At 45.0% G+C, this 576,716-nt stretch overlaps 6 protein-coding genes and 3 long non-coding RNA genes across 18 annotated transcripts; 5 read left to right on the top strand and 4 right to left on the bottom strand.

Annotated features, from left to right (window-relative positions):
- The first annotated feature begins 37,220 nt into the window (after window positions 1–37,220).
- On the top strand, window positions 37,221–89,100 carry Irag2 (inositol 1,4,5-triphosphate receptor associated 2). Of its 5 annotated transcripts, none has more exons than XM_087903964.1 (20): window positions 37,221–37,584; window positions 51,163–51,240; window positions 54,898–55,042; window positions 55,599–55,678; window positions 65,340–65,386; window positions 65,494–65,558; window positions 65,709–65,804; window positions 66,679–66,779; window positions 73,562–73,625; window positions 75,079–75,142; window positions 75,226–75,253; window positions 75,603–75,743; window positions 79,062–79,196; window positions 81,775–81,922; window positions 84,330–84,373; window positions 84,887–84,949; window positions 85,058–85,107; window positions 85,566–85,667; window positions 87,307–87,417; window positions 88,231–89,100. In XM_087903964.1, the coding sequence occupies exons 4-20, from the start codon at window positions 55,655–55,657 to the stop codon at window positions 88,472–88,474; spliced, it is 1,527 nt and encodes a 508-aa protein (XP_087760090.1). In that variant the 5' UTR covers window positions 37,221–37,584; window positions 51,163–51,240; window positions 54,898–55,042; window positions 55,599–55,654; the 3' UTR covers window positions 88,475–89,100. The 5 variants fall into 5 exon arrangements, with proteins under 5 accessions (XP_087760090.1, XP_048288598.3, XP_087760093.1 ...); XM_087903965.1 differs by having other exon boundaries at window positions 37,222–37,584; window positions 66,679–66,749; XM_048432641.3 differs by lacking the exon at window positions 51,163–51,240.
- Dnai7 (dynein axonemal intermediate chain 7) lies at window positions 89,043–132,776 on the bottom strand. 2 transcript variants are annotated; one of them, XM_048432644.3, is made up of 16 exons: window positions 132,615–132,775; window positions 129,937–129,954; window positions 125,428–125,509; window positions 122,600–122,691; window positions 119,866–119,967; window positions 113,780–113,917; window positions 111,328–111,474; window positions 108,816–108,919; window positions 107,377–107,773; window positions 100,831–100,912; window positions 98,499–98,656; window positions 96,062–96,218; window positions 94,138–94,352; window positions 91,381–91,548; window positions 90,246–90,359; window positions 89,043–89,503 (listed from the first exon to the last, which is right to left on the bottom strand). In XM_048432644.3, exons 1-16 carry the CDS (start codon window positions 132,702–132,704, stop codon window positions 89,231–89,233), a joined length of 2,337 nt encoding a protein of 778 aa, XP_048288601.3. In that variant the 5' UTR covers window positions 132,705–132,775; the 3' UTR covers window positions 89,043–89,230. The 2 variants fall into 2 exon arrangements, with proteins under 2 accessions (XP_048288601.3, XP_085543470.2); XM_085687344.2 differs by lacking the exon at window positions 98,499–98,656 and having other exon boundaries at window positions 96,062–96,133; window positions 132,615–132,776.
- Window positions 132,777–132,874: 98 nt separating this feature from the next.
- On the top strand, window positions 132,875–135,602 carry Etfrf1 (electron transfer flavoprotein regulatory factor 1). 2 transcript variants are annotated; one of them, XM_048432649.3, is made up of 3 exons: window positions 132,875–133,023; window positions 135,125–135,207; window positions 135,284–135,602. In XM_048432649.3, exons 2-3 carry the CDS (start codon window positions 135,157–135,159, stop codon window positions 135,497–135,499), a joined length of 267 nt encoding a protein of 88 aa, XP_048288606.1. In that variant the 5' UTR covers window positions 132,875–133,023; window positions 135,125–135,156; the 3' UTR covers window positions 135,500–135,602. The 2 variants fall into 2 exon arrangements, with proteins under 2 accessions (XP_048288606.1, XP_048288607.1); XM_048432650.3 differs by having other exon boundaries at window positions 132,896–133,015.
- An 833-nt stretch (window positions 135,603–136,435) lies between these two features.
- Kras (KRas proto-oncogene, GTPase) lies at window positions 136,436–172,242 on the bottom strand. Of its 2 annotated transcripts, XM_085687346.2 has the most exons (6): window positions 172,054–172,242; window positions 168,765–168,886; window positions 155,022–155,200; window positions 152,755–152,914; window positions 144,823–144,946; window positions 136,436–140,713 (listed from the first exon to the last, which is right to left on the bottom strand). In XM_085687346.2, the coding sequence occupies exons 2-5, from the start codon at window positions 168,873–168,875 to the stop codon at window positions 144,827–144,829; spliced, it is 570 nt and encodes a 189-aa protein (XP_085543472.1). In that variant the 5' UTR covers window positions 168,876–168,886; window positions 172,054–172,242; the 3' UTR covers window positions 136,436–140,713; window positions 144,823–144,826. The 2 variants fall into 2 exon arrangements, with proteins under 2 accessions (XP_085543472.1, XP_085543473.1); XM_085687347.2 differs by lacking the exon at window positions 144,823–144,946 and having other exon boundaries at window positions 172,054–172,239.
- LOC148122531 (uncharacterized) lies at window positions 144,943–154,075 on the top strand. The gene is made up of 2 exons (XR_015737394.1): window positions 144,943–145,864; window positions 153,796–154,075. It is a non-coding gene; the product is annotated as an uncharacterized LOC148122531 (long non-coding RNA).
- Window positions 172,243–275,319: 103,077 nt separating the features above from the next.
- On the top strand, window positions 275,320–279,513 carry LOC146895354 (uncharacterized). Its single transcript, XR_015001073.2, has 2 exons — window positions 275,320–275,493; window positions 275,598–279,513. It is a non-coding gene; the product is annotated as an uncharacterized LOC146895354 (long non-coding RNA).
- Window positions 279,514–318,729: 39,216 nt separating this feature from the next.
- Lmntd1 (lamin tail domain containing 1) lies at window positions 318,730–564,531 on the bottom strand. 3 transcript variants are annotated; one of them, XM_048432652.3, is made up of 10 exons: window positions 564,404–564,531; window positions 373,552–373,658; window positions 368,809–369,059; window positions 366,200–366,395; window positions 358,742–358,928; window positions 356,806–356,925; window positions 347,800–348,020; window positions 346,897–347,069; window positions 326,745–326,800; window positions 318,730–323,350 (listed from the first exon to the last, which is right to left on the bottom strand). In XM_048432652.3, the coding sequence occupies exons 1-9, from the start codon at window positions 564,488–564,490 to the stop codon at window positions 326,766–326,768; spliced, it is 1,377 nt and encodes a 458-aa protein (XP_048288609.3). In that variant the 5' UTR covers window positions 564,491–564,531; the 3' UTR covers window positions 318,730–323,350; window positions 326,745–326,765. The 3 variants fall into 3 exon arrangements, with proteins under 3 accessions (XP_048288609.3, XP_087760088.1, XP_087760089.1); XM_087903962.1 differs by lacking the exons at window positions 318,730–323,350; window positions 326,745–326,800 and having other exon boundaries at window positions 346,778–347,069; XM_087903963.1 differs by lacking the exons at window positions 318,730–323,350; window positions 326,745–326,800; window positions 564,404–564,531 and adding an exon at window positions 373,736–373,902 and having other exon boundaries at window positions 346,778–347,069.
- On the bottom strand, window positions 547,108–554,062 carry LOC125399221 (uncharacterized). The gene is made up of 2 exons (XR_007231651.3): window positions 553,899–554,062; window positions 547,108–548,872 (listed from the first exon to the last, which is right to left on the bottom strand). It is a non-coding gene; the product is annotated as an uncharacterized LOC125399221 (long non-coding RNA).
- Window positions 564,532–564,717: 186 nt separating the features above from the next.
- LOC125399222 (tubulin alpha-3 chain) lies at window positions 564,718–572,342 on the top strand. The gene is made up of 5 exons (XM_085686013.2): window positions 564,718–564,867; window positions 569,124–569,346; window positions 569,592–569,740; window positions 570,058–570,738; window positions 571,976–572,342. The coding sequence occupies exons 1-5, from the start codon at window positions 564,865–564,867 to the stop codon at window positions 572,270–572,272; spliced, it is 1,353 nt and encodes a 450-aa protein (XP_085542139.2). The 5' UTR covers window positions 564,718–564,864; the 3' UTR covers window positions 572,273–572,342.
- The last annotated feature ends 4,374 nt before the right edge of the window (window positions 572,343–576,716 follow it).

Raw genomic sequence — 576,716 nt, 5'->3', positions numbered from 1 at the left:
TACACGCAGGCTTTTCCACCAGGATCTAGAGGGGCACACAGAAAAGACAGAGCCTGGTTCAGGCCACAGAGAAGGCAGCACTGGGAAATCTTTATTATCCCATCTCCTCAGGTTCCCATCTCAGTCCTACTGCATTAGACTAAATCAGGCTTAACTGTTTCCCCATCCTGGGGCCCTCCATGCGTGTCCTCCTTCGGGTTCTCCTTTTTACCTAGCTCTTCTGGGGTTGTGGACTGTAGCCTGGTTATCCTTTGCTTTACATCTAATATCCACTTATGAGTGAGTACATACCATGTTTTCTTTCTGGGTCTGGGTTAGCTCACTCAGGATGTTTTTTTTTTTCTAGTTCTATCCATTTGCCTGAAAACTTCAAGATGTCATTGGTTTTTTTCCCTCTTAGTTAAATACTCGATTGTATAAATGTACCACATTTTCTTTATCTATTCTTTCAGGTTTTTTTTAAATCTATTTATTTATTATGTATATGCCTGCCTGCCAGAAGAGGGCACCAGATCTCATAGATGGTTGTGAGCCACCATGTGGTTGCTGGGGATTGAACTCAGGACCATTAAAAGAGCAGTCAGTGCTCTTAACTTCTGAGACATCTCTCCAGCCCTCTTTATCCATTCTTTGGTTGAGGGACATCTAGGTTGTTTCCAGGTCCTGGCTATTATAAATAATGCAGCAATAACATAGTTGAGCAAATGTCTTTGTGGTATGATTGTCCATCCTTTGGCATATGCCCAGGAGTGGTATTGCTGGGTCCTGAGGTAGATTGATTCTCAATTTTCTCAGAAACTGCCATACTTATTTCCAAAGTAGTTGTACAAATTTGCACCCCCACCAGCAATGGAGGAGTGTTGCCCACTTCACATCCTCTCCAGCATAAGTTGTCATCAGTGGTTTTGATCTTACCATCTTACACCTGACAGAATGGCTGTCTCAGGGTCGTTTGGATTTGCATTTCTCTGATGGCTAAGGATGTTGAGTAATTTCTTAAATAACTTTTGGGCATTAGAGTTTCTTCTGTTGAGAAGTCTCTGTTTAGATCTGTACCCCATTTTTTAATTGGATTATTTGGTATTTTGGTGTCTAGTTTCTTGAGTTCTTTGTGTATTTTGGAGATCAGCCCTCTGATGCACAGTTGGTGAAGATCTTTTCCCATTCTGTAGACTGCCTTTTTGTCTTATTAACTGTGTCCTTTGCCTTACAGAAGCTTTTTCAGTTTCAGGAGGTCCTGAAAGACCCCTAGTGTGGGGAGATTCTCACTCAAGCCTCGAGATGACACGACCCCCCCAGTAACTCACGGGAGACCGTCCTTGCTGTAATCACACGAGGTTTAATCGACAAGATGGGAACCAGTGCACTGGGCCGAGACTCATAACCCACGCAGGGGAAGAGTTCCACCCCGAATCACTGGGAGAAGGGGTTTTTAAGGGAAGAAACCACAGCCCAGTAATTCGAAAGGGGTAGGGAGGTCCAGTGATGATCACAAGGGGGCAACTCCCTGTTCTTCAAGGTTATTATCAAGATTGTAATCAGCTAGTTCCTGAAACACAGTATCCCAAAAATACCAATGATAATCACAAGGGGGAAACTCCCTGTTTCTCAAGATTACAATCTAACTTGATTATCTTCAGCTAGTTCCTGAAACTGAACCGGCTAATCCTAAATTTCTGATTCTTCCCTCCCTGCTTAGATTTTTGGCTCTATTTTTTCCTGCTAGGGGGATCTGGATTTATCCAGGTCTTTCATCTCCCCACTTCTTCTAGTGCCTAGTTCTAATCATAGAACTAGATTTCAGTATCTTCTTGACCTTGTAAAACACTATATTAGTGGTGTAACATCAAAATCTGAGCAGCATTTATTCTTTCTCTAATGAAGGTAATTAGTTTTAATTCATTAAAGTACTGAGGGGCCTGTATTAGGGCAGCTACCCCGAGGCCCAGGATTACTGCTAATATCAGAGAAATAGATTCTCATCAAAAGCAAGTTGGGTACTTGTCAAACTCATCTTCAAGCATGTTAGCTGGGTGATAAAAGCCCCTAGGCACCAGTTGTACAGGCACACAGTAATTTTTGGTGTCATTAAAAACCAATGTTGACACACAAGGTGTCAGGCCTGTACTACAAGCCCACCATTTATCTAAACCAGGAACCAAGTACCTGGTGTCAGGAGTCTCAGGGCTCTTAAGAGTCTCATTACATAACCTCAGTAAGAGTCCATCTATGATTAGTCCTCCAAACACAAGCCTTTTGATTGGCAGTGTTGTCAAAAGCCCCAGATACTGCAATTCAGGTAGTTCAGGAGCTCGCTTCATGTGGGAGGCGTGGATCCAGGCAGAGATGCATACTTCTTTCAGTTCCCAGATCTGGTGTCTCGCCACTTCAAGGGCCTTTAGACAGAAAAATAAATGTCTAGAAAGAATAGCATCAGGATTATACATTCCACCTGACTCAGTGAGCAGTGGCGGTTCTCCACATAGGATCTCATAAGGGGTGAGTTTAAATCGCCCTGGGGTGTTCCAAACCCGGAACAGGGCAAAGGGAAGGAGGGCTGTGCAGTCATTCCTGCAAGTCTCTTCCCGGCCCATGCACCAATTTTGTAAAGGTCTCTTTTAGAATTCTATTTATCCTTTCTACCTGACCTGACTCTGGGGTCAGTAAGCACAATGTAATTTCCAATTGATCCCCAGTTGGGTGGCCAGTCCCTGTATTATTCCTTAAAAAATGCTGCTGTGACCGCAGCCACTAGTCCAGGCAGAGACTGCCAGAGTGGTACAGATTCCCCTCGGCGAGTTGCAGAGCTGGCTGTGGGCAGGCAGGCAGAAGACAGAGACATGGACATGTAAAATGAGATTAAAATATTTATTCAAGGGGTTATGGAGGAAAAGGGGAGGGGAGGGGAAAGAAAGGGAAAGGGAGAAGGAGAGGGAGAGGAAGAAAGACAGAAACAGAGAAAAGGAGAGAGAGAAAAGACAGAAAACATATGTGCACACGCCAAGAGAGGGAACAGAAAGAGAGAAAGATGGCGATGAGAGGTCAGAAGTCGCTGGGAGTGGGCGTGGCTTGTCCCTTAAAGGGACCAGAGACCAAAAGGAATAACACCCTGACTTACCTGGGCAACAAAGGCAGGTCCATTATCAGACCTGATTGCCTTGGGTGTCCCAAACCTCGGGGAGATTTCTTATATGATCTTCTTAGCCACCACATTGGCTGTCTCAGTCCTGGTAGGAAAAGCTTCTACCCAGCCTGAAAAGGTATCTATCAAAAGCAATAAATACTTGTTACCATATCTGGCTGGCTTAATTTCTGTAAAATCTACCTCCCAGTAGTCCCCAGGCCAGTCGCCCCTGAGCCTCTTCCCAGGAGTATATATGGAGTGTCCTGCATTAGTCATAGCACAGGCCTTGCAGCTTTTGGCTACTTCTTCTGCCAAGTCAGAGAGTCCCATAACATAATAGTCAGAGGTCCTAACAACATCTTTTAGTTTCTTGGCCCCCAAGTGGGTCAGGTGATGTAGGTTGGTAACACACTTGTGCCCTTCTTTGTGTGGGAGGACTAGCTTTCCCCCTTCTGTCTCTACTGCCCCACATGGGGTTTTGTATCAGTCCTAATTTGTCCATAACTTGATAGTCCTCGGGGGTGTATCTAAAGTCAGTTTCACTGATATTGTAATAATCTTTGGGCTCTTTGACTGCCAGGATCATTGCTCCTTGGGCCACCTGTTTAGCAGTTAGGTCTGCCATCTGGTTTCCTTTAGCCACAGCATCTTGAGCTTTTTGGTGTCTTGGACAATGTATTATGGCTACCTTCTTGGCAAATGTATGGCCTCGAGGAGGCTCAAAATTTCTTCCCTATTTTTTATGTCTTTTCCTGCAGATGTTAACAGTCCTCTTTGTCTGTATATTGCTCCGTGTATGTGGGCAGTGGCAAAAGCATACCTGCTGTCAGTGTAGATGTTGAGACTTTTCCTTCTGCTACTCATAGAGCTGGTACCAAAGCCAAAAGTTCAGCTTTCTGGGCCAACTTCCTACAGGGAAGCTATACCCAGACTACTTGCTTCCCATCCACCGCTGCTGCCCCTGCCTTCTGCTTACCTTCAACCACAAAACTGCTGCCATCCGTATACCAGCTCAGACTCCCAGACCAAGGCTGATCCTTCAGATCATTTCGGGCACCAGCTTCTTCTGCCAGAATGTCAGCGCAGTGATGAGTAGATGAGGAGTCATCAGTCTCAGGCAGTAGGGTAGCAGGATTGAGGACAGCAGGGGGAGCGAAGGTCACTGGTTCAGTCAACAAAAGGCTTTAATCCCCTCCGGCCTGGTTCGAGTAAACCTGATCTGGGCCTTCAACTTTGTTAACAAGTCTCTTTCTCATAAAAGCATGGAACACTCAGGGATAACCAGGAAGGAATGAGTCACTTGTCCACTCCCCAAATCTACAGTTCATAAGGTGGTCCACAGATATTGTTTCTGTCCAGTTGCTCCAATTACTATAGTCTTTGTATTCTTTAGCTTCCCCAATGGTTGTTTCAGATTGCTCAGCCCCTATGTCCATTAGAAAATCCATAGGGGTTCCCTCCACAGTCAGGGTTACCCTAGGTGCGGAGGAGGGAGGTCCGAGCCCCATCCCCTCTAATCATCTTCTTCCAAGGCCAGTATCTTAGAGGCCCTTCCTTTCTTCTTTGGGCATTCTCTAGCCCAATGTCCTTTTTCTTTGCAATAAGCACATTGTTCTTTGTCCAAGAGGTGCCTCTGTCCATCTTCACTCATCTTTGGTCTTCTGTTGCCCAGGTTCCCTATCTGTCTAGGTCCTGTCTTTCCGTTCTCTCCTACTATTGCGGCCAAAATTCTATCAAATTTCTCTCTTGTCTATAATCTCTCCAGTCCTCTCTCTCTCTCTCTCTCTCTCTCTCTCTCTCTCTCTCTCTCACTTCTCTTCCTCAGTTTCTCACTTATGAAACACTTTCTCTGCCTCCTTAACCAAATCCTGCAAGATATAATCCTGCAACCCTTCTAACCACTGTAACTTTTCTTAATATCTGATGCTGACTGTCCTATGAAGGCCATAACTACCACTGACCCTCAGAGGTTGGGTCAAAGGGAGTATAATGCCTGCAAGCCTCCTATAAACATTTAAGAACCACAGATGGCAGAGCCCTGCGGTGACAATACTGTCAGCTGCTCCATCCCACTTCTGACACCAGTTGGGAGGACAGAAATCACAAACAAACAGGCCCCTTCATGCTACAGAATGGCACCCATGTGTATTGTTCTTTTTAAAAATAATATGATGATGGGATGTCCCGGGCGGCTCGCGGAGTCCGTCAAGGATGGCAGTGAGTCCCTGCAGCGCCATGCAGCCGGGGGAGTCAGGCGGGCGGTTACGGCGGATAAAAGGCTCATAGGACATAGTATTATTTAAAGAAGAGGGAGACATTTATTGCTTAAAGAAGAGAAAAACAAAGAGAGAACAAAGACACACGTACACACGAGACGAGACAAACACACACATGCACACACACACACACACACACACACACACACACACACACATACACGCACGCACGCACCCACCCACACACACCAGAGAGAGAGAGAAGATGGCTGCGGGGGAGGTCCAAAAGTGGCTGGGGTGGGCGTGGTTAGTTCTTAAAGTAGCAGCAGAAGACTAACAATGTGGATAACTGCATCCACAGAAAGCCTGAGAAAGCTTGGGAAAGACTAGAGTAAAGCATTTCGGTTTTCAGCCATAGCAGGAAAAAAGCTGCGCTGTTTTAAAATGCCGGCTTTCTGTCCTGCCAGGGAAAACTCTGACTCTTTCAAGCAGGCAGTCTAGACTATGGAGCTATGGATACACTGTTGCAGCCTGCTTCCTAGCAAGGACCTTGAAATGCCATAGGAGCTTTTGAGTGTTGTCTTCTCCATATTCCTGAGCAAATTAAAGACCCACATGGTCAGAAAGAATGAAATATACAGTAAAGGGAGATTCAAAGGAAAAAAAACCTCTAAATGGTTTAAAGTCCTTAGAAATAAAAAAGAAAGAAAGAGAGTAGTTGGGTGTGGTGGTACACACCTTTAATCCCAAGACTTGGGAGGCAGAAGCAGACAGACCTCTGTAAATTCAAGGTGTGGTGGCAGACACCTTTAATCCCAGCACTGGGGAGGCAGAGACAGGTGGATCTCTGGGAGTTCAAGGATAGCCTGGTCTATAGAGGGAGTTCCAGGACAAAGATATGCAGAGAAACTGTCTCAAAAAGCCAAAAGTTAAAAGTAAAAATAAAAGAAATAGAGGTTAAAATAAAGCCACATAAAGATTTTGCTTTTGCTACCACAGAAAATGAGAGGGTGTGGATTCATTCTGAGTTAAGAAAAATCCAGTTTGACCAAGGGAGACCACCTAAGAAATCTCCAGTAGGAACAGATGGCCCAGATGTCTGAGTTCTTCATTCAGAACATATTCAAGACTGCTGCCTGAGATGATCAAGACTCACAGGATACTTCAGTCAGGACTTGATCATAACTCTAAATTTTCTTTAGTTTCCCATAAGATTATCAGCACCCCCAACCAGCTGGAAGTAGTCAGGAATACTACGCCCACATTCCCAAAAAATGGACTATGAATATTTTCCTTTGTTTTTTTTGTTGTTGTTGTTGTTTTGTTTTTAAAAAGAGGGGGAAGTGGTGTGGGAGAATTGTCTGTATTCTGTCAATCATGTTTTAAATAAAACGCTGATTGGCCAGGCAGGAGATGTAGGCAGGAAAACCAGACAGGAAGTGGAAATGATCCAAAAAGAGCAGGAGAATTCTGGGGAAGAGGAAGTTGATTCCCCCACTCCTGCCCAGATCACCAAAGCAGCAGGATGGGATCTGCCCCACTGAAAAAGATACTGAGTCACATGGCTAAAATAGATCAGAACAATGGGTTAGTCAAGATGTGAAAGTTAGCCAGTAAGAAGCCTGACCTAATGGGTCAATCAGCTTTATAACTTATAGAGATCTTTGTGTGATTTTCTTTGGGGCTAAACAGCTGTGGGGTACCAGGTGGGAGGACAGGAATCACAAACAAGCTGACCCCTTCATGTTACAGAATGGCTGTGGTTGGTTTTCTCTGGAACTAAACAGCTGTGGGGTACTGGGAGGCACAGAAAACACAAACAAACAGGTCCCTTCATGCTACAAAGTTTGACCTTGAAAACACAGGGAACTAGATAAGGCCCATATCTGTTTACACATTTTTAAATCAAAATCTCTCTTGCTTTTTAGACAACACACCAAAAATTTCTCTTGCTTTTTAGACAACATAGCAAAAATCTCTCTTGCCTTTTAGACAACATAAAAACTCTTACCAAAGTCTTTTTTGGTGGTTTCTCAGTGGGGATGTATGGCTACATTTTAAACAAGAGCAGCATATAAAATCTTATACCAGTGTGAAACATTTGAGACCAACAATAAGTTTTTTTAAACATTAACCAACAATAATTTGTAAACAACAGCATGTAAAATCCTGTACAAGTGTGAAACATTTGAGACCAACAATAGGTTTTTTTTTAACATCAACCAACAATAATTTGTAACCATCCCCTATAAAATGATGACAGATACTTATAACCCATAGGATCTGAAAGAGTTCTTCACCCACGGAGCCAAGCCTTGGTCAGCTTTGACCAGAGGTTTCAGGCATGCAGCTCCCAGGGCAGGCAGAGGGAACTTGCCCATCAGCATGGCAGGGGGAGTGGGGGAGGACAGGGTGGCATGCAGCACTGGGGAAAAAAGATTGTTAACTTCTTTAGGCCATAACAATTACCCTCAGATTTTTTGTTTAGTGTTTGAAATCCTATTGGTACATCTGCCTTCTACAACTGTGTCTGGCAGCCTCAATACCTTGTAACAGCAAAGCTGAATAGCCCAGCCATCCATACAAGCATGCTGCCCCGCAGCCACGTGCTTGGGGCCGGGGCTGACTTTTTTTGTGAAATATACCCTTATGCTTATGGCCCTATCTCTAAAGTCTTGTAAGTGGTCACAAAATCAAGGTCAAAGAAGTCATGATTTGAGTAGTCAGCGTCAGTCTAAGTCAGGACAAAAGCACAACACACATTACACAGACATACAGGACAAAGGTGCCAAACAAACCAAAGACACAGCTTCAAGCTGCTTTGCGGGTGTGACCCGCCCCGCTTTCTAAATGAGACCGCTATCCACGCATGTCTCTACAGAGAACTGACCATGTCACTCACGTGTCAACCACAGAACTGAGAAATGCCACCCATGTATCTCATCAGAGAACTGAACACGCTACTTGTGTGTAAGACAAAACAGAGACTGAAGATACACAGACAAAGCCTAACAAAACTTAGAAAGACAAAACCACTGATCCAGAGTCAACATCACAGTCTGTCTCAATCATCAAAGTCACAAGTAAGACAAAACAAAAGACCGAAGACACGCAAACAAATGTCCATCTCCACCAAGACAGACAAAACCATTCCAGAAATACAGACAGCTGAGAGGACATAGTTCCTCCAATCCAGGAGAACTTCCATATCCCCACCAGCACCCAGAAGGGAATCTCCCAGGCGTCCCTGGGTCCCTTCTCACCTCCCGGGACATCTCCCAGGGTGGCAGTCGGTGATCTAGCACGTTTGCTGATCACTCCCTCTGTCTCCTCCCGAGACACGGGCAACTGCAAAACCGAAAATACAGAACCTGAACCTGAATTCAACTGGCACGGAAACACAAAGACAGGACTGTAAACCCGAATGTACAGAGATTGAACCTGAATTCAGCCGGCAAAAAACAAACAAACAAACAAACAAAACCAAAAAACACTAAGACACAGATACAGACACGACTGTAAACCCAAAAGTACAGAACCTGAACCTGAATTCAGCCGGCACACAAAGACACAGACACACAGACAATGTCTCACCTCCAAGTGGGTCTTCAGAGACGAGGGTGGTCACCAATCCCGGGACGAGCCTCCAAATGAAAGACCCCTGATATGGGGAGACTCTCACTCAAGTCTCGGGATAACTCGACCCCCCCCCCCCAGTAACTCACGAGAGACCGTCCTTGCTGGCATCACATGAGGTTTAATCGACAAGACGGGAATCAGTGCACTGGGGCCAGCACTCATAACCCATGCAGGGAGGAGTTCCACCCCGAGTAACTGGGAGAAGGGGTTTTTAAGGGAAGAAACCACAGTCCAGTAATCCAAAGGGGTAGGGAGGGCATTATAGAAAATTCCAAAAATACCAATGATAATCACAAGGGGGCAACTCTGTGTTTCTCAAGATTATTCTCAAGATTATAATCTAACTTTATCTTCAGCTAGTTCCTGAAACTGAACCGGCTAATCCTAGATTTCTGATTCTTTCCTCCCTGCTTAGATTTTTGGCTCTATTTATTCCTGCTAGGGGATCTGGATTTATCCAGGTCTTTCAATATCAGTCTTGTGAGTTGATGGCCACTGAAGTAAAATCTCCTCAGATTACCTCTTCCTCATGAGAAATGACTATCACCATCCCCAAACTTTTCCTTCTGATAGGGTTGAAAGTGGAAGGCGAGGGCAGCCAGGAGGATGAAGCCTGCTAAGGTGCCAACGGACACGTGGGGAAGAGTCTCTGGCTGGCATTTCAGGTGAATTATGCGAGGGAACTCGCCAGGTTGCCTTCCAGAAGGAGGAAGGTTTGTGTGGGGCTGTGTCTCTGTGCCTTCACACATGGAGGGTACAACCTAATTTGAAAGCGAGCCCAGCAGTTAGCTCGTGGGTGTTGCTTTATTTCAGGGACTTCCCTAGTCACAGCTCAGAATGACTTACGCTTTGTAAGACTGGTCTCAAGAGACAGACGCTTCGAGGCTATGAAACTACTCTCCAAATGTAGCTCAAACCCTTTAAATTTTAGCCTTTTACTTCTGTTTTTTTTTTATTGTGGGGAGAGTTAGTTCTTTATAAAATTTCCGCAGGTTATTTTTAGCGTGTAAATACGTCCTGTCCATTGTGAGAGAGTCACCATCTTGGTGAAACTTGGTAAACAAAAAGAAAAAAAGTGTAAAATCAGCGATCCTGTTTCCTAACTGTTCTTTTTTTTCTTAAATATTTATTTAATATGTATGCAGTGTTCTGCCTATGTGTATACTCACCAGAAAAGGGTTACCAAATCTCATTACAGATGGTTGTGAGTCACCATGTGGTTGCTGGGAATTGAACTCAAGACCTCTGAGCCATCTCTCCAGCCCCTTCCTAACTGTTCTTAATGATTTGTTATATATCTTTTCATGGTTCCTTCTGTCAACGTGCATGGCTCTGGCTTTCTTTTTTAACTGCAGAGATGTTTTAAAGGACATACAGAAGTAAAGAGGGGAACATAAAGAAGCCTTACATGGAGCTAGGGAGGTAGCTCAACACTCAAAGGCCTCATTGTACAAGCCTTAACTCTGTTAGGACCCACACCAGGAAGAAGGGAACACTCCAAAAGCTCTCCTCTGACTGCCACATGCATGTTGTACTGCACACATGCCCTCTCTTTCACACTACCAAATAAACATAATATAATTTTAAAACCCTTGATATTTGTGTGATCAATTAGGTCTCATTTCTAGCTCTCCCCATTTTCTCTTTAGGGCTAATTCTCAGACAACAAATTTCACCCAGAAATGTTTCAATACACATGTCTACATGTTGTGGGAGTATCTTCCGCTGCCTCAGCCAATAGTCGCTGAAGCACGAGCCCACAGTGCAACGGGGAGCACCTTCCGCTCCGTCAGCCAATAGCCGCTGAAATACCAGCCCACTGGGGCGTAGTATATTTCTCTTTTAAAAAGAGCCACAGATCCCGGATCAGGCCCTCTTGGTTCTGGCTCCTGTTCCCGGCTCCTGCTCCCGGCTCCTGCTCCCGGCTCCTGCTCCAGCAACTAGGCTCCCTTCCTGATGGTTTGTGGTGCATGTAAGTTTTACCCCCAAAATAAATAACCCCTTAAAACATAACTGGTGTGGGATTGATTCGCCGATAATTGGCGCCCAGCATTTGGTTTAAGAACCGCCCTACCCCCCCACCCCCAGCTCTGCCTCCCAGGATACACAGGTCTGGACAGTCTCTGCCGGCTTACTTTGCCCTATTCGGCATGGATTTTTAAATTTTTCCTTGCAACGTGAGTCAAAGAGCTCACAGCGCAAGCTCCCTTTGAATTTCCAGCAAGCTGTTTGAAACCCCTGCCATCCGCCATAACTGATTGGGAGTGCTGCAAGCAGCTTGACCCTTAATCCCAGCACAGGGACACGGGGCCCAAAGCACTAGGCCTCTTTAGCAACAGCGCAGTGGCTGTGTCATGACCCTCTGCATCGGGTTGAACAGAGCAGCAGGGCCTTGTTTATTGCCTTGTTTATTGGCCACTAGAAGCTCTCTGACCTTTTGTGATCTGTGGATTTAACCTCTGGATTTGAGTGTATATATTCTAGAGTTTACTTTCTGAATCAACGCCACTGCCACGTGGATTCAGGTGCACCCCAACTCCTACTGGCAGGCAACGATCATTACAGGTAAGATTTTTCTTTTCGGTTGAAAATAAATAAATACATACATACATACAAGTACAATTTCTTTTGATTGAAAATGTCAGAAAATATTACTATCCAAAAGTTCAATGATTTTTTTAATTGCGCTATGGAGGATATTCTGAAGGATGTCTCAGACTTTGTTATTCCTGGGATCTGTTGCTTTTCTGGTGTTTGGCTATTTTATAAGAAAGATACAGTCCTTACAGACTGAATCTAAAATGCTGAGGCAGAGATTAAAACCTTAAGAACAATTCAGACTGATACCAACCTCCTCAAAAAAGAGTTTGGAGATTTCAAGGAAGAAACTAGATCAGAGTTTGGAGATTTCAAGGAGGAAACTAGATCAGAGTTTGGAGTTTTCAAGGAGGAAACTAGATCAGAGTTTGGAGTTTTCCAGCAGGAGACTAGATCAGAGTTTGGAGTTTTCAAGCAGGAGACTAGATCAGAATTTGGAGTTCTCAAGGAGGAGACTAGATCTTTGTTTGATATGACTCGGTCGACTGACCAAAATATCAAGAAGGTACAGTCTGATATTGCTTCCTTTGAAGGGAGCTTCACTGCTCTGGAGGAGGGGACAACCAAAATGACTCATAACCTCCAGTCCATGACTGTAAGTGCTGAAACATTAGCTGAGAGGATTATAACCATTGAATGTGAAAATCGGACTTTATCAAAAGGGTATGATAGATTAATTGACAGTATTTCCATACAAGAAGGCACAGTACATGCCATGAGGATTATGTCCAAGGAGGATATCGTATCTCTAACGGACAAGCTCCACGCCTTGGAATTATCAATGAAGGCGATTGTGTCCAAGGAGGAAATAGTGTCTCTGACGGACAAACTCCATGCCTTAGAATCGTTAATGAAGGCTTTGGAGCATAATACTGGACAGGAGATTCAGGACTTACAGAAGGCAATGGTGAGCAGATTTAATAAGATTGAGGAAATCATAGACTCTGATGAACAGGAGCAAAAGGTAGAAAGGCAACCTTCACCTCAAAAAACTCTCAGTCTACATAGAGTTATACCTGCCTTTCCAGTAATAACATCAGAAAAGATAACTGACTCCAAAAACCCTAAGGTCATTAAAGAACATACATGGGAGCCTATACGTATGAATGATCTGAAAGAATTTAAACAAGCAATTGTGAATTATGGACTACATTCATCCTTTGTTAGGGAGATGTTAAAATCCTGGGCTCTGAGCAACAGGGCCACCTCTTAAGATTGGAATCAGCTCATGACAGCTGTCCTCGAGAACGGACCTTTATGGCATTTCAAATGCCTATTCAAACAAGAGGCCAGACTTTTACAACAACAAGAATCAGCAAAAGGAATTGAGGTTTCTCTAGATCAAATTCTAGGGGAAGGACTTTACTCTGATCCTCAGGAACAAGCTCTTTATGATGAAAACATTTTATCCATATGTGCTACAGCAGCTCTAAGGGCCTGGGACAGGGTTCAAGACTCAGGTCAGAGAGTAGAATCGTATGTCAGGGTCAAACAGGGTCAGAGAGAACCCTTTAGTGACTTTTTGCAACGACTAACTAAGGCTGTACAAATAGGGATACCTGATCCAGAAGCAAGAAATATAGTAATTGAGTCTTTGGCATATGAGAATGCCAATGTAGAATGCAAAAGGATCCTGGGGCCTTTAAAGCTCAGATCAGCGCCTTTGGATGAATGGGTTTTACATACAATGAATGTTGATACATTTGATTATGGCAATGAAACATGGGTGCAAGAAGCAATTTCCAAAGGTAAAAGGAGACATCAGATTACAAAATGCTTTCATTGTGGCAAAATGGGACACATGAAAAGGGACTGCAGACAATGGAATTCCAGGAATAATGCCTCTTCTAGGAATAACAGGAATAGGAGGACTCAGCCTTCGGGTTTATGTAGGAGATGTGGAAAGGGCAGGCATTGGACGAATGAGTGTAGGTCAACAAGAGATAAACAGGGTAACCCATTGCCATCGGGAAACTCAATAGGGGGCCTCTCGAAGGCCCCCATGGCAAATGTGGTCCAGTCATTTCCGATCACTGCAGAGAACACTCCTCTTCAGGGAAATTGGAATGCCCCATGCCTGCTGTTAAAAGCAATAACGGCCTGAAGGATGAGTTAAATGTGGTGAATGAATCAAGAAATCTAAGAGGACAAAGTAAACTAATATTCTGGCAGACTTCTATAAATGAACAAAGACCACAGCTAAGAGTGTGTGTAAATGGCAAACTTATTACTGGCTTACTGGACACAGGTGCGGATGTAAGTATCATTACTCCAGAGTCTTGGCATCCGCATTGGCCTCTTCAGGAGGTAGATATTTAGTTCTTAGGAATTGGAACCCTATCTCGAGTAAGACAAAGCACGAGATGGGTTAATTGTATAGGTCTAGACGGACAAATAGGAAAACTAAGGCCATATGTAGCAAATATTGCAGTGAATTTATGGGGCCGTGACCTATTGCAGCAATGGAATACCCAAATTAACATTCCTGCTGCTTCCAGAGCCTATATTTCTGAGGACAATATTACAAGATGTTACAGATGGCGGAAACCAGCCATTAGAGCTATACAAGAACACAACACAATTGATGGCCCTTCAGAGGTACCAACAGCCATGCCTCTATAATGGTTGACTGAGAAACCAATATGGACTAAACAGTGGCCTTTAGCTGAGGAAAAGTTACAGGCTTTAGAACAGCTGGTACAAGAGCAATTAGATGCTGGACATATAGAAGAATCTACCAGCCCTTGGAACTCTCCTGTGTTTGTTGTTAAGAAAAAATCTGGTAAATGGAGAATGGTGACAGATCTTAGAGCTATCAACAAGGTTATTCAACCTATGGGCCCTCTGCAATCTGGAATTCCTCTGCCCTCCCTGTTACCAAAGGGATGGCCTCTTATAGTTATTGATCTGAAAGATTGTTTCTTCACTATACCATTACAAGAAAAAGATAGAGAAAAGTTTGCCTTCACAGTGCCTACCTATAATAACTCTCAGCCTGCAAGGAGGTACCAGTAGACCGTCCTCCCACAGGGAATGTTGAACTCTCCCACCCTGTGCCAATATTTTGTAAGCCAACCATTGAAAATTATACGCAAACAATTTCCTAAGTCCATAATATACCACTATATGGATGATATCCTGATATCTGATCAAAACAAAGACACCTTAGAAAGGCTGTTTGAAGAAGTAAAAATAGTATTACCTAAATGGGGATTGCAAATTGCTCCTGAAAAAATTCAGAGAGGAGATTCTGTTAATTATTTAGGTTATAAAATAGGCTTACAAAGAATTAAGACTCAAAAGGCACAGATCAGGAGAAACTGGTTACAAACTCTTAATGACTTTCAAAGATTATTAGGAGACATTTCCAGTCTACGACCAGCTGTTGGGATAACACCTGATCTAATAATTCATTTAAACAAAACCTTAGATGGTGACAAAGATTTGAATAGTCCCAGAGAGTTAACAGCTGAAGCAGAAAAGGAACTGATGATGGTTGAGGAAAAATTACAGGAGGCACATGTAGATAGGGTGGATCCAAATCTTAGTTGCATTCTAGTTATATTGCCTTCCAGAATTTCTCCTACAGGAATTTTAATGCAGAGGGAAGATACTACTTTAGAATGGATCTTTTTTACCACACAAACCAAGTAAATATTAAAAACTTATGTGGAAAAAGTCTCTGAATTGATTATAAAAGGAAAATTGAGACTTCGTCAATTAGCAGGTATAGACCCAGCAGAAATTATAGTGCCTTTCACTGCTGATGAGATAAAAAAAAAAGTTGTGGGAAGACAATGAACCATGGCAAAGAGCTTGTGCTAATTTTTTGGGAGAAATCAATAACAATTACCCAAAAAGCAAGAGACTTAACTTTATAAAGAGAACTTCTTGGATCCTCCCTCAAAATGTCCGTGATGCTCCAATAACCGGAGCCCATACATTTTATACCGATGCTAATAAATCAGGGAAAGCAGGTTACAAATCAGAAGAATTGAGTAAAGTGGAACAAAGTCCTTATGATTCTGTCCAGAAGGCAGAATTATATGCCATCCTTATGGTGCTTAGGGATTTTAAAGAACCTCTTAATATAATTACTGACTCACAATATGCAGAAAGAGTTATGTTGCATATTGAAACTGCTGAATTTATACCTGATGATACAGAACTGACCTCATTGTTTATCCAGGTACAAGACATGATCAAAAACAGGCTCTGCCCTACGTATATAACGCATATCCGATCCCATACAGGTCTGCCAGGTCCTCTAGCACAAGGTAATGCAGATATTGATCAATTATTGATTGGTAGTGTGCTGGAGGCATCTGAATTTCATAAAAAACATCATGTCAATAGCAAAGGCTTGAAAAAAGAGTTTTCTATTACATGGCAACAAGCTAAGGAGATTGTAAAGAAATGCCCAACTTGCTCTTTTTATAACCAAACACCATTGCCTGCAGGGACTAATCCAAAGGGTATTAAAAGGAATGAAATTTGGCAGATGGATGTGTTTCACTTTCTAGAATTTGGCAAATTAAAATATGTACATCACACCATTGATACTTATTCAGGCTTTCAGTGCCTTTAAGCAGCGACCCCCTATTCTGTCCCAGCCCCGCTCTCAGATCCTGGAAACCACTAGAATTCTGAGTATTTCATGTCAGTGGAATTAGAACAGTGCGTGGCCTTTTGTACCTGGCTTCTTTTACTTAACATCAAGGTTTAAGGTTTGCCCATGTTATAGCAGATACCACCAGTTGGTTCCTTTTTACTGCTGAGTATTACTCCACTCTTCAGATGCACCATATTCCATTCTTTATCTTCTCTTCAAGTAATGAACTTTTAGGTTATTTACACTTCTTGTTTAATATAAACAAAATTGTAACGAGCATTTCTTTAATGGTTTTTAGGTGTACTTTTATACTGAAAACTTAAATGCTTTCAGCTCTTCTGGATGTAGGTCTAGCAGTGGAATTTCTGCATCAGAGTAACCTGTGATTAGCAGGAAATGAGCCACCTTAGGTTCCTACCACAGACACTTGTGAGTTCTTTTCTTGGGAGGGTGGACAGTATTGTGTAAGATTGATGTGTCTATGATCTGAAAAGGCAGGCCAGAGGTCAGGCGAAGCCCCACCCCCTGAAAAGCCCCGCACTGAGGACAGTGGCAGCTGCACACGTGACAGTTGTCTGAAATGTGTTCTCAGGGGACCTGTGTCCTAGAGAGAGGATAAGCTCTAGCTCCAGTGAACAGGGACTGGAGAACCACAGACTCTCAGGCAGGGCGTCCGCACTGTAAGCGGCCACAGAGAACAGTCACCAGCAAAGGAGCTTTGTACAGAGTCTCTGTCCCCGGAGCCGGAGCTGGAGCCAGGTCTGAGTCACTAGGACTAGAAGAAGCAGTGTCCTGGCTTAGATCAGAATGGGGTCTAGCCATGGATTCTTGTTTTCCATTTTTAATGCCATTTTTCTTTTTCTTTTTATTTTTTCTTTTTATTATTATTTATTTTATTTTCATTTTTATTTTATTTCTTTAATAATAATTTTATTAAATAGTAATATTTAATATTATATTTAATAGTAATATCATTAAATTACACACACACACACACACACACACACACACACACACCATGTGCATGTAGTTCTCAAAGAGGCCAGAAGAGGTCATCAGGTCCTCTGAAGCTGGAGTTGCAGATGGCTGTGAGCTGCCTCACCTGGAGACTGAGCTCAGCCATCTCTCCAGCCCCTCTTTCACCATTTTAAATGCTCAGTGTAACATTTGTGCAGAGGTGGAGCTCTGCCAACACTTGTCAAATGGTCAGTCCAAGTCCTTAGCAGGGAAAAGGAAATGGCCCTCGAGACCCTCTGAGAATGGCTGATCTAGTGTGATGCACAATAGGACAGGCCTAGACACAGGCTATCAGAGTGTACTTACCCAGCTCCGCCCTGATGGCTGCTTAGACTATTTCCAGGGCTGAGCTGGTCTCAAATACTGTAATAGCTCTCTTTACCAAATACATCATTCAGAGTCTAGTACTTTTTAGCTCTGTAAACTCTGAGGACAGACACGTGTCTCTCAGCTTCCGTGACAGCCCCACACAAGGAATTATTTCTGAACGATCACTCTGACTAAATCTCATTACTCAGGAGCAGGAAAGGAACATGTCATCCCAGCAATGATAGGCTTCCAGGAGACTGTAAACCAGTTGATCTCTGCCTGTGGGTCGAACAAACTTTTCTCAGGGGTCACATATCATACATTTATATTACAATTCATAAGACTAGCAAAATTACAGTTAGGACATAGCAACAAAATGATTTTATTTTCAGGGGTCACCACGACATGAGGAACTGAATTAAAGGGTCACAGCATCAGGAAGGTTGAGAGCCACTGCAAAAAAAAATTGTTATGTGTGTACTTGTGTATGATGCATCATGTGTGTGCAGGTATGTGTCATGGTATGTGATTCTGGGTCATTTCATTGACCTGAAATGCTAATTCCTTTGAATAAGAAGTCATATTTTAATATATTTCTATTTTTTGAAATTTTATAACTCATGACAATGTATTTTGACCATATCTGCTCTTCATCCCTCCCCCAAATTTCTCCTAAATACAGCTCCACCACTGTACTGTACTCTCCCTCCCTCTCTCTCTCTCTCTCTCTCTCTTAAAAGAACCCACTCTCCACTCTAGAGCTTGAGGAGTAGGACTCTGTGTCTATTTTTTGTTTCCTCCCCTGACATGTTTCCTCTAATTCTCTTTGTTTGCTAAGCCCCTGAATTAGGTGGATGTGGTATTTTACTATCTTGGGCACTTGGTTTCAGCCTTTTGTGGTTTTCAGCTTGGGTCCAGAAATAGTCCTGGTTAACTTGAGGTTTGCTCACTTACGGCCCCACCCACGCAGTGCCTAGCAAGCTGTCTGGAAGGGCGATCTTTCAAAGGAGGGGCTGGAGGACCTGAAGGTGACCATGGCTGCTTCAGAGGAGCAGGGGACCATGGCAGCGGCCCTGAACAAGCAGTTAGTAAGTCATCAGAGGACACATTACTGAAATACAAGTGTAAAGGTCTGGGGCTGGGCTTAGGGACAGAGCGCTCGCCTAACATGCAGAACTCTGGGTTCATTCCCAGCACCTTGTGTTCTTGAGAATGTACACACACACACACACACACACACACACACACACACGCACGCACGCATGCATGCAAGCACACACACGTTAGCATACAGGCGTACAAATAAATGTGTGAAAAAAACTTTTAAAAGTTTTTCTCTCCAAGATTAAAATCCTTAGCCAGATGCTGATTCATGCTTATAATCCCAGGTACTTAAGAGGTGAAGACTGGCAAGTTAGAGGTTCAAGGTCACCCTCAGCTATATAGTAAGTTCAAAGCCAGCCTGGACTATATTGAGACCCTATCTCAAACATCAACAGATTCTTCATAGCTGTCTCAGTCATATGTGCTGGTCTGTGGGAGCTAGCAATTCCTGGATTGCTTCCCAGAGTTGGTAGGTGAATTCATAAATATAACAAAACTCAATTGAATTCAAAAAAGAAATTGTCAGTCTTCTGAGGGCTTTACAGGTCGCTACACAGCTTCCTGAGGCCACAGGAAATGAGCCGGGCAGTGGCTTCAGAGCAAAAAGCCGTTTGACCTAAGCTCTGCCCAAATGCCAGAGAGGTTGCATTGTTCCCAGGATGTCCGCAATAATTGTCCAGACCTTGAACTCCAGCCTCCTCCAGCCTTGCTACCAGTGGTACTGGGGCCAGTGAGAGTCATTCAGACTTGTCACTCTCTGAAAGCCAAGAGCACCCTCACTTTCCAGGGTCCTAAACCAGCACCCTCAGCTTAGCACCTGCCTGTAGCAGATGTGGAGATGAAGTGGTGCCAGGTCCTCTGTGATGGGAGGACTCTGCAGAAACATTCCAGAAGAGGCCCAAGACCTCGAAGAGGTGCTAGACTGTGGTATGCTGGGATGAAAAGTCAGTCAAAGCACTGGGAGATAAAGGGGAGACTCTCTGAAAACTCATGACTGGTTCTAGCCAATGCTCAAGGGGGCTGCCACCGGCAGACATTTGGATAGTTCATCTATAACACTGTAATCTTACAAGTGTTGTCATCTGCATGTGGCTTTTGGGGTTCTATCCCAAGTTGTTTTCTGCACAAAGAAGTGAGTCCGCAGAGGCAGGTAGTTTCAGTCATCCGCAAACAGCAGGGATTTGCTCTCTGGCAGCTGGCAACCAAGGCAATTTAAAAAGAGCAGTTAGACAAGAATTTACTGCATCCAATAAGGGGAGAACACGAGCAAGTGGCCCCACTCAGCAGGTTCTAAAGGTCCCGCTTCAGCAGACTTAAATTCTGACAGCGCCAAAAGTCCTGTTCCTTTTCTCTCTCTAAACTGTCCAGGCAAAACCGACCAGTAAGCTACCGGTCTTCAAGTTACGTCTGGGGAACAACCGAGACACAGAGCGCTGTAGATGTACTCCTCATGCCCATGTAACATATTTTCTGAGTAAGCTCATTAATAGAGAATTCTATTGTTTATCATGTTACTTTTCCCCTTCATGGAGAGATGACAAGAGCTGCCCTGGGGAGTCACTGTGCATACACCCTGGCCTCGAGGGAACCACTCACCTTCCTGGGTGAAATGCAGGTGGTAGCCACCTCTAAGGACAAAAAGCTTAGCATGTGTCCAGTGTCCATTAACTGTCCTGTCAGAAGTCCAGTGTTCTAGACACAGGATTCTAACCCTTTGCATTATATGCTGTTTTATAATCTCAAGAACACATTTTAATATCTTATTTCATTAGTAATCACAGACCTTCTATGAGATGGAACTAGAAGTCACCACTGCTGCATCTACATGGATTTAAAATCTTATTAGAGTGATAAGGTTTGGATGGCAAATTCAGAGCAAGACCTCAGGTGGATGGGTGGATGGATGAGTGGCTGGATTATCACGTGGGGGGATGGTTGGGTGGATTAATGGATAGATGAGTAGTTGGGTAGGTGAGTGGATGGTTGGGTGGGTGGGTGAGTGAATGAATGGGTGGATGGGTGGGTGTGTGGGTAGATGGATAGAAAATATTTTCCAAGCGTCTCAGTTGTAATGGGAATACCAGAATACAACTAACAAAGGAAAACTCACCAGCACAGTAACCTTGGAGGTTCACTCTGTACAATTTTCATAAAACTTAATTTTACATTTTTTCAAGAGACAGAAATAAGGACTCTGATTTTTGGATTCAGTCTCTCCAGGAAGAGGTTTGTCAAAACCAGTAAACATTGGAGGAGACAAGTAGGGGCACATGTCATGGTTCTGAGTGAAAGGCATGGTTCTCCAGGCCCTTCCTTATCAAAATGCAGTGTGGATTTTCAAATCACAGGTGATGAGTGAGAGATAGGGTCTCCCTATCTAAACAGAAACACCTTATTACTTCAAGCACTGTAACAAAAAAATGAGATTTTCGACCGTCTGTCCTTCAACCACGTGGGCTGCAGGAAGGAAACTTGTCTTGTCAGGCTCATGTCTGGATTTGGGGATTTTGTGGGGTTTTTGTTTGTTTTGCGGGTGGCATTAAATCTAAAACACACTCTTCTTTCTCTAGAACATTAAGAATGCCACATAGACTTGCTGGAAACAAAGATTGAGGGATTGTCTGAAACCAGGTCAAATCAGTATTCTAGAAGGTGTGTGTGCCTTACAACACCACAACTGCAGCTCTTGATTCTGGAATTTAGGTGTTTCAAGATGTCCAATTCACAGACAAGGGGCTTTCTTTCACTCCACATTCTGGTGTAACATGAGGGGCTGCTTGTCGGGTTACCTGTCCCGCCCAGTACCCCACAACTGGCAAGCCCCAAAGAAATATCACACAGAGTCTCCATAAGTTATAAAACTGATTGGCCCATTAGCTCAGGCTACTTATTAGCTCTTGTAGCTTATATTACCCCATTGTTCTTATCTATGCTAGCCACATGGCTCAGTACCTTTCTCAGCCAGGCAGGTTACATCTTGCTTCTCAGTGGTCTGGTCTGGACTGCAGGAAGAGCTTCCTTCTTCCCAGAATTCTCCTGTTCTTATCACCCCACCTCTACTTTCTGTCTGGTTGACCCGCCTATACTTCCTGCATGGCCAATCAGTGTTTATTTAGAACATGATTGACAGAATACAGACAATTCTCCTGCACCATTCTGGAACCAGCTTTAGGTTGTGAGTCCAGCTACTGTGAAGCCATCTTCTCAAAGGAGGGAAGTGGATGGGCTTTGTAGCTGGGAACCCTCACCAGGACTGAACTTAAATTCTCTCCATATCTCCTGAAGAGAGCCCTTTTATTGTTACTATAGTTCCAAACAAACATTTGTCAACTTCCTGTCTTTCTATACTTATCTCTTCTGGACTCTAGACATATGGGATTTGTATATGGGATCACAGAATATATAATCTTTTATGACTGTCTTCTTTTGTGATGTTCTAAATGTTCATTTATGTTCCCTTGATTACAATTCTGCATCCTATCTGTTTCTCAGCTGATGGCCATTTGAGCTGGTTCCATTTCTTTGTTCTTGGGGTAATGTGACTAAAAGCATTTGTGTACAAGTTTTCCCGTGAGATATGTTTCCACTTCTCTTGGTTTTAATGTAGGAGCAGAGTCCCTGGTTCATGTGATCATTCTGAATTTAACATTTTGAGAAATGCCCCTTTTCCCAAAGCGACTGTACCATCCACCACCAACACTTCAGGACAGGCTGAATTTTTCTATCTCTATGTCTTTGACAATATTTGTAACTTATCTTTTTTGTAATAATGCTGTTTTATTTTTTTTTAAAAGAGATGATCATAGTACTTATTTTTAATTGTTAATTTTTGAAACCAGAACATCTACTTTCTGACCAAACACTGAAATCCTCAAGACGAGCCAGATGCGGCAGCCACTGCCCTCTGGGGGTAAGGCCTTGCCCCTTCATGGAATCTGTGTCTGAGGCTGTGATAGACAGTGCTTAGAAGCCTCATCCTCCCATCCCAGTAGCGTTTTATCCCTTTGCCTTGGCACCCCAGTTGTACTGGTTCTTGCTCTGACAAACTGACTTTGACTGCCATCAGTGGGGTAGCCTTGACTGCCACTGATAATGGGGTAGCCTTGACTGCCATCAGTGGACTTCTGCAGGTGGCAGACTAGCATAGTAAGTCTCATTGCAACACTTAGCAAATAACAACATATACATTGTCATCTTGTGTCTGCCACTGAGACCAAAGAGCTATTTTTTTTTAAATTTTAAATGATACGTATATATGTGGTAGTGATGGTGGTGGTGGTGGAGGTGGTGGTGGTGGTGATGTGTGTGTGTGTGTGTGTGTGTGTATGAAGATGGTGCCCACCAAGACCAGGAGAGGACATCTTTACAAAGAAAGGAGCATGTGGTGTCAAAGGCTGTTTGGAAGTCTGTCCCTCTTGGTGGAATCCTCTTAAGGACTCTATGCTGTTTTTTTTTGAAAGCCACACCTGGTGGCTTCATCCAATTGTCTTTTCAGACACAGCTGCAGATGTATGAGGACACGCTGCTTACCAAAGATGCAAATTTACAAAAGGTACATCCTTTCCCCAAGACTGGGGATCCTCCAGGATTGGCTAGCTCTGTCCAAACCCTAAAGAAAATAGCAGTTTGCATAATAGCCCTATTCAAAGACCTGATGCCATTAGCATGGCATGCAATAGTCCTTTATGACTTGCGGTAGGGGTGGGGGAGTTCTGAGTGGAGAAGCAGGTTGTCTTGTGTTTGGAAGAAGACTGACTGAACCCTGAGTTCTGCTAGTGTTAGCATTAGCTACCGCTGAAGCTAATTTGGTTACAGCAATGCAATCCAATGTGTAGCCCTTCCCCTTAGGGATGAGGAAGAACATGTCCCCAGTGGTGTGCTACCCTATTTGGCTAATTGTTAGTTATAAAGATAGAAACTTATGCTCACAAACTGTGACCACAGCCACCTTGGTAACAAATGGTGGCTTTAGAAATGGTGGCTACAAGTGGCTTCCAGAGACCCAGGGAGAACACCTTGTAAGCAAACTGAACATTTGCAGTGGAAGACAGAAGGAAAAGAAAATACTCTCCACTTCCCCCTCACACCAGATGTCTTCAAAGAGGATGTTGATCACTCCTGCCTGGGGTACTGAGGGCTGTCCAACCTTGGTCCCTGCATGGAGAGTGTCCCTGGCTCTAGTGATGCTGTGGTTCTCCGTTCCCTCTGGTCCTGGTCTTCTCACTATCCAACACTCCTATTTTGTTTTCCTTAGAAAGTGCCAGGGTATCTGCCTCACACTGTCAGCTGTGGGATAAACTCTGACCAGCCACTCATATCTGCTGGCCGTTGTACCAAACAGTGATTAAAATAAAAAAAAATATGTCAGAAGAAGGTATTGGATTCCCTGATACAAGTGCTTTTAACCAGAGCCATGTTTCCACCCACCCACAATGATTTTAATAAGGACATTGTTTGAGCAAAGCTGGTCATCTGTCTAAGTTGTTGGTCTCTTGAAAGTAAGTACTATCTACCAAGCGTGGTAGCACACACCTTTAGTCCCAACACTCTGGAGACAAAGGCAGGTGAATCTCTGTGAGTTGGCAGTCAGCCTGGTCTGCATCATGAGTTCTAGACCAGCCACAGCTACACAGTGAACCCCTGCTTCAAAAACAACCAACAAAAGTAAAGACTATATAGATCATGATAATTATAATTTTTGTTTGGACAATTAGTTTTAGGGTTTGGACAATCAGTTTGAAAGACTCCCGTGGGCGTCTTCCTTCGGGAGAGACCCCGTACCCAAAGATCAGTCGAAAACATGCAGCCGGATGCAAACAGCAAGAGGTTTATTGGATACGCAGGTACCTGGGGCGACCAAGTCTCTCGGAGGACTTGCGCGCCTGCAGGTTGGGGGTGAGGGGTTTTTATAGGAGAGCAAAAAGCGAGGTTTACAGAAGCAAGATGCAGGGTGGTAAATTCTTAACCTAAATAACAATGAGGGGACTACTCAGCGGTTTACTGTTCCTCTTATCCTGCCCCCCCCTTTTCCTGGCTGGCGACCAGATGTCTGATTGCACAGCCCCTGACTCGTGACGAGCCCCGCTTTATACATGACTCAGGCCTCGCAATCCTCTCTTTCTTTGTTTTCTATGGCCAGTTCATAAATTCCCTGTCTTGCAGCTAGATAAGGCTGTCCTTACTCTAACCTCAGGTATCTTTGCTCAGCATTCCGGAGGCCCTGAGCCTGCTATTTGCTCAGCATTCCGGAGGTCCTGAACTGGGCTTGTTATCTGTGAACCTTTGCAAAACGGTATAACTATGGTTAAAACTAGTTGGGGTCCTTCAAGTTTTAGGGTTTGATTCCAGTGGATCAGACAAATTCAGAACCTTAGAGCCGCTGGCTTGTAGTCCCACAATCCTTGTGTGACTTCCGTTTGTTTGCTTCCTTGAGACAAGGTTTCATTATGTAGCCCTGACTGTTCTGGAGCTTACCATGTAGATCAGGCTGCCTCAGAACTCGGATTTCACACTCCTCTGCCTTCTAAGTCCTGGGATTAGCAGTGTGTGCCAACATATCCAAGTTCCTCATGTATTTTTAATCACAATGACTTGTTCAGTTGTCAGTTAATGAGATTAGTAAAAAGATCCCTTTGTTGGATATCTATAGTTCTACTGTGGTTCATACTTGTTCTGTAATAAATGTGATTGTTGGCTCCATTGCTTTTTTTGGGGGGGGGAAGATATTAATCTTCTCTTACTTTCAGAAGGATTTATGCATAGAAGAATTTGAGTCAAGCATCATGAATTATTATAGATTATATTACAGAAGCATTCTAGAGGTATGGTGCTACCTCACAGCTCACAGGGTAGCCTTGCTATCTGAGTTTTCCTCTGGTCTGATCTATACAGACTCATGTGCACATGTGGTTCCAGAATGTACGAGAAGATAAAAACAACCTGGGCCAGGAGGTAGAGCACTTGCAGCACAAACTCATTATGTGAGTAGAGAGACCCTCTCTGTGTTCCTTCTGAGCCTCCACTCTAGGTGGCTGGTCCTCGGAGCCGTAGGCAGGCCCACCTCCCATTACTGCCTTGCATGTGGTAGTTCCTGTCTCTTTCTCCACCAGGACTCTGGGAGAACTTTCTACGGCCCCTCCTTTCTGGTGGGTGGGGCCAACACAGCCAAACACCCAAGGAGTCTTCTTCCAGTGGTTCTAAAGCCTGGAAGCCTGAGGTCAGAGTGGCATCAGGATTGGGTCCTAGTGCCGACGCGAGCTGCACCCTCTATCCGTCTGCTTTCTAAGAAGCTGCTTTTGGCCATGATGATCGACGGTGGTGGGTTTATTGTGCTCCTTGGCCCCACACTGTTCTAAAGCAGTTGGAGATTGATGGGATGACGAGAAACCTACTTAATTAAGGAGAAAGGGAACTTGATTTTGATCATCCGGTAGGCACTTGATATAACTTAATATTTAATTGAGATATTGAGTACTAATTTCTAGATAGTTGCAGATTGGAACCTGTAGTATGATTAATAAAAACCCAGAGACAGAAATTGGGGTTCAACCTAAAGATCAGAAAAGCAAAACAGCCAGTCATTGGTGTCTTACCTCTACCTCAGTCTGAAGAGGCAATCCTGCCGCCAGGAATCTCAGAATGAGACTGTGCATGAGAACTGTCTGCTCCTATTTTATAATCTTCCCTAGGGCTGGGATTAAAGGAGTGCACCATCCGGTTTCTATGGCAACTAGTGTGACTACTGGGATTAAAGGTGTGTGCCACCACTGCCTGGTCTGACCAATGGGCCTGTTTTACTCTCTGATCTTCAGGCAAGCTTTATTTATTAAAATACAAATGAAATGTCACTATAGGAACCCATTCGGTTATAATTTGAGATGTAGTAGTAGTGACCACCCCTGAGGTGAGAATGCACTGGTCATGTTATAGTTTCTCTTTTAATTATTTATACTTATTGGTTTTTGTTTTTCAACAGAGGGTTTCTGTGTGCAGCTTTGGAGCCTGTCCTGCAACTCACTCTGTCGACCAAGCTGGTTTCTCAAACTCACAGAGATTCACCTGCCTCTGTCTCCCAGGTGCTGAGATGAAAGGCACACGCTATGATCACCCGGCAGTTTTTCTTGGAAGAACTCCAACCTAGCACAGGATTTGATAATTCAGAACTGGGAAGTAGTGTGACATTGGCTGATTGCTCAGTATGAAGCGTGAACTGGAAAAGTCACCGGGAACAAGCATAGTAGGTTATTATTCCTAAGGATGAATCTGGAGTCATGGAATGTAGACGTCCGCAAGCAAGGGCCTTGGGGAACCTTTAGTGGTGCCATCATCTGACAGAGACTGAGATGTGGGAGGAGTTTGTTGGAGCAAATGGATGAGTGTGAGTTGGGGTGAAAAGTTAGAACACACACCTGGGGTGTGTGTCCAGGTGTGCAAGACATCGCCATGGACTCCAGTCAGATTCAGTTCTATGGTTAACATAGGGGGTAGAGGAGAATAGTGCAGGATGTCAGCCTCGGTTCTTCCCACTACGTCAGCTAAACCTCAAAACAAACAAGGCCTGTGACTGCATCTCTAGTTGGCCACTGCTCATATGTATGAGTCCCGAGCTTTACATCCAGCCAAGAAATGCTTTCCAGTGAGCGAAAGGAGTGCAGGTGCATGTCAAACAAAGAAAAGAAGAAGATGCTGAAGAGATAAAGCCTCAAGGAAAGAGCCAAAATAGATTATTTTATTTCCTGAAATGGAAAGAAGCCAAATTCTCTAGAGTCTGGTAGTGGAAGTCTTGAGACGATGACTTGCTTCCCCCCAGAGCAGGGAGCGTAGATTTCCCTATGGCGGTGAAGGTACGGGCTGCGTGGGTGAGCAGCCTCCCCCACAGACGGCGCCACCGCGGAAGGCAGCAGCAGTGCTTTAGTTGGCACCACGTGCTCACTGGAGAGAGGCTGACGCGTCAGGCCTCCCTGAGCCGCTCTGTGGCCCAGTCAGAGGACAGTTGGTGCCATTGCGAGATGTGTATTTCTCTCCACCCAGGCAGCTTGTCTGGCTCACCATTGGTGCTGAGCGACAGCAGGGGATGGGGCCTCTGTGTACCTGCACAGGCCACATTCCTTTTGCTCTTGATTCCCCCCACCCCCTGGTTAACTCTAATAGGAGAGCCATCAAAAAGGCTGGAGAGATGGCTTGGAGGTTAAGAACATTGGTTGCTCTTCCAGAGGACAGGGGCTTCAATTCCCAGTGCATAACTGTGTGTGACTCCAGTTTCAAGGGCATATGACACACACTTTTGGGTTCTGCAGGCGCCAGGCACACAGAGACGCGCAGGCAAAATACACATAAAATAATTTAAAAAATATTCTAGGACCCTAGCTTTGGAAGGGCTATTACTTACCAATATTGAGATGGTTGCAGCCCCCATATTCTGGACACAGTTCAAGACAGACAAAGCTGCAGGAGGCCACACATCAAGGGATTTGACTGCGGTTTTATCTCTGGATAGAATGTTTAGGGATATGTTCTGTGCGAGGGAGAGAGGGAAGGGAATGGTATCTGTGTTTAGATGAAGCAGGAGTGTTAGCTGAGGAGGGCAAGGCATCCGTCCTGTGAGATAACCAACCCCAGTGAGCAAAGGAGATCTGAGCGCCTCCGGGAGGGACAGCCAATGGAGCCATGTCGCTCAGAGGACTTGGTGAGATCGGTCAGAGCTGAGAATCCGTGTGCTCAGCCCAGCTGCCTCTTTTCTCATGGCTACTGGGGAACCGCAGGAATGGGGAAGAGGTTGCTGCCTCCTGAAAACTAAGGGGTCGCGAGGGACCCAATCAAGGGACAGAAAAGTCATGTCACTGTATAGTGACAGGAAGTGGTAAGTGATATGAAGAAAATTAAACATAATGGCAGAATGCCTTGGAGGGTGAACTGAGTCTGGAAAGGACAGGCCCAGGTGGCCTGGCCTGTCTGTATGAACTGAGTGGAGAGCTGAGGGGAGCTGGGGGGAGCTAGGGGGAAATGTGGGAGAGCAGAGGGGAGCTGGGGAGAGCTGAGGGGATCTGGGGAGAGCAGAGGGCGATCAGGGCACATTCTCAGCAGAGGATGTGGCTGCTGCAAAAAATTTATAAGAATTTAGCATGTTTGAGAAGCAGCTGGCATTGTGGGGCGGGCAGGTAATTAGGGGAATGCTGGAGAGTAGGAGGAGATGGGACCCTGAAAGGAACCTAGGATGGGGTGAGGTCATATGTAGCTTTGCAGCCTGTGTTTTGGTTGGGGTTTATTCTGAGTGTTATGGGAAGTTGCTTATAACCAAATGTGATACCATTACATTGCAAAGATCCTCTGGGTGAAGGGCTGTCCCTAGGGATCAAGATGAGAAAGAGTATTTAAATAACCCATCACCTTTTAGAGAGCCTCGTCTATCAATTTAATTGATCGGGACCCATTTTGGGGTAAATGACATGAGAGATTCAGTGTGTGCAGCACAATAAGAGAAAGTAATTGTCTTAGAAGAGACACCATGGCCACAGCAACTCTTATAAAGGAAAGCATTTCGTTGGGTCTAGTACATCCTTTGTCATGGTGGGTGCATGACAGTGTGCAGGCTGATATGGTGCTGGAGAAGGAGCTGAGAGTCCTACATCTTGATGAGCAGATAATAGAAGGAATCTGTGTATCACACTGAGTGTACCTTGAGCATGGCAGTCCTCAAAGCCCGCCCTCCACAGTGACACACTTCCTCCAACAAGGCCACACCTCTCAATAGTTCCACTCCTTATTGGGACCATTTTCTTTCAAACCACTGAAGTAATACTTAACATTTTTTTTGTCTCAGTTACATATGAGTATGTGTTGAAATATTTACCTGATCACGGACCCAACGAAAACGTTTATAGCGTTGAGTTGGACGGACAGCATTGGGTTTGCTACAGAGTCACCCCACTGTCTAGCAGAAGGTGGGGTATACCCTGTGAGTGAGGCCACAGCTGCGGGAGAGGGAGCAGACAGCTGGATGGACAGAGTACTCAGATAGGCAGGTGTGGCTCGGCGCAGGCTCGAAACCACGGGTTAGCATCACGACATGAAGAGCGGCTGGGCTTAAAAACATATGTGTATATTAACATGCCAGTGGGATTTCCTGTGGGAGAAAAGTCTTCACAGATTGAACATCTGTTTCAAATCTGTAATGGATGGTACCATGAACATCTGTTTCACATCTGTAATGGATGGTACCTTGTAAGTCTTCTTGAAGGCTGTTTCAAAGCCTTTTATGATTCATAAAATCTGTGACCATCATTGTCTTCTAGATGAAGACATACAAGTAATAGAAATATTTGGTGTCATAAAATACGAGCTTCCGATGGTTCTTAAAGTCCTTTCACTTTCTCTCAGAATATGATGAGGGTATTGAGGATATTTTTAAAATGTATATCTTAGGGAAAGCAAAATGATTTTGCCTATTATCCCTTGGACAAAAGGGAGGCAGGAGACTCATGAGTTCAAGGCTAGTTTAGACTACAAAGGGGCCCCTATCTCAAAAACTAAAATCAAAGACAGTCAAGCAAATAACACACCAAACCGTGTGAACAAGACCACAGTAGCCGCAGTGTCCTGGGACTCTTCCGCCAAGAAAGTTTTGTCAACAATAATATGATGTTATTATTATATAACATCTCTGAAAAACTCAGACTCTGATTGAGAATCTCCCGTACTCTTGAGCTTAGGCGAAAGTCTCAAGACACCCTCGAAGCGAATCCCACCACCCATGCAGTGCCGGCTGCTAGCCCTCGCTGAGTTATCGCAGGTGTTTATCACCCCAGTTCATCCAAGCTGAGGTGGCTGGCTGTCAGGGAGAGGTGGTGGGAGCTGGGAGGAGCTGGGGTACTCCAGATGCCTGGGGTGGGGGTTCACTTAACACTAGCCTGCATGCCGCTGCAGCGACTTATCAACAACCCAGTAGAGAACAGAGATGGAGCCTCAGACTCCAGCTTTCGCTGGAGAGGAGAAGTCAAGAGAGCGCATGACCAACCATCTAATATCCCAACTTTCTGGGTAGCAAACAAAGGGGTTGGCTTCTGTTTCACTCACCTCTCAGTATTAGAAGACCCAGAATGGTCTAGATCCATAGCAACTGCTGAGAAGATAAAGAGTGGTTTGGAGTAATAGGAATGTGTGAGGTACCCACAGAATCTTCCAGAAGTCAGGGCTTTCTCTTCTCTGAAGCAGAAAGAAGTCAACGTGGATACAAAGAAGCCAGCATCATGCAAAGGAAGACAGTGGGGGGTGGATTTACAAGGCATAGAAGCCAAGTAACTTAACTGAAGCAGCCAACCTTCTACTATGAAGATGAAAATAAAAGGCCTGAAAGGAAAAGAAGCAGCAGGAAGAGACAAGCTGAACAAAGCAAGCGTAGAAACTCATCCAGACTCAACGGACGTGGACTATTTACATCTCAGAGACTCTAAGTCATCCAAACTCAACGGACGTGGACTATTTACGTCTCAGAGAAGCTAAGTCAGACCCTTAATGCGACCAGGAGAGCACGGATGAACAACATGGGAACTGCCTCAAAGAGGTGGACATTAAGAAAGGTCAAGCAGAAGCCCTGGGAATGAAAGAATACACTAGCTACACTGAAAATCTCATTGGAGGGCTTTAGCGCAGGTGAAACAAAATAGAGGAAAGCTAGTAAATTAAGTACAAGTTATCAGAAATTACAGGATTTATGGGATATTAACATGTAGAGTAGCGTCTCTGTTTATGAGGTCCAGTGTGGAAGAAGAGAGAGACAGAGAAAGGAGAGAGAGAGAGAGAGAGAGAGAGAGAGAGAGAGAGAGAGAGAGACTGAGCTGTTGCTTCATAGATGTGCAGAAAGAAATGTCCAGTTTCAAGATGCACACCTAACTCCAAATAAGCCGAATCCAAGGAAATCCACATTGTAGTTCCACAGTCAGAAGAAGACAGTGTTGAAAGCAACAAGAGAAAATCACATCACATAAACAAGACACCGTGAGACGATTAGAAATTGCCCAGCAGGAACCGTGCACGTATTTACAGTGTAAACACACAGGACATGGTGCTGTCAGAGCTACGCATCAGACATGAAGGAGACAAGCAGCAGCCGAGGAGGCTGTCCCTGTCATTCCTTGTAAGACAAAAAATGTTGCTAAGCAGCAGTGCAAAAGCACGAGGGAGCGTGGAAGGCAAGGACGATAGTAAACACGTAGCCGGCTCCAGAGTAGCAGTGGGTAAGAGTGGACAAGGTGGTAGGAAAATCACTTCATTCTAGTGTAAAGGACAAAAACCAAAAACACTATAGACAGCTACAGAGCATGTTACTAAATGATACAAATTATAACATCAATAATACAAAGTGTGTGGAGAGAAGTAAAGGCGCATGATGAAGTATGATTGAAGTCATGCCAGCTTGAAAGGGCTATTGTAACTGATATTTTAACTACGTGACTACAAAGAATATATCTAAAGATACATGCAGAAGAGGTGGAGGAACATAGCACACAGACATGAAGAAACCCACAAAACTCGAAGGAAGGACAGTAAGAGGAGAGGAGTAGGAGGATTGCCAAGTGCATAGAAAACAAATGAATTGCAGTGGCCTTTCAACTTTAACTATAAGTGGGTTAAATTCTACAATCGAAAGGTACTAGGCACAACCCTAGTGGGTTAGGGTACTTATCTATCTATCTATCTATCTATCTATCTATCTATCTATCTATCTATCTATCTATTGCTTTTATTGACCAATAATATTTTTCTCTGCTCCCCTCTATTACTCTCCCCTCCCCTTCTACCCTCTCTCATGATCTCCATGCTCCAAATTTACTCAGGAGATCTTGTCTTTTTCTACTTCCCATGTAGATTAGATCCATGTATGTTTCTCTAGGGTCCTCTTTGTTGTCTTGGTTCTCTGGGGTTGTGAACTGTAGGCTGGTTTTTCTTTGCTTTATGTCTAAAAGCCACTTATAAGTGAGTACATATGATATTTGTCTTTCTGTGTCTGGGTTACCTCATCAGTATGATGTTTTCTAGCTCCATCCATTTGCCTGCAAATTTAAAGATGTTATTTTTCCCTGCTGTGTAGTACTCCACTGTGTAACTGTACCACATTTTCCTTATTCATTATTTGGTAGAGGGGCATCTAGGTTGTTTCCAGGATCTGGCTATGACAAACAATGCTGCTATGAACATAGTTGAGCACATGTCCTTGTGATATGATTGAGCATCCTTTGGATATATACCAACAGTGGTATTGCTGGCTCTTAAGGAAGTTTGTTTCCTAATTTTCTGAGAAATTGCCATACTGATATCCAAAGGGGCTGTATCAGTTTTCACTCACACCATCAATGCAGCAGTGTTCCCTTTACCCTACATCCTTTCCAGCATAAGTTGTCATCAGTGTTCTTTTATCTTAACCATTCTTACAGGTATAAGATGGAATCTCAGAGTTGTTTTGATTTGCATTTCTCTGATGGCTAAGGATGTTGAGCAATTCCTTAAGTGTCTTTCAGCCATTTTAGATTCCTCTGTTGAGAGTTCTCTGTTTTGGTAGGTCTGTATCACATCTTTTCATTTTGTTTTTCATTTTCATTTTTCATTTGTTCTTTTGATGACCAATTTCTTGAGTTCGTTGTATATTTTAGAGATCAGACCTCTGTCTGATGTGTGGTTGGTGAAAATCTTTTCCCATTCTGTAGGCTGTCATTTTGTCTTGTTGATCATGTCCTTTGCTTACAGAAGCTTCTCAGTTTCAGGAGGTCCCATTTATTGTTTCTCTCAGTGTCTGTGCTACTGGGGTTATGTTTAGAAAGTAGTCTCCTGTGCCAATGTGTTCAAGTGTACTTCCCACTTTCTCTTCTATGAAATTCAGTATGGTTGGTTTTATGTTGAGGTCTTTTGATTCATTTGAAGTTAAGTTTTGTATGTGATGATAGATATGGATCTATTTTCATTCTTCTACATGTTGATATCAAGTTGTGCCAGCATCATTTGTTGAATATTCTTTCTTTTTTCCAGTTTATGTTTTTTGCTTCTTTATAAAAAATTAAGTGTTTGTAAATGTGTGGATTTATACCCGGGTCTTCAAGCAACAAGATCTAATTATATGATGTCTGCAGGAGACTCATTTAGGCTTGAGGTCACACTAAAGTTGCAGTGACGGGATCAGCAGAGAGGTGCTGCCCAGGTGATGCCAAAAAGGTGTGACAGGCAAGGAAAACTGTTGAAACTGTCAAGGGAGACAAGGGTGCTACATGACAGAAGTGTTAGTTCTCCAGGGTAATACACAATCGTGGATGTCTGTGCACCTGACATCAGAGAACCGAGCTTAAGCAGATACTGCCAGAAGTGGGCGGAGGAGAGTCATCAGCAAGAAAGCATCCCTCTGATAAGCTGCTGATGGGAGAGAGCCTGGCGTGGTGATGCAGGGAGCCTGACGTGGGGGTGCAGGGAGCCTGGTGCGGGGGTGCACATCTTTAATCTCAGCACTTGGGAAGCAGAGCTAGGAAATTGTTTTGTCTTATGGATTTGGAGAAAGTGAGCTAAGCCCAGCACCTATCTCTCTGCTCTTGCCGTGGAGGTGGCAGGAGTGGCGGCCACCTCAGCCTCCTACCATGGCTTCACCACGGGCAAGGACTGTTCTCAGGTGTGAGCGCCAATCAACCCTCCCCCCTCAAGCTGAATTTTCACAGGAGTTTTGTCGCAGCCACAAGAACAGTGACAGCAATTTAGAGCCTCATAACAAGCAAGATGCAGAAATGACCCAGATGGCTGCCACGGTGTAAATGGGTGAAGACAGTGAGGTGTCCAGTGGCTAAGAAATGGAACGAGCCTAGTGGTCCATTCTTAGACGAACTGATAAAATGTATCATAGGACAATATTGCTCAGCCTTAAGGGAGTTCTACCATATATGACAGTGTAGATGGTCCCAGAGGATATTAGACTAAGTAAGCCATTTGTCACGGAGGACTGTGGCTTCCAGATCCTCCTCACATGAAGTATCTGAAATAGTTACAGCCTACAGAAGCAGAGAGCAGAAAAGCAGTGACTGCAGGCTGAGGGGAAGGGGAGACGAAGAGTTCTCAGCAGGTGTGAAGTGTCTATCATACATGACAAGGAGCTTCCTGTCCTTGCTGCATGGCCTCGTATCTGCGGCCGACAGTACATACACCGTATTTAACCATGCTCTCCACGCTGTGCCTTACAGTACTGTACATACTAACTAACAATACCATACACATAGACACAGAGAACATAGATCTCGGGCTGGAGACACAGCTCACTGGCAGCATAAGGCCCTGGTTTCAAGTTTACTTCCCAGTCCCGAATAAATTAGGTGTGTGCTACAGACATGTAATCCCAGCTCTAGGAAGGGAGAGGCAGGAGGACCAGAAGTTCCCAGCTACATAGGGAATTGGAGACCAGTCTGAGCTAAGATGAGATCCTGTCTGAAAAGAAATGAACTGTTTTTGTTTGTTTGATTGATTTTTTGAGACAGGCTTTCTCTGTAGCTTTGGAGCCTGTCCTGGAACTAGCTTTTGTAGACCAGGCTGGCCTCGAACTCACAAAGATCCTCCTGCCTCTGTCTCCCGAGTGCTGGGATTTAAAGGCGTGCACCACCACCAGCCGGCAGAAATTAGCTGTTTTAATAAGCACCCACGACCAAAATTTAGGAGCACAGATGTCAACATGACCCACTCACTGTTCTTTCTTCAGCGCCATGACTCCTGGCCATAAGTGACTTGTGGGTGCCCATGTCCGCAACTCTGAGGAGCGCTTCTATTTAGCATGTGATGCTGAAAGCTCGTGCGGCCCTTCTTGCTTCTGATGTGATGAGGTGCTCTTTTATTTTTTTAATTTTTATTGAGCTATATATTTTTCTCCACTCCCCTCTATTCCTCTCCCTTCCCCTTCTGCCCTCTCCCACAATCCCCCTGCTCTCAATTTACTCAGGAGATCTTGTCTTTTTCTACTTCCTACGTAGATTAGATCCATGTATCTCTCTCTTGGGGTCCTCATTGTTGTCTAGGTTCTCTGGAATTGTAAATTGTAGACTGGTTTTTGTTTGTTATATGCCTAAAAGCCACTTATGAGTGAATACATGTGATATTTGTCCTTCTGGATCTGGGTTACCTCACTCAATATGATGTTTTCTAGATCCATCCATTTGCCTGCAAATTTCAAGATGTCATTATTTTTTCCCACTGTGTCATACTCCATTGTTAAATGTACCACATCTTCTTTGTCCATTCTAAAATGGCTGAAAGACACTTAAGGAAATGCTTAGCATCCTTAGCCATCAGAGAAATGCAAATTAAACTCTGAGATTCCATTTTAACACCTGTAAGAATGTTACAAAACAAGATCAAAAACATTGATGACAACTTATGCTGGAGAGGTTGTGGGGAAAAGGGAACACTTCTGCATTGCTGGTGGGAATGCAAGCTGGTACAACCCCTTTGGATGCCAGTGTGGTGATTTCCCAGAAAATTAGAACACAACCTACCTCAAAAGTATATACCCAAAAGATACTCAATCATGCCACAAGGACATGTGCTTAACTTTGTTCACAGCAGCTTTGTTTGTCACAGCCAGAACCTGGAAACAACCTAAATGCCCCTTTGACCAAAGAATGAGGTGCTCAAAATGCAGGCACACGATGGGGTTCTAACTGCACACCAACGTTGGAGATGCCAGCAAGGGGCCCGGGACTGATGCTGGCTTCCTCCTGCTTTGATCTCTTCCCCACATAGACCATCCTAGCAGGTTAATGTTTGCACTCGAGCCAAGCTGTCTCTGGTACCCACTGAATGGTCAGTGTGCTACACAGCAGTCTCGCTGGCTAGGGGAGAATGGGTGCCGAGTGCAAGGTGACCCAGAATGAAGAGTGATGTCGAAACATTCACGATGGGAATAGCCAGTGAGTTTCCAGCTGTGTTGGGGGCGGGACTTCCTGTACTAATGCTACCCGTGCTTCCTATGATTGGCAGTCCAAAGGAGAATGCTTAAGGTCTTGAAACAGACTCCACACCCTCTCCGTGCACACGTCAGTCACCCAGCTCTCAATGCAGAACAGCCTCCAAGTGAGCTGCAGGTGTTACCGGCTGAGCGTGGGAAGCTAGCCAGGCCCGAGTCAAATAGGAATCCACGTGTTTATCTGAGACAGCCTGAGTGAGGCCCGGGGTTACTCTGTTTAAACGCCTGTGTTTTCATACGCTTTCGCTGTTCCTTTTGAGATCTAACGAAGTTTAAGCTCACCACAATTTCACAAAGTCACACTTGATCGAAAAGCCACAGAAAGTTATGGTTCGGGTCTTGGGGTGTCTCTGTCTCTTTCTCTCTGCTTTACTTTTCAGAGACTTGACTTCAGCCAGAAACAACTAGAGATAATTATGCTGCTGCAAGATGCTGTCCACCAAGAGGAGGCTCCACTAAGACAGCTCAGGGCTGTGGAGACCTCGGCAAGATTAAACTCTGGGGAAATTGTGAAGTTAAAAAAAAAAAAAAAAAAAAAGGAACTGTTCAGTTGTCCCAGGAGGCTGGCTGCAAGCGTGAGTGGAGGAAGTGTGGGGTATAAAGAAGGCGGTGTCAAACAGCCCAGCGAAAGAGGGGAGTACAGAGCCATACATAGCTTGCTTCTCAGGACTCTCTGGGGTGGAAGGAGCTGGGCGGGCTGTGCCCGTGCAAACAGAATTGCAGAAGTAGAGCCCAGGCTCTGGCTTATCACTTCCCTGAGAAGAAAAGCACATTTCCAGTTAGCTTCCTGTGCCCGAGCGCGAGTGCCCAGTGCCCTCCACGCTGCCCAAACCCAGACCGCCCCGAGCAGAAGCGCCGCAGGTGGAGGACCAGGCTGTGGCCTGTGGAAGAGCTGAGTCCCTTTGACATAAACTAGGGGAATTCTACAGAACCTGCAAACTGAAAGCGCCAAGCGCCAGACTCCGAGCAGAAGACCAGGACCTGCCGTGTAAGTAGCACGTTCCTCGCCAGTTCCTGTCACCCAGGCTGGGGCAGGACCTCTGCCATTTTCCTGGAACCCAGCTGCTGGGTTACCCAGTGAACAGTTTAGGAAACCGCCGCGGAGGAATCTCATAGATCTCTACCTCCTGCTAGGAACACGATGGCAATGTTAGTTTCCCTTGGCTTTGCTGAAAGTGTCTATGGTTGTATTTCCTTTTAAAATGAAACAAAGCAGGGTTTAGCTCAGTGGCCGCACATTGTCCTTGTGTGCAAGAGCGTGAATTAATATTAAACAGGTGAAAATTGCTTTTAAAAATGTAACATGTACCTAACATATATGTGTATACGTGTGAATCTATATGCACACTTTAGTCTTGGTTTTGTTTTGTTTCTGAGACAGGGTCTCACTGCGCAACCCTGACTAATCTAAAACTCTTTGTAGACCAGGCTGGTTTCGAACTCACAGAGATCCATCAGCCTCTGGCTCCAGAGTACTGGGGTTAACAGCATGCTCCACCGTGCTCAGATCCACTTTACTTTTTGATACTGCGGTATTTAGAATGTTTGGGTGTCAGTCAAGGGCATATGCTAATTTACTAAAAGGCATGTAAGAAGACAACTGTCAAATTACAAATGTCAGGCTATTTGTAAAACTGCTTTATTCTAGACATGTGGAATGGAAAATGGATGCTTCTTTATCTTACCCCTTATGAACAGCTGCTTTTGTTCACAAACTTCTTATTCTAGCATCGTGGATCTTCCTTTTATAGAGCGTCCTTGTGGAGGAAGAAGCCGACCCTAGGGTAAAAGTGCCCTGTCTGGGCTTGTTGTGGATTCCTGTGCCTCTCCCGCTCCCCCATTGGTCTGAGGAAGTGGCTGAGGAGTTGGAGGAATTGCCTTGTTTTAAATAGCGATGTTATGGCGTATCTTATTGTTGCTGTCTTTTGCTTTCTGAACTCACTGGGTGTCAGTGTTTCCAAAAGCACTAAAAACCGTATTTGAAATCACGAAGGCTAATGCTGTTATTGCTGGGGACTTTGAAGAAAGTCTTCTTGTGATCAGGGCTGCTGTGTGGAGGCGTGAAAAGGCAGCTGTGCCCAGTTTGGTGTAAGTCATGTCTCCCTTAGACCCCATGCTCAGAACACTAACCCACTGGACACTCTGTCTTGATGAAATTGACGTTACAACCCACAGTTTATGAGTGGGTGAGACTTCGTGCCCCCTCCTGCAATGGCTTCCCTGTAGTGTCTGTTCAGGAGAGTCAGCTGCTATAACTCATCCCAAAGTGGCCATGGTGGGCTCCCCCCTGGTAATTATCCTCTAGCCCAGCCTGTGGGGACCGTTGGTTCAGATATCATTTAAGCCGTGCCCCTGGTTCGAGTGCATTTCTTCCCATGTCTGGATGCCACGGGGACTCTTCCTTCCTCCCCTGACCTGCGCTTAAGCGACCAGGATTCGTTAAACCCACAGGTATTTGTACGTTTCCTCTCCAGAGAGGCGCAGCTGTGGTGGTGGGGGGTTCCACTTAAGGCCATTTCCTCATGTGAAGGTCTTTCTCAAAACCTGTTAAAATCAAACTTTGGGCAAAGAGGGAAGTTAGTTCATGTTTTCAAAATGTTCTGCACAGCAGGTAGACGACTTGGGACAACAACAAGGGAGGACAGTAGACACACACACACACACACACACACACACACACACACACCACTGCCACAGAGGACAGTACCCCCCCCCCCCCACACACCACTGCCACGGAGGACAGTAGCCACACACACACACCACTGCCACAGAGGACAGTAGACACACACACACACACACACACATACACACCACTGCCTCGGAGGACAGTAGCCACACACACATCCCCCACCACCACCCATGCTGCTTGCGTTGTGAGTCAGACGCTTGAATTCTTGAATCGGAAAGAAAACTATTCAAATGTCCTCAACTGTTCTGAAACTCTCCAGTTAGTTGAATAAATTAGCAAGTGTTTTCTGACCGATCTCAAACTCATCTGCCAGCTGTGGGAAGCTGGGGTTGGTTTTTCCAAACGTTCAGACCAGCGATGACAAAAGTGCACGAAGTAAAATTAGGAAGTCCTTGATAACATTTGGGGCGGCATCAGGCTGCCTGGCACATGAAGTGATTAAGGGCGCACTTGACTCCGAGGGAGGAACCTTAAAACTGTTAGCTGGCTCCGGTGGTGGCACATATATTTTCTCTTTAAATTGTATTTATCTTTGTGGCCATCTGCATGTTTTCTTTCTTCTTTGATTATATATAAGTATCTTGTATTGATAGGCAACACTAGCTATCTGTTTCCTTGTTGTTGTTTGTTTCTTATTTATTTTGTGTGTATTAGAATTTCCCGCATGTATGTCTGAGCCCCATTTGTGTGTCTGTCACCTGAGGAGGCCAGAAGAGGGTACTGGATCCCCTGGAACTGGATTTACATATGTTTACTTAAGGTTGTGTGTCATGTGGGTGCTGGGAATCAAACCCTGGTCCTCTGGAAGAGCAGCCAGTGCTCTTAACTGTTGAGCCATCTGGAACTTTCCAGCCTCTCCTGTACTGTTTTGAGACAGGGTAAATGTAGTCCAGACGGGCCTGGAAATGGCTATACAGCCAAACATGACCTTGAATTCCTGGCCCCTACATCATCCTCCTTGATGTAGACCCTAGGATTGCAGCTTCATGTCGCCGTGGCTATACTGGATTATCAACAGGTATTTACTTGAAAAGGAGATGGAAAGACATTCTTAGATGGAGGACACACATTCAGCGCGTACAGGGCTTCTTATCTATAGGAAACACAGACTAGAGCTAATCTGGGCTCTTAGGCTGCATCTTGACAAGACGCAAGAGGACTGCCTGTAGGAACCAAAAAGTCCTGTATTGCGGGGAGAGCCTGTGAAGGGCCGTCTCATTTGTGAACAGTGTCTGCGTGTGAATGCCACAGGTTGGGAAGGCTTCCCACAACACTGTCTTGTGGAAAACTGTTCTTGATGTTTTTTTCATGTAGAGAGAGTGGCACTGGAGAGGGGCATACCTGAGGACAGGGGACAGATGTCGGATGACAGTCACATGTCCTGAGAATAAAGGGATGGCAGCTGAAGGAAGAGGAGGCTGGGTGACTGAGACAGATAAAAGGCCCTGGGAATTAAGTGTGGGGTCCATGTCTGTATTCCCAGGGCATGATGTGGAGTCAAGACTAGCCTGGGCTGCATAGCAGAACCCTGTCTCAAAATAAACCAAAAAAAGAGACAAACGGTTGGGATGATGGTGACACAGGAAACAAAGCCAAAGAGCGCTTGCTCAGCAGTTCTGATGGGGTAGAGGACCAAGCTTTCCCAAGACGCAGATACAGATGTGGGATGGCTCAGGATATAAAAGCTCTTTTTTTAAAATTGATATTTATTGAACTCTACATTTTTCTCTGCTCCCCTCCCTGCCTTTCCACTCCCCCTTCAACCCTCCCCCAAGGTCCCCATGCTCCCAATTTACTCAGAAGATCTTGTCTTTTTCTATTTCCCATGTAGATTAGATCTCTGTAAGTCTCTCTTAGGGTCCATATTGTTGTCTACGTTCTCTGGGATTGTGGTTTGTAGGCTGATTTTCTTTGCTTTATGTTTAAAAACCACCTATGAGTGAGTACATGTGATAATTGTCTTTCTGTGTCTGAGTTACCTCACTCAAAACAATGTTTTTCTATTCATTTTCCTGCAAAATTCAAGATGTCATTATTTTTTTCTGCTATGTAGTACTCCATTGTGTAAATGTACCATATTTTCCTTATCCATTCTTTGGTCGAGGGGCATTTAGGTTGTTTCCAGGTTCTGGTTATGACAAACAAAGCTGCTATGATCATAGTTGAGCACATGTCCTTGTGGCACGATTGAGCATTCTTTGGATATATACCCAAAAGTGGTATTACTGGGTCTTGAGGTAGGTAGTGTTCTAATTTTCTGAGAATTCGCCACACTGACATTCAAAGGGGCTGTACCAGCTTGCATTCCCATGAGCAATGCAGAAGTGTTCCCTTTCCCCCACATCCTTTCCAGCATAAGTTGTCATCAGTGTTTTTGATCTTGGCCATTTTTGCAGGTGTAAAATGGAATCTCAGAGTTGTTTTGATTTGCGTTTCTCTGATGATCAAGGATATTGAACATTTCCTTAAGTGTCTTTCAGATTAGATTCCTCTGTTGAGAGTTTTATATTTAGGTCTTACTCCATTTTTTTTATTGGATTATGTGTTCTTTTGGTGTCCAATTTCTTGAGTTCTTTGTATATTTTGGGGATCAGTTCTCTGTCTGATGTGGGGTTAGTGAAGCTCTTTTCCCATTCTGTAGGTTGTTGTTTTGTCTTGTTGACCGTGTCCTTTGCTTTACAGAAGCTTTTCAGTTTCAGGAGGTCCCATTTATTAATTGTTTCTCTCAGTGTCTGTGCTGCTGGGGTTATATTTAGGAAGTGGTCTCCTGTGCCAATGCGTTCAAGTGTGCTTCCCAGATGTAAAAGCTCTTGCCATCAAGCCTACAACCTGAGTTTGAATGCCAGAACTAAACCCAATTCCCACAAGATGTCCTCTGATCTCCATATGTATGTTATAGTATGTGCCCATGCACACACACACAATAAGTGTGAAGAGTAGTTTGGATATAGATGAGCTAATGCAGATGGTATGGGATGTGGCTTAAGGGCAGGGGGCTGACATTTGCAAGAACAGCTGACAAAGCTGGACAAGTCACCTGACTGCTAGGAGCCAGTGTCGTGTTGTGCCCTCTCCCCGTACACCACCCCGTGGAATGCGGCCCCTGAGAACTGTAAGGAGCAGAACACATGTGTCTCGGCAGCCGGGCTTGGCCACAGTCAGCGTGTGCGTCCGGCTGGAGTGGGCTTCCGGAATATCCGGTCCCTCCTCTGAAACTGGTGTGTGAGGACTGGCCTGCGCTAAGTGGGAAGCTCCTCTTGTGCCAGTTCATCTTTAAACAGGAGCAGGGCTGGGAGGGTTGGACTGTGACCTTCAGCAGAAAAGCCCCAAAGCCTGTAGCCGCGAAGCAGGTGGCAGGGGCCTTTTCAACTCCCTCAACATCCCTGCACCTGGGTTGTCCTCCCAGCCTCACAGAGCTCCCCAGTGGGGACAGAGTCTGTGTTTGCCTTCACAGCCCAGTGCTCCAGCTCCCCGCCCCCGCCCTTCCTCCAGTACAGTTGCTTTCGTGCCTTTCTGGCACCGTTGGGCCTTCTGAAGGGAATGCCTGGTGGCCCATGTGCTCTCCCAGGCTGCCAACAACTGAAGAGTTCTCTGAGTGTCCTCTTGACAGTGTTGCACACATTTTCAAGGGCTTTCTTCCTAATCCCGTGGATCACATAAACCTTGCGTTATTTTCCTTCTATTATTATTAGATTTATTGTTATTTTATTATTTATTTATTTGTGTGTGTGTGTGTGTGTGTGTGTGTGTGTGTGTGTGCGCGCGCGCACGCACATGAGTGCAGATATCCTTGAAGGCATGTGGGTGGGTCCTCCTGGAGCGGAAGTTACAGGTAGTTAAAAGGCTCCTAATATGTGTGCTGGGAACCCAATTCAGGCCTTCTGCAAGAGGAGAAAGCACTTGCAGTTATCAAAATGTTATTATTATTGTCATTATTGTTATTATATTTTTCTTTTATTTCTGAAATCATAATTACATCATTTCCTCCTTCCCTTCCCCACCTCTAAACCAGCAGATTTCAACCTGTGGGTCTCGACCCCCTTTCACAGGAGTTGCCTAAGAGCACCTGAAATATAAGATATTTACATTACAATTTATAACAATAACAGTAGCAAGATTACAGTTATGAAATAGTAACGAAAATAATTTCATGGTTGGGATCCCCACACCATGAGGAACTGTATTTAAAGGTTTGCAGCATTAGGAAAGTTGAGATACACTGCCCTAATCCCTCCCATGTACCAACCCCCACTTCCCTCTTTCTCATTCATTGTTGTTACGTGTATGTGTGTGTGTGTGTATATATGTGTGAATGTGAATGTGTGAATTCAGTCAATCTCAGCGTCCAGAAGGTGGCATTGGATCCCCTTGAACCTCTACACTTGCAGGAGGTTGCGTACAACTTGACAGAGGTGCTTAGAACCAAACTCAGGTCTTAGAGCAAACACACTATGCTCTATATATGTGAGTTATTTTCATTATGTGATTTGATCTTCCTCCTCCTCTTCCTCCTCATCCCTCTTCCTCCTCTTCCCTCTTCCTCCTCCTCCTTCTTGCCTCACTATCTGCTCTGGCAATCATAGAACTCACATAGACCACTTCAGCCTTGAACTCACAGACTGCCTGCCTCTACTCCTGAGCGCTGGGATCAAAGGTGTGTGCCATCAAGCCCAGCTCTCATTCGTGTGATTTTTAAATTCTCCTTCTTGCAAAGTCATAAAAGTCATTCAGGCCTTAAATGTACCGATCAGCCCATTAGAAAATGCACATGAAAACATGGAATTTCTGCCAGAGAGTTCCTCTAGCTGCCTCCCAGTGAGTGCCTACCTCTGGCCACACCACAGTCAGTCAGCAACTGTGGAGCCACCACGACAGCTGTGCCGGGCTGGAACCAAGGGAAGCCACAGGTGTCCTCCTCCCATGTCTGTTGTCCTTCTCTCCCCAGGTTTGAGATTTGTCTGTGTTGTGTTTACAGATAACATTATTTGAGTTGCTGGCCTGCCTTTGCCTCTATGAATATCCCATTGATTCTGTCTCTTATTAGAAATCTATATTTACCATTTTTAGTTGTGGATAAAGACACTGTGAAAGATTGTGCACAGGGCTCTGTGGAGACATGCTCACCACAAATACTTAAGGGGAGAATTACTAAGTCATACTTAGTCTGAACTCTTTTAAAAGGTCTACCAAGAGGCTGGAGAGGTGGCGTAGATGTTAAGAACACTTATTGCTCTTTCAGAGAACCAAAGTTTGGTTTCCACACCCACATGGTAGTTCACAACCATCTGTAACTCCAGTTCCAGTGGACCTGGCACCCTCTTCTGGACTGGTAAGGTACTGCACTCATATGGTGCACATACATACAGGGAAGCAAAACACTCATACACATAAAATAAATATGATAAACACATTCTACTCTGTTGAGCATTTCAAACGCCTCCAGTGCTGAATGGGGGTCTGAGTTCCCTAACTCCAGTCTTTGTAGTTTGGACTCGACTTATGTCATTGGTCTTAATTTGTCTTTGTAGATTGCTATAATGTTGAGTGCTTTTCTCATGTTCTGTCTGGTCATTGTTTCCTTTTTCAAAGAGTTTGTTTATTTATTAATAGATACAAAAGCCATTCGATGAATAACTTCTGCAGCACGAATTCTAATTGCTATTAATAAAAACCCAGAATCAGATATTAGGGAGTGAAAGCTGAGAGACCAGAGAAGCAGCATAGACAGTCACTAGAGAGACCTTTTGCCTCTACCGATGCTCAGACTAAAGGGACGATCCTGTCCTCAGACTACATCTCCAGGCTGCACGGAGCTCCTGTCTCCTCCTGCCTTATATTCCTCTCTCTGCCCAGCTATATCCCTTCCTGTCTCCACCTCCCTAGTGCTGGGGTTAAAGCAGGTGACTCCCATGTGTTTGTTCCCGGCTGTCTAGACCGGAAATAACCATACAGAAACTATATTAATTAAATCACTGCTTGGCCCATTAGCTCTAGCTTCTTATCACAAACAAAATATCACTCCAAGCTTCTCTGCTCATGAATTTTGATTTAAAATTTTAATTAATTACTTATTTGTGGTACTGGGAATTGAACCCTTGTTGGTTTCACAGGTGTTGGTGTGAAGGCTGTGGAGCAAGCTCTCCCTCTGTGCTGCTCCCGGACTGCTGACCCCAAGCCTGAAGCCTCCACCACAAAGACACATGCCCAGACCAACCCTGATTCATATGGTTTTAGTTTACATGTGTGTTCACACGCATGAACACAGCATGCCTGTGGAGGTCAGGAGACAATTTTTGGGAGCCAGTTCTCTCAGCACCAAACTTTCACAGAAATAACTACGCTCCCTGAGACATCTCACCAGCCCCCAACTTTTATTTTTTAATACCCAGAACATGAAGTTGGGTTTTTTTTCCAGTACTGTGTTGTGAAGATGTTCATTGTAGTTGTGTGACATCATTGATCTGAACACTGCAGATCTGAGAATGAGGTAGGGTTTTGATTTTCAGTCCCCAATTACATATACAGCCTCAGCCCAAATGTCACTGTCCTGCCTTTAAAAAGCTTAGGTCAGCTTCCCTCACTGCAGGGAACCTGAGACACCTGGCCACATCTTGCACCACAGCTGGCAGCAGCAGGAGCAGTGGCCTTGTTTGCCTTGGTTCTTCTCGAAGCTTAAATGTCCCCGACTTTGCAGCTCCCCCTCTGCAGAAGGATGCAAAGTTGAATGCAAACAGGGGGGCCATCGTCTGGCTTTGTTTTGGCATATGGAAAATATGAAAATCACTGCTACTCGTTGTACAAGCCATCTGTGGAAGTGAGTTTGCAGCTTGGATGCTAAGTGGTAGATAGGCTGTATAGATGATGCCACTCCGCTCACATCCGGTGCGCAGCCACTCTGCTCACATCCGGTGCGCAGCCACTCCGCTCACATCCGGTGCGCAGCGTGTACCGGGCCGGTATTGCGGAGGGGATGCTGGGTTTGTATGCTGGAGCTATGCAGCCTTGAGAAACCCTATGGGAACTTCTGGAAGCTTTGGCTAGCCACTGTTTGTAAACTGGGAGGAGATGTCTGTGTCTCCCGACAGTTTCACAAAGCCAAGAGGTCTCCAGGACATGGAGGCTCACACCCATCAACCTAGCACTGGGGGGCTGAAGCTCTCAGAGTGTCTTCATTGTGAGGCCATGCTGGGTCATGCAGTGTTCAGGTCAGGCAAGACCCTGCACCCACCCCAAACCAAAATAAGAGTTCTGGGCTATGGATGGTTCACTGGCGAAGTGCTTGCTTTGCAAGTATGAGGACAGGAGTTCAAGCTCCAGAACTTCCGATGTAAAATCTGGGCATGGTCAAGCACATTTGTAATCCAAGCAGAGGTGGGGACAGGGGTTGAGAGGGAGACTGATGGAGGGCACTGGATGTGGGGGGAGGGGCTGGAGAAAGGGACAGGGTAGAAGAATTCCACCAGTTTGTACACCAGCGAATGTGGCCACACTGGTGAGATCCAGGTTCAGAGAGAGAACCTGTCTCAAAGCCTCAGGTAGGGAATGAATCAGGAAGAGATGTGATGTTCTCTGGTCTCTGCATGCATACACGTGTACTTACTCCAGACACGTGATGTTCTCTGGTCTCTGCATGCATACACATGTACTTACTCCAGACACGTGATGTTCTCTGGTCTCAGCATGCATACACGTGTACTTACTCCAGACACGTGATATTCTCTGGTCTCTGCATGCACGCACGTGTGCTTACTCCCAGAGAGACACGTGTTGTTCTCTGGTCTCTGTGTGCACGCACATGTGCTTACTCCAGAGAGACACATGTTGTGATCTGGTCTATGCATGCACACACGTGTACTTACTCTAAGTGAGGCTTATTTCCCTATTCTTAGCTATGACCCAAAGAATACGGCCACCAACTAACATATTCCTTTGTAGAGTGCTGAATAGGTATTTTCCCCAACTTCCATCATTTGAGGAATACAGCTTTAAGATCCCTGGAAACAGATTTTAGCTGTCAGGTGTGTAGATTTTAGACATTAGAAAGATGGTTTTTGTTTCGTATTGTTTTAGTTTATTTGGTTGGTTTGGTTCTTTCTTCTTTTGTGGGGTTTTTTCCTTGTTGTTGTTGTTGTTTTGTTTTGCTTTTTGAGACAGGATTTCTCTGTGCAGTCCTGGCTGTCCTGGAATACACTCTTTAGACCAGGTTGGCCTGGAACTTAGAGATCTGCCTGCCTCTGCCTCCTGAGGGCTGGGACTGAAGTTGTTAACTTTTATATGGCTTTTTGATTTGGGGAGAAGTCTCCCTATGTAGCCCAGGCTGGCCTAGAATGTGTCATCCTCCTGACTCAACTTCTCAAGTTTTTGGATTACAGGTATGCACCTCCATGGCAATTTAGACATTTTTAAATTATTTGTGTTTCTGTATGTGTGGGTGTTTTGACTGCGCATTTGTCTATGCATCACACCTGTGCCTGGTGCCCTCGAAGCAGAAGAGAGCATTGGATCCCCTGGAACTGAGTTACAGATGGTTTGTGAGCAGTCACATGGGTGCTGGGACCAAGCCTGGGTCCTCTGGAAGAGCAGCGAGTGCTCTTAGCCGTGGAGCATCTCTCCAGCCCCATGCAAAGACAATTTTAATTTCAGAGAGAAGTATGTTGAAGTGAGCACTGTCCTGGAGTCTGAACTTTGTAGCTGAGGAGTCATTGCCTCCATCCTGTGGATATCCGTATTCTCATAATCCAGCTTTAATTAGAACCCCCAACTCTAGGGCTCCATCAGAGCCTTAATGGGAACTTTCCACAGCAGTAGGAGTTTGGTTAAATGATGCCAATAGCAGATTTGTTGTTGTTTTTTTTTTATTTTCCATGCATGAGATGGAATCCAAGCATCAGACTTGTCAATGGTAGAAAAGTATTCTACCACTGAGCTCCCTCCATCTCTGATTTTCTTTTTAAATGTTTAAAAATTATTTGTGTGTGTGTGTGTGTGTGTGTGTGTGTGTAAACATACATATCTGTGCACAAACAAGGGCCAGAGGGCCAGAGTACTTGTGTGGAGGTCAGAAGGCAGCTCCTCTCTGGAGTTGGTTCTCTGCTTTCCCCTTTATGAGGTTCTGGGGACTGCATGCAGATGGCTAGGCTCCACGGTAAGTGCTCTTACCTACTGAGCAATCTGCCGGCTGTTTTTCTGTTTGAGACTGGATAATTTAATGGTCACTTCTGAAGGCCGTGTGCTTGCACCTATAAGATTAGATTTAAATGCCCACAAGCGACAGAGGTTAGTTGTTCTAGCCGGCTTCCCGCCTGACCTGAGTATTTAACTTAGACTCCATTCTCAGAAGTCTGAGTTCCCTATACCTGCCTTCGAGGACCTGAAAGTATAGCCAGCAAAGGGTTAACAAAGCAATGACAGGACTAGCGGGAAGGAGGGTGAAACATAGCCAGACTGAGCTGGCTGTAAACTCCTTCTTCGTATGAGCTGTTGAGTTACACTGAAAGCAGCTCACTGAAGGACTGTTCATGGCTTGCCGTCTCAAGTCAACACAAAACCAAAATCCCCGCTGATAGGTGCTTATTTGTGGTGGTGAAGACGGCTAATTCGGAGAGCTTCTGATGCTAACTTAGCAGAACACAAGGAGAGCACTCATGTTAGCAAGTAGCTCCTGGCAGTTTCTGGACAGAGGAAGCATCTCGTTGGTGGCTTTGCCCAACTGTGTTAATGGAGAACTGGCTTTTCATGTTAGGACCCTCCTCTGATAGAACCAGCATCCTCCAATCAATGATCACAAGCTGAGATGCTGAGTACTTTCCAACAGGTTTTATTTGTGTGTGTGTGTGTGTGCAGATGCGTGTATGTATGTGTTCAGGTATGTGCATGCATGCATGTGTTTGTGTGTGTGTGTTTGTATGAATGCGTTTATATATGTGTGTGAGAGAGATGTCTTCCTCAATTTATTTTCTACCTTGTTGTTTGAGACAAGTCTCATGTTGAGCCAGGAGCTCCCTGTTTGGCCAGACAAGCATGCCAGCAAGTCCACCACGCCCATGTACTCTAGGACTGCATGTGTGCCACCACACCCACCACCCACATTTTCACATGGATGCTGAGCTCAGGTTCTCATGTCAGAGAGGCCAGTACTTTGCTGACGGAGCTGCCTCTCCAGCCCTGAATAGACTGTAGGGCTAATTTTTCTCTTTTTCTCATATTTGTTAAACTTCCAAACTGTTCATTTCTTAAAATGTTTGTTAACTTTTAAATTAAAAAAATGATCCTGTGTGTATGAGTGTTTTGCTTATAGGTATGTATGTGCACCACATGTGTGCATTGTACCTGAGGACTTTAGAAGAGGGCGCTGGGTTCCTTGGAGCTGGAGTTACAGTTGTGAATTGTTGCGTGAGTGTTAGAGACGGAACCCAGGTCCTCTGGAAGAGCAGTGGGCACACTTCACCAGTGAGTTTACGATTCATTCATTCATTCATTCCTGTGTGTCTGAACACTTGGATCCCTCAGAGCTGGCGTTCGAGGGGTTTATGGGATGTCCAGCGTTTCACGTGGGTGCTGGGATCGGAACTCCAGTCCTTCTGCTTGCACAGCAAGCGGCCTTAGCTGCTCATCCCTCGCTCAGCTCTCCCTTCAGATGACCCTAAAGTAGAATGTGTTTCTTTCCATCAGGAAGCTTGGGGGATCTCCTCTTTAGTTCATAAACAAAGACTCTAAGGGAAGAGCAAGAAGGGCAGAAGAGAGAAAAAGGTGATGTTTGTATATAGCTCTTTCAGGGCTCATAGTATAAATATAAACAAGATATAGACATCTTCAAGCAAAATTCCCTGTAAATTAGGGCAAGCATGTAAAGTGCCCCCACAGCAAGACAGGCTTGAAGGTTCCCCATACCCAGAGAAGTGTGGGCAGGTGTGGAGTGCATGCCTGTGGTCCCAGCTCTGGGGGACCAGGAATCCAAGGCTAGTTTAACCCTCCCAAGAACAATGGCACTTTCAGCATTAACAATAGTTGGCAGGGGTTGTCCTCTTGAATGAAGGCCACAGTTTTCTGGCTATATATGTTTCAACTTTTTAGAAACTGACATTTATATGTGCGTGTATATGTATGAATGCATATGGAGGGGACAACCTGTGGGAGTCAGTTCTCTCCTCTCGCCTTGTGGGTTCAGGGCTCCAAGTCTTGACAGCAAGCGCCTTTGCCCTGCGTTCATCTCAGCAGCTCCCTAAAGATTAATAGATGCCACTGTGTCCTCTGTGTGTGTCTACAGATGTCTTTGTTCTCCACCTAAGGGTTTCAGTGTCAAGACATTCAGTTCCTGCTCAAGTGTGGCTTTTACTTCTATATTAAATAATGAGGAGAATGCAACGAGAGGTTTATAGTTATATGATGTGTGATTCCCCCTCTGTATGCTGTGAATACCATGGGTTAGTAAAGAACTGCTTTGAGCCTATAGCAGAGCAGAGTAGAACAGAGCTAAGTCGGGAAAACTAAACTGAATGCTGGGAGAAGGAAGGAGGAGTCAGAGAGAAGCTCTGTAGCCTGGCTGGAAACAGACACCAGAACCTTGCTGGTAGGCCACGAGCCTCATGGTAAAATATAAAATAATGGAGATGGGTTAAATTATGATGTAAGAGTTAGCCAGAAATATGCTTAAGCTATTGGCCAAAAAGTGTTGTAAATGATATAGTTTCTGTGTGATTATGTTTGGAGTCTGAGTGACTGGGAATCAAAGAAGCCATCTCCTTCAACAGTTATAAATGAAATGGGCCACTTTCAGTCACTTTAGGCTGTGGACGTGCTCTAAGGCCTGGTGTGTCTTGTGCTTCTGATTGTATTATATTCTGTCTTTCACTATACTCCACCATTGTCTCTCAACAGGACTTTTTAGACGAGGAGTCTCCTCACTATGGTCCCCTGTTCTGCACAGAAAGACATCAGCTTCTACCAGGGAAACTGGTAAGCACGAGATTTTTTAAAAAAAGTTACTTAGGTAACAACTGTAATTCAGCTATTAAATCAAAATAAAAATGTAGCTCAAACCAGGTGGTGGTTGCACCTCTCTAATCCCAGCATCCAGGAGGTAGAGGTAGAAGCAGGCTAATCTCTGTGAATTCAAGGATAGCCTGATGTATAGAGTGTGTTCTAGTCAGTTGGGGATATACAGTGAGACTCTGTCTCAAAACAAAAACATTCTAACCTACGCAGAAAAGGAAGGAAGAAAGATAGGGGCTGGAGAGATGGCTCAGGGGTTAAGAGCATGGGCTGTTTTTCCAGAGGGTCTGGGTTTGAGTCTCAGTACCCACCTGGCAGTTCACAACCACCTATAACTCCATTTCTAAGGGATTCAATACCCTCTTCTGACTTCCTCAGATACTGCAGGAAAGATACCCATATACAGAAATAATAATAATTTTAAAACTATTCAGTGTGTGTGAACGAGCTAGGAAATCTATATATACTGATTATCTACAGAAGATTACCAGAGAGGCGATGGATCCCTTCCTCTTTTTCCTTCTTAGTTATACCATGTGGTCCAAGTGGCAGCAATGCGGCCTTTTGATTACAGAACCACGAGGCATTGTGTAGCTGGGCTTGCCCCTTACTCCCACCCACTTCCCCAAAGCCTAGTTTCTGTCTCAGCGGGAGCTGTGGGGACTGGGTGGCATTTGCGCATGCCACTCACCCCCGGCGCTGGGTGTTCTCTCTGGCTCTGCCTGTGAGTGCTTGGGATTGAACCCCTGGGGCCTCACGCACAGGCAAAGGCTGTACCTCTAAGCCAAATCGCCAGCCCTGTTACTTTCTATTTTGAGACAAGGTGGCACTAACTTGCTCAGGCTAGCCCCGCACCCACTTTGTGACCCAGGCAGGTCTTGAACTTGAGATGCTCCTGTCTCTGCCTCCCAGGTGTTGCGACTCTAAGCCTGCACTTCCAGGTCAGGCTTGAGTACACAGCTGGATGTGCTCCTGTTCTGAGAGCTGTGCTCTGTAACATCCTCATTTGGGACCAGTCACAGCCTGCCTACTTTTTATCGTTGAAATTTTATCTGTTTTTATTTTATGTGTGTATGGGTCTTTGCCTGCATGTATGTCTGTGTGTGCCGTGTGTGCAGTGCTCACAGACGCCAGAAGAGGGCGCTGGACCCGTGGGCACTGGAGTTATAGATGGTTGTGGGCCACATGTAGATGCTAGGAACCAGAAACTGGGTCCTCTACAAGAATAGCCAGGGCTCTGCTTAACCACCCCCAGCACCTGTCTGGTAACTTTTTTTTAAAGATTTTTTTTTTTACTAATTGAGAATTTTTCAAGTGGTATATTTTGTCCGTATTCCTCCCCTCCCATCTCCTCTGAGGTCCACCCCACCACTCTGTCCATCTCACTTCTTGCTTGCTCGACCTGGCCCTGCCCCAATACCTGCCCCTGCCCCAATGAGGTTGTTTTTTGTTTGTTTGTTTGTTTGTTTAAGATGAAGAAATTATCTTGAAAACTGTGGGGTGGAACTCTCCTTTAGACAGTGAATAATGCTGGTTTTTTGTTTAGAAGCAATCCTTCCACAAACCACAGCAGAGGCAAAAGGAAGCACTTGGCAGGGACCCTTGACTTGGAAACACCTGTATCAGTGTAGGCCTCTGCTAGGTGAATGTGGGCATGTCCCCCCACCATGCCTGCCCATGTAGGTGGGGAGGGGCTTCTCAAAAGAGATAATAATAACAATGATATCTGTCTAGGGAGATATATTGGATCTTTGTCTATGGATTCAATTAATATATACCTGAACATCCACCCTATAACCAGGTACCATTACATCTAATTAAGAACAAGTCCTAAAATTATAATATCTGAGTTCAGAAAACATTCTGTCGAAGATGGAATAGTAGGCGGGTGGGGGAAGAAGAGGGCTTTGGGAACGTGGTGAAAGAATCTGAGGGGTGGCGTGTGAACAGCAAAACCAGGACTCCAGAGAGAAGACCATGCAAGCTTCATCTTCGTCTGTGGAGCCAGAGCTGATGTGGGCTTAAAGGGGCAAGTGGAAAATGAAGGGAAAGAGGGTGGGGCCTGGGGCTGTTCTGAACAGTCAGGCCAAAGGTCAAAGAAGTGCATCCTGAGAAGCGCTCAGAGCCAGACAGCGCCAACACTGCTTGTGTGTGATGGCGGACAGAGCCTAGTGTGTTCCCGAAAGGACAGAGGGTGGCAGAGGTTACAAAGAAAAGCTTAAGAAGGAACATAAAGTGATTTGTGAACCCTTTAAACTAGACAAGGATCAGCTAACCCTAACCCTAACCCTAACCCTAACCCTAACCCTAACCCTAACCCTAACCCTAACCCTAACCCTAACCCTAACCCAGCTGCTCCTTACAGGTGTCAGCTAGACTGGTGACCTAAACCAGTTTGTTTCACTCCCTGAAACCCTCAGCCAAACACCACCCTCAGGGTAGAATCACGCTGCGTCCTGTGCTCTGCGGTGCCTGACAACTGCATTAGTTCCCTCCACAGTCCGATAGGGCCATGCTAGGGTAGCACCCATTTTGTTGTATTGACTTCTGTGGGACTGGGGACAGAATATGCTGGGTGATGTCCCACCACCGAGCTGCTTCCCTGGCTCCTGCCACCTTCTAGCTTTCATTGAAAAGTTTTTATTTTATTTTATGTGTGCGATTGTTTGGCCTGAAAGCAGCATATGTGTGGTGGTGCCCACAGAGTCCAGAAGGCATCAGATCCCCCAGAACTTGGCTTGCAGAAGGTTGGGAGCCATTGGCTGTTGGGAGTCGAACCTGGGGGCTCTGAGAGCACCTCATGCCCTTCAGCACCATGTATCCCATGGAGTGCTCTCATTGCCAAGAGGAAGAAACAGGAGCGTCAAACATACTTTGCCTGAGATCCTGTGTCCCTTTACATAGAAGAGAGGGCTCTGTGTGGAGAAGCTAAGCTATTTACCTACAATCACACAATCTGCAGGAGCTAAGCCAGGATTTGAACCAAAAGATTGTGACTGATAGAAAATCTGCCATTTTTAAAGCTTAAACTTGGCACTGTCCTGTACCCTGAAGCACAACAACCACGTTCCCCAAAAGGAGTGGCTTGTCTTTGCAGTCTGCTGCCTACAATGCTTTTGGTGGGTTCTGCTCACAGGGTCCCATAGCTTTCCCCTAAGGAGCCTGCAGAGTTGCTCTGAGAGGCCAGATAGTAAATATTTTATCCCTTTCAAGCCATGTGGTCTCCATGGCAACTATTCAGCAGCACTGTTGAAACATACAAGAAGCCACCGACGGTCCACGAATGAACGGCCATGGCTGTGTTCTAATAAAACTTCACTTATGAAAACAGGTTGCTGATTGAATGCTGTCTTCTTAGTGGCTCAGTGGGCAAAGGCTTTCTTTCCTCCTTCACCCACCCCTCAGTTTGTTTTGTTGTTGTTTGTTTTTAATAAACACTGGCTGCTTCTGCCCACATATAACTAGGCCTCTGAGGGTTCTAGGATAAAATGCAATAGAATCAGATTGATTTTCACTTTTTCAGACATGATTCGACCAACCTCTTGGGTGAGAAAGAGCTTAGTCTTTAAGGCTCTTTGAATGGGAAGCTCACCTCCTCCCTCATTCCTTCCTTCTCAATAGATGCCTTATATCCTGACGACCTTACAGAAATCCCAAGGCTAGAACTGACATCCGTCTCATGGGCCAAGAAACCAATCCATGCTCTGTGTAAAAGACCCCCGGAGCAGGAGGCAGATGGAGCTTCGCACGTGACAAGAGGACCCCAGTATGTCAGACACAGCTGTCCCCCCTTCTCCTGTATTTTATCTGATATTATTATTTCTTTGCTATTTTTGGATGGAGTTTCCCCTAGCTCTCTGAGCAGTACGTCTGGAATCCAGATGTGAATTTCATAAGACTGCTTTGCAGGGCACACTACAAACTCACTGCTAAGTTAGCTGAGGTGAGCCATGGACATTGTTTGTGTCTGTTGACTTGCACCCCAGTTTCCAGACTCCATTGTCCTCACCTGCCTTTTAAAGTCACAGGACTGACCTCTGGAACATGCCTGAGCGCCAGTTGGTCTGGCAGGGTTAACTCCCCAGGGAGAGTCCTCTCTGTTCCTGAGTGGAGGAAACAAGACTTTGAATTGCAAATGTCATATTTTCATTTTTGGTTGGCTTTTTTGTCCTTAGTAACTTCTCTCTGAAGGAGACAGAGGCGTCCTGCTTGACTAGAAGTTGACTGGACTGGGAGGGGCTGCCAGGACCGATGACTCAGTTTGGCCCCTGCTAACCTGCAGTTTTTCACCTGCACAAAGTCACTCTCTTCTCCACCTCCAGGTGCCCCATCCCCACAGGAGGCTCCACCTTGGGTCCAGAGCTTCTAGACTGCCAGGATGAATGAGGACCTCAGTGTAGAAGTGAGTATGGATGGAGATGCTTCATTTCCAGCACTGCTGGGCTCTGGTCCTCTTTGGAGACTGCTCCTCCTTCCTCCCCTTCTTTACAGGAAATGCTATGGTACAGCCTGAAACTCACATATGTAAGGAATATCCAGCTCTGAAGCCAGGAAGTTAAAATTCAGTCATTTGGGGGCTTTCTGTTACTCACATAGCGTAAATATGACTGAGATAGTTCATTGGTTAAGAGTCCTGAATGCTCTCATAGAGGACTTGGGTTCAATTCCCAGCACTCCTATGATGACTTACAACCATCCCTAACTCTAGTTCCAGGAAATATGACACCCTCTTCTGGCCTTTCTGGGTACTGCACCATGTGGTGTGCGTGCGCGCACACACACACACACACACACACACACACACACACACACACGCAAAACACCCATACACATAAACAAACCTAAAATAAAAATAAAGACAAGTTCCAGGGTGAATGAGTAAAGGGAGAGTTGGGTGGAGTGCACTGAACTTGGTGTTTTATCTTGTTTTTGTTATTTAAATTTGGTATTGAAGCAATAAATCTCAGCCAGCAGTGGTTTTCCAGGAACTGAGACCAAGGCTAGATGATCTTTGAGGCATTGGCTCCTTATCAAAGAGCCCATCCACACTGCCAAAGGCAGGCACAGATGGCACTACCCTGCTGAAGGTGACAGTGATGTGGCCGCTATGCAACCACCCCAGGCCAATGGATGTACTTGGTGTGCCTTCCTTGAGTCGGGATCTGCCCATCTGTCATTCTTCACTGGAGTAAAACTCTCACCCCAAACAGTGAGCTAAGTTTGTAGATGGAGTCCCAGAATTGAGAAATGTCAGAATACTAGAACACTTGATCACTCTTCCTACCCCGTCCCAAGCAAAAGAATGTAGTCCTCTGTCTCTGCGTTCTATCCCTAGACATTCAGCAACCTTCTTTCCCTAGAGCGCTGTCTCTCATGGACGTCTCTGATAAAGGGAATCAACACTATTTGGCCTCTTGGGCCTGACTGCTTCTAACGAGCATTAGATTTCTAGTCTATACCAGGTCCTCAGCCCTGCTGTACGGACAGCCCCTTTCTTCCTCGCTGGCTCACACACATCTGAGCAGCTCCTGGCCTGTTGGGAACAGCACTTCTGTAAACCTTGGTGCATAAGCTTCTGTATAAACTGCTTTAAAAATGCTTCTGTGTGTAGACCCACAAATAGAGCTACTGCCTCTCGTGTTTAATGGCTTGTTGATCTACAGAACAAATTCCATGGCCTATGCTGGTTTACTCTGCCACCATCAGAACCCGAGGATTCTAATTTCTCTACATCATCCCAACATCATGCGACTGTCGCCAGCTCAGAGAATGCAAAGTGAGAACCCGAAGGGTTTGATTTGCATTTCCCTAACGAATAATGATGTCTGTCATCTTTGCATGTGCCTGTTGACCCTCATTGATTTTCCACGTAAATCTGTCTCCTGAGATCAGAGGCCCCCCTTTTAAAACGGTTTTCTCTCTCTGCTTTCTTTTAAGAGTTTTTTTTTCCATTCTTCCACTTATGTGCATGCGTCCACTTCTATAAATTTTATATAATTTCTGATATATATTTTTTATATTATATATATTATATTATGTATAATACATATTATATACATATTACATACATATAATACATATGTATTATACATAATATAATATAAAAATTATGTATTATAATTATATATTATAAGAATAAATATATATACTTATTTTTTATATAATTTTTGATATATAACTTTTTATATTTAGCAATTGATGCGTGGTTTCTGTTCACTGGTACCCCCTTTGCTGAGACGCTAAGAACAAGAGAGGAAAAAGACACGCGCCTCCTTTGCTGTTACTTAGCATTCTTCTGCAGTTTTAATACAGGAAGTTGACCTCAGTCACGTACAGGATGTTTGGTTGTTAGTAATTTCCCTTTTATCGGGCACTAATTTCACAACGAAAAGGGAAGAAGCAACAGGAGCTGAGCATCAGGCAAGGTGCAGGGAAGCATTTCCACTGGCCACATTAACCCTCTCCGCCTCCAGAGTGGGGGCGATCTCTGCTCTGGCAGAAGAGCCACCTGGAGTTGGGGGAGTTAAATCGCATGAGGATGACTCAGCTAGTAAGTAGCAAACTCGGGGCTAAGTTCAGCTTCCTGTAGCTTCAAAGGACCTGGGTTTCAGCATCCCCTCTTAGCAAACTGGGTTTTGCTGCTTCCTTCATTAAGGTCACTCGTGGCTGTACTGAAGAGATTCCTGCTTGGCGCATCTTACAGGATCTGGTGATCTGTTCTGTGGGATCTTGGCCAAGTTGTTACCTTGACACCCATTTAGAAACAGGAGTCCCAGAATCACAGTAGAAACGCCTCCAGCATGCTGCTGGAAGACAGTCTGGGTCCTCTGCGGAGGCTCACACCGCCTTTGCACAGACCCGGGAAGCTGTCTGAGTCTGTGCGCTCTACAGTGGCCTAAACTGCAGGTTCTCTACACCTTCACTCTGGGCTTCTGCTCTCCGTAAATGTTTACAGCCTAAGATTGCCGTCTCCGGAGCTTGCCCCCACTCTGTCCTCTGAACACATCCCCGGAAGCCTTCCTTCACCTGGCACCCCACCTCTGAGCATCTAATGGTGAGCTTAGTGTTCTCATGAATCATGAGTCCAGGGATTAGAACAAGTACAAAGTAGGCATGAGCAGAACCCGTAATCCGTGTTCGTCCAAGCACGCAATGACGATGGCCTTTCCCTAACCCCTGGCTGTCAGCCACGGTCTCTGTCCCTCTCTACAACCTTACGATGAATTTCTTGCCTCACACTCAGGTTCTTCTGTCACCTGTCACACCTGTGTTTCTGCCTTCATTTTCCTGGCATTGCCTTGTGGTTATCCTGTACCTCAGCCAAACCAGGAGGTGCAGACCTGCCGGGGGTGCTCCCCTGCAGCAATGTTGTTTCTCCATTGGGCAAAATTCTGTTCGGTTGCCAAGGCCAGTTTCAAAACCCAGCTGCTTCTCAAGGCTTTCTGTGGTAACTCAGATTTTTAGTGCTCACAAATCTCCACTTCTTGAGGGAGGGTTTGCTAATGTTGGGGAGGGTGATTCAAGGTCAGGTTTCCCTGGGTTACCTAGGGAATGCTGCAGAAAAACCAACCCGTGGCCAAAAGGCCTTCTTTTCTGGATTCTTGCACCCCCTTTTCATGGCCCCAGTAACTAGGTTTAAAATTGAAATTTATTTTTAAACATTTTTCCAAGCGGGGAGGTGAGTGGATCACAGTCTATGAGTGGAGGTCGGCGGGCAATTTTTGCAGGGGTCTGTTCTCTCTTCTGCTGTGCAGATCCGGAGATCAACCCCAGGTCGTAGTCCAGGCAGAGAGCTTCGTGCCTACCGCACCATCTTGCTAGTCCTGACTAGATCATTTTTAGAAGACTCCTATAGCTCACACTGCCTAGAACTCACTGTCTAGCCTAGACTATCCAAAGACTTTGATCCTCCTGCCTCAGCCTTGTGTGTGCTGGGATTCTAAGTGAGCACCACGTCATCAGACTCAAGGCCCCAGTAACTGCGTTCTCCCTTTCCTGTCATTGCTATTCTGGTCACGTGGTCGTACTCACTGTATTTATCACCTTGCAGCTGACTGGGAGCCATTTCTCTCCATCCTCTGTGTGGTCCAGGGACTGTGATGCAGTCACGAGGCGTGGTAGTGGGCGCCTTTGCTTGTTGAGCCATCTTGCTAGCCTCGGTTCCTTATTTTTGTCCTGTTTCAGGCAATAGGCTTGGTGGGGAGCATTAGATGGGGAAACAGAATTGTCTGTCCTGTAGTCAGAATGGGAAGTCTCCATGGTAGATACCAATAGGCTGTTGGCATGCCGACCCCTTCCCAGGAGCTCACCAGGTCCTAACCCTCTGCAGACAGCGTACTCAGCTCACCTGGGGCTTCGGGATCCTGAGCCCTAGACAGAGAGCCCTTCCTTAGTCACTAATCAGTGTGTGCCCAGCCACCTGAGTAGACATGAGGTCTTGTCCTCCCCCAGCAACCACTCTGTCATTGCTGCAGGCTGAAAGACCAACAGGGAGGGCTCAGCGAGGTGGCCGTGTTGGGTCTCTCACCTGTGCTCCTAAGGTCTCAGGATTTATTTCCTACATTTCCTCACGTCCACAGAGAAAGTTCCACTCTTTCATCATCTGATTTTATCACAATGCAAGATGAAACCAAACACCAGTGTTGGTCAGAGGGTCTTTGAGTGGGTCAAAGAGTCAGGCAAGGAGAGAGTCTCAAGGGGTAGTAAGTAGTCAGTCGTCCTGTGCGGGACCTTCTTAAGGAGAACAGAACTCGCTTAGGGACCCACGAGAGAAGCTAAGCGAGATTACACGGAAGCATTTGGATGAAATGTGCTTCCTGGGGCTTTACAGCCATGTGGAGGAAGATTCGGTGTGTGGGAAACAGACAGGAGAAGCCTGGAACGTGAAGATGCTGAGACCACAGAACGAGGACACAAAGCTCACCCTACTGCCCGCTCCTGCTGATGAACTTTTAGCCACGTGATGAGGTTTGGGACTGAGCAGAGCTGGATGAAGACTGGCCATGTGTTAGCTGTGGGAACTTGTACACGTGGCTGCATCTGCCTGAGTTTGTTTCCCCTGAGGAAGGGGATGCCACTTTTCAAGGCCTTTGGAGTAGCTACATGCATGCATACAAACACACTCCTCTATGTCTATTACATACGTGCCTACACATGTGTCTCTGCAGCTAAGCTCCTGCCTACTGACTCATGGAAACAAGCTACACAGATGCCACGCAACAGGAAAACAGTGGCACTCCGTGACCCGCTCTTCTACTTGCCAATGAGCAGGGAAGCTTTTCTTTTCGTGGATTCTCTGTCCGGCATCTCCAGGGCAGTAACCAGAGTGGACTTTTAGGTCTGTTGGCCCCAGGTGGACATAAAACTTGGGGCTTGTTGAGTAAGGAGGTTGCTTTCTCACACATCTACACGTCTTTGAAACCCTTGCTTGTTGGCCACACTGCCCACAGGCTGACTGTACCTCAGCCTCGGCCAGTTCCTTTCCTAGGTCAGCAGTAGACCGTAGTACTTCACACTTCGGCGCTCTCAGAGGATGCAGCGTGAGCAGAGTTTCTGAGATGCATAGACAATCCCGCAGTGCTGGGGACAGTGGTCAGGGGCACAGACTCCAGTGTCCATTTCCTTAGGGTCCTCTGAGTCACAGTGATTCCCTCCGGGCAATGGCCCCTCCTCAGTCTGCCTGACTCTCCTCAGGCACTGACTTCTCTGCTGGGCTAAAGAGTTGGCAGCTTCTCTTAGTGCCTTTCAAATCTGGGTACAAGCTTGGTGCTTGCTCCTGCCCTGAATGTCCAAGAATTAGGGAATCCCATGATGGAGCACTTGGGAGATTGAAACAGGACTGAGTCTGAGACTAGCCTGGGCTACATAGTGAGACCCTGCCTCTAAACAAAACAAAACGAAAACAAAACAAATCAGATGTTCCTGTCTTCCGCTGCTCTCCAATGTGTGCCTACAAAGAAACTTGGTAGCGTATGTGAATTTGCTGGTTCATATAAAAGACTTTTAAAAATTGTATATGTTTGGGTGTGTTGCCTGCTTGCATGCATGTGTACCACATGTATGCAGTGCGAAAAGAGAGCATTGGATCCCCTGGGACTTGAATACAGTCAGCTGTGAGCCACCATGTGGGTGCTGGGAACTGAACCCAGGTCCTTTGCAGGAGCATCCTGTTCTCTTAATCACTGAGCTGTCTCTCCAACCTCAAGATTTACACGTGTGTGTGTGTGTGTGTGTGTGTGTGTGTGTGTGTGTGTGTGTGTAAAAAACCAGCCATGCATGCATGTGGGCACTAACAGAGGCCTGAAGAGGGCGCTCCTTTGGAGCTAGAGTTTCTAGAAGCTGTGTGGTTCTCAACACAGGTGCAGGGAACTGACCTCGGGTGCTGTGTAAAGCAGCAGGTGCCCTGCACTGCTGAGCCATCTCTCCAGCCCCAACCTGACTCTGCAGTAAATGCTTGCCAACAGTATTTGTCTTTGACCCAGAATCAGAAGGATCAGAGGCACTGAGCTCAGAGGCTTCCTCCCGTCTCAAAGAGCAAACGAGCCGGGGATGAAAATCTGAACTTACAGTTTAAAAGACCTTAACTATTTTTCCTCCCTTCAATTCTCGTTCATGTCACGACTTGTTTCTGAACGAGACAGGTTGTCACCGGGAGAGCAGTCACCGAGGCAGAGGATGGGCTCAATATGATACTGTTTGGGGGATTTTTCTGGCTATTGTCTGTCCTGTTTTCTCAGGCTGTGTGGAGGTGCAGCATTAATAACCTTGGAGAATAAATAACATTGCCAGCTATGTGATTGGGCCGTGCTGATGTTGACTGATAACTGCTTCTAAGTGAACCTTTCAGTGCTGGGTGTGCCCCACGGGTGTGAGGGTGTGGTGTGCTTTTGGTTAGAAAGAAAGGGAGGAAAGAAATAAGGAAATTTCATTTTGTTTCTGTGCCAGTTCAGCCACACATTCTTCCTCTCTTCGGAGCATTTAAATGGATGCAGAGTCCGGTCTTAGGTCTGCATAAACTCTGGCTGCATTCTTTTCTGTCTTGTTAATTTGATTCAGCCCAGTAGTAAAGTTACATTGGCAGCACCTGTCCATCAGGAGGAAGCTCTTTCCATTTCTAAAGAGTAGTTAAAGCAGCATTTATTGAGAACAAACAGCCTAGAAGATTATCTAGGTTAATGAAGTCCTAAAATTCAGTTTTCTTTCCCTATTATTCTTTCGACTTACTTTTCTATGTCCACATTGACATACTGTTTCTCTCTCTCTCTCTCTCTCTCTCTCTCTCTCTCTCTCTCTCTCTCTCTCTCTCGTGGTGTGTGTGTGTGTGTGTGTGTGTGTGTGTGTGTGTGTGTGTGTGTGAGCGGCCTGTGTTTGCTGATCCAGTCCATAGGAGACTCTCATTTTGATCCATGCCTTGCCAACCCCGCCCTGTGGTAACTCCTGCTCACAAGAGCGAGGGCTGGGGCCTGGGTTTTCATGTAAATGGGATCAGGTCTCTATTTGAATGGATTGCCCGAGAGGAGAGCATGTTCCTCCTGGGTGTTCGCTTCATGGAGTGAGCCAATCTTCCACAAGTAAGTCAGACTCCCACTTGAATTTACTCTATTTCTTGGTTTTCTTTGCTTTTAAAATATGTTCAGCAGATTCTCCCTCAGTCTGTCCAGGCCACGAGGTTGTTGGTGGGGTTAAGGTCTTATACGAGGGTGGGATAATGGTTTAAACGGGGTTTAAGTTACTGCTATCCCACTGTACTATACATAGACATCTAGGAGGTCTTCCCTCCAATTCTCCTATACTGCAACCTCAAATTTGAAATGAGCTTTGAGGAACAGAGAGCCAACCCCTTTCCTCTGTCTATTCTCATATAATGGATGAACGTGTTCCTGAGCTCCACTTATGACAGGCTAGGGCTGAGTTCTGCTGCGTGTCATATCCTGGTGGCTGAGATTTATAAAGATTAACACCCCGAGAGTTAAATCCATCTGCTTCCACAGTGACCCTGCAGGACTAGGGGGAGATGGATGGCCACGCAGTTTGTGAGGCTTCTCCCAGATCACACAGGACATTGGTGTGGTCAGTGAGCATTTGACAGTTGTTAAAACACTCTGATAATGTTTCAGCGCAAGAGATGGGAGATTTTTCTACTGTGCAAGCAAGGCCCTCCGACTGCACTGTCTAAGGTTACAGTGAACAGAACACTGTAGGGCACCCTCCAGACATAACTTTCTGTGGCCTCTGGGGGCAAATCTTACATGTTTACTCTAGGTGTGTTTTGGCTTTAAACAGAACAACCAGACTTTTAAAATAGAAGTATTGTTACTAAAAGGTGAAGTGGGTTCCTTCCTCCCACTTTTGGAAGCCGTCTAGTAGGGCATGAACACACTTCTGCCTACGTCCAAGCATTCAGCTCCAAGGCGCCAGCGGATGGGGCTGGCGTTAGTACTGCCCTGATCAGAGCTGATGTCATGGAAACACATTACAGTTAATATTTAACTTTTAAAAGATTTGTTATGTGTCGATGTGAATGGATGCAGAGACTGGAAAAGGGTGTCATAGCCCCCTGGAGATGGCCATACAGGTTGGAGTGAGCCACCATTGTGTGCTGGAGACTGAACTCAAGTTCTCTGAAAGAGTCACTGGCTCTCTGAACTGCTGAGCCCTCTCTCCAGCCCATGCTTGTATTGAAATCTTTGTAAGTCTGAACAGTTTAGGCACTCTCTTTCTCTGTACCCCACATCAGTGCATACCCAGAGTTAGTCTGTGCTGAAGAAGACACCGTGTTTATTTCAATGTGGTTCAGAAGACTGCTTCCCAGACCCTTGGTAGACTCTTCCTCCCTGGCCTTAATTCCTTGTATTTCCCCCTGAAAACCCTCTGTAGAACAGTTTTGGGAAAATGAGATTACATATACATGTATGTTGTTTTAGTGTACACGTGGAGGTCAGAGGCTATTTGTGGTTGTCATTTCCTTCTTCCCACCATGTTTCTGGTTTCCAGGCATTGGACTCAGGTCGCCAGACTCAGCATCAGCGCCTTCACCTGCTGAGTCCACTCGTCTCCCCTGACATCTGTAGATTTTACAAACTAAATAGACGTAGACAGAGCTCCTGTCTGGCATGGCCAAGATTCTTGGTTTGTCATTACTGCTAAAACCAACAGTGAAATAAAAATAACGAAAAACAAGCCCTCGTCAAGGCTGTCTGTGCTGCCACTGGCTGTAGCCTTTGACGATTCTGCATCCATTGATCATACGGTTTATGCACACCTATGTGCAGTTATGTGTGTTTGCATTTCACATCGTCTGCGTCTGCTTCAGACATGCCAGAATGATAGCACTTTTGAATTTAGTTTCCCTTCCTAAATACATAGCAAGCAATACATGACAAGCAGAACAAGCTCCCAGGAAAAGCGCAGGGCTTAAAAGGAAGCACCCGGCCAGACCAATACCCACCCTTGCTTTTTGAAAGAGCATAGGTGTATGTATAAATCCTAGTGCCACAACCAGATCCTCTCTATTCGAGAACGCTTACTATAAATTTCAAGGTCTGAATGAGACTTTTACAACTTTCACAACTTGCCCTGGCAGTTCAGTACTGCCTTTGAATGGAATCATGGGTGTTGCCTTGGTTGTAATCTATCAAATCCCTGCAATATGGGTTAAGTCTAAAGTATATAATTTATCTCTCGAGAAACCCAAGAGCCGTTTCAGGTCGAAAGTTGGATGCTGAGTAGCTGGCTCATAAATAAAAATGTGGCAGTCACGTAGTACAGCCCTCGAACAAGAACAGGACTCGAGTGTGTGAAATAGGCTCCACCTGCCCTTGGGGCTTAGCATTTGTTTTGCTCAAGGATGTATCAGGTTTCCTCTAAAGTGGGGTGTTGTTTGTGAGAACAGCTGTGAGAAAGTGTGTGGATGAAGATTCCTTAAAGGTCCCACTCCCCAGATCTTTCCCGGAGCACAGGAAATAGTGGCTTGGTTTAAAGCTGTTGAGGATACTGGCCTAAAGCTGCCTCTCTGGGATGCACACTGTCAAACCACTGACCACGCATCTTCTTGTTCCCTGCAGGAGAATGGTGTTGGTCGCCTGTATTCTGAGAGCTTGCCACAGCTCAGGTTTGCCATGCTTTTGAACTTGGGTGCCCATTCTGTGGGTTTTTAATGAAATCACTTGCCTCCCCCCCACCCCCATGTTGAAGGTATTTCTTGTCTCCTTTTGTCAGGGAGTCTCTCACACAGCCATCAGCCGATCACACTTCATCCTCAGAGAGCACCGTGACTTCGAGTGGTGAGTAGAGGCAGGACACAGAAAACTGGAGTTCTTGGTACAAACGGAGCCCTGGTGTTTGGCAGCCTGCTAAGGGGCGTGCAAATAAGAGGAGCCTAGGCAAATGCTTCGTTTGCATGGCTCTCACTGCCAGTCTCTTCCTGTCCCCAGACTCTGGATCCGACACTTTGCACATGACTCCTGGGGACCTTGACTGCAAATCTCTCTGCGAGGAGGAGGAAGCGGGATTGGCCTCTGCCATGCCAGGTACGCTGTTGCGGGGCTAGAGACCACTTCTAAGCCAGTGGCGCCTACAAGCTAGTCACTTCAGTGGCCCTGGGAGCTTGATAATGTGGGGTGTTCCTCCTCAGAAAGTGATTTTTATCAAATACCTTGATGCAGTCTGTCTGCTGTGTGAGGGTGACGGCACTGTCTCAATTTGATAGGCAGAAGAAAGGTTAGGATATGTTATAGCAGGCCTTAAATGTTGTCGTCTGGCAGAAATGGTTTAGACTTGGTTAGGTCTCATCATGTCAGTCCCAGCCCTAAAATTTAAGGAAAAACTGAAAAATTCCATAGAAGGAATCATATTTTCCAAAAGAAATTGATATCTATTTTGCTCTTATCTCTTATAGTCGTTTATAACCCTCGACTCTTCCAGAAGAGGGAAGCACAGGGTTGAGGCAGTGAAGGCCGCGTTCTGTGCAGGGTGTGCAAAAATGAAGAGAAGTCACCTCAGATGACAGTGGCCCCAAAGTGTCCCTTTTCTCAGCCTGACAGCCTGGTATCTGGGAGTGTCCACGTCACAGTCACTCCCAGCCTTGCATACAGTATTTGCAAAACTATGTGTCAAGTTGTAGGAAAGCCAAGTTCCAACCGCTTCTCCTTCCAAATAGCTCTGTAGTAGAAAAAGGCCGCTTTAGCCTAGGAAAGGCTTAAAGAAACAGCTATCCCTGTTTAAAAGGCTTCTCCTACATCCCTGGCTGTGCACTGGCAGACATGCGTGTGCTCGGGAGCCATCCGACTGCTGTCACATGTCAGCCTTTGCTTTTGCTGGTCTGACCACATCACCACCCCACTGTCTCTTCCTCTTTTGCGTGTCACTGCTTCCCCAGTCTTTCACTGCTTCCTCTTCTTGCAGGCACCAGCCCAGCTCTGGACAATGCTGCAATCCAGGACTCCGTGAATGCGGACAAGGCTGCATCGCAGCTGGTGAGGGTAACATCCATGCTAACAGCAAAGGTAGTGACAAGCTTTGAGGATCCAGCTGTCCCTTTGAATTTACATAATGCTCTTTGAAAGTCTTATTTTACTCTCTTAAGATGTTAGGAAACAAATCTGAGCTACTAGAATTTAATTATATGGCCAGGGCATTATCGACTTGGATAATCTTGGCAGTGAGTCCAAGTGAGGATGGCCTTGCTTCATGCTGAATGTCATTCACTCGCTAATGCATCCTAGATCAGAGACAAGGTGATGAATGCATCATTGCGTACAGCTATACAAATCAGTAACGTGTGTATGTAGTGTGTTTGTGTGTGCATTGTGTGTGTGCATATGTGTTTTGTGTGTATTGTGCATTGTGTGCTGTTTGTGTATGTGGTGTGTGTGGCGTGTGTTGTGTACATGTGTATATGGTATGTTCATTTATGCATGTGTGGTGTGTGTATGTGTATGTTATGTGTGCATTGTATGTGTGCATGCTTGTGTGTGTATGATACGTGTATGTTGCGTTTATGTTGTATGTGTGTGTTGTGTGTGTTTGTGTATATGTGTGTGTGTGATGCTGATCGTGTGATGAAGCAGACAGTCAATGATTGTCATGAGCTTACTGGTTTGAAAGAAAAACTGGTTGGGGTAAAGGCCGGGAGGGTCACGGGAGGCGCTGTGAGAGCGATATGGTATTAACACTAAACACTCACAGAACTCCTTTCATGAAGGAAGATCCACTGCCACTCGTGAGAATGGTTGAAGGATAGCCTGGAGACTTTGGTCTAGGGCCACGATTCTCCAAGGCTCTTGCTTATATTTTACTACTTTTGTTGTATGTGTGATGGTCCATTGCCACGTGAATCAGTGGTTGAAGGGTAACCTGCTTCATGGTTCTCCAAGGATTTTTCTTAGATATTACTTCCTCTGTTGTATATGTGGAGCTAGGAAGAAGCTGCATACTGGAGATATATATATATATATATATATATATATATATATATATATATATATCGTTATCGCCAGCTCAATGCAGCATCAAGAACCACAAAGATCCATGCAGGTAACTCAGGGAAGCTACAGGATGAGGGTTTGGGTGCAGTGAGGTAGATAACAATGTTAAAGTCGGAAAGGAACGGGGTGAATGATAGGCACGTTATTTGGAATCCTCCTTCCGTGTGGAGTAGAACTAAGATGCAGTGTTGGCTGCTGTAGATGCTGCTGTTTCCACTTCTAAAAAGGGCAGAGGAAAATAAACTCAGGATGTTTAGTTTTTCATGGGAGACTCTCCTGGGTGTGAGTGGAGATTCCTTTCATCTCGAAGCAAGGTAGTCATGAAGAAATCTTAAGAACGATGGATTATAAAAACGATGGAGGGAAGGGAATGAGTTCTGACGCTGTTGTCATAGTTCAGAAAAGGGAGGCGGTGGCGAGCATGAGATCCACAGGTAAATCACACGAATGACTGAAGGACGCAAAGGTAGGCCCAGCTCCAGAGCACAACCTAAAACAGCAAATGGCAAGAGAAGGGAGGAAGGAAGAAGCGCAGAATTTGAGACAAAACCAAGGCGGCACTGTCAAGCTTCAGGTTGAAGCAAGGCATCAGTAGTGTGTAAGATCTTACAGTTTAACAACCCATCCAAGGACGAGACACACATCCATGCCATCAGGCAGAAAAGCGAGTGTGTGGGTGAGGTTCCTTAACAGCTGGCAGGCGGCTGAACGTACCGAGGATACGGAATATGGTATCCCAGTTTCTGGCTGCTATGGGTAGAGCAGCAGTGAACAGGGTTGAGTGAGTGTCTCTGTGGTGGGATGAGGCATCCTTTGGGGAGATGCCCAAGCATGGTACAGCTGCATCTTAAGGTAGATCATTTCCCAGCTTCCTGAGGAACCGAGACACTGATCCCTGTAATGACTGCACAAGTTTGCAGTCTCACCAGCAACGGATGAGTGACCGCCTTACTCTTACCCTTCCCAGCACAAACTGTCCTTTATGTTATTGATCTTAGCCATTCTGATAGATGTAAGATGAAATTTCAAAGTAGTTTTGATTTGCATTTTCCTGATGGCTAAGGATGTTGAACATTTCATTAAGTGTTTCTAAGCCATTTGAGTTTCCTCCTTTGAGAATTCTCTCTTTAGACTTGTATCCATTTTAAATTGGGTTGTTTCCTTGATCTAGGTTTTTGAGTTCTTTATATTCTATTTTATAAATGATCCTTCTATCAGACGTGGAGGTGCTAAAAATCTTCTCCCATTCTGTAGGCCACCACTTTGTCCAGATGACGGTGTCCTTTGCCTTACAGAAGCTTTTCAGTTTCCTGAGGTCCTATTAATTAATTGTTGGTGTTAGTGCCTGAGTGATCAGCATTTTGTTCAGGAAGTATTTTCCTGTGTCAGTGAGTTCAAGATTATTTCCCACTTTCTCCTTTATCAAGTCCTGGCTGAAGGAGTTCCCACAATAAGGATATCCACTTTTATGTTGAAATCTTTGGTCGGCTTGGAGTTGAGTTTTGTGCCACATGATAAATGTGAATCTATTTGCATTCTTCCGCATGCAGTTTGACCAGCACCATTTGTTGAAGAGTCTGACTTTTTCCAGTGGGTATTTCTGGCTTCTTTATCAAAAGTCAGGAGTAATAGGTGTGTGGATTTTTGCCTGGGTCTTCAATTTGATTCCATTGAGCAACATGTCCTTTCTCGTACCAACACCATGCTGTGTTTTGTTTTGTTTTTTAACTATAGCCTTGTAGTACAACTTAAAATTGAGAATTGTGATGCCTCCTGCAGTTTTTATTATTGGGGATTGTTTTAGCTATCCTGGGTTTTTTTTTGTGTGTTTCCATATGAAGCTGAAAATTGTCTTTTCAGAAGCTGTGATAAATTATGTTAAAATTTTGATAGGAATTATATTAAATCAGTAAATTACTTTAGATAGGAAAGAATGGCCATTTTTACTATATTAATTCTACCAATCCATGAACATTGGAGCTCTTTCTCTCTTCTGATACCGTCTTCAATTCTATTCCACTGGTCAATGTTTCTGTTTTTGTGCCCAAATTGTGCTGTTTTTATTGCTGTCGTTCTGTAGTACTGTTTGAGATCAGGAATGGTGATACTGTCCTGATGGTTTTGGGGGCTTTTGTTGTTGTTTTGTTTATCATTCAGGATTGTTTCAGCTATCCTGAGTTCTTTGTGTTTCTCTATGAAGCTGAGATTATTCCTTTCAAGATCTGCGAGGAATTGTGTTAGAATTCTGATGAGGATTGCATCGACTCTGCAGAAATGCTCCTTCTGTTTCTATTTTGTGAAATAATTTGAGGAGTATTGACATTAATTATCCTTTGAAAGTCTGGTAGAATTCTGTGCTAAAACCATCTGGGATGTTGTTGGTTGGGAGACATTTCCTGTTTCCATCTCACCAGGAGTTACAGGTCTGCTTAAATTGCTTATCTGATCTTGTTCATCTTTGGTAGGTCAGTATATTGAGAAAATTATCCATTTCTTTTAGATTTTCCAATTTGGTGACGTACAGGTTTTTAAAAGCATAAACCCTCATGGTTCTCTGGATTTTCTTGGTATCTGTTACTATGTTTTCATTTTCTTCCCTAGTTTTGTTAATTTGGACCTTATTTCCACCTTTTAGTTAATTTGGATAAGGGTTTGTTAAACTTGTTGATTTTTCTCAAAGAACCAACTCTTTGTTTTGTTAATTTTTTTATATTGTTCTCTTTGTTTCTGTTTTATTGATTTCAGACCTGAGTTTATTTCTCGCCACCTACTTCTTTTGGGTGTGCTTGCTTCTTTTTTTCCAGAGCTTACAGGTATGCCATTAATAGTATGAGATCTCTACAGCTTTTTTTTAAATGAAATTTTTAAAGACTTATTTATTTATTTATTTATTATGTATACAACTTTCTGCCTTCATGTATGCCTGCATACCAGAAGAGGGCGCCAGATCTCATTACAGATGGTTGTGAGCCACCATATGGTTACTGGGAATTGAACTCAGGACCTCTGGAAGAGCAGCCAGTGCTCTTAACCACTGAGTCATCTTTCCAGCCCCCTCTACAGCTCTTTTTATGTAGGCACTTACTGCTATGAACTTGCATCCTAGAACTTTCTGCATTGTGCTATGTAAGTTTGGGTGTGTTGTATATTCTTTTTCATTCAATTCTAGAAAGTCTTTCATTTTTCTTCATTTCTGTCTCAATTCATTTTTCACTCAATGGTGAGCTATTGAGTACCCATGAGTTTGTAAGCTTTTGTTGTTTTGTTGGTTGTGGTAATATCCAGTTTTAATCTGGTAATATCCAGATTTCCTGCATGTTTTGTACCTGGATTTTTTTTAGATTTGACACTTTCTTTGGCTGAGATATCAATTTCTTCTATCTCGCCTTCAATGTCTGAGATTCTGTCTTCCATCTCTTGTATTCTGTTGACGAGGCTTGCCTCTGAGGTTCTTAATTGAGTTCCTAAATTTTTCGCTTCCAGTCTTCCCTCAGTTTGGGTTTTCTTTATTGATTTTACATCTTGAACTGTTTTTTTTTTCATTTCATTCCACTGTTTGTTTGTGTTTTCATAAATGGATTTATTCAAGTCCTCTTTAAGGACCTCCAACATATTCATAAAAGTTATTTTGTGATTATTGTCTTGAGTCTCAGCTGTATTGCCTCTCTCAGGACCTATTGTAGCAGGGTTTCTGGGTTCTAGTGGAGACACTGTCCTGGCTGTTACTGTGTTTTTATTATTGGCATTTAGGAATCTGGGTCTGGGACGACTGTAGTTCTAGGTGCTGATACCTGGTCCGGTCTTTACTGTGTGAGTGCTCTGTTCTTTGGTTTCTCTTGCCCTCTCTGGTTCTTAGAAGGGTGTGTTCTTTGTGGGTTGCCTGGTAGGGAATGCTTTTGAGACCCTGCTGGGTATAGCTGCTGGGAGTTCTAGGCAGAATGTGTTTCTAGGTGCTAGGGGCTGATAATTCAGAAAAGGGATGAGCTAGAAACAGGAGGAGGGTTGGAGGATCAACATGACAGAGGAAAGAAAGATGTGTCGCGGGGATCTACATAGAGCCCTGGGAGTCGGGACCAGGGGGGGAGCAGAGGCCACAGCAGGTGTGCTGCTGCACTGGGCCACAGCAGGTGTGCTGCAGCATTGGGCCACAGCAGGTGTTCCGCTGCACTGGGCCACAGCAGGTGTGCCGCTGCACTGGGCCACAGCAGGTGTTCCGCTGCACTGGGCCACAGCAGGTGTGCTGCTGCATTGGGCCTATTTTCTGTGAGCTCCCACTCATCTGACTGTGTGCCTACAGTGTTCCCACTAAGTCTTCAGACCGGTGCAGCACAGCCTGCTCACACAGTTATGCCTGTGTGGTGATCCCTGCAGGCTTGAGAGCAGGCAGGGAAAACCTGATCCATGCTGGACCAGGACTTCGAGAGTCTGACCCAGGTCATTTTCTTTAGCTATGTTTGAGCACAGCACAATTTTAAAAAAGGTATTCAGATAACAACTCAGTCCTAAGTGCACAACACTTTAAGACATGTTTACATTGAGAGTCTTTACAGAGTCCATCTGGTTTCTTTGACAAGAATAGGTACTGTTGACTGAGAGGTAGTGTCCAGATTTAGGGTCTAGGAGTTTGACTGAGGTAAACACAATGCCTGTGGGTGTCGGGGTTGGCCTGGCTCTAAGATAGCATAGAGTCACTTAGGCTGTTGTGAAGCACAGGGACATCACTCATAAGAGTGGGGTTTATGGGAAAGATGGCTCAACAGTTAAGAGCGCTGGCCACTCTTCCAGAGGTATTGAGTTCAGTTTCCAGCAACCACATGGTGGCTCACAACCATCTATAATGGAATCTGCTGCCCTATTCTGGTGTAAAGGTGAACATGCAGATAGAGCACTCATCTATCTGTAAAATAGATTTTAAAAAATCTTAAAAAGTGGGTTTTATGGTCAAGATTTAGGGGAAAAGCTCTTAGATAAGTAAAAGTAAATTCTGAGAGATAAGGCGGAGCCTGTCTCATAAGGCAGTCAAATGACATCATTCCCAGCATTCCAGGGGGAGCAGGTACACACCCCATTCCTTTGTAGAGGTCAGCTGTGTGTTTAACTTTGATGGCTTCTCCAGTGCTTATCTGTGTGCACAGGATTTTTGCCCTCTACATGCCTGGCACACACACAATTATTGTATACCAGCTGGTTAATGGTTTTAAAACATTTGAATGAAGCTATCCATTCAATTATATTTTGATTCAAGTAATCCTAGCATTTGACTGCATGAGGAAGGAGGATCACTAGTTTCAGGCTAGTATGGGCTCATGGTCTACATATTGAGATCTTGTCTCAAATGACAACAAAGCAACCAAATTCTCTCTGTGTGCATGTGCGCGTGCACATGTGCATGTGTGTTTTCATGTGGGATGAAGGTCTAACAGAATGGATCTTAACAGGCATGTTTCCATAATGCCATGTAAGGCACCCCTTGCTGTGGCCTGAGATGGCGCTGTATGCATCCCCACACCACCCTGTGTGCCTTGGTGGAGGAGCCCTTCTCTGCTGGGGCCCCAATGGCTTCTCCTCCTCACGCACACCACTAGTTCCCTTCGTGACAACTTGTGTCCCTTTTACAGATCCTACATTTATGTTACTTTGGCCTCCATGCAATCCTTTCCTCTGGCCCTGTCTGGGCCGACCTTCATTCCAGTTCCCAGAGTGCTGCTGCAGGGCGATTTGATAGACACAGGCCAGAAGAGGACAGGAGTCAGGGAGGTTTGCTTCCCACGCATGCCAATCTAAAGTTCTTCCAATTTTAGGAAGCGGGAGAGGGACTCAGAACAGTAGAAGATGGAGGGAAGGACAGCACCACCACCACAGGAGGTAAGGCGTGAGCATGCGCGCGAACATGCGCAGCGTCACGTGACCTGTTAGTGGTTCGGGGGTGATACGTCATAGGTAAAGCTGTGTTGGTCACCTGCATGCAACACATTCCGCACCCTGGGATAAGATCAGCCAATAGGATCATGTCTTGCATCTCATTTTAAATGAACCCTTGGGTCTGACTGCCCATGAAACCCATGTAACAGGCCTGGTGGCTCCTATCTCTAATGGTGGCACTCCAGAAGTGGAGGCAGGAAGGTCCGCAGCTGAAGGTCAACAGTGTGCTCACAGTCCCGCAGGGGTGCATATGGCCCTGCCTTCAAAATAACCCACAAACAAAAACAAAATACAAAACCCCCAAAACAAAAACCAATCAAGCAAACCTTATTGAAAGAATACTGTCATCATAATCTGAGCATTCAGCTTGTCATCTGCCTAATTTCAGCCTTCCAAATGCAAGGCAAGGCAGGTAAACTGTGGTTCCATAGCCTCAGGAAATTAGTGCAACTATTTGCCGCTGAGGGTTTGCTGTGACTCAATAGTTACATAAAATCACATCCTATCATGTAGGTGGTTTGACAAGGTCGTGACTTGGTTGCATTGTACATCTGAGCCCAAAGTTTGGCTCTAAGCCAAGTGTTGTCAACTCTAAAGACAATGTCATTCATTTTTCCAAACTGTCACAGAGAAAACTGTCGCTATAGAGAGACTGTCCTGGAACTGGTGAGATTGATGCCATGTTTATTAACGTTCTTTGGATCAGTTGCTTTTCTTCAAGGTGTAACAAAAAATCCTGAGAAAAGCAACTTATAGGAGGGAAGGTTTGTACCTTGACGGATACCATCCTTCCGTTGTGATGGGGAAAGCATTGCAACAGGAGCGTGCATGGGGCAGCTGGTCCCCTGCACCCACAGCTAGAAATAGACAAATGCCGGTGCTTGGCTTGCTTTCTGTTCACTTAGTCTGGGACTCCAGCCCATGGGATGGTGCCCACCGAATGCCGAGGTGGCACCATCTGACCCAATCTAGGAGCTCCCTCGCAGATGTGCCTTGGAGTTCTGTTTCCATGGTGGTTCTAGACAAACACCATTGTTATCAGCATTGTTTCTGTAAGTGCTGCAGCCACTGCTGCTTTCAAAGGCTGAACCAGGACAGCAGAGGGGCGTGCGGGCTGTGGGTCTCCTGTGGTGAGCTGAAATGTCAAGAGGGCATCAGGGCACTCTGACTCTGGACCTTCTTTGGCTTTCATGCACCACTGATGCCCTGAGGTACAAGTCTGTGCGCTCCTAGGCTTAGCTGATTCTCTTAGTGTGTGAGCAAATGCCTTGGCTGCCTGTCACCTTGGACATTTAAAGGAAACACATGTTTTAGTGAGGCTGGGACGTAATAGCATTGGGTGGAAATGGACTTTGAGATGTTAACTGTTTTCAATCTGATGCTTTGTCTTTCGCAGAAACTGAGGTTTCCCCACCTCCCAAAGCACCTACAAAGTTAGTCAGCTTTCAGCAGCGTGAGAAGTAAGTCTCCCTCACACTGGGTTTGGAGTCTGTTTCTCCCTTGGGTCATACATATGTGAGTAAGTTCTCTGTCTCCTCCACAGCACTTCAGCTAGTGAGAAGGAGGTGGAGGTGAGTTCAAAGCAAACGACTACCTTTCTACTCCCTCCCTCCCCTCGACCTTCCCCTTCTCTAACCTCTCCTCTTCCCCTATTTCCCTCCCCATCCTCTCCCCTTCCCTCTTTTCTCTCTCCTCTCTCCCTCCCTTTCTCCCACCCTCCTCTCTCTTTTTGCCCCTCTCTCTGTACTTCAAATGGTCCCATGATGGTTTTGCACAAGCCAGTTACCAGACTAAGTGCAGGCAAAGCTTCCATGTTCCAGCCTAGGATTCCAGGGGAGAAGGATGCCCCGCTTGGCTTCACCCCTCTGAGACATGGGGCTCCTCTAATTGCTCTCCTTGTCCTCACTGTTGCGGCCACAGGCAGAATTTCTCAGGTTATCTTTGGGCCTCAAGTGTGACTGGTTTACCCTGGAGAAGAGAGTCAAGCTCGAAGAGAGGTCCCGGGACCTGGCGGAGGAAAACTTGAAGAAAGAAATTACCAACTGCTTAAAGCTGTTAGAGGTGAGTGAATGCTTACAGGTTTACCCCCTCCTCCTCCCTCTCCCTGTCTGGCCTCAGCCACTCCGGTGCTAGAACCGCAGCTGTGAGCCACATGACCAGCCATTTAGTTAACATCTTTTTTTTTTTTTTTGGTACATGGTATAGGAGTCCAGTTCCATACTTAGGCATATGGATATATACACTGTTCTCAACACTGTTTCTGAAAGACACATCCCTTCTCCATTGTGTGTTTTTGGTTTCCTTCTCACAGACCATTTGACCACAGACATGAGTTGTTTTCTGGCCTTCTGGTGTGTTCTGTAGTCTATGTGTTCATTCCAGTACCATCCCACTTGAATTACTGGAGGTGGTGTGTACTATGTTCTTCAAAAATTATTTTATTAAATAGCTTGTTTATTTTGTATGTGTGTGGGGGCACATAACATGGAGTATGTATGAAGGTCAGAAGACAGTTCTGTTTACTGGGGACCATGCCATGGCACACATGTGGAGGTGGAGGGAATTCTCCTTCCACCATGTGGGTCCTGGTGTTTGACCTCAAGTCACGCGAGCTGGCAGCATGTGCCTGCTCTTACTGAGCCACCTCGCCAACTGTGCCGCATGGTTTAGAATCAGAAAGCATAGTGCCTGTGATTCTGACCTTTCATTAAGTTTCTTCAGCTGTTCACTATTCCTCAGTAGACGACCCTAATTTTAGGGTAGCCTTTTTATCTTGGGCCACCAATCAGCTCCCAAATCATAACACAGAGGCTTCAAATTATGAATGCTCAGCCTTGCCTTATTCTCGTTTCTGGCTAGCTCTTATAACTTGACCTTTTTTTTTTTAATCTATGTTTTGCCTCGGGGCTTTGACTTTTCTTTCTGTAGGCCCTACTGTTCCTGCTGCTGCTTTGTCTGGCTACCTGCCCCTCCGGGGGGGGTCTCTCTCGTTCTGTTCATCCTCCTCTCCTCTTATGTATTCCCTCTGTCCACCAGCCCTGCCTACCCCTCTCCTGCCTAGCTATCGGCTGTTTAGCTCTTTATTAGACCAATCAGGTTCCTTAGGCAGGCAAGGTGAAACAGCAACACATCTTTACATAGTTAAATATTTCACAACATTTTTTTTTCTTTTTCATACTTTTTAGTGGTAGAGATCAGCGTCAGAGTCTCACAAATATGAGGCACATGGTCTAACCCTGAGCTATGCTCCCCAAGCACTGCTTCTGCTCACTCCCAGATGATACTGTTGAAATTCCACAGACTCAATAGATGGCTTGGTCATCGGGTCTATCAACCTTTCCATTTGTGTCTTTGTGTTATAGGTTTCAAAGAATAAGTCTTCTACTTCTTTGCTTTGGTTTATTTCGGGGTGTTATATTCTTTGCAATATTTTAAATAAATTATTTTCTTGGTTTATTATTTTAAGAAGTGTCAGTATACAGAGACACAACTGATTCTTGTGTTGCTTTTGAATATTGGTGTCTCTTTTTTACTCCGCTCTTGCAAGAAGTCGCTTGTTCATCCTGGCTGCTCAGAACCGAAATAACCACACAGAAACTGTATTAATTAAGTCACTGTTTGGCCATTAGCTCTAGCTTCTTATTGGCTAACTCTTATATATTAATTTAACCCGTCTCCATTAATCTGTGTATCGCCATGTGACAGTGGCTTACTGGCAAAGTTTCAGCATGTCTGACTCTGGTGGCGGCTCCATGGCATCTCTCTGATTCTACTTCCTTTCTCCCTGCATTCAGCTTAGTTTTCCCCGCCTACCTAAGTTTCGCTCTATCAACAGGCCAAGACAGTTTCTTTATTCATCAATGGTAATCACAGCATACAGAGGAAAATCCCACATCACTCCACCTTCTCTCTCTCTCTCTCTCTTTCTGTCTCTCATATATATGTATGATAGAGAGATATCATTCAGTCTGGCTATATTATGCTCTGCCATAGGCCGAAGCAGCTTCTTTATTAACCAATGGTAATAAAACATATTCATAGCATACAGAGGGGAATCCCACATCAAACCAGAAAGGCCAAAGCTTGGCATTTCCAGGATTATTAATCAGTCTACCACTTGTGGTGCCTGGTGGTGTGCCTGGCTGAACCTCTTCTGAATGATAGCTACCCCACATGATGGAGACTCTTCCTGAGCTCATGGCACTTTAGACATTTGCTCAGTCACACAGAGAGTAGTAGCTTGTTTACTCTCAAGTCCGATCTTCATTCTTGCTGGGAAGGATGGCCTTGAAAGGCATCATCGAGATAGAGGGTGCGAGTATGGATGAAGCATGATATTGTATGCACCTAGCCAGCCTGGCCACACCAGTATCCTAAGAGAGGACGCTGGTTATCCCTCATTCACTGTGACAGAATACCAACCAAAGGCAATCTAGGGAAGAAATCATTTATTCTGGCTCAAAGTTTAAGACCATAGTTCATCATGGCCAGAAGGCATGGCGAAAAGAGCAGCCCAAGCCATGATTGTGGGATCCAGTCAAGAGGGAGACAAAGGTGAAGGCCGGAGCTCAGTGGTGCCTTGGTTATTGTTCCATTGCTGTGCCGAGACACCCTGACCCAGGTAATCTATAGAGGAAAGAATTTGTTGTGGCTTACTGTTTCAGAGAGTGAGTCTCTGACCATCATGGCAGGGGGCATGGCAGGCAGACATGGTTGCCGGACCCGTGACTGAGCTCACATCTCATCCTCAAGTACAGGGCAGAGAGAGCTAGCTGGGATGTGTGGACTCCTGAAACCTCAAAGCCTACCCCTAGTGACACACCTCCTCCAGCAAGGTTGCCCCTTTTAATCCTTCCCTAATGGTTCTGCCAACTAAGGACGGAGTATTCAAATGTATGAACCAACAGGGGTCATTTTCATTCAAACCACCACAGCTGGCTTCTTCCTTTTTCCTTTTATTCAGTCGGGAGCCCCAGGCATGGGATGGTGGTCCCCACATTCAGAGGTGGTCTTCCCTCCTCTCTGGAAGCAATGGTGTGTCTCCTAGGTGATTCTAAAATCAGTCTTGATCCAGTTCAAATTGTGATTCTCCTCGGAAAAAGTTAATTTGTCCTCACGTGACACTTTCCACATATGGGCTTTGTTTATCTCATCCTGTCTTGTGTGTCTCGGAGGAAAGTGAGCACACGTGGGGGTAACACAGCAGGAAGGGAGACTAGGCATTGTGTGCCTGTGGCCCAGCACAATGTTATCACGCCCTGCACCGCTGGGCTTTGGCGGTGCTCTCTGTTCTGCGTTGGATGCTTAGATCTGAAGGCGGTGTAGTCGGTGTGAGAAACTCTGCCCAGCACGTGTTTTAATGCTTTGCTTCCCACACAGTCATTAGCACCTCTATGTGATGACGACAACCAGGCTCAGGAGATCATTAAGAAGCTGGAGAAGAGTATAACATTTCTCAGCCAGTGTGCGACGCGTGTGGCCAGCAGGGCGGAGATGCTGGGGGCCATCAACCAGGTAACAGCGGAGCGGAGAGGCTTTGTGCTCTCGCAGAGTGTGGGCTACAGAATAAGAAGACATTTTCAGAACCCTTCTGGGCTTCTAGGTGTTGGTTAAGCCTTTAAACCCAGCACCTGGGCTGCAGGCAAGTGGGTCCTTGTGAGTCCAAACCCAGTTTAGTTAGCACTGAGTTCTGGGCCAGCCAGGGATGCAAGGTGAGAGAGAGAGAGGCAAAGAGGCAGAGATGGGGTGGGAGATGGCTGACTCAAAGAGGGAGCATGGCCCTGTGTAGTCTGCATTGTGGGTTTGCAGAAGTGTATTCCAGGGTGAGATGTAAGCCCCTTTCTCTCCCAGTTCACAATAGACCCCACTTCCTTTTTAGGGTGTTTCTCCCACGCTCTTCTTGAAAAACCTGTGAAGGGTTTTTGCTGTTGTTGTTGGGCTTTCTTTGTTGTTGTTGGTTTTTTTTGTTTTGTTTTGTTTTGTTTTTACTCCCCTGGAGGGAGTCGGAACCACAACACAAATGATAGAATAATGAGTCAGGAGACTCCGAGGACACCGACCCACATCAGTGCACAGGTGCGGTGGTTGAGAAAGGGCCCTGGGGCCTGCATCACTGACGCAGCAGGAACCATGCAGCTGCAGCTTCCAGAATGCCTGAGCAGCGGGGCTCTGTTCCCTCTGGATGCTCAGTGCTGACTGTGGTTTCCTGAGTCACCCCGGCCTACCCACCTATCTGCTTTCATTTGATTGTTATAGAGTCATAGAAAAGTAGGATTTCAAATGTTCATCCTGAGCAGTTCCCAGCAGACTTCTGAAAACCAACACTAAACAGATGGGCTAAGCATTTCCTTAGGAAGATACTTAACATGTCAGAGGCTTCAGTCTGACAGTGTGTTATGCAGCCTAGCATTTTCAACCCTTCAGCTGGGGATGCTGTTGATCTTTATTTGGATTAAGGTTATGTTGCACAAGGCTTTACAAACCCCGGTGTCTTCTGTCACCTACCCCCATCAATTTTGTGCTGCATCTGTGTTTCTCAGTCACATGCTTACTGGGCCCCTTAGTGACATGTTTCCATTTTAAGCATGATCCATAGCTTTCTTGCTATGATGACGGACATGTATTTTTGTCAGCCTCTGCCCACCCCCCCCCTTCCCATCCCATACTCTTCCATCTTTTTTCTTGACCAAGCTTTAAACTCTACGATCAGATCCGGAGTTCCCTACTGCATAAACCCTTTCCACCTTCCATGTTTCAAACCACATCTTTACCAGCCCATGCCAGAGGGAAAACAGTGCACTCATGCTGACTCAGGCTCACCCTATGCTGACTCAGGCTCACCCTGTGCTGACTCAGGCTCACCCTGTGCTGATTCAGGCTCACCCTATGCTGACTCAGGCTCACCCTGTGCTGATTCAGGCTCACCCTGTGCTGACTCAGGCTCACCCTGTGCTGACTCAGGCTTATCCGTGCTGACTGAGCTCTTCACTTACATTGAATGCTTCACGTGGGGCCAGGGAGCTTACTGTTGCTTCTAAATCAGCTTCACATCTTGTCCTCAAACCACTACCGTGCCTTTTCCTGTGTTCATTGTCAAATAGTGACTTTGCTATTAGAAAACTGACACAGAGGGAGGGAACTGCCTCTGACTTGAACCTACCATCAGAACCCACATATGTTGCCCTCCTTCCCACAGCTGTAGACAGCCATTCTCCTGTACCGTCTAAGGGCAGCCATTTTGCCTGTACACAGATACCATCCTTTCCCAGATTACCCAGAAACGTTAGCCTCAATCCTGCCAACCGAAACCCCTTTTACCCGTTCTTCCGAGTCTGTGGAACCATTCCCACTGGTACAGGTGTGCACTGTTTGTAAGATGGAGGAGGCAGAGAGGTGGTATAAACCCACCCACACGCTCACAAAACCAAGATGACCCTGAGTTTCACAACATCTTTTGTCTCGAGGTTCTGATGGGACCTGGTGTTTCTTCCCAGATGCCCGATACCTGCTGCACTTAGCCTGCTTAAAGCCGCAGACCCTGGGGCCCTTTCCCTACCCACTGCCTCCCTCCCTCAGTCCTAGTGGCACAGGCCGGAACTAGTGGGGATTGGTGGGGGCTTTCAACACTCCTGTCTCCTGCATCGGTTGTTAAAAAGCACCTCGTTCGTTGCTCTACCTTCAGACCAGCAAGAGAGTACAGCCACGATTGCTGTTGGCATGTCTACAAACTGCATCTAAGTCACCCCCCACCCCGTACCTCTGCACTAACACAGTGGCTTTCAAAATGGTCCTGCTTATGCCAAATCCTAATCCTTCCAACACTTTATTCTTTGACAAGCAGCTTGTATGTGTGTGAACCTGTGTGGGTGCATGCACATGTGTGTGGGGGTGTGTGTACATGTTTACCGCAGTGCCCGTGTGTAGGTCGGGGGCAACTTGGGAGAGCTGGCTTTCTCCTGCAGTGTGGGCTGTAGGGTGGGGCTCAGTTTGGGCTTGCACACGGGCTTTTCACTCACCAAACCACCCTGCAGGCCTCAGTGTGTTTTATCTGAGTGCCGAGGATGATGCTGCTGATGGAAGCTGACTCTTGCAGGAAAGCCGGGTGAGCAAGGCGGTGGAAGTCATGATTCAGCACGTGGAGAACTTGAAGAGAATGTATGCCAAAGAGCACGCCGAGCTGGAGGAGCTGAAACAGGTTCTGCTGCAGAACGAGAGGTCCTTCGCCCCTCTGGAAGATGAAGGTAATGGCATTTATGATAACAGCGATGTGCTGCCTTCGCAGCTAAGAGTGTTTGCCACTTGTACTTGGGTCCCAGAAACCATGTCCCTTAGTTTACAGCAGCCTGCAACTCCAGTTCCAGGGGATCTGATGCCCTCTACTGGCCTCAATGAGCAACTGCACCCACATGCAAGTAAAACACACACATACACACACACACACAGACACACACACGAGTTTTAATTTCTTCTTCTTTCTTCTTCCTTCCTCCTCCCTCCTTCCTCCTTAATAGGATCTCTCTATATAGCCCTGGCTTTCCTGGAACTCACTATGTGGATGTAGCTTGACTTCAAACTTAGTGATCCACCTGCCTCTGTCTCCCAAGTACTGGGATTAAAGGTGTGCACCATCATGTCTGGCCTACATAGTTTTAATTTTTTAAGATAATAGTTATGATTTCCTAATATTCTCTTTCATGATCTCTCATGGTCTTGTTGAATCATTTAATGGGATCCTTAAGGTTATATTAGGAAAAAATCTTGTTCTTGTGTTTTATATAAAATATCAGGGAAAAAAAACAGAAAGACACTGAGGATTCTTTGGTGTCATCCTCAAAATCCATTAATTTACTTTGGCTCACAGAGATAAGGTACTTAGTCCCACTGCTTAAGTAGACTCTAGTGTCTAGACAGGGTGCATTAGAGCTGGTCCTTTCTCCACACATGATAATGTGTAATAAATGAACCACTCCCAGCCCATAGTTTGGATTCTTGAAGGAGTTATTGATCCTAGATTGGGAGACAGATGAGAACATGTGGTTTCTATAAATCTTACAATTTTTTGTTTTTTAGATTTACTTTTTTATATTTTATGGGTATGACTGTATGTGTGTGCATGCAGTGCCCATGGAGGCCAGCAGAGGGTGCCTGACCTTCTGGAACTGGACAAAGATGCTTGTGAACCTCACATAGATGCTGGGGATTGAACTTGGGTCCTTTGGGGGAGCAGCCACGCTCTTAACCACTGAGCCATCTCTCCAGCCTCACGATGGTTTTGAGTAAACAGTATGAGCTCTTCTGAACAGAATTCTTACTTAGTAATGCTCCCTCTTTGGAGAGCAGCAATATTGGATATTCTTCTGCATGTTAGCAGGCACTGTAGACAGCTGCAGGAACGTTAAGGCCTGTGTCTTAGTGGTTTATATGGGGGCTGTCAGGGCTGGAGATATTGCTCAGGGGTTGAGCACTTGCCAGACACGTAGAAAGTCCCTGAGCTCAAGCCTCAGTGCCACAAAATAGGACAAATTAGACAAATAAACATATTTATTTTTGTGAGTAGTTCTTAGAGTCTTTCGGTTTTAGGTTTTTGAGATAGTGTCGCTCTGTAACCAAGGCTGGCCACAGTAATTCTCCTGTCTTAACCTCCAGAGTCTTCATAAACTGTTTATGACCTTTACTTCACAGAAATGCACGTGTGAGTTTTAAAGTGTAAAAACGTGTGACCAGAGAGATGGCCCAGTGGCTAAGCTGCTCTTGTAGTGTCCCAGCCACACAGTGGCTCACAGCTGTCCGTGGCTCAGTTCCAGGGGTGGGGGGTCAGATGTGGGGGGTCTTAAGTGGGGAATCGGATGTGGGGGGATCAGATGTGGGGGGTCAGATGTGGGGGTCTGATGTGAGGGATCAGATGTGGGGGGTCTGGTGTGGTGCACAGATCCAGGGGGTTGGGGGTCAGATGTGGAGGGGTCAGATGTGGGGGATCTGGTGTGGTGCACAGATCCAGGGGGCTGGGGGTCAGATGTGGGGGGATCAGATGTGGGGGTCAGGTGTGGGGGTTCAGATGTGGGGGGTCTGGTGTGGGGGGTTCAGATGTGGGGGGTCAGATGAGGGGGATCAGTTGTGGGGGGTCAAGTGGGGGGGTCAGACGTGGGGGGCTCTGGTGTGGTGCTCAGATCCAGGGGGTTGGGTGTCAGATGTGGAGGGTCAGATGTGAAGGGGGTCTGATGTGGGGGGTCAGATGTGGGGGGGTCTGATGTGGGGAAGTCTGATGTGGGGGGTCAGATGTTGGGGGTCAGATGTGGGGGGTCAGATGTGGAGAATCAGATGTGAAGGGGGTCTGATGTGGGGGGTCTGATGTGTACAGATCCAGGGGTCTGGGGGTCAGATGTGGGGGGTCAGATGTGGAGTGTCAGATGTGGGGGGTCTGATGTGGGGTCAGATGTGGGGGGTCTGATGTGGGGGTCAGATGTGGGGAGTCTGGTGTGGTGCACAGATCCAGGGGCCTGGGTGTCAGATGTGGGGGTTCAGATGTAGGGGGGTCTGATGTGGGAGTCAGATGTGTGTGGGGGTCAGATGTGGTGCACAGACATACATGCAGGGAGAACATACACATAATTCTCAGAAAATTTTAATGCGGTAATGTTTTCCTTTTAGATGACTGTCAGATTAAAAAACGTTCATCTTCTCTAAATTCCAAGGTAATTACTAATTTCATAATTAAAAAATACTGACAAAATGCTCATAGGATGTTAAGATGGTATTTAAAATGATGTACCTTTTACTGGAAGTCACAGAATTGATTTAAATCTTCTAAGCAGAGAAGGGAAGGTAACAAAAGAGAAGAAAAAACACATTTGGCTAAATGACAATACAGCTGGTCTTTTAGAAAAATACAGGGAGAGTGCTCATAAACATGAGCATGCTTCTCGGTGCGAACACGCACAGTGTGACCCAACAGCAAAGGTGTTCAGTGTATGCTGAAGACAGATACGTGAAAATCCACATATGAGACCTCACTCTTGGCTAGTGAAAGTTACAAAGCCAAGGCTGGGGGAGATGGACTATAAGCTGGAAAATAGTTCCAAAAGGTGATTTTTCCTCGAATGCTCCTCTGCTTCCTGACAGCTGAGCGTGGTGGCAAGCAGCGTACAGAGGACGTGACCCTCTTTTCTCCCCTCGATTTTCTAATCATACTTCTTTCTCCTCTGTAGCCAGCGTCTCTTCGAAGAGTGACGATTGCCTCTTTACCCAGGAATCTTGGAAATATAGGGCTGGTAAGTGCCCTTGGAGGCCTCTGCCTTGGAAGTAAACTCGTCTGTCCCTGTGACCAAAACGTAATTCCTTCACTGAACTCTATCTTACGATTTCTCGGCCCTCCGTAGGTATCTGGGGTGGAAAACAACGACAGATTCAGCCGGCGGTCCAGCAGCTGGTAAGTGTGACCTGTGCCCCACTCTGGGAACCCATGCAAAGTGGGGCTCAAGCCGATGGACATTTACTGTAACCTTAGATTTGCTCAGAGCGTGAGCAGTGCAGACATTAAAACTGGCATTTGGGCCAGGCAGTGGTGGCGCACGCCTTTAATCCCAGTACTCAGGAGGCAGAGGCAGGCATATCTCTGTGAGTTTGAGGCCAGCCTGGTCTACAAGAGCTAGTTCCAGGACAGGCTCCAAAGTTACAGAGAGAAACCCTGTCTTAAACACACACACACACACACACACACACACACACACACACACACACGTGGCATCTGTCATGGCAGTACCTGGATATGCAAAGGGAAAAAAAACAAAAGCAAGCCAGTGTAATTTCTGCACTGACTTAAGCAGTCAGGGACACACCGGTAGCAGGTACAGCTTTGTTTATCATATGGCCGTTATCTTTGTGCAGGAGAATTTTGGGGACAAAACAGAGTGAGCACCGCCCCTCGCTACACCGATTTATTAGCACCTATTCCTGGGCAGACGCCGACGACGAGAAATGTGACGTGAAGTAGGTGACTTGTGCCGTGTCGTGAACCTGGTGTGTGCTGAAGCCTGCAGTGATCTGTCATGATGTCTGTCAGTCTGGTGTGAGCTGAGGTCTGCAGAAGGACGGAAAGACTCTGAACTACTTTATAAATGTCATTTGGGAACACGGTAGCTCCTCCAGCCCTCAGTGTGGCAGGGCTTTACGTTAAATAACTCCCTGGAATTTCCCAGACCTAGGTGTGTCCATCGCCCGGGTCACAAAACTAAAATCTCCATTGCTGTAGAGTACTAAAACCAGAAATGGGTAGAGAATATGTTTGCATGTATAAATATGCCCTCTGTGACGTCTGTCTTACATTTATTCTCTGCTCAGCACTGTTTGTCTTTTTGACACACAGGGGCTACTATGTAGCCCTAGCTGGTCTCAAACTAAAAGCAATCCTCCTATCTCAGACTTTTGAATGTTAGGATCGCAGGTATCACCACTATGTCTAGGATATGTTAGGAAGTTTAATGAGTTAAAATATGCTGTATGCTCCCACAGTGAAAACCAGAGGGCAAAGGGTGAGGTCACTCAATGGCACCGCCTCTCGTGCCGCCTGACTTGGTCCATTTGGTCACCTATTATAACTTCTCCCTCAGGTCTCTCATTTAAGGGATTTTAAACATATCCCCTTAGCACCTCCAGCATGCTTGCTTAGCCCTAAGACCAGGAAGAGACAACACAGGCATCTCGCACACCCCGGGATCCAGCAGCACATGTCCCCATCTAGCTATGGTGCCGGTCTGCTCTGACATCACAGGCACATGCTCCCCATGTAGTGCCAGACCTGAGCTACACAGGGAAAATGACAAGGGTTTTCCTTCTAAGACTGTCTATGGCTTCACTCAGTCCTTGTAAACAGAAGAGATGAAGATGCTCATGGGACCGGTCCCCTCATGTCCCCTCATCCTTAGACACTCTCCTCTGGCAATCATGGGTGTCATGAGCTAAGGATTTCAAAATTCAAATGGAACTAGCAGTCATTAGTTAAGTAAGTTTGCTTAGGTGGAGGGCGCCCTCTCTAGGTTATGATTTAAAATACACGCAGTCTAGACTCTTGCTAGGGCTCTAAGTACCAGTTTTAGCTAGCTTCACATTTAGAATATTTTCATATGCTTTTTAAATTAACATATTTAGAGGAACGGCACTTGGACCATATTCCAAGTCAGCACCGATCCAAACACTATCAAAAAGAAGCCAGAAGAGTTTGCCTAGGGTCCCCTGCTCTGAGGAGGCAGAGACAGGAGGATCACTCCAATGGTGAGGCCAGCCAAGGCTCTACCAGGAAATATGCTCCCAGAAGACACCGGAGCAGAAGAGTCGGCTCTTCTAAGGAGTTATCATTTCAGGAAATGTGCCACCAACACGCCGCTGAAGTGTGACTCAGGACGGGCACAGAGAGCCGCACTGTTGAGCAGAAGTGGTTAAGAATCACTTAGAATCCTGAATTTCCTCTTGTGGGAGTCACTGGCCAGCATACTACACAGAAGTTATCTGAAATGCCTCTAAGTTTGGTGATCTAACATTTAGAATTTGAGCACTTTGAGTTATATAAATAGACCTCAGTGATGGTTTGTAAACGTAGCACATTATCATTAGTTTCAAAACCTATTTGCAGAACCCAAGATGCCCCTGAACCACCAGAAGAAGAGGCAGTGGAGAGGACCAGGAAGGCCAGCCTCTCTGAAAAAAGAAGCAGCCCCTCCTCCACCTGGGACAGCGGGGCAGTGTAAGCCGCTCACTCATTGTGGAGGGCGGGGATGGAGAACACAGGATTAGCCATGCCACTCAAACTGCTTTCTAGACGGGTGTGTAGATTGTTATGACTAAGATGGACCATAGCATGGTGGTCCATGACAGCAGCTTCCCTGACTCTGTTCTGTACAGTGCAGGAACCTGTCTCCGGAGCCAGGCAGCCGTGGCTTGGTCCCAGGCTCTCCCAGGCTCAGTCCCAGGCTCAGTCCCAGGCTCCCCCAGGTTCCCCCAGGCTCTGGCTCTCCCAGGCTCTCTTAGGCTCAGTCCCAGGCTCTCCCAGGCTCGGTCCTCCCAGGCTCAGTCCCAGGCTCCCCCAGACTCAGTCCCAGGCTCTCCCAGGCTCTGCCCTGCTCAGTCCCAGGCTCAGTCCCAGACTCAGTCACAGGCTCTGGCTTCAGCTGCTGCTCTAAGGACACAGTGAGAGCCCCCCTGCTGGGCCATTCTGTGGAGACCAGGCAAACAGCCTGGGGACTTGTGCAGAGGTCAGCAAGGTGGATGTAAAGGTTGGTTTTCTCCTGGTTTATGTGAGCACGGAAGGGTGCTGGTTTAGTGCACGTGCATTTGAAAGGATAAATGCATTAGTGCCTGTGTCACAGTCCCCACGTTGTAGCCAGCTATTCCTTTCATTCTAATAGTCACGAAAGGGGGCGCAGACTGCACCCTAAACCAAGGCTCCCTCTTAACGTGCAGCCTTGTCGGGGTACTCTCTAACCACTGCCACCAGCAAAGGCAAGTCTCCAGGCTCCACACACTGTCACTGCGCCCTTCCCCTGTGCTCTCCCTACAGCTGCAGCTCCGTGACTTCCTGGGTCACTCACCTGCAGGCGGCGTCCTTCAGAAGGGCCAACAGGGTACTCTGGCTCTTTGTACTCATCGTACTGTTTGCAGCGCTCATGAGCTTCCTCACCAGCCAGTTCTTCCAGACGGCGGTGGAGGCTGCACCCACACAGGAAGGCAGTGCCTGGATGTCTCTGGAACACATCTTATGGCCACTTACCAGACTCAGGCACAATGGGCACCCACCGGTCTGACTGCAGCATAGCCAAATGTCCCGTTCTGTTTTTAACGTTTCCCTCTGAGGTTCATAAAGTAGTAACGTTCAGGTAATTATAGTGCAAAACCAGGGTTTGCTGTGGGACAGTGGTCTTGTACTCTGTAAAGATTTGTCACTTGTCTGGTTTAATAAAATGCTGATTGGCCAGTTGCCAGGCAGGAAGTATAGGCGGGACAACCAGAACAGGAGAATTTTGGGAAAAGGAAAGACTCAGTCTGTAGTCATCACAGAGGAAGCCAGACACAGAGGAAGCAAGATGAGAATGCCTCACTGATAAAAGGTGCCAAGCCATGTGGCTGACACAGACAAGAATTATGGGCTAATTTAAGATGTAAGAGTTAATAAGAAGCCTGAGGTAATAGGCCAACCAGTTTATAATTAATGTAGACCTCTGTGTGTTTCTTTGGGGCTGAATGGCTGCGGAATCAGGCAGCAAAGAAACCTCTGTCAACCAGGGTTCTCAGAACAGCTGAGATAGTTTAATTCCCCAACTATTTAGCACAGGGAGGGAATGCCACCTAGGGTATTTTAGTGAGCTTTCCGAGTCAGAGAGACATAGTGCTTTTATTGAAATGTATCAAAATAAAGAACTATTCAAATCTTCATGCAGTGAAACTTGAATATAGAGTACTCTTAGGTCATTTTAGTAGTTTGTGATAGCAACCACTTGGAGAAATACCTGATTCCTCCTGGGGTCTAAGGGTCCCACCAGCTGTTACACGGGCCGTGAAGACTAGGAAAAGCTAAGAACCCGGATGGACAGCAGCATGTGGCACACCGAGTCGATGAACTGGCAATCTGAATGCCTGACCTTCTCCATCGCCTCCAGAGAGGCAGAGTCCTTCACCATGTGGTACAAAGTAGAGTGAAACTCAGTCTCCTCCTTGAGGGCCTCGGAGAAGGCCTCGCTGTCCTCCCTGATCCTCAGCATCTGTGCTCTGTCACCGCTGAACATGAGGAGGGCCCAGAGATGGTCCTCTGCTTCTTCTGCCAAGTATTCCTTCACCTGGAAAGAGAATCTGAATTCTGGGAACGCCAAAACATAGACAAGGAAAGGAGCTGCTGAGTACCCAGAACTCTGTAGACCAGGCTGGCTCAGCACAGCTGAAGCCACGCTGCATGCCCCATTCCTGAGTTGTTTTAAACCGTGAAGTGATGTGCATTGGGGCATCTATGGAGCAGTTGCCCACGTCTCCGTGAGACAAATGTTACCCAGGCACTGCACTAGGTGCTGAGCGAACAGTGGGCACCCTGCCCACAGACACTGACCGCACGGTGCAGACCCAGCTCTCAGAGTTGGGGGCAAAAGAAAAACATGGTGGCTGCTCTATGCTGACATACTCACGGCCAAACCTGGTGGTGGGGAGGGGTGGGGTTAACAGCTCGGTGATGGGACACACATACAGTATGTATGAGGTTCTGGCTTTCAGCCTAGCTCAGAGGAAAATCAGTCAGCCTTGAGTTGGAAAAGTGTCTTCTATGTGTCAGGAAGTTACTCTGCAGGCCTGACCTCCACAGAGGCCCATGAACCATAGGTACTTGTACACATGGGTCCCCTTTGTTCTGGGGTCAACACAGATGTAAGGTCACAGCATGTGGTATCAGAGTGGATAAAGACAGCCAATCTTTCAGTGGTCTGACACGCCAGAACTCAGAATGTTACAACATTCTGAGTATCGATTTTCCGTTCACTTCTCGGGTATCTTCTCTTTGGAAGACAGGGTAGTTTCCTAGTTTGCATACTGTACCCTAAACACGACTCTGGTGGAACTGCAGGCCATGTTCCACTTGCTCCATCTGAACGCAAAAGCAGAGCTCAATAGGGCCATTTGTCGATAGGCCTTCACCTCCACCATGGGGACCTGTCCAGAGGGTGCGGGCATAGTCAGTCGTCAAGTGTTCCAGCAAGCCTCCTCCCCCCGCCCGCCACCCCTCTGTCATCTGTGCTTATTTCCAGTTTTACGTCAGGTTCTGTGACTCCACTCTCAGTCAGGCAACGGCTTTTCCTTTCTGCACACGCCCTAAGTGAACACTGCGCCCTTCCTAGTCCGACAGTTCCAGGCTCCTCAGCAGACCTGCCAGACGGCTGCTCCCTTGGGGGGCCTGGTTGAAGCTGAGCCCCCCTACCCCACCCCACCAAGACACCTGGGGCTGCACACCTCACTCTCCAGCTGAGATTGCCGTGCTCCATGCAGTCCAGCCTCCCTCCTCCTCCTGCCTACACCGCCCTACTCCTCATCTGCATTGTTCTGTTTCCCCACAGCACTGTCTGCCTTTCTAATGTGCAAGGCCCCTTCAACTATGCCTCGTTCTCTGCTAGAGTGTCAGCTCCCCTGTTCTGCAGACAGGAGCAGGTGGTGTACACAGTCAACTGTGTCACCGGCTCACTAAAACTGACTCGTTCCATCTCTGCATTTATGTCCACACCCTTCGGTACATGATTGGCAGGGGTCACCCAATTACTGGCAGGTGGAAGACACCAGAAGGTGGCAGACGTGTTCTCCAGTACAGACCGCTTCCGTGACTCAGGGTGGTCCCCACGCCTGGCACTCTAGTGCCGGGCTGGCTGCTAGAACAGTCCGAAGCCTCTGCTCTCCAGGGGCCCAGATTCAAAAGGAGCACAAATAGCAGAGACACGGGGACCCTGCTGAGACCATAAAGGACATGGTTCTGCAGGCTGGGGCCCACGTGTGACGCCGGTGAGACCCAGCACCGGAGAAGGGAAGAAAATGAACAAAATGAGTTGTGGCTGGGGCTGCTTTTGCTAACAGTGACCATGTAGATGGCAGATCTGGTCTTTCTCCCCACCCGCAAAGGCTTAGCTGCAGCGGCATCTAGGTTCCCACCCCACTAAACGTAGAGAGCTCTAGAGAGCTCCGTCACCTTGTTGTTGATGACGACGTAGAAGTGAGAGTACACAGTTGGGAAGATGTTCAGCCCTGCCTCCTTCAAAGCCAGGATGAAGGGTACAGGCGTCATCCACTTCCCTTCTAAATGAGACACATGTTCCTGGTCCTTCAGTTTGATTGACGCTAACATGCAGAGGTTTTCCTAAATTTCAAGGAGAGAAAAGAAATTGGTTTAATCAGCATATGCCAGGTCTAGCCTTCTCTCTATGTTAGTTCTGAAATCACAGGCCACTCTACAGTTAAACAATGCAGTTGGTATGTCTTGGGCCTGATTTGGAAGCCCCACCTTGGGGTCCCATCACCTCAGGGTCCCTTCATTGCCTCAGTCAGCTCGCTAACTTCCTAGGCTCCTCTGGGTACTTGAGGAATTAGGAACGGTGCCTCAGATCCATTTTATAAAATGTGAGAATACTTGATGCTCATTATGAATTAAAGTAGCCATTAAACAATCATGATTGTACTTTAGGACTTATTCTTAATTTTTAACATATGTGAGACATAACATGCTGTAAACTGTCCAGTTTTGAAGGAGTACAAAATAAGGATGCAGTTTAACCTACTAGATCTAAATGATCTCAGTATCTGTCCAGTGTAAAAATGAAGCCAGTTGTTTTTTTCCTACCAAATGCTCAAAATCCGACATGCATTTCTCAGTTGCGGCGTTCATCAGTTTGGTTCGGCTGCATCTTATTCGAGAGCTTGAATGCCACCTGCACAGGGGCAGCCTGTAAACCCAACCTGAAGATGCGTGCGCACTGTACTGAAGGAGACCAACCCGGCCCTGCCTAGCAGGGCTCCCTCCTGGACCCCAGATTAGGCACAAACCACACCCAAACACCTGCTTTCACAGAGAGATCCTTTATTAAGTGGTGAAGAAAAGGTAGAGTGGCTGTTTTCTGTCTCAGGCAGAAAAACAGCAGCAAATGGCCATGCAGAGGGAGAAAAGGTGCAGTCTGTGTCAGGATGGGCCACCACGCGGTGTGTTTCAATTACTTGTGTTGACTGGGTGAACCAAAGGGGGCTTTTGTTTGTTGGACTTCAATACTTTGATAGCTGGACCTTGGCAGTCATCTTCAGGAGGAGGAAGTGGCCAATTAAGGGAATAGACCCTGGCGGCTAGCTTTAGGATTGTAATCTAAGAGTGTTCAGCAAGGCAGAGGGAATGGGGGAGATGGGGCCTGCCAGGGTCATGCTTGCCACGCCCAGGTGTAGCATGGATTCTAATTGGTCTTAATAAGAAGAACCCAGAGTCAGACATAGGGGTTAGTGCTGAAGATCAGAGAAGCAGAGCAGCTGCTGGTTCTGACATCTATGGCATCCTCAGACCAAAGGGACAGTCCTGTCCCTACGAAACCTCAGACTGAAGCCAAGTTCCCGTCTCCTGCCTTATACTCCCCTCTCTGCCCAGCCACGTCATTAACCCTGTCTCCACCCCCTAGTGCTGGGACCCCTAGTGCTGGGATCACCTTTGTGTGAGTTCTGTTTCTCTTTTAGACAGATTCAATCTCAGGTAGCCCAGGGTGACCTTGAACTCACAGAGATCCGTCTGCCTCTGTCTCCTGAGTGCTGGGATTAAAGGTGTGCGCCACCTCTCCCTGACAAGTATGGCTGACAGAGGCTTAGCTCTGCACTCTGATCTTCAGGCAAGCGTTATTTGTTAGAACACAAACAAAATGTCACCACACTCCAGCTGGCCAGAGTCCCTTCATCTATGACCTGCATGTTTATTAATGGACACAGGCATCAGCCTCTACTCAGTAGACTAGAATCATGCATGGCATCTTCCCTGTGCTTGGACTCGGTGGTGGGAGCCAGGCAGGGAGACCGGGAAGGGAGGCCAGGCAGGGATGCTGGAAAGAGCTGGACAGGGAGGCCGGGCAGGGTCAGACAGGGAGGCTGGGCAGAGAGGCTGGCAGGGTCAGACAGGGAGGCCGGGCAGAGAGGCTGGCAGGGTCAGACAGGGAGGCCGGGCAGAGAGGCTGGCAGGGTCAGACAGGGAGGTCGGGCAGCGAGGCCAGCAGCTCAATACCCCGTACACTCTCAGGACAGCTGTCCTAATAGACGGCACGCAGGCTGCTAGTGTTTTAAGGGCTCGAGAAGTCACCCAAATGACCCCCTCAGAGGCTTTATTTGTTTTGCTTGTTTGAGACAGGCTCTCACAGTGTGCCTCTGACTGGCGGAACCTCTGCCCGTGAATACTGGGATTAAACGGGTTTTCCACCATGCTTATCCCACGTGGGCTGGGAGCCTGCTGGTCTGGGAGCTTTTCTACTGTATCCAGAAGGGTTGCAGCTCTTCTTAAAACAGCTTATTTTGCACATCACAAACTCACCAGTGATACTAGGAAACTGGAGGGTTACACCCTCACCACGTATGTTTTAAACACCATGCTGCCTAAGAAAGTCCCTTAGACCACAGTGCAGCGAGTCCCTCCCCTCAGCCTGCGGCATATATCCACTGCTCTGGGGCTTCCAAGGCTATTCCTGAGGGGCAGTAAGCAGTCTTGTTCACCATAGCCATAGAGAACAGACAAGGACCCAGAGAGTGAGGCTTGCCGGGATGACTGCCCTAGCCCTAGGAACTGGGGAACAAGCTGGAGCCCTCCTCTTACTCACTGCGGCTTATTTACTTCACGGACTTTACTTTGAAATCACAGCTCCAGGGCGTTTTACGTGAGTGCTTGTGACACACCACGTAACGCAACCTGTAGGCGGGCTGTGATGTCACCCACCTTGATGTATATCTGGAGCTCAGCGAAAAGCGTGGTCACAGTGATGAGGACCCAGTTCACACCGAGGGGTCGCAGTTCCCAGGACTGGTAAGGCATATTAATATGGGTGTCTTGAATCAAGGTCACGGGTCCCAAAGTATCCAAGCTGAAGGTGATGAGCCTCTCTTCTCGATTGTAAACAACGCTGCTGATGCCATCTGTCCTCCAGAACTTACCTTCGCGACAGAAGATGGTGACATTAGTTTCACGTTTTTCCTACAAAAACGAGTAAAAACATCTAAATACATGTATTGTGTCCTAATTGTCTTCTGTATTAAGACTCTCAAGGAAGAGCGCCCCTACTGGGAGATCCCTGCCTCCAGGATCCATGACCCAGAGCGGAGAATGCGCTCAGCCTGTCTTTGTTGCCTTCTCTCACACCCATTTTCAGCCCCCTCTCCTGCCTGCTCCTGCCCGTGTGGTGCGCATGCTCCCATCCATCCCTAGCCCTGCACGGAGGCTCTTTTTTTTTTTTAAACCTGCTTTGCTTTTAAAAGGTTTATTTTTGTTTAAAGATTAATTTTTCAGGGATCATTTCCAAGTTTGTTACTTATTTTCATGTTTTTCCTACATGAATGTATGTGTGTCAACTGCATGCACTGCCCACAGAAGCCAGCAGAGGGCACCAGCACCTGTGGAACCAGAGTTACAGATGGTTGTGAGCTGCTCAGAATAGAACACAGGTCCTCTGCAAGAGCAGCCAGTGCTCTTAACCGCTAAGCCACCCCCAGCCCTTTCTTTCACTTCCGCGTTAAAACAGCTGTACAACTCTCCGGTTTCCAAGCATACAATCTCGCTTTAGGAACCGGATGCAACTGTGCAGCCATGTCCCTGATGCAAAGAGGCATTTTTATATCAGAGGACAACATCAGGTGTTGATCCCCAGCTGAGTCCACTGTGCAGGCCAGGCTGGTTAGCCGGTGAGATTTTGGGGCTCTCTGGTCCCCATCTCCCACTGTAGGAACACAGTGGCTAGAAATGCTCGCTACAGTGCCTGGCTTTCCCATGGGCTCTGGAGATTCAAACTCGGGTTCTCACGCCACTATAGCCGGTGCCATGCCCACTAAGTCTGTTCTCTAGTGTGGGCAATCTTCAATAAGATAAACAATTAGGAGTCCCACTCTTAAAGTGACCCTTGTGGGCAGGCACGATATAGCTTGGTGGGTAAAAGTGTTTGCTGCCAAACCTGACCACGTGTGTTTGGATTGCTGGACTCCGTGGGGGAGAAGGAGAGGACCAGCCCCTGTATGTTGTGATCTGACCTCCATGAGTGCTGTGGCATGCACACCCCCTCCACCACAACAAGTCAATAATGAGTGTAAGCTACCGAAGTCCTGAGCTGGAGCTTCAGAGGGCACAGCACAACCCAGCAATCGAGGCCTCAGGCTCCAGACCAGCCTTTGAGGGGAAGGAGCAGGAAGGTAGAAGTTCGGGGCCATCCTTGACTATACCTTGAGTTTGAGACCAGTTAGCCTTTAGGAGACCCTGTCTCAAAATCATGGGAGAGGGAGGAAGGGAGGGAGGGAGGGAGGAGGAAGGGAGGGAGGGAAGGAGGAGGGAGGGAAGGAGAGAGGAGAGAGGGAGGGAGAGAGGAGAGAGGGAGAGAGGGAGGAGGGAGGGAGGATGGGAGGGAAGGAGGAGGGAGGGAGGGAGAGATGAGAGAGGGAGGGAGGGTGGGAGGGAAGGAGGAGGGAGGGAGGGAGAGAGGAGGGAGGGAGGGAAGGAGGAGAGAGGGAGGGATGGAGGGAGGGAGGGAGGGAGGGAGGGAGGGAGGGAGGGAGGGATGGAGAGAGGGAGAGAAGAGAGAGGGAGGGAGGGAGGGAGGGAGGACCGCCTGCTGCCATCACTTGCGTTACCCGCCTTGCTGGCTGAGACATGGCTGTACCTTCAGCATCCCACCTTATGACCTGGGGGTTCTCAAAGAAGATTACGTTCTCGTGGACCTCCAGTGTGACCTCTATGGGAGGAAAGGCATTTTCTGGATCAGGTTCGTCTGTATTTTCTGGAGGATATGTAAACTTCTGTAATCCTTCTTGGCGTATCTTTTAAAAATTGACCAGAATGATGAGAATTAGACGGTGGTCATGATGGCCAGACACACCTCTGACAACAAGCTGTGCTCGCTGTCACACACAGGAGTAGGAGACATCGGAACAAAACTCAGAGGTAAATGTTTGGGGGAAAACATCGCCAAACTTAACCACAACCACGGAGTTTCCTGCAGGCCGGGTTCCAGAGTGTTCATCATCTACATCTCGGGCCCTGTGACGAGCCTGTACTCCACAGAGCCAATCACCAGGGCACAAGAGAAGTCAGGAGACCCGCAAGGACTACAAGAAGACTTCAAGTTCACACCAACACTCAAACACTGAGAGCAGAAGTGTGGGTGTCCCTGGAGCAGCACAGGAAGGAGGGGGTGTAGGGCTCGGGCTGACAGCAGATTCCTGCGGCAGGGTGGGACTGTAAACCTTTGGATCAGCGCGGGGAGAAGGTGCCAGGGGAAGATGAAACTGTTGGAAAGTCCCGAAGAATATTCTCATGGGTTAGGAGGGAAACGAAAAGAGCCTCGCGACCAAGCAAGCACACAGTGTCCCCTCAGGAGCCACAGCCGGTGTGGGGAGAATTCTGTGAACTCCAATGCTAAATATGAAGAGGTGAAGCAGGACACTGATAAAATTCAAAAACATGTTTTGGATGAATTCTTGAAAAACCCATCTCAGGGTGAGGCTTCCTGTGGCTAGTGCTTTGAAGGCTGCCTTCACTGAGGGCGCGTCCTCTAGGCAAGCCCTCCACCACGGCGCTGCACCGCCAGCCCCAAAGGGGCTGTAAGAGTCTCACGGATAAAGCCCAGGTATCAGACAGCACATTAGATGGTGCATGGCACCCCCGAAATGTTGAGATCTTGCTAGGAGTGATCAGGAAAAAAGTATCTGCAAGACAGAAGTTATCTCTGAACACTTAGAACACTTACGGCATGAGGCCTGCCAAGCCATGTCCGCAAAGTGACGCTGAGCAGACAAGAGGAAGGGTGGCTTCTTTTGTGAGGCTGGGGTTTGCATGCAGGGCCTTGATCAAACCTAAGTCTTTGAATTAAGATTTTGGCATATTTTTTGAAACATTCTGAGAAGGGCTGTCCAAATGGTCAGTTGGCCTCGTATGGGTAGGGACCCATCTTCCTTCCCAGGTATTGGGAATGGGAGTATGGAATTAAACAAACAAACAAACAAAAACCCCACTTTTTTTAAAAGTTTTGTTTTCTTAGAAATAAACATTTTTCATGTGGAGCAATTTATGGTGCAGGTGCTGTAGGTGGGATCGGTTGGTACATGCACGACAAAAATAAAACTAACCCACTAAAAACTAAAATAAATGAGCTAGGCAGTACACACTTGTGATCTCAGCTCTTGGGAGGCTGAGGCAGGGGGACCACCACAAACCCTGGGCTGTGACACAGGCTGCAGGACAGCCTGGAATTCGCAGGGAGACCCTGTCTCAGGAAACAGAGCCAACAGAAGTTCTACAGATGAAATCTACCAGGTCCTTACAGGAGGGGCTGAGCGAGATGGGGCAGCTGTGGTAGAGAAGTCCAAGCCTGGGGAGCCAGCCCAAGGTGGCTGAGCCTCTGTGACAGCTGGGAACTCCTGTCCCCCTCTCCTCTGCGTGCTGTGTGCTGGCAGTCCCGGCCTTCACTGGACCCTGACTGTCAGATGCAAGTGAGGGTGTTGCTGACTCAGTGGATCTGAGGCCACCAACCACTGTGACATTTGCGAATGCCCCCGGGTGCTGCTATGTTATAACTGCCTGTTCATGCATGTTCTCTAGACAGAGTTCTCAGTGTTCTCCACGCCAGGAGCATGCTCTACCACAGAGCTGAACCCCTAGCCTATGTTCTGAGTTAGTGGCGAGTGGTCACAGAGGCCGCTGAAGCAAGCCAGCCAGCTCCGATCCCTGGGATGTCCCACTACCCCTGCCCTTCATAAGCACATGTGAGCTAGAACACAGACGTGCCCACACTTTCCTACAGAAGCCTCAGCACCCAAGAGGAGAGCTGTGGGCTTCTCAGAGCCAGGGTAGCTGACCAAGGCGAAAATGGTTACCACTTGGCCATTTAACAGGAAAAAAAATCTTTGCCAATCTCTGATGTAGACTAGCAGTATTAAGGATCAGCTGGCACTCTTGGGTATTAGGACCGTGAGTTTTCTATTAAGTTAGTAAGAATTTCTCCAAAAATAGGGTCAACGTGTATTAGATGCTGAGATGATGGGAAATGAAGTAAAACAATTTCTACAATTTCTGTGATCTCTAGGGCAGCGTCTCCATACCTCCACCAGCACCCAGCCCTTCACTGGCTTGCACTGAGGGGGCAGCTCTAGGATGTCCAGGTGGTACACTCCGCCCAGAGTTGAGAAATGGCACAAGTCCGCCTCGTTTTCATTGATATCTGGGAGCTCCACAATGTTCTCCACCAGGTGCAGCTGTGCTAAATGAACCACAATAGTGTGACTTCAGAACAGACTGGAACATTTTTTTATGGCCGGAGAGAAAAGGAAACAAAATCCCAGGACTGGTAAGGGAGGTTTGCCTTTGGGTGCTTCACTTTACACAAGGTTCTCGGAGTGTCTCACTAGCCAGCTGTGAGGGGGAGCAGGTACGCGAGGATGCGTGTGCTTGTGTGCGCGCGTGCATGCCGTGGGGGTAGGAAGGGCTCTGTTTGCAGTGCACGCTAGCATTGTAGCATGTATTACTGGCAAAACACTTTTTGTTTCACAAAAGACAGAAACAGCTTGGTCAAAAATTGATAATTACCAAACTAAGTCCTTAAAGTGAGACATTACCTGACTGAAACTCCGAAGGAGGAGGATGGGAAGGTTCGTGGTGGGAAAGCAGAATCTGGCCCGTGTATCAAATGAAAAATGGTTATTTCAACAAAAATAGGCCCAGCTCATAGCAAACCCAGGGAAGTGGGATCCTGTGATCTAACAATCCCAGGGACTGCAGAAGGGACACCAGCGGTCACTGGGACAGGACCATTCTCACCTCTCAACCAGACAGACAGCCACCTCCAAACACCACCTTAGCAGTGGCCGAATCTGATTGTGCAGACTGGTGCGGGTGCGTTGGTGCACGCCTATAGTCCCAGGTCCCGGGAGGGACAGGCAGAAGGGTCCCCATGGCGAGGACTGGGCTAGCCAGGGCCAGGTATTGTGACTCTGCCCCTCCCCTCAGAGCTAACTACTATGTCCAGTCCAAGTTACTTCAACCATAAAATCTACACAGTGTTAGTACCATGTCACAGAGTTCGGCAGGAGAAAGAGTGGGAATGTGCAGAGCTAGCAATGGGGGCAGGCAGTAAGACACAGGATACAGTGACATTGCTCCCATGAAAGACGCAGTATGGGTCCCACATGTCTCCTTTGTGAAAATTTAACAAACTTCACTCTTATATATATTTCGAGACAGAGGTTCACTGTGTAGCCCAGGCTGTCCCAGAACTCACTCTGTAAACTGGCCTCGAGCTCAGAGATCTGCCTGCCTCTGCCTCCCAAATGCTAGGATTAAAGGTGTGTGCCACCATCACCCAGCTAACTTTTAAATGTATTTAATTTACAATTTACTGGCCTACAAAGAAACCGGGTGCTCAAATCCAGATGATGATGACATCTCTGACTGGGCGGTCACCACGGAGGGAACTGTGGTGCTGACGTCAGGAGCATCGTAGGTCTAGGGAGAAGAAAACCCTTACCTGGTATAAGCTACAGTTCAAAGACAGGGGAGCCACGTAGCTTGCTGGGCAGTGTGCTGCGCAGTACGCACAAGGCCTTGGGTTCAATCCTTGACCCCACATAAAGCTTACTTGTGAGCCCAACATTTGGGAGGTAGAGTCAAGTAGATCAGAAGTTTAAGGCCATCCTCAGCTACAAAGAGTTTGAGACCAGCCTGGGCTACATGAGACACTGCCTCAGGATATATAAATAACTGAATAAAAGAATACAAGGAGTGAAGTGTTAGGAAATGTAAGGAAGGAAACAGAGGGTTAAGACAAATATGCTCAGAAGTATACAGGACAGATTCCTTCGACGTCACTGAGAGGGGAGCAGTGAGAGCTAAGAGGACAGAAGGTAGGCAAGTGGTCACCGTCCCCTTTCCAAGGTGTGTCCAGTGTAGGCCACCTGCTGGGCCGGGACTGTGAAGGACTCAGGTGTGTGTCTGTCCGTGCACGTGCTTGTGAATGTGCACTGCACTGAGTACAGAGAAGAAATCAGTTATCGCTTCACTAGCGACAGGGATTGAAGCGATGCTCCTTTGTGTGAGTTGTATTATGCAGCTACTTTAGTAAATGAGACAGGCTACTGATGGATGTATCCTGGGATCGGTGCTCAATAGCACTTGTCCAGGACATATATTCTTCTGAAGGACATAACTTAATATTGAGTAGAAGAAAGTGATCGTCAATGTTTTATCTGATATGGTCCCGCAGTTTCATTAAAACCAAAAAGGTGCATAGTGAGAGACAACAGACAAGATTGAACACCGCTTGTCTCGGGAGAGGGATGGTGAAGGATTTTTGCTCTGAAGATTTCTTTCTATGACGGCTTTGTGTTACTCCCCTGAGAACACCACCTCTGGTACACACTGAGGGTGTGATGTGAATACCTGCCGAGACAGCTTCACTTAGCAACCGCATCTCCAGCTCGTATCTGGTAGCTTCAGTGTTTTCATCCTCCTGGTCGGAAGTCTGCAACCAAAGGACAGGTGGCTGTGAGCATCAGCATCCACGGAAATTATCCAGTGAGTGGGAAGGAAGATGTCGGTCCACAAAACAGCCTGCGATATGGGCTTGCTGTGGCACTGCATCCGGTAAACTCGAAATCCACAATGTTAACCCATTAAAAATCTATCATCAGCCAGGCCATGATGGCACACATATTTAATCCCAGCACTCGGGAGGCACAGACAGGTGGAACTCTGTGAGTTCCACGCCAGCCTGGTCTACAGAGTCAGTTCCAGGCCAGCTAGGGTTAGACCAGAGTAAGACCCTTTCTCAAAAACCAAAACCAAACAATAGCAAAACCGTTCATCATCGGCACTTTCTAGCACGTAGCCTAAATATTGTCATTTCAGGGAAAACTACGTGTTGTTTTGATTTGATATATGCCTTGTCTCTGATCCTCACATGCAATCTCTTCAGTACACACACCAGCATATATCCACAATCAGCTCACTAAAAACAAGCATGGGACTGGGGAGGTAGCTCGGGTAAGTGCTTGCCCAGCATGCAGGAGGACTGGGGTTCGACCCCCAGCACTGCATAAAACAGGGGTGAAGTCTTACGTCTGTGATCTCAGCATTCGGGGTTGAAGGCAGGAGATTCAGAAGTCCAAGGTTATCCTCAGCTATATAGCCATTTAAGGCCAGCCTGGGCTACATGGCATCCTGTCTCAAAACCACTGAATATAGACAAACAACAAAACAAACAAGTAAACAAGCAAAGCTCCTAAGATCATTCACTGGAAAACACAAAGCTAACATACATAGTCTTAGGTTCGGTTGCCAGTACCACACACACACACACACACACACACACACACACAACTTTAAACCTCATACATGCTTGCTCAGTTTTTCTTTTTGAAAACCTAGGGGTCGAACCCAGGGTCTCACAGTTCCTAGTCCCTTAAAGAGACCCTTCGGGTTTTAAACTTAATCCAAAGACCCAAACCCATCTGCTTATTTCTCGAGGTAATAAAAAAGCTCTGAAATTAATTATTATTTTAAAATTCTCATTGCCATAGTCAAATTAGGCCCTCCTAAATATTTTGTGCTACCCACAAATTTAGAACACACCTGAAATATGTATAAAAGCTGTTAAAATCAATTAAGAGATGGTATTAAGAGCCCTCTAGTGGCCAACTTCTTAATAAGCTCACGGAAAAGAAACCTACACTGTCACTTAATTAATTAATTTAAATGTATACTAATCTTCACAGTCAGCCTGACTAGATCCCACCCTGAACAGAGTCACCATTCCGTATGCTGGACTCTCAACCTGACGAGAAAGAGAAAAAAGAGCTGAGTACCAGCAGCCACCTCTCTGCAGGCTGACTGCCCAGGGCTCCTGCTGCCATGCTTCCCGTCAGACTGTGAGCCCAAACAAAACCTCCCTTCCTTCAGTGTCTTCTGACCTGTATTTTGAAAGATTAGCGAAAAAAGGAACAGAAAAGGCAGCACCAACAAGCGGTGCTGTCGCTGGGAGCAACCCGGCCATGTTTTTGTAGCTTTGGAAGGTGCTTGGGACAGCCTGGAGCTGGAGGCCGTGGAAGCCCTAGAGATCTGTCCACAGAGTCTGGGAGACCAGAACACTGAGGAAACAGAGGAGCCGGTATAGATTTTCAGATAGTGTATGCGTAGCATGCGGCTTCATAGGGGAGGGAAATCCACTGGGAACTGGGCTAGAAGCCGATTATGTTACATCCGGGTAGAGAATCTGGCTTCATTCTGCTCAGTCCCTAAAAATCTGAGTGAGGCTGGACCCAAAGTACTGAACTAAGTTATCTGATGGATGACATTTCCAGACTGTAACAGCCAGGTTGTTGTGGTCACTGCTCAGTTTGTAGATTCAGAGCGAGGGAGCTGAAGGCTTTGAAAAAATGGTCAGTTTGGTGAGGAAAGAAGTCTAAAGGTGCAGATGAGGAGGGCATGGACCAGCTCTTGTTGCTAAAGCTCTTAGAGCCATTAACAGAAACCTGGTCCCCTTCCCTGGGCAAGGGGAAAGGCACCAGGGAGCAGGATCCCACCCATCAAAGGCTCCAACTTCCATCCCGCCTGGGCGCCTCTGCCTCTGGACATCGACATGTTGAGTGCTGCTGAGCTGGAGGGACGTCAGCAGACTATGTCTTGGGAACGAGCCTCACCCGGGACCCTCATCTCAGGATGATCAGAACTTAGCGAGCTGCCAGTGTTGGGACTTCTCCCTACGTCAGTTCCCAGCTGTGCCTCACAGCTCTGGAGAAGCTAAGAGGGCTCTTCAGCTGCGCTTCGGGAGTATCTCACAGGATGCCATTGGTATCTTCATGTTTCTTCAGTCATCACACCAAACAGAAGCTGCCCAGGGCAGCGTTAAACAGTAACAAAAAGCAGGCAGGCTTAGCTAGCCACATCCTCTATGGCCACGTGGCCTAGGAAGCTAAGCTCCGTCTTCCTGAATTCAGAGAGCAAATCAAACACCAATGGGACAGACGTGAGGTCTTAGCACACACGGGCCCTGTCAGTCTGAGGTCTTAGCACACACGGATCCTGTCAGTCTGGGTCTTAGCACACATGGGCCCTGTCAGTGTGAGATCTTAGTACACACAGACCCTATCAGTGTGAGGTCTTAGCACACACAGGCCCTGTCAGTGTTATTGTGAATTCATAGGTTTAGGCTTTTAACAAAAAAAAATCATCCAGGGGCTGGGGGTGGTTTGGAGAGGGTAGATCCCTGGATTGTTTCTCAGAACCAGAATGGGGCAGCTCACAACCACTGTACTTCAACTCCAGAAATTGTGGCGCCCTCCTCTGGCCTCCCCTGGCACTGCACTCATGTGCACAAACCCAAAGGTACACATTGCAAATGGAACTACAACCTTCTACAAAAACTGCTTCCTAAATTACCCAAATTTACAGAACAGCAAACCATGACCCCATGACGCCACCCACCGTAACTGAGTCATGGCTAGAAGACAGAATGCTTTAGCTGTGCAAATTCAACTTGGGGTTCAAATTATGTAGTCTCTAATTATTGTTCTTCAGCTTTAAGTCGATGTAATTCTTGTATAAGACACTGGTAGATTCACATCAAATATTAACTGCGGTCAAGCCGCTGGACACAGAGTGGGAAATTACCTAATATGCTGACAGTCCAGGAACCTTCTTGAGTAGTGATCTCAACCCATGGGTCACGACCCCCTTGGGGATCAAACGACCCTTCACAAGGGTTGACTATCAGCTCTCCTGCATGTCAGACATCTACAGTGTGATTCACAACAGGGTTGACTATCAGCTCTCCTGCATGTCAGACACCTACAGTGTGATTCACAACAGGGTTGACTATCAGCTCTCCTGCATGTCAGACATCTACAGTGTGATTCACAACAGGGTTGACTATCAGCTCTCCTGCATGTCAGACATCTACAGTGTGATTCACAACAGGGTTGACTATCAGCTCTCCTGCATGTCAGACACCTACAGTGTGATTCACAACAGGGTTGACTATCAGCTCTCCTGCATGTCAGACATCTACAGTGTGATTCACAACAGGGTTGACTATCAGCTCTCCTGCATGTCAGACATCTACAGTGTGATTCACAACAGCAGCAGAACCACAGCTGTGAGCAGCAGAAGTAATTTTATGGTGGGGTCACCACAGCATGAGGAGCTGTACTGAGGGTCTCAGTGCTAGGAAGGGTGAGACCCGCTGCCTGGAGACACTCATAAAGCCCTCTCGTGCGCTCTTTGTTTTTGTGACGTCACAGCAGCAGCTACTGCCACTCTGTAAGTCAGCCTCATGCCCTTTTATTTTAAATTTTCATTTACATTGAAATGATGCTGGGTTCAGAGAGAATTTCGGAAGCCCTCCTGCCCACAGACACACTGCTTCCTGTCTGACAGGCCGCCACGCCCGAGCTGCAGGGAAGCCAGACACAATCTTCACTCGCCTGGAAAGGAGAAAGGACCAGAAGATCTGAACCCCAAGAAAGCAACCACCCATAGAGCTAAAACGAAACCAAACAAAAAATCATTTCTTAAAGAAATTTTTCTGTCAGTTTGTTTTTCAGACAGTCTTCCTGTATAGACTCACTGGTTGTGACCTCGCAACTGTCCACCGCCCCCCCCCCCCATAACTGACAGACTCGTAAAGATGGAGGACATCAGTATTTCTCACTTCTGCAGCAGCCCTGCCCAGTTTTCTGATTCTCTTCCCTTCAGGTCTTTCAAATGTTCCTGTCACTCTCACACACAAAACACAATTATCTGCACTAAGTCAACTCACACCTACTTTCTCTATTGCTTTAGATTCTAGTCTTCAAACTTCTCGAAACAACTGTTGTATTTCAAACAGGATGTTTCAACATGCTCTTAGAACATCAAATAATTCAACATTTTAAAATTCTATTTATTTGTGTACAAATAGTACAGATGTGTGTTTGTGTGTGTGTGCACATGTGTCATGCCATGGCACACGTGTGGAGGTCAGAGGTCAACTTTCAGTATTCTGTGTTCTCCTTCCCCCATGAACGACGTAGGGATGAACTTAGGTCTGCAGGTGCCTTTACCCTGCAGGGTCAATTCACACTTGTATTTTAAATGCACACACTGTTTATTCCTTAACACTTCCCATACTTAAAGAAAATAAACCTTTCAAATCAGTACACTGCTTGTCTTAAGTACTCATGCTGAGGTTTGGGGGTCCCCCAAAATTCTAGTGGGCTGTAGCAACAAAAGAAGGTTTGAGCAGAGAAAAAAAAAAACTGTTCAAGTCCAAAGTTGTTCTGACAGAAAATGTGTAAAAATCTCGACAATTGGAAAATGACCACAAGTCAACAGCAGGAGCATGGTTATTTTTAATAGCGTGTGCATGTATGTGTATGTGTGTGTATGCACAGGTACTCAGGGCAGAGGGGGACACTGGCTGTGTGTGCATGTGTGTGTGTGTGTGTGGCACAGGTAGTCAGGGCAGAGGGGGACACTGGCTATGTGTGTATGTGTGTGTGTACGTGTGTGCATGGGGACACTGACTGTGTGTGCATGTGTGTGTATGTGTGGCACATGTACTCAGGGCAGAGGGAGACACTGGCTCTCTTATCTATCGATCTCTGCCTTATCCTCTAGAGACAGTCTCTCTCACTGCCCTGGGATGGTGGCCGGCAAGCCCTGTGAGCCCTGTCTCTGTTCTTCCACAGTGTTGGGGTCACACGTGTATGTGAGACCACACTCTGAGGTTTTCACGGGTGCTGCGATTTGAAGTCAGGCCACTATGACTTCATAGCAAACACCTTCTCTGCTTGTGGTACGAATAATAAAAACCAGAGACAGACATTGGGGTTCAAGGTGAAGATCAGAAAAGCAAAGCAGTCAAGCTTCCTCTCCCAAGGCTCAGACATCAAAGGGGCCACCCTGTCCTCAGAGTGACTGCAGACTGCAGTGCTCCACCGAACCTCAGACTGCAATGAGCTCATCTCCCTCTGCCTTACATTCCTCTCCCGGCTCCCCAGTGCTAGGATAAAAGGCGTGTGACTCCCAAGTGCTGGGAGCACCGGTGTGGGAGTCCTAGTTCTCTGCTTAGACAGAGTCAATCTCTGTAGCCCAGGGTGGCTTTGAGTCCTGGGACCGAGTTCTGCTCCTTGGCCTCTAGTGGCTCAGCTCTGTACTTCAGGCAAGCCTTATTTATTAAAATACAAATAAAATATCACTATACCTGCTGAGCCTTCTCCCCCCCCCCCCCCCCGGTCCTAGGCCTGTAGCCATTCAATTGCGCAAATAACACAGAGGAGAGGACAGGCCCTCTAGAGGTACTGGACCTCAAGGGCATCAATCCCCTGGTTGATGCACGCGCCTTTACTCCAGCACTCAAGCTGCAGAGACAGGCAGATCTCTGTGAGTGTTAGGCCGGGCTGGTCTACACAGTGAGCTCCAAGACAACCACGGACACATAGTGAGACCATGTTTCAAAAACAAGTCTTAGAAAGCCAAATGCTGGGGAAATGGCAGAAAACGGGAACTCCTCCAGGGTGCGCAAGCATTTGTTGTAAGGTGGGACATGTCCAAGCACCCCGCCCCGGGTCTCATGGCTTTGCAGCAGCTGATGGGACATGACAATACAGAACGGGAGGCTGAAGCAGCTGCTCCTCCAAGCACTGACAGTGAGCGGAGGGGAGAAAAACACACTGGAAACCAGGGCGGGCGAGAAAGGGGCTTCTGAATAGCTCTATTTGCTCAGGAAAAATCTTGAGAATGCCTCCAGGGACCGTAAATGCTTACTGCACAGGGAAACAACACACAGAATCTGTTGAGAGCACATCAGCCCAAGTTAAGTGTCTCATGCCTGCAATCGCAGCACTTGAGAGGCGGAGGCAGGAGGACAGCTGTAAGTTGGAGGACACCTCAGACAGACAGACAGACAGACAGACAGACAGACAGACAGACAGACAGACAATGCCCTACCCTCTGTACTTCATTGTCCTCCAGTGCTTCAGATTTGGTCTCCTCCTCTGGGACTAAGCTGAACTCTCTGTCTTGCTTCAACTCTGGCTCCTCATCTTGGCTGGTGGCTTCCTTCTCGGCGCTGCTGGCCCTCTCCGCACTAACGGCCCTCTCTGCACTGACAGCCCTCTCTGTGCTGAGGGCCTTCTCTGTGCTGAGGGCCTTCTCTGTGTTCTTTTCTTTTCTGAACTCCTCCTCTACGATGGGGGCGCGTTCTTCCTCAGGGACGGTGGTGGGGAACAGGGGAGTGATGTGATCATAGCGTGTGTGTAGCAGCCGAAGGGCGATGTTACTTGTAGCTAGTATCTTTGGGATTTCAAATCCAATTTGTGTTTCAGAGAATTTCACACTTCGATACCTGCCAGTAATGAATGGAAGGAGATGACAAGGATGAGCCGGAGAAGGCCAGGGTCTCCGAGCACGCTATGCAGCTCTGTCAATGCCCCTTCTTTTGTGTCCCGGGCATACTTGATTTACCTGGAGCACCGGGACCCAGCGTTCCTCAGAGCACTGCCTTGGGTGCCAGCAGCACTCGTCTCTCTAGCTCCTCCCAGTGCTCTACCCCAGCTCTGACCATCTATGGTCTCACTTACGCTTGCCCTTCCAGGGTATCAACTTGTGCTCTGGTTCTCCTGGTGAGGAGGAGGAAGAGGCCTCCCTGGATGAGCTCTTAAGAGGCTCCATGTGACCCTTCCACATGTGCAAACACACTTTATGCTCAGAAGAATCTATGACACTGAAAATGTTGTTTTTCACCAATGATTCTAAAATTCACCCCACTCCAGACTTCTCTCAGTGCCTGCCACACTTTTGATATTGGGCTTTCAGTCAGTCTGGCATTGAAGTAATCCTGGCAATCCTCTCCTGTCATTATCAGAATAAAGCCAAGCCTTCCTGTCCCCACTATTGCTTTCTTACGCAGGAAAGCCTGCCGCCTTCGCCTCTTCTACAGATTGAGTGTCCTTCATGAGTCTCTGTGTGGCATTCTACACTGACATGTTGCCTTGAAGTTGACAGAAACCACAACATTTTGTAGAAAATACAACTTGGGAAATATTTTTGTTCACTCCTTTTATAAAACATCAAAAATAAAACTCAGAGCCAGGCCTGATGTCACACACCTGCGACCCAGCACCGGGGACGCTGAGGCAGCAGGACCACCAGTTCCAGGCCAGTTTTGGCAGGGGGTGAAGGTGGAAAGGGGGTTCCTCACTTCTTAAAATAGTTTATTTATTTTTATACACACGAAAGTTTTTTTATACATGTGACCAGCATGTGGAGACATGGCATTCACTGTAACATATCTGTACTAGACACGGGGATGACTCCTATAGCAATCGATGTTGAACTTTAAGCCACCCTACCAAACGCCGTGCCTGTGGGGAGTGGGTGGGGAGTACCTGGGATTCTTCTTTAGGTTTGCCCACACGTACAGGGTGACATTCTCGTCTTGGATCTTTTTTTCCATGTTCCCACTGTCCAGATCCGCTAAAGTGCTAGCTTCCTGTAAGAGAGAAACAAACGAGCCCCTCAAAGTCACACAGTGCAGCACAGTCACATGGTCACTGGTATATTGGGTTCCTTGTATTACTACAAGAATAATCTGGATAAAAGTAAGTTTAAATCAAAACGGCAAAGAATTTTTCTGAAAAAACAAACAAACAAAAAACTTCAGAGGTCAAGGGGATGGCTCAGTGGTTAAAGAGACTGCTGTGTGTGAGGACTAAAGTTGGGGTCCCCAGGACTTCTGCTGATGCCTGGCGGCTTCCATAATGTCATCCAGGAAAGACAGAGATAGGAATTCCTAGAGGAAGTTGGCTAACTAGACTAGCTCTATTGCGAGGTCTGGGTTCAGTTGAGAGTTCCTGCCTCGGCATACAAGGTGGAGAGCAGGCAAGCATGATCCTGCTGTCAACCTTGGGGCTCCATATGAACAGGCACATGTGTGTGCAAATGCACGCATACACATAAGACAGTAAAAGATCAGGTGCAGTAAGATAACGCAGCCAGACTGGAGTCAGGCATTCTCCCTTCTTCGTGTCCTGGTATTTCTTTTCACGCCGTGTGGTGCTGAGCGTGCCAGCAATGCTCTCTCCACCACTGCCCTGTATCACCAGTTTCCCTGGTTCCCTCTGATGCACTAACATCTGACTTTTACCAGCATCTCCTCTGCAAATGTGATGGTACAGTGTATAAAATAAGATGAAGAGATGTCATGTCTGCTTTCCCTTACAGAATAAACATCACAGGCACCAACAACCCTACACCATCCCTCCCGTCATCTGTCTTGCAACACACAGTGGATCAGGAATGTGACATGCACGCTACAGGGTAAGTTCAACTCTGTAGTGGCCTTTCATTTGTGTTTTAATAAACAAAGCTTGCCTGAAGACCAGAGACAAAGCTAAAGCCACGAGAGGTCAGGCAGTGGTGCTCCACACCTTTAGTCCCAGCACTTGGGAGACAGAGTCAGATCGATCTCTGTGAGTTCAAGGCCACCCTGGGCTACCCAAGATCAATGGAGAAATAAATCCAGATGGTGGTGGCCTGCACCTTTAATCCCATACTAGGGAGTCACACGCCCTTAATCCCAGCACCAGAGGGAATATGAAATAAGAGGGGGGAGAGAGGTTGTCTGCTTAGTCTGCAGTCACCCAGCCTCGGTAGAGGGAAGACTTCTCTAGTGGCTTGGCTGCTTTGCTTTTCTGGTTTTCAGGTTGATTTATTTATTAAAATACAAATAGTACACCTCTGCACAGCTCTCTCTGAAGGACTGTTTAAACTTAGACCACATCCCAACAAGGCTGACCCTCTGACTGATTCTTCTAAACCAAAAGAACCAGAAGACAAAATGGCTGAAAGCAATGTACGCCCATAGACTGTGTTCCGATGACTGTGCAGTGTACACCTGCAGACTGTGTTCTGACAATTGTGCAGTGTACGCCCACAGACTGTGTTCTGACGATTGTGCAGTGTACGCCCACAGACTGTGTTCTGATGACTGTGCAGTGTACACCTGCAGACTGTGTTCTGATGACTGTATAGTGTGTGACCGCAGACTGTGTTCTGATGACTGTGCAGTGTACACCTGCAGACTGTGTTCTGATGACTGTATAGTGTGTGACCGCAGACTGTGTTCTGATGACTGTGCAGTGTACACCTGCAGACTGTGTTCTGATGACTGTGCAGTGTACACCCACAGACTGTGTTCTGACGATTGTGCAGTGTGTGCCTATAGACTGTGTTCTGACGATTCTTCAAAAAATGCAACAGAATTAAAACTTATAAAACATTCATTGGAACTTTAGACTAAGGGCCAGATATCAGAACTATGAAGCTTTATGAAGTATACTAGTTTACACTCACTTATCATTGCTACTAAGATATTTGGGGAAGAAATGTATAACACACACTTCTGAAGGGTGCAAGGGGAAAACGGGGGGGGGACAAAGAAAATGTTACGAAACATTTATATTTTTATTTTTATCCATAAATTAGCTAAATAAAGCTGAAAATTCATAGTTTACATAGAGTACATAAGGGGAACCTCATGGTACTGTTCTTTTAATTATATGTTTCTATATTATTTATGAAATTAGGGTATTACTTGCTGTAGTCTATATCAACTGGTTTACCTATAGTAGATACTGCTTACTACTTTGTGAAGATTTTTCTTAATGAATCCAGTCAACTTTGGCAAATATAAGGAAAATGAGCTTTTGGTTGATAATGTCTTGTCTCCTTGGGAAACAAATGACTAATCGCGGGTAAATCACATAAGCATGGGTCTTCCGTTTCATTGATTGTCCCTGAGTGTATTTTAACATTTTTAGGAACATTAACAGACCATGGCGCACAGTAGGATACCACAGCCTGCTAAAGTTAGTGCCATAAGAGAAATACTACCCGTACTCGGAGAAGCAGCTCTGTGGCCATGTCCACCTTCAGACTGAGGAGCTCCTGCAGCCGCAGAATCGACTCTTGATGCTGTGCAACAGTCCTATCTCCTAGGTCACAGGATGGCGTCTCCAGTAAAAATAACTTCAGCTTCTCGATCAACTGAAATATAAAGAATATATTATCATTCACCTGAAAAATGGCCCATCACTTTCAGATCAAGAAGAGAAATTCTTTCCCATCTTCTGTATTTTAATTTAGGATCACAGAAAAAGAAAACATTTCTTCCAGAGAATTCCTGTGTATGCTTCCAACCCTGTGGGCACAACAGTCTCAGTACCCAGATCTGAGGAATGCTGTTCCTCACACCCAAGACCAAATGCTAGCATCTCAATCTATCTTCTGTTGTTACTGAACAAGACTATGGATTTTCCTCAGGGCTGGGGTAAAAGAAACTGGTTTTGTTTTTAATAATGATCCAACTTCAGCTGCATTTGAGTGTGTACCCGTGCAGTGACTCTCAGGACACAGGACGATACTTGTGGTGGAAGTGCTCACTGTGCTCCTTGGCCTTGAGGGATGATCTCACCCTATCAACACCACCATGCTTCCTTAACCCCCTTTAAAAGTAGGGTTCAGAGAACCTTCTGGTTGGTGAACACATCAGGCTGCTAAACATGCAGACATCCGGAGAACTCAGGAAGTCATTTCAACATTCCCTGCATATTGTACCCTGTGCATTTCTTCATCTGGCTGTCTGTGCTGTGGTGTGGGAGAATTGTCTGTATTCTGTCAATCATATTTTAAATAAATACTGATTGGCCAGGCAGGAAGTATAGGTGGGTCAACCAGACAGGAAGTAGAGGTGGAATGAGGAGAACAGGAGTATTCTGGGAAGAAGGAAGCCCATTCCCCCCACTCCTGCCTAGACTCCAAATAGGCAACATGTGATCTTCCCTGCTTTGAAAGGTACCGATCCATGTGGCTAACATAGATAAAAAATAATGGGTTAAAATATGAGTTATAAGAGCTAATATAAAGCCTGAGCTAATGGGCCAATCAGTTTGTAACTTATGGAGATCTCTGTGTGATTTTCTTCGGGGCTTGCCAGCTGTGGGATACCAGGGGGGACAAAAACCCCAACAAGCAGTCCCCTTCATGTTACAGTGCTGGATCCAAGCACCAGTTCCCTGTGTTGGTGAACCATTATAATAGAGTGTGTCATCCAAGGGAGTTAGGGGAGCCCTACTTAGAGTTGGTTGTTCAGAAGTAGAGGTAATCTTGGGGATGGCTGGAAGGCATGCACAGGCTAGTGAATTAAATCCTTAATACACAGGGACTATACCAACTCTGGGTAATTAGTGTCAGCATTAAACTGCAGACACCCAGTTGGTGTCAAAAGGTAAAAAATTGGTGTGTGTGTGTGTGTGTGTGTGTGTGTGTGTGTGTGTGTGCTCCATATACATCTAATGTGTGTGAGGGGGTTTTCATACACATTAGGTGTGTGGGGTGTCAGAAATGTTCTAAGTCTATATCATTTCTTAGACTTTGCCAGGCTCCATGAATTAGAGGATTTCTATCTTCCAGTTCTGTGTGACTGTCAACATTGCTTCTTTAACTGCCATCTTCCTCCTACTCTGGACCGGCTTCAGACAGCCCTACCCAGGTTCCAGCCTGCCCTGCCTTCACTGGTCGGCTGCTCTTCTGTCTTTCCATCCTTCATGCTCTGTATGCTCATTTTTGTCTGTAATTAAGGAGTTTCAATGTATATGTATAAGCTAAAAGAGATCCAAACATATTTTCTGACCTTCTGCAGAGTGCATTTCTCCTGTCATTCATAGTCTGAGACTCCCAACCACACCAGTCCACCCATTCCCAACATGGTTTTAGGTTGTGATGGCTCTAAGGGAATGTGAACCACTAGGGATTCATAGATAGACAGTGTCTTTCTGGGATTCCAATGGCTTCCAGAGTTTTCCTATGGCCTAAAGGATCTCACCTGTTTTTTTTCTTTTAATGAAACAAAATATTTAAAGTCATTAATTCTCTCCCAATGTTTTCTTTAGATGAGTCTATGTGTCTTATCTGTGGTCACAGAAGTTAGGAAACTGTTAATCACTTCTATCTTCACTAAGAAGGTAAATCTCAGCAAGGCACAATGACAAGGACAAACTATCACAAGGGAGAGCCATTAACCCAGCATTAAAAAGGTAATGGTGGGGGTGGGGCAGAGGAGTGCCTAGCTTAGGAGGATCCCACCATCCCTTCAAGAACACAGTCTAATGAATGAACTCATTTCCTTCCACTAGAACCCACTCCTAAAAATCCTGGAAACTCAGCAGAGAATACCACAGGCCTTTGGGGAGCACTTAAAACCCAAACCACAGCAACAAACGTTGGGTAGGAATGTAAGGTCTCCACTGCACTCCGGCGTTTCCTCTAGAGTTGGGCAGCCTGGAGTACTTACAGACAGCACCAGTTTGCTTTTCTCAATCACTTGCTTGAAGGTCTCGTTTGTCTCCTCTCCCCACAAGCTAATGAAAGTGTTCATTTCCTGAGCATTTGAAGGGTCAGGGCTCCCATCACACTGGAGGTAGTGCTTCCACTGGGGATAAAAACGTGTGAGGGTCACACTCATGAAGATACAACCAAAGAGGAAATCAACTTTTAAAAGCTGTGGTTTTAGCTGGGTGGGTGGTACCATACGCCTTTAATCCCAGCACTAAGAAGCAGGCAGATCTCTATGAGTTCGAGGCCAGCTAGGTCTACAGAGCTAGTTCCAGGGTAGAAAGAACTACACAGACAGACCCTGTCTCAAAAACACAAGACAAACAAAAACATGGTTTTTATTGGGGGAAGGGAACATGTCTACACCACTGTGTGCATGCGGAGGACAGAGGACAACATGCAGGCACCAGTTAGCTCCTTCCTCCACGTGGGCCCTAGAGAATGAACTTAGGTCGTCAGGCTTGGTGGTGTGCATGTTTATCCATTGAACATCCCACTAGCCCCTAACTGCCTTTTTGGAAGTCTGAAGCCACAATCTAATAACCAAGCAATTTATACAAAATCTATGGATGATGTTATCCACTAACTTGATATGAAATATACAACCAATCAAAGAAACCACCTAAAATAACCAGATCCTCCCTTCGCTTCACACAAACACACTTCCTGTTTTGAGATGGAGTCTCACTCTGTAGCCCTGTATGGCATGGACTCCCCACATAGACCAGACTGGTCTCGACCTCACGCATTTCCCTATGAAGCTGCGATTAAAGAGTGTAACACATCCAGTCCATAAGATTCCGTTGCATTTTTCTGATGACTAAAGATGGTGAACATTTCCCTAAGTGTCTTTCAGCCATTTTAGATTCCTCTGTTGAGAGTTCTCTGTTTAGGACTGTACTTCATTTTTTTTTTATTGGATTATGTGATCTTTTGCTGAATAACTTCTTGAGTTTCTTGTATATTTTGGAGATCAGATCTCTGTCTGATGTGGGGTTAGTGAAGATCTTCTCCCATTCTGTAGGCTGTCGTTTTGTCTTGTTGACCATTTCCTTTGCTTTACAAAAGCTTTTCAGTTTCAGGAGGTCCCATTTATTAATTGTTTCTCTCAGTGTCTGTGCTGCTAGGGTTATATTTAGGAAGTGGTCTCCTGTGCCAATGTGTTCAAGTGTGCTTCCCACTTTCTCTTCTATGAGATTGATTGTGTTGAGATCTTTGATTCATTTGGACTTGAGTTTTGTGCATGGTTGTAGATATGGGTCTATTTTCATTCTTCTACATGTTGATATCCAGTTATATCAGAACCACTTGTTAAATATGCTTTCTCTTCTCCATTTTAAATTTTTTCTTCTTTGTCAAAAATCAGGTGTACAAAAGTGTGTGGATTAATATCCAAGTCTTCTATTCAGTTCCATTGGTCCTCCTGTCTGTTCTTATGGCAACACCAGGCTGATTTCAGTATTGTAGCTCTGTAGTAGAGTTTGAAGTCAGAGATTGTGATGCCTCCAGAAATTCTTTTATTGTACAGGATTGTTTTTGCTATCCTGGGTTTTTTGCTTTTCCATATGGAGTATTGTTCTTTTGAGGTCTGTGAAGAATTTTGCTGAGATTTTGATGGGCATTGTGTTGAATCTGTAGATTGCTTTTGATAAGATTGCCACTTTTACTATGTTAATTCTACCTACCTAAGAGCATGGGATATCTTTCCATTTTCTGGTGTCTTCTTCAATTTCTTTCTTCAAAGATTTAAAGTTCTTACCATATAAGTGGTGTAGGAGGGTCTTCTTTCTATGTGTTACTTTCATTGGTTAAATAAAGAGACTGCCTTGGCCTTTTGATAGGACAGCAGCTTAGATAGGTGGAGTAGACTGAACAGAAGGCTGGGAGAAAGAAGTAGAGTCAGGCAGACGCCATGGCTCTTCTCTCTGAGACAGACGCTGGTTAGACTCATGCCGGTAAACCACAGTCAAGTGGCGATACAGATTATTAGAAATGGGTGAATCAATATTTGAGAATTAGCCAATAAGAGGCTAGAACTAATGGGCCAGGCAGTGTTTAAATGAATACAGTTTCCATGTAATTATTTTGGGTAAAGCTAGCGGGAAGCTGGGTGGCGGGAAGCAGCCCTCCGCTCCTTTTACAACATACAACTCTTCCACTTGTTTGGTTAGAGTTACTTAAACATATTTTACGCTATTTGTGGCTATTGTGAAGGGTGATGTTTCTCTGATTTCTTTCTCAGCCCATTTATCATCTGTGTACAGGAGGGCTACTGAATTTTTGAGTTAATCTTGTATCCTGCTATATTGCTGAAAGTGTTTATGAGTAGTAGAAGTTCATTGGTAGAATTTTGGGGGTCACTTATGTAAACTATCATATCATCAGCAAATAGAGTTTGACTTCTTCTTTTCTGATTTGTATCTCCTTGATCTACTTTTGGTGTCTTATTGCTCTAGCTAGGACCTCAAAAACTATATTGAATAGATATGGAGAGAGTGGACAACTTTGTCTTGTTCCTGATTTCAGTGGGATCACTGGAAGTTTCTCTCCATTTAGTTTGATCTTGGCTGTTGGCTTGCTGTATACTGCCTTAATTATGTTTAGGTATGTTCCTTGTGTCCCTGCTCTCTCTAAGATCTTTATCATGAAGGGATGTTGCATTTTGTCAAAAGTTTTTTTCAGCATCTAATGAGATGATCATGTGGTTTTGTTTTTCAGTTTGTTTATATGGTGACGTTGACAGATTTTCATATGTTGAACCATCCCTGCATCTGAGGGATGAAACCAACTTGGTCATAGTGGATGATGGTTCTGATGTGTTCTTGGATTTGATTTGCCAGTATTTTATTTAGTATTTTTGCATCAATGTTCATGAGTGAGATTGGTCTGTAATTCTCTTTCTAAGTAATGTCTTTCTGTGGTTTGGGTGTCAGGGTAATTGTAGCCTCATAAAAAGAGTTCGGCAATGTTCCTTCTGTTTCTATTGTGTGGAACAATTGGAGGAGTATTGGTATTATTTCTTCTTTAAAAATCTTGTAGAATTCTGAGCTGAAACCATCTGGTCCTGGGCTTTTATTGGGGGGGTGTTGGGAGACTTTTGATGACTGTTTCTATTTCTTCAGCAGCTATAGGTCTGATTAATTTGCTTATCTGGTTTTGATTTAATTTTGGTAAGTGATATTTATCCAGAAAGTTGTCCATTTCCTTTAAGTTTTCCAATTTTGTGGAATAGAGGTTTTCAAAATATGACCGGATGATCCTCTGTATTTCCTCCATGTCTGTTGTTATGTCCCCCTTTTCATTTCTGATTTTGTTAATTTAGATATTCTCTCTCTGCCTTTTGGTGCAATCTTAATTTCTCATAAAATGCACGAAACAGTGACTTGCTAGCTTTCTTCCATCATGTGTGCATCAGCAGCCTCAGGATCTCTGGAAACACATTTCTCACCACAGCATGGTCCCTCCCATGTCCAGAGTCCAGCAGACACAGTGGCTGTCTTTCCTGTTCCACACAGAGCCAAGGTGCTTACCAGCAGTTTACTGGTATCCATCAAACCATGAGCCCGGCTCCAGTGCTAACCACGAGGTGCCCCGTCGGCCTGTTGGTTATCTGTGAGAACGAGCGGGGAAGAGCCTTTCCTTCACAGTTCCTGGCAGTACCACTGTTCTCTCGTTTCTCCACCTATGCCACTGTGTGCCACATTTGCTTCTTCATGGCACTCAGGACATTGTTCTCTGCCCCTGAACCTACTAGAGCCTTCTACACAGAGATGGTGCAGTACCTGCCTGTTTTCTGCCCAGTCGCTGGTCACTGTTTCTCAGTGACTGTAACCAGGAGAAAAGACTCACTTGGCCAGTGCAAACAGAGGCCAACACTCCTCTTCAGAACAGCTTCCCCTACCTTCCGTCAGTAAAGAGAACGCAATGCTTCCTACTGCTCAGGTCCCTCTTTCTCTGTCAGACCGGCCTTCTCAGATACACAAGATCAGCACGAGGAGCATGGTGTTTGTAAATCCCCAGCACCCACTTCACTGCACAGCACACCCTGGACAGTCGTCAGCACCCACTGCACTGCACAGCACACCCTGGAAAGTCTCAAGCACCCACTGCACAGCTCACCCTGGACAGTCGTCAGCACCCACTGCACTGCACAGAGCACCCCTGGACAGTTTACTAAAGATATAACAGGAAGTTCCACCTCAGTTTGATGGTCACTTAGTTCATTAACATTGGCTAGAATTGTCTTTAAACACAGCCTATCACTGAGGGAGTTCAGAAAAGACACCAAACACTGCAATATGTTAGCACAAGATGAGGCTTCTGAATTCTTTGTTTCTCTGAAGACAGAGAGACTCAGCTGTGAGCAACCTCTGCAAATGAACTAAGATAGGAGCAAAGCTGGTGGAATGGCAGTACTTGCAATACTGAGGCAGGGACATCATGAATTTGAGCAGGGACAGACAGACAGACAGACACGGAGAATATGAATCTCACCATACCTATCTTGCTTCAAATCATCTTCTGTTCAAACACTGCCCTCCAAACTATCTCCTCTGTATTCCTTCATCCATCTATCTGCCTGTCTGTCTCTCTGCCCCATCCATCCACTCACCCATCTGTCCATCTGTCTCTCTGTCTGTTCATCCCTCCACCCACCTTGCCTTTCCTGACTGACCTCCCTGATCACTGTCCTAAGTGTTAGCTCCATGTCTGTGTATCCGATTTCATGTCTGGTTACAATCATTTGCCAGGGAAGAGAATCTGGCACAAATCCTGGTGCAGACCAACCAAACAGTTAAGGCTGAGGCTGGTTACACATGCAGACCCGGGCTTTGCCATCTTCCCTGTATAAGCCTGGAGCAGACCAACCAAACGGTCAAGGCTGAGGCTTGACCCGGGAGGGACACAAAGATGTCACAGTGAGTAGCTGGAGATACTTTGGGAACTGCAACAATGTATTCAGATGTGACATATGCACATCCTTGGGAGCCACGCTGAAAGAGCTGTCTGATTACTTTCCACACACATTGCAGTTAACAAACAGTCGTGAAGTAGGCTACATTGACGCACAGTACAATGAGCGCACATGAGTTCCCAACAAGTGGACAATGAGAGGAACCAAACATTCCTAGTGTCCCTTTAGTGGCAAACAGCTTAGCTTTCTGCAACTGTATCAATTTCTTTTGCCTGAACAATGTATGTGTCAAATGAGAAGTGTTTAGATCTCTATTTATTTATTTCTGTGTGTGCAGTGCCTGCAGATCCCCTGGAGCTGGAGGAAGGGGTGGTTGTCAGCCTACTGATGATGGATGCTGGGAACCAAACTGGTTCTCTCCAAGACAGTGCAAGCGTTTAACAACTAAACCATTTCACCATCCCACATTTGGTGCGGGAGAATTATCTGTATTCTGTCAATCATATTTTAATAAAACGCTGATTGGCCAGGCAGGCAGTATAGGCGGGAAAGCCAGACAGGAAGTAGGGGTGGAGCAAAGAGACTGGGAGTATTCTGGAAGCAGAAGCTCTCTCTCAGGCATTCCTGTACAGACCACCGAAGAGGCAGCATGTAACTTGCCCAGCAGAGAAAGGTACGGAGCCATTATGGCTAACATAGATGAGAATAATGGGTTAATATAAGTTATAAGAGTTAACAAGAAGCCTGACCTAATGAGCCAATCAGTTTATGGAGTCTTGTGTGTGATTTTCTTTGTTGCTTGCCGGCTGTTGGGGTACTGGGAGGGACAGAAACCCCAACAAGCCAGCCCCCCATGTTACACACATTTTCTTCTTAATAAAGCTTCCCAGGATGAAAATTAGTACCAGGCTGGGCATGGTGGCACATGCCTTTAATCACAGCACTCGGGAGGCAGAGGCAGGTGAATCTCAGTGAGTTCGAAGCTAGCCTGGTTTACAAAGTGAGTTCTGGGACAGCCAGAGCTGTTACACAGAGAAATCCTGTCTTGAAAAAAAAAAAGTGAGTGAGTACCAGACTGCAGTTCCCCCGTGGTCCCAGAAGTATGAGCCCAAGAGAGCAAACAGCCTCACCTGGGCCAGCGCTCTGGTTTCCCGCTTCAGTTTCTCTGCTTCAGGAAAACAACCCTCTAGCAAAGTAAGCTCTTCAAATTCTTCGTTTCTCCTTTCAAGGTCCTGCCGCAGAAGAGGGCTACAGTTAGCTTTGCATTGCACAAGGAGCATTGAAAACCCGTGTGGGTGAATATATGGTTCCCAAATGGACAGCTCAGTTAGTTTGACTAAAGCTGTGAATATGGAGACAGCCTGAAGCCGTAGCTTTGAAGTGGGATCTTAGATGTTTGAGGGGCCTTTGGGATCTGAGAACAATCCCTGTGAGCTATTCCTTGCCCCTACAGTGCACGGTACAGTCTTAGCATGAATCAAGTAAAGGTCTCAAGCTGCACTAGCTCAGGGGTTGGAACTGCGAGAGGGAGTGGCTGCTGCACACAAGACCATCCTGACAGAGGGCAGCAATTGATTCTCCTAAATCCTCACCCTAAGAAGCAGACAGTTTACACTTGGTGTGACTTGGGAAGAAGCATTAAGAACTACTCTACACACCAAAGGCAACAGTGTCCTGAGAAAGAATCTCTATAATTGAGGGTTTTGGTAGATACGCTCTCAGAAATATATGAACTAAACACAACAGGTCAAGGATATAATCAAATATTTGTTTAGAATGACAAGGTTCAGAATTCAAACAAAGAGTTGACAAAAAAAAGCTACACTTGGAGAACAGCAAATCTTTCAAAACTTCTGACTGACTGGCAGCGACACTAACCCCGGCGTCTTTTTCTTTGAGACAGGGTCTCACTCTGTAGCCTTGGCTGGCCAGGAACACGCTATAAAAACTAGGCTACCTCTGCCACCTGAGTGTGGGGATTCAGGGCATGTGCCACCACACCTAACACATATGTGATATTTTGATAATGGAGAATAAGACACATCAACATTTGGAAGTAAGCAACCAATATGTTCTAAGAAACAGCCAGTGTTATACAGCAGTGCTTGGAAACCAACTCCGTTAGAAGGCAAGGGCAAGGCTTGATTGCCAGGGGTGTGTTCCCATTAATGTTGTGGATAACGGGTGTGTGTGCCCACTAACGGGGGTGTGCCCACTAACAGGGATATGTGCTCACTAACAGGATGGGTGCCCCCTAATGGGGGTGAGTGCCCACTAATGAGGGTGTGTGCCTACTAACAGGGGGGTGTGCTCACGAACAGGGTGCGTGCCCACTAACGGGGTGAGTGCCGACTAAAAGGGTTGTGTGCCCACTAACATGAGTGTGCCCTCTAACGGGGTGTGTGCCCACTAATGGGCATGAGTGTCCACTAACGGGGGTGTATGCCCAGTAACGGGGGTGTGTGCCCACTAACGAGCATGTGTGCCCACTAACGAGGGTGTGTGCCCACTAATGGGGGTGTGTGCCCACTAATGGGTATGTGTGCCCACTATCGGGGGTGTGTGCCCACTAACGGGGGTGTGTGCCCACTAACGGGGGTGTGTGCCCACTAACGGGGGTGTTTGCCCACTAACGGGGGTGTGTGCCCAGTAACGGGGGTGTGTGCCCGCTAACGAGCGTGTGTGCCCACTAACGGGGGTGTGTGCCCACTAACGAGGGTGTGTGCCCACTAATGGGGTGTGTGTGCCCACTATCGGGGGTGTGTGCCCACTAACGGGGGTGTGTGCCCAAATGTGACTTCAGGTTCCACATCAAGAAGTCAGTAGCAGAGCTGGGAAGGTGGCATGTGCCTCTCTGGTCCCAGCTGCTCAGGAAGCTAGAGCAGAAGAATCACTTGAGACTGAAGTTTGATTCCAGCTTCAGCAACACAGCACAAGCTCTGCCACAAAGAGACAAAGGCAGCAGCCACCAATGGAGGTGCAGTGTCCAAGAACACCACAGTATCTGAAAACCCAGGAAGATGGTTTCCCATTCTGCTGATGTGAGCACACGTGAGAGCACATGCGTGCTTGCGTGCGTGCCTGTGTGTGCACATGTGTGTGTGTGTGTGTGTGTGCATGTGCGTGTGTGTTTGTGTGTGTCTGTGTGCATGCGCACACATGCGCACCAGCAGACACTGGCATCAAATGCTCTTCCCTGATCACTCCTCATCTTATGCTGTAAGGTGGGCTCTCACAGAAACTGCAGCTCATCAGTTTGGCTAGGCTAGCTGGCCGTGAGCTGCCAGGGTCCACCTGTCTCTGCCCCTCCACTCTGGAGCCCCAGACAGCCAGGACAACTGGATGTTCATGCTGAGCTTACATTTCATGGTTCCGAGGCAGGAGCCTTCCCACCCGACACATCTCTGGCCCTGTTGCATCCTTTCCCCCAATTCTGTAATCTGTCTGGCAGGTGAGTTTTTCTTCACAGGCTTCCGCTGAAACATCTAACAGAACGCTGAGATTAACGTGAGAACCCAGGTGTCTTACGTTGAGCTAGATGCTATGCAAACAATGCAGCCAGGCACGGCGACATGCACCTCTAAGCCCAGCACCTGAGAGGCAGAGGCGGACGGATCTCTGTGAGTGTGAGGCCTGCCTGGTCTACATAGAGAGTTCCAGACAGTCAGAGTGTCCGAGAGAGACCCTGGTTTTGTTTTGTTTTGTTAAATCAGTGACCTTTGTGCCCCCAACTGAAAACGTGTATGAGGCGAGGCCCACACCCACGGCTGGACTGGGCATTGCTGCAGATCGCTGCATCGCTGCCCTGGACGCTGCTACAGACTCGGGCGCATGAGCATGGCCGCCAGGGTCACTCGTACTTACTTTCTTTTCCAGTCGATACCATTTCTCTTTCTCAATCCGCTGTACTTCCAGCCTTTCCTGTTCTTCTTTTTCAAATTTCAGTCTAGCCTCCTCTGAAGAGCCAAAAAGAAATCAAGAATTAACTGCAGATACTCAGGCACAGAGTTTGAGATTCTTTGTTGTTGTTGTTTTCTGAGACAGGGTTTCTCTGTAACTTCGCAACTCAGTCTGTCCTGGACTCACTAGGTAGACCAGGCTGGCCTTGAACTCACAGAGATCAAGTGAATGCTGGGATTAAAGGCCACCACCACTTGGCATGTTTTAGATTCTTGAGACTCCTCCAAGTATTTCCAACATGAGTGTAACCTTTTATGGTGTCACAGCCTCTACTCTGTGGTGGAAATGAGAAAATGGTTCACTTTCCAGCCATTAAGAAATCCCCAAGTCAGACATGTTTATCTTTGTAAGAAAACAGGAAACAGCCTTGGAAACCCGGGCTGCCGATAATGACTATCCATTAGAGATCAATATCCATAGAAAAGGGAACGTGACTCAGTTTCCCAAACAAGGAGGTCCACAATGGTAACCCCAGTTACAGCACATCTGGTGCCCTCTTCTTGCCTCCAGGGGCACATCACTCACATGGTGCACAGACATATGTGCAAACAGACATATGTGCAAACAAAACACTCAAGCACATAAAATAAAAATAAATCTAAAAGACAAAATTTGAAGTTGATAGTGGTGAGATTGCTCACTGGGTAAAGGTGCTTGCAGCCAAGCCAACCCGAGTTCAACACCTGAAATCCACGCTGTGGAAGGAGAGAACTGAGTACTGCAAGTTGTCCTCTGACCTCCAAAAGCACACTGGCTAGCATGCATGCACCTGTATGCACACACACACACACACACACACACACAGATAAAACTTAAATCACAGTTTAAACTGTGATTTAAAAATCACATTTTAAGCCATGTAGCAGCTCCATCATTGTAACTGATGTCAACACTGTCAGAAAGCTATTACCTTGAGCTCTTGCTCTCACTACTTATAATAAAACACAAACTATCAATACTAGCAAGGTTGCTCAGGGGTTAGGGCACTGGCTGCTCTTGCAGAAGACCTGGCTTCAGTTCCCAACACACACTGCAGCTCACAACCATCTCTAACTCCAGTTCCAGGGGATCCAACACCTTCTTCTGACCTCCTCAGCCACTGCATGCATGTGGTATACAGACATACATGCAGGCAAATGCTCATACACGTAAGTATATCTAAACCAAAATTTGAAATACACATTTAAGGATATGAGATAAGCCCAAGATTTAGATCCTGATATTATATTTTTTAGTCATTTTAATAGGCCAGATAAAGGTCGGCAAGATGGCTCAGATGGCAAAGGCACTTGCTCCCAGGCCACCTACGGACCCGAATTTGATTCCCAGATGCCATGTGGAAGGAAGCACTCCCACCGTTGTCCTCAGCTTCCCACATGCATGGCCAAGTACCAGTGCCCTCAACCAACAGACAACTCTATAAACATCAGTTAGGAAACAAAAGAATATGCTTTGTTATCTACCAAAGTCAACAGCATAGTTTAAACACCTGAATAGAAACCTGCAGATACTGAATTTTAATATCCCTGACCATCAGGAACACTCAGACTTTAAAAACCACTCTACAGTATTTAATCAGCCAACATTTTTATCAGTGTTTCATTTTAATGAATGGGATTGCCAGTTTGACTGGCTAATGGATGTTTTTAAACACCAAGAAGTTGGGTCAGGAGTTAAGAGCCCGCACTGTCCTGGCATAGACCCAAGCTCGGTTCTTAGCATCCACATCATGCAGCTCACTGGTAACTGCTGTACCAGTTCCAGAGAAATCTGACAACTCTGGCCCCTGTGGGCACCTGAATTCCCTTGTGCATCAAACATACACATACAAAGAAAAAAAGATAAATAACATAAATATTAAAAAGAACAGGATTTTAAAAAGTTGGGCTGTGCTGTGGGATAACCCTTCTATACGCTGTGAATATATGTTGCTCTCATTGGTTGATAATAAAAGAGACTTTGGTCTATAGCAAGGCAGAATATATCTAGTTAGGAAAGTCAAACTGAATACAGAAAGAAGGAAGAGGAGAGGAGGGAGACAGAAACCAGTTGCCCAAGAAACAAGATGCCAGCAGACAGGTAAAAGCCATGGCCACGTGGCAATAAACAGATCAAAAGAAATGGGTTGATTTAAATGTAAAAGCTAGTTAGTAATAAGCCTGAACTATAGGCCAAATAGTTTGTCATTAATATTAAGCCTCTGAGTGGCTGTTTAGAAGTGACTGCGGGACAGGGCGGGACAGAGAACCCTTCGTTTACAAGACTTTTGTGTGTACTTTCTCATCTTTAATATTAGGTTCAGAATTCTTACCACACAATTAGCACCAACGTCCCTATCTTTACTAGTGAATTATAAAACTTTATGACAGCCTTGACAAAATCGCCAAAGGTATGGACTGATCAGCTGGATATGAATCTCTGAGAAGCAATGACTTTTTGTTAATTTAAATAAGTCAAATATTGTGTGGGGCAAAACATCAAAAGATGAGCAGGTTGTCAGAGCCTGGACTTTCCCGAGTCCTGAACTCTGGCAGCATGGCTCCCGTGCACGCTTGGATCTGGCTGTGTGCAATCTGAGTGTGCACTGATAGAGCTTTCTGAGTACACACTACATAGAACTCCATTCTAAAATTAAAGCCTGTTGAAAATGCTGAGTGGTTGTGTCGCCGTCAACCTCTGGCCAGGGTTCTGGGCTACGGTGATCTGGTGCAGCATTCGCCACACATGCATACCTTCCTCCTTCAGGCGTCTCTCTTCCTCCTCCTGCAGCAGCCGCAGTCGCTCGGCTTTGCTGATCTTTTTCTTGCCGGCAGTCTTAATAAAGACCACAACATTAGAGACTGATAGCACATGTCACTTAAGAACACGACCCTTCAAACAGTAAGTACCAGCTACTGGGGTGCCGCTCAATGGCAATCACACTTCCTGCTCTTCCCGCATCCATGTCAGGCCCTTTGTAGCTATCTGTGCCTCCGGCTCCAGGGGATCCAATGCCCTCTTCTGGCCTTTTCGGGCACGTGTGGTGCATATAAAATCACACAGACCCACACACATACACACACATTTAAATAATAAATCTTAACGATTCACAATTATAAAAATAATTATTGATTTTTATGAAACCAATTTTTCATGTACATTAGCTCAATAGGTAAGACAGCCAATTAGCGCCCAGCATAGACTCTGGTCACTGCACAGATTAGTCTGAAAATAAACAGGAAAAATAATCATATAAAGCATCCCACAGCAGGGACAACACTGACAATAATGTACGATCGAAGCAACTGATAAGCTTCCAATGTATAGAGGCAAGGAAAACCTCCCGTGATGGGAGTCTGAAACTGCACAGCTATAAACACTGCACAGCTATACACACTACAATCTATAAACACTGCAATCTATAAACACTGCACAGCTATAAACACCACACAGCTATAAACACTACACAGCTATAAACACCGCACAGTTATAAACACCACACAGCTACAAACACTACACAGCTATAAACACCGCACAGCTATAAACACCGCACAGCTATAAACACCGCACAGCTATAAACACCGCACAGCTATAAACACCGCACAGCTATAAACACTGCACACCTATAAACACTGCATACCTATAAACACTACACAGCTATAAACACTGCACAGCTATAAACACTGCACAGCTATAAACACTGCACAGCTATAAACACTGCACAGCTATAAACACTGCACAGCTATAAACACTGCATACCTATAAACACTGCACACCTATAAACACTACACAGCTATAAACACTACACAGCTATAAACACCGTACAGCTGTAAACACTACACAGCTATAAACACTGCACAGCTATAAACACTGCACAGCTATAAACACTGTACAGCTGTAAACACTGCACAGCTATAAACACTGCACAGCTATAAACACTGTACAGCTATAAACACTGCACACCTATAAACACTGCACACCTATAAACACCGCACACCTATAAACACCGCACACCTATAAACACCGCACACCTATAAACACCGCACACCTATAAACACCGCACAGCTATAAACACCACCATACAGCTATAAACACTGCACAGCTATAAACACTGCACAGCTATAAACACTGCACAGCTATAAACATTATACAGCTATAAACACCGCACACCTTTAAACACTGCACACCTATAAACACTGCACACCTATAAACACTGCACAGCTATAAACGCAGAAGATATTTCTACGACTAGCAGGCTTTTAGTGACCGTGCAAGTCTGCAGGGAGCAGAGATTACTTTTAGTCATACAGGGCTAGTGTAGATGTCTACACAGCAAGCCTACAAGTACTTCAGCTTGTGGTCAAAGAGTCTTTACATCCAGGGGAAGATTGATGTAGGTGGGCCTTCCGTCTATGTGTTATTTTCATTGGTTAAGAAAGAGACTGCCTTGGCCCTCTGATAGGACAGAAAATTAGGTAGGCGGAGTAAACAGAACAGAATGCTGGGAAGAGGGCTATGAGGCAGACACCATGGAGTCAGCCACCAGGTCAGACATGCTGAATCTTTCCCAGTAAGCCACCACCTCGTGGTGCTACACAGATTATTAGAAATGGGTTAATCAAGATGTGAGAGTTAGTCAGTAACTAACTCTCTAGAGATAATGGGCCAGGCAGTGTTTAAATGAATACAATTTGTGTGTTGTTATTTCCGGGACTAAGCTAGCCGTGTGGGAGCCAGGCAGGATGAAAAGTAAGCCTGCCTGCAGCTCCTCTCTACAGAAGATGACATAAGAAGGGCCGTGCAGCTACCAGGCAGGGAGCTGGAAGGCTCTGGAAGACTCCACAGAGGCTGCAGCTGCTGCTGAGGTGCAGAGGAGCATGGTAGTGCATCCTTGTAACTGCTACACACAGAGAGCATGCAGTAATTCCCCGTAGAAATTTTTAATTGTATAAATATTCAGTACATAGTCACATAAGCATTCATCCTGGGTCATCAAGAGCCCACGTGTTTGTAGATTCAACAGGCTTCCACATGTTCTTTCAACAAACATTGACTCAATTTTCATATCGACCAGGCACAGCACTAAATGTTACAGATACAAAAAAAAAATGTGCTAAGGGCTGGAGAATACAGCTCAGTGGTAGAGCATTTCCTAGTGTATACAGAACCTCAGAAGAGATGGCCTGGTTATAAAAAGCTCATGAGCTGAAAGAAAAGAATGAGCCAGCAAGATGGCTCAGAAGGTAAAGGCACTTGCTGCCAAGACTGATGACTGACCTCAGTTCAGTCTCAGGGACCCACATGGTAGAAGGAGAGAGCAGATTCCTTTATGTTGTCCTCTGACAGCCACATGTGTGTCTTGGCATTTCTACATGCACTCAAACATGTGAGGTACATCCTAACACATGTGTTGAGAACCCAGAGAGTAGACAGTCCCTCTTAATGTTAGTTACTGCACTCCATAAAACCCAAAGTTCACACACTCTGGTCACATATAAAGCAACAGTGTGTGCATGCAACCTATGTGTATCTTCTCCTACATGCTACCACATCCAATCTAGGCAGCTGCTACATTTGTTGTTCAGGAACAACTCTATGTAAAAGTCTGCATGTGTTCTCTCTAGAGGGATTTCCCAAATATTTATTTCTTTATCAACAAAACATTCCAAATTATTTCTTCTAGCTTTCCAAGATACATAGTACTGCTCCTATTTAACTTTTAACTTTTAACTTTTTAACATTTAACTTTTTAAAAAATTATATGCCTATGAGCATCCTGTGTGTGCCTGGTGCTCCCAGAGGTCAGAAGAGGGTGTCAGATCCCTGGAACTAGAGTTACAGAACTGAGAGCCACCATGTGGATGCTGGGAACCAAACTCAGGCCTCTGCAGGAGCAGCAAGTGCTCGTCCCTCTAGCCCCCATTATGCCTTCCTTTTTTTTTTTTGAGACAAGGTCTCATTGCATAGCTGAGGCTGGATTAGAACCTGTGGTTCTCTGGGCACTGGGATCACAAGAGAGTACCACCACACCCAACCTTCTGGTCACACTTCTGAAAAGAGTCTTAATTTGTTTGGCTTAATCCTGGATAAAGAGGGTCGGATGTGACTGAGTTTTCAAGAGAGAATGGTAGGATATGCTTTAAAGCAGGTACATTAAGCCTATGCTCCTGTTGTGGTCAGGGAGGTAAACAAGTCAGGGTTCTGACCATAGACACGACTATGACGAGATCGAGATGCTTTTCACATTCCTAAAAGAGGCAGCCACTGCTGAGCCCTACAAACTGCTGCTTTTAGGACCTCGGGCCCAGTGTGATCAGTTTGAGTATTTCACAACTAGAGCAAATACGGCTTCTTTTTAACTGTCTGATAAAGACTTTAATTTGGGGAACAATGTCTGATCAGACATAGTTTTTGTTTGTTGTCTGTGTCTTTGTTTTTATGGGGTGGGTAGGGAGGTTGTTTTGGTTAGGTTTTGGCCCAAGCTGCCCTCAAACTCATGAACTTCCTATTTCAAACTCCACTGTAGCTGGGGCTGCAGGTGTGAAATGCCAAGCCACACTTGAGAAGTGGTTTTGTTAAAAGAAGAAAAAGAGAGAAAAAAGAGGAAGGAAGGAAGGAAGGAAAGAAGGAAGGAAGGAAGGAAGGAAGGAAGGAAGGAAGGAAGGAAGGAAGGAATTTTTTCAGGTAAACCTGAATCGACTGATAGGCCAATTCTAGCCTGTAACTAAGAATTGAACTTTTGGCTTTAAAGTATTGATCTACAAAGTAAGAACATAAAAGACATCCAGACATATGGGGTAGCGTGTCCTTTAGCCAACCTCAATACTCCAAACATAGCGGTAACGTGTTCTTTAGCCAACCTCAGTTTCTACCCTGTGCAAAGGAACGCAGAAAACCACAAGCCTGTGTCACTCACAGCAGGCCTGTAACTACATTTTACGTTTATCTGGAACAAGTAGAACAGCCTAACCCAACATATTCTACAGTGGAAGTAAAATCTTAATCCTCAAATCCAGGAACAGACAGGTAGGAACTAAAGGCAATTTATAAAGTGTGTCTTTTTCAAACTAGAAATATCATCAAGTGTAAGATTCATCTATAATTGTGAAGAATTACCCAATTATTTAAATAATGTTATTATCTAAAAGATGAGCTTACTAAATTCTATAAACTATAACTAGAAAATTATTTCAAAATTTTTTAAGAAGCTCATTTGTACAATATAGTCATAAAACTATTTTGAAAACATAATTTATACATACCTTTTTTGATTTGGGACCCTAAAAAGTTGGAAAACAAAAGCATTGACATATTTTAAAAAGAATTCAGATACTTTCAACAAAGCACAGCATAGGACATTATTTAGGAGAAACTGGTGAAGGGCCTAAGGGAATGTTCTTTGTACCTTCTTTGGAACTTTTGGGTGACTCTTTAGGTACGTTAAACTGAAAAGATGCTGTAAAAAGAAGCCAGCACAAACTAAAATCGCATGCAGGAAAACCCACAAGATTTCCCCAAAGCATATTTCCGAGGTAGTGAACACTACTCACACCAAGTGAAGCATCTAGACCTGAAATGATGCTCCAGATCCCCACAAACTGCTGACTAGTGGTACTATATCACATTTGCAGATGTGGGGCTGTCTCATAAAGGAACCTTTCTATTACATAAGATTGGTGGTTTTTATGGGGAAGCAATCAGTTTTTTAAAGTTTGCCAACCAACGATAAAATGAAGCCTGTCCGGCCACTTGTTTTGAAGTCAATTTGTTTTGGACAGCACAGTACTTCAATACTGATTTACAATTATAAGCATTGCTTGGTAATACTATTTGTAAATTTCCGAGAAGTCCTGTGTGTCCATCATCTTTTGGGTGAAGAATATGTAAAGGAACTGTGTGAGTATAAGTTACACATTTTGCAGCTCTGAAGAGCTATAGGAAATACTGGTTCAAGCCATAAGAGCATCATTATAATATATGAGAGCTAAAGTCAGCATACATTAAATGACATCTTCCTGAAAGGCACACACACTTCAGAGATTCACTCCTTAGATCGTTACTGGTGATCCACACGCAGGACATCCTAAAGTCTAGCTAGAGCTACAGGGAGAACCACGGCAGCTTTCCCCTCGTGTGATTTCTACAGATGGGTTTTTATCCCTACAACCATGGTCAACACACTTCCATCTTGAAACAAACATCTTAAAGATAACGTACACATTTTTGTCTCTCACTTGTCTTTCTAACACGAAGCAGGCTTGGGAAAAGTCCCACCCTTGTCCTTCCTGCCAACACAAGAGCCACTAAGGAGTAAAACTGCTCTCCAAACTTCAGCAGTGAAGGATGTCACTGCTCTTTGAGAAATCCGTATGCCTGGACTTAGCAGTGTGTGCAGTCACGTTCCTTCCTGTATTATAATTCCTTAGATTGAGGGGTGGAATTATGTCTTTTCAGATTCACATACTAAAATCTTAACTTCTTGCATGTCACATCTGACCTGCTGAGATAAAGGGTCAGCGATGATTTCACCAAATTAAGATGACCTCCTATTGAAATTGGGTGGACCTCTGGATTAATATGACTGGTATCCATGTAGAAAGAGAAATCTTGAATATAGACTCTCACAAAGAAAATAAACATCTCGTGAAAAAAAGTGAGGTTACACTCCTACACCCCAAGGTACTATTAGATGTAGAGACAATCCCCCCAAGGCTGCCTCTCTAGCCTTAGATGTTCGTTCTCCAGAATGGTGAGGCAGGCAGTTTCTGTTTAAGCCACCTTGTTTACGGCACTTCGTTCCCTGGAAACCCTATGAGACAGGAGATTTGAAGTCATGGCTTCCTGGATTCTATATTTTAAGCAAATCCCCCACTGACTTGGACATAAAAGCTGCAGGGTCAGTCTTTGAGAAACTGCTAGGCAGACTGAGGAAAAAGAAAGTCAAACTCATGTTTCGGTGGCACAAACAAGTGATTGTTCTAGTAAACTTTCAGCAGTTTTGACTTGGCTGAAGCCCAGCTGGGGTTTTGCCAGGGGAGTTCTCCACTACCCATTTCTTTCTACCACTTACAGAAAATTCACATTTATATTTTAAACGAGGTTGAAAAGTACCACTCTTTCCTTCTTTCCCTGCCCTTGACAACTTATTTACTGCTTCAGATACACTGGCTGTTACCATGGTAAAGCCATGGGGGGGGGATGGCATACTCTGTTCTGACTTCCTGCAGGAATCATAAAGAATGTACTCTGGCCTGGTGGTGGTGGCTCACGCCTTTAATCCCAGCACCCAGGAAGCAGTGACTAGCGGATCTCTGTGAGTTCGAGGCCAGCCTGATTACAAGAGCTAGTTCCAGACAGGTTCCAAAGCTACAGAAAAACCCTGTCTCGAAAAACCAAATAATAATAATAATAATAATAATAATAATAATAATAAAATGAACTCTGAATTTCCATTACAAAATCAGTAATTGCATTATCCGTGTCAGTTATGATGCTGAATGTGAAAACACACGATCTCTTGATGGAGAATGGGAAACAATACACGTCGTTAGTTCCATGTTGGTCTGTCTCCTTGGTGAAGACGTGAAAGTTGGAATACAAGAAAAACAAAATGCCTAGCTTTATTATATTGAATGAGTGCAGGCTGACTACCTAGAAGCAAAACCATTTAGGTTCCTAGGAAAGACCCACGAAGTAACGTCAAAGCCGACTAAGCCATCGCCGCTGGTCTGAAAACATCTCTGACAGGTTGCAGAGTAAGTTAGGAACGCGCATCACCGGAAGTTACTCGGTAAGGACCAAGTTTCGAGTTTAGCTACAGGATACGTGCGGATCCCGCCACCTTCGGTTTGCACGAGCTGGTTTGGGACTGCGCTCGTCCGCCGGCTCCCCTCCCGTCAGTCCGCGCTCGCCCCTCGTCTCCCTCCTTTCCCCCGCTCACCATGAGAGAAGAAGGACCCTGTCGTGGGGGAGGGAAAAGTCTGAACATATCAGCGTCAGAACGCTCACGGTTGTCAGGGCGACAGGCCATGCCCACGCACCAATCCCAGCGCTCTGCGGAGGTCCGCCTGCGCAGTCGCCCTGCGGCCTTCCGGCGGGAGTCCTGTCCTTGTCGTAGACTGGTCCCCCGAGCCCCAGCCCACTTCCGGCACAATCCCCGCTCCCACCACGGCTAGTTACCTGAGGCCGCCCACTCCGGTCTGGTGACCTCGCCCACTTCCGGCATGCGACCCGCCCCTCCGAATGCGGATTGACGCTGTCAGAGCGTTTACGGCCGTGCTGCCGCAAAGCGCTGGAGCGCGGCGGTCCGAGCGCCTTGTTTTCCGGATCTCTGGGCTGCAGGTGGTGAAGTATGCTTTAGGAGCGGGCTGCTGTGGTGGGAGGGGAGCTGTGTATTCTCACGCTGCATCCCAGGCTGACCTGGAACTCGCGGGCATCCTTCTGCCTCCTCCTCTTCCTGAGAGCTGGGATTACAGCCGTGGGCCGCCACGCCTGGCTCTTTAAAGGGGTGTCTCCCTCGCTTCTGTGCTCCGCTGCAAGCCATTTCCCGGGGATCTAAGGATCGCGCCAGCCGGCGACTAGGTGAAGCCATCGGCTCTGGGCAGGTCGCCAGGAGGTCGCTTGGCCGCGTAGGCGAGGCAGATGGGCTCCTAGAGGGCCCTTACCTAGAGATTAAAGTAGTGAAGATTCTTCACTGACCTCGATGGTTTAGTTTCTGTGCAAAACATTCGCCCCTTTCCCCTAGAGCTGTCCACACAAGGTGTTGAAAGTGACTTGAATTAATTCCTGGGCAAACTATTCCAGTAGAGATAGCTAAGATCCAGCGAGCCCTTATTATCCCAAGGTCACCGACTCAGTTGCGCTGTTGTAGCAGTCTTCAGAATCGGGGCACCTCTCCGTATAAAGAAAAGGCACTTTACACCAACTGGAAAGTAGCAGGAACCGAGTCAATTATTTGTCCTAACTCCAGTTTAAGACCTGTCCAACCTATTAAACACAAGACGAAGTAAAATTATATCCCGTATCTAAATTCCAATTTAATGTTCTATCACGTTCTTACACGCTGACTAAATGTTCTATTCGTAAGTATTACTGGCAGCTAGTTTTTGTGGGTTAAAGTTATTGGTTGCGTAACAGTTATGATCTTACTGTCCTCTGAGCCTTGGTAATGAGATAAAAACTCACCATCCACTGCATACAAATTAAAATTTGGCTCTCTATAAGCCATTGTTTGAAAGTTAGCGTTTGTTTTTAATTACTCAACAAAGCTACTACTATTGTTTTGTAGTGTTACCAGATTATATAAAGATCAATATAAGAACCACACACATGCATATAGCTCTTGGATCTACAAGTGTACAATTTACTCAGGATTTAAGAGGCCCCGACAGTCCCTATTGTAGTGAGCTTCCAGTATAGCATGTCTCAACCTGTGGGTCGCAACCTTTGGAGTCAAACGACCCTTTCACAGGGATCATCTAAAACCATCTGCATAGCAGATACTTACATTATGATTCATAACTGTAACAAAATTAGTTATGAAGTAGCAACAAAAGTAATTTTATGGTTGGGGGTCACCACAACCTGAGGAACTATTAAAGGGTCGTGGCATTTGGAAGGTTTGAGAACTACTGTTCTAGTCCTTATTGCCTCTTAAAATATCCCATCCATATGGTGGTTTATAAATTCATTTGCTTCTACATGAAGTAGATTCCTGGGAAGTAATTTTACAGTGGAGAATCCTGGCAAGCACTTTAATCAGCCATAACAACACACTAGAATTGTGCCTAGCTGACAAACATGCAATGTAAGAGGTTAGAAATGGGAATATATTTAGGCTTGATCCTTTCCCAGTGAGGCCTTTCCCAAGATCCTCTCCTTGGCAGCTTGGGCCACCAAACCATAAGAAACATGGTCAACACTGCAGATGCTGTCTGTTCCCTGTGGAATCCTTGCAAAATGCTTCATTTGCCCTCTATCCATTATTATGCATTCTTCTGTGCCAACCTCTTTGATCTCCCAACCCGGTTCTTTTAGTCTTTAACTTTCCTCCAAGAACACCTTTTAAGATTTGGACTCTTAGTGTCTCCCAAGTAATGAAGCTTAACCTTGAGAGTGGGGTAGACAGTTTTTCTTTTGGTATGCAAACAGGCTTAGAAAAGCTAAGAGAGCCTAGATTATAAAAGCTCTCAGAACAAACTACCATTTTGGGGAATAGATCTTAGTGAATAAAGCACTTACACAAGCAAGATCCCAGGGAGAGGCAGGAGGACCTGAACACGGTTTATGGAAAGGACTGACACCAGAGGCCATGGCGCAACATGCACACTGTGGCAAGTGCACACCTACACACAAAGATGAAAGACAAGCTTACCATTTCCCCAATAAGTAATGTTTGTGATAAAGTTTACATAGCAGTTATTTGAAAAGAAAAATCTTCCTTTTCTTTAGGTATGTATAAGAGTGGATTAATTCCATGTTAAATGAAAATGGCTAATTCTTTGCGAGGAGAAGTACTGGCTCTTTACAAAAATGTAAGTAATTATGCTGCCAACTTTACAAATGCTATCATGACATGGATTGCTTAGAAACACATCTTTCTTTTTAAAGCTGCTGTATCTTGGACGGGACTATCCAAAAGGAGCAGACTATTTTAAAAGGCGTTTGAAGAATGCTTTCCTTAAAAACAAGGATGTGAAGGACCCAGAGAAGATCAAAGAGCTTATTGCACGAGGAGAATTTGTAATGAAGGAGCTAGAGGCCTTATACTTCCTTAGAAAATACAGAGCTATGAAGCAACGTTACTATTCAGATACCAACAACTAACCAACCGTTGCTGCCAACACCTGGCTGACAGTCAGCGCCAGCATTTGTGTGTACCAACTATTATAAAATGATTCCATTTATACAATACATGTTTAAAAACCCAGAGGTGCCCTCATGTATTAAAATGTGTCAGCCTCATCAATACTTAGTTCTACTCATAATCCTTCATGCTCAAATTTTATTAACACGGCAGCACCTTTCTAAGTTTAGCACCTTTCATGAGAATACAATTTTTCAAGAAAATATACCTAATTTTCTAATGTTATAGCAAATTATTCTTAGTCAATTTCTGCATTTACTAATGAGACTATCATCAGCAAATAGTGTCTAACAAGTATATTACCCTTTAGCTTGTGAGCATTTGTGATTTCCCATCTAGTATACAGAAGTACATATTCAGGGCTGTCTACAAACCCCTACTCAAAATGATTTGAATGCAGTTATCAAAATAAGACATATCAAGGTGACTTTGAGCTTGAGGATGCTCAGCAGGTGACCGGCATTATGCAGACATTATTTCCATTATTTGTGCTGCTATCTCCCCTTGAGCCCCAAATCCCCTGTCCAGCTTGGACTAGCTTTCATGAGGAGTGGTAAGGCTCCTGTTTTCACCATCAAAGCAAGTACACTTTTTTTTTATCTGTAACCTTGCTAGTGTGGAGTGAGCCTACCTGGACAGGACACATGTTTAAGCAAACACTTTAACGTTTATATAATAATCTTAGCAACTTTATAAATAAAGAACTTTCCAAATTAAAGTGGCAAAAAGTGTCTGCTTAAAGGAGTCCATATCAGCTACCTGGCAGATGTTCCAATTTCCCATCAAGAAACACCCACAGTCAGGCCTGAGGTGTAGCTCAGTATGGAGTGCTTGCCTAACAAACATTGAGACTGGACTTGAACCTCAGCCACAATAAGAAATAAGTGATTACACACTTTATAGTCACCATAACTATTTTTATTACATTACAATGATTAGGAGCAGTACAGTTCATGACAAAAATATTACAAATTTCAGATCACTTCACAGCACATACTCCTATAAACATTTAAAAGTTAATTTTAATTAAAAGAGTGGTCATTTTTAAATTTAATGTTTGATATGACCAACATTCCCTAGATCAGCACAACCAAAGGATGAAAAAACAACTGGATCACACTGCATATGTCCCACACACACCAAAAAAAGAAAAAAGAAAAAAAAAAGAGAAAAGAAAAGCACAATGTACAAAATGTGCATGTTTCAGTTTACACTATACAAAAATAGTTAAAATACATTCCAGGTAAACATGTTACATTAAGAAATAGCACTAGTAAGAAATTGGCACTCAAATAAAAATGCAGAAGTGTTTTCAACATGAAGAAGGAGACAGTGGAATTGGGGACCTGGAGAGAAATCAGGACACAGCCCATTTAGCTGGCAGGGGTTGGTGGGTCTGAAACTGGCATTTCTGCAGAGAACTGAATTTTCCCAAATTCATCTAAAATGCCTACCGCCATCCCAAACAGGCACACCACAAATCTGAATCTAATTAATAACTATTCTTTGAAAACTAATATACTTCTTTAGAAATAATTTTCATGTTTTGACATAATTTTACACCTACTGAGTATATCTGTTCAATTTTTCAGCACAGAATTCATGCTACCCAGTATTACACAGAAGTCATTAAGTATAAATTCACCTTTAAAGTAACTTTTGGGTCTTAAAAAAATGACTACACGATTATCAAGAAATTACTACTTTTAACAAATGGAGTTTAAATTTTTATTGCCTACAAAAATCCCTCCTAAATATATATTATTGTTCTGGGGGAAAAAATGGAAGAATCAGTGAAATACAAAATGAGATGAATCTGCAAACTGTAACTTCTGACATGCCTCACATAACTTTTATGTATGTTAGACAAAATTGTGCAACAGTGAAAAGTCTTAATAATCTATAAAAATTAGGATCTAAATCCCTATACAGTGTGACTCAGCAGAGCCTAGAATTCTTGACTGAAAATATTCACTCCAATTGTATTTGTCTGCTATATCCTAGACATGCTAATGCCTATGACTGTAATTTAGCACTGGTTTTCAACTTCAACAGGCTGTAGTAACTAGATAGCATTTATGTTTGTTCCTCAGACTTTTTCCCTTTAAAAAAATCTCTACAAAACCTTCTTGTTAACAAAAGACTAAATATTCAAAATTTACACAATGGTAATCACCACTACTAACACATTGCCCAGTCTCCAGTAAATATCTGATTATGCACCGCAGCTCCTGAAGTACACCTGCTTCTCAATATAGAAACAACAAGTGTCACTAATTGTGTTAAAACTTAATATCCAGGCAGTGGTGGCTCAGGCCTTTAATCCCAGCACTCGGGAGGCACAAGCAGGCAGATCTCTGTGAGTCTGAGGCCAGCCTGGTCTATAGAGTGAGTTCCAGGCCAGCCAGGGCTACACAGAGAAGCCCTATCTTGGACTCTCGTCCTCCACAAAAAACAAACAAAACAAAACAACCCCCCCACATATTTAAAAAAACTTAAAATATCCACCAAAAGAATGTTCTATGAACATGTAGAACATTTCAGAAATCCTACTAATTTTCTTTTCTTGCAAATAAATTCAGGTGCCTGCTTATTTGTACCCAAATAAAACTATTTTAGAAGTCAATATTTAATTTTCATAAGTTTTTTTAAAAAATATGTACTTAAGGAGAAAACTAGATTAGGGAATTTCTATTCCTTTAGAAGAAATAAAGTTGCACTGGAATCACAACCAGCAATTCTTGCTGAATCGAGAGGAAACTGCAAACACCTCTCTGCAAAACTGAAACCATGCATTCTATTATTTCTAGGCCCTGGGTCACACGTCTTACTAGAGTATTACAAACACACTACAAACCCCGGGCCAAGGATTGTGTCCCTTCTTTGGGGACATCACATCACATCCCCAGTGCCTTGTCTGGTGCCCAGCATTAAGACAAGTACTGAAAAAATGCTAAGGAAATAAATTCTGACTTTAAAAATGAGCTTTATGATTGAAACTTTAAAGTGTTTTCACTGTTAGGCTGTATTTATTAAACAATGTACTCTATCAACCAGGATGATACCTAGATGGAGATTAAGCTCTCCTTCCACAGACAGTGCTCTTTGTCCACACTAAATTTGAAAATTCCTACTTAGCCACCACTGGACTGGGCTGCAGGCATGAAGTCAAAAAGGATCAAGATTAAATTTCTGTAGTGCCCCCCTGAAAACCAGCTATCAGTTCAAATCCCAGTCTGGGTTCTGTTGGATTAATTTAAGCCCTTGGGAAGAAAGTCATAGGCAGCTTTGATGAACCTTCCTTAGTGGGCAACTTTCATGTAGTTGTTCATTGCAAAAATAAAATTTGAAGTGGGGGAAATTAAAGTATTAAAAGGAAACTACACTAAGTTGGAGGGGAATCCTGCAATTGGAGAATGGATACTGAAATATAAACTTTAACTATTGCACAATTTTGCCCAAAACTGGCAGTGAAGATGATAATCCATGTAAAAAAGTTACAGATTGTGCTGAGCGTGTCAACTTGGTGTATCAGTGTGTAAACGGACTATAAGTTACACAGCTGTGAAGAGTTTTTGAGATGACTGAACATTGAGTAAGACAGTGATATATATGCCTAAAATCAGACTTCTAAAAGACAGACATCCAGTCCTCATAGTCCAGTGAATTTTAATGTCACTTCAGAAATTTGAAGGAATGCTTTAAGTGCACTGAAGGGATTGTTTTTGCTGTTATCTATCCTTAGAGCACAGAGATTTCTAAGTACACATCAGCTTGGGAAGTATTAGGAATGTTTGCTCAGAGGTGAGAGACTAGTCAAACACGCATTCTCAAACCTTCATACTTCACTGTCCTAAAGATTTACTCTCCTTGTAGCCTCCTACCCCAACATCTCAACCTTGAAGCTAACAGAGAAATTCATTTAAATTTTTTTATTATAAACAAAAGAAATATTCCAGATTTGTCAGCAGAACAGCTACATGAGAATGCACTGACTGAGCTGTCCAAACTCTCCTTGTCCTCATCCTGACCAACACTGACTGTGGCAGCACTATGAAACCCAGTGATGCTCATCACAGGTTCACGTAAGGCCCAGTCTTGCAACTTTGATCTCAACACCTGTTAAGCTGCAAATGTCTCAAATCATCTTCAGTTTCTCTACCAAAATTAAAACTACTATCAAGGACATAAGTTCAAAACACTTAAAAGTTAGGCTAAGAAAGAGCACTCTGACATGGGGATTATACTAATTCTTATGAGAACTTAGACAATGTTAAAATTGTTGGAATTATTACAAAAATTTAATAGCTTGTAAATATAGCCCAAATGGTTACTATATCTTACTGGGTCTGTCTTACCAGGAAAAGCTATTAGGAATCTTACAGTAATTTAGCTAATATGGAATGGACTTTTATTCACTATTTTCCATTGCCTTTTTTTTTCCCATTTTCCCCCTTTTCTAGAAAAAATATACTATTTTGGGGCGTGACCATGACTAATAGCAGTAGAAAGCAAGAGAAAGCCTTTGTGAACAATCTAACTAACTACACTTACGAAGCATGATAGACTCTGGACATGCTAGAAGTGAATCAAAGGGAAGCCCATGAATCTGTGATCCCTCAGTCTTAGCAGAACCAGTCATATGGTCTCAGATGAAGCTGTAATTACTAAGTAATTCATTCTGTGACTAGATGAAACACAGAGCAGGGATGGCTCAAAAGCTTCATTACTCTGGTTCACACCAACGTTCACAGCTGGTAAAAGAATTAGCAAGGAATCAAGGGCATGCACCAGAACCCAAGACAGAGTCTCAGGTCTTTGTCTCTTCCACAGGCATTGCTAGTTTAAGTTCAAAACCCAGGGAATACTGGCACTTGGAATAAAGAGGTTTCCACTGTCATTTTAAAATAAGCATTTAAGATAAAAGCTGACAGTTTGCACAGACAGGGGAAAAAAAGAATTAGGTAATGCTAAAACAAATGCTAATAATTTAGTGTAATGTACAAAAATTACCACCTTTACTTAAGTATGCCTTAAGAAAACAGTACAAATTGTATTTACATAATTATACACTTTGTCTTTGACTTCTTTTTCTTCTTTTTACCATCTTTGCTCATCTTTTCTTTATGTCTTCGAATTTCTCGGACTAATGTGTAGAAGGCATCATCAACACCCTGAAATATATCAAAGAGAATCAAAATGTTAATGCAATTGATGGCCTGCGGTCCCCATGACAGACTTCATTGTCAATGGAAACTTTACTGACAAAGGCAAATCCCGTTTATGCTGATGTTGTGGTAGCTGAATGGGCCAGAATATTAGCATTAAGTAATATTAGCATAATCTCATCATGGATACTGTGACATTTTTAAAAATTTAAATTATTACCTAAAAATTTTATGACATTTAAAGCAACTTAATGCATGACTGTTTCGTCTGCACATCTGTCTGCATTATGTGAGTACAGTGCTCAACAGAGGCCAGAGAAGAGCATCAGATCCCCAGGAACAGGAGTTATTGACAGTTGTGAACTGCGTTGTGGGTGCTGGTGGCTGAGTCCTCTGGAGCCAGTGCTCTTAACCACTGAGCCACCTCTCCAGCCCTGGTCTTGTACAGAAATAGAAACCTGACTCTCACAGCACGCAGAGATAGTAAGTGGCACAGAATTGTACATAAGCATAACAAATGACTTTTTTTTCCCCACAAAGGACTTATTTTTCTACTAATTTTTCCCTTCTAGCAAACTTAGTCACAATTCCCAATGCTTGCCTCCATGTATGGTAGGTGTGCCGTTGTATATACAACTTAATTGTCCCCAAGTTTCTGAACTTTGAACAGTAAGCCATGTGACTCTAGGAACTGCTGCCTTGAAAGCTGTTGTAACGCGCCTGACCTCTGGCGATGAGCAAAGTTGTCTGAGACCACACTGCAGAAGATTCTCTGACTGTTTTAGTTACTGTTCAGCCATTCAAAACTTGCCATATACAAACCCATCTTCAAAGAACATCCAATAGTAGTAATTAAAGCCTACATCTATTTGTTATTTTTTCAGTTGTGACTAAAACCGATTAAGTCAGAGTAATCTGACTTACTCCTAGTAAGTCAACCTCCTAGACCCTGGCATGAAGAATACATTCTAGAAGTAAGAAAACCGACTTCAAACCTTCAATATGCAAGTTCACACTGGAGTAAGCCCTTGCCTTATCTTTGTTAAAAGCAGAAGTGGTGCTGAAGAAATACATGGCCATGCTTTATTTTATCTGTTCATCCTAGTTGGAACTACAGAAAGAAATTTTAACCTAATAATGCTTCCAAACTTAGACAATAGAGGGTATCTGCAGAATAGTGCCCAACAAAGTTAAGCCACTTTTGTATACTTTCGACTTTTCATTTTGACAACTAATCCGTCATTCGGTACAGTAGAGCTAGAGTGGCAATGAAGCCTGCTCACATTTAACAAAGAGAAATAGGATAGTGCAGTATCATCTATTTGAATACAAGTGAGTAAATATATATTGCCCCAAATCCCCAATCTGCACTCACTGGTGCTTTTCACCTCTTGAAAACCATTCCTGATACAATACAAACAATACAGTCAAGGCTGAATTAAAGGATGAGATCCACTCAGACAGATACAGAAGACAGACTTCCTTCCATGCTGTCCTTAACACAGTGAGAAACCCTTCCAAGGACATAATAAAAGTACCTATAACTCACTGGTACTTTACAACTTAGGGTCATAGACCCTTGGAATTGGATGAAATCTTTTTGTCTGCGTGTGTGTGTGTGGGGGAAGGGGTACCTGTTTATTCAAGTGGAGGCCAGAGGAGGACACCAGGAGTCTTGTTCCATTACTCTCCACCATCTTCCCTTGAGGCAAAATATCTCAATGAGACTGGAGCTAGGCCAGTGACCAGTAAACTCCAATGATTACTTCTGGCCCCTGCTCCAGTGCTAGAATTACAGCTGGTACTTGGCCAGCTTTTTGTGATTTCCAGGGAATTGAACTCGGGTGCTCACACTAGTGCAACAAGCATGCATATTCAGTGAGCCATCTCCCAGCCCTGAGATGGAATCTTATCTAACTCCCTTTTAACCTTCATGAGTTCCCTTTGATCACACATTATATTGGCTACTCTGTTTCAACTTCTTTTTTAAAAATTACGTTCATTTATTTTTGTGTTTGTGTGCATGCCATGGTACACATATGGAGGTCAGAGGACAACTTGCAAGTTCTTGCCTCCTACCAAGTGGATCTGAAGAATCAATCAGGTCCTCAGGCTTGATGGCCGTCTCATTAGCCCTCAAACTATTTTTATAATGAAGAAAAACCAATGATACTAAAACAATGATGCAGAAAAATAGAAATCCTGAGAGGGATAGTTGTATGAAGCTTTTTAAGGTGGAATAAAAAACAAGCATTTAAGAGACAAGGAAAACAGAATTTAATAGCATGTACCCTCTTCTCAGGTTCTGCACTTATTCTAACTAGATGACTTCAAGGTTAGAGAAATGTCATAGCTAATGTACACAGGGCAGTGGACTCCTTGTTCGTGTGGAAACTAATTCTCATAAAGTCACATGTCATATTCTGTTTACACTTACCCATGTTTTACAACTATGAACAACTAATTAGTATATATTTATCGCTATTAAATAAAAACTTTATATTTAAGTATGAATATCATAAAATATACCCTTTCTCTATTTAGAATGTGCTATATGCATTAAAATCACAACGATTCAATTCATAGGATCAAACTATTAGCATTCCCACCACTCACTGCTACAACTCTATCTTTTAGACAGAGCAGTGTGATTCTGCCTTCGTTTTGAATATAATGTTAAGTGTACCACATTCTCTAAATGTTGTTCCATTTAAAAATAATCTAAGAGTGAGGTGGAGAAAGAGGAATAAGGTTAAACTTGCCACTTAAATCTGGTCATGACTGTCATATTTCAAAGGTTAACTTTTCAAATTGCATTTTTAATGTTGAATTGTACCACAATTTCTAAAACTGAAGTATGGCTCTACACAATGATACAAATTCTAAGAGTTTATAATCCCCTTAGAAATCCATGCAAGTATTGCTTTGTTTCTGGGTTTACATCACTTAGTAGTCTTAAACACTAATTTTGTTTCATGTTCTCAAGGAACACATTTATGACAACAGCCTCTACAAATGTCAACTCACTGAGTGAAGAATTTGGTGAGCTACACAAAATATAGTCTGGGTTAGTTAGGGAAGTCCAAGGGTCCATTCAATATTTACTAAAAAGTACCTATGTGCCAAGAATTTCAGCACACAGTGGGCACAAAATATTAAAATATATGGTCCAGCTCTGGAAGTCTATTGTCTAATAAAAGAATAAAACATAAGCTATTTCAGTGCAACATAAAAACCATATAGTTAAAAATAGTATACTAGAAATACACAAAGCCACAATGCCCACTTTAGGGGGTTGAAGAGATTCTTAGAGACTGGGAAAGCACATTTTAGCTGGTTAATCCAACTAGGGATAAGAAACTGTGATCCAACAAGAGGCAAGACTGAAGGGAAGGGAGGCAGGGCTAACATGGTGTCTATGCAGGGACAAAACTCTGGCAAGATGGTACTTTTCAGATATAAAGTTCCAAAAGGCGGGAGATGGGGAGGTTGAGGCCCACATAAGGTGCGTGCAGAGTCCATGGACCAGTGACTAGATCCACAAGTAGGAGACTAGCATTCCTTTGGAGCAGCCTGTACAGTGAATGATGGCAGCCACATGGAAACAACACAAGGCCTGAAGAAACAATGTGATGGGGCAGTATCCTAGGAATCCACAGCTGCTTCTGAGTGGGGACAGGAGCACACAAAGGCGCCCAGATCTCCCTGGGTAGGCACCTAGTTGCAAAGCACAGGGGGAAACTGTTAACTTGGGCCTTTTCCCACCTCTGAGCCATATTATTATTACACGGTTTTTTACTCAAAAGCTGCTGGTTATCTTAAAATCTAAATCTGATTTCCTTTAAATAAATCATCAGTTCTCAAATGCTTAGCTTACTTAAAACTAATGAAGTCATTAGTGCTTATGACAAATGCAGACTAGTAGTCGACTGTAGTCACCAAAAGGTGTCAGTCATAATTAACAACCACTTGTAAAATCAATGCACTCATTATAGAAACAAATGACAAGTTTCTTTTAACACTTCAAAACAGGACACCACATCTAAGTAGTTCTGTGTGCTTTGTTACCTGTGAAAGACATCTGCTTTGTACCAAAATGAGTATGCTGAACTTACCAGGTTACATTATAATGCATTTTTTAATTTTCACACAGCCAGGAGTCTTTTCTTCTTTGCTGATTTTTTTCAATCTGTACTGTCGGATCTCTCTCACCAATGTATAAAAAGCATCCTCCACTCTCTGCATTGTAAAACACAACTCCTTTAAAGTCTGTTTCATTTGGAAGAGTAATTTACTGGGAGAGCCATGTGTAAGAAGTTTGAATTATGAGCTTCATAGTTGAGAATTTTTTAAAGCAGACATCAGATTGAGTAAAACTGAGGATGCGGCTTTAAAACATGAGCTAGAACCTGGTTTGTTCTTAAAAGTATTTAATTTTTTATTGGAATTAAGAGTTAAACATTTTTAGTTAGGAATCAGAGGAGACTGAAAAGCCTAGCTCTGTGTCTGTGTTTCTCAATATTTATAATAACTGAAGTTTGAGGAACTGAAGTTAGGTCTGAACTTTCCTTGGACAAAGGAAGACAAGTGACCTCCATACACCACTGATGTCACCTTCCACTCAGCAGGGAAGCAGAGAGAGAAAGGCTGACTAGAGACATGAAACTTTGCTAAAACCAAAACTCAAATCCATGTCCCAACCAAAGTGATTCCAAATATTGGAACCTCCAGTTCTATCTCCAATAGATAATTCTAGTTAATTTCTAAATCCCTAAACCCATCTGAGACTGGCACCACAGTGGATGGATAATTACAGTATTTAAATAAGTTAATTAGGAGTCATTTACCAAAACAAGAAAACTCCACAAATCATTTGAAATATGTAAGATAGGAGCAATACGTTTGTATCCTTATATAAATCTCAAACAGCCTGCAGATGCTGCTGTGTGCCTTGAATTTTAATTGCATATTCTAAAGAGGGGTTCTTTTTAACTATTTTAGAATTTATTTTATGTGCATGAGTGTTTCAACCCATGTATGTTGTGCACACCTGGTCCTTCAAGGTCAGAATGACTCAGATCACCTAGAACTGGATAACAACAGCTGTGAGTCACCACATGGGTCCTGGGACCTGAACCCAGAACCTCTGCAGGAACAGTAAGTGCTCTTAACTGCTAAGCGATCTCTCTACCCTTTTAACGGGGTTTTCTGGTTTAAGGCTGTGGTATAAATCTACAAGGAGAATCATAAACAGCCTTTATGGAGAGAAAGGTTTTCAACTTTCTCAAAACAGAAAATTAGGCAAGAGCCTAAAAGGCACAAAGTGCTTATAACTATAATGCTAATTTCCTCAGAAAAATGCAACACCAAAGGAGCTTATATAATGTTCAGAAACTTCACATACATGTAGTACAAATTCAACCTCAGATGTAATATTTATGTCCACTCTTCTAAAAAAAAAGGGTAAATACTTAAGAAATTTGGCATATTTTACTATTTGCTTTTAAATGTATTTTATTTCATTTTAATAATGAATTGCTTGTATAGAGAATTAGTATATTCTTTATTTTTCTACAATTGGTAAAAACAAGTGTTTCCATTGAACCAAATGTGATAAATGTACCTAGCACCTAAGAAGCTAATATGCCAAAAAACAATTTATTTTAAATTCAATCAGGGACAGAGATCAGGCAGTCAGTATTAAGGGTAATAAGCCAACAACTAAGGCTTCATTTTTGCATGTGTAAGTCATTTGCTGCATTCAACAGTTAGGAAAAAAAATACTTCAATAATTTAGGGCACATTAAGTTTTATAAATCTCAAGAATGTATTAAGAACCAATTCAGTGAAATTCAGTAATTTACCTTTAAAATTCATAAAATTGAGTTTCAGTAAAGAAGCAGGATTTAAATAATGATTGCATATTAAAATACAAACATCTGGCTAATACCAAGTGCCACCCAGTGAAAAATACTCAATCTAATAATAAAGATAGAAAAAAATATATTATTGTGTGTGTGTCTATGTATGTGTGCAGGTGCCTTTGGAGGCTAGACAGAGGCACCAGAGCTGGAGTTACTTAGTGGCTGCTAGCCACCCAAGTGAGAGGGTAGGAACCAAAGTCATGCCCTCTGCAAGAGCAGCAGCAAGCACTCTTTTCAGCCCTGCCTGGCTGTCCTGGAACTCACTTTGCAGACCAGGACTGCCTCTTCCTCCTGAGTGCTGGGATTAAAAGTGTGTGCCACCACAGCCCACCACAGCAAGCATTCTTTACTCCTGAGCCATCTCTCTGGCACCCCAACCCAATCTTATTTTAATGGAATTAATTTAATCAACTGCTTTCTTACAGGAGAAAAAACAAACATTTTCAACTGTTAAAAATCACTAAATGTGGCATTTAAAATAAACTCCCCACTTGTATCTGCATGTTTTTAGTAGTTTTCTCATTAATTCAAGGTGAAAGTTTTACTTATTTATTCTTCAAAATATATCAGAAATGTTCATATTATATAAAAATAAGTTATTTAAGGTAAGTGATGTACAAAGCATTTAAAATGTAAAGCATGACTGATCAATTTATATTTTCATAAATAATTACTCTCTTTTAACTTGAAAGCCAATGGAAAAAAATCTCCATATATTTAAGAGACAAACCAGGCAAAAGCTCATATTTTCTTAAAATCTTAAAGAAAGTAAATCTGTATTACTTCTTTAAAATCAAAGTCACACTGTCAATGGAGAGGTCAATGAGTTATGGAGAGAGGAGAAAAAGGGTGTGCCCTCCAACAGAAGGGAAATCTGATCCTGTCTGCTTTTCAGTTTGAGCATCCCCATCACCAACACAAGAGTAGATGATTTCTGTTTCCAGCAATGCAGAGAGAGAATGGAAGCCAATAATTAAGGAGACAACTACCCATCACCAGGGATTCAGTATTAGGATCTCAGGGGTCAAGATAATTAACAGCAAGAAATAGTTACTACAAAAAAAACCCTCCCGTTTCTTAGTTTTACAAATATGAAATTTAAATTCATTTTAAAAAAGTAATTTCCCACATTTTACATACTTAGTTATGCCTTGAAAATATGTATCACAGTTATGCTGACATCAAGAGAACTTAACAACAGTGCTATGTATCCAGGCCTACCACCATCAGTCTCTTAGGTCTAAATACTACATAAGGTACATGACTATAATGCAGAATACTGATTTTAATATGCTGAACATGGAAGTAATATTTAAAAATAAGGTAGTTAAAACCACTTGCTAAACTCAAGGTGCACAAGTGATTTGTCCTTGAGGGTATAACTTATTGACACTTTAAAATGTCACTTAGTGAACCCCAAGGGCGAATGAAAATATCTATGTATAAACAAGAGTATCCAAGTTTAAGCATGTAATTCCTGTGTAAACAGAGAGATCTGACAATGTTTGAGGTCAAAGCAGATGAGACTATGAAAGCAGAGCACCCCCTGGAGACCTGCTAACATAACAGTTTTCATTTGCTCTCAGTATCACATGTTTTCTTCCCTGTTGAATTATTCTGTCAAGGGAGGGACACACCTGTAGCATCAACTGTGACTACACTGGCCACACACAGCAACCCTGGCCTTCTGGGGAGGGAATGGAGAACCGACCCATTTCTCAGTACCAACCTCACATCCCTGATTATTTCTCAAGAAACCTTGTCAAACTATAACCCATCTAAGGATTCCTGAAGTACAGCAAGGGTTCAATAACTGTCCACTTCTAACTCAAAGTTCAAAACACTTATCTCATGGGGGGGCAATTATTAGATAAGGCACTTGCGGTTTTGAATTTGTTTTGCTTTCTTAAATAGCTTTATAAGCTTTCTTTCAGAGAGGATTTCTATCAACTAATTTTATATATTTAGAAGTTAACAACAAACTAAGAAATTAATGAGTATTGGGTGACTTTACACTTTGGAAACTACCTTTTACACTACTCAGCGAGACCACCAAACGTAAAGAAGCTTGACGGGCTCTTCTGAACCCCCTGCTTGTCATCTACCTGACACCCACTCACTCTGACTTTTGGCTTATCAGTTTCACAAATTCACAGCTAATCCTCAAGGTGTTCAGTCTCAACAGCTTTTTCTGACACACTGTCCAGAACTCAGAAAAGCCTGTCAATTCCTAAGTGTCTTGATAAATATGAAGTAGCACTCGTTATAGACTAAGAATAAGGGGGCATAATAGCACACCAGCTAATTGAATAGAGCTCCTTTACCTTTTCAGATAAAGACATAAAAATAGCTAAGCTCAATGCCACATATCTGTAGTTCAAGGGACTGGGGATGGGGAGGCAGGGGAATCACTTTAGTCTATGAGTTCCAGAACAGTCTGGGCAACACAGCAAAACCCAGTCAATACATACATACATACATACATATACACACACATACACTATCTGTCTGTCTGTCTGTCTGTCTGTCTGTCTGTCTGTCTATCTATCTATCTCCTACTTATCTTTACATACTACTGGTAAGTTAATGTGTATTTTAAAGTTAAAAAATAATGTACTGGTAAAAATATATTCTGCAACCCTTATCTTCAAAGCAATAAAATGGGGCTAGAGAGATGGCTCAGTGATGAAGAGTACCGCCTGCTCTTCCAAAGGTCCTGAGTTCAATTCCCAGCAACTACATGGTGGTTCACAACCATCTGTAATGAGATCCGGTGCCCTCTTGAGGAAGAGACTTGGTCAGTCGTCCTTATCAACTTAGACCATGAAACCCAATAAGGTCAAGTTCAACAGAACCATCATATAGGGGCTGCCCATGCATACTTCAGCACTGCCAGGGCATAAATTTCAAATTTCATATGCATACACATACACACCTATACATGGTTTGAAATGTGTGTGTAAACGGCCAGGCAGCCGCTCTACTAGTGCCATACAGGTGCTTCTGCTGACTTAAGAAAATGAGGGAAAAAGTAATAAGATAGAATTTTTCACTAAATATACAAATTCTGCTTTAAACTGGTAAAATATGATTTTAGGCTGAACTACTAGAACAATTTCATCAACTGTCACCTAGAGAGGCTGAGATTAGCACATTACAGCCCACAGGCCAAGTGCAGGCAGGGTCAATTGTTCTGGTATAAGCTAAAAAGGAGTTTTATATTTTCAAGACTTCTTAGGGAAAATAATGTGTAAGATACCACATTACTATCTGTACCTCTGCAAAAATGCTTGCCACACCTTCACTTAAGTCTGCAAGAATTTCTGAATGAATGTTCAGTTCCTATGACCATAAATAGATTTTTTTGGTGCTTTTGTTAAGCTCATGAACAAGAACAAGTTGCTAACAAAATACAATAAGGACATGTATACTTAATTAAAATAATAAGCAAATAAAAGATAGTAACAAAAACTCCTGAAAAAGGAGCATAAAATTTTCACAAAAACTAGATAGAAAATTTATTAAAATGTACATTGTATGTTATAAATTACTAAAATTTTAGATTAGTAATTTTAAAATTAGTAAAATCTTTAGAATCTTCCATAACTTTATAAATATTAAATTTCAAGCAATATTAATGACTTTTCAAATGTTAGTTTACATTTCTAAACAAATCAACAAGTTCACTGAAAAGTTATAGTTTAGAAACACATTATTACATAAAAGATATCAATAGAAAAAAATCAATAAAAAAGATATTAATACAAAGTCTAAGCACTGCTTAAGAAGTTCTAGTATATCTCACCACTATGCATGTTAGACAGCTCACACTATCTAAAAAGCAAATTTAAGTTAATCCACTTCTGTACCACACTTTACACTGACAAGTAAGCTGAGCATGGTGATTTGCCTGGGCTGTACAACTGTCAAAACACTAAAAACCAGACAAAAATGAACAAAGTGTGTGTGTGTGTGTGAGGGGGGCGGGGAGAGAAAGAGAGAGAGAGAGAGAGAGAACATCATTAAAGCTAAAAGGCTACTTTAAAAGGAAGTCAGGCAATGTTCTAATCAATTATGAACCATAGTACACAAAAGTGTTTCTGTCAAACACAAACAATAAATGAAATGCAGTTATTGAAGCTCTGTCTGAGTGAGGGGTGGAGAGTCCACACTGAGATAAGCAGGAGGCTCCTTTCACTGTGCTCTGTGCCCACACCAGCACTCCCAGAAAGGGCAAAGGGGTGCAGAAGCACAGGTTTCAATACTAACCCACTGGGGAAGCCTGGATTTTAACTTTAATAAGGTCAGTTATTTGTGTGCATATCCAGTATGAGAGGCTCTTCTGTGCTGCAACCCAGTCTTGGGCTTCTCCTTTTCTTGTGAGATGTCAACTACAAAGACCACTAGTAAGAAAGGTATCTTTTTGCATATGTTTAAACAATGCAAGTAGGAAAATGTTAATGGTAAAGTCTATATAGTAGGTTTTCAATAAAATTCTTAATTTCATATTTGTGTTCTTTCAAAAGAAGTGTTTCTACATAGAAGAAAGTCATAGATATTATAATTATGTTTTCTGGGCTGCTTCTGAGGAAAATCCATGAGACTGGTCAGAGACCAGGAAATAGAACACAGATTCAAGCCTCTTCTGGTCATTAGAAGATGGGATGAACATGAATGAAATGGTTCCTCTACTCTATAAGCCAAGTGAGGCATATCAAGTCTCTGTAAACTCTCAGCCAACTGTGCACAAACTGGTACCCAGGAGATATCCATGTGACATTCAAACTACAGAAATTCACTTTTTAATCCAAATAAAGACTTCAAACTGAATTCACTTTTTTTTTTCAACATGCACCCTATTTGAAAAGATCAGAATAGGGATATATGACCTCCTAGGGAAATTTTCTTTGTATTTATCCATCCATCTTCATGTTTGAAATTTGTTTAAATTTCTACATCCCTCACAAAATTCAGTAAACATTTCTGTGATGACCCTTGTACACTTAAGCGTGATGAAATGAGGTGCTCCTCAATTTTTAAAAATTTCATCACAGAACTTAAACTTTACAAAAGCATTTTATGGGAGTTCCCATAAATCTCTGAGAAATTCATGCACTACAAAACGACTCATCATTCAGTGCACACGACGGTTCCCCGTCTTTATGAACTCATTTCTAGGACGCGTTTTCTTTTATGCTAAACTATCACTGCAAACACAAATGATGTAATTATCAACTGAAATTTAAAGTTAGTTTTAAAATGAAGATGATTTTGAAACAAAATTCAAGTTCTATCTGACATATACTTTTGTCAGAACAATGTAGTTGATAATTTAAGATTATCTATTCACTTTCTAAATATTCCCTTATTATAATCACAACTTTCTCCCTAAAGAATTAGACCCTCAAAACTTTCTGCCTAAATATAATTCAGATACAATAAAATTTAATCTAGAAATATAAATTCTTTTTTTGTTTGTTTGTTTTCTGTTTTAGTTTTTTGGTTTTTCAAGACAGAGTTTCTCTGTATAGCCCTGGCTGTCCTGGAACTCATTCTGTATACTAGGCTGGCCTTAAACTCACCGAGATCCACCTGCCTCTGCCTCCCGAGTGTTGGGCTTAAAGTTGTGTGCAACCATGCCCAGCTGAAACGTGAATTCTTAAAACTGCTTCTAAAATAGGGAACTCAAAATTTATCCACTGTTCTTTGTCTGTATCATTTAAGTAGGAAAATTTTTCCACATTCTTGAATCCTAAATGTAAAATGTAAGTGGAAATTTCAATATGAAAAGAAAACAAAACACCAGGCAGTGGAACACACCCATAATCCCAGTACTCTGAAAACAGATTTAGGAGACTGAGAGTTTAAGGCCAGGCTGGAGGATGTAGAACGCAGATCCTGTTTCAATCCCCACCATCACAAAAGGGGAAAAAAAAAAGTAAAAGAGACAGAGAGAGAGAAAGAGACAGACAGAGAATCAATCCAAAGTAATATCATGGTCCCTAGATAAAAATACTGTCCACTCAAGAGAAGACAAATAAACGTTATTTATACTCTGGCGAATCACACTGAGTGGCTGGCACTCACACCCCAGTCCCTTACACTCACTCCAGCTTTACTTACCTGTCTTGTCTTTGCTGAGGTTTCGATGAATGGGATCCCATAACTTCTTGCTAAGTCATGAGCCTGTTTTGTGTCTACTGTTCTAGAAGGCAAATCACATTTATTCCCTACTAGGACCATAGGCACATCTTCAGAGTCTTTTACTCTTTTAATTTGTTCTCTGGAGAAAAAACAAATTTGAAACAGAAGCATGAGCAACACAAAATATTTCGAACCTTGCCCTCAACTTCTGTCCTACAGAACTTGACTGCATATCTTCATATAAATCCTAGTTTCTATACCATATTTTCCTGTCTTATTTTTTCCTCTAAGACAAAAATCTTACGTACCTATTCAAAACTCAAATACTGATACAGTCTCAACTACAACAGAAAGGACTCATTTGCATGAGTATATACAATAAGAAACATACTGGAAAGTTCCAAATCGAAAGTACCATGTTTAAAATTGTCTTAGAAACATGACACATAAATGGGTATTGTACAACTGAAAATCTTTTCATCTACTGGTATGGTGGCACCTGTCCTTTAATCGGCAGGATGAACTCTGCTGATTCCAGGCCAGTCTGATCTTTAAAGTAAGTTCAAGGCCAGCTGAAGTTGTATTGAGAATAAGTTCATCCTTGTTTTTACAAAAACATGAATTACCAGCATTAACATAACGCGCACATTTCAGAAGACCTTTCCCTGACATCTGTGGGCAAATATTCTGAGACCCCTGAACGAATGCTTCAAACTGAGAATAGTACCAAACCCTTCATATATTATTTCTCCCATATATACATATCAATAATATAGTTTAATTGACAATTTAGGTATAGTAAGAGACTAATATAAAATAAAAATTGTAACAACATGTAATAGAAGCTATATTATTTCTAGAAATTTCCATTTAGTATTTTTCAGACGTAGGTGAACATGAGCAAAATGTCAAAGAATTAAACTATGGGTAAAGGAGACTACTGTACTACTCAAGAGAAAGATAATCACTGGAAAGACTGATTTTAATTTTAATCATATGTATGTGTGTATCTGTATATAGGTATGTGCATGTGACCAGTGCACTGGATTCCCTGCAGCTGCAGTGGTTAGGAGATGACTGGCATGGATACTGGGAATTAATTTGGGTCCTCAAGAAAGGCAACATATGCCCATGACTGCTGAGCCATGTCTCCAGCCATGAAGACTGACTTTTTTACAAAGAGCAACACTAAAGAAACTACAATGTGTATTCTGTTAAGACTCCTTTTCATGTGTTGCTGTCAATATAACATGTAAATAAATCCTAAATATAGAATAAAATTATAAATTTTCCTTCACAATTTTCCATGAATGTCTAAAATGCTGCTTGGCAGTGGAGTGGGTTCATATCCCCAGGTGTTCTATCAACGAGGTTCACCTCTGCACCACCATAGAGAAGCTCTTTCCTCTGTCATTCCTTCCTTATCACCAGGAAACTACTCTTAACTAAGATGCTAACTTCTTAACTCAGCTAGCACATGGTTATGTGGCACAGCTTAATAAGCAATGTAATAAATACTGTAAACCCCCAGGGAAAGAATGTAAAGTACATTTCATGTAATGATTAAGTAGTCTTACATTTGTAAGACTCATAAAAACCACTAATAACTCTAATTCTTCAACCTCTTATGCCATCTAAATGTATTTAAAAAAACACATAAGGCCACTGCTTAGTCACCCTATGAAATTCTGTAATAAAATACCATTTTTTAAAGATCATTTGAGTGGTACCCTCTCAAAAGACTATCCGTGCTTCTGTTTCTGGTTGGTATTTGATGTCTCTTTAACATTAACAGTTCTATTTCTCTAGCGTGGGGAAACAAGCATATAAAAGACCCTGGTATCAGAAAGGCTTGTTCTCAGTCAGCACTACCACTATCTGCACAAACTGGGACAAATTATGCAACGGCTGCAACCCCAAAGAGCTGCATTTGTGCTGGGTGGTGGTGGCGCACACCTTTAGTTCAGCATTCGGGAGGCAGAAACAGGTGAGTCTCTGTGACTTTGAGGCCAACCTGGCCTTCAGAGCAAGTTCCAGGACAGGCTCCAAAAAGCTACAGAGAAACCCTATCTCCAAAAAAACCTAAAAAAATAAAAAAAGCTCCATTTATAAAACTAGAATTCTGCATACTTGGCACAAATGTTTTCAAATTTAAAGATTATACAGGTATAACAATCAGCAAAGAATCAATAAATGAAGCTATCATTACTTCTCAAAGTCAACTTCCATATTCAACTTAAACCCACCTATAATGGTGAATATCTTCAAATGATTTAGTATTATTTATGGCAAATACACAAAGAAAGCCCTCCCCAGTCCTCATGTACTGGTCCCTCATTGCACTGTACTCCTCTTGACCTGCTGTGTCGAGAATATCCAAGAGACAGGTTTCTCCGTCAATTACTACTTGTTTCCTGTAGGAATCCTGAGAAGGTAGAAACACAGTCTGGGTTATTACAGTGCATCTTTTAAAAGGTGGACATACCCAACTCAGCAACAGATTTCTTCATTCAAAATGGGCAAAGCACTTCAGATAATCTCCAAAGCAGACAAGTAACCAATAAGTCCTTGAAATCATTAAGAGAAACACAAAACAAAACCATGAAACGCCATTTAGCACCTATTAAGAAGGCTAGTGGCAAGCAGATATCTGTGAGTCCAAAGTCAGCATGGTCTACACAGTAAGTTCCAGGCAAGCGAAGTCTACATAATGATACCCCCACACACCCAAAGAAACTAAAATTAACTCAAGAGTCTCCAAAGATGATGTGACAAAGACCCACATAGCCTTTTCAGAAAAATCTGCCAATTTTACCCTGTAAGCCAGTAAAATAACTTCACAAACTTGAAGTATCCTAAAAACAAATTATTACTTAAAAATAAATTATATCATCAAAGTATACAATAACAAAGTCCAGCTAATTTAAAATAGATTCTACATGAAAACTAGTTAATGATGGAGCAAAGAAAAGCACCCATATTTCACATGTTAAATGAGTGTTATTTCCTGCCTTCGAAGAAGGTTCACCAGATAGTTAGTCACTAATATCCTCAGTAAGTCAGGACAAAATAAAGTCACTTAAACTCACTCAGCACAGTATCAGAATAAGGAAAAGTTATTCCACGTGGTCCCTTTAACCCTAGCTAAAGAGTCATATTTTCCATCTGTGAGGTAACATAAAACTTCAAAATAAAATGCACTCTGCTGGCAAGAAGGAGCTGCAGGTGGAATTAAACCATTTCTGATGATAAAATGAGGCACATTCCTTTTGGAAAAGCAATTCTCTATCTATCTATCTATCTATCTATCTATCTATCTATCTATCTATCTATCTATCTATCTATCATCTACCTACCTATCATCTACCTACCTACTACTTATCATCTATCTATCTATCTACCTACCTACCTACCTATCATCTATCTGTCTGTCTGTCTGTCTACCAAGTATACATACATTAGCAGGCACATATATGTGCTTTGCCATCTACATGTTGATGTTCATAGCCTTTGAAACAATGCCATGTATGATGATTTTAAGGAAATAACAGTTTATTTAAAATGACAGTTATCCACTAACAAGGCATCCTAAAAGATCTTACAGAAAATGTACACAGTCAGTAATAACTCACAGTATCACAGCATTTACCTAGTCTCAAAGTGAGCCCCACATCCAGGCACCACCACCACCCTTTAGTTGTTCCTTAGTACACGTGCAGATACAGATTCTGACTCCCTTAGTCCAGGGCAGCTGTCTTGTCTGTGGCAGCCACTGGTTCCTAGCAGGTATCCTTCCTGTATCGCAGATCTGTTTTCTTCAAGGAAGCAGAGAACTGTTCCTATGTAGATCATGTCATTTGCTCAGACTCCCCATACTGTTCCTTTTCTATCTTAGAAACAAACCTGACAGGCTCTCCTCCAACATTCCCAATATCTCCTTTGTGCCATGTATCTAACGGTGTACTTAAAGTTCATGCCCCACCCCCACCAGGTTTTGAACTGGAAATTAGCAGGACTACATTTATTTCGCTCAGCATGACACATCAATGCTAAGTCTTAAACATTGTAGAATCAATAAATATCTGTTGAATGGATGCATCTACTTAATATAGATACAAAAAAGATAAATGGAATTTTAATTACAATTATGTTAACATAAACACAAAACAATTTTTTTAAATTGTACCCAGCCCCTCAAATATTCTGTGCTAAAGATACTGCCTAGCTTCACAAAAACTACTGCTTCGAACAAACTAATTTGCATGAAAAGATTTTCAACAGTTGTTTTAAATTTTTTTCAGTTTTTAATATGTCTTCTAAAACCAAGTATAAGTTTAAAATAAATTTTTAAGTTATAAATTTTAATAAAATAAGAGTCATTTTAATTACAAAATACTAATAAATTTAGTACATGGTATTTTCATTTAATCATATATTGTAGATGGTTATATAAAAACACAATAATAATATGCTCTATTTTAGAACATTTATGATATGGAAAAGACTAAGGATAGCTGAGTTTTTCAACTGTCTTAAAAACTGAATGAGGTACAAATGTTATATGACAAAACAGCCAGACTTTGAGGTACACATCTGTAATCCCAGGGAGGGAGGAGGCCAACCTGAGTTATCACACTGCAAGTTTAATGCTAGCCTGGGCTACTTGGGAAAACTCAGGAACCCCACCCCCCGAAAAAAAGTTGGTGTACAAAGAATATGCATTACATCACTTTCCCAAACAGGAATCACCCATTCATCACCACTAACAAAATTTTTGTATTGTTATTAAAAAAATACATTTTGATAAGCTAAAAATCTTGTGTGATTTTATCATGCATTTCTTTGAGGAATAATGTTAATATTTGTATCTTCCTTCTGCCACGCCTTGGTTCCTTTGCATCTTTTTTTAAGTTGACTTTTTTTTTTGAGACAGAGTTTCTCTGCGTAGTCTTGTGTTGTGGGACAATTGTCTCTATTCTGTCAATCATATTTTAATAAAACGCTGATTGGCCAGGCAGGCAGTATAGGCGGGAAAGCCAGACAGGAAGTAGGGGTGGAGCAAAGAGACTGGAAGTATTCTGGAAGCAGAAGCTCCCTCTGCCACTCCTGCGCAGACCACCGAAGAGGCAACATGTAAGCTGTCACACTGAGAAAGGTACTGAGCCCATGTGGCTAATGTAGATAAGGATAATGGGGTAACATAAATTATAAGAACTAATAAGAAGCCTGACATAATGGGCTAATCAGTTTATAATCTTATGGAGTCCTGTGTGTGATTTTCTCTTTGGGATTTGCGGGCTTTGGGGTACCGGGCGGGACAGAAACCCCAACAAGCCGGCCCCCTCATATTACAGTCTTGGTTGTCCTGAAACCGTGTAGACCAGGCTGGCCTCCAACTCACAGATATCTGTCTGTCTGCCTCTGCCTCTGCCTCCTGAGTGCTGGGATTAAAGGTGTGTACCACTACCCATCTGCCTTTAATGTTTGAAATGATAAATCACTCAAGACAAAGCAACCTCAATGACCAGAACAATTTGTGGTTTTCTAGTTAATACAATTATATTCAGCACGCTCATTTTTTAGAATGATCAAATTGGGAAAACAGGCAAAGGTAAACAGAAAACTTAAGCTAATGAAACTTTCACTGAAAGGGCTCCTATGACTCCTAACAGTAATGACAGCAGCCACTATGTACTGAGACATTGCAGGTACTATCTGTGCCTTTCTTTCTTTACGAGTAGACCTGCAGAATGGCCAGATCGTGTGTGGCTTGGGGATTTACTTGTGTAGTGGTCTGCTGTTTTCTTATCATGTATTACAAGTACTTTTCACTGCTTAGCAACAACTATCAGGAAAAACTATGAAATTTACTTTCTCTGATAATATTCACACACTTTACATTATTTCTCAAGACTTGAATCCATTAAAGAATGGTGTGTTCCATACCACTGTTTATCAAGGTTGCATGGTCAGTTCTCAAACACAGTTAGAAATCGGCACAGCAACGTGGTATGACTAGTAACAGAACTAGGCAAGGCTGGAGTTGAGTGGCACATGTCTGTAATTCCAGAACTCACTGGGAGGCTGAGGCATGAGGATCAGGAACTAGAGGTCAGAGTCTATTGGGTTCAGTTCAAGGCTAGCCAGACTAGGCTACATGAGACTCTTAAAAAGAAAAATAAATAAATAAATAAAAGAATTGTAGGCAGTGGGATGTGTGAGATGCGGAGCATGTAAATAGCCTTATAAACTCATTCCTACCTACTCTGCTGTACTGCCATGAACAGTCACTGTGATCCCAAAGGCCACATTTTCTGCCAGGCATTACAGCTCCTTAATTTAAACCCAGAAATGTTCTAACATCTAAAATATTGGATGCTCAAACAGTAAAATATGCACAAACATTCTAAAAATCCTAGAAACTGCAATCTGAAGCTGTTGTGGAATAACCTTTTTGTACCCTGTAAAGATGTCTTTGGTCTAATGAAGAGCTGACTGGCCAATAGCTAGACAGGAAGAGGTTAGGTGGGACTACTAGGGAGAATGAAGAGATGAATCTAAGCATGGGAGAGACGCCAGAGGACATGGAGAGGAAACGGGGTGCAAGACGGAAGAGAAGAAGTCACGAGGCAAAACATAGATTAATAGAAATTGGTTCATTTAAGTTATAAGAGCTAATGGGACAAGCCTAAGCTATAGGCTGAGCATTCATAATTAATAAGTCTCCATATTGTTTTTTGTGAGCTGGTGGCCCAAATAAAATTCAATGTCATGAAACACTTTTGGTTCCAAGCATTTCATGTTAAGATATTCAATTTATATGCGGTTTGAAAACACACACACACGTTCTGTTTTATCTTCTTTCTCTTCTTTGTCTTTTCTGTTTTTCTTTCATGAAACAGGTAGTGTTGGAAGCTGCTATATAGAACACACTGTTCTAGAACTCTGACAGGTGGTCTACCTCTGCCTCCAAGTGTTGGGATTAAAGGCATGTACTACTATGCCTGCCTGGGTATATAGTCCAGAATGATCTCAAAATAAAAACCCACCTGCCTCAGTCCCCAATTAATAGAACTACAGGTGTGTACCAGCACAACCAGCTCAGCCTGTAAATGGAGGAAGTTGATCTGAGGAAAAGAAATCAATGTAAGCAATTAAGGAAATGAAAATGTTACCACTAAACAGGACAAAGTGCAGTGTTACCGTACAAGAAATGAAGTTTGCCTACATGACCTATATGACTCAAGAAAGATCGGGGGAGGAGGTCACTATAGACAGGAATAGAGAAAATGTAGAAACACAAAACACACTATGCCGAGTACCACAGTGGGAGAATAAATAGCAGGGAGTAAAGCAGGGCACGAAAGCAAAGCGGGTTTACGGAGTCCTGCACACAGATTGCACTTTATTCTGTCCAGTTATCACTGAAATGCTTCTAGGTACGGGACACTTAGATTCTCCATCCCAACTGCAAGCACTGTAACAAACTGTGAAGAGTGTTTGCTTTGTATTTTTCTTCCAGTTGCTGCTTCAGCTCAGCACGCACTCAGAGGAACCAGGAATGGTTGCAGGTGGAGCCTCGGCACCACTGGGCACATCTTGAATTTTTAATTCCAATAGTCCCCAAATCTTTGTAGCAATTCTGATTATCAGGATGGCAGCCACTTCTGGATGTGGCATACTACTCCAGTGTTGTCTTTCTGCTCTCTAGTCTTCTAGACTCTAACTAACTAATTCTCCATATGAAGCTCTCAACGTGAAAATATCTACTGCACTTCTGACTCCACAGCTGTTAAAAACAAAGGGGAGGAAGAAGTAAGCAGGGGAATAAGGAAATGGTTACAAGAGACAAAAGAGCGACAGTGATAAGAAGGCTGTCTGTCTAGCTGTGAGAACATTTAGCTGGCACACCTGGCACAGCTGCCCTCACAGGTGGCTGGTACAGTAGCTGTGAACAGTTAACTGGGCAGGTCCTTAAAAAGTTAAACCCAGGGTCAATCTCAAGAGAACCGAAAGGGATGGTCACACAAAAATCTGTGCATAAATATACAATAGAACTATTATTCAACATAGCCCTAAAGGAGAACTCAAATGCCCATTAATTGATGGATGGATTAACAAAATATGGTATGTCCATAATAGAGTACTACCCTACCATATAAATGAATGAAGTGCTAATACTGTAACAAGGGTAACACATGTAAAAATCAGACACAAAGAGCCACCCTGTATGATTGATTATACCTCCATATCAAGAATATGCACATGTGGACAGAGAGTGGAAGGAGAAGGGTTGAGGAATGACTGCTTTCTGGTATGATGAAAATATTCTGGAACTAGATAGCAGTGATGGCTGTAACTGAGAAAGGACTAGCCATTACTGACTGCATACTTTAAAAGGTTATTTCATCCTATGTGATTTTCAGCTCAATGTTTTAAAGACAGAAACAGAGATGACGTGTAGAGAAGATGGGTGTAATTTTAATTCCTGATGTTCATAAGTTGCCGTACGGGGTCTGACATAAAGACATCCTAAAAGGCAGGTCTCAGTGACCAGAATAGAAATCTAAGCTAAAGATAGGCATGGAGTCTTTAGCTATGGCTGCTATAGAACTTTCCTTCCTTGTGGTATAGAAAATTATTTCTGGTACTAGCAAACTACTTCATCTCCCCATCTACTCCAAGCCATTGTTCTTTCCGTGATAAAAATAGATATAATCATACACAGTACAAATATACAGGTAAGGGGGCTGGAGTGATGGCTTGGAGGTTAAGAGCACCAGCTGCTCTTCTAGAGGTCCTGAGTTCAATTCCCAGCAACCACATGGTGGCTCACAACCATGCACTGAGATCTGGTGCCCTCTTCTGGCCTGCAGGCAAAGATGCAGGCAAAACAGTGTATACATAATAAAAAAATTAAAACAACAATAAAACCAAATATACAGGTAAGAATTAAAAACAAAAATTCCTTCATAAAATGAAAAGTGCTATAAAAAGTTAATTGCAATCTTTATATAGTATATCAAGCATGCGGCTACTGACCTGGCATTAGCAACTGTCCAGAAGCACATCTTGTCCTATTAGTATTATGAGACATCTGCACTTAGAATGATCTTTGCAATTCTAGTTGTCATTTTAAAACAAATAGGTCTGGAATAGTCCAAGGAAGGAGAGCTAAAACCAACAGTTCAGGATTTCTATTTTGATTGGTGAACAAGGATATTAAAAACCTTGTGTCCATGACAAAGTGTAAGATTACAAAATTCTTTAAAAGTAGGAATAAAGAAAACAAAAACTTATCTCCCAAATTCTAAGGATAACACTTTAGAGAAAATAAAACGTGTGCTACTGGTGCGGGAGAATTGTCTGTATTCTGTCAATCATGTTTTAAATAAACACTGATTGGCCAGGCAGGAAGTATAGGCGGGAAAGTCAGACAGGAAATAGAGGTGATGCAATGAGAACAGGAGAATTCTGGGAAGGAGGAAGCTGATTCCTCCCAGTCCTGCCCAGACCACCAAAGAAGCAACATGTGAGCTGCCCCTGCTATGAAAGGTACGGAGCCATGTGGCTAACATAGATAAGAACAATGGGTTAATATAAGTTTTAAGAGCTGATAAGAAACCTGAGCTAATGGGTCAATCAATTTTATAACTTATGGAGACCTCTGATTTTCTTTGGGGCTTGCCGGCTGTGGGGAACTGGGCAGGACAGAAACTGCTCACAGAATGGCGCCCAACGTGCAACAGTGTGTCCATAAACCCCAAGAAGCAGGCCCCTTCATGTTACATCTACTCCTAAGAGAGAAAACTACCATTAGTTCAAAATCTCAATAACCTCAAGGAAACCAATTTTGAAAACAAGACTGTCAAAAGGCACTTATCTAGGACTCTCTGAAATCACAGGGCATTCTCCCACCAATCACTGCTTGTTTCAAGGTCTGACTACAGGGCTTAAAGGACCATGAAGCCAGTCTTAACAACTCTTAGAGAACCCTCTCTTTACCTGGCTTGTTGTCAGATCCCTTAAACCAAGAGTTGTCCATACTGTGAAACTCACTATAAATTGTAAAGAAGATATTCTAATTGTTTCAATCTAACAATCTAAAACTTCAGCACTCTATCTCCAAACTCTGTTTTTGTCTCCTCAGCTCCAATAGAATCTAATTACTTTTGGGGAATAAGTATGTGTATTCACTTTTAAAAATTAAATGATCATAGAGGATGAAGGAGTAATAAAGTCTAGATAAACAGTGCTCAGAACAATGTGGTGTGGCCCAGCCTATATAATGGACATTTTCCAATGTTAGTACATATACGCTTACTTAATCTTTTACAATTTGAAAACATAACTTGGATGAACAGATCATAATAGTATGCATTAATTTTCCATTGGCAGACATGTAGTTATTTTCATGTTTTAGTTTTTATTTTATATTGATGTATGTGGGGGGAGCGTGTGCACACGCCTGAGAGTATGTAAATAAATCATATATATACAGGTACCAGAAGAAGGCATCAGATGCTGGAGAACTGGAATTGTAATCAATTGCAAGCTGACCAATATGGGTGCTAGGAACTAAACCTGGGTTAGGTTAATAATCTTCACCAGCACAATAAACATTCCGTTTAAAACATATATGTTTTTAAAGATTTATTTATTATGTATACAATGTTCTGTCTGCATGTGTCCCTGCAGAGCAGAAGTTGACACCAGATTTTATTACAGGTGGTTGTGAGCCACCATGTGGTTGCTGGGAATTGAACTCAGGACCTCTCGAAGAACAATCAGTGCTCTTAACTGCTGAGCCATCTTTTAAACATTTAGCAATTAAATCCACAGTATAATTTCTGAACAGTTGAATTACCTGGCCAAAGGACATGCAGGTTTTATTTTGGTACGTGCTGCCAAACTGACCATTAGTGAGTCTGATGAAGTTATGCACTGTGCAGATGTCCCCATTTTCTTCCTAGCAATACTATTTAATATTAAAATATGTTACATTTTTCAAAAAGACTATTATTTTATGTGTCTGAGTTCTGTACTGCTTGGTGGTTTTTCTGTTTATTTGGTTTTTTGTTTGTTTGTTTGTTTGTTTGTTTAAAGCAACTTGGCACAACAAGGGCCATATCTGGGAAAGAAACCTCAAATGAGAAAATGCCTCCATCAGATTAGCTTGTTAAGCAAGTCTGTGAGATATTTTCTTGGTTAATGGTTAATGTGGGAAGGGTCCAGCCAGCACTGTGAGTGGAGTCACCATAAGCAGGCAGTCCTGAATTGAATAAGCAGGTTAGCTTAGCCAGTCATGGAGAGCAAGTCAGTGAGCAGCACTCCTCCATGACCTCTGCTTCAGTCCCTGCCTCGAGTTCCTGCCCTGACTTCCCTTCATGATGGACTTTACTAAAAACTGATAACATTGTCTAAGGCAGTTGCTATATCCATCCCTAACTCTCTCAATATTTATCATTATTCATTCCTACCAATTTTATTAAATTAAGATCACAATAATAGGGCCTGGGTTGCTCAGCAGTTAGCAGTACATATTGCTCAGGCAGAAGACCCAAGTTCAGTTCCTGGCACCCATTCTGGTAAGAACTCTACCAAGGAGCTTCATTCCCAGAACAGAGGTAAGAAATTAATGTTCTCAAAGTGTATAGCCTTGGATCAAAACTAAATTCTGCTCCTAAAAATACATCTAAGACGAATAGGCGTCATGAAGGGAAGTCATCTAGCCTTTTGGCTCCTCGTGTTTCTCCAAACCTCAGGAAAACTTCATGGGACAAAGTGAGCCTTGAATAATATTTTATGAACTAAGGGATTCCAGGTTTTGTTAAAACCTATTCATAAAAATCTCAGATACACAGCCAACAAGGTTTTAAAATTCAGGTCTAAATAAATACTAAGTAAACACTCAATACTGATCTAAATACACTGCCTGAATTTTGTGGTTTTTCTAACAGACAACTGGTATACAAAACAGGAACCTTCACAGTTTGTCATTTTGAACAAGCCCTTCCTAGAATCCTTTGTTGACACACAATGCTTCAAAGTCCAAGCAGTGGCCCCACAGCACAAGCAAGCAAATTCAGAACACACTGCAGGTTTTAGTCCTTTCATCCAACAAGCTAGGCCCACCAGCACTCACAAGGAAATGCAGTCTGTTCTACTCTGTCTCCCTTCGTCTCGTACATATTTCACCTACGTAGCTAGGACTAGGTAGTATACAGAGTAATCTCTGTATCAATAATTAACAGAGTAAAACCCATTTAAAAATGTAAAGCTATTAATTACACAAGACATCCAAGTAAAGCTGATAGATTTATAAACTGATAGAATCACAGGCTGTATCTATAGCTTAAAATACAAAAATAACAAACTTGAATTTTCATTGTTATCTATTATAAAAAGCAAGTAAGTTACCAGCAGAGGGCACTCACAAAAGGGAGAAGAGCTGGTCACAGTTTCAAAGAAAACTCCCTAAGTTTTCTTCAAACAAAACTGCTTTTAAAACAAGACTATTTTCAAGTCACAATGTTTTAATACAACTTTAGAGAAAGACAGCACAATGCACAGTAACCTAACTTTACAAAAGGTGAACTTAAATCTATGTCATACTTGAAAACCAAAGTAAAAGTCCCTACTAGGGCATGAACTTGATAATCTGAGCAATGTTTAAAGCTATATGCAACATATAAGACTTTATTTAACCTCAGAACCACTGATATTCTGGGCTAGTTAATTCTCTGCTATTTCTAGTTGAGTATTGTTTGAGGACTTCCTATGAGGTTGTAATAACCATGTCTCTCTAACAAGTTAATTATTTATTTGAAAAACTTTAGTGGACTTCATAAAAGACAAGAATATTTAGAACAGAAAAGGTGATCCTCACCTACACTGTGACCAATGTTAATGTTTTAGGGGCACACCTGTGTTCTTCTCTGATATGTCTCTTCCATAAGGTTGTCATTAGAAAATTAAATTCAAGTCATAGTATACTGATGAACAGTCTAGAAGATTATTAAATATTTTCTTAGTTTGAAAGACAGCTACTTTCTCACTTTTAAAAAATACCATAGTGATCAGTTGGCAGTTGCGCACACCCCTAATCCCAGCACTCCAGAGGCAGAGGCAGGTGGACTCTGAGTTTGAGGCCAGCCTGGTCTACAGAGTGAATTCTGGGACAGCCAGAGCTAGACAGAGAAACCCTGTGTGTATAAATTTATAAACTGATATAATCACAGGTTGTACCTATAGGCTAAAAATACAAATAACAAGTTTTTGTTGTTTTGTTTTTGTCTCAAACAAACAAACAAAACCCAAAAAGCAACAACGACAAAAATACAATAGTGGAAATATCACTTGTTTTCAGAAAATTTAACTTCAGTCTTACTACTAAGTAGCTAAATAGTTTTAGGTCCATTAGAACACCTCACAAGTTTATAGATAAAAATCAAAATTTTCACCAATTCTAAGCCACTAAAATAAAATTTGGTGATACTATCATTTAAATTTTTTAAAAACTTCTTGTCATTTTTTTAAAAGCAGAGAAACTAATGGAACCAAAGTACATGCACTTCACCAATGGGCTACACCTGGCCATCTTTTATTTTTCACTTTAAGATAGGGTCTGATTAAGTTGCCCAGTGTGTCCTTGCACCTCATCTGTTACACAGACAGGTCTTGTACTGGAAATCCTCCTGCCTCAAGAGTAGTATATGCCACCAGATCCAGCTTCCATGAATTTTCTCTCTGATCACGTTTTTCATCAATTAAAACTTTTTGTAAAGTATGAAGCTGGCATTTTCATTTAATCAAGTCTCTTTATTAAGTCTTTATAGAAATGGACTACCCCAAGAAACTACCATGTCCGTTCTTTGGAGACTCACCACAGCTTGTAAGATAAGGGACAATCTGATGCTTTTCTCCAGAAGACTAAACTACCTGGGGGAATGTCAGTCTCAAAGTTCACAGGTTATCAGTGCTCCCCAGAGTCAAGTCTTCTGGTTTGGCAGAAATCATAATCAGAGCAAGAGATTCAAATTTGTAAACCTTTTCTACCTTCCTTACACATAATGGATTGCTAGGTGTACATTACACTTTAGCAACTCTGAGCTAAAGGATTCCTAAACAATTTTATCCTGCACATCTGACCTCATGCTGTATATATTCATGAAGCTTTATGACCGAACAGGAGAAAGTACAATGGAATTGCTCGGATTTCCAAGGAAGATGATTACTTCTGCTGAAGTCATCTTCCAAATCGCAGGAAAACTTCTGCACTTCATGTCTTCTATTAAACTTCCTTTTACATTGGTCATGGATTGAGAACATCATTCAAAATGGGTCAACTCTGATCTTCCTCAAAGAAAGCAGAACTACCTCCAGCACTGAACTGACTTGTCAAAATACATGTATAAAGAATAGTACACAGGAGCTCCACATCACCAATTTAAATTTAAATTTGCAAACTAAATTAAAGTCAATTTATGTTTAAGTCAAATCTTCTCAAATAAGCATTCTGCTCTATTTTTGGATGGTGGTACACTCACTACTAAAACTATTTGACACTTCCTAACCGTTATTTAATCAACCTTCAATGTTCTAAGTTATATAAACATTTTTCCAAGTTTACCAATGCCCTCAAAACCCATCTCAGCTCAGTGTTTCTTCAAGACACAGAGAGAGACATAACAGGGCACTGACCTATTTGAGGTATCATAGCTAGAGATTCCAAAGCTCTACAAAATTCTTCAGAACTCATTTTTTTTTTCTTTTTAAAATTGGCTCATGAAACAGGAATGCAGAGGGCAGAGGGCTGGCTAGCACACCAGAAGCCCCGGATTTGACTCCCCAGCACAGCCTGCTCCACAGGAGCACAGAGGCACTCGGGTCAATCAAGAGGTAGAAGCTGGAGGACCAAGACTTCAAGCCAGGTCTCTGGTATCTGAAGGTCCACCTGGGGTACAGTAGCACCTACCTCGAAAATCTAAAAATGGGGCATTAGAATAAAGAATAAAAGCTAGGGACCGGGTCATCTTCACACTGCGGTAAAGATGTCTAAGAAGTAATCTAACAATAAAAGCTATTTCAAAGGCTTCACTGATGTTAAGTTTATTTAGACCACACATAAATGTGTGAATAACCTGTGAGAAATGAATTAACAAGCACAGTTAAAGAACAGCTCCTCCCCCTGGTCTTGGAAGTTGAATAGACCCTTCTTTGCTCTGGAAAACTTGAACCTATTGCCAGCAACAGGACACACTACCTGATTTTTCATGATCTCATCCAGGTTTTAACTGTATTACTTAGCAGTTGGTCTTAAACTGATTAAGATTTTAAGAAATAAAAAATGTCTGAAAATAAACCTGAAGATCTTACTCATCAAACGTATTATTTAAATAACTCAACCATCAAATGATTTTATTTTTCTAGTATTATCAAATTTTCTCCATCACATCAAAATTCCAAGAAACTCAGAAAAATAAAATGCATTCAAAAGAATGACTTGTACTGGACATGGTGGTACACATCTTTAGTCCTGCAATTGCGAGGCAGAGCAGGCAAGGCAGGATCTATGTGAATTCAAAGTTAGTCTAGTCTACATAGTGAGTTCTAGGACAGTCAAAGATACATAGTGAGACTCTGACTCCAAAATACCAAACAACAAAAACAAAAAACCTCGAGGTCAAATGCAAAGATATATTCTCAGCTCAAAAAATAATAACATATGCTTATCAAAATGCAAACACAAAAACACAGTGGGCACCCTTCACCTTACTCTGTGACATTATCTTGAGAGAAGTTGGGTTCCTGGCATCTATGGTTAGTTATCACGCAGTTTAAAGTCTTGAAACTAAAGGACATGACATAGAATTGAAAGAACATTCAGTGTAATTTTCTCATAAAAACAAAAGTGATCAGAGGTATCTTTTTATGCAAAGGATGACTGCCCTACACAAATCATAGGTAGGATATAAAGTGAGATTTACCTCTATTGTAGGATCATATTCGTCCACAAAGTGATTCTGAATTAGCTGTATCGTCAAGGCACTCTTGCCTACGCCACCAGCTCCAACTACCACAAGTTTATACTCAGTCATTTTCAGCAGGCCTTATAATAAAAATAATAAAAATGTAACTAAATTAGAACATGTAGCACACAAGATTACCAAATACTCTTATCAATATTTTAACACTCACCTTTCTATGTAAAACTCTAAGGCATTGGGAACTCAGTGACTGCAGATCCACACAGGAGTGAGCTGTGCTTACAACCCCTCATCAACACTTAATAAAAATACAGGGAAACCAATTCCTTTGTCCTGTATTCATTCAGCTTGTTTGATCAAACAGCTATGGCTCTCAGAGGAACAGTCATGACCTCACTGAGAACGTGCACCCTGCAGAGTACCCTGGGACACACCCACAGAAGCTGCTGACAGCTATCCCCACGCCAACCCCTGCAGTGCTCCTGGATATTCAGTTAGAAGCAGGTAGCCAAGAATGTCTTTGTTGGAGCCAACAGTTGCAGAAATCTCCCTGAGAGGCAACAAAATAGGAGTCTAGTGTCAAAACTGAACTGTGGACAAAGAAGAACCTAGGCAATGAGCAAATATGTGGCATTTTCAAAGAGATACTATTTGGTGACATCTTAACCTTTAAGGTCCCTGTGGGGAAAGCAAAGGTAAAGAGTAAGAGTGTTTTAAGGGTGTGGGATCAACCATTCTGTATAAGTGATCACATCAATTATAATATATAATCCTACATGAATACTAAAAAACAGTAAAATTCAGAGACAAACACTACTTTTGGCAAGAGAAAAATGTGGCGGATATAAAGAGTTCCTCAGCAGGGGTCTGCAACTTTTACTCTGCTTACAAGACACTGTCTTCCAACAGGTGCAGTGACAACTGGCAATTTATACAGTTAACTCCCCAGACAGAAAAAAAAACCCTGTTATTTGTTGTCATCATTCCAAACTTTTTTTAAACAAAATGAATATATTCACTTTATCTCTTTTCTCTCATAGAATACATATTACAAATAAAAGGGGGCATGGATGTAAAAGAATGGCAGTAAGCCACAATTATAGAATATTTCTACATCAATGTACATGTATATAGTGTAAATAAACACAAACTACAGTCTACTTGTTGATGACCAAGAATTCTTCACGCAGCCACCAAGAGGGAAAAAATGCACTTTGTTTTTCCAGCATACTGTCCTCACCTTGTGCCTGAGCCACTCAGTAACAGTACTACAAGGTCAGGAAACCACAGTTACCAGACCTTCATCCCCTCCCTGCCCTCCTCCGCTCTGCCCCACCTAGAGCCATCCTGGGAGCCAATACTAGCATAACTTACCTGTTTGCCTTGAGTTTGATAACAGATGCAGGCATGGCAGGTGGGAAAGATGAAGGGAATCACACGGAAATGGGACCTCTGCCCCTCCCCAAACAGTGTGCTAGTTTACAGGGCAGGGGAGGAAGCCCAGTGGGGCTAAGACTGTGTGTGCGGAGCGAGAAGTGAGACTATTTTTATCACAACTGCAGTTCAGCCTTCTTACTACACTTTTCCGAGTGCAGCAGCCTTTTTGGGCTCTAATCACACGTGATGTGAGATGCAGGTATGAGAGAATACAATTATCTCCTATGAAGACATACAATTAAACAGGTTGCTAACATGTAAAACAATGCCACTCTATTTCATATTTTGCTTGAGAAAAGTTATTTTTCATTAAAAATGCATTCATATGACCAACAGGCATGTTATTTCTAGCTCTAAGTTAACTGAAAAATAAAAAATTGTTATTTCTAATGTGGTAAATACTGGTATGTCCCCACAAAGGATTTTTGAGGCCCTCAATGATTGTTTAGGGACGTAAAGGAGTCCTCCAGGCCAACTTAGAGTCTACTGGGGACAGATACTGGATCACACGTGTGACTAGAGAGGCATGTCTCCTAGTACTTACTTACACACTAGTTTTTGCTGAAAATAAAAATTCTCAAGTCGTGTTTTTAAAACCTAGTAATATTTAAGTCCACTAGAAAAAAAGATGTCTTACTCAAGGAAGATCTCACACCAGAAAGATCCCCCCCTCTCCCCGCCCAGTTACAAAAGGTAGAAAAGGGGTGTGACCGGGACTAGATTCCAACAATTTTGATAATAATAAAAAAGGTGTAAAATGAAATTACTGCCATCTCTTAAAGCCCAGGATGCCTGAGGATGGTTACAGTTTCAAAGTAAATGTACTGACACCAAGCACACTTGATGTCTATTGTGTGTCACATGGGTCCGCAATCCGGCCCTCTGTCCAGGAGTGACACCAGACAGACGTTTAGTTCCCAAGTGATTATCAGGAACAGGCCTTTCCTTTCAACATGTTTTCTCGGATGATTCTTCCACGACAGACAAAACATGTCATTCTGTTTTTTAAAACTCCTTGCCTTGATGAAAATCGAGCTTTCACAAGGCTGGCTAAGGGCTGGGGCTGAGAGAATTTCACAGTGGTCCGCTCGAAGGCTACAATGAACTCTGGAGTCGGATTGGAAAGGGCAAGGGACAAACCCGCCAGGCTGTAGGGGCCAGGGCAGCAATTCAAACTTGAGGCGATTCAAACTTGTGGCTCTGAGAGCCGAGCTGCCGGCGCTCCCTCCACTCGGGGCCAGCCCCCTGCCTCGGCTCTCGCCGCTGCTCCGGCTCCGCACACACAAAGCCACCCAGACTTGCCGCATTAACTTTTCTGCTTTCCCCTGCGGGTCGCGGGCTTTCCGCGCAGGGCGTGGGCCACCTGTTCTGCCACCACCGTCGCCACCTCCACCTCCTCCTTTGTGGCCGCGGCAATGTCACAGCCCAGACACGCGTGGGGGAGGGGAGCGGTCGCGAACCCGGCGGCAGATGCAGATCCCCCTCCCTCCCCCGAGATCCACCAGGACCTCCGGCCGCCGGGTGCGAGCACTTCCCGCCGCCACCTCCCTGGGGGCTCGCAACCGACCTGGGGGGAGGGGGTGCTCGCCCGACAAGTTGAGCCGAGCGCCGGGCGAGGATGCCGGCTGCAGCCGAGGCCGGGCTGGCGGGCGGGCGGGCGAGCGGGGAGGCCGGGGCGGCGCGGAGGAGGAAGGAAGGCTTCCCCCGTCCAGGAAGCGGCGGCCGCCCGACCTCGGCGCCCCGCGCCCGCCTCCCCGAGCCGGCTTCATTCAGCGCCGCGGCCCCGCCCGGCCGGCCGCGCCGAGCTCGGCACCCGGGCAAGCGGCCCAGGCTCCCGCCGTCCGCGCCCTACCTCTCTCCGCGCCGCGGAGCCTCCGCGCCTCAGGCTCCCGCCGCCGCCGCCGCCTTCAGGCCCGCTCCGCGCTCGCTCCGGGTCCGAAATGGCGCGGGGAGCGGAGCGGGACTCCGGACCGAGCCGCCGCCGCCGCCGCCGCCTTCCTCTGCCGTCCCAGTCGCCGCCACAGCGCTCGTCGCCTCAGCCGCCGCGGCCGCCGCCTGCCGAGTCGAGCCCGGAGCGCGCGATGGGCCCGGAGGGCGGGCGGGCGCAGGGAGGCAGGCCAATCGATGCGCTCGGCGCTCCGCCTCGGCCGCGCGCACTGAGGGCGGGCGGGGGTGGGAGTACGGAGGGAGGGAGCGGCCGCGCCGAGCCCAGCGGGAGCCGGGACGGGCCTAGGGCGGCGGCGAGCGAACGTGCTGCGAAAAGGCGGTGGCTCCACGCCGACCCCCGGCCTCCGGGCTCGCGCTTCGGGTCGCCCGCTGCTCCCCGGGGGCGGGCAAGCGGGCGCGCGCAGTCCCGCCGGGGGCGGACCCCAGCCGCTCTCCTCGGCAGCCCTCCGCGTGGTCGCTTGGCTGGAGGGTCCGAAGCCTGCACCCTTCTAACCCGGGCGGGGTCTCTCTAGGGAGACCCAGGCTAGCTTCCCAGCCCGGAAACCGCAGGCAGAGCTGGTTTGTGAGATTGCTCTGGCTGCACGGGGCAGATCTGGGGGGACCCCTCCGGACACGAGGTGCAAGGCGTTCGTTCCTCGGTTCACATCCAGAGCTAAACCGGGAGGCGGATAAACCTGCCTTCCCAGAGACTGCACTGATACACCACCGAGGGAGTGCCAGCGAGGGAGGCCTGCAGAGCCGGGGCCCTTGCCGCAGTGACTGCCCACCCACCCGGCCGAGTCTCTGCAGCAGCCACATCATCAGCCGCCCAGGAAACTGTCCCAGTAGATCCCTGTAGTGATGTCAGCGGGCCAAGCTGTCACTGTTTGTACCCTGACCTCTTCCTCCCAGCACGAGGTGGGAGGCACAGGAGGCGCCAAGTAACTGCTAAGTGTTCTTGCATATAATGTTATTGAGTTATCACAGCACCCTCACGAGTCAGAGTCATCACCACTATTTTACAGATGAAGAAAGACACTGAGTCTACTTTCAGACAGCTAAGCTGAAGTACCCTAACTGTCAGGGTAGCTCAGTCGGTCTTGAGTTCCCCTTTAGCTTCCATTGCACTTAATGTAAAAAGCAAAATTCTCCTAAACTCTGCGCCACCTTAGGCTATTAGCTACCCCCACCTTCTTCCTTCCTTGTCTCAAGCATTGCACCTCCTTTTTCTCAAGTATTCACATTGACCCCTGGCTGCTCTTTGAAGAGGGGAGGTTGGCTTTTTCCTCTGAAGCTGTTCTCATTCAGTGCATCCTCTTCTATTTTCGCCTTTAAGTCCTGTTTAAATTTAGTCCTTTTTTTTTGTCTTAAATAAGACATTCCTCAAAGAACATCTTCGATACTGCAGTTACCCCTTAATCCCCAAATACTACTTATTTTCCTCCAAAAAAACTTATCACCATTTGATCTGTCTTAGTATTTCATTTTCTTCTTGTTTGTTTGAGACAGGATCTCTATGTAGACCAGGCTGGCCTCAAACTCTCAAAGCTGCCTCTGCCTGCCGAGTGCTGGGATTAAAGGCACGTGGCACTATGCCCAGTGTTTTTTTGATTTTCTCAACTCTTTTCTTTTCCTCATCAAAGCATAAGCCATGAGTGCAAGGATTCTGACTTGTTTTTTTGACTGCTAAAGTTCTGGTGCCTGTAACAGGACAGACACAAATAAGACATTCAGTAAAGTCATGCATTACTGGATGAACACTCTCTCTGGCACCCTCCCTGGGACCAAATCCTTGCTTAGCGTTCTCTAAGCCTGTCACTGTCTGCCTTTATCACCTTATGAAATCGGCTTTTACAAGCACTGAGGTCACCTTCTGATGAACCTCGTCCTAGGGCGGCTAGCAAACCATCTGCTGCATGACGAGCACGGTGACTTTGTTAGATTCATTTGTGTGCATTTGAACATTGTTGTGTGTCCTACCACAGCTGGATTCTGTGCTGCTTTAAGTCCACGGTGAGCAGTGTCTTTCTCGACAATTGGTACCCTGCATCATAAAAAGGACTGCAGTGCTCCGTGTATGGAGCATTTCAATGCTGATTACAAAAATTCTGGCAGCAGCAGAAATCTAACCCATTCACAGGATCTCAGTTACCATTTTGGCTCACGGTTCCCAAAACAAGTCTGCAATTCCTGCTGCTGGTTTTCTTCTGTTACTGAGATAAAGCACTCTGACCAAAAGCAACTTAGAAGGAAGAAGGTTCGTTTGGCTCGTGCGTTCAGGCCACAGTTCGTCAATGAGGGATGTCAGAGCTGGAACTCAAGTCGGAGCTTGAAGTAGAAGCCGTGGAGAGCCACTGCTTGCCTGGCTCACCCCCAGGCTCATACTTAGCTCCCTTCTGCAGCCAAGGACTGCCTGCTTAGGAATGGTGTTGCCCACGGTGGGCTGGACCCTCCTACATCAATTAACAATCAAGGAAGTTCCTACCTCCTCCAGCCTCAGACATGTCCACTTCCAGTCTGATCTGGGTAATCCCTCAGGGTAAGCTTGTCCCCCAGACCATTTGATGTCTGGGTGTTCCCTATTTGATGTGGAATTCCCTTCTGTGTGCTGTGATTACCATTAATGAATAAAGAAACTGCTTTGGACCTATAGCAAGGCAGAACTTAGCTAGGCAGGGAAAACTAAATTGAATGCTGGGAGGAAGAAGGTAGAATCAGGGAGAAGCCATGTAGCCCCATCAGAGACAGATGCTGGGAACTTTACTGGGTAAGCCACAGCCACGTGGCAATATACAGATGAATAGAAATGGGTTAAATTAAGATGTAAGACACAATAAGAAGCTAGATCTAATGGGCCAAGCATTGATTTAATTAATACAGTTTCTGTGTGATGATTTTGGGGCTGAGTAGCTGGGAAATGAACAAGCGACCAAGTGGCCTCCCACAACACCCATTGGCAACAAAAACTGAGCAGGACAGTTCCTGCTGTTGGTCCTGTGCACTCCTCTCTCCAGCTTCACCTCACAGAGGGTCTCTCCCTTCACTTCCTCAGCGGTTCTTACGGAAGCCGTGTCAGGCCTCTCCATCATCCACACTCGGATGTTTTCGTAGCAGCCACCTTCCAGGTGATCTTCTCTTTCCTTCCTCAATACCACAGAGTTGACAGTACCAGGGCCCGAGACAGGGGTAAGGAGTGAAGTGGGGTTTGCTTCCAGAATTATCTACTGTACTTGCAGAAATTAAAATTCCTAGCCCAGCCCCTGTGTGTGTCACACATTTAATGTGAAGTAGATTAGAAACCTTCACTGTTAACAAATCAAGGGATCCCAGCCTGGCAGCTATCCATCGGCACATCAACACTCAGGTTCTTGGCAGCCATTCTTTCTATGACTGTCTTCCTTTCAAGTCTAGTGGCTGCACTAGCGAGTCTACCCATGAGCCTGTTTCCATGCTTTTCCTGGGAACATACACACAGGCAGGCCTCGGGATCACACAGAAAGGAAGAGGGACTAGCAACAAACATTGACTGCTACTGTGGGCTGTTACAGAATATTCATTTACACTGCAAAGATGTGTCTTTGCCCAGGCACCTTCTGATTGGTTTAGTAAAGAGCAGAATGGCCAATAGCTAGGCAGGGGGATGTTTTGCAGGACCTCCAGTGACAGAGAGGACCCTGGGGAGAAGAAGGGTTGAGAAGCCAGCCAGAAGTGGAACAAGTCAGACATACAGAATGGAATAGAGGTAAAAGTCACGTGGTAGAATGTAGATTAATAAAGAATAGAGGTTAATTTAAGTTATAAGAGTTAGTTGAAAACAAGCTTAAGCTAAAGGCCAAGCTTTCATCATTAATAATGCGTCTCTGTATCATTATTTGGGAGCTGACCGTCAGGACAGGGAGAGATTCGTTACAGTGGGCTTGTTGTGAGCTGTAAGTGGTTTCTGCCCTCTACTGTTAGACTCTTCTGGACATGTGCACACACACACAGCCTTTTGATCTGTCTGTCTTCCGACCATCACCTCTACTGTTAGACTCTTCTGGACATGTGCACACACACACAGCCTTTTGATCTGTCTGTCTTCTGACCATCACCTGACCCCTCTCCACAGAGCATCCTCTTCTGCAGACAGAATCAAAGCCAAACATCAGGAGTATCTTCTTATGTTTCTTGGGACTTTAGAAGGCATAAAATTCTAGGCCGCTACACCACAAATGTTAGGAATTTATTCAAAATAAGGACATCTGAGAAAAATTGTATCAGCTAGGTGTTCCCCTTAATCCCAGTGACTGAAATGGGAGATTGTGAACTTTAGGCCAGCCTGGGCCACATAGACCCTATATCAAAAAAGATAAAATAAAACAAAAAATCATGTCGTCAGCCAGAAAATTATTGTTCTGCCTGGGAGCGGCTGTGCTTCTTGTGGTTCAAGAAGGGTTGAAAGCCTTCCCCGGCCTTCCTGAGAGGCCTCTGTTTCCTGTAACTCTGGTAATTGTGTTCACGGGCCAGCCCGTCTGAGCGTCTTCACACACAGTCTCTTTTCCTAATGTCCCGGCTTCTGGTGTCCACTCTGTGACATTCACAACAATCTGTGTTGTGTCTGTCACTCATTGGGAAATAAAGAGAAATATGGTGGGGACAGTTTCCCGGATGAGTATCTGGCCATCTTTCTATCAACTACAAGACCGCAAACCTTCATCTGGGTGTAGACAATCGAGGCCAGAGTGACAAGACACAGGGCGGGGAGTTCAATACAAGGTGCCTTCTGTGTTGCTTCCCTGGGCTCTTCTCTGGGACAGCCTGTTTGGCTCAGGTAGGAAGCTTGCACAGGTGAGTGGGGCCTGTCTAATTCACCTGGTCAACACATTGTCTCCTCTACACACTTATGTGAGACTGCATTCCTTTTTGCCTTCTCTGCTTTCCTCACCGGGTTATATAAGGCCCCTTCTCTCTGAACTTTGGATCCACCTCAGAGCAGACAGTTCTGTGTGCATTTGCTGAAGTGAATGGATTGTGACAGAACTTCAGAATTCCTCAGAGCCACTTTGTTTCCGTCCAGCCAGTCTCTTAGGCCATCTCTAAATGAATATCCTGCCACTAAGGCCAAGTCCTGTCTGGCAGCGCCCACGTGGTGCTGATGTCTGGATGCCTGGCCCCCAGCTGATGGAGATATCTGGGGAGTGGTGAAACCTTCAGTAGGTGAAGCATGTGTGGTGTGTCCCTGAAACCCCTGCCCTGAAGCCTGGGTTCCCACCCCAGATCTCTGTCTCCTCATCTGCCGAAACGTAACAAAATGTACACAAGCTTCAGACAACATGAACAGGGCCCCAGCAGCCATGTCTTTCCTCCCTGATGAATTTTGTCTTCTTAACGTATGGTCCAAGATAACCCTCTCCTCCCTCCAGCCGTTTCTGGTGAGAAATGCAATCTGTACTCCATCCAGAACCAAATTTATCTCACTCTGAGCTAATTCCCTCACTGGCTTCTTCCATCTTGCCAGGCTGGCATCAAGACGTTCCAAAACATTAGACATAAAAACTTAGTTTTTTTAAAAAAACACATTTCTGCATTCTAAGTGGTTATAGTTCCTTTAATTATATGTCAAAAGAATTTACTTTTCTATATTCTTTGTGTGTGTGCACGCGCGCTCACATGTGCTGTATCCTTGGAAGCAAGAAGAGTACATCAGATCTCCTTGAGCAGGAATTACAGGTAGTTGTGAGTCATTCAGCATGGTGCTGGGAGCCAAACTCGGGCCCTTTGCAAGGTCATATGATCTTAAGCACTGAGGCATCTCTCTGGACCTATTTTCAAAGCATTTTTTCACTTCCATATTTCTCCCTCTGTGCATTTCTGGAACATCTTGCTGGCTACCTCCTCACCTCCCAGATGTATTCTTTTCCAGCCAGACCACGGGCTGTCATCATATTGTCTTCTAGCAGCTCCTCCATCAGACGTTACCGTGTGCCTGCTCCATAGAGGCCGCACACACACACACAAGGCACATATTTTTTAAGTCCAATGAGTTACATGCCAGGTTTGTAACAACTATCTAAAGATGGTAAAATTACAGAGTGGAATAATTGCTAGTGTCGGCTAAGCCTTTGCGAAGTCTTTATCTTGCTGGCAAATTTTTAACGACTTCTTACATCCAGCAGAATCCACTTGGTACCCAGCTTTGAGGGCATCTATGGTCCCACACCTCTTCTCTCTGTGACTTTGATTCCCAGACTCTCAAAGCAAATGTTCTCTCTTAACATGATCTCTCCCATTTATTTCCTCCCTCTCTCTCCTCCCTCTCCCCCCCCATCCTATGTCTTTCTTTTTCTTAACATGGCCCCCTTGCCCTCACCACTAAAATTTCTTTTATTCAGGAGGTAAAGTAAACCCTACTATCTGTTTTTCCATTCAATCATTCCACATGTTTTAATAGCATCTATCCAGGTAAATTCTCATAAACTCCTGGAGGAAGCAAGGGCTGTACCTCAGGTGTGTGAGCCACACCCAGCAAACCAGACTAGCTCACGGCCATTGCTCAATAGCTCCATGAATACACATGGAGCTTATCAGCAGGGCAAACATGATGACAGCGGTGTTTGAGGAGATTAGGACGGCAGCTGCTAGCAGAAATACTGAAAGGGAAAGGACCTGAGGTGAAGTCTTTTGAACTGGGTAACAACACTCCTGGCGGTGGTGGGAATGGTGGACTGCTGCATTGACTTACCCTGAGTCCAGACAAACGCATAGATGTCTGAAAGCTGTATGCCTGAGAAAGACATAGTACCCCATCTGTAAAATACTTATTGCACAAGTTTAAATAACCAATCTCTTATCTCCTGACATCTTCTTTTCCTCTGCCACTGCAGTCCACCCCTCCCTAGAGAGACAGTCAGTAGCTCACAGGTCTCTTGGCTTCTGGCTACAGCCACACACTCCACTCCACCAGGAGAAGCTGGGCTGATTCCTACAAATGCAGCACGGCTTATGTGTCCAAAGCCAGCACTCCAATGACTCCTCCAGGGGCTAGAAATGAAATCCCAAACCCAAGGCCTTCCGTGACTTAGTTTCTGCTTGCTTCTGACCCCACCGATCATAACCTTCGGCCTCCCTAGGCTCCAGTGCTGACAGCCAGCCCCTTCCCTTCCCGGTGCATAGCAAGCACACCCCACTTAGACCTGCCAGCTAGCACAAATCTGTCCGCGCAGTTTGCAAGTGGCAGGCTTGTAGTTTTTTCTGGAGGGGTGGGGGTGGAGGGGGTGGGGGTGGAGGGGGTGGGGGTTACCGCTCCTCCAGAGAGCTCATTTCCCTCTGTCTTGTCACAGCTTACTGTCACCATGTCACAGGGTGACCCCAACACCCTGTCTAAATCAGCCCTTCTCACCCCGGTCCCTAACGCACACCCTACAACGAATCTGCTTTTAACACTCTGCCCTGCTTTGTCCTTCTAATTCATGGTGTTCATATCCGAAATGACTTCGACCGCTTGTTTGCTTGTCTGCTTCTCCCTGTGAAATATAAATTTCATGAGTCAGTGACCACTGAATCCTCGAGGCCCTGAGAGGAGCTGGTGAACAGGAGTCACTTGATAAAAACGTGTTGTCCTTGTACCTGCTTAGGGATTTGTCGTGGTGGCCGGGGTCTAGTCAGGGCTCTCTTAACTGATGCTGCTTGGGGAATTTTCTTTGCAGGTAATGATTGAAAGGCTAATTTAAAAAAAAAAAATGGTACAAAGAACCACAACAGTAACAAAAGTGCGCTGTTGTCTGGGGTTTTGGTTTTGATTTTTATTTTAATGGAACATGCTGGATATCTTCCCAGTTTCGTCCCAGTGACTGAAGAACCTGGAAAAGCTGCTGCTGCAGCTGCTGTTGCTGCTGTTGCTGCTGCTGCTGCTGCTGCTGCTGCTGCTGCCTAGCAAGCTGCCATTGTTTACTGTGTCTGGTTGGTATTGTACAGAAATTAACAGATGTATTGGTCTAGAAACGTTTAAACTCAATTTTCTTCCATTTGTACAGGCCCATGCACTGTATTAAGTATGTAAGGTTTATCTATGTGGGATTGATTACAAAAATTAATCAAATATTCTCTAAATAATAAAAATGTTGTTGAGAATTGCTATACAGGAAATAGTACTAATCGCCTACTCTTAGAGAGGGCTTTGCAAGTTAGTTTGGGTGTCTTTTTGTCCAACCTACCTAATGCAACAGTATGGCATTCAACATTCAGATTATCTTTAAGAATAGAAACCATCAGAAACATTTTAAAAATTATTTCCTAAGCCAGGTGGTGGTGGCACACACCTTTAATCCACCACTTGGGGGGCAGGGCAGGCGAATCTCTGAGTTTGAGACCAGCCTGGTCTACAGGATGAGTTCCAGGACAGCCAGGGCTACACTGAAAAATCCTGTCTTCAAAAACCAAAATAAAATAAAATATCATTTCCTTCTAACTTCCCCAAGGACATGTTGACTGAATCCATTGACTACATGCCTGATTTTCTGTGTTTTCTCCCCACCTGTGGTGATCAAATAAAGGGTGGGGAGTTCCTGTGCCTTCATGGTACTGCGCATTCAAACACGGCTTCGTGCACATAGGATGTTTGGCTGACAGTGAACTGCATACGTGACGGCATGTACCACAGAGCAGAGGGATGTAAACCCTACCAAGGCCTGCGTATGAACTCACTTAGAATCCGTGTGTTCTCAGTTGAATGGAGCAAGTCTCTTTTTCGTTAAATTCTTCTAGACTCTCTGTAAGGTCACTGTGACTGCCAAATAGTTTCTTCTGTCTGGGGTATGTTAACCTGGAGAGGTTTAAATGGAGACAAATAACAATTTCTTTTTATTTTGAATTCTTTCCATAAGTAATTTAAATGTCCAAAGAAACCCGTTCCTTTGGATGCTAACCTTAAAAAAAGAATAATCATGTAAGAGAAGGCCCTATTTTAAAAATTCAAAACCTCGTCTTTAAAACACAATACACTAAATTTTGCACTTATGAGAACAAACGTAACCTGTGTTAGCAGCATTTTGTTTACTCAGTGCAGTGAGGCACTTTGGGGTATCCTGGATGTTTTGACACATAAGCCAAACAAACTTCTACTTTCTCGGCACTCACCTTGTACAGAGACGGGGTCTGCAGACCTTTGGATGTCTGGGTCTTTGTACATACTTCAACTTGTGTGTTATTATACACGAATTGTTACAAGGTAACTACATTTAAAAAATAATGAAAGCTATTAGCTTTAAAAGTTTATTTAAAAGTTTTATTACATTTATTTATTGAAAATGTGTGTTTGTGAGTGTATAGATGTGGAGGTGTGTGTGTGTGTGTGTGTGTGTGTGTGTGTGTGCACTAACACAGACCACAGCACGCGTTTGGAAGTCAGAAGACACCTTCAGAAGTCATTTCTCTCCTTCCACCATATGGGATCCAGGTATTGAACTCAGGTCATCAGGTTTGGCAGCAAACACCTTTCCTGGCATAGTCTTGCCAGCCCTCTTGAAACCGCTTCATCCAGGTAAGTGATACGTTCTGGTGGTTTGCAGCATGCTCGCTTTCACAGCTGTAGAGCCATCACCACTGCGCATCGAGGACATTTCATCCGAAAGCTTGCTAGCTTTTCGCTCCTCCGGTCTCATTCCTTGCATAGCCATCCCCAGACGATCGATTCTTTCCTTTTTGTCTACATATTTGCTTCTCCTGGCCTTCAGAAGAAACACACCCTCTCTAACTGCGATTCCGAGCCCTCTGACCAGCATCTCCCTACATCCTAGTCATCCAACCTCAGGGGTCAGACTCTATACATTTTAGATGGTGGAACATGGCTTTCTATGCCTGGTTAAGTTCACTTAGTGTCCTCAGGCTCATCCACAACATCATTAATGACTGAAGCTTAAATCTAATTAGTCTTAATCAATAAAAACCCGGAGTCAGATATTAGGGTGAAAGGTGAAAGATCAGAAAACCAGAGCAGCCAGTCATCAGAAATCTTTTACCTCTACTAAATCTCAGACCCAATGGGGCAATCCTATCTCTACAAATCCTCAGCCTGAATGGGCGGGCGAGATTCTGGCTCCACCTGCCTTATATTCCTGTCTCCACCTCCCTAGTGCTTAGATTAAAGGCCTATGCTCCCAGGTACTGAGATCAAAGGCATGAAATCCCAAATTCTGGGATTAAAGGTGTGAACCACCACCACAGGGTTCCATTCCTCTTTTTGGCTAGTTCAATCTCTTATAGCCCAGGGTGGCCTTGAACTCCTGATCTTCCTGCATCCTCCTCCTGAGTGCTGGGATTAAAAGTGTGTGCCACCACCGCCTGGCCTCTATGGTTAGCTAGTGACTGGCTCGGCCCTCTGATCTCCAGGCAAGCTTTATTTGTCAGAACACAAACAACAAATGGTAAGACCTCATTTCTTTCTACGACCACACAGCACGCCATCTTGGACACAAACCACATTTCCTGTGCCCGTCCACCCACTGGTACACACTCCATTGGACCCTTTTTTTTTTTTTTGCATGGCACTGGGAAAACCATGAAACAATTATCTCTTTGATACACAGGTTTCATTTAATTTGGCAACATACCCAACAACAATGGTCTGCTGGATTACTCAGTGGTTCTATTTTTGATAGCGAAGGCACCTTTGTGATCCTCTTTTCTACAATGGCGGCACTTCCTGAACTCCCGCCACCCATGGCAAGGAGGCCTATTTCTCTACACGCTCATCATTCTAAACTTTCTTCCTTTCACTTTTTATTTTTCCCTCCACAACACTTCCTCCCCTTCCGTCCTTCTTCCCTTCCTTCCGTCATTTATTCTTCTTTTTATTCCTTCCTGTCTCCTTCCTTAACTTTTCCTTTGCAGTTTCTGAAGTGCCAACACTATGAAACTCCAAAGCTGTATGCTGTTCTCTCCGTGATCTTTGGCTCTTTGCTGAAGCGCTGCTTTTCCCGCAAGGTCTTTCCTAGCCTCCTTGACTGTTTCTTTCTATTTTAAAGCGACTTCAATTTCTTTTCCAGAACCCCATCTTTCCTCTGTCCACATTGCTTTTTCAGAAGAACGTGCCACCACCTGTTACCCCATATGTTTCGTTTATTTATCTGTTTACGGTCTGCTTTATTTGAATGAGAAATTAAGCTGGGATTTTTTTTTTCTTTTGGCCTATTTTACTCACTGTGGACTTTCCATCACCAGAACACACAACAGACACCAGAAAATGTTAAATGGAAAAAGTTAAGGCCTGAAACAGTTTGACTTGTGTCAGAATGAGTAAGAAAGTGGCCAACCAAGAAAACACGCTTAATAGGAATAAATATGTGTTTCCAGAAAGTCATCCTGAAACAAACTATTCCACTAACAATGAGGGACCGAAAAAATACTCCATTTGACTGTCTCTGCTAATGTCAAAATGCTTTCGCGTGGGGTAGTTTAAGGCCTATTCTGAACATATTCTGAATACTGTTTCTTTCTCCTCTAAGCTGTTAGCCTGAAATCACTTTCAGCAAAGCAAACAAAATTAGTAAACTTTCCATAGCAATCTAATTTTACATTCCCCCTCACGTAGCCTGGGCTGGCCTTGAATCACCACATAGCTGAGGATGACCGTGAACTTGCTGACCACCCCACCCCTGCCCCCGGTCTCTACTTCTATCTGCAGTCCTGGTACTACAGACACAATTGATGCTGAGGATCAAACTCAGGCTTTTGTGCAAGCTAGGCAAGCATTCTACTACCTGGCTCATATTCTCAGCCCCCAATAGAATTTTGTAAATGAAGATGTGTTACATCAGTGCTTCTAAAGACCCAAGAGTGTGGGCAACATCATCTCTGTAGTTTCAAAAGAGTTTGAAGAAAGAAAAAAACCTAAAATATAGAGATTAGTATGAAAAAACAAGTCCATGTCATGTGCTGGGTATGTGCACATGAGTGTGTGTACTGGAAAGTGTGTGACATGTGTACCTTGCACACTCTGAACGTGTTGGTTGCTGACAGCATCATAGAGTCCAGTAGCCTTCGACTCGACAAGCTGTTGAAACTATGTTTGGTTGTAAAGCTTTTTTAATGTTTATGTGTTTTTTCCTGCATGTATGTCTGTGCACCACATGTATTCAGTGCCCCCGGAACTGAAATTACAGTCAGGTGTGCCACGTGACTGGAACCAAACCTGGGTCCTCTGCAAGATCATCCACTGCTCTGAACCACTGAGCCACCTCTCCAGCCCAGGCTGTGTGGATATATTTCCATAAATCCTTTATTCTAATATTAAAGTGCTTCATGTTTGGCTTGACTTTGAAGTTTCATGTTCGAGGCTGTGACTAGCACATGCATCCATGGCTGGCTTACACATCGTAGCATTCTTGAAGGGAATTGCTCCTTCTGAGAGCGAAGTGTATTTATGAACACAACGACTTTGAAACTTGGTGCCTCCAAGAGATGCCGAACACTGTCTGATTCTTTTTCTATAAAATAAAGACAAAGAAGGCGTGGGTACTAGTCCCGGTAAACTGTTGGGCCATCTCTTCAGAACTCTCTGGAGTGAAACACTGGGAAGTCACTCATCACAAGCCTGGTTTCAGTCAGACATGGCCACGAGAGTGAGCACTGCCAACAGTGAAAGGAGAGTTATAAATCTGACAAATTTGATCCGGTGTGATTCTTCTTCCCTGCTCAAACTGTGTTCAGATTCTGTTGAGAACCACTCTGATGCTCCTTCCTTGTTTAGAATTCATAAACGCCTCCAGCGCAGGTATCTGCATCACAACACTCCAGAAGGCAGCGGCTGCTTTTTCGACCTAATCTCATTGGCTGCCAACGCCCCTTTCAGATGTCTTCCCTGGATATAAACAACCGTACAGCTGGGGTCTGGCCTTGATCTCTTGATCCTCGAGCCTCAGATTCTGCTGTTGCAAGTAAGTGTCTACATCAGCACTGCTTGCAACTCCTACTTCCCTGACCCCCAGCACTGGTAAAGCGGATCTTAGCAAGGAGCTTCTGTGTTTACTGTCCTGTTGCTCTGACGAAAGACCTGACAAAGTCACCGCGGGGAGGGTTTCTTTGACTGCAGTTTGAGGGTCTGGTCCTCTATGTGGGGGGGGGGGGGCTTGGTTGCAGGAGCGGGAGTCTGCTGGTCACATGGCAGAGAGAGGTGTGGTGCGTGCTGGGGTTAGTGTTACATTTATTTCACTTTTTTCCATTTGAATCAGTTGAGGACCCTAGCCTAGGGAATGAAATGGTCCCATCCACATTTAGGGTGAGTCTTCCTTCCATTAAACATCTTGAGGGATCCCATACCCAGAGACTGGTTTCCGGGTGTTCACAATCCAGATAAGCTGGCGATGAAGATGAACCATCAGCAAGCATGGGCCTGAGTGTTGCACCTATTTCCTGGGACTGTGGGGGAAGTTGCCACAACCCTTTGACAACTACGTCACAACACGCTCTCTGGCATTTTTAACATGACTTTTGAAACAGGACAACACCATACCTCAAAAACACCTTTCAAGTCTCAGTCTCAGAGGTTGATTTGGGGGAGCACTTTTTCCTTCCCTTCCAACGAGGCACCCTCTTACTTGAAGGTCCCCTCAAATGTTACTGTTGGTGTAAAGCATCTGTCTGATTCTCGGATTACAGTAATTCCCACTCTTCTTTCTTGTTTGTCCCAGCATCTGCGCGGCTTCCTTCCTGTCAGTGGCTGCGACTACCTCGTGAAAAGAATCCTGCCACTGATGACATCACCCTTCTGAGTGTCCCCTGTGTGTGGAAGGGACTGTTTAGAGTTCTGGAGCAGGCACACACCCAGGTCTCTCCCTAATAAAAAGGACTCTCGGCTGTGCTCCGCAGGGGGGCAAAGAGAGAGCAGGTGGGACTCAGAGTCAACTGATGACAGAGCAGTCTCCCTGGACACAGAGGGCTGGGGACCCACCACACTCAGATGCTCCTCAAATGACATGCCACTGGTCGCTGCTTGTTCCGGCTTCCGGCGATCTGTTTCTCAGTGCCACCATGTCATCAACACATTCTCCAGGAGCGACCCCTTCAATGTCAGAAGGCAAACTTGAACGAACGGGCCACTGAGCGGCTCATCAATTAGACTTCTGTGTTGAGCAGAGCTCCTGGCTCAGACCACCTGAAGTGGAACATATAATATATTCATTTTTAAAAAAAAGTTGAAGTTAGTTTATCTTTATGAATAGAACAAAAGTATGTAAGGTAATCAGAACTCTTCATTAGACCCAACATTATTTTATGTATGCACTGTTTTCTGTCTCCTACTTGACTTTAAGCTTGAAGGATTGGCCTTTACTCCAGTCATTTTGTGCCCTCCATGGGAATTTGATTACCACTGTTACAGGGTGGATGCTCAATAAAAATACGCTACTGTGCACCTAGAGCATACCCTCCCTATAAATCCGTCCTACCTGACAAAATGCCGCCAATTATTATCTGGTGTTGGTTCCTTCCCAAGGAGGACTACCAACATTCTCCGCAGCATGTTCAGATAGTTCTAATCTTCAGCTGCAGTAGCCAGGCATAGTCAATGCCAAAGTTGGGTGGGAGCAAAGATGGGGGAGTTTGTCAGTGTTCTATTTTCCTCCACCGAAGAATCTGTTATACACATTTTAAATAATATTTTAGCAGAGCTTGCTGCCTCTCAGAAATGCTGACGTAATTACCAGGTGATGCTTTAAGCCCAGTACACAGACTCAAGGGGTGGCGTGAGGACAGGAGACACGTTTAGACAAAGACCTCGTGACTGAGTTTCTAGTAAAGTATAGACGACATTTTTAGAAAATGAACCTCACTAACAACACACCCTCTGTTTTCTTTTCTCTGTCTTTCTCTGAGTAATGTGCTATTTCCGCTCTTTAGATCTTCTAGCTGGTGTGTGAAGGAGATGGCCCTAGACTTGCACCATGAGACATTTTTGCTCTTAGTGTCCAGAACACAATTTTTATGAGGAACATTTCCTCATTTAAGAAGGCTCTCCCTTAGCCTCACTCACTGCGTTCCAAGTGCCTATTCTGTAAAGTATCTTTCTCTAACACAAATTAGCCAGAAGTGAACTTTGCCTAACATAGGCTCAGTATGAACATAGCTCCTTTAGTAATGGCTATCCTGAACAAACACCATAGAGATAAGTTCATAAAAGCATAAAACACTTATGTAAAACCTTTATTATGCTTTCAAACCACTTAGCATACATGAATGATTTGACTCTAAAAGAAATGACATCATAGCTTTTCATTCCTGATTACCTCAATGTGTGGGAAGAGGGGGAAATAAACCTCATTCCATCAGACACTGAGGTTGGTTTCTATTAGAGTCAAGGCTGCTTGAACGAAAAGAATGAGAGATCTGAGCACAGCAGGAAAGTGCTCATGGCCTTACAAGCAGCGCTAGCCCACGTGTCAACTTGAAGCATTCTGAAGCATTCTAAAATTAAAGAAATGAATATTGTACTTTTCTACTGAGGTAAAATTCTCTTCAAAGTGGCTGTTTCTACATAAAAGCCACCAGTGGTTTTTTTTTTTTTAAAAATGTTTTAAGAACTAAAGTGTGTGTGTGTGTGTGTGTGTGTGTGTGTGTGTGTGTGTGTGTATGTGAATGTGCACATGAGTGCAGGTATCCTTAGTACTCAGAAGAGGCCATCAGGTCCCCTGGAGCTGGGAATAAAGATGGTTGTGAGCTGCCTGACACGTGTAACTTGGGGGCCAGCTTGTTGGGATTCTGTTCCACCCAGTTTCCACAGCCATTAAGCCCCAAAGAAAATCACACAGAGATCTACGTAAGTTATAAACTGATTATATTAGCTTAGGCTTCTTATTAACTCTTATAACTTATATTAGCCCATTATTCTAGTTTATGTTAGCCACATGGCTCAGTGGTATAAGAGGCCCTTCTGTATTTGTGTTGCTTTCATTGGTTATTAAAAAAAATGCCTTGGCCTTTTGATAGGGCAGCAATTAGGTAGGCGGAGTAGACAGAACAGAATGCTGGGAAGAAGGACAGACAGACAGATGCCATGGCTCTTTCCCAAGACGGACGCTGTTTAGACTCATGCCATTAAGCCACGGTCAAGTGGCGATACACATTAATGGAGATGGGTTAATCAAGATGTGAGAGTTAGCCAATAAGGGGCTAGAGATAATGGACCAGGCAGTAATTTAATTAATACAATTTCTGTGTGATTATTTCAGGGTTAAGTTAGCCAGGTGGCAGGACGTGGCCCTCTCACCTCGTACAACAGCTCAGTACCTTTTTTGGCAGGGCAGGTCACATCTTGCTTCTTCAAAATCTGGACTGGACTGTGGAAAGAGCTTCCTTCTTCCCAGAATACTCTTGTTCTCATTGACCCGCCTCTACTTCCTGTCTGGTTGCCCCACCTATACTTTCTGCCTAGCTACTGGCCAATCAGCGTTTATTTAAAACATAATTAACAGAATATAGAATTGTCCTACACCAGGCACGGGTGCTGGAAACTGAACTTGGGTCCTCTACCAGCAATTAGCGCTCTTAGCTGCTGACATGCTTAAGCATCTGTCCAACCCATAACCCACCAACTTTCACCTTTTGCATTGACTTCAGTTTCCATACGGCACATTTTATTTCCATGGGAACATAAATCTGTGGCATAAATCCATGGTGCCATGAGAATGTATGACCATCACTAGCCTCCATGTGCTAAGCAGCTCTCTGCGGCGAAACTTCTGTACCATTAACAGAGACAAGCATCTTTACCCCAAACTTTACATACAGGTCATCATTTTCCATCATGAAGCTGTAAATAGCCTTAATGGCGTTCTGTTTAACCACAAAATGCTCACCTATTATTTGCAGATTCAACCCAGTCACTATGTGCATCTGCCCTCTGCAATCAGAGGACAATCTAAGACTCTTGATCTTACACACCCTCTGTGCCTTGCTCCTGCGGGAACTCGTGGGAACCGGCGCACGCACACTCAGGCACATTTAGAGCCAAAGCCACCCTTGTCAGTGCAAATTACTCTAACAAACAAACAAACAAACAAACAAGCTCTCTTCTCTGTTTACTTGGGAACAAGGACACATAGCACCATGCTGAATGACACAGTTTGCTTTTATTTCAGGAGGTGAGTTTTCTCTCTTCAAATCAGTTACCTTTTGTGGGACTGAACCAATGGAATTTCGCAGCACAAAGCATGAAGGAGACAGCACAGTTGGCCACCCAAGCTGCCCTTTACTCATGCCGACAGCGTAGGAAGATGCATGAGCTTGGATACCCTCACTGCTGGTTTCCACTTGGTTCTCTCTTAGGGAAATTCCCCTTCAAGTAGGAACACTTTCAGAAACCGGATGCGCTTAATAGGAGGATGAGCTGCATGCACCTCCTTCAGGTTTGGGGTTCCCAAGATGCTACGCTGTTACTTTTCCTCTTCTTCCTGGGCTATCTCGCCGTAACCATTGTCCCACATGGACAACGTCCACACCCATGGCTTAAAAGAAAAGGAGATTAATGGCTGAATTATTTATGATAATTTTTCTCTGGAGTTCAATGGTAGATTCTGATATGGAAATGGCCATTTTAAGGACCAGCCCTGAAGACATGCTGAAGACACACACACACCCTTGCAGCAAACTCCACTCAACACAGTCAGTCTCCCATGCTGACCAGAGGTCAGACAGACAAGGCCAATTGTTCTATGTCTATCGGTCTCCAATCTGTGAGCTGAATGAAGCTCTTTATATATGTGTTTGCCCAGCTTCAATGTTCTGTTATGGTAGCAGGTAAGAGGCTAGAGTCACACTCCTGTGGACCCAGTCAAGGGTAATGGGAGGCAGAGAGGAGAAAGACTGAGACGGTGGATGGCACGTGGCAAGCAGAAGGCGTGTAGCACAGAGCTAAGCCCATCAAGAACATGCCTAAGGTGCGCTCAATGTGTTGGCTGAGCAGAGACGGAGCTTTCCACGGACCTAAGGGAGTCATTCAAGTGCAACCCGAAAGCCCTCTTTCGACAACGAAGTGGGCAAGCCTACGGAAGCTGGGCCAAAGCTAACGTGCTGAAGGTAACTAGGTGGGTGGGGTCGCATGGAGATTCGCGAACATTCTTAAAGGGATGGGAATCTACCTGTCAGAACTATGTCTTCTGGCTAGAGAGGGCCATAAAGGAAGGACCAAGTGGAGAGTGAGGTTTCCTAAAACAAGAAGCATAACAGTCTATTAATGATAAACAAAGTGTGTGGAGGCAAGGGGGCTCCGTGCGGGCCTTCTGGCCAAGACTCAGGTGACGGATGTTTCCCAGGTTCACACTGTAAACAATGCTGGGCTCAAAACTGAGGCACTACTATGGCTCCAGCCTCCTGAACGTCGGGATTACGGAAGTGAACCAGCACACCCTTGTGAAGGGCCTAGAGCTCATAGTCTCAAAACTGCCAGCTCCAGGAATCAGTTTAAACTTTCACTATCATTTTCCTTTCCCGTCAAAGCTGCCTTCAGTGCTACCCAGGCAGCCGAGGGAGAAAATGTCGTCATGCAGGCATACAGTCAGTCCTGTTAAACCGGCCAAGAACCCGTGGCTGGGGAACTCACAGACCGCAGGGATGAACCTACTGCCATCATTCTGCTAAACGGACATAAAATCAAACTGCCTTCTCAGTACATCTCTCGACCTGTCGACTGGTGCATTTTTGTGGCCTCATCTACTGGAAAAGCTTCTCTGTATAGCAGATGGAATTTAACAGAGGGATTCACTAGCCCAAGGGCAGGAACTCCCTCTGTGTAGAGAGCTCACCCCAAATGAGACAATGACATCACGGCCCCACCAAGGCTTGGGACCAATGTTGGAAGAGCGAGCCGGAAGACTGTTATACCTACAGGTCAGGAGATCCGGGGGAAGATGGTGTCTTCTGGACATGGCAGGCAAAAGCGAGCCGGAAGACTGTTATACCTACAGGTCAGGAGATCCGGGGGAAGATGGTGTCTTCTGGACATGGCAGGCTTGTCAGGCTCATGAGCTTGCTGCAGCTGTGGTTGCCGGCCCAAACCAAGCCAGTCAACATTCCAGCGAGGATGAGGGAGGAGCTCATGACCCGCCCATACCCCCGGCTGAGGACATTGACAGCCAGTAAATGACTGCTAGGAGAAGGGGGTCAGTTCCTGTTAAAGTGTGGCCCCTGGTGCACCAATCGCTCTCCAGTGGATGGCTCTACACCCATGTAGCACAAACTGGACTCAGTGAGTTAAAAAACAAAGTTGGGAGGGAGGGAGGGGATGAGGCCTGAGTCCTGATGGAGTTAGGGGAAAGAATGGGGGAGGTGAATAGGATCAAAATACATTTTATGCGTGTATAAAATTCTCAAAGAAGTAATTTAAAATTTTCCTAAAACCTATAAGCCTTCGGTGTAGACTTACCTGTTTTATTTGAGACACAGTTTGAGCTTTATTTGTTGCTACACAAACCAGATCCTAGACCTTTTAGTGTATGACAGAGTCTCAATATTTACAGCTGTCATACAGCTACCTAGGATTAGAAAAAGATATGGTTTTTCTAATATATTGTTAAATAAAAGTAGATTTTTTTCCGATTCTACAGTTCTGTTTTATAATCGATAAATCTTTGCATATGAACATAGGGGGTGTTTGGAAGGCTATTTCTTGAACTCCACATGATAAACTGTGGCTGGAGAAATGGAAAGCTGATGGGGCCAGTGAGACGACTCAGTGCCTGGGAGTGTCGGGACCCGCAGTGTTCAAATCCCCAGCACCCACATCAAAAGCTGGGCATGGCTGCACCTGTTCTGTCCAGAGACAGGGGCCTCGCTGGATAGACAGCCAGGCTCAAATGGCTAGCTTCCCATTCAGTGAGAGACCCCGTCTCAAGCCAGTCAGGCAGAGAAGGCCAGAAGAAGACACCTGAAATACTGCTCCGGTGTGTGCACATGGGCACACGGCACAGTCATGCACACTCGCATGTGCGCACGCACACTCGAGACAGAAAACCTTCTGATTATGCTTAAACTTAAGAATTTCTTTTGACTTTTATAATAATAAGACTGTGTATGGCTTCTAAAAATAGAGACAAAGAGCACAGGGAGCCGAGAGTGAGAGAGTCCAGGGACCTCCTTCCCTCCTCCCGTTCTTTTCTCTTCCCAGAGTGATTAGACATAAAATTATTGAAAAATACCTGCCTTGCTCTTTCCAGTGATAGCTTTTTACTAAGCACCTACTGGGAGCAGATCCCATAGTTCAAGGCTTGCCTGTGAACGGGACAGACGTGGTCTCTGCTGGGAATCAAAGGGCACTACCGTCTTAGCTGCTGGCCATTGAGGAGCCTGACCTCTGTTTACACTTTTACGAAGTCACAAGGAAAGCGCCCAGTGACAGAGGATCTCCACCTATCCTTCCCACCACAGTCTGGGCTCCTACAGGTTGTCCTTCAAACCGTCACCATCTCTATTCTAATGTTCTCACCCTGAATCTAACAGTGCCGCAGGGACTTTCTCAACTGCCTTCTATCAATAAATATTTATGCATTCGAAGGAGCAGTTTTTTTTTAAGCGGTGCATGAGGGCTACAGGGCTAGTAAACAGAGAGAAGGTCAAAGGCCAGTGTGTGGGCACGTGATGACCGGCTCCCAGCGTTCCTCAGCTTGCTCTCCGGTCACGGCACCAGCCCTACAACAGTGAGCCCCTGTGCCTCATGCTGACGAAAGACTGGGTGCAGGCGACACGTGGCTGTCTGTGAAGGTTAATTTCAATTACGAATCCTATTGGATTAACAATCGCCCTGGTTGTTCATGAGGAACACCTTTGGGATTTCTGTGACGATGTTTCCAGAGAAGGCTAACCGAGAAGACTCGCCTGACTGTGGGCAGCAGCAGCCTAGAGCAGGGCCCCAGGCTAAGACAACACAAAAAGAGACAGTTTCACACCAGCACCCACATCTCCCTGTTTTCTGATCCACCCAGACATGAGCAAACAGCCTCCCACGCCCACCACCATGCCTGCCCAACTGTGACAAACTGTGCCCCTCAAACTGTGAGCCAAAGGAAGCCCTTCCTCCTAAAATTGCTTCTCACCAGGTATTGGGTCACACAGATGAGAAAAGCAGCAAATTATTCGATATCATTAATTAATTGATATCTACCCATTGTATTTTCCATAGGCCTCCAGGAAAAGACCAGGGCTTCTGGTTGCTCATTAAACACACTAATTGTGCACACTTTTATCTTAGATTGGACTGAGGGGCCAACAGCAAGCAGGCACGTTCGACCAGAAACTTAGAAGACCGCACTTCCACAATGGGTTTAGTCTTCCCAGTTCCCACTCTAGTACTAGAGCCACAAAACACAGGTACCTTGTGCTCAGCTTGAGACACAGTGAGTTTGGAGATTCTGTGTGTCTGTCTTGTCTAGGTACCAGAGTGTGGGATTGTTAGTGCCCACACATCCATGTAGAAAGCAGAACAGGGGCATTAGGTGTCTCCCACTACTGTTTTCAACTCTTATCACCTCACAACATAGACTTCATTAACCTGACGTTCCCCACCTTGGCTTGGCTAGCTAAGCAGCGAGCTCCCAGGATTCTCCTGTCTCTGCCCCAGTGCCGGAGTTAGAGACACACACAGCTATGTCTGGTTTGTGACCTGGGGGCTGGGAATTCAAACCCCTATGCTCTGAGCTATTTCTCTGGTCTTCCCTATCTCTGATTTAAATTTCATTTTATTAAAAGGGCTACATGAAGCATTAATCTAATTAATCTTAATCAATAAAAACCAGGAGTCAGATATTGGGGTAAAAACCTGGAAGATCAAAGAACTGGGAGCCAGTTGCTTTCTACCTGTCTCCTTCCTTGGTCTAAAAGGCCTGAGATCCTCTCTACGCCTGCCTCTGGAGGGATTAAAGGCGTGAGCCACCAACGCCCATCTTCTATGGCAGACTAGTGGCTAGCTCTGCCCTCTGATCTCCAGGCAAGCTTCATTTGTCAGAACACAAACTATCACACACAGTTACATTTTAGAACAGTTCTAAATTTACATAAAAGTTGTAGAAATTGGGCCAAGGATTTAGCTCAGTGGTAGAGTGCTTGTTTTGTTTCTTGAGCGTGGCCCCGGATTCAAGTCCCACACACAGCAAAGGAAACAGCTGTAGAAATGATTCCATTCGTTAATCTTTGAACATGTGACTTAGCCTGCTTATCTCTCAATGTCCTTGTCTGTGAAATGAGACTTGCTACACAGAGCTGTTTCATGGGTTGGTTGTAATGACTTCATTAAACCCTCACTCTTGTCCCCAGCTGTGACTCGGTTCGGTTAAAGGCTGCCCTGTCATTCCTCCACGGTCTTTGTGTCATCTGTCCAAGAGTCTTTCGGGCAGTGGCCACACCCCTACGGGGACCAGAGTACTTCAGAGTTGTGCCAGAGCTAGAAAAGGAAAGTTCTTACTCTAGGAATTACTGACTATGTCACCGTGCAATCACAGCCATTTCAAAGAGAGCTGACACACTCAAAACACTGGGAGGAGCGAGAACCAAATGCTTCATATCCTCCGGCAGGCTGCTCCCTGGCCAGCTGAATTCACCTAGAAATGAGTAAGATCAGATGACTCACTGCAGGGAGAAGACTCAGCCAGTCAACCAGGAATAAAAAAAGGTTTTCAAGAGCCCACCACCTGGGATACTTCAGGCTGTGCTGAGAAAACGAACAGAGGTATCACTGTGTGCCAAAAACAAAATCTACTTCTCTTCAACTTTTATTTATAAAGAACCTTCCTTGTTTGGAAAATTGCTTAGACTCAATGTTATGTTATGGGGGACTACTCATGATTATTTTTTTAAGATAAGATTTTTGGGATCTTAGCAGTGTACCAAGAACCACACCAAAGGCTGCATGTGTGTTTTCACACCAGGTGCATCATGCTCTCTACGCAGATGGTCACGTGCCTGGGCCTGGTTCCAGAACCTATGTCTTTAGGCCCAGCAATGGACTGTTAATGGGGTTTGAATAAATTCTCTGGGGCTGACTATAGTTAGGAATACCTTTGTTGGGTATCAGCCTGATTTTGTAGACAATCAAGGGTAAGGCAGACATGGACCACCACGCTCTCAGAGCAGAGCAGAGGCGAAACAACCAGGAGTTGCCGTAATGAAGTCAGAGGAGACTCATGGTGGACAGAGACTAGAGCGGCAAAGCAGCCAAGCCAAAGCGTGGCCCTGACGGTACCAGTCTGATGAGCCAACGTGGGTCAAGAGGAAAGTGGGTTGTTGACGATGTATGGCGTTTAGTCCACAAACCTATAACCTTTTAACCCCGCAGTTCTCTCCTGCTCCCTTTCCTTCCCCACCTTCTCCCTCCCTCTCTCCTTCAATTTTTCCCTTTTCTTTTTATATTTAAATTAAGATTATAATTTTTCTTTATTGGAATTCCGATTGCCAACTTTTTGTTTTTAACTGGAGTTGGGGAAATTATCAAATTAAAAGACATTTTCACCAACCAGAGACATTTCTTAGTTCAATCACTTAGTCTTTATACAACAATCAGTATTTATTTATTTATTTATTTATTTATTTTTGGGGTTTTTTTTTGAGACAGAATTTCTCTGGAGCTTTGGAACCTGTCCTGGAACTAGCTCTTGTAGACCAGGCTGGCCCCAAACTCACAGAGATCTGCCTGCCTCTGCCTCTATAGTGTTGGAATTAAAGGCGTGCGCCACCACTGCCCAGCAACAAACAGTTCTTATTAAACAACACAGTTAGGTGAAATGAATCAGAAATAGAATACTACATTCCCCTGAGACCATTTCTATTATTATTAAAGCAGTTCATTCTTTTACCCAGCCCATGATATTGGAAAAATAATTTAAAATATTTTCTGAAACTCCAGATCCCAAGAGGTCTATCCACCCTCCAATTTGTTAGAACACGTATCTTATTTCCATATCTGAGTTTATACGGTTTTGGGTGAAAAAGGCAGGCTTCCCAGCAAAAGCAAGCAAGCAAGCAAGCAAGGAAGTGCCCCCACCTCTGCTCCCCCAACTCCTCACGCCTTAAGGCCAGATAAAGAAGTCACCAAACTGAAACTCCCAAACAGCTGTGAATTAGTTTCATTTGAGAATTAGTATGAAGGTTTTGGTTTTGTATTTAGGAGTTCTTTTGTGAGCCCCAAAGCCACAAAATAGGAGTACCTATTCTGTTCCAGGTCTCGTGAAGGCTTCTTTCGGTACAGTGTTAATTTGGTCCTTTGAGGGTGAAAGAATGAAAAAATCATCACCTGATCAACTATTCCAGGTTTGCTTAAAAAGACATGAAATGGAAAAGTAGGTAAACTGATGAAGGGCTCATTGTCCGGCTCATGGAGAACTAACTGGCCAGGCTTAGCCATAGGGTGAGCCCCGAGGAGCCGCTCCATCCAGTGAGTGGTGTCAGCTCCCCTCCCGTGACCTCACTGGAGACCTTGGCTCCTCGCCACACCCGTGACTCAGCTCTTGCGTCTGTTTCTCCCTACCTGCTTATTTTCCAATTACTACTACTGACTCCACTCACTTTCTCTCTGCTTTGTGGCTTTGCTTACTCATGTCTTCTGCTTCCTGTCTTCCCTCCCTCCACTTCTGCATTTGCCCAGGGTTGGACACCCCTCCACCCCCCTGGACGCTTCCTCTGCAAACTCTGCAAGACAGAAGAAAGTGCTTCATCACAGGCTGAGTCTTCACCCCCTTCTAGTGAGCAGCCCAAAACAACCACAAGAACAGAGCAAGACACCTAGAGGGAATGTCTCATCAAGACACCGTGATGCTTTTCCTGGGAGAGCCGCAAACTGCTGGAGCCCAGGAAACTCAGCCTGGGAGGTTCCACAGGTTTTCCTGTTCAGCTGTGAAACTAAATAAACCCAGTGAACGTCTGCTGACTGTGCTTGTTGTCACGGTCGTCGTCGGCAGGTAGGCGCCCAGACGACAGTAGCTGTCGTACCTCGTGGTCATCATCACCGCCGAATCCACCTGACATGGAGTATACAGCTTGGCGGGGAAAACCTTCCAGAAGTGAACCGCTCAGGCCAAATCGTCTTGCTAGGAGAGGGTGGTTTGGTGTATGTACTAAAGGAAGATGACTGACGTTTAAAATGTAGAGTTAAGTGTTAATACCTCGTTAGTTTCCCAACCCAGGATGCTATTTGGTCCTTTGAGGGTGCAAAGAATGAAAAAAATCATCACCTGACCAACTATTCCAGGTTTGCTTAAAAACACATGAAATGGAAAAGTAGGTAAACTGATGAAGGGTTCATTGTCTGGCTAATGGAGAACTAACTGGCCAGGCTTAGCCATAGGGTGAGCTCTGAGGAGCAGCTCCATCCAGTGAGCTCCAGGGAGGTTTGGGAAGGCAGAAACAGCACCAGGATCAAAGCAGCAAAATCAGCTATGCACCCAGAGGGGCCAGGTTTTCTGTGTTAGATTTTGTATATTCATAGGTTTCTTTTTTGTTTGTTTGTTTTTTTTGTTTTTTGTTTTTTGTTTTTTGCTAGAGAAAGATCCCATAGAGTAACAAAGAGTTTTAAAGTCTCCTTAGAGGGAGAATCTCAAATCCCAGCTCTCGCTCTGCCCTCTTGTCTTCATTATTTTCTTTTTCAGTCTGTCCTTGTTTAAACTATTTGGGGGATGGGAGCTCTTTCATGGGTTTGATGTATGGATGTAAAGAAATACAGCAGGCCACATATCAGGATGAAGGCATATGCTAATTCCTGTCGAACGCTGAGCATGGCTGATCACTGCCGACTGAGAGAGGGGACGTTCATCAGAGACATCAGTAAAGCTGCCAGCTGAGGTTCTTGTATTTGCACACAGTGCTTGGCAGAGAAGCTTTTACAAGTGATTTGCAATACAGATATTCATACGCATCACAGACGTGAAACTTGATTTTGTCGTAAACATTCAGTGTTTTGGACTTTTTTTTTAAATTGCACAATCAAGGGATTATAGAGAAGATGAGGAGGAGACGTTACCTCATGAGCTATTCACACACATTATCTATTATGTAATTGAATTGTGATTATAATTATGAGCCCCTGAAAAGCATTCTTTGTTTTTCAAATGTGAAGCACTGACATTTTTATAACTACGAATCACTCCAGGCTTCTCTACGCTTTCTTAAGAGCATTTGAAAACAGTACTCTAATCTGATTGATAAGGTCTTCTTTTCAAATTCTCTCCAAAAATGAAATCATCCTATAAATCCCACCTTGATCTCAAACCCCAGACACGACTAAACGTTTCTTGCTGTTCGCACGCGTGCTCTGGCGATCCCGACTGGCTTGCCGATTTGTTCGTTAGACTGATGCCTTAATTTCTGTCTCACTGCTGTGATCAAACACTGACAAGAACAAAGTACAGCAGGAGTTTATTCTGGCTTCCAGTTCTAGAAGGATTTGGTCTATCACAGTGAGAAAGCCACGGCAGCAGACTTCCACGAGGCAGAGGCAGGAGGCTACAGGACCACACTGCACCTACTCTCAGACAGTGGAGCCTAGTCAGAGTGTTGAGGACTGTCCCCAGTGACTGCTTCCTCCTAACTGGCAAGGTTTCCAGTTGGGGTCCAAGTATTCAAATAGATGAGCCCACGTGTGATTTAATTTCTTATTCAAACCACAGCAACCAATACTTGAAAATTCGAAATCCAATGACTTGCGCAAAATTCCATAATTTCAGCATTGTGCTTGTTTAGGGTTCTTATTTGGTGGATGAGGAAATCAAACGCAGAGAAGGTATATAGGATCACAGCAGAGCTAAGACTGCGGCCGTGAAAACACAGATCTGTTGACCCCATCACTCTGCCTGATACCAAGGATCAGTGGATCAGCCATTTCCACCAGGGACCAGCCACCTGCATAGTGGACTAGTCATGCCCACTAGTGACCAGCCACCTGCATGGTGAACCAGTCATTCCCACCAGTGACCAGCCACCTGCTCTAGAGGACCAGCCATGCCCACCAGTGACCAGCCATCCGCACTAGTGGACGGGCCAGGTCCACTAGTGACCAGCCACCTGCATGGTGGACCAGCCATTCCCACCAGTGACCAGCCATCTGCACTAGTGGATGGGCCAGGCCCACTAGTGACCAGTCACCTTCATGGTGGACCAACCATGCCCACTAGTGACCAGTCACCTGCATGGTGGACCAGCCATGCCCACTAGTGACCAGCCACATACACTAATGAACTGGCCAGCTCTTCCAGTGACCAGCCATGCACACCACTTGGTGACTCATTGAATGGGAAGTTGGACTGGACATCAAAAAAAAAAAAAACAAAACAAAACACAGGAGCTGGAGAGATAGATCAGCAGGTAAGAGCACTTGTTGTTCTTCCAGAGGACATGGGTTTGGTTCCCAGCACCAACATGGCAGCTCACAACCATCTGTAATTCTAGTTTCAGGGAATTAAAGACTATGGACTTTGGAAATGGCCAGACAATTGGTTATGGAACAGGTCTCTTACAGGTGTGGGGACATCCAAAAGGTTCGTGTGGGCTGGAAGATTTGGTTCTAAGGTGGACCATTCATATGGTGACGTTGGCACTAGATGCAGGGACATGGCCTTAGTCACCTTCCATAGGAGCTTCTTCATAGGACTGTCGACTGATGTTTCTGTCGCACCAGGTCACACAGCTGTTTAGTCCCAAATAAACACACAGAGGTCTATATTAATCATAAACTGGTTGGCCTAGTAACTCAGGCTTCTTATTTATTAAGTCTTACATCTTACATTAACCAATTATTCTTATCTTTGTTAGTCATGTGGCTTGGTACCTTTGTCAGTGAGGGATTCTCATCTTGCTTCCTCTGTGTCTGGGTGAGGACTGCTGACCGACCTTACCTCTTCCCAGAATTCTCCTGTTCTTGTTGCCTCACCTCTACTTCCTGCCTTGTTACCCTGCCTCTACTTCCTGCCTGGCTACTGACCAATCAACATTTTATTTAAAATAATACAAGTGACAGGGTACAGACCATTGTCCCACAGCATGGGACTACTTGAGTGTCCTTACCAGATGGCAGCCAACTACTTCTTTAGTGACCAATCAAGAGTCTGTGATAGAAATCTTAGTGTCTCAGTATGCTTTGCCACCCAGTGACAGTGGTCACACATCATCAATTTATCTTTGCGTGGCAATTGTGTGTTTGAAACCTTGGCTTCTGGGCAGCTACTGCCTCTGACCAGTCCCTTCCATGGAGAGCTCCCTCTCGCCTTAATTCTGGCCGGAAAAACCTGGAGGGAAGAGCTTGTTGGTTAGGTGTACAGCGTGTGGTCATCCCACTGACCCCTGGTTCTGATATTCTAACCAGAAGCATTTAGAGTTCAAAGCAAAGAGATTTTCCCAAAGTACTTAGTGTTATTCCCAGAAAAGGGAAGAACTGTGGAGCAAATGTTCACTACCCACAAGATCAGACACCTAAGTTCCTCAGAGCTGGGCATGTGGGAGCTTTTCTCATGCTGGTGTTTCCTCCCACTAAATGTGACTTTCCTCCACCAAGGGCAGCATCTGCCGTGAAAGAGAAAGCTCTTACATCTGTCTGTAAAGTTGGGAAGTTCTGGGCTGTGCATCGTTTTCAGCTGATAGCTGTGCAAGTGGCCAGTGGCTCAAATCACCAGTGCAGGTGCTGAATGACGGCCACAGGGAGCACGGTCAAACAGTGCACAGAATCCAGGAGGGGCTGAGACTTGAGAACATTTATCAGGACATCAAAATTGGCTGTTTATCTATCAACTGCCTATCCTTCTACTGCCTAGCTATTGGCCACTCAGCTCTTTATTAGACCAATCAGGTGCCTTAGGAAGGCAAGGTGAAACAAATGAAATACACATTTACATAGTTAAGTATTCCACCACAATGGAGGATAACAGAAAAAGAGTCGATGACTTTAACCAGCTTGGTGCCGTGCATGACATGCTGCATTTCAGTTGCACGACAATTTCCGTCCCCTCAGGAAAGCCCATGGTTCTTCAGCTTGAGTTTTGCTGCTGTCAGGTATCCCTAAGTTTAACTCAGAAGTGTCTTATACCACGAAAGTAGTGTGAGTCGTCTCCTCTGTCCAGGGTAGCAGAGACCATGTGCCTCAGAGTGTGAGGAGAGACAGCCAGCACAATCAGAGCCTTGAGAATCCTAAGTCCTCTTGAAGGTGTTGGTAAAGTCAGTTGCCAGACTGGGACATTTGTAAAGAATGACCTTATTAGGGCCACAGTCTGGGAGAAGGCCACGGAGAATGAGGACAAGAAAAGAGGAGGACATGATGATTCCTGAAGCATGGAGAGGGTTCTCACACATATGTGGGACATAAGAGGGGAAGGTGTCTGGGAGAGCCCAGCCTGGACCTTGCCGGCTGACTGAACCAGCTAGCCATGAGAGGAGGGACGTGAGTGGGGAGGCCAAGAGGCCAGGAGACCAAGAGAGCAGGAAACCGAGAGACTGGCACGGCCAGAATGGATAGGTTACATGGGCCCAGAGGAGCTGCAGGGTAGGAAGCCCAGCCGTACCTGGGCTGGAGAGTCCAGAGGAAGGGCGAGGGGTATGGCAAGTACTGGTGGTATTGAGATACTGGTGGCCAGCATCCAATTTGATATGTTTATAAACATCTTATTGTTGATCCAGGTTTGAGGCCTAACACACAGCACTGGCATCAGCTGACTCTCAGGGTGCCTGGCATGGCATCCTCAGATGAAAACTCAACTATCTATTCCAGGGCCTTTGAGAAAACAGACTCAGAGGTGATAGGAGCTACCTCAGATCTTTTTGTGATTGTGTCCTCAGGGTCCTAAGCAACTCCTCTAGGTCCCACCTCTCAATGGTCCACACCTCTCCCAACACTGCCACCCACCTTCCAACACATGAACCCTTGACAACAAACCACAGTGAACCACCACAAACCACCACAACAGCTGGGGCTGGGGCTCACTTGGTAGAGTGCCTGATTACCACGCACAAAGTCTGAAATTCGATTTACAGTGCTATAGACCATCAACTTCTGGCTACACCAGCAAAACCAGCACTCAGGAGGCAGAAACAAGAGTGTCACATGTTCACGGTCATCTTTGGCTGTGTGGCAAGCTCAAAGCCAGGCTGGGCTATAAGAGACCCTGTCTAAAAAAATGACAATAACATGTGTGCCTGCATGCAAACACACACACATATAGGATAATCATATGTATATATATATATATATATATATGAAAATTACACACACACACACACACACACACACACACACACACACACACATATATATATATATATATATATATATATATTCCTGCATCACTGCATCAGAGTTGGAACTTAATTCTTCTCTGTATGGGCTCAAAAATGTGACTTTCACAGCTAGAAAAGAAGAATCCATTTGGAAAGGAAAAACTAATGATTTATAATGAAGACACTGGGCTGGAGCCACCATGACTCAACAGTGAAGGCCACATCTCTGTGTGCTCGCTCTGGTAACACCTGATGATGATGGTCCTACATGTCTGTGGAGTTCTTTCCCAAATCCACACCTCTGAACTAAGGGCAAACATCAGCCAGACCCCATGAGGGATACGCTAAAGAACCGGATCTATTTTCTCCATAACCATCAAGGTCATAAAAGTCACAAAAGACTCGGGAGGTTAGAAACCATGATGAGTAAGGGCCACATGGGCCTGGAAACCCTCCTGGACTGGAGAAGTACATCAGTGGGAAATCAGGGGACCCAGAGTTCGGTTGACAGTTGTGACAAACGTACCATGGTTACACAAGGTGTTAGCACAGGAGACTGTTCCATGAACATCAAAGAGTATTCAGACTGTGTAACATGAAGGGGCCGGCTTGTTGGGGTATCTGTTCCGCCCAGTACCCCACAGCCGGCAACTCCCAAGGAAAATCAATCACACAGAGATCTCTATAAGTTATAAAGCTGATTGGCCCGTTAGGTCAGGCTACTTATTAGTTCTTATAACTTATGTTACCCCATTATCCTTATCTACGTTAGCCATATGGCTCAGTACCTTTCTCAGCTGGGCAGCTTACATTTTTCCTCTCCGGTGGTCTGGACAGAACTGTGGAGGGAGCTTCCTGCTTTCTAGAATACTCCCAGTCTCTTTGCTCCACCTCTACTCCTGCCTGGCTTTTCTGCCTATACTGCCTGCCTGGCCAATCAGCGTTTTATTAAAATATGATTGACAGAATACAGATAATTCTCCCACACCAGGACTGTACGCTAGTCTAAACAGTAAATGCATAGTATGTGGATCCCTAGATATAGCAGCATCTGAACCATTCATACTATACCTAGTTATTAAAGATGGAACTGGAGAGGATGCTCAGCCGTCGGGATGCTTCTTACTCCCTGGGTTCAGTCCCAGCACCCACATAGTGGATCACAACCATCTATAACATTCCAGGGGATCTGACACCTTCTCCTGGCCTCCAAGCACACACATAGTACACAGACATACACTCAGACTTGTAGAAGAAGAGAGCTGCGTGTTGGTTCCTGTTCGCTTAGCTCTGAAATAACCACACAAAAACTCTATTAATTAAATCACTGTTTGACCCGTTAGCTCTAGCTCCCTATTGGCTAACTCTTACATATTAATTTAACCCATTTCTATTAATCTGTGTATAACCAGAGTCAGTAGAGTCTGTAGCTGTGGCTTACCTGCTAAAGTTCCCAGTGTCTGTCTCTGGCAGTGACTCCATGGTGACTCTCTGACTCCGCCCTTCTTTCTCCCAGCATACAGCCTAGCTTTTCCTGCCTAGTTCTGTTCTTCCCTGCCATAGGCTCAAAGCAGCTCTTTATTCATTAATCAATAAAAACAACACATAGACAGAAGGACTTCCCATACCACAGGCTAACACTCAAACACATATGAAGAAGGAAATCTAAACAATTTCCTTAAATAAATAAAGAAGAGGTATTTGGTTGTCCTTGCAGAATAAATGCATAAAAATAAATCAGATACAATGGAAGTTGCCTTTGAGTAACGGGCACATTTAATATAGTGCCTAGTGTCTGTGCTCTAAAAGTTTTACACACACATGTAAAAATCACTTACTTTCCCCAGAGTCTCAAGGTGGAGATGTTGGCATATTCATAATGTTCTAGCTTTTTAAAGTAGCTGAAGATTTGTGCTAAGTTGCAAAGACATGGACTAAGGTCATGTATGTTCCCCCACATGAACGCCACACACAGTGGGCTGAGGAGATGTCTCAGTCAGGAGAGCCCCTGCTGCTCAAGCATGTGCACCTGAACTTGATGTGCAGCTCTCAGGTAAAAGCTGGGTTGGGGAGGGAGCGCTGCAGAGGGAGACAGAAGCATCCCTGGGGTTGGCTGGCCAATGCTGCCAATCCCTGAGCTCCAGCTTCAGTGAGAGAACCTGCCCTAAAGACTGAAGTAGAACAACAGCAGAAGGCACTTGATGTTGACCTCTGGCCTCTGTACCCCTGGGCACATGCACCGGCACACATACATAGCACACAAACACATAAACATGTACACACACAGCCAGCACCACATAATTGTAGCACGGTATCAAAATGAAGAAATTGATGGTCATACGATCAGCACAACTCCTTTAGAGTTCGTATTTCTGACCTCACACCTTTGTGTGCTGGTGTCTAGTGCTGTATGGCATTTCCCACATTGCTGAAGAGAAAATGGGCCTGATAAGATTAACTTTCTGAGGTCATTCAGTTTGCATATGGTGAAGGTAAGATCTGGGCACGTTGCTACCAGAATCAACATGGCTTTGTCATTAAGTCCTGCTGTATCTCAATTAGAGCACCTTGCAGCAACCAGATAGGGTGCATAATAGACTTAGAGAAAAGGTGGTCACAAATACTTGTGAAGATCAGGAGTCAGGAAAAAACAGGCAGCAAATAAGCAAACAACACAATTTTGTACACTTATACCTGTGTGAACTGAGGCGTGCAATCCAGTCCTATCTGTATGTGAACACCATCCATGATGAGAAATAACCTAACAGAATGCATCTTTTGCCTGCGGTCCCTCTCTGGGGACTGCAGATGGCTGTGCACCCTCGGGAGAGCATTTTGAAGTTGCTGGTGTCCCCTGCTGTCACTGATCTTGTCATCGCTTCTCGCCCCACGACGATCAGATGTCTGTGGATTCTGCGCTGTTACAATAGCTTGTTAAATGGAAAAAAGAAAGCATGTTCAATAAACGGTGCTGGCATAACTGGGTATCAGCATGTGGAAGAATGCAAATAAATCCGTATCTATCGCCACGCACCAAACTCAAGTCCAAATGGATCAAAGACCTCAACATAAAACCAATCACACTGAACCTCATAGAAGAGAAAGTGGAAGCACACTTGAATGCATTGGCACAGGAGACCACTTCCTAAATATAACCCCAGCAGCACAGACACTGAGAGAAACAATTAATAAATGGGACCTCCTGAAACTGAGATGCTTCTGTAAAGGAAAAGACATGTTCAACAAGACAAAACAACAGCCTACAGAATGGGAAAAGATCTTCACCAACCCCACATCAGACAGAAGTCTAATCTTCAAAACATACAAAGGACTCAAGAAATTGGACACCAAAACATCACATAATTCAATACAAAATGGAGTACATATCTAAACAGAGAACTCTCAACAGACGAATCTAAAATGGCTGAAAGACACTTAAGGAAATGCTCAACATCCTTAATCATCAGAAAATGCCATATTACATCTATAAGAATGGGCAAGATCAAAAACACCAATGGCAGTTTTTGCTGGAGAGAATGTGGGGTGAAGGGAACACCCATGCATTGCTGGTGGGAGTGCAAACTGGTACAGCCACTTTGGATTTCAATATGACGATTTGTCAGAAAATTAGGAAACACCCTACCTCAAGACCTAGAAATATCACTTTTGGGTATATATCCAAAGTATGCTCAATCGTACTCCAAGGACATGTGCTCAACTATGTTCACAGTAGCATTATTGGTAATAGGCAGAACCTGGAAACAACTTAAACGCCCCTTGACCAAAGAATAGATAAGGAAAATGTGGTACATTTGCACAATGGAGTACTACACAGTGGAAGAAATAATGAAACCTTGAAATGTGCAGGAAAATGGATGGATCTAGAAAACATCATATTGAGTGAGGTAACCCAGACCCAGAAAGAAAATATAAATGCATTCACTCATAAGAGGCTTTTAGACACAAAGCAAAGAAAAACCAGCTTACAATTCACAATCCCAGAGAACCTAGACAATAAAGAGGACCCTAAGAAAACATACATGGATCTAATGTACATGGGAAATAGAAAAAGACAAGGTCTCCTGAGTAAATTGGGAGCATGGGGACCTTAAGAGAGAGTAGAAGGGGAGGGAAGAAAAAGGGGGGAAGTGGAGAAAAACGTAGAGCTCAATAAAAATAATTTTTTTAAAAAGAAAAATAATAACTTTATTGAGGCCACCAGGTAAACTCATCCTTCCAAATCTTCACGGTTCCTCCTGTTCATCATTGATTTATGTGATCTATCTTTCTAGAATTTCTGGACACAGAAGCTCCTCCTTTCCAGGCCCTTCCTGTCCCTCTGTGGTCCTCCAGCCCCATGGGTTTGGATGCCTGCCGTATACCATGGTTCCTGGTGCCTCCACTTCTGACCCTTCCTCTGAGCTGCAGGGTTGCACATCCAATCACCCTCCTTACGCTTCTTCTTGCATCCTTCACAAGGGTCTCAAACTCAACATTTTAAACTTGCAAGTCTCAATTTTTCTCTCTTCCTCCTGGCTCTTAGTAACCACAAGTACACCTCCTCTCAGTGAAAGGCACCACCATCCGTCCAAGTCAGCAAACATGGTAGCTCGATCCCCTACTCTGTTGCTATACACACCGGTCTATGCCATTTCCAGTCATCCCTTCCCTGAGGATGTCTAAGCCACCCTCACTGCTCTCCCAGCTTCATCTCATCCACACAAAGCACACACTAATGTCATCTGTGGGCCTTAATAAGTCTCTTCAGTCATAATAAATGCGCAGCCTAACACATTTTTACTGCAACACCCTCCCCCAAGGTCTGCACACTGGCTCCTGCCTCTGCGTCTGCTCGCTCCCCTCTGCTGCCTAATCCTTTTGCCTTCTGTAGCTTGCCCTGTCTAGAACATTTTCCCCTCTGGCTTCGCTGACAGAACGACACCTACTCATTTTGTCAAGTATGGGCTCAGCGAAGCTTTCCCAAATGCCTTCTTTGCTAGACACACTTAATTGCTCAAGAACTTCCTTCCATGTTCTGGGCTTGACTTCACCTCGGGGCTCTAGGTGTTTCCTGTGCCTTTGGCGGATGTTCCCCACACTTTCTTTGGGGTGTTCTGTCTTTACCTTTTCTCTCAGCTCAGCTGTCTCTCACTTAGTCTCAGCACCCCCTGAGCTGAAGCTGATGCCCTTTTCTCTGGTGATCTCTCCTAGAAGTTTTATCTCCCCGTCATTTGACATCATCTGTGATTGTTATTATTGTTAGGATTCAGGCATTATGCTGTCCTGCCCTGTCGTCTGGCAGGATGTATCCAGGCTGTACCCTGGCCAGCCCAGGATCCTAGTCTGTACATAGATGTAAAGGTCCCTTTAAGAGACAAGCTCTGCCCACTCCTGGTCTCTCTTCCCCACTGCTCCTCTCAATGGGCAGGCAGGAAGAACTTTTCCTGCTTCTCTCCCCTCTTCTCTCCCTCCCCAGTGTGCTCCCTTCCTCTCAATAAACTCCACACTATGAATGTTCGTCTGCATTTACATATGTGCATCATTTATGTGCCTACTGCCTACAGAGGTCAGAAGAGGGCATTTGATACCCTAGAACTGTAATTATGGACGATTATGAGCAGCCAAATGGGTGCTGGGAATGGAACCCAGGGTCTCTGTAAAAGCAGCAGGTGTTCTGAAATGTTAATCCATCTCTTCAGGCCCTATCTGTGCTTGTTTTATTCATTTACCCGTATGGGTTTGTTTCTAAGTTCCCCAGATAAGATATATCTTCTGGTCTACAGTAAACGTGAAATAAAGATTTTAATGAATACAAATTTAAAAGTAGTTTAGTGTGTATCAATTATGCTAATGGATGATATTGAGTAAGACACTCATCCCTGATCAGAAAATTAGTTTTCTGAAAAGTCAAAGTCCCCAGTGACACACCTCCTCCACAAGTTCACACTTCCTTCCACAAGGCCACTCCTTCTTTACAAGGCCACTCCTCCTCCACAAGGCCACTCCCCCTCCACAAGGCCATACCTCCTCCACAAGGCCACTCCTCCTCCACAAGACCACTCCTCCTCCACAAGGCCACACCTCCTCCACAAGGCCACTCCTCCTTTACAAGGCCACACCTCCTCCAGCAAGGTCCCTCCTCCACCACAAGGCCACACCTCATTTAACAAGGCCACACCTTGTAATCCTTCACAAACAATCCCACCAACTGGGAACCAAGCATTCAAATATAGGAGCCAATCGGAGCCATTCTCATTCAAAGCACCACAGATGTGTTTTACGTGAGTCATGGATGATTGAACTCAGATTCTCACCCTTGCATGGCAAGCAGTTACCAATGAAACTGTCTCTCCAGCCTACAAGAAAGTCCTGAAAACACACACACACAGATTTAAAAAAACAAACAACAGCAACAACAACAAACCTTCAATTTTCATTTCATTTCAATCAAAACATTAAAATAATAATCCAGTAATTTTTAAAAAAGAAATTAATACCTGACTATAAAATGTATAAGAAATACAAAGGACTTAGAGTGCAGAGTTGCAAAAAGTGAAACATATATTATTCAGAATTTCTGAACGTGCTATAAACTGCAATTGTGTTACTGGCATAAATATAAAAATTAAATAAACATTGAAAGTGCCAAAAGGTCCTCATTGACAGGCTGGTTTGATTTTCACAAAGCACCAGACTGATCCTCTGAGAAAGGCAGTTATTGCCAATAAATAGCTTTGAAAAAACCATCTATCAATATGGGAAAAAATGAATCTGACTTTCTACCTCCCATGGTACTCAGAAAAGAAGTCAAGTGGGATTATAGTCCTAAACATTAAACCTGCTCTAGTTAGCTTTGACTGTCAATGGGATGCAAAAGGGAGGCTAAGCCAGGATGGGACTGACCCGTGGGCATGTTTGGCAGGGGCACCATCTTGATTCTCAACTGAGGTAGAAGGGTCAAGTCCACCGTGGGCGGCACCATTCCCTGGGAAAAGCAAGCAAAGCACGAGCAAGCTAACGGGCACATTCCTCAAGGCTTCGCACTCCTCACGGCTTCTGTGCTCCTGCCTGACATCCCTCATAGACAGTAATCTAGATGTACTAAAATGTCTTCCTTCACCTAAGTTGTTTTGGGCCAACAACAGAAAGGAAGCTAAGATAGAAGCCAAACTCAAGAAACTTTCAGGGAAAAACAGACCTGGGAATAGGCAAGATTCTCTTAGTAAGTAAGATGTGGAAAACAATAAGCAGGAGAGAAAATTTGTGTAATTTAGACTGCAAAATTTAACGTCTCATAAAATTAACAAAAGACAATCAGTAGACACATCAAAAACAGAAGAAAAATACTTAAGCTACTGGGTTTTGACAAAATATTATGGAACAGGATTATAATGATTATAGGAATAACTCTGTAAATACAAAGGTAAAGATTTGAACAGACGCCCCGAAAGGAAGGACACAAGCACACAGTGAGCACATAACACACAGCAGCGTTCGTCACCCGGGAGAACTCAGATCCCAGCACAGCAGAGAGCTTCACACACGCCTCGGAAAGGCTAGCAGGAGAACTTCCGCCATGTCCCAAGGGTCAATCAGAACCCTCGCACCGAGAAATGCAAACATAAGAACAACCTTGGTGGCTCTTCATAGGAAGATCTACATATGCTTTTCAAAGTTAAGTACACACCTACCCTAGGGCCTTGCAGTTCTACTATTTATCAAAGAAACGTGAAAACATTCTTTAAAGAAGACAAACACAGGAATATTCACATCTTTATTAGCAGTGGCCATGCACTGGAAACAGCTTGGGTGCCCCTCAACAGGAGAATGAATAAACAAATGGTCATATTTATGTAAAGCACACAAATCAACAATAGAGGGCAAAGGACCAATGCACTTGGCTATTCTCAAAGACAGTAGAATCCTCCCCGGATATGTGCATGTGTGTCTGGGTGTAGATATGTGCATGTATGATGACAGGCATGTGAGGCATCCAGGAGAGTGACAGATCCCCTGAAACTGGACCCATAGGGCGTTCATACGGGTGCTGGGAACCAAGCTTGGGTATCTTAACCATGGAGCTATCTCTCACACATATTTATTTCTACCTAGAAGGAAACTAAAGACTCACAAGTGCTGATCTCTAAGTCACGAGTGTTCGTGTTGAAGTGGTGGGGGAGACTATCTGAGATGATAGTTTACCTTGGCACATCAAAAGGAAAGCATAGTCATGGCTTTCCCTGTCACTCTGACCAAACACTGGACAGAAACAAGTGACGGGTGTGTTATGGCTCTCACTGTGAGGCTTGAGTGAGTTGATCATGGTGTAGAGCTTACTGTGGTAGGTCACATTTTGTCTGCAGTCAGGAACCAGAGAGAGGTGAATGCTGGGGTTCCTCAGTCAAACCTCTTTAGGGACACCCTCAGACCCAGTCAGAGTGTTTCCAAGGTGATTTTAGAGCCCATCATGCTAACCATGAAGATTAACCATCACCAGAGACAAACGGGTATGATAAATTAAATATACAATAAAAATAAGTGCCAGGCTGAGGATATATGTTTGCTTACTATAAACTTTTTAAAAACATTTGGTCACAGAGAATGAAATGTTGGGACAAACAGCATGGTGATGTAAGGGACACAGGAAATTTCACATGGGATTTAGTGACCAAACCATGGTGGGAAGATGAAGGCAACCGGAAGCCTGGCTGTGACGGAAACCACGTTTGTGGTAAAAGGTGGGAAGGTGAAGGAGACCGGAAGTCTGGCTGTGACGGAAGCCATGTTGTCTGGAAGTGATCTCTTCATCATAGGCAGAAACACTTCTCTGCTCTCCCCCAGTCTCATAGCTGCAGTCTTCAGTCGTGACCTCATCAACCTTCCTGCCTTTTGCAATGTATTTATCTAATCAAATTAGACAGGACTGAATCAGTGTGAAGAACACGCTGCCGTTTCCTGTGGGTTTGCATAGTCCTTCTTGCTTTGATGTCACGTAAGTAAAAATTGCTGTTTGGGCAGCGCATCTCTAGAGAAGAGAGGTTTCAAAGACTTTTATTTCTAGCCCTTGGGGCATTTACTTTGAATTTCTCTCCAAATAAGCAAGGGGGAGGGTTACCAATGGACACTAGGAAATGTTCCACTTTATGCTTCTCTGTATAAAACATCTAAGCGAATGCCGTCTCTCTCATAAACACCAGGACCCCCGTAGACAATCTATTATAAAAACAAACTCCAAGTCAAAATGTTCCCATTTTAAATTGAAAAGCAAATATAATTCTTTGAAAGTCTCAGCTGGCTTGCTAGAAAGGTGAATCAATTCGATGTTCTGCAGTTTTGTTTTTCCTCCCTTCGTTTTTTCTTCTTCCATTTGATAATGCGAGAAGTATTTGCGAAGGTGTAATAGGTGGTGATGTCACAGGCTTGGGAACACTCTGTGTTTACCATGTAGGGCGGCAGAGGAGCGGAGACCAAGCAGCCCTTCTATTTCCCCGCAGCTCCCTACAAAAACAAAAGCTGGTGTCCTGTCTGGTGTGAAGCCTAAGGAAAATAAATATTATCTGTATACATAAAAAAATTAGTAAAACAGCCACCATACCAGAATTGCACACAGTGAAACCGAGGCTCATGCTTTTAGGTATTAAATTTAAAACATATAATATACTCCTAGTACCAAATGAGAAAACATTAAATATCCATGCATGTATTAAATTAGCTCTCTTTTGATAAATTGCATTTCATTTACAGATTTTTTAAAAAATTTATTTTTTTTTTCTTTTGAGACAGGATGCTGTGTATCGCAGGGACTACTTTGTAGTTTAGTGTGCAGGTTTGGTTTTTAGCAACTTGACACCAGCTAGAGTTGTCTAGTTTGAGAGACCCTCTGCTGAGCAGATGCCTCCATCATATTGACTGTAGGCCAATCTGTGAGATGCTTTCTAGATTAATGATTGATGTGGGAAGGGCCAGCCCCCTGTCGCTAATGCTACCTTGGGTAGGTGGTCCTGACTTGTGTAAGAAAGCAGGCTGGGAAACTGAGCCTGGCTCCCCCGTGACCTGTGCTTCAGTTCCTGCATCCAGGTTCCTGCCCTGATTTCATGGGCTGAGTAGGTCGAATAAACCCTTTCCTTCCCAAGCTGCTTTTGGTCACGGTGTTTACCACAGCAGTAGAATGGAAACCAGGACACCAAGGCTGGCCTCAAACTCGTGGCACTTTTCTCCTCAGCCTCCCGTGTGCTGGTGTCACAGGTGTGTGCTACCACACCAGGCAAAGGACTCCTGGTAGCTTAGGACGTTCTGCACAGTTCCCACAATGCCCACTTCCACTTCACAAAATGGCCGCGGTGTTGGCCTAATCAATAGCCAATTTCTCTGCTTTTCATCCTAACAGAATGCTACTTCTGTCTTGGTTCTTATTGGTTCTTATTCCCAGGGCTGGGGCTGCCTGGAGCATTTGCCTCCACGGTTCAGTTCTGGGTCTCCATGTTCTGGGCGATCACGTGGTTCCCCAACCACAGACTGATTTAGGCTATTGGAACATAATTCTCCTCAGGTGGATGTCTGCCTGGGGACTTGGGGAAGTGCCACCCTGGGTGATGCACAAAGAGGGACATGATGTCACCTTCTGGAACCTCTTGTGCTGTATCTGCAGTTGGCACCTGATGGCCTTCGTCTCCCTGTTTCAAGGCTGAAGACAGAGCCAGCAGACGACAGAGAAGACGGAGATGTGGCCCTGGCTGTGTCTGTAGCTCACTCTCCCTTCCCGTAAGCCGAGTGTGACAGAAGTTTTCTAAGGCTAGCTGTTGGGGCTCAGAGACAGGGATCCGGGGGCCCTCCAGCCCCAAATCTTACAATTGCAACTCCTAGGAATGGCAGCATAGAAAGAAAATTCACCACAATATTGGGATTTCACTTAAAAATACCTTCAAAAACATTATATATATATATATGGAGCATATATAAATAAATATTTATGGGAGCACACAGGTGCCCTGTGTGCACATGGAAGCCAGAGGATAACTTGAGGGCATTGGTGCCCTCTTTCCTGTGTTCCTTATGACCAAACTTTGTCAGGCTTGGTAGCAAGCACCTTACCCATTGAGTCATCTTACCAGTTCTTGGCTTCTATTTTTAATGTGACCTGAAAGGAGATAATTCAATATATATATATTAAATAATTAACATAAAATTTTCCCTAAGGTGATTTTATTAATAGAGGCTAAAAGTATATTATATTTTATTTTATGAAAAGAAAGGAAAATTGTTTTCTTAAACCAAAGAAAAGCTCACTGTCATATTTGCCATTTCATATTTTTGTTTGTTTTTTATTTTTGAGATAGGGTCTTACATCGCACAGGCTAGTCTTGAACTGCTTTGTAGTGAAAAATGGCCTTGAGACTGTAGTCTTCCTGTCTCTACCCCAAAGTGCTGGATTTACAAGCCCCACCATGTGTAATTTATATGATGTTAGGGATAGAAACGGGCTTTCCTCGTGCTAGACAGCTCTACCAACTGGACCGAGAGCTGCAGCCCCAGACCTACAGCAAGTCTCACATTGCATTCCAAGGCCAGAGCGCTGACAACGAAGCTTGTTTGACAGCCCTGGTTATTTATTTTCTCCAGGGCTTACAAACGTAAGAGATTTCAGGCAGTATGTTAGGGAGGGAAGCAGCATCGCCAACACATGACGGGCTTGCCAACGAAACCTCTGCCATTTAACAGGATGGTGGTTCCTGCTGCTGCCACTCTCCGGGTAAGCGGACATGTGACAGAGGTCAGTTCCCTGTCATACAACCCACAACCAAAGGTTCCTTTGATTAAACTAGATTCTTCCGGCACTGCTTTGAACCCCTCGGGTCAAATGACGGGGAAGCTGTTTTATTAGCATTTATGATGAAAGGGGCTGTTTTAAAGGCCATTTCTGTGTGGGGAATTCTAGGCATGCCCTGTGAGTGCAGACAACAGGGAAGGTGGTTCTTCCTTTCAGCCTGTTGTGAGGGCTCTTGTTCCTGCAGGTACAAGGCATCATGGGAATTGTAGAGGAGGTGGCAACTGTCACTCACCGAATACACCCAGAGCCTGAAAGGAAAGGGGCCCTGTTTCCTTTAGAAGCAGGAGTCTCAGTTTCTTCTCTCGTGGCTGTGATAAAATACTTAGAAGGGTTTATCAGGCTCATGGTTCAAGGCTACTTTCCATCATGGATGGGGTCACTCTGAACCCACAGGCAAGAAGCAGGGACCAAATGCCTGCAGGTCAGCTCTCAGATCGCTCCCTCCCCTGAGCACAGTCCAGGGTCTGTTGCACAAGGAAGGACCCTACCTACATCTGAGATATTTTCACGTGTTAGAAAACAAAATTAAGGTAAGTCCCATCTCCCTCGTGATTCTAGACCTGTCAAGTCGACAGCCAACACTGGTCATCATAACAGTCAATTCCTGTTTTCCCCAAATAATTGTGTTCATCTGCTGGTTACTGTGACTTCTACAGTGTATAAAAATCAGAAAAATACACCGGGCAGTGGTGGTGCATGCCTTTAATATTAGTACTCACAAAGCAGAGGCAGGCAGATCTCTATGAGTTCGAGGACTCTGTGAGCCAGCCTGGTCTACAGAGCAAACTCCAGGACAACCAGAACTACAGAGGGAAACCCCGTCTTAAAAAAAAAAAAAAAAGGCCAGATGTAGGGATGCATACTTATAACCTTAATGCTGAGGCAGCAGAGAGCAGTAGATCCCTGGAGCTGGCTGGGCAGTGCGACTTTAGGCCAGTGAGAGGCTCTGCCTCAAACACAAGGTGGTCAGTGCCTGCAGCCACGTTGACAACTGGTCCATACTCACATGACATGAACACATAGGTGACTGCACATACATGAACCTGTGCATGTACACAAGCACAAGATGTTATGAACATTGTTTATGCCCACCTGCTTGCTGCCATGTCCCTGGCTAAGAAGGTCATGTGATCTAACTGTCTAGAACAGTGCGCCCCAAATTAAACACTTTCTTTTATACGTTGCCTTGGTCATGGTGTTTTACCACAGCGAAAGAAAAGTCACTAAGACACCCAGAGTCTGAAGACTTTAGTTTTCTTGTTCGTGAAGATGAAACCCAGAGTTGGCATGGATGCAGGCAGGGCTCTACCCATGAGCTCTACCCAGTCCAAAGCCGAAGATATTTAAAGGTAAGGATGTCGATAGGGATCCAGGAGGTTGGTTGGCAGGGGAGGAGAGCACTGTAGATCACTCTCAGGCCCAAAGTCTAAGTCAATCCAGAGAGACACAAATATCTTCCAGAGAGGTGCTCATCTCTGCCCATGCCAGTAAACCACCAAAGAGGGGACAGCACTAGGAACGACTTCATTAGGTTATAAATAATAATAGACAGCAGCTTTTACATGTAGGATACACGGAATATAAGATCCTCCACGGAGCCACGAAAGACGGGATTTTAAACAACACACTCTCAGAAGCTCACTGTGTATTATATCGCTACTGATCAGGGCACGGGAGCCACCAATATGAAACAGCAATTGTTGGCAATGTGTGAGCTGCATGCCAGCCCGAGGCGTGGCCGTTCTAGCTACTCTGAATCTTCACTTGCAGGGCGCCTCCTCGGGCTTCAACCTTACCTTGAGTTTTCTGACTTCATCTTTGCATATTTTGATGCAAAGCTCTATCAGTGAGCACTGCTAGGCAATTTTTTTTCTTTAAAAAAGGAAATAGCTAAGTCATCTGGTTCCACTTTCCATGCGGAGCTGGTCCAGACAGGACCGGTTTCTTCGCGCAGCTTTTGGCCAGTAGCCACCCGCCCCTGGAGCATGATATTTCGTCACTGCTGGGATGATGTGCTGCTCGGGTGTCGTCTCTGCTGGGATGTGCTGCTTGGGTATTGTCTCTGCAAAGAGCAGTCTTTTGGCTCTTGTAGGTATTTGCCTATTGCTGTTCACAGAAACAGCAACTTACGAACACATATTACAGTTTTGAAATCCCTGTATTTTTTTTAGCTGTTTCATAATAACCGTTTGACATTCATAGGGCTTTAGAAATTACTCTTTAAAGTAAAATTGAAGCTGAGCACGTTGGCTCATGCCTAGATTGGCAGCACTTGGAAGGTAGGAGCAGGAGGTTCGGAGTTCAAGGCCAGCATCGGTTATATAGCGACTTGGGCACCAGCCTGGGCTGCATGAGATCCTGTCTTTAAAAATCCAAAGAAAGGGGAACCAAGGAGAGCTTCATAGATAAGGCAATTGTTGCACAAGTATGAAGGCTGGGATTTAGATTCAAGCACAGTCACACAGAGGGAAGCTTGAGCAAAAGAGAACTCAAAGCCCACCCCCACAGTAGCGCACTTCCTCCAACAAGGCCACGCCTCCTAATCGTGCATTCTGTCTGTGGGCTGTTTCCTTTCAAACCACCGCAGGTGCATAACAAACAGGCAATAAAGTATACGACACACACACAACTCAAGGACTTAAGTGTGTGACCACATCAAGTTGCGGACCATTGCCATATCCCACACTCCTGGTGCCTGATGCCCTTTCCAGCCATCACCGCAGCCTCTGCCGCTCACGTGACATGCGCAGTCTAACACAAACGGCTCTCACCTCCTTGCTTCTTTGCAGACATGGTATGTGTTTCTGAGTCATCAAGTCCTGTAATTTGCGTTGGTTCCAGTTGATTTAAGGCTCGCCCAAGAGTACTAATTTGCTTGCACAGGTCTTCTTAAGCTAAGAATGCTCGCTTTCCATTGGCTTCTCTGTACCCCAATATCCCCACCTGGAATTAGGGATTGAAACCCAAGATCCCACACCAGGCAAGTGCTCCACTCCTGAGAAAACAGCTCAAGCTGCTTTGATTCCATCTTTTGTTTTCTCCCGTGGGCATGAGAGGTGATGGCTAACTTTCATGACCACTTTGACTGGGTTTGAAAGACTAGATAGAATATAATCCAAAAAGGATTACATGCACAGTGGAGAACTGCCCTGAATGTGGGTGGGTCTTAGATTGAAAGGAAGAGAGAGAGAGAGAGAGACAGAGACAGAGAGAGAGAGAGAGAGAGAGAGAGAGGGATCTGAGGTGGTTTGAAAGAATGGCCCCCAGAGGGAGTGGCACTATTAGGAGGTATGGATTTGTTGGAGTGGGTGTGGCTTGAGGTTTCATTAATGCTTAAGCCACACCCAGTGTCTCAGTTCACTTCCTGCTGCCTGAGGACCAAAGATGTAGGATTCTCAGCTCCTTCCCCAGCACCGTGTCTGCCTGCATGATCCCATCCATGATGATAATGGACTGAACCTCTGAAACTGTAAGCCACCTCAATGAAATGTTTTTCCCTTAATGAGAGTTACCATGGCCACGGTGTCTTTTCGCAGTGATAGCAACCCTAACTAAGACACCATCTGAGCACTAGTGTTCCTCTTCCTGGCTTCATGGTCCACTGAGGTGTGAGCAAGCAGCCCCTGCTGCCACAGACAGGAAGGAACCATGGTGGACCGTACCCCTCGAACTGCGAGTTCTCCTTAGCTTGATTCTTGTCAGAGACTGTCACAGGAAAGGGGAAAAGAACTCATGCACTAGGGCTCTAATCGGGACTAGGCGAGCGCTGACCTACTGAAAGATACCCCCAGGCTCTGTGGTGGGCTTTGGAGAAGCATCAAAGCCATTTCCATCTGAAATTATTCCTTTCTTCAGTGTGGGCCGTCTTCACTGAACGAATGCCCCACCACCACTATCTATTTGCTGTTGTTTGATGATTGGGTCATGTCCTACTTTAGTTAATAGAAATAACAGTTTTATGAACTTTATTGTACACATGGATGCAATTGAGGGCTTGCATGTCTGCTAATGGATTACAGAGAAATACTTATTAGGGAATATTACCCGGCTTTAATTTGTTCATATCTATACACACCACATCTGTGGCAGGAGTGAGATCATGCTCTCTTGCCAATACGGGGTTATTGTTGGACTTTTACTATTTAATTACCTCCTTCCTAACCACTGTGTGTGTGTGTGTGTGTGTGTGTGTGTGTGTGTGTGTACCCCAGAGAGGCCAGAAGCAAAAGTCCCTGGTGCTAGGGTTACGGGCAATCGTATGTTGCCCAGTATAAGGCAGAAGAAACTGATCCCATGTCCCCCGGAAGAGCAGTAAGTGCTCTTACCCACTGAACCATCAGTCCAGGCCTGGACCTTGCCTTCTTCCTACTGGGATTGGGCTCTACCTCTGTTGAACTTAGAGTAAATTCTATTGTTATTACTAGGTTCCTCTCTTTCCATGTATTCTGTGGACACTCGGATCTGTGTAGTGTCCTATTGAGATGCCCTGCTCATTATCTCAAGATGTCTTGTTCTTTAGTCATTTATAAGACTTCTTAACCCAGAAAATTTGAAGCTTCTCCTTTATTCATTAAGGGTGGGGCACGTGCTACAATGCCCGAGGTCAGAGAACGACTTGCAGGAGCCGGCTCTCTCCTGACATCCCCACACGGGTTCAGGGCGTCAAACTCAGGTCACCAGGCTTGGCAGCAGGGACCTTAGCCCGCTGAGCGTCTCCACAGCCCTTGCTGCACGTTTGTATGAGGCAGTCATTGTTGAGTTGTGTTTCTGCAACTCTTCGTGGCCTGCGCCCCAGCCTCTGCTTTCCTCAGGGTGTCTGCTTTAAACTGCTTCTTCATCTTAGTTTAGTCCAGTTTTCTTGTCCTCCCCTTTATTATCATTGCTTGTTGTACAAAAACCCCTTTTCCTTCAAAGACGTGAAGCTCTGTCCTCTTGAGGTGAAGCAATGAAGATATGGAAACAGTGGCTCTGTCATTACGATGCTGGCAATGTCAGCATGGAGACCTGGGTCTCTCCTTTCCACCCTGACTCCTCAGATCTCTGCTCAGAGGCCTTCATTAACTATTATTATCTAATGAATTATTCCACAGCTGAGGGCTTAGAGCCATCCAAGGGCAGGGTTTGGCTCTGGTCCTGGCCTGAGGTGACAGTCACAGCATCAGCCATGCCTGAGGTGGAAATGACTCCGGGACTAACACGTCATGTCATCCCTGGCTCTCTGCCCATCCTTCTCTACACAGTCTTTAATAGGACTGGCAAGTTGAAGCTGCCCACCGAGTGCTGCTGAGAGGCTGAGGAACACAGACAGGGTTAGAGAACTGTGTGTCGACCTGAGAGGCACTTCAGGCCCTGTGCCCTACTCGAAGGGGTGGTTCTCCCAGTCCTTGCTCCTCTCTGGAGCGTGTTGAAGTTAACCCAGCAAACAGGGCCAGCAGATCCCCAGATTCCTAGTAGTCCTTCTCGAGTGAAGTCAGAGCTCTTTCTTCTCTCTGTGGTAACTTTGTTTGGGTTTCTATTGCTGTGAAGAGACACCATGACCACAACAACTCTTTAAATGAAACATTTAATTGGGGCTGGCTTACAGTTCAGAGTCTTAATCATTATTGTCATGGGAGGAAACATGGTGACATTCAGGCAGACATGGTGCTAGAGAGTGAGCTGAGAGTTCTACATCTTGGTCTACAGGCAGCCCTAGGAGACCGTGTGCCACACTGGGCATAGCTTATGCCTATGAGACCTTGAAGCCCGCCTCCACTGCTGTGGAATAATCCTTCTGTACACTGAGGATATGTATTACTCTCATTGGTTAATAAAAAGCTGACAGGCCAGTAGCCCAGCAGGAAGTTAGGCGGGAATGTCAAACTGAGAATGATGGGAAAAGGAGGACAGAGTAAGAGACATAAGCCAGCTGCCCAGAAAGCAAGACACGCTAAAGGACAGGTAAAGTCACAAGCCATGTGGCAATACATAGACTAATAGAAATGGGTTAATTTAGGTGTGTAAGAGCTAATTAGTAATAGGCCTGAGATATTGACTGAGCATTTATAAGTAATAGAAGCCTCAGTGTGGTAATTTGGAAGCAGCTGCTGAGATGGGAAAACTCTGCCTCCACTTCACAGGGACAAACTTCCTCCGACAAGGCCACGTGCCCTGTGGACCACGTGCCCTGTGGACCACGTGCCCTGTGGACCACGTGCCCTGTGGACCAGACATCCAAACACACGAGTCTATGGGGAGCCATTACTTTTCACATCACCACAGTAACCTCAGTAGCTTTTTGTCCTCAAGGACTAAGGAAGATTGCTGCTCTTTGTGAACAAACAAGGAGACAGCCTGCTCATGACTCAGCCCAAAAATGGATAGCCATTTCATAATTTTAATGCTTTATTTTGTTATTACTGTGTCTGTGATTTGTGGAAACATGTGTGGAGGTCAGAAGACAACTTCGTGCAACTGATTCTCTCCTTCCACCTTGACATGAGTTCTGGGGATCAAACTTAGGTTGCCAGGCTTGTACAGCGAATCCCTCTACTCCTGAACCATCTCGCTAGCCCTGATAAGTTTTTCTGAACAAGCATTATGGCCCAAGAGGCATGTAAGTGGGGCAGAAATCGGAAATAGTTTTCTTAAAACTACTACCATGTTCAATTACTTTATCTATTTAGTTACATGATTTCAGGTCAATTCAATCCATTGTGAGGGGCCAGAAGTAAGAGAAAAAACCATAACAAAACAGAATGTAGCTAAATTACAGACAACATAACTCCAGCAGGCTTATCTGAGGTGGTGTCTCCTTCCAGAAATACAGGGTCCAAGTCCACGCTCTGTCCCTTAGTTTACCTCTGACTTTTCCTCTGTTGTAACATTGGCTCCTAGGGTTTCAGGTGGGGCTGAAGGTTTGAGAGGGGTGGTCCCTAATCATGGGGTCCACCTGACAGGTATGGAAAGAACCTCCAGAAGCCTGTCTCTCATCGGCTGTTTAACTCTGTGCATCACCTACTTTACCTGTGTGAGCATTTTCTCTTCTTAGGCAGGTGTCTTAGTTAGGGTTTCTATGGCTGTGACGAAACACCATGACCAACAAAACAAGTTGGGGAGGAAAGGGTTTATTTGGCTTACACTTCAGCATTGCAGCTCATCACTGAAGGAAGTCAGGACAGGAACTCACACAGGGCAACAACCTGGAGGCAGGAGCTAATGCAGAGGCCATGAAGGGAGCTGCTTACTGACTTGCTTCCCCTGGCTTGCTCAGCCTGCTTTCTTATAGAACCCAGGACCAGCAGTTCAGGCTGGCCCCTCCCCCATTGGTCACTAATTAAGAAAATGCCTAACAGCTGGACTTTAGGGGGTACTTTCTCAGTTGAGGTCCCTTCTTTTCCAGCCAATGGCCACATCCAGCTTAACATTTTCTCTTCTCAGAGTTTGCAGGGCACATTTTCATTTTAAGAGGAAAACTCTTGAATCACATGACGAACCTGAAGCTTGAACAGGACGTATGGACTGCTGCAAGCGTCCAGAAACAAACATTAGGGAGCGCGTTGAAAAGAGGACAATAGTGGTTTCTACAGCAGAGAGGGTGGGGGAGGAGGGCGAGGGCACCACCCCCTGACAGGACTTTAAAGAACACCACGCCAAATATTTCAGGCATTCATGAGAACTAGTTCTGGAAGCTGATGGAGAGAAAGAGATATTCTTTCTGTCACCCACGTGGCTGAAGCCATCCTCCCCTCAGCCCCCAGAGTTCACATAATTGACCCCGAGATTTTCAAGTGCTTCTGCTTGGTCACTGGAGCGAGATTCTTGCCTTCGCTATGTTCTTCATGTCCTTCCGTCTGGTCTGGTCTGGTCTCAGCTTACAGGTTTAACTCGTCTCTGCATTAGTCTTTCTGCCTTGTCTTTGGGGCATAAATACCAAGTTGAGTATTCCTTAAAGCATGGAAACAGGAAATGAGAGGCCGTGGATTCATTCCAGGTTAAGAAAAATCAGGTTTGATCAAGGAAAATCCTCCTGAGAAATCCCCAATAGGAACGATGGCCCAGATGTCTGAGTTCTACATCCAGAACAGGTTCAAGACTGCTGCCTGAGATGATCAAGTCTCACAGGATACTCCAGTCACGACTTGACCAAAATTCTCAGTTTTCTTTAGGTCCCCATAAAATTATCAGTGTCTCCAATCAGTAGGAAGTAGCCTGGAAAACTACGCCCACATTTCCAAAAAATGGATTATGGATATTTATCTTTGTTTAGAGTGTTGGTTACAAGATGTTATGGATAATGGTCTGGACTAAAAGCTAAACAAAGAATATTAGATGTAGGGTTCTTGTTTTGCAAAAAAAAAAAGGGGGGGAAGTGTGTGGGACAATGGTTTTACCCTGTAAAGATTTGTTTCTTATACAGTTTAATAAACGCTGATTGGCCAGTAGCCTGGCACGAAGTATAGGTGGGGAAACCAGGCAGGAAGTAGAGTCCAGGCAATGAGAATTCTGGGAAGAGGGAAGTTTCAGTCTGCAGTCGTGGTATTGAAGCAGAGGACGCAAGATGTGACTGCCTCCCCGGAAAAGATATCAAGCCACGTGGCTAACACAAACAAGAATTATGGGCTAATATAACTTATAAGAGTTAATAAGAAGCTTGAGATACTAGGCCAATCAGTTTATAATTAATGTAGACCTCTGTGTGTTTCTTTGGGACTGAATGACTACAGGACTTGGCAGGACAGAAATCTCAGACAACAGGAATTATAAACAGTTCAGTTAAACCGTTTTTGGAGTCCCTGTATATTTGCTAAATTTTTACCTCAGTGCATTTTATCATGCACTTTTACCTCATTTTTTTACACACAATTTTACCTCAGTGCATTTTACTCATTTTACCGTGGTGCAGACAATGAAGCCAGAATCCTTGTCCTGGAGAAGGTCCTGTGCTTCTGTGAGGGCGGAGGAGTCATGGAGCCCGACTCAGCTCCCACTCCTACAGCAATATGGAGATGGGAAAACTTTGATGCATGGCAAGGACTTCTAGAAACGACAATAGAAATGAGTCTGTATTTGAGAACCCAACAATTGCACTGCCTATGTACGTATTATTTCACAGTGCACAAAATGTCTCATAAGAGACATTTCTCATTCTACTTTTCTGCTGTGGGATATTTTGATAGCACTCTGATACTCCCAATACTGTTAATAAAGTTTACTTTGAATCAGAGAATGAAGCTAGCTACTAGCTGACCAAGATTAGCCATAGATGTTTTGAAGGACCAGGGACACATTGAGAGACACAGGAAGTAGGAGGAGGAACTTAGAAGGATCAAGGACACATTGAGAGACACAGGAAGTAGTAGGGAGGAGCCTAGAAAGATTCTCTGTCTCTTTTTGGAGAGAGAGAGAGAGAGAGAGAGAGAGAGAGAGAGGTCGCTGTTCACCTTGCTGCTACTTCTCTGGTCTTTCGTTCTTACCCCAGTATCTGACTCCTCACGTATTATTGACAAAGAATAATTAGATAAATGCTTCACTTTCCAGAATAAATCAATAGAATCTGAAGATACTTCAGTTCCGGTTCAGCTACAAAGTACCCCCTAAAAGGTGCAGGTACTAAATGAGGACCCAGGCTGTGGCTCTTTGGGGAGGTGATTGGATCAGGAGGATACTGTCCTGGTCAATGAACTAATCTACTAATGGATTCCTAATTGAATGTATTATTGGGAGGCAGCAGATACTAGGGAGGGTGTGACTTGGTTGGAGGAAATGAATGGGTACCTTGACTTCTCCTCTGCCTAGTTTTGTTTCCTGGCCAACAGGAGTCAAACCCTCCACTCCATCACACCTTGTTCCCATACTCTTCAGTCTTGTCTCAGGTTGGGAGCAATGGGAGCAGTTTACCAGGGGCTCCAAGCCTCTGGTTCCAGTAGACAAAAACCATCTTTTCTCCTTTATTCCACTTTCCTCAGGTGTTTTCTGGAAGCCAAGGAAACTTGTGACAGTAGTTACATTCCTGTGAAACCAAACAGGAAGAAGGGAAACTGTTGTTGGAGCTCGGATATTTGTGCTTCAAGTTTAGACACGATGCATATCCAAGAAAATCACCAGCAAGTCATCGTAAGCAGCTTTGATGCAAGGAATGCCCTGCCAGAAAGGGACATACAAGCTAATGACACTATGTCTTAAAACTTTAAATATATTTTCTTGAATAAAAAAGAATGTTGTAATTATGCAAAGTAGCTCAGCTGTTCAAACACTCTACCAAAGAGGGGGAGAGAAATAAAGAAATGTTAGGGCTTGCTAGATGGCTCAGTAGGTAAAGACACCAGCCACCAAGGGCCTGAATTGGGTCCTGGGGACCCACATGGTAGAAAGAGAGAAGAGATTCTAGAAAGTTGCCCTCTGACCTCTACATGTGTGTCATGGCATGCACACATCCACATTCATAGCGACATACACCAAACAAGCAGACAAATCAGTAAGCGGGGGAGGAGGGAGAGAAGGAGGAATGTCTGAGTAGAGATTATTCTGATAGTCGCCTAGATTACTGGAGGTACTTGTGCATTCTCTAACAGTATCAAAGCCCAACACAGACCGTCACCTCTTGAGGGACTTTGTAAACACAGTTCTGACTGAAGTTCAGAGAGTACGTCTAGAAATTTCAAAATTCCTGAGACTATATGATTTAGGAGGAACTATGAAATAAACCTCACTCTGTTTTGCATACTTCCTCTGTAGCCCAGGCTGACCCAGCCATCACAGCAATCCTTCTGCTTCAGCTCCCAAATTGCCGAGATCCTGGGTTTGCACTGCTGTACCCCGCTTTGCATTTTCTTTGTAAGGTAAAGGCATGTGACCAATAACCCAGTGTCACTTTAGAATCTTCTTAGTTTTAACAGCTACAAGCCCCACAGAGGAAAACCGCTGTGACCCTCAAGTGACAAGAGAAAGTGCTCAGACAGGAATTTTCTGTAGAACACGGATTGTTGAGCATGCACCCGCCTTGCCTGTACAGCAAGCATGCTGTAGTCAGATGTTGCACAAGACGCCAGTGGGAATACAGACACGGGTAAGATACCCCCTGGCAATTGAGCCAAGCACAACAGTTCCGTTGGCATAAGTGTTGATGTGCCACTTGGCAAAGCCATCTGCGGTGCTAATTAAAACCCCCAAGAGTCAGGTCTTTTGAGTCTTAGCCCTAATTCATTCCCAGGCAGCTCTAGGTCTGAAGATGACTCACCCGGTCTCTGTGAAGACCCTGGAGAACACTCCTGGCAACCAGACATCTGGTGCAGATGCAACATTAAGAACGCGTCAGATAAAGGAGCACAGAGTGGCTCTGCCACAAACTCTGTTCTGTTGAGCACACACAGGGACCTGATCGTCAAGTCTGGTCAGTGTGGCCTGCACACCTGTAATCCTGCTCTGCAGGATCCTAAAGTCAGCCTAGTCTACACAGCCGGCTCCAAGACAGCCAAGATCCTAAAGTCAGCCTGGTCTATAGAGCCAGTTCCAAAACAGCCAAGATCCTAAAGTCAGCCTGGTCTGTAGAGCCAGTTCCAAGACAGCCAGGATCCTAAAGTTAGCCTGGTCTTTAGAGCCAATTCCAAGACAGCCAGGATCCTAAAGTCAGTCCGGTTTACAGAGCCAGCTCCAAGACAGCCAAGGCTACACAGAGAGACTTCGTTTCAAAGCAAACAACTGAACAAAAAAATAATAATAAATTATTAACAAAAATCAAGGGGGTTGAGATGCTTCCTGGGTAATGGGTACATAAAGATGTCCTCTGCCAAGCTGGATGACCTGAGTTAATCCCTGGAGCCCACAGAGTTAAAGGAGAGACACTGACTCTCACAAGTTGCCCTTTGATCTCCACATGAAAACCGTGGCTCAAGCACACTCACACAACCAGTTAACAAACCAATCGATCAATGCAATTTTAAAAACCAAGGCAACAATGACAGCAAAAACAAACAGATGAAAGAGGCCAGACCAGCCAACGCATGGGGCTCAAAAGGGCCATGTAGGTTTTTGGTTTGTTTTATTTTTTGAAACATGATTTCACCTTGCGGCTCAAGATGACATCAAATTATAGCAATTCTCCTGCTTCAGCCTTCCAAGAACTATGATTACAGGGATGTGCCAACACACTGGATTGTGCTTGTGATTTTTAGGTTGCAAAGGGCCAGGAACTAAGGGGACCTGAGAGCTGGCAATGAGAAGGTTGTCACATGCTCTGTACCATGTGGGTCACAGAATGGTGGCAGTGAGCATGGCAGAATTGTGGCAGTGAGGTCAGGAGGCTAGGAGATGGTACAAGCAAGACAGCACTTCTAGAAATGTTATAGTCACCTAAGCAAGCCTGAGATTAAGAATCTCATGCTCTACCAACTGAGCTAGCCGGGTGACTGGGAACCAACAAGCAGCCTCCCTTCTCCAATACAAGCCGCAAGAAGACATGAAAGCAATCTGGCAAAAAATGTTACTAACCCAACAGAAGGTGCTAAGAGAAGTCTAGTGGGAGCAATGGCTAAAAAGGGCAAAGAAGCATCACATGTCATGACATGTCAGACATAGGAGCCTGAAGCATTAATCTAACAAATCTTATCAGCAAAAAATCAGGTGTCAGATATGGGGCAAAACCCTGAAAGATCAGAGAAGCAGGGGGACAGTCACAGTCGCTTCCCACCACTACCGTTCCTCCATCCAAAAGAGCCAAGATCCTCCCTCAGAAGGACCTTACAGCTTCCTGTCTCCTCTCTGTCTATAGTCCTCCAAACCTCTATGGTCAGCTAGTGGCTAGCTCCGGCCTCTGACCCCAAGCAAGCTTTATTTGTCAGAATACAGTCAAAATACCACACAACAGGGATCAGTCTTTGTAAGCATGCTCTCCTTTAACTGGCATGACCACAAGGCTGGTGAATGAGTTGCTTTCTCCACTGTTGTCATCAAACACCCGGCAAAAGCAATTTAAGGGAGGAAGGGGGTGGCTCATGGTTAGAGGGTGTACAGTCCATGTGGTAAACGCCACAGTGGTGGTCGCAGGGGATGAGGCTCCTTGCTCACATCTCAGCAGATTAGGAAGCAAATGAGAGGGGGTGTTTCTTCTTTTGTTCCGTCTGGGACCCCATGGTATTCTCCACACTCACGGCATCCCTTCCCCACATCAGTTGGCCCTCTCTAAAATGCCTGCGTGAACACACCCAAAGGTGTGTCTCTCTAATCTTTAGGCATTTCTTAATCCACTTTAGCAATGGATTTAGTCATGGGTGAGTGTGTAGCCTGTGGGCATGGTTCTAGAATATGCACGATAGGCATCAGCCCTAAGTGAGTCTGGTTTCCAGCTCTGGGCTCTCTTCATTGATCAAATATCTGTGGAGACAGGAAGATTAGAGCTCCTGGCTCCCGGGTGCCGGAAGCCCATCTGTCTAAAGGACAAAATTCCAAGATGAAAAGATGAAATTTTTCTTTGTGCTTTAACATTTTAAGTTGTGACAGGATGCCAAGATATATAATTCCAGAAAATTGGCAAAAGGGAATAAGTAAGTTCTTCAAAAGAGAGCTGAGCTGAAAAGATGCTGGAGAAGGCTCTCCAGCCTGGCATGGTCATCCATGCCTATTGTCTCTGTGGCGGTGGGGCAAACAGGAGATCAAAGTCAGTTTTGGCAAACTAACAAGTTCAAGTCTAGCCTTGGCTACATAACAAGACCCTGTCTCACTAAAAGATCAAAACAAAACACCCGAGGGAAGGTTTGAGAGCTGTCTTCATCGTCCTCTCCCTGCTGCGATAGATAAAACACCCTCATAAACGCGGCTTCAAGGACAAAGGTCTTGTCCTGGCTCACAGTTCCAGAGGGAGAGTCTATCCTGGTGAGGAGGTGTAGCAGAAGGCAGGGAAGAAACCGACCACATCACTTCTACGATAAACAAAGGGGAAGGAATACGGACTAGTGCCTAGCCTCCTTTCTCCATTCAGGTAGCCCAGGATACCCCGCCCAGGGGAAGGTCCTGCCCACAACTGGGATGACTCTTTGCACATCTATCATGTAATTAAGAAACCCTCACTGGCATGTTCAGAGGCTCACCTCAGCAGGCAACTCCAGATCCTGTCAAGCTCACAGTGACAATGAGGCAGAGGACAATGGGACATGAAGAGTTAAAGAAGAGTGGTCAAGTTGGGAGGGTGACGGGAGGACAGACTAACGGACGAAGGCCACAGACAAGTCTGGGATGGATGAAATCAGGGCTGAGTGAAGAATGTCACCCAGAGAGGAAGTAAGCCCTAAGCCCCAGGAAGGTCCAGGGAAGTTGGCAGTGGCTGGCAGTCATGGTACAGGAAACCTGCATTGCCTGAGGTCGGCTCCCTCTGCAGAGCAGGGGCAGCATGAGGGGGCTCAGGTGGGGCATCTCAGAGGCAGGAGGCGAATGCCTTCAGTGCCAGCCTCTGTCTGACTGCACCAGGCTGCTGAGCGACCTGCCAGGCGAGCTCCCTATCAGCTCCTGAGACACAGCACCTCCAGTTCTCCACTCTCCTGTGCAAAAAAAAAAAAAACAAAAAACAAAAACAAAACAAAACAAAACAACAAAAAACAGATATTCAGCACTTTGTGGAGAACAGGTAAACCTAGCAGAAAGAAGATATAATAATAGAGAAAAAGAAACATTATCTGTCATATTTTTGGCAAAGACCTAAAAATCACAGTTGAACCACTTAATTAAGCTTTATCTTGGATGCCAGTTTTGTTTCTAAGCATTATTCTAGAACAATGAGAGGCATAGACCTACATTTAAAAAGAAAACAAAACCTTTTGAGTAATATTTCTTCGAGACAGGGTTCTCTGTATAACTCTGGTTGTCCAGGAACTCACTCTATAGACCAGGCTGGCCTTGAACTCACAGAGATCCACGTGCCTCTGCTCCTGAGTGCTGGGATAAAGACCTGCACCACTACAGCCCAGCACTTGTGAGCAATATTTCTTCCACTTCATCTGCCATGCTTCAGCTCATGAAGAAACATCTCTTAGCGGTAAGATCACTGTTGATGATGACTGTGGGCACACCTGGGTCCCTCCAACTACACACCAGGACTGAACTGTAGAGAGCAGAGACTTCAACTTACTAGACCCCAGAGAATTCTGGCCCACCCCCTACTAAGTGAGTTTTCTAGAATCCGAGGGGTGTGAGCAGCGGAGAATGCTCATCAGAACATTCTTACTCCTCAGAACATCCTTGCGATGCCCTAGGTCAGCTCTGGCCATTCCTCAGGCACAGCGAGGGATGCTGAGGGCAGCAGGGCCTTTGCTCTGGCAATCTAGGAGACAGCAGACCGGGGGATGGGCAGTGGAGGCTTCCCGTGTGGGCTCTGATGTGTCTGGAAGGACTGGTGAGAACAGCACTCTGCGATTCTTTCATCTCAGGAGTGCAGACGTTCTTAACGTGCTGATAACTCCCCTGTGCCGACAGGCTCAAGATTACAGAAGCAGCCAAGTGGAACTCTCCGTTGCTCTCTCAGCAAGCACAGCAAGAGTGGGGCTTGCATTGCTGACATATCACCTCTTGCAAATTTTGTCTTCCAGGCAAGGGGCCCTGTTTAGCAGAGGGTTCAATGTTACATGTACACTACCCTGTCTAATATTCCCGAGCCAGAAAGGTAGTTTGTATAGCCCCCATGTTATAAACCAGCCCCACCAGGAAACAGAAATAAAGATTATACCTCAGCACTAATCTGAAAGGAGTTGCTTTATAAACTGGGATTTTCAACATCAAGCAAAAATAACCTTTAATTCCAGGTAGGAGATTTTAAAATTAGTTCCTGAATTATTACTGTGTGTGCGTGACATTGTGTGGCCATGAGCGTGGAAGTCGGGGCACCTGTGTGAGAGGTCGGTTCTCTGCTTCCACCTCCGTGTGGATTCCAGGACGAACTCGGACTTGCTGGGCATGTGATCTGCATCTCATTAACCTCACCAGGCCATTTCCCCAGGAAGGTTCCTAGAGTTAGCATACCTTATGAGGATGAATTAAAATAATTCATTGTGTCCTTTCATATGCCAGATAAAAACATCAGGGTTATATACAATAACACTCATGATTAAGATGAGTCATATCATAGAAAGAAAAGAACTTTAGTGAAAGATATTAGGAAAAATAATCTCCTGGGCTAGAGAGATGGTTCCATAGGTAAAGGCACCTGCTGCCAAGCCTAAGGACTTGAGTTCAAATCCCTGGAACCTACATGGTGGAAGGAGAGAACCAACTCCTGAAAGTTGTCCTCTGATCTTCACATGTGCACCGTGGCATACGCACACACACATTATAACTATACAAACATAATATAATGAATATAGAAAAATTATACACATATAAAAATAAAAGTAAGTTTTAAAACTTAAAAAACCTTCCACTAAGTACACAAACCTGAAAACAAAACACTAAGGATACTTGCGACGCTTTTGTAGACAAAGTATGCATCTTTTCTCTCCTATGTAGAATCTAGATTTGTGTAAATGTGTGATTACACGTGTGTGTGTGTGTGTGTGTGTGCGCATGTGTGTATATGTGCATGTGTGTGTCATGAAAGGGGAAAGGGGACTGTGAGATAGGAAGAGGTGAGGGGAACAGAAGAGGGGATGCCAAACGAGGGACACAAAAGCAAAAATGGTGGTGTCTTAGTTAGGAATATCAGTGGCCCCGGCAACTCTTCTCAAGGAAAACCTTGTCCTGGGCTGCCTACAGTCTCAGAGGTTCCATCCATTGTCATCATGGTGGGACATGGCAGCGTGCAGGCAGACGTGGTGCTGGATAGGGAGCTGAGAGTCTATTATCTTGATTGGCAGGCCATGGGCAATGAGAAGTGAACTGTCTCACTGGGTGTAGCATGAACATAGAAGACCTCAAAACCCACTCCCACAGTGACATACTTCTTCCAACGAGGCCACACCTCCCATTAGAGCCATTCCCTTTGGGGTCCATTTTCTTTCAAACCACTGCAGGGACTATTTGGGGAGAGAGAGCAACCAGCGCCATCATGGCCCACAGAATGGGGAAGGGGTCAGAACGGAGCACAATGACAATTCACGTGTGAAATGTCACAGACCTCTCTGCTTCGTGTGTTAACTTGAAACACTAATCAAAGATTTTTTTTAAGGGGATGGTTTCTCAAGGTTTAGGTTTTATGGATTTAAAAATAGCCTTTGGAAGCTTAAGTCAGACTGATAGCAAAGACCTGTATGTACTGGAAGACTAAGGGAAGCAATTCCGGAGTTCAAAGCCTGTCTGGCTACACAGCAAAAACCAGTCTCAAAACACAGTGAGAGAACACTTGGTGTGGGAATCCCCTCTGCATGCTGTGAATATGTTTTATTTCCATTGGTTAATAAAAAAGATGCTTTGGCCTACAGCAGGGGAGAATAAAGCCAGGCAGGAAATCTAGACAGAGATTTATAGAGAGAGTAGGCGGAGTCAGAGAGACATCATGTACCTGCCAAAGGAGACAGATGTAGGAACCTTACCGGTAGGCCACAGACTTGTGGCGATATATAGATTAATAGAAATGGGTTAATATAAGATATAAGAGCTAACTAGGAATACAGTTGAGCCATTGGCCAAACAGTTTTGTAATTAATGTAGTTTCTGTGTAATTATTCAGGTCTGGGCAGCCGGGAAATGAACACACAGTTTCCATTTACAAATAGCTAAAATGATCATTAATTTATTATTATTAATATTGGCAAACATGTAAGATTGAATATGCTTTAGATCTACTCAAACTATTGGCCCTAAGTACATTTCTTCCTGAAAATATCTAACTGAAAATTTACTTTCTACTTCACACACAAAATAGTGATGTTGTTAAGCAGGCCCTGGATGAGAAATCACACCTGCAATGACGTAAATACCGGGCTCAAGGCAGGGGCCTTAGGCACACCCTGTCCTTCTCCCAGAGCCACACAGGGAGGACAGGAGAATAACACTGAGTTCTCCATGAGGCTCTTGTGGCTCGAGTTTAATTGTTGGTTCGAAAACGTGTGTCTTTTTATTACAGCTTCAAAGTCCTTTTCATTATATCAATGCTTTCGGAAAAGTGGGTAAAGGAAGAGGGGCTCTCGAGAGCCCTTGATGTGGGCAACCTGGTTTGAAGGGAAGGGGGGAACAAACCCCCAAGAGCTGTCCCCTGACCTCCATCCACACCTGCCTCCCCTACACAGCAAAATGAAACAACAAAAACAAACAGAAAAGAAAGCAATGCTAAATATTGCGGCTTGCCTATGACAATAAAATCAAGGAAAACTTAAAGCTGAATTAAATCAATGCGAATCCGGATCTCTGTATCATGAATTTGACAGTTGATGCTATTTGACCGAACCTGCATTATCTGTGCTCAGACACCTGGAAGGAAGATGTGCCTGAAGGTGCCCTGTCTGTCTACCAGATCGCTACTTCCCCACCTGCCCTTTCTTCACTTTTTGCCTCACTTTTTCCCTGGTGCTGGGATTACAGGTCTGAGCCACCAAACTTGGCTACAGGTTATTCTTTTTTGATGTTTGACTGTTGTTAATTATTTTGTTCGACCAATAAGTTTAATGTGTTAAACAAAATGTTATCAGGAGAATAACTTCTTCAAGCTCTAAAACGGTCGACGTTAAAGACAGTAGGAAAGGCTGCAGACGGACTCCCACAGTACCGGCTTCTGCTCCCAGGAGGGCTGTCAACCACGCTGTTTGCTCTTGTGCCCTAGAAGCCCATACACCAAGCCGAAGGCTGTGATTCAATTTCCCCACCGCTTTCCTCTATTCAAATCCCTGGGAAATGCCACTTGTGCAATCGAGTCTGGTGTCGTCGTCAGCAGAAATGCAAACAGGGACGGCGAAACCGCATGACGCTGCTCAGCTGTCAGCCGCTGAGCCCGGCGTTTACAGCATGCCTATTTTTATCATGGGGTGCAAATAGACGGTGAACATTCCTTCTTTGTTTGTGAGTGTGTGCAGTGTGTGCGTGCACGCATGAGGAGGTCAGAGGTCAACCCCAGATTTGTCTGTCCTTCCTGACTTGGAGCTTGCTAGGTTATGCTAGGCTACCGAGCCACGGAGCTCCAAGGGTCTGTGCACACCATTGCCACAGTAGCTTTTCCTATGGGTCCTCACGCTTGCCACATTCACCAGCTGAGCCTTTCTTTCTGGTCGGCTTTGTGACAGTCACTCTGGGTGGCAGCAAATGCTGACGAGGATGTGGGGAAAGAGGAACCCGTCGTCACTGCTGGTGGGAGTGGAAACTGGTACAACCACTCTGCGACTTGGTGTGGAGGTTCCGCACAAAACTGAAACCAGGACTGTCACATGACCCAGCTACACCGCTCGAGTACGTTCCAAAGGGTCCCTAAGCCAACACACCCCAGGAGCGCATGCGCATCCGTGGTTATTGCTGCAGCGTTCGCAAAAGTTCTGGAAAGGAGCCAGCCTAGATGCCCATCACCTGATGATGGATAAAGACGATGTGACTCACGTACACAGCATAACTGTAGATTACCCGGCAAGACCATGAAATAATGCCATTTGCTGAGACAAATGGATATAACCAGAGGTTGTGATAACAGAAATAAGCCAGACATAGAGGGACAAATACTGAGTGCTTTCTCTCTTTTGTAGTTTGTAGTCGGGCTTGGCTTTGGACCGCCAGCTCACAACAGAACGTCACAGAGACTTATGTTAGCTATGAAAGCTCGGTCTTAGCTTATTTGTTTCTGACCAGCTCCTATAACTTAGCCCATGTCTGTTCATCTGTGTGCTGCCACATGGCTCGTGCCTTTACCTCTCTTCCTGCATGTCTTCTTCCCGCTTCGTCGGCCTAGAGACTCTGCTTCTCTTTTTCCCAGATCTCGCTGTTAAACCAGTTGTAATGACACATCTTCACACAGTGTAAAGGAGTATTCCACGTTAGGAGACAGTGGATTTGATACGGATACAACAAACCACTTCCATGTGTATGACATGCATTCAGGAGTATGAAAAGGCAGAAACTAAAGGGGAGGATCGGGGGAATGGGGAGTCTGGATGTCAAAATCATCTAAATTCATGGCAAATTTGGAAGAAATCATCTTTATGAAAACCAGCACTATGCACAATTAATATACATTTATATACACCAATAAAAACATTTAATTCTGTTTCACCATTTAGATTTGTGAGAAGACAGACCTAGATAGGGTCTCTTGCATATTAGCAGAAACGCTGGAGGGGGGAAGCAAAACCTAGCAAAACACTCCACAAACCCTTCTACACGGAACGCATGTGGGGACAATTTTACCCCATGTTAGTTAGGGTTTCTATTACTGTGATGAGACACTGTGACCAAAGCAACTTGGAGAAGAAAGGCTTTGTTCAGCTTCTACTTCCACATCACAGCTCATTAGCAAAGGAGGTCAGGACAGGAACTCACACAGGGCAGGAACCTGGAGACAGGAGCTGATGCAGTGGCCATGGAGGGGTGCTGCTTACTGACTTGTTCCCCATGGCTTGTTCAGCCTGCTTCCTAGTAGAATCCAGGGCTACTAGTCCAGGGGTGGCACCACCCGTAATAGTCTGGGCCCTCTCCATCAATCACCAACTAAGAAAGTGTCCAAAAAGCTTGCACACACCCTGATCTTATGAGGCGTTTCCTTCCTTCCTTCCTTCCTTCCTTCCTTCCTTCCTTCCTTCCTTCCTTCCTTCCTTCCTTCTTTCCTTTATTTTTTATTTTTTTCGAGACAGGGTTTTTCTATGTAGCTTTGGAGCCTGTCCTGGAACTTGCTCTGTAGACCAGGCTGACCTCTAACTCAGAGAGATCTGCCTTCCTCTGCCTCCCGTGTGCTGGGATTAAAAGCATGTGCCACCACCGTCCAGCAATGAGGTATTTTCTTAGTTGAGGTTCTAATTGGGGTTCCTACTCTCAAACTCTAGTTTGTGCCAAGTTGACATAAAGCTACCCATCACACCACATTAAAAGCTTTGCCATCCTAATTAACTTCGAAATGCTTTCAAAATACATTTTGGTAAAAGCCAGTCTCAACAAAGGTACGTGAAGAAGGAGCAGAGTCAGTCACAATATGTAGTGGAAACAATGTCACCACAGGTAAGTCACCTGAGACCTTGGTTTCAGGTTGAACATTTCAGTATTTCTTTTTTTCTTTTCTTTCTTTCTTTTTTTTTGTCACACGCAGAGGAATTGTGCATTTTGGTTTGGGTATGGCCTCAGTGCCGAGTGCACTATACAGTACAACACTCTCCAAGCGTCTGACCAGGGACACACAATTCACAGGTCTGATTTTGTTGGTTATCACCAAATCCACAGGGACTGAAGCTCATGATCCCATCAGAAGCTTCCAGCAGTTGCCACTGAATAAACATGAACGCTTAAAGCATTTGCATGAATAAGATATATGCCGGGGTATTTTTTAATCTATAAACACAGCAAACCGGGCTGAATTGTGTAAACATGGGATGTAATTCTGGGTTCGTGTTTTCTCTTCCTCTGGGACTAGATGGTTTGATGCATGTTTTTAAAAGGTGTTTTCATCTCCTTTGAGATTTTATGAGTATTCTCTGTTGGAGAAAGCTACTGCCTCAGACAGCACCTCCTCTGGGAGACCAGAGTGGAGCCCGGCTCTGAGGAGGTAGACAGTCATTGTGTACTTCTGTAATTTTTCAAGAATATGTAACTTGCCTATAAAAATATGTCTGTGGGTTGAATCTTGGCACATGACATCTCAGTAAGTGAATATATTTAGTAATATGTGAATGTTTAAAAGAGTAATGTGTAGAAAAGTTATTTTTAAAAATCTGGGTGACAAGAAACCTTGGTTGTTATTGCCACCTTTTGAATGTGTTTGGCCATAACTAAATATCAACTTTAAAATTTATTTTGTCTGAAAACATTTGCAAAGCAAGGACTTGGGTGAGCCCCTTTGCTGACTCACCTCATTAGGAAAAGCAAATAACTCAGGTCCTTCATTTGGAAGCCTGGTGACGAGGAGTGAGGCAAGAATTTGAGGGTGGGGACTCTTTGGTATAAGGTGTATCCATTTCCTCTGCCATGGGTACTTGAGTCAACACTAGGTTTTGATGGATAACAAGGATTTGAGGTTCCTCATTTCAGACTCTCCCATTCTGCTAATTTAATAGAGGCGCTGTTCTGGTCGGCTTCAACTTCCATCTCGACACAGCCTGAAGTCACCAGAGAAGGGAATCTCTATTAGGAATTGTCCATGTCAGATTGGCTTGTGGGCATGTCTGTGGGGGATTGGCTTCCCTGTTAATTGATGTAGGGCCTATTCCACTGTGGCACACACCACTACCTGGGCAGGTGGTCAGGGGCTGTATGAGAAAGTAAGCATGCATCTGAGAATGAAGAAGTAAGCAACATACCTCTACGACTTCTTCAAGCTCCTGGCCCAACTTCCCTTAATGATGCCCTGTAACCTGCAAGTACAGGCGAAATCAGTCCATTCCTCCCATAAGTTACTTTCAGTCATGATGCTTGTCACAGCAACAGAATGAAATGACTGCATACATACAGAGTGTTTAGCAACCTTCTGTTTTGTTTTTCTTCAAGACAGGGTTTCTCTGTAGCTTTGGAGCCTGCCCTGGAACTCACTCTTGTAGATCAGGCTGGTCTCGAACTCACAGAGATCCGCCTGCCTCTGCCTCCTGAGTGCTGGAATTAAAGGTGTGCACCACCACTGCCAGGCTTTATATCTTGAAAGTCAAAAACAAAAGCAGGGCTGGAGAAGTGGCTCAGTGGTTAAGAGCACTGGCTGCTCTTCTAGAGGACCTGGGTTCAATTCCCAGCCCCTGCTTGGCAGCTCACAACTGTCTGTAATTCTAGTTCCAGGGGGCTCAACACCCTTTTACAGACATACATATGTAGGCAAACGCCAATGCAAATAAATAAATCGTTTAAAAAGAAGAAACAGGTAGTGGTGGTGATGCATGCTTTTAATCCTAGCACTCAGGGAGGCAGAGGCAGGTGGATCTCTGTGAGTTTGAGGATAGCCTGGTCTACAGAGTGAGTTCCGACAGCCAGGGCTGTTAGAGAAACTCTGTATAGAAAAACAAAAAGCAAACAAACAAACAAAAAACAAAAAGCATGTACCATTGGAAGTCACTATCCTGTGTCACAGGTGATTGTAACTAGGCATGGACGGTGTTAAAATGTTAATCTTTTTTTCACACGTATCGCCATTAATAGCTCATAGAATGGGATGAAAATTAACACACGAATTAAAAAATGCCAAAATGACGAGTTTTCAGGCAGGTTTCAAAATGTTTCAAGTAGGTTGGTGTAATAGCAACCTCGCTCTGTGAATCTGGAGTGTTTTGGGTTGATAACATCATTTAGTCAAAATGTTTTTATTTGCAAAGTAGGGATAATTATAGCTCCTTGTAGGGCTGTCATGGGAATTAGATTGACTCAGAGTGCTCCTAACAGGGACTACAGAATGGATGCCGTCTTCATGGCAATCTCGACTGGAGACCAAGGCTCTTAAGTGCAATTAGCCATATCCGACAAGGAACGGCAGTTTACTGTGAGTTCTAAGGAAGGTATTGTCCTTGTGGAGGAGAAGCCTGAGCTGGCAGAAGTGTAGACCATGGGCGAGAGGGTAGGCAGGGGAGGAACAACTGTAGGAAACTCGAAAACCCCAACCCCACATCCTCAAGCCACATGGAAGGATTACAAACATAACTCCTACATAGAGTTCTTATAAAAAGTTCAAGTAGGATATGGTAATTGTGAGAGGTAACCTCGAGTCAACTTTGAGATTTAGTATCACCCCCAGGAGACTTGGGGTATGTTTGTGTGGTGTTTCCAGAGAGGTCTGCATGAGGAGAGAAGAGCCATCCTGAATGTGGGTGGCCCCATCCCAAAGGCTAGGGTTCTGGATTGCGTAAAAGACCAGAACATGAGCGGACACCAGGCTCATCTTCTGCTCCATGTCTCTGGGGTGAGTGTGACCGGCTGCCTTATTCTCCTGCCACCGTGCCCACCCTATCATGATGGATCTCTTCTTTAGTCATGGGTCTAGACAAACTTTTCCTCCTCCTCAAGCTGCTAGTCAGGTGCTTTCCACAGTCAAAGAGAGTCAGAAGAATTAACAATTAACCTACAGCGTGTGAGAGAAAAATCTCTGCAAACTACACTTCAGACAGGACGTTGGTATAAGAACGTTTAAATGAGTTGCAAAATTTAAAGAGAGAGAGAAGAGAGAGAGAGAAGAGTCAGTGTAGACAGACTTTTCTTTGAGTTGCCAGCTCACAAAAATAAACAAACAAAACAAAACAAAACACATGGAGACTTACTATTAATTGTGGAAAGCAGACTGTAGCTTAGGCTTGTACCACCAGCTCTCATAACTGAAATTAACCAGTCTATAGTCATTATGTTTTGCCGCCTGGTTTCTACCTCTCTTCCATCTTGCACCTCCTGCTCCTCTCTGTGTCCTCCTGCGTCCCCCACACCTAGATCCACCCCCCCCCTTCTCTCTCGGCCCGAAGTCCTGCCTAATCTCCTCCTAGCTAGCTATTGCCCACTCAGCTCGTTATTAAGCCAAGCAGAAGGCGCCTTGACAAACACACATCTTCACAATTTACAAAAGATTATTCCACAACAAGTCAACCAAAAGGCTAATGAAATAAATAGTGAGATACATTGGGGAAAAAAATGTATGACCAGTATATGCCCACAAAAGCACCTAACATCCTTAGACATCAGGGAAATGGAAAATAAAATTACTCTGAGATTCCTTCTCATCCCAGGCAGAATGACCGCCGTGAAGAAAAGAGATAATCACAACTGCTGGAGAGGATGTGGGGAAAGTGGAACTCTACTCTCTACCGGGATAAGTGTAGCCATGTGGCCATTCTGGAAACCCGTACAAGGTCTTCTATAAATAAAACAGTCAACCTTAGACACACACACCCCCCATGGCCCTGCTGTATCTCACCTTAGCTCTGCTGTGGAGACACCCGCACTTTCCTGTTTATTGTTGGCCTCGTCACAAGAGCAAAGACACAGAACCAGCCTCAATGTCTTTCAACAGATTGTAAGTGTGATATACATACTCAGTGGGACTTCATTCCACTGCAAGGAAACACGGAGCAATGAGAATTCCGGGAAAATGGGTGGGGTTGGACAGCATCATAGCACCCAAGTGATCCAGACTCAGAAAAACAAAGCACATTTCTCTCACATATCAATCCACCTTATGGTCTGTATGTGGCGTTTATAGTTTGGATGATCATATCTAACAAGTCAGTCTTTCACTAAAGCACACAGTGGCTAATGGATGTAAGCTTGGAGTTTAAGTTGAAATCTTACTGAATTGGCATGTGTATTATAACATATTTCCAAGTTCACTGGACACTCAAAATTTATTGTTTGTGACTTGTTTAATACCAGGAAGTTTTGTGAGATCAATTACGTTGTTGAAAAAGAGACCAGTAAATTTAAAATTGCAAATGGAATGGAATGTGGCCCATTATAGAGCTAATGCTTAAAGTTTAAATTATAATTAATTCAAATTGGAATGATCCACTTTTATATCTTGTTTGTTTGTTTGTGTCAGGGTCTTACCTTATAAACACCATGCATTCCAGGCTGGTCACAAATTTCTGGCAATCCTCCTGCCTTACTCTCCCAAGTGCTGGGCTTATAGGCGAAACCTACCATGTGTGGCTGAATAAACTCTCAGACACATCATGATTCTCCTTCAGAGATCTCAGAAAATTTTATTTTTTAACACACGATTAAACTGAAATCTTATTTCTAGGGCTTTACAAGTTGGTTTTGAATTTTCACTTATTTTTGTTAATAATAGCCTTGCATATTTATGACACATCATGTAGTGTTTGATTCCTTTGTACACTGTTGCATTTTAACACTTTCTGTGACAGAACCTCATGATGTAGTCCAGGCTGGACCACAAACCCCTCAGAAGTATGAGCACCACCGCACTTGACTGCTTATGTTTTGATAGATATTGCATTCTGTTACTTGAAGATTTGTTTGTTTGACTGCTTGTTTTTAGAGACACCGTTTCTCTGTGTAGCCCTGAATGTCTTGGAACTTGCTTTGTAGATAAATCTGTGTAGGCAGAAATTACTGTCTTGCAAGAAACTCCCAAATACCCAGCAGCTGCTTCCCAAATTACCACACAGGGGCCTATATTAATTATAAATGCTCAGCCAGTAGCTTAGACTTATTACCAACTAGCTCTTACACTTAAATAACCCATAATTCTTATCTATCCTTAGCCATGTGACTTGGTACCTTTTCTCTGACTCTAGGTTTTTATTATTAAGACCAATTAGAATTTGAGCAACAGGGAGGTTTCGTGGAAGGGGGTGCTTCACAAGAGGGGGCGCTCAGAGCCCCACCCCTAGCTCAGGAGCTACCGATAGTTGATAGGATATTGACTGTCAGGGTAGGAGAGAAATTTCTTTGCAGTTGTGTTCCCTGGTAGATCGACTGGGCACCAGTGGGTGACTCACACCCTTGAGAATATGGGTGGCATAAATAGGACTTGGTGGGTTAGCTGAAAAACCAAAACCCAAACAAAGAAAAAGAAAGCAAGCATGGATTTGGGAAGAGCTCAGGGTTGAGGGGGGATCCTGGAGGAGTCAGAGGGAAGAATGGAAGGTGAATATAATCAAAATACACTCTATGAAATTATCTAAGACCAATAAAATATATTGATATTGAAAAATAATACATGCTTCACATTCTTGGATATTCAAAGAAATCTACTCATTAGGAATTTTCATGTTTGTAGGGAAAAATAATTGAGCTGGAGTGTAATCTTGACACTCAGGAGGTAAAGGCAAGGAAGAGCAGGATTTCAGGACCATCCTAGGCTACAAGGGGTCATCCTAGCCTACATGGGGAGTTTGAGGCCAGACTGAGCTACTTGAGACTCTGGTGAGTATCTGGGTATGGGTATGGGGGTGGGGAGGCATCTTCTTGATTGATGATTGATGTGGGAGGGTTCAGCCAACTGTGAGGTGCCATCGCAGGTGGCTGGTCCTGGGCTGTAGAAGGAAGCAGGCCGAGAAAGTCATGGGAGCAAATCAATAAGCAGCCTCTGCTTCAGCTCCTGCCTCCAGGGCCTGCCCTGAGTTCTCTTAGTGCAGGACTGGTGTTTGTCACGGGAACAAGAGGACATCAGGGCACTGGTTAATAGAGACATCAGTTGGACGGAGTGTGACCGAGTGGGGCGGTGGAAGACAGCAGAGAGCCAGCAACCCTGGCCATAGTTCTGCTCTCGGTCAAAGGTTAGCAGGAGTCAGGCACAGCCTTTCAGTCCTCCCCATTCTCCTTGTGGCAGGTCCCAGGGCTATCTCCTGAGGCCTTTCTCTCACAGCCTCCCTCCCAACCACTTGCCTTACTCTATCCAGCTACCTCTCTGCCCCTTAGGGCGGCGTTCTTCATCAGATTAATAAACCCTGATCGTCAGAAGAAGAAGTACTTGAGTCCCTTGCTTGATGCTAACTTTGCCCAAATCTTACATTTGCTTTGTGGAGTTTTCTGAGAATGTGTAGCCTGACTCACAGAAATGACAGTATTATTCCCCATAGAGGAGTCTTAGGTCAGTGTTGGGAGGAGTTTGAAAGGGACCTAAAGACTCCATGCAAACTCATTGATTTGATGAATAGTTATGTGGCAATTCATGGGTCCCAGACACTGCTGTAGGCTCCAATAATCCTTTAGATGGAAGTGTAGTCCAGCAGGTTGGAGGGAGATTCACCCATTTCATTCCGTGGTCAGTACCACACAGCACGGCCAAGGTTGGGAAGTAGTGACAGCCTCTTTTGCGAGGCTGGACTGTGTTGGGCTCTCTGAGGAATGAGTGCTGGGGTAGAGAATCTGGTCAGCACGAGGGTTCAGGAAGGTCTCAGGACAGAACACTTCCAGGCAAGTCTTCATGGGAGGTTAGATATCTGTTACATGCATCCAAGCTAGGATCTCAGAAATTCTTCTGTGGTAAGTATTGCTTTCTCACCTGAAGGTTCAGAAAAATTCAAACCACACACCTACACTGTGGGCTCCCCTGAAAGATTACTGCAAATCCGAACAGACTTTACAGGAGACTTCTCACCACCTCTTCATTACCCCCTAAATATTCAATCAATAAATATCTATCAAACACTTACTATGTGCTGAATAACACCCGAGAGCCATGCAAACATCCACATCCCAAGGGAATCCACATTTTAGCAAGAGAGGGAAATATTGTACTCCATCGGGTCAAGGGGCGTGGTATCATTTCACGCTGTGATCGGCTGCAAATGTTTCTAATACAAAACCGATCTTGCCCCTTGTAATCACAGGCCTCTCAAATGGAATGGAATGCTGCTAATTTAACAAAATGAATGCGCAGTTAGATAAGTGAGAAATACCAACAAGGGGAGGGGTGCTGGTGTCTTAAGGGGTGTGGAGGGAGCTGCTATTTTAGGAGGAAGAACTCCTTGGAAAAGGTGAGGACAATCGCACACAGACCAGAGAGTGGTTGGAGAAGTCACGTAGATAACCCGGAAGAGCACCCTCGGGATAGAATCGCCAGTGCGAACGTGCTGAGGCAGGAGACTGCCAGACCAGACGGGCTTGAAAAGCAGCAAAGAAGCTGGGCGTGTTGGCCAACAGTAGTCCCAGTGCTTGGGAGGCTGAAGCAGGAGGATTGTCTTGCGTTTGGTGTAAGAACAGCAAGGAAGGGCTAAGACTGCAGATGAATAGCAGAGAGGGAGTTTGGGATATAGGCCTGCAAGCCACCACATTGGGAGGTCAGAAGGGACTCCGCTGACTTTCTAGCGGCGGGAAGACATGTGGGGGAAAAATATCAAGAGACCAACGAGCCACTTTATGAGAGGTTACCGCTTCAAATGTCAAATGTGGGTTCCTGCATCCAGACTGCATATAAATTTTGAGACGTGTGTAAAGAGTTCTGAAGACCAAGCCCTGGGAGAAGTCCAGCGTTGCACTGTGACCCACACAGGCCAGCCCTGCCTTGAGGGTAACTTTCTCTCCTCTGACAACTAGACCCTCAGGCTAACATCCTCCTAGACTGGGGCTGGTGCTGAGAGGGCCCCACGGGAAGCCTCTGCTACTGTGTCCTTCACAACGGCTGCTCTGACACGCAGTTGTTCTTTGGGGACTGTGTTTTTATCTATCTTTCCTAGTGTCTTCCAGGACTGACCCAATCTCTTCCCCGAGCGCGGCTTTACTCTGGATGTCTTCCTGTCCAGGTATTTCCTGGTCCCTATGAGGCAGCAATAATGCTAACAATTCCAGTATTTCTAAAGTGAGAACATCTCAGTATTACTGTGATTATGAACACAAATCAAATATATTATTATGTACAGTCCCTGGCACTTGGCTTAAAACTCCACAGACATATTTTTTTTTTCCAGATAAGTCTTGAAGACTAATTTTTGAGACAGCATCTTGATAGTAACACAGCCCAGCCTCAAACTCACTAGGTGGCTCAGAGCAGCCTTAAATTGATGGCCCAGTGTAGCATGAGGGCCGGCTTGTTGGGGTTTCCGTCCCGCCCGGTACCCCAACAGCTGGCAAATCCCAAAGAGAAATTACACACAGGACTCCATAAGGTTATAAACTGATTGGCTCATTAGGTCAGGCTACTTATTAGCTCTTATAACTTATGTTACCCCATTATTCTTATCTACGTTAGCCACATGGGCTCATTACCTTTCTCAGTGTGACAGCTTACATGTTGCCTCTTCCGTGGTCTGCACAGGAATGCTGAGGGAGCTCTGCTTCCAGAATACTCCCAGTCTCTTTGCTCCACCCCTACTTCCTGTCTGGCTTTCCCGCCTATACTGCCTGCCTGGCCAATCAGCGTTTTATTAAAATGATTGACAGAATACAGACAATTCTCCCGTATCATTTCCCTCTTTTTTTTTTTTTAAACAAAGGAAAATACCCATAGTCCATTTGTTGGGAATGTGGGCGTAGTATTTCAGGCTACTTCCTGCTGGTTGTGGGCGCTGATAATCTTATGGGGACCTAAAGAAAATTTAGAATTATCATCAAGTCCTGACTGGAGTATCCTGTGAGTCTTGATCATCTCAGGCAGCAGTCTTGAATCTGTTCTGGATGTAGAACTCAGACATCTGGGCCATCTGTTCCTGTCGGAGATTTCTCAGGTGGCCTTCCTTGATCATACTGGATTTTTCTTAACTCAGAATGAATCCACAACCTCTCATTTTCTGTGGAAACAATAGCAAAATCTCTTCTCCAAAGTAACAAACCTTTTGACTTCATTTTTGAAGCCAAGGTATTTTCAAAATACCTATCTTGGGTTAGTTCAGCAGTATCTATAAACAACAGTCCTTTAGCAGCTGTTGCTCCTTCCTTAGCATTCAAACAATTCAAAGAGAGCATAATAGCATACAGTATCAAGATTCTCTGTGTATTTTCCATCTTTATGTAGCTTTATTTTAACCTCTATTTCTTTTATTTTTACTTTTACTTTTTGAGACTGGTTCTCTGTATATCTTTGTCCTGGAATAACTCTGTAGACCAGGCTGTCCTTGAACTCACAGAGATCCACTTGTCTCTGCCTCACAAGTGCTGGGATTAAAGGCAAGTGCTGCCATACCTTAAACTCACAGAGATCTGTCTCTGCCTCCCAGGCATTGGGATTAAAGGCGTGTACTACCACACCTAGAGGTCACAGAGGTCAATCTACCTCTGCCTCCCTTGTGTTGGGATTAAAGGTGTATACCACCACACCCAACTACTTTCTTTCTTCTTCTTTTACCCTAAGAACTTTAACCTTTAGCCTGCATATATTTTTAACACTTAGTAAACCATTTAGAGGTTTTCTTCGTCTTTGAACCTCTCTTTACTGTATCTCTCTCTCTTTTTTCTGACCACATGAGTCTAAAATCATGGCTTTGACGGTTAGACCCAGCCCGTTATTTAGCTTTCCAGCATCATGGCTGAGGTACCAGCCAGAGCTGTGTTCACTGCCACAACTCTATGGCGTTTCAAGGTCCTTGCCAGCAAGCAAACTGCAACATTCTGCTCATAGACCACACTCAGTCGGACTGCCTGCCTAAAAGAGTCAAGGTTTGCCCTGGCAGGACAGCCCAGAAAACCGGCATTTTAAAACAGCACAGCTTTTTTCCTGTTACGGCTAAAACCCTGAGAAGCATGCATTCAGCTTTTCACCAACACCGTTTAAGTGTTTTGTGGCAGGACCTCCTAAAAGAGCTGCAAGGTTTTGCAGCTAAAGCCGAGTCAGGAAGCCTCTCTTAGATGAGAGCCTTGCTTGCCTCTAGCAAGCAGAGCCGATGCGAGAAATTGCTGCTACCAAGAAACCACGTGCAATGCTGTCATTTTGTTCTAGAATTACTTCCCAAACTGTCTCAGGCTTTATGTGGATACAGTTGTCCACACGTTGGCGCCATTTGTAACTTGAGGGCCGGCTTGTTGGGGTTTCCGTCCCGCCCGGTACCCCAACAGCTGGCAAATCCCAAAGAGAAATTACACACAGGACTCCATAAGGTTATAAACTGATTGGCTCATTAGGTCAGGCTACTTATTAGCTCTTATAACTTATGTTACCCCATTATTCTTATCTACGTTAGCCACATGGGCTCATTACCTTTCTCAGTGTGACAGCTTACATGTTGCCTCTTCCGTGGTCTGCACAGGAATGCTGAGGGAGCTCTGCTTCCAGAATACTCCCAGTCTCTTTGCTCCACCCCTACTTCCTGTCTGGCTTTCCCGCCTATACTGCCTGCCTGGCCAATCAGCGTTTTATTAAAATGATTGACAGAATACAGACAATTCTCCCGTATCAGCCCAGTCTTAGGTTGCTGAAACTACAGGTGTGAGTCAGGTGTGAGTCATAGTACCTGGTGTGAAGATAGAGTTTTCTTAGCTAGAGTTTCAGGAAATCAGTCAGTAACATTACAGTTATAAAAAGATATGTGGAGATATTTGTTGGTATAACAAATTGTTGGTATAACAAGTAAACTGCAAAATGTCTTCCCAGTACTGACACATAAGAAACTAGGGATGTGGTGACATTTTGTTTGTGGTTAGCCACAGAAGTCAGGCGGTGGTGACAAACACCTTTAATCCCAGCTCTTGGGAGACAGAGGCAGACAGAGCTCTGTGAGTTCAATGCTACCCTGTGCTGCACAAGACTGAATCAGTCTAAAACAGAAACAGAGCCAAGTGGTGGTGGCTCACACCTTTCATCCCAGCACTAGGGAGGTAGAGATGGGAAGGGATATAGCTGGGCAGAGAGAGGCCTATAAGGCAGGAGGAGACAGGAGCTCAGGATTCAGGCTGAGGTTTCATGGAGACAGCATTCAGTCTGAGGACTTGTAGAGACAGGACACCCATTTGGTCTGAGATTCAGTAGAGGTGAGAACTGGCGGCTGCTGCTCTGTCTCTCATCTTTCAGCTTTCACCCCCTAATATCTGACTCCGGGATTTTATTATTAAGACCAATTAGAATTCGTGCTATATAGGGACCCATCACTGACATGGGGTCAAGTATAAGCTGAATTGGTAATGCAACTGTTTATGCTAACATGAAAAAGCAGCCGTAAAAATCGAGGCTTTGCAGGGACAGAAAGCATTTCTAACGTGGCACCACCACACACGTGGTAGGGGTACTGTTCATCCAGTACCCACCAGAGTCCACATGTGTGTGTGTCTCTACACATTCATATACATACTCACCAAAAATAATAGATAATTTAAAAAAAAACCCAAAACTAAAAACATTTAACACATTGCTGGGAAGATGGCTTAGTTGGTCAAGTGCTTGCACGAGGGTGTGAGCCTGATTCCCAGACCCCCACATTTTAAAGAAGCTGGCTGTGGTGGCTTGGGTTTGTATGCCCTGCACTGGGAGAGTAGATGGCAGGATCCGATTTGGTGAGTTCAAGGCCAGTGAGAAAGATCCAGACTCACCAAAGTAGAATAAGCTAAAACAAAGTGAATGGTGTCTGAGCACACACACACACACACACACACACACCTGTGCATTCATGTTCCCCTGCACACGCACACACACACACCTGTGCATTCATGTTCCCCTGCACATGCACAGATACACACAAGAAATCAATCAGTGCAGCATGAACATGAGAAGGAGAGTCAGGTGCACACGTCGGGAGGAGGAAGTCCGAGGCATCATGGGAAAACAAGAACTGTATTTCCCTGAAGGTTTACCATAACTTACTGAAGTTGGGAATGGTCCATGGGAGAGCTCCATGCTGGTATTTCAAGTCCATACCATGAGCAGGTGGTTTCAGACACAGCTCCGAAATGGAACACATCACTGACAACATGAAAATCCTCGCTTCGCTTTCACGATGGATTCCATGGGTAAGAGTGTGGCCCTAGGCTGTGCTGGCAGTCACAGAGAATGTGTGTTACCATTCTGAAAGGCAGGCCAGAACCACAGTTTCCATGAATCAATCGACCCCCTGCCCATCTTTGCGGCAGATTGTAAAGTCTCTCGTCTAAGGAAGGGCAGCCCCGTTTCCCTCCAGGGAATCAAATCTCAAGAAACGTTTTGATTGGTTTATTTATTTTCTTGTCTGGAGTTTTTACATTCAGTGGCTCCTGGGAACAAGTCCCCTGCAGGGCCTGGGCATGCAGTTCAGCAACAAGGAACCCCCTGCAACCTCCCCCACAGCAGCAGTGAGCCCCTCTCCTCTCCCAGCATCAGTGAGCCCGCTCAGCACAGGAGAAGCCTGGGAGAAAGGAAAATGCCCAGCCAGGTACAGCTCAGCTCATGTCCCTCAGCTCCTGTGTGTGAGGGCTCTCAGGGAGGGGAGCTTGTCAACCTTGATTCCGCAGGCTCACCCCTTCCAGACATGGTGACTTCCCTTCAGTGTCTCAGCTATGATGTCTCTGTGATCTGTGCTCATGACTATTTAACAACAGGTACAAAAGATAATTTAAAAACAATACTCTGGGCCAAGCCTCACTGCCTGTGTTCAATTCCTGAGACCCGCGTGGTGCAAGAGAGAATGCCTCCCAACTGTCCTGTGACACCCCCACCATGACATAGCATGTGTGTAACATGTATACACCCCCACACAGGTGCATGCACACAAAACAAAACAAAACATGTTTTGTAAAAAGGATAAAGTTTAAAATGAATTTGTAACTCTGGTCCTATATTTCTTTAAGATATTAGCATGACTGGGAAGGAGGCAAAGGGAGGCAGATCTCTGAGAATTTGAGGCCAGCCTGTCTACATAGTAAATTCCAGGGTCAGGGCTACATAGAGAGACCTTGTCTCAAAAACAAACAAAACAAACAACAAACAAACAAATAAAAGACCCCAAAGAAAGAAAGAAAAAGAAAAACAGGAAAGAAATTCACATGACTTGGCCACTTGGCTTAATAGTCCAGACTCATTATCCAGGTCATTCATGGAAGGCAGAGGTGTGGGCAGTTGGTGGGACATTAGTTTCAGATAAAATAAAAAGGGTTGGGGTGTAAGCAGATGCGACAGCACATGCTCAGTACACTGCAATGCCCAGGCTCAGTATCCAGCGCTACAAATAAGCAAAATAAAAATTATAAAATAAATAGATATTGGTAATCCCTAGCACTCCACGCATGGTTACTAAGGTGCTGTGGGGGGAAGGGAGCCAGATCCTGGAACCCCTAACATATTCAATGGGCTAATAGCGTGAGAGCCAAGGCTTTTATGGCTCTTTTTTTCTTGACATGTGTTCTAGTGTCTACAATTAAATAAGCCAATTCGTCGCATGTAATCATTTCATTGTCTATGTATAGTAAGATTCCCAGAACACTGGGTTCCTGCCTTGTAATCAATTCATCAATTCTTTGTTCTTAACAACTGGGTGTGTGTTCTTTCTCGCTTCTTCACTTATCTTCTTGAAGAAGAAACCTTCTGGGGGAATAATCACAATGGGTCTGAGTTTAACCTTCTCTTACAAAAAAAAGAAAGAAAGAAGGAAAAGAAAAAAGAAAGAAAGACAAGGAAAAAATAAACTAATTTTGGTCAAATATGTCTTACTTCAATTTCCAAATACCTGGTCAATGTGTAACTTAAAAAAAAAAATGTTATCTGAGCCAGTGCGCCAGCTCCACACTTACCACAAATCTCAGTGACCCAGATTTAATCCCTGAAACCCTTGTGGTGGAGGGAACCAGCTCCAGCTGTTGTCCCCTGACCCCCAACACGAGTCTTGTGACATTTGTGTGTGTGCATGAGTGCACACATGTAATCTTTAAATTTAGCACGAAAGTGTGAAGTCCTTGAGAGGCTATTAGATTACGGATTGGGGCCTAAAGGGTTGGGGCTCAGTTGGTAGCTCTCTTGCCCAGCATGCACAGGGCCATGGGTTCAAGCCCCAGAACCACATAAGCCAGCTGGGCAGCTGCAGGTCTCTACTCGCGGCCCTCAATAGGTGGAGGCAGGAGGTTCTAGGGTTGGAGGTTATCCTTGGCTACCTAGTGAATCTGAGGCCAACCTGGACTACATGAGACATAAAGAGTTGTGCTTCCCCTTCAAGCAGGAGAGGGCATACTAAAAATAAGACTCAGACACAGAACAAGAGACCAGCACTCACCCGACATGGCTTTAAAGCATGAACAGCCATGAACAGCCATGGAACCCCAGTGCCCCACGTCTGCATTAACGGAAGGCCTTGAAGAGGACAGATGCTGAGGAGGGAGCTGGACACTGGGTTGTGAGAGGCCCTCAGGAGGAACTGCACATTCTGCGATGTTTAGATAGCTGCCCTCGCCCACCCACCCCTCAACCGCTGCTTCTTTCTCAACGAGGGCATTGAAAGCCTTTGGGTAGAACATCACAGCTTCCTAGAGCACTGACCACTGGGAGGATTTGGAGGGGAAGGCCAGAGGGACATCTTTGTCTTCCTCCTTTCTTCTCATCCTCCCTCACCCCATTTCTCTCTCTCCCTCTCTCTCTGTCTATCTGTCTGTCTGTCTCTCTCTCTCTCTGGTGAGCTATCACTATTATCTTTATGTTTCTCACTCTCTGGCTTCAAACTAAAGATCCCTCAGCCTCCTGATTATAGAATTACATTTGCTCCCACACCAGGCAGCACATCTTTATATAAAGCCTTGCAAGAGCATGTTGCAGAGAGTAACATCTTATATTTTTGCACGATTGTACAGATTTCCGCCCCCCTCCCCTTCCCATGATCTACCATCTCCCTCCATCTATCTCCCACTGTTAGGGTGGCCATTGCGGAAGAAGGCACCAGGAACCCACAGGTGACTCCTTCTTCAGCTGCCAGCTTGACTGGATTTGGAATCATCTGGGTGTGTCTAGAAGGGTGTTTCCAGAGACGTTTTACTGAGGAAGGCCCACCATGAACAATGTGGTCCCATCCCATGGGTCGGAGGCTCCAGACAAAATAAGAGGGAGCAAATGCTTTCTGACTTCAAGCGGAAAGTGACCAGCTGTCTCGCGACCCTGTCACCATGATGAACTGTGTCCCTGCAAACCACAGGCCCAACTAAACTCTCCCAACTTTCGGTTGCCTTTGTTGGGAGCTGAATAGAACCTGGTCGTCTTTGTTTCAAAGCTACAGTACTGGAAATCCACACAGAGACTGAGGTTATGAAATATATACTTGCCTCTGCTGATGGCTGCAGCCCCACCTGCTAATCCTGATCCAGGAACCTGAGACAGGCACCTGCTCGCTAGCCCTACAGCTGGTACAGGGAAACTGAAATCAGACAAAAGGGCGAAGGGCAAAGGTGTGCCATCCGATTACACATCTGTCCGGACTCCATCAAAGAGAGCAGGTGTCTCTTGTGACCCCAAGAACATCAGCATTGCCTTCTCCAGCTGACCTGTGTTTATCTTGCATTTTGTAGTCTCATCTGACCGGAGACAGCCAATCCGAGTACGACACTAATTCAGTAGGAACTCAGCACTTCTTTTTAGGAACCTGCAAATCATTTATAAAACAGGCATTTCAGAACCATGGCTGCTCTCCTCTGTCTGGTGAGCTTCCCTTCCTTGGGCAGACATAAACAATGACAACCAAAGCTTCCACCATAGTTCATGCTGGGGGACCCAGAGCAGTTCCCAGGGAGGTCTTGTCACCCTTAGCCCCTTGGGATCAGAGGCCTTCTTCAATTACCCACCCTAGCCTACAGGCTTTAGCACTTGCAAGGAGTGTGATTAGGACTGATTGCACACTAGCAGCAGTGGGAGTGGGGTGGGGGTAGCAGCTGCTTTCTCAGGTGAGCATAGATGACCTTCCCAGCCCTCCTTCTAGGAGGGAATGTTGACAGTCAACAAGCCCTAGGGAGAGTGTGCAGGCAGGCCCAGCCGTTTAGCTCTGAGGACTGAGGTCCGTAGTGACACCTGAACGAAGAAGAAATAAATGAGTGGTTTTCAAGGACACGCTACTGTCAAACTAGTGGTGAGAGTCCGGCCACGAAGCTTCACCTGAGTCACCCATGATGTTTAGTAAGTGTGGGTTCTGGGTCCCACCTTCAAGCTTTGGGGCCAGTCAGTTTTGAGAAATCTTCTGGACCCTGAGAAATAACACAGGTGTTCGTGTATGTATGTGTGTGTGTATATATATATATATGTGTGTGTGTGTGTGTGTATGTGTGTATACGTATGTGTGTATGTGTGTATATATGTGTGTATATATATAGGTATATGTATATGTGTGTATGTGTGTATATATGTGTGTGTGTATGAATAAGCGTGTGTGTGCACATGTGTGTGTGTACATGTGTGTGTGTGTGTGTACTGATAGTTTTACTTATTTATCAAATTTCCAGTTTTGAGAATGTCAAATTTTTATACTCAGAACCAAATATCTATTTTCAATGAAAATAAAGGATTCGAGCTGCTGCCCAGGATTACCAAAAACAGCTTTTTGGTAGATTTGTGGTTCTGATTGACAGGCCTTTGGCAGGTGTAAAGACAGGACTTGGGGCAAAACCCTTTCATCTAGTTAATATGCACAGAACTCTTGAGCCCAGCCCGTAGCAGGGCTATGGGGAGAGAGCTAACTGCTGTGGCCGGGCCCACCATGAGGTAGAACAGTCGGCTTCCAGGGCCTTCGCCCTTTGCCTCTCTTTGGACACATTCAGCATCCAGGCTTGGGGTCTTTAAGGTTAGGGAATCCGGTGCTGGCCTGGTGAGTCAGTCTCGGAATACCTCACCCTCCAAGTATTCATGATCCTCTCAAGATAAGAAACTCCATACCACAGGGAGAGGGACATTTTCCAGGGGCTCCTTAGAGGACTCTGCTAATGCCATGAAAGCCCCTGGTGTTCTGACTGGAACCAGAGGTGTCTCCTTTGACCAGCCTCTTAGCAATACCGAGCTTCAGGAGACAGCTCCCTCGCCTGCCTTAAAGAGCTGCAGTGTCTCGCCCCATGTCACCCACACCGTGGAGCTGGCTAGCCAACCAGTGTGGCCATTCAGAGAGATCCTGCCTCCCTGTCTCAAAACTGAGGTGGAGAGTGACAGTGGGCACCTGACATCGACCTCTGACCTGCACACACATACACGCCACCATCTACATGTACACAAAGAAGGTTCAGTATCTTGGTGTGCCAGGATGTAGGGCAAATTACCGCACAGGTTTCTGTTGTTGGCTACTGTTCCTCCTTCTTCCACCTCCTCTTCTTTTCAAGACAGGGTTTCTCTGTGTAGCCCTGGCTGGGCTGGAACTCGCTCTGTAGACCAGGCTGGCCTCGAACTCACAGATTCGCCTGCCTCCGCTGGGATCAAAGGTGTGAACTGCCACACCTGGCTTCCGCAGTTGGCTTCTCATCCTAATTCAGCCATAGGAATGGAATCTCATCTCCTTCTTAGAACTCTATTTCTCACCTCTCAAACAGTGGCTTTCCAAGTTTATCGTGTCCTGTACTCCTTGAAGCAAAAATGCAAAGAACGGCTCCAACATCAGGGTGTCTCTGAAGTGGAGAGAGAAGCCTGGTGCTGGGGAAGGTGGAGAGGCCACAACATGGAAGACGCAGCAGAAATCTGGGTTATGTTGTATCATCTCTAACTTAGAAATCAATTCCAGCCCTCAGGAGGCTGAGACAGGACAGCCTGGGGTAGGGTTAACCTGAGCTAAAGACTGAGACCCTGGTGGGTTGGGGTGTCTGTGCTGTTTTTAAAACAATGAAAGCAGGAAGAGGATTGAAGAGACCAAAGAAAGAAAGTTATGTGGCCCCTTGGTGCTGTCTGTGAGAGACAGGGAGGGGGTTCTGCTGGTCAGCCTCGCCTACTAGGGGCTGGACAACTGTCTCTCGAGACAATTTTCTTTTTGCCAGAAGAAAACACAACACACAGTTCCACCATTTTGAGTGAATTTAAGTAAGCTTTTATTAGAAATATTAAATATGGACCAAGATGGAATACGGTCAGGACCAGCACTGGAAACTTTCCAGTAAGTGGCACTGTGGGCGGAGCTTACATGGGCAAACCTCACAGACCACCGTACTTTCCCATGGGGCTTTGTTGTTAGTTCCCAAGAACTCTAACTCCCAGAATCCCAGCCAGTTACCTGGTTTTGGGCAGGTGGGGCTTCCAGGTTAACTTCAGGTCTCACAATTTTATGTATCTCAGGCTGGTTTCAACTTCACTTTGTCGTCAAGGATGACATGTAGTCATGTCCTGATCTACCTGCCTCCGCATCCTGAGTGCTGGGATGCCAAACACACATATCACACTGGCTCCTAAAGCTGATTCCTGTTCGTTTATTCTCTCTCTCTCTCTCTCTCTCTTTCTCGTATGCACACACACACACACACACAGAGAGAGAGAGAGAGAGAGAGAGAGAGAGAGAGAGAGAGAGAGAGAGGTGGGGGACATGTGTACCATGGAATGCATGCCGAGGTCCAAGAACAAGTCTGGGGAGCCTGTTCTCTCTCCTCCTTCTTGTGGGTCCTGGAGATTGAACTCAGGACCTCAGGCTTAGGTGCCTCACTGGCCCCCAAGGTTGACTCTTTTTAATGTGGAGATCAAGTTCCAGAAAGCAGAAGTCACGTGACGATGCTCACACAGTCACACTGTCGTAGCCTATGAGTTTTAGTGCTATTTTAAAATTTGAACCTGTAGTGACTACAGCGTTTGTCAGTCACTTTGCTAAGGAGTTGCTCTGGGCACCTCTTCCTTCTGCCTCCTCAAAGCTAAGGGGCAGAGCTAAGCCGAGAAACAGGAAAGGTTGGGGTAACCCATGACTGAGAACAGGGTCCAGGGAGGTGAAGTGGTGGTTGTAACTGGGGGTTTCTCTCCCATCCACCAGTTTCCAAATAACCATTCTGAGACTTAAGATTAATTACGAACTGTTTGGCCTGTTAGCTTAGGCTTATTATTGACTAACTCTTACAATTTAAATTAACCCACTTTTATCATTCTGTGTTTTACCAGGAGGCCTCATGTCTTATTACCTCACATCTTACTTCCCCAACAGCTGCTGGCAGTTCCCTGACTCCACCTTCTTTTTCCCTGTATCTTTGCTTGGAGTTACTGCTTGACTCTATTCTACCTGGCTATTGGCCAAATCAGCTTCTTTATTAACCACTGGTAATAAAATGTATTCACAGCATACAGAAGGATTTCCCTCTTCAGGTGGTATTCATGGCTGTCAGCCAGAGTGAATACCTTAGACTATCAGTCAGCAATCAGGAGGTCCTGCAAACAGGCTTTAAGGAGTCTGAACTCTGACCTTTCCTTCACGGGGGAGGGGGAGGAGATAGCTATTACAACTATGCAGGAATGTCTTCCAGAATATTCTACTAATTATTAGTTTCCCTAATATTTATCTTCGAATCACTCAGTTTTCTCTTTAAACCATATGATCATTTGGGAAAGGTTCTCTTATGACAGAAATGTATGGAATATAATTAAACAAGGGCCCACAGCACACCAGGCACACAGCCTCACCCACTTCTCTTATGCAACCCACATCAGCAAGCAGATGGCTCATCATGATGAAATATGCATATGTGTGTCTAAGCATGTGCTTAGTAATACACATATTTAAATCACGGCGAGGAAACAGAGGTCTAAAAAGTTACATAATACAGGTCAAAGGGCACCCAGCCTGTAGGTAGAGCAGGGTCAAAGTGTGCTCCTGCCTGTTTTCCCCCAACACTTCCTACAACACGCTAGGGCAAACCTCCAGCCAATTAGTGACTGTCTTACCTGAGACCTTGTCTACTTCCCCTAAGGGCAAAAATCATTCTCAAATGTAGGAGTGAAGCAGTTGTTCTTAACTACCGACCCCAGGGACTGGCTTCTTCATCACCGCTGTTTTGTCTGTCAAGTCAAGCTGAACAAATAAATCTACCTGAAGAGTTTACCTCCATAGTGTTTTATAGTTCGTTACCCCCCTCTCAAGACATATGGAGCCAGCCTGCATGGTTTAAGCGCCATGGCTCTGCATTTTCAGCTATGTTTCTGGGGAAGCACTTCTAGCACCATACCCCACAGTGTCCCAGAGGGCAGAGCTGTCCCCAGTGGAACACAGCCACTCTCTGGACCCTGTAGAAGTTCTGGAACAAATAAGAATTCAGGGTGCTAAGTAATATGTCCATGATCATTAAGGACGGCAGGCTGAGCTCGTACCTCGATGGGAAGGATTCCACTTTGACCTCAGGGCAAGGAAAATGATTTAAGCTCTCACTATAGTTGGGTTTGTAAATCTCAGGGCACACATGCCCCACCCAGGTTATTTTTAAGATGAGTGGTGTCGCGTCGCTGTCTTGAGGAACTGGAGAGGCAGTGGCTTCCGAGGGAACTGGAGGGCCACCTTGGTCTGTCACAGGCTGATGCTTCATCTCCCTGAGGACTGTATGTGCATCCCTTCACGGTATCTATGGAGACGTGAAGCCCTGATCCAAGACAACGTGAGACCGTGTTTTGTATTAACAGTAATCAAACTACATGCTTTCTGGGGTTTGATACTGAAACTTGGTTTTATTCCAAGGGAAATCTCTTAATATAAAGCAAAAACATATCTATACATTTTATTATATAACTTAATAGTATTATATAACCTGTGATATAATATTCAGTGATCTATTTGATTTTAATCTCCTTAATATTAGTATCTATTTGTTATAAAATATATGAACAAATTCAGGTAGATGCCATCCTTGTAATGATGTCTTGGGTGACAATACCAGAGCCCTTCTCTCTCACTTCTTTAGGGGTTTAGAAAGTGAAAAAGGGTCCCGTGGATCCTGGGCTGGCTTTGAGCTTACTATGTAACCAAGGTTGGCCTTGAACTCCTGGTCCTCCTGAATCTACATCCTATGTACTGAGGCCACAGGTAGGCAGCACTATGCCCGGCCTCTCATTTCTGAAGCACTCCCTTCCTTACCTGCTCTCTCATGAGTCAAGGCCATAGGCATTTGTTCAGAACAGGGGCTAAGAATCAGCTCGGGCAACAACAGCACCTGTGTTTTGGCGACAATAATTATCCAAGAACTGATGAATGACCTCGTGTTTGCTGACTTCAGCTGAGAGGGAAGAATTTCTTCTCAGACGCTGGGATTGTCCGAGGCTAGCACCTGCGACAGCAGCCGTGTGCCCAGTGGTAGCCACGGCGGGGCCAAGGCGGAAAGAATTTTGACGGCCTTCAGTTCCTTGACTCTAGGTTCTCAGGCCTGCTCCCCCGCCCTTGTTACGTTGGGTATGTGATCTAGTGTGCACCCAGCCTTGCTGTGTTAGTGCACAGTTTCTGCCACTCACAGTTAAAAAAAAATCTGACGAATACCATTACCATGTGAGTTGGAGGTGTGGCTTAGTCAGTAGAGTGCTTGCCTGGCTTACAAGAAGCCCTGGGTTTGATTGCCAGCATCATATAAATTGGGTGTGGAAGTACACACCTGTAATGCAAACACTTAGGAGGTAGAGGCAGGATGATCAGAAGTTCAAAGGCCACGTTGGTTGCATAGTGAGGTCCAGGCCAGCTTGGAGATCCATGAGACCTTGTCTCAAAATAATAACAATCGGTATTTTTTAAAATGTGAAGCACGATTTCCCTTACTCCTTCTGAAGAGGTCCTAGTTAGAGTATGAGCATGTAATTAACACGAGTCCAATCAGATCCAGCTTAAACAAATGGGAGACCCATTCGCTCATCCAACCCAGGCTAAGGGTGGCAAGGGTGGCGCGACCTGGCACTGGCACTGGGATCCGTGCGGACCAGGGACTCCTTGCTCCCTCTGTCTCCTCGCGTCTTTTCTTTGATCCTAACTCCATCTCTCAGACCGGCTCAGTTCCAGTCCATGTGAAACTGGCGTCAGGTTGAGAATGATCAACATGGCTTCAAACTGTGGATATCTTCCTCCGCCTGCTAAAAGAAGTCAGTGAACCTCTGATCAATCAGAATTCATCAGAGTAAGTCCTCTGGTCTGTCAGGCATGGTCAAAAGGTCCTGTCTGAATCAAATACTGTAGCCAGTGGCTCCGGTAGCCAGAGCAGGCACATAGGAAGGAGACAGAACCACTGATAAAGAATAGATATTCAATGGAGGGCATGGGTTCAAGAGGAAGGTCTGACACAGAACACAGACAAATAAAGGTCTCTGTTTCCCTACACTGACAGCCCGTCACACAGCCTTCCAGACAGACTTTCTTCTATTGTGAGCAAACATATAAACACAGGAAAATCCCAGTAGATATGTGTATGCAGCCGGCTTTGTGGTATCAGTACCTGGAACAAGGAATAGCCATGGGGGGCGGGGACAAGGGCAGCTCAGCAGAGAGGGTGGGTCAGTATGCAGAAGGGCCTGGCCTCCATCCAAGGAAAAAAGGAGAGGAGAAAGGGAAGGAGGGAGGAGAAGAAAGAGAAAGGATTAAGGAAGGGAGGAAGGGAGGGAGAGGAGGAAAGAGAAAGGAAGGAGGGAGGGAGAGAAAGAGGGAGGGAGAGAGAAAGAAAGGAAGGGAGGAAAGGAGGGAGGGAGGGAGCGGAGAAAAGAGAAAGGAGGAAGAGAGAAGGGAGGGAGGAAGGTGAAAGGGTTGAAGGAGAAAAGGAAAAGGAGAAATAAAAATTAAACACGTGTAGAATTTCCGTTCTTCTGTCCTCGCAAACAGCTTGGGCTCACTCAGGACCAAGAGGAAATGAGAACTTCCCACAGAAAGCTGGAGGCGCAGTCACAGCCTAGGACTGGGGCTGAATTCCATGCCTAACCTTTCTTAGAGGATGTCATTCCGACAAAGATTCTCTTCGGATAAAGCTGGCATGACCGTCACATGCCCAAGATATGTGCTCCAACGGCAATCCTCGGCACATTCTCAGTGAATGCCAAGTCGTGGTCCGGGAGCTAAGATAGATGTGTATGTCATCAGGTGCTTGCTGTATTTATACTATAGAAATATTTATACTATAGAACACGTAATGTATGTATAAATGACTTTTATGTTTGAAAAGACAGCAGTGCTTTTGTATTTTGGTCACCATTAAAAAGTATCCATGAGTACTTATGGTTTAGGTTGTGGGAGTCAATGACCTTCATGTCTATGGCATCCCAGGCTCATGTCCTTGTGTGGTCTGTCTTCACATGGAACCAGGGGTACTTTGAGGAACGAGTATAGTAAGACAGATTTGTGTGTGTATGTACACGTGCGCATGTGTGTATGTACATGTGTATATGTGTGTATGTGTATATACATGTGTGTATGTAGGTACATGTGTGTATGTATGTGTGTGATAAATTTGCATGTATGTATGTGCGTATATACGTATGTCAAACCCACGTATGCTGTGTGTCAGACTCAGGTCCTTGCGCAACTTACACAAACATACCACCACAGAACTGTGTCCTCAGTCCTCAAGACACACAGTACTGAAGGAAGGAGACTTTGCCATGGCTGCCAGGCTTCTTGCTCCTAGGAAAGCCTGATACCCTGGATACTCATTACTCCAGCCCCTCTGGGGAGACAACAACTGAGGAGGGAAACTGAGGCCTGCCAACAGCCAACAGCAACTTGTCAAGCATGTGAATGGGGTGTTTGTCCCTTCAGTGAAGCCATGACATCAAACTCAAGCCTCCTGAGAAGAAGCTGAGCTGCCTGGGTTAGCACTCCCAACTCTATCTCGTGGTCACATCATAAATGTTGTGGTAAAGCTCCAAGCTTCAGCATCACCTTTCACACAGCTACAGCAGCTAACACACAGCTAAACAGAAACAAAAGTTTAATAACAAAAGCAATTTTGGCCGGTGAGAGGGCTCAGCACGTAAAGATCCTTGCAGCGTGAGCCTGGCTGCCTGCGTTAGGGGTGGAAGAAAAAAGCCAGCTCCAGAGTCGTGCTCTGACCTCCACGTGTGTTCTGGCATGTGCCAACCACCACATCATTCGTATACATGCACAAAACAGTAAAAAGAGTTCTTAAGAACAATTTATTCTTCTTCAATTCTAAGTCGATGTTAGGGTGTTGACTTCCATCCTGTTAATTCTGAGAACCACAGGTTCTCAAGGCCTCTCGTGTCTGGTAGTCAGACAGATGGGAACATGGTTGCAGCAGAAACTAGATACATGCTTTTCCTTACCCTAAGTCAACACGCAAGTGAGGGCTGAGGGATGGTTCAGTGCATACAGGAGTCTGCCCCTAAGTCTGACGACCTGGGCAGGGACGGTAGCAGAGAACTGGCTTCCTCAAGCCATTCTGGCCGAACATACACAGGGCACCTGTGCTTGTACACACACACACACACACACACACACACACACACTGTCTTTCACAGACATATATACACAGACATACATACACACACATATACATACACTCTCAGACATATATACACTCATGTACACACACACACACAAACACTCTCACAGATTTATATACACACACATACATGCATATACATATACACACATATACTCTCACAGACATATATACACATATATACACTCACACACATACACATTCACAGACATATATACATACACATACACTCACACACATGTCCACATACACTCACAGACATATATACACACATACATACATATACACTCACACACATACACTCACACACATGTCCACATACAGACACTCACAGACATATATACACACATACATACACATACACTCGCACACATACACTCACACACATGCACACATACATACATATGCATATTCACTGACATATACACACACATATATACACACATGTATACACACATACACATATCACATGCACACACACAATACACACAGACACATATGCACACACTGAAAAAGGTCAGGCAAGAAAACCGAGCTCATTTCCCCTTTAAAAGAACACAAACCGCTGTGAGATGGCACCTCCCCACCTGCCTGACGAGTTGTCCTTTGAAAAGCTAAGCAGACTGAACCATTTAAAAATCACACTGAAAGTGCTGCTGTTGGATGTTTTAGAACCCTGGCTGTGGACTCTCGTGGCATTTGTAGAGAGAATGCACACTGCTGAAGTATTTTCAGTTCTGTCAACCTTGTTAATTGCTCGAGGAAGGGTCTGCGAAGAATTCGCGCTAATGTTTCCTTTCCTGCACCAACGTCCTCAGCTACAGACTGACAGGAGTCACAGGGCTCGGAATGGAAGAAGAAAGGAAGGACTTGGCTTTTCAAAACAACCGTTTTTAGAGAAAGTTAAGTCGGCCTGGGCAGTCTAGGAAGCAGGACAATGAACTGTCCCAGGTTGGTGTCTAAATGGCAGCATTAAACACAAGTGAATTGAGTATAGGTTCCTTTTAACTTCAGGGCTAAAAAACACCCTGCTTTGGAAAACAATGATCCAGAAGGATGTTCTCTGGTTCACTGTCACCTCCCTTCCTGTGCTGGGGAAAGCACAGGCTGAGAGCAAACGTGTAGACATCTCGACAATACAACCCTGAAGCTCTCAAAAGAAGTACAACCAAAGGGGATTTAGGCAGGAAGATGGATGGGACCTTTGCTCAGGTAACAAACATGGTAGATCTTGAAGTAGCCGTTAGACCAGAAACAAGGCAACTATGGAGGATCACGTGAGCCAAGGCAAACCCGATGCAAGGAACGGAGGTACAGGTGCGGAGAGTTCCGACAGGCGCAGGGACCACAAGGAGGTGGGCTGCTCTGCACGCTCATCCAATCAGAAGGTTGCAGTTTGCTCTCCCCACAGGCTTCCTCGTCCTGTCAGTACATTATTAGGTCAGAGTATGAGGCGATGTGTTTCGTCAGGACATCTTCGGAGCCACGCGGCACTGTCCTCATTCACCCACCCATTCATTGCCCTATCTTCCTCTCGCTTCAGGCTGGTCCTTTCTCCTGCCGGGTTTCCTGCCTATCATTAGGGCTGCACCAGGATATTCCCACCTCCCTTCCTGATCTCTTCCTCCCCCTCCCGATCCCCTTTCTGGTTTTATGACCTACACACGTGCGCGCATGCGCACACACCATATATATATATATATATATATATATACATACATACATATACACATATATATAGCGTATGTATGGTATATATACACAGCTCACACATATACCATACATACACAGCTCACACATATACCATACATACGCACCACACCACACACACAAACAAGCTCACACGTATAGCTGAACCTACTTTTCACATAGTAGTGAAGACATAGGGAATTTGTCTTTCTGAGCGTGATTTACTTCACTTAAAAGAATGATTTCCAGTTGTGCCTATTTTTCTGCGAATGTCACAAGTGGATATTTCTTTGCCTCTGTATAAAATATTATATGCATGTCCCACATTTTTGTCCATCCATCTGCTGATGGGCATCTAGTCTGGTTCCACTTTCCAGCTACTGGGACTAGTGCAGTCGTGAACATGAACGAGCCAGTGTCTCTCGACATCCCAGGACACCCTCTCAAACATAATGAGGTCTTGTTTAGTTAGGGTTTTTTGGTTAATTCAGGGTTGTTTGGTTTTTTTTTTTTTTGTTGTTGTTGTTGTTTAGCTTTTGGAAATGTAGCAAAAACATCTTCTAGCTAGACTTTGTTGACTATTAATGTAAATGTTTTGAAGGGAGAAAAGGCAGGTAAGAGATTGTAGTGATATTTCATTTACATTTTATTAAATAAAGCTTGCCTGAAGTTCAGAGAGTAAAGCAGCCTCACTGGTAGCCTTACAGAGCAGGCAGTGGTGACACACATCTTTAATACCAGTAGCCACACTAGTTTGCATTAGAAACCAGCAGTGCATGTCTTTAATCCCAGACCAAGAGAGGAACATAAGACTGGAGGAGACAGCTCTCAGGCTCAGCCTCATTCTGAGATTCCTGGCGGCAGGATCGCCATTTCAGCCAGAGGTAGAGGTAAGAGCCAGTGACTGACTGTTTTGCTTTTCAGATCTTCAGGTTGAACTCCAATTTCCCTCTCTGAGTTTTTACTAATCATGTTTCAAGAGACCAAAGATAATCACATGTGCCAATGACTCAATAAACCAAACCGTTGTCATCAAACAGCCCAGACTCACTCTACCACAGAAGATCATCAAATCACCTCTCTCTTGGACCTTGACGTCACTCTGCAGCCCAGGCCAGTCTTGAACTTGTCATCTTTCTGTCTCAGCCTTCTTAGTGTCTGCAGCACAGACCTGCATCACCAAGCCTGGCCCACGACAGTATCTGTATGTGTACATGTGTGTGCTGGTACATATCTGTGTACATGTGTGTAGCCAGAAGCAAACACCGGTGTCTTCTGTAATCATTTTCTACCTTACTCTTCTTGATGTCTTCTGAAGCAAGGCTTATTAGTTGTTAGCATTAGTGCCTTGCACGCTGCAGCAGGGTGGGGTCACCCAATGGCTGCTCCCCACCTCATGCTTTGAGTCAGGGCCTCTCGCTGAACCTGGAGGTCACTACTGCCCTAGGCCGGTGGGTGAACCCCGGGGACCTACCTGCCTCTGCCTTCTCAGTGCTGAGACCCAGGCTCATACCACCCGGGCTGGCATTTTATTATGTGTACAGTTTGGTCCTCATACTTGTGGGGCAAGCGCTTTACCCACTGAGCCATCTCGCCCACTCCCTCCATCTCGCCTGCTCCCCCAAAGCATGTCTAAGGACAGAAGTTTCAGATAAAAGACTAAGAAGAACTGGCCAACGCCAGACAGTATGGAAGGCCCTGGGGAACTTTCTAGATGATGAAGAGACAGACACTTTATACCTTTTCATTTTCCTCTGTTGCAGTGCTGGAGATTAAACCTAGGCCCTGTGCAGGCTACGCCAGTGCCCTGCCTAGCCCCACCCCTGACAGTCTGAATCTTAGTTGGGATTGTCGCTACATAACTGTGAACGTGTCCAAACTCATTGGCCTACACACTGAAAAGGGGGCCAGTTCTGCTGCAGATGTATCTCAGTTCGTGTGGGAAAGCAGTGTGGCGTGGGTAAGGCGTGTGGGAAGCATGCGCTCAGTCCCCAGCACACACCAAGCAAGTGACATGCCTGTAGCCCAGAGCTCTGGAGGTGGAGCCATGAGGATCTGATGTAGGTGGATCTTCTATCTATCTGTTGCTTTCATTGGTTAATTAATAAAGAAAACTGCTTGGGTTTTTAGGTCAGAACATAGGCAGGTGGGGAAGACAGAACAGAAGGCTGGGAGAAAGAAAGCAGAGTCAGGCAGATGCCATGATTCTCCAACCCGAGACGGATGTAGGTTAGGAGCTTTCCCAGTAAGCCACCACCTCGTGGTGCTACACACATTAATAGAAATGGGTTAATCAAGATGTGAGAGTTAACCAGTAAGAGGCTGGAGATAATGGGCCACGCAGTGTTTAAATGAATACAATTTGTGTGTTGTTATTTCGGGTGTAAAGCTAGCCGTGCAGGAGCTGGGCAGGACAAAAAGTAGACCTGCTTGCCTCATCACTACAAGGATCAAACATTAAAGGTGGTAACAGTGAGGATACCCTCAGGCATGGAGTACCCTACTAACACCACAGCACTCCCTGCAAAAAACAAAGCAAAAACAAAAAAACCAACATAAATAAAATCCTTCATCCAAAAGAAGGCACAAAAGGAACAAAGGGCAATAAATAATACAAGTGGCCCAATAAACGTGGCCAAATACACATGGTCAAATACACATGGCCAAATACAAAGGCACATCCAACTGGGAGAGAATGTCAACATAAGTTATGCCTGGGAAATGATAAATCTAATTAAATGTGCAAATATCTCCTAAATATTGGATTTAACTAGTCACATCAAACAGACTGCTGTGAGGGTAACTGCACACTGCTGTTTCCCCTGTGAGGGGCTGGAGAGGTGGCCCAGTGGCTACAGCACTGGCTGCTCCTGCAGAGGACCTGGGTTTGATTCCCAGCACTTACAAGGTGGCTCACCACTGTCTGCAATTCCTGTTCCAGAGGATCTGTTGCCTTCCTCTGACTTCTGTGGGCACCAGGCACACATGTGGTGCACACATATACATACAAAGAAGCCAAACACTCATATAAATAAAATAAAAAAATAAGTGAAAATTTGAAAACATAGTTAGTTTACTTCATTAGATTCTTAAAAGAGGAAATTAAACAGAGTAATTAGAGTATGTGGAAGTGGCTGGCATGCTGATGTCATCTGCCTTTTACTTAAGGAAAAAGTCATACCATGAGGGTGGCTTGGTGCCTCTCTAAAAATAGAAACATCATCTATACCAGAGAAACAAACTCAAATTCTCTACATTTATTTATTTTTATTTTGCATGTGAAGACCCACATGTCCATATGCGCACATACACATGTCCTATGTGTGTACCCACAAGTCCTATGTGTGTACACACATGTCCTATGTGCGGACCCACGTGTCTATTTGAACAGACCCACATGTCCTATGTGCAGACCCACAAGTCCTATATGTGTACACATATGTCCTATGTGCGGACCCACGTGTCCTATGTGCAGGCCCACATGTCCTATGTGTGAGCCTACATGTCCATATGCACAGACCCACATGTCCTATGTGTGGGCCCACGTGTTCTATGTGCAGACCCACATATACGACGGCAGTGTGTTGGGGCCAGAGGCCATCCAGCAGGCATTGGCTCCCTCCTCTATGATTCATGCATGTTTTGGGGCTCAAGCTCAAGTCATTAGGTAGGAACCCCTTTCCCTGCTGAGCCGCTCACTCCCCTCCCTGACTCACATTAGTAAAGACTAAGTACACGCAGCAGACGGTGCCAGAGTAGGAGAGCTAGCGGATCACAGACAGCTTATCCAGAGAGACTCTTGGGCATTCCCCCTGCTTCCAAAGCAGGTGTCTGGGGCATCCATGACCCAAACCCTGAGAACAGCAACCAAAGGAAGGGTGGGTAGGAAGCAACACAGCCTGTCGTGTTGGGGAACAGGCAGGGTATGGGACCCGATCACATTTGTCCCCAGGCAGGAAGCAAAGCAGGGACAGGAAGTATGACTGGACTGTCATACCTCAAGGTGGGTCCCCAATGACCCACTTCCTCCAGAGAGGCTCCACCTCCTGAAGGGTGCACACCTTCCAAGACAACCCCACCAGTTGGGGAAATGAGTCTTCAAACACAGGAACCTGGTGCTTCACTCCAAATCTCCCCGGCAGGCAAACCAATGGTGACATCTGTAGGTATTTGAGGTAGCTAAAGGCACCCTTTCTCTCCTGCTGGCCGCCATGAACAGTTTTGCTGTTTTAATTGATATGAGATTTCACGCTGCCTTCAAACTCCCTAGGTAGTCAAGGTTAGCACTGAATTTCTGTTCCTCCTGCGGGGTGGGGACTGGAGTGAGGGCTTCCTGCGCCTCTGTAAACGTGCTAAAGGCCTAGAGCCCCGACTTAGTCGCATGACCCCTTAACCTAGTGTGCTGCTCAGAAAGCAACAAGACAGTCTCCAAAGAACCAGTGGGAGAGAGCTAGAAACACCAAACGGGGAGATCCCCTCCCCTCAGTCAGGCAAATTCTGCTCTGAACCCTAAAATTCCATACCGGAACCCTGTCAGTGGTCACTGTATTTCCATGTAACTAATCAGTCCTCAATAAGATGTTGGTAAGTGTATCAGCTGACGGCAGGGCCATCCCATGGTATGACTAAGGGGAAGGTTTGGATTCTAGATACGGGAGGGAGAGCAGCCGGAGGCATCAGAGTCCACGGCGGAGAGACAAAGTGGACTGAACGTGGCTGGCAGATTGGACCTGACCAGGGGAGGAACAGAAGCAGAACACAGAGAGAGTGAAAGAGAGAGAGGAGAGATCAGAGAGAGAGAGAGAGAGAGAGAGAGAGAGAGAGAGAGAGAGAGGAGAGGACACACACACACACAGAGAGAGAGACAGAGAGAGAGAGAGAGAGAGAGAGAGGAGAGGACACAGAGAGAGAGGAGAGGACACAGAGAGAGAGAGGGAGGGAAAGAGGGGGCGAGGGAGGGATGGGGGAGAGTTGGCTGGGGGAGAGAGGCAGAAAAAGCAGAACTAGCAGGATTATAAGGAGAAGGAGTAGCTGAGGGAGGGGAGGCTGGGAAGTTAGGGTAGGGGAGGAGGTGGGATGGGCTAGGATTTACCATGGGTCCTGAAGGGGGTCACAGGTGCTTGTGATACTGAGGGAGCCTCCAGACCAACACGCTGGTTTGCCCCTGGGCACCACAGGTAGCCATTTGTCTCCCTGTCTTTTGAAATCTGGGGAATTGACATTTCCTTTGGACCTGACAGCAAGAATTTTGAACTCTTGGGAAAAAAAGGTTGCCAGTCTGCCCAAACTGTAAAGGAATCAGTCCAATACCTTCAGGGTTGATCAAATCTATGTCATAAACACGTCTAGCCTGAGCGTCCATGCTTTAAAAAGAAAGTTGAGAACTGGAAGGGGTGGAGAGCTAGGAGTGGGTGTAGAATGGTAAGGGGTAGACGGGCAGCTGTGGGGCTCACTCCCCTAGGCCCAGCACTGGAGAGGCACAGGCAGGTGGATCTCTGTGAGTTCTAGGCCAGCCTGATCTCCATAGCGAATTTCAGGCTTCTCTCTCTCTCGCTCTCTCTCTCTCTCTCTCTCTCTCTCTCTCTCTCTCTAAGGCTGCAGTGGGGCTAATGGAGCTGTTTTGTTTGGTTCCAAGAATCACGCTCTAACCATGGTTAAGTGTTCTCAGCTAAAAAAGGAAATCCAGCAGATTACAACAGAAGTCCTAATGAGACAGGCAGCCATGGCAGGGACTGGAGTAAATAGGAACAGAGAGTCCATGACCATGGCTCCACAGACAACCACTTCTACCTTTGATTTAAAAAATAGCAGATCAGCTGAGAGACTCTCCACAGCGTCCCTGCTGGAGGCATGCCTGACTCTGGCTGAGGAGCAGGTCCCCTGGTGGGCCGTGGACTCTGTGTTAATGCTGAAACCTTTCATTAAGGGAAGGGATTCTCTATTGCAGTGTCCTAGCCCAGAGCAGCAGGTCTAGAGGCAGAGGGGCTCTTCCAAACCGGCCTCCCCTTTCCGCTGGAGATGCTGGTGACCTGGCCGCTCACTGACTCACAGGAGCTGCCTCCCTTGAATGATGGGCAAGGACCCACTCCAGCCACAGCTGTGGCTTCCTAGTGTTGTGCTGACAAGGAATTGCCATGCTGTGTGCACTCACAAGGTGCACTCACGTGGCCACAGTCACGTGGGCATCCGCCGATCCTTTCCTCTGACCACCGTGACATTCTTTTCTTTTTATCCTATCTGTTTCCGACTCTCTTTAGCTTTCATTCAAGACTCAGCTCAAGGCTGCTCCCTTCAGCAAATTCTCAGCAGAATCAGAATAGCCAGGCGGTAGTGGCACACGCCTTTAATCCCAGTGTTCGGGAGGCAGAAGCAGGTGGATCTCTCTGAGTTCGAGGCCAGCCTGGTCTACAGAGTGAGCTCCAGGACAGGCTCCAAAGCTACAGAGAAACGCCATCTCGAAAATCAAAAACAAAACAAAATGAAAAAACCAGGATAAACAGCCTGTGCCTGTCTAGGACTGTGGGGTGACTCCTGTCCTCAAGCCTTGAAGGAGTCTCTTCTGTCCCCCATTATAAGGTACGGGTCCCAACTGTGTTTTCCACAGCTAAGTGCTTCTGTACTTCCTGTGAGGAGATGCTGGTGGCATTCGGACCAGCAGGATGATTCAGCAGGCCTGGCAACCTACCGAGTTTCATCCTGGCGCCCATGCGGGAAGCAGAAAGAACGGTGCTCACAAGCTGTCCTCTGCCACACGCCCCCATCCTAAAGAAACACGTCTGGGTGACAAAAAGGGTTTGTTTCTTTAAGTAAAGGAACTGCTGCTGAGAATGACTTGCACTGCATCCCCAGGCTCTGGAAGTGAGCGAATCATTGTTGATTTCCTGTTTATTCCCTTATCCGATTGGCCAGAAGCCTTACCTATTTTCCCTCAGAAACTACTCTGATGTTTCCATCTATCTCCTCTACCTATAGACAGCTACAATCTTCTCAGCCAGTGTCTACTGATAGACAGAGCCTCTGGCACCCTAGGCTGGTCTCAAACTCACTATTCAGCCAAGAATGGCTCCACCTTGCCAGGTTATGATCCCAGGCATGATCCTCCACGCTAACTTGCCTGGGAACACTAGGCAAGTTCTCTGTCCAAGGAGACACATGTTGGCCCTCGTTTGCGTCAGCCACGACTCCTAGGGAGACATATATCTTGTGTTATGGTGGAGGAAACGCATTTCCACTGTTAAAATTTATTCACAGCCATTTTTAAAATACACACACACACACACACACACACACACACACACACATAAAGGCTGCACATGTAAGTGGCTTTGCTCAGACCTACATGAATAATTAAGTAAATACTGTCTCTCTCTCATTTTTCCAGTTAATAATCCTTACATTATACGTAAAGGCTTCAACTGTGTCATGTTTAAAAGTTTTATGATTCATCATTATCATTATGGGCATACATGCTCACTCAAATGAACACACATGTGCCATGGCATCCTTGTGGAGGTCAGAGGCCAGCCCTGGGGCGTTAGTGTTCTCCTTCCACCTTTACGTGGATTTTGGAAACTAAACTCGAGTTTTCGGGCTTGCACAGCAAACAGCTTACCCACCGGGCATTTCCCTGGCTCTGCCCTGTCATATTTTAAACCCAAAATGATGCTGTCTGTGTTGACAGATAATATTCCTGTTATTGTACCTGCTATGTCTGAAGCAACTCAATGTCGCTCATTTAGAAGATAATTTATACCTACTTTAGAAGTGAGTTTATTAAAAATTCAAATGTCCTCAACATTTTGTGTGTAACACATAAGCCCATCAACCAAATGGCAGGTTCCTGAGCTACTTCACCTTGTGACATGGGGTACTTTGAGATTTCCTTTTCTGTTTGACTTTCTAAACACAGGTTGTAACTATGACCATCTCAGGTCCCTCCAGTGATCGTGGCGCAGAGTCAGAACATCCACTGGTGGGTCGTGACGCACAGTCGGCATGTCCACCCGAGTGTCGTGACACACAGCCGGGACGCCCACCGGTGGGTCGTGACACACAGCCGGGACGTCCACCACAGGGCCGGGAACCACTGATGAGTTGGTGGTCATTGTGTGCCGGGAGTGCAGAATCCCCCAAGGCTACGCCCAGTTTCTCTGTTCCCCCCCTCTCTCCACACACTGCCATCTCTCTTCAACACACCACATGCTCCCCCCCCCCGGACCCTTCTCTTTGCCTTTCCTCACCCCCCCCCCCCCCACATGCGTCTGTCCTTCCTACATGAACACTCAGGTGCCGATGTCCTTCTGTCTCTGACACCTCCTCACCGCTGAGAGGCACATGATCGGTTCCCTGCTCTGTGTCCCCTCAACAGCTTTGGCATTTACTCGTTTCTTTCCATGAATTTGACTAGGTGCCTCCGTCACTTGGACGGACACGAGCCCCTGGAGGGCAGAGTCCCGGAACTATGGCTCTAATGCACTTAGAGCTGACGTCTGATTGATGCAGACGCTTCCATCAGCTTTTTCTTTTAGCATCTAAGCATACAGCAGATGTGTGCCGACTCCTCTTAATTCGCTACCCACATTTATGATTACATTCTGTATTAATAACATCTGCATGTGTATAGTACTTTACATCTTTAAAAATCCTTTATTTTTAATTATGTATATAAGTGCTTGTCTGTGTGTGGATCTGTACACGTGAGTATGTACTCTTGGAGCCCGGAAGAAGGGGGTTGGATTCCTCGGAGACAGGAGCTACAGAGATCTGCAAGCATCTCAGGCGGGTGCTGTGACCTGAATTCAGGTTCTCTGTAAGAGCAGCTTGAACCCTTAACTGTTGAGTCACCTCTCCACCCGAGTGCTTTATATTTTGCAAAATATTTGTATTTTGGCAAGTGGAGTTCACTGCAGACTAACAGAACATTTGCTTTTCAAGGAGTGGCTGCCATGCTAGGTAAGGCCACAGAATTCTGCTCAAATCCTAACCTGACTCTAGGGCCACCACGTCTTGTTTTCTTTGGGGCAGGACTACACCAGGTTGCCCAGGCCTGGCAGACACCCTCTACTTAGCTGAACCCTGCTTGGCTCCCACCGGCTCCACAGCCATACCTTTCTATCCCAGCCTTCCTGCTCCTGAATTTCTGTCCCGTCTCTCCAAAGACATAAGAAACCACATTCTGCAGCTGAACATGGTAGCACATGGTAACACCGGGTGGGTGATCCCAGACTCCAGTGGTGAAGACAGAAGGATCTGGAGTTCTGGGCAACAGGAGACCTGGTCTTAATAAACAAAAGCAAAGATAAACACGAAATGAGTTCCTTCTTTCGGCATGCGTGTTTCTCCACAAAGGACAAGGAACAGGCCCTGGGGAGATGCCCAGTAGGACCCAAGTCTGACACTAGTGATCACGTGAATAGCCGAGTGTGAGGGGTGGGTGCACATGTGTGCGGTTCCTGTGTGGCTGGAGGCAGGAGGATTCCCAGGGTGTTCTGGCGGAGACTCTGGTGGAGAGAGATGGGAGAACACATTCGGTGTTCACCTCTGGCCTTCAGGGGCATGCACACCCACACACATACACATGTGCACCTCCTCACACACTCGTTTACACTCACACAGGCACAAACGCACTGCACAAGTCAGCCAAGGCACCAGTGAAGAAACAGGCCGTCAGAGAAATGGTAGACGTGAGACAGCTGGCGAACTAGCAACGGCTGACATCATCACACCAGGCGTCAGGCCAAGTTCCTTAAGGTGTCTTTAAAACCAAAGCAAACCCCCAAGCCAGTGCAATGAGGCTAAGAACCTGCTCTAAATGTCTTCCATTTTCGCTCAGCTAGGGGCTGGAAGGTGACAAGGAGGGCAGGCCCCAAGGAGCAGATGACAACTGTGCCCCGTGTTAGCAAGCAGAAGGGACCCTTGGGCTTTACTCAATACCTCTGCACCCAGGGGACTTAAACATATTTAATCCTATTCTCTCCTCTTAGTCTGTGTGGCGAGTAGGGCATCGCCTCTCTGCTCCCCGGACTGTGCCAGGCACCTGGGAAACACAGGTAAGACAGGCCAGTTCTTTCCTCTTGGACCTGCCACCTATGGCAGTGGGGCTCAACCCCTTTCCACCTGGATGTAGATGGCTTTATCCATGCTGATGGCTCAGCATGACCAAAGCTCTTCCAAACAGGCCGGAACCCTGATTCAGAACATACATTCAGCGCTTACATTTCTAGTGTCTGGATGCTGTGATGGTGGAGAGGTACCCACGTGGCAATGGAGTTAGGTGGAGGCTGAAGACGGTTTCAGAAGGGAGTGACATTCAGTAAAAACTGGAAGAGCAGTAGGAGCAGCTTCGTCTGAGGCCATGGGTCAGGTCCGAGGCCATAGGTCAGGTGGGACAGCATCCTACTCTATGCTAAAGCTCAGAGGAAACAACAAAGTGTGTGTTGGGGGGGCAGTGGAAGGGCGGAGTGCAGGCAAGGACAGCGGGGCGTGGACCATTTCTAGAGGATGTGAGGTTTGCAGGGTCTGCATTAATTACCTCTCATGGCTTTAGCAGAAACCCAGGGAAATAAGGATTTGTTTTGACTGCCGCTTCAGTCACACCTGTGCGTACACGGGCAGGTCTAATTGGACTCAGGGAGTTATCAATAACAACAAGATCACATGAGGTTGGGTAGGAAAAGGGGTGGGGCCCTGGAGGAGGTGAAGGTGGCGGTAGATGGACCGGTTTACATGCTATAAATGTCTGAAACTTCCAAATGATAAATGCTATTAGCTTTAAAAAGAGAAGGGATACTGTCTATCATGGAATGGAAGGCCACACAGCAGGGACAGGCGACGGCTGGACACACTTGTCAGCAATTAGGACGCAAACAAGCAGATGGGGGGGGCTGGGCTGCCCAACCTCAAGACCTGCACCCAGGGACCCAGTTCCTCTGGCAGGGCTCCACCTCCTAAGGGTCACACACACACACACCCACCCACACCCACCCACACACACACACACCAGACCACCCCACTAGCTGGGGATCCACATACGATCCCATGGGAACGTTCACATCCAGACCACAGCAGGGTGGTGGGGATGTAGAGTCAGGGAAAACAGGGCTGTACAGGAAGCTGTCACGGGGTAGCAAGTGGGCACATGTGGCCCAAGAAAGTGTGTTCAGATACCAGGTTTAAGAAGGCTTCGAGGGACTCAAGAGACTCCGGTGTGTAAAGGACTGGGGAGGAAGAGGAGGCAGAGAGGTCAGGAGTGAGGCCACTGGCAGGAGGAACAGGTAATTTCCAATCTTCAGATGAGGAAACTAGCCTTTGGCTCCACGAGCTTGCCTAGGGCCATCTAGCTGGAAAGGGGCCAGCATTAACCCAGTCAGATGGCCAAATTCCAGATCTCCTGTCTCCATTGCTCACGTTTGTGGTCCTACATACACTTCGTCTCAGCTGCCTCAACATTTTCTCATTCAAATACCCAGATCCTAGTGACAGTCCCCGCTGGCGAGGGAGGCTAATCCAGCCTGCTCTGGTGGATCAGTAGATACAGCAACAGTCACATCACGAGGGGAGAGTGCACACTCATCTGACCTTGAAGAAGGTTTTTAGCTAATTCTGAGCGTTGTTCAGTATTTTAGGTTCTCTGTATGATTAATAGGGAGGAAAGATTCCGCTATCACCAAATGACCCCTGGAGCAAAGCACCTCCCTGAGTTTAATCATGAAGCATTTTTACAAGACACCTTTACAAATTCAAGCCAGTTGAAAAATTAGTTTAATCCATTTTGCTTTCCCAATTATTTTCCAACTTGTGTTAGGTACACCTGACACCGACCATGTTAAATCATGATTAGGTTGAGTGCAGTGGACCAGAGAGCAGAGAAGACCAAGGTCTTCGTTTTCCACTGTCACCGTGAGGCCCCTCCTCACAGATCCGATGCCAAGAGCAGCTAAGAGGCTTTGGAGAACTCCGTGAACCCTGGCCTGGGTTCACAGTCTACCAGGGAATGGTCCCATTAAGTCTGGGAACTATTTTCTTATCCGAAAGATGGGCACAGCTGTACTCAGCTCACCCAACAGTGTGAGAATTTAGTGAGATCATGTGTAACTCAGCACTCGGATGCTGTCCTGGGGACTGTTCTGTGACCGGCTGTAGCAACCACCTTTCTGTTGTTCTCAGTGGAATGGGTACTGAGAGGAGAGCCAGCCAGCCACGGAATGAACTTGACCCGTCCAGGGAGCGAGCCCCACAGCAGGTGAGGCATCGGGACTGATCTTCCGAGATGTCAGATGCACGGAAAGACTATCTGGCTTCACTTTGTCAGTGGCTCAGTGGACAGCGACGTTGGATCCTGCTGCACACATCTATAATCCCAGCACTGGAGAGGCTGTGAGTATAAGACCAGTCTAGACAACACAGCTCCAAGCCAGTCCGGTTTACAGGGAGAGATCTATATCAAACACCTTTCCAAGGGAAAAAACCGAGAGGAGACCAGACACGACCCAGTCACTGGTGAGTTACAACCTGATTCTGGCTTACTGAAAAAGGAGTTTGCCAAGGAAGCTGAGAAGCCTTTGTATCCTGCATACTAGAGGTTCCCCACATTTGTCACCCACGTGACTGAAGTTAGGGTGGAAATCACAATACTGAGGTTAGTTCCCTTCATGGGATTTCTACATACCCATCAGTCAGATCAAAATCATTCAGAGGTTGCATCTCTGTACAATCAGGTGAACGGGCACCCAGGTTTGCCAAACACAATGCCTCCCTGGGGCAGCACCCAATGCCTGAGCCCACCTCCGAGGCTAAACTCTGCAGGAAGATAGTGTGTGTAGTGGAAGAGAGAGGGAGCCTGCCAACTCTACAGACAGCAGGTTCCATCCAGGGCTCCTCTGTCCTCTGATGTAATGCGCTTCCTGCTTTCGCATTGCAGAGTGCAGCTCGCTGGCTGCAGAGTTTGGAGGTCAGTCGCTTGAAACGAGACATTCACCGCCGCTATCTTGCATCTTATTTTCCATGAACACACTGTCACCTAGCCAACAGCCCCGCCCCCTAATCCCACGACTCTTGGCTTTCCAGCTCTTATTGTCCTCCCCTCCCCCCAGGAAGGCGGCTTCCAAGCAGCCTGCACCAGGAAACCCCCGCTGCTGGTGGCTCGGACTGAGGCTTGGGGTGGAGTCGGAGTGGATCTTCTGCTCTTGTTTGAGAGTCCAAATCCCTATCTTTCTTAAATGATTAAGAAAATGTAACATGTATGTATAAATATGTATGCATAGTCAAGCGAGGCGTGATGGTGCACGCTTGCTGTATCAGTCTGTAAATTCAGCCTTGAGGCAGGATTTCGGCGAGAGTTTCCAGGACAGGCCAGCAGCCTGAGTTACAGAGTGATAATCAGTTTGGTCTAGGTTAGAGTGACATTCTGTCTTAATTGTTCAAGGGGCAGAGCTCGCCCTCTCTCCAGGAACGCAGACGCTGGGCTGGCTGTAGGGCCAGCCTCCTGCACGGTGCACTCTGTCCCCAGACCCAGCCCGTCCCTCCCCGCCCCCCCCCCCCCTCCCGCGGACACCAGCCACCACGCAGCTCCGCGCCGCCGCCCAGCGAGCGGGAGACTCCCCAGGGCTCTTTAAATACGAGCTATAAATACCACCGGGCTCGGCACGCGCGTCACCGCCCCGCTGGCTTCCGATTGGCCGCCGTAGCCTCTCATTTGCATAGTGGGCTCGCCCAACCCCTTGGCGACCTGGGCGGGAGCGCGCCCGCCTCTCCCGGGCCGGACGGACCGTGGACGGAGTCGCTGGACCCTGGGACCAGAGTCCTGAGTGGGATCGGGCGTGGTGGCCCGTGCCGGTCATTCCGGCATAGGAGAGGCTGAGGCAGGAGGACCGCTGCGAGTTCCAGCATGGGCTACATACAAATGTCGAGCACAAGACTACCTATGTATGGTGTGTGTGAGTGCGTGTGCATGTGCGCGTGTGTGTCTACATGCGCGCGTGTGTGAATATACATACACATAATTTTAATAAAATAAATTGGTTCTCTAGGACGCTCTGCGCCTTCCCAGAACATCAGGTGTGCCCCGCCGGTTGACACTGGATCCTTTCGCTTTCTACGAAAAGGAAAGAAAGTTTTTTTCTAGGACCCGGGAGCAGATGCTGCGGGTGGCTCCTAGCGGCTAAATTTAAATCACGTGAGATCTGGACCGGTCACTCGAATGCTAAAAACACCAAAACAACTGTGTGGTCGCTGTAAGACACGGTGAGCTGAAGAAGAAAGCCAGCAGGGATCGGAGACGTGGGAGGTCGATGCCTCCTGGGTTAAACCCTAGTTTAAAGGGCATTCGAGTCGGGTGTGGTGGCTCGTGCCTCTATTCCCAGTCGCTTGTGAAGGTGAAGCTGAGGCAGGAGGATTGACCGCATAGAGAGACCTTATCTGCAAACAAATACCCAAACCAAATTTAAGAGGCATAAAACCACAGGGGCTTTCTCCAGCCTGTGTTAAAACGCCTGGTCCTTGAAGCGGGCGCGACACGAGCAGCGGCGGGGAGGACTGTGCCGCAGCACTCAGACAAAAAGCGCGAGCCGCAAACATCTTCCAAAATTATATCTCATCGATGTTCAGCCGTGACATCGCTCCTTTAGCGACTCCACTTAAGAGTGAAGACAATGCCTCAAGCTCTTTCAAGGGGCGGCTCAGGGACAAGGCAATTGTTTAGGAAAAAAAAAGCGCTTTGGATTTTAACAAAAGCGCTCCCCCTGCTGGCCGATGCTTCTCGTAGTCACCGATGCCCCAAAGAGAAAGACTGGGTGGGCTGGTGTGCGGCCTCCTCAGAGCCAGGTGGGAGGGTGAGCCTCAGGATGTTGATAGCTGAAGCCCAGAAGTCAGATTTTGTTACTACAGTTGTGAGTGTTGCTTCACAGATTTTTAAGCCTTCACATGTTAATAAAAACCGGTTTTTACCTTATGACCAACTTGGATTAAAGCAAAAGGCAGATGTGTTATGCAAACATTTTCTGAGTTAACTGTGTAAATATAAAAATACTTGTATCAAACACTTTTCCAACAATTTTAGTATTGTGCAGTGGTTTTAAATGACGATTTTATTTTTAGTTATGTGTGTCTGTTTGTATGCGCACCTGTGTGCTGGTGCCTACTGAGGTCAGAAGAGGGTCTCGTCAATCTCCCCTAGAGAGGGTCCTGGGAACTGAACTAGGGTTGTCTGGAATGGCAAGCAAGCGCTCGGCTGCTAAGCCATCTTTCTGCAACTGACCAATCTGAATGCACTCTGTGTGTGACGATCTCAAGCAGGCACTTTACTGACTAGAGAAATGTCAGGCTTGGCTGTTCTGTTTTGTATGCCTGGTAAGTGAAGAGGCTTTTAAAAAGATCAGTAAGCTTGCTTTAACAAGAGCGGAGCCGTGTCTGCTCCTGGAAACCTAGTCGGCTACCCAGAGCTGGTGAAGTCATGGATCTTGGAGATGGACCTACAACTGCCTCTTTACTAAACCATAACATCTCCTAACTGTATTGTAGATATGGGTCCTTATGCGCACAGACAAGAGTAGCTTATCTAGGAAACTTCTCTTTGCAACAGAGGAAGAGCATCACCCAAAACAACAACAAAAACCTGATGAAAATGTAGAGAACAAGAGAATCTGTGGAGCTCAATCCCAGTGGGTCCAACTGAAACAGAATTCCGGTACCCTGATTCAACTTCAACACAGCTCCAGCACCCCCGACGCTCAGTCCCAATTGATCCAACTGCAATGCAGCTCCAGCACCCCGACGCTTAGCGCCAGTTGGTCCAACTGCAACACAGCTCTGGCACTCCCAGGCTCAGGGATCATTGCAAACTAGAGGGTAGGACTATTGCGCCAGCTAGAACAGGAAGCTTTCTGTGAGACTGTGCCTCCTAGAAAAGCTACTACATCGTGAATTCTCCTCATCATGGCTGCCTTAGCAAGACCTAGACAAAGACACATCCAATGGACACACTATCACAGAAGCTCCAGGGGCCTCAATCAGAGAAAGAACTATAGGAACTAAAGAAAGCCGCGAGAGGGAGAGATGCTCTTCCCTAAGGAAGAGCACATCAACTGGTTATCCAATACCAAGTGGTCGGCCCTCAGGTTTACACACAGGTAATATCCAGACCAAGCAGGCAAGCTGGTTCTATTTATGTATTTGGGACTACAAATGTGTGTGTGTTTAACAGGAGGGGCTGCTTGTTGGGGTTTATGTCCTGCCCAATTCCCACAGTCGGTAATCCCCCAAAGAAAATCACACAGAGAGTCTATATTAGGTTATAAACTGATTGGCCCATTAGCTCAAGCTTCTTATTAGCTCTTGTAGCTTATATTAACCCATTATTCTTATCTATGTTAGTCACATGGTTTGGTACCTTTTTCAGTGGGGCAGGTCATATCTTGCTTCTTCCATGATCTGGGCAGAACTGGGGAGGAATGGGCTTCCTCCTTCCCAGCATTCTCCGGTTCTCATTGCCCCACCTTTACTTCCTGTCTGGTTGTCCCACCTATACTTCCTGCCTGGCCAATCAGCATTTATTTAAAACATGATTGACAGAATACAGACAATTCTCCCACACCGTGTGTGTGTGTGTGTGTGTGTGTGTGTGTGTGTGTTAGTTTGAATGAGAATGATGGACCCCTACAGGCTCATATATTTGCATACTTACTCCCCAGTTGGTGAACTGTTTTAGAAGGATTAGGAAGTGTGGCCTTGTTAGAGGAGGTGTGGTATTAGAGGAGATGTGTTGCTGGGGTTGGGCTTTGAGGTTTCAAAAGTTCAGGCCACCCCAATCTCTCTCCAGTCTCCTCTCTCTCTCTCTCTCTCTCTCTCTCTCTCTCTCTCTCTCTTTCCTGCTCTAACCCTAACCCATGCTTGTCTGCTTCTTGCCATGATGATAATGGACCAACCCTCTGAAACTGTAAGCAAGCCCCCAGTTCAATGCTTTTTATACAGAGTTACCATGGTCGTGGCATCTCTGCACAGCAATACAACAGTGACTAAGATAGAAGCTGATACAGAGAGCAGGGTGTTGCTGTGACCGTTCTGACCATGCCGTTGTCTGGAGGACAATGGGTTAGGAAAGCAGTTAGCCACTCTCAGCAGGCCTTAGCAGACCATGCTAACAGGAACATGGAAAGCAGCAGAAATGACGGTGATTTGGATTACGGAGGCCTGGCTAAGAGGTTTCAGAAGGGAGCAATATGAATATTAGCAGTGAGCCACAGGCCATTCTTCTGATATTTTGACAAAGAACGCAACTACATTTCATCCTTGTTGCAAGGATCTACCTGAGGCTAACCTGAAGAGTGTTGGATCAGTGCTGTTGGCCGAGGGGATTACAGGACAGCCTAGCAGTGACTGTCATGTGGCTATTAATGGTCACTCGTATGCAGACCTACATGACAAGAAGCACAGCTAATTGGATCATTTGAGGTAGGTAGGAAGACCCACCCTAAACCTGGGCTGCGTCTTCTATGGCAACCAAGAACAAAGAAGAAGGCCACCTTGCCCTGTGCCTGCTTGGATTCACTGGAATCCATCAGAGACTATTATTTTTCCAGGATTCCGACATCTACTGAAGCCCAGCTGAGACACCCAGCCTCATGGACTGAGTAATGTCCAGATTCTTGGACTTTCCACTGGGAGACAGTCGTTGTTGGACTAGTTGGACCGCAGCCTGTGAGCCACGCCAACAAATCTGCTTCATATATGTGTATGTATTTCTTCTGTCACGTCTGTTTCTCTAGAGAACTCAGACCAACATATTCATGTGTACGCAGATAGTAACAATAATTAAAGAATTGAGAGAGATCCAGGGGGTGCATGGAAGGGATTGGAAGGAGTAAAAGGAAGGCAGAGGATGATGTAATTATACTTTTAAAAATAATTGTAATAATAATAAAACATGTAAGTAACAATATCAATCGGAAACTGCACATCTCAGCTGCTATACGCCCCGTTTGTCACTTTTGTGACCTGCTTGTTCCAGCGAGGAGAGATCTGTGTTCAGGAGTCATTGCCGAGCCTGTTCTTAGTTGTTAGGAAGTCAGAGGCTAAAGGAAACCAGTGAAAAGATGAAGGACCTGCGTGTCTCCATGGTGACAGCTAAGATGGGCGTTACATTTCCCACAGAGGAAGGCAAGCCGCAGATAATGATCACGAATTGCCCGCCATCACTCAGAGGCAGACTTGGAAGTATAATAAATGATTATATGAAAGTGTTTAGGGGAAGCTTGAGTACCATCCAGGGCCGAGGAAGAAACTCCGTGTCAGCCTGGGTACTCAGCCCAGGACCCGCAGGAAATGCAAAGTTCTTTCTTTGCTGCCCCTGAAGCAGGCCTGGTTCTGGGATGAACCAGGCAATGTCCAGAAACGTCCCCTAGGCACATTTCTGCTGTTGAAATCATCCCGGGTACCTTGGAGGATGACTGTATTTGGATCCTCAGTCTGGGCTCCCATACTGTGTGGTGTGTGTCTTTACAGGAAGTGGAGGGTGCAGCATGGGGCATGGTGCCCAGACGAGATCATGGGAACCCACCGCGAGAAGCAACCCTCTGGAAGCCTAAGTGAGGTCTCAGGGGTGACGGCACCTGACTCTAGACTTCTGGCCTCCAGAGCTGAGGCTGCATTGCTGTCGTTTAGGCTCCTGCATCTCTGGTACTTTAGTCTCTTCCTCGGACCTCTGTGACAAAATCTCTTTTCCTGAGTTCATGGTTTAGCAACCATGTCTTGTTCATATATATGGTTCTGAGGCCCCACACTGCAAGTGAGATAAAAAGGTCCCGTTTGAATACGCCTGGTGGTTGTCTTTTTCCCTGTTATTAAATGCTAGCTCCACATTGTCCATGTGTCTAATACTCGGATCCTTCGGCTCAGAGGCAGTTTGTGTTTGTAGCATAAGGTTTTGTGGTTGGCCCAGCTGCACTGCAGTTAAGCCTGGGGGTCCAGGAGTGATTAGTGAGCTAATAATTAGGTTATCGATTATATGTAACTTTATGTGTTGCAGAAAGTGACCCAGAACTTCTCATCCTCCTGCCTCTACCTTCTGAGCACTGGGACTGCAGGTGTGTGCCAACTCTCCCAGTTTATCAGATAATGGGGATTGACGCCGGGGCATCTTGGGTGCTAGACAAGGGCTCTACCAACCGAGCCACAGTTCAGTCTGATAATTAGTAACCAATTGCAGGATCAGGTCTTGATTCTCAAGACTTGAACACGCCTCCCACTGCCAGCCATACAGGCTCACCTATAGAGCTCTTCCTGTGTTGATTCAGGATTTGAGTTTTGTACCTTACCTAGTGAGGTGTGCTCTGAAGTCTGGGTTATAATTCAAACTACCTTAGGTCTTGCAAAAAATAAAATTTACCGAAAGTTTAAAGTGTGAAAAAAAAAAACCCGATTAGTCCCTCAAAGTTAGGCCTTCTCTTTCAGCACAACTTCCTTAAGGTAAATTTACTCTACGGGTCAGTAGTCCACAGGATGCAGCCAGTAGAAACGCTGTGTAGAAACGCTGTGTAATGAGATGCTAGCACACATCCAGACTGTACTGAGGCCTCCCCCCAAAACCTTACTGCTGCACTGTGAGAGAAATGCTATTGTGGTTTGCTGCTTACAGAGGAGGTCCTGAGAGAAGCCGCACGACTCGGTCAAAGTTAGAGTCAGAACTAGGTTTCAAATTCAAATCCATCTGACTTCCAGGCTAACTCTTCAGACAACAGAGAATATTTCCAATATATAAAATCAGAAATGATAGCTGCAGGTTGAATACTAACTGCTCTATAGGTATGCCAGGGCAACACTTCAAAAATTATATTCAGAAAACATCCATTCCACACGCTACACGTGAGTAGCATGAAGAAAAGACAAAGGACCTGTGATCAAACATGTTCTAGAAATTGCAGATTAAATGAAGTTTGCTCATTTAACTGAAGAACTCTGTGACATTAGAGGGAGACATTCATGTGTGTAGTAACTATGAATTATGTAGTTATGTCAATATCTTTCCAGAAACAGCAGACATTAATGAATGGGGATAATTTCTGTCTTTCACAGAGGGACTATCTGAGCTATCCTTGAGTTTAGAGATGGCACAGGAAGAGGCTCTTGGTATCCTGGGACACTATCCCAGGCCAGGAGTTGCCATCACCACTTCCTGGCATTTTAAAAAAATGTTGCTTATCTATACTGAAGAGATCGGAAAAGTGCTTAACTGTTTTTAGCAGTTTTTAATGCCTCTGGTTCTTGTTCATACACCTAGAAGATGTGTGTGGAAAGATAAAAGGTTTTCTTATTAGTAGATTTCCCAGGTGTGCTGGAAGATTGGGAATGATCAGTGATGGAGCTTTGAGCAGGTGCACGTTAATAAAACCTGAAGGTAAAAGCCAGGCAGGGGGACACACACCTTTAGTCCCAGCACTCGGGAGGCAAAGGCAGGCGGATCTCTATGTGTGAGGCCAGCCTGGTCTACAGAGTGAGTTCCAGAACAGCCAAAGATACACAGAAAAACCTTGTCTCAAGAAAACAAAAGCAAACCCAAAACAAACCCAAAACACAAACCTGAAGGTAAGCAGGCACCAGCAAAGGCAGCTTCAAGTTCTTCACTCCTGGCTCAGCGCATCGTGTGGAATATTCCTTTACATTCTGTGAAGATGGGTCACTGTAATTGGTTTAAAAAAAAAAAACGGAATGGCCAATAGCTAAGCAGGATTTCCAGGCACAGAGGATGCTGGGAAGAAGATGGGTTGAGATGCCAGGAGATGCAGAGGAAGCAGCATGGTCAGTACAGAGTAAAGGTAACTGAGCCTCATAAAAGAGTGTAAATTAAAAGATATGGCTTGATTCAAGTTACAAGAGCTAGTTAGAAACAAGCCTAAGCCATCGGCCAAGCTTTCATAATTAATCATAAGTCTCCATGTCACTATTGGGGAACTGATGGTCCCCATGAAAAAGTCCACATTCTGAATTCTAGACCACTCAGAGCAAGTCTTAGAAGACTACATACAACACCAAGGGTAAATATTTCCTTTTTGCTTGACCCAAGGGTGGAGTGCAGTTTTCTCAGCCCATGTCACCCCAGCAATTTTATGTCCTCTCAATAAAAACTACAAGGAACAAAGTCTCAGGACCCCAGAATCATTCTTGTTTTTCATAGGCCCGTGCCAGCTTCCAAGGTCCAGTTGCCACTTCCTCGAGGCAGCTGCCGGGAGCTCTGAAGCTTGCTTGTCCAGCTTCTTTTTCTACTTGGCTCCAATAACTTGTTTTTGAGTTTCCTTCTGAGTCTGATTTTTAATTCTTTGACCACTAGGACAAAGACTTTGCAAAGAGAACTCTGTCCTCATGGTGAGGGAGAGAGGGAGAGAGGGAAGGAGGCAGAGAGGAAGGGAAGCAGGACAAAGCCAGTGGTTGTCCTGATAGGAAAGGAAAAGTACACTCGGCTGAGATTTTTAAAAAGACATGGTAATCAAAAGGGTTGTTCAGAGGGCCGTGGAGTAGACTTGGGGACCCTACACTGGGTTATGGACAGTGGGAATCCATTGCTCCCTAGTTCTCAGGGTAGGAGAGACCACATCATCGGGGTAGGGGAAGGCCAGGGCCTCCAACAACGGCTGTGGTCAGTGGGGCGGAGGTGGGGGGAGGTCCAGCAGCATTTTGACAACAGGCAGACACGCCACGCCAGAGCATGGAAGCCAACACCCACTGAGGCCGGGAACCAGAGGTAAGGACTTGGGCAGGCACTGCACGCCAAGACTAGATGGGGACCAGTTGAGAAAAACAGCTGACTACCTACAGGGAGCAGGTATGGAACTGGGGATTTAGAGTCTCTTTATAACAAAGAGACTCAGATAAGTCTCTTTGCTAGGAAGATCAAGGTTATATCTAATTGTGAGGAACATCCAGGGAAACAGCAGAGACAGCATGTTACTTACTTGAGTTTGAAGGACGGTGATGGTACCCGAGCCCATGGGTCATCCTTTTGTAGATTAGAATTCCATCCCTTGCTTTCATCAAGCAGTTAAGAGTCTGTTTATATATGTCTTTGTGGATGTTTTACGGGAAACAATGTTTTTTACATATATTCAGTTTTGTCTGTGGACAGAGCACCCCACAGCATACACGTGAGGTCAGACCAGAGTTTTCCCATCTGCCAAGTGGGCTCCAGGCGTCAGATTCAGGTCATTGCACTTGGTGGCAAGTGTCTGTACCCACTGAGTCATCCCACCAACACAGGAAGCAGTTGTGATTTCACAGGGGGAAAAAAGCAACAATTAAAATTAAAAAAGAAAATAAATAAATAAAGGGCAGAGAGTAAATACGCTTGTTTGCAAGACTGAAAACCTGGGTTTGACCCCCAGAGAGAAAGTCTCCTGAAAGTTGTCTCTGGCCTGCAAGCCACCCCACCACCACGCAATAACAATGAAGATTTAAAAACTCTAAAAGTAAGGATTTAATTAGAGACATTCTTTGTGTGTATAGGCTGGCACTTTTTAACATAAAAAATTTTGTTTCTTAAGATTATTTAATTTTTAAACGTTTATTTATTTCATAGGGGAGGGCACGCACATTTGATTCTCAGGCGATTCTGTGTTCTAAGTCTCCCTGTGTGGTGGTTTGTTACAGTTTTAGGAAATGCATCATTCACTGTCGCGAACTGTTGTTATAAATTAGAATTGGCTGTGATTTAATTTCCTACACTCAAATATGGTGCTTAAAAAGAAAAAAATTATTATTGCTGTTTTAATTGTTTACACTAGTCTGTCTGTGTATGTTCTATGAACGTGAGTGCAGTTCTCACAGAGGCCAGCAGAGGGCAGAAGTTGTCCGTGTCGCCCCCTCCGTGGGGGGCTGGAGGTACAGGTGCTGTCCCTGTGCCCTGGAAGAGCAGTGTGGGCTCTTAGCTCTGGCGTTTCTTCACCCAACCCCTGTGCTTGTTTCTACAGGACACATGCCAGCTATGAACAGGGGTACATGTATGTGACACGTGTCCATGTGTGCAACACACGATACACTTCTAAGTCATGCTTACTGGCATTTTACTGTACACGTGTGCTTTAATGTGCAAGGCCACAGAGCTGTTACTTTTTACAGCCACTGGGACTGGGTTTGTCCATTTCGAAGGAAGCCTCTCCCTCCCCCACAGAGCGGTCGTGGGGCTGCCCGCACACTTAATCCCAGTTCCATGCAATTGAATTATTTACCAGTTAATGCGGACATTTTACAATATTCTAATTGTACCCCTTGTTTGGATCCAATGGCCGAAACGATGCTGGGAGGGCTCACAGGCCTTGCGAGATGGTTTGGGCCAACTGTCCACCAGAAGCTGGCTTCTTCACAGGTCTCTCTTCCTCACTCTCAGGGGTTTTGTTGAGCAAACAGAAGGAGGGGTCTCTGTGGCCGGAAGAGCAGCCGTGGTAGGTTTTCCCTATACTGCGAACACCCCAGCAAGGGAAACAGAATTGCTGATTCGATTCAGCCTTGCTCTGAGCACTGCTTAAGCTCAGGATGACCCTAGTGAGCCAGACTTGATGGCAGCAGATGGAGGGTGTGGGGATGGGAGGCTGAGGACACGGAACACAGGGCTCCTCTCAGAAAGAAGGTCTGTGTTTTAGTGTCTCTGAGTACTGTTTACCAAGGGAAAGGATGGTAGAAAATGTCCTCATTACAGGGCTGTTTGAGTGTCTAAAACTGACTTCAGTGTCTAAGGTGAACAACCTGGGTAAATAAGACTAAAATTACCTCAGGTTTCTGTCTGCAGGTTTTTTTTTTTCTTTCTTTCTCCTCTTTCTTGCTGCTCCAGTTTGGATAAAGCTTGTCAGAAAAACAGCAGCCTGGGTTTGCAGCAGATTTCCACGGTGGGCCTAGATCCCACATTCTCAGAGCTCACACTGTGTGAAAATCCGCTCCACCTGAGGAAACATACTTAAACGTTTTAGTTTTTGTTATGTGTCTGCGCGTTTATGGGCACATAAGTGCAGGTGCACTGGAGGCCAGAAGGGGGCGTTAGAGCCTCTGCAAGACAGAAAATGCTGTTGACCACTGAGCCACCTTGCCAACCTCCTGAATGTGTTTCTTTCGATCTTGTCCCCCCATTTTTTGATACATTCCACACCCAGATCATGAGGTTCTGTCTATCACAGCTTCTCTCTGTTTCCATCTGTGAGGCATGTCCAAATTCCATGTGTCATTGCAGTTTTGACCTATGGAAGACAAATGTGTCGGTCCTCATCGGAGTTATTCATTTACTTGGGAGGAAACCGGGTGCTTTCTCTGTGCAGGGCTGTGGGAGGGTGCTGTGTGTACAGTGCCCAAAGAGATTTGGTTTCAGACTCGATAAAACTGACATTCCAATAGGTACCAAACAGCAATCACCTCAATATTTGTATAATTATAATAAAGGTAAGCGATATAAAGGAAACACACAGCTGCAGGGGTATGTTATCCAGGGAAAGCTGACCTAATTAGGAGTGGCAGAGTCACAGAAACCTGAATAAAGGTGATTTAGCTTTATTTACACACGTCATTCATTTTAGAATCGTACTGTTGATAAGGAAGCATGGCCCGTGTTCAAGAAGAATCTGAATAAGGGCTGAGTGAGGAAAAAAACAGGGCACGTCAAAGACACTGAGGAGAAGCTGGGTGGTGCCAGTATAGTGTGCAAAGGGGGAAGGCAAATGGTTGGGGAGCATGGGGAAGTGTGAGGGAGCGTGGGGAAGCATGGGGAGTGTGGGGGAGCGGGAGGAGGGAGAGCGGGGGAGAGCGGGGGTGGGGAGCGTGGAGGAGCGTGGGGGTGCGTGGGGAGCGTGGGGGAGCGTTGGGGGGAGCATGGAGGAGCGTGGAGGAGCTTTTTGCATGAAGGCTCCTGGGCCATCTAGGGGATTACGATTTTTTTTTCTTTAGCAGCTGAAATATTTGAAGCTGGAGAATGATAACATTCAATTTAACTTAAACCGGATGAAACAGGGGCTGCAGGAACAGCGCAGTGGGTAAGAGCACCTATTGCTCATATAGACGACAGAGTTCAGTCCCCAGCACCTACTTCAGGCTCTTTACCACCTCTAGCTCCAGAGGATATGCGCCCTCTCCTGGCCTCCGTGTGCACTGCACCCGCCCTCACACCAGACACACAATTAAAAACAAACTAAAACTTGATTATTTTCAGACATGACCTCACTGTGTAGGTCTGGCTGGCTCGAGCTCTAAGTAAACCAGACTACCTTTGGACTCACAAAGATCTGCCTACCCTCCATGTGCTGGGATTAAAGGCATGTGCCACCATGACCAGTCAAAACATACATTAAAAAATAAACAAAGCAAAAACGATTCTGGGTCCTACAGGAAGGATGGAAGAAGACTCTGGTGGGTGGAGTCTTACTCAGCGAGAGCACTCCCACATCCACCCCGAACACTGGTACCAGAACCTTCTGCCCAGAAGAGGGCCATCCACGTAATTTGAGTCTCCCTTGTCACCCATCACAGGGACATACAGATGGACATTTAGATAAACCTCCCCCACCCGGGGGGGGCAGTACTGTTACACAAGTGTTTAATGCATCTCCATCTCCCATGGTTACACCACCCATAACTCAGTTCTAATTAAGATTTAAGATTTCCCTATATTCCTGGCCTTAGTGTTTGGTTTGAATTTGGAGAAAATGACCTGAGTTAGTCTAATTAATCGGGAGGATTCTGCAGGTGCAGCAGGGCTCCTTTTTCTGTGAACCAATACCTTATGGAGACTGACTACTGGAGACAGAGGAGGAGCTCTTAGTTCACTTCACGCTGACATCGGCTCTGTCAGACCCTCCCTATGCCAGGGAGAGCATCTGCCCCTAGGCCAGGGAGAGCATCTGCCCCTAGGCCAGGGAGAGCATCTGCCCCTAGGCCAGGGAGAGCATCTGACCCTAGGCCAGGGAGGGCATCTGCCTCTAGGCCAGGGAGGGCATCTGCTTCCCTGCCTTTTCACCTGAGCAAATCCCATCCAAAATGCCCACTCAGAAACACCCCAAAGATGCTTGGCCAAACACCTCACATCCTGTGATCTGACTGGCAGAGAAAACCACCACACCCACCCTCAGAGGGAGAGGGTCAACTCTACCTCCTGGGTGAAGCAGTATTTATAGACAGTATTCACTATTTCTCAACAAGGAAGGTCTGCCTGTCATACCCCACTGGCTATGTTTTGTCTCTCACAATCAATGCATTTTAAAAATAGGACGGCTAAAAATAGTGAAGAGAATAAGTATCCCCCAGTGTATTTTTATTTTATTTTTAAGTAGCATGCATATTCTGAAAAATTTTAGAGTCATGTACCACCCTGTACAGAATTTCACACATCTCCTCTTGACTCCTGGTGAACTTAGCCTCCCACTGTGTGCTTAGCTACCCTGCTCCATTCACCCATTCATGGGATAGATACTGAGTGCCAACCATGGGTCAGAGAGCATGCTCAGCCTTGATATGGAGCACGAGACAGCTTTGCTGTCCTGATGTGGGAACTGGGTCTGCATTACTATTTTCTTGCATCTTAGGAAAATGATTAAAAGTTATATGAGCCCTACAAAATAAAGATAGTAACAATAAATGATAATATTTTGTTGCATTTTCCTTTTCAAAAGTGTTTATTAAATTTTTAAATTTTCGGAGTGTGTGCGTGTGCCTGAGTGTATGCTTGTACATCAGATGTGGTCAGGAGCCTGCAGCGGCCAGAAACGGGCACTGAAGCACCTGGAACCGGAGTTACGGACTGTGCTGAGAGCCCTGTGGGTGCTGGGAATTGAACCTGGGTCCTCTGGAAGAGCAGCCAGCTCTTAAGTACCGAGTCATCCCTCCAGTCCCTGAAAACACAGCTTCCACATTGCCACACAGATCCTACCACGTTTCTCAGTGAGGACTTACTGACGCAGGAAAGGATAGACAATTAGCCCTAAAGTTTATGGCTTCAGAAATGAGAGCCCCAACCAGTGAGATGGATGAAGGTACCAAGCCTGACAACTGCGTTCAATGCCTGAGACCCCGTGGTGGACAGAGAGAAAAGACACAAATTGTTCTCTGACCTCTACACATGTGCACAGCACACGCACGATGCTCCCTCCTCTCAGTAAGTGTAATGGGGAAAAAGACCTGGATTTTTAAACATACAGCCACACGAGCACATGCAAGACTGTGCTTGGCTGAGGACACAGACCCACCACTGTGTGTGACGGGGCCTACCTGTCTTTAAGAATGTTTTCTGGACACTCATGAAAGGCCATCATGCAAGACAGCAAAAGTAAAATGTGTGGCCTGCATTTCTCTTGGCAGCTCAGGGAGGGCATATTTTTCTAAACATATTTGGAAATGGATTCCAGTTTCTGAATCTTACACTTTGAGAGATTATCCTTGGCATTAAAGAAACAGCACAGCCATTTCCTCCCCATAGCCTCAGAGCTGAAGGTCTCTGCTCTTATTCCCAAGTCTGTCTTTCACTGTGGCTATTATTTTGGGAACATGTAATATTCATAATTCATTTTGTTGAAGGAGGGATTCTGTTTAATATCAACAAATATGTTTGCGGAGAAGAGCGTCCCGGATGTGCGGGCTGGAAAACGCTCTGGAGAGGCAGGGTGGGGTCTGTGTCACTGACCTCTTCTGTGCAAATGTCAATACTGAGAAGTGGGAGCCACCTCTGTGTAATCCCTCACCACAGCATTATCATGTGGCAGGGTAATAAAACCCAGAGAACAATGGAGCATCACTACATCTTCAGATCAGACACAGATGAGGAAAACAGTTCGTTCTGTTTGGAAAATCAGGTTCCCTTACGGGAGATCTAGGTCAGTAAACTTCAGGCTCTGGATCTGCTCAGGTTTCCTGGCTCACTTTGAGGCTGGAGTATATGATTCAAAGACAGCTCAAAAACTCTCTCTCTCTCTCTCTCTCTCTCTCTCTCTCTCTCTCTCTCTGTGTGTGTGTGTGTGTGTGTGTGAGAGAGAGAGAGAGAGAGAGAGACAGAGAGAGAGAGAGAGACAGAGAGAGAGAGAGACAGAGAGAGAGAGAGAGAGTGCTGGAGTTACAGGCAGTTGGGAGTCACCCAGTGTTGGGTGTTGGGACCCAAACCCAGGTCCTCTGGAAGAATAGCAAGCAGCCTTAACGGCTTGGCCTTCTTTCCTGCCCTAGACTTTTTCCTAGGAGACCAAACAAGAAACTTGACACTTTTGCAATACTATTGCCCAGCCCATTGCCCCAGGGCTCCTGGTTGTAGTTAATGTCTTTTTCTGGTTAAGATCTAACTGAAGATCTTGTGTCTCATTTAGTCATTGTGGCTTCTGGTCTCTCTTCATATGGTCCAACTCCCTAACCTTCTTTCTCTTTTATGACTCTGGTATTTTGGAAAGAACATAATTATTTTGTAGATGATCCTTCAATTTGTGTCAGAAGTGTCCTCATGATTAGATTCAGGTTATGTATTTTTGGCAAAAACACCACACACATGTTCTTTTATGTGTGTTGCTCTGGAAAGTGGGTGGAAGCTGTGGGTCCAAGGACTGAGGGAGCCCCTTTGATTGCTCAGGAACTTTTGCTACCATGAAGTCCAATTTTCAGCGGTTTCCTTAGGGCTAGGCTTTGAAGATGATTACAACAGGATGGAGAAGATTTCAGGCTAGGACTGTCTACATGAACTCCCTGCAATGATAGAGTGTTCGGTTCTGTCCAGCATGACAGCCAGTGCCACACGTTTTGAGCCCTTGCAGTGAGGCTGGTACACACTCAAAGCGGGGTACGACTGGAACGTGAAAACTCCCATAAGACATCCTCTATCCAACATCTCCTAAAGTTAGTATTTCGCTTTGGAGTTTTTCAAGTGCTCAGGATAAAAAGGGGCAAACAAAGGATTAAATAAGCCAGGCCTCTGTCTGTGGAGGTACTCTGAGAAACACTGTATAATATGCTGCCATCTTGGAATCTTTACATTTTTGCTTCTAGTTACCATGCATGACATATGGCTCTGTGAGTCCCCAAAGACTTCCTTATCTTGTGTAAAGAACTTACTAAGAATTAGCGGCAGTAACGGGGCCTGACATGACAATCACCAAGGTATTCCTGGCACACCAGCAACGGTAAACGAAGCTGGAGTTCAGAAGCAGAGAGCTTTGTCTAAGGTCGATGAGGGCGAGAGGTCTTCGAAAAAACTTAGCCCATGGATTCCCTTTCATCTGTGCAAACCAGGGAGTGATTGCCACAGTGGCGGCCCAGCTCTAAAGGAATTAATACTAAGACCTTGTCTGCCCCCGGCGAAGCTCTCCGAGGACGCTGGTTCGTGCTTAAGGAAGGCTTCCTAGCAGGCAGGGCTGGTCCACCACCTCCTCAAAGTCAGCTAGAGGTTGTTCTCATTCAGAGCAGTTGTTGAAAGAGGGTCTAAGACCCGTCAAAGTCGCACCCACATCCAGTGCTTGGAGGGAACCATCACGGGAAGTGGTCTGCAGGGCTGAGGGCAGAGAACCATGTTATGTTGTTAAAAGCTGAGTCTTGTAATTGGGGTTAGAGAAGAAGTTCGGGGAGAATGACTGTATCCCCGTGAAAGCAGATTCTGTTTTCTTTTTAAGGCGCACAGTAGACACTGTGACCCAGATACAACCCATATGCCGTCCTTCCCGTGCGCAGACAGGCATACGCTCAGGCCAACCCCTGGGAAAGCCGACTTGCAAACGCCCATGTCTTAAGCTATCTGCTGTGAACCTCTGTAAAGATTCATTTTTCTCGCCAAATATAACATTCAGTTACCAAGTGGAATTGTAAACGTTCACGTTTTCATAAAAATTCTCATCACAAGTTTGTCCCTTCGCCACCGTCTTCTCAGTTCACCACTAGGGGGCACTGTTGACAGTCAGATGAACAGGAAGGAAGCGAAAATTTTGCCAGTTTTTATAACTTTACATTACTTTCTTTCTGTCACTAAATAAAAACAAAACTTTAAGAGCTACTCTACCTGTAGCTTATGTGGTCTTACATTTCCACTGTCCTCAGGTACTTCTGGACCTTTTGTGTTGCTTTCCATGAATGAAAGAATTTGTAAACTGTTTCCAGTTTCTCCCAAATGCTTCCTGTCCCTGTAATGCCACACACTCCCGCACGTCCTGTTTGGACCGTTTCCAGCACTTGGAAACTCGGTAGTGTTTTATTTTCGAAACAATGAAACAATTTTATTTTCCGAGTCACCCCTTCCTGACATTTGCTACCACTTCCCAGAGTGACAAGGGACATTTAGGGTTTTCTAGTTCAACTATTTATACCAGCTGGAATCCGTTTTATATACTTGATAACAGGCTCCCCAAACCCGAAAATCTCTGTATTTGGGAGAACAATTTGTTAATAGGGAAGTTCACATCGGAAGTAAAATCTGCTTGCTTCCCCTATCCTGTTTATTGTATTAAATAAAATAAGTTGTAAATAATAGAAACTAAATTACGTTTGCTCGTGGAAAAAAAGAAAAATAACAGGTTAGAGGTGGTGGTGGTGACGGCAGAATATATTCTGTAGGGAACGATCTCCTGGGTGGAAACTAAGTCCGTGAGGACTCAGTGCCGCGTGTCCCTCACATCTGCAGCACCCCCTGTGATGACGTCACTCATTACCTCTGCTTCTTGGGTCCCTGTGGATGTACCACCAACAAAAGTGACAAAAGGCCCCTGTGACCTAGCGCGGGTCTCTCCGAATTCCAGAAGCCAGGCTGCCTACAGTGGATGTGAGGCAGTCCCCGGTCTGCAGTCCTGGGGGTGCGTGTCTGTGTCATGGGGTTTCAGGCCTGTGGATGGGGCACCCAGCAAGGCCTGGCAGTGGTGCCAGGTAAGACTGTGTTGACAGGAAGGGAAAGCCCCAGGTTCCTAACACTGAAGCAGAGCCACTATTGAATGTCGAACGCAGGTGTTGTATTCCTGATTGAGCGCTGTCCATGAGTCCCTCACAGGACACGGGCATTTGCTGGGCCTTCTACGGTGACAAACTCAAGCCACTTAGGAGCAGATTTCACTCGTTATTTTGTTACATTGCCTGCCACCTGCCAAGGCAACTCAGCCACTGACCGTGCTGAGAGACGGACACCTGGTTATTAGGGTGTTTTTTCCTTTCTTCTCCCGTCCCTCCTTCCACAACCAGGGTCTCACTATGTCCTGGAACTCACCCTGTAGACTAGTCTGACCTTGAACTCAGAGATCCTCCTGCCTGTTGGGATTAAAGGAGTGCACCATCACACCCAGCTAATTTTTTAGGTTTTAAGGACCCTGCCAATAGAAGCCAGGAAGTGGCTCAGCAGAAGAATTATTTGATAAAAGTGATAAAATTTTATATAAGTGATATAATTTTATCATTAATTACAGACAGAACCAAGTTTTCACATTACTGAAATGGGCATGCTTCTCTGTTTAGTACAATATAACCCCCAAATATCTGAATTATATACAGGTAGGAAATAGGAGAAGTCTTTTCCCTCTGTAATCAGACTACTGTGTCTCCATAAGAGAGGAAAACTTTGTACAGGCAGTCAGACACAGCGGTTTGTAACATACAATAGCCTCACATCTGAGATGGGAGCTTTGTGAAGTGTGCATTAGCCGTGTGGTGACTTACAAAGTGTGACTGTGTGTGTTAGGAACTGCGTGTGTCAGGAACCATACGTGTCAGGACCGTGTGTGTCAGGAACCGCGTGTGTCAGGAACTGTGTGTGTCAGGAACCGTGTATGTCAGGAACCGTGTGTGTCAGGAACCGTGTGTGTCAGGAGCCGTGTGTGTCAGGAACCGCGTGTGTCAGGAACCATGTGTGTCAGGAACTGTGAAAGCAGACACCTGGAAAGACGCTGGGTCTGTGAAGGCCAATCCACTGGCCGAAACCTCCATGACTGCAGAAGCTGGAATGTTGTAGTTGAGAAGCCAATTACAACTTATTGAAGGTGACCTCCAGACTACAACACCCTGCAACGGGAGAGCTAACATCCCGACTACAGATACGGCCTCCTGGAGTGTGTTCACTTAGCAAAACCAATTCTCTCCCAACAAAAAGGGGCATCTGATACACTGGGGCCCATAGCTGAGGTCCTGTGCTTCTCTGGGACCTCCTATTTCACGTGCCTGGAAATGTCTTCATGTATATTTGTCTTCATGTATGTTTGTCTTCATTCTGTTACTATGAAAACTTCATGGAGCTCCTTTTATGATGGAACATGGGATTTAGGGTAACCTAAGCCCGTGTTTCTGGGCCGTGGTCACCCATATTTGGCTTCAGAATAAAAGAGAGCTGTTTTTTTGAGCCAACAGAACCAGGGTTGTAATGAAGTTTCTCCACACAACACCAGTGAGGATTCTCAGAAACACCTCAGATTCGTGCCTTGTTGGATTTGGAATTAATCCCCGACCACTGTATGTTCAGAATCCTTTCCTGTCTCTGAGCTTTCTCCAACCCCCATGCTGAATTATGAGGCCTTGATGGCCACACAGCCCGCAGGTGGCAGAGGCTTGTCTCAGAGGCCAGCCCTTCTTGGAGACTGTGTTCATACTCATTTGCCTGGTGCTGCTATTTAGAAAAGTCTTCCTGTGAGTTCTATACAGCGACACAATCCTCTGTAAAGCTGGTCCATCTTTACCATCATGCTTCCAGGTTCTTTAGAGGCCAGAAAAGCCCTTCATGGACACCTTCCTATCCAGACCACAGATCTAGCGGACAGACCACCACCACCGTCTCCAAGTGTCTACCTGACTCTGCACACAATCAGTTTCAAATGTCACTTCCTTCTTCACACAAATATGGCTGTAATCCATTACAAACTCTGATACTTGCACCAGCCAGAAGATTCGCCAATGAAGACAAACCTCATGTTTTAAACTCTGTTTTCGTTAGTACTGCACACATGGCCAACACTGCACTCCATATTGTCTGTGGCTGCACCATCCTGATCACACCTGGCCACACCACCCTGATCACACCTGGCCACACCACCCTGATCACACCTGGCCACACCACCCTGATCACACCTGGCCATACCACCCTGATCACACCTGAACACACCACCCTGATCACACCTGGCCACACCACCCTGATCACACCTGAACACACCACCCTGATCACACCTGAACACACCACCCTGATCACAGCTGGCCACACCACCCTGATCACAGCTGGCCACACTACCCTGATCACAGCTGGCCACACCACCCTGATCACACCTGAACACACCACCCTGATCACACCTGGCCACACCACCCTGATCACACCTGAACACACCACCCTGATCACACCTGAACACACCACCCTGATCACAGCTGGCCACACTACCCTGATCACAGCTGGCCACACCACCCTGATCACACCTGAACACACCACCCTGATCACACCTGGCCACACCACCCTGATCACACCTGAACACACCACCCTGATCACAGTTGGCCACACCACCCTGATCACACCTGAACACACCACCCTGATCACACCTGGCCACACCACCCTGATCACACCTGAACACACCACCTTTTGGCATCAGTCTGCAGCATCACAACTCTGGGGTTGAGGCTCTCAGGGTTTAAGATGAGTCACACAGCCTGCCTGTCCAGTGTGACAAAACTTGAGAGTCCCAGCTGTTTCGCCACTTCACATTGAGTGCCCTTGATCACAATTTTTTTAGACGTTGGTTTAAAAATCTTCCTTAAACACATGGATCTTAAAAGTGCCAATAGTTTGAGCCTGAAAACACCATTCCTAACCCCTTATCATGTGCCCTGAAGCACACAGCAGGATCTAGCATTTGAACTGTGGTCCCATATTCTTCAGTTCAGATTGTATCAAGGATCTCCACATCCTCAGAATGATTTCAAATCTCTCACAGACCGCGTTCCAGCACTTGGGTCCCCAGCCGTGGAACTCAGCTCTCAGCCCAGCTGTCGAACTACAATGCTCATCCCTTACTTTATCAGTGACAAGTTACTGTCACCTACTTCTTTGCACGCCCTTTTAAAAACACAAATTTTCAAATATTTTATTTATTTTAATTAGTACATGTCCTGGGTAGGTTTTTGTCAACCTAGCATGGGATGAGACTACCGTCATTTGAGAAAACTGTACCTCAAAAATGTCCCCACCAGATTGGTCACAGGCAGCCAGAATTACATGGGCACATTTGCATGGAGCAGCCCTGTGCTATGCGGGCCCAGACTCCGCCGCTCCCGTCCTTGTAGAAGGTCACCTCTCTGCATTATGTAAGGGCGGCTCTCTAGAGCATTTCACAAGAGACAACAGTGCTGGCTTTTACTAATTACATTGTTTCTTGTGGAAGGAACACGTGTTCAACAGAATGGTAGGCAAAGCCACTAAAAATGATAAACACAGCAGAGAACAACAACATAATGAAATGTGTTTTCATGTCAAGTGTATGTCCATCTCCAAACTGTGAAGTGAGCTATTTTCCTTGCACCAGTGATGAGCCTGTGTTGGGCCGAGTGGGAAGTTCACAGCTGAGGAACCTCAAACCTACTCACCTGTGCAGAGTCAGAACAAGTGTGTCCGCACTGTGATCCAATTCCCTGCCCTGATGATTTTACACAAACTGTCTACATTAAAAAAAATCCTATATTTCAAAGACTATACATATTTGCAGCATGTGTATGTCCTGTTTATCTGTGTTCTTGAGACAGGGACTTTCTATGTAGCTTAGGCTATCCTCAAGCTCCCAGGGAGCCCAGGCTGGCACAAACTAAAGTTCCCAGACAAAAGCTATATCCTATTAAAGGTTCTCCAAGGCTGATTAACTTCTGTGATCTTAGACAGGAAGTAGAAATGTTGTAGGCCAGAAGCCTAATTTTCTAGTATTTTTAGCCCTCTTAGTAGCCGTTCATTGCTTACCTCTGTGTCTGTCCTGACATCTGTCCTGTGACCACTAGGTAAGTTTTTAGGAATGCACGAACAGACCCTAGTTTTCACCAACACAAGGACCAACATGCCGTCCTTTGACCAACATGACTGCCCCTTCCTTGTAACCCACCTGTCTGTGTCCTCTACCTGAAGCTCATGTCAGTACCCCAGAAGATGAATTTGGGGCCACCAGGCCCTTTTGGTTTGTTCTTCCCAGCACAGAGATTAATTCTCCTCTAATTCTCTTAAGGGAGCTGCGGCATGCCGCCAACAAGCAGAGCAAGGAGCTGTGTTAAATTCTCTCTCTCTCTCTCTCTCTCTCTCTCTCTCTCTCTCTCTCTCTGTGTGTGTGTGTGTGTGTGTGTGTCTAGAGTTCCTTTTTAAGCTGTCTCAGGCTTTATGTGGATATAGTCGACCACGTTGGCATGCAGATTTCTAGTAGGAGACCGCTTGTTCGTTTCCTAGCTGCCCATAATCCCAAAATAACCACAGAGAAACTGTATTAATTAAATCACTGCTTGGCCCATTAGCTCTACCTTCTTATTGGCTAACTCTTACATCTTAATTTGGCCCATTTCTATCAATCTGTGTATCGCCACGTGACTGTGGCTTACTGGCAAGGCTCCATTTGGCATTTGTCTCTGGGGTGGTTACATGGCATCTCCTGACTCTGCCTTCTTCTCCCAGCATTCAGTTTAGTTTTTCCTGCCTAGTTCTATGCTGTCCTATCACAGGTCAATGCAGATTCTTTATTCATTAACCAATAAAATCAACATATATACAAAAGGACTTCCTACATCATTCCTCAGTGATTCACACAGAGACAGCAAGGGTCTGAGCCAGAGTGAAGGGGGACAGGTGCTGAGTGAAGACAGAGCTGCCCGAATGTAGTGAGGGGCTGCAGGCAGGCCTGCTTTTCGCCTCACCCAGCTCCCACATGGCTAGCTTAGTCCCAGAAATAACAACACATAAGTTGTATTCGTTTAAATACTGCCTGGCCCATTATCTCTAGAGAGTTAGTTACTGACTAACTCTCATATCTTGATATTAACCCATTTCTAATAATCTGTATAGCACCACGAGCTGGTGGCTTACCGGAAAAGATTCAGCATGGTGGCTGGCTCCATGGCTTCTGTCTCATTGCCCTCTTCCCAGCATTCTATTCTGTTTACTCCACCTACCCAATTTTCTGTCCTATCAAAGGGCCAAGGCAGTCTCTTTATTGATCAATGAAAATAACACAATAGACAGATAACCCTCCTCCATCATTTCCCCTTTTTCTGTTTAAACAAAAAAGAAAGGCTTTCATTTTAACATAGTAAAATTACATATAACAAAACAGTTATCAAGCAAGAATTACAGTCACAATATTTATAACTATATCTTTATCATAATAATGGAAAACTATAACTATGACTATCCATTCTTCAACTCCATCAAAGACTCCAGAAGGATATAATATTACCTAAGTAAACAAGAAGTAAGCAACTTCCAAAACTCTAGAAATGACAGAGACATCTTGCTGCTTGGACAGTCACCCAAATTTCCTCTGTATCGTTGGGGCACCCATCTTCGGCCTTCAGGCCCATAATATCCAGAGACATTTCCATGAAGCAGGAAATTTCAAAGGCAGTTCAGTCACTATCTGCTGTGTCCTGCAGAATGTCTCGCAGACTCTTTCATGAATCAAGAACCTTGAAAGATCATCTCACCTTTAGGCAAGTTCAGCAGTCCTCTCTCTGCGGGTTCTCTGTGTCCAGTTTATACAACAGTCCAGGCAAGAGCAGTTTCTTGCCCAAATGGCTAACCAACTCCATAAGGAGCCTCTTCGATGCCCATCTTCCTCTTGAAGTAGATTGGTGCTGCCAGGAGCAGACGTGTCTCATTGTCCTAAGTTATTAAAACATTAAATGCCATGTTCTGTAGTCTTTGAAAGATATGAAGAATGTCTCTCTGAAATACATCTATGCACATCTAGAAAATCAAACTAACATTACTACAAGCTTGACTATTATCGATGATTATTCATTAACAACCTATATTTTTAATTATACATTGCATTTTTAAATGAACTATACAATCACAATACATCAATCAAGATCAGAAATATATATACATATAACAAAATTGACCTTAAAATCCATACCAATGAAATTATTCATATCCATATCATATCCCCCTTTAAATGTAAAAGAACATTTATAAACAATATTTGGGAATATGGACGTAGTTATTTCTCTCCAAACTTCTTCCTGCTGTATAGGGGCGCAGTTAATCAGGTCTTTCATGGTATAACCTGTCTGCCAGGTTCATCTCAGTCAGCAGTTGAGTGAAGTAATTTTTTGAGGGTGTTCACAGAAACTTTTCAGGAGGGTGTGGTCTATCATACCATATTGGGATAGAAGCAATCCACAGTGTCTCATCCTCTGTGAAAACAAAAGAAGAACCTCCTTTCCAAAGTATCATATCCTTAGATCCAAATTCAGAAATCAAGGTATTTTCAACATATCTATCTTGGATTAGTTCAGCAGCATTTATAAACAACAGTCTTTTAGCAGCTGTTTCTCCTTCCTCAGCATTCAAACAATTCAAAGAGAGGATAATAGCATACAGTATCAAGATTCTCTGTGTATTTTCCATCTTTATGTAGCTTTATTTTAACCTCTATTTCTTTTATTTTTACTTTTACTTTTAGAGACTGGTTCTCTGTATATTTTTGTGCTGGAATAACTCTGTAGACCAGGCTGTCCTTGAACTCAGAGATTCCACTGTCTCAACCTCCCCAGAACTGGGATTAAAGGTGTGTGCTACCACACCTTGAACTCACAGAGATCTGTCTCTGCCTCCCAGGCATTGGGATTAAAGGCGTGTACTACCACACATTGAGGTCACAGAGGTCAATCTCTACCTCTGTCTCTTGAAGTCACAGAGGTCAATATGCCTCTGCCTCCCAGGCATTGGGATTAAAGGTGTGTACCACCACACCCTATATCTCCTTTTCTTTTTTATTTTTAATGACTTTAACCTTTTAACCTGCATATATTTTTAACTCATAGTAAACCATTTAGAGGTTTTCTTTCTCTTTGAATCTCTTTTTATTGTATATCTCTCTTTTTCTGACCACATGAGTCTAAAACCGTGGCTTTGACGGCTAGATCCAGTCCATTCCTTAGCTTTCCAGACTCATGGTAGAGGTACCACTGGAGCCTTTTACTGCCACAACTCTATGGCATTTTAAGGTCCATGCCAGTAAGCAAGCTGGAGCATTCTGCTCACAGACCACACTCAGTCGGACTGCCTGCCTGAAAGAGTCAGAGATTGCCCTGGCAGGACAGTTCAGAAAGCTGGCATTTTAAAACAGTGCAGCTTTTTTCCTGCTATGGCTGAAAACCGAAAAGCATGCGTTCAGCTTTTTATCAACACCGTTTAAGTGTTTCGTGGCAGGACCTCTTAATGAGCTGCAAGGTTTTGCAGCTGAAGCTGAGTCAGGAAGCCTCTCTTAGATGAGAGCACTTGCCTGCCTCTAGCAAGCAGAGCAGACCCGAGAAATTGCTGCTACCAAGAAAACATGCTTTACTCTATTCTTTCCCAAACTTTCTCAAGCTTTCTGTGGATTCAGTTATCCACGTGGGCGCCATATGTACTGAGGGGCTGCAGGCAGGCCTGCTTTTTGCCTCACCCAGCTCCCACATGGCTAGCTTAGTCCCAGAAATAACAACACATAAGTTGTATTCGTTTAAATACTGCCTGGCCCATTATCTCTAGAGAGTTAGTTACTGACTAACTCTCATATCTTGATATTAACCCATTTCTAATAATCTGTATAGCACCACGAGCTGGTGGCTTACCGGAAAAGATTCAGCAAGTCTGACCTGGTGGCTGGCTCCATGGCTTCTGTCTCATTGCCCTCTTCCCAGCATTCTATTCTGTTTACTCCACCTACCTAATTTTCTGTCCTATCAAAGGGCCAAGGCAGTCTCTTTATTGATCAATGAAAATAACACAATAGACAGATAACCCTCCTTCATCACCTGAATGCCCTGCATTTAGCCTCCTTGAGGATGTGGAGTGGCTTCTGTGTGCTTTATATGACCTCAGATAGAGAGGGCCGAGAAAGTGAGGTGAGACGAACACTCGTCAGGCAGTTTTAGGTAGAAACACTCAAAGAGCATCTTTAACACTTGTCCTGAAGCCAGAACTTCTCCTCATGGCGTTTATAGATGGAATGTCACAGACCGTGCCATCTCCCACACAGATATTGGTTTTAGGGCAGAAGCCCCACTTCCCACAGCCCCAAAAAGCTAGGCTTCACTGTCTGTCCCTTCACACCAGTCAAAGAGAGTAAGGGCAGGATCAGGTGTGCTAGGAGTGCTCAGGCAGGAGAGCATGGCAGATTCCCGTTGCCATACACAGAGGTATTTCCAGGCTGCACAGTGTGCTGCATGGCAGATTTAGCTTTTACTCAGATAGAAAGGGTTTTTATGCTGCACAGTGCTTCCCAGAGTTGAGGAGGTGAGAACGGTTCCCACAGACAGTCTCAGAGGCAGTAAACATGCTTCCCCAATGCTGGACTGGGCAGAGCTAACAGGTAGGGCCCTGTTGGCCCTAGCCATGCCTACTTAGCATTAAAAAAAAGCAGTTCTGGTCAGAAAAGTATTACAGATATGCAATAAAGACAAATCCAGATAAAAAAAAAAGACCTCTAAATGGGTCACAGTGTTAAAGAAATGTATGTAGGTTTGGGAGAGAGAAGAAAAAGAGTATAGAGAGTTATAAAAAGAAGTTAATTTTTTTTAAAAAAATGAAGTCTTTAAAGAGACAGTAAACTTGCAGAAAAAGAAATAGGAATAAAGAAAAATAAGTCACGTAAAAATGGAATATACACAGAGAGTCTGGATTATGTATATTATTGTGGGTTTTTTTTGAAGTTTTGACTGCAGAGAGACATTTGATTCTGGAGACTGCTAAGCTAAACCAACACATATGTTTTAAAGGTTTCTTGACTTCAAAATTTGAGTCTAAGGATATGTTGCTTTGGAAAAGAGGTCCTTCTTTTTTTTCCAGAGAAGATGAGAACCTGTGGATTCCTTCTAAACTAATGTGGTTTGTTGGACCAAGACCACCCCCAAATATTACTTCACCCAACAAAAAGCAGGAAGCAGTTTGGAAAAGAACTATGCCCATATCCACAAATATTGTCTGTAAATGTTTGTGTACATTTAAAGGGGGATATGCTATAGAGATTTGCATTGATATGGATCTTGCTTTATTGATACAAATTTAAGGTCAATTTTGTTATATTATATTTTTGTTATTGATTATGGTATTGTGTTTATGCAGATCATTTAAAATGTAATGTATAATTAAGAAATAAAGGTTAATAGAGTGTCATCTATAATAGTCAAACTCATAGTCATGTTAGTTTGGTTTTCTAGATATATAGAGATATATTTCAGTTAGTTAGGTATTCTTCAAATCTTTCAGAGACCTTCAGAAGATGGCATTTAAAATGTTTTAAGAGCTTAAGACTTTTCATAACAATGAGACACATCTGCACCTGGCAACACCAATCTACTTCAAGAGGATGATGGGCATCAAAGAGGCTCCTTATGGAGTTGGTTAGCCATTTGGGCAAGAAACTACTCTTGCCTAGACTACTTGATATTATGCTGTATGAACTGGGCATGCAGAACCCACAGAAAAATAACTGCTGAACTTGCCTAAAGGTGAGACAATCCTTTGGGTTCCTGCTTCATGAAAGAATCTGCTAGACATTCTGCAGGACACAGAAGAAAATGACTGTCAAACTGCCAATATATTCAGAACTGTCTTTGAAATTTCCTGCTTTGTGGAAAAGTCTGCTGAATACTATGGGCCTGTAGGCTGAAGATGGATGTCCCAATGGTGCAGAAGAACTTTGGGTGACTGTCCAAGTAGTAAGATATCTTTGTCAATTATAGAGTTTTGGAAGTTGCTTACAATGCATTTCCTGCTTACTTAGGTAATATTATATCCTTCTGGAGTCTTTGATAGAGTTGAAGAATATATAGTTATTGTTATAATTTTCCTTAGTTATGATAAAATTAAATAGATATAAGTGTTACTGTAATTCTTGCTTAATACCTGTCTTGTTATATGTAATTTTACAGTGTTAAAGTTAAAACCTTACTTTTTATTTAAACAGAAAAGGGGAGATGTTGTAGGAAGTCCTTATGTATATGCATTGCTTTTATTGGTTAATGAATAAAGAATCTGCATTGGCCTGTGATAGGACAGAGTAGAGCTAGGTGGGGAAAACTAAACTGAATGCTGGGAGAAGAAGGCAGAGTCAGGAGATGCCATGTAACCACCCCAGAGACAGACGCCAGATGGAATCTTGTCAGTAAGCCACAGCCACAGTACACAGATTAATAGAAATGGGTTAAGATGTAAGAGTTAGCCAATAAGAAGGTAGAGCTAATGGCCAAGCAGTGATTTAATTAATACAGTTTCTGTGTGATTATTTCAGGAGTCTGGGCAGCCAAGAAACAAACAAGTGGCCTTGTACAACAGAGAAACACCTCCAAGTTTTCTCCTTTCTCTTCAGAGTTGAAGCAACAAGACAACCCACTATCTTACACCTGCAGTCCGCTTGGCTTCTAGAAGTCCCAGAAATGGACCACCACAGGTGGTCAATGCTGTAGTCTGGACAGACATAACTATATCCTGAGACCAGCTTGTCTCTTCAAGTAATAAGAACTTTCTAACATCTTGTAGAATCAGAACTAAGATGGACTAGCAGACCACATCTTGACCAGCATTGCTTAAGTGTGCAGACTTCTGCCCCAAAGATGAGCTTTCCTCTCTGGACCCTTGCAGCTTTTCACAGCTCACCTCGCTGTCTGTCTCGTGCCCAGTCTTAGCCATGGGCCAAGGTTATGGCTTTTATGCCAGAACTGAGGTTACAGAGCAGATAGGCATTTCTTGACCCCCTCGGCAGGAAAAGCCAATAGTGTGTCTACAAAGTGGTAGAATCAATTTATTCCTCTGCTAGTTAAAGAGTGGAAAGGTGCTATGAACCAAAGTTCCCTGCAAGAGTCACCTATGCTGAGGATCTGTCAGAACCTTCTGATTGTGAATAGTTCAAATATTGTAGGTCAACAGCCAGAATCATCTCGAGTTACCTCTAACCTCCTAAAACCATTTATCACCAAACTCTGCGCTGACCCAGTGTGAGTCACTCTTTTCTGCTGCGATTTTAAGCCACCAAGACAAAGGCAACTTATAAAGGAAAGGGTTTAAGAGAACTCTCAACAGAGGAATCTAAAATGGTTGAAAGACACTTAAAGAAATGTTCACCAATCTTAGCCATCAGAGAAATGCAAATCAAACAAACTCTGAGATTCCATCTTACACCTATCAGAATGGCCAAGATCCAAAACACTGATGACAACTTATGCTGGAGAGGTTGTGGGGAAAAGGGAACACTCCAGCATTGCTGGTGGGAATGCAAGCTGGTACAACCCCTTTGGAAGTCAGTGTGGTGATTTCTCAGAAAATTAGAACATAACCTCTCTCCAGGACTGAACTCAAGTCACCTGGCTATGTGGCAAGTGCCTTTGTCTGCCAAGCCATCTGTCATGTCAAATACATTAATGTAGCAGACCACATTAGACAGCACCGGATCTGTGGTAGCTTCCCTGCTTTGCTGTAACCTCCCTCCCTGATTTCCCCACAAGTTTTTTGACTAATATATTGGTTTATTACTATCTTTTGTTGCAAGCTATGAAAGTTCCCTTTGGCTCAGAATATATACTCTTTCATTACCTCTGGAACAGAACTATAGTTTTTATTTACACTGAACCTACAAAGTCAGATAAAAAATTCGTTTTTTTATATAAAAATTACAATGGTACAGCTAAATCATAATGTAAGCATTCTTTTACAAGATTTACACACACATATGCACACACATGTATAGTTAAACACATATAAGAGAAAGAGAGAGAGAGAGAAAGAGAGAGAGAGAGAGAGAGAGAGAGAGAGAGAGAGAGAGAGAGAGAGAGACGGGAGAGGGTATCCACCGAGTGCAGCTGCCAGCAGAAGCCAGAAGAGGGCTACTCCCTTGGAGCTGGGATTGAAATGTCACAGGTATGAGCCCCGTGACACGGGTGTGGCTTCTGGGATGCAAACTTTGGTTCTCCATGAAGGAGGACAGGCTCTCAACTGCTGGGCCACCCGCCCAGCCCAAACGGTCCACAGTCTACTCTGTTGTTTTTAACCTGAAAGTGTAGCCTGCTTATCACCCCATCTCGTTCCTCATTTTTCTCTTCCTCTTCCCCAGAGTGAACGCTGTATTGAGCTGATTTATATTTTCTAATCCATATTTTACAAATCAACAGTATGTATTCATATTTTACGAACCTGGAAGTAGCATTACATGCACACACTCTTCCCTGAAATATCTGTTTAACCGTGACAACGTGTAAGTCTGGTTCAGACGCTTCAGCTATGACTGCCTCCCCATTCCTGCTGTGGGACCACGCGAGTGTTACCCCACTGGTGGCAAATGAAGTCGCTTTCCATATTTGTTCAATGTTCCATATTTATTTTTCTGCATTTATTTAAAATACAGTGAGCTTGTCTGGGGCCTTAGATCTGGGAAAAGCTAAGAGAAGGCTTGAAAGGTCTTTACATCTCCTACTTACGTGTTTACAGTGACCAGGAATGCAGGAAGCCTAAGTGTAAATAATCAAACAAGAGACCATTTCAGTGTGGCTCCTCTTGGGCTCTCCATCCCTTTCAGCCCTATGACATTCAGAGAAGAATCACTGGTGCTCATAAGTACTTCTAGGTCTTTGTAAAATTTTAAATGATGTCATTGAAACATGTTTTTACAACGCTTTCTTGGGTCCACATCACAAAATGGCAGTGTAATTTAGGGAGATGTCTTAAGAGCATATGAGTAGTGTTTCTCTTGCACGCACAAGGCCCTGTGCTCGGTCACTAAACTGCAACTCAGTGTTTGCCTCTCAGCCTCCTTTCGGTCTTGTCACTTAGTTCAGCACCAGTGCCATTCCACTGTCGCTGATGTCCTGGCAGAATGGCCCAGCAGCCACCGTCCATGTTCTAAACAAGTGTTTTCTGCTCTGCAGGTGGCTAGTCTCAGGTGCGGAGAGGCATATCTGCACACGCACACACACGTACATGCACATGCACACACACACATGCACACACACACACACACACGCACGCACACGCACACACACACACAATCTGTCTGTATTGCAGCTCCAGCAGCGATGGGATCAGCGTTTGATTAGTTAATGGCAGTGATGAGTCACTGGGACCAAAACGTTTCCAAAGCTCTTGGCTGCTGATTAGATGCTCTGGCGTGAGCTACCGAGAGATGACATTTCGGAAAATGGGAAGAGAACCATGCTGTCTCACTGTCTCCTCCATAGAAGGAGTTTGCTGGCTGCCTGGAGGGATCTTTTCATTGCTGCTCTCCCTGCTCACTAAGCTTCAGACGCCCACACTCTGGTCGCCACCGGTGACAGGCAGATTCCGCTATTCCTCCATAGGCCCAGACCAGAAGCTCCTTCTCAAGCATGTTTCTCAGGCCACCTCCGAGCACCATGGCTGCTAGTTTTCGTCCTTGGTGTTGCAGTTTCTCTCTCCCTTCATCCTCTGCTCACCCTCCTCCTTGTCCTTCGTGACTTAATGTTCACTGAGGAACCTTAACTTCTGTCAGCTCTTGGTGTCTCTATCTATCAAGGGTGAGGACGGAGTCACACGTACCTATCAGGTCCATGTCTCAGAGTGGTTCCCACTACCATCTCTGGACTCAGGAGGTTCAGGCTAGGGACAAGGGGACCTCCCCAGTGGCTCAGGAACAGAAGCAGGAGCACAGGATGGTCGGTACTCTGCACTGTGTGCTCAGACAGAAAGACGACAGGATCATAGCCTTCCCGTCCTCTCAGCACTGAAGCTCTGGTTCCACACGGCCTTCAGAGACAGCTGTGTGGACCATGCAAGTGACCAGGCTCTCAGAAGACGCAGCCACTCTATTCTATATCACCTTGGCAGGTTTTATTTTGGTGTGCGTGCGTGCGTGTGTGCGTGCGTGTGTGTGTGTGTGTGTGTGTGTGTGTGTGTGTTTGTTTTGATGAAAGGGTCTCAGTCTATAACCCAGGCTGTCCTTGACTAGAGAGCTTCCTGTCTCAGCCTCCCCAGTGCTGGGATGACAGGTGTGGCCACTAAGCCTGGCTTGTTATGTCCCAACTCTCTCCCCTTCATTGTCCCCACATTTGCCCACTCTTGTTGTCCTGGTAACAGAGTGGTTACAGGTGGACTTGACATGAACGGACATGGAAGGACAGCCAGGTGTTGGACATGCAGACACCTGATGTCATGACTAGTCCTTCAGACTGGGAACAAGAGCTTTGTGACCTCTGAGCTGTCCCAGTGATATGACAGACTGAGGTCAACAGGAAGAGGGTCATGGGAATGCATACATGCACTGTGAATATGTAAGCACACACACACATCACACACCACATGTCCATGAGAGTTCACTTGGCTGGCTTACCTGATGGGGGCTGGGCAGTTCAGCAATGACTATCTGCACACGGAAGAGCCTAAGAACCCAGAAGCTGGTCAATCAGTTCATGAAGCTGGAGGCTTCAGCCATACTGGTGCCGAAGTGGCAGAAGATTTCTGGACATTCTCCTCTTAGATCTATGTAGGAACACTGAAGGAATGAGTCAGGTACCAGGAGGAGGAACAGATGCACGTTAATCAGCAGGAGTGATGGCGGGGAGGCGGGCAGGCAAGTGGGCGGGCGGGCAGGGGGGCAGGGAGGTGGGCGGACGGGCAACCCCTTGCAGTTTGGTTCTGGATAACTGGCTGTTCTCCCACAGTGGCTAACAGATACTCCTGGCCCAATGTTTTCCATCTACAGAATGAGAAAAATAAGCCTTCTTAAATCATTGTGCAGACTAAGACAGTCACATGGTGTGCTGAATACATGGGAGATAAACGCCCCCCCTCCCCATGCTCTCTCGGATCCATGACGATTTGTAGCTTCTCCTATTCATCTCTCCTTGGGAAGTTTGGTGAGGTTGGCTATTAAGATCTTTAAGAATTTAAATTTGTCATTAATTGGTGGCATTTAAATACCCAGAGAATAACATCTGCCTCTTAGCCAAGTTGGTGAGATAAATTAAGGCTGGTATGGATGAACTAACCCCATGTAAATCCTCTGTGAAATGGGAGTTCTTGTGTTCATTACTGCACGCTGGTCATGACTTAGACTGACATGGGCTCATCACTCATGTGCCTCCCTCAGATGCAGCTTATAAAATCCTAAAGCTATATTTCCCTCCAGATTACCGTGTTGGCTTAGCAGAAGATGAACTAAAGTCTGCAGAATCTTGTGGAAGGAACAACATGGCACCATGGGCTAATGGTTGTACACCATGGACTAACAGTTGTATGCCATGGGCTAATGGTTGTGCACCATGTGCTAATGGTTGTGCACCATGGGCTAACGGTTGTGTGCCATGGGCTAAGAGTTGTGCGCCATGGGCTAACAGTTGTGCGCCATGGGCTAACAGGTGTGCACCATAGACTAACAGGTGTGCGCCATGGGCTAAGGGTTGTAAATCTGGAAACCTGAGAACAGCTTTCCTGGCACGGAGGGCTCTTGATCTATTTCTGGCTTTAGGAAAAGAGCACAGAGGCTTGTGTGACAGGCTGTGCCTCAGGTTCCTCACCTCATCTCGACATCTAGCTGTGTGTGCCAGAAGCCATCTGCTAGACTCTCCTTTGCGATGTCAGACCTAAATTCCTGTCCTGCTCTGCCTTGACAGCTGGTAAGCCTGGAGGAGCCTTGGATGGTCCAACTGCTCATTCCCTCCCCTCCCCTGCTCAGAAGTTGAGTCCCAGCTCCAGCCACCTCCTTGTTGGGGGTGGGGGTGGGACCAGAGCTAACACCTGCCTATCTAGTCACTAAAGCAGGACAATCGCACCCATGGCAGAAATCAGGATCAGCTCCCTCTCTCTGTACTATGAAGCTGGTCCCTCACAGTCGCCGGTTGTTCCTGAGTCTAATACCCTTGTGGGCCCTGTAGAAGTGCTCTAACCACTGAGAAATCCCTCCAGATCTCCCTCCCAATTACCTTAATAAACTAATATACTCATGTGCCCAGTACACAACAAAGACCAGTTGCCTCTCTTTTCTGATTTTACCTGAACAATGAAGGTATTTGCCTTAAGAATCTGGCATTGCTTGGCTGGGCATGGTAGCACATGACTTTGATCCCTACTATAGAACAATTCTTTTGTACACTGTGAGTATCTATTACTCTCATTTGCTAATAAGAAGCTGATTGTTCAATAGCTGGTCAGGAAAAGATTGAGGGCAAGAGCCAGACTAGGAGAATTCTAGGAAGAGGAAGGTGGAGTCAGGAGTCGCCAGCAAATGCAGAGAATCAAGATGAGAATGCCTTACTGAGAAAAGGTACCAAATCATATGGCTAAACATAGATATGAATTATGGGTTAATTAAGTGTAAGAGTTAGCTAGTAACAAGCCTGAGCTATCAGCATAGCATTTGCAGTCTCTGAGTTTGTTATTTGGTACCAGGCAGTTGGGCCAGGAAATGTCTGTTTACAGATCCCAGCACTCAGGAGATGGAGGCAGGTGGATTCTATGAGTTCAAGGCTAGCCTGGTCTACAGAGCGAGTTCCAGGACAGTCAGGACTACACAGAGAAACCTTGCCTTGAAAAAATAAAAAAACAACCAACCAACCAAGGTCAACCAAAGGATGGTGTTGGGTCGGGGTGACAGCCTCGTTGGTGAAGCTGACAATGAAGACGGACAACACAGATCCTGAAGCTCTTCTTCTGTCCTTTATCCAACGACACTGGTCCTTTCCACCCAGCTCCACTTGAATAAAGGATCTTAAGATCAAAAGGCTTATAAAACCATTCTGTCACCTCAACCCGCCTCCTTTACTCTGTCTTTTATCAGCAGGGACACTGTTATAGGAATAAGGTGCCTGAGGCTAGCGGCTCTCCCCGTGCCCTGCAGAATGGAATGGATCTGCACAGCTGCTCTGCTCGGCCTAGAACAGAGTTTATGGGTCTCCAGAGGCGCCCGAGAGATGCTGTCATGGACCTCATTATACTCTTTTGATTACAGGTCCCCTGGGCCTGAATATGGAGGCTTTCAGAGCTCAGTTCTCAATTATTAAAAGCACAGCAAGTGTGCAGAAAAATTTACAATACAGGGGAGGGAGGCTTTTAAAAGCTACAGCTGTAACACACTACTTCTTGGTAACCCCTGTAGATGAGCTAAGCTAAAATATGAACTCCCAGTGTGATAGCCCATTAGGATGATGGATTAGCCATTCACCAGTCCCGTTTAGAATGTGGACCTACTGAAGCCAGCTACTGCCACCCCTAAGCTTGAGTGGGACTTGTTCAGGGCAGCTGTGGGCTGGGATCAAGGCACAGCCGAGGTTCAGTTCAATGTCTGCCCAAAAAAACCAAACAACAACAACAACAAAAACAAACAAACACAAACACAAAACAAACAAAACAGAATAAATAAAAAAAAAGGAGAAATGGGACATAAGGGCCCTGGGATTGGACCCCTCCCAGACCCACAAAGAATGTATCATGGAGACATTAGAGAGGACAAAAGGAGATGGCAGAGGCCAGATGGATTTCAAATAAATCAAGAACTACTTAGGAAAAACAAAAACTGGGCATCTATTATTCTGCTATCAAGACTCCAGGTCTTGAGTGTCAGTAAGACAAGGGTTAGCTGATGGTGGGCAGGGTTTTCCCGAGCAGGCTGGTAAGGCACACCAGTTGAACCAGTGACCTCTAACCTTGACTGTAAGGCCCTGCTGCCAAAACAATAAGGCAGAGGTCTGTTGAGGAGGGTTCCTTAACTTGGGTCCCCACGCATGCGTACACACGCATTCCTCCATGTCACAGACATACGGATGGAAGAGTCTATCTTCACATCTGTCTGTAGCTGTGTTTATTTTGAAGTTTCCATCATGGGACACGTCAGTTTCTAAAAGGCCAGACCTTTGAGTTTGTTCCTGTTTTTTCTATTACAAAAATGTCTATGTTTTGAAATAATATTGTTCCCTATATTGTTTTTAAAACAATTCAGTTATATTTATTTATTTATTTATTTATTTATAAGAACATACTTTTATTAGTCGGGGTTCTTTAGAGGAACAGAAACAAAACAATATTTGATACATATTTTAGAATATATTACATAGAATAAAAGAGTATTTAATAGATTGAATTACCTAATATGGAATGTGGCAATCCCACCATGACCATCTGCATGTAGTAAAGGCTAAGTACCTGACAGTTCCTCGGTTCCTGTTAACAAGAGTAATCATTACTGGGACTGGAGAAATTTGTCAAGAGTTCCTTGAGTAAGTCTAAGAACCCAAGTTTAGTCCCTAATACCCACTTAAAACAGTGATGCATGCCAGAATTCCTAATACTGAGCAGACAGAGTCAGGGATATCCCTAGAGTTTTGTGGCTAGCCCATCTAAATGGGTCCATATTTTCTTCATACTGAAGCCCTGCAGTGTGTCTGTTCTCTGTGATGCTAACCCCTCTCTGGCATGCAATCCTCTATGGTCCTCCTTAGCCCTTTGTTTACCGTTTGAACAGTGGGAGAAACTCCAAAATGATCAGAGAAGTTTTAAAAAGTATTTTTAAAATTACACTTATAGATAGGGCTCTTTTGGTTGAGAAAAGAAATTTATAATGTAGAATTCTTCATTTAATTATAGTCAATAATTTTAATGACATTTCTGCCATTGGGGGGGCTGAGAAACAAAGCTTGACACAAATTTAAAGTTAGCCTGGGTGACATACTGAGTTTCAGACTTGCCTGAGTTAAATAGTATGACCCCTTTCTCAATAGAGAAGACAAAATCCTGAGACCAATTCATAATCTCTGATAACTGCATTCAAAGATTTAACCCAAACCACTGCTGTTCACCGTGATCCTCTCCTGCTGTGTCTTTACAAGGATGCCATTGATGGGTGGTTGTCAACCTGTGGATTTCTCCCCAGAGCTTTTGAATGTGTGGGTATTTTATGGGAGGGTTGGGTTCACCTTCTGCTTTATATCACAAGATGGCTTGTGTGACAGAGTATCAGGAAAGCTGGGGAGGCCACCAGCATCCCCAGTGTCTGTGAGTCAGGCTTTCTGCACGGGGTTTGGTATGGTTGACAGAGTCTGAAACTGATAGCGTGTTCGTGTCACAAGACAGAAACAGAAAGGAGCGACAAAGAGAACATGCTACCCATGACTGGAAAGGTGTCCCCAAAACCACACTGTTGTGTGATTTTTCCTGGGGAGATAAGAGCAAATGTAAGGGGCCACCAGGACATCGCCATGGCGAAATGGTGCCAGCGGTCCTACAGCTTGGAGGTAAACAGATCCTTTTGATGTTGCCGAGGGCCAGAGCGCCTTGGGCTTGTATTTTGCATAACTGAGCCTTGGTTCCCTAGCCTATCCCGAAACCCGGGGCTCCAGCGGAATGGTATTAACCAATCAGTATCCAAGCCTCTCCACCCTAGAAAAGCAGCTGCAGCTCCGCTTCTCTCTCTCGTCCCCATTCCCCCTTCAACCAAGTGCTCCAATAAAGTTGTGATTTGGGAAGGAGTCTCAATTTCGTAGTCGTCCCTGCTTGCTGGTCAAGGGGTGCGTCTCACAAGCAAACACCTCATCTCTCAAATAGAGCAGGAACAACAGGACTAAGAAATATTTCTCCAACTCCAGCCTGGAGAAGCAATGGGTTTTCTGGGGCTACTTAAAGGAACCTGGTAACTAAAGGCAGCTGCCTGGCTGCAGAACCCACCGCAGCAAGGGTCTGCTCAGAAAAGCCACTGCCATGATAACCTGCAGGCCTCCATAGACACCTCCTCTCCAATCTCTTACTGCTGTGTACGCAACCATCAGGATGGCTCATGGAGCTTGGGGGATGAGTGCTGAGGCGGGGGCGGGGAGAATCTGGTTAGAGATCTGCAAAGGGCAGAGAGCTATGGAGAGAGCTGTAGCAGAGACACGTATGCCTAGGCACACCGCCTGGAGCAGGAACACAGAGCGGTGTTCCACGTCACACATTCTCAACCACCATCGTGCACTTTCAAAACATAAACGATGAATGGAGGGCAGGCAGGTCCTTCAGTTTTATCAAGAGCATAAAGAAATGGTTTGCTTTATCTTGGTATGTTTTTGTCAGAAAGGCAAAGAAAAATGATAGTTTTTCCTCTACAGACTCATCTGGATAAACTGATGTTAAACATAGCCCTTTCTGAAGGTTGGAGAATGGACTAGATTGCATTTTATATGGACTCTGAGACTTAGTAACAAAATTAAATCTAAGTTTAAATGGTTCTTACTGGATTTCAAAAAACAACATTTACCAAGTGGCTAGCATTGTAATATTATTGAATTTTCAAATCATTTTTTAAAATTTCAAGACATTTAAATGTACTGAAGTATGTCTCTCACTGTGTATACAGAAAATAATTTATGATTTTTCTCTAAAGCAACTTGCTTTTTGTACTGTTATTTCCTCAAAAGTTTACTTGTAGCAAAACGACAAACGATAAATCATGTTAGTTCAATAACTGACAAGTAAAATGGACATACAAGCCAACCACAATTTCAAAAATCATGGGATGCAAAATTGAAGTAAAAAAAACAAAACAAACCAGCCAGGGAATTGTACCCCTTCTTTGTGACTGAGCACGGATCCTATTTTGAAATCAAACCTCCACTGTGTAGTCATAGTAAAAAGTACAGTTGTGAGGATAGGTATTTGCCAGTCATTAGAAAATGGCATTATAAAATGACAGTAGTGTATTTCAAGTTCACAAAGTAGTTACACTTATTTCATGCCTTCTTATTCTTTTAGATTTAAAAAGATTCATTTTGAGTGCGCCTATGTGTAGGTATGTGTACTTGAGTGCATTGTCCTCAGACAGAGAGGGCGTTAGATCTCTTGGAGTTGTGCTGTGGTACAATGCTCTTGTACACTGTAAAGATTTGTCTCTCATATTGGTTTAATAAAATGCTGATTGGCCAGTAGCCAGGCAGGAAGTATATGCAGGGCGACCAGACTCGGAGAATTCTGGGAAGAGGAAAGGCTCAGTTGTCAGTCACCAGCCAGATGCAGAGGAAGCAAGATGAGAATGCCTCACTGATAAAAGGTACCAAGCCACGTGGCTTAATAAAGACAAGAATTATGAGTTAAGTTAATAATGAGCCTGAGCTAATAGTTGAAACAGTTTATAATTAATATAGGCCTTTGTGTATTTCTTTGGAACTGAACAGTTGTAGTACTAGGCAGGACAGAAACTTCTGTCTACAGAGTTGGAGTTACAGGTGGTTTTGAGCCATCGAACATAGTTTCCGGGATTTGAACTCAAGTCTTGCAAGATCCCTCCAGTCCCTCTCAGATTTTTGTCTTATTCTAGCCTTTGGCCTTGGAGGAAGACCTTGAAGTCTAGTCTCTGTGATATAGCTAGGCAAGTCTTCTTACACTGGATCTGTTGCTTCCAAGGAGTTTTGTACATTACTCTTTTAGATTTTCAATGAGTAAAGGATTTGTTGAACCAAAATTTGATTCATGGGCATGGCATTTTAAAGTCACTTCCAGATGTCTGTACTGTCTTTGGGCAGTGTCTGGGCACAAATGCTAAGATTCTTTGGGAAAATTTTTTTATGATTTGACAACAATAAGGCAGAGCTTCAAAGTCACTGTATCATCTAGACCTCTACTATGAAGTTAAGAGTACACAGATAACGGGTTAAACCCCAGTACATGTCCTTTGGTTCCTAGAGGGGGAATCATGCGAGGCAGCTGAGATGGGCCAGGGCATCTTGATCCATGTTTTCAAGGCGTCCTTCCAACCAAATCCTTACTTAGTGGAATTAGTCAGAGGGCACATCCTCAAACGACAGACATATTACCATTTCTTCCCCTTTCTCTCTCTTCACATGTACTATGTCTATATGAAATATGCTAATATATATTTTATCAAAGACATATAACATATATGTATGAAAGAATATATATGAAATAAAAACACATTCCTGAAGGTTTCTAGCTAACTGGCTTTCAGTGGGAAGCTAAGTGTTCACTATGCAAACATGATGACATGAAGTCAGATCCCTTCCCATCACTCAGTCAAAAGCCAGGCACATGCAATGACATGTGACACCATTGCTGGGAGGGCAGAACCTTGGGGCTCTCTTGTCAGCCAACCTAGCTCTAGGTTTAGTGAGAGAAATCATCTCAAAATATAAGGGTAGTTATTGAGGAAGATGCTAGATTTCCAGCTTCATATGTGAGTGAACACACCCGACATGCATACACATGTATTCACATGCATTCATCTCTCTCTCTCTCTCTCTCTCTCTCTCTCTCTCTCTCTCTCACACACACACACACACACAGTATTTTTATAACAATTCTTTATTGATTCTTTGGGAATTTCACATTATGTACCCCAATCCCACACACCTCCCAGTTCCTCCATACCCTCCCCTCCCCTCTGCAGCCTCCCACTACAAGAACTCACCCAAATCAATTAAAAACAAAACAAACAGAAGACCACCTCTATCCTCTGTCTTTCCCACACCTCTTCATCTTAGTGGCACTGGGTGTTGAGGGGCATCACACAGTACATCCTTTTGTCTAGTCAGCCCCGCTCACAAAATGTTCATTGCAATGAGTCATTGGTCTGGTTCATGGCCCCTGGCACACCATCCTCACTGGAGACTCACCAAAACTCCCCTCAAATATCCTGCAGCTCTCCCGAGTCATGGGGATCCTGCAGCTATGGTTCCACAGGACCAGGCCCTAGATGGGGTAGGGTGGGCCAAGCCAAGGTCCAGGATGTGGGTCTCAGTCGTAGCTGAGATGGTTGTTCCAGGCCACTGGAACCACCTCCCTCAGTCAAGGGACAGTCAGCTCTCCTATGCCCGTGCAGAGGGATGGGGCCAGCTCTCTCATGGGGTGTGTGGCCAATTCTCTTGCAGCAGTGACCAGCAAGGGGCAGGTGCAGCTATCCAGTGAGGGGCAGGACTGGCTCAGTATGGCCCTCCTTCAGATTTCAACATGCATGGGTCCTATGGACCCCCCCCCCCCCTATTGCAACAAGAGGCTATGGGCATCCTCACAGACCTCACAGACCCCAGCTGCAGCAGGACCATAGACCCAGACATGGCCCTCAGCACTCAGCATCATGGTACGGTGGCAGCACAGGTCACCCAGATCAGTATGGCCCTGGTGGCAGCAACAGACTGCCCGGGCACACCAACATGGTCCAGACTGTCCAGACCTTGGGCATCCACACAGACCCTGGGGGTAACAGGAGCCACAGACATCAGTTCAGGCTCTGCTTCTGCTGGGCCACGACACACACGTTTGAAGTTGTTTTCATGAGTGTTTTCCCCATGGTGATGGACAATGGTTGGCTGTTGACCATGAGTCTGTTTGGAAGGCAGCTCAGAATGAAGATCAGGATAAAATGGAGATGCGACAGGAACTCAACTCTCATTCCTTGCTCTGAGTTTCAGGCTGTAAAGTCACTATCTTCAGTATGGATGTGTTTGGCATTGTGAAGTGAGGTGGTTAATAGGCTTAGCTCAACTAGGACCCCCAGAGGAGAGCACACTGTGACCAGATGGGGCTGTATGTGGATCCCGAAGTCACCAACTCTACTGTCTCCAGCAGGTTTAATTTTACATTTCCCAGTAATTATGTTTTATTGTCTAGATAATTATCCCTAAAGTTCTGAGACTGTCAGCTTACTTTGACGAGGAAACAAAGAATTAACTGTAAGAGTTAAACCAACACTAACAGCCAACCAGCGTACCTGTGCGGACCCACTATGTGTCTCATGATTTGGATTGTCTCTCGTTCCTTTTTGACAGAACGGGTTAAATGTCAGGTGCTGAAGCCCCCGGTGATTCAGCAACAAGAGTCAGAGACGAGTCGTCCCTCCTATACTTCTTACAGCGAAGAGACGAGAAGTGGCTTTAATCACCTTTTCTATTTCCCAAAGAAGGCCCTCCTGTCTCCAGAGCCATGGAATCTCTGCAGAGCTCCTCAGGTCCCAGGTGCACAGCTGAGAGACTGTCTGTGTCTTCCTCCTTATATAGAGGCTCAGATCCAGGAACAGCTGCTGACAATTAAATTAAAGGACAATTAATTAAAGGACAATTAATTATCCTTTGTCAGCAGAGGCTCCGAGGCTGTTCCCAGGTGCTGTGTGCTGCAGCGCGCTTGGCGCTCGTTCTCTGCCGCCCGCCTCCCTTGGCCCAGTACCGTGTCAGTGTTTCAGTCAAAGACAGTAAAATGGCCATCAAACAGTTCACTGACCCTTTTCTGTTATGTCCACACAGTTGGTCTGATCACCATTTCTTTAATAATCATAGCCCTTCCTCCCAGGTTTTGACATGTTCCTAAAAATGAAGGAAAACCAACAGAGAATAAAGTGGCCATCAGGCCTATCAGGGTGTCTTGAAGGAGGAATAAAGCTGTGATGTAGAGTTGGGGGGCAGGAAAGTTATGCATAATAACTGTAGATATTTACCTCCTTGGTTAAACGCCCCTTTCCTGACACGTCTACTCCGAAGGCTGTGGATTCTTTACAGACCACAGGACAGTGTGAGCCCCTAAGTAGCCTTCAAGGTCGGGTCTGTTTGCACAGATCAAAACGAGGGAACCAAGGGAGCTTTCCTCAAACTAGCCAGACGTGTGGTCCCAGGGAGAGAGGAAGAAAGGGGGGAAGGGAGCAGATGGGGAAGAGGAGAGGGAGAGGGAGAGAGCAAGAGTCTGAGAAAAAGGCAGCAGCTTTTGGAGCTTGGACCTATCTTTTGGAAATCTGAAAGAAATTAGGAGTTGAGGATGGGAAGTGCAGATATAGAAAACATCTCTACCTCAACCACGGAGTTTTCAGCTAAAGGAACATTCTCTAGGTACTGCTAAGATTTATTTATCTGTTTTATATAATAAAGTGATTTTTTTCTAAGATTTTTTTTTATATGTATGTGTAAATGCCTCCACCAAATGCAAGCCCAGTGCCTGAAGTTGCCAGCACGGTGCTTTGGATTCCCTGGGATGGAGTTGTGAGCAGCCATGTGGGTGCTGGGAACTGAACCTGGGTCTTCTATAAGAGCACTTGGTGCTCTTAACCCGAGCCATCTCTGCAGAGTCCTCTTATAAGTACTTTTAAAAATAAAAATTATCATTAGCATTTTAGATATTTATATATTTGGTGGTTGGTTTTATCAATTTGACAAAAATCCAGAATAACCTGGACAGAGTCTCAGGGAGACTCTACATTTGTTTAGTCTGTGGATATATCTGTATGGGATAGTCTTAGCTGAAGACCCAGCCTACTGTGGATGTATCTGTATGGGATAGTCTTAGCTTAGAAGACCCAGCCTATTGTGGGCAGTACCATCTCCTAAGCAAGGGGTCCTGAGCTGCATAAAAGTGGAGAAATCGAGTTGAACACAATGGAGCAAGCAGAATGCGTGAATCTGTTTCTCTCTGTTCTAGACTGGATGTCATACAGCTGGTCCCACACTGTGACTTCCTCTCAACAAGGAGCTCTAACCTAGAATCATAAACTGAAGTAAATTTGTTCTTCCCAAGTTGCTTTTTGTCAGGTTTTAAAATTATTTTTTATTTTTATTATTTACAGCAACAGAAATAAAGCTAGAGCAGATGAGAGGATCCAACTTGGACACCAATGTTGTGGAATAATCTTTTTGTACACTGTAAAGATGTGTCTTTGCCAAGGCACCTTCTGATTGGCTTAATAAAGATCTAAATGGCCAATAGCTGGGCAGGAAGAGGTTAGGCAGGACTTCTGGGTAGAGAGGAAAAGAAGAATCTAGGCATGGGAGAGACACCAGAGGACACAGGGGAAACAGGAGGTGCAAGATGGAAGAGAGATAAAAAGCCACAAGGCAAAATGAAGATTACTAGAAATGAATAGAAAATGGGTTGATTTAAGTTATGAGAGAGAGCCAGTAGGAGAAGCTGAAGCTATAGGTTGAGCTTTCATAATTAATAATAAATCTCTGTTGTTTTTTGTAGGCTGGTGGCCCAAAGAAAAATTCATCTACACACAAATGTTTCTTGACGCATTCTTTACAGCAAGCAACTCACTTAGTGATCCCATAAATGAATGGAAACAAACGATGAGGGCTTTGGCGCAATGGTGTTTGAGCTGTTTATGAAGTCTGTACACACTTGGTATAAAATCACAAAAAAACACAATGTCACTAAAAGCAAAAGGAGATGAAATCAGGATGTAAGGGGTGGATGCACTGAATTTAACATGTTTCTTCCAAATCTTTAATATGCTCATAAATTTGTTGGTTTGAGTCAACAGTTCAGACTTTTTCCACACTGAGAGATCATGCAAAGATTACTGATTAAACCCCAAAGAAACCAGAATTTATTTCTGTTTAAGTAAAATCCATTTCTGTTTAAGTAAAAAACTGGTTCATCTTTTGGGCTCTCTGTTCTGTTACCAAGTCGCCCAACACTTGGAAGCTTTAGGTAAGTGTATTGTGTAATCTGCTCTCATGCAAGCAGTTGCGGTCTTTCTCCTATCCACCCCTTTCAAAAGGAGGGAAACTCAACTTCTTCAAACAAGCCCTGGATATTGGGGGTTCCAGAGGGCTCCAATTATGGGAAAGGGTAAGTGATAAACTTTTTTGTTTTGTTTTGTTTTGAGACTGGGTTTCTCTGTAGCTTTGGAGCCTGTCCTGGAACTAGCTCTTGTTGTCCAGGCTGGCCTTGAACTGACTACATCGCCAAGTATGACTTTGAACTCCTGAGCCTCTTGCCCATCTCTCAAGGGCTGAGATCACAGGCATTTGCCACCATATTCATTTACGCAGTGCTGGGGGTGAATGTGGGGATTTACACATCCAGGCTGGCTTCAAAGGTAACTTAACCCTTGGAAACTGCACTCCCAGGGGCCTTCTGGGAGTTAGTACTTTATTTACACAAACAAGAAGTTTGTGGAGTCTAAGCACAGCCCTCATGTTTGTGACCTTACTGGACAGCACAAAAGGGACCTATTTCTGACCCTGGAGATGGAGTCTGCAGCTCTCCAAACCTGTTGAAACTTAACTCAAGCCAATCCCTGAACTTTCATTCAGAGAAGCTTAGGAAAACAGAGGGCTCCAAGGTGATGACCCCTAAATGTTCCTGTGTGAATGTGGACACGTGCTAACCTCATCCAGAGCTCCCAACCTAGGGGACACTCCCAGTGTCGGGAGACAGTGAGGCATTGCCCTGGAAGCTCCTGCTGACTGATGCAACTGGAAGGAACCTAGTGAGGACCCCAGAGTTGAGGGTTTACTTGGCTCTGTCAAGGACGAAGGGTTGTACTCTTCAGAACACGCTCACAGGAGTGAGCAGCAGACACACCGACCACATTTTGACCACTGGAGGAGGAGAAGATGATGTGCAGAAATATTGTAAGGAGACAGCTTCTTGGTAAAGCACCAAGGAGCCAGAGACACAGAAGAAATGTCCCACAACACAGTCCGCAAACACGAGGAAGACCCGAGTTGGGATGTTTTGGATCCAGAAAGCCTCTGCTGGCAGGAGAGGAAACTGGAGATACCCGAGGCTTATGTGGATCCTTGTTTTCTGTGTTGTTACCACAAATCTTGGAGGGAAAGGATACGCGGAAGGCCATTAGGAGACTGCTTATCAGCCAAAGTCCCAGGCCTTTCTGGCCATGTGCTTATTTCTAGTGTGAGCAAAGGAGTCACACAGAGAATTGAAGAGACTGGAAGTCCAGTCAACACTCTTCTAGTTTCTCCAAAGCATTGGTGACTTTTGCCATAGCAACCATGGAACAAAACAACCCACACAATTTAGCCAGTTTGGATTTCAGAGGTGATGCCTTCTGGCCACCGTGGCATAAAGTGGGACGAGTTTCTGAAAATGTACAAGTTGGCCAGAGTGTGGGGAATTCAGAGAAAGCATGATCTGCGTGTCTCAGCTAGGCTGTCCTTACTCCACACCACACACAGGTGGTGCCTCTGAGAACCTTTAGAACCAGCACGGCACATGAGGAATCACCTTGTCAACTGAGGGCTCTCCTCTCAGATACTTTAGACTGCTCTGTGGCTTCTTCTCATCTTGGAGATGCTAAAGAGATATCAGATGTTGGTACCAAACATTCTGATCATTTAAAAATGTTCGGTGCAGCAGCATTAAGTCCACAGCATCCATAATGCTGGACAGCTGCTATCCTCACTCTCCATTTCTAGAACCTTCTCACTACCCCCACAGACTTTGTACCCATAGAGTAGCTTCCCCATCCTCTTTCTCCACCACAAACTCCTAGAAAGCTGGACTGTGTCATGTGGGATTTCCCTCTGTACGCTGTGAATATCATTGATTAATAAAGGAAGTGCTTTGGGCCTATAGCAAGCTATAGGGGAACAGAGCTAGGCAGAGAAAACTAAGCGAAATGCTGGGAGAAAGGAGAAAGAGTCAGAGAGAAACCATGGAGCCGCCACAGAGACAGACGTAATAAAAAACTGTGCTAGTAGGCCACAACCTCATGGTAGGCACAGATTAATGGAGATGGGTTAAATTCAGATGTAAAAGCTAGCCAAAGAAGTTGGAGCTAATAGGCCAAGCAGTGATTTAATTCATACAGTTTCTGTGTGATTATTTCGGTTCTGGGCGGCCCAGACGAACAAGCAGCTCTCTCCTCCTACAGCTGGGCTCTCTACTTCTTTGCATTTCTCCACCGAGATAAAGCACCGCCCCCAAACTACTTGCCCTTTTGTGTCTAGCTCGTGTCAGTTCATGCTGATGTGTCTGAATCTCATCTTTTTACAGCGCAGTAAGATCACATTGTATAGAAGTATATATTTTACAAATCCATTTATCTGTTGATGGATACTGTCTTGAACAGCAAAGGTACCTAAATATGAGGGCTGGAAATGTGCTTCAGTTGCCACAAAAATGTAGAGTTGATCTAGTCAGGGACTTCCTAGTGTCACTGCTAGATACAGACGGGAATTAGTAGATCTTGGCTCACTTGCTGTGCTGTTCAGTTGTGGGAAATTCCACACTGTGTGAAAATGTACTGCTGTGCCTCATGGAATTAAAGCTGATGGTCAATAGCTAGGAAGAGGCTAGGTGGGACTTCTGGGGGCAGAGAAGACTCTAGGAAAAAGAGGGCAGATCATTAGCCAGAAGGAGAGGAAACAGGAGGGGCAAGATGAAAGAGAGGCAATGCCACATGATAGAATGTAGGTTAATAGAAACGTATTAATTTATACTATAAGAGCTAGTTGAGAGAAGTGTATGTTGAAGGCCAAGCTTTCAAAATTAATAAGAAGTCTTCATGGGGTTATTTGAGGCTGCTGGTGGAAAAGACACCTATCTACAAGTTGTGATTGTCTACTCAACTGTACTGAAACAGGGGTTAGGGAAGCACACCACTGGGTGTATCTGTGAAGATGCTTCCAAAGACGGCTGGACTGTGGCCTGATGGAGGAATCAATTTCTTGATGGATTCTTAAAGTCCCCCTGGAAGGCAGGGAAATGTGGGAGGTGGGTTCTTGGGGTTGTGTCATCCTGGCCATTTTCCATTTCTTCTTTCTACTTCCTGTCTTCTAAGTGGGGTGATGTCTCTGTGACATGCACTATGGTTGTTCAAGAGCATGGGGACCATGGCTGCACCACATTCTTCTTCAAGTTATATCTTCTGTTAGATGCTTTGGTCAGAGAGACCCAGAGGCAATGCACTCATGGGTAGGGAATCATGGAGGAGAAATCACGTGTCACACTCATGTGTAGGGTGATGATGGAGGAATCGTTTCTGTCACATTCATGTGTACGGCAATCATGGAGGAATCATTTCTGTCACACTCATGTGTACAGTAATCATGGAGGAATCGTTTCTGTCACACTCATGTGTAGGGAAATCATGGAGGAATCGTTTCTGTCACACTCATGTGTAGGGAAATCATGGAGGAATCGTTTCTGTCACACTCATGTGTAGGAAATCATGGAGGAATCGTTTCTGTCACACTCATGTGTAGGAAATCATGGAGGAATCATTTCTGTCACACTCGTGTACGGTAATTGTGGAGGAATTGTTTCTGTCATACTTGTGTGTAGGGTGATCATGGAGGAGAAATCATTTTGTGCTGTTTCTGCTTTTGCCAAGGTTTTGTTATCCATTTTTCCCCTAATTCAACTTTGTAACATGCACATTTAGGTGACAGCTTTATTGCTGGGAAGAACTTCCCACCTCCTAAGACTCTCGCTGTTTTACAAGAATGGCTTATCCCGGGCTTTGAACAGAAAGATCAAGATGGTTCTAGGATAGGTTACCAGTTTCCACTTCTCATTCCCTTTATATTGACACCAAACTAGCTTTTCCTTAGGATGTCTAAGTGTACCCCAGACCAACAGCAGCCAGGTAATGTATTTAAAATGGAAAGAACAGGACCCAGCTTTGTTTCCCCTCCAGAACAGGGTGAGGCCTCTAGAACATCTAGGCAGGAGGTGTCAGCCTGGGACTGCCTGAGCTCTGGTCTCGCCTGCGGGTAAAAACCTGCAGATACTCCCTGGCAATCTGCTGCCTTTAAACCATGTGATGTCTTTAACCAGCATAATGACAGCGCAGCCTGCTGGCCCCTCCGTGCTTCCCACACAGCACACCGTGATGCAATAGAAGAAAGCGGGGCAGACAGGATCGGCACAGGCAGCCAGCGGTAACCACTGTGGCAAACAGACGGTGGTGAGATCATAACAGAAGAACTTTGGGAAGTGATGCATCGCTGGGGGCTGAAAGGAAAGGATAAGATTATTGCAGAGATAAGGAGGGGTGCATCACAGAAAACAGACAGGAGCACTGCTGCCAGGAAGGGCAACTACTGCATTTCCAAGGTCATTAACAAGCTGTCACAGTAAGGAACAGTGGACATTTTCTTTCTGAGCTGTTGTATTCCGACTTTTGTCTTAGAAAAACTGAGCCCAGGAAAAGCTGTTGCTGTTGTCAGGGTCTGAAGGAGGGTCCCTGCAGGCTGGAAAGACACCCTACGTCCTGCGTGGGCTGTTGGATGAACAAGGATTGATGTCCACAGCTTGGTTCCCAGTACTAATCACTAGTACTCATTAGGAGTACCTAATCCAGGCACTAGAGTGCCTACGGAGCACTAGGGTTGTTGCCAGTTGTGAGTTAACACTCTGTGTTAGTGGCATTTGTCCAATCTACAGAGCTAGAGCAGTGACAATACCTGAGGGCAGGGTGAGTGATGTGGAACTAGACACTGTCTGCTGTCCTAGGCTTCCAAGTGTGTCCCAGAGGGTCTTCAAGTTCATGGCAGGTGGCTAGTCCAACAGGGCAAGTCCCCTAGCCATCCCTGTGTTCTCTAGCATGTGGGAAGTTCTGTTTCTGCAGCATTCTGTGACATACTCACATACAGTGCCTTCAGGCCTCTTATCAACTTGGAGGTTCACAACCTGTGCCCCAAGTCAGGTCTGGCAACCCATACTCAATAACCAATAAAAAGAGAGCCAAATTAGCAGCGGGGAGCAGAGGAAGGAGATGTATTCAATGTGGCCACACTGGGAAGAAGGAAGAACAGATGCAGCGACATCCCCCAGAGTCCTCAGGGTTGTGAAGTGGGATCAAAGTTTAAACAGAGGGTCAGGGATCTGTAGATCTAAGCAGTCCTGGCCAAGGTGTGGTCCCATCCACGGATCCAGCCTTGTCTGGGCTGCAGTCTCACTGTAAATGGGTCTCACAAGTTGTCAGAACTGTGAGAAATCTCTCTCCCAGAAAGAAGATCCCCCAGGCCAATGCCTTTCCTTTCTTCTGTGTGAGATTCTTGAGAAACCCTCAATTCTCAGGGGTCCATTGTTTCAACAGTCTGATAGTCAGACTGAGAGACAATTTTCTCTTCAGAGTATCTGGATCCCCACCAGATCAGTCACAGTCCCACATGGTTGAGCCAAGGGCTGAATAAAGAAAGGTTCACCAGCAAGACTGTGCACACTGTCATGCAAAAATGCTATTTGCCAAGATCCTGGGGCAGAAGTTGAATTTGCTTGCATTTGTCTCAATAGTCAGCAGTCTATTGAATTAGTCATATGGGAAGTGAGGCCTGGATCTTTGCAGTTTCTGCAACACTAAGACTCTCAGAGTAGCCGACTCCTTTGGGGATGGGGATGTTTCTCTAGGGTTGGAGATATGGCACATAGGGTTAAGTGTACATTGCTTTTGAAGAGGACCTGAGTTCAGTTCCAAGTTTGCTTCCAGCCCCCAGGTCAGTCTGCTCATGTCTAGAACTCCAGGTCCAGAGGATCTGACCTTTCTTCTGGCTTCCAGGGACATACCTGCTCTCACGCACACATTAGCTACCCCATCTATCCTGCCCCTGTCTATAACTAAAGATGAAATAAAACTTAAAAATGCCCCTTCCAGTCTCTTTGCAATGTGGTGTTTTTATCCTGGACAGGCCACAGGGCAGTGAGACAAAGATAACCTGAGAGCCCAGGTGGGGGCACTGGCCGTAGGCTGAGACTCAACCCTAATTTGTCACTTGCTACATTAATGACTTAGTTACTTACACTCTGTGAGCTAATGTTTCCTTAGCTTGCCTTCCTGGTCTCAGGAACAAGCACATAGCCCGGCTCACCCAGGACTGCTCATAGACAGCAACAAGAACCAGAGGAGCTGTGGCTGTGCCTCTGAATGAACAGCAGACCCAGGAGCTGCCAGTCACCGACAGATCAAGTGAAGATAAAATAAAATGAAATACAACTGTGCTCCTGGGAAGGCCTTAGAAATATTCTGAAGGTGCATTGCTAGTCAGTCCCAGAGATATCAGCAGGCAGGCGGGAGATTCTGAGAAGACAGAGGAAGGTAAAAGCCCTTGAACTTTTCAGAGCAGACTGGAACCTAACCAAACCAAAGCTACCGACTCAGGAACGAGTCTGCGGCCAACACAGTTGAGCAACAGCACCCGAGGAAGACGATCAACCCTAAACACCTTTGTCAAGTCAGGCCATCCAGTGTGCTGCAAGATGATTCTCAATGCTCCTTTTAAAACCAGGACACATCACCCACCTCACTGAGCTCCTGTCTAGCATGGAACTCTTAAGTAGGGTTTCTGCTGCTGTGATAAGAAACTATGACCAACACAACTTATAAAAGAGGTGTTTATTTGGGCTCACAGTTGCAGAGAGTTAGCGTCCATGACCACCATGGTAGGGAGCATGGCAGCAGGCAGGCACGGCACAGGAGCTGTAGTTGAGAACCCACATCCTGAGACAGAACTGTGAGGCACAAGAGCACAGGTCTGGTGTGGGCGTTAGGGACCTCAAAGCTAGTGACACAACACCAACAGGGTCACAGCTCCTAATCCTTCCCTAAAACTTTACTAACTATAGACCAAGATCCAAACACCAGAACCTATGGGAGCCATGCTCCTTGACACCTCCATGATGTCTTTTCTGGGCTCAAAAACCTGAGTGTTGATCTGACCAAACAAAGATGAAGCAACTCCAAAAGTGAGCGCTTAGACAAAGCCGAGTCATTGGGAACTGGATCACAGAAGACGGCATGCCCACTCTTCAGTATTATTAGGAACATCCTAGCGTGGAGCTCTGCAGGCTCTTAAGCAGAAAAGGTCACTAAGACACGTGGCTCACACAGAATGAACCATGTTGGTTCACATGTAGAGTTCACACGTAGATTCTAGATTTCAGTGGCATATTACTTACGTATCAAAAAGGCTAAAATGAAGATCTGGGGCAAATTATTTCTCATTCTTAAAAGTACATCATTTAACAAGAAAACAAAACCTGATAGATTCGAAAGCAACAGAAAATTAGAGACGACAGGTATGTTGCCAGGCGCTGGGGTGCACAACTTTAATCTCACCACTCAGGAAGCAGAGGCAGGTGGATCCATGTAAGCTGGAGGCGAGCATATCCTACATAGCAAATTCTAAGCCAGCCACAGCTATGCCACCAGATCCTGTCTTTTTAAAAAACAAGGAGAGTAAAAAAAGAACAATCCATATTCTGAGATATTCCAAAGACCTTATTACATCAGGAGACTGAGGCAGGAGGATTAACACAAGTTTGAGGCCAGCTTTGGCCATAAAAACATATTAAAATAACTGGTGGCACTGTTTTCTATGGAGAAAGCAAGTTTACAATAGTTACTTACTTTCACAGATTGAGTTGTTTTCTATTTTCTTCTGACTTTGATTTTTTTCTTGGTCCCTAGAAATAAAAAGGGCAGGAGATGAGGTCGATGTTCTGAGCGTTGACTTTTCACAGAAAAGCCAGTTCTAGCATGAGCTAACAGCATCAGGGTTTTCTTTAATATGGATAAATCTGTTTTTGAAGGCTGTATTTAGTGGAGAGTTGAAGCAAGTAGTTTAGCAACTTGAGAAAAGAGGTTTCCAATTATTGTGAAGTCCAAGTTATCAGTAATTTAAAATTTATACTCAAAATATAATAAAAACCAAGAGACAAATATAACTCTAGAAGAGGTGTGTGTGTGTGTGTGTGTGTGTGTGTGTGTGTGTGTGCAAGCAATTTATTTCCAGTACTGCAGACAGACTGAATGTGCTTAAGTGCTCCGTACCAAGCGGTATCCCCAGTCCTCTATCTACTTTTCTAAGTTTTTGGAGACTGGAACAAGTTGCCTCCAACTAGCTGCATAGCCCAGGCAGGCTTTGAACTCAGATCTTTCCTGACCAGCCTCTTGAGAAATATTTTTTAAGCAGAGAATTACAGAGTAACACACTGTTTACAGTATTTCCCTAGCAGTTTTAACACTCACACATGCCACAATGACACCGTGACCAGCGGAGAGGGGTAGGGAAATGTGTGGACAGAAGCGGACACTGTGTGGACAGAAGTGAGATGACCTGTGGCTCTTCACTGTCAGGTGCTTGTGGGGCTTGGTTTCTGCTCTCACTGATGCTCAAGGCTCTTGAATAAAACATCAGACTTTGCATATAAGCCACACTTTCAACCACATCTGCAGTACTTGTAAAACACTGTATACAGTGTGAATGTTCTGTGTGGCATTGTTGTGCTGCTTCTTTAAGGAATGATGATCATGTGGTGTGCGAAGTCCTTCTGTATATGTGTTGCTTTTATTGGTTAATAAAGAAGCTGCTTTTGGCCAATGGCTTAACAGAATAAGCCAGGCTGGAAGAGATATATATAGAGAGGGAGTAGACAGAGTCAAGGAAAAGCCATGTAGCCACCTCTGGGGACAGACATCTCCACTGGAGTCTGCCAAAAATTTGCCAGTAGGCCATGACCTCACAGTGAGGCACAGATTAATAGAGATATGTTAGTTTAGGATATAAGAGCTAGCTAGCAATATGCTTAAGCTTTTGGCCAAACAGTATTGCAAATAATATAGTTTTTTGAGTGATTACATTGTGGTCTGGGCAGCTGGAAATGAACAGTGTCCATCTATAAGTTGGTGTGCCAACTTGGGCTGACTACATCCACATAAAAACCCTGAGAGAGCTTGAAAAGGAATTCTACACACACACACACACACACACACACACACACAGAGAGAGAGAGAGAGAGAGAGAGAGAGAGAGAGAGAGAGAGAGAGAGAGAATTTAATACAGCTTCTTGCTCTATTTGCTGAGAGGTCTTCCTTATTCATTGGTAGCAGCAAAAACAATCAAATCAACAAACAAAAAACCCTGCACAATTTCAAAAGGACGCTCTTCTTGTTTTGTGCTAGTTGCACAAACAGCTCTGGCCCTTTCAGGAGGCCAAGTGCTTAAATGGGGTCTATGAGCAGCATGTTACAAATTGCTTAATGGTGACAAAGACCCTCTGTGACCCCAGAGCTTGGGCAATGTACATGACTCAGAGGCAATGAAGATGCCTCCTCCTTGTTGGACTTGGTGGATCCAACAGGCAAGATGGCAGAGTTGATCCTAGCTATGTCCATTTAGCATTAGAAAGCAAACAAACAAAAACCTGCTACTGGTCAGAAAATAATTACAGATACACAATAAAGACAGATTCAGATAAAAATAAGACCTCTAAATGGGGCACAGTTTGGATAAATATATGTAGGCTTGAGAGAGGAAAAAGAGCATAGACAGTCATATGTTGTAGGAAGCCACATGTTCATTTTGCGGCCATTCATACTCCCGAAATAATCACACAGAAACCATATTATTTGTACTACTGTTTGGCCAATAGCTTATGTGTATTTCTGGCTACCTCATATCTTCAATTAACCCATCTCCCTTAATCTGTGTATCACCATGAGTATGTGGCTTCATGGTAAAGTTCTGGTGTCTGTCTCCAGTGGGACTACATGGCTTCTCTCTACTTCTTTCTTCTTTCTCCCAGCATTCAATTTAGTTTTCCATACCTAACTCTGTTCTTCCCTGCTCTGCTATAGTCTCAAAGCAATTTCTTTTCTTTTTTCTTTTTCTTTTTGGCTTTCCAAGACAGGGTTTCTCTGTAGCTTTGGAGCCTATTCTGGAACTAGCTCTTGTAGACCAGGCTGGCTTCCTTCTCACAGAGATCTGCCTACCTCTGCCTCCTGAGAGCTGGGATTAAAGGTATGCAACCATCACTGCACAGCTTCAAAGTAGTTTCTTTATTAACCAATGATATTCACAGAATACAGAGGGGAATCCCACATCACCTCTCCTTTTCTGTTTAAATAAAAAGGAAGATTTTTGTTTACTGAGGTTTCTGTCCTGCCCGGTTCCCGCAGTCGTTAAGTCCCAAAGAAATCACACAGAGTCTACATTAATTATAATCTGATTGACCTAGTATTTCAGGTTTCTTATTAACTTATATTAATCCATAATTCTTGTCTGTGTTAGCCACGTGGCTTGGAACCTTCTTCGGCAAGGCAGTCGCATCTTGCTATCTTGCTTCCTCTATGACTAGGTCATGACTACAGACTGAGCTTTCCTCTTCCCAGAATTCTCCTGTTCTCATTGCCCTGCTTCTACTTCCTGCCTGGCTACTGACCAATCAGCATTTTATTAAAAATAATACAAGTGACAGGATAAAAGACCATTGTCCCACAACACTCCCCCTTTTTTTAAAAACAATAATTCTGAACCTAATATTTTTTGTCTAGCTTTTTGCCTGACTCTTATTCATAGCAACTTGTAACCAACATTTTAAATAAAAGAAAAATATCCATAGCCTATTTTTTGGGAATGTGGGCGTAGTATTCCAGGCTACTTCCTGCTGAATGAGGGTGCTAATAATCTTATGGGGACCTAAAGAAAATTTAGAATTATGATCAAGTCCTGACTGGAGTATCCTGTGAGGCTTGATCATCTCAGCCAGCAGTCTTGAATCTGTTCTAGATGTAGAACTCAGACATCTGGGCCATCCACTCATATCAGAGATTTTTCAGGAAGTCTTCCTTGATCAAACCTGATTTTTCATAACCTGGAATGAATCCACAGTCTGTCATTTCCCGTGGAAAGAAAAGCAAAATCTCTTTTCCAAAGTAACATACCTTTTGACTTAAATTTTGAAGGCAAGGTATTTTCAAAATACCTATCTTGGATTAATTTAGCAGCATTTATAAACAAATACCTTTTAGCAGCTGTTGCTCCTTCCTCAGCATTTAAACAATTCAAAGAGAACATAATAACTTACAGTATCTGTATTCTCTGTGTGTTTTCCATCTTTACGTGGCTTTATTTTAAGCTTTATTTTCTATTTTTAATTTTTGTTTTTTGAGACACGGGTTCTCTGTGTATCGTTGTCCTGGAACTCACTCTGTAGACCACACTGTCCTTGTACTCACAGAAATTTGCCTGCCTCTGCCTTCCAAATGTTGGGATTAAAGGCGTGTGCCACCACACCCAACTACTCTCTTTTTTCCTTTTCTCTCTTAAGGACTTTATGCTTTTTTTTTTCTTCCAAGCCTACATATATTTTTAAAAACACAGTAAACCATTTAGAGGTTTTCTTTGTCTTTGAATCTACCTTTACTGTTTATCTCTCTCTTTTTCTGACCACATGAGTCTTTAATTTGTTAAGCAATATGGCTAGGATTAAAGCTATGGCTCTGACAGCTGAATCCAACCCATTCTTTAGCTTTTTGAGATTCCAGCCTTTATTGCCACAACTCTATTGTGTTTCAACATTCCTGCCACCACCAAAAAGCATGCAGTCAGCTTTTCATCAACACCATTTAAGTGTTTCATGGAAGGACCTCTTAAAAGGGCTGCAAGTTTTTGCAGCTAAAATTGAGTCAGGAAGCCTCTCTCAAATGAGAGCACTTGCCTCTAGCAAGCAGAACCCACCTGAGAAAATGCTGCGATCAATAAGCTGTCCTTTCCTTTATTCTTTCCTGTCTAGAATTACTTCCCAAGCTCTCTCAGGCTTTATGTGGATGCAGTTGTCCACGTCGGCACCATTTGTTGACGGAGGTTTCTGTCCTGTCTGGTTTCCATAGTCGTGAAGTCCCCCCCAAAAAATCACACAGAGGTCTACATTAATTATAAACTGATTGGCCTAGTATTTCAGGCTTCTTATTAACTCTTATAACTTATATTAGCCCATAATTCTTGTCTGTGATAGCCATGTGGCTTGGTACATTTTTTGGCAAGGCAGTCACATCTTGCTATCTTGCTTCCTCTACGACTGGGTCACAACTACAGACTGAGATTTCCTCTTCCCAGAATTCTCCTGTTCTCATTGCCTCACCTCTACTTCCTGACTGGTCGCCCCGCCTATACTTCCTGCCTGGCTACTGGCCAATCAGCATTTTATTAAAAATATTACAAGTGACAGGATAAAAGACCATTGTCCCACAACAGTTTTAACTTTAACATAGTAAAATTACATATAACAAGGCAGGTATTAAGCAAGATTACAATTACAATATTTGTATCCACTTACCTTTTATCATAACTAAGGAAAACTATAACTATATATTCTTCAGATCCATCAAAGACTCCAGAAGGTTATAATATTACCTAAGTTAACAGGAAGTGCATTGTAAGCAACTTCAAAAACTCTAGGATTGACAGAGACATCTTGCTGCCTGGAAAGTCACCCAAAGTCCTTTTGTAACATTGGGGCATCCAATCTTCAGCCTATAGGCACACAGTATCCAGAACACTTTTCCATGAAGCAGGAAATATGAAGACATATTCTGCCTATGTAATGGCAAAGTTCATCAGTTTCTTTTTTCTGTGTCCTGCAGAATGTCTAGCAGACTCTTTCATGAAACAGGAAGTCCGAAGGATTGTATCACCTTCTTTAGGCAACTTCAGCAGTCATTTCTCTGTGGGTCCTGCATGTCTAGTTCATACATTATAACATCAAGCCGTCCAGGCAAGAGCAGTTTCTTGTTCAAATGGTTATCAAAGTCCATAAGGAGCCTCTTTGATGCCCATCGTCCTCTTGAAGTTATTAGTGCTGCCAGGAGCAGATGTGTCTCACTGTCATGAAAGTCCTAAGATTTTTACACATTTTAAATGCCATATTCTGCAGTCTTTGAAAGGTTTGAAAAACGCCTATCTATCTGAAATACATCTTGGTACATCTAGAAAATCTAATTAACATGACTACAGGCTTGGCTATTATAGATCACTATCTATTAACCTATATTTCTGAATTATATATTATATTTTTAAATGAGTTGCATAAACACAATACCTTAATCAAGATCATATGTGTGTGTGTGTGTGTGTGTGTGTGTGTGTGGTACAGTATATCAAAATTGACCTTAAATTTGTATCAATAAGCCAAGATCCATACCAATGCAAATCTTTATAGCATATCCCCCTTTAAATGTAAACAAGCATTTACAAACAATATTTGGGAATATGGGTGTAGTTCTCTTCAAACTGCTTCCTGCTGTTTATTGGGTGAAGTAATTTTTGAGGGGTATTCAAGGTAATCTTTCAGGGGCTCTTGGTCCATCAAACCACATTAGTCTGGAAGAAATCCATCGATTCTCATCTTCTGTGGAAACAAAAGAATCTCTTTTTCAAAGCAACTTATCCTTAGACATAAATTTTGAAGTCAAAATACCTTGAAAACATATATGATAGTTTAGCTTGGCAGCCCATACAATGAAATGTCTCTCTGTACTTAGCTCCTTCATAGTGAAAAAATTCAAAGAAAACACAATAATACACATAATCCAGACTCTGTATATTTTCCATCTTTACCTGGCTTATTTTTCTTTATTTTTTTAGTCTATGATTGCCTTACTCTGTCTCTTTAGAGACTTTGTTTCAGTTTTTTAAAATGATTTACTCTTTTTCATTTCTCTTCCAAGCCTACACACCTTTATCCAACACTGTGACCCATTCAGAGGTCATTTTTTCTGATAAATGACAGATTAATAAATAATCTGTCTTTATTGTGTATCTGTAATTACTTTCTGACCAGAAGTACTTCTTAAAATGCTAAACTGTGGCCTGACTAGAACAAAGGCTGCTTTGTCTTTTGGTTCCACCCAGTCCAACATGACAGAGATCTCTTTACTGCCTCTGAGACTGATGTGTGGGAGCCATTCTCACCACCTCAATTCTGATAACCAGTTGGTCCATGCTTCCACCAAGTAACTTGCAGCACGCAGCCCACAAACCCCATTTAAATGCTTGACCTCCTGAAAGAGCCAGAGCTTGTACTGGCAGCACGGCCCAGAAAACCACCGTTTCAAAACCATGCAGCATTTTTTTATGCTACTACTCAATCAAGACAATGAGACACATCTGCTCCTGGCAGCACCACTCTAATTCAAGAGGATGATGAGCATCAAAGAGGCTCCTTATGGAGTTGGTTAGTCATTTGGGCAAGAAACTGTTCTTGCTTGAACTGTTTGACAAGACTTTCAGGACCCACAGAAAAATGACTGCTGAACTTGCCTAAAGGTGAAACAATCCTTTGGCATTCCTGCTTCATGAATGAGTCTGCCAGACATTCTGCAGGACACAGAAGAAAGTGACTGACAAACTGTCAATATAAACAGAACTGTCTTTGAAATCTCCTTCTTCATGGAAAAGTCTGCTGTGTTGTCTGAGGTTCTGTCCTGCCCAGTTACTGCAGTTATTAAGTCCCAAAGAAATCACACAGAGGTCTGCATTAGTTATAAACTGACTGGCCCATTAGCTCAGACTTCTTATTAACTATTATTACTTATATTACCCCATTATTCTTGTCTATGTTAGCCATGTGGCTCAGTGCCTTATTCAGCATCTTGCTTCTTTTGTGGCTGGGTCATGACTGCAGACTGTATACTCCTCTTTCCAGAATTCTCCTGTTCTCATTGTCCCACCTCTACTTCCTGCCTGGCTACCAGCCAATCAGCATTTTATTAAACAAGTACAAGCAACAAATGTTTACAGGGTAAAACCATTGTCCCACAGCAATTCCCCTCTCCCCTTTTTATTTAAAGAACAAGAACTTTGATTCTAATCTCCCTTATTTAGCTTTTCTCCTGACCATTATTCATAACAACTTGTAACCAACATTCTAATCAAAGGAAAATATCCATAGTCCATTTTTTGGGAATGTGGGTGTAGTTTTCCAGGCTACTTCCTACTGAATTGGGGTGCTGATAACCTTATGGGGACCTAAAGAAAATTTAGAAATATGGTCAAGTCATGACTGGAGTATCCTGTGAGGCTTGATCATCTCGGGCAGCAGTCTTAAGGCTGTTCTGGATGTAGAACTCAGACATCTGGGCCATCCGCTCCTATCAGAGATTTCTCAGGGGGTCTTCCTTGATCAAACCTGATTTTTCTTAACCCAGAATAAAACCACAGCCTGTCATTTCCTGTGGAAACAAAAGCAAAACCTCTTCTCCAAAGAAACATACCTTTTGACTTAAATCTTGAAGTCAAGGTATTTTCAAAATATTTATGTTTTATTAATCCAGAAGTATTTATATTAAAATGTCTTTTAGCAGCTGTTGCCCCTTCCTCAGCTGTCAAGCAATTTAAAGACAACATAAAATATATAGTATCTAGACTCTCTGTGTATTTTTCATCTTTAAGTGGCTTTATTTTAACCTCTATTTCTTTTATTTTTATTTTTAGGCTTTTTTTGTGTATCTTTGTCATGGAACTCCTTCTGTAGATCAGGATGTCCTTGAACTCAAAGAGATCTGTCTGGCTTTATTCCCCCCCCCAAATGCTGGGATTAAAGGTGTGTGCCACCATACATTGAACCCACAGAGATATGTCTGCCTCTTCCCAAGCCTACATATATTTTTAAACACATTTAGAGGTTTCCTTCACTTGAATCTGTCTTTACTGTATGTCTCTCTTTTTCTGAGCACATGAGTCTTTAATTTGCTAAGCAATATGTATTAAAGTTGTGGCTTTGATGGCTGAATGCATCCTATTCCTTAGCTTTCTGAAACTCCAGCCTCATGGCAGACGTAATGGCCGAAGCCATGTTTATTGCCACAACTCTATGTCATCTCAAGGTCTGTACCACCACCAAGAAGCATACCGTGGGCTATTCATAAACACCATTTAAGTGTTTTGTGGCAGAGCCTCTTAAAAGGGCTGCAAGGTTATTACAGCTAAAGCTTAGTCAGGAAGCCTCTCTTAAATGAGATGCATTTGCTTCTAGCAAACAGAGCCCACCTGAGAAAATGCTGTTATCAATAAGCCGTGCTTAACTCTATTCTTTTCTGTCTAGAATTATCCCCAAGTTCTCTCAGACTTTATGTGGATGCAGTTGTCCACATGTGTGCCATTCTGTTACAAGGAAGGAGGTCACTTGTTTGGCCCAGCCACCCTGAACCAAAATCACCACACTGAAACCACATTAATTAAAACAATGGTTGGCCCATTAGCTCTAGCTTCTTATTGGCTAAGTCTTATATTAACTTTACCCATTTCTATTAATCTGTATATCACCACAAGGCAGTGGCTTACCAGTAATGCTTTGGCATATCTAACTCTGACAGCTCCATGGCGTCTCTCTGACTCTTCCTTCTTCTGCCCAGAATTCAGTTCTGTCTTCCACGCCTATCCAAGTTCTGCCCTATCAGTAGGCCAAGGCAGTTTCTTTATTCATTAATGGTAATTGCAGCACACAGAGGAGACTCCCACATCACTGCTGGATATTATGGGCCAGTAGGCTGAAGATGGGTGACCACAATGTTACAGAAGAACTTTGGCTGACTGTCCAGACAACAAGATGTCTCTGTCAATTCTAGAGTTTTGGAAGCTGCTTACAATGCACTTCCTGTTTACTTAGATAATATTATATCTTTCTGGAGTCTTTAGTGGAGTTGAAGAATAGTTATAGTTTACCTTAGTTATGATAAAAGATTAAGTCAAAATAAATATTGTAACTGTAATTCTTGTTTGGTACCTGTTTTTTTTGTTATATTAATTTTACTATGTTCTAATTAAAACCTTCTTTTTTTAAACAGAAAAGGGGAAATGGCATGGGAAGTTTTTCTGTATACATGTTGCATTTACTGGTTATAAAAGAAGCTGCTTTTAGCCAATGGCTTAACACAATATAGTCACGCTGGAAGAGATATACAGAGAGTAGGCAAAGTCAAGGAGAAGCCATGTAGCCGATACTGGGGACAGACACCTCTGCTGGAGCCTGCTGAATCTTTGCCAGTAGGTCACAACCTTGTGGTGATGCACAGATTAATAGTGGTGGGTTAGTTTAGGAAATAAGAGATAACTAGTAAGTGTAAGCAATTGGCCAAACAGAATTGCAAATAATATAGTTTCTGTGTGCTTATTGCAGAACCAGGTGGAACAGAAACCTCCGCCAACTATCATGTATATGGTCAGTATTTTATTTCTGAATATTTTATTCTGTGGTTATCAAATTTGAAGTTGGTTAAGTCTGTGGAGAGACCATGGGCCTAGGAGAGATGATTGTACTTGATGGAACTGAAGGTCATATTGTATAAATACAATGTTTAAATATGAACCAGTGTATCAAACTGAAATTCATATTGTACAAACACAATGGTTACTTATGAACCGGTGTATCAAACCAAAGAGTGGTGAACTGAATAACACCCAAGTACAGATTACTTTCATGTCAGAGATGAGATCACATTTATACCAGAAAAGTAACAAATAAGAAAACAAATGTCCCAGGTGTAGGCTGCTGTGGTGATGCATGCTTTAATCTCAGCATCTCTCAGAGACGAGACCCCCAGAGACCAGAGTTTCAGGTCATACTGGTTATACAGTAATTCCAGGTCTGCTTGGGTTACATCAACCAGATAGACGAACATCCTAGGACAACAGGAAACGCTCCCCGGGCATACCCAACAATCCAGAATTACTAGGTTTTACCAGTGTTTGATCATAAGAACACCCTCAGGTCTTGGCTGTGAGGGTGACAGGTGGCAGGGAAGTCCACCATAGTGCAGATGCATCACCAGCAGTGACTTTCTCAGCCATGGACAGTTTCCTGCACCCAGTGAATCAGGATTCTATTTGGCACGGGCTGGTGTAACCTTCCTGAACATTCCCAGGGTTGGGTTATAACCAGGGTCCTAAGGGACTTGCCACAGGCAGTAGCATAGATCTAGAAGGAAGGAAGACATCACTGCCCGTTTTCCAGAACACTCTGTGGGCATAAAATAGACCTTGTATGGATTTCTTGTATGTCCTTGCAGTCTGTCTAGCCTCAGGACAAGGGCTTTGAACACAAGAAGTTCATATCTCAAGAAATAAAGGGATGCAGCTCCACAGACACTTAGAGGAGGTTCCATTATTCCATTTCAGTCTTAGAGGGTGACGGCAAATTTTGGGTAATTGAAGCTGAGATGTTTAACCTCTTCTTAATTTAACTGGAATGCTCTGAATTGTGTAAGGAAATGGATCATTGATGACATAATTCTCCGTAAGTGGGGTTACATCTGCTCCTCACTAAAGAGCAGTCTATAGCATGTGTGCTAGGGTGAGATGTTTTGAGGTAAAAGATTCAGTCATGATGGGCCTGGTTATTTTAACAGGATTATGACAGCAGAATGCCTATTTGACTATAAAAGAAACGCGTAAGGAGAGGCGCACCATGCTGCCCTCACACCTCTGCCTTCATTTTTTAAGAGTTATAATCACAGTCCACATTCTGGAAATCAGTAGAAATGTTATTATCCTCAGACACAGGAGCAACATGCTCTTCTTTGTTTAAGTGTTCTTAGTTTGATAAGGGTACATGAACAGATACCTGGACACCCTGCAGTGTTCTCTCAAGTCATTCCCTACTCCCTCTAACAGGAACCAGCCTTTCCGCTCTGCAGGAAATGCTGGCTTCTCTGTTGTTTAAAACTTCCTATATAAAAGATTCATTCATTTTTGTCAAATTGTGTCCATTTCCACCAACCTGAGAATTAGGGTTATAGTTGTGTGGCACCATGCTTGGCTTCACACGGGTGCTAAGGACCTGAATCCAGGTCCTCGTGTTTACACGGCAGGCACGGCAGTAATTAAGCTATCTCCCCAGAAACACACGCCTGATACGCTGCCTGATACATTCATAGAAATGTGAATCCAGACATTCCAAATTCTTAATACAATAAATTTAGACCACATAAAACAAGCAAGTAACAATGAACAGATGTTAGCCTGAACACATAAGGGAAATTCATATCAAACCTGCAGTTCCTTGTGGAAAATACCTTGGTCCCAAGACAGATGGCAGGTCTAATGACCTGTAATGAGTAATGGCCCAGAGTTCAGCTGACATAAAGTCCCCTAGGCGTGATCTCGGGATACAGACCTCATGCTGATGAGACTTGAAACACCTTTCTGCTGCCTTAGGCTGTGGCTTTCACTGTGTGGCCCTGAGGCCTTCAGAAGGGAAGATGAACTGTTATTACCACAATAACATTGATGCTGACAACGGCAGCAGCTGTCCTGTGCACAATTAAAATGAATTCTCACTGCAGAATGCAGCATGCATCATGGCTGATGGGTCAGATGCCTTAAGCAGTATGCAGCTTAAAGCCTGCTCAGTAACAAACTGCGGTGGGACTATGGTCTGTACCCTGTCACTTGTATTTTAAATAAACACTGATTGGCCAGTAGCCAGGCAGGAAGTATAGGTGGGGTGACCAGGCAGGAAGTAGAGGTGGGGCAACGAGAATTCTGGGAAGAGCGAAGTTTCAGTCTGAAGTTGTCACCCAGACACAGAAAACGCAAGATGTGACTACCTCGCTGAGAAAGGTACCAAGCCACACAACTAACACAGACAAGAATAATGGGTTAATGTAAGATGTAAGAATTAATTAAAATAAGAAGCCTGAGCTACTAGGCCAATCAGTTTATAATTAATGTAGACCTTGGTGTATTTCTTTGGAACTGAACGGCTACAGGACCGAGTGGGAAAGAAACCTCAGTCAATAACAAACTGTGAAAGTTACTGTCTTCCTAATGCACCCAATACCTGACAAGAAGCAACTTGAGGGAAGAAGGGCTAGCTGTGGCAACAGCATGAGGTGGTCGTGGTCACATTCGTCAGCAGGCAGGGAGCAGGGAACAGACAGGAAGAGAGGCTGTCTTGGTACACCAAAAGGATCCCACTTCCTCCAGGGAGGCTCCAGCTACCTAAGCTTCCAAAAACAGTCCCCAGTTGGGACCCAGGTGTTCACATACAGGAGTCTATAGGGGTTCGGTTCAGTTCAACCACATCTGCTCTGTCACCATCCTCAGGGCTGGTTCTCACTGTTAAGCCTAGCTGCATGAGGACACTGAGAAAACTGCCCACAGATGTACCGCGATTTCTGATTGGTCTTAATAATAAAATCTTGAAGTCAGATGTTAGGGGGCAAAAGCTGAAAGATCAGAGAAGCAGAGCAGCCAGCCACTCATTCTTACCTCTTCGAAATCCTCAGACTGAATGGGGTATCCTGTCTCTACGAATCCTCAGGCCTTGAGCCCCTGTTTCTCCCCACTTTATATTCCTCTCTCCTCCCAGTCATATGTCTTTCTGTCTCCACCTCCCTAGTACTGGGATTAGCCTGTGACTCCCAATTAAAGGTGTGAGCCATCACCTCCTGGCTCTGTTTCTCTTTGAGATTAGATCAATCTAGTGTAGCCCAGGGTGGCCTTGAACTCACAGAGATCTGTCTACCTGTCTCCCGAGTGCTCAAATTAAAGGTGTGTGCCACCACTGCCTGGCTGCTATGGCTAACTAGTGGCTAGCTACACACTCTGATCTTCAGGCAAGCTTTACTTGTTAGATCATGAACAAAATATCACCACACAAGGACTTATGGCAACCCTGCAAGAAGACAGGACTTCCGGTCGTATTCTCCACTTTCCTAATAATGCAGCCCTTTATACAGTTCCTCATGCTGTGGAGACCCCAACCATAAAATTATTTCGTTGCTACTTCGTAACTGCAATTTTGCTACCGTTATGCATTGCAATGTAAATATCTGCTATGCAGGAGATCTATACGGGCCCCAAAGGTTGTGACCTACAGGCTGAGAACTGCTGTGCTCTGCTGTGCTGTGCTGTGCTGTGCTGTGCTGTGCTACGGTATGCTATGCTATGGTAGAGGACCATGGATGGGACGCTGCAGACACATCTGCTTGGGAGTGGCCTCTGCCTTCATTCAGCGATTCTGTGCTCAGGAAACTTCAGGGGTTCAGCCAAGAATGCCTCAGCTGCTTCCTTCTTTCATTGCAAACTCGTTATAGGAGAGGGGGTTCAGTGCTAAGTGCATTTGCTGCTTTTGCAGAGGGCCTGAATTTGTTTCTTAGCAATCCTATCTGGAGGCTCACAAATGCCCGTGACTCCAGTTCCAGGGGATCAGTCACCCTCTCCCGACCTCCATAGGTACTACACACATGCATATACATGGCAGACACACAAATACACACAAATAAAAAATAGCTGCTACACTTACACACACACATACACACAAATAAAAGAATTAAAAATTCTTAAAAATATCCAAGCACATAGAAAATGGTGGGAGTTTATGGGAAGCCTGAGCTAATGGGCCAATCAGTTTATAACTAATGTAGACCTCTGTGTGATTTTCTTTGGGACCTGGCAACTACAGGAATGGGCAGGACAGAAACCTTGGGCAACAAGAAAATATCAGTAAATATTCTACCTGTGATGAAAATCTTTATGACCAAATTGAGGGAATTTGTAAAAGCCCAGCCATTAGTGAGTCATATTCTTTGGCTGTCTATGTGGGCAATTCCTGAGAGGACTAGTTGGGGAACAAGACTTATCCTACACGTGGGCATCACCATCCTACTAGTGGGGTCCCAGACAGAGGAAAAGAAAGCAAATGAAAGGTAAGAGAAAGAGAGGGAACCAGGTGGGCACCAGCACTGTTCTCTGTCTGCTCTGACTCCCACATGTGAGGAGACAGCCCCTGCCACTCCTGCCAAGCTGCTCCTGCCCCCACAGTCACTGCCAGAGAAACCCTCCCGGAAGTCACTTTTGGTCACGCCAATGAGGAAAGTCATGCACACGCCATTCACAGCCATCGCTCACCTCCCAGAGTCCACCTTTTCCCACCTTTGTATGATTTCTGTGGCTCCATCACTGAACAACTCGTTAGCACGTAAGATTCCAGTATGGTTTTCCCAAGAACAGACCAGCTAAGTACAGGCAACCAACACACAGGAACAGAACAATACTCAACACCCAAAATTCATGTCCTAATTCAAATCTATCTCCCTCTTAAAAGATTTCATTCATGTATGTGTGCGTGTGTGTGTGCATGCTTGTGCATGTCGGTGCCTGCATGCATGTGAATGGATATGTGTGTGCACGCATGCTTGTGTGTATGTTTGTAAGCATATGTGTGTGTATGTGAGTGTGTGTGCTTGTATCTTCTATTGCCCACTGAGGTCAACAGAGGGTGTTGGGTCTCCTGGAACTAGCATTACAGACAGTTGTGGTCTTTCCATACAGGTGCTGGGAATCGAACTGTCTCTCTGTTCTGTATTCAACTGTCCTTAAAACATCTGTTAGCTATGAGCCCCTTTTCCTTTTTTACCAGGATCCCACTATCTGAAGTTAAATCTAGAGTGGCCACAGTTCTGTGGAGGTCATCTGTCTCAGAAGCAACAATCCAACCTAAGGATGGCATGAACAAGATCATCAGTATCTCAGTTAACAGCCCTGAAAACAGGCTGATAAAAGCAGGCTCCTTGACCTAGCACACGGCTGCATCTAGGGCAGCTTTGCCTGCTCTATCGTGCCACAGAGGAGATGCAGGCAAAATAACCCAAAGATCTCAAGGAGATGCTGTGTCCAGAATTTCTTTATAGTCCGCTGTTTGGAATGTGGGCTGGAGCATGGTTCTGCTGGTGGTAGCAGGGGTGGAAGTTAGTTTTACTCTTGGAAGCCTTGTGTCTGGACCTCTGGGTCTCGCACCTTACAGGAACAACATTTTACCATTTAGCCATCTGTGCCAGGAAACCACTGAGCTACAAACTCTGTTAATATTAGTGCCCAGCACATCCTAGTGGGTGGCTACTCTGACTTACTTGGGAGGCCACTTCCCCCTGTTAAATAAGTTTCACATCATTAATATTCATCATTATTATTCACTGAGGTCACCGATGAGCACCTCAGGATTCTTTCTCCATCCTTGGCAGAGCACAGTTATTACCTCACCTTACTGCACTCATACTTCCTTCTTATCCTTCTGCAGCATAAAATTACAAGTGAGTGTATCTGTGTATGCGTGTGTGTGTGAGCACACACACTCACATGGTGCACACATAGGCCACAGGCCAGCCGTGGGTGTCATCCTTCAGACACTGTTTATTTTCTGGAAGCCAGCTCTCTCATAGCCCTGGAGCTTGCCAGGTTTATTGGGCAGCTGCACCATGAGCTCCACGGGTCCTCCTGTCTCCACTTCTCCAGAGCTGGAAGTCTAAACACCGTCACTCTGTGCTAGGCCTTAGGAAGTGGGTTATGGGGTATGGAACTCGGGTCCTTGTGCCTGCAAGAAAAGCACTTGATTGACTGGGCTACCCGCCCAGTCCTTGTCATCACATCGCAAAGGACAGAAAGTCTGCAGACCATGACTGTATAAACACTATGCAGGACAAGAAACGGGACCTCTCCTCGTTCCACAAGTAGTTTCTGGGAAGGTCCCCACACTTCTTCTTTTAGTCACATGTGACTCTCCCAGTTGTTGAGACCATGGTTAAGGTTTTGAGTTTTTGTTGCACGGTCTCAGCCAGCAGACTTCTTTCTCTGAGACCTTTGGCTCAGAAGGATGCTGACAGTGCACACCGAAGCCACTGCAGTGGTTCATTCTACGCTATTACTGACGCCAAAATGGACTCCTCTATTTGGTGGATGATGAACTGGATGCCTCCAGTGTCAGGGAACTATCAATCAAGACCCAGCTGCCATTATGGTATGTGTCATAACAAACATGCGTGCAAGCATATAGAGTCACTAAGAAAAGAATTATGGAGCTATGGAGGAACTACGAGGTAACTTCCCCTTGAAGAATTCATTACACATTATTTCTTCTTCTCCTTCTTCTCTTTCTCTTTTTCCTGCTCCACCTACTTCTCCTCCTCCTCCTCTTCTTCTTTTTTTTTTTTTGGTTTTTCCAGACAGGGTTTCTCTGTAGCTTCAGAGCTGCCCTGGAACTAGCTCTTGTAGTCCAGGCTGGCCTCAAATTTACAGGGATCTGCCTGCCTCTGCCTCCCAAGTGCTGGGATTAAAGGCGTGCACCACCACCACTGAGCTTTGTTATACATTTCTTTTTCAAGGACATGAGGCTGTGACTCAGGAATTCCTATCCTCAGCTATTCACCAATCATTTAGAACATGTCTGCTGGTGACTGATTTTGCAGTAGAAACCAAAAGAATGTCCTGGTAATTCTGATGCATAGTTTTCTGTGCATATTCACAGACAGAGAAAAAGTTTCTGAATCACAACAGAAAGCTGCTTCAGGAAAAGTTGAAACTAAATTTATTTGAAAAGCAAGTTATTGAGGGAAATTCATTGGAAAAAGCTATATTAGACGTATTTCTTGAAACTCTCAGGTAAAAATCATGAACTCTGATTAATAGAGATGGGATAGTTTAAGATATGAGGTAGCCAGAAATATGCTTAAGCTATTGGCCAAATAGTATTGCAAATAATATGGTTTCTGTGTGGTTATTTTGGGGCTGAGCAGCCGGGAACAAACAAGTGGCCTTCATACAACAAATTGGCCCCAGGATGCACAGATTAATGGAGATGAGTTAATTTAAGATATGAGTTAGCTAGAAATATGCTTAAGTTATTGGCCAAACAGTATTGCAAATAATATGGTTTTTGTATGGTTATTCCGGGGCTGGGTAGCCGGGAATGAATGAATGGTCTCCTACTACAAATTGGCGCTCCAACGTGTGCTAGCTAAATCCACATACAACTTGAGAGGGCTTGGAAAGGAATTCTAGATACTAAAAAACAAAGTTTAGTCACATTATTTCTAAATGGGCTCTGCTTGTTGGCAGCACACTGCAGCTCCTTTAAGAGAGGTTTTCCTGATTCAACAGTAGCAGAAAAAAAAACTGCATCGTTTTGAAACAACAGCTTCCTGAGCCATGCTGCCAGCACAAACCCTGACTCTTTTAAGAGATCAAACTTTTAAATGGGATTTGAAAGAAGAGTGTTACAACTTGCTTAATGGCAACATAGACCTGCTGCGTGCCTGAAAATTGGGCTGCGAATATGGCTTGTGCTAAACAGACCTCCACCCTACCATGTTGGACTGGGCAGAGCCAAAAGGCAAAGCAGCCTCAGAAGTGCTTAGCATTTTAAAAAGCGCTCCTGGACAGAAAAGAATTACAGATACATAATAGGATAGATTCAGACATAAAAGACCTCTAAATGAGTCACAGTGTGTTGAAAAAAATGTATGTAGGCTTGGGAGAGAGAAGAAAAAGAATAAAGAGACAGTAAATGTAATATAAAAGAATACAGACAGTCATAGATTAAAGGAGTAAAGCTAATAAAATATTAAGCTTGTAGAAAAAGTAATAGATTAAGAAAAATAAGCCGTGTAAAGATGGAATATGCACAGAGAGTCTGGATTATGTATATTATTGTGTTTTCTTTGAATTGTTTGACTGTGAAGGAGCTAAGTACAGAGAGTTTCATTGTATAGATTGTTAATCTAAACCAGCATGAGGGTATCTTGACTTCAGAATTTGGGCCTAAGAATATGTTGCTTTGGAAAAAAAGTTCTACTTTTGCTTCCACAGAAAATGAGAACCTGTGGAATCCTACCAGACTAATGTGGTTTGATGGACCAAGACACCCTGAAATGTCACTGTGAACAACCCCCAAAATACTTCATCCAACAAAAAGCAGGAAGTAGTTTGGAGAGAACTATGTCTAAATTCCATAACTGAGTGTTTATAGAAGTTTCTTTATATTTAAAGGGGGATATGATATATCAATATCATATCATATGAATATGATATGAGCAATACTTTTCATTGGTATGGATCTTGGTTTATTGATGTAAATTTAATGTCAATTCTGTTATGTGTATATTTCTGCTCTTGATTAAGGTATTGTGTGTTTGTGTAACTCATTTAAAATGCAATGTATAATTAATAAATATAGATTAATAGATAATAATCTATAATAGTAAAGCCTGTAGTCATGTTATTTAGGTTTTCTAGATATATAGAGGCATATTTCACTTAGGTATTCTTCAAATCTTTCAGAGGCCTTCAGAATATGGCATTTAAATGTTTTAAGAAGTTAGGGCTTTTCATGACAGTGAGACACATCTGCTCCTGGCAGTACCAATAACTTCAAGAGAAAGATGGGCACCGAAGGGGCTCCATATGTAGTTTGCTAGTCATTTGGGCAAGGAACTGCTCTTGCCTGTACTGCTTGATATTATGCTGTGTGAACTGGAGATGCAGGATCTGCAGAGAAATGAATGCTAAACTGTCCTAAAGATGAGATAATACTTTGGGGTTCCTGTTTCATGAAAGAATCTGCTAGACATTCTGCAGGATACAGAAGAAAGTGACTGACAAACTGCCAATATAGGCAGAACTGTCTTTGAAATTTCCTGTTTCCTAGAAAAGTCTGCCAGATACTTTGCATGTCTGCCAAGCAAGGCTATAAGCTATGGCATCTCCAGATTACAGCCACTGTGTGAAACTGTATTTAAATACTGGGATCTGGTTCCGTCTTGGTACAGGGTTCTTCAAATTCAGTTCTTCTTAAGAGTTTAGGGGCATGTGGGGAGCCTCAAATACTCTCAACCAGAAGAAGTCACACAAACACAATTCTGCAACAAATATAGAAGGCTTTGGGACTTATGAAAATCTAATCACAGAGTCTGGGTTAAAAATGTCAACTCAGCCAGGCACAGCCATGCCTGGCAGTAATCCCAGCCCTTGGGAGGCTGAGGCAGGAGGCTCAAGAGTTCAAGGCCATTCTGGGACATCTAGGAGGCCCTATCTCAAAATTCCAAAAAGTAAAACAATAACAACCACCCAGTCTAAGATCCTGTTCAGGACGGAGCCCCTGTAGAATGAGAACAATAACTTGGGGTCCCTGTTGGGCTCTGTTTGGAAGCAGTGGCTTTTTTTTTGTCACAGCATAACACGTAGGGCTGCTTTTCATCAGCCTTCAAGAATTACAACAGGAGCTGAGGCCAGAGAACTGCCCGAAGTTTACAGAGATCGTTTCTCAAAATAAATACACCCCCTAAACAGACCAGACACATGCTGGTCACATGCTGGCCACGTGGTTCTTATGACTGATGGGTTCCATAACAGGAAGTTAGCTACTCCACTACACCCGCTGCAAATGAACAACCTATATACTTGCTCTAAGAGCCTTTGTTAGAGTTTTGACGAAGGGTTCCCCCAAAGACTTCTTTTTATGGCTTAGTTCCCAACATAAACCGTGTTTAGAGGTGAGAATCAGAGGGAGATGATTTCGGGGGGGGGGGGGGGTGCAGGATTCAAAATCTGAACAGACTCGAAAGATAGAACTGTGGCAGGTGGGGGCTGGATGGAGGACGGAGCTCCCCTGTGGCTGTATCTTATGCTTATGTATCTTCCAGACACAGCTCCTTTTGGTTTGTGGTTGCCATGAGGTGAACAGTTCCCCCTACCCCACCCCTTCTGTCATAGTGAAAAGCAGGCAAATCACACAGGCCTCTACCTACCTCTGCATGAGCCAAAATGAATATCTTCTTTGAACTATTTCTCTTAGGTAACTGTTGACACAAAAGGCTAAAACAGTCTGGCATGTGGGGCTAAGTATTTTTTAATACTTCTCACATGCACACATTCTGTCTCCTTGCTCTCTCTTCTCCCCCGCATCTTCATCTCTTCCTCTTTCCTGGAATATGTATGCTTTTGGCTTACCTGGGTCTGATTCAGGCTTGGCTGGCTGTGGCTTCAGTTGTGCACTCAACCTGCTCTTGGAAATGTCTGAGTCGTGTGATTCAATGAGTGAACAGTAGGGATGTGGAGGGGCATAGGGACTGCGGCACCAAGGACTCCGGTTGGGTAAAACGGTCGGCGAGATTTTCTTTTCTCTGCGACAAGAGAAAGACCAACTTGAAATCCAAAGGCATTTTATGTAGTACTATTAGTATTGGAGGTGCAATGAGAGAGAAAGCCTATTTAAAGAACCCAGAGGGGGCTGTAGAGCTGGCTCATCAGCTACCAGCATGGGCCACTCTTCCAGAGAACCTGCTTCAGTTTCCAGCACCCACATGGTGGCTTTTAACGACCTGTAACTCCCGGAAGGCCTCTGCTAGTCTCTGTGGCTACAGGCTATACATACATATGTGCAGGCAAAACCCCCATACACATAAGATAGAAATGAACCATAATAACTTTTAGAAAGAGTATGTCTTTCCTGGATCTCGCAGGCAGGGTATTTATTGCGTCACAGCATTTGGTTAAAGAGGAATGGAATTCTGCAACTCTGTCCTCAGCCAGCTTGAGGGTAAAACTCATTGCATGCTTCTGCTGCCACTTGAGCCTGCTAAGCACATGGAGATGCTGTCACCTTCCCACCTCTCTATAGTTACCTTGCCTCGAATAGCAAGCAGTGCCAAGAACAACTTCTTAAGGGGCTCAGGGATCTCACGATTAACCCTTCAGAGCCTCGACACAGGTATCTGCTCTCTTCACGGTGCCTACACTGTACTGGAGCCATGGCCCATTGACTGATGAACGTACATGGGCTCCTAGTGCATGCCACAGGCTCGGGTACTGACGGGGAAGGGCTCAATAAATAGGAAATGAAGTATCCTTTACCTCCTAAGAGCAGGGCAGGTCTGCTCCATCAGACACTGGGAGGACTCTTTCTTTGCCGACTCTTGTTTTTCCTTACTTATGGAGGATGCAGATGTCGTTGTCCACCCAAACAGATGGCTCTTCAGTGATGGAATCACTACGGAGCATCTCTCAAATTCAATATCAGTCTCTAGCTTCTCCCATGCTTGTTTCCAGTGGATCGGAGTGTACCAGGCGATTGCCTAATAGAAACGAAGAGGGCTCTCAGTATGAAATATTACTGGAGTTGTATGTATTTGCTGTCAGAGGCCTATTGCCTTGTTAGTCAGTTTTGGGTTCACGTTTCTGTCTGAGGTAGGCTCTCGCTCTGCTGTCTGGGTTGATCTGGCACTTGTTGAGTTGTCCAGGCTATTCTAAAAGTCATGGTGATCCTCCTGCTTCAACCTCTAGAGTACTGGGATTAAAGATGTGAACTTTACACCTTAGAATGTATTTCTAAAAATAAATTTTATTGTGTTTTTAAGTTTTCAACATTAATTATACAATACATACACACATACATCATACATACATACACACAATCATATCTGTGACAAGAGCTAAGAGCTAGGGAAAATTAGAAATTCCCAGATACAATGTCATTTTAGTGCTTATATTCCACGTGCCACACATTAGTTCTCCAGACTATTTATGCTCTGCATGTTCTTTGGGTACACACCAGCAGAGACACTTCTGGGTCAAGTGCAAACCCTGCTGTGGTTTCTTTAAAGAGCCCTTCCCTGAGCTCCCACTGTGAAGAAGAGATCTGTTCCCTATCTGGATCTTAAATGCAAAACAAGGGCCTGGGGAAGTACCCAAAGTGCAGAAAGCCTGCAGTTTTGTAGGCAGCATCATTCTGTTTGATCCCTGCAAATATGAGATTATATACTGTCATCAGCAATGTGCTATGAGTCTACGGATTTTCAAAACAGTGCAAGACGCTGCCCATTGGTCATGTTGGAGTCATACAGGATTCATGGCCACAGCCTGCCGTCACTCAGTGTCTGGTGGAACCTCAGGCCCGTCTGCTTCAGTCAGCAGGTAGACAGAAATAGATTTTCCAGGAAAACCTTTCTTGTGATTGCAGAGGGAGAACGAGTCTCACTGAGGTAAGAATGGGGTGATCCTTTTTAAATTTTTAATTTCATTTTTTAATTTTTTTATAATTGTTTGTTTTATTAGGATCTCATTTGGACATAGAATCTCCTCGCCTTCCCATTAAGGGTGCATTTTCTAAATGAGCAATGCCATTGCTTTACCACAGCTGGTTTTTTCTGATGGGATATAACCCACGGATGGGGAACTGAAGCAGAGGCCGTGGAGGAACTCTGCTTACTGGCTTGCTCCCCATGGCTCCTGCTCCGGTGTCAGCTCACCCACAGGGAGCTGGGCTCTCCTGCACTATAGGTTGATCGATAGCTTCCTTCTCTACTGAAGTCCCCTCTCTCGAGATGACCGACTCTAGCTTGTGTCAAGCTGACATAAACCACCAGGACAACTATAAAATAATGCTATGACTGAAGGGAGGAAGAGATTCTCTGGAGGACCATGATGGCTTCTGAAGGGACAGTCAGATGACGGGCATTAATACTAGTAAGTATCACTGATGCTGGCTCGTGGTCTCATGGGATTTCAGCCTCTTGTAGTGGGCGAGCAATGTCGGAGTGGCTCCATGGTGATGGGAGGGTTTGGCAGAACCCCTTATACTGTGGAAGACCAAGATGCAGAAGGCACAAAAGGAAAAAGCCACCTACAGTTCCTCCAGAGAAGACCAACCTCCCAAAAGTTCAAAGCCCCTCATACAGCGCCCCTTACTGGGGGCATCCTAACCATCACTTTTCTAAAAATTATTTCACATCCCTACTGAAGCCCCCTCCCTCCTCTCCTGCCATTTCCTCCCCCACCTCACACCAGTGCCCTTCTCCCACCTGCTTCAGTATTTGCTCAGAAAGGGGCAGGTTCCCCATGGGCATCAGCAAAGTACAGCAAATCAAGCTTCTATAATAGCAAGCACCTCCTCTAGTATTCAGTCTGGACAAGGCAAACCAGCATGAGGAATAGGTTCCCCAGAGCCAGCTAAAGAACCAGGGACAGCCCTGCTCCCATTGCCAGGAGTCCCACAAATGGACCCTGACACAATTGTCACATAAATGCAGAGGGCCTATTGGTCCCATGCAGACTCCCTGGTTGTAGGTTCAGATTCTGTGTGTTCCCATGAGCCAGGCTAGCCATTTCTGTGGGTTTTCCTCTGATGTCCTTGACTCCCAGGCTCCTGAAACCCCTCCTCACTCTCCTTGACAGAACTCGCCCAATGTTAAGCCATGGGTCTCTGCATGTGCCTCCATCAGTCACTGGATGAAGGCTCTCTGATGACAACCAGAGTTGTCACCAAGCTGATCACAGGGGATGGCCCATTCAGGCCATGCACCCACTGGTGCCAGGAATCGTAGCTGGAGCCATCCTTGTAGACTAGTGGAATTTTCCCTTACATCTCGGATTTGTAAAGCCCCTCCCCCTTTTCCATTCACCTCTCTCGGCACTGTCCCCCTCCACCCACCCCAACCCAATCCCTTATGTTCCCATGCCCAACTGCCCCCAGTCCATCCAGCAAATCTCTCTATTTCCCCTTCCCTAGGAGATCCTTGTGTCCCCGCTTCCTTGGGCCCTCCTTGTTACCTGGTCTCTCTGGGTTTGTAGATTATAGCTTGGTTATCCTTTACAGCTAATATCCACTTATAAGTGAGTACATGCCATGTTTGTCTTTCTGGGTCTTGGTTCCCTCACTCAGTGATTATTTTCTGGTTCCATCCATTTGCCTTAAAATTTTCTGATGTCATTATTTTTAACAGCTAAGCAATACTCTACTGTATAAATGTACCACATTTTCTTCATCCATTCTTTGGTTGTGGGGCATCTAGGTTGTTTCTGTGGGCCCATATTTCTTATTGGTATAGCAGCCAGGCTCTGAAGCCATTGGGCTCATCCGAAGTGATCACTTAGCCCTGCAGACAAGCCAAAGGTCAGGATCTTGGCTGCTCCCTTTCTTTGTAATTTAGAGGATGCCTTATAGAGATGCTAATTCAGGCCTCTGTGACAGCTAGCATACTCAGCAGACAGGTAGATGCAGACACGTGACAAAAGGCCATTCACCTGGTTACCTAGGAGACAGTATGATGATGTATTTTCCTGCCCAGTTTATGTATTGGTATAAAAGATGTTTGGAGAATAAACGCAGGGATCTTTGGGAGAGATTCTAGAGAGGAGATCTAGAGGAGAGATCTTCAGGAGAAAGACGCCTGAGATACCCTTTTCCGTAATAATGGTGTAAGCTGTGTCTGTTCATTCCTTGTGCCTCCGTAACAGTCCAGTTAGGGAAAACAGATAATTGTGTTGGAGCCACACGGGCTCCAACAGTTTCCAGGTTCTGGCTGCTATAAATAAAGCTTCTATGAACATAGCTGAGCAAGTATCCTTGTGGTATGATTGAGCATCATTTGGGTCTATGTCCAAGAGTGGTATTACTGGGTCTTGAAGTAGATGATTCTCAATTTTCTGAGAAACTAACATATTGATTTCCAAAGTGATTGTATAAGTTTGCATTCCCACCAGCATTAGAAGAATATTCTTCTTGCTCCACATCCTCTCCAGCATAACTATTATTTGTTTTTGATCTTAGCCATTCTGATAGGTCTAAGACTGTGGAGGCCCAAAAATGTGAGCCTATTCTACCTTGTCTGATGTTCAGAGACTTTGGAGGTTGCTCAAAATTGTTGACAGCAAGTGTAGCCACATATCCTGACTCAGGATGTAGTTACTTGGTTCTTTTGACATTATGTTGGCTCACACAAGTAGATCCATTCCATCCTGACAGATGGTCAAGATATAAAAGTGTACTTCTGTTTCTTCTTTTGTAATATGAGGTTACCTGGGGAATGACTTCTTTCAGGATACTTAGTCTAGGGTGGCTTCACTGCCTAAACAACAGAATGCTAATGACTTGATGTCTCAAAGTGTTGAAGCAATTAACTGTCGAGCTGTCCTTTGGATCATGTTAAAGAAGTCTTTTGTTGCCTTCTCCCTTTGGTATTGGGGTATAAAAGTGTATGGAAAATTAAATGTGGTGATTTCAGTATTCACTGGAACTCCCTCCCAGTACTAATCTATGGTTTCTGTTTCATTAGTTTTAAATGTGTCTTCATGTTCTTTACTTACATTTCTGACCCCCATGAGCCTACCCTGGCAAGAGTTGTATTTGTTGAGGCTGGTCTCCAATATAAGATGGAATCTCAGTCGTTCTGATTTGAATTTCATTGATGGCTAAGGTTGATGAACATTCCTTTAAGTGTTTCTCTGGCATTTGAGATTCTTCTGTTAAGAATTCTCTGTTTAGGTCAATATCCCATTTTTAAATTGGATTATTTGGTTTTTTTTTTTTTATGCCTAGTTTCTTGAGTTCTTTATATATTTTGGAGATCAGCCCTATGTCAGATTCGGGGTTGGTGAAGAGATTTTCCCATTCTGTAGGCTGCTGCTTTGTCTTATTGACAGTGTTCTTTGCCTTACAGAAGCTTTTCAGTTTCATGAGATCCCATTTATTAATTGTTAGTCTTAATGCCTGTGCTACTGGTGTTGTATTTAGGAAGCTGCCTTCTGTACCAATGTGTTCAAGGCTATTCCCCAGTTTCTCTTCTATCAGGTGCAGTGTATCTGGTTTTATATTAAGGTCTTGATTCACTTGCACTGGAATTTTGTGCCAGATGATCGATATGGATCTATTTGCATTCTTCTATATGCTGACATCCAGTAATGCCAGCACCATTTGTTAAACATACTTTCTTTTCTCCATTGTATAGTTTTGACTTCTTTGTCAAAAGTCAAGTGTTCCGATGTGTGTGGATTTATATCTAGGTCTTCGATTGAATTCCGTTGGTCAATGTCACCACCATGCTATTTTTATTGCTACAGCTCTGTAGTAGATCTTGAGATTGGGAACAGTGACACCTCCAGCAGCTCCTTTATTGTACAAGATTGTTTTAGTTATCCTGGGCTTTTTTGTTTTTCCATATGAAGTTGAGTATTTTTCTTTTGCTGTCTGTAAAGAATTGTGTTGCGCTTATGATGGGGACTGGAGTGAGTGTGTAAACTGCTTTTGGCAAAATGGCCATTTTTACTATGTTAATCCCACCAATCTATGAGCATAAGAGATCTTTCTACCTTCTGTTTTCTTCTCTACTTTCTTTCTTCAAAGACTTTAAGTTCTTGTCATACAGGTCCTTCACTTACTTGGTTAGAGTTACACCAAGATATTTTATATTGTTTGTGGAGGGTTACTTTTTTCCTGATTTCTTTCTCAGCCTTTTATCATTTGTATATGAGAGGGTTGCTGATTTTTTTTGAGCTAACCTTATATCCAGTCACTTCACTAAAGGTGTTTACCAGCTCTTGCAGTTCCCTTTTTGGGATCACTTATGTATACTATCATATCATATGCAAATAGTGATACTTTGACTTCTTTTACAATTTTTAACCCCTTGATCTCCTTTTGTTGTCTTATTGCTCTAGCTAGAAATTCAAGTACTATATTGAATAAATATGGAGAGAGTGGACAGCCTTGTCATTCTTGATTTCAGTGGGATCACTTTGAGTTTCTCTCCATTTAGTTTGATATTCGTTGTTGTATATTGCTTTTATTATACTTAGGTATGTTCTTTGTATACCTGATCTCTCTAGGATTTTTATCATGAAGGGGTGTTGGGTTATATCAAAGGCTTTTTCAGCATCTCATGAGATGATCATGTGGTTCTTTTCTTTTAGTTTGTTTATAAGTGGATTACATTGCCAGATTTTCATATGTTCAACCATCCCTGAATCTCTGGAGTGAAGGCCACTTGACGAGGGTGGGTGATCTTTTTGATGTGCTCATGGATGCAGTTTGCTAGTATTTTGTTGAGTATTTCTGCATCCATGTTCAGGAGGGAAATTGATCTGTAATTTTCTTTCTTTGTTGAGTCTTTGTAAGGTTGGGTATTAGGGCGACTATGGCCTCATAGATTTTGGCAATGGTCCTTATGTTTCTATATTGTGGAATACTTTGAGGAGAACTAGCATTAGCTCTTTTTTGGAAGTCTGGTAGAATTCTGTGTAGACAAAGGTTTCTATACCACCTGGTCCTGTAGCTGTTCAGTTCCAAATAAACACACAGAGACTTATATTAATTATAAAATGATTGGTCTATTAGCTTAGGATTTCTTATTAACTAACTCTACATCTTACATTAACCCATAAATCTTGTCTGTGTCAGCCACATGGCTTGGTACCTTTGTCAGCGAAGGATTCTCATCTTGCTTCCTCTAGGTGATGACTGCAGACTGAGCTTTTCCTCTTCCCAGAATTCCCCTATTCTGGTCACCCTGCCTATACTTCCTGCCTGGCTACTAGCCAATCAGTGTTTCATTAAACCAAAACAAGTGACAAATCTTTACAGGGTACAAGACCATTGTCCCACAGCAATTCTTTCCTGAAACCATCTGGCCCTGGGATTTTCTTGGTTGACAGACTTTTAATGACTGCTTCTATTTTCTTAGAGGTTATAGGTCTATTTAAATTGTTTGTCTGATCTTGGTTTAATTTTGGTATGTAGATTTATCAAAAAATTTGTTCATCTCTTTTAGATTTTTCATTTTTTTTTTTTGGAATATGAGTTTTTTCAAGTATTACCTAATGATTGTCTGGATTTCCTCAGTGTCTGTTGTTATGTACCCTTTTCATTTCTATTTTGTTAATTTGGATATTCTGTCTCTGCCTTTTATTTAGTTTGGATAAGGGTTTGTCTATCTTGTTTTCTCAAAGAACCAACTCTTTGTTTCATTGGTTCTTTGTATAGTTCTCTTTTTTCTATTTTATTGATTTCAGGCCTCAGTTTATTTCCTGTTGTCTACTCCTCTTGGGTGAGTTTGCTTCTTTTTGTTCTAGAGCTTTCAGGTGTGATTTTAAATTGCTAGTATGAAATTTCTTTAAATTCTTTATGTAGGCACTTGGTGCTATGAACTTTTCTCTTAACACTGCTTTTATTGTGTCCCATAAGTATGGTTATGTTGTGCATTGGTTTTTATTTAATTCTAGGAAGTCTTTCATTTCTTTCTTCCTTCAGTTGAGTGCTGTTCAGTTTCCATGAGTTTGTAGGCTTTCTGTAGTTTGTGCTATTGTTGAACTAAGACTTTAAGCCATGGTGATCCAATAAGATACAGGGGGTTATTCCATTTTTTTTGTATCTGTTAAGACTTGCTTTGTGGTTAAGTATGTGATCAATTTTGGAGAATGTTCCATGAGGTGCTGAGAAGAAGGTGTATTCTTTGGTGTTTGGGTGAAACATTCTATAGATATCTGCTAGATTCATTTGAATCATGATGTCTGTTAGTTCCATTATTTCTCTGTTTAGTTTCTGTCTGGATGATCTGTCCATTGGTGAGAGTGGGGTGTTGAAGTCTCCAAAATTAATGTGTGGGGTTTGATAAATAACTTTAACTTCAGCAATGTTTCTTTTACAAGTGTGAGTGCCCTTACATTTGGGGCATAGATATTAAAAATTGAGACATCATATTGGTGAATTTTTTCCCTTGATAAGTATGAAATATCCTCCATCTCTTTTGATAATTTTGGTTTGAAGTCTATTTTGTTGGATATTAGGATTGCTACACCAGCTTGCTTCTTTGGTCCACTTAATTGGCCAAACATCAGTTTTAATCTGGGGCATTTGATTGGTCAAACATCAGCCTCAATCTGTGATGATATCTCAGGAGAATGAGTAATTCACCTGGATTACATATCCTTATTTTTACAGTCAGAGACAATTTTTAGAAGTATTATAAAATTTAATTTAAATCCATAAAGACAGGGAAGGCTGAGTGAAGATGTACTCAGTGAGTTCCCAGTCCTAAGCTCATCAAAGAGCTGGAGAGATGACTCAGCAGGGAAGATTGTTACTCTTCTAGAGGACCCGGGTTCAGTCCCCAGCACCCACACCAGGTGGTTCACAACCACCTGTAACTTCAACTCAAGAGAATATGACACGCTCTTCTTTACTCTGTGAGTACACACATACACATCATAGCACACACTCAAACACTCACACATCACACAGTATACATTCATACACATACATACAGCACATACTCACATACCATATACACATACACAGCACAGATTCACATACATAGCACACACACATACACGCTAAAATCTTTAAAAACTCACTCCAGCCTGTTCTACATGCAGAGTGACCCAGTATGGCCATGCAATAAAGGAAGAAGGAAACACATATCCTGATCAACATAGTGTGGGGGCTACTGCTTCTGCAGCATAGTAAATTTGTCTTGGAATAAGAAGTAAAGACAAGAATTTTAGAAAAATCTGAAGACCAGTTTTGAAAAGCAAATAGTACTTGACTGTCATAAAGAGGGATATAGCTAAATCCTACTGGTATGTCCATGGGTTACTAATTATGCTAGAATTATACCAAGAAAAGCATAAAACTATCTATCAAGCATTGGGAAAGAATTACAGATTTTAACATATCCAGTTGTAGTTTGTATAAAAGATAGTCATTTCAAATTAAGAGTATAAGCCCTTCCATTAGCTTAAGCACCTCCTGAGTACAGAGATCAAGACTTTGTGTTACAATTCTTGTGCAAGTTCAGCCTGGAGAATAGGCGAGGAGAATCTCAAGAAATAATTTGCATAAACTGACCAGAGAATGATGTATTCATTTCCTTCCTTACCCGACACTTCCAGACAGCATCAAAAACAAAACCCACTCCTGACTCTGAATCTGTAACAGCCTTCATAACACAGGACACCACAGCTCCTGCTGTGAGCACGGGGGGCAGGGAGGGACAGCTGCGGCATTTGGGAGGACTCTAGTTACGCAGAGCAGAAGGGGAACACACACAGGCTGGCTGCCCCCTAACAACCTTTGACCCCGACACTTACCTCACCGTGGGGTTTGCACAGGATGGTCGTGCAGTCAGGACTGGATCGGAATCTGTTCTGTTCCTCCCAAACAAAGTCTGTTGGTGGCGCAGGCTTTGCTTCTGCTTCTGCTGCCCACACCTTTGAGAAAGCAGTTTGTTGTTGACAAATGCCACTGGGGTTCCACTGAGATCCATAGATGTCACACTGTTATTAATCTTTCTGAACAGATACGATTTTCAGTGTCATTAAAGATGGGAAAGGCCTCCCTGCATTTGCCTGGGCTGGGCTCCGGGGCACACGGGATCCTTGTGTCATGGCCTCCTGCGGGTCCAGACTATCTGTGCTTGTAAGTTATTTTAAAATATAATGGAACACAAACAGTGACTGAGCACAGTTTAAACAACTGTCCATGCCTGTGGACTGCGAGTGACCCAGGATAGCTACAAAGGCAGCCCAACTGCACATTGTAAACTTACTGATGTATCTTTAAGGTTTTTTTTTTTTTTTGTAACTTGATTGTATTGTTGTCCAATATGAACTTTGTAGACGACAACATCTTATCTCAATGTCATGCAAAACAAACATGATATACTCCTACAACCTACTGCCAAGGACTGGACACCCCAGCCTCGGAGAGACAAGGGCCGAGTGGAGAACAGACTTAGCACCTGCTCTCTGGGCCAACAATCTTTTGGCTTGTGTTTGAAGAACGTGTTCTCTTAGTTTAGGAACTTAGGACGTAGCTAGCGGACAAGACAGACTAAGACTGTATGCTAAACTAGAGAATGGAGTGGAGATGGAAGTGCGGGGATCTGTCGGCCCCACCATAAATCGCAAACATCACAGTTAGTACAAAGACCAAGTGTCCAAGAGGCCACTTGTGCCAAGTCACAGGCTGGCTGGAGAGGGAGTTTTCTCTTTACATACCTGGCTCTGATATTCCCAGCTCACAATGTGCCCAGCTCACTCTTCCCCCAGCTTACCTTACTATTATCTCACGGTACCCTTGCTCACAGTGTTCAGCTCAAGGTGGTCCTGGCTCATAGTTTTCCCTAGCTCCTGATATTCCTGGCTCATATTCCCAGCACACTAATATAGTCTCAGTGCATGACATTCCCAGCTCACCATAATCTTAGATCCTGGCATTCTTGGTTCACAATGTTCTCGTCTTCTGGTAGTCCCAGATCATGATATTTCAAACTTATTATATTTACCAGATCACAGAACTCTCAGCTCCTGGAATTCTCAGTTTGCAATATTCTCACATCATTATATTCCCAGCCCTAATAAGGTATTCCTAGCTAGTCATATCCCCAGCTCACGATATTCCCACCTTGCTCTATTTTAGCCAATGTGATTCCCAGCTCTTGTTTTTCCCCAGGTCACCTTATTCTCAAATCCTGGTCAAATCTTGGTATTCCCAGCACATGGTCCTCCCAACTCACGGTATTTCTAACTCCTAGGGCTTCTAACTCACAGCTTTCCCAGGTCATGGTATTCCCAGCTCAGCTTGTTCTCAGCTCCTGGAATTCCACTGTATCTTCAAGACACGGTACTTCCATTTCAAGGTATTCTGGGCCCAAGGAATTCTCACTAACTGTATTCTCATGTCATGGTGTTTCTAGCTTACGGCATTTCAAGTTCCTGATGCTCTCAGCTCATGGCTTTCCAACTCAGTGCTTTCTCAGCTCAGGGTGTTCCCAGGACATTGTATCTCAACATGGTCTCCAATGCACACTGTTCTCACATCATTGTGTTCTTGGCTCCTGGTGTCCCCACTTTACAGTGTTCTCAGCTCATGGTGTTCCCAGCTCACGGTGTCCCCACCTCATGGTGTCCCCAGTTTACAGTGTTCCCAGCTCACAGTATCCCCAGCTCACAGTATTCTTAGCTGATGGTGGTCCTAGGTCAGTCATGTTATTCCAAATTTATGATGGCTCCAGGTCATACTTACTGTCACCGTGGAACTGGCCTGCATCATGACATTGGGGGGAAATCGGTACAGGGAAACTGCATGCCCGTTCACATTCTGTTGGAGAATGTGGTTTCCAATCTCCACTTCTTTGTCATCAGAAGAGTTAACAAGCCGCACGAACAACCCCTTGACGTTTACATCAACTATTTTGATGTCGTCGAGAGAACTAAAATATAAGATATAGAAGGGGGGTTTGGGTAAAAAGGTCTTTGGTACATAGTAAGGACTCGGTAATACGGTGCCTGCCTATAATCTCAGCACTCAGAAGAGCAGCAGGAGAAGCCTAAGTTCAAGGTCAGTCTAGTCTATGCAGCAAGCTCCAGCCTAGCTAAGGAGTCATGAGAGCCCCAAAATGAAATAAAGCCCAGATAATGAATGGATAAGCTATGATGGAACTTGCAGACTTTTTAATGATTTACTTTTATTTTGTGTGTATGGGTGTTTTGCTTGCATACATGTCTATGTAGTACACGTGTGTAGTATTCGGCCACTGGGTCACCTGGACTAGAGTCACAGACAATAGTGAGCTGCCATGTAGGTGGGGGAAACTGAACCACTTAACCTCTTAACCACTGAGCCATCTCTCCAGCCCCTCCGAACTTGTGTATTTAGCAACCTAAGAAAACAGTCTTGACCTAATAGAGCAGTAATAGTATTCATTTTACATAAAACAAAGGAAACCCAAGATGTGTTCAGGTACCCAGTGTTCCAGGAAAGTGTGGCTTGCTCTATTGTCCTGCTCTCAAGAGAAGCCACCATGACACCAAACACTCAAAAGGAAATCAAGGGGCTGGAGCGATGGCTCACTGGCTAAGAGCACTCTCTGGTCTTTCAGAGGACCTGGGCTTGATTTCCAGAACACACAAGTCAACTCCCAACCTCTGTTAACTCCAGTTCAGGGATCTGATGCCCTCTCCTGACCTCCAAGGACACCATCACACGCACATTGTGCAGTCATACATGAAGGCACTCACACATATGCACAAAAAATAAATAAGTCTTAAACTATGGACACCAAAAGTTAAAGCAATTTCTTGATAAAGTGACCATGAGGATGAATAGCCACTGTGAGTTCAAAATAATTCTGGACCGCGACATTATATACACACACAATGGCGTTTTTGCTTCTAATTTGTATCTAGATTATAGTATGTCACAGAGCCTGTGTTAGCTATGTACACATCTGCATTTTTCAGAGGGTCACTTGCAACACACCTGAAGGTCATGACTGGTTTGTAGTGAATTAGAAACAGCACTGAAATTTCTCAGCTGATTATAATAATTCATGCTGCTCACATATCAGTTGCTTGACAGAAACATAGCTGCATTGCTTGATCTCTCTATTTCCCCTCGTTTTCTTATCTAAAATGCCAGATTTAAAAAGTTATCACATGTATGTGTATGAATTTGCTTGTTCACATGTGGGAGGCCCCACATATGTTCATATGTATTTGCATGTGCTCATGAGTGTGCCTGTGGAGGCATGAGGTTGATGTTGGCCTGTTTTTCTCCATCACTCCGCCCCTTATCCATTGAGGCAGGAGCTCCTGTTGAATGCAGAGATGGCTGTTTTAGCTGGTCTGGCTGGCCTCACCCGGAGGTCTCCTGTTTTCCCTTTCTGAGCACTGAGGTTGCAGGTGGCCGCTAAGCCTAAGCAGCTTCTACAGGACATCTGAGCCTATGGGGACAACTACCCACAAGTCCTTAGTGGTTCCTCTGAGCTCATCCTTCTGACCAGCTGTGAACTGAACTGTATCACTGCCTAACACTGACCTAATGTCCCTCTCCTCTTCTCATGACGTTCCATGCCCACATTCTCCAGCTCCCTCCATGTCATGCCCATCTGTTTGTCTGGGTAGCCACCATCCTTAGCAGGCCCTCATCTCTGTGTGACACGGTCACAGCACCCTAATGGTTTCTCTAGCTCTTCCCCCTTCGAACTGTTCTCCCTTTAGCTCCCAGGACAATCTTTGTACAGTCCCACTCTGGCATTGCCACATTCCTGCCGGAAACTCTCGGACTTCCTTCCAGAGACTAAACCACTTCCTACCTCAGGCTTGGCCTGTGGCCATAAAGAATTCCTTGAGAGAGCATCATCCATGTGGCTGCGCACATCTCTCAGGGCCAACACAAGTGCTGGTCCTGCCTCATTGCCCACATCCTTGCCAGCCCTTCCATTTGACAAGAATTAACTTTTTCAGCACTGTGAGTATAAAATGTGTCATGATTTCAACGTGTTCACCCTGACTTGGCCATTCAGTTTTCCTTTTCGGCAAACTGCGTTTAATACCATTTTATTTACCTTTCTATCAGTTATTTTCCATTTTCATAACTGACTGATAGTATAATGTTTAGTATATGCACACACATCCCCAAAGCAGTGGCAACAGCTCTCTCTCTTTAGGTACAAGTTATGGTTTGGATATAAAATGTCCCCCACAGGCTCATGTGTTAGGACACCTGGCATCCAGCAGGTGGTGCTGTTTGAGGAGGTTGTGGAACCTTTATAAGGTGGGCCTCACTGGGGGAAGTGGGTTGCTGTGGGTGGGCCCTGAGGTTTGTAGCCTGGCCACACTACACCCTCTTTACATCTTGTTCCACCTAGGTGTGAGGAGGTGAAGAACCCCAGCAGTACCCCAGCTCTATGAAGCACCTGCCAACCTGCCTCCCATGACAGACTATACCCCCAAACTGTCTGAGTCCTTCCTCCCCCAAGCTACTGATGTCAGGCATTCTGTAACAGTGAGAAGTGGCTAATAAGTAGACTTTATTGTTCTCCCTACAGTTGCATTTATGTCCTAAATATGAATTATTTTTCTACTCTTCAAATACTTTTTTTTTAACTTATGCGCATGGGCATTTTGTTTGCACGTATGCCTGTGCACCATGTGTCTCATATCCTGGAGGCCAGAAGGTGATGGATCCCCTGAGGCTGGAGTTATAGACAGCTGTGAGCTGCCATGTGGGAGCTGGGAATTGAGCCCAGGTCCTCTGCAAGAGTAGCCAGTGCTCTTAACCACGGAGTTGTCTCTCCAGACCTCTTATTCTAATCTTATGGCATAGTTTCACCTAAATGGTCTAGGAGCTTGTTTTCCAAACAGGTTAATTTGTATCTATCACCTATTTACTTATTATCTATCTATCTATAAGAACAATATATTACATATTATATATTAACAAATATATAAAAACAATATATTAATATATATAAACCCATCATTTATTTAAAAAGCACTGGGAAATATTTATAATTATATGCATAATATAAAAATAAAATAATTTTAATAATCAATAAATAAATTCAGGGACTGTATGAACTAATCTTTGTGGTTGTGCTATGAAGTCACACATGCTGTCCCTGCTGTTTTTCAAGGGTCTCCTATGAAGCAGCAAGGGCCTGGATACCTAGAGGGTCTATCTGCTCTATTGACAGGGCTTCCAGTCTGTGCCCACGACAAACAACCATTCACACTGCTTTGCAGTATGTAATTTTTTTGCTTTTTTGATAATTCTTCCCTCATTTTCTTTCTTCAGTGTTGTGCTAGCTGTGTTAGACTGCTGTGATAACCTAAGGTACACACCTTTCACCCTGAGGCCTGTGACTATGCTCATGAGAAACAGGAGAGATTCTGCAGCCGCAAAGTTGTAGGTTGTAAGAGAGAGACTACCATAGCTGTGTAACAGGCCCCCAACCCAATGAGTCCTTAAAGTTTGGGGACTGACTCCAGGTGAACAGCAGGGATGACCTCAGCATGCTGCTGCTGGTGGTGGTGGTGGTGGCTGCAGGGACGACCTCAGCATGCTGCTGCTGCTGGTGGTGGCTGCAGGGCCCGTGCGCAAACACTGAGGACTCCATGATGACGCTCAGCCAGGAAGTGGGCCCCCAATCCCCAAGCAGAGGAACTGCATTTGGCTGAGTCTCGAAGAACTTGATCCCAGGTTCTCAGCCAGGGCCTTAGATTAAAACTAAGAACTTGATCCCAGGTTCTCACCAAGGGCCTAAGATTAAAACTAAGAACTTGATCCCAGGTTCTCGCCAGGGCCTTAGGTTAGAGCTCAGCTGTCTGACACCTGGCTGTGACTTTGGGAAACTCTAACAGTAAAAGTCAGGCAAAGCAACCCAGTCTTATACCCACAGAATTGTAGTGAGGGCCAGCAGGATGGCTCAGCAGGTAAAGGCCCTTGCTGCCAAGCCTGATGACCTGAGTTCTATGCTGGGAATCACACGGTGGCAGGAGAGATGGGAACCCCACAGGTTGTTCTTTAGTTTCTACATGCATGTGCTCTCTCCCTCTGCCCACCCCCTCTCTCACACACACATACAACAAACTGTATTCAAAGAGAGGTGCTCTTTTGCTTATTTTAAGTCATGAAGTTGGTGGCAACAGAATAAAACTAACACACACACTCGTATGATTTGGGATCACCAAGTCAGAACCGCTGCCTATCTGGCCTGCGAGTTTCATCCCAACACTCTCCTTGAAGACTTATTTCAGTGTCCCTTGTTCCTGTCTCCTCCTCCTCATCTTCCTCCTCACAGTAAATCAGCTGTGAGGCAATGTTTCCGCTGTGTCTTTGAAGACGTCTTTAAATTTTCAAGCATGCTCTTTCAGAAGTCTCTACAATACACCTGTGTTGGCTGGCTTGTTTCTTTGTGGGTTGCGAGTTGGCAATGGTCACTGAATCTTTGCCTTGTTGTCTTCAGTGGTTTGGGAGAAACTGTCTGTTCCTGGGAAAATAATTCATTCACATATTCGTTCTGTTTCCTCTTTAATCTTCTGTAACCACGACCATAATTAGATTTTTACATTTTATTTATTTAACTACATGTATTCATGTGTGTGAGCACGCATGTGTGTGTGTATGTGTACATTCAGGTACTGATGGTATGTGTGTGTACATACATGCAGGTGCTGCTGGTGTGTGTCTGTGTGTGTGTGTGCACATGTACATACATGCAGGTGCTGTTGCATGTGTGTAAAAGTCAGAGAACAGCTTATGGTTCTCCCTCCATCACAGGCATCCCTGGAATCAAACTCTCCAGCCCATTTTCATTTTTTATAGAACACATTTTTTTTTCTTTTCAGATTTCCTTTGTCTTACCTCATAATGGTCTCTATTTGACCGTTGTTTTTAAAGCAGATGAATGGGTTGACCTTTTTTTGTAGCATATATGAACAAGTAGATGTAGTTGCTTTTTAAGAATCATGCATGTCCAAGTGAAGCTTTATTATTGTTCTAAACTTTGTGTTTATGCACATAAATAAGACACATTTGATTATCTGGAACAAGCTGTTGTTTGTGGCAGGGAACTTAATTCAGCCTCCTCCTGACACAAGACCAAATGCTACAGAGAAATGCTTCACACGACATGTGGAGATTCCGAGGCCGCTGCTAATCTGACATCACAGCCTTCGGTAGCTGTCTCTTCTCTTCCCGGAAAAGTCTGCAGTTGTCTCTTCTGGGACTTGGAGAAAAGACTTGAGACTTCCGCGTGTAACCTGCGGCAGACTGAGTGCGGAGGCTGATGTGCTAATTTTCCTGTCTGCAGCTTTTGCATGCGTTTGATTTGTAAGGACACTGGGAAGATCCAAGGCTATTTCCTTAAGCATGGTTGTGCGTAGTGTCAGGTTGCCGACGGCGCTATGTTGCTTTCCGGCTTCCAAGTTTGTTGCTCTGTGACTTGTTGTGGTGGTGTTGGAAAAAAAAAATACCAACTGGAAACATCCTAACTGTGCCCAAACAAGAGGGATGGAGTATCTACTCACAAGAGGGATGGAGTATCTACCCCGCTTGAGACAGTGAGAACGCAGTCAATACAAATGTTTCTGAAGATATCAGGACACTGGTCTATGGTGAGTGGTGATGCCCAACAGACAGGACAACAATGCACTGAGCTTATAAACTTCCCCAAAAGAGAGGGACCCACATAGGAGCAGTGGGTTCTCTGGCAGGGTTAGGATCTAGGGAGGTCAAGGCAGGTGAATGTCACAAACGGAGTAGCAGACAGCACAGGGCTCCCTGTACAGAGGGAGCTCTTGGAGCTTCCTGTCCTCCATGGACTTGGAGCACAAGGAAAAGACACTTGAGATGATTGGCAGAATAAAACAGCAGCATTAGAGAAATGTGCCTAATTTCAAGTAGCCTAACATGTGTGTTGAAAGGGAGATTTGAAGACAGAACGGTCAAAACTTTTTCAAATTAAAATATCAGATCTCGGCTCAACAACAGTAAGTATAAAAAGCAATCTGAAGTTACATCAAGGCACCTCCTATCCAAACATCTCCAGAGCAGAGATGGACTGGGGACTGGGGACGGCTCAGCTGGTAGTGACTGCTGTCGCGGGATTCGACCGGAGTCCCAGCCCCAGAACCCACGTGAAAAGCCAGGCATGGTAGTGCACACGTAATCCCAGCATTGGAGAGGCTAAGTTGGGTGGATCTCGGGCTCATTGGCCAGCGTGCCCAGCCTACATAGCAAGCTTCAGGAAAAGAGACCACCCTGACCTGGAAGAAGACAGCCATGTCTGTAGAGGGCTTGCCACACACGCAAGAAGACCTGGGTTGTTTCTGGAACCTACATAAAAAGCTGGGTGTAGTGGCGTGCACTGAGAGCCCCACTGGTGGGGATGTCCAGGGAACATTCCCTGGATTCACTGATGGGCCTCCCAGCCTACATGGGAGCTCCAAGACGATGAGAAATCTTTTCCCCCAAAACAAGGAGGATGCCTCCTGTGAAACACCCCTGACCCCTCACATACACCTTTGCCTTAATCACCACGTTTACTATGATAGACTCTGGGTGATTCTGATAGTGTTTCCAGGTGGCAGAACAAACACTAAGGTTTCCTCTACTATCTGTTAAATGGATAGGGCCTGAGCGATTGGAAACACGGCAATAAGGGGAACTACACACCCTGCTTACCTGCCCCCTAGAGCTCCCAGACCCTCCCCCTCCCCGTCTACATGTCTTTGTGTCTGCAACGTTTCACAGCTCAGTCTTGCTCAGAGCGAGTACATCAGGGATGAGAAAACAGACTAACCTGGCCCCTTTTAGTTCCAGTGACAACTTTCTTCTTGGTGAATTCTTTTCATAGAAATTGATGACCATTAAAAAGGATAACCTAGTTCTTGTAGTGAACTCAACAGCCTAATAGAAGGAAACCACTACATCCACTGGAGTGACCATTTAGCAATGAAAGGCCTGTGTGTGAGGTGTGTGGCACTGGGTTCTCTGCGACCTTTGGAAAATTCACACCCTTTGGCTGGTCCTCTAGAAACTTCTGTTAGCTATTTCTAATTGCTCAGAACACAGGCGGTTACAGTTCAGGGATTCCTTAGGGGTTTTGTTAAATCAATGATCCAAAAACAGCTCAGAGCTCTGCTTTGTACTGATCTATGACCTCGGCAGAAGATGGGAAGCTATTCGAATGTGTACCTGGATGTAAACTGGCCGACTTCTTCGAGAATCACAGAGAGGTGTTTGATCACATTCTCGGTTTGAGAAGAGTGTGCCACGAGTTTCTTTGAATCTCCAAACAAAGAAAGAAAATAATCTTCTCCTTCCCCCAGAACCAGCGTGGCCGAGTCAAAGCTCATTAGAGGTTGTTTCTTTGGAGTCATGAAGCTTGAGCCTTTCAAAGAAATCGGACACGCAAGTGAGACAGACATGAACAGACATCAAAAGAATCCAAGGGCATCATCTTCGCTCCTATTATGTTTCTTTATAGAGTTTACTGTCCCTGTCAGACTTGGTGAGAAGACTCACAAACGCTGGTGGGAGCCTACAAAACAGGTGCAAGTGAACATTTTCAATGGCACCCTCATTTCTTAGAGATTGTCTTAAATGTTCCGGTGTAGCGTGGCATTTGTACGGACTGTGTAGCCATCTTGGCTCTGGCATCCTTGGGGACCTCTCACTCCTCGCTCCCTACCATGAGCATGCTGGGTATTTAACTGATTGTTTAGCCACACTAGAAACCATCTGTATTTGTCAGTAAACACGGAACCTGCCAAGTTTGGGTAGTGTGTATACAAATGCAGTCTTATTCTATTTAATGCCTGCTATACTTCCCAAATTAAAGCCCCACCTGAGCAGCACTACTTTCTGCGAGAACAAAGAGGACGAGAGGTGAGTCAGGTGTCGGTCCTTGGCTGGCACTGTCCCTTCAATAAGGTAAGGGTCTTTCTCATGTGACCTGGGCCCAGAATCATGGAAGCATACAAACCACTCAGATTTTGCTTTAGATGCTTGTATCTTTAACAAAACCAAAGAAAGGTGATCTACATAAAGGGATAAATAATAGCATTTTCATTGTAGTGACAGGGTTGGGCCTAGGGCCTCAGGTGCACTACGAACATCTTGAATCACCCAGCTCTTTGAACATCCCTGATGACTGAAGAGGGTTCCTCATGGGATTGTGTTGAGAAGAAACGAGAATTTAATTAGCACCGGCAGCCCAGTGGGCAGTGAGTCTTTCTGTAATCCACAGCATCCTTCCTCCCGAGGAAAGAATGCTTGTGTTCTCAGAGATATGAGGCATTAACCAAGATCTTGTTTTTAGTTCCCTGAGGACCACAGATGGCTGGACTGGTACATCATGTCCTAGCGTCTACAGGCCTGACTCCTCAGTAGAGTCTGCAGCAGCTCAAGAAGACTGCATCCCAGCCTACCTCTTGCCGTGCGAAGGGAAGCCAGTAAGCTTCGTTCCCATTAGCAGGGGTTTTCACAGTTCAACCCAAACACACAGCAAACACAGTGGTCTGCACAGCATCAGAGAGGGCAACTTTTCCTTCTTAGGTCTAAAGTTTGTATTTGCATATTTAACATTCTGCACACTGGTCAAGGATTAAGGTCAGTAAGAATTTAGCAAGCGTCTTTAGATGACTCAACTTAGTCACAAAAAGAATGACGCACACTGCGTCGTATATGAGAACCACATGCAATCGTATATAACATCATGCCTAGGAAAATACCAGACATACACGGAATACAGACGAGAACAAGCCAGACTATAAATGTCCACAGAGGAGAGGGAGTGAGGCATTCGATAGCCACGGACATACAAGTCAAATGTAGATTAATCTAGAAGGAGCTAACGGCTGCACGTGTTGGCCATGTGCTGGGCTCCCACACACACCCCAAGCTTAGCAGAACCCCGTGAAGCTGGTATTTTAATCTCCTCTCTGCAGGTGTAGAACATCAGGGCCAGTGCTGCAAAATGCCTTCCCTCCTCACTCTGTAGAGGGCAGAAAAGACCTGGTTCTGCCTTTGCCAGGACAGCATCACCTAACCATGAGAACCAGCATACCCCATAGCAACCTGGGCCAGCACCCTGCTGGCACCACAGTGTGCCACCCAGTTTCTGCTCCTTCGTGTTCTCTTTATTGCACCCCCTTCTCTCAGCTACTGCATCTCCTGCACTATTTCCCTTTCTGATGTCTGATCTGCATGTATATGATCCCTGAGTCTACCAAAAACATGAAAGAAGATATTGCTTATTCTGTCAGTATTTTGTAAATGGCCCTTCATGCTATACTCTGGACATTTTAACTCTCCAGCTATCACTGTAGCTCCAGGCATCTTACGCAGAGATAGAGAAGACATTGCTTAATCCTTACAGAGTGTTCACCTGAAGGATCCTGGGAGCTATACATTGGGAACCTGAGTTCTCCTCCAGCTCTGGAACATGCTAACGACTGGCCCACATGTCATCATGGCAGCTCTAGGCCTCTTAGCAGCATTCAGTGAAGGGTCCTATCTACATGGCAAGTTTTGGTTCTCTAACAATTCTAGAACATGCTAACGGCAGACCCATAAGTCATCACAGTATCTGCAGACTCCTTCCTTATGGAGATGTCGTATTTGGGCCACCTGCATTTATAACTACTTCAGATCTAGAGTCAAAGATTCTTGGCCACAGCTAATCCACTCTGCATGTGGTACAGACTGAGAAACTCACTGGGGACAAAGGATAATGCCTCCTCGGGCAAGGAGGCAAAGAAAGAGCCAATCCAAAAAGGGGCCGTCGGACACTTGGTACTTACTCTGCTTGGTCAGGCTGGTGTCTCCTCGGGAGAGGCTCACGATGGTAGATTTAGAAGTCAGCCGTCCTGCTGAGGACAGGGTTAGGCCGCTATTCTGAGTGCTGGTGATCTGATAGAAGCTGATTGGCATTTCACTGGAAAGCGACTCTGACAATCGTATCTGTGTGTTATCTAAATCTATCATTCTCGGGAAAAAGTGGACTGAAGACGGATTTTTTGCTGGTGTCATATTTTCAAATTTTTCTTCTCTTCTGTGGACAAAACAATAATGAACAAAGTTAGAAAATTAAAAGGTCTGAGCACAGGAAGCTTGAGATTTTACTCAGAACTCTGCTTGCTAAATACCAAACATCTAATAGGAGAAAGTGGTGTTCTAAAACTCCAGTTCTAACAAATAAACATTATCAGCTCTGTCTTACATATTTCGTTTTTAAGTTAAAGATTGACACATTCTATTGTTGATGGTCTTGAAAATTAAAAATCTATAATAATCAGTATAATGCCTGCAGTCAGGGACTTTAGAATTTATTTCTTAGCTTTTTACTACATTTCTTTTACTCAAATTAAGACACGAGTATTTCTCTTTCCATTAGGGCACAAAGGACCTTAATGTCTGTTCACTGACGTGGCTTCTTCCTTAAATTCCTGCAGCTGCTGAACTAAATTTCCAATATTGACATAATTCTGTGGATAATCACTGCACCCCCATCTCTCATGGAAACCAGGAAAGAGGGGAGACTGGTGATTTCAAATACACTGTACGAAGTGAATTTTCAGGGACACAAATTTCTTTTTTGTTTAAAAATAAAAAAGTATTGATTTAGGCGCACACAATCATTGAACAAAGCCCCCAAACTATAGTACAATTGTTTGTTCCACAAGCTACACAGTATTCTCAAGACTGACCTCGGGAAAAGGCTTATGATGGATTTCACATCAATTCCAATGGTCTCAGAGAGACTGTTGCATTCGTGTGTGTGTGTGTGTGCGTGTGCGTGCATGCGTGTGTATGTTTGTGATGATTAAATAGGAACATAGTAAGTCCATAGGTCCTTCCGTTGCCCTATAAAACTGGACATACGGCCTGTCCAGCCATCCCCAGGCTGTCCAGCCATCCCCAGGCTGTCCAGCCATCCCCAGGCTGTCCAGCCATCCCCAGGCTGTCCAGCCATCCCCAGGCTGTCCAGCCATCCCCAGGCTGTCCAGCCATCCCCAGGCTGTGGCTGTGTGTCTACAGTATTTACTGTGAATCAGGAACTGACTTCACTGCGTCCCAGACTGCCTATCTTTTGACCCACTTTCCAGAGTTTATTTCATGGCTAATCTTGAGTGTAATAGAACTGGTGTGAGGGAGGCCCAGGAGGACCAACGGAAGGCATGTGTCTGCATGTGTCTATGTGTAGAGATGGCAAGGGAAGAGGCTCTTTCCCAAGGAATGGGGTCATCCACTGCTGGATTCACGAGGTGGGGCAATTTGGGAAGCCAGGCCAAGATGGAGGACATGGGTCATGGAGCAACGTCCTGGGTTTATATCCTGCTCTGACCTCCTCCCATCTCTGCTCTGCTTCTGTGTCCTCCATGCTGTCTCAGTCTTGCCACGGCCTAAATGCAATGCAGCTGGCTGTGGCTGCCAGCTCTGATGTCTTAATGCAGGATGGCTCTCAGCGTCTACCACAGTGACAAAGCTTATTAGGCGGTTAAAGACAATGTCTGGCTGGGTTGATTCACTGAGGCTTCTGAAGATATATTTACTTATTATGTATACAGTGTTTTGTCTGCATGCAAGCCCGCAGGCCAGAAGAGGGCGCCAGATCTCATTACAGATGGTTGTGACCCACCATGTGGTTGCTGGAAATTGAACTCAAGACCTCTGGAAGAGCAGCCAGTGCTCTTAACCCCTGAGCCATCTCTCCAGCCCTCGTGGTTTCTATGGAAACCAGGGCCTGGGGCTTCCTCCCCTACCATCTTCACAATGTCCTCAGTACAAATGATCATATTCCTGATTTTTCACCCCGCGAATTCCTTCCCTGGGAACCTTTAACCTGGAGCGCTCCATTGTCAACACCGGATGTTGCTCACTGTGCCTCTCAGAAAGCACGGGCTGCTTTAAATGTGGTGATGGCACTGGCTGAGGGCCCGTGATGCGCCGAGTACCCACCCTTGTCTGAGGAGCCCTGTCCTCTTGAGGGCTCTCTGGAGTATGACCGTGATGGCAGTGGACACGAGACTTCAGGGGCAGACTGTCTACCTGTGCCGCCTCTGTGCCGGCAGAGACAGGACCGCATGGGAGCACTTCTCCCTCCTGCTGTCTGGAACAGAGCCTGGGAAGCACTTCAGTGTTCCTCACATCTGGATCTCATTGCTCAGTGGCTCTGTCTTCTCAGTACACTCATTTTGTAAGCTCTCCCTAATTTTTCCTTCAGTGAAACAATGTCACTTCCAAATATATTTAATTCCAGAGCAAAGATGCTCAATAAGCCCTGGTGTAGCACAGAAACTTGGCCCAGGGACACAGGAAGTCTGGAATGTCTGAGGGCTGCACACATCTTGGAGAGACTGAAGACTCCAGGACCCCAGTCCAGTGGTGCAGCTGGCCACGTGTGCCTGGTACTCACCCATCTATGGACTCTAGAAAGACAGGAGTCTTCCTACTAACTCATGCAATGACATTTCATTTGCATTTTAATAAATAAAGCTTGCCTGGGGATTGGAAAAGTAAAACAGCCACCCTGGCTAGCCTTACAGATCGGGCAGCAATGACACATACCTTTTATCCCAGTAGCCACACTAGCTTGCCTTAGAGACCAGGGGTAGTAGTGGACACCCTTAATTCCAGAATTAGAGAGGATTATAAAATGGAAGGAGACAGCTCTCAGACACAGCCTCATTCTGAGATTCCTGGAGGCAGGATCGCCATTTCTGGACTGAGCTGGAGCTAAGAGCATTTGCGTTTTTCTCTCTTTGTAACTGACAGACACTAGAGCAGGGCTGACAGCAGGAGCTCATGTGGGGACAGGGGGAGGTTGCTTTGGAGAAACCAAGGTATCTCCTCTCACATAAAACATGACAACAGACTAGTGCTGAACAGTGAACACAGGCATCTCAGTCCAAAATGGCCAAACGGAGTCCCGTCCTGAACCCTGAGAGCCCACACAGCGTCCAGTCCTGAGCCCTCCAGAGTCCACACAGTGTCCAGTCCTGAACCCTGAGAGTCCACACAGTGTCCAGTTCTGAACCCTCCAGAGTCCACACAGCGTCCAGTCCTGAACCCTGAGAGCCCACACAGCGTCCAGTCCTGAACCCCTGAGAGCCCACACAGCGTCCAGTCCTGAACCCTGAGAGCCCACACAGCGTCCAGTCCTGAGCCCTCCAGAGTCCACACAGTGTCCAGTCCTGAACCCCTGAGAGCCCACACAGCGTCCAGTCCTGAACACTGAGAGCCCACACAGCGTCCAGTCCTGAACCCTGAGAGCCCACACAGCGTCCAGTCCTGAACCCTGAGAGCCCACACAGCATCCAGTCCTGAACCCTGAGAGCCCACACAGCGCCCAGTCCTGAACCCTGAGAGCCCACACAGCGTCCAGTCCTGAACCCTGAGAGCCCACACAGCGTCCAGTCCTGAGCCCTCCAGAGTCCACACAGTGTCCAGTCCTGAACCCTGAGAGTCCACACAGCGTCCAGTCCTGAGCCCTCCAGAGTCCACACAGCGTCCAGTCCTGTACCCTGAGAGCCCACACAGCGTCCAGTCCTGAACACTGAGAGCCCACACAGCGTCCAGTCCTGAACCCTGAGAGCCCACACAGCGTCCAGTCCTGTACCCTGAGAGCCCACACAGCGTCCAGTCCTGAGCCCTCCAGAGCCCACACAGCGTCCAGTCCTGTACCCTGAGAGCCCACACAGCGTCCAGTCCTGAGCCCTGAGAACCCACATAGCGTCCCGTCCTGCACCATTGAGAGCTGGAAGTATTTTTTAGCAAACCAGACGGAACCCATGTCAATGCTTCGGTGGAAAGAATACTTCAGGGCTGTAGCAGAGCACTGAACATGCATATGCCGTCCCCACAGACGTCTCCGTGGCTGGATTCTCGTAATGTGTTATTGCTCATCGCACACAGTTTGCTGTGGGTGGTGGCTGTGCCACGGTGTTGGGTTTTTAGAACCTCACACCATAGTCCAGGCATCTTCCTTAGCCTCCGGTGTGCTGGGAACACACCAAACCTCCATGCCTGCTCTTAAACTCAGGGTCTGAGCCCATTCCATGGGAGCTGGAAATCCCACCCAGGGTTTTATGGCCGTTTCTGTCTAGAGCAGTTTTGTACTGCTCAGGGGCCAGGGCCCTAGAGAACTGCACAGCTAATGCCGTGAATGGCCATATTTAGGAAACTTATGGGATCTGTAGTCCTAATTACCTCCTAAATTGTTCTTATTTTACTTATTGGAAGGAAAGAGGAGGGGAAGGATGGAGTGGGGGTGAAGCAGGGGAGAGGTGAAGCAGGGGGTGCAGGAGGGGAGGGGTGGAGTGGGGGTGTGGTGCTTGTGTGCCCTGGTATGCACCTGGAGGTCAGATGGCAACTCTGGAGCTGTTCCCTCCCTCCACCATGCAGGTTCCAGGCCTACAAGGCAAACACTTGTCTGCCGGGCCGTCTCAGCAGCCCCGCCTGGTTTGGTTTTAAACCCTGCAGTCTAGATTTCATCACCTGCCCTCCAAACCAGACCCCGCTTGCCCCAGCCACGCCGTCCTTACATCTCTTCCTTCTGCATTTTGTTCTCGTGCTTATTGACGTCGGGGTCACTGGCCAGGGCCTTCGGAGTGTCCTGCATCTTGGCCAGCAGAGGCGTCTGTTTTCTTTCCTAGGTAACAGATCATGGCATCAGGCAGTGACCACAGCTGACGTTCAAGGGAGACTTTCTTTTTAAAGTGACCTTACCTGCTAATCCAACTATTTGCAATTTATGAAATTTAATGACCTCTTTGCCACGTTGCCACTAAAAAAAAAATTCTCTTGCAAAATTTAAGTGCCAATATAGTCAATATTTATATTGGCTAAGTGTCTGAGACAAACCACAGAGGAATGGACCAGGGACAGCACAGAGGGTGGGCGGGGCAGGGGCAGCTGTAACCCAGGAAAACACCCTTTATGACACCAGCCTCACATCTGGACACCACTGCCTCTTAGAACCGTGTCTCCATGGTGGCAGAGCTCCCTGCTCTGAGCAGTGTACTCTTGGCACACCTGCCCTGAAGTCTCTGCACCTTAAATAATGTAACTTTCTTTTAAGAGCCATGTCTCCCACAGACACTGAAATGTTTACTGTCCCACTATGGGTTTCAGAGGACCTAGGTCAGTGTGTAGATGTTGGAGAGAATCTAGCACAACTTTGGTCCATTCTCCTGATACCCCCTTCTCTTCTCCCTCCCTCCCTCCGACAAAGACTGTGGCAGACAGAAAACAACCGGGACGGGAACAGAAACCATGTAATTCTACGGCACAAAGCAGTCTGTTGGTGGGGGAAAACCATGGCCAGGGAACAACCAAAATCCTTCTGGTTATGCCAAGATCACGTGAGGAAACCCTGCCTAATTGGATTTCTTCTCTGTGTGGGATATCACACTCCATGCTCCAGGAGAATACGATGACCAGATATAAAGTTATAGGCTTCAATACATTAATAAGATATAAAAGTCATGGTTGCGAGGGATGAATGAATTCATTCAGAATTGATGTATACTATGGGACTGACTGTAGGTAGGTGTTACAGACAGTGATACCTAGTTCCCTTAGACGATAACACATCCCCATCTGGAGTGATGAAGCAAAATATTTCAATATTTAAACCCAAAAGAATAATGGTAAAAGAATTATAAATAAGGAAGAAAGGAAGCTAGAGGGCAGTAAACACTTGGTGACATCTTCTTCATCTCAAACGTGAAGCCGGCCTCCCTGCAGACACCATGGGCCTGTTATGTAACAATATCATTGGGAGGTTCATGGGAGGAGCTGAGAAAGGATTTGTCATTTCCTGGTTTCGTACCCACCAGTGTGTGTGGTTTCTCAGCTGTCACATGCTCTCCTGAAGTCATTGTGACCTCACTTGTCCATTCAGAGCTTCTGTTCATATTCTTATAGTGCTAGGGAAATTTTGATGAGCTGAGATGACCCTCTGGAAGCTTACATGGCTCAGCATCTGCTCCCCATGCAGTGGAATTACAAAACCAACTTCTGCCTGTGCTGCTGCTGGGGCAAACCGAGTGGTTTGGAACCAAGGACAAAGTGGACCACAAAAAGCATTTTGTAGGCGAGTACAGGTATAGGAGCTAAGATTCATGGATGTGTGTGTGCATGTATGAGTGTGTGCATGTGCATGTACATATGTGTGTGTGCATGTGTGTATGTGTGTGTGTCTGTGTGTAAGGGTTGGCTTTTACTGGACAGGAGCCAAGAATACTAGACTTACCACAACCTGAAATAATGACATAATCTTCTTAACAGAGATTGTGCTTACATTTCCTGGCTGCTCAGACCCAAATAATCACACAAAAACTATATTAATTTTAACACTGCTTGGTCTTGTGACTCAGACATATTTATAGCTAGCTCTTACATCCTAAATTAACTCATTTCTATTATTTTATGTTTTACCACGAGGCTCATGGTTTGCCAATGGTAAGGTTTCGTTGTCATCCTTCCACAGCTAAATGGCATCTTCTTGACTCCACCTATTCTCTCTAATCTCTGTTTTCCACCTGGCTTTACTCTGCTAAGCCATTGGCCCAAACAGCTTTATTCATTAACCAATAAAAGCAACACATATACAGAAGAACATCCTACATCATAATCTTGCTTAGCAAAAGGTTTTCCCACTTGATAGGCCGGATAGTCACACGTGTGGAAAATAAATGATTTTTACTTGAATCTGCAGTCTAGTTCCTTGTGACACATTATACATTCACAACTAGTTCTGCATACCTTTAAAGAACACCAAAGCCCCACAGGAAATAACCCTTGGCTATTGAGGGAAGGCATATGCCCTGCCCAGATTGGTTGGTCACTGCTTTGAAAAAGGGAGAACCTGGCTGCTGAGAATCCCAAGAGTCTGCCATTGCCACTGTCTGTGTCTTAGGAAGGACATGACCAAGCAAGATGGGGAGATAATGCCCTGGAGCCTGGGTCTCTCACCATAACTCTGCAAGATGCGAGCATCCCTTCTCCAAGTGATGCCAGGGACCTGCGGGAACCCTGTCCAAAGGCACTGGCTGGTGGATGCAGCAGGAGCCGGTCTCGTGTCTGCTCTGAAGTTCTCATCACTGCTCTGGTTCCCGTTTGACTCCTATGTGATGTGTGTCCTTAGGTGGTGATGGACGTGAAGCCTATCCATCCCTGAACCAATCTACCCTGCTGTTCTCTTCTCTGTTCTAAAAGCATTTTCTCATGGCTTTCAGTTATTTTTGCACTTAGTACTGGTGTAGGAGGGTTTTCTTTCTATGTGTTGCTTTCATTGATTGAATAAAGAAATTGCCTAGGCCTTTAGATAGGGCAGCCCTTACGTGGGCAGGGTAGACAGAACAGAATGCTGGGAAGAAGGGAAGTGTGACAGATGCCATGGCTCTCCTCTCTGAGATGGATGCTGGTTAGATTCATGGTGGTAAGCCACAGTCAAGTGACAATACACATTAATGGAGATGGGTTAAACTAATATGTAAGAGTTAGCCAATAAGAGGTTAGAACTAATGGGCCAGGCAGTGTTTAAATGAATACAGTTTCCATGTAATTATTTTGGGTAAAGCTAGCCGAGAGCCAGGCAGGATAAAAAGAAGGCCGCGCTTCTTTTACTATAGAGTGGTGCTCCAGCATGGTAATTAACACCATGTAAAACCTGAGAGGGCTTAAAAAGGAATTCTAAACACACAGAAAAAAAAAACCCCAGAATTTAACATAGCTTTTTGCTGTTTGCTAGCGATTTTTCCTGACTCAGCAGCTGTACCAAAAAAAAAAAAAGCTGCGCCATTTTAAAACGCGGCTTCCTGGGTCCTGCCGCGGCTGTAAACTCCAGCTATGGATCATTTCTGGGCCCGGATGTTTCTGTGCCCAATCGGGGTCGGGAACAAAGTAGCTGAGACCATGCCTGTGGCTCAGCTCTTCCTGCCTGGGTAGGCAGCAGGATCAGGGGATCAGGTCTAGAAAGTGGTGGTTTTGAGATATCAGTTTGGTTGGGCTGTGCTGCCAGTGCAACCTCTGTCTCTTGTGGGAGACAGAGCATTTCAATGGGGTTTGTGACTAAAGTGCTATGGTTTCTTTGATGGCAACTGGACTTGCTATGTGCCTTAAAGGGGAACATTGTGTGCAAGGCTCGGGGTACAAGTGACTCAGAGTCACAAGCAGCTCCGTCATGCCAGCAGTACATTGCGCAAGGCTCAGAGGCACAAGCAGCTCCACCATGTTGGACTGGGCGGTGCAAAACCGCAGTACCTGTTTTTAACTTAGGAATGTCACAGCTTAGATTCTTAAGTGCTTAGTGATTTAAAAGCACAAAGCAAAAATGATCCTGGACAGTAAAGAATTACAGACAATGCAATAGGACAGATTCAGACATAAAAGACCTCTAAATGGGTCATAGTATTAGACATACATAGGCTTGGGAGAGAGAAAAAAAAAGAATATAGAGAATAAAGTTAATGCCTTAAAAAAGGGGGTAAAATCCTTAAAGAGACAGAGTACAGATAGTTATAGATTTAAAAAATAAAGAAAAATAAGCCACGTAAAAATGGAAAATTCACAGAGGGCCTGGATTCTGTACATTATTGTATTTTCTTTCAATTTTTTGATTGTGAAGAAGCTAAATATAGAGGGACATTTCATTGTGTGGTCTGCTAAGCTATTACAACATGTGTATTATAAAGCTATCTTGACTTCAGAATTTGGATCTAAGGATATGATGCTTTGGAAAAGGGGTTCTTTTGTTTTCACAGAGGATGAGACCCTATGGATTGCTTCTATCCCAATATGGTATGATAGACCACACCCTCCTGAAAGGTTGCTGTGAACACCTTCAAAAAATTACTTTGCTCAACTGCTGACTGAGAGGAACCTAGCACACAGGTTATATCATTAAAGACCTAAATAACAGTGTCCCCATTCAGCACAAAGCAGTTTGGAGAGAAATAACTGCACCTATTCCCAAATATTGTTTATAAATGTTCTTTTACATTTAAAGGGGGAGATGATATAGATATAATTAATTTGTATTGGTATGAATCTTCGTTTGTTGATATAAATTTAAGGTCAATTTTGTTATATGTATATGTATTTCTGATATTGATTAAGGTATTGTGATTGTGTAGTTCATTTAAAAATGTAATGTATAATTAGGAAACATAGGTTGTTAATGGATAATCATCAATAATAATCAAGCTTATAGTCATGTTAGTTAGATTTTCTAGGTATATAGAGATATATTTCAGAGAGGCATTCTTTATATCTTTCAAAGACTACAGAATATGACATTTTAAATGTTTTAATAACTTAGGGCTTTTCATGACAATGAGTCATGTCTGCTTCTGGCAGCACCAATCTACTTCAAGAGGAAGATGGGCATCGAAGAGGCTCCTTATAGAGTTTGTTAGCCACTTGGGCAAGAAACTGCTCTCGCCTGGACTGTTGCATAAACTGGACATGAAGAACCCGCAGAGAGAGAGAGAACTGCTGAACTTGCCTAAATGTGAGATGGTCATTCAGGGTTCCTGCTGCATGTAAGAGTCTATGAGACATTCTACAGGACACAGAAGAAAGTGACTAAACTGTCTTTAAAATTTCCTGCTTCATGGAAATATCTGCTGGATACTATGGGCCTGTAGGCTAAAGATGGATGCCCCAACAGTACAGAAAAACTTTGGGTAACTGTCCAGGCAGTGAGATGTCTCTGCCATTTCTAGAGTTTTGGAAGTTACTTACTTCTCATTTACTTAGGTAATATTATGTCCTTCTGGAGTCTTTGATAGAGTTGAAGAATAGATATAGTTTTCCTTTGTTATGATAAAAGATAAAATAGATATAAATATTGTAACTGTATTTCTTGCTTGATAACTGTTTCATTATATGTAATTTTACAATGTTAAAGCCTTCCTTTTTGTTTAAACAGAAAAAGGGGAAATGGTGTAGGAGGGTCTTCTTTCTATGTGTTGTTTCATTGGTTAAATAAAGAGACTGCCTTGGCTTTTTGATAGGCAGATTAGACTAAACAGAATGCTAGGAGAAAGGAGGCAGAGACAGAGAGTCACCCGTCATGAGGCTGCCAGGTCAGACATACTGAATCTTTCCTGGTAAGCCACGAGCTCGTAGTGACATACAGATTATTAGAAATGGGTTGAATCAAGATGTGAGAGTTAGCCAATAAGAGGCTAGAACTAATAGGCCAGGCAGTGTTTAAATGAATACAATTTCCATGTTGTTATTTCGGGGTATAAACTAGCCAGGCTGCTGGGAGCCGGGTGGTGGGAAGCGGCCCACCGCTCCTCATTACAACATAGTGCTATGGTTGCTGTGGGATAATGCTCTCGTATCCTGTAAAGATTTGTCACTTGTATTAGTTTAACCAAGTACTGATTGGCCAGTAGCCAGGCAGGAAGTATAGGTGGGGTGACCAGACTAAGAAAATCCTGGGAAGAGGAAAGGCTTAGTCTGGAGTAAGCACCCAGAAGCAGAGAATACAAGATGAAAATGCTGCACTGAGAAAAGGTACCATAATGGCATAATGGCTAACATAGACAATAATTATGGGTTAATTTAAGTTTTAAGAGCTAGTTAATAATAAGTTTGAGCTAATAGGTCAACCAGTTTAAAATTAATATAAGCATCTGTGTGTTTCTTTGGGACTGAAAGTTTGTGGGACTGGGCAGGACAGAAACTTGCATCCACACATGGTGAAAAGTTTGAGAATTTGGTATGGGGAACTCAAGTCCTATGGAGTAGATGTGGGATAAAATAGATAAAAACTGAGTTTCACTAGAATTTGGGAGACAGCAACAGGGGTATCACCATGAGTTCAAGGTCACTTTGGTCTGTATGGAGAGTACTAGGCAAGGTCTAAATAAAGAGACCCTGATTCAAAACCAAAAAAATATGTCCAACGTCTTATGCTTCTTACTCTAATGAAGCAAATATTAAATGTGGCAAGATTCCATTTCTGGTATTTCAAATATTAAGCAGATATTTACATATGCACAATTTTGAAAGCACAGGCAAGGATAAAGATCTGGTTTTGTGTTAAAGTCCCCATGTGTCACATGTGGAGTCTGTGTGCACAGTTGGGGTGATGTCCTGAGTGGAGGAGGCTATGTATGTAGACTGTGGTGGCAATGCATGTGGGCTGCATGAATTGAAGGGTTCTGACATAAAGTATTATGACACGGACCATTACTGCAGACTGAGTTTGACATGTAGTTTCCTATCTGCATACACAGAGTATGGACTCCCATTGTATGGTATCTCACCGGTTAGGAATGTACAGGGTCCTTTCATGCCTTCACTGTCACATGCAACGCTGAGGTTGTCAGAGGAGGCCATGGGGCCATTTGTTAAGAGATTAGCTTTAGGTAGACCCCAGACTGAAGGAGTGAGGAAGTATCAGGGCCTGTACTCATGGCTTCTGGTGTCAATTTAGGAGTGGTCGGAGCCCAAGTAAGCCCCGAGTGGAAACACAGGCAGGCGGAGGGGTCATAACCAGGCCTCCTCTCCCTGTCTGCTTCCTGCTCAGAACTAGCCATTACAGTGGCAGTAGCCATGATAGGTACAGGCCTCTCAAGGGGTTAGTCACTCCTGAGTGACCCCATGGCATGAAGAAATGACGCTATTTTCAGTATTCAGATAAACTACAGACAGATTTCAACCGGGAAGCAGCAAGCTCAACCCTCACCTGAGAGGACAGGATAAATGGGGAGCATACTAAAGAGCCTAGCCCTTCACGAGAAGAGGACACGTCTAACCTTCACCGTCACAGGAGAGAAACCAGGGCTGGGGGACAGTCTGCTGTGCACACAGCACGAGGACCTGAGTTTGGACCCTTAGGACCTACATAAACCCCGCTTCTTGTTTGACTGCAGGGATGGGAAAGTACCACAGCAGGCTTGTTCATTTTCTATTCCCTGTGAAGGTCCTGACGCGCCATTGCAACCCCGTGTCCCTTCTGTCACTGGCTTTGACCCTTCCAATGCTACAGCCAAACTAACCTGCATGGTGTCAGCAGATACCGCCGGCTTCCCCACCTGCCCCCTGTGTCTCGACACTGCTGATTCCCATGGATAAAAACACATTTCATCGCACTCATTCCTTCCTTAGAAATGAACAACCAGACAGAACCAACTCTTCACTAATCCCCAGCCAAGCTTTTGCATCACAAAACAGATTGGATGCCTACTTTGTCAAGTATTAAGCAATGTGAACTGTGCGTTTAAATGGTGGTTCCAGTTTTACTATTGATATTAATCCCATTACCACCTGTCTTCCCCACACACTGTTTTCTGGGTCACCTAAAGCAGAAGCTCATTTCTCTTTTCCACTCCAGGCAAAATCAGCTTCTGCGGTCTACACAGCTCGATTTCACACACTTCACCCCATCATGGTAGATCCTAAACTCGCAGGTAGGGAACACCTTGGGACGCGTTTTCTCCTGGGCCCAGAGCAGCCACATGGTATTTGCAGAAGGAAAACCATGCTCTCCACAGTGGTAATTATGGCATTAGTTCAGTATCTCTCGTACATTGTGTCTTGGTGGAATTACAAATTAAGAAATCCTGTTATATCCAGAAATGAGAGGGTGAGCCACTGTCTGGAGGATCACCTGGCAGCTCTCAGAGGGGCTGGCAGGCTCTTTAGGATTGGCAGAGACAAGAGGAGGCAACATGGTGACTCAGAAGAAAGACTTGTCTCCAGGGAACTGCTTCCGTTCTAATAAAGAGGTTCTTACACACCTCCGTAAGAACATACATATATTGTGCTAGTGTGTGCATGTGTGTGTGGGGTGACAAGCTCGTGTATACAACTGTATATGCACGTGTGTGCTTTCCTCTGTGGAGGTCAGGGATCAACCTCAATGGTCATTCTCAGGTACCACCACATCTATTTTTCCAAGAACCCAGCGGTCCCCAGTGCTCTTAGTAGTCCTACACCCCAGTGCTGGGACGACACACCCAGCATTTGTAGCTGTGTTCTGGGAATCCGACTCGAATCTCTGGCTTGTGCAGCAGGTTCTTCATTGCCTGAGCCACCTTCTCAGCTGCCTATCGTTCACTACTGTTTATCATCTACTCAGGAAAAAGGGTCTCAATCAGTAAACCAGCAGAGGATTTTGACATAAAGCCAGGTCCTCTGACCCTCACAAAGAGACAACCTGCATTTGTCAATATTAGCTCTAAGATACCTCACCTCCTTCATGTCTACCCACCCACTCCACAGCCCCACTGTGGCCAATATTCTGATCCCTGGGCCGTTGTTCAAACAGGCACGGGCTCTAAACACAACCAGCAGTGTGATGAGAGGTACCTGGGAAGGGAACTGACTTTACAGTTGCCACCCTTTACTGTGGAGACCCTAAAGAACTGTCACAAGAGAATGCTTTTCTGCCAGCAGTGACGTCACGAGATGGCCCTAACTGCACAGTGGAGTCGATCGCAGAAGGTTGAATTCTGCAGAGCTAGCATTTCAGAGTGAACACAACATGCCACTTCCGCCAAGATAGTCTTCAAGCAGCCTGAGGGAGACGATGGGAGCTAAAAACAAGTTCTCTGTGTTCAGGACAGGCAAGTTCCCTGCCATCAAAATCCAAGTAGGAAATAACCAGTCTCGGCTGGTGCCACTGTCCTGTCCCATCTGTGATAATGGGGCATTTGAGGATGAGAACAGCAGATATGGTGACATGAGGAACAACTTCTCCAGCACCTGGGGACTCAACCCACTGTCTGTTGATGCCAAGGCTTCTTGCCTTGTTTGCCTCCTGGCTGTCCACATGGTCGCGTCTTCCTGCTCCCATCTCACAAAGGAGAGCAGAAAGTGGCTCATTCATACTAGCAAACATTTTACACTAGGGAACACACATGTGCATGCTCCCCTCTCACCACACACACACACAAAGGAAGACTGACCAAACAGTTGACATGACTGTGAACAAGCCTAGATGTGGCACTGCCCTAGATGGAAGAGCAAGTGACACCAGAGTTGGGGACAGGGTGACCCGGGTGTGCAGAGGGCAGGTGTGAGCGGACGCTGTGGTGGTGTCCCCTGGGCAGTCAGGAGGAGTGCCAAGATTTTAAAAGAATGGAAAGCAGTGCCACCAGGAGGTTAGAGGGTGACCCAGTCAGCTGAAGGGTGACATGGTCCTCTCCAATCTCCTGGAATCCTGCTCAGGAACAGGCAATAAGTAATGCAGAAGGTGTGTTTAGTGCAACTTCAGACACCACTCATGAAATATCACATATCAGTGCAGAACTATGTAAAGGTGGGCACTGTACAGCACAGTGTGCCTCACCGTGTGAACGTCCAGTACCACGTGGACTCAGACTCTGACAGACTTTTGTTTGACAATTGTCTCTTGTTGCCAGTATCCGATTCAGTGATGGAGTTATGTGTGTGGTGTCTTTATGTAACCATCACATGGCCATGGATCACATGACCATGGACCCATAGCTGCGAATGAACTCTAGAGCGATGTCAGGTCCACTTTCATCTTCCTAGTGCACTGAAGTCCATACGACCTCCGACTTTGAATACGTTTCATCACTTACAAAACACGTGTGGTCTCTGGATTCAGTTGGGCAATAACAGCTTAATACAATGTGGGAAGGTCTGTTTGGCAGCCTCATTCTGTTTGGGGGAATAAGGACCCGCTGAGAAAGCCTCAAGCCCAGACAAATCGCTCACCCAGACACTAATCTTTATTGCTGAGTACTCCTACTAAGGTTGTGGATTTTCTGTCTGTGTGTTTGTGTGTGCGCGTGCACATACACACATAGGTGCGCGCGCACACACTATCCAGTGATCTCACTACCCGGGACACATTCTCTTAGTCATCCTAAGCATTTCCTCTCGCCTGTCTGACTTCTCCATCTGGGTGTTCTGCAGGACGCACTGAGCCTCCACCCGAGCTCATTATCTCACTCTCCAAATATCCTGAGGATGCTGCCTCCATCTGCTCAGACTCCCAGGGAAAACCAGGTTTCCTAGCCAAGAGTTCTGGGCTCTGTTTTGATTCTTTCTTCTCCTTGATGACCTCAGCCAGCTACGTGTGCAGTCCAAACAGTCTCTCTTTACAGCAGCGCCCTTGCAGACACCTCTTCTCTCCTGACCCCAGTAAAAGCCTCAGAAGTTTTCTTTCCCCAGGGCGCATGCCTCAATGCAGCCAGCAGATGGATCTCTGGCAGAGAGAGCATCTCAAGGAGTTCTCTGATGTCCAGAGGGAAGGAAAACTGCCTGGTGTGTCTTCCGTGCTTCCTGACCTGGCTAGAGGGGCTGCACCATCATGTCAAGCTGTTGTTCTTCAGAGCCCCGTGGGCTAAACACAGCAGGCATCCTGACTAGTTTTACGTCAACTTGACACAAGCTAAAATCATCTGGGGAAGGGAATCCCAACTGAGAGGATGCTCCATAACATGGGGCTGTGGGCAAAGTGTGTAGCGTGTTTTCTTAATAAGTGATTGATATGGGCTTTTTAAAGACTTATTAGTTGTGTGTGTGTGTGTGTGTGTGTGTGCGGAAATGTGCACACTGAGCGTGTATATACCTGTGGAGAGCCATTGGATTTGTCTGAGCTGGAGTTACAAGCTGGAGCTGGAGTTGTGAACCACCTGAGGTCTGTCCTGGGCATTGAACTGAGACCTCTACAAGAGCAGTAATTGCTCTTATCCGCCAGGCAATCTCTCTAGCCCTAGAATGCTAACTTTACATGCGCACTGATCTAAAACATTTCTTTCACATAATAAGTTAACTAAATGGCATAACAAAATATTTTTTTAAATCTTTAGTTCCTATCGGGACACAGATTTTATTTTTTTCTTCTTAATTTTCCCGTTCCATTACCACTAAGCGCTATCTCACGGAATATGCTATGGCTTCATCATCTTCTTCATTCCTATGGATTCGACCACTGTGCTGTGTTCTAACTCACACCTGGGCTGGCACTAGGGCCTCGGCTGGCAGTGAGGACGCCACACGGAGGTCTCATGTGGGTGTGGGGAAGAGTCTGACAATGCCGGGCGGTGGCGGGGAAGAGTGGCAGTGACCGCACTGTCACCGAGTGAGGCAGGAGATGAGCAGGGGTGTGCCTGAGTGTGTCTGAGGAGTGATTGCTCTGTCTTCTGTTTAGAGGACCACGCGGGCTTTGTATTGAAAACAGTCTGCAAGAGCAAAAAGCAGGAGACCAGAGAGGAGGAGACATTTGTCAGGACAGAGACAGAGTCACCTGGGTAGCAGGGGAGGGGATGGATGCGCTCAGGCTCCAGGTAGAGCAGGAAAGGAAGGCTGCAGGATCTGTTGGTAGATCAGAGTGGGTGAGAGAGAAAGAGACAGGATAACTCCGGGACTCGACTTTTGAGCAACTGAAGAAGAGAATCGCAATCTGCACACATGCACATATGCATGTGCACACACACACAGTCATGCGTACACACACACACATGCAGAGGAACATGTGTACATACAGACAACATGCAGCATGTTCATGATTTTCCTCAGTTTGTAAAGAAAACAATCACCACGCAGCTGTATGAGAGTGTCACTTTCACCCACTGCCTTGCTAGGAAGGATCAGCCTTAACGCCAGCACTCAAGCTGTGTTCTGGGCAATGGCACGGTGCCCACACCCACCTTGGACTTTTGGTATGCAGAAAGCATGATATTTTGACTTCTGAGAAGTCACTTCTGATTTATAAATCCCATGTACTTGGGAGCATTTTGTAAACTTAATCTGGTATTCAACATTTGATAGCAGCTGCAATTGAAAACTGCAGGTCCCACGCCCTACAAATGCGCCTAACTATAACGCATTGGCAAGAAGTAAAGACATTTGCACTTAGAATGTGGGGAATCATCTGCCAAGACTGCGGCATTTAAAACCACACCCAGCAGGGCTGGGACTCACTTAGGGGTTTAAGGAACTTGTAACTGTGACTTCAAAGCTAACCCTACCATCATTATTTATGATTCTGTTTGGACACCTGGAAAATGTATATTTTTTTTTTTACCATAGTCTGGGATCTAATACTTGTTTAATAAGTATTTTCCTTGGCTGAAAAATGAAAATTTTGTGCTATCCATCAACTCTAAAATATAACGCCCATATCAGATTTCTAAACCTTTTTTTTAAGCAAAGAAAAACTGGCCTGCATCCTTTCCAAGGGAAACGACTGTGTCTGCTGAAGGCACTGCTTGTTCTCAGTTATGCTGCTGGGATTTAAAGAGTTAGACCTTGATGGCCACTACTAGTTGGCAGAGCCCACAGGATATAAGGATGACTTGAGTCCCAAACACATTCTGCCAATGGTCCCTGGACTCTTATGGCTGTGTAGGGCATTCGGGATCTCGGAGTGAAACTGTCTATCCAAAAGACTGACGCTCACAGACTGCATGCTAATCGAGATGCCTTGGCAGTCTCTAAAACCTGGCAGCACCCTTGGGTCTTCTCTGACTTGAAGAGCGTCCCAGCCTCAGCTCGTGACCTTCAGCTGCTTTCAGAGGCAGGAAACGAGCCATTCTGTCCTCCCACCAAATTAAAACACTTAATGTAATTTTGAAACACAATTGGCAAAGCTCACTCTACTGGATTAAAGTACTTTGTAAATTTGCCAAAGTCGAATACCACCAGACCACACTAAACTAGGTTTCCAGCAGACAAGGGAAGAACTGTGAGGCAATCAGATGGATTGTATTTACTTGAACTTGAAGATCTTGCTTCAGTTATAATTCTTCATTGGCAAAGAATGCTGGTCTGGGAGGTACAGGTTGATTGGCACAGTGAGGAGTCTGCCGAGTGACCCAAGCTGGACCCCCGGTCAGCCAGCTCTGCGCTCCTGGCTCACACGTGCAGAAACTGAGTCCCTCGGGGGAGTTCAGAGGCCACTCTGCTTGAGTATTAGAATCACATTTTCTGTTTGTACATAAAATCTAAATATTTGGAAGAAACCTCAGTGAATGAACAGCTTCAAAGTGGATGTTTTTAGAGTTTTGGTTTATTGGTTGGGTTAGTTGTACCTATGGCCTGTGTGCACATCTGTGCACATGCATGTGGAGAAGGGCACCACAGGGATCATGTGGCAGTTCTTGGGGATCTTTATCTCCTTCAGCTTCTCTTAGTCTCTCTGCCCAGTGTGCAGATTCAGCACCCTAGACCCTGGGTTGGTACAACAATGACAATAATGACTTATGGGGAAGCTGAGTCAGTGACATCATGGAGTCTGGGAGGCTCTGACAAACTCACTTGAAAGCACTGTTATTTTGGGTGACTGTTATTTAAATAAAACCTAATACTTAGTATACACCTCGGGGCTGGAGAGATAACGTAGTGTTCAAAGCACTTTCCGCCTTGAGAGGACCTGAGTTTAGTTCCTAGCACCCGCATAGATGCTCACAACCCCTGTAACTCAACCCAGGGGAATTTGATGTCTTCTTGTGGCCTTCTCAGCACTTGCATACCTGTGCACATGGACAATCCTCTCGTGCACATAAATAACCTTAAAAACACAGATCTGATGGCCTAAATATCACAATGCTTTGAAGGCTTCATTTCTGAAACCCCCATTAGTGCCCCCATTGTTTAATAGCTCCATACTGCTCACAACAACAGTGAAATGCCCTAGTCAAACCATAAGGATCACCAGCCTGACTTCCGAGTGTCTGAGCAGCCCCCTCTTCTCCTCCTGCTTTAGTGCTGTGTAAACTGCAGCACCACTGGACCACAGGGACCACAGGGACCTCACAGACCTCACGGACCTCACGGACCTCACGGACCTCACGGACCTCACGGACCTCACAGACCTCATGGACCGTGCCTTCTCCCATTCCCCATCCCCTGGCAAGAAGCATTCCCTCTGTCCTTTCAAAGCATCATGCATGCCTTCTCCTCCTTTGATATTTTCCTTCACCCCTGACCTCTAACCTGTCTGTGTGACCTTGACCTTGTCCTTGCTTTAACAATTGCCCTTGCACTTTATGTCCACGTCTGGGGAAGGCTCTCAGAAGTTGTCAAATTCAGCTAATTTAAGTAGAAGACAGACTGTTTTGGCACAAAGGGACAGAGAACTGGAAAACTAGGTGAATACCAGCAAAGATAAGTGAAGGTGGACGACTGTTATCTTGCTTTGGTTTATTTACACTTTAACTCAGATAATCCAGTGTAGATTTAGGGCACCTGCAAAGCTGTAGAAACAAAATAAGTCAGACACACCCTCACACCAAATCCCAGACACTTTAAGACAGAGAGCTCATGTTATGTCTCACAAATATAATCTTGACCCAAACTCAAAATCATGTTCACAGTCTACATTCAGAAGAAACCATCAGTCTCTGTGGGCTAAGTCATTTGCACAGGCAGTAACTACCAAGAAAAACAAGGAAATAATTTTCAAAATAGTCAGGGCTCCCCCTGGAGCAAAAGAGGGGATGAGCTAGAGATGGGCTTCCAGGGCCTTAGAAATGCATTATTCTTGACTTCTTTTACAGTTCCTCTGCTGTTTCATTGGCTCCTCTATTTAATTATATGTGTATGACCTACATATTTCTGTTCACATACTATTTATGATTACTGTGTTGTTTCCTTCACTCACATATGTAATTATATGTATATAATGCATATTCCTATTTACACACTGTTACTCACAGTTTAAATGGGACAAGCGTACATATTAGTGGACAAATGTCAAATGCTCTATAAAGAAATGAACAAAAAATGTTCATTAGATTTTGAAAAGTAAATTCAATATCACTAATAAAAGTCAAATGCAAATCAAAAGCACAGTATTATGTTAAAACCCAGCACACATGCTCAGAGAGTTTGTCAACATCCAGTGTTGGTGGGGGACAATTCTGTATTCTGTCAATTATGTTTTAAATAAACGCTGATTGGCTAGTAGCCAGGCAGGAAGTATAGGTGGAACAACCAGACAGGAAGTAGAGGTGGGGAAATGAGAACAGGAATATTCTGGGAAGAAGGAAGCTCTTTCTCCAGTCCTGCCCAGACACAGAAAAAGGAAGATGTGACCTGCCCTGCCGAAAAAGGTACTGAGTCATGTGGCTAACATAGATAAGAATAATGGGTTAATATATAAGTTACAAGAGTTAATAAGAAGCCTGAGCTAAGGGGACAGTCAGTTCATAACTTATATAGACCTCTGTGTGATTTTCTTTGGGGCTTACTGGCTGTGGGAACTGGGCAGGACAGAAACCCCAACAAGCAGGCCTTTATGTTACACAGTGTCCATGAAAGAGTACAGGGACAAAATGTGTGCATCTGGACACCAGTGAGATGAAACAAGTGTCAGGATTGCTTAGCAGAGCTACAAACGTAGAAAGACAGTCTGCAGCCCAGCACATGTCCAGGAGACACTCATGGTGACATTATAGACAGTCTGCAGCCCAGCACATGTCCAGGAGACACTCATGGTGACATTATAGACAGTCTGCGACCCAGCACATGTCCAGGTGACACTCATGGTGACATTATAGACAATCTGCGGCCCAGCACAGGTCCAGTGCCCACATACAATGATGCTCATGGTGACATTATAGACAGTCTGCAGCCCAGCACGCTTTCAGGGCTCACACACAGTGACACTCATGGTGACATTATAGACAATCTACAGCCCATACACATGTCCAAGGTTCACACACAGTGATGCTCATGGTGACATTATAGACAGTCTGCAGCCCAGCACATTTTCAGGACTCACACACAGTGACGCTCATGGTGACATTATAGACAGTCTGCAGCCCAGCACGTTTTCAGGACTCACACACAGTGACGCTCATGGTGACATTATAGACAGTCTGCAGCCCAGCACATTTTCAGGGCTCACACACAGTGACACTCATGGTGACATTATAGACAATCTACAGCCCATACACATGTCCAAGGTTCACACACAGTGATGCTCATGGTGACATTATAGACAGTCTGCAGCCCAGCACGTTTTCAGGGCTCACACACAGTGACGCGCATGATGACATTATAGACAATCTACAGCCTAGCACATGCCCAGGGCTCTCACACAGTGACACTCATGGTGACATTATAGACAATCTACAGCCCAGCACATGTCCAGGTGACACTCATGGTGACATTATAGACAATCTACAGCCCAGCACGTGTCCAGGGCCCACACACAGTGGCGCTCATGGTGACGTCATAATCCCAGTGTTCAGGAAAGGCTCTAAGAGCTGATCAACAGATGAAGGAATAAAGCCTGCAGTGTACGCAGCAGTAGAAATCAACCAACTGAAGCCACGAAGCCCTAGATGGAGGAATGTCACATACAAGCCAAGGTAAACATGCCACCAGGCAGGAGGGCACCCCACAGAGAACCGAAGTGAAACGTGTACATCAGAACACAGATGAGAGGGTTCCAGGCTGCACGAACGGGGAAAGTCTGAAGAGATGTGTGGGTCTGATGAACACAAGGTTCCAGAGCATGGCTGAGGCTGCCAGTCTGGGGATGGGCACTGACGCACGCATGGACACCAACAGTGTTCATGTCTGGTTCCACTGCCGGAGCCAAACAGTGGCTGGAATCAAAGTGTTCATCTCATTTTAAAACCACAGATACATTCTCAACTAGTTATATATTTCATATCGCACTTTTAAAATTTAAAAATAATTTGATGGCTAACAAGATATGCCAGTAAGATGTCCTGTTTCAAAAGACAAAAATAAAAAACCTAGGGGAGATGGTGCCTGAGGAATGACAGTGGGGGTTGTTCTCTGGTATCTACATGCACCTTCACACAACTTCACACCCCCCCACATACATACACATACACACTTCATACATGCACACGCATACATACACACACTTCATACATACACACACATACTTCATACATACACACACACTTCATACATACACACACATATGAGGAGGGGAGACAAGGAAAGAAGAGAGAAAGAAAGAGAATCATTTACTGTTTTGATACCCAGATATTTGCCAAGTTTCTAGGAAGAACTGAAGAGATTTTACATCCTAATTGTAGGGTGTTCCACACATGCTTCGCAGTTGTATAGATCAGGTTAAAGAGATGTCAGTGGAACAGCTTGCTCATTCATTGTCAGACATCCCACAACCCCTTCCTCTGGGGTCTCCTGGTCAGAAGGTGTCACACAGCACGGCTGAGCCTGCAGTAGCCGTGTCCTGCACACCTCTGGTGGTACAGCATGCTGTTGAAGATTAAATCCAAGAGAAGATTCAGTTCTCCCATAAAAGAAAGCTAATGCCCTTGATACCAAGACACCAGTTTATGAGAAAAGAAAATCAATATTTAATTTTCAGTCTTCTTATTTTGCATTTACTAAAATCAGTTAAGTCTTTCTTAATGGCCCTTCTGATCGTAACACTACTTTATATTTAGATAATAAAATGCCAGGTTGACTCTTTCCACCCACCTCCCTCTGCATGTAGAAGTTTACTGTATTTAATAAGTTAAGAAAATTAGCATGGTTCTAGAACATGCCGAGTTTAACGTCAGTCTGCTTAACTGTAAAAGACGACAGAAACCTCACAGTCGCTGGACTTACTGAGCGGCGGGGCTGCTCCTCAGTTTCTCACCTTTGCCAAAGAGCGAGGACCCCACTCCTCCCGCTGACTGTTCTCACTCCAGCCATACCAACCTTCCCTGCTCTCCTAACAGAAGGACACAGGGACACCATTGATTCTTGTCAGTTCCCCAGGTGGGGACCCATGGGAACTGCCTCTGCCTGCCAACTGCACATCTCCACACTTTAGGATGGGTGTGCTCTTGCTTTTGCTTTTCTTTTTGTGACATTTATTTGTTTTAGCTATGAGTGAGTGTGTGTTGTGTGTGTGTGTGTGGGTGCGTGCATGCAAAAGAGTGCAGTGTTCATGGAGACCAGAGGGGCTGTTGGATCCCTTGAACTGAAGTTTCCGTGGTCGGGAGCTGCCCCAACGCGGGTGCCGCTCTCCGTCTTTGAGCCATCACCCCGGCCCCACTCTTTGCTTTTCCTAAAGGGCTTTTAATTGCTGAAGGTTAAAAACCTGTTCCTTAAGGCGTGGTCACACTGCCTGGTAGACCCCAGACATCTGGATATTTTTGGAGGATACAGTCGTGCATTTCAACTTGGAACCTGGCTTATTCCTACTGACTCGACTCACTCAGGAGCCGGGTTCAGATGGGAAGAAGAAAGAAGGGAATCAGCTGGAAATCAAAAACCCAAACCTCAGGTTTATTCTTCAGTGTGATGTGTTCTGTTTTTCTTTTTAATCCTCAGCTATTGACAGCCCTCCTCTGAATTTGACAACACACACATCCATCTTCTCATGCTGAGAAACATCTGGGCTCTTGGCAGTGCTCCACCTAACAGAACTCTGCACCAGGGCACCTCAAAGAGCAGGAAGAAGGGGGTGATGGACAAGCGCAAGCGGCCTCTGACTCACACAGAGACGTGGTCCCCTTTCACGTCTTGCCATAGCTCGGGGCTTTTCTTTTAGATACTCTCAATTAGGCGACCTTTAACTTTTGCGGGGAACTGATTTAATGTCGCTTAATTTCGTAAAAACAAAACAGATGTGTAATTCTTTTAATGTTCAAAATTCTATAAGGAACACATGTTGGATATCTCACAAAGGAATGTTGCAAGTGTGCTTGAAAAATGAAGTCGTCTGCATTTTAAAATCAGATTTTAAAAATTTCCTTGTGAAACTGGTCAGACGTTGGCGTGCCTAATTCCTTGCACTCATGGCCAATATGGGGGCAGCAACGACATTTTCACACTAATGATTAAATAACATCTAGAAGCAGATTAATAGATATTTTATATTTATATGTTTATATTTGTATGTGTGCCCACGTGGCCAATGCACGCACACACGTGCATTATGTATGTGGAGGCCAGGAGACAACATCAGGTGCTGCTCTTCAGCCTATGGTTTTGTTGAGTCAAGGTCTTTCACGGACCTGAAGCTCACCAGTAGGCTGGGCTGGCTCGCCAGTGAGCTCCAAGGATCTGCCTGTCTCTGCCTCTTTTCCTTGCTGGGATTACAAGAGAATTCCACAATACCTAACCGTCTATGTAGGTTCTGGGGGCTCTGGCAGGCAAGGATTTTTACCACATTAGCTATTTCCTTAGCTCAGTACCTATAGTTTTGTTCTTTAGAGTAGAGAGGCTGTCCTGGCTAGTTCTGCATCAGCTTGACACAAGCTAAAGGCATTTGAGAGAAGGGAACCTCAATTAAGAAAATACCTCCATAATTCTGGACTGCAGGCAACTAGGGCATTTTTAAAATTAGTGACGGATGTGGGAGAGCCCAGTCCACTGTGGATGGGGCTGTTCCTGGGCTGATGGTCCTGGGTTCTATAAGAAAGCAGGCTGAGCAAGCCATGGAGAGCAAGGCAACAAGCAGCACCCTCCGTGGCCTCTGCATCAGCTCCTGCCTCCAGGGTCCTGCCCTGTGTGAGCTCCTGTCCTGACTTTCTTCGGTGACCGACAGTGCCGTGTAACTGCACCCACACAAGCCATTTCCTCCCCCGGGATGCTTGAGTCACAGTGTCATCACATCAGCGGTGACCCTGACTAGGTCAGGGGTCCCATCACCGGTTGCAGTGTCTAAACAAAGAGGGAAATGCTCCTCAAAGACCACAAATGGGGGCTGGGGGACTACTCAGTTGGTGAGCTGCTTTTGAATGTCTGAATTTGGATCTCCAAAATGATCAGCAGCAGAGGACCCCCACGGAGGAGGCAGTCTGCCATGGCTAGCTCCCAGGAAGGGGCTCAGTTGGATTTGGTCATAAGACGTTTGAGGTGACAGACAAGATTCAGACTGAAAGAAAGTTGGGAAAACACTTATCATTCTAGGTGGCACAGTTTAGGGTTGGGGTCTCAAAGTAGTATCTTTATGGAAAGGAGGGGTCTTTGGGAAAGCTCTGTGTGCAGGGATGGCAGGAACTAGAGAAGCAGAAAAAAGGGTCATGCAAGGCAGGGGTGTAAGGGAAGGCAGGAGTGTAAGAGGAGGCAGGGGTGCAAGGGGAGGCAGGGGTGCAAGGGGAGGCAGGGGTGCAAGGGGAGGCAGGGGTGCAAGGGGAGGCAGGGGTGCAAGGAGAGGCAGAGGTGCAAGGGGAGGCAGGGGTGCAAGGGGAGGTAGGGGTGCAAGGGGCGGCAGGGGTGCAAGGGGAGGCAGGGGTGCAAGGGGAGGCAGGGGTGTAAGGGGAGGCAGGGGTGTAAGGAGAGGCTCCTATTCATCATCAGACACAGAGACGTTACACGTTACACACATTCCAGAGTCATCACATTTGGAGGCTAAGAAAACCAACCACTAAAGGGTGATTGTAGGGGATAGAAATCACGTTTGAATATTCAAACACCCCTAGGTTATGAAGAAGGGTGAAACAAAAAGATTTTTTTTAACTTTTCTAATCAAGATAAGACTAACAGGATAAAGTAAGACACTTTTTGGTTTCATTTTGATTTTAGACCAGAAAGATCTGAGAAAAGTCTGAGGATACAGTGAAGGAAGAAGGATCAGGATGAAGGAGTGGAGGGATCAGGACGAAGGAGAGGAGGGATCAGGGTGAAGGAGAGGAGGGATCAGGATGTGGGAGGAGGGATCAGGATGAAGGGGAGGAGGGATCAGGACGAAGGGGAGGAGGGATCAGGGTGAAGGAGTGGAGGGATCAGGATGTGGGAGGAGGGATCAGGATGTGGGAGGAGGGATCAGGATGAAGGGGAGGAGGGATCAGGATGTGGGAGGAGGGATCAGATGAAGGAGGAGGGATCAGGATGAGAAAATAAGTTCACATGGAATGCTTGACTAAGCAGGTGAGTTCGCACAACCTATTGTCTTATTTCATTTTAAAAATTATTTACTTCATGGTGTGTGTGTGCGTGCATGCATGTTTGTGTGCTATGTGTATGTGTGTTGTGTGTGAACCTGTGGCAGTCAGAGGACGACTGGATTCAGCTCTCTCGTTCTCCCATGTGGGTACCAGGCTTCAACCATGCCCTGATGAGCCATCTGGAGCCCCAGAGCTCCAAGTCTTACCTGTGTGACGTGCCAGCACCAGCAGTCAGGTGTTCTGCTTTAGAGGAACTCTTAGCGAACAAAGCTCATTATGATAGAAGAAAAAATAATTGCCTCTTGCACATGTTCACACACACACACACACACACACACCTGCTGCACACACCTGTGCACAAAGCCACAGCTGTGGATGAAATAGTTTCGGTTCTATTTTCCCAAGCGAATGGTCTTGGAAAGTAAGCCATTTCCTCGGTATGAAGGGTCTTTCCTTCACAAATTCCACTAAAATGCAGTCTGTCACCCACCAGTCCAATGTTAGTGGTTCTTCAGAGCTTCCTTCAGCCACAGCCTCTGCCCCAAACATCTCTCTGTGATTTCTCTGCATTATGTGCGGTGGGACCTAAAAGTAAACTCCTGCTGCCGAGACTTCCTCCCTGCAGCAGCGAACTCTCCGTGTGCAGGGTGTGCAGGGGCTGTCTGCTAAGCAACTGCGCCACGCGGCCGGGGCAGAACTGTACCCACTCAGGGTTTCTGTGTGCTTGCTGATGCAGAACTCGGCTTTCCCCAACAGAGCTAAGAAAATGACTGCGGTTTCTGATGTGGAGACAGCAAACTGGAACTTTTCAGGGACCAAAAGCTTTTTGTTAAAATATGAATAAGCAGCTTGCATCAAAGTCCATCCTCTGCTTAACCAGCTGTGAGGATTCTGAGGTCCCTGACACACACACGCACGCACACACACACACACACACACACACACACACACATGAGAAAGTGAGAGTCAGAGGGAGAGAGAGAGAAAAAAAAATCTGTGAATGCTGACTCATCTGGTCTTGAGTGAGAATATTCTGGGTTATCGGCTAGCACGATCATGTGATCACAGACTGGCAGAAGACGCAGGGATGGCAGAAGCTGTGACGCTGACATCGGCTTGGCTGGGTTTGTAATCACTAGGACGGCTGGCAGGGTACCCCTCTGGGGACATATGTGAGGACAGTTCCAGGGAGTATCTGTAAAAGCCGTGTTTTCCCAGACAGCAGAGGAGAAAAAAAAAACGTCAGGGAAGGCTAAGGCTAGAGAATTTCTCCCATCTGTGACATGAGCCGTGTCCTGTAAATGTGAAGCTCACTCCGTGTGTAAATGTTACTTCTAAGTTATCATTCAGAACCCAGAATAGAACATGGGTGTGTGTCGGGAGGAACAGCAAAACCAAACAAAGGACCCTCTCTAGTGCCTAGAAGACCACTTGGAAAAGAGCCTGGTAGACTGGAAAGCGGTTATAACTTTGAAAGGACTTCGCCATCACAGCACCACAGGCCAGAAGGCCAAATAACAGCTTGGAGGCTCCAAGATCAAGACCAAGACATTGGCAGGGTCAGTTTCTCCCAGGCTCATGTGTGTCTGTGGTGGAAATGTCTCGCTTTTCCTCTGTCTGTGCCCGACTTTGCTCCTTTTGCAAGAACATCAGTCGTACTGTTGAGGCCCATGGTGATGACTTCATCTGACAGCTAACCACTGTAGAGACCCCATCTCCACTGAATTTTGAATCCAACACGAGAATTAGGAGGTGAGATCAACTTAGCCCTTGGAGTCTACTGCATTAGGCAGAGCTCTCCAGAGAAGAAACTGTTACAAAATGGAAGGTTCTGGACTGGTTTACACGATGGGTCTGGTAATCCAGCAATGGCTATCTTCAAGCTGGGGAGGCAGAGACCAGGATCCAACCCAGAGCAGGATCCCTCAGAAGTGCCATACAGACCTAGAAGCCCCTGGAGAGGGGCTGCTATTGAGTCCACCTTGAAAGGCCAAAGAAGCTGCAGCCAGATGCAGGTAGGGAGTCAGGGGAAAGCCACTGGGAAAAGAAAGGACCTTGGAGACTTACTGCCCTCTGTCTCCTGTGCTATGGACCCACTGAAACTGTGATTTTTACCCCCATCCAGGGTAAGTCCTTCCCCCCAGTCACTGCCCCACAACCTCTGTCATTGCTGGAAATAAGCCCAGGGAACGGGTGCATGCCTCAGTCCAGATCTCTTAATGCAGTCACATTGACCAAGGGCTTCAGCCGGAGAGGGAGGAGGTGGGGGCAGGGTAAGTCTCCACTCAGCAGACACAGACACGGGTGTATGCAAGCAGAGAGGAAAGGTGCCTGAGGTCACTGGGGAGACATGCTGACCAGTCAGAGGTGTGATGCTGAGAGGAAAGGTGCCCCAGGTCACCAGGGAGACGTGCTGACCAGTCAGTGGTGTGATGCTGGCAAACCCGTGAGCACAGCACCTGGTGTATAAATAGGCCAGAGCGGAGCGTTTGAGTTAGGTCAGCAGCTACTTTGGGGAGCCATTGAGAGCGTTCCTTCCAATCCTGGACTCCTTCCAAGTCGAGCCAACGAAGGCTGCAGAGATCTGGACGAGGTCAGGAGAGAACCTCGCAGAATCACAACTTCTGGCCATTAGAAAATGAGGATCCGGGGACTGAGGGTCAAAGATCTCTCTCTCGAAACACTGCTGCAGCTAGAGGGATCAGAGGTTCTGCAATCTGCAGAGATTTAAGGCTTGTCGAGTTGCCAAGACTATTTCTTAAAGTTAGTGGTTCAGTTCAGAGAATATTTTACAATATGATTTTTTTAAAAAAACTGGAGTTACTAGGGTGGATTTTAAAAATAAGGCACATTTATTTCCAATGATTTTAACATGAACCACCTCGAGTTAGCAACATATAGAACATACTCATTCGTTTAACAAATTAGAAACTTGAAAACATTATTCTCTCTCTCTCTCTCTCTCTCTGTGTGTGTGTGTGTGTGTGTGTGTGTGGACGCGTGCTTGCATGTGTACCACAGAGCACATGTGAAGGTAAGAAGACAACTTTCAGGAGTCGACCCTCTTCCTTTATCCTGTGGATTCCAAGGACTAAACTCAGGCTCGGTGGCAAGTGCCTTGCTTTTAAATTGCTGGGTACTTTTCCATGTCTAGTCCAATACCTCTCCTCAGAGTTTATTTTCATAGGGGGGAGAGAGCACACACACGCACACATGCACACACACATATGCACACGCAATGTAAGATCATGACAACTGCTACCCAGTCATCAGGACCAAGGGTCACATTGTCAGAGCTCTCAGCAGAGGGCCCTCCAGTCCTGTCTAAATGATGAATCTTAGCAGGTAGTCTGCATGTGGCCATACCTGAGCTCAGCTCTGCTTCACTGCATCCTAATAACACACACCAGGGGGAAACTGAGGCCCAAAGAGGTGAAGTCACTGACACAGGCATTGGCTGTCTGCACTTTGCTTCCTCCTGCTGCTATTAATATTTACTTCAATAATTCAAGTGGAGGCTCTGCTGGGCACACACTTATGGCTTATTCATTTTTAATCCACAGGGTAGAGAAATAGGTGAATTTAGCAGAACTCTGGGTTCCTATGTCTTCGATGCCATCTGTCTCTTGGTTCTGAGGTGCTACACAAGCCAGTCATTTAGCTGACATGCGCCGGCCTCAGAAGGCAGGTGTCCACAGGGCAGACCGGAAGTACCTGAGATCTCTTGACTAGTAGACAGTCTGGCTGCTCATAGAAGGGACAGCACCGCGTCGTAAGAGGAAAGAGCTCACTGACACAGATGAGGGGCTCAGAGATTCTTGAGCCTTCTGGATTCGGGAGTGAGAACTGAGAAGTGTCGAGTGACACCTTTGGCCAGGAAGAATTGAGCAACACTGTGCAGATTATCCTCACTGACACTGAGGGTGGACGAGACCAGGGAAGACCACTCCTCCTCTCCTAGTAAAGAGCTGGGAAACTTCAAGCAGCAGTAGAGTGATGAAAATCAAAAGGCTATAGGTCACACAGTGGACGTGCACAGCACAGCGGACACGCATAGGACAGCAGATGCACACAGCACAGTGGACATGGACAGCACAGTGGACACACACAGCACAGTGGACACGCACAGTGGACATGGCACAGTGGACACACACAGCACAGTGGACACGCACAGCACAGTGGACATACACAGCACAGCGGACGCACACAGCACAGCAGACGCACACAGCACAGTGGACACACACAGCACAGTGGACACGGACAGCACAGTAGACATGGACAGCACAGCAGATGCGCACAGCACGGTGGACACACATAGCACAGTGGACACGCACAGCACAGTGGACGCGCACAGCACAGTGGACGCGCACAGCACAGTGGACGCGCACAGCACAGTGGACGCGCACAGCACAGTGGACACGCACAGCACAGTGGACATGGACAGCAGCCCCACTGGACAGCAGCCCCACTGCACATGGTCACCATGGTGGACATGTACAATTCCCCTAAAACACATGGACAACACAGTCAACATGCATAACAACCCCAAAGTATACAGTCAACACAGTTGACATGCACAATGGCCCCAAAGCACACAGTCAATACAGTGGACATGCACAATGGTCCCATAGCACCCACCCAACACAGTCGACATGCACAATTGCCCGTACCGTCATGGGTGTGGTCACTGCCCCCATGTGACAGGCTCACAAGACAAGTGTGCACACTCTGAACCCCTCCCACTCGAGTTGCTCTTTCAGGTTCTGCCCTGCCTTTTCAGACTACTGTTACCACAATTTAAAAGCTGTCCTCAATGTGTCGTGATGTCCGTTCTGGAACTGTGTATGTGCCAAAAGGCTGCAAGAATTCACCCAAGTAGGACATTTTGATCGGCTTCAGCCAAGCCTGCCTATTAGAGGCACCAGGGGAGCATTTAGCAGCTCCATGTCCCAGGCTGAACCCTTGGGGATCTTGACCGAGTGGGTCTTGATCGAAGTGTGGGCATCCATGTTCACAGAATCACTCCCCTGGTGATCATCTGCACAGCTGTGGGTGGGAGCCCCTGGCGTAGGTGAAGAGAACCAGACCAGGCAGACAAGGGACACCTTGTCTCCCAACACCATCATTGATACTTGCAATCCTATGGCTTCAAGAACTGTCTCCCTTAAAACACATACTGCTCTGCTAAGACCATAAGGTAAGGAAGGGCCAGCACCAGAGCAAATATCCCTGAGAGAAAGGCCTTCAGGGATTCAAGAGGCCAGGCTTGAAGATGAAGCCAAGAATCTGTTCTTTAACGGGTAATATCATTCGATGTGAGTCCAGACATGTGATTCAATAATCATTGTTAAGACGAAGCCAGCTGCTGAAATGTCGTGACGATGCCTTGAATAAATATCAGGGTTCTTCTGTGTACTTTCTCGGGGAACACTGCTCCAGGCAGGACATGAGTTGGGGGTGGGGTGTGGGAAGCTCTGTCCCTCTCTGAGAATATGTAAGTGACTAAGGGTGGCTGGAGAGAGGGGCACTTTACAGTGGGGCAAAGGATCACAGGTTGCCCGTGCTCCTCTAAGCAACTCTAAACTCGTTTTTTCTCCAAGCTGGCTTTGAGTGGAGTTGCTTCTCTGGTTTGTTGCCGGCGCCCCACCTAGAGTAGAGCAGAGATTTGTTTCACATGCCCCACTCAGGAAAAGTTCACACAACAGCTGGGAAGCACAAAAGAGGACTTGGAGAAGGCAATAATTCTGTCTTGATGGAGTCACAACAACCAAGCACAGTACTTAAAACCAGAGGAAAATTCAGCAGCCAACTTCAGCATCATGAAATGATTTGCCCCACAGGAAAACAAGTTTCTGATTGGTCAACAGTCTGCCATGCCAATCTGTGAACCTTCAGATCTGCTTCACCACGTTGGCTTTGCCAGTAATGTTTACGCTAATTACTAATTCTTTTGCTATTCAACACAACACAGCAGGGCTGAGGAGATGTGTGAGCCTGAAGACCTGAGTTCAGACTCCCAGCACCCACATGAGATCTAGCACAGCAGTGTGTGCCTGTCACCCCATCCCCCATCGGGGAGGCAGTATGGAGAGTGGGTATGGGGAGGGGGTGGGCAGGAAGAACCTGGGTTTGTTGGCCAATCAGTCTGGCCTAACAGATTAGCTTCAGGTTCAGTGAGACACCCTGCTCAAAACCTAAAGTGAGGCGTGCTTGAGGAAGACACTGACATTGACTTCAGTCTCCACGCATGCACATGTGGGCAAGTACGTACACACATGTACACACGTACACACGTACACACACACACACACACGTTTTCTCACACCTTACTTTAAATGCAGTCACACATTGTCTAATGATACGGATACATCCCGAGAGCGGCATCACCAATAACTTTGTCCTGTGTGAACAGGCCACCTGCTGGATCTGGCTTCTGAATGTGATCAGGACTGAGCACTCACAATTCGGGTGTGACATGGCACACCACCTCACTGCAGCCACCTCTTCCAAAGGGAGGAGAACGGGAGTGGCACAGGGGATGTGTGAACACTGACAGCAGTGTTTGCCGCCACCACCAGGTACCACACACTCACACTGTATGCACCATGCTTCTTACACCTGGAGGCTCAGTATGTTAGTTAGCCACATTAGCATCAGAACAAACATGTGACAAACATGTCTCTTGCTATGATGTGATGCTGGCTACATCTGAATGCAGATAACTGAAAATTTCAGCTCCAACACAGCCCTGTGACATCACTGCCATACACATGGTCATCCATAATCCAAGTGTCATTTGTGGTGAATGGCTGAGGTCTCCAGAGGCCTATGGTCATTGATCCTGCTGTCTTCCCAGAGCTAACTCCCAGCCCAGCTCCTGGAGCCCTCCTGGGCACTTCTGCCTTTCCCTTCCCTGTTCCTCCTCCAGCCATAGGTCAATTTTGTCAAAAAAAAAAAAAAAAAAAAAAAAGCTCCATCCCGACATACCACAGAAGTGCTGGTTCTAAGATTTTTGTCTTTAGTAAAATCCTCAGAACTAGAGAAAGTGTCCAGTCCTTCTTAGGGAATCTTCGCAGCTCTGAGTCTTCAGCGGTCTTAGCTTTATAAATATTCAGGGGGTAATGTACACAGTCATGTGTGCTTAGAATTTAAACTTCATTTAAACCACAAATGTACTACAGAGAGAGGGAGGGGTGGAAAGAGAGAGAGAGAGAGAGAGAGAGAGAGAGAGAGAGAGAGAGAGAGAGAGAGAGACCGAGAAAGAGATAGATAGATGGGGGGGATTGGTTTGGTGCATAGGTGTCTGCATGACAAGAGGCTCTTGCAGAGGGAGCCACGGTTCCCGTGGTCTTGCTCCTGACAGCACGCAGCGATTCTCCATACAGTATTTTCAAAGTCCCTGTCAGTAAAACCCAGCTTTCCGGGTGACAGGGAGCTCCAGTGCCCTCTTACTCTGAGGCCACTCTATGTTCTCTGCCTCAGTTGTCACACTCACCAAAATGAACACTATGACTGTTTCTCTGTGGAGGTGGAATGTCCACTCTCAACATATACCAGCTTCATTTATTAGTGCTTAACAGTATGGAGAAAACCTTTTGTTCTGTGCCACCACCAGGCAACCCTGGTGTGACTCTGCTGAGCCTCTGCCCTCTGCTGGGGCTCGAGGGACACAGCTTCCCCCTCTCGCCCCACCAGCAACGCTACTGAGGTTCTGCCCTCTCCAGGGACGACACAGACCAGTCTTTCCATTTCACCTTCTTTGGATCATTATCTTTTCTTTTCTTTTTTTATTGATTTTTATTGAACTCTACATTTTTCTCTGCTCTCCTCCCTACCTCTCCCCTCTCCTTCAACCTTCTCCCAAGGTCCCCATGCTCTCAATTTACTCAGGAGATCTTATCTTTTTCCACTTCCTATGTAGATTAGATCTATGTATGTCTCTCTTAGGGTCCTCATTGTTGTCTAGGTTCTCTGGAACTGTGATTTGTGGGCTGGTTTTCTTTGCTTTATGTTTAAAAACCACTTATGAGTGAGTACATGTGATAATTGTCTTTCTGGGTCTGAGATACCTCACAAAATGATGTTTTCTAGCTCCATCCATTTGCCTGCAAAATTCAAGCTGTCATTTTTTTCTGCTGTGTTGTACTCCATTGTGTAAATGTACCACATTTTTCTTATCCATTCTTTGGTCGAGGGGCATCTAGGTTGTTTCCAGGTTCTGGCTATGACAAACAAAGCTGCTATGAAAATAGTTGAGCACATGTCCTTGTCTTTTCTTTGTGTTGAAAGCGCGGCTTCAGCATCCCTGGATTATAGCTGATGTGTCAAGGACACACAGGGTGGGTACATTGAAGCCAAGCAGTAAAGGCTGTTGGTCTTCCTCTCCCTCTATATATAGTTTATTCATACTTTATCTATATTATATATTATATACTTTGGCCATGTTATAAGAAGCAATAACAGTGAATACCCAAAGATAGCACTGCTTGGAGGAGTGCACAGCTTAAGGCAAAGAGGAAGGCCCAAAAGACGTTGGATAGAGAGCATAGAGGAAGACTGCAGAACCTTGGGTGTGACAATAACACAAGCACCTAGGACTGCCCAGGATAGGACCAACCAGAGAACCGCCATAAACGGGCTGCCCATGCATGATTAAGCATTGCCAGGGCATAAATGATGATTACTCAAGTATATATGTGTGTATATATGAAGCTGTACCGTATGTTTTATCAGAATTGTATCATCACTATATATGTATGTGTGTATAAATAAGCATGTGTGTATATGCACATACATGTGTATATGTGCATATGCATACATGTGTATACATGTGTGCATACATGTGTATACATGTACACACACGGTAAGTCTTACTAACATTACCCAGTAGATACTTTACTCCAACTTTACAGATGAAAAGAAGCAGAAGCTTCAAGGGCTTGAGTGAGTAATTCTACACGGAGGCTCAGGTTCTACGGCACTGCCCACCACCATCCACCTCAGCTGCTCTCCACCAGTCACAGCTGCGCAAGGCAGGACAGCAAATGCAGTGTTGGGTGACAACCATGGCCCCTTAGCACCCACGTGCTCAGGGATGACACCCACGACCCCTTAGCACCCACGTGCTCAGGGATGACACCCACGACCCCTTTGCACCCATGTGCTCAGGGACAACACCCACGAACCCTTTGCACCCATGTGCTCAGGGACGACACCCATGACCCCTTAGCACCCACGTGCTCAGGGACGACACCTCTGAACCTGCTGTGACGTCATAGGTAACAACATGCAGACCCACAGCCTGCTCCTGAGAGGTTCATGCAGTGACCTCAGGGTCCAGATCCGCACTCTCACGTTCCTGTGCTTACAGCACCAGCTCCTCGGGACGCCTTTTCTTACAGTGAGCTTAGGAACCCGAGCAGCTGGTCCCAAACAGACCAGTCACAGTGAAGGTGGCAGCAGAAGAGGAGAACACCTGCTCACTGGGAGAGCAAAGGATTGCAACAGGAAAGTTACTATTTTGTTGGTATGTTTGTCCTAGCGCCACAATCTAAGGAAATGTCACCGTCCTGCAAGGACTGCAAACTGATTGGAATCCAGCAAGCCTGGAGGTGTCACTGTTGTGAAGCACAGCACTGAGCGGAACGCTAGAGAACATTGAGACGGTCTAATGAAAATACCGGAGAGCTGGACACAGGCTTGGCTCGGAGTGGATGGGGCCTATTAGGGTCCCTGGTCTTGGCTCCTTCTCTGCTGCTATGACAAGAATAACCCGAGAAAACCAACTTAAAGAGGGTTCACTGTGGCTCACAGTTCATGGCAATGCCTGCCATGGAGAAAAGGCAGCAGAAACCTAAGCTGATGACAGTGCGTACAGTCAGGAAGAAAGGAGGGAAGAATGACTGTGTTCACCTCACGTCCTGTTGTATACAGTCCAGAAACCCAGCCCGGGGAATGATGCCAGTATACAGTGGGCGGGTCTTCCCATGTCAAGTGACTTTATCAAGATAATCCAGAGGGCGTGACCAGAGACTAACCCAAAACAGAGAGCCCCTATGAGCGTGCCCAGAAGCACGTGGACAACAGTGACCATCACACTCTCTCCAACTGTCCCTATGGACAACATGCACTGAGAAAAAAGTTCTTTCTGAACTGGAAGGACAAAACATCATACTACCAATGGGGCTTGTTCTGGTTATGGTCATCATGGCCGTAATGAAATACTATGAACAAAGCAACGTGGGAGCAAAGGGTTTATTTCAGCTTACACTTCCAGGTAACAAGGAAGTCAGGACAGAACTCCAACAAGGTAAGAACCTGGAGGCAGGAGATGATGCAGGGGCCATGCAGGGTGCTGCTTACTGGCTTGCACGTCAATCACTCATTAAGAAAATGCCCTACGGTCCTTCCTGCAGGCCAATCTTACGGAGGTGTTTTCTCTACTGCGGTTCCCACTTCTCGATGACTCAAGCCTGTGTCAAGTTGACATAAAATTAGCCAGCACAGAGTCCCTGGCTCTCTTTTCAGAACTGACCAACTCACTACATCATTAACTTTAGAGCTGACGGTATGCTTAGTTTGCCATCAGTCTGTCTACAAAGACACCATCCTAAAGGGCCAGTGTGAGGATTAAACCAACGACCTTTGCTCCTTTAAAATAAAGAAGCAGTTAGGCCTCCAAGCCTGACAGCAGGCAGGTTAGCGATCTGGACCAAGTGTACCACTTTCTTTTAAGGAAATGAGGTCTCAGTGTGGAGTATACGAAGCTTAGAAATTATTTATTATCCTACCAGTGAGAGTTACTACTAAACAATTTTCATTGACTATAGAGATGTGTTCTATGATTATTTAGGGGGTAGTCTAGACCCCACCACGTGAGTAGAGTTAGATATCTTTGTGCTTTTTACAGAGAGCAGTCCTTACATAAGGTATGCTCTTCCGTAACAAAGGTCTATATATACCACAGAACCATATTTCAGGTTCTGCAAAGACCCCACACTAACTCCTTTCTCTGAGCTGATACAGGGGAAATTTTACATGCTAACAAGGTCACCAGAGGGGTCTTCTTGGCAGTGGAATATGGCTTTCAAGGTCCACGTTTGTTCCCTGTGCCTGCAGCTTACAAACGACCCAAGCAGCATATTGCTCATCTCCTCATGCACTGCCGGCGAGAGGCACCCACAGGGGACACTCCTCTTCTAGCCTCCCTTCCTTCCCTCCCTTATCCCTCTCCCTCTTCCTCACACTTCTTTTACCTCCTCCCCTCCAGCTTGGAAGAACTCTAAGTTAAAAAGAACAGTTTCTACTCCTAGGACAACTTTCCCCAAAGCTCTGTGTACAATCGGTGTGTTCTTTTCATAGGTCATTTTATGTCAAAAGATAAATGTCACCATGCCCAGACTGCCCTTCATGAGGTGGAAACAGAGCAGCCATGGAACAAGGCTCAGGGGAAGAATGTACCCTATGAATGTGAGCATAAATTGTGGAATGTTCCTTGGAAAGACATCCTCCCACAGCACACACAGCTCATCCCATCAGCTTGTCTTGGTCCCTTCTCAACTCAGAGGTGAGTTTTCTCAATCTAACATAACACTACTCATAAATTTCCTAAATGTGTATCTTGATTCCATAGCAATATGGCGATAACTGTTTTATTGCATACATTCATGAATAAAATGAAATTAGGAAAAACATCTTGCTTGTAGCCAATCCTTTTCTTCACAAAGACAAGGGAATTGAAGATAAAATTTTAATGCCATGACCAAGTTGCCTATTATTACTTTAAGTTGACCAGATATTTTTGAGAAAAAAATGTGTTTTTAAAGCTATCTTTTAACCTATATTTACAGCATAGAAACAACAAAGGGCATGAATATCATGCTTTATTTAACAATTTACACTATAAATTGCAAAGCAGGACTTGAGAGACATGGCCTTTAGCATGCTTGTAATCAGCCAAGCTATATTCCCACCTTTGAAGACTGTGGGTCCTTTCATACATTAAAATGATCTTATTTACTCACTAGATCTTGGATCTGGAAATAATTCCTCATATGACGTACAGAGAAATTACAGATGTGGTCAAGTTAAGCATTTGATATGGAAGATTATCCCTGATGGCACAGGTGTAGAGTTTATGAATGCAAAACAGTATTAGGAAGTTAAGAAAGAACAATCCTCAATAGAGGAACAAGACCTGAGCTGTGGAGCCCAGTCAGGAAAACTGACGACCTTCTCCAGAGCAGGACAAGACAAGGACAGGTTTGTTGTGGGACAATGCTCTTGTACCCTGTAAAGATTTGTCACTCATATTGGTTTAATAAAACACTGATTGGCCAGTAGCCAGACAGGAAGTATAGGTGGGGTGACCAGACTAGGAGAATTCTGGGAAGAAGAAAGACTCAGTTTGCAGTCAACACCCAGATGCAGAGGAAGCAAGATGAGAATGCCTCACTGAGTAAGGTACTAAGCCACGTGGCTGAACATAGATAAGAATTATGGGTAAATTTAAGTTGTAAGATGTAGTTATTAACAAGCCTGAGCTAATAGGTCAAACAGTTTAAAATTAATATAAGCCTCTCTGTGTTACTGAAAAGCAAAACAGCCAGCCACTGGCTCTTATCTCTACCTCAGTCCTAAATGGTGATCCTGCCTCCAAGAATCTGAGAATGAGACTGTGTCTGAGAGCTGCTTCCTCCCATTTTACATTCCTCTATAGGGCTGGGATTAAAGGTGTGCACTACCTGGTTTCTATGGCAAACTAGTGGGGCTACTGGGATTAAAGGTGTTTGCTACCACTGTCTGGTCTGTAAGGCTGGTCAGTGAGGCTCTGATCTTCAGGCAAGCTTTTTAAATAAAATACAAAAGAAATGCCACCACACAGGTTTTCTCTACATCTGAAAGGCTCCTTCCTGCTGACTTTATACTAGTGTCTTCATTACTGTTCTGTTTCTGTGCTGAACACCATGATCAATGCAACTAAGAAAAGAAAGTGTTTAAAGTGGCTTATGGTTTTCAAGCGTTAAAGTCCATGATGGCAACACAAACAGTTTGTGTTGATGAACTCACATCTTGATGAGCCAGTAGGATGCAGAGAGAGAGCTCACTGGGAATGGCAGTGGGCTTTTTGAAACCTCAAAGTACATCTCAAGTGGCATGCCTCCTCCAACAGGGCCACACCTCCTAATCCTTCCCAAGCAGTTCTACCACTTGGGAACCAAGTACTCAAATGTGTGAGCCTATGGTGATCATTCCTATTCAGCAGTTCCTTCCTTTGCACAGCCCTACACTTGTGAGACATAACTTCTGCATCAGGAACAGCAGGGCAAAGCTACTGTGTCTTCATCAGTTCCTTTCCAAACTGTCCTTAGGGTAGAGGTTTCATGACCACACAGTCAAGTCAAAGTGATCCATGACTGCCACCCCCCACGAATGTTCTGTGCTTAGAGGATGCTGCATCCCATCCTCATTAGTATTGCTGTCAATCATTTTCTTGATAGTAATTATTCTGACTGGGTAGACTCTCAAAAACAGTTTTATTTTGAATTTCTCAGATGCCTAAAGATGTGTCTAAACATTTGTTGGTTGTCTGTACTTTTTTGGAGATCTGTCTGCTCAGCTAATTGGCAGAACTGTTGACCAGATGACATCCTCAGTATCATGGTTCCTGTAAGGATGTAGTGGGTGCAGACATAGAAGTGTTTGGTGGTTCACTAAGGGTTGGGAACTAGCTGGGTAAGCACATGGAGAGAGGCCAACGGATTCAGTACCAGGCCATGTACCTAGGCTGGGTGAGAATAGAGGCAAGGGTAGGGAAGACGAGGAAATGCAAAGTGTGAAGTCGCCACACAGAGGAGCTTCAGCAGTGAAGGCAGGAAGAATCAGCAGTGGTCACTATGACACCTCCCTTCGAGTGTGGGATTGCTCATACCTACTACTTTCCAAGCACCTCGACTGCTTCAAACAGATCAAAGTGCTTGCTAATAGAGCACAGTTATGTGTTAACTGAGATTTCTGTCCTGCCCAGTCCCACAGCTGTTCAGTCCCAAAGAAACACACAGAGGTCTACAGTAATTATAAACTGGTTTGCCTATTAGCTTAGGCTTCTTATAACTCATAACTTATTATATTAAATTTTAATTTATATATTATAGTTATTGTCTGTGTTAGCCATGAGGTTTGGTACCTTTCATCAGTGAGGCATTCTCATCTTGCTTCCTCTGTGTCTTGGTGATGACTGCTGACTGAGCTTTCCTCTTCCCAGAATTCTCTTGTTCTCATTGCCCTGCCTCTACTTCCTGCCTGGCTACTGGCCAATCAGCATTTTATTAAACAAGTACAAGAAACAAATCTTTACAGGGTAAAACCACTGTCCTCCAGCAGTTATGTGTCCTAAGATGCAGCCAATCAGTTAGGGATTATTAACACGCTAATTGAACAATGACATGGGACAATGGACACAGAGTATCTGAATGACAGGACAATGTCAGAAGCAAAAGAAAGAAAGCTGGGTTTGGAACTAGAGCAACCTGCTTCCAACATGGAGCGGTGTCTTCCGGATTGCCTCTCCTGTTGTGTATCCCAGACCCTCGGTTTCTTCTGGGATACAGCTGGGATGCTGCCTGCTTCATGGGGCTGTTAGGCACATAAAAAGGATAATGTATGCAAACTGCCTGCAAATAATAGGTCACCAGTAAATATTAATTACCACTAAATAAGGTTTCAGTCCCCACTGCTGCAGGGAGTTCTACGTCCACTGTGGGAAGCTTCAGTGAAGGTGTGGAAAGGACATGTCACCCAGAAGGGCAAATTCTTTGCAGATGGCAAAGGCCAGTGTGATGTCTGATGGAAGACCTGCCCTACCCAGCAAGAACTGTTGTTCATACACTAAGTGGTGTTTGGAAATGAGTTCTGGGGCTGTCTACTAGCCTTCTCTCCATGATCCCCCATCTCTCATGACCTTAGGATGCTCTAAACTCTCACCTGCCCCTGAGCTCTCATTTCATTATTCTGTCTCCCCACACTCGTCTTGTTTATAGGGTCTGATCTTTCCTTCCAAGGTTTGCTTCTCTCTTGACAGAGAGCTAGTTGAAATCCATTTCTCCTTGTGGTTTTCTTAAAGCCCCTAAGTGGGCAGGGTTGGGAGTGGGGGTGATGTCTGCCATGCATGAGCCTGGCTGTGATAATTACAGGAGAAAAAGCAGATTGAAAATATGCAAAGCAAAGAATCAGGCACATTCCAGGGAGAGGTGACTGTTAGCTGAACCAGAGAAAACTTCCAGAGTATCCCCAAAAGACGTGAGAAGGCGTGAGAGGCATGCCTCTGTTGTAGTTCACAAAGGCCAACAGCAAGTGTGCTTTGCCCCAAACACTTTCGTTCCAGAGTGTTTGCACTGCACTCTTTCATAGTGATATTTTATTTCTATTTCAATAAATAAAGCTTGTCTGAGGACCAGGATCCAAAATTAAGCCCCTAGAGGCAAGGCAGTGGTGGCACATACACTCAGGACTCAGGAGACAGAGGCAGACAGAACTCTGTGAGTTCAGGCTATCCTAAGCTACACAGAATCGATCTAAAAACAGATTCAGGTGGTGGTGGTTCACAACTTTAATCCCAGAGTTTGGGAGTCACATACATATAATCGTAGCACTAGGGAGGTGGAGTCAGGAGCAATATGACTGGGCAGAGAGAGGATATAAAAGGGAAGAGGCGGGAACTCAGTGGAGGGTGGAGTCTGAGAATTCATGGAGACAGGATTTCGCCCTTAGGGTCTGAAGATTTGGTAGCAGTAAAAGGTCTCTCTAGTAATTGGCTGCTTTGCTTTCTGATCTTCAGCTTGAATCCCAATATCTGTCTCTGGGTTTTTATTTTTATTCATGATACAATCTTTCTTATTTTTCTTAATGAATCCTTTTATTATACTTTAGTCTTTAAATGTTCTAATTCTACAAATCTGAGAGCTTCTCTATGATGCAGCTTCTTCCATGGTAGGTTGTGACCTCATACAAGGTTGTGAAACTGATTGTGGGAGTTATGAGAGAAGCTTGGCAACAGTAAGAGACTGAGAGCACAGTGACCAAAAATGAGCCCGAAGCAAACATGGAGCAAGTCTGCAGGATTTTCTGAGCATGCTCGCCTGCACTGTGTCATCTTTGGTTCTGAGCACACATACATGCTCGACATCGCAGGCTGTCATGTCATGCAATGCAGTGAACACTGCCACGACTGCCTAGCTCAGAAGGGAGACGGCTGGGTGCTGTGAACTGTGGCGGTACCACTGGATATACACAGCCTTGTGACGGGACCAGAACAGTTTGATCGTGGGAAAGAAAGACTCTCACTATTTTCTGACCACAATTCTCAGCAAGTTAAGCCCCAAATAAACGTATCTCTGGATTGTATCATGTTACAATATTTTATTATAAAAAATTGCTTATTTCAGTTGCTGATTTGAGGTTCATTTCCATAATCATTAAAGGAGTTTGGGTTTGGGGTGAGGGCAGTATTTCCAACAACTTCAGAAATGACCCTAAGCATACCTTTGCCACTCTGAACTGTGGCTTTCTCTACAGAAGTGTTCTCAGCAGTTTCAAGCATTATTCATCACTCCAGTGAGTGGCTTTGACCTCTGATATAGGCGTTTGCATTCTAAAATAATGTGAGCTACTGTTGGCTAACACTTCAAGGCCTGCCATATACTTAGGGCTTATTAATGGCAACTGATATTAGCCCACATTTTAAATAATCCTTTGATAATTTGAATCTTGCTTGTCTTACTTAATTAGATAATTGCTGTCTTAATTTCACAAATGTTACTGGCAAATAGGTCTACCTGAGAAGATGTGTCTGCTGTGTGATTATCTTCTTCTCCCGTCTGTGGATTACCTGCCACCCACTGTTCCTCTGTAAGCCTCCTTTCAACCATGTGACCGCTTTGTGAGGGTAAGCCTGGCTAATGACAGCTAACATCATTTGAAAGTCCAATTACACAGAAGTGGATCACAGTGCTTGAATAATGGCCTTTGGCAAAGAACCAGTGTGTACTGACATCAAGCCTAAGCACCCAGTCCCACAGTGCCCGCCTCACTCCTTAATGTTCTAAAGTGGTCCAGGTAAAGGTTTGGCTGCCAGTATGTATACTAAGTATTAGGAAGTCTGGTTTTGTCTGTTTCATCCTATAAAGAGATACGAAATCCATAGTCTATTAATGCATGACAGTATGTTACAAGAGGGCATTTTCATGAGGTGTCTATATTCCACCCCCTGTCCTCTTTCTCACTTGAAGTATTAACCATAATAAAATAATCTACACAAGGTTTAAATTAGTTTTTCAAACCTCTGGCTAAGTTCATGGCAAATCAGACTGCAAGTTCACTTTCATCAAAACTCAAGTGTCTTTTAGAACAAAGTAAGGATGAACAAAAGTAGTTTTTAATTGGAGGCCACACTGCTTGCCATGTAGTCAGAATTGAATGGCATGTTTGTTTCCTGGGTCTGGTGTACCTGCAGCACTATAAACCCGGGCAGAGAGATGCTGATGGTTAAGGACGCCTCCTGTTCTTCCAGAGGACCTGAGCTGGGCTCCTAGCACCCACGTCAGGCAGCTCACAGCAGGACCTGAGCTGGGCTCCTAGCACCCACGTCAGACAGCTCACAACAGTCTCCGACTCTAGCTCCAGGGCAGTCGAGCACCTCTGACCTCCGAGGGGCCCTGCGCTCACATTCATACATACATGCAACCCACAACAGAGGTCATTCATGAAGCATCTCCCACCATGCCCGCTACATCGATTTTCCACCCAAGCAGTTTCCCTTGCCCTTGGCTGGGCCGCTCTTCCACAGAACAACTGCTTTCTGCCATCTCTCTGGTCCCCTCATCGTGTGGACACACACTTCTCCTTTACTGATATTTCTAGCAGATGCTGATGGTCACCGTGGTTTAGATGAAGAGGTCTACTCCTTCACAGAAGCACGAGGCCACTATGCAGAGGCTGCATATGGCAAAGCCAGTGTTTCTGAACCAGTTCTAAGGCTGGCGTCTCCCTTCCTGCAGCCCCTCGCCTCTCAGGACCCCTCCAGATGCTTAGGATTTGCTGTTTGGCTCTCTCCTGTTTCCCTGACTCAGAGCATACAATCTCCCACTCACGGGCCCCCTGCTTTTCTCCTGATGGGCTGCTGGTACTCAGCCCAGCCCTGGACCCTCTTCTCAGAGCCCCTGGAGTGCTGCTGGGTCTCAACACGTCTGCAGAGCTTGTATCTGGTGTGGGCAAGCCTGTTTTTCAGTGTTCCCTGGTTTCACTATCATAGGAGAAAAAACAGAGTGAAGCTAGGCACGCAGAGAACGCTGTATTTCAGAGACAGAAACCATCACAGTGCAGTCCCCTGGGCTTAGTGTAAGAACAGCTGCATGCCACAAGTCATATCAATGTAAGTGAAAAGTTAAAATGGAAGAATCTATGTTTTGTTATGAATAATCATAGATCATGAAAGAAGTGAAAGGAACATCTCAGACAATCTGCCCTAATAAATCTGTGCAGTTTATAATCAGCACAACTGGCGGCCCACCCTAGCATGGCCAGATGTCGGTATCTGGCTATGACTCCACTTACCAATAAAAGGTCAACACTTGCTAAACTTTTTAATATATCAAAATTATGCCATAAATCTCCTTTCTGTCACTGTAACTAATTAAATCCTTGATTCATAAAACCCCAAATGAAAAGAATTACTGACCAACTCATTCAGAAAAACGAAACATGACGATGAGCACACTATCTATTTAGGAAAGACCACAGCGGGGTTCAGATGCGGAGCCTGAATGACAGCTGGAGGGATGGCTCCGTGGTTCCGAGTGCCTGTTCTCTTCCAGAGAACCCAGGTTCAGTTCCTAGCACTCATGACGGGCAGCTCCCAGGAATCCAGCACCCTCTTCTGGCCTCCATGGGCAGCAATATACATATGATATACACACAGGAACATACACATGAGTAAACAAAAAAAATAAAAGAAAATCAACTAATGAGGATAAAGTATTTCCGGTTATTTGCTTTTTTCTATATTTTGTTGTCTGAGGAGAGAAAACTCTTCATGAATCCCTTCACGGATGTGTCTGTGTCTCCTCATCCCAGTCTCTCACAAGTGTCCCTTCTTGCTTAGCCTCTCATGGGCTACAGGAACCAGGCCTCGGGAAATCGCTTCCTGTGTCTCAGGCTTTGCTCTGCTTGTCTGTCTTACACTGGCCACGGATACATTTCCTTCCTTTCTCCCTCACCTCAGGTCCTCTGACTAGAGAGTAGGCTTCAACTGCGTCAGTCATCTTTTCATAAATGGTTGTTTATTCTTAAGTCAGGAGATGCTTACACATATTGAACTGGCCAAGAAGTAACTGTGTCTTTGTAGGGAAAAGAGAATCTAATCCACAGGTGACAGTGACAAACTTTGGTCTCAGGCCCCAGGAGGGTGTGTGTGGTACATTTGTAAATCACACACTGGTTTCTTAACTATAAGGTCCTTCAGTTTACACCATGATGTTCAGGAAGAGAAAAAGGGCATGTTCAGAGAATGTCCATGGTTGAGCCTACACAATTCTGTGCACTCTGCAAGGTGAATCTACTAAAGGCAACAGTCCACCCGTGCTCACCGCCACAGATCTCGGCCAGTGTGCGCTGCTGAGGAGTGCTTGGGGCAAATGAGATTGGTTTGATTTTAAAACACACGCCTTGAATTGAAAATTGCCCTTTAATTTGAACTATGAATTTACAAGACAATGTGTGAGCGTGAGCACACTCCCCCTCCCCCACCCTGTGCTGACTGGGTCAGGTGTCCTAGACAAAGCCGCCCTGGGGGTCATTTGCGACCAGGGAGCCATTAGGTAAAAGCCTGTAATTATCAAACCTGTGAGGCATGAAGCATTCAGAAGGGATTGGTCCCAGGGCCAGATGTTTCCCAAAGGAGCACTCTTGGAAGTCTTCTCCTTGCGGGAGTATTGGTATGATTATTTTGAGATGGGATCTCGATAGATGCTCAGGCCGACCTGGAACTCCCTGTGCAGCCTAGGCTGGCCTCATGTTTATTGCTCCCGTCCTCAGTGTTCAGTGCTGGGATGACAGGCGGGGCCTGCCGTGCCTGGCACTGTGGGATTGCTTTATTGAGTAACTGACATGTATGTCTTGCTTTAGAAATACAAGTTTTCAATTTTTTATTTTTAATTTTATTCATATGAGTGTCTGTGTAACTGCCACATGTCTGTTCCCCCGGAGCTGAAGCTGCAGGAGACTGTGAGCTGTCTCATATGGGTGCTGGGGAGTGAACTCTTGTCCTCTGCAAAGAGCAAAAAGCAGTCATCACAAGAGCCATCGCTCTAGGCCCAGAATTACTATTTTTATTATAATAAAAATATAAGATAATGTACGCTTAAATCCTATGGCCCGAACTGCTTCTGCCTCCTTGCTCTTTAGGGCCACAGGTCTAAGGTGCTGAGCTCCTCAGCCACTCCTGTCATCTGCTGGGTGTGAGGCCCCCTCACTTGCCAGCAATTCTGCCAGGTGGGAAAGAGAGCTTTCCAGACTCGGGGGGACACCCTCCAGAAGGACTGTGAGTCTTCAAGGTTTAAGGAGATGACCTGATAGGAAAACTGGTGGTAAAAGCACACTGCTGCCTTTGAAAGGCCCTGAGACCTTCATCAGGCACAAGTGTTTTCTAGAATTAGGAGTGTGGTGCTCGGCCAAGGTGGAAGAGGAAGCACCTGGCACGGGATATCTGTCCTCCTTAGAGGGCAGACGTGTGGGCTCAGCAGAGCTGGGGCCTTTGAGAAGTGATCCTTCCCTTTGGGGAGAATTTGGAAGGTGAGAAAAAGGGAAGAGAAGTCAGGATTGGTTATGTTGGGCATTTTAGAATGTACTTTACATACATGTTACTGTTTGGTGTTTACAGGCAGCCAGAGAGTGCAATTTCCACATTAGAGAGGCCTTTAAACTATTTATTTTGCTGTCTCTGAACAGTTTGTCTATGAGCAGGCCACTCTCCTGAAAAGTGACAGGTGCCAAGTCTTAAGCCCCAAGCCCACGTCTTGCTCCCATTTCTCTACAGAAGGACTGGTGCACCAACACTGGGGACAAAGGGAGAGATAGACGGTTAAGTGGCGAGGCTGAGGTCCTTCAAGCGGAGGATGGATGGCAGCGGGTGGGGGGGGGGGGGGGCTGGGAAGGCCGAGATCACCTGCCTTATGAGCATCGCTCTCCTGCCCCACTTCATCCACCTCTGACTGAGCTGTGGCCCACCAGCACTTGGAGCCTGTTGCTCAGTAACGCTTAGCTTTAGCCAGGCCTGGTGGTGCAGACTTTCAGTCCTAGCTCCTCCTGAGCGGAGTCTGGAGGATCTCAAGCTGGAGGCCCTGGACTCGGAAAGTGAGTTTAAGGCCAGCGCAGGAGACCTGGTGAGGTCCTGTGTCAAAATCAAACATGAATAGGGGCTTAGGGATAGAGCTCAGTGGGAGAGCGCTTGCCTAGTCTATGAGAGGCCCTGGGTCAGTTCTACCAGACAGACAGACAGACAGACAAGCAGAAAGCTTTGCTTTCACATCTTGTAATTTCACATGGTAACCGGAGCACACTGTCACTGAGCATAGTTACCTTTCTCTCTCCTCTAACTCCTCCCACTCCGAGTTTCCCCATTCTGACTGTTTTTGTTTTGCTGTTTTTTTTTATATATAACCCATCTAGCCTAATTTGTGCTCAATTATGGCTCTAGCTCCCCATAAATTAGACAAGAATTCCAAGAATAAAGCTGCCCCACAAAGACTGATTTACTGGCTAAGACAACAGTGGCCTGAAGAGGTGGGATGTTCAGGTCCAGACTAATCACCTTACCTCAAGCTAGCTTTGGCTCCCTGGACAGCAAGCTCACCTCTGGATCAGAGCTAACATCTCGTGGAGTCTATTAGCTTAGCAGACTACTGGTTTTGGGCAGCCCAGAAGCTGAGGGCATCTGACAGCATCCACATCCTAGAGCAAGGCTCCCCCACACTGCTCTTACCACCTCCCTGCTGACCCGCCCATGTATTTTAAATTTCCCTTGCTTTATGACTTTCTTTGTTCTTCATGAAGCTGCTTCCACGTTGGAACACAGTATTTGGGGTCAGCTAGATCTGTGTTCCCGTGCCATGGTCCAATGGTTCCAGAATGAACCACTGCTTAGTCCCTTTCAGGTGAAAATTATGTTTTTCTGGTTGACATCCACACAGTTCAAAATAGTGCGTACACATCAAGGCTGAGCCAATCCTAGACACTGAAGGGGACCCAGAGCTCCAGGAGGTAACATTCCAGGCAGGCAGTGTGGTGCCTGACCTCCCAGGAAAGGCAGTCATGTGGGTCACGTGATCCGTACGCTAAATGACTTCCAGGCAAAGCCCTAAACTGAACCACCCCGAGGGAGGATGCAGGCCCAGCAGGTCAACCAAACTGACCGCTGAGACAGAGTTCATGTGAGCTATGGTGACTGAGTACCGTGCTCTGGTGACTTAAACAGAAGACATTCATTTCCTCATAGTTTTAGATTAGGAATTCAAGGTCAACATGGCAGGAGGCGGTTTCAGGCAGGGCCTCTCCCCTCGGCCAGCAAGCAGCCACATTTGCTGTGTTCTCATGACCTTCCTTCCTTCTAAGGGTGTGTATTAGGGAGAGTTCTGCAGGGAACAGAACTTAGGGAATGAATCTCCCTCTCTGTATAGAAAGCGGGTGTATCGGAATGGCTCACAGGCTGCAGTCCCGCTAATCACAAGGCTGGCTTTGAGTGGGAAGCCCAGGAACCCGCTCTTCGCTCAGCACAGCAGGTCAGATGTCCCAGCTGGGCTTTAGCTATGGGATCCTGAAGAAGGAGACTCTGATGTGAGGGGGGAATGGGCGTGCTAGGGAGGCCAAGAGAAAGCTTCCTTCTCCCGGTTCCACACAAGGGCCTCCAGCAGAAGGTCTGATATGGATTAAAGATCTGGTTTTCCTACTTCAAAGATCCAGATTAGAAGCGGATCTTCCTACTTCAAATGAGAAGAAATCCCTCACAGGTGTGCCCTCCACTTTTGGATCACAGCCCCATTTAGCCGGAACACCTTTGTTTAAGGTCCCAGCTTCACATACAGCCCTAGGGGTTAAGGTTCAAATGGGAATCACTGGTTGGGAGAGCCACAGTTGGGACTACAGAGGGGAGAAAACACCAGAGAGAACTGACATGATGGACGGACAGACAGACGTCTGAGGCATTGGCACCATCATAAAAGTGACCCGGACAGCACAAGACCTCAAGGAGGTTAGTCCCAGACCTCAGCATCTCCTTTTCCTATCTGCAAGACGAATTCCAAACTTCTGCAGATCGGAGTGGGGAGAGGCGCCAAGGGACTCCGCAGCTTCTCTCTGTTTGCCCTGAGAGGCACGGAGAGGCAGAGAGCGGCCTGGCAGAGCATGCCAACCAGGTCCACCTCACAATCCCCACTCCAGCGCTCATAGGGCCTGCTGAGCACTCCTCGCCACATCATCTCTGGGTAAACCCTAAGGGGAAAGAGGGGAAACGCATTTGTGGCTGCAGGTGGGGCAGGCTGAGGAATGCAGGGCTGGATGAAGGTCAACAGCTCAGGGCCAACTTTAGATCCTCAGGCTGGGGTGGGTCAGTAAGCACAAGAGCCCACAGGCAGATCCTGACCAAGCCTATGTAGCCAGAGCACAGCTGGGCCCTGGGTAAGTGAAAACTTCCCTGACTCAGGGCCAAGCAGGTGTGGGAGAGGTCAGACCAGGTGAGTGGCTGTGGTACCTGGGACAGGGGTCACCTTTCATGGTGACCCTCCTAGAGCCTAGGGGGATAGAACCAAAGCAAAACGGACAGCAGTGGGGCCCCAGTTCATCAGCTAGGCAGTGGTCCCTGCTGAGCAGGCTGAGCAAGTCCGCCTGTGTTTCCACAGCAGCCCACATTGGGGCTGGCTAAGAGCTGGTTAGCATGCCTCCTTGCCTGATACCTACACAGGAAGAGTTGGAACTAAGAGAAGCATTGCACTTTGCAGTCTTTCCATAGAAACGCACACCAAAAGCACTCTGGTGCAGAAGGACGAGGTCTTGTAACTAGCCACTTGCTGAACGGTTAGTTAAGACCCCCAGTCCTACCCAGTAGCAGTTAAACAGATTGGGATCCCGCTAGGCAAGAACCGAGGGCCAAGGCTGGCCATGGCGGCACCTTACACACGGGGCTCCCACCAGCCTGGATGAGCAGGAAGAGCCCGTCCTGGTCAACCGCACACAGATGTATCAGCAGCCCTGTCTGCTGTCCCTCCTCCCCAGATGGAACAGGCTCCTGGGAGAATTGCTTTTAAATTAACCCCTTATGAAACCCTAAAGCCTAGAGGGAGGAGGCTAGACATGATTAGGGCTTTACCAAATCAAATGCATGTTTCCCAAAATCTATGAACCTCCTTTGTGGCTCACCTAGCCTCTGACAACTCTGGATTTGAAATTAAACCCAGGCTGACCTGTGTAGCAGTCTCTCCGGATCCTTTCTATTTCGGGGGAAATCCTCATGGAGATGGTCCCTTTCCACCACCACAGAGCTCCTGGGGGAGGGGTTACTTCAGTCCCTCTGTGGGAGGGAGAAGCTGTTGCTATTACCACGCAGGAAGGTTTCTACCCCAGTAGCGGACCTTTTCCCCTTCAGTGCCCACCAGCCCTCAGCGCCCACCAGCCCTCAACACCCACCAGCCCTCAGCGCCGACCAGCCCTCAGCGCCCACCAGCCTTCAGCACCCACCAGCCCTCAGCGCCCACCACTGCAAGCTTTTCACACATGAGGCCAACATGACTTGGACCACTTACATCTAACCAAACAGAACCACAGACAAGGGCAGAGGGAGACAATTAAGACAGGCTGCAGCATGTCACGATGACCTGAACAAGACAACATCCCCCCTGCAGTGCTGAAGACAGATAAGTCCATCAGGACAGGGGTGTGGGCTTCTCTGCGGAAGGAGCCTGCTCTGCACGGGGCTGAGGAGGCAGGCAAGCCCTGTGAGGCAATGGTGAGGGGTCTGTCAGCACCCCAGAGACCCTTCCTGGTCTTCAGAGGATGCAGGTAACTAACACAGTAAGAAGAGAAGCAGGCCCAGCTCTTGGAAGGAGGGGTGGAAGATCAGGACTTTGAGGTCATCCTCAGTTACAGAGTGAGATTGAGGCCAGTCTGGGCTACAGGAGACCCTGCCTCAGTCACAGAGTGAGATTGAGGCTAGCCTGAGCTACAGGAGACCCTGCCTCAAAACGATCACAAGAAACACCCACAGTTTATAGAATTATTTTTAAAAACCTTGTTAACTTCCATTTTCCTTTTTTCCTTTTCTTTTTTAGACATCACCCGTGAACAGAGATCCTTGAGAGAGGGCAGATCACACCCCTTGAGCACACCTGACTGTCTCTACGGAGATGAGCCACACTTTCAACACACTGCTGGGGGCTTGGTGCACGGGGTGTAGTCAGGAAAAAGGGCAGAAACTAGTTGTTCCCACTCCAAGGACTCGGGCTAACCAACGACAGCACATGGCCAGGACATAGGAACTGGGAGAGCCGACAACACTTCAGTGCGAAGAGAAGAAAGGAAGGACATGAAGGACCTGAGCAGAGTGACGAGAACGGGGGTGGGGTGGGCACAGTTAGGAGAGGGTCTGCCCCTGAGCAGAGACTGGGGTGGGGTGGGCACGGTTAGGGGAGGGTCTGCCCCTGAGCAGAGACTGGGGTGGGGTGGGCACGGTTAGGAGAGGGTCTGCCCCTGAGCAGAGACTGGGGTGGGGTGGGCACAGAGAGGGGAGGGTCTGCCCTGGTTTCATCTCTGTGTGTTTTATTTGCTGCTGTTTTCTGTTTCATCAGAACAGTGGCCTCATTTTTGTCATCTGTTCATCGTGATGAGGTCCTGGGGTCCCTGAGACACTGAATTCCACCTGGGTATAAGTCAACTCCCAAAACAACAAGAAATAAGCCTAGTAGCTTTTAGACTAACAAATACTTAAAACTGAATGAGACAAGAATAGGAGTAAACTTTAAAACTTTACTAAGGAGCTTATAGCCTTCAGAAGTTAAACCCATGAATTCTCTGATTTGAACGTTCTGTGCTTTATTCGATAAAGCGATTTTTAAAGCAAAGAACCTCAGAAAGAGATGCAAAACACAAGCTTCAAATAAAGCAAGTCATTGAATTACAATCACAGTTGTAAACACACACATGTACATACATACATGTACTGCACATACATGCACACAGGCGCACACATGTATGCACACAGGCACATGCACACACATACACACACGCACGTGTACATATATGAACACACATACACAGACACACACAGGCACACACATGTGCGCATGCACACACACGCATGTACCAACAGCAGCAGCAGAAGCAAGCACACTTGTCTTTGCAGCTGCTTCAGTAAGATGTCACTGGCAACTTTCTGTCTAATGAAACTGACACCTGTGTGCCAAGCTCTTTACAGAATCAGAAAGCGTGAGTACGATCTGGAAGGAGCAGAGCTGCCACAGTGGGTGGTCCAGAGCACGTGCTGGTGCTGTTCGGTCATCTGTTGCTAGGACAGTCTTGGCAGGGAAGGGCAGGCCTGTGAGGCCTTTGCTGGTTTTCTCAGTACTATGGCCAGGCCTCTACTTTGTAGGTTCCCTTGCTGTAGACAGATTCCAGACCTCTAACTTCTCAGTGTCAAATGGCGCTGCCATCTGAAGCACATGAAGGGACGGCTCCCAATCCCATCTGTATACTCTGTCACTACACCGAGGACAGAGATTCACAGAGGCCCTGGTTGAGGAGGCTAAGGCAGAGAGTAAAGCCTCCCGCCACCTTAGTCAACCTTCTACTGCTATCTTAAACAAGAGACAATGACCTCATAAAGAGGAAAGGCTTATTTGGCTCCAAATATGAAAGTTTTAGTCCGTGGTCTGGTGGGCCCAGGAGTACAGCAATGGCAGTGTCGCTGGGGTGAGGGACACAGCAGGGCCAGTGTGAAGAGGGGGATCCTATGACCCCGTGAGGAGCGTGCCATGGTGACCAGGGGCTTCCCACTAGGCCCCATCTTTCAGACCTCCATGCTGAGCACCTGGGCCTTGCTGCAGATCCCACCATAGCCCTCCTGTCAGGGAGGAAACCTCACGAAAACTTCAAGATACGTTTCCTGTCCATTGTTTTAGAGCAGGAAACCCTCTGGAGAAATTTTAGACAATGAGAGAAAGGCATGAAATCCACTCATGATTTAATTGGCACCATTAAAGTCTGAAGCTCTAGACCTGGGTGACGCCTGCCACTTGCTAATGATCCCTCTACCAGCCTAAAGAGAATGCTTTTGCTCAGTCCCTCCCCCCTTTCTTAGACTTGAGGTCCGGAGATTGAGCTTAGGTAGTAGAGTGCTTGCCTAGCATGCTCTGAGTCCTGAGTTCACTCCCCAGCACCTTGTAAACGGCCCAGTGGCCAAATCTGCCATCCCAGAACTCAGGAGGTAAAAGGAAAAAGATCAGGAAGGAGTCCAAAGCCACTCTCAGAAATAAAGTGAGCCTGCTGGCTAGCGTGGGCTACATAAGACCCTTTCTGAAAGAGGAGGGGAGAGGAGAAGAGGGAGAGGGACAAAGGGGGCCAGAAAGGAGTAGGAGGAGAGAGACTGGGAAGAGAGGAAAGGGGAGGAGAGGAAAGGGGAGGAGAGGAAAGGGGAGGAAAGGGAAGGGGAGGAAAGGAAAAGGGGGAAAGGGAAGAATAAGGGAGGGGAGAGGTAGAAAGGAGATGGGAGGAGCAGAGCTGACCTAAGCTTAATTACAAGTCAAACTATTACGATTTTCTTGAAGTTTTTTTTTATAGTTGGATAATTTTATAGCTGCATATAATTGTTTTGATTGAATTCACCTCACATCTGTTCCCAACTTTCTTCTTCCAGTTTCATGTGCTCTGTTTTAAACTCAACAAATCTACCAGTGCTGCGTGTGTGTGCACATCTGCATACACAGGTTCATCTCACCATCTCTACCAGTGCTGCATGTGTGTGTACATCTACATATACGGGACCATCTCACCATGTCTACCTGTGCTCTGTGTGTGCACGTCTGCATATACAGGTCCACCTCACCATGTCTACCTGTGCTGCGTGTGTGTGCACATCTGCATATACAGGTCCATCTCACCATGTCTACTAGTGCTGCATGTGTGTGCACATCTGCATATACAGGTCCATCTCACCATGTCTACTAGTGCTGCGTGTGTGTGCACATCTGCATATATGGGACCATCTTACCATGTCTACCAGTGCTGCATGTGTGTGTACATCTGCATATACAGGTCCATCGCACCAAGTCTACCAGTGCTGCGTGTGTGTGCACATCTGCATATACAGGTCCATCGCACCAAGTCTACCAGTGCTGCGTGTGTGTGCACATCTGCAAATACAGGACCAACTGCTGAAGCATGGGTGGCATCTCAGGGGCCATGTCCTTGGAAAAAATGATTCTCTCTTTCCCAGTAGGCTTCAATTAGCCCTTCAACTAAGAGCTAATTACTAAGAGTGATACTTCATGAGCCTATTTTTTTTGAGACAGTGTTTCTCTATGTCACCCTGGCTGTCCTAAAACTAGCTGTGTAGACTAGGCTGGCCTTGAACTCACAGAGATCTACCTGATTCTGGCTCTTGGGTGCTCAGATTAAAGTGTGCAACCACCATCCAGCTGACTGCTATGTTCTTATGCAGGTCGGCTATAGGAATTTTGTCTATATTGTGGTCAGCTGTCCTAAGGAATAGAGCCTTTGGTTTGAGATGCGGGGTTTACATCCAGCTGGCTGGAATGAATCTTAGGGTGATGTGGGATTCCCCTCTGTATGCTATAAACATGTTTTATTACCATTGGCTAATAAAGAAGTTGCTTTGGCCAATAGCAGTACAGAATATAGCCAGATTGGAAGGGATATAGAGAGAGTAGGTGGAGTCAGGGAAATGCTATGTAGCTGCTGAAGAAGACAGATGCCAAAGCCTTGTGTTGATACACAGATTAATAGAGATGGGTTAACTTAAGATATAAGAGTTAGCTGGAAATATGCATAAGCTATTGGCCAAAAAGTGCTGTATTTAATATAGCCTCTGTGTGATTATTCGGGTCAGGGCAGTCAGGAAACAGACAAGCAGCCTCCATTTACAGTGGGGTTCCCTGGAGGACTCAGAATAAGAGGAAGAAAGGAAGAAGAGGACGAGGCAGGGCCAAGGGGTAGCTGGGGCTTTTTCAGATCAGAAGTGGACTGATGATGGTGTATGTACCAGTCACTTGATATTACCTCAGGTTTTTTATCTTTACTATCTATCCCAGAGTTTTATTTTATAATAAATGGTAAAAGAGATCACAACGTGGGTCTTTTGCATGTAGTCCAGCCTCTGAGAGTTCATGCTACAAGGTTCTGTCATATCCAGCAAATGACATCTTGCTGTAGACATACTCCACTCCTTGCCCCGCGCTCGGCCTCGCCAGCAAGAACGACGCGGGACACTTAGGATTCTTCTGCAGTAAAGCTTTATGCGTCTTGAGAGGGAGAGCATAAGCTTACATGGCGGAGACCCAGAATGAGGGGAACCCAGCCCTTATAAAGGAAACAGTCCTCGCTTCTGACGTGTCACTCTTGGATTGGTCCGCTGCCCATTATCCCAGATGATGCCTCGGGAGTAGGCAGGGACGCAGCGGTAGAGAGTTACCAAGCACTTGCGCTGGGATTAAAGGCGTGTGCTACATCACCTTGAACTCACAGAGATCTGCCTGTCTCTGCTTCCCAGGCATAGGGGCCAAAGGCGTGTACTACCACGCCTTGAGGTCACAGAGGTCAATCTGCCTCTGCCGCCCAGGCATCAGGACTAAAGGCGTGTACCGCCACACCTTGGGGTCACAGAGGTCAATCTCTACCTTTGTTCCTGAAGCAATGGAGAATGTGGTCCGGCCCTCCACAACTCCTGGCTTCTGCTCTTTCTGCCCCTCCTGTGCTGTGACCCTGAGTCTGGTTCATTCTGAGACTCCTGAGCCACAGTCTGTTGTTCTCACACCCTGACCAGCTGTCAACCTCAGCACGACTTTTCTCCTCTAACCGTAGAAGGAAGCTTCTCTGATAAAGATGAAACACTAATCTATAGATAAAAGGAAAAGGACTTAGAGGGCAATTTAATATTATATCCATTTAGCAGAATAATATTATTATAAATTACAATATACTATAAATAGCATTAAGTATAAACAGAAAAATAGTATTAACATAGGGATTATGGCCTATTCAGTCACCAACTTTGGTCCATTTACCAGTTCTAGAAATGAGTTCCATCTTGTACCGTGACCTTTAAATTCAATCAGAAAGTAGCTGCCTACCCTGATACTATTCATGCCGCTACTGCACCAGTGGGCACATCTCGCCAGGTCAGTCATGATTATAGCTCGCAGCATTCACAGACTGTGACGCCAAAACCAGGGAAATGCCCAACAAAAATGGAAAATTATATGCCGATCTCCCTGGTGGACATAGACGCAAAAATTCTCAATACGGTATTTGCAAATCAAATTCAAGAATACATTTAAAAGATCACCCACCACAGTCAAGCTGGCTCCATCCCAGAGATGGTTCAATGTATGTAAATTAACAAGTGCAATTCACCGCAAAAATAGACTCAATGACAGAAATCATTAGATGCAGAAAAGGCCTTTGGCGAAATCCTGAGTCCCCAACGAATGTAGTGATGCAGGGGACATGTGTCAACACAATAGGGGCAGTGTATGTCGAGCCAAGGCCAGCATCACAGAAACTGGAACAAAATATGAAGTATGTGCCTATAAAATCAGGAACAAAACAAGGCTGTCTACTCCTTCCAACCCTGTCCAATACTGGACAAGAGGAGAGAACAGGGATAAAAGAAGAAAAGGGAGAAGCAGAAGTGTCCATGTTAGCAGATGTCCATGTTAGCAGAAGTGTCCATGTTTGCAGATGTGTCCATGTTAGCAGATGTGTCCATGTTAGCAGATGTTCATATTAGCAGAAGTCCATGTTAGCAGATATGTCCATGTTAGCAGATGTGTCCATGTTAGCAGAAGTGTCCATGTTAGCAGATGTCCATGTTAGCAGAAGTGTCCATGTTAGCAGATGTCCATGTTAGCAGATGTGTCCATGTTAGCAGATGTTCATATTAGCAGAAGTCCATGTTAGCAGATATGTCCATGTTAGCAGATGTGTCCATGTTAGCAGAAGTGTCCATGTTAGCAGATGTCCATGTTAGCCGAAGTGTCCATGTTAGCAGAAGTCCATGTTAGCAGATGTGTCCATGTTAGCAGATGTCCATGTTAGCAGATGTGTCCATGTTAGCAGATGTCCATGTTAGCAGATGTGTCCATGTTAGCAGATGTCCATGTTAGCCGAAGTGTCCATGTTAGCAGAAGTCCATGTTAGCAGATGTGTCCATGTTAGCAGATGTCCATGTTAGCAGAAGTGTCCATGTTTGCAGATGTGTCCATGTTAGCAGATGTGTCCATGTTAGCAGATGTTCATATTAGCAGAAGTCCATGTTAGCAGATATGTCCATGTTAGCAGATGTGTCCATGTTAGCAGAAGTGTCCATGTTAGCAGATGTCCATGTTAGCAGAAGTGTCCATGTTAGCAGATGTCCATGTTAGCAGATGTGTCCATGTTAGCAGATGTTCATATTAGCAGAAGTCCATGTTAGCAGATATGTCCATGTTAGCAGATGTGTCCATGTTAGCAGAAGTGTCCATGTTAGCAGATGTGTCCATGTTAGTAGATGTTCATATTAGCAGAAGTCCATGTTAGCAGATATGTCCATGTTAGCAGATGTGTCCATGTTAGCAGAAGTGTCCATGTTAGCAGATGTCCATGTTAGCCGAAGTGTCCATGTTAGCAGAAGTCCATGTTAGCAGATGTGTCCATGTTAGCAGATGTCCATGTTAGCAGATGTGTCCATGTTAGCAGATGTCCATGTTAGCAGAAGTGTCCATGTTAGCAGATGTCCATGTTAGCCAAAGTGTCCATGTTAGCAGAAGTCCATGTTAGCAGATGTGTCCATGTTAGCAGATGTCCATGTTAGCAGAAGTGTCCATGTTTGCAGATGTGTCCATGTTAGCAGATGTGTCCATGTTAGCAGATGTTCATATTAGCAGAAGTCCATGTTAGCAGATATGTCCATGTTAGCAGATGTGTCCATGTTAGCAGAAGTGTCCATGTTAGCAGATGTCCATGTTAGCAGAAGTGTCCATGTTAGCAGATGTCCATGTTAGCAGATGTGTCCATGTTAGCAGATGTTCATATTAGCAGAAGTCCATGTTAGCAGATATGTCCATGTTAGCAGATGTGTCCATGTTAGCAGAAGTGTCCATGTTAGCAGATGTCCATGTTAGCCGAAGTGTCCATGTTAGCAGAAGTCCATGTTAGCAGATGTGTCCATGTTAGCAGATGTCCATGTTAGCAGATGTGTCCATGTTAGCAGATGTCCATGTTAGCAGATGTGTCCATGTTAGCAGATGTCCATGTTAGCAGAAGTGTCCATGTTAGCAGATGTCCATGTTAGCGGGTGTCCATGTTAGCAGAGGTCCATGTTAGCAGATGTCCATGTTAGCAGATGTGTCCATGTTAGCAGATGTCCATGTTAGCAGAAGTGTCCATGTTAGCAGATGTCCATGTTAGCAGATGTCCATGTTAGCAGAAGTCCATGTTAGCAGATGTGTCCATGTTAGCAGGTGTCCATGTTAGCAGATGGGTCCATGTTAGCAGATGTCCATGTTAGCAGATGTGTCCATGTTAGCAGATGTCCATATTAGCAGATGGGTCCATGTTAGCAGATGTCCATGTTAGCAGAAGTGTCCATGTTAGCAGATGTCCATGTTAGCAGATGTCCATGTTAGCAGAAGTATCCATGTTAGCAGAAGTGTCCATGTCAGCAGAAGTGTCCATGTTAGCAGACGTCCATATTAGCAGAAGTGTCCATGTTAGCAGATGTCCATGTTAGCAGATGTCCATGTTAGCAGAGGTGTCCATGTTAGCAGATGTGTCCATGTTAGCAGGTGTCCATGTTAGCAGATGTTCATATTAGCAGATGTCCATGTTAGCAGAAGTGTCCATATTAGCAGATGTCCATGTTAGCAGAAGTGTCCATGTTAGCAGATGTTCATATTAGCAGATGTCCATGTTAGCAGATGTCCATGTTAGAAGTGTCCATTTTAGCAGATGTGTCCATGTTAGCAGACGTGTTCATATTAGCAGATGTTCATATTTGCAGATGTGTCCATATTAGCAGACAATGACCCCACACGTTAAAGACCTTAAGACTTCACTCAGAAACGTCTACAGCTGATAAGCAAAGCAGGTGGATACAAAATCCACACACACCAGGAGTCTTCCTATATACCAATGAAACGTACAGAGAAATAAGTCGGGGAAACAGTATCTTTTTCAATAGCCTCAAAACCTCTTGGAATAAATCTATCCAATGAAGTGAAGGACACGTACAATGAACACTTCAAGAACCTGGGGAAAGAATCGGAAACCAGAAGATGGAAAGACTTGCCATGCTCCTGGATTGGCAAGATTAACGTTGTGAAACAGCTGTCTTACCAAAAGTAATCTACAGATGCGATGTAATCCCTATCAAAATTCCAGTGCAATTCTTCACGAAAATTATACAACCGATACCAAAATTCATATGGAAACACAAAGATGTAGGAAATCCAAAATAATCCCGAACAATAAAATAACTGGTGACTATATCATCATCCCAGATTTCAAATTAAACAGCAGAGTGATAGTAAAAAACAGCATGAACGAGTATAAAAACAGGTACATTGATTAAAGGAATAAAACTGAGATCCGCCTCCATGCCTATGCATGCCCGATTTTTGACAAATAAGCCAAAAACACACATGAAAAACATCATGAATTTTTAAAATTTTCATCATTTCTTCATTCTTTTAAAAAAATTCTCTCCAGCTGTTTTTCAATACTTTACTTTTTCACAGCGGCCACCACTGCCTGCACCGTGCACTGGTCTGTCTGTCTGTCTGTTTTGCACAGGAAGGCAGTCTACGATGGGCCTGGTAGTCTGTGTGAGCCTGGGGTGATAGTGCCGGATACCCAGCATGCACTCCCACCTGCTGACGGCTGGGTGAGCTCTCACCCACATGCTGTCACCAGACCAGCACTGCCCACTTTAGAAACAAGTAGAAGATGGAGGGTCACCCAGCTAAGGGATGTGGGTCCCGAGGATGCTTTGAGGTCAGCAGGTCACAGGTGGCAAGGTCTAATTCCTCTTATAGATTCCCTAACTAACTTTACATCTACTCAAGAGCTTAAAAATATAGGTGTGAAAAATAACCAAACAAAGGCAGGAATAACATGGTCAGCCAGGCCAGAGAAATCCCAGTGTTGGGGCCCAGAAGCTGTTGCCATAGTAACAGTAACAAACCTGACTTCTTAGGTGAAGAGCCAGTATTTTCATTAATCTACGGAGAGAATGGCTTATCTTTTTCAAAATTTGTACTCTTTGTACAGAAGAAAAGACGACATGACTCTTAAAAACCCAGCTGACTGTGCTAGCTGCGCACTGTGGTGGCAAACACGGGAAAGAAGTGTTTGCGGGATCTACGGCCCTGGCTGCACCATCAGAGCTTCTGGCCTGTGGCTGCTTTGCTCCACATTTCTGGGCCTGTATCGAGACAGAACGATTCATGGTAGAAGCACTAGGCAGAGGAAACCTCACAGCAGGAGGAAATGGGAGGGGGACAGGAAGGGCCAGGGCAGCATATGTCCCCCAAGGGTGCTCCCAAGGAGCAGCTTCCTTTAGTAAGGTCTCACTTTAAGAAGGTTCCAGCAACCTACCCAGCACCTGACGATCATCCAGGGAGAGCCATGAGCAAATTGTCCTGCCCAGATCATGCATGGCAGGATTTCCTTCCTATCACTGCATGCTGTGCTTGGTTTCCCACAAAGCTTTTAGAGAGGAGGCTTTTATCATTGAGTCACTGAGAGTGGCTTCTTCAGGCTATAAGCCTTAAAGGAGAGATGAAGTCAGCCTGCTTTCCATTTTATAGCTGGGCAAAGAGAAGTAACAGATTGTGGTTGATCTAGTTCCGCCCCAGATGAAAATGACTGACTCAAATGGTAAGGGCTGTTGCCAGAATGGTTCAGTTAGGATACAAAACATATTCTAAAGCAATGTAAATGTGATCTTTCCCTTCACAAACATCTGGGGGACAAACTGGATGCTTAGATTAAAGCTTGTTTAAGGAAACCGTTCATGGAGCTGGAGAGGTGGCTCAGTGGTTAAGGGCATTGGCTGCTCTTGCAGAGGCCCAGGGTTCAGTTGCCAGCATCCACATAGCAGCTCACAGTCATTCCACCTCCAGGGCATCTGATGTCTTCTTCTGGCCTCTGTAGGCACCAGACATGCACATGGTGCACAGACATACATGCATGCAGGTAAAACAGCTGTATACATGAAATATAAGAACCATCTTTATAAAAGGAGAAAACTGTGCAAAGCTACTGGGGAGAAGTTCCGAGCATGAGTGGGTTACAAACAGACTCAGAGAGGTGCTGGCAATCAGTGATGCTCTGCCCCATACATGTGCACATGTGTGTGCATATATGCACATATGTACACGAAACTGTATGGTACAGAAGAATGCTAAAGTAGATTCATGAGTAAATTTCCTAAAAGTAGCTTTTAGAGCTACAAGATGAGGAGCCCTGGCCTTCTGTGTTTTCCAGACTTACCCTCCCTCTCCTAGTCTATCCTTATTCTGCCCGTCAGCTAAGAAGTTCTCACTTGCTGGGGACTGGGGCTGGAGCACAGCAGCCAAGTACTTGCCTCGCATACACATCTCCAGCTCTGCAGGACAGACTTCCCATGACACAATTACTTTCTGTAACAGATGCCAAAACTAACCAGTGCTACATTTTGCTGGGGAAGGGACTGTCTGGCGAGTAGTTATTGCTAACAATCTATTAAGTTGAACAGGCAAGTTATTACTTCTTCTTTAGAAATAATGTGTATTTGTTTTGGAGAGATGGAAACAAGGAAAAATAAAATAATATAGAATGACTCACACCAATTACATTTAGTAGCTTTGTTTTCTCAGCATTTAAGAGTTCTGAAAACAGAAACATAAATGTCATGTTGCTTTTCATCCAGAGTCCTTCACCTGGTAAAAATCCACAGTTAAAGCACAACAGAACAGCAAGAAACGAAAACAGAATACCTTGTGTTTAATTTAGAATTAATCAGAAATGTGCAATGTATTCTAAAAATGACTCAGCAATTAGTGAAATCTAACACAAGCACAGTCTGAAGCCCTGCTTGGAAGTATAAAATGAGGTGAGCTTCAATCCTTTCTAGGGTTCTGCTCCCTCATCTCTCCTCTGTCAAGGAGCCCAGCACAGCGAAGGGGCACAAGTGGTTCACCCCACCCCATCTTTGCAGCATTACAGCCTTCCTTGACAGCTTTCTGTAAAAAGAGAAAATGTCCAGGGTGCATATGTGACACACAGGAGAAAGAAAACATGTGGCCGGCAAGTCTGTGAGTCCGAGGCCAGCCTGGTTTACATGGTAGTTTCGGGACAGCCAGGGATACACAGGAATACCATGTCTTGAAAAACTGAAATCAAAGTCACCACCATCTCCCTTTCAGTCCATGCAAGTGGATCACATCTTTCTGCTCATTGGGGATGCAGGGGAAAGGATCACAACATTGAGCTCAATGGTGATGCAGGGTAGCTTCCGTGCCTGGAGTTAAATTTCCCTGCACACTTGCAAAAGGCATCATATTTGTATCCTGGCCAAAATATTCAAATTCCATTTCAATTCACTCACTCGAGATGGCCATGGATCCCAACAGAGTTTTCAGTGTGAGTCATGACTCAACTGTGGGATCAAACTTTACTGTTAGAAAATACTTCATAGTTAAAACATCACCACCCAGAGAGACTTGGATTTGTCCTGACCCAGTGAGCCATGACGTTAGCAGCTGGCTTTCAAAGCTAGAAGAGTCTTAGGGCATCATTCTGAAGAGATGGCTTTAAGAACTTCCTGGATTTGCGCTCTCAGTAACTAGACAACACCATTTTGTTACTCTGTAAATACTGTGGAGAAATTGTATTGTTTCATATGGCTTTTGAGAGTTTACATTTCCTCTGTAATTTCACTTCAGATATATAATGTATACAAACTCACACACATATACATACACATGTGCACACACACATACACACATATACACATATATAATGTCACATACCAAGTCAGAACAAAAGTACCATGCAGTCTCTCAGCTCACCCTCCAACCTTCCTTTCTTACATTTTATGTTTTCCTTTTCCATAGACTCTTGTTAATATTTACTATTCATGTGAAATGTGAGCTTTGTTACGGCATTCTGCACGCATGTAAGCTCTTTGATCATTTGCACCCCTTCTCTCCTCCTACAACTCCCCTGACTCCCGTGTCTTCTCTAATGCTCCACTTCCAATGTTACATCTTTTCTGGGTTCCACACATGGGCAAACATGCAGTTACTGCCTCGCTGAGCCTGGCTTAGCTCACTCAGCACGATGGTCTCACGTTCCGTCCATTTTTCTGAGATGACGTGATCTGGGTCTTCTTAATGGCTGACTAATGCTCTGTCATGTACCTATACCATTTTCTTTATCTATTTGTCAGCTGCTGAGCACCTGAGCAGATGGCAGTTCTTGGCCCTGGTGGGTAGCACCACAGTAAATACAGATGCTCTAGAATCTCAGTGGAATGCCAACTTTCATTCTGGTGTCTTCTAATGAGACTGTTCACCCATACTGAAGCTTCAGTTGTAGGTTTTTGGAGCCCCTCCAAATTGTTTTTGGTAGTAGCTGTACCAGATCACACCCCACCCACAGTGTGTAGTGTTCCTTGTTTCCTGGTGTCCATACTCTCAGCCCTCATCCACAGTGTGCAGTGCTCCTTTCTTGATTTCTACAGGCTGTACTAGTTCACACCCCATCCACACTGTATAGTGTTCCTTTCTTATTTCCTAGTGGCTGTATGAGCTCACACCCCATCCACACTATGTAGTGTTCCTTTCTTGTATCTCACTGACATTAGCTGTTGCTTGTTTCCTTTATTGTGGTCATTTTGACTCTGGTGAGACTGAATTTCAGAGCAGTTTTGATTTAAATTTCCCTTTATTGGCTATTTGTACTTCTTTAGAAAAATGTCTGTCAAGCCAGTTTGTCCACTGATTGGTTGGTTATTTGTCTTACAGTGTTCAAGTTCTTGAATTCTCTATATTTTCAAGACATTAGACCTTTGGAGGAGAGCTGGAAAGGGCTTTCCACCATGCTTCAGGCTGAATCTTCACTCCAGCAACAGCTACCATGGCTGGGCAGAGGCCCTTTGGTCTGCTGTGATCTTATTTGTCAACTCTGGCTTTTACTTTCTGAGCTGTTGGAGTCCCATTCAGAGAGTTATTCCTTACATGTACAGTATACATATCTTGAAGGAATACCGCAGTATTTCTATGATATTTTCACATTAAAGCCTTTTGTGTCACTAGAAATGTATTAATACCTTTCTTTCATTGTGTGTGTACATGTGCAAATGCACATACATATGGGTGCTCGTGCCTGCAGAGACCAGAAGACAGCATCACATCGCCATACCTGGTGTTACGGGTGGCTGTGAGATGCCCCTTGTGGGTGCTGCGAGCTAAACTTGGGTCCTCTGAAAGAGCAGCCAGCATCCTCAATCACTGAATCCTTCTCCAGCCCCTTGGGGGTGGTTTTTGTACTACATGATAGGTAAGGATCTGGTTTCATTCTCCTACAATTTCTCAAGCATTACCTGCTAAGTGGCTGTATTTCTTTGATGTGAATTTTAGGATTCACCCCCCCCCCCCCCATTTCTGTGAAGAATATCACTGATGTTTTGATAGGCTCCGAGCTGGCTCTGTAGACCACTCTCAGATACAGACATTTTAACACTACTAGACCTGCTGATCACGGCACAGGAGACCCTTCCGTGTTCCACTGTCTTCAACTCCGTCAATGCTTTATACTGTTGACTGTGGAGGCTCTTCATCTCCTTTGTTGGGTGTACTCCTATGTTACTTAGTCTGTTTTTGAGGCTCCAAACTCTATTATTTCATTTGTTGAGCTCTTCTGCTCCAAGACTTCAGACTGGTCCTGTCTTAGTGTTTGCTGAGTCTCTTGTTCTGGTTATGTTGTCTTCTGAATTCTATCAGCTTGCCTGTCTATGCTATGTTGCATTTCCTGAGCTTCTTAAAACATGTGAAGCCCTGAATAGATGGCTGAGTTGGTGAGGTGCCTGCTATGTAAGCATGAGAACCTGAGTTTGAATCCCAGTGCCCATAAAAAGTTGGGTGCAGCAGTGTACATACATCACCCCAGAACTGTGGGTAGTAGGTAGAGACAGGCAGATCATTGGAGCTCACTGGCCAACTGGCCGGCCAGCTAGCCAGCCTAGCCAAGCTGATGAGCTTCAAGTTCAGTGAGAGACCCTTCCTCAAGAAATGAGGTAGTAAATGACCAAGTACAACAGTCACCATGGAGCTCTGGCTTCCATGTGTGCTCACACCCGCACACACCTACATAAACATGTACATACAACACACACATCTGAATACTGTTAAGGTAATCTTTAACTTTCTGTTTTTCTTCTTTGAGATGTAGCTTCGTTTTATAGCCCAGGCTAGCCTGGACTCAGCATTGGTTACTGAATTTTTGCTTCAGGCCTCCAAGTGCTGAGACTACAGATGTGAACTGATACACTGGGCTCCAACCTCCTATGCAGCATGTGGAGATCTGGGGCTGGAGTCCTTGTTCTCTCCTAGAGCTGCCATGTTGGCGCCTTTTTATCTTCTGCATGCCCTATGCTGACTTTGCACATCTGGCAAGGAAGCACCTCTTTTTGGTAGTAGGATTGTCACATCTGTGAACTTCCAGTCTGAAGTACAATATCAGCACGGGCACATGGGTTTTAGAGCTCTGTCTGGCTTCACTTCCTCGATATTTCCCATCATCTAACTTCCAAACATCTGACAGGAGAGATCAGGAGACAACAGGAACAGCTGACACCCTGAACTGTGCTGTTCTCGGCAGAAGGGGACAAGCAAAGCTGCTGTTGTTCAAAGAAGGGCAGGGTGATGAGGACATCAAGATGGCGGCGGGGGGGAGGTTTTTAAGCATGACAGAAGTACACAAAAAGACTTCTAGAGGGGAAACGGAGAGAACGCTATTTCAGGAAGAAATAAGGGAGTCACCCAGAGCAAGTCAGTCTGATGGGGACACACTGCACAGTAAGAAGGAAATAACCTTGGGAGGGCTACTGCAATGGGCTGAAGAGAACCCTGAAGCACAGCAAACGAGGCCCCAGACGGGTGGGGTCAATGAGGAGATACTGAAGATCTCAGGGAAGGAAGAAGCACAGAAGGGCACTAGCTGTCCTCACTGAAGTCTTCCAACTTTGGCCAAACCAACACTCGGGGAAATTTGTTTCAGGTCCTGAAGCTTTTCCCACAAATACTTAGCCATGGGACACGGTGAAACTTGAAAATGCACACAGCAAGCAGGAAGGTACAACTCTCGTTTCTGAGTGCCTTGGCCTGGGTGGGGGCGAGCTGGCCCAGGAACACTATTGATTGCTACAGAGTGACTGGGAGAAGTTACTTAGTCTCTCTGATTATCTTCCCTTCATCTTTCAGACTGGGTGCTTACCAAATGAACTCACTTGGCTACTGTGAGGCTTAGGTGTGGTACATACAAGTCACGTAACAAAGCACCTGACGCGGTGAGTCCATGACGGGCATCATCGCCTTCCTCTAGTGCTCTAAATGCCGGGCTCCCCTGGCCTCTGCCTTTTCACACCGTTCCCTCTTCTCCATCATGTCTGACAGATCGTTAAGCTTCCTTCTCTGCCATCAGGGGCATCTCAGGGAATGAGAGCATGTGCAAAGGGCTTCCAGATGAAGAGCATATCATAGACAGACTATCTTCACACACTGGATTGGGTTGAGAAGTCAATGGATGGCTGAGCACCGGTATATGAGAAATCATTACCATTGGAGTTAACGTAACCTGGTGAAGCTCACGTGTAGAGGAGCCATGGTTTAGATAAAGCCAGTCTCCCCAGAGCTAAAGAAATCAGAAGAACGGTGTGCGGTAGAGTAACCCAATCTCCCTCTTCCTTCTCACCTCTCACTGCCCGACCCCAATTGGAAGCAAACTAACAAGTCAGATATAATCTAATGAGGCTGGTCTCTAAGAGGCACAGACAGGGCAGAAAAGAGATAGAGAATGGGCTGTGAGGCGTGGCCAGTAACAGGTACCTCTAAACTCAATCCTCTCTTATGCAGGGCCATTTTGATTCTACTGCCACACAAACACTGGGGGGGGGGGGAGAACCACCTCCTGTGCCCCAGGACCTCCTCAGCAAGCACAGCCCTCACCCACTCGTGCTCCACTCCAGAGATGGGGACCCACAGCTTTCCCTAGAGATCCAGTTAGGACTTTACTCTGTGATTGGTTTAGGGCCATCAGGAAGCCCATGGCCCTCTTATGCTCATCTTCTATGGACACTGACAAGCTCACAAGCCTCCCTGGCTATATAGTTTCATATGGATCCAGTCTGGTTCTCAACAGTCTGGGACCTTCTGAACCGCCCTCCATTCAGTTGTAAATGCTCCTCAGTGCTTTTCCCAAAATTCCCCCTTCGTTTGCAGGGACTGACAGTACCAGGCTTTCTTTGAGAAACTGCTTCTCCCACTCCACTTCCCAAGCCACACACACACAGGCACTGACTGTCCTTTCCCCAGCCCTCTGCTCTCCAAGCTACTCCCAGACTGAGTCTCCTGGGTACAGAGAACAGATCCTAGCGTGGAAACTGAGGGCTGTGGACAGTACCCAGGATCCTTGCCCCGCCTGATGCTCCTTCCTCGCTCCAAGTCTGCACATCTTGATTTCACTCAGCTCCAGTGAGAGCCACTTTATCTCACATACCTGTGAGCTCATCGGCAAACACGGCCTCCAGCACAGATGCCATCTTACCAGGCTGCTCTCAGAGCATCCTGCCTTCCTCCACAGATGATCAGCTGACGGAGGCTCCACCAAGCTGTGCGGTAGCATGTCTTCAGGAGGAGGCTTTGTCTTTCCCCATTCTCCCAAAAAGCTGCCCTTTCAGTTCACCTGCACGTTCTTCATGCTCTATTCCTCTGAGTTCTGTTCTTAACCTTTTCTCATTTACTTTATGCCTCCCCAATGTGACCTGTGTTAATCACCCGCACTGTCATGACCTGCTGGCCTTCCCACCTCTTTCAGCCTAGCCAGAGTGACACACATTTTTTACTGTGTACTGGCATAATCTCCATCTGGGGATTCCAGATTTCTTAATGTAAAATGTCATTTCCTGACACCTGAGTCATTTCCCCTGTTCCCTTACTCCAGTCCCCATTTCTACCTCAGATTCATTTCATCCCAGAGTCCTCCTCCCCCCGTGCCCTCCTCCCCCCCCGTGCCCTCCTCCTCCCCCCCCGTGCCCTCCTCCCCCCCCCCCGTGCCCTCCTCCTCCCCCCGTGCCCTCCTCCTCCCCCCGTGCCCTCCTCCTCCCCCCGTGCCCTCCTCCTCCCCCCGTGCCCTCCTCCTCCCCCCGTGCCCTCCTCCTCCCCCCCCCGTGCCCTCTTCCTCTTATCCCCTCCTCCTCCTTGTGACCATAGCTGTAGCTTCAGTTCAGCAGTTTACATTGGTCTACAGCATCCTAACCAATCTCCCTGCCTTGGATCCTCCAATTCTTTGTCTTCACAGTGATTTTATGATAATGGTGTGCTGAGATGTGAGATCATAGACAGACAGCCATAGAGAACTAAGAACTGTGGGCACTGGGTCCATCCACCTTTTTATAAATCAACTTTTTAGGGCAAGTCTTGTTCAAAATGACAGGGCTGTAACAGTCAATCAACAACCCCACTGACTCAGGAACCTCATGAAAAACAACTTATTTGGACAAGTGCATGGTCATTTGGAAAAAAAAACAGCTGCTTTTCAGAACACTTAGGTCGTCCTGTAATGAACAGCTCAAGTAACTATAGAGACTCACTCACAAGCCTACTTATAGACTCGCTTACAAGCCTAGTTAGTTATAGACTCACTCACAAGTCTACTTATAGACTCGCTCACAAGCCTAGTTAGTTATAGACTCATTCACAAGCTGGTGTGGGAGAATTGTCTGTATTCTGTCAATCGTATTTTAATAAAACGCTGATTGGCCAGGCAGGCAGTATAGGCGGGAAAGCCAGACAGGAAGTAGGGGTGGAGCAAAGAGACTGGGAGTATTCTGGGAAGCAGGAAGCTCCCTCCGCCATTCCTGCCCAGGCCACCAAAGAGGCAACATGTGAGCTGTCACGCTGAGAAAGGTACTGAGCCAGTGTGGCTAACATAGATAATGATAATGGATTAATATAAGTTACAAGGACTAATAAGTAGCCTGACCTAATGGGCCAATCAGTTTATAATCTTATGGAGTCCTGTGTGTGGTTTTTCCTTGGGAATTGCCGGTTGTGGGGTGCCGGGCGGAACAGATACCCCAACAAGCCGGCCCGTCATGTTACAACAAGCCTAGTTAGTTATAGGCTCACTTACAAACCTCCCTTCTGGTTCTGTCCCTGCAGAACCTTTTCTTGTTAACTTCAGGCAGCCTCAGTGGCATCCCTCACCAAGAGGGCTGTGAGATGCACAAGCCTGTTAAAGCCTCTAGCACTGGGCACCTCTGCAGCCCTCTGACTTCAGCGTGCTAGTAAAGGCTGCCCTTGATTCCTGCACCACCATGTGAGCTTGCGGACCACTCCACTGCCCTCATGCTATCCCATGGTTCTATGAGCTGCTCCTTTCCTGGAACAAGATGTCTGTTTCTCTGTACCTAGTCCCTTCAATCAGAAACACTTCCTTGCTGCTGTTCATTAATTTCTATTTGTTCTTTTTTGTTTGTTTTGAGACAGGTCTCACGTAGCCCAGGCTAGACTCCAACTCACTATGTAGCTAAAAGGACCTTGAACTCCAGACCCCCCTGCCTCTATCTCCTGAGTTCTGAGATTTCAGGTCATATTATTCTTTAACACTAGACTAAAATGCTAATTTCTATCTTCATTGGGAGCCTGTAAATGAGAATGGTGACATCCTTTTCTGGGCTTCTGAAAGTATCTTGAGAATGGGGAGTTAGTTGTAGGCCTTCCTACAGCTATGATGCTGGCTAGCGAGCTCATCAACTGGACTAATGGCCACAGAGAGCTGGCTCTGCCTGTCTGGGCGTATCGGGTCCTCCTCAGGATGCACGACTGTGTACGACCCACAGAGAGCTGGCTCTGTCTGTCTGGGCGTATCGGGTCCTCCTCAGGATGCATGACTGTGTACGACCCACAGAGGGCTGGCTCTGTCTGTCTGGGCGTATCGGGTCCTCCTCAGGATGCACGACTGTGTACGACCCACAGAGGGCTGGCTCTGTCTGTCTGGGCGTATCGGGTCCTCCTCAGGATGCACGACTGTGTACGACCCACAGAGGGCTGGCTCTGTCTGTCTGGGCGTATCGGGTCCTCCTCAGGATGCACGACTGTGTACGACCCACAGAGGGCTGGCTCTGTCTGTCTGGGCATATCGGGTCCTCCTCAGGATGCACGACTGTGTACGACCCACAGAGAGCTGGCTCTGTCTGTCTTGGTGTATCGGGTCCTCCTCAGGATGCACGACTGTGTACGACCCACAGAGAGCTGGCTCTGTCTGTCTTGGTGTATCGGGTCCTCCTCAGGATGCACGACTGTGTACGACCCACAGAGAGCTGGCTCTGTCTGTCTTGGTGTATCGGGTCCTCCTCAGGATGCACGACTGTGTACGACCCACAGAGAGCTGGCTCTGTCTGTCTTGGTGTATTGGGTCCTCCTCAGGATGCACGACTGTGTACGACCCACAGAGAGCTGGCTCTGTCTGTCTTGGTGTATTGGGTCCTCCTCAGGATGCACGACTGTGTACGACCCACAGAGGGCTGGCTCTGCCTGTCTGGGCGTATCGGGTCCTCCTCAGGATGCACGACTGTGTACGACCCACAGAGGGCTGGCTCTGCCTGTCTGGGCGTATCGGGTCCTCCTCAGGATGCACGACTGTGTACGACCCACAGAGAGCTGGCTCTGTCTGTCTGGGCGTATCGGGTCCTCCTCAGGATGCACAACTGTGAAGGTCTGACAGACAGATGAGTTAATATGACCTGGGCCATCTTAGCTCAGGAGTAACTGCCCTGATTTGTCCACGACACAAACAAGTCTCAGGATCTATTGCTACAGATTCCTGGCTGAATTTATGCTTTCCAGTGACTTGGTGGGCAAGACGTTTTAAATAAAAAATAAAGGTACAGGAAGGAAACCAAGTGCTCCAGTGGGAGGCTGTCACAGCCTCTATGACAGGTGAAAGAACCGGAGCTCGGAGAGACAGTGACTTGCCAAACTAGAATGTGGAGGCCTCCAGATAGTTCCCCAACGCTGCACCGTTCCCTGCTGTGTGGCTTTGCTCACGGTAGTGGTCACAGTGAACCTGGCCACACCAAGCTGAGTCTCCACACTGACAAGCGGGGTACAGGGGCTCTTCTGGGCTTTGTCCCTCGCTCCGTGTCCTAGAATAAGTCTGTAGTCATGTCACCTCACACACTCTCCAGGGTAAAGGGGAGGGGTCATTGTGTGACTGGCAGTGGCTCTGCGGGGAAGGACTCTGCTGTCCACAGTCACCATAGTATCTCTTTCAGGTAGGAGTGCTGGGCTGAGCTACATCTCCAGTCCATACAGGTCCCAATGCTGCTTCCTAGAGAGGCCAGGGGTATTTCTTAAAATCTTTTACAATGAGGACTACTTTTTGAATGATAAGAATATATAAGATAAACCCTGAGGGGACTAATTTTTAAACATAATGTTTTACTTAGAAAGAAAGAAAAGGGATGAAGGAAGAAAAGAAGAAAGATAACTTTTAAAAGAAGAATTGGAGATGTGTAAGGTAGCACCAGCCAGCTTTCATTTCTATAGGGGGCACTGTTATGGCTTAGGACAAAGTTCAACAAACCCTAAATCCTTCCTGTCATGCTGTTCTCCTGACCCCAGCGTCTGACAGGAGCCTCAAGACAACATAGGGAGGCTTTTTAACCTTATTCTTGCTGTACATTTCACACCAGGACAGGACATTGGGCACTGTCCCCTTGTTCAATTTAGATATAGCAGGGGCCGGTGAGTGGTCTCAGGGAATAAAGGTGCCAGCAGCTACACTTGACAATCTGAGTTTGATTCCAAGAACACACATGGTGGAAGGAGAGAACAGCTTCAAGTTGTACACACACACACACACACACACACACACACATACATATGCCCGCACGCACACACACACACGTACACACACAACGTACGAACAGAAAAATGGAGAGCTGGGAAAGGTGTATAGCAGAAGGGTATAGGAGGAATATATGGGAAGGATTCAGCTACAGAGCATTCTCTGAGCCTCATGAGTTAGCTGACAAGGCTTGGCTTCTCCCTCCTGTGAGATGTGATGCTGGAAAAACATGTGGAACATGGTATATACTATGTTAAATGGATATTACAATACATACAAACATACATACATACATGTGTGTATGCCCTGGGAGGCACCGCTTACCAACACTGAGAGAGGCCTTCTGGAGGGGAACAGACTCGTGGAGATGACACATACCCACAGAGCAGGCCCAGGAACAGTGTGAAAACAGAAGTGTCACCAGATGTCAGCAGTGGCAAAGCTGGGGCTGGGGGCTGGGCATCAGAATGCCTGCTGAGTGGAGACAGGAATGGGAGAGGAAGGAAGGCGTGTTTGTGGCAGCCTGGGAAACAAATTGGAGCGGAGCCAGAACGGTGGCAAGGAGCCCACACTGAACACTGCTTCAGGAATCTCCAGGCTACCACATCGGGACTGATGTGTACAGTCAAGTTACTATAGTAACTATAGTAACAACAGAGATGGGGGAAGGGAGTGGACTGAGAAACATTTCAGAAGTAGAGTTGGCAGAGCTTTGGAAATGATCGTCTGATGGGCAAGGAAGAGGACTGTAAGCTGGCACCAGTGCTCCAGGCTTGAAGAGGATGGTCGAGGGTACCACTCATACCGTTAGCTCCTGGAGGACTGAGGCCGTGTGGCTGCTGAGAGCTGAGGAAAGAGGCTCCAGAGGCATTCAGGTGCGTCTGGAGAGCTAAAGTGGTGAGGGGACCGAGGATAACAGTATCGCCATGGGTGCGTGTAGAGAGAAACACACACACACACACACACACACACACACTACACAATATGTGCCGGACATCTACTTCAGACGGCAGGATAAAGAGAGCCTGAAGAGGTGTGAAACAGGCTGAGGTCTGAAGAGAAGTCACAGAAACAAGGGAGAGTTGCTTGAGGTGGGGACTGGTCTAAAGAGCAGTGTCCGCACTTAACAACTATGTTATGGATGCTGCCCTTCAGGCAAGGCACAGCCATTCTCTCTAGACCTCTCTACAGCTGTCATCTCTTCATGCGACCAGCACCACGTTGGGTGCACTGATGGTCCATCCCTGCAGGGACGGAGTTTGAGAGCAGTCAGCCATTTCTGAGAATTTAAAGGTAACTCATGGTTGAGAGCAATTCAGTCATGAGACAAAGTTATTTTCTTTAGTGGTGTGGTTGTTCACAAGCTGCCCACATTTCTGCTCAATCCTAATTAAACTTAAAAGCTCAATGGTTCACCAAACCATGAAGCCGCTGGGCGATTGGTAATGAAAAGTCCCCAGACTATCTTAATACAAAATATACAGCTTTAATAAACAGAAGTAAGACTTACACCAGCTTACACCAGAATACAAACGATCCGTCTGGATGCAGGAGCCAGGTGAGAGAGAGCTAGCGGGAGTGCGCTTGCAGGTTTATAGGCAAGCTTTAGCCTAAGGGCAACACGCCCCCCAAACAGAAGTGATTGGCTGAACTCCCCTATCATCTCCCCCTTTTTTCTAAAATAAGATAGAACGTAAGGTCAATTTTGTTATATGTATATGTATTTCTGATCTTGATTAAGATGTTATGATTATGTAATTCATTTAAAAATATAATACATAATTAGAAAATATAGGTTGTTAATAGATAATCATCAATAATAGTTAATGGATAATCATCAATAATACAATAAGCTTATAGCCATGTTAGTTAGATTTTCTAGGTATATAGAGATATCTTTCAGCTAAATAGGCATTCTTCATATCTTTCAAAGACTACAAAATATGGCATTTAATGTTTTAATAACTTAGGGTTTTTCATGACAATGAGACATGTCTGCTCCTGGCAGCACCAGCTACTTCAAGAGGAAGATGGGCATCGAAGAGTCTCCTTATGGAGCTTGATAGCCATTTTGGCAAAAAACTGCTCTTGCCTGGGCTGTTACATAAACTGGACACAGAAAACCCACAGAGAGGACTGTTGAACTTGCCTAAAGGTGAGATGATCTTTCGGGGTTACTGATTCATGAAAGAGTCTGCGAGATATTCTGCAGGACACAGAAGAGAATGACTAAACTGCCTTTAAAATTTCCTGCTTCATGGAAAAGTCTGCTGGATACTATGGGCCTGAAGGCTGAAGATGGATGCCCCAACGGTACAAAAAAACTTTGGATGACTGTCCAGGCAGCAAGATGTCTCTGTCATTTCTAGAGTTTGAAAGTTACTTACTTCTTGTTTACTTAGGTAATATTATATTCTTCTGGAGTCTTTGATGGAGTTAAAAAATGGTTAATTATAGTTTTCCTTAGTTATGATAAAAGATAAAATAGATATAAATATTATGACTATATTTCTTGCTTTATAACTGTTTTACTATATATAATTTTACTATGTTAAAGTTAAAGCCTTTCTTTTTTGTTTAAACAGAAAAAGGGAAAATGATGGAGGAGGGTCATCTGTCTATATGTTACTTTCATTGGTTAATAAAGAAAGTGCCTTGGCCCCTTGATAGGACAGAAAATTAGGTAGGCAGAGTAAACAGAACAGAATGCTGGGAGGAAGAAGACAATGAGGCAGTCGCCATGACTCTCCTCTCCGAGACAGACACAGGTTGGGATCTTTCCTGGTAAGCCATTACCTCATGGTGCTACACAGATTACTAAATATGGGTTAAAGCAAGATGTGAGAATTATCCAGTAAGAGGCTGAAACTAATGGGCCAGGCAGTGTTTAAAAGAATACAGTTTCCGTGTAATTATTTTGGGGGTAAGCTAGCCAGGATCTGGATAGAACACAGCCCGCTCCTTCCTTTTACAAAACCACACTGGCCTGGAATCGTATTTTTGTTGATGGCATATATGCGGTGAACAGATGTTTATTCATTGCCTGGAAAAGCTCATGCATCAAACTGAAACAAGGATATTAAACGTAGCACTAAGCAAGACTGGAAGTGTAGCCCAGTGGTAAGTCACTGGTCTAACATGCTCACGACCCTGGGTTAGATCATCAGCATCAAGGGAAACAGCACCAGGGGAGTAATTTGCGGCCTCCATGAAAACAGCCCTGGAGGAGCTGAAGCTGAGAAGTGACCAGAGAGTAAAGTGGACATAGTGTATGTGGACAAAAACTTCACAATGTCTGGAGCTGAAGGGATACATTTCTTTACATATCCCATTAAATATTCCATACACATCCATAAAAACACTGGCAATATTGTGATGGGCTAAGGAAGAGCAAAGCTGACCCTAGAACTGTGGGAAATCCCCATTCCTTGGAGACGGTAGAGAGAGAGTAGACAGGGGCAAGGCTTCCAGGGCGTGGGTTCAAGGTGTGTCAGATGGCATCTCCCCCAAGAAAAATATGCAAAGGCAACTGGGAGCCAGCAGACGCCCTCTGACTGAAGTGGACCTTCAAGGAGGCCTGCGCTGCAGGGGCAGCTGTGGGTCAGTGAGCGGGGCTAAGACTGTGCAGAAACAACACGAGACTTAAGTAGACCAAGGACACTGCTGGGGGTGGACGGGAAATACTGTAACAGACCCACGTGTGAGGACACTCGGTCTCCAGCCACCAGGACTGTTGTGGAAGGCTGTGAATCTTTAGGAGGTGGGTCACAGATTTATAGCTTAACCCTGCTTTGCTATTCAGCTTCCCGAAGTACCAGGGGGACAAAAGTCTCATTGGCATACTCCTACCCCAGAGAGCCACCGCTGCCATGCTTTCCCCACCACTGAGATCCACTATACTTCCTTAAATCATGTGCCAAAGCTTGCTCTTTAAAGGCATTTTATCACAGCAATGAGAAAAGGAATTCAGACAGCAAGCCAACATCCCAGCACTGCCTGCCATCCAAGAGCTAGGCACTCTGAGTACACACGCCGACGACGGCGGTCACAGTCGCATTTCTGTGCCACATCTGAGCCTTACTAAACTATCTTGCGCAAACAGAAGATGCTGAATTTCTGACTAAAGACAAATGAGCCTTGCATCCGCCATTGCCCCAGAGACCATGCACAATACTCTTGATATTATTTGTTGGAATCAACTAGGTAAATTTACTTCGGTGCTCTCAGCATTTCTGTAGGATTTCATTTCTCTGAGCGATGACCTTCTCACCACAAAGTGGGAAGTGTGCACAGGAGGGAGGGAGGTAAGGTGCAAGAGGGGAGCCCGCTGGCTGTTCTCTGAGAGAATTCTAGACAGCAAGAGCGAACCCAGAGCGCTCTGTGGAGAGCAGCAGGCAAGGGCAGGAGTGGGCCGTCAGCCATCAGTACTCCACAGACTGTGGCTTCCTTCTGAAAGTCATGACCGGGGGATGACCATGCAGTAACGTGAGTCTTGACACCTCCAGAGTCAGCAGGCAAAAGTTAGTTCACTGAGAGAAATGTTGGCGGGAGTCTACGGGGACGTATCAAAGCACTGTCACTGTCTGAGGGGACAAGGAACTAAAGCCAAAGTTCTCTCGGTAAACCAGAAACGGATTCTGTCAGTCAACACTTGCAAAATCTTCACAAATGCTGACTGAGAACCATTAGTGCGTCTTCTAGTCATTGTGTTTTAACTCGAGAAGCACAGGGCCTCCGAGTTTAATTCCCAGTTTGGATAGTTCACCCAGCTGCTGGAGGCAGGGACTGAGGCACCTGTTCCCTGCAGTTTGCTCAGGTGCCTTACCCCAGGACCACGTGCCAGGGTGACCACGCCCACAGTGGGCGGGGCTCTCACACTACATCAGTAGTAAGGGAAAGGCCCACAGACTTGCCTATGGGCAAATCTGATGAAGGCAATTCTTCCCTTGAGGGTCCCTCCTGTAGGTGACTCTAGTTTGTATGAAGGTGACAAAAGGCGGGCAGCACACGTGGTGACACAGACATCCATCATATGAGTGACGCAGCCTCTTTGAGCATGCCTAACTGGAGCTTTCATGCTGTTTTTCCTGCAGAAGCTCCAGCTCTGGTTGTTTCCACACGTTTGTACAATTTTTCCAGATCCCTTTTTGGTTTAATTTCTCTCATCTATTTAGATTACAACGTTTTCGGCCACTCTCTCTCATGTCTTTCCAAAATGTTGAACTGAATTTTTCCAGGTCTGAAATTCAAAATGGCTGACACTAGATGTCAGGGAACCCCAAAGTAAAACAGAGATGTAATCTGTTAAGTAACTATTTCTGGCAGATGTCACTTTTGTGTGCCTGTAAAAATATGGCCTAGGGGTCACTGGGGAAGAGGAAACTTCAGTTGGGAAAATACCTCGATCAGGCTGTACAGAAGCTAGCCTGTCGGCCACTTGCTGATTGATGGTTTATATGAAAGGGCCCAGCCCACTGTGGGTAGTGCTACCCCTTGGCAGGCTGAGGAAGCCAGTAAGCTGCGTTCTTCCATGGTTCTTGCCTCCAGGATCCTGCCTTGCTTGAGTTCCTGATTTTGCCTGCCCCAATGGGCTGTGCTGTAATAAGGCCCTATAAGTCAAAAACAAACTCTTTCCTCTTGTATTTGGTTTTGGTTATGGTCCCCACCCCCCAGCAAACAAACCTAAGCAGGACATCGCCCGCCTGCAGCGTCTACCAGCTTCCATCAGTGGGTGGCGCAGGACTGGAGAGTGCGGTTGGTTCATGAGATGACTTTGCTAATGGAGCACTGGGTAACAGACCTTTCTGTAAGACCTGAGCTTCAAGAACAGTAGTAGAAAAACAGAAAGAAAAAACTGTATCAAGGCACTAGCTTTGGAAATACTAACCCAAAGGCTGGATTCAAAGACTAAGCTCAACCACCTAGAGGTAGAATCCACTAACACGGGGGTGGTGGATGGGGGTTCACAGACTCATTGAGAACATGGGCCTCACCTATTAGGCAGTATTCCTCACACACTCACATGATATAAAATAAGTACCACTAGGTCTTTAATTGAAGAAAACAATGAAGAAAGATGACTTCTTGGGGCTGAGGGAATAAAAAAAGATAATCACATACACACACACACACACAATAAGAAACACAGGAAGAAAGAAAAACAGGTTTGAGAGACAATCTAATAAATCTAGTCTGGGATGTGATAAGTTTCCTGTTGTGATACCCATGCTGAGACTTCCAGAAACAGTTGGATGTTGTTCTGGCTTCACGGAGAAATCTTGATTAGCAGAATCCATGGGAGCCCAGAGTGGATGAAGCTGTGAAAAAGGATGGAATGACGCCCCAAAAATGGAGAGGAGGGGAGGGGAGGGGATGGGAGGAGGGTGGGAAGGGGAGAAAGGGGGGGAGTTTGGGACTGCAGGACACTATTGTACATGGCTACACTGAAGAGTGCCTGGAAGAGTAAGTGCCTAAGAAGGGGCCCTCGTGGTCGTCTGGAAGAGAAGCAGGACTGGGGTGCCTTCTGTAATAGACACCTCAGCAAGCCAGGTCTTTATAGGAAGATTTGTTACCCAGGGCCCCGTCAGCCAAATCATCTCATTCACCTCACAGCACCTAGAAGTGCCTGGGGGGAGGGGGCAATGTCCTCCTTAGGTTTGCACATCTGTGAAAAAGGCCAGAACCATAAACAAAGGCATCCAGGCTAAGCATACCTAAGGCACCTGGCCTTAGCAGATTCATGGTTACTATATTTTTCTGCTTTATTAATAAACTAATTTCCCTAAAGATATTCTCTCTAAAGTGTACCAGAGCCTTGACTCTCTCCTCCTCCAGCCTCTTCCTTTCCCTCTCACAAGCCTCTTCCTGTCACAGACAGCCCTGCTCTGATTTCCTTTTCGGTCATATGTTTTATTCTAGGATACTGTGTACCCTACGATCCACATGAGCGCTAACACAGGACAGTCATTTGTCTGAACCTGGTCTATTTCATTTAACCTAATGCTCTTAAGTTTCACTCAGCATCCTTTTCAAATCCCACACATCTTTTGCCCAGGAAGACTGGGTTGGGGAGCACTTTATCAACTATTGAGCTATTTGGGACATCTAAGGAGGAAAGATTATTGGGATAAGGAGGAAGCAAAGAACACGAGGATAAACTCCAACATGTTTCCTAAGCTGATAACAAGGGGAAGCAAAGCAAGCAGTGCTGGACAGCACAGCGATTCCAGAAGGACTGTCCACAGAAAGCCAAACCCGCTGAGCCGGGCCCCCCATCCATCGGCTCAGTGAGACAGCACCACAAGTCGGACTGCTCACATAGCTGCGGGGTCAGGGTCACGGCGGTACACGTTAGTTAGCACAGATGGGCGCACTCTTCTCAAATGGGTCAGAAGGTCTGCAAGGGTTAACTTCCACAGTAAAATACCAGCAGAGATGATCAATGGTGATCACCCTGTTCAATGTCTGCTGGCTAACAAGGGTGGTCACCAAAGCAAACAAGTAGACTCAGCAAAGACTCCAAATGAGACCACAGGATGACACACAGGGTCCATATTTTCATCTCTGCTCTCCATGGCTGACTCTTTTCTAGTGGGCAGAGGTCCCTGGATGCCGCCGTCCAGCAGAGTCTTCCTTCCTAGTGTCACAGACAAGGGCCAGCATCTGTCTCCTCTGCCAACCCCAGCACCTTTCTCAGAACGTTCTAAGAGTATCCACCTGTTGCCCTGTCATCCCACAGCCTCAAACCACTAAGCAAAGCTACCTGGATGCTATCGAGGGCTTAAGGTACGTGCATCTCTTGTCCACATAGATGACTGACATTCTGCTCTGAGCTAGGTCCAGATAAGTGAAGAACTGATGACCTCAAGCCTTCCAGAGAACTCAGATTGCTCAGCTTGGTCAAGGAACTCATTTGCAGTTAAGTATAAGAATGTTATGAGTGTGTGGCATGGTGCCTGCCTTCAGAATCGTCTCTGCTAGGCCTTGTGAACTTACGACTGGGTAAGAAAGGCATAGAAGGCTCACTCCGGCCTCTCTTCCACAGACCGTGTTCCACGGGCACTTTAGCAGTGCAAGGACATGAGCACATTAGGTGGCATCACCCATTGTGAGGATGTCTGAGGGCCACACGTGGCAGGAAGGTGTGTGGCGGATGTTCCTCCTCCCCAGCTGACGGAGGGGCACAGCTGAGAACGGCTTTCCACCTTTCTGAGATACCCATGAAGCATTTCAGGGAAAACATAGCAAAGGCAGCTGAGATCTCTAGAGAACCGGGTGTCTTACTACATTTTCTGTTGCTGTAGAAAACAGCACTTTCTGAACAACTGAGGTTAAATTTTCTCAGATATGGAGGCTAAGAAGGCCAAGGGCATGGTTCCAACATTCACCTAATCCCTGGTGAGAGCCTTCTTACTGCATCATGGCAAAGCATCACACAGCAAGACAGGGCAACCCTGCTGCTATAGGATCTCACAGGAAAGCCTCGATTGAGGGATTACCTAAATCTGGCTGGCCTGTGGAATTCTCTGGGATATTTTCTTGGCTGTTAATTCCTAAAGGAGGGCTCAGCCTACTGCCATTCCAAGGCAGGTTAAAGCCTCCAAGTTTCCTGCTTCAGGTCCCCGCTTGAGCTCCTGCTCTGGCTTTCCTCAATGACTGCGACCTGAATGGTGGAACAACTCGTTCTCTCCTGAGTGCTTTCTGCCATGGCGTTTGTGCCAGCAACAGAAGGAAACTAGAACACGTGTGCAGGGAACAACAAGGTTTGCCACACACGAGCTTCTGCATCCAGACCAGACTCTAGAGGGAGAACCACAGGTTCCATGTCCGCCCTTAGAGATGATAGTTGAATTAATAGTGGCTATCAAGATGATCCAGAGGGAGTGTCTGGGCAGAACCAAGGAGACAGTAAAGCCCTGAGACTGTCTACACTGTGAAATAAAGTGTCCCTGGTAGACTTCTGAGTAATGAGGGTAATTCTGGGGGTAAATTAGCAGCAGGAAGGTGATGCTCAAAGAACCTATTTCAGGGTCCTTTCTGGAGAAAAATGTATCTTCTTACTGTTTGTAAATCTTACTTTAAAACTTCCTGCAAAGAATCACATCTGAGATACGATTCACAAATAAAAGAAGGGATTACAAGGATGGTGTTTCAGTGATACAAATCAGCAAGCGGTTAAACTGGGGGATAACGGTCTCCAGTTGAAGGATAGCCATGAAAGTACCATTACTTTTTAAAATTGATAGTCCAGTAAGATTCCAATAACAAAGAATCACATTAATTGGTGCTTTTCAGGGTGATTAATTTCTTCATTTCCTCTCTAGCCATTTGAAATACTCTGTAAGATGCCCTTGCTTTAAAAATGCAGCCAAAATGCAGAGACTTACAAGGGCTGTCGCTTTGCATAGTTTAAACGGTGGTGGCAATGGTTTCAGCCTCGTAACTCAACACCAGAGGGGGTCAGCCCAGGTGCTTTCATGTTGGTTCAGAATGCACAGGGCTGCAAGTCTTAGCCTGGAAATCTCCAAGAGGAGATTTTGATAGCTCAAAGATGAACAACCTGGATTCTCTGCATGTAAATTCTGCTTCACTACAATGAAAGCTTTCCATTTCCCCTTTCTTACTAAACAAAGAAGATTAAATTCAGATCTCTCTTCCTGAAGGAAAGGGAGGCAGAGGATAGAAATGATGGGGGATAAAAGGGTAGATTATGGAGTCTACTTTTGAACAACCACTAGTCTCAAATATTTTACATTGGTATGGATTTTTGTATACGGATACAAATTTAAGGTTGTTTCTATTATGTTGTATGTTTTTGCTCTTGTTTAAGGTATTATACCTACTCACCTCATTTAACAATGTAATGTAAATTTCTAGGCCTTGAGAATTATTATTACAAACTATTTAGGATAATTAAGAAATACAGGTTAATAGTTATCAACGATCAAAATTATAGTCACATTAAGTATGTTTTCAAAGTTGAACAGAGATATATTTTAGATAAATAGGTGGTCTTAAAACATACAGAAACATACAGAATATGGCATTTAAGATGTTTTAATAACCAGCAGGGAAGTAGTGGTGCACATCCTGACTCAGCACTCAGGAAGGCAGAGGCAGGTGGATTTTTGTGAGTTCAAGGCCAGCCTGGTCTACAGAGTGAATTCCAGGACATCCAGGGCTACACAGAGAAACTCTGTCTTAAGAAATTTTTTTAAAAAAAAGATATTTTAATAACATAAAGCTTTTCATGACAGTGAGACATGTTTGTTCCTGCAGCACCAACTTACTTCAAAAAGGGACGACGGGCATCGAAGAACCTCCTTGAGGAGTTCGCTTTTGGTTTGACAAAGCTAGTCATTTAGAAGAGAAACTGCCCTTGCCTCCACTGCTGAGTATGTTGTCCAAACTGGACAAGCAGGACACAAAAGAAAGTGATTGCCATACTTTGCCAAGACAAGGTAGGACAGCCCTTTAACATTCCTGCTTCACAGAAAAGTCTGTCAGATATTCTAGGCCCATAGGCCAAAGATGGATGCCGTCACATTATAGAACCTTGTGTGACTGTCCAGGCAGCCACCTGTCTCTGTAATTTCTATATTTTTGGAAATCGTTTGCTCTGCACATCTGCTTACTCAGGTAATATTCTATCCTTTCTGGGTCTCTTATGGTGGTTTAAGACTAGTTATATCATTTTCCTAAATGTTACTAAATTTAAAACAACTCACAAAGGAGATGTAAAGTTTATAGGAGTTGAAGAGACATAAAAGTTTAAGTTGTTTTATCTGAGAAAATGTTTTAAGGTCTACAAAGGATGGTCATACAGTTATGATAGAAGTGGTGCAGGTATAAAACTTTGTTCATATCCAGAGGACAGGTGATAGAGCATTTCCTCTGGATATACCACACACAAACGGACTGGACAGTGAGGAAGGCTAAGCTTATAACTGTTCTTATTATAGTTTTATAGAGTTAAACCTTTTCCTTTTTATTTCGATAAAAGGGGAAATGTTGTGGGATGTTTGCACTCTGTGAAGAAGTATTGCCATGATTGGTGTAATGAAAAGCTGAACGGCCAATGGTTAGGCAGGAGGTATAGCCAGGACTCCTGGGCAGAGGGAGAGGAATTGGGAAGAGAACTGAGGCATGTGGACTTTGTCAGGAGACTCAGAGCAAGTCAGATGTGCCATACTAAAAGGAGGTAACCGAGTTACATGGTAGAATGTAGATCAAACATATGGGTTAATTAAACTATAAGAGCTAATTGGTAAAAAGGCCAAGCTTTCATAATTAATAAGTCTCCAGGCCATCATTTGTGGGCTGTGGTACAAAGACAGTCTGACAGCAAAGTTTGCTGCAACAGTGGGTTCCACAGCATGGGCTTGTCCTTCAGTTTCCACTCCTCAGCCAGTCAGTGACAGGTAGGCAGCCTATGCTCTATCCCTGCTCTAAGGCCAGACTTAGCTGATGGAGGAGGGTCATCTGTCTATGTGTTACTTTCATTGGTTAATAAAGAAACTGCCTTGGTTTTTGATAGGACAGCAGCTTAGATAGGCGGAGTAGACAGAACAGGATGCTGGGAGAAAGAAGCAGAGTCAGGCAGACTCCATGGCTAGCCTCTCCGAGATGGACGTGGGTTAGAATCTTCCCGGTAAGCCACGACCTCGTGGTAATATACAGATTATTAGAAATGGGTTGAATCAGTATGTGAGAGTTAACCAATAAGGGGCTGGAGACAATGGGCCAGGCAGTGTTTAAAAGAATACAGTTTCTGTGTAATTATTTCAGGGGTAAGCTAGCCAGGAGCTGGGCAGGATGAAAAGCAACCCACCGCTCCTTCTACAGAATGGCACCCAACATGGTAGCTAAATCCACTTAGAAACCTGAGAGAGCTTAAAAATAAGGGAAAGAGAGTTTAACACTAGTTTTTGCTGTTTGCTAGGATGTGCCATAGAGAGATTTCCTGTTTCAGCAATAGGGGCAGAAAAAAAAAGCTGTTCCGTGTTAAAATGCAGCTTCCTGGGCCCTGCTGCCAGTGCAAACTCTGTCTTTAAAGCATTTCAATGGCTTTTATGGGATTGTATGTTTCTGTTCCCTCTCGGGATGGGGGGGGAAGTACTCTGAGACCATGCCAATGGCTCGGAAGCACTCCCCGCCTGCACCTGGGCAGACAGCGAAATCAGGCTTAGGCAGACAGAACATGGTGGATTCCTGCCACCATACAGAGAGATGTTTCCAGGCTGTGCAGTGCTCTGCATGTCAGAGAAAAGAGTTTCTGAGCTGCACGCTCAGTCTCAGAGTTAAACTGCTGAGTGCGGCTCCTACCTGGTGGCCCCAGGGCTAACAGAAAATGGTACGTCCACCATTTTGAAATTGGAGAGAGGCGGAGCCAACATCCAGAGCAGCCGCAACCAAGCTACTCAGCATTTTAAAAGCTCTTCAAGACAGTAAAGAATTACAGGTTCACAATAGGACGGATTCAGACATAAAAGACCTCCAAATGGGTCACAATGTTGGATGACTGTACGTAGGCTTGGGAGAGAGAAGAAAAAAGCATATAGGGAATAAAGTTAATGCCTTAAAAAAGGGGTAAAGTCTTTAAAGAGACAGAGTACAGATAGTTATAGACTAAAAGAAATAAAGAAAAATAAGTCAGGTAAAAATGGAAAATTCACAGAGAGAGTCTGGATTATGCACATGTGTTTTCCTTAAAATTTGACTGTGAAGGAGCTAAATACAGAGCTATTTCATTGTGTGGGCTGCTAAGCTGATCCAACATATATGTTCTAAAGGTATCTTGACTTCAAAATTTGGATCTAAGGTTACGATGCTTTGGAAAAGTCCTTCTTTCGTTTTCACAGAGGATGAGACCCTGTGGATTGCTTCTATTCCAATATGGTATGACAGACCACATACTCCTGAAAGGTTGCTGTGAACACCCTCAAAAAATTACTTCACTCAATTAATTCCCGACTGAGATGAACCTGGCACACAGGTTATACCATGAAAGAACTGATTAACAGTGCCCCTATTCAGCAGGAAGAAGTTTGGAGAGAAATAACTATGTCCATATTCCCAGATATTGTTTATAAATGTTCTTTTACATTTAAAGGGGGAATATGATATAGATATGAATAATTTGCATTGGTATGGATTTTAAGGTCAATTTTGTTATATGTATATGTATTTCTGATCTTGATTAAGGTATTGTGATTGTGTAGTTCATTTAAAAATGTAATGTATAATTAGGAAGTATAGGTTGTTAACGTATAATCATCAATAATAGTCAAGTTTGTAGTCACGTTAGTTAGATTTTCTAGATGTGCATAGATGTATTTCAGATAGGCATTATTCATATCTTTCAAAGACTACAGAATATGGCATTTAATGTTTTAATAACTTAGGGTTTTTCATGACAATGAGACACCTCTGCTCCTGGCAGCATCAATCTACTTTAAGAGGAAGATGGGCATCGAGTTGGATAGCCATTTGGGCAAGAAACTGCTCTTGCCTAGACTGATGGTGTGGGAGTATGGTCCTGTGTCTCCCAGGGCAGGGGCTGGGGTGGGAGTGTGTTCCTGTGTCTCCCAGGGCAGGGGCTGGGGTGGGAGTGTGGTCCTGTGTCTCCCAGGGCAGGGGCTGGGGTGGGAGTGTGACCCTGTGTCTCCCAGTGCAGGGGCTGGGGGAGAGGAAAAGGGAGGGGGCTTTGGTAGAACAGGACCCTATCCCCATTTCTTTATCATTCTTTGACTCTCTTTTAAATGTGTGAGGGGTTTTCTGGCTGTGGGGTACTGGGCAGGACAGAAACCCCAACAAGCAGGCCCCCTTATGTTACACTGGAAGCTCAGAGAAAAGCCTGTGGCACCCATTTAGGAAGAAGTAGGTTTAGGATGCAGGTCTCCATTTTCAAAGGTGGTTTCAACTGAATCTCTTAATATCTCTGCCTATTGGTTTCTTCCTCATAGTGATTAGGGAGGATAGGATGGGTAACGTATATGAAGGCATTCAACACATGATGGTGACTGTGTGTGCATGCATGTGTGTGTATGCGTGTGTGTGCGTGTGTGCACACACATGCCATCAGACACTGTCTTTTACACAGAAGCCCTCAGAGGATATTTTGGGGGTGGTGGTAAGCGTTCATTTGAATGGCTTCCACAGTTCATTCTGGTCCATTTGCGTTATATACTAACAAAACAGAGCGCTCTGCGTAAAGAACAGACTATTTGATATGGTCCGTTCCCCCTCCTCAGGTGTTCTGTGTCTGGAATCCAAGGCCTGTTACCTGCTCATGGGCCCCCACTTACAGGACAACAGTGACACACTTTCTGTGTCATTTTCTTGGAGGCCAATATATGTGTATATATAAGCTATGGTCTCATTACTGATCTGACTTCAGTGAGAACGGCCAGCACACCCCCAACTCATAAATCATAAAGAAGCCTGGTAATGGATGTTTTCGCTGTGAAAAAGCATAATGTGAATAATGCAGCCCATCTGTGTTTTCTTGAAGTGCCCTGAAGGTCTGGAAATGCAAACTTGTGTGTTTCAGGCAGAAGAAGCAGGCACAGAGCCCGAGGAATGAGCAGCTCTGAGCAGTGTAGCCTAGTGTAGAAATGTCTACCCTCCACGCTTCTTTCCCAGACAAGGCCCCTCACACACTACAGGGAAAGTGACTTGGTCTTTGACGGCTTCAGGGGATCTTCCTAACTCCCCATGGAGTCCTTATAATATATTCGCAGTGAGCACCCCAGCAAATACCCAACACCGCTACATCTGTCTTTCTATCTTCTGTGACAATCACAAGCAAGGTTGTGACCAGGAAGGGCGCACTGCTGTTCAAGTGCTGTCCTCCCTGGCCAGGTCCACAGAGGGCTGTTTCCCCAGCTCAGAGGCTCTCAGCTTTACAGAGTCCAGATTGCCTGAGCACACTGTCCACATGAGGGAACGGAGGGCATAAACTGAGATCTGAGTATGATGATTGGTGGGAGAAGCCAACTCAAGAGAAACACAAAGATCTAGACATCCACAGTATTAGAGAGATTTGTTCAGTTGGCCGTGGTGGCGCATGCCTATAATCTGAGCACTTGGAAGACCAGGGCAGATGGTACTTGCTTCAAGGGCAGCCAGGACTACATAGCCAGATCTTGCCTCTAATTAAGTATAATTAATTAATTAATTTGTTAGAGGGAATCGGCAAATGTGGTAATGGAGACTGAGATGTTCCAAGTTTTACCCAGGAAAGTTCATGAGCTGATGGTGACTGCAATCAACCCCCAAGTCCTGAGAACCAGGACACTTGACAGTGTAAGGTCCAGGCTGCAGGCTGTAGTCCTGACTGACAGTGTGAGGTCCGGGCTGCAGGCTGTAGTCCTGACCGACAGTGTGAGGTCTAGGCTGCAGGCTGTAGTCCTGGCTGACAGTGTGAGGTCCGGGCTGTAGGCTGTAGTCCTGACTGACAGTGTGAGGTCCGGACTGCAGGCTGTAGTCCTGACTGACAGTGTGAGGTCCTGGCTGCAGGCTGCAGGCACTGGGCCCAGAAAAAGCCTTCCCCATCTGTGTCACCTTAGGACAAGATGACACCCAACTCAAGATTATCACAGCCTTTCTATCCCCGTCAGTTCTTCAGCCCCACCTGTATTAGGGAGGGGAGAACTCGAGGCAGTCAGAGTTCAAGTGTTCCTCAGCTACAGGGACACCCACAGAGGACACACTGTGTACTGGACCATGAGTCTGGGAATCCCGTGGGTTAGCCCAGCTGATCATGGATATTTAAACAATACATAGCTACAAATCCAGCCTTACAGAGAATATTAGAAGGAAAATCACAACCCAAGGAATCCAACATTCCCAACACTGCCTACAATAACTCAGACATCTAGCGACCCTTCACAAGCACAACTCAAAGAAGGAAAACACATACACTCTACTACCTCCAAAAAAATGACCGGAGTCAACAACCACTGGTCATTAATATCACTTAATATCAATGGACTCAATTCACCTATAAAAAGGCACAGACTTAGAGATTGGATACGAAAACAGCATCCAACATTCTGCTGTTTACAAGAAACACACCTCAACCACAAAGACAGACACCTACTCAGAGTAAAGGGTTGGGAAAAGGTTTTCCAAGCAAATGGACCTAAGAAACAAGTGGGTGTGGCCATTCTAATATCTAACAAAATCGACTTCAAACTAAAATCAATCAGAAGAGATGGAGATGGACATTTCATACTCATAACAGTAACAATTCATCAGGAAGAAGTCTCAATCCTGAATATCTATGCCCCTAATATAAAGGTACCCACATATGTAAAAGAAACACTTCTAGAACTCAAGGCAGTCATCAAACCACACACACTAATAGTAGGAGACTTCAACACACCTCTCTCACCAATGGACAGGTCAATCAGACAGAAATCTAACAGAGAAATAAGAGAATTATTGGAAGTATTGAACCAAATGGACTTAACAGACATCTATAGAACACTCCACCCAAATAGGAAAGAATGTACCTTCTTCTCTGCAGCTCAAGGAACCTTCTCGAAAATTGACCACATACTCAGTAACAGAGCAAACTTCCACAGATACAAAAAAGTATTAGTAACCACCTGTGTCTTATCAGATCACCATTGATTAAAGTTAGAATTCAACAACAATGCTACCTCCAGGAAGCCAACAAACTCATGGAAGTTGAACAGTCAACTACTAAATCACCCCTGGGTCAAGGAAGAAATAAAGAGAGAAACTAAAGTCTTCCTTGAATTTAATGAAAATAAAGACACAACATACTCAAACCTATGGGACACTATGAAAGCAGTGCTAAGAGGAAAGTTCATAGCACTAAGTGCCCAATTAAAGAAAATGGAGAAAGCACACATTGGAGACTTAACAGCACACTTGAAAGCTCTAGAAAAAAAAGAAGCTGATTCACCCAGGTGGGGTAGAAGACTGGAAATAATCAAACTGAGGGCTGAAATCAACAAAATAGAAACACAGAAAACAATCCAAAGAATCAATGAAACTAAAAGCTGGTTCTTGGAGAAAATCAACAAGATCGACAAACCCCTATCCAAACTAATCAAACGGCAGAGAGAGAACATGCAAATTAATAAGATCAGAAATGAAAAGGGGGACATAACCACAGACACAGAGGAAATTCAGAGAATCATTAGATCCTACTACAAAAGCCTGTATGCCACAAAATTGGAAAATGTAAAAGAAACGGACATTTTTTTAGATAAGTACCATATACCAAAGTTGAACCAAGAACAGGTGAACAATCTAAATAGACCTGTTAGTTGCGAAGAATTAGAAGCTGTTATCAAAAATCTCCCTACCAAAAAAAGCCCAAGGACCAGATGGTTTCAATGCAGAATTCTACCAGAACTTCCAGGAAGAGCTAATACCTATACTCCTTAATGTATTCCATAATATAGAAACAGAAGAGTCATTGCCAAACTCCTTTTATGAAGCTACAGTTACTCTGATACCAAAACCACACAAAGACACAACCAAGAAAGAGAATTACAGACCAATCTCACTCATGAACATCGACGCGAAAATTCTCAATAAAATACTGGCAAACCGAATCCAAGAACACATTAGAAAAATTATCCATTATGATCAAGTAGGCTTCATCCCAGAGATGCAGGACTGGTTCAACATACGCAAATCTATCAATGTAATCCATCATATAAATAAACTGAAAGAAAAAAACCATATGATCATTTCATTGGATGCTGAAATGGCATTTGACAAAATTCAACACCCATTTATGATAAAGGTGTTGGAGAGACTGGGAATTCAAGGATCATACCTAAATATAATAAAAGCAATATACAGCAAGCCGACAGCTAACATCAAATTGAATGGAGAGAAACGCAAAGCCTTTCCACTAAAATCAGGAACACGACAAGGCTGTCCACTCTCTCCATACCTCTTCAATATAGTGCTTGAAGTTCTAGCAATAGCAATAAGACAACATAAGGGGATCAAGGGGATTCGAATTGGAAAGGATGAAGTGAAACTTTCGTTATTTGCAGATGATATGATAGTGTACATAAGCGACCCCAAAAACTCTAACAAAGAACTCCTACAGCTGATAAACACCTTTAGTAATGTGGCAGGATACAAGATCAACTCCTCAAAAACCGGTTGCCCTCCTATATACAAAGGATAAAGAAGCAGAGAGGGAAATCAGAGAAACATCACCTTTCATGATAGCCACAAATAGCATAAAATATCTTGGGGTAACTCTAACCAAGGAAGTGAAAGACCTATTTGACAAGAACTTTAAGTCTTTGAAGAAAGAAATTGAGGAGGATACCAGAAAATGGAAAGACCTCCCCTGCTCTTGGATTGGGAGAATCAACATAGTAAAAATGGCAATTCTACCAAAAGCAATCTATAGATTCAATGCAATCCCTATCAAAATCCCATCAAACTTCTTCACAGATCTTGAGAGAACAATAATCAAGTTTAGATGGCAAAACAAAAAACCCAGGATAGCCAAAACAATCTTATACAATAAAAGAACTTCTGGAGGCATTACCATCCCTGACTTCAAACTCTATTACAGAGCTACAGTATTGAAAACAGCTTGGTATTGGCAGAAGAACAGAGAAGTCGACCTATGGAATCGAATAGAAGACCTGGATATTAACCCACAAACCTATGAACACCTAATTTTCGACAAGGGAGCTAAAGGTATACATGGAAGAAGGAAAGCATCTTTAACAAATGGTGCTGGTATTACTGGATGTCAACCTGTAGAAGAATGAAAGTAAATCCATATCTATCACCATGCACAAAACTCAAGTCCAAATGGATTAAAGACATCAACATTAATCTGTCCACTTTGAACCTGATAGAAGAAAAAATGGGAAGTAGTCTACAAGATATAGGCACAGGAGACCACTTCCTAAGTAGAACCCCAGTAGCACAGACAATAAGAGAATCAATGAATAAATGGGACCTACTGAAGCTGAGAAGCTTCTGTAAAGCAAAGGACACTGTCAGTAAGACAAAAAGGCTACCTTCTGACTGGGAGAAGATCTTCATCAACCCCTCATCAGACAAAGGCCTGATCTCCAAAATATACAAAGAACTCAAGAAACTAGACACTAAAACTCTAATTAACCCAATTAAAAATGGGGTACTGATCTGAACAGAGAATTCACAACAGATGAACTTCAAATGGCCAAAAGACACTTAAGGTCATGCTCAACCTCCTTAGCGATCAGGGAAATGCAAATCAAAACCACTTTGAGATACCATATTAAACCTGTCAGAATAGCTAAACTCAAAAACACCAATGATAGCCTATGCTGGAGAGGATGTGGAGTGAGGGGAACACTCATCCATTGTTGGTGGGAATGCAAACTTGTGCAGCCACTGTGGAAATCAGTGAGGAGGCTTCTCAGGAAACTGGGAGTCAACCTCCCTCAGGACCCAGCAATTCCACTCTTGGGAATATACCCAAAAGATGCCCTATCATACTACAAAAGTATTTGTTCAACTATGTTCATAGCTGCACTATTTGTAATAGCCAGAACATGGAAACAACCTAAGTGCCCCTCAATAGAAGAATGGTTAAAAAAGGTGTGGAACATATATACATTAGAGTTTTACTCAGCAGTAAAAAAACAATGGCATCTTGAATTTTGCATGCAAATGGATGGAAATAGAAAACGCTTTACTGAGTGAGGTAACCCAGACCCAAAAAGAGGAATATGGTATGTACTCACACATAAGTGGATTCTAGCCATTGTTAAAGGTCTTTGAGTCTATAATTCGTGATCCTAGAGAAGCTAAATAAGAAGGTGAACCTGAAGAAAATCATATAGTTATCCTCCTGGATATTAGAAGTAGACAAGATTGCCAGGCAAACTTGGGTGCATGGGGGAAGGGGGTGGAAGTAAGGGGAGATGGTTAGGGAGAGCGGAGAGCGGGAGGATTGGGGATAGCTTGGGGGAATGGGAGGGGGGAGGGAGGAAGGATGGTTATGGGAGAAGGGAAGTTTATATCTCAACTAAGGTGCCATTTTAGGGTTTGCAAGAGACTTGATTCTGGAGGGGTTCCCAGGCCCAAGGAGAGGTCCCCAGATTGTTTCCTGGGCAGCAGAGGAGAGGGTGCCTGAAAGGCCTTGGCCCATAACCATACTGATGAATATTTTGCATGTCACCACAGAACCTGCATCTGGCAAAGGATGGAGATAGAGACAGAGACACATATTGGAACACTGAACTTAACTCCCTAGGTCCAAATGAGAAGCAGAGGGAGGGAGAATGTGAGCAAGGAAGGCAGAACCAGAGGGAAACTTCATCCGATGATGGATGGAGATAGAGACTGAGACCCACATTGGAGCACTGGACTGAGCCCTCAATGTTCAAATGAAGAGCAGAAGGAGGGAGAACATGAAAAAGGAAGTCAGGACCACGAAGGGTGCGTTCACCCACTGATACAAGGGGACTGATCGAATGAGAGCTCACTAAGGTCAGCTGGACTGGGACTGAACGAGCATGTGATCAAACCGGATTCTCTGAATGTGGCTGACATGGGGGCTGACTGAGAAGCCATTGACAATGGCACTGTGTCTTGTTTCGTCTGCATGTACTGGCTTTTTGGAATCCTGGTCTGTTTGGATGCTCACCTTCCTGGACCTGGAGGGAGGGGGGAGGAACTTGGACTTCCCACAGGGCAGGAAACCCTGACTGCTCTTGGGATTGGAGAGGGAGGAGGAGAGAGAGTAGGGGGGAGCGGTAGGGTATTGGGAGGAGGGGAGGAAGTGGAAATTCTTATAAATAAATAAATAAGAAAAAAAGAAAAAAAAAGAATCAGACATCCAGCAAATCCTCAGAGCCCCTTTTGATGCAAAGAAACCCTAGCATACATTGGTTAAAAAACAAACAAACAAACAAACAAACAAACAAACAAAAAGTTGATAAGGAACACACGTTCCACACTGCCCTCTACACAGCTCAGGGATCTCTGAGGGATGGAGGCAGGAAGGTGGAAGACCCAGAGGAGGTGGATGACAACAAGAGAACATGACATTCTGGACACAGCAGGGCAGCTGCACATAATCAACCCCCAGTTGTACAAAGCCTGTGCCAGCAAGATGGAACAAGACCCACACGGAGAGGGGAGCTGGGCACACAATTCCACCCCTAGCTGCGAAGCTACTGGCAATTGTTAGCTGCCATGAGAGGGGCAGACGGTTTTCTCTGAGAGTGTAGTCCCTGGTAAGTCAACTCTACTTCAGTGGAAGACTACATATCCAGAAATATCTGGAGAGCAAAAATTAGCCTTGAGGTGTTTAAAAAGGAAAAGGAACACACTTAGGTGAGGAGGGCTGGGAAGGGAAGAGCTGGGGGAAGAAAGATGCTTAATAAAAGAAAGGAGGGACCCTAGAAGCACCTCCCCATGGTGCACACCTCTAATCCGGCACCAGTAAAGCAAGGGAGGCAGACATTTGTGAGTTCTTGGCCAGCCAGGGCTACACCATAAGACACAGAGTCTGCCATGACAGGATGATGACAGGCATCCAGGGTTCCTTCAGAGAAATCCCCAAACAAAGGGAAATACTTGATGTTTATATACTTCCATGGTCTGAGATAGCCCAGATGCGAGGGAAAAGCGAGTCTGGGACTTAATGAGATCAGAATTAGGGAGTGGAAGACCACAGCACCAACAGCAGGTTTAGGGCATTTCCAGAGAGCTGCTGGGGGAGGGATGGGCTCCAGCACCTCCGAGAAACAGCACTAAGGGCCCCATCTAACTACAGCCATAATTACAGCCCTGGTGCCAAACAACATTTGACACGTGCAGGATCATCTTTACCTGTGTGCTGGATCATGGCCGGGATGAAGATGACTTTGGAGATGACTATAATTATCCACCTGGCAGCTAAAACTCCCCACAGAACAGCCTTCTGGTAACTTTCACTTGGAAGCTTCTGTTCCTCAAGGCAATTTCAGAAACGGCAATTTCTACTCGTTGTATGGCAATGTTTTCCTCCATAACATAGTTGCTATTTATGCTTTGTTCAAGTAGCCATGGCAACTAGGGCGAACCATGTAGTGGTACCAGGTCTGTGGCAATAACACTAGAACCACTGATCTTCCGAGTGACAGAAGAGAGGGTCAGGAGACCCTCACCTGAAGTTACAGATGCTACCTTTACCAGTAACAAGAGATCTTGGAAAACGGTACACGTTCAGGAAGTGGGAGGTCAACAGGAAATGGGGCTCCATGGTCCAGCTTACATGAGGTCTGCCCCCATGATGGGTGGGATGGGGCATTGCAGTGATGCAGCTGGGTGGGGACACCAGCCTTTGTGACAGAAGCCTAGCAAACGCATTGATGTCATCAAGCTGGGCTCTGGTGAAACTGAAGTTTGATTGCTGTTGCCTGTGTCTCCCCAGGAAAGGAGTTAATTCAGTACTACCCTCGATGCATGGCCGTTGCCAGTTCAGCGCTGTGGCTTTGAAGTACCACAGAAATACACAATAGCGTGATGCAAAACCTTGATGCTCTGAGACGCCTGACAGCGTTCAGGTCTTGCAGATGAAGCTGACTAATGTGCAAGAGAAAACAATCACAGTGAGCTTTAGGAACGGCCTTCATAAACACCCTAAGTAAGTACTACACAAGATGAGCTCTTTTTTTTCCCAATCAGGTTGATTTAGAAAAAAAAAATCACTTGGAAATTGAAAACTTCATCTTTTCTTTAAAAGGTGGGACAGTGTCAAAGAACATATAAGTGGGGCACAAAGACATGAGAGCCATGTCTACCGAGCTCTTCACGATGGGACACTGAATATCCAACGATGCTGCAATGTCCTGGGTTGCTGGGGCATCAGCTCTTTGAGGCCTGGGCGTGGCCTGGCCTGCTCATTGGCATTCATGAGGACAGCGGGTCCCACAAGAACCTCAGGGTGGATGTCACTCTGTGCCCGGCTCCAGCTCCTCCGGGGCATGGCTCCTTTTGCCTTCTCTGATGTTCTAATCCCCTTTCAACTCCTGTCTTTGTGGATTTGGGATGATCAGCTATCTGTAAGATTTATAACCCACCGTTTTGATGTTGGATGGACATATCATGTCAACAGTCTTTAATTCCAGAAAATTCTCTTTCTCCTTTCAGGATGTAAGGCCATGTTTTTCTCTCTGCTGACATCTTGCTTTGATATAATAAAGCAGATTTCAGCTCCTTGAGTTTTTCTTAAAGGTGAAACTTAAAAGAATTCTTATTGTAGGTTGGGGCTTGGTAGAACACCTTAATCTACTGAAGCAGCATGCTGTGGTCCAAATTCACACATCTGAAAGCCCACAGCTGTTTACATCACATGGAAACCCACAATGCACTAGGTACTGCAGGGTTTTCAGTATGATGTGTCTGAGGCCACTGGACCTCAGCTGAGTTACCCCAGTTCTGTCCTCTCCCCTCTGGATGCAGTGAGGAAGCATCATCAATAGCCTCGATAGTTTCGTTGTTTATCTTGTCAATGTGACAATGGACAGACCGTGAAGCTCCAGACTGCTGCGCAAAGCTCCATGACATTGTCTAGAAACACGCTGTCCCATGAAAGCCACCAGAGAGGTATTGTCTACTTAAATTTCAGTTTGTTGCACTAAAAACTCAAATCCTCAATTACTTTGCTACAATTTATGTATCAGTAGCTATGTGGGACCATTGTGCTGGACGGTCTGAGTGCAGAGTTTTCTTACATAACTGCACAAAAGTGTGCCTAGCACTGCTGACCTTTCAATTCAGAGACTACTTTCAAGAGTCATCCTGATTTCCCAAAACAGAGGGGTTCCTGGGTATTAAGGAATTAGGGAATTTCTGAAAAACTGGGAGCAGTGCTAGTGTATACATTACAGATGAAATAATTTTATTATGTCCACACTTCTGTTCCATTCATACAGCAATAAGTATGCATCATTATTAATATTAATATGCCCATGACAGTTATTCTTGTCAACTTGAATACATCCAGAATTAATTAAAACACAAGCAGGGCACACCTATGAGGGATTTTCCAGATTATGATATGAAGTTGGAAGAGCCATCTTTCATCTGGAGCTTTTGAGGTGGGAAGCTATACCTATGATCTGGCTGCACTTTCTCCCGGCAGTCCCTGTAGAGAAGGACATGGAAGAAGGAAGGTTTGGCTCTTTGTCTGCTCGCATTCTTACTGGAAGTTCATTCCTTCACTGGTATTAGCGCCTCCTCCTTCAGTATCCCGTGTTTCTGAAGACCTGCTGAGATGTCCAGCCTCGTGGAGGGAACAACAGCTGGGGTCTGGGACCTTCTGTTGGGAGATAGCCATTGTTGCTCTAGCTGGGCCACAGCCTGTGAGCCACAGTGTGTATGTGTGTGTGTGTGTGTGTGTGTGTGTGTGTGTGTGTGTGTGTGCACTCTATCAGTTCTGCTCCTGCAGAGAACCCCAACTTACCCAGTGCCCAGCAAGTGACTCATGTGGAAGATAATCCTCACCTTTATGCACATGCTGAGCAGTCTGAGGAGCTCCCCAAGGTCATTCTGTCAGGACAGACATTTATAATGAGAATTCCTCTGCACCAGTTTAGACTTTGGATGTTCTTGAGCCTGGGTATTTAGGGGATGTTTTACATTCACTGGTGTTGCTAATGCAAGAAGAGTTTGAAAAGCTATGGTGGAAAACTGAGCTAAACCCATAAACAGGCACTTAGTTTCTAGTTTTTCTCAAATGGTTGGAAGTTTGTGGGGCCCAGGCACTCCTCAAGCAACTACAACAATGTGATTCCATGCATTGAGGATGGTTTACTGAGGACCACCCACTAAACAACACTCACTGAGGAACACTCACTAAAGAACACTCACTGAGGAACACTCACTGAGGACCACTAAGGCCCACCCACTGAGGCCCACCCACTGAGAACCACTCAGGAAGGCATATTTCAGGAGTGTTTACAAACTCAGCAACAAAATGGCCGATGTGTTATGATTTCAGCTCTCCTCTGTACTGCCCTGAGTCACAGCTGGCAACCTTCTCTGAAAACCAAAGTCTCTTGTACTAACAGGCAGACTTCTGGTGATTTGTTTATCACACAATTGATTGACTATATATTCTAGTGTCAGAGTTTACGAGCTGAAACCAGTTTGCAGAGGATTTAAAGGTCCAAATACCTACATGTCTTTAGCCAACATTTCACTGTGAGGGAGAAAGCTTGCGTCGTTTTCCCAAACAACAAGGGCAAGAAAGCAAAAGCAGAGGCTGTCTAAATTCCTGCAAAGAATTGGTTGCATTTAAAGAGCTCTATTTTTATGACTTCTTCATGAGAATTATTTAGTTGTTTAAAACTATTTTTACTTGTTATTATTCATTTTTAAGTAGTTTCCTACTGACAAAATTGCTAGCAGACATGTATTATTATATGTGGTCTGAAGAGCAGTCAAAATTAGCAGCACTTTAGTTAGGGACATGGGCTAATGCTATCGGTTACTGAGGAAAGGATAACTGCTCCTTACATACAGCATCATTGGCAGGCTGGTGAGAGATCACTTAATGGAAGGTTGTAGCAGATGTTGCTAACAGGTAATTGAAGCCCAAACTGGCAGAGAAATAGGAAACCAAGTCTAGGGCTAATTAAAAAGAATTAGTACTGAGGCTCTGTGATAGTGTCAGCCTGTGATAGTGTCAGCCTGTGAAGATAGTGTCAGCCTGTGATGATAGTGTCAGCGTGTGATGATAGTGTCAGCCTGTGATGATAGTGTCAGCCTGTGATAGTGTCAGCCTAATAAAACCTAGAACCACCTGGGCAAAGGGCTCTGAGCACGCAGGGGCAGGAGTACCTGCTCACCGTGGGAGGCACCGTTCCCAGGCTGGAAACCTGGAACTGAACAGCAGCATGTGGGCTGCTCTGTTCATAGCTACGATGGTACCTTAGTCAGTGTTCTATTGTTGTGAAGAGACACCATTAGCAAGGGCATCTGGATCCAGCCTCAAGGCTTCCTTCAGGGTTCAGATTGGACGCTACAGCAACCCAAAGGCAGTTAGGTTATCTGAGGGCAAACGACTTCTCTCACATCGTGCTCTTTCAAACATGTCTCTTTATTCTGCTTCTATTCTAATTCTCCTGTCCTATTTCTTCTCCTTCAGCCTAGAAACAATCACTTTACAGAGCCTGGGAGCAATACAAAGATTACAAGAGTTACTTCTCATTGGTCAAAAGCATATTCCTAGGGTAAGCAATAAGGGGTCAAGCAATTTACCATGGCAACCAAGGTTTCAAGGATTCTGGAGTAAGACTGTGACCAGAGGGTGGGGGAGAGTGCCCAGTAAGAGAAGCTTTGAGACATAGGTCTCTTGTTATCTAGACTTTGCACGTGAAGGATTGGAATGTTTTCCTTAGGGTGCTTCGGGGAGCAACTTTGCTTGGACACCTGTGACTCTGACTTGTGCACAGCTGGAAAGGTTTAAACTTATGATCTATTTACAAAAACCTTTGGTCGTGTTTGAACTTGCTCTGAGATAAAAGTGAGCTCATTGTGTGCAGTTAGTCTGAGCAAAAGGAACGAAGCAGGTTTTTAAGTGTCCACAATCCTCGTGGACAAATAGATCTAGTTATGAAGCATGTCCTAGCATATTTCCATAGATCAAAATTACACAGATAAATGAAAAGTCATCTTCTTGACCATCCACAGATATATGTGTCCACAGACTGAGATGCAATCATGAGATTACATATACACTTTCCATGAGATTACACACTACAATGAAGGTATTGGGGAGAACTGTACAGTGACAGAGCCCAGGACTAGAGCAAACCAGCAGAATGGGATGGTACAGTTGGGGATCCTCACCATGTGGAGACCAGAGTTCAAGGCAAGATGCATGTATGGAGAATAACCAAGAGAGTGGGGAGCGGAACAAGGAGATGGGGAGGAAATGACATAGAAACCTGCACTTCACTTTGAGTCATTCAGTTCTGTTAATCAGTCATGCATCTGAAGAAACTAACTATAGTGAAAAAAGAGGCAGCAGAAATAAACACACCTTTCTCAGAGCTGGGATCCCAGGTCACCTGTGGGCAATGCTCTCACCCCTCCCCAGCTCACCTGTGGGCAATGCTCTCACCCCTTCCCAGCTCACCTGTGGGCAATGTTCTCACCCCTTCTCAGTTCATCTGTGGGCAATGCTGTCATTCCTTCCTAGTTCACTCATGGGCAATGCTCTCACCCTTCCCGAGGTCTGATGCCTTGACTGACTTACTGATTTATTCTGTGTTCAACTTTTTGTGAATGTGTGTCCCACCTCAGTAAGAATGCTGTTACTGAAAGCAGAGCCCAAGCCAACCATCTGATGATTATTGCCGTACAGCACAGAACAAAAGCATCAGCTGATATTCAGGACTAAGCTTCTGATGCTTTGCCAACACTTCAAGTTATCATATCATAGTTAATTCTTCCCAAAACTTTTGAAGGAGGAACAGTAACTAACTACTTATCAGGTGAGAAAATATAAACAGAAGTTGCTTTTACATTGCTAAGCAAAGTTAGTCAAACACAGGCATACCCATGTCTGTAGCTTATGCCGAGTTAACATCCTCTGAACTGGTCCAATACAGTTTTATGATGTACACATACACACACATCTCCTTTATTGCCAAAGGCTCCCAGGGAAAACAGGATATAGGATTCATTTCAGAAATCACATATGTCTACAATAGAAATGATAACCCTAGATATTTTCCCCTAATTTGTGCTAGAAATGTTGAAATAATCAGGAAGGCATCCAAAAGCACATGTACTTAAGTCACATAGCCCATTTAGAACTAAGACTGGGAGAAATCACATGGGGGTCACATGGCATCTGGACAGTTCACACCCATTCCTGTTTGGAGTGGAATTTAAGAGTCTTGTCTGCTGTTGGTTTTATGCTGTGTGACTCAGGACTTACCTAAGGAGAGGAATGGATTGTTTCACTTCAATCACACTAGAAAATCAAGATGAATGTAAAGTTTTCCAGATTTCCCATGAGGTTCAGTGCAGGCAGAGTTGCCACTCTCCACACTAAGGGATTTCAGCAATTTCTTCTATAAAAGGTCTCAGGGCAAGAGTGTGTTGTATTCATTTTTAACTAAGTCTCTATTGTTCTATTTACCAACCAAGACTCAGGAGACAGATGTTGGGGTGAAAACCTACTAGGTCAGAAAAGTGGAGAAGCAGCCAGCTGATCTCCCTTTTTGGCCAGAGACCCAGAAAGATAGCATCTTTCCACTTGTCCCAAACCAAAAAGACTGTAAAAACTCCAAGTCCCTCCCTACTCCTTCCCATGTCTCTCTCTCTATCTGTATTCCTGGCTTCTCTGTACTCTCTATAACTAATTCTTGTCAACTAGTTGTGTGCTCCACCCCAGAACCAAGGTTGATTTTACTAACACAGTCTCAAGGGTTCACAATGTAAACAAATATCCTGCAGTTTGGTCACGCAGTCCAAATGGACTTATAAAGTTGACAGATAACTTTTACTTGCTCAAAGAGCAGAGAATCATTTTTAGCTCATTTGTGCACACTGCAATTTCATACTTGTGTTAATGCTGATATGTATGTTACCTTTAAAAGTTTGTGTTTTCAGAAAAAGAAAAGAACCAGACACCAATGAAGACAAGAAGCACAGGTGGTACAGCCTCTCAGTGCCCATGTTGCAATTACCCCCCCCCCCCAAATCTGCACCCAGAACACCTTCAAGGCTGCCATCTGAGGTGGTCCAGCCTCAGAGACTACTCCGGCCAGGACTGCAGTTAAGCTCTGCACTTTCCCATCACACAAAGCCTGGACAACAAATAATACAACAAACCCTCCCAGGATGTGACCACTGTCCTAATTATCTCAGGGTCCTCTAAAGATGTTGTTGCCCTGCCAGACAGCAGGAAACAATTTTAAGAACACAATGCCCACATTCCCAAGAGATAGGGTGGGTGGGTTTTGGTTGTTCGGTTGATTATAGATGCTTATCATTGTTGGGGGGGTTAGTTGCAAGTTGTTATTGGTCATGGTTTAGAAGGAAACTAAACAACAGAGGTTGAACTAAGGGATTTCTTTCTTCCTTCCTCTTTTCTCTCCCTTTCTTGCTCTCCTATCTAATGAAAAAAAAAAAAGAATACAGGGGGATGTAGGATTATAGGATAAAAGGGTAGATTATTGAGTCTACTTTTAAACTGAAAAGCAACTACTAGTTTCAAAAAATTTTACACTAGTGTGGAGTTTTATATATTGATACAAATTTAAGGTTATTTTTGTTAGAGCAGACTGAATATGTGTTTCTACTCTTGTGTAAGGTATTGTACCTATGCAGCTCATGCGAGAATGTAATGTAAAGTTCTAGTCCTTGAAAGTTATTATTACAAACTGTTTTGGAATTAATAATTATAACTATAATAATAAAATAATAATTAAGAAATGCACGTTAGTAGTTAGTCATCTATAACAATCAAGCTTGTAATCATGTTAGGTATATTTTAAAGGTTAAACAGACATGTATTTTAGATAAATAGGTCATCTTCAAAGACTTCAGAGAGCTACATAATATGGCATTTAAAATGTTTTAATTACATAAAGCTTTTCATGACAGTGAGACTTGTCTTCTCCTGGCAGCACCAATCTACTTTAGAGAAGATGGTGGGCACTGGATAACTCCATGTGTAGCTTGCTTTCAGTAGGACAAGGGTAGCCACTTGGGAAAGAAACTGCCCTTGCCTTGACTGCTGACAGTATGCTGTTCAAATTGAGCATGCAGAACCCAAAGGAAGGCAACAGCCAAACTTTGCCCAGACAAGGTAGGAAAGGCCTTCAAAATTCCTGCTTCACAGAAAAGTCTGTCAGATATCCTTGTCCTGTCAGCTGAAGGTGGATGTTCCTACATTGCAGAGGAACCTTGGAAGACTGTACAGGCAGCCGGCTGTCTCTGTCATTTCTATAGTTTTGGAAGTTGTTTGCTCTGCACTTTTGTTTACTCAGGTAATATTTTATTCTTCTTGGGTCTCTGATGGAGGTTGAAGACTAGATAGTTATGCCATTTTTAATGTTACCAAATTCAGAAAAAAATTGCAAAGAATATGTAAAGTTTATAAAGATTGAGAGACATAAAAGCTTAAGTTGTTTATCAGAGAAAATGTTTTAAGAAATAAAAAGATTTTTAGGCTGGTAATAAAAATTATGATAGAAAGTTGTTTAGGTATAAAACTTTGTACTCACTAAGACAGGATAGAAAATGCAGTACTTTCTCTGAATTTGACAACTGCAGATTGACTGGACATTGTGAATGCAATTTTTAATTGATAATTGTTATTATTAATATAGCTTTACTGTGTTAAAGTTAAATCCTTTTCTTTTTATTTAGACAATAAGGGAAAAAATGTGGGATGATCATTTTTGCACTGTGAAGATGTGGATTTTACCTCATCTGCCTAAGGCACCTTCTGATTGGTTTAATAAAGAGCTGAACAACCAATAGAAAGTCAAGAGAGGATAATTAGGATTCCTGGGGAGAGAGAGGAACTCTGGGGGAAGAATCAGAGAGGTGGAGATTTGCTAATGAGACTCAAGGTAAGTTGGATATACAGTATGCGGGAGAGGTAATGAGCCACATCGCAGAACATAGATTCATATAAATGGGTTAATTTAAATATTAAGAGCTAGTTGGGAACAAGCTTAAGCTAAGGTCAAGCTTTCACAATTAATAAGAAATCTCCATGTCATTATTTGGGAGCTGGTGGTCCAACGAAAGTCTGACTATATGTGGGGTTAGAAAAGATTTGATTTAGTCCTAATGCCTTAATCAGAGAAGCACAATGACCCCCCCTTGAGCCTTACACAACAACATATAATAAGAAGCAAAAAAAAACCAAAGCAAATTTTTTTAAAAAATCAAGAACATTTATCTTACCTTATTCTTTCTTCAATCCATAGTGAGAAAAGCACGAAAATTAATTCTAAACTCTATAGCTCAAACTAAAAATGCCTTCCCAAAAGTATATATTTAAAGTACTAAGAGGTCATTTCTTTATTTCATTTATGTTTATGCTCATATATATATATTTAATCAATAATTCAGAAATAATTAAAAGCTCCTATATATATATATATAAAATGATCAAATGATCATTTTAAGTCAGAAATAGTTAAAAGCAGCTGTGTTCCTTCAGCTATTTTTTTTAAATACAGTCCAGTGGTTAGAAGGTATTGGAAAATGACTGCATTTTAGCTAGGAACACATTTCCGTTCAGGCTAAGCTTCAAGCAGCGGAAAGGCACAGTGGTAGCCCCTGTTTGTGTTTCCATCTGGGGCTTTACTGTGTACTTCAATGATTATCCTGCCAGACTTCTGGCTGTGCTAAGAGTTAAGAAAAGAGAAGAGAAGAAAAGAAAACCAACATATTTTCTATGCCATTTCTCACAAAAAAATAAAATTACACCAATTACCATGTTTGCATTTTGTTGAATGGTTCTATTTAAATCTATTATATGCTAAACAAAAGTATTTGTGAATTCACAGCTCAGAGTTAACCTGGCTGCACCCTGAAGCACCCATCTGAGAAATAAGTAATTTCAACAGCATTCTCTCCGCAGAAAGGAGCCAGTGACTTGTGTAAGGGAAACACTGGACAGTTTGGCTCAGTCATCTCGAAGTGGGGAGGCATCTCCTAGGATGCTCTTCTGTCTGTCTTACTCTTTTCCCAGCAGTTAGTTAGCATTTCTAGAATGACATCTTCCCGGAGCGAGGGTCAAGCAGAGAAAACACTATGCCTCGTGGCAGTAACTATTTACGTGGAAAGCACCTCTGGGTGCTACCTGGCCCCTCTGACCTCACTACCCACGGCACTGTCAATCTCTATTTCCTGTGGCCAGGAGAAAGCACGGGACTACAAATATTCTTTTCTGTCATTGCTGTTTTGTTTTGTTTCGATTCTTTGAGACAGAGTCTCGTATTACCTGGGTGGTCTCAAATGCACTGCAGAGCTGAAGCTGGCCTTGATTCCCAAGCCTCCAATCTCACTGAGTGAGTTCTGGGATTACAGGCATGGACCAACATACCCAGGCACAAATAGCCTTCCCCCTCTGTGCATGCTCGTGTATTCAGGGGCACGCTTGTTTTGGAGACCGGCGGTCTACAAAGAGTGTCTTTCTCAATCAATCTCCAGTTCATTTTTTGAGACAGGATCTCACACTGTGCCCAGACTTCAGTAAATTGGCTGGACCAGCTGACTAGTAATCTTCCCTTTGCTTCCCAGTGCTGGGACTAAAGGCATGGGGTGTAACTGTGCTAGCTTTTTATGTAAGTGCTGGGAATAATAATCAGGTCCTCATGTGCACACAATAACCACTACCCTGAAGGAACAGCTCTCAGTCCACTGGAAATATCTTGATGGAGTGAAAATGAAGATGGCTTTAGAGCACTGAAAGACTGGGCAGCTGACAGTACTCAACATGGAAGGAGTTATATAATTTGTCTACACAGTCCATGGTTCTTCTGGACCTATGAATCTCTGTTCTTGACTCCCCGAGCTTTCCTTTGTTTTCTCCTTCCTTCCCTCCCTCTCTCCCTCCCTCCCTTCCTCCCTCCCTCATTTTCTCCCTTCCTTCCTAGACAAGGTCTCACTTTATACCCAGGTTTGGCCTTGACTCTTCATCTTCCTACCTCAGCCTTCTGAATGCTGGGATGACGGGTGAGCAGCACCATATCTAGCTTCTCATGCTGAGAATTCTAATGGCTACCTGCTGCGGGAGTACCTTCCGTTCCTTCAGCCAATAGTCGCTGAAATACCAGCCCACTGGGGCGTGGTATATTTCTCTTTAAAAAAGAGCGGCAAGCCTCGGGTCGGCCTCTTGGTTCCGGCACTTGGTTCCGGCTCCTGCTCCAGCAACTAGGCTCCTTTCCTGATGGTTTGTGTGTATGTAAGTTTTACCCCTCAAAATAAATACCCCTTTAAAACCTAACTGGTGTGGGATTGATTCGCCATTAGCTAACAAGACTATTTAACATAAAGTTCTTTTCTTTTGAGGTAAGATTTCATGTAGCCCAGGTTGATCGTAAATCTACAACATGGCTGGCCTTGAGCTTCCAAACCTCCTGTTTCCATTTCCTGAGCACTGAGAAAGAGGAATTTGCCTTCGTGCCTAGGGACTAAGGCATGCTAGGCAAGCACTCTCCCAGCTAAGCCAAGTTCCCTAATAAACTTCCTCAGCATTCTAAGTCACTATTAAGCTCACAGCATGACACATTAAGGTGCCAATACTTCCAACCAGAACCACCCACAATGCTTGGTGACCAGGTCATGTTCTCCTGCCGATAACAGGGCAGAGGTGCTCTAAGGAGATGAGCAGGCTGCGTGCGCAGGAACAAAGCAGGCTTCGGTGGCTCCTTCGCTCTCTGCGTCTAACTTCACAAAAACACAAGTAATGCTTCCATAGTGTGAGGCACTTGACAGGCACAAGATCATTTAAATTGTGTCAAGGACAAGAAGTAGACACCATTTAAACTCAACTTTATAGATTCAGAGAGGTAAAGTAACTTCCCCAGGAGACACAGCAGTGAAGTCAAGATGCTGAAGCCAGGGGCCTGGTCAAGTTTTCAGACGCTCAGAACTCAAAAGGTCACACTCACACTGAGATTATCCACAAAAGTTGTTTGGTGACAGAAGCTTGGGGACAAAAGGCAAAACAATTTTGGAGTAAGCTGAATACATTTTATGGCTTCAAGATGTCTCATCATGAGTTTGATATAAAAATGTAAAATATTTTCATATTGCCTTCAAATTTCCCACTGCCTGTGTGTGACCAAAGTAGGAAAGTGTCTGTCTGTCAAATGATCCGTTTGTACAGCCTTTCTTACTAGCGTGAGGTAACATGGACAGAGCTTGTCAGTGGCGCTAAGAGGAAAAACAATAAACCATTTAAACATCTTGCTACTGTGTGTGATGATGCTATCTGGGGGAAATATGCATTTTACACATATCTATGAGGAGAGAAGGCAGGCACAGAAAACGCAGGACTACTGGAAGGGGAAAGAACAGGCTACAGCAACAGAAACGGAACTTCACAGGGCTCTTTGATCTCAGATCAGGGCTTGCGGCTCACTTACCCTCTGACCTCATGTCTGAAGCATGGAGAAGCATCTGTTTATCAGAGTGTATGCAGACTCGTATTGCCTAGGTATTCATTCACATGACAAGGAACAGCGAAATCACCTTCGTTGCTGATTGCCGTGATTAAACTTATGCATCAGTGTGAGTGTGCCTGGCCCAGACACAACACCAAACACTCTGGTCTATCTGTAACTATACTGGTGAAGGGATCAACAGTGGAAGCAGGGGCTGGGAAAGCCAGTTACTACCCGCATTGCCCACAGACTTACCCAGCCTACCGAAGGCCTGTGGAGAGCCAGAGAATAAGAGGAGGACCCTCTCTCTGACTATCTCCTTGCTGGGGCACCCATCTCACATCTAAAGCTGTGGACTGAAGGTGAAATCTACTCTCATGGTTCCTGTGTCTTTGAGACTCACACAGAGCCACCCTGGTAACGCACTGTGCTTGGTTTCCATCTCTCTGACTGCAGATGGTGGGACTTTCAGACTCTATATCTACATAGGTCAGCTTCTTATTAGACGTTTATCATAGTACACCTATGATGTACATGTTTTTTTGTGAAGATTATTGTATGTTTGTTTTTATGTGTTATATGTAATTTACACACATTGACACATAGAGAAACCACTAGTTCTGTTTCTCTGGAGCATCCAGTCCTGCTGTTCACTGTCTGCTTCATTATATGACAATTAACTCTACATCAGCATTCTCATGTGTTTAAACCTCAGGACACTTTATATTCAAAAACTTGTTGAGGATCACAGAGTTTACTTTATACTCTAAGCAGATCTGCTTAGAGTCAATATATATATTGACATAAGTAAACTTCTAATGTTACAAATTGAAATGCAGAATATTCAAATGTTTATTTAAAATTAATAGTGAGAAACTAACCGCATGTTAATACAAACAAGTTTTGTTTTAGATTTATGTGTAGGAATGTTTGGCCTGCATGTATATAAACGCGTCACATGTGTACATGTTGGATCCTGCGGAACTGGGGCTATATCATATGAGTGCTAAGACTCAAACACAGATCTTCTGAAAAAGAAAGTTGAGCCATATGTCCAGCCCCTAAACAGTTTTTTTTTAAGGGAGAAATAGTTGAGCTTTAAAAAACAATTATAACCTTTTAGGTTCCAGTTCCTTATAGTTTGGGTCAATAGCAAGGCCTTGCCTTCCACACCCAACCTGCTGTGCTTTATTGCAGACAGTCTGGCCTCACAAACATACAACTGCAGAATGAGGGACAGAATATTTTCCTGACCTTTTGGACAATTGTATAGCTATTTGTGGAATATTCCTTTAAACCGTGTGACTATATGTCACTATGATTGATTTAATAAACAAACTGACTGGCCAATAGTTGAATAAGATAAGGTTAGGCCAGAGAGTCAAACTGAGATGCTGGGATGAAGAACGGTGGAGCCTGGAGTTGCCAATCAGACACAGAGACAAGATGGGCATGCTGTACTGAGAAAAGGACCAAGTCACATGGAAAAGTGTAGATAAAAAATGTGGGTTAATTTAAAGTTTAAAAGTAAAATTAGCCTGAGCTATTGGCTCAGAATTTATAATTAGTATTAATCCTCTGTGGGGATACTTATGACTGGCATGCAGGAAAGAAAAGTCTGCCTACAAATGGCATCCAACGTGCAGGGCCATGTACATCCACATAAAGCATAAGAAAGCTTTAAAAGGGTTCTAAACACACAGAAACAGAACCAAATGTGGTTTTCTAGTTTTGTGTTTTATATGACAGCCACAGAACCAAGACACATCTACCAGCAGTTGCCAGTAAGATAGAGACAGCCACAAACCACCATATGCTATCCCTATGTGCTAAGCTGAGAAATGTTGGTAGCTGGTATAGCAATTTAAGATTCACCTCATGTGATCAAAAACAATACAGCTAGATGGTTGGTAAAACAGATCCAGACAGAAAATATTCATAAACATAGGAGAGAGAAGAGAAAGAGTATACACAGTCTTAGATTTAAAAATGTAGTTTTAAAATAATAAAATAATTAAAAAGGGGGTAAAGAAATATAAAAGAAAAAAGCTACATAAAGATGGAATATATACAGAGTCTGGATATTGTATGTTATTGTGTTGTGTTTGAAGTTTTTGACTGCTGAGGGAAGCAATACTTGTTAAGTCACAGTGGATTATGAAAGCTGCTAAACTAAACCAACCAAGATATTCTTAAAATGTCTTAATTTCAAAATGTAAGTCACCAAAAAAGTATTACTTTGGGGAAGGGTTATGCTTTTATTTCCACAGAAAATAAAAGGCTTTGGATTCATTCAAGGTTAAAGTTGATCAGGCTTGATCGAGTAAGAAGACCCCCTGAAATTCTGACAACAGACAAAGAAATAAATCTGGAAGGTTTATTATACAAAATGCATGATTATATTTTTACTTGCTCAAACACATAACAAAAAATCATCTTTGGTTTACTTGTGTACAATACACAATCTATACTTGTATTAATGCAGATATGTATGTTACCTTTAAAAGTTTGTGTATTTGCAGAGCAAGGGAACCAGACACTAATTAAAACAGACAGCCCAGGAGATTCAATATTTAAAATAGTTTCAAGATTTCTGACTAAGATGATCCAGTCTCACAAACTATTCCATCTAAGACCTAACAATTATCTTGATTTTCTCAAGGTTCCCTCAAAGATTACCAGTACCCCCAAACAACCTGAAGTATGATGTCCACATTCCAAAAATATTGGTTATGTTTGTTATCATTTATGGGGGGGTTGTTACAAGTTATTTTTGATAATAATCAAAAAAACTAAACAAAGGAGATTAGATTTTAAGGATTTCTTTCTGAAAAGAAAAAAGAGGGATATAGAAATGATAGGATAAAAGGGTAGATTATTGAATCTACTTTTAAACTAAAATAACTACTAGTCTTAAATATTTTACATTGGTATGGATTTTTGTTTATTGATACACATTTAGTTATTTTTGCTATATTATATGTGTTTCTACTCTTGTTTGGGGTATTGTTTTTATGAAACTCATTTAAAAATATAATGTATAATTAAGAAATACAGATTAATAATCATCTATAATGTCAAATTATAGTCATATTAGGTATATTTTCAAGGTCATACCCATATATACCCATAGATAGAGAGATGGTCTTCCAACACTTCAAAGACCTACAGAATATGGCATTTAAAATGTTAATAACGTAAGATTTTTCTTGACAGTTGAGACATGTCTGCTCCTGGCAACAACAACTTACTTCAGAGAAGATAATGGGCATGAAGAATCTCTGCATGGAGTTTACTTTCTTTATGGCAAAAGCTAGCCATTTGGGCAAAGAAACTGTCCTTGTCTCAATTACTGACAATACACAGTCCAAACGGAACCAGCGAACACAAAAGAAGCAACTGCAAAACTTTGCCAAGATAAGGTAGGACAGTGCTTCAAAATTCCCTGCTTCTCAGAAATGTCCTTTAGATATGCTAGGTCTGCAAGCCAAAACTGGATGTCCCAATGCCACAGAAGGACTTTGGGTGACTGTCCAGGCAGTGAGATGTCATTGTTGTTAAGAAATATTTCATCCTTCTAAGGTCTGGGTTGGCATTGGAGATTGAATAGTCATAGTTAAACCTTTTCTTAATTATGATAAAAGATAAATTAGGTATAAAACTTAGAGTCACAAAGATAAAAGAAATAAATAGAATATTTTCTCTAATTTTGCTAAATACATAAAAACTAGATATTGTAATTGGTAATTCTTACTTGATAATTATCTTTGTTTGTATATAATTTTACTATGTTAAAGTTAAAATCTTTCTTTTTATTTGACAAAAATATGAAATGTGGAATAATCCATTCTACTGTGTGAATAATATGTCACTATGATTGGTTTAATAAACAAGCTCACTCGCCAATTGCGGAACAGGACAAAGTTAGGTGATAGAACCAAACTGAGAATGCTGGGAAGAAGGGCAGAGTCTGAAGTCTCCAGCAGACACAGGGAGAAGCAAGATGGTCATGCTGCTTTAAAAAACAAAATCTGGTGATTCTGAAAGCATTTTAAACGTGTAGTTTAAATACTATGAATAATGGGAAAACATTTGATTACCCTGCTTTTCAAGAGAGAGCTTTATTCAGTGATTCCAGCTGTGTTTTATAAGAATTTTGGATAGACTTTTTTGACTCCCCATGGAAGGCCTCACCTGCTCTGAGGAATGGATGGGGAGTGAGGTGAGGGAAGGTTGGGGGAGTGGGAGGAGGGGAGAGAGAGGGATTTGGTATGTAAAATAGAAAAGATTGTTTTAATAAAAACAAAAAAAGAGATAAAAAGATGGGCATGCCATACTGAGAAAAGGTACCAAGTCATGTGGAAAGCATATATAAGAAATATGGGTTAATTTAAATGTAAGAGTTAGCTAGTAACAAGTCTGACCTATTGGCCAAGCATTTACAATTAATATTAACTTTCTCAGTGATTATTTACTATATCCTAACTTGACAAGTGACAGTGCTGTTTCTTTTATAGTTACTATAATGTTAATACTGAAACCACATCAACTTTTCATACTAGATAACATAAAATCTACTGGTCTATGCTGGACCTTCAGACACTCTTGAATCCACTTATGGTTTTATAACTTTCGGTACTGGTCATTTGAAAAACATCAGTCCACTGAGTTAGTGGCTCTTCCTAGCACTGACACATCTCACTAAAACAGTATCATGTTTGTTAACTGCCACGGACCAGCTCAGGGGAGCCACTCAGACCGTGGGAGAATCAGGGCAAAGGCTCAGAAGATTTCAGGAATCAGCGAGGGAAATGACAGACAGACACATTCAATGTTGTTGAATATGCTGCTGTAACTTTACTTCAATTAGTGTAAGGCTTTTATATTTTTACAAACAAAGAACTTGGCAAAGGCATACATCATCAGATCATAAACAAAAGAATAGCATAAAACAGTTTACAAAAAGAATCTTTGAAAATGCTTTGACTTGGGTACAAGGACTTTTGCTCAGTCTGTACCAGGCGGCTGGCTGGGCTAAGTGACCTTGTGCTCAGAATATCTTGGGGTGTGAGAGGAGAAGGTTACTATCTTCCTGGGAAAACTTTCTGCTAGAAAATTTTAAAGACATGATCTCAAACTTGTCTGAAACTCATCTTATACCATTAATCTCAACTCTCCTCCCTCCCCGACTCTCAGGGTCAGATGTTGTAATTAGCCTAGGTTTTTTCTAGCCATAAGGAAGGCTTCATAGGCCTCCTGTTAAACTGCACGTATCCATCAGGCAAATGTCTAGTGGGTGTTGCTGCAGCTGTTTTGCTACAGAAGGCTTCTAAGGTTTCTCCTGATAAGAGCAACTCCTTTTGCCTCACATCATTAAGGAATTATTTTAACGATGACCTCCCAATTTCCAGAACTGGCTATTTCCTTAAAGGCTTTAATGAATGGTGGGACAGAGCTCAAAATGTCCTCAGCAGTCTTGTTTGTATCCACAACTGCCTGGAATAGTCTGATCTATTGGCAATATGCAAGAATCACAGAAAGACAAGAAAAAGACAGCCATATCGGCGCCAAGGACAGCAAAGTCGAGTCAGTGCAGGTAGCAACTTCAGGTGGCATCATAACCACAGCTGACTGCTAAGGGACAGCCTGGGGCAAAAACTCCATGGAGCACAAACCCCAATCCTACAGCAACAGTCCGTCCAGTCAGCATTTCTGCTACACTGGCTTGACAGCCGTGGATGTAACAGTTAACATCTACCCAATCAATATGGATCTTGTAATGAAAGTTCTCCTGAGTTTTAGAAAGTTTTTGGTTTACAGTTAAGATCCAAATTTACCAAAATTCAGTTTCATTTGAAAGCTTAATTTTATTGTTGGCTAGAAATGAATTATTTTTCCTTCCTGTGATAAACTTACTTAATTCATTCTCTAATAAAATGATAGTTGGTAGCTAGTCTTTAAAGATAAAATGTTCAGATTTCAACTCAAATGATAACTTTTTCTTTAGAACATGATTGCAGTTTGGTATGTGGAAGAACTTAGTGCACAGGACACTAAAAGATGCGTGCTCAGGGCAGAGCCAATGAAGATGTGGGCTCAGGGCAGAGCCAATGAAGATGTGGGCTCAGGGCAGAGCCAATGAAGATGTGGGCTCAGGGCAGAGCCAATGAAGACGTGCTGGGATTACAGCACAAGATGACCTTCTCATATCAGGCAGGAAAAAAAATCTGAGTGTTCTATAGCAAATGTGGTTCTTCCAGAGCTTGGATGAGCCCCCTTCACTGGTGAACAAGGGGTGACACTTGATAGCCTCATGAATAAGTTGAGAACTTGCAGTAACACTCAAGAGACCACAGGCAGAGGGCTTGGCCTCCAGTAACCCCACCACAGGCTGGGAGGATTGCTGCCTTCCAGACCATGTGAAGGGTCAGTGGTGAATGAAGGTGACACACAGTGAAGGCTGAATGAGTGACTCGGAGTGTCTTAGTTTCTGTTCCTCATGCTGTAACCAAACCCTGAAAAGAAACACACTAATGGATAAAGGGATCGTTTGAGACTGACATTCGAAGGTATAGTCCATCATGGAGGGAGGGGTGGCAGCAGGAGCACACTGCACCCATAGTCCCAGTCGGGAAACAGAGGAAGGGATGCTGGTCCTAGGCTCGCTTTCTCCTTTTATTCCAGCCCAGGGCTCAATCCCTAGGAGGGTGCCATCCACTTGTAGGATGGGTCTTCCCTCCTCGTGAGACCCTCTGGAAGCACCCACCAGAGTCACCCAGAGCTGTGTATCCTAGGGGTTTCTAGCTCTGACAGGATGATGCTGAAGTTCCACCTTCACACGGGGAAGGTGTGAAGGCTAATGGCAAACGCCTCCAGGTTCTGTGACCTTCACCTGGAGACAGCAGAAGGCTATCTGCAAATGCCTCCTGGTTCCGTGACCTTGACAGTCACATCCCTTGGTTCTCTCTGCTTTATGTGCCTACACATTCACTGTCACCTTAGTGTGGGAGTCTGCCCTCTGTATTTTTATTTCATATAAAATACCATATGCATATTTTTGTTTGCTTTACATTGTCTCCCTCTTTCCATTTGAATGTAAGCTCTAGGCAGCAGGGAACCAGTATCTCTGCCAGGTCTCAGTGCCGGGACAGTTCCTGGTTCATTGAATGGGAAACCTAGATTTGTTGGATTAAGGAAATGAATGGCAGAGTAGCTCAGAAGCTGAAGGGGACCAGTGGGCGCTATCAGGGTGTGGAACTTTCTGTAAGCTAGATCAGAGCCGGCCTCTGCAGAGCATCTCTCATACACAGGGCAATGAGGCGAGGGCTCTACTTGCTTTTGATGGCTCAAGTGAGATGCTGCCATCTTCTCTAGGACCAGATGAGCTCCTGCTTGGGTCCCTGTAGCTGTGCCCTCCCCTGTGGTACCCTCATCCCACTGCATCTTCTGTTACTGTCAGCCATGGCAGCTGAGTGCTAGCTCTGGAGCCCACACAATGTTTACGCCCGAGTTGGCTAATGCTTGCTGCAGGTAACCACCATGAACTCCTGCTGATTGTATGGCTGAATAAATGAAGCTGTTCTAGAGGAGTGGAGAACAGGGATCAAGCCATGGCCATTAGTGGAACTGGGGCAAGGAGTTTGGGTTTTGGCCAGGGCGGTTCTACAGCAGTTTGTGGTCTTTCCAAAGCCAATGAGTGTGTTGCAGGTGACGAATCAAGTGATAAGAGGTAACCATATAGTGAGTCGTAACCGTCCAGAAAGGTCCAGGCACAAAACTGTATGGGCCTTAGACCATGCATGTGACCAGACTGGGATCATCAGTCTGGAGCAGAGCTAAACAAAGTTCTAAGGAATTTCTTTGACATTAAAAGCAGTGATCAATGTCTGCATGATGTAAGTCTGGGAAAATACAGTATGTTGGTGCTGTCTCTCTAGCCCTTAACTCAAATTATGAACTTTTAAAAAAAATAGCACTTGGCAAATTATTCTAACAAATGAAAGTAGAAGAAATTATAGAATAGAAACAGAAAATTCAATTTTGCAAAATTGAAGTCATTCAAACTGTTGATTTATTCTCTACTCTACTCCTGTGCTAATGATGCCCCCAGGTTCACAGTGTGGTTCCGGTCCTCTGAGTCACACTGTTTTTTGGGTTCCTTGTGCTGCTTCATAATCAGGAAGACAGTCAGTCCTACAGCAGGCAGGGACACAATGGTGATAATTCCACTTTTGCTCAGCCTTCCACATTTTGTTTGAACGACGATTGGAGTTTTATGTTTCCACATGTATTTTCCAATTTTCTTTCAAATTCATTCAAGAAAATTTTGTGATTTTTATCATAGAGAAAAAAATTAATGAAAACTTTGAGGAGGTTATATCCTACATTATTCAAGCAATAGAAAATATACTTTTATCTGTGCTTTGTTTTTTTTTTCTCCAAAATGATTTGGTTTCACTGATGCAGTTTGAAAATATTTTCTTTGAGTTTCAATGAATAATGAATATTCTTGATATTGTATTTTTAAATAAGGTTGTAAAAATTGATTTAACCCTTATATTGATCTTACTTTACTTAAACTCATATATTTTACTAGTTGAACAAATGCTGAAAATGTATGTAGAATGTAAATTATACTTAATTTTTCCACATATTTTATGTATACTTTTATTTTTAATCCTTTTTTCTTCACTATTGCTTATGTTATTCTTGAACTAATTGATGAATTTCAGATAGCATGAAATAAAACTGGGTTTTAATTTCTAACCTCACTGACCTTGAGGATGAGGTAGTTCCTGAATTTAACATCACAGGTCACTTCATGGGGTAGGTTGTTGGGGGCGATATCGATGAATCTCTGAACCTCATGAATCACGGCATCTGTGTAGGGCATTTGCTTCCTGTCCTGCATGCAGGGGCTGCGTTGTCTGCCGACCACACGGTCAATCTCTTCCTGGACTTTAGCTGGTTAGGAGCAATGACAAATGTAGAAATAGAGAAAAGTAGCAGGGTATGTGTGGGTCTTTGTTTGCACAGTTTTACTCCAGTTATCTTATTTACCATCAGTGGGCAGGTTCAACACCAAACACTACTTGGAAATATATTTGTATTTTACTTAAAAAAAAAGCCAACAAATTGTTGATTTATTGGTGGTTCAAACAGTTGACTTAGGTGATGATCACAAGTGGCTGAGACTGTCAGGTAACGAACTGATAAAGAGATGTCTGAGGGAAGGATGTGGGTGACATGAGCTAACAAAACAGATCATAACATTCCTGAGGGTCTGAGTTTTATCCCTGGAACCCATGGTGGAGGCAGAACTGACTCCCAAAAGTTCCCTTCATATGCATGCCATGACAAGTGTTCACCTGCATGCAAAGGTGCACATGCAGGCACACAATACAGGCATAGGTAGGCTCACACACACACACACACACACACACACACACACACACACACCACCTTAGACGCAAATATACACTCTAGTAATAATTAAAATAAAGGAAGATATCAGACCTGAATGTAGCTGAATCACACAAAGGCAGGAGGATTGGGAAACTTGACCAATGTTAGCTCCGAAAAGGGAGGATCTCGGCTCATGATGGGAACCCCACGTGAGTATTTTTTTCAAGTTGCAAAACAACAAAAATGATCATATATTTAATGGACATTGGATGCACTGCAGAGAGAACGGCTGAGCCTGCCAAGGTTCTGACTGATGCACCCTATCTTTTAAAAGAAAAAGGGAACAAAGTCGTATCCCAGTGACCGTGTTGTTTCCCAGCTTTGCACTGACTCTGTGATCTGGAATACCATCCGAAAGACTAGAGAGGAATCTGTAGCCTGTGCTCTGGAGATTTACACATCTGTGGATCCACCACAGAATGTAAGCTTTCAGAAAAGCGCCTGTGCTGAACATGTACAGACGTTCCCCTGACAGGACTCCCCAGACAATACAGTGTAACAAGGAGATACAGTGGATTAGGCTTTATTAGAAGTCAAAATGTGATTTAAGATCCATGAGAGGAGACTGCACAGGTTTTCTGTAGACTCCATTTAATACAGATGGTTTGAGCTTCTGTGGAGCTTAGTGTCCAGAGGCCCAGGGCCTGTCTGTGGGTACTGGAAGTGGCTGCGTGTACAGGTAAGAGAGATGGTCTGAAGCTGACTCCAAAACAGTTCAGAGGGATGGGGAAGATGCAGGTAGAGCTGGAGAGGAAGCAAGTAATTGCTGGTAATTGCTGAGGCTGGCTGTTCTAACAGGCATCATCTCTACTGTTTAAATATATTTGGAAATTTCAATAATAAACCTTTAGAAAAGCTATCTCTGTCTCTTTTATTTCACTTTCCTTGAGTTCTCCCTGTGGTGCGGGAGAATTATCTGTATTCTGTCAATCATATTTTAATAAAACGCTGATTGGCCAGGCAGGCAGTATAGGCGGGAAAGCCAGACAGGAAGTAGGGGTGGAGCAAAGAGACTGGGAGAATTCTGGGAAGCAGAGAGGTTCCTCTGCCACTCCTGCACAGACCACCGAAGAGGCAACATGTAAGCTGTCACACTGAGAAAGGTACTGAGCCCATGTGGCTAAAATAGATAAGGATAATGGGGTAATATATGTTATAAGAGCTAATAAGTAGCCTGACCAAATGGGCCAATCAGTTTATAACCTTATGGAGTCCTGTGTGTAATTTCTCTTTGGGATTTGCCGGCTGTTGGGGTACCGGGCGGGACGGAAACCCCAACAAGCCGGCCCCTCATGTTACATATGGCGCCCAAACGTGGATAATTGAATCCACAGAAAGCCTGAGAAAGTTTGGGAAAGAATAGAGTAAAGCATGGTTTCTTGGTAGCAGCAATTTCTCGGGTCTGCTCTGCTTGCTAGAGGCAAGCAAACACTCTCATCTAAGAGAGGCTTCCTGACTCAGCTTTAGCTGCAAAACTTTGCAGCTCTTTTAAGATGTCCTGCCACGAAACACTTAAATGGTGTTGACGAAAAGCTGAACACATGCTTTTCGGTCTTCAGCCATAGCAGGAAAAAAGCTATGCTGTTTTAAAATGCCGGCTTTCTGGGCTGTCCTGCCAGGACAAACTCTGACTCTTGCAGGCAGGCAGTCCGACTGAGTGTGGTCTGTGAGCAGAATGATGCAGCTTGCTTGCTAGCAAGGACCTTGAAACACGACAAGTTGTGGCAGTGAACACAGCTGTGGCTGGTATCTCAGCTATGAGTCTGGAAAGCTAAGGAATGAGCTGGATCTAGCTGTCAAAGCCACGACTTCCCATATTGCTTTGTAAATTAAAGGCTCATGTGGTCAGAAAAAGAGAGATAAACAGTAAAGAGAGATTCAAAGATGAAGAAAACCTCTAAATGGTTTACAGTGTGTATATGCAGGCTAAAAGTTAAAGTTCTTAAAGTTAAAAGGAAAGAAAGAGAGTAGTTGGGTGTGGTGGTACACACCTTTAATCCCAATGCCTGGGAGGCAGAGGCATATTGACCTCTGTGACTTCAAGGGGTAGAGGTAGATTGACCTCTGTGACCTCAAGGTGTGGTAGTACACGCCTTTAATCCCAATGCCTGGGAGGCAGAGACAGATCTCTGTGAGTTCAAGGTGTGGAAGCATACACCTTTAATCCCAGCACTGGGGAGGCAGAGACAGGAGGATCTCTGTGAGTTCAAAGACAGCCTGGTCTACAGAGTTATTCCAGGACAAAGATATACAGAGAACCTGTCTCAAAAAGTAAAAGTAAAAATAAAAGAAATAGAAGTTAAAATAAAGATGGAAAATACACAGAGAATCTTGATACCGTATGTTATTATGCTCTCTTTGAATTGTTTGAATGCTGAGGAAGGAGCAACAGCTGCTAAAAGACTTTTGTTTATAAATGCTGCTGAATTAATCCAATATAGATATTTTGAAAATACCTTGGCTTCAAAACTGAAGTCAAAAGGTATGTTACTTTGGAGAAGAGATTTTGTTTTTGTTTCCACAGAAAATGAGAGGCTATGGATTTATTCAGAGTTAAGAAAAATCATCTTTGACCAAGGGAGGCCACCTGAGAAATCGACAGGAACAGATGGCCCAGATGACAGAGTTCTACATCCAGAACTGATTCAAGACTGCTGCCTGAGATGATCAAGACTCCCAGGATACTTCAGTCAGGACTTGACTATAACTCTAAATTTTCTTTAGGTCCCCTTAAGACTATCAGCGCCCCCAACCAGCAGGAAGTAGCCTGAAATACTACGCCCACATTCCCAACAAATGGATTATGGGTATTTTTCCTTTGTTTAAAAAAAAAAAGAGAGGGAAATGGTGCGGGAGAATTATCTGTATTCTGTCAATCATATTTTAATAAAACGCTGATTGGCCAGGCAGGCAGTATAGGCGGGAAAGCCAGACAGGAAGTAGGGGTGGAGCAAAGAGACTGGGAGAATTCTGGGAAGCAGAGAGGTTCCTCTGCCACTCCTGCACAGACCACCGAAGAGGCAACATGTAAGCTGTCACACTGAGAAAGGTACTGAGCCCATGTGGCTAAAATAGATAAGGATAATGGGGTAATATATGTTATAAGAGCTAATAAGTAGCCTGACCAAATGGGCCAATCAGTTTATAACCTTATGGAGTCCTGTGTGTAATTTCTCTTTGGGATTTGCCGGCTGTTGGGGTACCGGGCGGGACGGAAACCCCAACAAGCCGGCCCCTCATGTTACATCCCTGGAAAACTATAGCATGATCAATGGAAACAAAGAGCCATGAAAATCCCTCTTCAGAACATGCTGAAATAATAATGAGCTCCACAGACATTAAATCTTCTCTGCCTTCATCAGTTATTTTCAAAGCAGACCATTTTTCAGTCCAGCTGACATGGGATATTTATATAATGGGCCCTTGGTTAGAAAGCTTGGCCTCCTGTGAAGAAGTATAGCACTCACCTTCAAACAGAAAGTACAGATGCTTTGAAAATCAACGTAACATTCTAGTAATTTGGCACTTAGTAGGACTACATCTGTCCCCACACAATCTGATTTCTTTTCTTGTGCAATCAAGTAAGACCAAACCTATCTGTAGACTGGAATCAACCCCTCCACTCCCTCTGGCCGTACTTCCTACCACAAACCTCTCAGCAGGCTCTCACTCAACATCGGGAGGCTTCATAATAGCACAGCCATGCTCCTGGCTACACAAACTGATGGCATCACCCCGAGTCTGGAAATACTCTGTCTGCCTTGGTAGTTGTAGAGCACAGAGCTTCAGCAGCCACGATATGGATCAATGACTAAGGGCACTTCCTGCTTTTATGGAAAACCTTGTTTGGTTTTCAGCACCCGTGTGTCAGCTCACAACTGCTAACTCCAGTTCCAGGCTATCTGGTGCCCTCTTCCAGCCTTTGTAAACTCCAGGCATGCACATGGCACACATACAATTATACAGACTGAGCACTCATACACATAAAATTTACAATAAAAAAAGAATGAAATGCTTCAGCTGGACATGACTGTATGACCCTGTAATCCCAGTTCTGGGGACGCTGACACCGCTACCCCAACGGCAATCAAGGTTCAGTGTGAGAACCTTTCTCAAAAAATATGGTTTAAGGGGCTAGCAAGACAGCTCAGAGGTTAGCGTATTGGCTGTACTACAGAGGACCTCAGTTCAGTTCCCAGAACCCACATCGTGGCTCAAAATAATCTATAGCTCCAGGTCCAGAGCATCTGATGTCCTCTTCAGACCTCAGAGGGAGCCATACTCCCATGTGGTGCATGTACATACATGCAGGCAAAAAAGTCACAAATAAAGTAAAAATGAATCTTTAAAAAGGTAAAACAAAACAAAATAGTCAAAGAGAGTGAAGAAGGCTTTAAGGCGTCAACCATTGGCCTTCACATGTATACACAGACACAGACAGGCACACACACACACACACACACACACACACACACATACACACACACACACAGAGAGAGAGAGAGAGAGAGAGAGAGAGAGAGAGAGAGAGAGCAATAATGCTCTAAAAGAATGAATCCATTGAACCCCCTGAAGTTAAACCACACAATTGCTCATTTCTAGAGGCAGAAGAAGAAAGTCAATAACTAGCAATGGAAGGGTGGGATCCCACCATCAGCTGACTCACGAGCCTCCTGACAACTGATCAGAGCTTCCAAATGAAGGGAGGGACTGACTGGGTTTCCTCCATGTGCAGGACCCCACCCTCACTGGAACAACCCCACCCTCACTGGAACAACCCCACCCTCACTGGAACAACCCCACCCTCACTGTAAAAGAGACAAAACCTGGTCCTACTAGGAATTCTACTGTGCTTTATGCTGAAAGAGGCAATGTCTTCAGACACTCTGTAGTGGTCTGGATGGGCACATGCCCAGGGATCTGACCCAGAGAACAGTGCCAACTGCAATGGACTGGCCGTGTGGCTCCGGTATGTTACTTGTCCTCTACCTGTTTCAGGAACTAGTTAGACTTAATAAAAACGGGGATCTTCTTCCCCAGTTCACAGAACGATCTCATGAGGAGGTACTCAGGGAGAGCACCCACACTGTGCTCACAGTTTTAACTTCTCATATGGGTGAAACTCTTCTCGCCCAAAAGCCTCTGGGCTCTGTGACAGACAGCTCATTGCTCAGTTCTCTACCTATTGATTATTTCCTCTGAGATAATGGAGTTCTGGCTTTTAATAGGCCATAATGTTACAACAGGAAGTACATTTCCCAACATCCCTTGCTGCTGATAATAGCCACCGACTGACATTCTAGCCAACAAGAACCAGCTAGAAATCCCGAGTGGAGTTTCTAGGACTCCTTCCTTCTCCATCTCCACCTTGCTCCTGGGAATGTGGGTGGAATGTGTAAGGCTGTAACCCCCCACCAGGTCATGAAGCAGGGCAGAAGGTGGGGTGGGGGGCCAAGGTCTATCCACTCTGGAGTTCCCTTCCTACTGCAAAATTTCAAAGTTCAAGCCTTATTTTAAGAATCTCATTGATGTGGACCTCACCGATTGGATGCTTTAACTCCTTGTGCGACAAGCTCTTTGCTGACCGAGCCGTCTCTGCAGCCCAGGCCCTGGCTGCCTTTAGTCTTGTGGCTCGCACTCGGCTTTGTCTCAGTGCTATGGCTATGACATCTTTCAAGGCCTCCATAACTCTCCCCAGGGACAAGCACAGGTTGGAAATAAATACAATATTTACAAACATCTGTGACTACACACTGAAAACTAGAGACACTAAGCAAAGGATCACTGGCGCACACTCCTGGAAGAGTAAGACTCAGAGTAAAACCATGGCCACCAGTACTGAGTGCAGGGCAAACGGTCCACAGACATTCTTAGGGAACGTGGACAGAAGTGATAGAAAGAGAGAAGGGGAAAACGCTGAACTGAGTGCAGGGCAAACGGTCCACAGACATTATTAGGGAATGTGGACAGAAGTGATAGAAACAGAGAGAAGGGGAGAAAGCTGGAGATGTGGTTCATGGCTTTGGGATAAGAGAAGAGCCGAAATACATGCATCTGCTGAGCCTTGAGAAAGAGCCAGTGAAGCCTGGCACCATGCACTGAGGTCAGCAATCCACAGATCAGAGCAAAGGCACCAACAAATCCACTCTTAATTAACCAGGGAAGCGTCCCTCCCACACTGGGAATTGTTAATTTAATGTCAACGTTTTTGAATATGATGCTTAGTGTGGTTTGCCGTTTCTTCCTGTGCCCTCACCTCTTCTTCCCCTTCCTTTTTTTCTGTTTCCTCCTCCTGCTGTACTACCCCCTTTCCTTTTTCTCTCCTTTTCCCTTCTTTTCTTGATTATTTATTTCTTGACTTGTATAGTGGTAAGGGTTTACTGCAAGTAAGGCAAATACTTTACTGACGAAGAATCAAATTCCCAGCCATCCTACACCATCTTAAAGACAAACAGTTTCAATTCTTTTAACTTTTTGGAGATAACATTTGTATATACTTGGTATAACATTTGCATATTGGTGATTCAGATTTTGAGTCTTTTCTGGCTTTCTGAGCGTCTTCTGAAGCTATGATGATCCATCCACACTGAGTTAACAAAGCGGAGCCTGTCTAGCAGGAAGTACACAGAGAAGGAGGCATCTCCGCATCTGACTACCTGTGCATAGCATCCTTCCCATCGCTAGTGCACACACATCCATGTCTACTCAGAGCTACACAAGCACCATGCAGTTGTTGACAGAGGAAACCTTTTCCTATCTGTACTGTACTCTGCTAGCTGGTGACCCACGTCTGTGTGGATGGCTCTACAGCACATTCTGCCTGCACTGATGGCTCTGTAGATACGCTGTAACATGATGGTTGTTAACAGTAGCTATGTTTTAGTGTGGAGACAATGCCTAGGGAAAGAGTGCATAAAATGGAGTTTGGGTAGCCTCATAACTAGAGTGAAGGCACAGTGACGATGACGAGCTTGCTATGCCACACACAGCATTCTCTGACACTTGGTAACACACACATGTGACAGATATCTAAACCCACTTGACCAAGGAAAAACTGAATTGCAAGGTCATGAACAACATGGAAGTCACAGAGTCACTTTCTAGAACTGGCCATGAACATAGGAGAGAACCGGGCATGAACATGGGATAGAACTGGACAATGAGCATGGGATAGAACTGGTTATGAGTATGGGATAGAACTAGCTGTGAACATGGAATAGAACTGACCTTGAACATGGGATAGAATTGGCCATGAACATAGGACAGAACTGGCTGTGAACATGGGATAGAATTGGCCATGAACATGGGATAGAACTGGCCGTGAGCATAGGACAGAACTGCCTATGAGCAAGACATAGAACTGGTCATGAACATAGGATGACTGTCTATCTCCTGAACATGTGTTTATTTACTACCAATGTGAGTATGTCTAACCAAAGGAGAATTGTTATAAAATCTCTCTACTAAGGAAATGGAAAGAAGTCACAGTAGCTGAGAACATTTCAGCACCATTTGCATAAGGCTAGTGCTCAGAGACCTCGTTAGGACTGCTTCATAGATGACTGCATCTCGTTTCATTGACATGAAACTGGAAGTGCTTTATGATTGCATTAGGGGTGTGTGCTTTGAGGTAGCTCAGGGTCCAGGCAAGAGTGAGGAATTAGTGCTATATTAAAGCAAATGGAGAATATAAGTTTCAAATGCTAATTTTTAGAAAGCCAAAGCTGACCGTCTTTGGTTCATGCAGATATATAATACTTGTTTGGGGCTTACTTTTTAAGTGTTCCTCAGATGGTGTGGCAGAGGAAGACAAGCAGGGAAAGGATGGAACCGGGGTCCTGCGTTAGAGGCCTTACATACCAAAACACAAACGCTCAGTTAAATGAGAATGCCAGGTAGACAGCGGGAAATTTTTCAAAATACCTATGTAAAAGATGTTGTGTGTATGTTCATATTAAAGAATACCTGAGACTGGAGAGAATGGTCCCACGCCTGAGGACTGGAGTCAATTTCTATGACCCACGTGATGGAAGGGAAGAACTGACTCCTGTAAGCTGCCCTCGGACCTCCACACATGCCATGTCATACCTGTGCGCATGTCCCCCCCCACACACACACAAAAGTGAAAACTTAATAAAACACTAAACATCACTTGACATTTAACTGGGATTCCTGTATTTCATCTGACATCTCCACATGAGCAGAATCAAGACTGAACCTAGATGAGTGACTGGTGTGATTCCTTCAATTTTTGTTAGTTTGAAACAATTGTAAATACAACTGAATTTCATGTTGGAATTACGTGATAAAGAGTGACTGAATAAAATTTTTTTTGAAACAAATTACAAGAAATCTCTACAAAGATATCAGTTCTCTTCAGGAAAGTACCAGTGGAAGTTGGCGAATTCTTGAGTCTCTGGAGTAACTGTAGTATCAGTAAATGACTACACAGATACAGTCTAGATCGCTCAATCAGGCACAAACAACGGAATGAAAGAGGTAATGTTTGAGCAGACATCCACGCTATCTGTGCTATTGTGGAATTTTGATTTTAGAGTATCAGTGTTAAAAATAGACAACTTCAAAGTTATAATAATCTAAATCATTCAGTTCTTAGTAACCTTTAGACTAGCGCCAAGAATTCAGCAAAACAATCAACTGTCAGTAGTGTCCCAGGCCTACAGTCCTGGGCTTCCCAAACATTCCACAGCAGATCCAAAACAAACAAAGACATGCAAGTGACTCCTTGAGCAACATTTTAATTTTTTACAGACTAATGTTCAACAGAAATGAAACTTGGGAGTCAAGGGCAACACAGAAGTTGTCTAAGATGACACAGGCTAAGTTGAATGAACAGCATTTGCAGTGGAGACATGCCCTTCAGTGTGACTGAGACCATACTCGCACAGCTCCCAAAGATGTCAATCATTCTAGTAGGCACTGCATATGTGCTACATACGACACTGTGATAAGCATGCATTTGTATGTTAATGCTTATGGCCATCCTGGGGGTATCATTACCACCACGCAATATATGAAGAAATGGAAGTTCAGATAGGTTAAATAACTTGTGCACGGTCACACAGCTTTGCCACACACACATTTGGGTTTAGGTGTGAAACGTCCCCACAGACTCCACTCTTTGAACACTTGGTACCCAGCTGACAGTGCTGCTTTGGAAGGTCGTTTGGAGGTGAGGCCTGGCTAAGGAATTGGGTCTGGGTCACCAGTGGCAGTGGAAGTCTGAAGGCTGTAGCTCAGCCCTGATTCCTGTTCACCCCTCTCTGCTTCAGCTCTGGTGAGATGTGACCAAGCAGCCTATGTCCCCATTGTTAGAGCTGAACACTGCCTCTCACCACACCTTTACCACCATGGCCCTCTCAGCCACACCTCGCCTGGTGTTTAAGAGCCTACCCTGAACCAGTCTGGGCCGCCTCTGAGAATCTCCCACCTGTACTTTCTCTTTCCTCTGGTCAGATTCATCCACACCCAGCCACTCTGTTCTTCCTGCCACCTTGCTCACACTCACACTCTTGAGTTCTCATCATCCCTCAAACTCACTGCGGCAGGCTTCTGCTGGCTCTCTCCATCAGAACGCTCGCTGCGGTAAACGCTAACCTCGCTGCTGAGTCCAGTGCTCTCTAAGTGGCTGTCCCGCTCCGAGAACCATCCTCTGCTGGCTCGCAAGGTACATTCATTTTGTTTTCTTCCCTCTCTCGCCTCTTCCTTAGCCTCTTTTGTGACTCCTAATCTATTGATTTGCTCTCTTTACATAAGAGAGACCAAAGTTCAGGTCTCAGTTTTTAAATCTTTCTTCCCTCTCTTTGTCAGTGATCTCCCCTCTGGGACTCCCTGGTTGCAAACATCTGCTTTCTGGGATTGTTGTCCAAAATTCTTCCTTCCTCACCTCTCTTCAGACTGTCTCTGCTCCACTCCACTTTACCTCCGGGCTTAGTGTTCCCCAAACTGCAGTTCTGAGCTGTCTTTCCTACCAGTTAGTCCTATCCATGCTCACTGGGTAGTGTGAGGGCAGCTTAAACTAGAATAGTTATAGGATTATAACCAGTAAAGGATCACAAGGGAGAGTGGGGGGTCCCCAAAAGTAAGGGTGACCACTGTCCACCAACTCTGAAGGCTGAGGAAACAAAAGAGGAAACAGTTGTTAGCAGAAGAGACAGGGAAAGAGATGGGTGAGGGAGAGGAGAGAGAGAGAGGAGAGATAGACAGAGATGGATACAGTCCACAGGCAGGAGTTGTGATACATGTGAGCGGCTTCAAGCTGATTTCTTCTTTGTGTCTCTCACCAGTGCTCTACACTGGCTGAACACAGACCAGAAAGCCAGAGAGCAAGGCAGGACTAGCAGGCCTGAGCGGCAGGAGAGGAGGACAGAGTGGAGGATGGAGATGGGGACTCCCCAGAGATCAACACGGGAAAGGCCATCACAGAGGAAAGGTCAGAGGCCCTTAGCTTCATCTGACAGTGGACACACTAGGGAAAGCCCAAGTATTTGAGCTGACTAGGCTGCTGTGTTAGCTACTAGCCCTCACCACAGGCCCTTCCTCCTCTCTGCCCTCTTAGAGCCCTGCACACGTGAAGCCTACCTCGCCTCTAAGCGCCTCTGTACCTACCACCCCTTAATGTCTTGCTCTTCCTATGAGTATCCAAGAGTCTCTGCACGATTCACTGTAAAAGGTATAAGAGTCTGGAATCTCCAGTACTAGCCCTGCAGACTGAGATCTGTGCCGGCAACACTGGGCATGTGACTTGATGGGCAGAGCACGTAGCCAGCATATGTGGAGCCCTGGTGTCCATCCCTGGCACTGCAAAAACCAGGCCTGGAGGTACAAACCTGCAATGTCAGCATTCCGGGAGGTGGGAGGACCACACGTGTATAGTCATCCTTTGAAGAAGAGCAATTCAAAGGCCAGCCTCAGGAGACTGCTCAGTTGGTACAAGCACGAGAACCTGAGTTTGATCTCCCAAAACCAGGCATGGTGGCACACTCTTGGAATCTCAACTCTGGGAAAGGTGGAGACAGGAGAATGATCCCTGGGACTTGCTGGCTTTTATGATATTCTGTTCATTACCACTTTTTTTTACATCAAGTAAATATTTTCATACTCCCATATATTTAATGATTTTGTTATATTTTTTTAAAAAATTACTTTAGTCATTTTATGCCCCTAAGAATCACTGAGTGATAGAAAAAATAATCCCACATAGTACCATTTTCCTCCATGCTCTTTATGGTATTAATGCTACATGTATTTCACACACACACACACACACACACACACACACACACTTCATAAAACTGATATAGTTATTAATTTATATATCACTGTCTTTAAAGAAAATTACAAGGAATCAAAACCTGCATTACTCACACCTTTATTATATTAGCCCTCCTGTAAAGTAGAAGCTGGTATAGGAAGTCCTTCTGTCTACGTGTTGCTTTCATTGGTTAACAAAGAAACTGCCTTGGCCTGTTGATAGGGCAGAATTTAGGTAGGTGGGGGAAACTGAAATGAATGTTGGGAGGAAGAAGGGCGGAGTCAGGAGAAGCTATGGATCCACCGCTGGAGATAGACATGCTTTGCTGGTAAGCCACTGCCATGTGGTGATACAAAGATTAATAGAAATGGGTTAAATTAATATGTAAGACTTAGCCAATAAGAAGCTAGAGCTAATAGGCCAAGCAGTGATTTGATTAATATAGTTGGGAGAGGACTCGGTGGCTTTATGGATTGCTTATCCCTCTGTAACAGCACTTCACTAGAAACTGACCATCCTCCCTCCCTCCCTTTAGCTTCCTGCCCTTCCCTAACACATTTCACTGGAGAGAAGCCCTTCCCTTGGTGTCTGCTCACTAACTGCAGGGCTCTATAAGCTCTCCATAACTCATCCTGTTGACCTTCCATCCCAAAGTTTCCCATCTTTGCCTCTACATCCTATGGAAATGGAGCAGACTGACAGGGCAGAGATAGCTGTGTACATGGAAACCACATGTATACTGTAAGTACAAGGCAGAACGTGTCCACAGCCCATGAAGTTGGTTATTTCAGATGAGCATTTAGATGTGAGCTAATGTTAGATGATTTCAGAGCTTTTGTTTCATGTCTCCTCCCAATCCTTCTCCTCATCTTACACTGTTGCCTCACCTCCTGATCTGTTCCCTAGAAATCCATCCTTCCTACCTGACCCTCTCTGTAACACAGACTTTGCCTAGTACTCACAAGAGTTGGCTCATCCTCAAAGAAAATGTAGACACTGCCCCAGGAGGCTGCACCTGATGACTTCACAAAGAGGAGGGACTCTGAAGACAAAGTCCATCCCCAGCTCTCACCTCACTGCAACCCTCTCGTCTCCTTGAAGTTCTCTGAATCCTCCAGCCTTTGCAGATAGAGATTTAAATCTCCATTATTCTTTAAGACATCCTTGAATAAACTTATTTCCTTCCAGAAACGTCTGACTTTTGGTAAGGGAAGAATAGTCAGACTTCAGATTGTAGTAATACCCGAGTAAATTTGCTAGTCACAGTACTAACGCTAATAGCAAGGACTAGTGCATTGCTAAGTGACACCTCCACTTCAGGAGCCTGGAAGTCAGAGGGTGAGTGCGCAGATATCTTGAGTCTTCTCAGCATGCCACCCCAACTCCATGAGCCAAAGGATGAGGAACTGAGGTCCTAGTGTTCCAAATGGCATAATGCCCATCACGCAGTTTCCATGCCACGAGTGGGAAATGGAGTCAAAGAAATCTCCTTTCATCCACACACTGAGACAGCCCGGTTGTGGGTCGCTGAAGGAGGGTAAGACAAGCTTACATTTGTCTCTCCCAGATGATAGTTTCCAAGTGAGGACAGGGCAGCACGGGGCAGCACGGGCTTCTTCTCTTCCTGACTGCTCCATTCTGCTATGCCATTTCTTCTTTGCGCTGAGGATATAAGAAAGGTATGTGCCTCGACTCAAGCACCATGGTCTCTTGCAGGTTTCATCAAGTTTTAATGTGGTTTTCTTGAAGAAATCCATCATTATTTATACTATTCATTTTGAGCCAAATCCAGAGAACTTAATTGGTAGTATTATAAAAATAATTTTTATCAGATTCCCTGAAGAGTGAATATGTCACCAAATTCGAGCCCAAACTGGGTCCTTTTCCCCTGTAGATCACAGAACAATAAACCAGACTCAACTCCAACAGAGTGTAGCAGCATTTCAAATGTATTTTAACAAATAAAGACTGCCTGAAGATCTGAGAGTAAAACAGTCCCTCCAGTCAGCCTTACAGACCAGGTTATGGTAACACACACCTTTAATTCCATACTAGTTGCCATAGAAATCGGGTGGTGCACACCTTTAATCCTAGTGGTGCACGCCTTTAATCCCAGGCCTAGAGAGGAATATAAAACAGGACACGACATTCTGAGGTTCCAGGAGGCAGCATCACTTTCAGACTGAGGTCAAGGTAAGAGCCAGTGACTAGCTGTTTTGCTTTTCGGATCTTCAGGTTGAACCCCAATTCCTGACCCTGAGTTTATATTAACCATGCTTCAATAAAGCAGGGTGGGAAGGTGGAACATAAACCAGACTCAACTCCAACATAGAAGGGAGGGAATCGTGCTTGGCCAAGAATAGAGAAGCAGGGAGAAAGGGTCACAGGCCACCATCTTGCTCCTTTAGCATGAAAGAGTCATAAATATGGGATAAACAAAATGTTGGGAGGGCATGGCAGGCTACTAAAAAAGGAGGAAAACTCACAACATTTGCAGCAAGGGTAGGGATGTCCTAGGAATCTGGTTACTGCACTGTTGCTTTTTTCCTGGTTCTTTCCACTCACTGTCTTGGCAACTGTCTACCATGGCTCTACAAGGGTGTCACTCAGTGTTCAGGCTGCTTTATGGTTTACAAGCTATGTAACTTACCACTCAGGTGAATCATAGTGGCAGGAGGTGGGCATCACAGGTCGCACCTCTCAGACCCCACTGATATTGACTGACTCAGCTGAAGAGGAATGCCTGGCTGGTTCTAAGAAAAGTCTTTCCAGTTGCCTCAAAGACCATTTCCTACACACTTCTCCCAATCTTTTTGACCTTATTCGATGTTTCTCTCTCTCTTTTTTACTTGTCTTTATACCCCAAAACTCTGTCATCAAACTCCCACCACCAAGTTCCTACTTCCATTCCCTCTGCCCAGAGCACTCTTCACTTCTGTATCTATAAACCTAACTTCATAGCATCCTCAAGAAATTATTACTCAGATACCACCATCCAGAGACTAGTTCGCACCATCTGGAGCCTAGTTCACACCATCCAGAGCCTGGTTCACACCATCCGGGGCCTAGTTTGCACCATCCGGTGCCTAGTTCGCACCATCCGGGGCCTAGTTCGCATCATCTGGAGCCTAGTTCACACCATTCATAGCCTAGTATACACCTGTAAATGTAGCACATGGATAGAAGAGGCAAGAAGTTAAGGAGTTCAAGGTTAATGTTAGTTACACCGTGAGTTCATGGACAAGCCTAAGAGGAGAGATTCTGGCTCAAAACAAAACCCAACAAAAATTTCTTCCCATCTTCTTAAAAATCCCACCCTAAGTACCATATTTGATTATAACTCACCCCACCCCACACAGCATCCCTAAGACAATTACTTTAAACAACAAGTAATATAGATCACATTTTAACATGATAAGCATTTATTAAGAAGCTTAGTATAGTTTTATTGTCAGTGCCCTGTCAAGTCACGGAAGCTTCAGAAGTCAAGACTTTTGATCCAGTCATTCCAACTCTAGGAAAGGCCACATAAACACTTGCTGGATGCACGCTGATTGGATGCAATCGTGGATGCATAAATTGATCTGGAAACTGCTTTGAATAAAAACCCTATGTTGTTGCTAAGTCTTGTTTAAATAAAATTTATGGGCTGGAATAATTTTTTATAAATATTTGTCAACTCTACTGAGTATTTAGTGTCATTTTAATAAAGTGCTTGAAAAGCTTTGGTGCTTAAAGTCATCAGCTGACATCATCACAGAACATGTCATCAATAACAGACCTGAGGCCTTTTATATTCATCTAGTGGATGGTGGTGTTAGCTACTTCTCTTGCTGCTGTGAATAAACACCTTATAAGAAGCAACTTGACAGGAGGGTTCATCCTGGCTCACAGTTTGAGGAGACACAGTCCATCACAGTAGGGAAAGAATAGCAGCCTGGGCAGGGCAGTGGGTGCTGCTACTGAGGGTCCCTCACACAGCCACACAACAGAAGGTGGAAGAGGCAGAGACAGACAGTTTCAGTAAGTGGGGCTGAGTTATAACTCATAAGCCTTCCCCCAAGATGGCCCATTTTTTTTAGATAAGCCCCATCTCCTAAGGGTTCCACAGCCTCCCCAAACAGGGCAGCTCTCTGGAGACCAAGTACTCAAAACACTCAGGGACACTTTATATTCAAGCCACAGCAGAAAGCTACACTGTTACAGATCACACTATAAGCTGTACGATGCTTGAATTTGTTCCCATAGAACTTGGGCTATAAACTTGAATGTCACATTACTGGTGAGGCTTGTGAAGAACCCAGCCTGGACATGATAACATGAGAAGGTCCTGCTGAGAAACGCAGGACGAGGGACCTGGAATGGGAAGGGAGGCTGGCTCTTACTATACTCCACTTGTTCTTATCCCAGATGTTGTTTAAATAAATTGACGAACAGAAACAACTTTTGATGAGTTTTTGTTGTTGTTTTTCTTAGAGAAAAATGGAATGTTGATTCAAGGTCAAGCTTTTTTAAAAAGATGAACATGAAACTCTGCCTCCCAGATATCAGACATGGTTTGCATCTCTGCAAGGAAGTCAATGACCTCTAGGCACGCTGAAAACTAGTGCAAAGAGCTCACACTACAGAAAGTGCCCACCACTGTAAGGCCCGGGCCTTCCCTTGCTCCCTGGGATGCAAATCAAGGACTGTTTTGGCAACCAGCTAAAGCTTCCTGCTAAGTTCTGTGCTTGCTCTGCTCTAGCCTGGTATTATAGCCTAGGGCTCTATATTACTTTGGAATGGTAATTTCTCAACCTGCCTGGAAGAGCCCAGATGCCTAGGTACCTCTCACCTGCCTTACACCCTTCGCCCACCTGCCTACGAAGAAGTTCACTCGGCGCCAGCCTCCCCATCCCCCTCTGACTGGGAGGGGTTTCCGTTACTGGGGCCAAAGAATATTTTAACCCCAAATTAAGTTAAATAAACGCGCATTCTCTCCCTGGAGAATGACTCAAACTCTCTCTATATATTATGTATGTCTTATGTTCAACTCCTAGGACCTTACTCAACTCATAAGATATAAAATCACGGTCCATACCGGATAGATGATGATACAAACCCCGTGGCATGAAATGACTGTCACACGCCACCTTCCTTATTTGTGTTCACATACATTTTGAGCTCCCACCTAAGGCCTCTGAACCCCATTTCCCCCACAAGATTATGTAATCTTTGGCCATCATGAGCTCTTTCTGTGCTGGAGAATTCCACCTTGTAGTCATGCTTCAAAGTCTAATGGCTGCTCTTCACATTTAACTTCACACGTTAAAGAAGATACTTTAGCTTCTACTGTTCACAGACTTTAAATCCACAAATATGTCTTTGTGTGAGTGACCTAGAGGGTTTTTTTTAAACTTCCTGATGGACATCTTAAATTCTACTCAACTGATTCATAATGCAAATTTGGATTTATGTATTTTACAATTGCCTTGCTCAACTTTAATGTGCTCAGAAACCAAAGAACTTTGTCTGAAAAAAAAAATGAAGCCTTGCTGTGTTCTGGGGGAATGCAATGTTGGAGATTACTTAGGTCACAACTATGTTCTAGTGGATTCAGTATGCTTCATTCTGTGGCTATTAACTGTCAGCTACTGTGAAATGCTAATGAATTACTGGGCATATATCCTGCCTTTATGCAGCTCTGCTCAAACCAAAAAAAAAAGAAGACAGATATTGAACAAAAAAATCACAAATTTGAGGCGTTATTGGCATCTGCATCAACAGTCATTTCTTAGAAGGTGCTTCCTAGAATCAGGCTGTAATGAGGAAAATATCTGATACAAAATATTTGAAACATATATGTTGGGTATTTGAACAATATCAAGCTAAAAACCCATAATTTTAACTAATAATTTTCTACAATAATAATAATAATAATAATAAAGGGACAAGGTAGTGAATTAATTGTACCAGGTATGAACCTCATTATTAAAATGTTTACTTTTCTGGTCACTCATTCAAGTGTTTCCTTTACAGAAAGATAGGGGAGCATGTGGATTCTAAAAAAGGTCTCTTCTATGGGTCTGTGCAGTGTCCAAGGTTAATGGCTCTGTAGGAGTTGAGGGCCAGAGGCAGGCGCTCAGAAGGGTCTGCTCCAGGTACTCACACTTCCCATCTGCCCCTACCCACAGGTGCTCACGCCTCCTATCTGCCCCCACCCACACGTGCTCACACCTCCCATCTGCCCCCACCCACAGGTGCTCACACCTCCTATCTGTCCCCACCCACAGGTGCTCACACCTCCTATCTGCCCCCACCCACAGGTGCTCACACCTCCCATCTGTCCCCACAGGAGCTCACACCTCCTATCTGCCCCCACAGATGTTCACACCTCCTATCTGCCCCCACAGGAGTTCACACCTCCCATCTGCCCCAACAGGTGCTCACACCTCCTGTCTATCCCCACAGCTCAGGATCTCTTTGTTGTTGCTCCACTGGCCCTCATCACTTCCCATCACTCATATCTCAGCCTAAGCATCATCTCAGTGAGGTCTCCTCTGAACTTCTACACTGAAGTCACCAGCCAGTTACTCTACCCACCTTGCGTTGTACTCCCTCTCTTACATTTCCTCTGCACATAGCGCAGATAATCCCTAAACTAAGATGGTTTAACATAATTTCTAAATATTATAATTATGATAAGAAAGTGAACTTTACACATGTTCTGAGCTTTTATAGGCAAGTAATATGCAGAACAATTCTTCCTTACATGGCTGAACAATGCTGGCAAGCCATGTCTCCTAGTCAGCCAAACTGAGCTTCCCAGCTCACATGCTGAGAGACTTGCATGCTCTTTGACCAGAGAATAAATAATAGCCTCCTTTTTTTTTTAAGAAGGGCTTTATTTTAGCATACAAACCCAGGTTGCCATACATTATTTCAAGGAAGTTAAAGCAATAAGAACTCAAATCAGCTGGTCACTGTTTGATTGGAAGCATCACCTCAACTCCCTAATACCCCTTTATACAAAAAAGTCCTGATTGTTTGGCTGGGGGCTTCACCCCAGTTCCTGGCGTAAGTTCCCTACCCTGGGAGTTGCCTCAGTCCAAACTCTCCCTCTGAGAAAGCCCAGAAAGTGATGACCCCCCTTCCCTAGGGAAGGTCAAGACCACTTCCACAAGTTATTTAAACTGCCACCCCACCCCACCCTGAGAATGAACATGTGGTCTCTGGGTTTCATGTGTTCTCCCCTTCTCTCTCTTCCCCCTCCATATTTTCCCTGGGCCATCTCAGAGCACTCCATTAAACATGGGCATCTTCAATCCGGTTTTATTTGGATTGATTGGAATTATTTGCCTTGGCGGAGAGATTCGTTTTAAGAAAATACTTAACAGTCACATCACATCCACAGTCAAGAGCAGAGAGAAATGAAAACCTGCTCACTGCTCAGCGTCCTTCCTCCAGAACCCTAGGAATGGGGCCGCCCAGAGTGGGCTGGGTCCTCCCCTTTCAGTGAAGGTGGTGAAGACACTTGCCCACAGACATGCCCACAAACCAAGCTACTCTGAACAGTCCTTCACTGAGTCTTTCTTCCCAGCAGTGTAGAGGTTACCCCTGTGTTGGTTTGAAAGAAAGTATCCCCCATAGGGAGTAGCACTATTAGGAGGTATGGTCTTATGGAGTAGATATGGCCTTTCTGGAGAAAGTGTGTCACTATGGAAGCGGGTTTTGAGTTTTCATAGATGCTCAAGCCACACCCAGTGAGACAGTTCACTTTCTGTTGCCTATGGATCAAGATGTAGGAATCTCAGCTCCTTCTCCATCATCGTGTCTGCCCACAATGCCTTCATGTTTCCCAATGATGATAATGGACTAGACCTCCGAAACTGTAAGTCACCCACAATTAAATGTTTTCCTTTATAAGAGTTGTGGCCATGGTGTCTCTTCACAGCAATAGAAACCCCAAGACAACCCCTTTCCATTTTTTTAAGACCCCAGCTCAACATTTCATCATCACAAGAAAGCTTTGAGCCTGAGCCTTCCTATGCAAACTCATCTCCTACTCTGCCATTCCTGACCAGCAACTGTTCATTTTTCTTTCCAGTAATAATTCTCAAAATGATATTTTTCATTACTGAAAATAGATATTTTTTATCATATAGTATGTCCTGGTTAGTTTCCCCTCCCTCTACTCTTCTAAGTTCCTTCCCACCCCACTTCCCATCCTGAACCACTTCCTTCTGTCTTTCATTAGGAAACAAACAGGCTTCTAAGGGATAATAATACAATAAAATATAGTAAGATAAAACAAACATTATTATAATTGAACAAAATAAATGAAAAAAGAAAAGGAGCACAAGGGAAGGCACAAGAGTCAGAGACCCACGCGTTCTCACGCTCAGGACTCCCATACTGTATATGCAGAGGAGCTGGTGTGGACCGGTGCAGGTCCAATGCAGCTACTTCAGTCTCAGTGAGCTCATATGAGCTTTGATGTGGTGATTTAGAGGCTGTGTTTCCTTTCCTCTGGCTCTTATACTTTTTCTGCATCTTTTTCTGAGAAGGTGCCCTGAGCCCTGAGGGCAGGGATGTGCTGGATACTTCCTGTTTAGGGCTGCACATTCCAAGGTCACTCACTCTGTTCAGAACGACCAGCTGTGGGTGTCCATCTTGTGGAGTGGGCCTTAAGTTAACTCAGGCGCTGCTTAGTTACCCCCTGGCATACCTTACAGGCAGGACACCACTGAAGATCAAAGAGTCTGTGTCTGGTTTGATGCTTACTTTTCTCGTTTGGCAGCATGCAGAATACATTCCTGTATCAAAGGTGTTCGAATACAGCAGTGAAGGTTCTACATAGAAATCAGCTCAACTTCTTCGTGTTCAGTAAGCTGTGAGTGCTGTCTTCAGCAATGGCTCTTGCTATCAGTTTGTGGAGAGCAACCTACAGTCTTAGCAATGGTCTGGGCTGTTTGGAGATTTCTATGGGACTCCTTTGGCCAACAGTTCAATTAAATATAACCCAATCTCATACTGGGAGTTTCATTTGGTGATAAGAGACAGCCAGGTGGGACTCTCTCTTCCGCACTATTTGTGATTTATTTAGATGAAACTTCTACTACATTAAGTTTTCATACTACCCCTCAAATGCTCCCTAATTTTATCTACTTCTCCTCATATTACCTTGCATTCCCTCCCCCTCATGTGGAGTTGATAAGAATCTTTTTCTACTCTGGAAAATACCACTTTTTCCAAATAATGGTGTCCTTTGCCATGTAGAAGCTTTTCAGTTTCGTGAAGTTCCATTTATTGCTGATTTTAGTGTCTGTGCTAACAGTGTTCTGATTGTGAAGTATTTTCCTGTGCCAGTGAATTCAAGACTATTCTTCACTTTCTCTTCTCAGGTTCAGTGTATCTGGTTTTACATTGAGGCCTCTAAACCACTTGGAGTTGAGTGTTGTGAGGGGTGGTGAGAAGGGATCTGTTTGTATTCTTCCACATGCAGCTGTCCAATCTCACAAGCACCATTTGCTGAAGATGCTGTCTTTTCTCCAGGGTGTATTTCTGGCTTCTTTATAAAGCATCATGTGTCAATGGGTGTGTGGATTTTTTTCTGGGTCTTCAATTTGATTTCATTGATGAACATGTCTATTTTTGTACCAATATCATGCTGTGTTTTGCTTTTGTTTTTTGACTACAGCAATGTAGTACAACTTAAATCAGGGAAACTGATGCCTCCTGTAGTTCTTTTATTATTCAGGATTGTTTTAGCTATCCTGTGTTTTTTGTTTTTCCATATGAAGCTGAAACTTGTTCTTTCAAAACCTTGCAGAATTGTGTAGAATTCTGATAGGGGTTGAATTAAATCTGTAGATTGTTTTAGGTAGGATCGCCATTTTTATTATATTAATCCTACCAAGATCTTTCAATCTCCTGATAAAGTATTTGAAAACAAGTAAGTTTTTTAATCATATGTTTCACTGCCTTGGCTATAGTTACCCCCAAGATATTTATATTATTTGAAGCTATTGTGAAAAGTGCTGTTTCTATGTTCTTTTCTCAGATCATTTGTCATTTGTATATAGGAAGGCTACTGATTTTTGTGAGTTATTATTTTTTTAATCCAGCTACTTTGTTCCAAGTGTTTATCATCTGTAGGACTCCCCAGTAGAATTTTTGAGTCACTTATATACACTATCATATCATCTGCAAATAAAGATACTTTGACTTTTTCCTTTCAAGTTTGTATCCCCTTGATCTCCTTTAGTTGTCTTATTGCTCTAGCTAAGACTTAAAGTAGTATACTGAACAGATATGGAGAGAACGGACAACCTTGTCTTGTTTCTGATTTTAATGAAATGGCTTTGGATTTCTTTCCATTTAAGTTGATGTTGGTTATGGGCTTGCTATAAACTGCCTTTATTATGTTGAGCTATGTTCCTCGTATCATATCCCTAAACTCTCCAGGACTTTTATTATGAAGCAGTATTGAGATTTTTGTCAAAGGACTTTACTGAATCTAACGAGATGATGATGTGGCTTTTGTCTTTCAATCCAATTTCTTAAAGAAACATCATTGAGTATCTTCTTGTGTACTTTATTCTTTAAGAAAGGGTCTCCCATAGCCTAAAATGGCTTCAAACTCTCCACGTAGTAGAGGATGACCTTAAAATTCTGATCTTCCTGCCTTCCACCTCCACAGAGCTGCAATTACCGGCATGAACCAAGATGCCCGACCTATTAGTCCTTTTCCTATGTTCTCCTCCCTGGACATGGACATGGAAGAGTGTAGTTCTGGCTATTACACTTGAAGAAGAAGCTGATGAAATGGTACATACATGATTCCAGCACTTGAGAGAAGGCGCAGGAGGATCACAAATTCATAGCCAAGGCTAGCAGGAGTTACAGGAGATCCTAACTCAAAAACAAACACACAACAACAAAAAAGAAAACAAAACAAGAAAAAAAGGAACTAATGTATCCCCTCACAACACAGAATTACTCAAACATGTAGATAGCAATGTACATGCTGAAGGGCTGCAAAACAAATGGAATTAGTATTCAAAGAACCAAGCCTTTTGTGTTGTGCTCTCTGACAGATCTCTTTCCTCTTCTTCCTCTCTTTCTCCCCATCTTTCCCTTTCCCTCACCTTCCTTGCTGTCTTTCCTTTTCTCCTGCAGCATGTATATCTGCTGATGAAGACTTGATGGGTTGCTGCTGTGAAGACCACTGTGGCTCAATTTCTCCTGTTTGCTTTTAATGTTCTTCGATTATTGATTGTGAGGATGATTAAGGAATACTACCTTACCTCCAGCTCACAACGTATCTACAGCTGACTTTACGGTGAGGTTTCTAACACAGAACCCTGTACTCTACATACATAGGTCTGAAATTTAGAGCAAAGGGTCTATCACCGCCTGGTCATTTGGGTTTTCTTTAAGGACTGGCTTCATGGTAAATGTCTGGAGAAAGAGTCAACAATGGTGACTCAGACATCAGTGATGCAGAGAGAGAAAGGAACTAAGCTGACCGTAAGCACACTTCAGGCAGATGAACGACCAGCTCTGGAGGGAGTGCCTCTGATCAAACCCACAGATTGTTTTTAATAGGTCGGGAGGATACCAGAATAGCCAAATATCTATATCTGCATAGTCAATATATAATTAACAATCAGTGCAGGAAGAGATAGGGGAATGAAAACATGGCAAGGATCCAGTTAAAACTAGCTGGAATGTGGCCCATCTCTAGTATGTTCAGACAATGAACTATCTTCTTGTATCAGAGCCGTTTCCAAAATAAGCTCAATGCACACAGCTCCTTCCTGAGCAGCACAGCCCAGGCATCCTCAGAGGACTGTCCTCCAGTGAACTTCTCTCCCTCATTCTCTTATACCCACAACAGGTGCTGTGTGACTTTCCTGGGGAGACGACTTCTCTTTACGCCAACTAGTGGTAGACCAAAGAATCAACTCCACCCCAGTCCAGCTGGTGAATGGATCAACTTATTGGGGTATGTACAGGAGCACAGGTGACTGACTCCAAGGCAGCTGTGGCACCAAAAGATCCATATTCAGAACAAGTGACAACTCACCGCGGCTGCACAGCCCAACAGCTCCACTGAGGAGTCTCCTCTCCATGCTGTAGAACTTGTGAGGCTTCTGAGTTTCTTGTGGCCTTATGAGCCTGGCATAACTGTACCCCTTTCCTCTAGGAGAGTATGTTTCAATGGGGAAGAAATGCTAACATAGCAACAAGTCAGACTGACTCAGCTGACTTCTGTGCTATGATCTGTTGGGGACAAAAGGCAAGGTACTGTATTGCTAAAGGACTTTACCACAGAGAGTGAAAGGTATTGTGGGATATTGTACACTGTGTGAGGGTGTATTGCTGTGATTGGTGGAATAAAAAGCTGAATGGCCAATAGCTAAGCAGGCGGTACAGGCAGGAATTCTGAGGAGAGAAAGGAAGAGGAGAGGAAGAGGAATCTAGGCATATGGGAGACACGAGAAGACATGGAGGAAGCAAGGTGGGCAGTAAGTGACAGAATGTAGTGTAGTGGCTCCAGACTCTGCCTCTTCATGCCAAGCCACACTTCTTGGGAATTAGTTTGTCTCTGTGGCCCTGGCCCACAGTCCAGCTCTGCTTCCTTCCACGCATAAGTGAACCATGTCGGAGACAGGGTACTCATGTGGTAGAGTATGAATGGGATCAACCTGGAACATGCGCTGAGATGAGAACACACGCAAAGATGTTGAGGAAGAATAGACATCAGAAGGTTACACATTTATCCTAAATGAGAATGAGTTTCGGTATGCTGTGTTTTATGAATGAGGAAGATGAACCTCCCTTTGTCTGAAGTCATGGAAGGAATCTGGAGAAGATTCACGGCACCGTTAGAAGTGTTGCTCTGGTATCACACTCCTGGCTTCAGATTTTTTTCTTACCGCCTGTTGCCAGATGATTTCTTTTTTGTTGTTTTTTTGGGGGGAGGTTGGGGGGTTAAGACATGGTTTCTCTGTAGCTTTAGAGCCTATCCTGGAACTAGCTCTTGTAGACCAGGCTGGTCTCGAACTCACAGAGATCTTCCCGCCTCTGCCTCCTGAGTGCTGGGATTAAAGGTGTGTGCCACCACCGCCTGGATAGGGTGACTTCTGAGTTGTTTATTAGCCTCTTTATATGTGGCTCCCCATCAGTGAAGGGGACACAGTGACACTGGACCAAAGCCTGGCAAGCTTCTCACCAAACTCAATTTCCTTCTAGCCACAAAGTTCAGCCAAATCCTCCAGTTTCTACCAGGTTATCATGGCCAGATGGCCCTGGCCTCTGGGATACGGGCAGAGGCCATGGGTGCTGCCTTCAGAGCTGACCCCAAAGCAGCTTGCAGATGGCATTGCTCATGCTTCTGTCCCTCCTATGGAGTTCAGAGGATCCAGGGGAGACCTTAAGGCCTTGGGGTCAGCAGAGCCACAGATCTGTGTACACAGGTGGATGGCCTCCTGCTGAGGAAGGTGGTCCACTTTTACCTGTGTGAGACAATGGCAAGCATCTGTCATGTTAGATCCAGAGTTGAGGGCTTGCTCAGCAGAGACATCTCATCAGTGATCCCACTGGTATAAGCATCTAGACTCAGGGCTCATCCTCTTTGCTCCCTTAACAGGCCTTGGACTTCCCATGCACTGGCTGCTTCAGTGATCTGTTTCACAGATGCTAAACTGAGGAGGCAAAGTCTACCCTGAACGAGGGTGGTGCAATCCCACGGACTAGAATCCCAAATCAAGGGAGAATGGAGGAAAAGGTCTCCTTCCCCTGGGTTTTCTGGTGTGTTAAATGTTAGCAGTCCAGCCACATGCTTCCCCTGCCATGAACCCTGCTGTTCCTTCCCCACCAGGACGGACCGAGGCCCTGAAACTGAGAGCCTGCATCAGTGCTGCCTCCCACAAGTTATCTGTATCAGCTATTGGTCACAGTGACAGAAAAATAATTATCACTTTGTTTACATGAATAGAGGGCTAGCAAATAATCTATAAAATAGTATCCAGATAAACAAGATTTAAGCACATAAAGAAAACCATCGCACACTTCCCTGTGTTACTGCTGTGGACCCATCTGAAATCACCATTTCCAAGTAAGATATCTTACTATGATTAACAGCATTGCCTATTCAAATGCGAAGGCAGCTGCGAACAAACTGCACAACAGGAGCACTACAGGAAGCAGTGTCAGGACCCAGAAGAGCACAAGAGCTGCTGCTGCCCTCCTTTGTGCTGACTGTGCCCAGTGGTGCCCACTTAGAAACAGCAGAAGTACTGTCTGATGCTTCTGCGCCGTCAGGAAGGATGGAGGCTCAGATGGAGGCTCTTGTGCTCTGCTCCCAAGATGGCATGCCTGCTTATTCCTCTTCAGGGGACAAGACACTGGGTCCTGGCTCAAGGAGAGGGAAGGAAAATTAATTTCCACAGCCTTGCCATTTTACAGAGTAGCTAATCTCTTCAGGAGGACTCTTCCTGGTGACTTAATCACTTCCTAAAGTTCCATCTTAATACTGCTTTGGTGAAGGTATCAGCCAAACAAACTGGAGGAGGACACATTCAACTGTGCCCCAGGAGCTGCTCTGGCCCCACCCAGTCTCCCTGAGAGGGGCACAGGAACGTGGGATCCCTGTGGCTGGTCTTCCCAGGAGGACTACAGAGCCTTGAAGAAGACTTTAGTCAAGACAAGGCCTTCCTTTTGGGCAATTCTGCTTCATCTGGAGAACCCTGTTCCTTATGTATAAAGTATATGAGTGGTGTAGGAAGTTCTTCTGTATATGTGCTGTTTTTATTGGTTAATGAATAAAGCTGCTTTGGCCTATGTCAGAGTAGAATAGAGCTAGGCAGGAAAACTAAACTGAATGTTGGGAGAAAGTAGGTAGAGTCAGAGAGACACCATGTATCCGCTGAAGAAAAAAGCACCCGTGGGGGCTTGGTGGAACCTTGCCAGTAGGCCACAACCTCGTGGTGATGCACAGATTAATAGGAATGGGTTAATTTAAGATATAAAAGCTGGTTAGCAATACACCTAAGTGGTTGGCTAAGCAGTGTTTTAATGAATACAGTTTCTGTGATTATTTTGGGTCTGGGAGACCTGGAATGAACAAGCAGTCTCTGCCTACACACGTGAGCACATAAATAATCTTCAAAGATTAGAAAATGAATTCTACCACACAGAAATGGAAATAGTTCTTCCTGAGAGATGCCTGGAAATTACTTTGAATATCTTTATTATGACTGTAAATTGGAAGCCAAAACAAATAACAAGAAACAAAGCCTTTAGAACAGAATGTACTCAATAATGCGAAGACTACTGTCCAATGGCAATATTTTGAACCAAAAGGAAATTTTAAGCCACCAACTAACTCATTTGCCTATTTGCATATTTCTTTCTGTACACCTTGCCAAGGTTTCTCCAGGCTTAGGCTGGCAAATGAATCTCTTAAAGCCTGATTTTACCATTTTTGGTTCAGCTCCAGATTTTTAAGATGTAGCATTCCACTCTCCCTAGGCATCTTGTTTATCTTCTGAGCATCATGTCTTATTTTAAGATACTGTATGCCACAGACACACAGGCTCAAAGGCATTAGTGTGTTCACAGGAACTTCTCACTGGCTGAATTCTCCAGTGCACAGTCAGGAAGCAATGCCCATGGTAACAGATCATAACCACTGTGGAGATGAAATGCCAAGGAAGTGCCCATCCCACAGCCACCCGGACAGGACGTCCAGTGTTTATGCACACATCACAACATCCGTGAAGAGGACACAAGTATGTACCCAACAATGCACTGGACCTCTTCCCCCCGTCCATGAGGCTGAGCCCTGGCGAGGTTCCCTTCTCTCCTGAGCTGCTTTTGTTTTCATCCTGCAGTTGGTTTTCTGCTCTTATGATGCTCTTCATGTCCTCCCAGCTCGCAGCTCACCTACAGCTCTGTGCACACAGTGCTTCCCCGGGGCTCTATACTATTTGCCTTTCGTCTACCTAAACCTATTTCTAATTTTGCACACCAAAATTGCCCGGAGAGGGTGGTGCTTTCTTCTGTATCCAAGAGTGGGACGCTGAGCTGGACAAGCCAAAACATTGTTGCTTTTGCTCGGTCCCAATTGTGAAGTATAAGAGGAGTGAAATGCTACCCTCAGCTACACACACATGACTTGCACAGGCTCCTATCCAGAACGTGCAAGCCCCAAAACAGTGCTTTGTGGGAAGTGGAGACAGCTACCCGCTTCTGGCAAGCCATCTCTGCAGAGCTGCACACAGCTGAGGGGACATCAGCAGTCCTCTCTGTCACCTAATGAGAGATAGTGGCCCATTCTTCTGTTGGACTAACATACAGGACTGTTCTGCCACATTCAACTACTCTTCCACCATGTGCAAAGGCTTCTGTGGACTAATTCTGAGGAGCAAGAGTCATCTGGCTTGTTAACAAGTAAATGTATAACAAAACCACAAGTATTCTCACCCTAGACGAAACATTTGCTGCCCACAGTCTGTCTTCTATATTTTCCCAGGAAAGCATCATTCCCAAATACATGTCACATACACACACACACACACACACACTTTCACAGTAAACTCTGCTCTTGTGAACAATTACCACGAGTAATTTTGCTTTCACTTTTATGTTAAATGCTTCACAAATGAGTATCTGGATTAAATACGCTTTCCCATGGAGAGGGGGCTACAGGCCACTTATGTTGATTTTCAAAACGAGAGAAAGAGCTGGGCAGTAGTGGCGCAGCCTTTGATCCCAGCACTCGGGCAGCAGAGGCAGGTGAATCTCTGTGAGTTCAAGGCCAGCCTGGTCTACAGAATGAGTTCCAGGACAGCTAGGGCTCTTACACAGAGAAACCCTGTGTCAAGAAAAAGTGGGAAAAAAGAAGAAGGAAAGAAAGAAAGAAAAAGAGAAAGAAAAAGGATTATTTTATTCCCCACACACACTTATTATGATCATTATATAGATCATTTATTTCCACAAATGTGTTAGCCAAAAGTTAGCCATCTATGATCTCTGACCAAAGTGTCAAATGAGGGGCAGCACAGCCTGGTCTCCCCTGCAAGTGTGCTGCCAGCCTTACTGAGGACAAGTGCAACACCGTACTCAGGCTTCATAAACTAGAATGGCTCCTCTCTGTGCAGCCACCAGCTGAAACAGGCAGCTGTGTTCTCTTGGGTGTTCATTCCCATGCAAATGATTCTCAGAAGTTGGGTGACTTGGGGTTAAAGTGATTTCTTCCTCTTCCTCTCTGTGTGATAATATAATGGCAAAGATCAAATAGCTCTTTGAACATTAGGTGAAACATGTTTTCATTCCTAAGCTGTTAGCTCCGAAGAGGAAAATCTGACCTACAAAATACTAGGGTGGCTGTTTTACTCTGATCTTCAGGCAAGCTTTATTTATTTATTTATTAAAATACAAATGAAAATATCACTGCATTTTGTAGATGAAATTTTCTGTCCCACCAGGTCCCACAGCTGTTAAGTTGCAAATTAACACATAGAATAGGAATAATAAACTGTATGGCCTATTAGCTCAGGCTTATTATTAACTAGATCTTACAACTAAAATTAACCCATAATTTTATCTTTGTTTAGCCACATGGCTTGATACATTTTTTCTTCCTCTGTGTATGGCTAGTGACTGATTCTGTCTTACCTCTTCCCAGAATTCTCCTACTCTGGTTGCCCCACCTACACTTCCTGTCTGGTTACTGGCCAATCAGCATTTTATTAAACCAACACAAGTGATAAATCTTCACAGTGTACAAGGGCATACCCCACAGCAGCAGTAGCTAGTGGTCCCCTAAGTCAATACATTCCAAAATGTACCTGATGGCCACAGTGATTCTGGGTCAGATGCACAGACCCATGATGATTATGGTTCATAGTTGGCAGCATTTCCACTCTCCACAATGATGCTCTATCAGTCTGTAGATTCTTCAGTGCAAGCGTGGCTTTCTCAGGGGACTTCAGCTTACACCTCTTTACATATAGAACCTTTGTTGGTTACTTTTAAGCTATACAAAGTTTAGAAGGATTTTTTTTTGAGACAGGGTTTCTCTGTGTAGTCCTGGGCATCTTGGAACTCACTCTGGCTGACTGGGAAATCAGAGGTCCACCTGCTTCTGCCTCCCAAGTGCTGGGATTAAAGGCATGCACCACCACTGCCCAGCTAAAAGAAGATATTTTGAAGTTCTAAATTGTTTAATTTTCTTCATCCAATTTGAAACTTGTTTTTGACATAAGATCTGCCCACTCCCAAATATTTTCTTATCTACTTCCCCAAGTAAGGATGTGTTCTTCTATATAAACCATCCCAGACAGAATATTCACATTATATATTACTGAACAACTCATTCTGAGACATCCTTGGGGTTCTTCAAACTGTCCTAACTGTGCTTTTCAGAGAAATATCCTGTGACAACTTGACTACATCTGAAATCATCTAAAATCCAAGCAACTAGGCCCACCTGTGAGGGGTTTTCTTGAGTGGATGACCCTAAACCTGGGCCAGAGCTTCTGGCAGCAGCCAACATGAACTGCCATGGAAGAATGACCTGTTCACCCTCTGCCTGTTTCCCCTCACTCTCGCTGGCAAGTTCATCATCCTGTGGCCAAGACATTCCTTTAACAGGCTGGTGTTAGAACCTACTTCTTCAGGATTCCAAATTTACTGAAGACTAGCAAATATGCAAGAATCCTCTGGGACTCTAGCACCAGACTGACTGCTGAGATAGTCTCATGGACTATTAGCTCCTTGGCCTTTCGACTCAGAGACATCCATTGTTGGACTCCTCGGACCACATGCTGTAAGACACTCTAATAAGTCTCCTTTACACACACACACACACACACACACACACACACTATACACATACATATGTATTATACACATATATTCTCCAAAGCTCTAAGGGAACAGAATATGTACATTTTACATATATGTGTAGATATACATATTCTGTTCCTTTAGAGATGACTAATGGAGATCCAGTCCAGAATCACGAGGCACACAGTGTGGCCATGTCATCTAGCACAACCTCAGTTTCTCTGATACTTGTGTGGACAGAAGGTAATGAGTTATGTTGCAAGGACTCCTCACTGGTTTTTTCGCAGAGCCATGATGATCGTCCACAGATCCTCAGCAAGAGCATCACTGGAGTGCCCCCAGATTCTCACTGCAGCCAGTCACTCCCTGGCTGCCGTTTCTGCTGGTGTTATCACTGGATTGTACTGTCTTCCAGGCCTTGCCACGGTGAGACCACTTGTCTTCCCTTTTAGTAAGTATTTGAGAAATTACTTTAAAGCTCTTTAAAGATCCTCATTAAATGATCATTTACTTAAAACAGTGTGGGCTTACAAATTTGTTTCAATCCATGCCTGTAATTACTTATCTAGATGTTCAAACTGTCCCAGATTTGGGCCCTGGGAGCTTCTCCAATCTGTCTTCTTGGCATATAGCCATCATGCTTTAAGAACACTTCTTCCTGGCACAGAGACATGTCCCATGTCACCATAAGCTCTTCCTGCCTTAAACCTGGGATAGGATGTGCTTCCAAGACACTCTGGTCCCTTCAGTGAAAGCTGTTTTCCAAAACAGAAGCCTTTGTACAAAGTGAGACTTGTGAATACATACACACATTTATTTCCATATCTTACTTTATAAAGTGAAAACCTTGGGTCAAAGAGGTAATTCCTGACACAATCCCGCCATATAGATCTGTTGTAGCCCTCTTTCTCTACAGTAAGGACACACTCCCTTGTCTTCACTCCATTGACAGCAGCCTTTACTGCCACTGCCCTTCTTGACACGTAAAGACATTCTCCTAAATCCAAAACCCAAGCTGGGCAGATTCCCTCCACATTTCTGTCAAGTGGCGACATCATGCTACCCTTCCTTCTTGCTCAGCCCAAGTTAACGAAATTTGGAATGGATTTTTCAGAAACAGAAAAAAGTGATAGTTATACAAAACAAGGAAATTCCTTTTTATTTGCAGGCTTAATGAAAAATCATTAGAAGTTCTAAGTTAATTCATTCTGAACTAGAATAATTTACGTTTGTTCTGGAGCAAGAGAAACTGACTTCATTCGTTTTACAATTACAGCAGGAAAATGTCAGTGTCAGCTTTAGCTTCCCCTATGAAGATGACCCCCAGAACCAGTCACATCAGTGCTTCCTAAGTATTTTTGAAGCGATGGTTCCAAGTTTTTCATTTGGAGTTTTGAAGAAAAAATGTAAACCCTGAGGCTAATGGGATGGCTTAGTAGGTAAAAGTTTGGCATGCAAACACAAGGACCAGCGTTCAGATTCCCACCACCTGCGTGATTACTGGGTGTGCATGGGTACCCACCTGTCCTGCATACAGTAGCCAGAGATGGAGTCCCCGGAGTGAGCTGGCTAGCTACATTAGCCAAGTAGGCAAGCTCTGGCCTCAAAGAAGACACATTCTGCCTCAACATAGAAGGTAAAGAGGGATGGAGGAAGGCACCCATTGCCAACCTCTGACCTCTACATGCACACACTAGTACACTGCTACATATGATTCTTCATGCACATACACACACATGTGCACCACTACACATGATTCTTCATGCACACACACAAAGATGTGCACCAGTACACATGACTCTCCATGTACACACACATGTGTACACTACACATGAAGTATATGTAGCCATGTAGCTTTCTCCCTAAAATAGTCATAGACCTCCATGTGCCCAGAGTCTTGATCTGGAAGTTTATTATTGGGTTGACAGTGATTGCTCTGATGCTGTAGATAATTGAATATGGTATTTTAAAGTAATATCAAATGGGTCACTAGCAAAATGTCATAAACTCCCTCATAACAACACTGCAGAGTACTCTAAGACAACTCAATGTTGTAAGAATTTTTACCAGATTCAGTGGGAACAGCTTCATATCGAGTCAGACATACTAAGTACAAAGTCAAGTTTCAAAACCTTGAAAGCTAAATCAGTGATGGGCAATAATGATGAAAACATGCTCAACCTCATGAGTCAACAGTGTAACATACCTTAAAACCAAATCAGATAGCACCTCCCTCCCAATCTGCAGATAAATAACACATGGGACAGAGACAATTTTATCAAGATTTTACACCAGATTTTACACTAGGGGAACCAGCCCTGCCTCGGAGTACTTAAGCTGGTGTATTTAAGTACTCAGAAAAATTCACTGTGTTTAGTAGTGGAAAAAAAATCTCTCTCCCTTCCTCTCTCCCAACCCCCTCCCACCCCTGCCCGACATAAATCAGAATTTTACCTCTGGGGATAGAAACTCAAGAATACAGAACATACATAGAAACATGTTTGTATGCTGAAAACAATGGAAGGCAGCAGGAACAGAACCTGGCAGTCACAAGGTGAAACAGCCGAGTAGAGAAGAATGGCTAAGTGATAGCTAAGTAATATGGAAGAACCTTACAAATATTCAAACAACTAAAAATCCATTAACGGAGACATACCCAAAAGTAAAATATATCTCTGGGAATGTTTTCATACATAGTAAAAAGAGAAACCCCAAGTTCAGGACTATAGCTACCTTCAGGGACAGCAGCTGGGATGGAGCTGGGTAGAGGTCCCTAAGACCTCAAAGGTATCTGGAATGCGATTTATATCTTAAATTCCTGGCAAACACACAGATGTCAATTTTTATTGTATTTTTTAAATTTTTTAAAGACACTTTTATCAATTCTTTGAAGGTTTCAGACAGTGTCATTTGAACAGATTCACTCTCCTCAACTGTTCCCCTTAATATTTAACAACATGTAAAAATGTTTAGTTTTTTAATGATTGACTTTTGTGTATATCTGTCAGTGTGTATGTCACCTGTCAAAGCCAGAGGAAGACATCAGATCCAGGAAACTGGAGTGACAGGAGGTGTGAGCCCGATGCACTGGGAACGGAACTCAGGTCCTCTGGAGCAGCAGCAGGAACTCTCAGCCTCAGAGTCATCTATCCACCCCAAGAGTTGGCTGTCTTGAGGCTGTCTGTACCATCAGAACTCTAAGACTGATTGCTTTGCTGGAGGGGTGACTTCTGAGGAGTCTGAAGACAATATTCTTGCCCCAGCTATGGGGGTGAGCAAGCAGATCCACACTGCATAATCCGGGATCTGTCCCAGCATTCCCTGCTGAGCAGAAAGGGGTGAGAGTTCAAAACTGGTTCCCGCAAGTGCGTTCTTCACACCCCATCAATGTTCTCACACAAACCACTTCACTTCAGCGCCAGTAACTCAGAGAGGTCATATATTTGGTCTCATTCATTTGTTGATTTTTGTTGAGTGGGGAATGAGGATAAGGTCTTAACTGTAGACCAGGTTAACCTAAAATTCACTATGGAGCCCAGGCTGACCTCTAACTGGTAGAAACCTCCCATCCTCAGTCTTTTGGGTACTGAGATCCTGGCTCACAGCTTCCTATGAGGAGGAAACCCTGCAGGGGTTGATATTTTTTCAAGGTCATGTTACACAGAGTTTACATCCAGATCTCCCACATTCACTGAGTTATTAGCCATCTGCATCACAGCTGTCCCCGTGAAACGCCCAGAATTACCATGTGATGTAGGGGATGGAACCACCAGAGACCCCATGAAAACCTCATATAAATAATCAAAAAGGCATTTACAGAGAAGGCTTTTTCCACTCTGAGAGCATCAAATGTGCTGACCAACTCTCCTGGGTCCCAGATTGTTAGCTCCTGCTGCTCAGAATCAGGGGCACCGTGAGACAGACTCACACTTTGGCACACAGGTCACTCCACCCACAGTGGCCTTGCCAAGAGGAGGAGGATCCCACTTGTTTCTCCGCACCTATCTCACCCTTTTGCTCATTTTCTTTCTCCCACGTGGCTCCTGGGTACTCTGTTCTGTGGGTCTTAACCCGCTGATTCCCCCAAGGCCAGAGCCAAGGATGCACAGCGTCCTCTCTACACCCTCTGCCCTGGAATGTTATTTTAGTTCCACTTAGACAGCGAGATGCCGCAAAGGCTGTGACTGCTGTGACGCTCACTTTTTTGATGATTTATTTTTAAAACAAAAAATCATGTTAAGAAAATAAATGCACTCCATCCTGGAGTGGAGGTGGTTCTGGAAGTTGTTGTTTTTTGCTCCTTGGGACACTGGTTGCTTCAAATCAGTAAATAAAACAGCAGCAGGGTTGGGGTTTTTTGTTTTGTTTTGTTTTTGTTTTTTGAGCTGGTAAATGATGAAATTCCAAATACGGAATATCTGGATCTTGGGTTCTTTTCAGTAAGTTTTCTTACTTTTGAAATCTTTTGAGATTATAACATCATCTCTCCCCTTTCCTCCCTCCTCCCAAGGCTTCTTCCCTTCCCTCCCTTCTCAACCTCTAACTTATGATTGCCTTTTCTTTAATTGTTGTTACACAACACATATTGGGTTCTCTTTTGACTCTATGTGTGTGTGTATGTGTGTGTGTGTGTATGACTATGAATGTATGTGCATGTGTGTTTATGTGCGTGTGTATGAATTTGAGTGTGTGTATGTGTGTGAGTATGTGTGTATGTGTGCGGGTGTGTGTGCGTGTGAGTGTTGGTACCTAACAGTTCCTATCATCACAGTTCTAGGAGATAAAAGGGCATCTTGTGGAATCTTAATACAGAAACATGTGAGTGAGGAGAGGCAGAAAATTTGTGAGACATCAAGCTCAAGCTAGCCGCTTGTGGGTGTCACGGTATGAACCCCTGCTTGCTGACTGATCCATTAATGGGTGTGAATGTTTTTACACAGACACGCAAATATCAACTGCAGAGAGTGTCTACAGGTGAACTGACACAGAGTGGTGTAAATACCACCCTGCAAGCTGAGTGAAGATGCCGCCTGAGGAAGCTGGGGACCACGGACGCGCACACAGCATGCTTTACATGACAATGGTGGAGGGCTAGCATCCTAGACTGCGATGGAATGGCAAATGTTTGATGGCATCTATGATGTGGTTCCCTTACTAGGTGCGCACAGCCTTCCCAGGAAAGGAATGCTGCTCCTTATCACTCATCTATTCCGCAACAGTCTGAACTGCAGGTCAGTGCTCAGAGTCCAGGGGCGGGGGGCTTCTGAGAGCCACACGACAGCATTCATGTGAGTAGTGACTTTGCTACTCTCAATGCTTTACCTTCAGGCCTTGTAGATGGTCTGCTGACAACCAGTCCGCACTGGCAGATGAAAATGTGCCTGAGCTATATTTGCACAGTACCTGCTATGGGGAGGCAGTAAAGAGACAGTGGAGAGCAAAGCGGTTCTAGATGCAGGTGCCTCCTTACCTGGAATCCGGCATCTTTCAGGGAGAAGTCTGTGAGCGTCAGGACAGGGCTTAAGAGGTTCTTTAGCCTCGACCTCCCTCCCAAACCTTCTAAGCCCATCACAGTGTCTTTCCCTCCGCACCCACCCTCTGAACCCAACGTGGAGCCTTTCACAGGTCACTCCTCCACCCCCTCCCTTCTGAGCCTATCACAGGTCACCCCTCCGCCCCCACCCTTCTGAGCCTTTCACAGGTCACCCCTCCGCCCCCACCCTTCTGAACCCAACGCGGAGCCTTTCACAGGTCACCCCTCCGCCCCCACCCTTCTGAACCCAACGCGGAGCCTTTCACAGGGTCGCAGTCCTTGAGGCTGGTTTTATTCTTTTCAACTTGAAAGGAGCCTTTGATGTTCACTGCACCGGACTACACAGAAAGCCAGCACCCAGGGAACCCCACATCTACTGGCTAACCGCACTGTTCTGTCCTCATATTGGCAAGGACGCGAAGCAGAGGGCAGTGTATGGAACACAAGCCGCCTCCCCTCCTCAGCATGTCAGCCTCCTCACAGAAGTGAAGTGAGTCTCGGTTTGAACGCTCTCCAAGTCTCAGCATGGACAATTCCTCAGCAGACTCTTAGAAGCAGATCTGTTCTCTGTCCAGCATAGCTCTTCATTCTCAGCAAATACAGAGTATAAGTTACTCCATTTTGAAGACAAGAAAACGTCTGGCCACTGAAAACGAAAATGGGATTCTAGCTATTACCGTAGAAGACTGGTGCTGTGCGGTGCAGAGCTATGCACCCTGGGAAGAGCACCAACCCAAGCCAGGACTCTCTCTGCCTGTTAGTCATCTTTACTAAAAGGTTAATGAATAGAAATGTATTACTTCTTTTTTAAAATTTTATTTATTTTTAATAATGTATATATGCATGTGTATATGAGCAAGGGGACCCTCAAAGCCCAGGGGCGCTAGATGCCCTGGAGCTGATGTTATAGGTATTGTGTGCTGCCCAATGTGGGTGCTGGGAACTGGACATGCGTAAAGTTTCCAAGTATTCTTACTTTCCAGGCCATCTCCAGCCCTAGTTTCCCTTGCTTACTGAAAAGTCTGGGGCTTCCACCGAAACTTGGATGGCTCCAAGCTGCTATGGTGGGATGCCAATACAATTCAAAATTATCTTTGAGATTTTTCCATCAATTCTCAATTTGACTTTGCATTTTTCTTTAAAGCAACGGTGTTTAAATGGTTACAATTTGTGTCCCCATGGGTGATTGTTCACGAGAGTCACTGTCCAAGGCTGTCTCTGCAAAACCATTTTATAAATATAAAGAAACTTTCAGCTTCCCGCTTCCCTCCTTCACACCCTTTGGTGGCCTTAAGTCACCTGCGCGTTCTTTTCTGCAGCCCTTGAGTGAAAACTGAAGATGTTCCATTACTTCGTTCACTTTTAAGTCATAAAAAATCTTGGTTACTTCAATTTCAGAAACAAAATAAACACCACTCTTTCTGAAATGCTCAATTTCCTATAATCCAAACATCATTCTCACTTAGAACGACATTTAATAATTCATTTACTTAAAAGCAGTTATGCTGCATTTTGTGGATACTTTGGGAGCCATCTTCAGAGAGATTCTGATTGCTGCTAATTACTGCCTGCCGTGATGGCAGCTTACGATTTCTGTCTTTTTAAATAAGACACAACTGTTCCACACCTAACACTGGGAAGGGCCCAATCAGAGATCTCTGGTCAGAATGAGAGGAGGCAGGTCCAATCAGAGATCTCTGGTCAGAATGAGAGGAGGCGGGTCCAATCAGAGATCTCTGGTCAGAATGAGAGGAGGCAGGTCCAATCAGAGATCTCTGGTCAGAATGAGAGGAGGCAGGTCCAATCAGAGATCTCTGGTCAGAATGAGAGGAGGCGGGTCCAACCAGAAATCCCTTCTTTAGATAAGCAGGAGCCACCCTTGGAACCCACATTCGGCTCCCTGAATGGTCTGTGATTTTAAAGATGAAATATTTCATCCGTTTTCTCTGGATGGCTGCTATTGTCCTTACACAGAGCGCATTCACACCCCAGATTCCACAGTGTGTATATGGTGCACACATATGGACTGAATGTGAGCAACGGCATTCCTAATTCTGCGCTGTCCACACAAGACGACTGGCCCTTGGCAGGCCCCTCAGCCTTCTTGAATACAGAACACTTCCCTTTGTACCAGACCTAAATTCTGTATTCAACAGTTTTCTTCCCTAGGGTCATCGTTTTAACTGAAAAACCAGAAGATGCTTTTGTCCCTTAATTTTAATAATCCAGACAGACTTTGTTCATACAGGAGGAAGTTGCTAGAACATGTTTGACAGAAAGAGAAGCCATCAACAACTGATTTTGTGTTTCTTATCAGCAGATAAGAACAGTGTTTACAGGTAACTTTCTTATTCCAGCAAATGGCAAGAGGAAGTGACTTCCGAGTTTTGTCTCATTTGCAGTGATTCACCACATGAGAGCAGGGACAATCCATTTCCGGGGAATTAAAGGTGCTGCCAAGGGACTGTGGAGAAGGAGGACAATGTCCACCTCTGATAGCAGACAGCTACCGAGTGGCTCAGTTTCACTCACCAGTCACTACAGAAGACCAATCCAGCGTTGGCCTTGCAGAAGGTGACACGGACGTCAGCCCATCCCGTCAGAGAAAGTAATGTGGCTAGAGCTGCTCCTTCAGTGGGGGGCATGTGAGCACAGCCCTTCACAACACTTCTGAGTGTTCCAGACAGGAACAGAGTCTGCCCGTAGAGGCCTACTTCTCCTAGCCAGACCCACCTCTTAAAATAGGACCAGAAGCTGGGGATCAGCCATTCAAACGTGAACCCAAATGATATTTCAGCCCCCAACCCCAGCACTTCCTCTTGTCCAGTGGGGCAGTCAGCTTCAGAAAGAGCTGGACCTGGGCACTGGGAAAGTCGAGGTCTTAAAAAGCGTGGCCCAGGAGAGAACATTCTCATAGCTCACAGAGGACAGGACACTGCTCAACTCTACTGCCCCAGTGGAGATTTGCTATTCCCACAGTAGCAGTTAGAACCCAGAGGAGAGTTTTGCCTCAGTCATGTGGAAAATAATTAACCACGAATTAAACATGGCTCTGGTGTCTGTTTAAGATCCAAGAGTACCATGTTCCAGAAAAACAAAAACAAAAACAAAAAACAGGAATCATCACAGAAACACAAAAATACCCAACACCAGACAGGCAAATACAGAGACTCTCGGAGCCAGTAAAATAGAACAGAGTATGTCACGGAAATGGAAAATAAAACATACAATGAGAAGAAAATCAGAATAAAAAATGATCCAGGAAATACAGGTGCAAGAGACGGTAGACAACAGCATAAATCGGTTATGATAGCTATAACACATACAGTCATAAAGCTAACTGTCTGAAGGACCAAATACATTACAAAGAGATGAAAATGCTACAAAGCAGGTAGTAACTGTATACATAGACAGAAGATATAAAACCGGCATAAAATATACTGGGTGAAATTGAGAATGGCCTACACATCTCAGAAGAAAAGATCTGTGAAGACAAGATAATACTATAGAAACTACCAAAGTTAAACCCCAGCAATAGAGAAAAACATTGTCAAATACGGGCCAGTTTCAAGTAGTTAAGTCTAAGTGGGATACAGTCTCAGCAGAGCTGGGGAATGTATTGAGTCAAATCCAAACCGTTTCCCAGATTGGATAAAATGGAAATGCAAAGGTCTGATCATGACAAGCTCTTACCAGAACCAATGAGAAGTAAACTACACGTAGACCAAAGACCAAAGACGGAGAGAAAAATTTTAAGAATTATTTGGGACTGTTGATGAATAAATGCAATGCTGACAACGGATTTCCTCCCAGAATGTGTCAAGCTACAGCAGAGCAAGGACACCGTGAAAACTCTGGGAGTCAACAAACCACCCTAGAAGCTGCTGTTAGGCCCAAGTTTCTAGTCCCCAAATGAATTTATGGAGCCAGATTCCCAATGAAAATTACATGAGGGTTTTAAATTCCAATTCAAATTTGGACCAACAGCTTTCCAGTACCCCGGCATGGTAGGAGTGGGAAGTGTGGCAGGGAACCTGGGAAAGTGGAACTTTTAAAGGGAAAATGCCATCATCTGGGGAGTTCATGTCCTGGAGTTTTGGGATTGGGTAACAAGGGCATAGGTTAAGGTAGTTTCTGAACCCACTGGTCAGTTTTTGGGTGCAAAAAACCCAACAAGGAGCCCTAAATTACTGACAAGATATCTTCAAGGACAGGATGCCTCCTAGGAACATCTGAACCTCATTAAACGTTATGGCCCTGCTCCTTAGCTCCTTAATTGGCTATTTTTAGGGCATCCTTTCAAATTCTGCTATCACAGCACAATTCTGGAGCTGCATGCCACCCACCCCACCCCACCCCCAACACACACACACACACACATTATATGGCTTAATATGTAGTCCCTTCTTTGAAATGGAGTTTGCAATGTCAGTAACAGTGTGAGAACACTGTTACTTGGTGAACATCTTTTAAAACAATGATGAAATATTTCCCAGATATATCAATATATCATAAGCAAAGGAATGACCAGACAAAATAACATGAAATATGTTAGCAGAAATCTTTTAAGCAGAATGATAAAATATGGACCAAAGCAAACTAACAAACAAACAACAAAAGAGAAAGGAAGAAGGGGGAAGGGAGGGGGAAAGGGAAAGGGGAGAGAAGGGGAGGGAGGGGGAAAGAAGGGAGGGGGGAGGGAGGGATGGAGAGACACCCACTAGAAATAGTAACTTGGTAACTGTAAACACTATTAGGAGGCAGGGGTGGGCAGCAATGCTGGCAAGCATGAAGATCTGAGTTCGACCCCCCCCCCACCATCATCATTTATGCCCTGACAATGCTTAAGTATGCATGGGCAGCCCATTTATGGCGGTTCTCCAGTTGTTCCTGTCCTGTGCAGTCCTAGGTGCTTGTGTTATTGTCATACCCAAGCTTCCACAGTCTTACTTCATGCTGTGTATCCAGAGTTTTTTGTCTTTCGTCTTTGCCTTAGCCCGTGCACTCCTTCAATCCGTGCTATCTTCGGGTATCCGCCATCATTTATTCTCATAACATGGCTAAAGTGTCTTAAGTGTCACTGCTATATCCTGTAGTTTACTTTCTTCTTTAACGGTTGTGCAGCCGATCTCTTCGTGTGACGCCTAGAACCCTCCTGAGACATGCCCTCTCCGACACATTCAGCCACAGTTCTGAGGAGCATTTCACTGTCCAGGTTTCGGAGCTGTAAAGATGGCAGTTCAAGGCAAGTGTCATATGCTTGTAATTTTGTTGTTGACCAAACCTGTCCTGGTGCCTGGAATGCAGCCCTTGCTGTCGCTATCCAGCTCTTGACATCTGGGAGAAAAAAAAAAAAAACTCAACCCCCAGCTCACCTGTAAACTCTGGCATAGAGGCCTATGCCCTGTAACCCTGAGTGGGTACACCCATACAGATATGTACACATAGGCAAATAATGCAAACGCACATGCATGCATGCGTGTGTGCACAACAAAAGCTAAAGGATATTCAGCATTGTCTAAGTTATATCCCTCAGAACTAACATACTACAAATTGAAAAAATTCTTTTTTTTAAAATTTTTAAAGAATTTTTTTGTGTTTATTTAACTTTATTTCATGTGCATTGGTGTAAAGGTCTCAGATCCCCTGGAACTGGATTTACAGACAGTTGTGAGCTGCCATGTGGGTACTAGGAATTGAACACAGGTCCTCTGGAAGAGTAGTCAGTGCTCTTAACCACCAAGCCATGTCTCCAGCCCCGAAAAAATTCTTTTATCACAAAGTGGGTTCCATGGTTTAATAATTGAAATAGTTATTAATATACTTAGTCAATTTCTTTTTGATGTGACTTCTAAGAAATTTTAGAAGGTTAACTTCCAATAGAAAATAGTATTCAGAATTTTTTAATTTGATAATAATTTCTTCTAAGATAACTCTGTAGAAAATTTTAACTTAGAAAATGTTATCACAAGAAATTGTAGTGATTTAACAGTAAATATTATTACAGAAGGAAATTTTAAAATTATATTTATATTTACATATGGTGTGGGAAGGTACTGGTATAGGTGCATGTTCTAGGGCACACGAGATCAGAGGATGCCTTGTGGGCATTTATCCCTCTCCTTGACCAGGTGAGGGTCTTGGTGGTGAGCACCTGTACTGTCTGAGCCGTGTGCCGCATCACTGCTACAGAAGACTATTGAACGCTCTTCTCGGGAACTATTAAAACATGATGGGTGATGAGGCTGGAGTCCAAGAGGAAAGAGCTGGACAAGCATACGTGAAATCCTAGGTTTCAGAAGTCCAGCACTACAAAAATTATAAGTAGACAATGTGGCCACTATAAAAATGACACCATCTAAACACCCCCTCTCCCCACACACATTGCTGCCAATACCTGACCCCTTTTCACTAATTTCTGTAGCTCTTCCTTTTAAACATGTGATACAGTTGATATCAGCTATGCCAGCATCATTTGTTGAATAGACTTTCTTTTTACCATTTTATATTTTTTACTTCTTTGTTGTAGTATGAATGACAGGCTGTTTCCCGACGCCCAGCTAGCTTTACCCGAAATAATTACATGGAAACTGTATTCATTTAAACACTGCCTGGCCCATTAGTTTCAGCCTCTTATTGGCTAATTCTCACATCTTGCTTTAACTCATATTTAGTAATCTGTGTAGCACCACGAGGTGGTGGCTTACCGGGAAAGATCCTAACCTGTGTCTGTCTCGTTGCCTTCTTCCTCCCAGCATTCTGTTCTGTTTACTCCGCCTATCTAATTTTCTGTCCTATCAAAGGGCTAAGGCAGTTTCTTTATTAACCAATGAAAGTAACACATAGACAGATGATCCTCCTCCATCATTTTGTCAAAAATCAGGTGTTCAAAGTTGTATGGATTAGTATTCGGGTCTTCGATTCAATTCCATTGGTCCTCCTGTCTGTTTTTATGCCAACTCCAGGCTGTTTTCAATACTGTAGCTCTGTAGTAGAGTTTGAAGTCAGGGATTGTGATGCCTCTAAAAGTTCCTTTATTATGCAGGATTGTTTTGGCTATCCTGGGTTTTTTGCTTTTCCATAGGAAGTTGAGTACCATTCTTTCGAGGTCTGTGAAGAATTTTGCTGGGATTTTGATGGACATTGCATTGAATCTGTAGATTGCTTTTGGGAAGATTGCCATTTTTACTATGTTAATTCTACCGATCCAAGATCATGGGAGATCGTTCCATTTTCTGGTATCGTCTTCAATTTCTTTCCTCAAAGATTTAAAGTTCTTGTCATACAGGATGTCCACTTATTTGGTTAGAGTTACTCTAAGATATTTTATGCTATTTGTGGCTATTGTGAAGGGTATTGTTTCTCTGATTTCCTTCTCAGCTCTTTTATTATCTGTGTACAGGAGGGCAACTGATTTTTTTTTTTTTTAGTTACTCTCGTATCCTGCTACATTACTGAAAATCTTTATGAGTTGGAGAAGTTCTTTGGTAGAATTTTGGGGTTGCTTATGTAAACTATCATATCAGCAAATAGTAAAAGTTTGACTTCTTCTCCAATTTGTATCCCCTTGATCTCCTTTTGTTGACTTATTGCTCTAGCTAGAACCTCAAGAACTATACTGAATAGATAAGAAGAGAGTGGACAACCTTGTCTTGTTCCTAATTTCAGTGGGATTGCTGGGAGTTTCTCTCCATTTAGTCTGATGTTGTAGAAGAATGAAAATAGATCTATATCCATCACCATGCACAAAACTCGAGTCCAAATGGATCAAAGACCTCAATATAAAGCAAATAACACTGAACCTCATTGAAGAAAAAGTTGGAAGTACACTTGAATGCATTGGCACAGGAGACCACTTCCTAAATATAACCCCAATAGCACAGACACTGAGACATACAATTAATAAATGGGACCCCCTGAAACTGAAAAGCTCCTGTAAAGCAAAGGATATGATCAATAATACAAAATGGCAGCCTACAGATTAGGAAAAGATCTTTACCAACATTACATCAGACAGAGGGCTGATCTCCAAAATATACAAAGAACTCAAGAAATTGGTCATCAAAAGAATAAATAACCAAATTTTAAAAGGGGGGTGTACAGACCTAAACAGAGAACTCTCAACAGAGGAATCTCAAATGGCTGAAAGACACTTAAGGAAATGTTCAACATCCTTAGCCATCAGAGAAATGCAAATCAAAACAACTCTGAGGTTCTATCTTACACCTGTAAGAATGGTCAAAATAAAAAAAATCACTGATGACAACTTATGCTGGAGAGGATGTAAGGTAAAGGGAACACTCCTGCATTGCTGGTGGGAATGCAAGCTGGTACAGCCCCTTTGGATATCACTATGGCAATTTCTCAGAAACTTAAGAAACAACCTTCCTTAAGACCCAGCAATACCACTTTTAGGTATATACACAAACAATGCTCAATCGTACCACAAGGACATGTGGTCAACTATGATCATAGAAGCATTGTTTGTCATAGCTAGACCCTGGAAGCAACTTAAATGTCCCTCGACCAAAGAATGGATAAGGAAAATGTGGTACATTTACACAATGGAGTACTATGCAGCAGGGAAAAATAATGGCATCTTGAAATTTGCAGACAAATGGATGGAGCTAGAAAACATATTGAGTGAGGTAACTCTAGACCCAGAAAGACAAATATAATATATACTCACTCCTAAGTGACTTTTAGACATAAAGCAAAGAAAACCAACCTATAATTCACAATCCCAGCGAACCTAGACAACGAGGACCCTAAAAGACATACACGGATCTAATCTTCATGGGATGTAGAAAAAGACAAGATCTCCTGAGTAATTTGGGAGCATGGGGACCATGGAAGAGGGTATAAGGGGAGGAGAAAGAAAGGAAAGGGAGCAGAGAAAATGTATAGCTCAATAAAATCAATAAAAATATTTTTAAAAAACATGATATAGTTGGATAGAATCATACACTGTGTAGCCTTTTAATATCAGCCTCTTCCATTTAGTGAAGGTCCTTAATCTTCTTCCACATATGCTCACGCCTCATATGCTCACTGCAAGGGTACAGGTACACAGCAGCAAAGACATCCCCAAAAGGTGTCATTGTAAGGGGTACAGGAACATAGCAGCAAAAACAACCCAAAAAGGTGTCACTGCAAGGGTACAGGCATACAGCAGCAAAAACAACCGAGCATCACAAGGAGAGCCACACTTTCAGTGGACTTCTGTTTAAAAAAAACAAAAACAAACAAACAAACACATTCCATGGTATTATGTATCACATCCATCCACTCATCTGCTGAGAAACAAGTTAGTACTCACTGAGTGTGGGCAATGCTGATAATACTTTCAAGCATTTTTGTGTGGAGTTTTTAGGTAGTTTAAGTAGATGCAGGGAGCTAATGATGACGTTAAGGAACTGCAGGCTCTCCAGGACGGTATCTGTGCCACTTTTCCCATTCCCACCAGCAATGAGTGAGAATTCCTGTTCTTCCAGCTCCACATGAATATGTGGTGCTACGGGCTTTACGTAATTTTTAGGCATTGTTATTCCTTAATCTTTTCATTTGCAATTACCCAATTAATAAGGTGGTAAACATCATTTTATTAGGTGGGATATGAACAAACACTGGGAGCGAATAACTCAGGCTACAGCATCATACAGAGCAGCTGCATCTTGTACAAAGCACTTCATCGACTCCACCACTCCAGAGTGGATGTCTACCAGCACCATGTCTCACACATCTACTCAGGGCAACACCAACAGGGCTCTTTTGGTTCAGTCTTGTCTCTAGAATGCCTTGCTTAGATGGATAGGTTAATGTAATATGAGGGGCCGGCTTGTTGGGGTATCTGTCCCGCCTGGTACCCCACAACCAGTATACCCCAAGGAAAATCACACACAGGACTCCATAAGATTATAAACTGATTGGTCCATTAGGTCAGGCTTCTTATTAGTCCTTGTAACTTATATTAATCCATTATCATTATCTATGTTAGCCATAATGGCTCAGTACCTTTTCCAGCGGGGGCAGCTTACATGTTGTCTCTTCGGTGGTCTGTGCAGGAATGGCAGAGGGAGCTTCCTGTTTTCCCAGAATACTCCCAGTCTCTTTGCTCCACCCCTACTTCCTGTCTGGCTTTCCTGCCTATACTGCCTGCCTGGCCAATCAGCATTTTATTAAAATATGATTGACAGAATACAGACAATTCTCCCACACCATTTCCCTCAGAATTATCTGTATTCTGTCAATCATGTATTTTAATAAAACACTGATTGGCCAGGCAGGAAGTATGGGCGGGTCAACCAGACAGGAAGTAGAGGCGGGGCAATGAGAATAGAATAAGGCTATGGAGGAGGAAGGTCCCTCCACCATTCCTGCCCAGATCACCGAAGAGGCAACATGTGAGCTGACAGCTGAAAAAGGTACCAAGCCATATGGCTAACACAGAGTAGAATTATGGGTTACCATAAGATGTAAGAATTAGTTAATAAGAAGACTGAGCTAATGGGCCAATCAGTTTATAATCTTATGGAGTCCTGTGTGTGATTTTTCCTTGGGGTATGCCGGATGTGGGGTACTGGGTGGGACAGATACCCCAACAATCCGGCCTTCATGTTACAGGTTAAGTACCGGGTACACCACTGTACTTCAGTAAACAATACAAACTGAGCTTCTAGGCCAGTGTACACTTGTCCCCAAGCATAGCAATACATAACAGAAATACATTCCCAAAGATCTTCAGCTCGTAAAACCATCAATGACAGATGGATGATACTGTCATGACGGACAACAATGCACCTGTGCGTGCCTGACTTGGGAATCACATTCTCTTCCTAAGAGTGCTGGGAATTAACAGCTATGCACTCTGTCTCCTGCTATGTATTAAAGGTGCTCCAATGTTGTGGAAGGAAAAATGGTGTCACTGTAAGGGGTACAGGCACACAGTAGCAAAGACAGCCCCTAATAGGTGTCACTGTATAGGGTACAGGAACATGGCAGCAAAGACATCTCCTAAAGGTGTCACTGTAAGGGTACAGGCGCACAGCAGCAAAGACATCCGAGCACTGTAAAGGAGAGGCAGACTTTCAGTGGACGTCTATTTGAACTAGTAGCAATAGCAACCATTTTTAACATGTGCAGCACTATTTTCCAATGCATCTTTGTGGATTCAATAGCACTTACCAGCCACGACAAAGTAGAGGAGGACAGCGACCTGCCAGCCTAGCACAGAGAAGTGACTGGCACTCTCTCTAGCCAGCGGCCATTGTTCGCTTCTCTGTCTGAGCTTTCAAGTCGCTTATCACAAAAACATGCATCTCATAAGTACCAGGTACGTATCAAGGGCCTGGGGGAAATGCTAATTTAAACCTTTTTCCTAGCATCTCATCTCTTCTGACAAAAAGAAAAGCTTTTCTCTTCACAGCTTGGCTGGCAATCAAGCATCTTACAACTTCAAAGTCGTGAAAGGAGAATCGCCATCTTGAGATGAGAGCCAAGGGACAGCCTCTCCATTTCTCAGAAAAATGAGGCTTATGAAGTAAGAGTTCTCAATCTGTAAGAAAGACTCTGCTTTTCTAAGGTACTCAGCTCCATCCTGCACTCCAATCCTAAAATGATCACTGTTCAAAATTACAGGAAATCCAACTACACAAAGTGAAATGAGCCTCTTCTCAGCACATAAGATGTACATACCTGTCAACATGTGTGACTGGACCCTCCACAGTTTATACATATGATACTGGATGTATGACTGCACCCTCTATGGTCTACTCATGTATGACCCTCCATGGTCTATTCTGAATATGGGTTGTATGTGTTTAAGGTCAGCTGAAAATGAGTTGGAAGGCAATGTATGTGAATATTTTTTCAAATGTGGTTCAATGTCAGCTTTAGTGCTTTAAGGATACCTTGATGTCTAAATATTTCAAGTTAGAATTTTCTTCAAAATTTGGTCTCTGTTTTTTCCAGAAAAGTGAGTTCTAGTCCTGGATCCAGTATCAGCAGGTACTGTGTGAGTGGACACCATGCCAGGCGTTTATCAGGGTTGCTGCCGCTAAGGTTTTTTTCGTGTCTACATCAGTGTCTCCCTAAGCTCCTTTGTAAGGTCCCAGTCATTCCTAGTCATATCATCTGCTGAGGAACTTCTTTGAGTGATGGTCACTCATCCCCACCATGCCCAACGGTGATCTGCACAGAAAACAGCATCTGGTGCCAGTGAGTGCCACGCCTCCGTGATGTCAATCTTCGCTCTTTACCCAAAAAACTTCAAGCTCAGGAAGAGTAGGAGATTTGTTCTTAGTGAGAACCTGTGTTTTCTACTTATTTCAATACTCTCTATATTTAAATTAAACATAAAATACTGACTTAAATAAGTCATTTAAAATATTGAACAGATTTGCTTGTATGCATTGGAAACACTGACCAGACTGGTACTGCAGCCGACTTCTCACTACGTTCTATTTCACTCAAGTCCACGTCGCACATCCTACTGAGAAACACTCAGTAATGAAACACACTACCCATATTTCACTGAGCTTACAACATGCTCTTTATAAGATTTAGAGTTATTTTCATTTTGTTTGCATGAGTGTTTTGCCTGCATGTATGCATATGCTCAACACATAAACCTATGGAAGAGAAGAGGGTGTCAAAGCCCCTTAACTGGAGTCACAGGTGATTGTGAGCCACCATGTAGGTGCTGGGAACTACACTTGGATCCTTTGCAAAAGCAGTAAGTGCCCTTAGTCAGTGGTCCATCCCTCCAGCCCTGTAATATACCCCCTTCAGTACATCATCTTAGTTAGTCTAATTATAGCAAAGCTATTAAGAATACATACATACCATGATTTCTGGCTAACACTGAATTCTGGCCTTCTAGTATGGATGGCAAACAAACATGTCTCAGACACGTATAGAGAAGAATGGTTTGTGGCACCTCAAAGGGCATAAGCTTCAAATCATCCTGGAGGATTTTAGTGTAAGCAACAAAGCTCATGACACTTGCATTATGAAATAGAGTTGGAGGCTGGAAATGCCACGTAGCTGGTGGGGTGCTTACTGAGCATGTACACCACATACAACCAGATATGGTGGTACATGCCTACAATCCCTCTACAAGCTAGAGGAGAGAGAATCAGAAGTTCAAGGTCATCCTCAGCTACATAGTGAGTCTAGGACAGCCTGAACTACATGGAAACTATCTCCAAAAATCAAAGTGCAAAAACCAATGAAAAAATTTCTGGAAAATGTTATGAGAAATTTGTTTTTGCTTTACGGAAAAGCACTTAGGTTCTACCTATTTAGTGTCTTACTCTGATCATGGAGTATGTCACCAGCTTGTTAGCGACATGGAATACACACAGGGCAGTGCACACTTAGTAGGTTTGTAGTGGCAGGCAAGTTCTCATAAAGTGCATGTTGTGTCTACAGCACCAGAGCCAGAAGCAGATCAAGAGCATCTTTAGCTCATAGAAAAGCCCCTTTGTGCCCACGCTAGTCACTATCACCCCGGAAGCAATCACTCCCCTGCCCTTCATGCCTGGATTGAATCGTATGAGAACATGATCAAACAGTAATCTGTTTCCGTAGTATCATGCTTCCAAACGTTAGTCCCACTGCTGTGTGCTATGCAGGTCTCCATGGTCTCACTGCTTTGCAGGATTCAATAAGACAATTACGATAGGGCCTGGGCATCCCTTCTAATACTGACAGGCATTTGGGTGCTTTCCAGTGTCTGACTCTTAGGAACATTCTAATACATCTCTATGAGCACGCTAGCGTGTGTGTGTGTGTGTGTGTTCCCCTTGCTGTGTCACTAGTAGATAATGAAAGGCCTTTTTATGAAATAGCTGTTCCTATGTCCACGCCCACCTGTAATACACAGGAATTTCTGGCTGTTCCATGTCCTCCCAGGCACCTGCTATTGTTACAAAATGATACAATTTTAATTTTTATTATATTTTTCTAATCCAAACAAGTGATTTTCTTTTAAACAATGAGCCTTTATACAAAAAGAAGTGAAATAATTAATCCTTTTGAAAAAGCTAGATATGCCAAACATATCATGACTAAAAGGTATTTTTCAAAAGATGCTGAGCATATGGGTTGCTGTATGGATACAGTCTGATGAGCATGCACTGGTCATGTGACTGCTTTCATGTGCAAGTCAGAATTAATCCATGGATTATAATTGAACATTCTGAGGCTGATTTGAAAGGTAGAGTTCCCTCACATGAAGAAGGGCTGCACATTTTAAAGAAGTGATGGGTACATAACGTCCCTGACCATATAAATCTCAGGAGGAAGTCACAGTCAAGGTATTTCAAGTTAGGAAGTCTGACCAGTTCCCATGTGAGAATAGGTGGACAAGCCAGTGTTTCCTAAACCAAATACAAATTTGCCCTAACATTTTCCGGAGAAGTTTTAGACAGTTGTGCACCCCGGTTTTGGAGACAGAGCCCCTGTGTACGTCGGGCTGTCCTGAAACTCACTGTGTACTGAGATGACCTTGAAGTGCACCTGACACTCACTGCCTGTGGCCCCAGTGCCGTGGTGGCTCCCTACCTCCCTCATGATGTTCAACACCATCTGAATGGAATCCATCAAATCAAAGGCTTATTTTGGTTACATAAAATGACAATATTTATGAATAATTTATCTTTCTTTTAAAATTTATAAATACTGAAAAGTTCCCGTCAGTAGAAAAAGTATTCCTTCTTCTGGGTAGGAAACTGGAAGCTGTGAAGCCCCAGGCACAGGAACCCTCATGTAGACCCTCAAGCGGGCCAGCAACTCCACTCTCTGTCCCGCTAGCCGATCTCTCACTACGTATGTAGGGTCTTCCCAACATCAACTTTTCCTGGTTATTGCTGTTAAATTCTTCCTTTAAAAAAGCACTTTTCTATATTTTCCATCTATAAATCACCAAATTTAATTTAGTCATACATTATTTCATCCAAAATGCATGTGTCGGTACCTGTACAGAAGATCAAAGCTAGCAGCAGGAGTTCCAGGATAGAATTATTTTAAATCATGACTGTATGGATAGGGCCAGCAAAGGCGCTCAATGGGTAGAGGCTCCAAGGTCTGATGAGCTGTCGAGTCCCCAGAACCCACTAGGAGGAGAGAACTAACTTCTGCAGCTTGTTGTGGGACCTCCACACATGTGCTGTGTGTGCACCCTGCCCCCAAAATAAATAAGTGTAATTTAAAAAGTAAAACCATTAGCGTAAGGTGATAAACAAAATATTTAAAATGCTGCACAAAACTTACAAGACAGCTTTCCCCCCCACACTGGTCATGACTGCGTTCCTATCGGCTGGAAAGTGCTGTGGGAACCCTGGGACGCCTGGCCCCTGAGGTAGTGTGAGGATCCATCCAGTTCATTAAGGAAGTTCCTCTCCTCCTGGTGTTCATATGAAAGGCGTGGCGTTTCATGAAGTTATATAACGACGACTATTTGACTGTGTGTATTTAAACCCTACAGTTGGCTGCGGCACTATCTTTCTGATTTGTTTCCTCACAAACAGCCAGATAATCATCATTATACAACGTCGTACAGACCATGACGTCTTAGCTTGGCCAAGGCCTGTGACTATATCACCATGCTTTCCCCAGAGAAAACGGCCTGTGCGGGGAAAGGGCCAGGCTGTCTGTCTGACAAAGGCCCTACTTCAATCACTGACCATGGAGCCTCAACAAATTACAACTATTTGGAGTCATTTTTCCTGATCACATTATAAGAGGATCTTTCTTTCACTTAACTCTTCCTTAGTGAAAGTGTGACTGATGAAGGCACAGGGCCATGTTGGCAGGAGGAGTTCGCTCCTGCAAGGACGCAGTCAGAACTGTGGACAGAGAGGCAGCGCAGCCGCAGAGCCTGCTGGCAGAGTTCTTATCAGCACGACAAGCCAGACACATCAAGAGAAAAAAAGGAGTCTCAATTGAGCAATCACCTCCATCAGACTGTCCTGTGGGCATGTTTATGGAGCATTTTCTTAGTTAATGACTGAGGTGGGAGGGTGGAGCCCACTGTGGTTGCTCCCACTCCAGGACAAATGGTCCTGGGTTGTAAAAAAGCAAGCTGAGCACCAGGAACAAGTCAGTTGGCAGCATCTGTCACAGGTTCCTTCCTCTGCTCCTGTCTGAGGTCCTACCCTGGCTGTGATCAGGACATGTAAGTCAAATAAGCCCTTCCCTCCCCAGGTTGCTTTTGGTCGTGGTGTTTATCACACAATGAAAGAAAACCAGAACACGGGCTGGAGAGATGGCTCAGAGGTTAAAGACGCTGACTGTTCTTTCAGAGGTCCTGAGTTCAATTCCCAGCAACCACATCGTGGCTCACAACCATCTACAATGAGATCTGGTGCCCTCCTCTGGCATGCAGGCATACACTGTATTGTATATATAATAAATAAAAAAAAATCTTTAAAAAAACTGTTAAAAAAAAAAAAAGAAAACCAGAACACTTGTAGTCCCAGCACTTGAAAGGTGGAAACAGGAACATCAAGAGTTCAAGGCCAGTCTCAGCTACACAGCAAGCTGGAGGCCAGACTGGGCAACAAGAATCTTTGTGTCAAAAGAGCAGACAATTGAACACAATGAAATGAAGGAGCTAGCCTAAATTCAGAGACGGAGCTGGGAACCATATCCTTGGCTGGCAGGAAGAACCATCTGTATGAGAAAAAAAAAACATTTAAATGTCAGATGCAGGCAACAAACCCCAGAGACAGGGGAAGAACATTCCTTAGCACACCATCCACCCCAGTCCTGGCACGGAGTGCCCATAACTCAGTTCCAACACAACACTCTATGAGGACTCCTGTAAGAGTCACCTCAGCAATAGGTATGTTAAGGAAGACGAGGAAGAGCCTGGAGATCCCAGCTGCCAGGCCTTAGCGCCTGTGAGCTGCTGGGTGACAAGAAAAGGAAGAGAGGGCACCACTACCACGTCCCTTAGACTGTGACTCCAGGACATGATCAGCTTGACAGTTCTGGGTCAACACTGTGTCCACTCTGCAGCACCACTGCCCTCACCCTGAGGTCTCTGTCACCTCTGCAGGTTGCTGGTCAGGGTCACAGTGTGGATTAGGGGAATGCTTCTCTAGAAGGTATTACATTAACACCGACCTCCCCAGAAAATTCGAAAAAATATAAATGAAAAGGATGGTGTATCCGGGAACTATGCAGCTAACCTAGCTTCCCAGACCATGTCACTCCTTCTCCCAAGACCTGGGAGATTATCCCAGAAGATCAAAGGGCCTGTTCCTTTTCCCCATGGAAACACATTGTTTCAATCCATTCTTTTCTAGGACTTTGGTTGTAAGACATTCCCCTTAGCAACAGTGATTTTATTTGTGTTAGCAACCAGCAAGATTACATGGTGCCTCTGTGGGCTTTACAAGGAAAGACAGATAATGAACACTGTGCGTTAACCCTTAAGAGTATGCTATTACATAGAAGAGGTTAGCTAAAATTTAAAAGACATATACCTAACATCATAAAATTTCTCAAGCAGCTAATTCTACAGTTAGTCAAAATGTCAAAGTTAATCAGGAAAGGAGGTATTGGGCCGAACTCCAGCTGTGACTACCTGCACTGTCCATAGGGCAGTACAGAGAGGATGGGGCGCTGGTGCAGGTGGGAACACTGGGTTCCAATGCGTTTTTCTTATTTGTGTGATTATTTGAGAAACTGATTTTTCCACCTTATCCAAGAAGTATTTTACTGGAATTGTTTTGCCAGGATAAAGATAGCCTTAAATGATCAAAATGATACCCAAGCTTTCGTGGGAGTTTCCCTTGAATTACAACATTTCCTGGCAAGAAAAGAGACGGGTCTATTTCTTCAGGGATGTTTCTTTCCAGTTATTAGAAGCAATAGAATCAAAAGACAGAGCAAGGGGAGAGAAATGCATGGAGTCCGCATCTCTTTGGGCTGCATTTTGAGAAATGGAGGTGGAGGGCGTTCCTTCCCACACTGGAGAAGCAGTCAAGCCCACACTCTGGGAGAGGCCTGCTCTGTGTCCCTCATATCCTGTCAGCCAGCAGCCAGGACTCCGGGGTCTGCTGGGAAAGCCCAGGGCTGAGGTATAGGACTCCAAGGGCTCCTTCCTGACTGAGAACAAGCTCCTCAGTGTGTGGACACTTTCTAGTTTATGGCTGTACTTGCTGGCTGGTGAACTAAGGGGAAAAATCCACCACAAGCATCTGAGAGAGTCGAACAAACGCCATGACAGGCTCCTAATAGTCTGGCCAGAAACTAGGCCTGAGTTTCAGCTTACTGGAATTTAATGAACAGTTCTCAGAAAAAAAAAAAATCACAACCCGCGGCAACCAATCAGCAGGCTCCTCACAGCCTTCTGCTAGCTAAAGACAGCTTTCAGCCCTGCAGCTGGGAAGTCCCTAACCACTAGAAACACCTACCAATTCTACAACAATCGTAAACTTTTTTGTTTAAACCCATCAATCAGTCCCCAGATTGAACCCCCCTCCATGGAGTTCCCCTAATCTTGCTTAAAAGGAGCCTGTGTGCTTCTCTTGGCACCATTTTGTCAGATGGCTGGCCCTGCATGCTGGAATAAACACTCTTGCTGATTGCATATGTGTCTGGTGGTCTTTTATGGGACTTCTCATGGACCCTAACACAACCTTTACCAATACTGAAGGTCAACTGGTCTCGTGGAATCCATCCTGTACCATGCTTTCTATCTAGAATTTGTCATACCCTGCTTAGCAATCCTACATCTGGTCTCTGCAGCCCTCTATGACATACCTATTCTGCAAAGTGCACTAACTGAAGAAAATACATCTGAGGGTGTCTGTAATCCTCCATCAGTCAGCCCACACTTACTTAGCTGAGAAACACCCATGTGCTCTGTGAGTGAGTGCCCAGCTCCTCAGTGTGCTTTTCAGAGAGACTTAGCAGATCTGCACAACTGGCCAGGAAGATGCCGAAGAGCATCTAACAGACATGGGGGACGGCTCCCAGCACTGCCTGAGTAACAAGTGCTGTGCTGCTTCTGTGATAAACAGCAAGACTAGAGGAACATGGGGAGAAAATTTCATCTTGTGTCTTAGCAGGCAGGGGCTGGAGGCAGAGACCGAGGGTAAGCACGTATTGCTAACTGGCTCCCTCTGGCTCCTGCGCAACCCAGGACCATCTGCTTAGGAAGGCCTGGCCCACGGCTGCCTAGGCCCCCCCACATGAATCAACCACCAAGACAATTCCCCACAAGCCAGTCTGATCTGGGAAATCATTCGACTGAAAGCTCCTTCTCAGGCAACTCTAGGATGTGTCAAGCCGATCAGACAATCAGGATATTTCTGATCTGCATCATAGTAGCTTGATTTAAATACCTCTTCCTCGGGGTCAGGGAAATGACTCCATGGGTAAAGCATGTTTCACAAGCATGAGGCCTGAGGTCAGATTCCTAGCACCCATTCACCCAGGTAAAAAGCCAGACATGAAAGCATGTGCCTGTAATTCCAGCACTCAGGAGCAGAAATAAAAGGACCCCTGAAGCTCTCCCACATGCCAGTGTAGCTGTCCAGCAAGTGAGCGCTGGGTTCATGAGAGACCCTGTCTCAAAGAATAGGGTGGGAATGTGAAGCAACAGAGGAAGTCCCAAGAGGAAATTCTAGCTGTCACAGCATAGGTACACATGGGCACGTGTGCACGCACACACACATTTCTCCACCACTTCTCAGTCTATTTGTTGTAAATAATAAGTTTCAGTTGTCTATCAAACTGTGTTCTATTTCTAATTGCTGTGATGGAACACTTGACAAGAAGTCACTCGATGGAGGAAGGATTTATTTTGGCTCAGAGACTGAGGGCACAATGTTGTGGAATATCTGTACACTCTGTGAAGACACACTGCTGTGATTGGTTTAATAGCGAGCTGAACAGCCAATAGCTAGGCAGGAGGTACAGGCTGAACTTCTGGGCAGAAAGTACAGTAGGACGGGGTAATTGAGGCGCAGAGGAGACGCCACTGAGACACAGAGTAAGTCAGACACACAAAATGGAAGAAAGGTAAAAGCTATGTGGTAGAACGTAGATTAATAAAAACATGGTTTAATTTGAATTATAAGAGCTAATGGGACAAGTCTAAATTAAAGTCAAGCTTTCATAATTAACAAGTCTCCATTATTGGAGAGCTGGCAGCCCCAAGGAAAATCCAGCTACAGCACAGCCTATCATGGTGGCCAGGCACACATGGTGGTGAGCAGCTCAAAGCTGTGGCAGAGGGAGTGTGGGGACGTTTGTTCAAATCTCCATGGATGAGGAATGGGACAGGACGGGAAGTAGGGGACACTTCGTCAAGATCACTATGTATCTCAAGACCACTCCCTAGTCACCTACTTCCTTCAGCCAGATTCCACGTCCCAAAGATTCCACAACTTTCCTAAAACCGTTTAGACTGGGTTCACACACGAGGCTGGCAGCGAGGGACATTAAACATCTAAATCGTGACCAAGGTTGGATGGCTCTCCAATACATTTCTCAATGTTCACATTATTCCCAGAAATGTCAGTGCATACTATAAACCTTCTGATTGTGGGCAGGCTCTCTGGTTTGAGTTTAAGGTTATCCACTTGTTTTGTCTCTGAGGGATACTGGCACCTGTGGTTTGTAAGATGCTAGGCCAGGAAGAGTCCCAATGGCACCGAGTGAACTGGTTCTGACTTGGAACTGGACAGGCTGCATGGACTTCCAGGCCCACGTGCATGCTGCCCTGGCCCACCACTGCATTACCACGCTGGGAGAATTCCTGTGGAGATTCCCAGAGCCCGGTGAACAGGCACAGATAGATACACCTGTCTTTTACCTGAAGACTGGAAGATCTGAATTCAGGTCCTCACGCTGCCTAGAAGGCACCTTACTGACTGAGCCGTCTCTGCAGCCAAACAGGTAACTTTTTAAGCTCTTAAAAATGATTTCTTTTATGGAAGTGTCTAATCCTAAAGGAATGTCTTCTAGAAAAAGGAAAAAAGAAAGCATACTTCACTTACTTTTCCACCTAAATCTCTGTTTATTCTAGACTGAGTCAGCTGTGCTGATGTAAACACTTGGCAATCAGGGTACTCTGAAAATGTTTTCTATTTTCATTGAATGTTTATCCTAAGGAGAAATGTGTAATATCTTCATTATTGCTTCATGGTGATGCATATTTATGATTTAATAGTCTACCGCTTTTGGAACTTTCTTACATTTAAATTTCTGAAAAATGATATTTACATAATTTTCCTTCACGCACTTGAGTAATTCTCTAGTGTACTCTTTCATGATTTTACTGTGCACACCCTTTCATCTGCTAGTGGAGGATGGTTTATCTTCTCACTCAGTCGGGCTTTTTTAGATGAATATTGGAATAATTATTGGCTTTTAAAAATCATGTAATCAACAACTTGTTATGGCTGCAAATGATATGTATATTTCATCAGTTTAAAAATGTACTTGTTTTTTCTAGAAAATTCCATATAGATGTTCTTTAAAACTATTTTGATACATAGTGTATAAATAAAGGTGGCTTAATTCTGCTATTAAGAAAATTTTAATGTCATATTCCCACCTTTGGAATGTGAAAGATATTTCTACTTACTATTGGTACATAATGTATGCGTGTGTGCATATATACCAATACCTTATGAAGAAAACATATTTTATATATCAAATGATCTGCAGGACTCACAATTAACACACTCGAAGCCAGTTTCCTGTGTCTGTCTCCTAGTCATCTTGCTCCAGATTCTCCCTTTGGTTGTCATCACTCCTGATCATGAATACTGAACCATACATACCTAATCAATAATTATGAAAACACTCAGGAATTCTGTGCTTCACTTCTCATGGTCCTTCCGCTCGCCACTGACCACTGTCTGTATCTAGCACACACACGCACGCACGCACGCACGAACGCACGCTTGCATACCTCCTCTAACTCCTGGTATCCCCCTAAGGTCCACATGCTAGAGACAAGGCTTCCACTGGGAGCTGGTGGAACCTGGGAGGGAAAGAGCTCACCAGAAGGCTGTTTGGTCACTGAGGACATGCCTGGAAGGGAGTACCAAGCAGCCAGCCTGGCGTCTCTTTCTCTGTGCTTCTCAGCTTCCAGGGGGTGAGAAGCTTTGCTCCACAATGCACTGTCCTCCACATGCTCCATCCCATCACAGAACACATAATTCCAAAACTGTGAGCCCAAATAAATCTTTCCCCTAAGTAGACTATTTCATGTACTCTGTCGTAACAATGGAACACTATGGCTATAACAGAAAACACATAGCTACAAAGATGGTTGCCTTGACCTATTTTTTTAAATGTATATGCAGATTTCTACTGTTTTTACATAGATTAAACACATAACAAAACATATTAAATCAATTTACATATAGCTGTATATTTAGATACCAGTGTTGTTTCTTTCTCTTTGGTCGGAGACCTTAATGTTCTCTTCTAATGACTCCACAGCTGGAGAACAAAAGATATCGTCTAGAGCCACCTCCTTTTGTGCGTGTTATTTCCTAAAACATACCTTGGAGCAGGGCGGCAGTTGGCACACATTTTGGCTATTTCTTTGCGCATCCAGTTGACACCCTGTGGGTATGAGAATGGGATGCTTTTTCCACTGCATTTTAAATCATGTCTAAAGGAGTCAGGGCTAATATGCCAGTTGTGAAGAACTGTTTTGTTTATCAACTAAATTAGGAGTCCACTTCATCCCTACTTCCTAGATCAGCATCTAGCAGAAGTAACAGAGATTCAGAAATACAGTTTCAGAACAAATAAACAAAGTACAAGCGTGTTTTCTCCTGTACATGGATGTTATGCATCCTAGCCCTGCTAGCCCTTTCCTTTTTTTTTTTTTTTTTTTTTTTGAAAACAAACCACCAAGTTGCGCAAGCTGGCCTGGAGATTATAATGATCCTCCTGCCTCAGCCTCCACAGTAGCCAGGATTGGCAGCCCGCACAACCAGAACAACTACGGTTTGGATTCAGGTGGAAGTAGTAGAGAGGAAGAAGTTTCTTCTGTTTTCTGGGCTGTGATGCTATGGACTTAGAACACCATGAAGAGAACCCGGCAATCCTGAACTTGGCGATCAGGAGCAAAGGTTGTGGCCAGTGCTCCAGGTAATCAGTCACTCTCTGGCTACACAGTCCTAATATGGCTGTTCTGAGAGGTCACCAACTCTGACCTCGAGCTAATCCTTGGTCAATAGGTTTGTCACCCAATGAAGACCTTAAGCTCACCATGTGGCCTTAGTCAGCCCACACAGGAAGCTCCAACCCTGAAAGTAAATATAAAGAAAGGCATCTTAAGGATGCACTGGCAAAATCAATAGTCTGCTGATCATCATGAGCCCACTGATAATGGCTTGGGGTAAGTGACACACCTAAATCTAATAGAACAGTTTCCATGTACAAACCCTACTAAAAGTCAATGTCACCTTTAACCTAAGTATCACCCAAAATGTAGTTTTCTTCATTGCCTTTCTGGAAGTAGGTGGCCACTTCGGGTATCACTGGCCAAGTCTGAGATCCAGGAGACAGGAAGCCAGCTAACCTTACTCTCGCCACCTCAGCACTGCTGATACACAACCCACCCAGTCTAATTCCCTTTAACTCTGTGATAACAATATGGCAAGCATGCTTAGTGCACTTTAATGTCTTAATATTTGCTAACTTAGAGTGAAACATAATGTGCACCCAGAGTCGGCACCCAAGAAAGCTACGCCTTGGCCATCTGCTCCTTCCAGCTTTGACATCCCCGTCCGTCTGCTGCACTGTACCAGCCACTCTTCTCTGGAGGCACAGACCTGAGCCCTTTGAAAGACATCTCCGCCCCTCCTGATCCCAGCTCCTCTGAAATGACGGCTGCTATCTTTGCTTTGAAATTTACATTTGAGCTCCAGGGGTGGATTCACATGTATGTTTTCCTGAATAACGCAGTTCCATTTCCCTAATCTCATTTCTGGTTTCCCTTGTCACATCAGCTCCCCAAGCCTGTTTTCTGGTCCCCAGAACTGTGCAGTATTTTTGGTACCTCCCTCTCCTTCCCAACACAACTGCACAGTCACGTTACCCCATCACACACCACAGCTCTGCCCGTGCACCGCTGCCTACTCTGTTTAATTAATTTGTTGACACGCTCAGATTTGTTTCCTCCAGCACAGGCATTCCAGCCAAGACAATTACACTCAGGGCTTCGGGATACGCCTGTGACAAAGTGTTGAAAGAGGGGAGATGTGTCTGAGTGACCTCATGCCCAGGATCTACTCACGTGGCTTCCTCTTTTCCCACCCCTCTTTATCACAACATGAAAGTGATTATCTATTGTTGGCTCTTCCCATATATTCTTTCTTTTAAATTCTTTATTCGATAGTCCTTAAACCTAATTATATGTCTCTGAAAACATTGGCAAAATCCCAAAGCCACCCTCCCCACTAAAGTGCCAGCAGCACCAGTCCTTACGCACTGTGTGAGCTCAACTCTGTTGAACTATAAAGGACTTACTAAGAGCTAGCAGTGCTTACAGCACACAGTAGGTACTGTGGACACAGGCAAGAACAAGGCACCAATAGCCAGAGCCTCATCTTCCAGATGAATAAAGCAAGACAGGGAGGTCAAACTGTTGCTCCCCATCAGACAGGCAGGGCTGGAATCACTAGGGAAACCTACTGAGTATGACTGTTCAGCAGAACTATTCCAGAGACTTTCAATGACAACCAAAACAATCCACATCTACGCTGCCCATCACAGTGGCCAGCAGCCCCTGGGTTATCAGCACTTGAAAGGTGGCTATGCACAAGCCAGAAACGGAATTTTCAATTTCATTTAATATTTGTGTATGTTTTCGTGTGTGTATGGTGCATGTGTGGTGCATTGTGTGGTACATGTGTGTGCGTGTTCATGTGCATTGTGTGGTACATGTGTGTGTTCATGTGCATTGTGTGGTACATGTGAATATGTTCGTGTGTGTATGGTGTATACATGTGTGGTGCATGTGTGTTCACATGTGTGTGATGCATGTATGTTTTCATGTATGTGGTACAGGTATGGTGCGTTATGCAGTACATATGCATGTGTTGCATGCGTGTGTGTGTTTGTGTGTATGGTATATTGTGTGTGTTCATATGTGTGAGTGGTGCATGTGTGGGGTAAATTGTGTGGTTCATGCATGTGTGTTCATGTGTGTATGTCTGTGGTGCATATGTGCGTGGTCATGTGTGTGTGGTGCATGTGTATGAAGGCCAAAGGACCTGTGGTATCATCCTCAGGTGCTGCCAACTTTCTCACTGGACTAGAGCTCACCAAGTAAGCTAGCAGGACCCTCATGATTACCCACGGGTCCTCATGATTACAAGGCACATACCAACTGAGCTATCTCCCTGTCCCAAGAGTTATGACATGTTAGGCAATTGTGATGCCATGGTTTGTGGCCTGTAGGGTCTTGGGGAACAGCAATAGTGAGGCAAAGAATCTGTCTAAGCAGAAATACCTGGTATGACTTTTCATCAGATACTAGGCATGAAATGGACTGTTCTGGGGGATCTTTCCACCTTTGAAGGAACAAATGCTCTCCAGGAAGAAGTCTGGATTTACAAATCAAAGGGTGGCACCTTCCAGAGGTGACTTCCATCTGACCATTTAAGGTCCTGCTCCCTCTGACGCTCTCAAGAGGAAGATACAGTTCCATAATTAGAACTTTAAGAGCAGAGTTTAAATACCATGCTGTATTTTAAGCCCTATGATCACCTAGACAACCAGAGGCAATCCTAAGACTAGGAGTGAAGAGTTGCCATGCTTTTCATGGGGAGACATGAGCAAAGGGTTACCCAGATAGGAACCCTGTCTCCAGCAGACGGAAGTAGCATGCCATGCTATGTAACATGCCATGCTATGCCATGCTAGGTTAGGGTCCAGTGAGTTGGGGCCATTTGTAGAGTTCTTATGGGAGCACCAGTGATGTGGAAAGAGTATTACCAAAGCCCACCATGACAACAACCCCCTTACACAACCTTCTACTTCCTCATTCCTCACATGCAACTGGGGAGGAGAGAGTGACTGGTCAAGTGACTCTGCCTTCCCAGTTCTACTGAGAAACACAGTTACTGAGACCCATTGCCCTAAGTCCTGTACTGTTTTTATTTTGTTGCCATGACGATGGGGCCAAGGATATCTCTGTCCCGTGATGGTGATAGGGTGGTCATGCTATGTTGAAAGGAAACATCTATACCACACATCCTAACAGTGATGTCAATAACAACGACAAGATTCAGTGAACATCTCCATAAGTCTTATAAGGAGCCTCAACATGGCTTATATCACCACTTTGTTCCTACAGCCCCATAACGTGGGAACTCTGTCTGCATTCTGCAGTTAGGAACCGAAGGTGTAGAGAGACTGCAGAGTCCAACCAAGGACACGTATCATGGGATTCTCACACTTAGAATCTCATCTTACCAATCTAGATCCAAACTCTGTTTTGTCCTCTGTACATCATCTTCTTCTTCTGGTTCATGGTCTTCCCCCCAGGTGACCTGCTAAGACAACTAGAAGAAACAGGATTGCCCAGGAGCTACTCCATAAATGACTTTCTTTATAGAAAATCTCCCTTAGTATTGTTCACGGCATAGCTTCAACCACAGCATTCAAAACTCCAAGACAGTCCCGCTGAGATCAGGCGCTAAGTGACCCCTCTGTCTTTGTCAACTAGCAGAAGTCCTTCCAGGATCCTATGTCAGTGTGGGCGTGGTCCTTCCTTATTTATCTCTGCACTTTCCCAGCAGACTCCACTGGTTTCTTCTGATATCGAGTGTTCCATAGATACCGATCTAGCAGACAGTAGCAGCAAATGTGATCCTTATGGCTGACGATGCATGAGCACTGGGTAGAATGGCACTTGTGGATCACTCCACTCACCCTGAGCGCAGGAGTAATGGAGACGGGGCACTGCCAGGCCTCTTTTAAAAACCGCAAAGTCAACCCCAGCTCCCAGGATGGCAGCGGGTTGCGATACTTCCCGGGGTGACCCTCGGCTATCACAGCTCATGTTTCCATCCATGGATGGCTCAGAAGGATTTAATGGCTCCGTTCATCTGCTTCAAGAAGGGCTGGCCTAAAGCCCTGATGTCTTGTTTGGGTTACCATCACTGTGGTGAAGCATCGTGACCAAAGCACTGGGGAGGGAGGGTTTATTCTGATTACACTTCCACACCATTGTTCCTCACCAGAGGAGTCAGGAAGGAGCTCAAGCAGGGCAGCACGTGGAGGCAGGAGCTGATGCAGAGGCCATAGGGGCGACTGCTTACTGGCTTGCTCCTTATGACTTAGACTTACTCAGTCTGCTTTTTTATAGCACTCAGGACACCAGGCTGGGACAGGCCACAATGGGCTGGGTCCTCCCATATCAATCACTAATAAAGAAATTGCTCTACAGGCCTGCCTACAGCCAGATGTTAGGGGCGTTTTCTCTGTGTCAAGCTGACAGAACTAGCCAGGTTTGCACGATCTGTGCGGGCTCAACATGGCCCCTGGGGACCGGCATGGGTTCATTCCTCTCTGACTTACCCTGCTTCCTTCAAGATGGCCACACTAATTCCGGACATGGTTAAATGTGCAATGTTCTCACAGGCTCGTGTGTTAGAACATATGGCAGTGGTGTTTAGGGAGGCTGCGGAAACTTCAGGAGGTAAAGTCTAGCTAGAAAAAGACAGACTGTAAGATTTTACAGCCAAGCCCACTTCCTGTCTGCTCTGCTTCCTTATCTTTGGCGACACAAGCAGGAGGCTCTCCCTGCTGCTGCCACTGAAATCCAGCGCTGACGTCCCTCAGCTCCTCACCCTGAGGTCTCCATCAAATGAATTCAAAAGGGGCATGCAGCAAGGTGTGTGAGCGGGCAGGGTTCATTACAGGGTAAAGTAGGCTGCCTCTCGAGGAGAGGAGTCAAAGGCCACAGGGATTGCTGCAGGGAAAGCACTCCAGCAGGGCTAGATGGACAGTGGTCACAGGGACCCTACAAGCAGCTCTCGGAGGGGTGGTGGGCAGTGAAAGGAGACACAGCTGTACCCAGCTCTATCTGCAGGTAGGCTTCACGGCACTTCTCTAGAACGTGGCCCTCCTGAAGAGTGCCTTCCTACCCCAGAGATTGGCAGGCCCATGGGATGAAACGTGAAAGAAAGAGACTGCAATGTTTTCAGTCTTTACCAGGAAGTGTCTGCTGGCTTCTCAGCAGCTCAGAACGTCATCAGCAATCACACAGCTGGTTTTCCAGCAGCTCAGAATGTCATGACTCCACCCTGGGCCAGAGATAGGACCCAGGTCCCACCCTTGTGACCAGTAACCCTGTAAAAGTGCAGATGAAAAGGATTTAGAGAAGATCTGGCATTTTGGGTTGTTGGGGCCTTGGGTTCTGTCTGTGGTAGGCAGGCAGGAGTGAGCCTCTTCTAAGAACAGACAACAGGGCCAGGGGTCTCCCGAAGGTCTGTGGTGTGACACTGCTGGGCTCCAGGTCTTCTACACCCCCAAGGGCATCGCTATGACTTTATGCAAGCCTCGTCTCTGAAACATCTTTGAAAAATGCAAAGTCATTAGACTTTAAAAAGGGGGATCAGCGTGAGAGTCTTTTCTCTTTGTTAGAGACAGGGTATCACTGTGTAGCCCAGGCTGGCCTGGAATTCACAGAAATTCTCCTCCTTCCGTTTCCTGGGTGCTGGAGTTTCCATCACAACTACAAGACCTGCCTTTAGTGAGACTCTTTACTAGTAAGGGTGGTGGCCACCCACCTTCATACTAGCCTGACGGGACAGAGGAAACAGGTGAGAATGTTCACACACACAGCCTAAGACAACACGAGGAACAACTTCCTGGCCACGAGCAGGAGTTGAGCATGTGAACACATGAAGTTATTTCAGCATCTTGTCCCCCGAGTGAAATGACAGCCACAGGATCCAATCAATTTCCATGAATACTCATGCAAAACCATAAAATCTCTATGCAGCCTTTGTCAGACTCTCTTCAAGGCCTGCAGGACAACTGTGCCCAGGGCTTGGAAACATCGAGTGGCACTGTGGGTGGCTTCCTGTGCTGGGAGATGCAGACAGGCAGACCGCTCAGCTCCCCGACCAGCCTACCCGAATCACCCCAGTGTGAGAAGGATGCAGAGGACCGGCACATGACACCATCTTTTGGCCTGCACACTCATACACACATGTGACATGTGCCCTGCCACTTACACAAAAGAACAGGATGGGACAACAGACTTCTCTTTCTTATCTCTTGTATATTAGTTATTTGAAGTGCTGTGAAGTGAACCCAGGGACCTAGGACATTCTGGGTAAATACTGCACCACTGGACTAAATACGCCACCCCAATATCTTTGTTTCTTTACATTTATCCTTTGTTAATGTTTGGTTATCTTTAAACATTTCATTTAATCTAAGAGATAGCTAGATATCATATATATAATAAAAGAAAGAAGGATGTTCAAAACCCTAAATGATAAAAAGTAAATATTGTTGGCTACTATTTTTCTGAGCTTGTCTGTGTGTGTGTGTGTGTGTGTGTGTGTCTGAGAGAGAGAGAGGCAGAGACAGAGACAGAGAGACGAAGACAATACAAAACTTTACTTAACATTTTTTCAAGCTAAACACATTGAGATCCATAATTCAGCAGTAGTTTGGGCAAAAATCAAAAAAGCAGGCAGGAATGGCAGCTGCCTACAATGCCCATAATGGATGCAGGGACAGGGGACCCTGGGGCAAATTGGCTAGGTAGACTAGCTGGGATCGGCAAGCTCCTAGTGAAGAAACTGTCTCAATAAAGAAAGTGAAGAACAATCAAGGTGGACACCTGACATCAACTTAGGGCCACCACATGCACCTTCACACATGCACACACCATGTACACATACACATGCATATACCATGTACACACGCATATACCATGTACACATACACACACAAACTAATAAAAAAATCTAAGAGTAAAGATGTAGGGAACTCTACAAAGATGTTGATTATCTGGTATTTGTATTTTGACCTTATACATTTTGCTAATATCACACACTAATGTATTCTTTTATTAAACCAGTTCATAACACTAAGATACTTTTAGATGTAGAGAGCACAAAGCCCTTTTGGATTAGACCCCACTTTCCCATTTCTGGCAGTCAGAAACACTGTTCATCCCTCATCGTTCTGCTCTAAGAAACTGTAACACAGGCGCAAAGACAGGAGGCATCAGTAGACCACGAGTCATGCACTGCCAGCGAAGGGGCACAGGTCACAGCGCCCTGTGGAGCTCAGCCCTAACTCCAGGAAGCAACTGGACTCCACAGGCTAGCAAACATATTGAGTGCAGGAAGTCAGAAACCAGCCTAGTGCTGCCCAGTCTTCCAAAGTTTTTAATTTTCATCAAACACTGAATATCATTACTGTTATTTATGTGTAGTGGCATTTCAATTGTATTTTAATAAATAAAGATTGCTGGAAGATCTGAGAATAAAACAGTTCCACTGGTCAGCCTTACAGATCAGGTTATGGTAACACGCACCTTCAATTCTAGGAGCCACACTAGCTGCCATAGAAATCGGGTGGTGCCCGCCTTTAATCCCAGTCCTCGGGAGGAATATAAGACAGGGTGAGATGGCTCTCATGCGCTCTCCTTCTGAGATTCCAGAAGGCAGGATCACCATTTCAGACTGAGGCCAAGGTTAGAGCCAGGGGCTGACTATTTTACTTTTCAGATCTTCAGGTTGAACCCCAATTTCTGACCCTGAGTTTTTATCAATCATGCATTTATATATGATAATTTTTGAGGCAGTTTTATGCAGCCCAAGTGGGCCTCTAAGTTGCTATGAAGCCAAAAGTAATCTTGCCTTTCTGATCCTGCTGCCTCCCCGGCGCCTGGATTACAGGCATGAACCACGTTTTATGTGGTTGGTGTTAGGGGTTGGACCTAGGATTTCATGCATGCTCTAGACAAGCATCCTACAATCGAGTACATCAGCATTTTTACAGGAATCCCAACATAACAATCTTTTATTTGAAATGCATTTTGAAAATAACAACCAATTCAAAAACTTGGTAAGAGTCCAGCGTGGGTCTTCCCTGTGGAGAGAAGTCCACTTGGGGCCAGCTTCAGCTTGGGAGCGAGTGTGTGAGACTCCGGGACGAGCCTGTCTCTTAGGTCTCTTTCTACTTAAACAGTTTTATGATTTTCATTAAGCTATGCTGAGGTTTAAATCACAGTGGCACAAATCCAATTAAAATCACAGTTGCAAATGCCAGAACAAAAACACAAAGTCACTTGCGCCTAGACAGAAACAGGTCCTAAGAGAAGCCGTTCATTATAGTCGATAAAGGAGCTGGTAGTGACGGGGGGGAGGAGATCACAAAATCTAAATCAGGAGACTTGGGAAAACAGACTTTTGATATTGGTTGCCACTATCGACTGAAAGTTGCTTTCAATTTCTGAAATGGAAAGATTACTTGGGTGCTGTTGACACTATAACCTTGTATCCCAGAGAGAAAAGTACAAATCCATAAGGGACCTCCCTGAGTCCTGTCGAATTGCTGGTCCCATGGCTTCCACTGTGATGTGAGCCACAACTGTGACTAGGTTGTCTTCAGGTTTCACAAAGATTCCCTGGGACCAAGTAAGATAGTTCCAGAAAACACAAACTCACATAATATGATTCTTCACTTTGTGACCTTAGTGTGTTATTTATTTTTCATGTAAAAAACCAGAAATTGTTGAGAGGATTAGTAAAAACATCACACGCAAGAAGATGATGTAAAAAAGATACGGTAAAAGCTGATTAAGAATGTGAATGACAAATTAGGTGGTGTATGTCTTGTTTCCCCCAAGAATATCCTACAGGCTAAGGAGACTGACAAGCCCAGTGTGAGATCCTGAGTTATATCCCCAGCACCTAGGAAATCAGGGCGTGGAGATGCATACTTGTTCGCCAGCTCCAAGGAAATTGAGTCAGGAAGATCTCTGTGGCCCCAGCTAGTCTGGCCCACTTAGTGAATTCCAGACCAGTGAAAGACACTGAAAAAAAGAAATGAGGAACGGCATCGGAAGTTGTTGTACTCTTGCTTCCACATGTCTGTGTGGGCACATGAACACATGCGCACACACACGCGCACGCACACACACACACACACACACACACACACACTAATATAAGAGGTCTGTACCAGTCATGGGCTGAAGTTAGACTCGGGATAGGAAATTACACGCAGCCTGAAGCATCTGTTAGCTGCGCTGCAGTCAGCCCCACAAATTCTGACTCAGGATGCCATGATGCTATCAGACATGTGAACACATTCCTCAGGAATTCAACACACTGAGAAAATCTAAAGATACTTTCCATGTGCACAGAAATGTGTTATCTTGCAGTTTATGAAACTTGGAGTATCTCAGATCATCACAAACGCCCAATTAAAATGGGAGTCATTTTATTCGACCGCACTGTCAGGTTAGAAACGAAAGCTAACCGATACAGCTAGGCAGCAAGGCCAGCACATGCTGCCCAAGCTCAGACTGTGCCAAGAATTTAGCTTGTGGAAATGACATACTGTGTTTGTCACAGTTGCTGACCCCATGAACCCTTTTCACTGATGTCTCCATGAAACCGACAACCAGACACCAGACTTTCACATAATAACTAAAATAAGAAGTAGGAACATTTTTCTAGAAGACGATTAAGCTCAAGAAAAACCTTTGGGCTGGTATGCCCTGGAACTTTGTTTTGGTGGGGGAGAATCCTGTCAAAGTGAGCAGTCATTTAAAACCTATGCAGTAATGTTTCTGTTTAGAATTATTTTATTTGGATATGAGCCCTGCTACACAGAATAATGTTCTCTAATACAGACGTCTGGGCTGGGCAGTGGTGGCGCACACCTTTAATCCCAGCACTCAGGAGGCATAGACAGGCAGATCTCTGTGAATTCGAGGCGAGGCCTGGGTTACAGAGCTAGTGTCAGGACAGGCTCCAAAGCTACACAGAGAAACCCTGTCTCAAAAAACAAACCAAAACAAACAAGCAGAAAAAGACAGACATCTGGCTTCGAAGGCTGTTCAGTGAGTAAAGAGCCAGCCTTGCAAGAATGCGGGCATGAATTCAATCTAGAACCTGCATTTAAAAAGCCAAGCATGGTGGCACATGCTATAACTCCAGCACTGAGAGGCAGAGTCAGATCGGCCCAGGGAGAGCACTGGCCAGCTGACCTAGACTGTCTACCTGCTGATTTCCCAGACATTAGACCATCTCAGAAATAAGGTGCCTAGTGAAGGCCTTCCAAGGCTGTCGTCTGGCTAAAGCATCACGGGCATGTATGGCCTCCCCACTCCCCCTCTAACCTTCAGTCCATTTCCGCGGTCCTCCGGTCTCGAAGATGATGTGCAGATTCCTTGGGACAACAGCTGTGTTTTTTCTGGCAATTCCAACACTATAACATAGGTCTTGGCAGCTGGAAGACTGGCTTGCAGACCGCCATGAAGATCTTTGGGAGTTCCTAATTTGTGTTTAGGGATTTTTCAAATAGGAAGAAGAAGTCACTTATGTTTTCCCAGGCAGTTCCAAACTCCAGCCTGTGTCAAGGGTGACGGCCGCTGCTTGTGAAAGGCCAAAGTGAAATTACATAACCAGGAGAAGATGATGGAACTCTACCCAAGAAACAAACTATACGAGTTAAGATTTTTGTTATAATTCTGTAAGTTTATACCACAGGATACAGTACTTTCTTGCCCCCTTGGAAGTGCTGAACTTGATTTTCATAATAAGCATGTAAAGTCTAGAGAATTAGAAATCCAAACGGCTGCCATAAAAATACTCTTTACGTTTCCTTGCTTGCGAAGCCGCCTCTCAGGTGAGTTCACTCCACAGCACAATCGATAGGTCTGTCCATGCTGCACAGGTAACTGTGATGGGAGCATCTCTTTTTCATTGCTCAGCAAGGACATGCAGGCTATAAGGACCCTGGCCACATGGGAATTCATTACACCCCCCCACACACACACACAGGTTTCCAGGCCGAAAGTCTCTCATCACTCACGCATTTGTGCCTTAAGTCATGGCCTGGAGTGTCAGTTGCATAATATCAAACCCAGGCAAGCACAGGTGCACTGAAACCATTGAAGCATTTGAAAGAGAGCAAACACGATACAATTTGCGCCAAGAACTTTTATATCCAAGGGCTGGAGATGCAGCGCAGAGGCAGGGCACCATCTAGCATGTGTCAGACCTGGATTCTAGTCTCAACATTGCGAAACAGCTCAGAAGTCTCTATGTGAGCAAATTTCCATACAGCAGAGAAGCAGCTAAACTAACACCAGCAAAGCTGACACCGCGAGAAGCCGCAGGCTGGTCTGTGAGAGAAGCTGGTCACGGGGTGCGTTCTAAAGGAGCTGAAGAGACAGGAGTTGGAGATAAGCAGAAAAGGTCTAGTATACAACGCAAAACACCAGGGCAGAGATTGTTAACTCCATGACTCCATGTGCTTTGGTAATCAAACAACTGATTGGATGGATGGATGAGATGGATGGACAGACAGACGGACGGACAACACAGATATCAGAGAGTGATGACAAATAGTGATTCTTGTGGGCTGTGTGTATCAGACTGTTTTGAAAACTGGCCTTTCTCACAGAAACCCAGGGGCATAGTCCACAAAGCATGGAGTACTGTGAGGATCTAAGAAGAGCAGCTCAGTGTCTCCCTACAACTGTCTGTCATCCCTGACAGAGCAAAAGCCACTCAGAACATGTAACCAGATACCTCAGGGTGCAGCAAAACAGCTTTCTCAAAAAGCAGACAGCCAGTGTAAACTCCGAGTTCTCTGAACCCGTCTTATTTGTGGGATCTGCTTGGCTCTATGGTGAGGTGGACAAAATGCTTCTTTCCACAGAACCTGGAGGTGGAAGACCCTGTGGCTGCTCCATCTCCTCCACTGTTCTACTAATTCTTACAAGGATATAAGACTTGGTTTAATACCTCAGTAGTCACATGCCTTGCAGAGGTAAGTGTCACATGCCTTGCAGAGGTAAGTGTATTAAACAAGAAAAAGCGACTAACACTGTATTCTTGCGATAGACGACTTCTAATGTGAATTTGACTGAATTTATAATCATCTAGGTGATGTGGGATTCCCCTCTGTATGCTATGAATATGTTTTATTACCATTGGTTAATAAAGAAGCTGCTTTGGCCGATGGCAGGGCAGAATAGAGCAAGGAGGGAAAACTAAACTGAATGCATGGAAAAAGAAGGCAGAGTCAGGCAGATACCATGTAGCTGCCTAAGGAGAATGATGCCAGATTCTTATCGGAAGGCCACAGGCTGGTGGTGATACATAGACTAATAGAAATGGGTTAATTTAATATGTAAGAGCTAGAAGGAATATTCCTGAGCCATCAGCCAAATAGTGCTGTAATTAATATAGTTTCTGTGTAATTATTGTGGCTGAAAATGAATGCACAGACTCCATTTACAAACTAGGAGACAAACCATCAGGCATGCCTGTGAGGGCATCTTGGAGAGGTTTAGCTGATGAGGGAAGACACACCCTGAATACAGGCAACACCATCCCAAACGTTAACAGAGAAAATGAAACCAGAAAGATGTCTCAGCGGGGAAAAGCACTGCCACAAAGGCCTACTGACCTGAGTTCAACCTCGGATCTTATGTAAAATGAGGAAACCAACTCCACAGGGCTATCCTCTGATCTACACATACACCCTGCGTACACATACTCATACTTCAGCATGTCCATCCACCTGTATCCACTGGGTCTCTCTCTCTCTCTCTCTCTCTCTCTCTCACACACACACACTTCATACACACACACACACACACATACACACACACTTCATACACACATTCCAACACGTCCCCCATACACACATACTCACAATGCTAATTTTAAAAGCACTGATCCTGGCTGCAGACTCATGGTAACCAACTGCCTCACGCACCTGCTGCTGTGACTTCCCTGCCACACTGGGCTGTATCCTCAAATTGCGAGGCAAAGCAAACCCTTCCTTCCTTCCTTCTTTCCTTCCTTCCTTCCTTCCTTCCTTCCTTCCTTCCTTCCTTCCTTCCTTCCTTCCTTCCTTCCCCAAAGCAAAGTCAAGCCACTAACACCATGGCCCAACATCCTCATGCCTAATCCACACACCTTTTGTTTCATCTGATAAAAATACAAAGGCCACGTCAACTTTTCTCCTCAAAGGGCTTTCATCTCAGAGGATGGTTTTAATCTCACCATTTTCTAAACAGAATCATTCTCAATTTCTTTTTCTTAGCAAATGAGAAAAAAACTAACAAAACAGCAATGCATTGATCATTATCTGCAAGAACTTGGTGATCTGTGGTAGACTAGCTAGCCCACTGAAGAGCCCAAGGGTCAGAGCAATCCACATCCACATACAAGCCTCTAATCTGGGAACTTCCCGATTCTCTAATTTTACTTTCACCGATTTTATTTCTGTGTACAGCGTGTGCACATATTTTACATATTAGATGAAAGCTGTCAGTCACTTAGAATAAGGAAGTTACGGTTCTATATGTATAGCAGAGGCTGACTCTGAGCATCTTACAGGCCAGGCAGTAAGCATCAGGAATCTGCAGAGTCCTCCGGGCTAAAGTTCATGACAGTGGCCTTCATGGACAGTACTGCCTGAACACATGCTCACACACCTCTACCTCCCGAGTGTGTCAGCACCTGGAACCATCCCTTTTCCTCCACGTGTACTGTGTGTGTTGTATGTGTGTGTGTATGTGCATGCGCATGTACGCATGTATGCGTGTGTGCGAATGTATGCGTGTATGCGTGTGCTCCCACGAGTACACGGGCTTCCTCGGCATGGGGACTGTCTCGTCACTGCTGGATCTCCAGGACCCAGATCATAGACTAGGCCCTCAGCAAATGTTGTTTGATGTGATAACTAACCGCTGAAAAGACAGACAACAGATTTATGAGCCATGTCAGGAATTTAGGTTTCATCCCACAGCCAGAGGGAAGAACAGGATGGTTTCCCACAGGAGAATGGCAGGATCTGATGTCACACACAGCACGCAGGCTCCCCAGAGGAAATTGACTGGGACAGCGAAGAACGAGGTTGATAAGCCCCAGGCAGGAAGTCACTCCCAAGCGTATTTCAAAGCCAGGGGTTTGCTGCCAGGGGTTTCTGTCCCACCCCGTCCCACGTGGTCCCGAAAGGCTATCCGCCAAAGGAGCTCCCGCAGCAGTGGTACTTAACGAGATGTCTAAAAAGCAGAATCAGAGGTCTCCGTGATGATGGGAGGGAGGAAGGGAGAGCCGTCAAGTCTAGTGTGGGAGGTGGGGAGATGGCTCACTGGTAAAGTTCTTGCTCTGCAAACATAAGGACCTGAGTTAGATGCCCAGATTCCCCCACACATACAAAAGCCAGGCATGGTAGAGCCAGGTAGATCCTGGGGCTGCCTGGCAAGGTACCCTAACCTACTTGGTAAGCCAGCAAGAGAGATTTGCCTCAAAAAAAAAAAAGAAAGAAAAAGAAAAAAAAAAGAAAAGAAAAGAAAAAGAAAACTGTGGGTGGCTCCTGAGGAACAGCATCTATGGCTGACCTCTGACCTCCACACACACGTGCACACACACGTGCACACACACGTGCATACACACGAACAAGGAGTCCAGGCTTGAATCGCTGGTGGGGATGTTAATATGCATCATGCATCAAAACAGTAAGCACCAAGAATCAAGAATTGCAAACTGAGCTGGGGGTGGTGAACACACCTTCAATTCCAGCACTCTGGAGGCAGAGGCAGAGGCAGGCACATCTCCGTGAGTTCGAGGCCAGTCTGATCTACACCGTGAGAGCTATACAGCATGGAGGAAGCAGAGTAGGGGGGATAGGAATGTGAGAGCAGCATGTGTCACACCGTGATACTCTGCATCAGGACAAAAATCAAACACACCAGAGTGCCCAGCATCCCCAGGTGTACATGTACTTCAGGAGCCTGCAGGACAGCTACACAAGAGTGCCCAACAGATAATCTGAAAATGAGCCAGACTGAAACTGGTAGTTGAATCTAAACCTGTCAGCAAGCTGCTATCTGAAGACCTCTCCCTTGCAGCCTCAGGATGCTTGCTGTGCCAGACCTGCTCAGCGTCAGCTGCTGGTGGTGACACCTTCCTGGTGTCAGACTAGTCTTCAAGCTGAATCCTGAACTACAGCGACAGGGGCCAGGCCGACCACAATCTCCAAATTGCTCGGCAGCCTAAAGGGGAGAAAAACTCATTATGAAGCCATCTGTCCTGAGATCCTGTCCTGGTTTCTAAGCCAAAGAAATCAGAACCATCCCAAGAACTTCAGTAGCGCACAGTGTGGGCAGACTCCACTGATGTCTGTACTACATGCTAGTTTGCTGTGCAGCAGCCAAGCCCTAGGACAGCTGAGGAAGGTGCATTACCCGTTGGTCCCCTGCTGTGCTTTCATCTCTACAGGAAACAACTAGGTCACAACTCTGGGCACTGGGCATTCCATTGGGCAAGCATAGATCAGGCTTTGACTAATACATTCCCCTGTCTAGTCTGTCTTCAGCCATACATGAAGATATTTATGTACAATGAAATTAAAAGATAACAGTAGTGAAGAAATTAACGGTCAATTTGAATCTCAAATGTAATAGGGAAACTTTCCTGGAACCAAGCCTTCCCTCCCCTAATTTCTTCTGGTCTGTATTCTCAACCCCCATCCTTTCTCTGTGTTTTGTGGAACAGGGCTCCTGTAACCCAGACTGGGGTCACACTGTCAACGACAACCTTCCACTCCTGATCCTGTGCTGAGAATACAGGCCTGAACACCATGCCTCTTCTATGCAGTGCTGCAGACAGAACAGGGGTCCCGTGTGTGGCAAGCAAGCTCTCTATCAACTGAGACAGTTTAATTTAGCAAAGCTAAGCAAATTCTCCAAAGAGAGACTAGCTGGAGTATGCTGTCCCCAGGGAGGGAGCAAGCCAATGCATCGTGTTATGAATTCTAAAGAAAATTGTATGAATATTTATGATGTGGGTGGCATTCTGCTGGAGTAAGGTGACCTTATTTCCCTCCCAAATCATGCTGACTGGATCTCCATTTCAGGGGATTTCTTTACATGATCCTCTGGAAAACCCACAGAGTGGACATCAAAATCACAATGACATCAATCTTTTGGAAATGCAGCCCCCGCCACGATTGCATAGGTGTGGGAGAATGCCCTGGTACTGTAGTTTCTGATATAGTGGGAATGACCTGATTGATGTCCAACCACAGGGGAACATTCTGATTTTCCATCGGGGTCATAGCTACCACAGCAATTTTTCTGTTGTAGAATATTATTTTAAGATGTGTTACTTTTGTATATGCTGTGGAATGTGTTTAACGACGTAAAGGTGTGTTACTTTTGTTTATGCTGTGGAACATGTGTTTAATGACATAAAGGTGTGTTACTTTTATTTATGCCACATCTGCTTAAATCTGGAGGCTGTGATTCTCTGCCTGTCTTAAAACACCTGATGGTCTAATAAAGTAAGGAATGGCTAATAGCAAGGCAGGAGAAGGGATAGATGGGGCTGGCAGGCAGAGAGGATAAGTAGAAGGAGAAATCTGAGAAGAGGAGACAAGCAAGAGAAAACAAGGAGAACACTAGGAGCCAGCCACCCAGGCAGCTGTGGAGTAAGGGTGAAAGTAAGACACACAGAAGTAAGGAAAGGGAAAAGGTAGCCAGTGCGGCGCATCACGCCCGTCTGTGCTCTATGCACTGCCATTCAGTTCGTGAACTGGGCAAGGGGCTGGAGATTTAAACACACAAAGACTCACAGACAGAGACATGGGTCATCCTTGAAACAAGAAGGCCCCCTTTATTGTGCACCAGAGCCGCTTATATAGAGATCCTTAACTGATAGCCACGCCCCAGCCAAACCCACCAGAAACCGCTCCCCTGCCATCAGGAACTCCTGAGGGTCTTGTGCTCAGAGCAGCTGCAAGCATAACGCGTTGTTTACCAGAAATTCAGGATGGGGGGGGAGGGTCATAGCTCCAAACAAGCCAGGATAATTTCAGTTAATAAATGCTGGCTAGGAACAAGCTAAGGTCAGGTATTTATAAGTACTAGCAAGTCTCTCTGTGTTTTTTATTTGGGAGTTGGATGGCAGACCAAAGAGCCAAAAGAGTAAAGAGCAAAAGCTTTTTCTGTTTATCAGCTTTGTCTGCCTAGCATCACTGACTACTCAGATGTTGCCCTTCATCCACATTTAGAGCTTTATGGTGCAACAAAAACCTTTCCCAGGGCTCAGGGTATCATTATCAGAAACCGAACAAACACCCACCTGATGGGAGATTCCCCCTCTGTATGCCGTGAATATCATTGGCTAATAAAGAAACTGCTTTGGGAGCAGAGCTTATAGGGAAACAGAGCTAGATGGGGAAAACTAAACTGAATGCTGGGAGAAGGAGAGGCAGAGAGGAGCCCCACTGGAGACAGATGTCCGAACTTTAGCTGATATCAGTCACATGGTGATGCACAGATTAACAGAAATGGGTTAAATAAAGATGTAAGAGTTAGCCAATAAGAAGTTAGAGCTAATGGGCCAAGCAGTGTTTTAAATAACAGTTTCTGTGTGATTATTTTGGAGCTGAGTACCCAGGAACCAACTAATGGCCTCCTTACAACACTTGCCCCACTCTACTTGGGAACCTGGATTGTCATCACATGAGAGAAACTGCCCAAAGGAGTTTCTCTGAGACCTGGGAGTGTAAATGAGAAAACTCAAGATCTGTGGGCGTGATGGGCTCCCCTAGTATATCCAGACAACAGAGCTGGTGATGTCTTTCCGGGCTTTGCACACAGCCCAGTACTCTCAGAGCAGAGCAGATGGCTGCTTTCAGAACATCCCACCACCAGCACCTGCTCCTAAACGCCTCTCGTATGTAATGATCCACTTCAACTTCCCCATCAAGGGCCACTCAATTCATGACGTACCTCCCCCTTTGCTCTGTGGCCCATGATTTCCCTTCATTCATCCCTATAATAAAACCTCCAGCTGTGAACTGGATGCTGAACTGGTCCCAGGGCCAGAGATGCATGGCCCTCACATCCAGACATTCAGGTTCTGGTGACCTTGGTAGACAAAATACAGAGGCTTGCAAATGGCAATCCCAGACACTACCTTCAAGAGGCAAAACGTAACACCATGCTTTGGAAGGCAACGTTTCATTATTCACTGAGACAGAATGCTGCACATACTCTTTAGCCCAGTCCACTGACTCAGCTGTCTACAGAAACAAATAGAGATGCGTGTGCTCATTCTGTGGTGGTAACAAACGCCATGACCAAGAACCACTAACAGGAGGGAAGCTTTATTTGACTTATATTTCCGAGTCACAGCCCAGGAAACAGTGCTGCCAACAGTGGGCAGGGCACATCAGCCACCAACGAAGACAATCCCCCGCAGACGTGCTGACAAGCCTATGTGATCTGGCCAATCCTTAAACTGGGACTTCCCTCTCAGGCATTTCTAGGCTGTGTCAAATTGACAGTTAATGCTAACTAGGACACATGGAAAGACTGGTGCCTACTGACCTGGAACATGGTAGATGCTTGCCTGACACAGAAGACGCACTGGGTTTGATCCTCAGCAACACATAAAGTGATTACGGCTACACAGCTTTATCTTACCAGAATTCGGGAGGTAGAGGCAAGAGGATCAAAGTCTTAGGCTGTCCGGAACTACACAACACGTTCAAGACCAGCCTGGAAGCATGAGACTCTGACTCACAAAATAAATAAATTTAACATAAAAAAAATCTGCAGCTATGACTTCCCATCCATGACAGATTATACCCTCAAACTATGAGCCAAAATAAATACTCCTCTGTAGTGATATTTCATTGGTATTTTAATAAATAAAGCTTGCCCGAAGATCAGAGTAAAACAGCCCCACTGATCAGCCTTATAGATCAGGCAGTGGTGACACACACCTTTAATCCCAGTAGCCACACCAGTTGCCACAGAAACCAGGCAGTAGTGGTGGTGCACGCCTTTAATCCAGCACTAGTGAGAAATGTGAGACCGGAGGAGATTGAAAGGCCAGAAAATATTCCATTTCTGTGCTGGGTCCTTTTGGGACCTTGAACTATACCCCACCCCCAGGATAAGCTGAAGGCTGCAGAGGAGCTAAAAGCCACCCCCAGCCCCCAGGACAAGCTAAAGGCTGTAGGACCCCTCTTTAGGGGAAGTATTAGCTAATGGAGAAACCGAAGTTACATAAAGTAGCTGACTACAGCCCATTCCCCCACTCAGCTTCCCCTATCAGCTGGGTAATATTTCAAGCAGCTCCTGCAGTTAGCACAGGGCCAGCAGATGTCTGGAGGATGTAACCAGGGACTGTTGCTCCGCCCCTTAGATAATAATAGCCTATCAGGAACTAGCAGCTAAGCTTTACCTCACCGTTAGCCAATTCTGATATAGGATAAGTAATTTTGTACTTTGAAACTGTAACCTTGTGACTGCTTTGTGGTTTTTGTCTTTATAAACCCTTACAATAATAGCCAGGGTCCCTCCCCCCTCGCCCCTCCCCCTTCCCCCTCTGCACAGTCAGACCATGAGGCAGAGTCCCTCCCCCCTCGCCCCTCCCCCCTCCCCCTCTGCACAGTCAGACCATGAGGCAGAGGACCGGTGCTAGCCCTTACTTAATAAAGGAAACCTTGCTTTTGCATTCGGGAGTGTGGCTTCATGGTGGTCTTCTTGGGGGTCCTGGACTCAGGCACAACAGACACAGCTCTCACACACACAGAGTCTCATTCTGAGATTCCTGGAGGCAGGACCACCATTTTCGGACTGAGGTCGAGGTTAAGAGCCAGTGGTTGGCTGCTTTGCTTTTCTGACCTTCAGGTCTAACCCTGATTCCTCTCTCTGAGTTTTTATTAATCGTGCTTTACTCCTTTCCATGGAAAAATCACAAGTGTGGTGTGACATGGCATGGCGATGCTCGCCAGACACTCAGGAGGCCAGAGGAAGAGCACCACTTGAGCCCAGAATTTCCCGGATTTACAGAATCACACACATTAAAGAGTAATTTAGAGTGGGATAATTAACTCTCAAAAAAGTGGTTTTAAGACTCTTGTTTGATCCTAGTTACATAGAAAGTTGTAAATGTATACACATGCGGATTAAAGACAAGCAGCTGGGATGTCTCTCTCTAGCTTGTAAAGTTGCTGGTTTCAACTTTATTTCTGCGTTTCCCACACTTTCTACTCCAAATGGGCTAATCTCATAATCAGAAAAACAAGCGTGTCTTAGAAACAGCCCTGGGGGCTGGGGTTGTAGTTGGTTTGGTAGATCGCTTTCCACTCGTGCCTGAAGCTGCGGGTTTGTTCTCCAGCACTCTATACACTGAGCTGCTGGTCCACACTGCAGTCCCAGCACTCAGCGGGTGGAGACAAGAGGACCGAAAGTTTAAATCCGCTCTTGGTTACTGGGGTGTCAAACAGGGTGGGACACATCATCTTATCCCTCAAAAGATGAGTCACAATATGCTATACAGCCTACACTTCAATGATGTGCAGCCGGATATCCCGAGAAAGGAAGGTGTATCCACTAAATTGTGTTTCCCCCAACACTGCAATTGAAATACCCACCACGCACGCACAGCGCATTTCTACTGGCCCAGCTCTGAGCAGGCTGACCCGCAGGAGTGCAAAGACTTGGAGCTCAGTCAGAGCTGCACACCCCACCCTTCCAACACCTTCTCGCACAGAAATAAGGTGAAAACGGGCGGCTGTTCCCAGACTCCCAAACCGGCGCTGGGTTCCATGGCAGCGCTCCACGGGAGCCCAGACACTCACGTCTCCTGAAGAATCACTATCTGCAGGTCTCCCTGGCGAGGCCAAATAGCGTTTCCGCACCAGGCGAGATGAGGCAAGGTAAGGCATGGCAAGGCCTGCAGGCCCGCCAGGTGCACAGCCGAAGGGCCCTCCCTTGGTCACGCATGCGCAGACTCGCGAAGCCCGAGCACCCCATTTGCCCTGCGCAGACTGCCAATCTCCAGCCGAGCCTCAGCCACTCCAGAGGCTTCCCGCCAAAGCCACGTCCAATCGGCAAGTGCCAGCACACCAATTGGCGCCACATCCAATCAAAAGTGAGATGTAGGACCTAAGCCCGCCCCCAAGGTACTCTGGACCAATGAGCATCCAGGGAGAGCTCGTTAAATGCCCAATCTTCCTGCCCAAACCGTTAGGCGCTCGAGAGAAAGACGGTTGAGGATCTGCGCTGAGGAAGGACTGAGGTGCTCTGCTAGGAGTCCGACATGGTGAGAGCATCCCTAAACTGGTGTGGGCCTGCAGGAGGGACGCCGCCATCTCCTCCTCAGAGTGGGGGGCTCTCAAGCCGGGGAGGGTGAGCCAGGGCGGGGTTGGGGAGTGAGCCAAGGCCCTGGGGGTGGTGAGCCAGGGCTGGGGAAGGTGAGCAAGGACGGGGTTGGGGGTTGAGCCAAGGCCCCGGGGATGGTGAGCGAGGACCTGGGTGGGGGGTGGCGAGCCAGGGCGGGGTTGGGGGATGGTGAGCCAGGGCGGGGTTGGGGGGGTGAGCCAAGGCCCTGGGGATGGTGAGCCAGGGCGGGGTTGGGGGAGGGTGAGCCAAGGCCCTGGGGATGGTGAGCGAGAACCTGGGTGGGGGGGTGGCGAGCCAGGGCGGGGTTGGGGGGGTGAGCTAAGGCCCCGGGTATGGTGAATCAGGGCAGGGTTGGGGGGGTGAGCCAAGGTCCGGGGGATGGTGAGCCAAGGCCCAGGGGATGGTGAGCCAGGGCTGGGGAGGGTGAGCGAGGACCTGGGGGGTAGTGAGCCAGGGCGGGGGTGGGGGTGAGCCAGAGCCGGCCAGGGTGAAGAAAGGGGGTGAGCGAGGGCTTTGGGGTCTGGAGATCGCAGCAACCTCCCTCTCCAGGGTCCTGGTTGAGCTATGGCTCACCCAGCCCAGGTTCTCGTGAGAACAGGATTCCCCATGGGGTGCAACCCCCACTTGGATTCCCAGCTCTGCAGATACTGACCAAAGAGGCTGGGCAAGAGTTCGAGGCCAGCCTAAGCCTCATAGAATTCCAGGCTCCAGAAAAGACAAACAAAAAGGAGGGTTGGCAGAAAGTTTTGGAGAGGGAACTTTTGTTTCGTGTTTTCCAACTGCCAGTGCCCTTGAGTGAGGGAACAAGCCATGGTGTTGGTTCCAGAAGATTCTAGAAGCTACCAAGCTTTCTGGCCTAATGCTCAACATGGGAAAAGTAAAAGTTGCCGAGCCCAAAGAGCCTTTGTTTGGAATTTTAAGACAGCCTGCAGGTGTAGGGAATCAGTTTGCCATCTGCTCCACCCAGCTTCCTAAAGAACCTTTGTGTGTTTGGTGCCAGCTGCCAGTGGTCATGGTATGGGGTTGTAAGCGGTACTGTGTGTTTCCACCAGAAAGCAGAGCTGAGCCATGTGGCGTACGATAATTTCAAGCACAACGGAGGCTGAGGCGGGAAAATGAGATGTTCCAGAGTAGTTGGAGTTAGTGAATTTGAGGCCAACATAGGCTGCAAGACCTTACAAGGGGAAAAAGTAAAATAGAATCTTTTAAGATTTGTTTTCAGTTGTGTGTAGAATGTCTGTGAGGTGAGAAGTATGTGTTCGAGAGTGCAGTTTCCCAGAGAAGCCAGAAAGAGGGCATTGAAGAGGTAGGAGCTGGAGGCAGGTGGTAGTGAACTGCCCTCTGCGAGGACTGCTCTTGGTCTCCCCAGCCCGAAGAAGGGAACCTTTTCCAATACTTGCTAACAAATGCCAGATAAGAGCTAGGGCTAAATAGGCTTGTGCCACAGTCTCCTAATCCTTACCAGCCTCAACTCGTCTTCTTGCTTCAGCCTCCTGATTGAGCTGGTAACTGTTGTGTGCCACCACGCCTGGCTTTATCATTTTTTCATTAAAAAATTGTTAGGGGCTGGAGAGATGGCTCAGAGGTTGAGCATTGCTTGCTCTTCCAAAGGTCCTGAGTTCAATTCCCAGCAACCACATGGTGGCTCACAACCATCTGTAATGGGGTCTTATGCCCTCTTCTGGCCTGCAGGCATACACACAGAATATTGTATACATAATAAATAAATTTTAAATGAAAAAATTGTTAAGGACATTTCAGTTCTCTTATCCTTATCTGCGTGGAACTTGGCATCATGTTCTATCTGGTTTGCTTTCGTTGCTGTGATAGCACGCTGACCAAAGCAGCTTGTGGGAGGAAAGTTTGTCTCTCAGCAGGGACATCTCGTCAGGTGCTGAAGGAGACAGTGCAGGAGTACTGCTTACTGGCTTTCTCAGCCTGTTTTCTTACACAGCCCACCCAGGCCTATCTGACTAAGGATGACCCTACATTCGGTGGGTCGGGCCTTCCCATGTGAATCATTAATCAAGAAAATGCCCCACAGATGGTGCCCCTTCCCAGGCGACTCTAGTTGGTGCTGAGCTGACAGAAATAACCAACCGTGTTTTTGTATATGCCTTAATTTTTCAAAATTAGCATTTGAAAACTTGCACAACTTTCCTATAAATTAAATAGAATCTTCGTATTTGCTTCAAAAAAATCTGCCTTGTTTTTATTGAATTCTTTGCAGTTTTTTCCTGGTGGGGGAGAATTCTGTTTATTTTTGAGACATAGAAGCCTTGCTGGGATTTTACAAATACTAGATAAGGGACTGTATTTGCTTCATTTTTGCATTACATTTACTTATGTGCATGAATGTGCACATGGCTGCAGTGGAGCTCAGAAGACTACAGGAGGGGGTTGGTAGTCAGTGCCTTTCATCACTGAGCCATATCGCCAGCCCTGTATTTGCTTTTATTAAGAAAATTGGTGGCTAGGCGTAGTGATATATACCTTTAATCCCAGCACTAGGGAGGTGGAGGAAAAGTATCTTTGAATTCCAGTCAACAACCAGAGCAACACAGTGAGACCCTGTCTCAAAACGAAAAAGAAAGAAAATTGACAGGAAAATAGACAGCAAGGTTTGGGCCTTTCCGACTTGTGGTGCAGCACAGAGCAGCCAATTGTAAGCTCAGTGGGGATCCGTGACCCCTATCTAAGGTGTAGAAATACTTAGTCAAATAAAAATACTTTCCTATCTTCTGAACATCAGTTAACACCTATTGTTTGTTGTGTGGGATAAAACCATCGCTGTTTTATTTTCTAAAGTTGATCAGAAGCATCTGTAACTGCTGATGCCGCTAATTCAGTTGCCTGCACTCGAAAGATAGCACAACAGAAGGTGCATGCCAGTAGTTTATAACTGTAGCACACATGAGTGCATACAGCAGGAGCATACATATACTTTGCATGGCATGCAGTACAGTGTTATCCTTTATAAAGTTATGCTCAAGAATCCATGATTTATAAAGAAAGGTCTATTTTCTAAATAAGTTCATAGCCACATTCATAGCTATCCTGGGTCATGTTTGGCCCATGGGCCACAGATAGCAGCATACCTCTGATGTAGAGTATGTGGTGTGACATCCTGAAAATTTCATTTGATCTCTACATATTTGTGGGGGTGACTTGTTTAAAACTGGACAAGTGGCTACTGGGTGTAGTTAGGTCCTGGCATGAAATAGGCACTCCATTCAAAATGTTGACTAGGGTAAAATCAAAAAAGGTTAAATCAAAAATCAAAAGAGGGTTAAAGAAGTCATAGCTGGATATGGTGGCACAGGCCTATAATCCTAGTACTGTGTATACTGAGGCCAACCTGGGTTATGATGAATCCCTGCCTTAAATTTCTGAATAAAGAAAAGATTCAGGATAGACTAGCATCTCAATACTTCACTGTCTGGGAATGTTACATTCCAGAAAGTAAAGTGATTAAACAGAATGGTATCTTTATGAAGAATATTAACTCAGATGTTGTGTTCCTGAGTCAGCTTCTTGGCACAGAATGGATGGAGAGTGATAAACGGGTGGCCTAGATGGGCAGATGGAAGACACAGTGACTGCCAGGCTTGGATTGGGTGACCTGGGACCTACTCCTCCTCCCCTTCCTGGAGTATCTCTTCTCCTTTAGTTGGCCACAACTAAAACCTGATACTCTTCAGAGAATTACTTCAGCTCTCCCTCATGAGCCCTTAAACTTGAAAACGTTTGTAGAGTGGCAAACACTTACGCTCTGGGGCTAACTGCTACTTAACAGAAGGGCTAGCTTGGTGTGGGGCTTACTTCAATAATCCTAGCACTTGAGGGGCTGGGACAAGAGGATTGCCACTGGTTTGAGGCCAGCCAGGGTCAGTGAAACTGTATATCCCAATAGGGCTGGTTTAGAGCAACCCAGGCTGTTTGATCTCTGTGTGTGTTTGTCTTGGGATAGGGCTGGTCTTGAACCTAATCTTTCTTCCCAATGCTTGGATTATTATGGCCTGTGAAACCACACTTGGTGGAGTCACTTTTAGTAGAGCTAAAAGGCACGCATGCCTGAGCGTTGCTGTAAAAAAGACACTGGCCCTACACAGAATTATGTTGGTATGTCATACAGCTTCAAGTGAGTGAACGTCATGTTTCTGTTCTGGATTCCAGCGTGAGTGTATCTCTATCCACGTGGGGCAGGCAGGTGTCCAGATTGGCAATGCCTGCTGGGAACTGTACTGCCTTGAACATGGTATTCAACCTGATGGTCAGATGCCAAGTGACAAAACCATTGGTGGCGGGGACGACTCCTTCAACACATTCTTCAGTGAAACTGGAGCTGGCAAGCATGTGCCCAGAGCAGTGTTTGTGGACCTGGAGCCCACTGTGGTCGGTAGGTGCCTGGGTCAGGGTGGCTGCTTTCCGGGGAGAGCGTGAGTGTCTCAGGAAAACCTGCTGACATCTCTGCAGAGTATACAGCGGTACAGATGTGTGCTTGTGACTTTGTTGGGGGAGAAACTGAAAGGGTTGTATGTGGTTTACGTATAATTCCAAACTAGGAGACGCTGTTGTCATTTATGCACAGTGGAATTGCATGGCCCTTGCCTGAAAGACTCATGGCACATATGGTCTCTCTAGATGAAGTGCGCACCGGAACCTACAGGCAACTCTTCCACCCAGAGCAGCTGATCACTGGGAAGGAAGATGCGGCCAATAATTATGCCAGAGGTCATTATACCATTGGCAAGGAGATTGTTGACCTGGTCCTGGACCGAATTCGAAAACTGGTAAGAGGATTGCAGAGGAGGCTTTATGTGGTGGTTGTCCTAGTCCAGAGAGTTGCTGTTGATGGCGGTGGGGGTATGGTCATTTTGGCAAAAGGGTTAGAATCAAGAATTTTATGAGTTTATCAAAATACTCTACCACAGAGCCTGTGCTTTGATGCAGCCATTGGTCTTCATTGTGGTGTTCAAACTGCAGAGTGTGTGTTGTATGTAGATGGTGGGTTTGCATCAGTTTGCAGAAGTGGAAGTCGTGAGTGTGGGGCTCAGAGGCTGGGGCGTGGCTCTGTAGGCGCTGGCTTACGTCCTCTGGCTTCCCACAGGCAGATCTGTGCACAGGGCTGCAGGGCTTCCTCATCTTCCACAGCTTCGGAGGGGGCACAGGATCCGGGTTCGCGTCTCTGCTCATGGAGCGGCTTTCAGTGGACTATGGCAAGAAGTCCAAACTGGAATTCGCCATTTACCCAGCGCCCCAGGTTTCCACAGCCGTGGTAGAGCCCTACAACTCCATCCTGACCACACACACGACTCTGGAGCATTCTGACTGCGCTTTCATGGTGGACAACGAAGCCATCTATGACATCTGTCGGCGCAACCTGGATATTGAGCGTCCCACATACACCAACCTGAACCGTCTGATCGGGCAGATCGTGTCCTCCATCACAGCCTCCCTGAGGTTCGACGGGGCTCTGAATGTGGACCTAACGGAATTCCAGACCAACCTGGTGCCATACCCTCGCATCCACTTCCCGCTGGCCACCTACGCTCCCGTCATCTCAGCTGAGAAGGCGTACCATGAGCAGCTGTCCGTGGCAGAGATCACCAATGCTTGCTTCGAGCCAGCCAATCAGATGGTCAAGTGTGACCCTCGCCACGGCAAATATATGGCCTGCTGCATGTTGTACAGGGGGGATGTTGTTCCAAAAGATGTTAACGCGGCTATTGCTACCATCAAGACCAAACGTACCATCCAGTTTGTGGATTGGTGCCCAACTGGGTTTAAGGTAGGTCTGGGTACTGTGCCCATTATATGTGCCAGCTCCTGCTTCAGGGCCGTCCAAAGCCTTGGGCAAGAATTCTTTCCTTGTCGGGCTCCAGAGAAAGCTTGTATAGTAATTAAGTTGCTAAATGATTTTATTTTTCCAAATAATACTGAGTATCCTTTCTTAAAACCATCAGTTACCAAATCTTTAGCAGACAAATGAATTTTTCTCTGTTGGTGAAACATGGAGAAGTGAGGACGTCCAGGGAGTGTCTGTTGACAGGTGTGCTGTGCCTCGCCCAGGTTTCCTTCCAGCTGAACCTGTCCCCACAGGGGGACAGTATGAGTCGGGCTGGCCGTCCCTACAGAAGTCTGCCAACACCAGATGCACCCTAAAGTTCCTTTCTGTCGGCATCACTGGTTTACCACATATTTTACAACCATTTACTTGGGCTAAACTAGTTTCCATGTTTAAAAATTAGGTTTTAGCTTGGCGTTGATGGTGGCACATGCCTATGATCCCAACACTAGAGAGAGTTCAAGGTATTCCTTGACCACATAGTGAGTTTGAAGCTAGTCTGAGCTTTGGAAATAATTTTTATAGCCTTCAAATTAATTTTAAAAAAGCAAAATACTAACACTATGAAAAGCTGAAACTCTACTTTCATGGTAATAATAAAGCTGAACTATGTCCCCAGAGCTTTTTGTCATGGTAAAACAGGCAGTCTCTGCATATTCAAGGCATATTCTGCCTCCTATATGGGTGATGCTGGTTGACAGCCCAGCAGAGAGGAGCAAAGGATCCCTGTTCATCTTAAAGTGGGAGTGTCCTTCTTGATCAGAGGAAGACTTCTTATGTCTCTGTCCTTGCCTGTTCCCATCTCCAGTCTGACTGCTCCTCTCTGCTGCTAACAACCATCTGTTCATCAGGGTGTGAAAAGGGTTTATCGCCCCTCAGCTCTGAGTTCTTGCTAGGGTTCACTGCTGCATAGGGGTTTCCACACACTAATACCAAGAGTTCTTCCTTTTAGCTAAGCATACAGTACACCGTGGGTAGGGTTCTTGTCCTTTGCCTTTGTTCCAGTTTGGCCATTAGTGGTTTAAGTAAGGACTTTAAAATCATACGTGTTGCCTTGTATAGGTGATTATTCCCCAAAGTATGGTTGAGTATTTGCAGCTTAACCTGGGTCCACAGCTAGTGAACTTGCGTATTTCTGAGGCTATTATAAACCCAACTGTATGTTCTCCCTCTCTGGCAGGTGGGTATCAACTACCAGCCCCCCACCGTGGTGCCTGGGGGAGACCTGGCCAAGGTGCAGAGGGCCGTGTGCATGCTGAGCAACACTACTGCCATCGCAGAGGCCTGGGCCCGCCTGGACCACAAGTTTGACCTCATGTACGCCAAGCGGGCCTTCGTGCACTGGTACGTGGGAGAAGGCATGGAGGAAGGAGAGTTCTCAGAGGCCCGGGAGGACCTGGCAGCGCTGGAGAAGGATTATGAAGAGGTGGGCGTGGATTCCGTGGAGGCAGAGGCAGAAGAAGGAGAGGAATACTGAGTGTATGGGTCTGACTTCCCCACCATTGAAACTAAAGGATTTATTTACTCATTAAATTTTCTATATTGAGGCATTGCTGTCCTGTGTGCTGTACTTTCTAACAATTTCTTTCTAGATGCCTGCCTTTCCTGCATAAATTTCTCTAGGGAAAACATCAGTTTTTCCCTAAGAAATGATAAACCTGTGTGTCCAGTTTTAAGTCTTGAGGACATTAGGACAGTGTGTTCTGTGTGAAGCGCTGCTGGACCAGCCAGAAACGGACGCTGTCTTGGTTTGCTGGGGACAGTGTCCTCCTGCGCCCCAGGAGCTCAGTGCCTGACCCTTCATTTCCACTTACCCATTAGCCTCCCCCCCCCCCCCCCGGCCCAGTGTCACATGGCTGTTGGAGGTTATCCAGAACCACCCACCATCACATGGCCCTATTGTACTGGGGTCACCTTTGGCCAAGCCCTTGTTCCTGGTATGGAATTAAATGTTGAACACTGGTCTTGGTAGGTTCTTATATGCAACAGCCAAGAGTTTTCTTGGTGATGAACTTTTCCTGTCAAGAGCTGCTCAGTCATGTCAGCACAGAAGGTTCTTGTGTCACACTGTACAGACCACATGCAGTCGCTCCGTACTGGTCATTCTGGAGTTAAACTTAGATGTGTACGTGAGCCACGTGTGGATCTTCCAGAACATTTGCTCGAAACAAAGCTGCTGTGAAGGTCCAGATAGTTGAGTACTGTAGAAAATCTGGTGTCTCCAGGCTTGGTCTGCTCTCTCTTCACCTGCTAACTGGTGCTGGGCAAACCAGTTTTCCTTCTCTGGACCTCCGTCTCCTGTGTTCTCAAGCAGGTGCTTATTTGAAAGGACTGCAGGGGGCCAACCTTCCTGCTTGAGCTGCACAGGTTTGCGCTTCTGCAGACTTCCCAAGGTGTGGCGTGTGCTTAGCCAGCTGTCAGAGGCCAGGGCTCTTGAGGCCTGGCTTCCAAGAACATCCACTTCTCGGGACCTTAAGCACTGCTTTAATAAATGGGCACTCAAACCGGCAGCACTGCCCTGATATGGATGTCCTAGAGCAGCCAGGGTGGGCTCAGGCTGCCATAGAGCCAAGGGTGCTGATTCTGCTTCCCAGTGTGAAGCTCACTGCCTGTGTCCCTAGAGAAAGCCTTTTTTAGTGAGAGGGTAGACGGTACTCAGCACCTAGTTCTCCAAGTCAAGACTGCAAGACTGGTTTCAGGCACAGAGTGGCCCAGAAGGAGAGAATATGGACAGGAATTTGAGTGAGGGTCTAAAGCAGACTGTCGCAGTGATGGGCCGCCTGCTGAGACAGAAGATAACATGTACTAAACTCAAGACTCCCTCTGGCAGAGGACACTCTAGCTGTTTGCCGCCTCCAAAGCAGCATCAGCCATTGCTTATACATTGACCAGGCCACGGGCGTTGAGTGTGGGCTAGGGGTGAACACCAACCTGCTGCAAGCATTAGTAGCTCCAGGGGGACTGTGGGGCTCTAAGGCCAGAAAACTGGGGAAGGAGGCAGAATCTGGGGCTCAGGAGTCCCAGCTTTTCCTTTCCCACACCTCGCTTGTCCCTCGACTTCTGTAGAGGGCTTCCTGCTGACTCCCTGGTTTGTTGACCTGGTTTCCCAGATCTGTACCTTCACATCAGCTACCCAATATTTCTAAGCCAGAAATGCTCCCTGCCACTCAGTCTATGATTTAAACCTATCTGGTTTTCATGTTTTTTAATACTGCTTAAATTCCATTTTTATTTAGCTGGGGGCCATGTTCATAGCATGGCATCTGTGTGGAGGTTGACTTGCAGGACTTGGTACTCTCCTTCCACACTGAGATCCCCAGGATGTAAGTGCCTTTATCCACTGAGCCATCTAGCCTGTTTTTAGGTTTCCTACACTCGGCTGGCCTTAACCTCAAGACCCTGCTGCTTGTACGTGCTGGGATTACGGGTATGAACCACACTTTTCCATCTAAACCTGACACTGTGATAAACCAAGCTCTGTGGTTTATCCTTCCTTTACACCATGGAAAATCTAGCCTTTCTAGCCACTTCCAAGTCCCAGTCCTCATTCCCTCCAGACTGCTCAGAATTGCACATGTGTGTGTGTGAATGTGCACAATTGGACGGTGTACAAATGTGCGGGGGCACACGCAGAGATAGAATACTGTTTTCCACCTCTGGTTTTGTTGCTCTTGGTGAAGACCCAACTCCGACCACCTCTCCGCTCACACTCCACTCAGGCATTCTACCTCCTGGGTAAGCAGCTGCATCTTGAAGGTGTTACCCAGAATGAGCGGACATTTCCTCTCCCTTCAGTAGGAGAGCTCTCTAAGGGCCAGCAGCACTAAGTGGATCCCCACTGTCCACTCCCCTTTCCCTAGCCCACATCACCTAATACAGGGCACATGCTTGCTGAGCTGAGACAATGGGGCTACCTTAGCCATGGGATCCAAAAAAAGTCACCTGCCCAGGGTGTGCTGCTCTTTGACTTGTTCCTTTCCCTCCATGTGTTTTACCTTAGGTATCTATTTTAATTGACTATCCTCAACATATTTTCTGAGCTTTAAATAGCAGTGATAATTTTGATGACTAAAAATACTACAGGGCTAATAATGAGATTTAGGTGAGAAAATAATAGGGATGAGTGTGGAGAGATGGCTTACAGCAGGGTTTCTGTGGTGCGTGCTACGTGTGGTCCCTTTCATGTCCGGTGTCCTACACACACGCACCACAAAGGCAATACATCCTTTCCTAACTAAATTCTTAGTTCTGGAAAAAAATCATGGCAATGAGTTTAAAAACAAATGAATAATAATGGTTTATAATCAGGCAGCTACTATCCGAGGAAGTGTAAGAAGCTGTAAGTAGAACAAAAACGGGGCCAGCATAAGGGGAGTCACACATGTGTGCCATGGTGGCCGGTTCATTTTTCTAGAATGTGGTGAACTGGGTGTGCCCATATTGAAGTGGGGAGAGAATAGAAAGGAGGGACCAACGCAGATAACAGTCCTGAAGGAAGTGGATATAGAAGCAACACAGCAGTGCCCACACTGGAAAACTGATGGAGGATGGTCTTCACGGTGACACACAGCAATGCCCACACTGGAATCTAAGGAACCTGATGGAGGATGGTCTCCACGGTGACACACAGCAGTGCCCACACTGGAACCTGATGGAGGATGGTCTCCACGGTGACACACAGCAATGCCCACACTGGAATCTAAGGAACCTGATGGAGGATGGTCTCCACGGTGACACACAGCAATGACCACACTGGAACCTGATGGAGGATGGTCTCCACGGTGACACACAGCAATGCCCACACTGGAATCTAAGGAACCTGATGGAGGATGGTCTCCACGGTGACACACAGCAGTGCCCACACTGGAACCTGATGGAGGATGGTCTCCACGGTGACACAAGGCCTTGCACAACCAGGATCCTTCCGGCTTGGAGCTCCAACCAGGCTGCTCTGGAGCAGCAGTACCAGGCCTGCAGCAGCTGCAGAGGCTCAGGAATGAGACCTTCGGGAACTCGGTAGCATCTGCCTTTCCCTGTTAATATCCCAAACAGCAATCTCTCCTTACAGGTAGGTGTTAGGATCCGTGTAGTTTAACAAGGAGACTTACTTGATGTATCCCAATAACTTATAATTTAGTGTGATATTTTAGTGCTCCAACAAATAAAGCTTGCCTGAAGATCAGAGAAGCAACAGCCAGCCACTAGTTCTTATCTCTATGAAATCCTCAGACTGAAAGTTTGAGCTCATGTCTCTTCCCACCTTATATTCCTCTCTGCCCAGCTATATCCCTTCCCGTCTCTACCTTCCTAGTACTGGGATTAAAGGCATGAGCCACCACCACTTGGCTCTGTTTCTCTTTTAGACAGATTCTATCTTGCATAGCCCAGGGTGACCTTGAACTCACAGAGATTCATCTGCCTGTCTCCAGAGTGCTGGGGATTAAAGGTGTGTGCCACCACTGCCTGGCCTCTATAACTAGTGTGGCTAGTAGCTCTGCACTCTGATCTTCAAGCAAGCTTTATTTGTTAAAGCACAAACAAAATATTACCACAATTTAGGAAACATTTTCCAGGAGCCTGACCTTAACAAGATGTGTCTACATAATAGAATAATTAGTGGGAGTAATTAATAGTGATAATGTGCAGGAGCCATTCAATGGCTCATTAGAATAATGTAATTTTGCCTATCTGTTTGCTATTGAATAATAGGATTATGTTTCATTTTGTTTGTATAAAACTTTAAAAACCATGAGGGTCTATTTAATGTAGTGAATTTGGCTACTGTTGAAAAGATTCCCAGATTCTGGGTATGGTTTGAGCTAACAACCGTGGCATTCCACAAAATGCTTCAGGCCTCTGTTCCACAGACAGAAAAAATTACTTTTCCTGATGTTGCTACAAAACACCTGGAAAAAAACCAT

This window comes from Myodes glareolus, chromosome 3 (assembly GCF_982192425.1).
Source record: "Myodes glareolus chromosome 3, mMyoGla1.1, whole genome shotgun sequence".
Classification (NCBI taxonomy): domain Eukaryota; kingdom Metazoa; phylum Chordata; class Mammalia; order Rodentia; family Cricetidae; genus Myodes; species Myodes glareolus.
Note: the sequence above shows the minus strand (reverse complement) of the source record. Positions and strands in the feature narration are given on the sequence as shown.

Coding starts and splice junctions, on each gene's coding strand:
- Irag2 (XM_048432641.3), top strand. CDS start 55,655: ATGAATGAGGACCTCAGTGTAGAA. Junction 81,923..84,329: donor CGCCCCTCTGGAAGATGAAG/GTAATGGCATTT, acceptor TTTTCCTTTTAG/ATGACTGTCAGATTAAAAAA. Junction 84,950..85,057: donor ATCTTGGAAATATAGGGCTG/GTAAGTGCCCTT, acceptor GGCCCTCCGTAG/GTATCTGGGGTGGAAAACAA.
- LOC125399222 (XM_085686013.2), top strand. Junction 569,347..569,591: donor CCTGGAGCCCACTGTGGTCG/GTAGGTGCCTGG, acceptor TGGTCTCTCTAG/ATGAAGTGCGCACCGGAACC. Junction 570,739..571,975: donor GGTGCCCAACTGGGTTTAAG/GTAGGTCTGGGT, acceptor CCTCTCTGGCAG/GTGGGTATCAACTACCAGCC.
- Kras (XM_085687346.2), bottom strand. CDS start 168,875: ATGACTGAGTATAAACTTGTGGTAGTTGGAGCTGGTGGCGTAGGCAAG. Junction 155,201..168,764: donor AATATGATCCTACAATAGAG/GTAAATCTCACT, acceptor CTACCTTCTCAG/GATTCCTACAGGAAACAAGT. Junction 144,947..152,754: donor CCTCAGCAAAGACAAGACAG/GTAAGTAAAGCT, acceptor TTTACAATGCAG/AGAGTGGAGGATGCTTTTTA.
- Etfrf1 (XM_048432649.3), top strand. CDS start 135,157: ATGAAAATGGCTAATTCTTTGCGAGGAGAAGTACTGGCTCTTTACAAA. Junction 135,208..135,283: donor TACTGGCTCTTTACAAAAAT/GTAAGTAATTAT, acceptor TTCTTTTTAAAG/CTGCTGTATCTTGGACGGGA.
- Lmntd1 (XM_087903962.1), bottom strand. CDS start 564,490: ATGCCTTACCTTGCCTCATCTCGCCTGGTGCGGAAACGCTATTTGGCC. Junction 373,659..564,403: donor ATAGTGATTCTTCAGGAGAC/GTGAGTGTCTGG, acceptor TCTGTTACCTAG/GAAAGAAAACAGACGCCTCT. Junction 347,070..347,799: donor ACCTGCCCTGCTCTTAGGAG/GTAAAGGATACT, acceptor CTCTTGTCGCAG/AGAAAAGAAAATCTCGCCGA.
- Dnai7 (XM_048432644.3), bottom strand. CDS start 132,704: ATGGCCTGTCGCCCTGACAACCGTGAGCGTTCTGACGCTGATATGTTC. Junction 122,692..125,427: donor GAGACGCCTGAAGGAGGAAG/GTATGCATGTGT, acceptor TTGGCTCTTCAG/AGGAGGCTAGACTGAAATTT. Junction 108,920..111,327: donor CCACAGAGCTGCTTCTCCGA/GTACGGGTAGTA, acceptor TCTCTCTTACAG/GAAGCTAGCACTTTAGCGGA.